This window comes from Pogona vitticeps, chromosome 4 (assembly GCF_051106095.1).
Source record: "Pogona vitticeps strain Pit_001003342236 chromosome 4, PviZW2.1, whole genome shotgun sequence".
In the NCBI taxonomy this organism is placed as follows: domain Eukaryota; kingdom Metazoa; phylum Chordata; class Lepidosauria; order Squamata; family Agamidae; genus Pogona; species Pogona vitticeps.
The window spans coordinates 7,268,584-7,758,280 of record NC_135786.1 but is presented as its reverse complement, the minus strand read 5'-3'; the positions used below and the strand labels follow the sequence as shown (position 1 = coordinate 7,758,280).

General features: G+C 44.2%; 7 protein-coding genes, 3 long non-coding RNA genes and 3 other non-coding genes across 18 annotated transcripts; 4 read left to right on the top strand and 9 right to left on the bottom strand.

Annotated features, from left to right (window-relative positions):
- Positions 1-2,853: 2,853 nt before the first annotated feature.
- On the bottom strand, positions 2,854-44,642 carry EEF1A2 (eukaryotic translation elongation factor 1 alpha 2). The gene is made up of 8 exons (XM_072996730.2): positions 44,503-44,642; positions 40,988-41,219; positions 29,304-29,483; positions 27,367-27,663; positions 13,505-13,655; positions 10,800-11,056; positions 7,896-8,130; positions 2,854-3,214 (listed from the first exon to the last, which is right to left on the bottom strand). Exons 2-8 carry the CDS (start codon positions 41,129-41,131, stop codon positions 3,087-3,089), a joined length of 1,392 nt encoding a protein of 463 aa, XP_072852831.1. The 5' UTR covers positions 41,132-41,219; positions 44,503-44,642; the 3' UTR covers positions 2,854-3,086.
- Positions 44,643-59,125: 14,483 nt separating this feature from the next.
- LOC140706478 (uncharacterized) lies at positions 59,126-72,199 on the bottom strand. The gene is made up of 3 exons (XR_012086100.2): positions 72,068-72,199; positions 64,621-64,794; positions 59,126-59,375 (listed from the first exon to the last, which is right to left on the bottom strand). It is a non-coding gene; the product is annotated as an uncharacterized LOC140706478 (long non-coding RNA).
- An 81-nt stretch (positions 72,200-72,280) lies between these two features.
- Positions 72,281-84,233, top strand: PPDPF (pancreatic progenitor cell differentiation and proliferation factor). Its single transcript, XM_020809390.3, has 5 exons — positions 72,281-72,468; positions 77,508-77,598; positions 81,017-81,094; positions 82,263-82,359; positions 83,795-84,233. Exons 2-5 carry the CDS (start codon positions 77,544-77,546, stop codon positions 83,907-83,909), a joined length of 345 nt encoding a protein of 114 aa, XP_020665049.1. The 5' UTR covers positions 72,281-72,468; positions 77,508-77,543; the 3' UTR covers positions 83,910-84,233.
- Positions 84,234-104,285: 20,052 nt separating this feature from the next.
- On the bottom strand, positions 104,286-104,401 carry LOC140707207 (U5 spliceosomal RNA). Its single transcript, XR_012087129.2, has one exon. It is a non-coding gene; the product is annotated as a U5 spliceosomal RNA (small nuclear RNA).
- A 1,086-nt stretch (positions 104,402-105,487) lies between these two features.
- PTK6 (protein tyrosine kinase 6) lies at positions 105,488-123,012 on the bottom strand. The gene is made up of 8 exons (XM_072996729.2): positions 121,099-123,012; positions 117,526-117,647; positions 115,230-115,393; positions 112,994-113,147; positions 109,916-110,077; positions 108,699-108,880; positions 107,582-107,735; positions 105,488-106,396 (listed from the first exon to the last, which is right to left on the bottom strand). The coding sequence occupies exons 1-8, from the start codon at positions 121,335-121,337 to the stop codon at positions 106,209-106,211; spliced, it is 1,365 nt and encodes a 454-aa protein (XP_072852830.2). The 5' UTR covers positions 121,338-123,012; the 3' UTR covers positions 105,488-106,208.
- A 4,630-nt stretch (positions 123,013-127,642) lies between these two features.
- On the top strand, positions 127,643-127,758 carry LOC140707209 (U5 spliceosomal RNA). Its single transcript, XR_012087131.1, has one exon. It is a non-coding gene; the product is annotated as a U5 spliceosomal RNA (small nuclear RNA).
- A 1,522-nt stretch (positions 127,759-129,280) lies between these two features.
- On the bottom strand, positions 129,281-129,396 carry LOC140707208 (U5 spliceosomal RNA). Its single transcript, XR_012087130.1, has one exon. It is a non-coding gene; the product is annotated as a U5 spliceosomal RNA (small nuclear RNA).
- A 4,126-nt stretch (positions 129,397-133,522) lies between these two features.
- Positions 133,523-166,130, bottom strand: SRMS (src-related kinase lacking C-terminal regulatory tyrosine and N-terminal myristylation sites). Its single transcript, XM_072996728.2, has 8 exons — positions 165,279-166,130; positions 154,930-155,051; positions 141,716-141,882; positions 140,599-140,740; positions 139,466-139,621; positions 135,405-135,586; positions 134,938-135,094; positions 133,523-133,940 (listed from the first exon to the last, which is right to left on the bottom strand). Exons 1-8 carry the CDS (start codon positions 165,635-165,637, stop codon positions 133,747-133,749), a joined length of 1,479 nt encoding a protein of 492 aa, XP_072852829.2. The 5' UTR covers positions 165,638-166,130; the 3' UTR covers positions 133,523-133,746.
- On the top strand, positions 135,235-142,181 carry LOC140706477 (uncharacterized). Its single transcript, XR_013544378.1, has 2 exons — positions 135,235-135,512; positions 140,066-142,181. It is a non-coding gene; the product is annotated as an uncharacterized LOC140706477 (long non-coding RNA).
- A 6,103-nt stretch (positions 166,131-172,233) lies between the features above and the next one.
- Positions 172,234-228,744, bottom strand: LOC110087847 (peroxidasin homolog). The gene is made up of 23 exons (XM_020809777.3): positions 228,339-228,744; positions 218,722-218,793; positions 212,432-212,503; positions 210,351-210,422; positions 203,657-203,728; positions 201,405-201,476; positions 199,948-200,117; positions 198,235-198,352; positions 197,701-197,870; positions 196,175-196,447; positions 194,113-194,229; positions 192,018-192,176; positions 191,323-191,435; positions 189,326-189,482; positions 187,370-187,478; positions 186,336-186,493; positions 183,671-185,174; positions 181,040-181,174; positions 179,686-179,894; positions 177,987-178,101; positions 177,511-177,604; positions 175,654-175,790; positions 172,234-174,836 (listed from the first exon to the last, which is right to left on the bottom strand). Exons 1-22 carry the CDS (start codon positions 228,518-228,520, stop codon positions 175,692-175,694), a joined length of 4,242 nt encoding a protein of 1,413 aa, XP_020665436.3. The 5' UTR covers positions 228,521-228,744; the 3' UTR covers positions 172,234-174,836; positions 175,654-175,691.
- An 8,211-nt stretch (positions 228,745-236,955) lies between these two features.
- On the bottom strand, positions 236,956-336,013 carry PCMTD2 (protein-L-isoaspartate (D-aspartate) O-methyltransferase domain containing 2). 2 transcript variants are annotated; one of them, XM_078391994.1, is made up of 7 exons: positions 335,992-336,013; positions 253,379-253,438; positions 247,781-248,118; positions 245,407-245,509; positions 243,785-243,956; positions 242,329-242,452; positions 236,956-241,870 (listed from the first exon to the last, which is right to left on the bottom strand). In XM_078391994.1, the coding sequence occupies exons 3-7, from the start codon at positions 248,085-248,087 to the stop codon at positions 241,491-241,493; spliced, it is 1,086 nt and encodes a 361-aa protein (XP_078248120.1). In that variant the 5' UTR covers positions 248,088-248,118; positions 253,379-253,438; positions 335,992-336,013; the 3' UTR covers positions 236,956-241,490. The 2 variants fall into 2 exon arrangements, with proteins under 2 accessions (XP_078248120.1, XP_020665437.1); XM_020809778.3 differs by lacking the exon at positions 335,992-336,013 and having other exon boundaries at positions 253,379-253,511.
- MYT1 (myelin transcription factor 1) lies at positions 279,011-436,107 on the bottom strand. 5 transcript variants are annotated; one of them, XM_072996723.2, is made up of 23 exons: positions 435,630-436,107; positions 383,958-384,058; positions 353,815-353,869; positions 349,111-349,141; positions 345,849-345,911; positions 339,369-339,619; positions 335,325-336,152; positions 332,860-332,994; positions 330,520-330,610; positions 329,039-329,152; positions 327,838-328,052; positions 324,636-324,841; positions 322,985-323,254; positions 320,491-320,645; positions 311,728-311,790; positions 311,473-311,541; positions 305,800-305,862; positions 301,503-301,586; positions 295,011-295,232; positions 291,558-291,649; positions 289,904-290,007; positions 286,061-286,204; positions 279,011-280,980 (listed from the first exon to the last, which is right to left on the bottom strand). In XM_072996723.2, the coding sequence occupies exons 3-23, from the start codon at positions 353,867-353,869 to the stop codon at positions 280,840-280,842; spliced, it is 3,396 nt and encodes a 1,131-aa protein (XP_072852824.2). In that variant the 5' UTR covers positions 383,958-384,058; positions 435,630-436,107; the 3' UTR covers positions 279,011-280,839. The 5 variants fall into 5 exon arrangements, with proteins under 5 accessions (XP_072852824.2, XP_072852827.2, XP_072852825.2 ...); XM_072996726.2 differs by having other exon boundaries at positions 324,636-324,760; XM_072996724.2 differs by lacking the exon at positions 435,630-436,107 and adding an exon at positions 435,193-435,539.
- Positions 436,108-437,582: 1,475 nt separating this feature from the next.
- Positions 437,583-450,070, top strand: LOC140706476 (uncharacterized). The gene is made up of 3 exons (XR_013544376.1): positions 437,583-437,666; positions 440,635-440,748; positions 449,926-450,070. It is a non-coding gene; the product is annotated as an uncharacterized LOC140706476 (long non-coding RNA).
- Positions 450,071-489,697: the final 39,627 nt, after the last annotated feature.

Below are 489,697 nucleotides of genomic sequence, written 5' to 3'. Positions count from 1 at the left end.
TCGGCACGAAAGCGTATGTTGGGCCAGAGCTAGGAAAAAATAACTTTTCTTTCTTTTCTTTTTGGACTTCCAGATTCAGGAATCTTCCCCAGCCACTTGGCTCGGGGGTTCCGAGAGCCTTTCCAGGCTGGGTCAAGTTCGGAAAGCATCTCTCTGTTGGGGAGAAGCTGTGTTGGGAATGGACAACAGCACTTGGCCCAGCGGCTACCATCAAGCCGCTGCGTTGCTCAAATTCCTCCTGCATCATACACTCTCTCTCAGATCTGAAACACCTTCTGCTTGCCACCGCATGCCCTGTTCCACCTATCCATGCTTTACCACTTAATTTTAGAACTGCAGAGTTGGAAGGGACCTTTCGGATCCTGGGGCAGGAAGAGGAAACTTGGGTAGAGCTAGACCTCAAAACTTTCCAGGTAAGGCTTTTCTCTCAGGTGAGCCACACTGAGGTGTCTCTTTATCAGGCCAAAGTCCCAGAATGGTGAAATATCGGATCGGTTGTCTATGAAACCTGAAAACCCCATCCTTAGTAGCAATAAAGAGAAATACAGTACAACTGCATTCTCCTTGCTGGATGCTAAATGTTTAGTTTCACAGGACTGTCTCATCACGATGTAAATTCAGACAGAATGTTTCTTGCCCTTTAGTAAGATAAAGGTTCCCTTGACATTTAGTCCAGTCGTGTCCGACTCTAGGGCGTGGTACTCATCCCTGTCTCCAAGCTATAGAGCCAGCGTTTGTCCGTAGACCATTTCCGTGGTCACATGGCCAGTGCGACTACACGGAACGCCGCAACCTTCCCACCAAGGTGGTCCCTATTTATCTACTTGCATTTGCATGCTTTTGAACGGCTAAGTTGGCAGGAGCTGGGACAAGCGACGGGAGCTCACTCCGTCACGTGGATTCAATCTTACGACTAGTGGTCTTCTGACCCTGCAGCACAGAGGCTTCTGCGGTTTAACCCGCAGCGCCACCCACGTCCCTATCCTTAGTGGCACTCCTACTAAAGTGCCCTTTAGTAGGAGTGACCGATCCAGCTACAACGCTGGGAGTCCCTTCATCCAGGATGTTTCTAGCTGAGAGTTTTGTGACACATTGACGGAAAGAATGCAATATAGGTGTCCCACTTAGGCCCTGGGGCAGACTTGTGCACGAGGTTGGTGGTGGTGGTGGAATCCTGCCCAGTAGGGCTGAAAACCAGAAGAAACGTGGATTGGGGAGTTTCTGTTTAGGAAAGTGTCACTCTGTTGCACCGGCTGCTTCTGCATTGCACACCACGGACATGGAATATCCACGTGGCAATACTGGTGATTCCCCCCCCCTCCGGTGACATTGGCATACCGATGATTCAATGTATCTTTGCATAGAAATAGTTTTTAAAAGTCGCTCGCCAGTAATGTCGTGGCGGTGCCTCCCCCCCGGGTGACATGCTTTTACCAACGTATCCATGTATCGGGCACAAAAAATAAAACAAAACAAATTAATACGCATACGGTAGTCATGGTGGCCACCTTCCTCGCTTCAATTCTGAAAAGCAGGCCAGGTCGTGCATACAGGCGATCCTGGTCAGGAATACAACAAAGATAGAAAACAATACAACCCTCCTGGCGAGGGAGAAATGTTCCAGTTCCATCACTGGCTGGGAAATGTCTCAAATTTGACCGTGCACTGTGTGTCCAGGGGGGGGGGAGCAAGGAACAGGGGGGATAACTAGAGAACATTTCCCTTGTGTGTGACCAGGGCCTTTTAGACAGGAAGAAGGAAACAAGAGGTTTAGTCTCATCTGATTTAGTCCTTCCTTCCAGCCCCTCAACCCAACCTCTTTTTGCTCAGACCAGCGGAAAACGTATGGTGTCAGAGCTCTTGATAAGAAAAGCAAGCTCAGGCGTGAAGACAAGGAAGGCCACCGGTAGATCTTACGTTTCACAACCGGAGATTGTTTTTCCATTTCAATGACCGATCGTTGCATTTGCCCGTTCCACAGGCAATGCTCTGACTTCTGGTCGGAGTGAGTGGTTCCATCGGGCAAAACCAAGGCTGAAAGAAGCACGCAGGTGTGTGTACTCCACCGTCTTTCCTGCACGCCCCGGCGTTCCCACTTATGGGCCGTTAACACTAGAAAGGCCAAAAGTGTACCTATTGGCGTCTGTTAAATAAATTATATGTTACAAAACTGGCATCTGGTAAATGTTGTCAGCTGGCTGGAGAGATCAGGGGTTTAGGTCTCTGGCTGTGGAGGAAGAGACTGAGAGTTCGATTCCCCCACTGGTGCCTCTTGGGAGTAGAGCCAGCCTGGGTAGCCTTGGGCCAGCTTGCACCGTCCCAGGGTTTTCTCCCCCAGAAGAAGGGAATGGGAAAGTACTTTTGAGTACTCTCTACCTGGAAAATCCTGGAAAAAGTCACCGTAAGTCAGAATTGATCTGATTAGCTCAATGGTTAAGGCATCTGGCTGCAGATTTACAAGGTTGGGAGTTCAATTCCCCACTGTGCATCCAGCAGCCCGTGTGGGCTTGGGCCAACTGCACAGTCCCAGGGCACACACACCCCACCAAGAAGAAGGGAATAGTAAACCACTGCTGAGTACTCTCTACCTTAAAAACCCTGAAAAGGGTCACTGGAAGTCTGAATTGATTTGATGGCACACAACTGTTTTTTTTTATTTTAATTAAACAGCATTTGTACTGGACAACTGGACAACCAAAATTATAAGCTCAAGGCACCTCGTGGGCAGAAGGAAACTTCTGTCCTGTTTACACCTATGACCCTTTTGTTAAAAAAAAAAAATGAGACGCTCACCCTTCTGTGTACTCCTTGTCTTAACCCGCCCCGGCATTCACACACACAACAACACCTGGATTTTTCTCTGTGGATGTTGTACCAGTTTTATTGGTAAAATTTAACACAAAGCCTCACAAACGCTGGGACATGCTTTTCCTCTTAAAGAACTTCCACTGGACCTTAATCGTGAGCATCCAGTCGTTGACATACAAACTCTTACAAGCAGATGTGCAGACGTGCGCCTCGGGGAGAAGATGGCGGCCTCCGGGTCGCAGGGACGGTTTCTGCGCGAGGCACTGGGCGCCTACGATTCATTTGCCGGCCTTCTGGGCCTTCTGGGCCGACTTGGTGACCTTGCCCGCGCCCCCACTCTTCTTCTCCACGTTCTTGATGACGCCCACGGCCACCGTCTGCCGCATGTCGCGCACGGCAAAGCGCCCTGCAACATGGCACAGGTTACAAAAAAATATGTATCAACTGGTCGGAAATGGGATGCTGGAGAAAAAGCTTTCTGCACGGCCAGAAGCAAGAATAAGAGGGATACTTGAGAACTCTGTGATCTGGGTCTCGGATTCATTTTAAGCAGAGCCAGCCTGGGTGGCCTTGGGCAAGCTGCATGATCCCAGGGCACCCCTGGAAGAAGGGAACCGTAAATGACTTCAGAGTATTCCTTACCAGGCAAACCTGAAAAGGGTTGCCATAAATCGGAATCAACTTGACAGCACATGATTATGATTATGAGATTAAATCAAGCTTGAATTAGCATTAGGAGCTAAAGGGAAGCTGCTGTACTTTGGACATAGCATGCGAAAATTAGTTTTACTGGAAATTATGAAGCAAATATTTATTTATTTTATTTATTTATTAAATTTTTACCCTGCCCCTCTAGACAGTGTCTACTTGGGGCGGCTTAGAAATAATAATAATAATATGAAATGAAAAATAAAAAAACAACTCTGGTTGTTGTAGGTTTTTTGGACTCTTTAGCCGAAATTAAAATTCTGTGTTGTGCAGTATTCTAACTCCTGTCCTCTGAAGAGGCCGGCCACAGAGACCGGCGAAACATTAGGAAGAAAAACCTTCAGAACACGGCCAAAGAGCCCAAAACACCTACAACAACCATCGGATCCTGGCCATGAAAGCCTTCAAGAACACACACACACACACACACACAACCTGTTTAAAAATTAGATGCATGGACTGACAATCTAGGAAACCATGCCCTTAAGTTTGCAAAAACGGAACAGGGCTACTAATGAGGACGTTTTCAAGAGCAGTATTTCATAGGCAGCTTTCACAGCATACAGTATAACAAAACTGGGTTTTTATACAGTATAACAAAGCAAAAAAGGCAGCGAATAAGTTAAATAAATAAATAAATAAATAAAAACCAAATAGAAGGTGCCACACTGCAGAGCCTGCAGTACCCTACCCCCCTCTAGTGGTGAAATGAGGTCTTGCAGCCCTCATGTCTTGGCACAGACTGTATGAAATGTTTGAACTAAGCGTGGCTTGCCACTTTTTCTTCTGCCCTTCTTTTGAGGCCCTTAAATAGCAACCCAATTTCTGTTTCAGTTGGGTAAGGTTTTCTCTATGTATTATGTTTAATACTAGGAAAAGTCCAGCTGCTTAACATGTAGGCGGTAGTATAAAATTATCTGGCTGTGGAGCCGGGTGTTGGCGGTTCAATTCCCCACTGTGCCTCCTGGGAGAAGAGCCAGCCTATGTGGCTTTGGGCAAGCTGCACAGTCCCAGGGCTCCCCCTAGAGGAAGGGAAGGGAAAGCCACTTCTGAGTATTCCCTGTCTATAAAAAAACCCTGAACAAGGTCACCAGAATTGACTTGCTGGTTAGTTAGTTAGGCATCCTTCAGTCTCGAAAGACTATGGTAACGTGCTCTGTATGGAGGACTTGGAACAGCGTCTAGTGTGGCTGAGAAGGCCAATTCGAGAGGGACCATCCCTTCCACACTGAAGACAAATACAATCTGTCCCCTGTCCAGCTCCCTGGTTTTGCTGGTTTCGGGACTGCCTCTTTGCCTCGGCCTGCTGGACAAGGGTCTCTTCAAATTGGGAGAGGCCGTGATGCAACGCCTGCCTCCAGGCTGAACGCTCATATGTCAGGGTTTCCCATCTGTTCGACAGCTTTCATGGCCAGGATCCGATGGTTGTTGTAGATTTTTTGGGCTGTCTGGCCATGTTCTGGAGGTTTTTCTTCCTAATGTTTCGCCAGTCTCTGTGGCCGGCATCTTCAGAGGACAGGAGTCAGTACCCTTTCTGTGTTCAGTTGTAGAATGCATCCTACACCCTACACCAGAGGCCGGCAAAATGTTAGGAAGAAAAACCTCCAGAACACGGCCAAACAGTCTGAAAAACCTACAACCACCATTATATTTACTGTTTTATTTTAGGACCAAATAGACGGGGCAACAGCAGATCAGTATTATCCTGTCTGGGTGATCACCAGATCTCTCCTATGACCTGAGTGTGGGATGAAAATTGGGTGTTCTGCATGTGTTTCCCCCACGCCATTCTACTATTACGGCCTCAGGCTGCCTGCAAAATGCAGAAGTCGAGTCAAGAGCAAATACGGGCCTCGTGCTGCCTAGGAATCGCAGCCATTTCAGGTTATAATGCAGCCCAACCCTGGAGGTAAAGACAGCAGTTCCTCAGACCAGCTGAAAGTGGCATAATATGTCACAAACCAGGTCCTAATCCAAAAGGTGGCATTTTGGTTTGGGAGGTTTTAGTTTTAGTTTAGCAGGAAGACGTCTTAGCAGGAAATTTTAGCAGGAAAGGAAGGCATTATAACCTGAAAGGGCTGCGATTCCTAGGCAGCACCAGGCCCGTATTTGCACATTTCTGCCCTGATCCAGACACTACCCCATCCCATCCTCTTTCTGTACTGGAGACAGGTGGAATAGCTATTCTGTCTGAAATGCAGACATGTAGAACAGCTACTTCAGGCATGTGACACTTCCCAGGCGCAACAAGGAACCTCTGTTATGCATGGAAAACGTACACTCGTAGTGGCCCGTGGCCCTGCGCTCTCAGCTCTACCGTTAGTCAGCAAACGTTAACTAGCTATTGAATGTGTTAAGAGAATTGTTAGCTCTCTTTTAAAGATTCCTCCAGTGGATAGCAGAACATATGCAGATGGCCACAGCCAGAGCCCAGGCCTGATGCCTTGTATGCCCGTCCAGTACCTGCTGCTAGTCCCGCATCCACCAGCCTCCCTCTCACACTTCATTGGAAGCTGCTGAGCACCCGGATCAACACAGCCCTGGTGCCACTGGGTACGTGCGGCTCACCTGTGGAAGTCAAACTGGCACCAACAAGAACTAGCATCACTGGGGAACCAAAGGGCGGCCTGATCAACGTTGGGGAGAGGCCACAACACAGCCCTTCGAAACCTACAGCCAATTGTGATGATGGCTCGACAGGCCCACCAGAGAGAACCGGCCACCAATGGAAGATGAAGCTTCTAGTCTGTTCTGATTAAGAAGGGGAACTCATCGCTACTCATGGCTTTCAGCTTTAAATGTTTTCTTTCAGTAGCGTAAGCCGCTTGGGTCCTTCTTAAGGAGAAAGGTGGGGCAAAACCATTTAAAATTAACTAAAGCTGAGAGAATAAGTTGTCAGAGGAGGAAGTTGATGGTTAGCCATGGAGACACTAAGCCTAGAGGTGTAAAAAACGTTGATTAGTTTGTCCGGGAAGGAATTGAAAAATAAAACTCAATTCAATACAATAGTACAGTGGTGCCTCGCATAACGAGTGCACAGTTTAACGACGAATCCGCATAGCGATCTATTTTTTCGATCGCTAATGTGATCGCATTGCAATGTTTTAATGGGTAAAACATCGCATTGCGATGATCAGTAAGCGTTTCGCTTACCGATCTTTGCATTGCGATGTTTTTTGAACAGCTGATCGTTGGTTCCAAATGGCCGCCGAGTGCCCAAAATGGCTACCCGCAGCGTTTTCGCGCCCTGCCCTCGCTTACCGAGGGCGCAAAAATGGCGGCGCTATGGAGGAACTTCGCTGAACTGCGAGTCTGGCCCCATAGGAACGCATTAAACGAACTTTAATGCGTTCCTATGACTTTTCCTGTTCCGTTTAGCGATGTTTCCTCATAGCGACGATTAATCCGGAACGGATTAATGTCACTATGCATGGCACCACTGTATTTTTAAAAAATCTTTGCCTTGCAAGATGGCAAAATATTTTCTGGGACCACCCACCAGAGTTCTCACGTTGGCTAAAATGGTTTTTGCCACTTTTGTGAATTGTATAAACAACCAGAATAGCGGCTGCCGGGTTGCAGTCACTCTAAAATCAGAAGCACAGACTGGTTTGTTTGTGTCTTTTTTCCCCCTCCACCAGTCCTTTAGTGCTTGCTGTGTTTATGTGTACAACAGCAAAGGACGCTAACTTTGCACAGAGACCCTCTGGGCAAATGACAGACGGCCTAAGAAGAAGGAGGAGAAAGTGCTCCCTGTCTTACTCTTGTGCTGAACGGCAAGCCCTCTTGAAGGGTTTGGAAGCCCTTGTCAACATGACTCTTTCTGAGGTTCTTCATGTCCCTACTGTAATCTCAGGTAGTAACATTCCTAGGTACAGTGGTGCCTTGCTTGATGACATTAATTCGTTCCAGCGAAATTGCTGTAGAGCTAAAACGTCGTCAAGTGAAATAAAAAAGCCCATTGAAATGCATTGAAAACCGTTCAGTGTGTTCCAATGGGCTGAATACCTGCTCATCCAGCAAAGATCCTCCATACAGCGGCCATTTTTGGGTGCCTGTCTTGTGAAAAATGCCTCCTAAAAACAGTGAGGAGCCATTTTGAGCAGCCATTTTGAAAACCCGACGATCAGCTGTTTTGATCGTCGTAATGCGAAGAATCAGTTCCCAAAGCAGGGAACTGATCGTCACAAAGCGAAAAAAACCCATTAAAACATATCGCCGTAAAGCGGATTCGTCGATATACAGGGAGATCGTTAAGCAGGGCACGACTGTATCTCTCACATATAGTTTCTGGGCATCTTACAAATTTATTTAGAAAGAGATTGTTATCTGTCCTGGTAGTGATCTGTAAAAGATATAAATAGAGAAACCATTCTCACCCAAAGGTGGGTACTGGGAGAAGCTCTCCACACACATGGGCTTGCCCGGGATCATCTCCACAATGGCAGCATCTCCAGATTTCAAAGACTTGGGGTTGTCCTCCAGCTTCTTGCCGGAGCGCCTGTCAATCTTCTCCTTCAGCTCAGCAAACTTGCACGCAATGTGGGCAGTGTGGCAGTCAATGACAGGGGAGTAGCCAGCACTGATCTGGCCAGGGTGGTTCAGGATGATCACCTACAATAAGCAAAAAAAAAAAAAAAAAAAAAAAAAAAAAAAAAAAAAAAAAAAAAAAAAAAAAGGGGGAGAGAGAAATGTAGTCAGGAATGAAGTCGGTAAAGACAACAGATATTTCAGCTCAGCTAGTAGCTCAGTGGTTTAGGTCTCTGTCCGCAGAGCCAGAGGTTGAGAGTTCTGATTCCCCCACTGTGCCTCTTGCGAGTAGAGCCAGCCTGGGTGGCCTTGGGCCAGCTGCACCATCCCAAGGTGACCTCCCCACTGCAGAAGGAGGAGATACTAAACCAGTTCAGCCTATTGACTACCTGGGAAATTCTGAAAAGAGTCACCGTAAGCCAGAACTGACTTACATGATGATGGTGGTCAACCTCTTGAGCAACACTGCCCTCTTGGAGCGAAACAACACCGCCATAAACACAAGGTTTCAGAAAAACAGAATACACTTCCAGCTTGACGAATAAACCAAAGGAGTTAGCGGGTTATCTCTGTACTTCTTTTTCTATGACACCCCTCCCAAGAAAGGGGTGTTTTTAACCGTGGCATTTTCACCCGCTCCTGGGATCGCTCTGCACATCCCACACCCTACACTTTGCACACTGGCACAACGGGGGGGGGGGGGGGAAGAATGCTGTGTTCGGCAACACACACGTAGCCTTTGACAAACCTACTGCAAGATAGCAGCCGTTTAAACCAGCGGGAGCTTGCCTGCTTGCAACCACGGTGTGGGACAGGACACCCCGCCCAAGCCAGAGAAAACGTGGGCTTGCATCAGAGTCTCACTATATTGCACAGCACCGGCAATTCTTTCCACAGCCTTTTTTGTTTTTTAAATGATTTCCCTCCCATTTACTTCCAAACAGGAAAGATTGCTAGTTTTGCACAGAGGCCATCTGAGCAAATACAATTTCTGATAAGAAAAATGACAACGGCTTCCTGTCTTGGGCTTCTGCTGGCAGCAAACAGTCTTACCAACAATGGGAGGGAAATCATCTACATTGGCCCCAGGGCTGACTTGAATGCTCTCCCTGGCGAAAGAGAGGCGAGCTCTGGACCCCAGCTTTCACCCATTCCTATCTTTCCTCCTTCCTCCGAGATCCAACATTGCACGGATGAGAGGCGAAGATCTATCTTCTGGAGCAAGAAGTAAGGGTGGGGGAGGATCCTAATTTTCTAAGGTTGGAGATCTGTTTTTGGCTTTGGGTGGTGGGGAAATCCATTCATTCCTGCCAGATTTTAAATCAGTAGGGTCCAAATAAATATCAACATTGCAGGATTTCTGAAAGGGGATTTTTATAAGTTTTTAAAAATTGAGATCTGTTAATCTTCTGAGTTTTCTTGGCAAAGATACTGGAGTGGCTTGCCAGTTCCTGCTCCAGCTCAACATCAAAAAAACTAAGATCATGGCCACTGGTCCCATCACCTCCTGGCAAACAGAAGGGGAAGACATGGAGGCAGTAACAGATTTTACTTTCTTGGGCTCCATGATCACTGCAGATGGTGACAGCAGCCACGAAATTAAAAGACACCTGCTTCTTGGGAGGAAAGCGGTGACAAACCTCAACAGCATCTTAAAAAGCAGAGACACTGCTTCGCCAACAAAGGTCCGCACAGTCAAAGCTATGGTTTTTCCTGTAGCGATGTATGGAAGTGAGAGCTGGACCATAAAGAATGCTGACCGCCGAAGAATGGATGCTTTTGAATTGTGGTGCTGGAGGAGACTCTTGAGAGTCCCCTGGACTGCAAAGAGAACACACCTCTCCATTTTGAATGAAATCAACCCTGAGTGCTCCCTGGAAGGACAGATTCTGAAGCTGAGGGTCCAATACTTTGGCCATCTCATAAGAAGAGAAGACTCCTTGGAAAAGACCCTGATGTTGGGAAAGTGTGAAGGCAAGAGGAGAAGGAGATGACCGAGGACGAGATGGCTGGACAGTGTCATCGAAGCAACCAACATGAATTTGACCCAACTCCGGGAGGCAGTGGAAGACAGGAGGGCCTGGCATGCTCTGGTCCATGGGGTCACGAAGAGTTGGACATGATTTAACAACTAAACAACAACAAATCTTCTGAGCTTCAGTAACACTTCAATTGGTGCCCTAACTGATCGGTAGGACAGAGAACACACCAGGGCACTGGTGTGTAAAGACTTCACTGTGTTCGCGTACAGAAAGCTTTTGATGTTTTAATTGGTCACTGAAGTCACACAGCTCAATCTCGTGCGTCTATTCCCTCAGACGTACGTTCTCCCAGGTTCACTGGGAAGGTTAGACGTTTGCCCAGAGAAATGTTCACGGAATTAGAGCTGTGGAGCCAGTTCATTACAACCAATTCACCCATCAGAGGTGACCACCTGAAAAATAAAGTGTAGATAAACTGACCTAACATTTCAACCTTTTATTTGGAACTGTAATTTCTTAAAGTCTTTCTTGTGAACCTCTGAAAACCTAATTCTATCTGAGGTAATTAGCAATTCCCCTATTTAAGACAGGATAGGGGATAGAGCACCAAATGTTTTCATCTGAAACAGAGTCTGGAAAAGTTCCTCCTTTTTTGAATCACAAATCCTAGCATCCCCACCCAGCATGGCCATGAGGTATGCTGGACATTGTAGTCCAAAACAAGCTACTCTTGGCCTGACCGCGCAGCTTTTCGAACCCTTTCCCCCTCACCTGAGAGGTGAACTGAGCCGCCTCCTGAGGTGGATCCGATTTGCTGTCGCCACAGACGTTGCCACGGCGGATGTCCTTCACTGAGACATTCTTGACGTTGAAGCCCACGTTGTCTCCCGGCAGGGCCTCGCTCAGGGCCTCGTGGTGCATCTCCACAGACTTCACCTCTGTGGTGATGTTCACGGGGGCGAAAGTCACCACCATGCCAGGTCTCAGGATCCCGGTCTCCACGCGACCCACTGGGACGGTCCCAATACCTGTGGGGATGGAAGGTGAGAAGGAGTGACTCAGGAGGACAGGATGACGCCAGCCGCCTTAGGGGCGCTTCTTTTTCAGCAGAAAGGCGGAGTAAAAATATTTTAAGAAAATAAATGATAAATAAATACGACAACACGAAATCCTTCAGACTCAACGAGGGAGAATTCACCTCTTTAGCACCTGAGATCAAGTTGAAATATCAGACTGCGGGATTGTCTACAAAACTGCCAACCCAAAGCCCACTCTACTGATTGTGATTATAATTGACAAGAACATAATTACTAAGACTACTGCTGCAGTACAACGGAGCAGATGCTAAAAGGGTGGCGAGGGAGTGAGACATATGCAAGGCTTTGCCATGTTCTGTACGAAGAGGGGGGGAAAACTCTTCATTGTTGCCAAAGAGACAGTCATGACCGATTGTCATGCCCTTGGCTCCACTGTCATTTTGCAATACGAAGGGCACAAGTTATTATTAACACCAAAGTAAGATCTCCATTGTAATGTGTTCGGAAGCTTTTTATTATTATTATTACGTAAAATGTATTGTGGCTACCAGCATCTTGGCGCAGTGGTTAAACTGCAATACTGCAGTCAAGGCTCTGCTCATGATTTGAGATCAAGGGCCGATTGAATCACGTAGCCAGCTCAAGGCTGGCTTGGCCTTCCAGTTGGTAAACCGAGTGCCCAGCTTGCTGAGGTGGCGGTGCAATATGTAGCCAGCATCATTAAATTGTAAACCACCCAGAAAAGGCTTTAAGCACTATGGGGTGGTATATAAGTAGCCCATCTATTATGTATTGTTTTATTATGCAGAACAGCTTTGAGAATTTTCTATGGCTAGGCACATATTTCAAACAGCTAAATAAACAGAAGGTGCTTCTAATTTCCCATTATTTGACAACATCGTTGGGTTGTGAAAATGAAGAAAGCTGGGGGTTGGGGAGAAAGATTTTGGTTTCTAGGGGTGCACGGCCAGAGCCCCCCCAGTTCAGGAACTTTTTTTAAAAAGACATCCATCAGCTAAACACACTGTAATTCTGTGTAACTTAACATAGGCTAAACACATTTCCTGGAATCGTAAGCACCTTTACCTGGAGGAAACGTATCAAAGATTGCCCGCCCTGTTCATTCAAACTGTTCTCCCACACGCACGCACACATGCAACGCTATTTTGCTTATAATGTTAGTTAATGGAGAAGTGGGTGGAGTACTCTTAGAATATGACCATAAAGACCTAGAACTGCTCATCTTCTTGGTAATTTCTTGTTATTCTTCTCTTATTAGAGGTTGACCTTCATCACGGCAACTCTGACTTCGCAAGCAGCCGCTTCTAAACAACCATGTCGTGTTGCACAAAACCCATTGTCCAGCTTCTTCACAGAATGCACTCGTCTTTCTCCTGCATTTCCTCTCCCATTCATTTTACTCTGATTTGTCTGTTTTTGTTGCAGGACTGAAACATTTTAGCTTTCTGTATTTTAAGATTTCTTTATTCTTTCACTTCAGGGCTTCTTTGTTCGTCAGCCATTTGATCCAAGAAATTCTTTGCACCTTGCAATACATGCATAATTCAGACGTTCCTCTCTTTTTTTTAGTTGCCTGTGCTAAAATCTAAGGCATGCAGCAGATGGCGAGTATGTGGCAGGCTATGTATACCATGTTTTCCATGTATAAGAAAAGTGGGGTGTATAAGACACACCCCACTTTTCTAACCCAAAATTTCTTTCATTGCAAGAAAGTGGAGGAGGAAGGCAGGAATCAAAGCACTCTGATTCCTGCTTTCCCCCTCCACTTTATTGCAAGGAAAGTGCTTTCTCTCTCCACTTTCTTTGCAAAAAGCTGTTTCCCCCTATACTTTTTGCAACAAAAGTGGAGGGGGAAAGCAGCTTTTTGCAAAGAAAGTGTAGGAGGAAAGCAGGAATCGCTTTCCCCCTCCACTTTCTTTGCAAAACGTGGAGGAGGATAGCAGGGACCAAAGGGCTTACTTCTGTGTATAAAATGACCTTCAATTTTTCCTCTAATTGTTTTTAGGGGAAAGTGTCTTTTTCTACATGGAAAAATACAGTAGATGGTCTAGATGGGGTGTATATAATCCCATTTACCCAAATCTATGTTTGTTCATTGTGTACAACGTGCTGGTTAGAATTCTACTGGTAAGGTTTCTGTAACTCACTTCAGCTAACTCCAGCTAATTCATGAGTTGCTGGAATACATTTCAGTTGTGCAAGCGGGCACGTGACCAAGCACACAAAACAGATGCAGTCTCATGAATTAGTCACAGCAAGCTAAGCAAACTGCAGTGGGATCCTGCCCACTTTCTTTGCTAAGCCCAGTAAGGAGAAATTGTGCAGGGTGTTACTGAATGAGGCTACCTAGCAAACTGGAAAACAACAGGGGCAAATGGCATCTTTCTAGCCAGACAGACCTCTCCACTTTTGGCTCACCTCCAATCTTGTAGACATCTTGAAGGGGCAGACGTAGAGGTTTATCTGTGGGGCGAGTGGGGGGCAGGATGGTATCCAGAGCTTCCAGCAGGGACACTCCGCTGGCATTCCCTTCTTTACGCTCCACTTTCCAGCCTTTGAACCAGGGCATCTGGAAAACAAAATGGCGGAAGCCTGCGTTGAGTGGAAATGCACCCCTGGGCGCCGGAGAATTCCAGCATACGCTGCAGAAAGCCAACAACTTAAAATAAGGCATCCTTATTTATTTACATGCATGTGTGCATGCGCACACGGACAGACACACACACACACACCTCAGGGTCAAATGTTATATTATTAGCAGTTTGCTCCTCTCCATGGACTTTGCCACTGCTCTTTTTAAAGATAAAAGTTTGGTTTCCCTTAGCCCTAAATCAGTTGCGCCTCCGGATTTGTCTCTTAGAAATGCTGACATTCAGGATCTGGGCAAAGCTAAGCAGGGAATGGCTGAGTTTTGCACAGGAGACACATTTCACAGCCAACAAGCACAGCTCCCACCTAATAAAAGTGCCACCCTGAAAAGCAGAACTGTAGAGAGAAAGGTATGTTGTGCAGGGAGCAAACCGGTCTAACAACAGAACAACGGGCCAGCACCAGCGACTAAGGCTAGGAATTCTTTCAAAGGTTCTTCAACTATAGTCTTAAAAAGCATAAAGACTTCTTGGAACCAGAGATATACAGGTGTTACAGCATATCTCTGCTTTCTTCCACCTATAACCTTCCTTTCTTCCTCCCATAAACTCAAGTGTTGTCCGTGTGGTTCTTCCTTCCCTTTTGATGCTCAGAAGAGTCTTGCGAGGTAGCTCAGTCTGGGAGGTGGTTAAAGGCTCACGCTCAACCGGAAAGAAACACAGCTGAGCAGGAATCAGAGACCAGGATGATCTGGGCTCCCACGGGGCTGTCCTCCACACAAGTGCTTCTGCATGCACTGTGGCTGTTACAAAGATTTCTGCAAAACTTTGGTTTTGGTGCTTTCATAGAAAAAACACTATTGTTAACATTCGAGGATCTTATTTATCTATTTATCTATTCATTCATTTATTCATTCATTCCCCCCACCTTTCTCCTTTAAAAGGATCAAAGACAGCTTACATCCTTGAAAGACTATAGGCATCCTTCAGTCTCGAAAGACTATGGTGTCGTGCTCTGTATGGAGGACTTGGAACAGCGTCTAGTGTGGCTGAAGAGGCCAACTCGAGAGTGGCAATCTCTTCCACACTGAAGACAAATCCAATCTGTTCCCTGTCCAGCTCCCTGGTTTTGCTGCTTTTCTGACTTCCTCTTTGCCTTGGCCTGCTGGACAAGGGTCTCTTCAAATTGGGAGAGGCCGTGAAGCACTGCCTGCCTCCAGGCTGAACGGTCAGATGTCAGGGTTTCCCATCTGTTGAGGTCTATTCCTAAGGCCTTCAGATCCCGCTTGCAGATATCCTTGTATCGCAGCTGAGGTCTCCCTCTGGGGCGACTTCCCTGCACTAATTCTCCGTACAGGAGATCCTTTGGAATCTGACCATCAGCCATTCTCACGATGTGCCCAAGCCAACGTAGACATTGCTGTTTCAGTAATGTATTCATGCTGAATATTCCAGCTCGTTCTAGGACTACTCTGTTTGGAACTTTGTCCTGCCAGGTGATGCAAAAAATCCGTCGTAGGCAACGCATATGGAAGGTGTTCAGCTTCCTCTCCTGCCGGGCACAAAGGGTCCAGGACTCGCTGCAGTACAGGAGTGTGCTCAGGACACAGGCTCTATAGACCTGGATCTTGGTATGTGTCATCAGCTTCTTATTGAGCCATACTCTCTTTGTGAGTCTAGAGAACATGGTAGCTGCTTTGCCAATGATGCAGCCATTGTTGCTCACTCTGCTGAAGACCTCCAACAACTCATGAATCGTTTCAGTAAGGCCTGTCAGGACTTTGGACTAACAATCAGCCTGAAGAAAACACAAGTCACGGGCCAGGGCGTGGACTCACCTCCCTCTATTACCATCTCCACACAAGAATTGGAGGTTGTTCATGATTTTGTGTACCTTCGCTCAACCATCTCTGAAAGACTATATTTAAAGCTGAAAACAATGAGTATACAACAGGGGTTCACATCATTAAAAGACAATATTTAAAGCTAAGAACACTGAGTATTAAAAGGCAGCTTACATCGCTGAAAGGCAATATTAAAGCTAAAACAATAAATATGCAAATACTAAAAAAAAGGAATAAAAGGAAAGACTTTGACGACTTTTGGAAGCAAAGATGGGGCCAGTCTGTCCTCCTGTAGGAGGGAGTCTGGGAGCAACAGCAGAACATCCCAGAAAGTTGGCTGAAAAAACCAGCCACTCACGATGTCTGAGGAAGACCAAACATGAGAGGGACTGACTCGTTTAGAGGAAGCCACAGGCTTGAGTTTGCAAGAGCTGAGCAAGGCAGTGGTGGACTTTTTAGAGACGGCTCATTCTCTGTGAGTTGGGAGGCCACTGGAAGGCACACAACAACAGCCACCTCTCCCGTTAAGGGCATCATCAGCTTCTTGAGCTGACTCTCGTGTCAGCCAGCTCATTCTTTTTCGCTGGCACCGTAGTCGAGTGTGGCCTCTGTATATGGGCAGGGGAGTAACGGAGGGAAGAAAGTAGAGGCACCACTGTGCTCAGATCAGTACTTGACCCAACAAAACCTGGAGCAAATAAAAAATAAGCAAAAAAGGCCCTCTGGAAAGAACCGAAAAGGCTTGCCAAGTTACAGCTTTGGTCTCTATGTGAACCAAGCCAGGATTTGTATCAGGGTGGGCAAAAAGCAGGCCATTTAAAAAACATTTTTTTACTCCTAAAAGTTCTCTTCTGCCCTCTTTGGGAGACCAGCGGCAGGTCTTTTTAACAAAAAAAATCTCCACTCCTTAAACATAACCCCATTTTAAAGTTAACATCAACCAATGTGTTGACCTTGACACAGACAAAAATTAAAAAATTAAATGTGCAAATTAAGTCTCTTTGGCCACACCTCCTCCCCTTTACTCCCTCCGCTTGTGAGTATAGACCTCAGACGGCTAATAAATCCAAAAAAACGATCCTTCAGCCCCACCGCAGTCACCTGCCCCAATTCACATCATGTGGGTGGTTGGAGAAATATTGGTTATCCTCAGTGACCGATCATCTGGAAAGAGCCCTTGGAATGATCTTCCTTTCAGTGCCGGTGGGCATATGCATTTCACAAACACCTATCACTTTTAGGCAGACACAGAGACGGAAAAATTATTTATTTGTGCAACGGCTCCCAGAAATCCCCAGCCAACATGGCAGGGAGCACGTCATCTGAAAAAGCAACTTTTCCCATCTATGATGTTATGCCAGTTCAACTTTCCAGTTTTTTTCCCCCCAAGAAATCCTGGCCATTTGACTTGGGTGCCGAGAGCTTCCCCTCGTTGCTCCTTCCAATCTGTCGCAAAAGAAATGGAATTCCCAAGATTTCCTAGGGATAAACACCATTTTTTTCCTGTATAATTTTCCTCCCACACAAAGTATTTTTCTTTCTTCTGACGACAGGGAAGGCATAAAGCGCAGCTGGATCGCTCACGGCACATAGGCCATGGAAGAAGATCGTGGTCATCTTCAGCATTTAAAAGGATCTGGACCCCTGTCAAAATGGGTAAAAATCTTACAGAAAGAGGCAACTGCATCTTTGCCTCTTTCTGTAAGATTTCCGAAGCCACAGCGTCCTCCGGTGGCCAACCCAAAGCCATCATAGGGTTTAGTATTACCATTACTTATGCATGAGTGCATTACGGGCAATTCCACTGGGCAAAGCGGGGGGGGGGGGGTCCTAGCCAATTCTCTAAAAAATAAATTAAAAGACCATTCCCACAACCACCAGAGAAACCTCAACAGAAACCCCTTAACAACGGCAACATTCTTCTTCAATGTTCTCCCTTCTGAAGCTTTCATGAGAGGCCAATTTTTTAAACATTTATTTCTTTATTTTAATAATAAACAACGGCACAGAGAAAAAGGGAGAAAAGAAAAGAAACTAACAACAAAAACATAAATTCGAGTTCAAATCAAAACTCATAAATACATCCCAGTGTTCGCTACCAGCCTCTGGGTTTTTTCCGCTCTTTGAGTTGGCATGCCCTGTTTCTCCCCAATATCTATCTATCTATCTATCTATCTATCTATCTATCTATCTATCTATCTATCTATCTATCTATCTATCTATCTATCTATCTATCTATCTATCTATCTATCTATCTATCTATCTATCCATCCATCCATCCATCCATCCATCCATCCATCCATCCATCCATCCATCCATCCATCTTCCTACCTACCTACCTACCTACCTACCTACCTACCTACCTACCTACCTACCTACCTACCTACCTACCTACCTACCTACCTACCTACCTACCTACCTATTCTTCTCCTGGAGTATGATCTTTACCTTTCCCAAATACATGTAATAAAAACAAACAAACCATAGATCCTTAAAATAACCGGCCCTCAATATTCCTTTTCTTACTTTCGATGCACATGTTAATTTCATCACTGATAGCCATATTCCACATTTCTTTATACCAATCCACCCTATTAAATTGGCTATTATTTTTCCAGTTCCTTTCAAATATCAATCTTGCAACTGTTACCATAATAATATTCCCTTTTCACTCATTCCAATTAGATATTTCCAAACAGATTTTAAGGAAGTTGTCACGGATTGGACACCTCTGTATATCAATACCCATAATTTCCTTTCCTCTCTTTGAACATCGTTGACCATTCCTACTGCCCACTACAGATGCAAAAAAGGTTTCCCCTTTCTTTCTTAAATCTCCAACATAAGGATGCAAGAGGCCAATTGCAATTCTGAAAATGGAAGCTTTCCATTACAGTCTATCTGTGGCAACTAGTCCCAATGGCTACATACCATACAGTCAGCATGCCTCTGTATCTGAGCTGGTGCATAACCTCCATGCCAAGGTGTTTCACTGCCCTCGTGTTTCACTGGTGGGCTCCTCGTGTTTCACCGGTGCAAACAGATGACTGGACTACATAGGCCATCAGTCTGATCTAGGAAGCCTTTTCTCACATTGATCGTAATTACTAGCCACTAACAGACCCGGACTCCTTTATGAACTCCCTCATCGCCTTTCAGTCCCCTATCTTGTGGCGGTGAGTTCCATCAACCCATTAAGTGATTTTCTGAATCCACTTCTCAGTTTCATTGGATAAACTTGAATCAACCACACCCTCCCCCCCTTTTCACCTGTCAGCCTTGCGTGGAAAGAAGGAATTTCTGTTGAGGTTTCCTTGAAGTTTTTAAAGAGACTTTTGATATTTATCCTGGCTATCTGTTTCCTGATGAACTCACCAGTCTTTTGGGGTGATGTGTAGGAAAGGTTAATGTAGACTAAGTGTTTCATATTGTGTTCTATCTTAAACACACGTATAGTAGTACCTCAGTTTGTGAAATGGATCCATTCTACGAGACGTTATGTAGTACGGAAATTTCGCAAACAGAAACGTCAATTGCGCTATGAAAGGGGCGGCTCTATAGCCACAATGCGCCCTGGGAAAATCCTTTTGTAGTGTGGGGGGCAAAAAGAAAGAAAAGAAAACAACGTAACCCGGGGCTTTATTTCTTATGGATTTTGGTTCGTAAACTGAAAAGTACGTAAACCGAGATGTTCGCAAACCGAAGTACTACTGTATATATTCAATCAGGGGGACGATTTCTATGACACGTCACATCTTCTCTCCAACCTACATTTGAATTTGTAAGCAAGTTCAAACATATTTATGAGTCATCTGGCCTTTTTCACCAGATGACTCATAAACATGTCCAACCCCCCTATAAGCTCAAACATATGTTGCAGGAAAAAACATGACATGACATAGAAATCATTGCTCTAAAGAATCATAATCATGTTTGTAACCTAATATAATGATCACGTTAACTTAGCTGAAGGGCCATTGAGCCCACACTCCTACTTCCTATCTTCCAATCTGTGGTCCAACAACTGCCACTCAAAGCTACACTGCTCCTAACACTGGAAGTTCCACTGACCCATCACATCTACACACATAGTCTAAACAAAATATTCTGTACCCATTGAGCCCAAATCAGCCATGGCACACAGTTTTCCATTCAGGGGAAAGACTGCAAAAATCTACTCAGCCCTTTCCAATGCTTTTTGAAACTGCTCTGGAGACACACACACCCCCCCAAAAAAAGGCCCTCCTTCACACCAACAAGAATCCCTGTCTCGTGCTCAATTCATGTTCTATTTTTCCTTCAGGGGGTCATGCAACATCAGCCCGCAGTGGGGGCTTTAAACAGCTGTGCAGGACAGTCAGAGGATTCAGGAATTCTAATCCCTTGACAAGAAACCATGCGCCAACTCGCTAGATTTCTAAGCAGTCACATGATCAGCTCAGAAGAGTCATCTGACTGCCTTCTGCATTAAGGAAGTCCAGAAAAAAAATTGTGGCAGTAAGAAAAGATGAAAAAAAATTGTTTCTTAAATAAGATTTCTGAACAGACAGCCATTCAAGACATAGAATGACTTTGAGGAGAAGCAGCTATGCTCTGAGAATTGTGTTTTCTTTTGCAAAAATTTTGCACTCAGATCATGTGCCATGCGTGGCAAAGGCACAACATGGCATAGGTTGTGCAAATAAAATCAGTTGGCATACATTTTCTTGTTTTGCAAAATTTATCCTGCTTCCCAACAACCCCGCTTTCTCCTCTTCACTCTTCTGTTCCTCTGGCTTCTGAGATTTTACAGCAGCATAGTCTTTGCAGACTTAAATCTGCCACTATAGCCACAAAGACTAGAAACGTGTATGTTTTAAACATAACATCCGAGATTCCCAGGTGACTGAATTTTAAATCTCAAACCACATTTTGCATTTTGTGCACACGGCTGTGGAATCACAGGAAATACACCTCGCCTGAATTATTTTGTATGAGAGAAATTCAACAAGCTATATGGCTACAGGGGAAAGGGAAAATCTCCCTTGACATGGTACAAGAAGCATGCTGAGGAACTGATTTTCAGCAGTGGAACAACCCCTAATTAAAGAAACTATTCCTAATATCTTCAGATAAATGGCCCTCGACTCCCAAAGAAATGTGCCTGCACAGCAATATAAGACATGAACCAGAAACTCGTTAAAGTCATTTTATCAATGAAGACAGCAGCTCTTTCTGCCTCAGCCCTGCCTACAATCTGTAAGGCAGATATTGTAGCCATACGATGGTTTTTTTTGCAAGTCACACCATGTAAGGATTGCCGAAAGTAATGATCCAAAGGACTGGGAAAGCCTCAAGAGCCAATTTGTGAGGAGACTCAAAGGCTGCAGGGAGCAGGAACAATCAGCAGATTTCCACTGCATTGGACTCTGACCCATATATCTGTTTTGTTTTTATATTTACATTAAAACCTTTGTCCAACGGGTACCTCCCGACAGAGAACACGCCTACCCTCCTCCCTTTTATAATCTTGTGTGCCTTGTAGCACACTGGTTCAACTGCAGTCCTGCAGTCGAGACTCTACTCAGTACCTGAATTTGAGCCTGGCAGGCTCCGGAAGCCAGCTCAGCTCAGCCTTCCATCCTTCTGAAATTGGTAAACTGAGTACCTCGCTCACTGTGGGGGGCAATGCATCGCCGGTGTAATTGCAAACTGTAAACCGCCCAGAGTGTGCTTTAAGTGCTGTAGGGCAGTATATAAGCAGCACACTTCGCTTTGCTTCGACCTGATAACAATTCTTGAGAGATAGGTGAGGCTGCAAGACAGTATTCCATCTGAGCAGGCTTCCATACATCACAATCTGAATAAACTACATGGAGGCACGTATATAGTGCCTTAGGTTTCCACTCCACTCCTCCCTCCCATGAGTGAATGAACTAACCAGGGACGGACAGCTTTCTGTTTTTGTAAGAAGTAGGGACTGTAATTAAACATCACATTGTATTTTATTTTATTTATGTGATTGTAAACCACTCAGATTAGTCCACTGTACCAATGGGGCAGTGGGTGGGTGGATGGATGGATGGATGGATGGACGGACGGACAGATAGATAGATAGATACAGTGGAGCCTCGCTTAACGAGCGCACCGTTTAGCAATGAATCCGCATAGCAATCTATTTTTTTAGATCGCTAATGCGATCACATTGCGATGTTTCGAATAGGCAAAACATTGCATTGCGATGATCGGTAAGCGTTTCGCTTACCGATCTTCGCATTGCGATGTTTTTTAAACAGCTGATTGGCGGTTCCAAAATGGCCACCGAGTGCCCAAAATGGGCGCCGCAAGTGTTTTCGCACCCTCGTTTACCAAGTGCGCGAAAATGGCGGCGCTATGGAGGAACTTCGCTGAACGGTGAGTTTGGGAGCCATAGGAACTTCGTTTAATGCATTCCTATGGCTTTTTCCGTTCTGTTTAGCGATGTTTCTGCATAGCGACGATTAATCCGTAACGGATTAACGTTGCTATGCGGGGCACCACTGTACAGTGGACCCTTGACTTACAGACGGCTTGACTTACAGACTTTTTGAGTTACAGACTTCTATGGCCGCAAAATTTAGGTTTGACTTGCAGACTGAGATTTGACTTACAGACCAGAAAAAACCCAAAATGGAACAAAAACGGCCTGTTACGGGATTAATCGGTTTTCAATGCACTGTAGGTCAATGGAGACTTGACTTACAGACTTTTTGACTTGAGAACTGCCTTCCAATACGGATTAAGTTCTCGAGTCAAGACCCCACTGTAGATAGATAGATAGAAAGAGAGAGAGAGAGAGAGAGGGAGGGAGAGGGAGAGAGAGATATGGATAGATGGATGGATGGATGGATGGATGGATGGATGGATGGGTGGGTGGGTGGGTGGGTGGATTGATGAATGGACACAGAGAGACAGACAGACAGACTGGTTGGTTGATTGATTCAAGTGTGCCCCACAAACACAAGACTATGAAACTACCTTCCAACCAGGGGATAAAACTTGACTGTGGATATCATTTTATAGGAGCATCCTTAACCTGGTTAATCTTTATCCCAGTTTGGATATACATAACATGGAGCTGTCACATCCTGGTTTGATTGCCTGCCTACACAAAGGGAGAAGCAAACAGGTTACTTCATTCACAACCTGATTTATTCAGCCAGCGTTGTAATGCCTGAATGCAGCGTCTCCCTCAAGATCGCCTTCGAGGAGCATGAAGGGGACAAAGACAGTAGCCACCCCTGCCCCGGCTGCCACTCCAGCATGCTTTCTCTGAAGCCGAAGTTTGCCAGCTACTCAAATGCACCTTCTTTCTGAGACATTACAACAGAGTAAGCGTACCAACACAAAGCTTGGCAATGTCTGAGATTTGAAAGTGACTGAAAGCAATTCTGTGGAGGCATTAAGGACAGAAGGAGATTAAAAGCGAAGCTAAAAGCTGGCCATCATCCCCTTTTTTCCAAAAAGGGAAAATGCAGATGTCAGAGGACAATCCAACAGGGATATTTTTTCCTGGCTTTTGCTCTGTATCTACTCTATTATTCATCAACAAAGGGAGCATCGCCACCTCCTTATAGGGCATTATGTTCCCAGTGCAAAACGAGCTCCACCAGGTTGCTGAGAACAGTCAAGCCGACCTTTTTGAAAACCAGCAATGATTTGGAGTCACTGCTGATTTTTTCTATGAAAAACAACACAACACAAAGCCGCTACTGCCTGGCCACCGCATCTTAAAACATTAGCCCTGCTTTGAAATTCTCAGAATTCAGGCATGTCCACAAACCACTGAGAAGCCGTCACAAGCCTTCGAGAATACATCACGAATCTCCTTTGCATTTTTGTAGATCACTGATTCCCAAGCTTGGGTCCCTGGATGTTCTTAGAATGTGACTCCCGAAAACCCTGGACAGCACGGCTAGTGGTAAAGGCTTCTGGCAGTTACAGTCCAATAAACAGAGACTCAAGCTTGGAAGCCACTGCTGTAGGGGAAAGATGGTCCCATAAATGGGTGGAGGGATTGCATGAATTATTATTTTTTTCCTACAAAAAAAGCAGATTCCCACACATATGAAAGTACAGTGGTGCCTCACATAACGATGTTAATTGGTTCCAAACAAAACATTGTTATGTGAAAACATCGTTATGTGAAGCACCATTTCCCATAGGAATGCATTGGAAACCGGTTAATCCGTTCCAATAGGAATGGATTATCCGGTTTTCTCCCTCCCCCCGTGGCTTGGATCTGACCCACGGCGGCTAACTCAGCCATGGCTTGACTCCCTAGAGTCCGGCCATGGCTGGGGTAGCCACCGTGGCTCGGATCCAAGCCGCGGGGGGAGGGTGGTGGGATTGGAATGCCTTTCAGGCATCCCGGGCTTGGATCCCACCCGCCGCCGGTTAGGGTAACCGGCGGCGGGTGGGATCCAAACCCGGGATGCCTGAAAGGCATCCCAATCCCACCACCCTCTCAGCCTGCCCCCACAGCTTGGATCCAAGCCGTGGGGGGTCGCTGGGAGCGGACACCCCCCCTCTGTCCCCGCTGCTGGTAGCCTGCCCGGGCCGCCTACCCGAGCCGTTCTCGGACTTCCAGGCGTCCGAGAACGGCTCGGGTAGGCGGCCCGGGCAGGCTTCAAGCGGCGGCTGCAGAGTGGGGGGGTGTCCGGAAGGTTTCCAGGCTTTCACCTGGAAACCTTCCGGATACCCCCCCCCCTCTGTCCCCGCTGCTGGTAGCCTGCCCGGGCCGCCTACCCGAGCCGTTCTTGGACTTCCAGGCGTCCGAGAACGGCTCGGGTAGGCGGCCCGGGCAGGCTACCAGCTGGGGCTGGCTGACGCTTCGGAGGGGCCGCGGGGAGAGGCCTCCCCGCGGCCCCTCCGAAGCGCCGGCCAGCCAGCCGGCATTCTCGGGGCGGGCGCTTTGGAGCGGCCGCGGGAGAGGTCTCCCCGCGGCCGCTTCAAAGCTCCCGCCCGGAGAATGCCTGCAGGCTGGCCGGCGCTTCGGAGTGACCGCAGGGAGACCTCTCCCACGGCTGCTCCGAAGCGCCGGCCAACCGGCCGGCATTCTCGGGGCAGGCGCTTCGGAGCGGCCGCGGGAGAGGTCTCCCCGCGGCCCCTCCGAAGCTCCCGCCCGGAGAACGCCTGCAGGCTGGCCGGCGCTTCGGAGTGACCGCAGGGAGACCTCTCCCACGGCTGCTCCGAAGCGCCGGCCAACCGGCCGGCATTCTCGGGGCAGGCGCTTCGGAGCGGCCGCGGGAGAGGTCTCCCCGCGGCCGCTTCGAAGCGCCGGCCAACCAGCCGGCATTCTCGGGGCAGGCGCTTCAGAGCGGCCGCGGGAGAGGTCTCCCCTCGGCCGCTCCGAAGCGCCGGCCAACCAGCCGGCATTCTCGGGGCAGGCGCTTCGGAGCGGCCGCGGGAGAGGTCTCCCCGCGGCCGCTTCGAAGCTCCCGCCCGGAGAATGCCTGCAGGCTGGCCGGCGCTTCGGAGCGGCCGAGGGGAGACCTCTCCCGCGGCTGCTCCGAAGCGCCGGCCAGCCGGCCGGCATTCTCGGGGCAGGCGCTTCGGAGCGGCCACGGGAGAAGTCTCCCCGCGGCCGCTCCGAAGCGCCCGCCGGGGGCCTATGGGGGAAACATCGCTATGCGAGTTTCCTCCATAGACAGCCTCGCTATACGAGGCAGTAATTTCCCCCAGAAACCCCCTCGCTATGCGAATTCATCGTTAAACGAGGCATTCGCTAAGCGAGGCACCACTGTATGGTGGATTCCATCTCCTTGACTGAGAGTGCAAATACACAGTGAGGGAATGCACATTAAATTGCCTTCGCGCACAAGGGGGGGGATTCGGTTTTCTTCTATTTAAGGCAGGGGTGTCCAACCTTTCACCTTCCCTGGGCCACATTAGAAGTTGAAAATTTGGTTTGGGCCACACATACATTTGGTTTGGGCCGCATGGGGGGGCAGTCCTAGCCATCCTCCGCAGCCCCGCTCCAAGCGCGCTTACTGGCAGCTGCGATCTCAGACAGCAGAGGCTGCCAGCTTCGACTCTGGCGGCTTTATGGGGCCGGGAGGGGGTCCACCTATTGACGGGGACGGCTCAATGCAGTCACACAGCCCCCCTGTCCCCTCCCCTCCCACTCCTTCCTTCCTTCCCTCTCTCCCCCTCTACTGTTGTGACATGCCACGGCCACATTCCGGCCGCAAGCGCCAGCAGTGTAACTTGAAACTTTGGAATTTCTTTAAAAATAAAAAATTGCACTGGGCCGCATTACGAGCTGATCTGGGCCTCATGCGGTGCTCGGGCCGCAGGCTGGACAAGCCTGATTTAAGGGGTCCCACAGACAGGGGAGTAAAAGCCTTTAACTGCAATTCTATCGAAGCACCTGTAGGTGGGGCGGATCAAAGCAATTGCCTTAAAGAATGCTTTTCCTGGTTCCATGACTCCATTTCCTCACCTTATCTTGCTGACCAGAGAACTCCTTAAACTGTAAAACAAACGAACAGACAAAGAGGCTTTGCAAAGAGAGGTGAGTGCTGGCACTGCTTGTGTGTGCATGCTCTCCTCACCCTCCTTTGTGATGCCGGAGATGAGGGGGGAAGCTGCTTTGCCAAAGCACCATTTTGTATGTCCATGCATAGGAGCTCTCAGTCAGCTTTCCTTTGTGCCTTGGTTCATATCGATCCCACACTTTGAGTTGAAGCAAAACGCTTCATCATTCTATAAAGCAAGAGGGTCTCTGATGGGGAGAAAAACTGTGGGAATTGAGGACAATTCAAACTTCCGGTTGCATCATGTGATCAATGGGGCAAAGAAAATGCAAATCAGTTCGCCCCAAATCCTAGTATTCGCTGCATTTTTTTTCCCTGTAGAGTCAGGCTCTTCCTAATTTTCTGTGCGGAGGATGTTTTTTAAAAATATATATTGACATCTTAAGCCATATGCATTGACATAAAGGTCCAACATAAGCTTATCATTGTTAAAAGGAGATAATGACCCAAATGATTTGCAAGCTCCCCGCCTCACAGGAAAATCTTTCTACAGTGACTAGCCCACAAAACTCCCAACAAAACAGCCACGGCATCTCTGTTTACTGCTCAAGACTATGGGATGCGTTCTAGAACTGATGTTCTGCTTCCAGCCTTGCTTTTCAGGCGCATCATGGGAATACAGTGGTGCCTCGCTAGAAGATGATAATCCGTTCCAAAGAAATCTCTGTTTAACGAAATCATTGTCTAGCAAAAAGCATTTCCCCATTGGAATGCACTGAAACCTGTTTAATGCGTTCCAATGGGGAAGAATCTAGCGATGATCGGCCATAGGAAAGCCGCTTTGTGAAGCAGGGACCAAACATTGTCCAGCAAAATTCCCCCACAAGAATCACTGTTTTGCAAATCGCTATAGCGCAAAAAGTTAATGTCTAACGAAAAAACTATCATGCGGGGTAACTGTCTAGCGAGGCACAACTGTACTGGAAGTTGTAAACACATCTGAAGCCACCAAGTTGGGAAAGATGGCTCCACTCCTCACCGTTTGCCGGGACCAGCGGTGATCCCCATGCAAATGGAGAATTGTCTCATCATCCCCCCCCCTCACCAAAGAAGAAACAAGAATGAATACAAATCATATCACATTTAATTCTAGGCTTCGTCCAGCCTTAAAATTAAGATCTGTTGTTGACAGTAAGCTCCCTCCAATGCCCAACTTGATTTCTCAACCTGGGAAGAGTTAACGGCCGAGAAACAGAACCGGGCTCCAAATGGACCCAAGAACTGCAAATCTCAAACAGGACACAGGAGTTATGTGTGAGCTTCAGCACTTCCCTTGCCCCGCAAACACTTACGTTGGGAGAGGGCTCCAGCATGTTGTCACCGTGCCAGCCCGAGATGGGGACAAAGGGAACCGTTGCTGGGTTGTAGCCGATCTTCTTGATGTAGGCACTAACTTCCTTGACGATCTCGTCGTAGCGCTTCTCGCTGTAAGGGGGCTCCGTCGAATCCATCTTGTTAATGCCCACTATGAGTTGCTTGACACCCAGAGTGTAGGCCAGGAGGGCATGCTCACGGGTCTGGCCATTTTTTGAGATGCCGGCTTCGAATTCACCTACTCCGGCAGCCACAATTAAGACTGCGCAATCAGCCTGTATATGTGCGGGGGGAAGGATAGAAACAAGGAGGACTTCATTAAGAAGAGATGGCACCCCCAGGGATACAAAATACAAACATCCCATTTCTAATCTTTATACGACATTCTAACCTCATATCCTGCCATGTGCTCTTTCTTGTTCTAAAAAGCCCTAAAAAAAAAACTCTGTACCAAATTATCTGGAAGACTTTCTTCATCTTCAGAGGTCCACAAGGAAATTCAGAGTGCTACGGTGGACAAAGAGTGGAACGAGGAGACCTGGGTTCAAAGCCCCACTCAACCACGGAAACCCACCAGCAGTGTTGATTGTAAACTCCCCTTTGAATATCCCACTAAAACTATCAGAGAACATCTTGTTTATAGTATCACGACTGGTTAACTACCATCTGTAGAAATGATCTTTCTCTATTTGTAGTTTTAGAAAAAAATAGCCATGTTAGTCTGTTCTGGCATACCAGACCTGATGAAGTGGACTTGTTCAGGAAAGCTCCCACTAAAATATAACAGTTCATCTTTAAGGTGACACAATGTTTTTGTCTTCTTTATTTTTCTTTTTTTTTTCTTTTTTTTTTTCTTTTTTTTTTTTGGTCTGATTTTTCCTCACTGTAAAAGTTCTATCACAGTATCTGTAATCTGGCATACCCTCCCTATTGTTACAGAGGGCAGAAAATAATCGCACAAGGTAAGTAAATAAGGCAGGCAAATGTCTTAGAACCATTATCTGTGTTTTCCTGGCGTTCTACATAGAACAAACAGGAAAACCTCTACTACATGGACATAAATTGGACATCAGGAATGACAACACGCAGAAACTTGTTTCCAATCATTTCAATCGACCCAGACATTCTTCATTGGATTTGAAAGTTGCTATTCTGGAGAAAGTATGCTGCTTGAACATTACAAAACAAGAATCCAGAGAGAAACTGCTGAGATAAAATATATCCTTATGTTTAACACTCATCTCAATGGATTAAATATTAGTCAAGGGTTCTTAAGCCACTGCTGAATGTGAAATACTACAATTAGTGCAGGGAAATCGCCCCAGAGGGAGACCACAGCTGCGATACAAGGATATCTGCAAGCGGGATCTGAAGGCCTTAGGAATAGACCTCAACAGATGGGAAACTCTGACATCTGATCGTTCAGCCTGGAGGCAGGCAGTACATCACAGCCTCTCCCAATTTGAAGAGACCCTTGTCCAGCAGGCCGAGGCAAAGAGGAAGTCACAAAGGAAGCAAAACCAGGGAGCTGGACAGGGGACAGGTTGGATTTGTCTTCAGTGTGGAAGAGATTGTAACTCTCGAATTGGCCTCCTCAGCCACACTAGACGCTGTTCCAAGTCCTCCATACAGAGCACGCTACCATAGTCTTTCGAGACTGAAGGATGCCTACTATCTCGCGTCATTTTCCCATGCTCAAGTTCTTTGCCAAAGGACAGGTTGGTAGAAATTCTTCACACCGCGACTGTCAACTTCTGAGGGAAAACAAAGTGTGCTTCCAGACTCACTAGTCCAGCACTCAGCAGGCAGAGCATCCCCGAGGTACAGGCAGCCAATGTGGAATCAAAAAGTGACCACTGCATACCTGGCCCCAAAATGCAATCTCTCCTCATGGTGGCAACCCTCCCTTTCTCACCTGAGAAGTCCCTGTGATCATGTTCTTGATGAAATCCCTGTGGCCGGGAGCATCAATGATGGTGATGTAGTACTTGGTGGTCTCGAACTTCCAGAGGGAGATGTCGATGGTGATGCCGCGCTCACGCTCAGCCTTCAGCTTGTCCAGCACCCAGGCGTACTTGAAGGAGCCTTTCCCCATCTAGAAGACAGCACAAAGGGGAAAGAGAAACCCAGCTTTATTGGGGCACATAGGCTAAGGCCTAGAACTGCTGGATAGCTCAGTGGCTTAGGCACTCAGCTGTGGTGCCAAATTCCTCACTGTGGCTCCTTGACCGGAGCTGGGCTGGATGAGGCATGGGGAGTCCTTCTAAGAGCCATTGCTCTTTCACAAACTTGACATTCTCTGCAAATCAAAGACTAGAGGACTAATAGAAGGACTGTAGTCTTCTAACCCGTCTTAGCTTTCTACATAAAGAACATCTTTTTTCCATGAGGAAGAACCTCAGCAGAAGTTCTCCCCTGTGAGTCTGAAATGATAGAATCCAGGCACAGATTTACTCTTCTCCACGGGGCTAAAGGAAACTTCACCACAACTGTGAAAGCTAGGAAGTCTGTCGTTTGAGCATTACAGCAATGTACAAGCACATACACACGGCTGTCTCAGCTGTTTTATTTAACATACTGAATTTTTAATTTGCTTCCAACTCTTGTGTCACCTTAAGAACTTGGTTAAGTGGAAACCTATAAAGCTGGAATATAAATAAAATACTTGATCTGTATATGTTGTCCAGAGAACAACAGAAAATATACACTTCCATTTTTTTATCTTAATGAAGCCAGTATACATTTTTACATACCTATTCTATAATTTTATAAGGATTCTTCAGGTGGTAAGTCACTAAGAGTGGGCAAACATCTCCAAGAGACATTTTATATGCTAATGATGATTTTCCTTACTAATGGATATATGTAATATTCTTCTATCATACTGCATGACACTTATGTCCAGAGCACTTAACCATGCTGGATTTGCAATGGATGGGTCAAGACAGGAAATTGAGAATTTTTAAAACTCTGGATTAGACCAGCCTTTCTGGATGCTTTAAGATGCAAAAGGGGAGATCCTTCAAGTACCACTCAAAAGACATGATGGAGATATTCTACATTTCCTGGTTTATTTATTTATTTTATTTATTTATTTTATTTCTATCCCGCCTATCTGGACATATTAGCCCACTCTAGGCGGCTTACAATAAAAGAAACAATATAATTTTAAAACATTGCACCTGGACTAAAATAGAAATCAAAGAAAGATATAAGAAAAGAAAAATCGTCAGGAGTTTTCTGTTGGGAAAGCCTGCCTATACATCAATGTTTTTAGTTGTTTCTTAAAAATGTCCAGCGAGGGAGCCACGCGAATCTCAGGAGGTAAGTTGTTCCAGAGACGAGGAGCCACCGCCGAGAAGGCCCGATTTCTGGTCTTCTCCTTCCGGGCCTCTCTCGGCGTTAGGCTCCTCAGCCTCACCTCCTGGCTCGCACGAGTGACACGGGTAGATCTTGGTGGGAGAAGGCGTTCCACCAAGTATCGAGGTCCTAAACCGTTTAATGGATTTTTTTAAACAAACCCAGAACTGACAGGAAAACAGGAGAAGCCTTCAAACAGAACACAAACTCCATCTTCCTGCTTCCACAAAATTCAATGAACATGAAAGGATGACTACCTGCTAAGCATGTTCAAGGGGGCAGCCATGCAAACTTGTTTCAGCAACAAGAAAAACAAGGAGTCTGAAGAAGTGGGTTGTAATTTATGAAAGCTCACCTTAACAAACATCTTAGCTTCAAAGAGGCCATAATACTGGTTGTTGTGGGTTTTTCAGGCTCCTTGGCCATGTTTTGAAGGTTGTTCTTCCTGACGTTTCGCCAGTCTCTGTGGCCGGCATTTTCAGAGGACTGGAGTCAGAACGCTGTCAGCCACAGAGACTGGCAAAACGTTAGGAAGAACAACCTTCAGAACACGGCCAAAGAGCCAGAAAAACCCACAACGACCATTAGATCCCGGCCGTGAAAGCCTTCACAAATACATTAGGCCATAATACTATTTGTCTGAGGTTTGTTGTTTCTGCCATTGCATTGTAAATGCACCCTTGAGAAGCCCAGTTGTATGTCCCACCAACTGGAGACACAAAGTGGCTTTCTCAGCAGCACCGCCACAGCTGACAAACTTCCTTCCATGGGACATTAAGCAGGCTCCAACTCTTCCGAACTGTCAACAGACAGCTCAGCAGAGCTTTCTGTTCTCTTGAGCTTTCAAGAGAAAATGGGACCACCAACTGGAAGATCTGCTTTGACTTGGATTCCTGCCTTGATTGGGGAGTTGAGCTCCATGGCCTTATGGGCCACTTCCAACTCCATGATTCTATGACAGCTAAGAGTGTACTCCTCCAGAGGGAGAATCTCCTCTCTAGGGTTTTTCCTTCCTGTCTTTCGGATAATTATTAAAAGTAGGTTTCCTTTGGATGGATGGATGGATGGATGGATGGATGGACGGACGGACAAATGAAAATTATTTTGAATGTTTTCATTTTCTTCTTGATTGTTGTGTTTTGGATGTAAACTGCCATGGAAGCCCTGACAGAAAGATCAAACAAAGGCATTGATCAAACAAAACAAATAAAAAAAACCAGTCCCTCCATCAATCTGTAAATCCTCAAAAATGAGAGGTACATTTTGGCCAATTTGTGTGTGTTTGGGGGGGGAAGTTAACTGGAGAACAGATTTGTTTGTCTGAATCCAGAAATTCCTGCGTAACAACTGTGCAGTCATCATAGCACGGCTTCTGTAACTTTGAGAGAAGTGATAATATTCTTCAGAGCTATGAGGCAAAAGGATTTTCCTTTACTTGTTTGCCATCTTCTCCAACCTCCATGAACAACCTATAACTGCTCTTTAAATGTTTTTTTAAAAACATTACACTTAGAAAAGCTCATGACTGGAATAGGGAGAGGCACCTATGCGGGGAAAGAGATTGGCAGTTAAGCAATCAGAACAACATTTTAAAAATAAATAAAACTGCCAGTTTATGTCATTGTATTACTTTTTTTTAAAAGCAAGGCTTAAATCCTAGATCAATATATTGCAAGAGAAAGTCAGCGCAGCTGCCTTGTGCATCTCTTGAGGCGGTCCGTAGGGATCACAAGATGTCTGTGAAAGGATGGTTCCCTGAATCAAGAGAATATTCTGGAACTTTGAGGGTCTGAGACCCAAGGACTTTTCCTGAAACAACAGAGCCACAAAGATAGTAACCCGATGGTGTCTTGCCGATTGATAAATAATATTCCTGCCCTTTCATACATGCAGTGAGTGTAATCTCTAAACAATTGAACTGGTTTTGCTGCTGGAGTAGACAACAAAACTACTTAACATACATCTGCTTCAATGCAACCCCCACTAAATGCCAATTCCCTGTACATTTTGGGATATTTTTCAGACTCATGGGCATTTCACAATAAAATAATTCATGCTCTCCTGTGTGCCAGCCATCTAAAATCTTCAGAAAGAAAAGTGAGCTCTTGTGGCACATATAAATTAAGCATAATTTATACATCTGTGTTATGTGCTTCCAACTTACGCCAACCCTAAGAGAGTTTCTGAGGTATATGAGATTTTCAAGGGGTAGTTTGACCACTACCATCCTGACCTCAATGGAATTTGTGTGGCTGAGCAGGGATTTCAACCCAGAATATCAAATCTGGCATTTAAACTAGAATACAGTGGTGCCCCGCATAGCGAGGTTAATCCGTTCCGGATTAACCTTCGCTATGGGAAAACATCGTAAAACGGATCCAAAAAACCCATTGGAACTCATTAAACAAAGTTTAATGCGTTCCAAATGGGCCCAAAACTCACTGTTCTCCGATGTTTTCCCTTGTTCTGGCAGCCATCTTGGCTGTACCGGCGGCCATTTTGAGCATCCCAGCGGCCATTTTGGGTGTACCAGCACCCATTTTTGTGTTCCGGCGGCCATCTTGGGTGTACCAGCGGCCTTTTTTTGTGTTCCCACGGCCATCTTGGTTGTACCGGTGGCCATTTTGAGAGTCCCAGCGGCCATCTTGGGTGTACCGGCACCCATTTTTTTGTGTTCCGGCGGCCATTTTGGAACGGCTGAACAGCTGTTCCCCCATCGTAATGCGAGCATGCCCTCGCATTAGCGATGGGGAAATCCACATTGCAATGCGGATTCATCGTTCAACGGTGCACTCGTTATACGAGGCACCACTGTATAGTATCACAATATTATTTCTGGTCTCATCTGGGGGACAGGACATAAACAGTACAAAACACATGAATGGTTCTTAAATCCCAGAAGACCTCCTGGAAAGAAATTTTCACGCTTGTGCCAAATCATTTACTAAGCTTCCATGCAGGCCTGAATTAAAACCAAGAGGAAACCAATACTGTAGCTTATGCTGGACTGAAGGCTTAATTCTGAATCTGTATCCCTAATCAAGAATATGATTTACGCTCAGGACCACACAATTTGATTTGTTCCTTGACTTCCGCAGGACGAAGGGTCAGTTTCTACCTCCCAGTCTTTTAAGTCCATAGGATTTTCCCACGCAGGAAAACATACAAATCATCATCATCATTACAGAACAGCAGAGCTGGAAGGGACCCTAAGGATCATCAAGTCCAGCCTCTCTCAAGGGGGCAAAGTGGGGAATCGAACTCCCAACTTCTGGATCCGTAGTCAGAGACCCAACCCACTGAGCCACCCAGCGATTCTATCATCTGCACTCAACCCTCTTTGCAGGAGAGCAAAAATACTGAGGGTATATTAGCAAGCAGCTCATATAGTGCTGCAATCCCATTACGCTGAGCATATGAAAATATGAAAAACCTAGCCTCTCTGGGACAAAAATGGGACGCACTGAATTCTGCTCCATCGTGTCTAGCTCCGAGACCAACTCAGCAGGTGGCTCCCGCTCTTAACCCCCTTTCAATTGGCTATATTCAATTACCCCCGAGGGAGATTACAGACCAAAAAAAAAAAAAAAGCTTGTATTTTCTAGCTTAGCACAGTAACGGCTCTGTTCCTTGGCTTGATCTGGCCGGACAGAAGGCGCATTTGGACTGTTAAAGACTACAAAGGATGTCTTTTTTTGAAAAAAGAAAGAGAGAGAGAGAGAGAGAGAGAGAGAGAGAGAGAAAGAAAATGTTTTCCAAACTGTTGCCATCTCTGTTCTCTAAGGCAAATATCCTCTGCTTCTACTGTGTGATTCTCTCGCTCTCTCTGATTCTCTCTCTTTTTAAAAACCGAGCTGAGCTGCACCTTTGTAAATCTTATTAGAGCCAGCCTCCATTTCCTACCCGTACAAGAGAGTGAAAAGAAATATCCCCTTCCACAACCTTGCATCAGAAAATGGAGTCTTGAAAGCACCATCAATCGGCTATTAATAGCAGGTTCACATCCTTCTGCATATTCTGCTGTGCCAGTTAAGGTGGCAGGAAGGCTGGCAGATTTAAAGAAACATCAGATGGTTTTCTACAAGACTATTTCTTACTGTTATCTACTGCAGACAGACTGAGAGAGAGAGAGAGAGAGGAAGACATACGGGCACATCTGATCAGCGCATGCTTGCAAAACGTGTCCACAACAGCTTTAAATACAGCTACCCTTTCCAACATCTCAGTCTTAATTTTAGATTTTGAAGTATCTCATCTTAGGATGACACAGACACATCCAAATGCATTATTTTTAAAAAGTCAGCTGCAATTCTAAATGCTGAACCGTTTTCTCATCTTTTAAATACGTCTATATGTTTCTAATTAACATATTCTAGCAATCATTGTCATGAAAACTCTTGGGCATGGGGAGGGGCTAACATCATCACAATTCAAATCTTCTTAAAATGTTTGCTTCGACAGTTTTAAAAACTTAAAACTCTTCATTTCAACCCTTAACTATTTTAATCTAAGCACTCTAAAGCCAGCCTCGTCAAATGAGGAGTCTTTAATATCTCCTCAAACCATTCTCAACTCCTTTCTCGGTGGCCCCCATATATAGAAAAAATGTTGTACATGCCTCATGTGTGAGCTCCCTATGTCTTTATTAGGTTGTTAGCTATATTTAATACACAGATCAGAACTCTAGATACATGATAAATCGATTAACTGGCTAAATATTTATGGAAGTGGTACATAAAAATGATGTCATTGAAGGAAGAAAGGGAGGACCGGTTGCTAGGGATGTAACCAAGCAAGGTAGAAGAATACAATAAAGAAGCTAGACGTGCAAAGATTGTCAGAGAATAAAAGCAAAAACAGTAATTGATTGGTACAGTAGTATAGGATATTGTCCCTGCTCTTCAAAAGGGCAAAAGGCACTTAGCAAAGCTAGTCTGTTATTTGATATTTGGAATTTTTTCAAGGCTGAGCCTCAGATCCAACCGTTCGGGGATCGAAGGAGATTTGTAATCTATACGTGGCCCACTTGGAAATTAAAACTCTGTCTTTGGAAATAATACAGCAATTGACTTTGGAAAAGGGAAGAAGAAAGTATATTCAGAATTTACTGTTTCCTTTCTCTACTCTTACATAAGAAATCAAGCTATGTGGCTGTGAATTGGAACAGACATGTTTATGGAATAGACACGATTATGAAATGGCATCTCTCTTTTCTATGATACAGGTACACAATAATTGCTCCTGGGTGCCCAATGAGCAATTAAAGCTCCAGGCTAAGAAATAGGGTTTGTTGTTACATATCACAGTGTCATGTGCCATCTTTATATGGCTCTGTATATTCTGCATTTAAAAATCAATAAAATTCTGCACTGAGAAAGGATTAGTCTTGTGGCCTATTTTAAAAAGGCAAGTGTATATCTTTGCATGCACTGACCTATTTTGCTTAATTTATTCTGCTTCTGGGAAGGAGGAAGAAACCCCACCGGGGCACCTGCCTCGGTAATCTTCCCCCACCCCCTTGAAATCTCAAAGGCATCTCAACCCACTCTCTCTCATGTGTAATTTCATGACATGTGGATCCTCTCTCGTGCTGCTCCATGTCTGTCTTAGGAATATTAAGGACTAGAAACATGGTGTTCTTAAAAGAAAAGGAAATGTGTGTTGCTGAATTCTGTCCAAAACTTACAAAGCTAGGATACAGCATGCTCATGAACTCCAAACAGAATATTTGGGTCTTGATTTGATGTAAGAGAAGACAGAAGAACATTCAGTGCAAGTGTTCCTAAGGTCATGCCTTCCAAATACACCACCCATCATCCCCACCCATCATCCCCAGAGACCATGCTTGTCTGAGTTGTCATGCAATTTGTTTGGACAGTACCACGTCAGGGAACGATGGACTGGTCCATCACTTCATCTCAGCAACATTTTCTGAAGAACATGTCACTGGGTTTCCCATGGGAAATCATCCTCTGTTTAAACCATGCCATGCAATTGCTGCGAGAGGCGGAGTGAGGTAGCACACTACGTTCTGCCATTTGATCAACCCTGAAATATTCTGGATGATGCGTAAAGCACCACATGTGTGCATGAAGCCTTAGAAAGAGCTTGCAGTTTTGACACAGAAGCAATAGGGAAGCAGGGGAATTGATGAGCAGAGAGGAAGAATAAACCTTTATACCACTAACATGCACCACTGAGTCTACTGTAAAGCAACTGGCACGTGGCCACACCATTAATCCATAGCCTGACTCCTTCCCTACCCTCTACAGAACAATGGCAAAAAAGAAGGGGTGTTACTTAACCTGTCCTGCTGGACTTAATGTATACACCACATGACTGACATCAAAGAAATTATTATACTATAGATCAACGAAGCTAAGAACACAACCCGTCAGTCAACTGCAAGATACCCACCATGGTGGACCAGGCCTTCTTGAGCAACCTGTATTTACACTGGCTTTTCAGAATCCTTCTGATGGAATTTTTAGCACCTTCACGGAACTGTTATTCCGTGGGTTCTTCAGAAAAAAAGGCCACGAAGGCTGAGCCAATTGTAAACTCAGTTAACGCAAAGTAAAGATATACCCTAAAAACGATCCAGGTTTCTACTATTGTATGTGATCCACATGGGTTACAGCCATTTCTAGATGAGGAGCCCCCTCGTGTCATACATCAGGTCCTGTCAGACATAGTAAGGAGCTAATTTACACACCCTAAACCAAAAAGGTTATGAGGCATAATACTGAAAATTCTACATTATCTTCATATAGGTGGTGCAGTCTCGGTGTACATGAAGCTCATCAACAACATGGCCCTCTTCTGCAACCCCATCCAGGTGTGTCCAGTCTGTTGCTGTCCAGATATTTCTGGGCTATGCTTTTCACCTAACCTGGCTCATACTGAGAGATCATGATACCTGAAATTTGAAACACCGGGTTGAAGCAGGCTGTGGTTTTACCTGTCATTCATCTCAGCTCTCATCTTTTTTTTTCTTGTCCATCAAACACTCAGCAAGGGGGGGAGAGAGATCTGAATGGTGAGAAACCACCCCAAATATCCTTAATAGGTGGAAAACAAATTTCAGTCATTACATATTAGGAAGGCAAAACCTTCTTTGGCTCTTGAAGGCATTCATAATGGACTTGACCGGCCCAAAGGGAAAGCCTGTAATCATCGCATTTCTACACTTTTTGTTTCTGGCCGTGGGCTTTGAGTCCAGCTGGAACGAAACAACCATCAGCCCTATAAGGTAACTGACACGAAGAGTTAAATGACGAATTGAAGTTTAGGAAAAGAGGAGTTCGTGTTCTCTGACCATCAACCGAAAACCCCAAGAAATGCAAAACACTGACTTTGGAAATCCACAAAGCGTAATCATCTCCCTGCAGGGAAACGCAGTGGACCTCAACACTGGGCCTCCAGATGTTCTTGGACTTCAACTCCCAGAAATCCTGGCCAGCAGAAGTGGTGGTGAAGGCTTCTGGGAGTTGTAGTCCAAGAACAACTGGAAGCCCAAGGTCAGGGACCACTGCCTTAGAGTATTCCTCAAGATAATTTAGGAGGAGTTACTCCAGATCCAGGACTTTGGTAGCAGACAGGTGCCAGCCTAACAAAAGCAGGTTGTTGTGTCTGATGGTGGTGTTCAACACACACATTTCAGAATTTGGGTTGCCTCTGTTGCATAGTAAGTGGAGCAAGCAGAATGCTGTGGATGGGCACTTTGTTCAGGGCCCGGGACTTGTCAACACATCTGGGTGTAGGTGAGGGGGAGGAAAAAAACAAGTCACAAGATGGGGGATACTTGGCTCAGTGATACTATGAGCAAAAAAGGATCTTGGAATTGTCGTGGATCACAAGCTCTTTCTGAGTATAAGCCAAAAGTGCTATGTGGCTGCAAAAAAGGCCAATGCTGCATCGACCTAAGTACAGTCTCCTAATCTTGTGAGGTACTAGTTCCCCTCTATTCAACAGTGGTTAGGCCTCATCTTGAGTATGGTGTCCATTTGTGGACACTGCACATTAATGAGGATGCTGACAAAGTGAAACAAGTTCAGAAGAGGGCAACAAGGCTGATCAGGGGCCTGAAAACCAAGCTGTATGAGAGAACATTGAAAGAAATGGGCATGTTTAGCTTTGAGGGGGAAACAACTGAGGAGAAATACAACAGCGCTCTTCAGATACTTGAAGGTCACACAGAGGAGGGGCAGGACCTGTTTTCAATCATCCCAGAGTAGAGATAGGGGGTATTCGTATTTGTATACGAATATCCCCACACAGGTGGCATTAATGAGGGTCCAGGCCCATGGGGCCAGACGGTGCACTCACTGATCCGCCATGGACACGGACAGCGCGATTCTACCCATGGATCCGCAGCACGGGACCCGCTCGCCACTCCTGGTGGAAGGCGGAAGGAAAAGCCTCACTGCAAGGTTGAAGAGTGGCGAGCAGATCACGCGCTGTGGACCCGTGGGTAGAATCACGCTGTCCGTGTCCGGTGAGTGGGCCGTCCGGCCCCATGGGGCTGGACCCTCGTTAACGCCACCTGCGCAGGGATACTCGTATACACGACTACTGCCATCTTTATCTCAGAGGACAGGGTCTTGAGTTACAGGAAGCCAGTTTGTGAAGGGAAAAAAAGTTTGTAACTTTTAGAGCAGTACAACGATAGAACGAATACCTTGGCAGGCGGCAAGCACTCCAAATGCTGGAGGCATTCAAGGGAGAATCGGACAGCCGTCTGTCAGAACTACTTTGATTTGGACTCCTGACTTGAGCAGGGACTCGATGGCCTTACAGGGTCCTGTCAACTTAATTTTTCTATGATTCTACAAAATGACCCCTTGCTAAACTGAGGCAAGGCAGCACCGTTTTGCCCAAGTTCACTTCCTCTAATACAGTTTTGCCTATGTGCCCAGACAGCATGCCTTGAGGTCCCCTAGAGAGCAGCTCTTTTAAGCCCCAGCCAAAGGCTTCTTCCCACTGTAGATGCCAGCAATGAAAGCTTGGAGAATCTGGAGGCCAAGCATCCCCACTGGGTACTTCCCAATCTTGGCACGCTAGGGGTTGTGATTATGTAAAATAATCAATGATTTTGATAAATTAATCAAAAGTGGTGGGTAGACAGGGGAGTATCTGGCACAGACTGCTGAATCTGACATTCCGGCCTTTTCCAGCAGATGATCAACTATGCCACTGGATGCAGAATTCAATTTCTCGAGAATTACCGCTTTCCTTTTTAAAGGGGGGGGGGGGGACTAAAAAGAAGCATTTAGTCCTTCCAGCTGCAGACATATGTTCAAAAGTGGGGGGGTGGGACACCACAGTGGCTGAGGGAGATTATCAATAATAAGGCATGGAGCTTTTTGCCCTCCATTGTCTTTCAGAATGCAAACAAGTAAATAAATATAAAATTAATTATTTTAAAAAAGAGAGATACTTTGCAAATTTGACCAACACACTCCTTTTGTTCGCATACTGTCTCTAGGCCTGACAACAATGGATATGACGATTTTCTTTAGTAGGTTAAGGTTTTATGTAACGGTACCACAGGAAAAGGAAACAAGTAGTTATAGATTTCAATTAATGAACCTTTTCAGTAGCTGAGTTGCACCGTTAAAGATCTTGGCTAATGAGGGAGGTCAGAAGACATTAAGACAAGCCAACATTTAGCTGCAGAAGAAACATGGCTTCCATTTTCTTGATGTCAGAAGCCAATGGCACAGAAATTAAACCACACTATTTGCTACGGTCACAGGAGAATCCTATTCTTACAGTCACAGAATTAGAAGAGGCCATGCAAACAAAAAGATCACAAAGCAGGAACACAGCAGTGATCTGCACCAATGTAGCACCACCTTGCCAGGTGGGGCTAAAATTTCATGAGAAAGAGAGGGAGACACCATAAGCCAGGGCCTCCCTCTTCATTGCCCCTCTCCGGCTTAGATCTATTTATAAGTCAATTGAAGTATATAAATATATTTCAGATACTGAACTGGGGAGGGGAGGGAAAGGGAGGACGAAAAAGAACAGAACAAAGAAAAACGGCAAGGAGAAACAACAAGGAAAAAAGATGCAGCAGATTCCAGACATAAAAGTTTAGAAGCGGATCAGTGCTTTAATTTTTTTTACCTTTAATTTTTGGGTGGCAGAGAATGAGAAGGGCAACACAGTACATGTGTGTGTGTGTGTGTGTGCGTGCATGCCTCTGTGTGTGTGTGTGTCTGTGAAAAGGCTTACCTCCGCAGCTTCTTTCTCAAATTTCTCAATGGTCCTTTTGTCGATGCCCCCGCATTTGTAGATGAGGTGGCCAGTGGTGGTGGATTTGCCGGAGTCCACATGCCCAATGACCACAATGTTGATATGGGTTTTCTCCTTCCCCATCGTTCCTCTTAATCTGGCTTTGTGCTTAAACAGCAGCGGCGGGCCCGGAGGCTAGCTAAGAGATGCGAGAGCAGAGCAGCAGCGGAGGCTGCAAGAGAAGGAGGAGGAGGAGGAGATCAGAGGTGTCGCCAGGAGCAACAAGAACACAACACAACCCGCCAGCTACACAACGCACAGCCTTTCCACCCTTGCGTTCCATCTCCCTCTGGCATTTATTATACTCTGGTCCCATCGCTTAAGCCGATATTTTGGCTATTTAGATCTTTCTTATGGGGAACCGGAGGTTGAATGTAGGCCAGACAGAGGGATTTTCTGTCTGCCGAGATAATTTATTTATTTTAAACCTTTCTAATGTATTTATTTTAAAACTTCACCCACAAGAGGAAAGAAAAAGAAAGGGGGGGGTTCAAGGCAGGGCACAAATGATGAACAATTTATAAATATTTATTTGCATTTATTTTCTTGCGGCTTTCACTTGACAATTAAAAGAATACCATATCAGCATTACAAGGTGTTCGAAAATTCTGGTGCCATGAGAAAAGACCCCTTCTTCTGAAGATTAAAAAGGTTCTCTTAGGGCCCGTTAGGAAATCCTGGTTCAAGCCTCGGCTGAGCCTTAAAACCCACCAGGTAACCTTTGGCAAGTCCCTCTCTCTCTCATCCTGGCCTACATCACCAAGCTGTTGTGAAGGCAGTAACAGGGAGCAGGACCGTTATGAACAGTGCCTCAAATGCATTTCAGGAAAGGCAGAAGAGAAAAATAAATGAATATAGCAGGGTTAGGCAAACCAGCCAAAAATCTAGCATTCAGGAGCCTCATTGTCTCTAGGGTCTACTCTCGTAGTAATAAACTGGGAAGCAACAGGAGAAATCTCTCCCAGTTTTAGAAAAGGGGTGGATCTCTATTTCAATTCTGTTCCTATAATCTGCATCATCATTCCCTACGGCCCACTTTACTGACACGCATGTTAGCCATCCTGCTGATTCAAGATGCCCTGTTTCCCCGAAAATAAGACCTAACCTGAAAATAAGCCCTAGTAGGATTTTTTTCAGGATGCTCGTCATAGAAGCCCTACCCTCCCAAAAAATAAGCCCTAGTTAAGTGAAACCCCGCCCTCCACCCTTGTGCAGCATCGTGCAGCAACCAGAAGAAGACGACAGGACTGTAAAATAAAACATCCCCTGAAAATAAGTCGTAATGCATTTTTGGAGCAAAAAATTAATATCATTAATATAGGTGTGTCACCACGATCTTCCAACCCGAAGAGTCGGCACATGCTTAGAACCAGCAAACCTTGTGTGAGTCATGAGGTCTCTCATCCCACCCAGCTGGTCAGTGTCCGGTTGCAGCGTGCTTTTTATTCTGTGCTGTACCCACTTCCAAAAAAAAAAATTCCAAGCATGAAATCAAGGCCATTCTATCCCCTCCTCTCTACTACATGTTTATTCCTCCTTTCGTAATAAAAGCATTGCATGCAATATTCAGATTCCCCCCCATAGGAATTTCAAAACAAGCAGCTCATCTTCGGGAAAAGACAATATGGTGTCTTCAAATGGAAAGAACCAGAAATAGCTTCCCAAACACAACGAAGCTGCTCAGCTGGAAGGCAACTATGAGTATACAGGCTAAGGGTTCAACCAGCAAGAGGAAGGAAAGAGGGAATCTGGCCTTGCATTGCTTTAGGATATAATATAGGCAGACCCAGGAATCACGGAAGTTAACCCATATAAGACATTCATATTATTAGCTTTGATATCAAAATCACACTGTCGATTTAATGCCAAATGAGTGTTTGTGTGTGTATACACACACACACACTGTATATATACTGTATATATGTGTGTGTCTCTATCTATAATGGCCATCATAAGAAAAATAAAATATTGTAACTCTACTCGTAAATATATAATTTTTCTTTTTTTTTAAATTGGAAGCTATTTTGGCAATATAAACCCTATTCCACCAACCCAAGGCAAAACCTCTCCCATCTGCTCAGGGAGTTGGGCAATACCAACCAGCAAAATTTGGAATTCAGAACCTTCCAACACCACTCATTTGAAAAAATAAGAAGGGGAAAAAATCATCAATTTGCAAAACAATACATCTTGAATGCTAAGATGCTTCCAGAAAGCTCCACACATGCAAATAAATCCCCACCTCTTTCTATGGCTCTTTCTATGACTTCACAGAGAACTAAATTCGTTATGTCATGGGGGGAGGGGAGATTATTGAGGGTTTTTTTTGGGGGGGGAGGATGCAGGGAAAATAGCTCCATCATAGTCACTAGGGCTTCTCTACCTGCCCCCCCTCCACATGTGAGAAGGGATCAATGCCAAAAGCAGCTGCCCGAGCCCTCCACCCCCCCCCCCGCCGCCCCATAGCCGGGTCCCTTGGCCAGAGGTTATTTTTAAAACCTGGATGACCCATCCTAGGTTATTTAAGATCCCTTATTAACTCGCACAAATCTCTGGGAGGTTAGAACACGCTTGACTTCTGCCAAAACGCAGCAACCAATCCAGAATAAAAGAAACCCTTTCTTTCATTTGCTTTTCTTGCAGGGTCAGCTCCCCCCATGAGAAAAATAATTTAAAAAATATATATTATATATATATAGAAATCTTATCCTCTTTGGGGGTGGGGTGGCAAAAGCCAAGGTCAAACGAAAGGCAGATTTTTTGCACTGCCTCCCCCTAAAATACGGGTCTTGGTGGAAGAACCAGCCCTAGATTATTTTGGGGGGGGGGGAATGACAGTGCAATTAAAAGCAACCCGGGCAGAGATCCCAGACAGCGTCCTGCCGCATCCATAGGTCCGATCCAGAACCCAGATACCCCGGGACGCGCCGATCGCTCTACTAACCTCGCTGTTTCCCCCCCCCCCAGACAAGACACAGCAACGCGCCTGGCTTAAGCTCCTCCGGGATCGCGCCGCACAACCCACGCGCGCTTCGCTTTCCCCCCCTCTCCTCCTCCGCAACGCCACAACCCCAATCAACCCCACCTGCGCAACTTGGGATGGGGGGAAGAACAATTCACGGGGGGGGGGACAATTCATGGGGGGGTTGGAAAGGAGGGAGGCAAGCCCGGCTTGCACATTTTTTTAAAAAAAACAGAGCCTGTAGAGAAGGAAACAAACAAACAAACGGGGGGGGGGAAGAGGCCAAGGTTTTGCAAACACCTTCTATGGGGCTTCTGTGCCTCTCCACCCTGGACCCTTTTGCAAAGAGGTCGAACCTTTCCCTTCTCCTCCACCCCCCCCCCCCGCAAAAGGAATAAGCGAGGTGCGTGCGTGCATATGGGGAGGGGGGGCAGCCCTAGCCGTCCTCCCCCTCCTGCTCCTCCGCAGCCCCGCTCGCTCCAAGCGCGCTTACCGGCAGCTGCGATCTCAGACAGCAGAGGCTGCCAGCTTCGACTCCGGCGGCTTTATGGGGCCGGGAGGGGGTCCACCTATTGACGGGGACGGCGCAATGCAGTCACGCAGGGGCCCCCCTCCCCTCCCGCTCCTTCCCTCCCTCCCTCCCTCTCTCTCTCTCTTCCCCCCCACCTCCCTCCCTCCCTCCCTCCCTTCCGAACTCCCTCCCTTTGCGCTACAGCATTGCGGTACAGAGCCGGAGAAAAGGGAAAGCGAGCGCGCGCCTGTGCGCCCGACTGGGGGGGGGGGAGAGAAGCGCGCGCTCAGGGAGCCTGGAGGGAGAGCAGAGGATGGATGATGCACGGAGGGGTGGGGTGGGGGGGGAGTGTTGGAGGAAAGAAGGGCCAGCAGGTGGGAGAAGGGATGGAGGAAGAAGGCGAGAGGAGAAATGGGGGAGGAACGTTACTTTGGAGGACTCCAGAGTCCCCAAAAGTAACGTTTCCAAGCTCTGAAGGAGAGGCATGGGCAGGAGGGGGGGTGGAGAGCAGAAACACAGCTTTGACTACCTGAAGAAACTGACTCCACGGTTATGGCATCATCATCATCATCATCATCATCATCATCATCATCATCATTATTATTATTATTATTATTATTATTATTATTATTATTATTATTATTATTATTATTATTATTGTCTCCACCTCATCATCGGCATCGTATTCTTGCTTTGCTGCAAGGCGGTTACAGAGTTAAGACTTGAGAGTGGTCAGCTGGATTTATTTTTTTATTTTATTTTATTTAATCCCAAAGCAGTTCTAGTCGCCAGCGCGCCCCACAGCAAGGTTTCCGAAGCCGAGAAGCGTAAAAACCGGGATTGGCTGGCTTTGGAGGCCGCGAGGGCAGAGATGCGCGTGGGGAGGGGGGGAGCAGCTCTTTGAAGAAGACGTAAAAAAGAGAGAAGGTTCCCCCTTCGCTCTTCCAAGCTTTTGCTTTTCATAGACATTTTGACCAAGCAGACCCACACAGACAGCTTCTGAATGTCAGACATCCTGGAGAGCGAAGTCAAGTGGGCCTTAGAAAACCTGGCTAACAACAAGGCCAGTGGAGGTGATGGCATTCCAGTTGAACTATTTAAAATCTTGAAAGATGATGCTGTTAAGGTGCTACATTCAATATGCCAGCAAGTTTGGAAAACTCAACAGTGGCCAGAGGATTGGAAAAGATCAGTCTACATCCCAATCCCAAAGAAAGGCAGTGCGAAAGAATGCTCCAACTACCGTACAATTGCACTCATTTCGCACGCTAGCAAGGTTATGCTCAAAATCCTACAAGGTAGGCTTCAGCAGTATGTGGACTGAGAACTCCCAGAAGTACAAGCTGGATTCCGAAGAGGCAGAGGAACTCGAGACCAAATTGCTAACTTGCGCTGGATTATGGAGAAAGCCAGAGAGTTCCAGAAAAATATCTACTTCTGCTTCATTGACTATGCGAAAGCCTTTGACTGTGTGGACCACAGTAAACTATGGCAAGTTCTTAAAGAAATGGGAGTGCCTGACCACTTTATCTGTCTCCTGAGAAACCTATATGTGGGACAGGAAGCAACAGTTAGAACTGGTCATGGAACAACTGAGTGGTTCAAAATTGGGAAAGGAGTACGGCAAGGCTGTATATTGTCCCCCAGCTTGTTTAACTTATATGCAGAATACATCATGCGGAAGGCTGGACTGGAAGAAACCCAAGCCGGAATTAAGATTGCCGGAAGAAATATCAACAACCTCCGATATGCAGATGATACCACTCTGATGGCAGAAAGTGAGGAGGAATTAAAGAACCTTGTAATGAGAGTGAAAGAGGAGAGTGCAAAAAACGGTTTGAAACTCAACATCAAAAAAACTAAGATCATGGCCACTGGTCCCATCACCTCCTGGGAAATAGAAGGGGAAGATATGGAGGCAGTGTCAAATTTTATCTTCCTGGGCTCCATGATCACTGCAGATGGAGACAGCAGCCCTGAAATTAAAAGGCGCCTTCTTCTTGGGAGGAAAGCGATGACAAATCTTGACAGCATCTTGAAAAGCAGAGACATCACCTTGCCAACAAAAGTCCGAATAGTCAAAGCTATGGTTTTTCCTGTCGTGATGTATGGAAGTGAGAGCTGGACCATAAAGAAAGCAGACCGCCGAAGAATTGATGCCTTTGAATTGTGGTGCTGGAGGAGACTCTTGAGAATCCCCTGGACTGCAAGGAGAACAAACCTATCAGTTCTAAAGGAAATAAACCCTGAATGCTCACTTGAAGGACAGATCCTGAAGCTGAGGCTCCAGTACTTTGGCCATCTGATGAGAAGAAAAGAGTCCTTGGAAAAAACCTTGATGTTAGGAAGGTGTGATGGCAAGAGGAGAAGGGGACGACCGAGGATGAGATGGCTGGACAGTGTCTGCGAAGCAACCAACATGAACCTGACACAACTCCGGGAGGCAGTAGAAGACAGGAGGGCCTGGCGTGCTCTGGTCCATGGGGTCACGAAGAGTCGGACACGACTAAACGACTAAACACACAACTGGTTTACTACAGATGAGACCAGCCATAGATTTCACCCCTTCACGGATCGCTGCCTTGTCGTGGCGAAGGGGCTTGAGTCATTAATAGAAGCTACGGGCTATGCCGTGCAGGGACACCCAAGATGGACAAGCCATAGTGGAGAGTTCTGACTCAACGCCTGGAGCAGGAACTGGCAAGCCACTCCAGTATCTTTGCCAAGAATACCCCATGGACAGAAACAAAAGGCTAAAAGATATGATGCAGGAAGATGAGCCCCTCAGGTCGAAAGGTATCTACTGAAAAAGAGCAGAGGACGAGTAGGAGCAGCTCCAGAGCTAATGAAATGGTTGGGCCAAAGCCTCATTGACTACGCAAAAGCCTTTGACTGTGTGGACCACAACAAACTATGGCAAGTCCTTAAAGAAATGGGAGTGCCTGACCACCTTGTCTATCTCCTGAGAAACCTATATGTGGGACAGGAAGCAACAGTTAGAAATGGATATGGAACAACTGATTGGTTCAAAATTGGGAAAGGAGTACGACAAGGCTGTATATTGTTCCCTGGCTTATTTAACTTATACGCAGAATACATCATGCGAAAGGCAGGACTGGGTGAATCCCAAACTGGAATTAAGATTGCCAGAAGAAATATCAACAACCTCCGATATGCGGATGATACCACTCTGATGGCAGAAAGTGAGGATGAATTAAAGAACCTCTTAATGAGTGTGAAAGAGGAGACCGGAAAAAATTGATCTGAAGTTCAACATCAAAAAAACTAAGATCATGGCCACTGGTCCCATCATCTCCTGGCATATAGAAGGGAAAGATTTGGAGGCAGTGACAGACTTTACTTTCTTGGGCTCTGTGATTACTGCAGATGATGACAGCAGCCACGAAATTAAAAGACGCCTGCTTCTCAGGAGGAAAGCAATGACAAACCTAGACAGCATCTTAAAAATCAGAGACATCACCTTGCCAACAAAAGTCTGAATAGTCAAAGTTATGGTTTATCCTGTAGTGACGTATGGAAGTGGGAAGTGAGAGCTGGACCATAAAGAAAGCAGACCGCCAAAGAATGCTTTTGAATTGTAGTGTTGGAAGAGAATCTTGGGAGTCCCCTCGACTGCAAAGAGAACAAACCTATCCATTCTAAAGGAAATCAACCCTGGAAGGACAGATCCTGAAGCTGAGGCTTCAATACTTTGGCCATCTCATGAGAAGAGAAGACTCCCTGGAAAAGACCCTGATGTTGGGAAAATGTGAAGGCAAGAGGAGAAGAGGACGACAGAGGACGAGATGGGTGGGCAGGGTCACCGAAGTGACCAACATGAATTTGACCGAGGACAGGAGGGACTGGCGCGCTCTGGTCCATGGGGTCACAAAGAGTCGGACACGACTTAACGTCTAAAAACATAGATTTCAAGATGCTGCCAAGCGAATCCTGAATCATGGCTGTCTTTTTAAATCGTTTTATTTATTGATTTGATTTCCATCCTATCTTTCCCCCCTGGTAGGAGTCCTGGATAGCTGGTTAAATAGTTATCGGTGGGGTAGTTATTATTTGGCTGCAGAGCCAGAAGTTGGAAGTTCGATTCCCCACGGTGCCTCCTGCAAGTAGAGCCAGCCTGTATGGCCTTGGGCAAGTTGTACAGCCCCAGGGCACCCCCAGAAGAAGGGAATGGTGAATCATTTATTTATTTTATTTCTTTAAATTAATATGAGTATGCTATACCTAGAACACCCTGAAAAAGGTCACCATAAGTCAGAATGGATTTGACAGCACTTGATTATTAGAGGTCATTTAGCTAATTAAATATTGTGTTTGTTGTTACTCTTCCTACTGTTGTTAGTAACAGCTACTCAGTTTCCCCGAAAATAAGACCTAACCTGAAAATAAGCCCTAGTAGGATTTTTCAGGATGCTTGTAATATAAGCCTTACCCCCAAAATAAGCCCCAGTTAAGTGAAACCCTGCCCTCCACCTTTGTGCAGCAACCAGAAGATGATACAACTGTATTTGAATAAATGTAGATTGTTGTACATGAAAAAAATAAAACATCCCCTGAAAATAAGCCCTAATGTGTGTTTTTTTCAGTGCAAATTTTAATATAAGACCCTGTCTTATTTTCGGGAGACACGGTATTATGTGCATGTTGGTTTCTCCAATTATCCTCATTTCTATCATCTTCCTCTCCTGTTGAAATTCAGAGTGGGGCAGAGAGCTGTCCGTTGCTTATGTAGCTCCATTAACCATTAGGTCCTCGAATTGCTATGCGGGCATCAATATGGGCTAAATTTAACAATTTTCTCATGACGCCAGCTGTTGTATATGAGAACATGATGCTGCTCCACTGACCTGGAAGTTCAAATTTATAACTTCTGGACAAATAATATTTCAACATTTCTCTACAGATTCGTTGTGATTTTGTTATACGCTAGCCATCCAAGCCTTAAAAATGGCAAACGGAAAATGGGTCATAGGGACAACCCTCCAAATGCAGTCTTCCCCAGAGGTGTTGAACTATGTTCCCCATCATCTGCAAAGCTCAAAAGACACTAACGAGTGAGGTATTAGAAAATACACAGACTTTTATCTTCTCCTGCCTTATCCCTTGCTCTGTGGTGCCCAGCATGATGAAGACCAGTATGAGGTCAAAAACTAGCTTATGTTTTGTGACATTTTTCAGTCTAATCAAGGGAACATTCACTCTTTAACTCTATACTCCAGTAGGAAATATTTCCTTTCACTTGTCCTCAATCCGCACTCCTACTTTGGCACCTTCGGGATTGGCTCAATGAAGAAACCACAGCCTTTATTTTGCAAGACCGCTGCAGGGTTTTTGACTGTAGGAGTGACTTTTATTGAAGTGACATTAATTCATAGCCACCCTCCAAAAAAAAGTGGCAGAAGTTTGACAGCACAGAACACCACCACTGAACATCTACTGCTTGATTGGGGGGGGGGTCCTCTCCCACTTGGTTAGGCTTGCAATCGGGGTCCCATTCTGCCCCCCCAGCTTTTCCTAGCCTCCCCTCCAACCCAGCTGGGACAGACCCACCAACATCATCCCCAGATACAACTGGGGACCGAATCCCTAGATCGTGGAAGGGAGGGGGCAGCCGTTACGGGAGGAGAAAGCTCACTTTTCTCCTGAGGAAGAAAAAAGACAGGAAGGGACCTTTTTTTTGACTGCACAAAAACCTGCCCCCCCAAAAAAAATAACTTATCGCCTTTAACTTTTGCTGAGAAAGCAAAGCAACTAGCGTAGTAACCTGTCAGCTTCATCACAGATATAAAAAAAACTGGTTTGTTTAAGCCTGGCCAACCCTCCCTAGAAAATATTTTGTGATCTCCTGTGGGGTTGTGACCCCCCCCCCCAGGTTAAGAACCCATGCTCTAGAATTCAGCTCCAAGACATAGCACTGTTAGGCAATGTCTGATCAGCAGCATTCCATTCTCTCTGATTTCAGTGCAAAAACCCTAGTGGGCGTGTCCTCGTGACATCATTGGGTGGCCTTCTGTGACATCACAGAGGCGAGGCAAACAAAGAACTACTGCTTAGTTCATTATGGAAATAATTGTGGAAATGGACATGAGAGGAATCTGGATGAATGGGCCTGAAATCTAGGTCAAACTAGGACGTGGGGCAATATGGCAACTCAGAGTCAGGAGAGGAGGAGGCTTATTGATGATGATGATGATGATGATGATGATGATGATGATGATGATGATGATGGGTCAGCTTATAGGAAAACGCATCTAGTTGCTGCTATTCCTTTTAGGATTCACATCCCACATGAAACACAGAAATCAGGTTTTCTCCTCCTTTAGTGCTGCTGATCCTGTGGTTTGTCTCCCTGACTAATTACCGAGAGAACCTTAACGATTCCCTGAACTGGGTTGCCATCTTACGTGGAGACCTGCCACCCCTAATTTCTGTGTGCTTATCCATTATGCTCTTTCAGAGATGACTCAAGGCTATCTTTCTTCATAAATCCTTTGTTCTTAAAAAAAAAATTGTTCCTGTTAGGACATGCTTATTTTAGTGTAGCTTCACTGGGGTTGGTTGGTTGGTTGGTTGGTTTTGACTGATTAAGTTGACGTGTTTTACTCATTTTACTACATGTACAAAACTATTTAATGTAATGAATAGTTGCCTACCAATTGTTTCAAACCAAGCAACTGTCAAAAGTATAATAATATAATGGGCTAGAAGTGTGAAACTGAATGATTACAGGTTGCCTGGGGTGAGTCAAATGAGATAGTAGCTGAAATGAAATCATTTCTTGCTCTCAGCGTCTGGAATGCTGTATTAAGTTCAGGTAGGCTGGCTCACTCCATGTTTTCCTCCTGCTGACAGGTAAATAGATTTTTATTCCACCAGTGGCCCACAGGCTGGAAACACTTAATATATATTAAGTACAGTAACTGTAGGATTGATTTAATTTCCCATGAAAGCAAGGTGATGCTCGAAGTATTGCAACAGCTTTTACTTTGTATGGAGTGAGAAATGATGTTCAAGCTGGATTCTAAAAAGGAAGAGGCACTCCAGACCATATTGCAAATATCTGCTGCCTAATGGAGAGCACCAAAGAATTTCAGAAGATCTGTCTATGCTTTATGGACTACAGCAACACTGTTGATCGTGTAGATCATGAGAAAATACAAATTGTTCTGAAAGAAGCAGGCGGGCCTCAGCACTTGTTTGTCCTGATAAGTAGCTTGTGTTGTGGATAAGAAGCTACTGTTAGGATAGAATATGGAGAGAGAGAATAGTTCCCTGCAGACAAAGGTGTATTTTATCCCCTTATCTGTTCAATCTGTACACAGAACATATAACACAGAAAGCTAGACTAGAGTCAGATGAAGTAGGAGTGAAAACTGGTAAAAGAAACAACAACAATTTAAGGTATGCAGATGACGCCATCTTACTAGCAGAAAGCAGCAATAGCATGAAACCACTTTTAGTGAAAGAAGAAAGTGTCAAAGCAGGAAAATTAAGAAGGCAAAAATCTTGACTACAGAAGAACTACATAACTTTAGCTTTGACAATGAAGAAACTGAAATAGTTGGAGATTTTATTTACCTTGGTTCAATCATCAATCCAAATGGAGACTGCAGCCAAGAAAGATTTGAGACTAGGAAGGGTAGCAAGGAAGGAATTAGAAACGATCCTCAGGTTTAAGGATGTGTCCCTGGAGACTAAAATCATCCACACACTAGTATTTCCAGTCACCATGTAGGAGTGTGAAAGCTGGATAGTTAAGAAAGGTGACAGGAAAAAAAATTGCTTGAAATAAGGTTGGTTGGAAGACAGTTTTGCGGATATACCCTGGGCTGTCAGAAAGACAAACAAGTGTTTCCAAGCCTGAACTCTCTCTGTAGGCAAAAATGATGAAGTTGAGGCTGTCCTACTTTGGGCACCTCATGAGGAGGCAGGATTCTCTGGAAAAGACCATAATGCTCGGAAAGGTGGAAGGCAGCAGGAAAAGAGGAAGGCCAAATATGAGACGGACAGACTCTCCAAAAGAATCCACAGGCTTGAGTTTACCCTGAGCAATGCTGTTGAGGACAGAAAATTTTGGAGATGGCTCATTCGGTTGCTATAATTTGGAGATGACTTGATGGCATACATAAACGAACAACAACAACAACAGGCTTTTGACAAATGATCATGTGGTGCAGATGGAAATTTAAATGAGTGGATGCAGTTCTCTCCTTCCGGATATATTTCTACTTGTGTTTTAATAGTTGTAAACCAGGATTTTGTATGTATGCACCAGGATGGGACATTTTATTTTCCCAGAATCATGGTTTGTCGTATCATCTGCACTTAACTAGATCCTATAAATAGACAGTCTATAATTTTTGCCATGTGAAATGTTGTAAACGCTGTCCATGAATCTGGCACTAAAAGATTTTGTAAGGAAAATGTTTTTACAGACAAAAAAAAAGTGGGGTTGGGGGACGGGGGTTGGGGGTTGGGATGAAACAAAAATAGTCCCAAGAAAACTTTGGCCTTTTGTCAGTACCAGTTTTCTGTCCCAGCCTTGAAAATGTATTGGGATAGAAGGGGTCCCATGTCATTTTAACACTGACCCCAACCTAATTACTAACTCTTAGCTCTCTGGATTTCCCTGAAGAGCAGAAAATAGCACAGAGCTCACTCCATACAAGTTTGTTGTTGTTGTTTTGCAGTTATACAAGGGTTAATTCTATTTAGTATTTAATGTTGTGCTGTATTTTCAGTTAATTCTTAGTTTATTTAATACGACGGTGAATGACCCTCGGTTCCCTCTTTGACAGGCGGATGTGATACAAATCCAATGAACAAATTTAATACATAAATTCATTTATCCGAGAATGTCTGTCTGTCCAGCACCCCAAGGCAGTTTTTGAACGAAGTCCTTTTTGGCTCATGAGACATCATAATGATTAAAGGGGCTGTCTATATATGGTTCCGTCAGCATGCATGAATGCACTCTTCTAATAAATACAGTTGGGGAAAACATGGGATCATATAATCCTAGAATAATGGAGTTGGAAAGGGCCTATAAAACTGTCAGATCCAACCCCCTGCTCAATGCAGGAATCCAAATCAAAGCAGATTGACAGATGGTGGACCAGTTTTCTCTTGAATGTCTCCGGCATCTGAGTCCTTACCACCTCCTGAGGTGACTGCATCCATTGTCTGCATCCATTGTCGCACTGCTCTAACAGGAAGTTTTTTTCCTGATATGCAGCCTAAATCTGGCTTCCTGTAGCTTGAGCCCATCATTAGATCCTGCACATTGGGATGATCCGGAACAGATCCTGCCCCGCCTCTGTATGACTACCTTTCAAGTATTTAAAAATTACAGCACCCCAAGGAAAAAATGATCACATCACAATCAAGATTTTAACATTTGCATCGTTGTCCAGGACAGCAGGCAAAGCTGAATCAGCTCCACCAAGTCATTCCTCTTATTTTAACAATGAAGCCCAGCCTTGATGCTGCTATAAATAGCAGAGACCATGGCTGAGATTCAGCTCAATCAGACCAGATGCATCTGGGCTAGTTCTAACCATGTGATGCCCCCTTCCTCCAAAGGATTTTAAATGGGAATCTTCACGTCCAGTGTTTCAGAACGGCTCAAGCCTTTCTAGGTCACCGCAATCTCTATCCATCAAGACCGTTGCAAATATTATTCTTTGCATATCCATCTCCTGACTTCTCCAAGCAAAAGAGAGTTCCACGGGGCAGCTGTTACAGTGGCTACTATCTGGAAGGAAAGGACACTGGAGCCATATGTCATTTTTATAAATTTTATGTTTATTTACAGAAAGCATTCGTGACACTGTGGGAGCCAGACAGATGGTCTTGTTTAAAGCATCATCAACACCTCACTAAATATGCCGTGTCCTCCTCGGACCTTCTAATCCCAAGGGTCTTTCCTCCGGTCAGGTGCAAAAATGCAGAACCTTTTTCTTTCCTTTGCTGGCCGTGCTGCAAATCTTGTCATAATAATCATCTTATAACTGCAGTGCAGGAAGGGACCCTCTAGATCATCGAGTCCAGCCCCTGTCCAGGAGGCACAAGCGGGGAATTGAACTCCCAACTTCTGGATCTGCAGCCAGAGACCCAAACCACTCAGCTCTTTTTCCAGGCTGTACCAAAGCGCATGCCAACATTCAACAATGCATGTTTCACAAACATCTCCTAGTCATCAATCCATTGAATAGGGACTGGTGCCATGTTTTAAAAGGGCTCTGAGCATGTTGACCCTCTCCCAATTTCTACCTTGGGAGATACTGACCCCTTCCAGTCTGATCCTTCAAAGGGGTTTGCTGACACCAATTGCATTCTGACACCAGAATGTGAAGCCTGCCATAAGCAAATTCTTGACTTACCTGCATTAAAAACTGTCTTGGAATCTGGTGTGATTTGAAAGGGAAAGTTTAGTCTCCTGTTTCAAATAAGCACAGCAGTGAAAAACAGGGCTGCAGCAGTAAATTTAAATACCTGCACATTGTGATAATTCCCACAACCAGCTTATTCTGTAAGGAGAATTCAAGCACTGGTACTTACCAACAATTGGTGAGTAGGTCTTTTGTAAAGCTAATGACTCTTAATGGCCCGTTCAAGGCCAAACCTCTTTCACCTAAAATACTGAGGTCCTCGGCATCATTAAACACCAAGGCAACAACAATCCCCTCTAGTTTTCCAGGGGATCCTAGAAACAGAAAAATAACCCATGGAAATGCCATTTTCACCCACCCAGTTTACATGGTCACCCCACCTTGGCTCCTAGTAGCAAGTGAGTCTCTACTGGGCTTCAGGAGGTAAAGAGGAGGTATAAGCTAAGAAGAAAGCAGAGAGTGGAATTCAGGAATATTTGGAGTGGCTGGAATTTCTACGGTCTGCTGACACCCTCAAACTGGAGTCAGGGATTTAAAAATAAACCATGATGTGAAAGTGACAGCAACGAAATCTCGAGCCAGCTGGGTGCTATATTTAATAATGTCAAATTACCTTGTTATTTCTGAAGAGCATTTTAAACAGCAGCGCATGCGCGACTCATTCAACTGGACAGGCTGTAGTTTAGAATAATGAGCGCCCCGGTGCTGACCCTGCAGAGGCTCAAGGAGAGAACCAGGCAAGAAAGCTCACCCCACCGCTAGATGACAATAATGCAGTGCAGATATTATTTTACGCAGGCCTCGTGCTCTGGAGAAGACACTCCAGCTTCGCATACAACGTCGAAACAACACAGGAAGTAGCAGTTTTGCTTGATTCGCATAGAGCATAATGCCAGGGGCTACTTCCAATGGTGGGAGAGGTCATTGCACCTCATTTATTTATTTATTTATTTATTTATTTATTTATTTATTTATTTATTTCTATCCTGCCTATCTAGTCTTGCGACCACTCTAGGCAGCTTACACACACATAAGGTAGTATCACTAGGTAGATACTGCCTGCCTTAAGCTGGGCAGTCCCCAGCCAGTAAGGTGCTACCTCCCCACGGTCTGTTAACCTCACGGGGTGCGTGGGGTTTAGGGTGAAAGCCGACAGGCAGATTGATAACCCTCTACTTGTGCAATAATCATACAAAGATATCTGCAAGCAGGATCTGAAGGCCCTTGGAATGGATCTCAACAGATGGGAAACCCTGACATCTGAGCGTTCAGCCTGGAGGCAGGCGGTGCATCACGGCTTCTCCCAATTTGAAGAGGCCCTTGTCCAGCAGGCTGAGGCAAAGAGGTAGTCCCGAAACCAGCAAAACCAGGGAGCTGGAAAGGGGACAGATTGTCTTCCATGTGGAAGGAATGGTCACTCTCGAATTGGCCTTCTCAGCCACACTAGATGCTGTTCCAAGACCTCCATACAGAGCACGTTACCATAGTCCCTCAAGACTGAAGGATGCCTACAGCTACGGCTATACACCTAATAGAGTATTATCCAGCTTCTTTTTAAAAACAGCAGCTATCATAGAAGTTTTCCATCTTGTGGCAAGAGGTATTATAAACTCACAAAGTTTAGTGATCGAGTCCTGCCAAAAGCAAAGTTCCAAAAGTAGATTTAAAAACTGGCAGTCCTACAACGTTGTTGATTCCAACTGGCAACCTGTCATTCTCTCTTTTCTCAATCCAACTGCAGTGTAGCTCCGTGACAGTCTTGCTTATGTTTTCCTTCTGACTTATCAGATGTTTACTCATCCGTGTCCAGTATTGTCGGTTCCAGCCTTCCCAAACGCGTTACTGAGTTATACCTTGATGACAACTATCATCCCCAGCCAACCCCCTGCTGTTCCTTCACCTCCTGCTAACTGGAGATGCCAAAAATTGAAAGCAAAGTCTTTTGCGTATAAATCGGCAGATGTGCCATGTTCAAAAGACGGAGGCCTGACCTCTTCATGAACAGATTGAACACAGCATAAAAATATTTATTGATTAAACTTGCATACCACCCAATTTAGTGCTAGGCAGTAAGTACTCTGGGAGGTTTACATCCAAAGTAAAAATAGTGTCCCCATCCTATTTATGCTGTCATTGACTGCTCTGTGTTGCAAATAGCTCCAGAGCAGCGTGCTTATAAGCGTATGCATGTGCTGTCAAGTCAATCCTGTATCTGGCTGCAAAGACAGAGGTTGCAAGTTTGATTCTCCACTGGGAAAAGAACCAGCCTGTGCAGCCATAGGCAGCCTGCACCGGCACCCAAACGATAGATTTGCAAATATGTATAAATATTAAAAATAAATTCTGAAAAAAGTATATGTCTAAGTACTGCGGCGGTGGCTGTTTTTATTATGTGCCTTCAAGTCAGAACCAACTTACAGTGACACTAATAGGGCTTTCAAACTAAGTGAAATATTTAAGGAGTCATTTTACCAGCCGCACCCATCTTTAGTGAGTTTCTCTTCCGAGCAGGGATTCAAACCCAAGCCTCTTTCATCTGTTGCTCTGTGCGCTACACATCATAATGGGCATCTCTATGTGCTGCGCCCAGTATAAATATTGTCTGTTCCAGGTTACACATATCTATTCAAATTACAGAAGGGCTGCCTGAAAGATGATACTGCATCTCTATTTACTGTTGCTCCAGAATGCGAGACCTGCATAGATTGGTTCCATTTACAACAAAGAAGGTTTCATCAAAACACTAGGTAGAACTTCCTAGTGGTAAAAGCAGTTTGGGAGTGGGAAAGACCAACCCGGAAGATGGCTCATTAGAGGTTTTTAAGCAGAGGGCAGGTGTTTATCTGACAGCAGTCGCTTTTTTAAAGACGGTTAAACTAGTGCCGCTTATATACTTTATCTCTTACTGCTTTCCTGCTGATTCTAAGAATGTTGCTGCTCTTGTTTTCTAAAAACCAGCCCTGTTGATCAGAATGTCTAGCCAATTTTAAACAGTTCTGTTAAGCCTCCTGTGGCGTATTAGCAAAATTCAGAATTAGACAATTAGAGACAATGGCTTTAACGAAGGACCAACAGGTTGCACAAAATGGTGGCAGAATGAGCTGTGAACATGCCATATGCCAGTGGTCCCCAACCTTGGGCCTCCAGATGTTTTTGGACTACAACTCCCAGAAGCCTTCACCACCACCTCTGCTGGCTAGGATTTCTGGGAGTTGAAGTCCAAGAACATCTGGAGGCCCAAGCTTGGGAACCACTGCCATATGCCATACCGGGTCACAAGAGCAGAATAGCATCTATCCTGTCAACAATTACTAAGGCATGAGATCCTGGGAACCATATTTCTAAAAACAGGTTTCCCATCTTTGTACTCTTCTAAGAAGACTGGCTAGGACACCTGAATATATTATTATAGGCAAACATAGCATTCCCTTATTTCTATGGGGCTCTTTTCTAAAATGAGTACAGCTAACACAATGAACTCTGCAAATACAGTGGTGCCTCACACAACGATGTTAATTGGTTCCAAAAAAATCAACGTTGTGTGAAACATCGTTCTGTGAAACACCATTTCCCATAGGAATGCATTGAAAACCGGTTAATCCGTTCCAATTGGAATGGATTGCCATCGCTGAGTGAAAATCCCCATAGGAAACATCGTTGAGTGAAACAATGTTTCCTATATTGGAATGTATTGAAGCCGACTCAATACATTTCAATGCCTTTGCGAAGTCCTTTTTCGCTCCTGTAAAAGTGTCTTACAATGTTTGGAAGCTGTTTTAAATGATTGCAATGGTTAGTCCACCTCCTGAAACCTATGCAAACTGATTTTGGTGTTGTTCTGACACTTCGTTAATTTATGATGATTTTTTGTTTTTTCCATTGGAAACCATTAGACAGACCATCCAATGGTTTCCTATGGAGAAAAAACAAAAAATCATCATAAATTAACGAAGTGTCAGAACAACACCAAAATCAGTTTGCATAGGTTTCAGGAGGTGGACTAACCATTGCAATCATTTAAAACAGCTTCCAAACATTGTAAGACACTTTTACAGGAGCGAAAAGGGAGATCATTGTGTGAAAATCCCCCATAGGAAACATCGCTGTGTGAGGCAGCAAATTTAACAGAAAAAGGCATCGTTGTGTGAATTCATCGTTGTGTGAGGCACTCATTGTGCGAGGCACCACTGTATTTTAAATTATAATAATAATAACAATCATACAAACTTAGTCTAAACTGGATGTGTCCTCCCCCTCTCCAAAACAAAGGTATGCCCAGGAGTTCCATGTTCAAACAAGGTGTCAGACCCAGAAATAAAGTTCTTAGAAAGCGCCTCAAATGTATCAGGAACCAAATCTCGAGACAGCTCTATCTTTTGAAGTCTTCCCTTTGTACAAGGATCCAAGGATCAAAGAAGGTAGTCCTGAGACATATTCTTCAAGACACTAAAATGAAATACAAGGACGGTTACAAATACAATCATTCTAAAAATCTGTTCTTCTATTGCATCTTCCGCATGTACGTACAGACATTCTGTTCCCTAAATTAAGGTGATAAGCGATTAATTAGTGTTTTTGTTCGCTTCTCTCTGTCTACAACAAACCTTTACAATCACAGTCCCTTTCTGAGGATTTCCTCACCCACCAGGATAAATCAAAGAGCCCACTGGAGTTGCTAAAAGCACACCACTTCAGGAGATTGGCTTCTTTCTCGACTCCAAATTTAAGGAGATTTAGCCTGCAATCCTGAGTACCAGCTCTCTGTACATCCAGGGTTTCCATCTATCCTGGACTCCAGTCACTCGCATCTCCAGCCAACGGGGTCATTAACCAGGTGGCCAGGAGTTGGAATAGAATTAGAAGTGTTGAGAACACTGTATTTCTGAAAACCAGAAGATTACACTATCAATCAATTCCTCTACTAAGAGTGAAATCAGTCTTAGACATGTTTATGGGTGCTTTGTGCTGTCAAGTCACAGTGATCCTATAAAGGGAAGTGAGATAATTAAGGAGTTGTTATACCAATGCCACCTTCCCCTCCATGAGTTTGCACAGCTAAGCATGGATTCAAACCCAGATCTTTTGAGTCCCGAAGATCTCACTCTATCCACTACACCCCACTGGTGGGTATCAACATCTTTACTTGAAAATATTCTGCTGGTCACTCCATGGTCCTTACTCCCTAATGAGTGAGTCGGTGCGGCTTTCTCACTTCCACTTCTCGAAAGAGTTCGTCCCCGCTGGGAACCCATAGGGCTTAATGTCTGAATAAAAATGTATCGGGTTGCACTGCCTCATTCATGCGATCAATGAATTGATTGATGTTTCCTTAATATGTTCACAGCCCCAGGGTTGGACCCACGCAACTTCATCTTGCGACTGTCACAAGCACAGGAAATGCAGCGCCCTTTCTTTAGAACCAGAAAATTAAAATTATTGCATGGGGGGGTGGATGCAAAGGAAATCAAACTCACAACAGCATTAACACACACACTCAGAGCAGTATGAAATAACAGAAAAATACAGACTACAACAAGCACAACAAAATTGTATGGCGACATCCAATTAAGCTCCAAAGCAAAAAATTGTAAATTCCTGTTGAAAGGAAGTACATATCTTTTTAAAGACCTGTTTATGAAGTTCTGCCTCAACAAGTCTTCGGAAAGAAAGGATGGATGGGTCCTGGCATACATCCGGTGGAAGGACATTTTACAGGATGGGGCTACCACTGAGAAGGCCCAGTTCCAAGTTGACAAGAAAGGAGAAGGGTGATGCCCACTGTAGGTACCACCTAATATGGCCAGGCCATGAGACATCTCACAAAAAACCTAAGGGCAAAACTATGAGAATGCTAGCCATCTGGAAGGCAAATAAAGTTAGACTCAGCTCAAGATGCAAGTTACAACAAAAACAGAACAAGAGAAGAGCTGCTGTCTGGATTCCCTCCGTGTCTGCTGGAAAATGCAAATAGCTTTTATCAGTTTTCTTGATGTTCTTGCAGAGAGTTGCTCCGGCACAACATCACCATGGTAACCCACTGCTTCCCTGAGCCACTCCACACAGACGCCTGGGGTTGTTGGCTGCAGACAGCAAAGTTCTGCCACAGCAATGCAACCCTAAGACAGAAAAATAATAATTTCACAGAGGTAGTCTTGGGTGGATGAGCAAATTCCTGGCCCCGAAAGATCGGTGAAGGGGCGTGGCAGGCATTAATCCTGAACAGACTTTGGCAGCACTAGGGAGACCATGGTCAAAATAAGGATGCACACATGGCTTGGAAGAAGCCTGAAGCGTGAGCTGAATTGGGACCCCTTTGGACCAGTCCTGGTGATTCCAGAGCCAAAACAGCCACTGTTCTGCAACCAAAACTTCAGAAATACAGGGAAAACCTGCAGCAAATACAGAAATGGGACTTTGCTCCCCAGGAGGAACTGGGCACAAGCAGACCACGACTGCAGCCAGGAGCAACTGGGAGTGGCAGTATAAATAGGAGTCACTTTTCCAAGTTGTATAAAGGGACCGTCCCGTGCAGAGTGCATTACATTAAGCTGCCCCTCATGTCTCTGGTTTGCTGGTTACCCAATTTAGTGTGGTGGATCAAGTGATGGGCTAGGACTCAGGAGATCCGAGTTTGAATCTCCCCTCGATCATGGAAACTCACTGGAAAGGGGCCACTGTCGAAACCACCCCTTAAATATCTCACTCGCCTTGAAATCCCTAGTAGGATGCTATGAGTCGGACACGACTTGATCTCTCCGGAACGTGAACATGGGTGACAAGTTCTGTTTGTTCTAGATAGTGGCACAGCTAGTGAATGAGCCAGAGGGTGATAAAGCCCCCGACACTGTCTGTGCCCTCACTGATAGTGTCACGTTCAGGAGAAGCTTTAAGATCTGCACGCAATCCGTTTGCATGCAGGACTGTAACCCCATCCTGCTCAGGTTACATTCGTCTATCCAGATCAGCAGATTCTCCCACCCACAAAAACCTCCAACTCATCTGGATAAAGCTTCGGTTTTTAATTCTCATCTATCTACCTCCAAACACCAGTTCAGGACTTCTATAGCTTCCAGAGGGCATTTCGTCCAGGGCTTGGGAAAATTATCTCTTGATAGACTACAAATTCCAGAATCCCAAGCCAGTATGGGGGAAATAAGCTGGTATTAAAAAGTCACACTGTTCCAGCTCTGTTTTTATTTGCTGTGTTGGTGACACTTCAGATCAAGTGTCTGGATTATTTTCTCACAGTGCTTCGTGCAAATTTAAAGAGGGTGGGAGGGCTCAGGGTGTGTGTTCGTGTGTGAGACCCAGGCCCATCACAGTTACTGCATGGGAAGGCAATGATGGGCAGATCCAGGAACAAACGTGGGCAACCTCGTGCAGGAAGCATTCACAGGTGCAAATAAGCAGACCCTTTTTGCCTCTGACACGGAGGCAGGAATGAGATATATGAGTAACACAGGATATCCAGGGTGGTGTAATGGACAGAGGGACAGAACAGGCCTCTGGAAACCTGGGTTTGAATCCCTGCTCCGTCAAGGAAATTCACTGAGTGTGTAGAACTGGTAAAGCCACTCTTTAAATATCTCATTTACCTTGAAAACCCTATTAGAATCTCTATAATTTGGTTTTATAGGGACATAACAACCACAACACAGAGAATTGAATTCTTATTGTACTTGTAGTAAATTGCTGAAAATGAGTTCATTAAGGTATTGCTAGTTGGCTAAACAGCTCAGTGGTTTAGGTATCTGGCAGTGGAGCCAGACGTTGGGAGTTCAATTCCCCCACTGTGCCTCCTGAGAGTAGAGCCAGCCTGTGTGGTCTTGGGGAAAACTGCACAGTCCCAAGGCACCCCCAGAAAGGAATGGTAACCCATTCTCTATCTGGGAAAGCCTAAAAAGAATTGCCATAAGTCAGACATGTCTTGATGGCACATTATTATTATTATTATTATTATTATTATTATTATTATTATTATTATTATTATTATTATTATTATTATTATTATTATTATTATTATTATTATTATTATTAATTATTAAAAACACCAGGCACAGTCAAAATTATACAAACATTGACTGGTATTATATAACAGATACAAGTTTTAACCAAAACCCTAAGTATCTGTTCAATATTGGTGCAGTATGTAGGCTATCCCTAATAATTGCCATTTTTGTAGTTCTGGCGGTGCTATTTCTGAGATTATTATTATTACTGTTGGTGTTTTTGCTAATCAATGCTTTGATTATTAATAATTTTGAGAGTCTAGTGTGGTATAATGGACAGAGCGGTGGATTAAGTCTTTGGAGATCTGGGTATAAATCCTTACTCAGCCATGGAAATTCACAATCCTGGTAGAACAATCTCTTCACTATCTGACACGCCCTGAAAAAAAACCCCAATAGAGTTGCTATGAGTCAGAATTGACTTGACAGCCCATTGCTCGCATAATCAATAATTTCATTTTTTCCCCAAAGTCATGGGTTGTTGCACCATTGCTCCACCAGAGGGGGATGTTTCCTGAAAGGAAATCGAGAAACCGCACCCAGGATGTGGCTTTTGAAGGCGAACTCGAGGTTAAACGAAGCCCTGACTTTTCACATGGTTGCCTGCCAGCACTTTTTCCTACCGACACAACCAGGCTGTCTGAACAGCTGACTCAACCTCTGCCGAGTGCATAACTCTGAAATAAGCTCCATTTCTTTCTGTGTGGCCTCAACCCCAAGGCTAGAGTGCACAGGAGAATTAGTGTTATATCCCCAGAGGGCGGAATTAAGACTTTTGGACATAAAAAGTACGTTGGAGGGAGTGGAAAGCTTCTCCCTCCATGTGTGCATTCATTCCAGGACACCGAGAGCAGACCCAAGAGGCTTTGCTGCCTGAGTTCGAAGGATGAGATGGCCACCCATTTTCCTTCCATGTCCAAAATTTGTTTGGGCTGGTAGAGAAATCTTTCAACACCTCGTTTGAATTTTATAGAGTGGTGACTCGCTTGACGAGGATAATGCATTCCAGCAAAATCACTGTAGAATGAAATCCTCATCAAGCGAAAATAAAAAAAGGCATTGAAATGCGTAGAAAACCAGTTCAATGCGTTCCAATGGGCTAAATACCTAATCGTCCAGCGAAGATTGTCCATAGGGCGGCCATTTTCTGGTGCCTGTAAAGCAAAAAATGTCTCCTAAAAACAGCGGGGAGCCATTGTGCACAGCGGGTGGCCATTTTGCAATCCGACAATCAGCTGTTTTCAGATTGTCATAATGCGAAGAATCGGTTCCCAAAGCAGGGAACCAATCGTCGTGAAGCAATTTTTGGCCAATGAAACATCATTTTACGATCGCAAAAGCGATCTCAAAAACCTCACCGGCAACTGAATTAGTCGTTTAACGAAGTAATCGTTAAGCGAGGCACCACTGTATTGCCCCATACTGCTTAGAGGAATCTCTGGGCAGTTTGCAACATAACTACCCAAGGAAGACTTGGGACCCCAGCTAGCTGGGTACTCAGTTTGGCTGACCTTCAAAGGATGGAAAGTGGCGTCAAGCTTGAGCCGAAGTTCTGAACCTGGTGGGATCGAACTCGAGTTGTGAGCAGAGGCTTTACTGCAGGACTGCACTTTAACCACTTTAGTTTTAGCTAAACCAGAGCTTGGAAAAGTGTCTTATGTGTGTTTGGTTTGGTTTCTTACCCTTCCAGAATTCCACCGCAACGGCTTCTTCTGAGAAATTCTGGAACTGTTCCTCCAGAAACAGGGAACTTTCCCGAACGGTGACTGCAAGACACATCTCTTGGTCTTTCAGGTGCCACGAGCCTTTTCTAGGAGGAATTCTGTCAGAATCGTAAAATCACGGATGGAAGATCTCTGCAAGACATGCGTACTGCATCTGTGACACACTCAGTCGTGCCCTGGGGCTGCACAATCGGCCATGCAATGCACAGCCCATAGACACTGAGTATACTAGATGTGTAGAGCTTTGTGTTTTGGGGTAACAAGTCCATTACTGAAAACCAAAAATCTGCTCATCTCTAACCAAAACCGCCTGTGTTGGAACCTTGGAGGTTCCCCTCCAAGGAACAGGATCCTATCTTTTCTCGCTTGCACTTTAAGCCTGCCTTTCCTTTTTTCAGCACCTATACAGATTTTCAGGGGCCACTTGGCCAGCATAGGCTACACTAGCATTTACAAGCACCTGGAGCTGCTTATTCTACTGACTTCCTATCACAAAGTAAGGATGATGCTGGGTGGGAACTCAAGCCCAGTCCGAGGATCCTTCTCTCCTTTTCTCAGACTAGCAATGTTTCCTTGCGGGGCTTTCCGGGAAATGCTGCATGTTTATTGTTACCTCCTCCCAGCATTTGCTGTCTCTCATTCTCTCTTGCCTGGGCTGAAACGGGTGATGCAAGATGCTGAGCCTCTTAGACCATCGCAAGATCCCAAAAGAAATGAGGCAAGGTTTTCCTTTGGAGAACACAGTGTTTACTGGAAAGCTTCTTGTGAAACAGTATTACCAGGGGTGCAGTTCTGAATTCGCTCTGGGACACTTGCATTGCTTAAAATTGAGGTTTAAGGTTTTTATCTTTCCCTTGGGTGAAACCTACCACCACCAGATCATCTGATGAGACCCATTCCTTTGTTTACCAATATCCTTCCTCCTCAGCATCCTGGAACGCCACACAGACTACAAGGACTTCAGACCAATCTCTTCCCCCCCCAAGCTACCAAGTCTCCTCCATCCGGAGAATGCTTACTTTTAACATTTTATTTATTTATTTTATTCTAGAAGGAAGTCTGGGCGGCTAACAACACTCCAAGTAATAATAAAATAAAATAACATTAATACAATGTATTTGCGAAGGCTTTCACGGCCGGGATCTAATGGTTGCTGTCCTCTGAAGATGCCGGCCACAGAGACCGGCGAAACGTCAGGAAGAACAACCTTCAGAACACGGCCAAAGAGCCCAAAAAACCCAGAACAACCACAACATTAATACAACTGAAAATAGCAAATAAACTAGGTATCGACAGGAGGGAAGGCCTGCCTAAAGAGCCAGGTCTTGAGTTGGCTCTTAAAAACACCCAGCGAGGGAGCCAGACAAATTTCTGGGGGGAGATTGTTCCAGAGGCGAGGGGCCACTGCCGAGAAGGCCTGCTTTCTTGTTCTTTCTCTCTGGGCCTCCCTCGGCGTTAGACCCCTCAACCGCCTCTCCTGGCTAGAAAGAGTGGCGTTCCGACAGATATCGAGGTCCTAAACCATTTAGGGCTTTATATGTCATCATTAACACTTTGAAATCAATGCAGAAACAAACGGGCAGCCAATGCAAGGCAGCCAGAGTAGGGGAGATATGCTGATGTTTTCTCACCCCAGTGAGAAGTCTGGCCACCGCATTCTGCGCCATTTATAGCTTCCAAATAGTCTCAAAGGTAGCCCCACATAGAGCGCATTACAGTAGTCCAATCTCAAGACAACAAGCGCATGGACCAGAGTGGTCAGGGCCCCCACATCAAGATAGGGACCCAGCTGGGCAATCTGCCAAAGATGGAAGGAGGTGGTGCGGACCACTGATGTTACCAGGGTCTCCATGGTAAGAGCCGGATCCTGGTGACCCCCCAAGCTGCAAACCTCTCTTCATAGTGAGATTCATTTCCCCAAAAGTGAGGGAGTTTCCCAAACCACCGATAGCAGGGCCATCTGCCCTCAGGACCTCCGTCTTGTCTGGGTTCAGCCACATTGTATGTTCCACACAATTTAGTGCCTCCTAAACTAGCTTAGGGCGGTTGTATGAACATGGCACCAGGGTATAAAAATCAAGCAATCGCTCCATTTTGAAGCGTTGGGAGTCTTGATGAAGAGACACAACAGCTATTTTAATGATAACCATGTGTGGGAAACAGTGTAAGCTTGGGGTTCAAGTGCTGACGAGGTGCTTTGCCTTGCCATTTTTGGGGTGGAGTGCACTTATAATATATTTATACCTTTCACATATTGGCTGAATCTAGTAGTAAGTCACAACTGAAGTATTCCCACTGGGGATCTGGTGAATCAACTCCTTGGTTAATGTTCCATTGAGTCAATGGTCCTACTCTAGTTGCAGCTGACCACTAGATTTCACCCACTCTGTCATTTGGGGCTCAGTGAACAGTTTACCACTTAACCTCAAGCCAACCTAACCTATCCGGCCATGTGCTATCCTGACCTTCTTCATCGGCCATCAGGAATTTTAAAAAGGCTCTTGGTTTTGTTTTTAAATATAGAAGGATTTGCCTTTGGAATCTCGGATCTCTACTTCTGCCCTGGGGGTCTTCCTTCCTGGCCCCCAGCACCCGACGTTTCTGATTTCAATTATTTTATCAGCGAGGCAAACAGCTCTCAGTTCCCTGAAAAATATAATCCCCCCCCCCCCGTAAGCAGCTGAACTGCCTGGTGCTCTGAGGAAGCTGAATGGCAAATGGGGCCGAGCCGTGTACTTATTTACTGAAATAATTGGGTTATTTTCCTTTCAAGTCCAGTCTGGCATAGACGATCATGATTATTGTGCCCTCTCCGGTTTCAACAGGGACCAGAGTTTATTTCTTTCACCACGTTGGCACAATCTCTCCGACAGGCCTTGCCAAGAACACGGTGTAACCGGAGAAGGTTTTTTTGTTTCCTTGGTGTTTACCAAACCGATAAGAATGCCAGCTGCAAAAGACAGGGAACTCAGAAATAAGAAGGAAAAGCTACTTTGGGTTCATGGATGAAGCATGTGGGGGCTCTGCCCTGGGTGGTGGGAATGGATCCCACCGGGTGGAGATAAAGGAGGCTGGGAGTCCGATCCTTCTCCTCGGTCTGATGATCCAAAGTCCCTTCTAGCTCTGCAGTTCTAAGATGATGATTATGTCCAGCAGATTGGTGTTTCTAATTTTGGACAACCTCCCCCCCCCCCGCCGCCAATTATTTTGAAGGATTTTTCCCTTCCTTCGAAAAGTGATTCCTCCTCCCCTTCCCCCTCAATCCCTCGGCAGTGGGAGCCTCTGGTCCATGCCCTTTTCCAAGGAAGAACAAACTGGGCAGGAGAAGGTGGCTCCCCATATCCTTTATCCCTGCCTGCACCTCTGTGGGTGTGCAGAAGACTCCCCCACCCCCACCCTGTGTTTGACGGCCTCCTCCCATGTCTCTCCTTCATCTGGATAGATCGATTGACGATAACCCTGAGGCATGCAACCTCATCTCCTTTATTCCTGCCATCGCATTCTCCTCCAGCAATTCCCCCATCAGGCAGTGGCCCATGTTCCACCACCGGCAGTGCATTCTTGCTGGCTAGCGGCCCTGGAGAGTCCCTCGCTCCCTCCTGGGATTCCCCGGGCTTGTGGAGCAGGGCTAGATGACCTGCTGGGGGCACTCAAAGTGACCCCCACACACACACACACTGGCTCATACATTTTAGCTGAGCAAATGTGCTCCAGGTCACCACCGAAATTTGAGCAACCAAGCTTAGGGCTGAATATAAAAATACATCAAATTGCAGATACACAAGTTTTCAGAGGGACTGCATTTGCTTCCAGCACAGGCTGAATCCATATTTCCTGACCTTTGTCTTGTCCGAACTACATTTCAATTTTTTTTTACTTTCATCCAGTTGTTTATTAATATCAGAGACCAGTTTAGAGCAGCTTCCTAGGTTCTGGAAATAAAGAAGAAACCAAGGATTCCCTACACACCTTTAGACTACACAAACTGCAATTCATCATTGAAAGAGCTAAAGTTACATCTGCAGGAGCTGCATCAATTGCAACAGTCAACGCCTGGTTTTAAAAGCCAGCTAAAATGCTCAGCCAGTGGAAGCTCAACAAGGATGGTGCGATCCTGACTTCTCTTGGCAATGAGTTCCTCAGTCAAGGTGATGCTACAGAGAAAGCCTGTCTCATGTATCTGCCAGCCTAGCGGGCCATACTTCCTTCAAGACTGGCGAAATATGGTGTCCAAACCACCTAAATAGCAAATAACCATTTAGCCACTGCATTTTGCATTCGCTGTATAGTGGTGCCTCACTTAACGACGATAATCCATTCCAGGAAAATCGCTGTTAAGCGAAAACATCGTAATGTGAAATTAAAAACCCCACTGAAACGCATTGAAAACTATTCAATGTGTTCCAATGGGGTAAAAACTCACCATCCAGGAAAGATCCTCCATAAGGCGGCCATTTTCGGTGCCTGTATAGCGAGGAATCCATCCCTAAGCACAGCAGGGAGCCACTTTAAGCACCTGGCGGCCATTTAGAAAACCCGACGATCAGCTGTTTTTGATCATCATAATGCGAAAATCAGTTCCCGAAGCAGGGAACCGATCATCGCTAAGCGAAATCCCCCCATTTAGACCATCTTTTGCGATCGCAAAAGATTGTCGTAAAGCGGATTCATCATAACGCGGGGCAATTGTTACGCGGGGCACGACTGTAGTTTCCAGGGATTTTTCTCCCAATGGCAGCCCCAGGTAGAGTACATTACAGTAGTCCAGAGGCTCTTAACATTTTCTTTACCATGGACCCCCTTTAAACATTTGTTGCCATGGTCCACCAAGACTTAACTCAAGATTTAAAAACCTAAAGTGCATCAAATATTTATTTAAAGGTTCTCACGAAGGGTCTTCAAATTTGGAAAGAAGGGAGAAAAAAGTTAATCTGTTGCACAAACTCCCATTATTACAATATTTTTATTGAAATGGTTCCAATAAAATATCAAACACTTCTTTGCTATCAAACCGTTATTTTCATAATCGATTTTCATGTTTGTTTGTTTTTAATGGAGGCGGAAGGTTGGGAAAGCCACGTTTTACACTAACAAGCAAGGGAAACTAAGATTTTGTTCTCAGTTGCCTTTTCTTTCATTCATTCATTCCTTCAATTTTAACTGCAAAAGACCTTTTTGCATTTCTTCCAGCCTTTATGGACCCCCCCCCAGGTCTAGAGACACACAGAGAGTGCAATCTCACCTAGAACAAATTTTAACCCCAATTCCAGGCTGCGTTCTTTCGCTGAGACCCTGGAAACCTAGATTTAAAATTCTCTCTGAATCTGAACAATTTATGGACAGTTGATCCTATAAGATTCTATGTACTAGTGGGTGTACAACTATGTACAACTAAAACCTATATATATTATGAAATGTGGGTATTTTAGTGTCCTACTGTTCTCTGTGTTTTAATCAGAACGAAGCCGCTGAAATATCTGCAATCTGAATGAAATCTCAGGAAGAAAATGAACATTCCTCTCATTGTGTAGTAACGTCTCAATATTTACAGGCAATGCCTGCATTGAAACCTATTGACTAATGGGGTTAATGATTTTTTAAAGAAACCAGCTAGGCAGCATTTCAATATCTCTGGACACACTTCTGCTCTAAATGTGGGGAACTTTCCAAAGCAGATATGTGAAACAGTATTTCTATTAGAATTTTTTTTAACGATTCTGTTGTTTTTTAGCCTGAATAGAGAGATACTACTTTCCAGTCCAATTACTGCAGGATCTCAAAATTCCCTGCGGATGGAAAGCCAAACTGGACCCACATACACACACAACACATTGGTAATGCGCTGCCACCTCCATACGGCTGAATTTCAGAGATGTCAGGCCACGTTCTAGTGGCGATTTTGTTTCCAAAGCCGCAGGCTGCTGGATCGGTGCATATCAACAATTGAGGAGCTAGCCTTTTGTAAGGGTAATGGCTCTAAACTGCCCATTCAATACTTTCCATTGCAACAGGAATACCTTGTAGCAGTATACTGTTCCTGGTAAAATCAACCTCTCTACCAGCTATGGAGAGGACTGCAGCCAAGCCTGGAGGAAACAAACAGGCTAGCCTCACAAGAGTGGTGGCAGATGACACTCAAGACAGTCCTGAGGCTGCAATCTTTGGTTCCACTACACCATGTTTGGCAAGACTTGGGGGTGGGGTGGGGCAGAACTGCAAAAAAGACGGTTTATTAGGATGCTTAAGTGCTCTGTGCTTAATTTGAACACACTTACGGAATTTTTACAGGACATACGTATGTGACCGAACTCTCAACCTTTTCATTCCCCCGTCCCCTATACACAATGAGTGGACAACAGAGGTGGCTCTCCAAATGTCTTCGGACTGCAGATCCCATCATCCTTTGCCAACTCTGCTTATGGCAAGATCAATTAAAGCTGGAGGGCCAAGAGTAAGTTGCGGACAGAGCAAGGGGGCACCTCATCCTGAAATTTTAGATGCCCTCTGATGCTGCAGACACAGACGGTCTATGTGGAGGCCCACATAGTTTTCTACTCCGGATTTACATACCAACTTAATCTCTAAAAAGAACTGTCTGATACTTCAGAAGGCTTCTATTTTTCTTTTTACTTCCTCCTTTGCTTTCAACATTCTGGTGCTCCTTTTGAGTCTCCTTGTCTCCTTGGTCGGAAGACAGACCATTTTTTCCCATTATTTTCACCTTGAATGATCACCTGGATGAATCAATGTATAATTTACATATTTTTTTCATTACATGACCAAGCTATTCTCCCTGTCTGTGTTTTATCCAGTTCAGCCACCCTTCTTCTTCCACTTTTGCACTGCTTCACTGATTATGGCCTGGATCCAAGAAATGCTTAGCATAGAATTATGGAACTGGAAGGGGAGTAAATAAGGCCCATCGAGTCCAACCCTCTGCTTGGTGCAGGAATTCAAGGCAAAGCAGATCTGACAAGAGGGTTGTCCAATTTCCTCTGGAATGCCTCCTGCCCTTGGAGGAAGCGCTCACCACCTCCCGAGGTCACTAGTCCCACTGTCATACTTCTCTTAACAGTTGTTGTTGTTGCTGTTTATTTATTTATTTGTTTATTTATTTGATTTATACCCCGCCTATCTGGACCGATGGACCACTCCTGATATTCCACTGGAATCTGGGCTTCCTGTAACTTGAACCCCATTATTAGGGTCATGCGTTCCCAGATGATGGAGGACAGATCCTGCCCCTCTTCTCTTGACCACCTTTCCAGTATTTGAACAAAGCTATCCTATCTCCCCCCCCCGCCCCCCCATTTATTTTCTCAAGGCTGAATATGTCCAGATCTTTGGACAAACATTAGCCCTCTCTAAAAACAACAATCCCCTTCGTCTTCATGATATTATTTACCTATATACTACATGCACGGTGAGTGTTCTTACCCAACGGAGTTGCATGCCCGGCCACGCCGTGCAACGCCGCCCCGGCGCGTGTGCAGGAGCGCGGCCAGCCCTCCCGAGCCGCGTGTCTCTCCCCAGATTGGCTCCGCCCCGATTCCCAGGCCGGGGGCGTGGCCGGCGCTGACGCAGCCAATCGGGCCGGGGCCGGGCGCCTATATAAGGCGGCGCGGGGACCGCCTCCGCCCTTAACATCCCTCGGCGCTTCGGTGTTGTCTCGTGGTCGTGGAGTCTGCTCCCGGTAGCTCCTTTGCAAATGGGCTCCGTAGCCTAGCGTTCACCCCCCTCCCGAGCCAGGTCACCTGTGGTCGCAAGCCGGTCGGATTCTGCTGGGCGCAGCACTAACGCGTTAAGGTAACGGGCTCTCTCTCTCTCCTTTCTCCTCGTGTCTTTTTGGATCGCTAGCTTGGGCTCCATCCTGGAGCCCTGCCCGAAAACTTCCCCGCAAGACGCTGGACGGGAACCAAACTTCTATTCGTTGTTTTTTTTCCCTGCCGATTTTTTTGGTTCTCTTATGCCTATGTAATTTGTGTACACAGTTTGCAGGGGTGGGTGGGTTTGCAGCCACCTCTGGCATATCGACGAGTCTTCAGGATCAGGCCAGGACGACCTCCCCTTAATTGTCCCTGAACGTAATTTTTTTTTCTACCGAGTCACACGTTTCCTTAAACACGGGTTCATTTTTAAACCGTCGGAGCAGATGAACTGAGTGGACCTCCGTGTGGGGTGGGGGGGTGTCACACAAGCCTGCCAGCGGTTTGCGTTTGTGGTTGAACTCTTCCAACACACACACACAAACGTATGGGTTTCTCGAGAGTCAGCCTCGTGGCGCTCACAGCGACGTAACTTTCTCTGCATGCGGGGCTTGCTTACTCCAAAGTAAGCCCCGCATGCAGAGCCTTGGAAGGGGGAGAGTCAAGGGGTGTAGAATTTGGAAGGCACGTTTGTTATGTGTCTTGTCGGTTGTGTGGCTTTGTTTGCGTCACGTTTCTCTTAAAAAAACTAAAAGTGGCAGGGTGGGTCTCAGTCGTGAAAGCAAACACGAGACTTTATGCGTTGGGCTGTGCTTTCCACTGGTGGTGGGGGACCTCTTAAGCAGATTTTTTTTAAAAAAGTACAGTTGATTTTGCTTCCCGACTATACTGATTGTTCCGCGTTTGCGAAAGAGGAAAGAGAATGTCTGAACGTTCCATCCTTTGTTGTCGAACGTTCCAACGTTCCATCATTTTATGTCGAACGTTCCATTTGGGGTCTCAAACGTTCTGTTCTGCGTCCGCCCTTCTGGTCACTCGGAAAGCATCGTCAGCCCGGTTGAATGGTTGGGAAGCATTTACTCGCTTTTTTCCCCGTAAATAAAGCGGGTGGAGGCATTGGACTTTGTTTTTGTCCCTCCCTGCCGCCTCCGGGAATCCTGCTTAATGTTTAACGCGTTGGAAGGAATGTTTTTGGTTGTTTAGTTCGTGGGCTGATAATTATGGCACCTTTCTGGGTCCTAATGGCCGAGGGCACAAAAAACCCCCAACTCCAGATAGCCGAATCCCTGATCCGATCACCGCTTGATTTTATTTTATTTTGATAAGGGCTTCTAGCATTCGCCCGCTTCCGCTCCCAAATTGCTGATCCAGCGTGCACGAAAGACACGGATCGTGTTTGTTGATTTATGCAAAGGGCTTGAGGGGGGGGGAGGAAGAGCTAGACTCCATATGTGTAGGTTGCAGGAACAGCAGCCAACCAGTTCAATCCGGTTTTTTGCTGCTTTGCTGGGCAGTTTCCAGCAAAATTATCTCCACCCCTTTAAAAAAAAAGAAGCAAAGAATGAGCAATACTATGCACAAGAACTGTGTAGGGAAGGAGACAAAAGAATTGAGGATTACCACCCCCTCTTCTGAGCTAATAGAATGTTCTTGGATAATACAGTGTTCTTTACCCTTTCCTGGAAAAACCTTTTTTTTAAAAAGAAAAAATTGCAAGTTCGTTGTCTTTTTAAAGAGTTCAGCATGTGATTCTATAATTATCTACTACTTCGAAATTAATGTTGCGCTCCTACATGTGCCCCATGCGAAAGGAAATGACTGCATGCAAGCCAGTACTGGCAATAGTATGTAGTGCATTGGGGTGGATGTGTGTGAACTGGTATAAACCAGATTTCTGGTTTCCTGTGGGAAGGCTTAACCCTTTTAGTGCCATATATATATATATTATATGATCTTTTGACATTTAAATAGCCTGTCTTGCTTCCAGATTTCATCACCAGTCGATAAGTCTTTGGAAATTTAAGTAGAGCAGCTGGATTAAAGTTGAAGGAAACTTTTAATTCTGTGGTTGGGGGGTCCTTTGAAATAAAATTTCAGATTGAGTGATTGGTTTGTTTTTTAAGACCCTGATGTTGGGAAAACGTAAAGGCAAGAGGAGAAGAGGGACGAGACGGTTGGACAGTATCATTGAAGCGACCAACATGTATTTGACCCAGCTCCGGGAGGCAGTAGAAGACAGGAGGGCCTGGCGTGCTCTGGTCCATGGGGTCACAAAGAGTCGGACACAACTAAACAACAAAAAGGACTAGATTTCAAAGTCTTGCCATATTTTAGTGTCACTAAAAAAAAAGACATTACACACATTGTCCCAAAAAGGGAGAATAGAGTTAATTCCTACATTCTTTTTAATAGTCTCTTTTATTGTAGATGGATTGTTTTAAATTTTGTTTGTAAGCCGCCCAGAGTAGATTCATTGAATCTAGATGGGCAGAGTAAAAATTGGAAAATAAAATAATTAAACAGATGTTTATAGTCATACAACCTACACACTAATCTGCCATGGAAAGTCACTGGGGTTGTGGAGCTGTTCTGAATTTATGAATCTCACAAAGTTCTTGGCTGTATGGAGCAGTTTGTTTGACTTATGGAAAACCTTAGGGAAATCTCTCTTTCTCTGATAATAATAAATTAAAACTCAGAATTCTAGTTTAGCATTCATAAGAACCTCAGCTTTGTATTCATTCCCAGAAGTAGTACTGTAATTATGTTGGTTAAAAATTAGCAAGGAAGCAAAAGCTAGATTTGAATCTTTTGTTGTTCTGATATAGCCACTGAGCTTAGAGATGATTTAGAATGATGGTTTTTCACTCTTTGGCCCCCAAATGTTTTGGGGCTTTAATTTTCAGAATGTCTGACTGTTGACCATGGTGACTAGGGTTCGCAGGAGTTGGAAATCCCTCCATGTCTGCAGTTCATATTTGAGAACCGGTGACTAAACTGTCCATTAACTACATAGGGTGTTTGTCTATGTGTTGGTACACCCACATGGCACTGGAAACATGCTTTAGTGCATTCTCAGTTCCTAAGTTTTAGAAAGTTTCCTTCATAGCATGTCATTGTAGCATACACAGTATATTTTGTGCTGTGCACATGAGTGCTTGGGTGCAGACTTGAGATGTTGAAATTGTCTATTGTGCATATGAAATTCCACTCCAGTGTCCTCAAAAGACCAGTAAAATCTGTTGAGTTAGAGCCAAGAAGGTCAGATGGGAGCCTTACTGCATTTAACCAGCTTATTATTCCTTCTCTATTTTGTGGTCATACCAGTTAGGTAGTCCTTACCTGTTAATTAAAGTCTGCTAGGAAGTGGCAGAATATATTTTGCAGAACAGGTCTGCTGACTGTGATATGTAGGCAAGCATCTGCTCAAAGCTGAGAGAAGACTGCCATCAAAATGTTGGCTTCTTATGGGGAATGGAGCCCCTCTGTTGTCTTTTGTGCTGGTTGTCTCCTTTGGCTATCTGGTGACTAGAAGGAGCAGCTAGAAGACCCAGCTTAAGAACCATCTTTAATTTATTTATTTTTCACTCTCTTCCCATCTTGTTCCATGCAGTAGCCTGGGACCTGTTGTTTAGTTGGTGCCTGCGACTTGGTCTTACATCATGCTGAACTTTGGAACAGGCAGAAGGACTTCTTTGTCTGCCCCAAGGTCTAGACTGAGTGTAAGGGGAGACTGTTGTTGTTCCTACATCCAATTTTGTCTTGAGTTGCCCAACCAAGTACAAAGAACACGACAGTGAGTATGAATCAGCGGCTGAAATCCTGTTGCTTCGTCTAGCGGTGGATTGGAATCAAATTAAATTGGCAGAATGGGTTTGATTTGAAATTGCAAGCAAAATTTTAAAAATTGGGATTTTTCATGGTTTAGATCAAAATGATATTTTAAGTTTAAGTCATGATTTAAATCTATTTTTAATTTTGAAAGCCATTGGTTTTTATCCACCCTGTGACTAGAGTAGACCCATTGAATCCTTGGGGATTTGGTGAGTCAGGTGCTCTTCAAGATGCATCTATTCAATGGGCTTACTCTAGTTGTGACTTTCTGTGCTAAGCTGCAGGACTACAGCCATAGTGATGAACCCTGCTGACTGTGTTTTCCTTCTCAGAAGTTTTGATGGCCTATTGCCTTGGGCAGTTGTCTTGTCTAGGCCTGTCCTGTGTCTGAGGAGGATCCTGAATGCAAGATAGTAGAGAGCTACACAATGATCCCATCCCAGTCTCCTCTCAGACAACAAGTATATATTCTTGTGAAATGTGTTGCAGTGATTCCTTAAGTGCAGCCATTCAAATAAATGTCACTTATTTAGCTTCTACTACACGAAGAAATGTTTCAGACAGCCTATCCCATAGACTAGATTGAGAGACAGGCACCATTTATCCAGAGGATGATGGCATAAGCATAAGCGGTTTGTGAAGCAGGGTCTAAACAACCCACTTGGTCAATGATCTCGGTTTGTAACAGTGGGCTCATAGAGTAGTCTTGTTGTTTAGTCTTGTCCGACTCTTCTTGACCCCATGGACCAGAGCACGCCAGGCCCTCCTGTCTTCCACTGCCTCCCGGAGCTGGGTCAGATACATGTTGGTCGCTTCGATGACACTGTCCAGCCATCTCGTCCTCTGTCGTCCCCTTCTCCTCTTGCCTTCACTCTTTCCCAATATCAGGGTCTTTTCCAGGGAGTCTTCTCTTATCATGAGATGGCCAAAGGATTGGAGCCTCAGCTTCAGGATCTGTCCTTCCAGTGAGCACTCAGGGTTGGCATAGAGTAGTCAGCTGTGTCACAAATACTATCATCTCTGTCTGTTCTCCATGACAGATTGACGTCAGTTAGCAATAAAGAATAATTGGGGTATGACTCCAAAAAACCTTGATCTGTGGCTGATGTAACGTAGCTCAAGGGGTACCATTTTCTTAGATCTGCAGGAGGTTCTCGCAGCGCCTGCAAATTAAATACTGTACTTTTTTCTTTCTGCTTTTGGTCTTTTGTAAAAGACATAGTATAGAAACCCTTGCTTGTTTATACTGATTTCCTTGACGGCTGCTTCCCTCCTCCTGAGAACACTGTTGATTTTGTTTCCCAGGGTTTACAACTTGCAGAAGAACGAAGATCAAGAAACATGGCAGCAATTCCGTCAAGCGGCTCCCTTGTGGCAACCCACGACTACTATAGAAGTGAGCTGGGGGGAAATGGCATTGTTGGGATGAAAGCAAGCTTGGATTCAAGTAACACCAAGGATTGGTGTTAGTAGGGCTAAGAAACACTTTAACCTGGCCACGTGGGTGCTGCTATGCAGGAATGGAAAATGTGGGCAAAAAAAAAAAAAGGGTTACGTGCCCTGGTGCTGAAGTCAAACTTTAAGGCATAATCAAAAGGGAGAAATAGGAGTGGTGGACTTTTCTTCCCAACCAGGAGAGAAGAGGAACGGCATGTCCCTTGTAAAGATGCGCCATATTTTCTAACCAAAGCAGAGAGAGCTGGGTTGGTACAGATAAATTCCTGGCTCCTTATTCAAGCAATAACCTTTGTAATCCAAGGACAATCCAAAGGGTGCAGGGATGACCAAATAAACAAGCTTTTGAGACCATTTCCTCTTGATGCAGCGAGATGTTAAAAGTAAGCATTCTTGGGATGGAGGAGATTTGGTAGCTTGGGGGAAGAGATTGGTCTGAAGTTCTTGTAGTCTGTGTGAAGAATATGGGTAAACAAAGAAACGGGTCTCATCAGAGGATCTGGTGGTGGGTTTCATCCAAGGTAGTCTGTCGTCACACTGAGGACTGAGAAGATAAAAACCTTAAACCTCCATGTTAAGCAGTGCAAGTGTCCCGCAGTGAATTCAGAACGGCATCTCTCTGAACTTGAGCAGAGAGGTTTCTTGGTGGATGGAAAACAGAGCAACTTTTCCTGTGGATTAACATCTCTCTATTTCTTGGACTATGAGAGAAGTTGGAAGCTGTTTTGGGGACTCTGATCCCAGCAGTTGAAGGACAAAACAGATACCGTGTATGAGACGCCCCCATGTATAAGACACCCCCCACTTTTCTAATCCAAAATTAAGAAATCTAAGTGGGGCTTAGCAAGTGTAGGGGGAAAGGGATGAAAGTGCTGCAGGATCGCTTTGATCCCTGCTTTCCCCTCCACTTGTTTATGTTCTTCAGCTTACGTGTATAAGACGACCCTCGATTTTTAGTCTAAAGATTTTATACAAAAGTATAGTCTTATACATGGAAAAATACGGTAAATACATGTATTCCTTCTGTATAGAAACACTGCCCTTGTTATGCAGTAAATCCTGTGGCAGGATGTGGTGTAGCCCCTAAATGGCATTTCATTTCTCCCGTTCATTGAAATATTCTTTTTTTCCCCTCCTTTCTGTGGGCATTCTGGAATGCTTTTCATAAAGGAATATGTTATAATCCGTCAGAACAGTAGACTGGGTTTCTACAGGAAAGACACAAGACTGGGATGAATTAAACTTCGCTGATTTTCACTTTTAGTTCCCGCAGTGTTCTAACACACTGGCCAGCTAATTCACCTGGTTAGGAACACAACCACTTCCTTTGTGGTTGTTTGGTGTGCACAAGACATTTGAGGGGAGAAGCAAAGGTTTCCCTAGCTTTCTCTGCAGGGTTGAAAAGATAAATCACGGGAGAAAGTTCTGTCTTGTCACGAGTTTGGAAAACTTAATTTTGCGGACTACAACTCCCAGAGTGCTCCAGCAGTATGCACTCTGGGAGTTGTAGTCCCCACTGGGTCGTGGGTGTGGTTCTGGGAATTGGAGGCTAGGCTACCAAACTTTTCTATGCTCCGATTTTTCTTCTTGAGTTCTGCAAACCCTGTATAGTCTCTTACTTAGGTCCAGACTTTCCCAGTATGTTTCTATCGCTTCCAAGAGAATATTCTTCAGATATTTGTGGGGTGAGAAGGCATGGCATAGAAACCACCACCTTAGAAGGCCACATCCAACAGTTTTGCTAAACAAACACTTTTTTGATTTGGCATCAGCCCCGTCCGTGTCTGCTTGCAGGATGTCCTTGTTCGTCTTTCTCTGGGCTCTGAGCCCTGAGCCGTTTGTCTAAAAGTAGCAGTAGTAAGGGGGGGGGGTTTCTGGGAGATGGAGTGGAGATCGATTTTCCATTCCCACTGCCCTAGTCCTGAGAATTGCCAACAAAGTTATAGAGCAGCTGTTGCTTGGTTAAACAAGCCAAAGGCTGCATCAAACTGTACAAGCGCTTGTATTTTATCAATCAGCTGGGAGTCCCTAGATGCACTAGCAGGATTCTTAACCTGGAAATGGCTGTGCCTTCCACATTGCGCATGTTCTAGGCACATCAGGTTGAATTCCCTCTTTCTCTTGCTTTATCCCAAAGAACCACGGCGTTTACTGGGATTGGCACCCCAACATAGGTTCAAAAAGCCTTATTTTTTTTGTTCTCTCCCTAAGCAAACTCCCTTAGAACAGCTGTAAGGAAAATGTCTTAAAATAGTTTGGAATCTGTTTCCCCGCTGGAATGTCTTGCTTGGTTTGGTGCTAACGGAAGACCTCTGTAATGCCCGGAGCTGCATTGCTCCTTAATTTTCAGCAGTTGAGACAAACTGAGGGTGCTGTCAAGACAGCAAGAAAGGGATGTGTCTGATTACTGAGGAAAGAGAGAAATCCTCCTTAAAACAAGCCTTCCATCTATCCGTTGGGGAATCAGTCCAGCCAGACCCCCCAGAAGTAATAGCTCTACTACTGCATCAAAAAGGTCCAACTTGGGCATAAATCAGTAGGTTGGAGCGCTACTCCCCATACATCATGTGCTTGTGGTAAAAGAGCTTGCACCAGATCCCAAATGCAGGCTATATGCCCACCCTCAAAGTCCTATTAGAGCTTCATTATGGAAAAATTCCAACTCTTCTAAATGCATAACTGAGAAATCGGTTATTGGCTGCATCCCAGCCGGACAGTTACAAATGAGGCGTGTGTAATAAAAATAAAAGCAAGGAGTTGTAGCTCCTTAAAGGTTGACTGTGTTCTTTCAGTGTGGATTTTCTTGCATGCCTTGCAGTCCACTTGAGGTGTGAACTGAGTATGTTTGCAGTGCCAGGGAAACATGGAGTCTGTAGTCTCCATGTTTCCCCTTGTTTCTGTGTGTCTTTGTATAAAACCTTGCGTATTCTCATTCTCCCAAGTAATTTCGTCCCAGTATTTGGACACAAAGTTTGGCTTACAATGAGGCTTGTACGACAAGGATGCCGAGAGGATGTCTTTGTTATAGTGACCTCTAGGTCAGATGTTCTTCTTGCTGAAATTAGGCAGGAACTCAAGGAAAACCATGCATTTTCCCTGAGAATTTTCTGATTGCTGGGCTGAAAAGATTTTCATGTTCCTGTCAAATTGTTTTGAAATTATTACATTCTTCTTAGGCACTGGGGTGTTTTGTGTGTGTGCGTGTATGTGTGTTTTGTATTTACTATTCACCCACTCTTGTTTTGTTTTCAATGAAAAGTACAGAAATTGCCCGGAAATGAATGAATTAGGCATTCCAGAGTACTGCCTGTGATCACACTTCTTTGGGTCTTGAATGGGTTTGCTGTTTTGTCTTGCAGGGCGTCTGGGTTCCACTTCCAGCAACAGCTCCTGTGGAAGTGCAGAGTACTCTGGGGAAGTTATCCCACACCATCCAGGTCAGTATTTTGGCTTCGGTTCTGAAGAGCCCCCTTTGAGGAAGCTTTTGTTAGGGAGGGTAATCAGGCTAGCTGGGGCATTTTGCAGGGTGCAGCCCCCAAACCTCTCCAAACCCTAAGACAGATTTGCTGAGAAGCAGCCCTACCATTATGTGGTTGTGTGTTCCATCAGGTGCCTTTTGGCTTACGGCAGCCCTGTGAATGAATGATGTCTGAATCATCTTCCCATTAACAGCCCTGTTTAGATCGTGTAGAGTAAAGGCCACCACTTCCTTTATTGAGTCACGGCATCTCCCATTCCAGCTTCCTCTTTCCCTACTGCTTTCAGCTTTTCCCAGCATGACTGCCTTTTTTTTCAGTGAACCTTGTTAAGGAACTGCTAGTCTCTACGAAGAACACGGCTTAACAGATAGAACCACACTTTGCAAAATGTTTTTCTTTTAGGATGGATGGATCATTGATTGCTAGGCTAACTCTAATAGCTTGGCATATTTCCTTGAGACAGGCAAGTGCACATAAGATCTTACGCACACATACAGAAGAGGGAATACTGGACCATTAGTCTTTTGTGTGGCTGCTTTTCATTCTGCTCTGTTTCTCTCGCTCCACTGTTGCCACCATGGACATTCTGGAAAATATTCCTGTACTTGAAATTTCTAGTACCTGACTAAATTGGCAAAATAAGCTGCACGTTAAAACCAGGAATACTGGTTTTTAACTTAACAGGTTTTTAAATGTTTTCAAATTTGATGTTTAACGTTAATATGTGTTCAATTGTGTGTGTTTTTAAAAAAAATATATATGTATAGTGTTTTTAAATTGGTTTATCTGTTGTAAGCTGCCTTGGGTCCCCTATGGCCGTGGTCCCCAACTTGGGCCTCCAGATGTTCTTGGACTACAACTCCCAGAAGCCTTCACCACCATTCTGCTGGCCAGGATTTCTGGGAGTTGAAGTCCAAGAACATCTGGAGGCCCAAGGTTGGGGACCACTGCCCTATGGGGGAAAAGGTGGCATATAAAGAATTTAAATAAATAAATTTGGAGCTGAAGCAAGCTGAGGCTTGTAGGTCGTACAAACCTGTCTCCCGAGATCTTTTGGTAACAACTTTTCAGATTTCTCTGGTGTAAGATATTGACAATGTCTTCGTGTGTGTGTGTGTATTTTCAGGTCTCCCCAAGTCTGATCCGGGGCATTGGTGGGCCAGCTTCTTCTTTGGAAAAGCAACCCATCCAGTAATGACAACTGTTTCGGAATCCCCAGAGAAGTACGTATTATTGGGCCGAGGCTGAAAGGAACGATCCATGTCCTTATGTGTGTGTTTTAATGGTGTTTCTGTAAAGCTGTACGTGGCCGTGTAACTGGGAAAGAAAAATGTAGAAAGCAGTTCCACCTCTGGACGTCGTTGTCCGGAAGGGTGTTGGCCTCTCATGGGCAAACTCTTGCATTGGAATTACCAACGGGAGATCTTAACTAGAGTTTGGAGAAGTTACATTAATGGGCTGCCATTCCCACATCTCCCCAAGCCGGTCCTAAAAGTCATTTTTCTGATCCCTAGTCTTGATTTCTGGAAATAAAAATGCAGTGGGTGGCTTAGGTGTGGGGTTCAAGGGTGTACCCTAAAAAGAGCTTGCCTGGGTCGACTTGTAGTTCACAAAAGCTTGCCCTGAAATAAAACTCTTTTAAGTCTTAAAAAATGCCACGATTCTTCCACTTTTGTTTTTGTTGCATGTGCTGGAAGAGACGAACATTGCTGTCTCCTTAAAAATCTCCCCCTTTGTGTATCTGTCTGGTCATTAAGAAGGGTTGTGGGGCAGGACCCACCACTGAGCACAGCACACTCCATGTAGAGGTTTCTCAGTGGTTTTACCCTGGTAGTAAAATACGCTGTGTGGGCATTCTGGGAGTTGTAGTCCAAAGCCCCCACATCTCTGCATCTGTTTAGAAACATTTGGACTACAGCTCCCAGAATCCCCACACAGCATATTTTACTACCAGGGTACAACCACAGAGAAAGCTTTACACACAGTGTGGGGATTCTGGGAAATTTAGTCCAAAGCCCCCAAGTCTCTGCATCTCTGTTTTGAAGCATTTGGACTGTTTTTTAATACAGTGGTGCCTCGCATCACAATGTTAATTCGTTCCAGCGAAATAGCTGTAGAACGAAAACGTCATGATGCGATTTTAAAAAGCCCATAGAAACACATTAAAACCAGATTAATGCGTTCCTAGGGGCTTCAAACTCACCGTCCAGTGAAGATCCTCCATAGCACGGCCATTTTTGCTGCCCATGCAGCGAGGAATCCGTGCGAAAATACAGTGGGCGGCCATTTTGTTTACCCGGTGGCCATTTTGAAACCGCCGATCAGCTGTTAAAAAATCATCGCTTTGTGATGATCGGTTCCCAAAGCAGGGAACTGATCATCGGAAAGCGAAAGTCTCCCATAGGGAACATCGTTTTGCGGTCGCAAAAAGTTCATCATGATGCGATTTTGTCGTCAAACGGAGCACCCGTTGGGCACCACTGTACTTTTAAAGTTTATTTTATGAATGCACCCCACGCTGAAGAGGCATCGGTATAGGGCCACTTGTAAATATTTTCATAAAATATTGAATGAAACTCACTGTGAACCTTATTCTTCCTGTCTAACCTTTGTGCTTTCTCTCTGCCCCCCTTCACCTTTTTTTAAAAAATCTTATAGCTCGGGCACTTTCCAGGTAGCCAACGCGGTGATCACATGTGGCCTGGCTCAGGATGTGATGAGGAAACGCCACGCCAGTGAACCCAGCAAACCCAGTGCCGGTCCCACCGCATAAGGATGCTGATGGCCGCTGGCTGGCCCTTCTGAGTTGGAACGCTAGGAGTCAGAGCCCATTTCCCACTCCCTCCCCCTTCCCCCCCCCCTCATCCCACCGTAGAGTAGTCAGGCTGCTTCGAGTACTACTTAGACCTAGGTTTTTATAAAAATAAAAACGGCAATTAAAAAAAAAAACACCACCCTTTTACACCATCCTTTTCTACTTTATTTTGGTCAATGAAACAACATCTCTTTGCCTTGATAAAGCTTATCTCTTTCTCGTTCTTTTTTTTTTGTACTCGTCTAATGGAAACTAATAAAACCTAAGCAGCCTTTTAAATGGCTTGAGTGAAGCTTGACTTTTTTTTTAGAATGGCGACAGATTATGAATGAGTTGCATGATAATGGCCCTGGCGGTTCTCAAACATCCAGGTGTTAGTACAGCTGTAACAAAAGGGTGGAGGAGGTCAGGGTGGTGTCATTGAGAAGGTCCAAAAATTAAAAACCATTCAGAAATTAATGTATTGCTAGAAGAACAAAAGGGGAGAGAGTGGAATGTATGTGTGTCTCTGCGTGGGGATTATCAGGAAACTGATTCAAGCCAGCTGCATACAGCTGTCTTCCCTGGGGTTGATCTGGGAGTGACAAAGGAGTCTGTTTTTTGTTTCCAAGCCGTCAAACTCTGCAGGATAGAGATGGTGCAGCCTCCGTTCAAACATTTGCAACCTTATGGTGTTGTTACTCCACACCTCTCTACTACCTTGTGTAGTCTGCTCATTTAAATATGTGGATTTATAGTCTATCCTACTGTGCTTGTATCATTTTCATGTCCTAATTTGCAAAGATAGTTTGCCTTGGCAAAGGGCTAGTCACAGGGCGGCTCTGGCTTTTACATCAGATCCAGCAGGGCCAGTTCTGAGACTCTGTGTTTATCCATCACCTGCTATCTGACCTGTTTTAGGTTGGGTTGGCAAGGTGCAGCTTTCCCAGGTAGTGTTAGATTGTGTGTCTCATGACCTCTAACCAATGTAGTTAATGATGAGAAAAGGAAGAGGTTTCAATCCCACAACATCATAGGAGCTGTGATTTGACCATTTTTTTTTTTTAGTGGAGGCATCAAGTACAGAACCTGAGACCTTTCTAAAAGTTAAGTTCTGTCAGTATTCTCTGGTCCCTTCCAATGAGTTTAGTATTTTCTACATTGGCTTGTGTCCTAAGAAATAGTATTTTGCAAAGTCTCCTTGAGCCAAATTCTGTTATTTGCTTATGGCGCTGTGGGCTAAACTGCAGAAGCCTGTGCTGCAGGGTCAGAAGATCCGGCAGTCGTAAGATCGAATCCACGCAACGGAATGAGCACCCGTCGCTTGTCCCAGCTCCCGCCAACCTAGCGGTTCGAAAGCATGCAAATGCGAGTAGATAAATAGGTACCACCTTGGTGGGAAGGTAAACAGTGTTCCGTGTCTAAATCACACTGGCCATGTGACCACGGAAAGATTGTCTTCGGACAAAAACGCTGGCTCTATGGCTTGAAGAGCGGGATGAGCGCCGCCCCCTAGAGTCGGACACGACTGGACAAAAAATTGTCAAGGGGAACCTTTACCTTTACCTTTTACACAGGCCAGGGTTAGGAAACCAGGGTTACAGAGCAGGCTGAAAAGAGAGAATCCAACATCCATGCAGGAAACCACTTCTATCTAGGTGTAAGATAGCTGACAGGTGTTCTAACAGTTGAAGGAGATGCAGACAGAGGAATAAGAGTTGGATCATTCATTCAGCTAGCTCAGTGGCATAATTCAGCTTGGAACTGTGCATGAAAGATACCCCGCGAGGTGCTAGTCCCCCTCTAGTCAGCACTGGTTAGACCTCATCTAGAGTACTGTGTCCAGTTCTGGACACCAGACTTTAAGAAGGATGCAGAAAAATAAATATTTGAAGGCGAACAACTAGCATGATAATCGGGGGACTAGAAAGCAAACCCTATGAGGAAAGACTTAAACATTTAGCCTTGAGAAAAGAAGACTGAGGGGGAGATAGGATAGCACTTTTCAAATATGTTTTCTCAAGGCTTTCACAGCCGGGATGGGATGCAATGCATCCAAAAGACCAGCTAATGACACCCATCAATCACAGTGACATATAATCTCTCCCCCTTTTCACAACAATATACACGACAAAAAAAACACGCTGATCACCATAATCACCCAATCTCCTGAAAAGGACAAAAAGCTGATCCCACAGCTATACTTAACTATCCCACACACTACACTAGAACACAGACAAGAGTTCTGACTCCTGTCCCTCTGAAGATGCCGGCCACAGAGACTGGTGAAACGTTAGGAAGAAAAACCATCAAAACAGCCGGAAAAACCTACAACAACCAACTTTTCAAATACTTGAAAGGTAATCATACAGAGGAGGGGCAGGATCTGTTATTAGTCATCCCAGAGTGCAGGACATGCATTAATAGGGTCAAGCTACAGGAAGACACAAGTCCAGTTGAATATTAGGAACAACTTCCCAACTGTTTTAGCACTTCAATTACCTCGGAAAGTGGTGAGCGTGCCAACACTGGAGGCATTTGAGAGAAAATTGAACGGCCCTCTGTTTGATCTGCTTTCACTTAGATTCCTGCATTGAGGAGGGGGTTGGACTCAATCGCCTTATAGGCCCCTTCCAACGCCATTATTTTATGATTCATCTAGGATAAGTTTTGCTGCTAATCTATCACGCTATCTAAAAGTGGACACTTTGATTTCCATTAAGCCAGTTTAGCAAGCTCATGTTTGAACATTCCTGTTTGGCCAGAGGACGTTTTGGGGGCAATTATATATGTATGGGATAGGAAAGTCCCAAATGTTTGCCCCTCTCGTGTCTTTTGTGGCCCAGGAACACTCAAAAGTGTCAACTTCCTTCATCTTTCACCAAGGAAATCATTGTCCATGGGGATTCATAGAGGCAATGGATTTACAGAGTCCATTGAGACCCTCTGTGCCTCACCCCAAGCCACAAACCTGTGCCATCTTTAAAATCAACCAGAAGCATTTCTACCACAAACAGAAAAATACTGCTGTGAAATCTAGTATCCATCAAAGCTCTTTTTTTTTTTTTTTTTTTGTAAAGGAGTTACGATTCAGTCACTCTTCACACTTTCAAGTTGTGCTAACTTTGGCCACCAAAGCAAACTGCGAAAGAGCAGCAACTAGGAAGAACCTGCCTCCATAAAAGTGGGGCCAGCTGAAGTTGTGCTTTTTTGCAAATCGGGGGCTGCTAAAAGTACAGCAAATTAAAGCTCTGCCGGCCTCTGGTATGTACTATGTCTTCAGCTGTTGCAGCAGGCCTCGGTTTGCATTTATATCTATGGCTCCTGCATCTTTTCTCCTGCCAGAGTTTTGAAGAGACGGGCATTGTTCAAGTGCCGTTCTGTAACTCTACCCATCAAAATGCCAGCTTGACTGCCGGCAGAGTTGCCAGCCCAACACTTAGTGCTATATGGCTCCAATGGAAACAAACCCCTCTTTGTTCTGCTATCACTTATGTGCATCTTTTTAGAACGGTTTGCGTCACTGATTCTATAGCATGCTAAGGGAGAGCAGCTTTGGCATCTCAGGTATGCCAGTTGCTGAAGGACAGACACAATAGCCAGGAAAGTGGGAATGTGAGATAGATAAGACCAGTTAGTTTCCAATAAATCTCTATATTTAAGTACTGTGGTGCCTCCGTTCCACTGAAATTGCTGTTTAGCGAAATCATTGTCTAGCGAAAAGCATTTCCCCATTGGAATACATTGAAAACTGTTTAATGTGTTCCAATGGGGAAGAATCGTCGTTGTCTAGCGAAGATTGGCCATAGGAAAACCGCTTTGCGAACTGCCGATCAGCTGTTTAAATCGCTGTCTTGCAAAGCTTAGGTCCCCATAACACCTGTTTTGCAAGCGCGGAGGAAGCTGTCAAAATCATCGTCTAGCGAAAATCGGTTTGTGAAGCAGGGACCAAACATTGTCCAGTGAAATTTCCCCATAGGAATCACTCTTTTGCGAATCGCTATAGCAATCGCAAAAAGTCAATGTCTAGTGAAAAAACTGTCATGAGGAGTAGCTGTCTAGCGAGGCACCACTGTATTTGCTTAGTAGCCAGAGACTATTAAGGAGTTATAAATTAGTGCAATCCATTGGCACCTAGTACAGACGCCAGATCGTCTAAGGAAAGAAAAATCCCCAAAGAAAACACAGTTGTCTTTACTTTTGATTTCTGCAGCTGTTTTAATGCAGGCAAAAATGGAGAAGAGACTTATCCACCCTCAATTCTGAGCCAATGGATTGTTACTGAAAAACAGAATACACTTCGATTGTGACTAATTCCAGCCTTGCTTTTCAGTATAATACCATGGTCGGAGAATCCTTCAGGTCAAGTGCAATTCCTGGAACAATTATCTGGACGGAGCTCGTTATTTTAGGATGGGTAAAATGTAATGAGTGGGTTGCACGTGCACAATCTGAGGCTCCCATTGCTTGGCATTAGATGGGTGGGATATAAATGTAATGGATAAAATAAGTGAATAAATAAATATGTGCATTCTGAAAGCAGTCCCTGACGGTCTCCCAAATTGGGGGGAAATGTCTGAAAAAGCCCTCTCTCTGCTTCTTTGGGGGTGTTGAGGGGCAGTCCTCTAAGACTCAGGAGTGGTCTTGTTGACACCTTGGCTGTGCGGAATTGACCCTCCACTCTTCTAGGCTGTATAAAGAAAATCTACATTTACAGTAGGACCCCCATATCCAGTGGAGATTGGTTCTAAGTGCCCCGTGGATACTGAAAACTGCAGATAATAGTGAATGTGATGGAAGGATAATGGAAAAGGGGAAAAAATTACATGCATTACTAGAACTGGACACTAGAGAGACCATGCTAGGTATTCTTCTCTTAACAAGTATTCATAGCAGAGTCTCTGGCTCCTCTATTGGCCAGTTCTGGTAATACATGTGAACATAGTTTTTTTCTGGATTTTTTTTCTTTTAATATTTTTAATATTTTCAGACTGTGGATAAATGAATCTGGGGATACTGACCCTGTGGATAAGGGGGCCCTCCTGTAATAAGTTAACTTTTTTTGTTCCTATGTGCCATCCAGTTGCTTCTGGCATAGGGCTGTCTTGTGTGATTCTGTGGTTTCCTTTATTGAGTCAATTCATCTCATGTTTGGAGGGAGTTCCCTCACGTAAACTTCTGCTTGTAAACTGAATCCAGATATGGATTTATATTGCATCCGTGGGAAATAAGCCCAAGTTCATGGTATAAATCTGCTGCGGTCAAAGGCCCGCCAGGAACCTTTTTTGGGGAGAAAAGCATCCAACATTTCTGGCCGGTGCAGAAATGAAACGAACGCCATTGCATGGTGCTAAAGGCGCACAATGAAGTCCTTAATCTCTAGTGTCCTTGAGGAAATCTTATCAGGGAATGTTTTCAAATAAATTAAACACATCAACAACCGTTTGTGTATTTAAAACAAGCTCTCTATTTACCAAAGGTGTCACCTAAATGGACTGTTCCCAATGCAATCATGAACTGCCTATTTTTTTTTTATGTCCCACACAACTGAAGGTTGCCTTGGCTGAACCATAATCCAGTTATAACCCTCTTTGCGCAATCTGTCCACACAAAGTTTGCTTGAAAGGGAACAGCCTCCAGGTCCCTCTCTTTGTGCCGTTTTAGACCAGGTGAGCTGCACAACTTGTACAAGGGCAGCCCAGCCCAAAATATTTGACAATAACCTTTTTTTCTTGGCATGCTCCTTTTTCTGCAGGGAGGTCCTTATTTGATCTGGAAGCGTTCCATTTCCGTGGAAGGAGTGATCCCCTACCACGTAGGGTCAGCGGCCCACAACTTCAGCAGGGTGTGCATACTTACCGCTCTCCTCAAAGTGAGAGGCAGGACATGAATCTCCCCCAGTCAATCTATGGGCTGCCAGGATTATCACCCACAGAGCCACTCCTGAACATTTTGCCATCTGAGGCAAGGAAAAAAGATAGCATTCCCTTCCCTTCTCAGGATGCGGCCAGAAGTCTCTGGCTGTTTCTCTGCTTCCCCACATTTCAGCTTGAGGGAATCCTCCAGCTTCTCCCAACCTTCCTCTTTCCTTCTGTGGAAGGCTGATTTATTTTTATTGCAGTTTTTGGTGGTGGGCAGAGTTTAATGCTATGTCGTTTTCCCACTAAAGCCGTGCTCTGTTTCTGCGGAGTCAGTTTGCTTGCTGAAAGCTTTCAAAATCAATCTCGGAATACAGTATAAAGTTTGGGGGAAGCATAGAGAAGCCGCTTCAATTTAGGAAATGGAATATTTTTTTTTGAAGGTTCATTTAAGGAATTTAATGATTTGCCATCTTTCCTGCAGAGAAGCAGTGCTCTGCCCGGTGGCTTTTTATCAAACGAGTCTGGACTCAAAATGCCAGCAACTCTGCACGCTTCCATGATGGGCAATTATGACAAACCAGGAGGAAAGTGGGAACCCCCAGCTAGAGACCACTTAATATTGCAGTCTGTCTTGCTCCCCCCATGAAAGTCAGAAGTCTGAACTGTCACACAGTTTCCGAACAGAGCTCTTTGAAAAGGTAATTAGCTATAATTGCAAACAAAACAAAACCCCACAACCCAATAATTAATTGGCAACATGGTCATAAGCCACAGTATTTTCCCCTATGCTCAGTAGTGATTGAAATACTTTTGGTTCACTTAAAAACAAACATCTGAATGGTAGCAACCCCCGTCTCACAGGCCACAGTTTCTTTCCTTCTCTCTTTCCATTGCTTCAAAAGACACAACAGACAATTGAGGGAGCAACATGCACCAGCACTTGAACCATGCAATGGTCTTCCTATGTTGTGAAGTCGCACCCCTGTAACTTATGCAAGCAAACATACGTTTACAGTCTTTTTAATCAATCATGTGCCACCATGTTGGTTCTGGCCAACGGTCGCTCTCCCAGGCTTTTCTACATATAAAGTACTCAGAGATGGTTTATGACTCCCTCCTTCTGGTGTCATGCAGTGTACACCCAGCCACACAAGGGACGTGGGACATAACGCAGGGTCCAGGTGATGTTGTCTGGCCCTTCTCCTGAGGAGCACTGAGAGGATTTGAACTCCCTGCCCTTTGGCTTCTCAACCACATGCTCCAATACGCTGAGCTAAAAGAAGCTGATGATCAAAGCCACAATCAGCTCCAGGTCTTGTTTTTGCTGACTGTATAGAGCTTCTCCATCTTTGGCTGCAGAGAATATAAGAAGTCTATATAGTACTTGTTAAATAAATCTATAGGGAAAAAGAAACAAATACAAGCTACTCTACAGCTCTGGCAAGTGGATTTTTTGAATCCTATTCATCAGTACGGGAGCATTTAGGGTAGGTGGGGCTCATCAGCCTTGGGAGGCAGCCCATCTAGGAGAAGAAAAACTCTGATTTCAAACCTCCACTGCCTTGTGGCTATATCCACTCATGGAAAAGGCTTCGGGAGTAAACCTTGAGGCAAAATCCGGAGCTGGAGTCCCAGAGACAGTTCATGTCGTTCTGTCAACTCCTGCGACATTGCTGGAACCAGTTGTATTGGCTCTTGCCTTTCCATTGGACTATTTCAGCGATGTGGAGAGAGGGGATTTGCTGGTTGGGTAACAGCCTATCCTCCATATTATTTTACCCAGGCTTCTTGCTCTGGAGAGCCATTTCGCATACAGCGTTGAAGCAAAACCAGGGAACTGGACAGAGGACAGATTGTATTTGTTTTCAAATACAAATTGGCCTTCTCAGCCACACTAGATGCTGTTCCATGTCCTCCATACAAAGCACATTACCATAGTCTCTCGAGACTGAAGGATGCCTACGCTAACAATTACTTCGGTGGAGATTAACATGTAATCAATAAATTCTGTCTATAAATCACATGCATTTAAGACATCACAGTCCATTTATTGCATGCCTTTATTAGTACTATTTCATAATCTTTGACAATAAATAAATAAATATGAAAAAATGCCATGACTAGCTCATTAGAAACAAAGTAATTTTAAAAAAACTAACTGGTAAAAAATCCTCTAAGTAATGTAATGAAAATCCAAACAACATTGAAATAATCTCAGTGAGTGCATTGCACTGTAACCAAGGAAATTAAATTGTAAGAAGGGATATGTGAGAAATAACTGTACTGGATCCTCAAGCCAATTTAAACACATGCAGCCCCGATATCCTCATTTGCTAATAAGAAAAATATCTTGAAGGAATGGGTTTGGGGCAATAGGAACTGGTTATCGCAGAGTCTGCCTGCCCATTACTTCGCTTTTTTTGGTATCTGATGTTTCTCTGTGCGGATCACCTTGGTTGTGAAGGCAACAAAAGACGCTGCCATAGCAATTGGTCTCTCGCCAGCCTGCCTGGCAGGAAAGTTGCCTGGAATGAACTTTCGACTTGGCTGAGGGACAATATGCAATTATATAAGAAGGCAGTCGCCCTTAAAATGAATATTATGACCATTTCTGCTCCAGGTTTATCACCCATGTGGCCTCATTTCACTCTTTTGGGCCATTTAACGCAGACAAAGCGCTTCTGATTGCAAACCACCCCCACCCCCTCATTGCTTCTGGTTTAACGAGTTATCTAGATTGCTTCCAGATGGGGGGTTTTGTCACTAAATCGCTTTGCCTTGTTCAATGTGTTCCTGGCGTGGGGTGGCGGAGGACAGAGAAAATACACTGTTTCCTCAATTTGTAAGGCTCCTTTTATTTTCCAGCTGTGCCTTCCATGTTTATTTCCTTTCTGACCAAAAAAATTTCATAACTTAAAAAAAAATCACTTTAGGGGTTGCAATGGAGTAATCGCACCATGCCTTTTGAGCAATGGTGCTAAGAGCAGGAGGGGAGGGTGTGATCACATGGAAAACAAAATGCAATTTTGAGTGCTTGTGCAGCAGTCCAGTGTGATCTATTTCTTGGGGATCACATGCGATCCAGGGAAATGTACTCTATCCAGCCTGATCCCAACCCCTTTTGTCCCGAAGAAGCCTTTTGAGAAATGCAGAACAAGGTAAGGAACTCTTTCATACCCGAAATGTGTTGCTGTCATCTTTAATTTTGGGGCATTGAAGAGTTCCCTCCCCTGTTTTGTGGCTGGCAAAGGATTCTTTGGGAATCAAAGGGATCCCTAGGGATCCCTGGAACCTGGGGGTAGAGGAGAATAAGAAATGTTTAATTCTACCCCCAATGGTAGAATGTTGCTCAACAGGATGCTGAATAATGTGCTGGAGTAGACTGAACATGGGTTTAGGGCCCTGGGTTCAAATCCCTGCTTAGATATGAAAACTCTCTGGGGCAAGTACGGCAGTGGTAAATCACCCTTTGAACATAACACACAGCTTGAAACCCCTGTGAAGATCATCGTAGATTGGAAATATTAGACACACAAATATGAATATCTGGTATCTTCTCCAAGCCAAAAAGGTTGAGCAAATAACTGAAAGACCTGGGCTCAAATCTCTGTTACATGTCCTCGAGTTGCCTCTGACATATGAGGACCCTCATAGGATTTTCAAAGTATGCAACAACAGTGATAAAAAGGGTTGATGGATCTTTTATTGTTGCTGTCTAGTTGCCTCCAACTTATGGTGACTCTATGAATGCAAACATTCCAAAATGTTCCGTTCTCAACAGCCCTGCTCAGCTCTCAGAAACTCACGCCTGTGGTTTCCTTTGGAAAGTCAGTCCATCTTGTATTGGGTCTTCCTCTTCTCCTGCTGCCTTCCACCTTTCCCAGCATTATTTTGTTTTCTAGACCTAGAGAATCCTGCCTTCTCGTGTTATGTGATCCAGCAAAATAATTTAGGTATCCCACATTTCCCTGCACTGTTTGATGCTTCCAAATACTACTTGGGGGGGGGGGGTTGGGATTTTTTTGTGGTCCATACAATCCCCAAATTATTTAGGAAACAAAATATTGTCTTTGGATCCGCCAAAGTGGTGGAGCAGTCCATGGTGACACAGAAGATTTTTCCCATTGCCACCAGCATCTAGTCAAAATGGCATCAGTGAGGCAAGAGTTATAGCTCGGAGTTAGAGTGTAGCTTGAAACACAAACTAATTCTTCTTGAATTCCCTCACCCACACAGCTGTTAAAGGTACTGGAGCGCCAGCTTCCATGTCATGTGGCTACCTCCAGTCTTCTGCTACTGTGATCTTAAGCTTCAGGAAGGGTTAGTCTTGATGACCTTTGTGGATCCCTTCCAACTCTACAGTTCTATTTCTCCGTGTTCTGGTTCTTCAGATGTAGAGTCATGTATAGCCCAAATAGCACCACCATACCCAAGAGGCAGAATTTGTTGGCGATGCAAATAGTGTAGAAGCACCACCCACAAACCAAAAAAAAAACTTAAAAAAAATTCCTTCCGATGAGATTCTCCCCTTCCCCCCAAGCCAAAGTGAGCTCAGTGGCCATGGAAGGCTTGGGATCCTGACGGAGAGAAAACTTAGGGTGGCATGGAAAACTACGTTGGAGCCAGAATCGCATCAGCTGGCTGGAACTCCAAACAGGAATATTTCATGCTGCAACATTTTATTGCTGGTCTCTGTTGTGATTAAAAGGGACGTGGTGGCGCCGCGGGCTAAACCGCAGAAGCCTGTGCTGCAGGGTCAGAAGACCAAGCAGTCGTAAGATCGAATCCACGCAACGGAGTGAGCGCCCGTCGCTTGTCCCAGTTCCCGCCAACCTAGTGGTTCAAAAGCGTGCAAATGTGAGTAGATTAATAGGGACCACCTCGGTGGGAAGGTAACGGCGTTCCGTGTCTAAGTCGCACTGGCCATGTGACCACGGAAGATTGTCTTCGGACAAACGCTGGGTCTATGGCTTGGAAACGGGGATGAGCGCCGCCCCCTAGAGTCGAACACGACTGGACAAAAATTGTCAAGGGGAACCTTTACCTCTGTTGTGATTATTGGAGATTAAACCAGATGTGGGTACATGAATTACAGCAACATTGACCTTGCCTTCACTGCTTGGTTCTGAGTCTTTTCCTTTCGGGTCTGTTTTCCTGGCAATTACCCCCCAGGGTATGGTGTATTAGGTCCCAGGTTTGCTGGTGGGATTGGTTTAGTTTGGCTATACGTACAAGGAGTGTCGCAGCAACAATGGCTTATAAATCCATCTTTCAGCCTCCTTTTTAGGCACTCTCAGTTGGACTAACACCTCAGTCCACATGTATATCTGTTCCCAATGACTTGTGTTCCTCTGGGACCTCAATATCCAAAGGGTATGATACTTCTCTGGGGTCATAACACCACCCCATATTTCCTCATCTTCCCACTCTCTTTCCTCTCCCCTGACATCAGGGGACAAGTCCGCAGCCTGGACAATTTTATCTGTCTTAGCTTCATCCTCTCTCTTCTTTCCCTCTGTGTCATCTAAGCTCCCTCTTATAGTCTCTATAGATCTTCCTCTTCCCTTCAGGGATCATATTTTCTCCAGGTTTTCTATCTTTCTCTGGCTTTCTCTTTGGTTCACCCCTTCTGGTATTTCTGTACGCATTATCTCCTGCACATCTCCAGGGTTTTCTTGAGATCCTGGTTCACCTGGAAAGTCATGTTCTAAATCTAGCCAAGTAATCAAACCGGCCACCAACTCCTCTCGACTCCTCTCTTACAAGTAGTCTGTTTTGCTTTTCTTCCCCAGACCACATTGTGAGTCACACAAACTTATTTACCCAGTGCTGGATCAGAGACAGTGGAAAAGGTCCCCTTTGTGTTATTCTCCTGCTACGTACCAGTCTGTTGCAATGATCCTATGACAGCTGCCTCTGCCAAGTTTGAGCACCCTCTGCTGGGATAAAGGATAATTCAACTGAAAATCTCATTTCGGAAGTTGATGAGAAAGAGTTGGGCCAGTAAGCTTACACAACCCCGAAACTTTGCAAAACAAGGTAGAAGCATGCAATTTTCCATACTGTAAATTTCAACATCACAAACAGGGTTCGTGTCTTTCTACTTCTCTGTGCGGTCAGAAGTTCTAAGAACATGTTGCTTTAACAGAGCTTGAAAAGTTAAGGTTTTTTAGAACTACAGAATTCTCTGGCCGGTACGGCCACAGTGGTAGGGAAATTATGGGAGTGATAAGTTCAGAAAGTCATTTTCCCAATGTGTGAATTTTACTTAGCTTTGATTTCTCTTGGAAGGAAGTCCTGGGAAACTTACAGAATTCAATAATGATTGAGATTATTTACAGATAATCAGCAGGTGTGAAAACAAACAGGTGCAACTCCTCCAAATGCATCAAATCTACTGCCCTGTGGAAGCTTATACAGTTCAATTAATGTCATACTGTGTTTCCCCGAAAATACGATAGGGTCTTATATTAATTTTTGCTCCAAAACACACATAAGGTTTTATTTTCAGGGGATGTTTTATTTTTTTCATGAACAACCATCTACATTGATTCAAATACAGTCATGTCATCTTCTGGTTGCTGCACAATGGTGGAGGGTGGGGCTTCACTTAACTGGGGCTTATTTTTGGGGTTGGGTTTATATTATGAGCATCCTGAAAAATCTTCCCAATGCTTGACTGAAATTTCCTTTCTTGCCATTTGAACCCATTGTTTTTGGGTTCTACCCTCTGGAACTCCCTCTTTCATGTGACCAGCCCTGGACTAATCATTAAGCAAAATAAGCACGTGCTTAGGGCATCAACAGAGTTTTTTCAGTGCTGGAATTACTGTAGACCATGGTGCGAATGATGCACCCTCCTTAACAAACCACATCCATCTACCCATCTCCCTCCCTCCCCCCTTCAAGAGCTCCAAGAAAGCCACCTCCCAGCCTAAAGTAACTGAGTAAGAATCAGTAAAAACAAAAAAGTATAAAGACTCACCTAGCAAGAAACCCCCTTCACAGATTGCTGCCTTGTCGTGGTGAAGGGGCTTGAGTAATTCAGAGAAGCTATGGGCTATGCCGTGCAGGGACACCCAAGACGGACAGGTCATAGTGGAGAGTTCTGACTCAAGGCGATCCACCTGAAGCAAGAACTGGCAAGCCACTCCAGTATCTCTCCCAAGAACAGTCCATGAACAGAAACAAAAGGCTAAAAGATATGACACTGGAAGATGAGCCCCTCAAGTCAGAACTTTTCCAAGTTCTCCTTGGAAAAGACCCTGATGTTGGGAAAGTGTGAAGGCAAGAGGAGAAGGGGATGACAGGGGACGAGATGTTTGGACAGTGTCATCTAAGCAACCAACATGAGTTTGACCAAACTCTGGGAGGCAGTGGAAGATAGGAGGGCCTGGCATGCTCTGGTCCATGGGGTCACGAAGAGTCGGACATGACTAAATGACTAAACAACAACAAAAGCAAGAAACCTCATGTTTTGAGTGAAATGATCATCATCATCACTTGGTGGCATTTTTGTTTTTATTTTTATTTCTGTATTTTGGGAGGTTGCGTACAGAGAAGGATAAAAAGAGCGGCTGGTCTTTTAGATCCATGGCGCCTGCACTATAGGTCAAAGCCAAAAAAATAACAGCCACTGTTAAAAATACCCCAAAAGGGGTTTTAGGTTCTTGTTTGAGCTTTTCAGTTTGCAGATTCTGACAAAATCTATCTACATTAATCAAAAGATGAAAGCACAAGATTTGGCTGGAAGCCGGTAATTAGATTGTACATATGTTTTTTTTATATGGTGTACAATTATTTTTGCCACATGCTATATAATTAAATTACCATATTTGCATGTATGTCATGTGCACATTATATGATTTTCTTCAAGCCATGGGAGTTATATTCGTAGGGGGCACCATCGTCTTTTCAGTGCTTAGGGCATCTAAAGGTCTTAATCCAGCTTTACACATGACAGACATGTAGACACATGGAGGCGACTCTCATGTCACCTCTGTCTTCTCCACGTTTTCTCCTTTTGCAGATTAACTCACATTTAAAGACATTAAAAACGTTATGGGAGAGGAGAAACAGCACAAGTCTAGCAAAGAGGATAGAAAGTCTGTCACATACCACAGTGGTCTAAACAACATTCACCATGTGGTTTTCTAAAAGGAGCTACAGTATTTATAACTGCAGGCTGGTTAGATTCTGGGACTTACAGCAATTTATCTAAGCTTGGCTCCCGCTGCCTTTCAGAGTTTCAGCAGAGCGTTCGAACCTTCCTTGTCTTGGATTACAACTCCCAGAATCTCCCTTCGAGCAACCAAAACACTTACTTTTGCTTTCAGAAAGTAACAAGGCTGGTGCACCCGCACAAAAACATTAGGAAGAAATCTTTGACAGTAAGAACTGCTCAACAGTGGAAAGGATTATCTCCTTTGCTGGAGGCTTTTTTTTTAAAAGCAAAGAATGCATGAATATCTCTGGTGGATGCTTCCAAAGGGGATTGGACTGGACTTGAAGACCTTGAGGTACCCCTTCCAACTGCACAGTTCTACGTTTCATGACCCCCTCGTGAAGTTATAATAATCAGGTAACCTAGTTCTGTTTTACTTACTGCAAAAATAAATAATCAGTTGCAGCTATTTGTAACTAGTTACATCTGAACTCTTAGAGCAAATCTTGGTCTGCTATTTGACATCATTGAAAGGCTGAATCTAGAGAGAGAAACCTGCTACATTCCACCAGACAGACTCCGGGTGAGCTTAGCGTGCATCATAGGGCCTTATTCACTGTCTGCTGCATTTTTCACACACACATAGCCTCATTATCCAGTGTTTGCGTAGAGGAGAGAGAAGGCACTCCAGTCTGTTAAACAGCAACCAGTTTCCACTCTCAGAGCAAACAGATTCAATGCAGATCTCTCCTATCTGTCTGAAGGAGGCTTTCTGTTTACTTTAAGGCTGAAACGGAGATCCGCCACTCTTCTAGCCATCTGTTCGGCTGGTGCTGACGTTATCACTAATCGAGTTGGCAAGAGGGACGTCGGGTTCCAGTGTGCATTGAGTGAACTTTGCTATCTGGGTGAGGGGAGGCAATCCCACTTCAACCACAGTCCAACCACGATCGCTTATTTAGGATGGTATTCCCTATATGCGAAGAAAGAACATAATTCAGTAGAAAGACATATAATTTGCACCAAGCAAAGCAAAGCAAAGTGGACTGCTTATATACCTCCCCATAGCACTAACAGCATTATCTGGGTGGTTTATAATGCAATTATGCAAACCACACATTGCCACCCCCACCCCCAGCGATCTGGGTATTCAATTTACAATGGAAGGATGGAAGGCTGAGTCATCCTCAAGCCACCTGAGTCCAGGATCAAACTCAAGTCACAGGCAGAGTCTTTATTGCAATACTGCAGTTTAACCACTGCACCAGGAAGGAACCCAGTTTTTTCATCTCCAGGTAAGGGCTTGGGAAGTGCTCCTGGGACAGCCTTCCTTGATCTGGTAACTACCAGCTCTATTAGACTACAACTCCCAGGATCCCTCAATTGAACTGGACCAACAGACTCTTTTAGTTCTTAGGTAGCTTCGTAAGGATCGTGCTAGATGCAACCAATTCATATTTTCAACCATCCTCTCAGTTTGGACAATCTTGGCTTTGCACTTCACCCCAACGTTCAGAGAGTTGCACTATCTTCCTTATCAATAATGGCTAATGTGAGTGAGCTTAAATACCCAGGCAGAATGAAAAATGAATACTCCCAAGTGACAGAAGAGAGCGCCAGTTTATTGTGAGCTCCTCTGGGCACATTTTGCTCTGGAAAAGCAGAAAAATAAACTAACCTACTTATACCCTATCCATCTTTTGGGAATTCAAGCTCACCGCTGCCATCACCACTGCTCTTCCTACCATAACTGTACAAGTTGGAGAACCTGGCTGTAGAACAAGGACTAAGATTTCACACACTGATCACCATAATCACCCATCTCCTAAAAAGGACAAAGCTGATCCAACAGCTATAAACACTCAACTCCCAAAACAAACTGCACCAGAGCACAGAGTGCTACTGCTGTCCTCTGAAGATGCCGGCCACAGAGACTGGCGAAACGTCAGGAAGAACAATCTTCAGAACACGGCCAAAGAGCGCGGAAAACCCACAATAAACATTTCACATTCTGATTATATCTCCCAGGAAATAGGCCAGCCAAAATTACCCGAAGCATGTGTGGGTGCTGGAGTTACATGGCCTGCCACCCATGTGTTCTCTTAGGCAAACTGCACATCATTCCAGAGGCCTCCAGAAGGAGGGAGTGGTAAACCACCTCTGAGTAATTTTATATCTAAGCCACCCTGAGGAAGGTGCCATAAGTCAGAAGTGACTTGACAGCACATAATTATCTGTGTGATCTCTCTTATCTGCCTCTATCAAGAACTGAGGCTGAAACCATAAACATGTTTTGTAGAACTGAAATCTGTTTGGATATAGGGTTGATTGTGGTAAAACCAGAACTGTGCTAGTTTTTGTGTTTGTTTCCTAGGCAGAGAATTTTCCCCCGGGGTCCGTAGGCGGGCCACTGCCTACAGCCTTGTGTGTTGTTGTTCTAGACACATATTGTCAAAATTATCCAGCTGTCCACGTCCCTTCAGTTTTACTTACACGTCCATTCAAAGTCAGCCCCATTAAATTCCGTACAACTTACTGCCTGGAAATTGTTTTCAGGAATGCGGTCACAATGGGATTGATATTAAGGTCCACATTCCGAAGGGTAGCCGATGTGTGTTTTGCTGCAGCTAACACCACAAATCGTCTTGAGATACTTTAAAAATTAAGCAGTGTACCGAGACATAAAGTGTTTAAGGTTAAAGTCCTCTTTGTCACATGCCTGGAATATTTCGCCTTAGAACATCATGTCTGGAAGTTACCTCCAGGCCTGAAAAATACAGAGACATTTTCTAGTCCCCTCCCTGTGGTTAATTCTGATGTTACACCTTGCAGAGTCAAGACACAGAAACGGCAAATGAAAAAAAATTTCTGGACAATAAGGCCAAGGAATTTTGGAAAATGATTCATGGAAGGATAGAGAAAATTTTAGGGGTTAAAATTGCTTTGACACCAGAAAGCTTCTTACTGAATATATTACCACCTATACTTGAAAAAAACAAGACTTACTTGACCTTACCCCTGATAACGGTAGCTAGAATTGTATCTGCCAGTAAGTGGAAGATGACAGAGATCCCGACAAAGAAGGAATTTATTGAGAAGATTTTGGAACTAGCAGAAATGGATATTTTGACAGATACATTAAATGACAGACTGGGTAATAATAAATGGGAACCTCTTTATACCTGGATGAAATCTACATCCACTTAAGTAGAATAGATTAGATCAATGCTATGTTAGAGAGTATAATATAAATGAATGGAACATATTGTAATAAATCACTCTGGTTGCAAAGGATCGAAAAGTAGAAAAAATACAATAAAAATATTTTTTAAAAAAGAAAAAAAACTCTCCCTTTGCCACCTTAGGACGGAAAAGAAAATGGCATAAAACCTGAAAAATGGCTGTCCAAAAAGCTGTAACAATTCCTTTTAAAAGCACCTTATCAAAACGATCATCAAGCCACATTGATCCTTCTTGTTATATTGTTTTTCCTGTAAGTTTGTAAAGGCATTGCATATTACTCAGAAGTAACTAGTTGCCCTCATTAAATTACCCATAGTTAATTACTTCAAAACTACTCTATGTGATTGCTGTTTTGATTAAAACCCCAGTTGTTCCGCCCATCTGAGATCATGAGGCTCATCATATGTTGCCATTGTACTCAAGGCTATGTCGGAAAAGCTAGGAGGAAAGATGTAGAATGGAGGTGACTGGTTGTCATGGAAACAAGAGAGGATGCTTGGGGGGGGGGGAGCCAGAAAGCCCAGGCAACTTTACTCAGAGGCAGATGACAGATGATTTCAGAGAAAAACTGGAACAATCTTGTCCTTAAAGAAGGGGAAATTCTGTCTGTCTCATATATTTTCCAACTGATCCAGACACTTTCCAATTGGACCACATCACTGGACTGCAAAATAAAAGCTGAATAGCGCACTGGAAGGGTTTAACTCATTTATGCCGTTAATGATCTGCTCAGCTGGCTTGTCTGTGCATCTGTCGTTCATTCCTCATATGTTGCCACAGGAATATTTGGTTAACAAGGTACGTTATCAGGGAGAAAAAGTCCAGAAATGTACAATTTTTCAGAGGGAACGAATGAGTAGAATGTGGACACCCCCCCCTGTGAATATTGTCATACTATTTCCAGAGTCAAAGGTATTTTACTTGAAATTTGGCTTTGGGAACGACGGTTACCAGAAAATGACTCTGTGGTGGTTGCATAGTGTACCCCGTGCATATTATTCACCCACAAAAATTACATTTGTTGTTAGTAAAATCAACCCCACTATTCTTCTTGATAGAAGTCCAAAAATGTCAGTTTTTTAAAGACAGAACCCAAGCCAGCTGGGCTTAAAGGCCCCCACGCTTAAAGAAATATTGTCATACTATACCGCCAAAGAAGACAGGAGGGCCTGGCATGCTCTCGTCCATGGGGTCACAAAGAGTCGGACACGACTAAACAACAACATACTGCCAAAACAGTATGCTTAACTTGAAAAAAGTTACAAGTTCTTTGCAATCACTGTGGCAAAGAAGTGAGCAAACCCCAGAGAGGGGTTGAATATCGAAATAGAGTTATGACCGCATTTGTCTGTTGATGGTTTCGGTCAGTCTGCGGTCTCCGTCATTCTCAGCTTTCCGTCTCTTGTGAACCAGCTCTGTTGTTATTCAGAATGTGGCAACTGCCTCAGACAGCTGGAAGCCAGGAGCAATGCACCAAAATACTTATTTCCAGAGACATGCTCTACCAGGCTACCTGGAAGGCTCACCTTATTGGCACCTTCTCCTCCTCCTTCCTTTCTTGTGGTGGTGCCAACAGTTGGTGCCACCCTGGGTAGGCGGCGTCTTATTCTTTACACGTGAGTAGTAACTGGCCCAAGCATTCTTCGTGCAGGTAAGCAGACCGACCAGGAGCTGGTGCATCTGGCAAGCCAGGAGCCATCTGGATGGCTGTAGCAATGACAATGAGCCAGGTAGGAGGAGGACAAGGGGGCTCATCCCTAGGAAAAATTAAGGACGCAGGAGGAGAGTTTGGCCGCCCCCTCCCTCTAATACCTACCAGCTAAGTCTTTTCTTTGAAAAACTGTCTCAAGGAGAGAGTTCCTAAGGATAACCAGAGCACTTCCCACACTCATGCCCGGGAACTGGGTAAACTCTGGGGATGGTATTGCCAGCTCAGTCCTTGTAACATGGAATAGTAATTTCAGTTTCAAGATAACGTCAATGCCATGAGGTCTATAAAGTTGTTCCAGGCAACAGATGAAACTCAGCTTTAGTCTATTATTCTGTCACCAACGTCCCTGCGCGAACTACTTGTCTGGCAGACATTTCAATGCCTTCGAATTTCAATTTTAAATGGTTTTTATTCTAATTGGGGTGTTTTTTAAACTGTTTGTACAGTGGTGCCTCGCTAGACGATGATAATCCGTTCCAATGAAATCACTGTTTAGCGAAATCATTGTCTAGTGAAAAGCATTTCCCCATTGGAATGCATTGAAACCTGTTTAATGTGTTCCAATGGGGAAGAATAGTTGTCTAGCGAAGATGGGCCATAGGAAAGCCGCTTTGCGAACCGCCGATCAGCTGTTTAAATCGCTGTCTTGCGAAGCTTAGGTCCCAAAAACATGACAGAAAAACTAGCTGGAGGAAGAGAAGTAGATAGGGTGCGACATGCAGAGAAAAAAGAGTTTGGGCAAAGAATAGGAGGAAGTGAAGTCACCTCAGGTAGAATCCTGTTCATATACAGTACAGTATATGATTGTCTAAGGGCAGTTTGTGTAAGCACGTGTCCTCTTAAGGCTCTCTTTCACACAAGTAAGCAAGTTCTGATTACAGCATCAGTTGCTCAAATAATGGGGTTGAAGGAAAGTCTCCCGGAGGAGAAAATGCTCCACAGCTTCTCATGTAGACACATAAAATGAGGAAAGGATTTGGGTCCCTGAGAACAGCAATTTATAGTCAAGGAAAAGGAGGCAAGAGGGACGGCTTGTAGACAACGGGCATTTTCAATAAAAGATAAAGCATTTAAAATACACTACAATTAAAATAGATGCTCTAAAAATTGCCATCAGAACCCAGAGTTATTATTTCAATTAAAAGCCTTTTGGAACAGGAAAGTTTTAACGTGGCTCTCTGCTGGAAGGTGGGTGGGTGAAGCTGCCAAAAAGACCATTTACTAGAGTTAATGGTTATTTTTCAATAAAAATTACACCAAGCCTTTTTCCTCTACAGCAAGGCAGTGATCCACTGAGTGATTAGGCATCACTCTTCACCGTAGGGTGAAACAACCCGAGTCAACCACATAATCTATTTTTTTGCACCACGAAATGTAGCCCCACCAACACAGGGCCTCAAAAAATTCCTTCAGAACTCTTGGACGTTCCTCTCCACGGAAATCTTTAGTAAAAGGCGAAAGATTTATGCGATCTGAAGAGAAACCAGAGTATACTTCTTCACCCTCACTTGCCAGGGTTCCAGGCTCTGCGACGGCCCATGAGGTCACGGCGACGCGCCCGACGCCTCTTGTTCCTTCCACCCCCCGGGGGCTCCAAGCTGGGCGAACCATTCCCCCCCCCGCGCTCCGCTTCCCCAAGCACGGAATTAGAACATCGCCCCCCAAGGTCTACGGAAATCCGGCGAAATCGGGCCCTCCGCCACGCGGTGCATCCTGGGCGCCGCCGAATGCAAATGAGCTCCCCGACGTCCCGCCCCTCCTCCTGCGGCTGAAGGGTTGAGAGAGCGGGCGAGAGGGCGGGGCTTTTCCCTCCCCTTCCTGCGCCCTCTCGCGGTGGCGGCCGGCATTGCAGTTGCGAACCCCGTTTTTCTCGGAAAACCCACCCACCCCCTCTCTGCCCGGCTGGGTCTCCTCGGAGTAGCCGTTTGCGGGCCGCCGCTGCTGCTACGTGGGCAGCTCGCGGGACGGCCCTCCGTCCCTGGCATTTCCCTCGCTCCTCCTCCTCCTCACCCGGCAGCAGCAAGATAGACTGCTCCGGAAGAAGGAGGCTCGCCCTGCAGAGCCCGACGCCCTGCCTGCTGACGGGGAACGGCTCTGTACCCGCCCAAGAATCCTGTGTATCGTTTCCAAGACTCACCCACCTTATCGGGCTGCGGGCTTGGTCAGCCTGGCCCGCTTTCCTCGGGAGCAATCCCCCACCCCACCCTACCAAAGCCAAAGAAAACTGGGCAGTCTGCAGGGTGCCACAAGACTCCTCGTTGCTTTGGCTGCCCCCCCCCCCCGGCCAACACCGCTCCCAAACGCCCACGGTCGCACTGGAGAGGTTGAGGGAAGGTGCATTCTGCACATGCTCAGGAACCCTGGGGCTGGGTAGCGATGCTTCGCGCGGCCCGTGACTTTAAGGCATGTCTTGGGGGGAGGCAAAACACATGCACAAACCCAGGCTGGCGGTGGAAGAGTTAAACAGGACGGGTCGTATTGCTTCTAATTGCAATTTTCCTTCCAGGTTGTGGCCCCGACACACACACACACACACACACACACACACACACACACACACACATTTAAGGCCATTGAGGAGAGGATGATGGCTCTTTCCCGCCTCGTAAAGGGTTAAATAATGCACGATTCATGTAGCATTGTAAAGTGGCACTGAGCCATTTTTAACGGTAGCAATAGTCTTCTGAAATGTAGGTGTTTGGTCGACCCTTTTTCTCTGCAGAGATACCCTTCTTCTAGGGGAAAAACATTCCCGTCCCTCAGAGATGACTCTCAGAGTTTGGGTTGAGAAATACAGGATCTGAAATTCCACCACAACACCCCCCCCCCAGTCCTGTGGGAGAATGGCTTTCCTGAAACTCTAAAAAAGGGGAAGAACGCAAACTTCAACACAAAAGCTGTAGATTTTTGCGACACTCTTAGACAGTGCAGGAAATTCAAAGTTTGTTTCCAAAAGGCGAGCTATTTTCTCTGGCTTGTTCCTTCTCGTCCTGCGATACCCACAGAAAACAATGGCCACGGATTTCTCTTTCCGTGCCCATAATGACTTGTGTAGTCAGGCAAACATCCACGGACATTTGTGAACGCCAGTTCTGTGGATGTGGCCCTGGATTCTTCTTCAGTATTGCAATACAAATCAGACATGTGACATGGATCCCTCATTTCTGCTAATGCATGCAATGCTATCGCAATAGCCTGACGGAGTCCTGGGCCTCCTGGCCCTTAAGTGTCCCAGAACGTCAAAACACTGGAGGTCTCCGTACCGCACAGAGCAAGGGTTTAAGGTAGGCAAAGTCCCTTCATTCTGGATTCTCGTAATGGGTGATGCTCTGAAGCTGCCCTCGGAGACATTTGAAGTCTGGCCTTCCGTCCGGATTCAGGTCCCAGCATTTACACATGAGACCGTAGAGAGTGGCTGGGCATTTGGGAGGGCAGAGCATCTTGAAACCCCTCTGGACTTCGTGGAAAACTTCACTGTTGGTCATACCTGCAAAAGGAGGGGAGAACGCTTTTGTTTATAACAAAAGTGGGTGCACAAAGATCGCAGCATTTAAAACCAGTCAGTTTGACCAGATGTTGGCATAGCTATCTGAACATATAAAATAAATATCTGAACATATGAAATGAATACAGTGGTGCCTTGTTGAAGTCGTCGTTAAGCGAAATCCTCATCAAGCGAAATTAAAAAGCCTATTAGAATGCATTAGAAACTGGCTAAAGCGTTCTAATAGGCAAAATACCTCATCGTAAAGCAAAGATCCTCCATAGGGCGGCCATTTTCTGGTGCCTGTCTTGCGAAAAATGCCTCCTAAAAAACAGCAGGGGGGGCATTTTGAGAGCCATTGGCCATTTTGGAAACCATCAATCAGCTGTTGAAAAAACATTGTTTAGTGAAAAACGGTTCGCGAAGCAGGGAACCGATCATCGCTAAGCAAAAAAACCCACAAAAAACACATTCAAACATCGTTTTGCAATCGCTTTTGCAATTGCAAAAACATCGTGAAGCGGATTCATGGGGTAATCGTCAAGCAGGGCATGACTGTAGTTATTTTATAAGAATTATTATTATGCCATGGATCAAGTGAGGGTCCTGTGGCTCACTTGCAGGGCCCATGTCTTGATGTAGAAGTTTCTGGGTTCAAGTCCTGACATCTCTAGGTAACGCTGAAGAATAATCCTGCCTCAGCCACTGGAGACCATACTGGTTTACATATAACAATGATATGACTTGGTTTAAGGCAGCTGTTTACGTTCCAAAGGCTTGCACAGTATAATAAGCAAAACATCCCAGTTCCAAGTAGCTAATAATCCCAACTATATAACAAAGGTTGTGGGCCAGGGCTGTCCAAAACATTTTGCAGCCTGAAAATAGTCTAAAGCTTATCCCGCTACATCTAGTTTTGAGCCACTTTACTTTCTGTTCCTGGAAACATACTACTCTGCATGTTTAATCCACCAAATCTGAAACAGGTTATGTGTCTACATCCTTTTAAATCTGAAATGCCCCTCTGGCTGATATTGGGTTGCAGCTCCGTCCCATTTCCCAAAGCCAGCATCATCAGTGGTCTGAGCGGTGATGGAAACACCAGTTTGACGCCACTTGGAAAATCACACTTTGCCCCTCTTCGGTCTGAAACCCCAACCACACTGTTTGCTCCCAGAGACTGAGTACCTGGATATGGGTTCTGGCCAAGGGTCACGATTTCATAGAGGAGAATTCCAAAAGACCAAACGTCAGACTTGACTGAATAACGGCCATGGGAAAGAGCCTCGGGTGCAGTCCATTTGTAGGGAATGCTACTGGAGTAAGACAGATAAACGTCATCCTGCCAAAACAGAAGTATTGCCTGTTAGGTAAAGTTTCCCCTTGACATTTAGTCCAGTCCTGCTTGACTCTAGGGCACGGCGCTCATCCCCGTTTCCAAGCCGTAGAGTCAGCGTTTGTCCGTAGACAGTTTCTGTGGTCACGTGGCCAGCACAACTAGACACAGAATGCCATGACCTTCCCATTGAGGTGGTACCTATTTATCTACTTGTATTTACATGCTTTCAAATGGCTAGGTTGGCAGGAGCTGGGACAAGCAACGGGAGCTCCCTCTGTCACGTGGATTTGATCTGACGACTGCAGGTCTTCTGACCTTGCAGCACAGAGGCTTCGGCGGTTTAACCCGCAGCGCCACCACGTCCCTATTGCTTGTTAGCTGTGTAATAAATCCTTGTGGACCATCTGCAGTACTATTTACCCGCTCAGAATTTCCATTATGATCTATAATGCAATTATTTATTTTATTTATATGCAGCTTCCCCCCACCTTCCTCAAGATGGTTAACAAAAAATTTAAACGGTCTAAGCCACAAATAAATTGCCTTTGAAGACCTCCAATTAAAAACAACAACACACCCCCTCAAATGTTACAAATTTTGGACAACATCCTTCGTATCTCTTCCTTTCTCTATGGCAAGCAAACGAAGAATATGTTAGAAAAACTATCTTTAAAATGCAAAGCAAGATCTTCAAAACACATGAACCAATGCACTATTTATCCTTAGAGTGAACCATAGACATCAGCATCTCTAGACGTCAAATTATGCATTACCTTTGTGCAGAATTCCTTTTAGTGTGCAGAACCCAACTTTTAATTAATCTGCCTGGCTAAAATTGGGATGACTGCTGATGTCTGACATACACCCGGAAACTTGTGCAATATTTTGGGCTACCTCTGCCAACTTCCACACTCTTCCCCCATTTCAAGGCCGGCTGCCCTTTGTTGCAGGCAGGTGTGAACATACCTTGACAAGCCTGGCCATTCCAAAGTCTCCAACCTTGCAGAAGTTGTTGTCTCCCACGAGGATGTTCCTGGCAGCCAGATCCCGATGGATGAAATTTTGCGACTCTAGGTAGCACATCCCGTCTGCCACTTGGGAGGCCATGTCTATCATCTCTGTCATCTGGAGATGTTCTCCTTTGGGTCCTGAAATGAAGTACGGTGCAACGCTATGTCTACTGCTGGACCAACTGAGTGGCTTAGGCACGTGGCTTTGGAGCCAAAAGTTGGGAGTTCGATTCCCCCACTGTGCCTCCTTCTCAAGAGGCTAGGCTCAGTGCTTCCTGCCAGCTATACAGTTCTAAGATTATTAAGAACATTCTTCTGTCGCCCCCAGTCTTTACTAAAAGTCACTCCCTTTCATTGTGACAAATGCAAGAACTGTTGACTCTATGCATAGACCTGAACCTATATATAGAACATCAGATTGGCCTTACATAGCGTAGGATCTATTTGCACAGACTTTCATTCTAGGGAGTCTACATACAAACTAATAGATTGACTCTACAGAAGCCTATAGACTCTAAAAATCAATTCTACATATAGACTGTACGTTCATCAGAGACTACATACGCTAAAGTTTCTGGTCAAAGGTGCAAAGATCTGTGTTTTTGGACTACAACTCCCAGATTTTCCCAGGCATCATAGCTCCAGGCTGTGGTTATGTAGACCAGATTCTACATGTAGACCAACACAGCCATATTGGCTAGGAGATTCCGGGGCTAGCAATACAAGAAATAACTAACTTTTCCAAACTCAGATTGGGGCCCAGATTGCCTGTGATTGCCCTCTATTTTAAGAGATGAGCCATAAATTCAAAAGTGCTAGCTGAAGAGGAGCTTGAAACCAGCATGCAGGTTGCAGTTATTTCCATCTAAGAAAGTAACCTGGCTTCTACACCATCATCTGTGTGTGAATCTGGGACATTAATAACAGCATATAAATTTGGAACTACCAACAAGAACTCTGTGCACAGCCTTGAAAAAGATGATTTATCATCAAGTTTGGTTTTTTGTTTTGTATTCTTAATGGATGATTAAAAGGATCGCCTGCTCCTGCATTTGTAATGTTCCCAACTATGATACAGACACATACAAGATCATGCACACAGTCACACTGAAGAACGCCGACAACTTGGAGAGCCTCATCAATGAATAAAACCAACCAGCAAAAAGGTCCCACCTCGGAGAACTTCAAGGAGGCTCCCTTTGCTCATAAACTCTGTGACGATGTAAACGGGATCCTCAAGGGAGGAGATGGCATAGAGGGACAGGATGTGCTTGTGTCTCAGCTTCTTCATAGCTTCGATTTCGTTTCTGAACGTGTCCTGGTGCGTCACGTCAACTATGGGACGGGGTGAGAAAAAGACACCATGTAGGAAGGCAAACCATGTTGGGTTTACCCAGCATTTTGGGTAAAAGGACAGATCTTAATGACAGAAAAACTAGCTGGAGAAAGAGAAGTAGGTAGGGCGCTACATGTAGAGAAAAAAGAGTTTGGGCGAAGAATAGGAGGAAGTGAAGTCACTTCAGGTAGAATCCTGTTAATATACAGTACAGTGGTGCCTCACAAGATGAATGCCTCACGGGACGAAAACCCCGCAAGACAAATGGTTTTTGCGATCGCTATGGTGCCTCGCAAGATGGCTTCTTCTATGGCTGTGCTTCGCAAGATGATTTTTTCCCCAAGACCGATGCCTTGCAAGATGAAAAAATTGCATTCGTCTTGCAAGGTTCCCATAGGAATGCATTGCAATGCATTCCTATGGGAAACTGCTTTTCGCAAGACGATTTTTTCACAAGACAGCGCTACTCGCAGAACGAATTACATTCGTCTTGCGAGGCACCACTGTATATGATTGCATAAGGGCAGTTTGTGTAAGCGCGTGTACTCTTAAGGCTCTCTTTTGCATGAGTAAGCAAGTTCTGATTACAGCATCAGTTGCTCAAATGATTGTGTTGAAGGAAAGCCTGCCAGAGGAGAAAATGCTCCACAGCTTCTCATATAGGCACATAAAATGAAGAAAGAATTTGGGTCCCTGAGAACAGCAATTTATAGTCAAGGAAAAGGCAGAACACACGAGGCTGAAACACAGATGCCCTGGCTGGGCCCAAATCTCTGTCTCTCACTCTAGTCTCTCTCCCCCCCCACAAAGGCATATCGTCCCAAAACTGGGGTAGGGAACATCTGGTAACTCTCTACTTCCAATGTTCTTGTGTGACCCCCTAGCCTTGAGAAAAGAAGACTGAGGGGAGATAAAAGATCATCATAAAGAGGAAGGGCAGGATCCATTCTCAATCATCCCCAGAGGGGAGAACATGTAATAATGGGCTCAAGTTACAGAAGGCCAGATTTTGGCTGACTATCAGGAAAAACTTCCTAAATGTTAGAGCAGTATGACAACGGAACCAACTATCTTGGGAGGTGGTGAGCGCTCCGCCACGGGAGGCATTAAAGAGAAAGTTAAACAGTCATCTGTCAGATCTGCTTTGATTTGGATCCTATTCTATGATTATAAGTCTAGAAAAGAGTAACAAATCAAGCAACACATATACTCAATAGGGCATGGGTACCGATGGCCAGAATCCTTTTATTTGTATAGGATGGCAGAAGTCAAATAATAAAAATCTCAACAGCAAATTGCTGCTAGATCTGCTGTGGATGCCTGTTGCTTACCAGTCGTACGTCTTGGCACATGAACAGAACTATCAGCTCCTTAACTAACTACTGTTGACGGTGGAGACGTATACTGTAACATCTGGTTTATGATAATTGGTGTGTTTTAAGTCATAAGCTTTTGGCTGTTGTTTGGCTTTCTGGTTTCAGATTTGCTCACCTTTCCGGTGAGTAGTGTGTGTGTGTGTGTGTGTGTGTGTGTGTGTGTGTGTGTGTGTGTGTGTGTGTGTGTGTAAGAGTTATAGTGTGCCAAGACGTTCACTAGGCCAGCTGAAGCAATGGCTATACTTGGCCCTCACACCCTGTTTCTGAGGTGTGGCTCATGGGCTTTGACTGGAATTTCCAGTTCCCTCTTCAAGGGAAGAAAGGAGGGTGAGAAACTGAAGCAAGACGGCTGTCATATATGCTGGCTGACTTCCATGCCCTTGAAATCAGGAGCAGCAAACAGGCTAGCAGGCGATGTAAGGCACTTGCCAGGAACCAAGAAATATCACTCTGATTGCTGAGTCACTAGAAACGTGCAAACCCACACTTTGATGAGTCACATTTCTAATGAAGTTACAGAAGGGAGAATCTGGGGAAGAATTTATCCCCTGGGACTCGCCCACTCTCAGAGTTTGCTTGCTATGTCTTGTCTCCTCCAGGTATTAGTTAAATAAGAACATCAGAGGAGCCCTGCTGGATTAGGCCAAGGGCCCCTCTAGTCCAGCTTCCTGTATCTCACTAGTGGCCCCTCCAGATGCCTCTGGGAGCACACGAGACCACGAGAGACCTGTCTCCTGATTCCCCCTCCCCTGCATTTGGCATTTTGAAGTTATCTTCTTTTTAAGCCTGGAGATTATACATCCCCGTCAAGGCTGTTCCCCTGCTACGGACATTTCCTCCAGGAATCTGTCCCATTTCCCTTTTCAAGGCCTCTAGATGCCAGATGCTGTCACCGCATCCTGTGGCAAGGAGTTCCACAGACTAACAACCAAATATGGATGGTTGTCTCTGAAGCTTTCTTGTTTATATTGCAGCTGCGGAGAGGAAAAGGAGAAGAAGCACAAAAGAGGAAGGAGGGAGTAGAGAGAGGTTGCAGATGCCCGGAACCCATGATATTTTAAGCAGGAAGGTGTTAGCAACCTGAATCACCTTGAATTTGGGGCTTTCATGGCAGTTGAGAAAAATAAGCTTCCCTTGGCAATCGTTAAGAGAAGGCCCCCAGTTCAAGGTCTTACACCTGCCGTGCAAGTATATTTTTAGAAAGATCAGGAAGCAGGTGATGCAAACAGCCACTGCACCTGAGCCTGCTGATGGTCAGTGCAGGAAATATTGCCTAGATCAGGGTGGGCCAAAGGTTCCCTTCCAGATGCTTCCAGGTGCATATCTGAGCATCCCTCACTATTGCTTTTGCTTGGATAGGAGTGATGGAAGTTACACTCCACCAACCTCTGGAGGGCCACACTTTACCCAGTCCTGAGATGGACAAATTAGCCTGACTTGTGGGATTTTGGCCACCGCGCTTTGAGCATGACAGTCTTAAAAAAAAGGAACGTTTCCAAATTTTGGAAGAGCGTTTCTAATGCCAAGCAAAACTCTCACCTCTAGTGAGCACTTTGATTGCAACTCTGACTTTGCGTTTCCAAGACCCCTCGTAGACGTCGCCAAAGTATCCAGAACCCAGCTTCCTCATCAGGATAAACTCTTCCTTCGGTCTCTCCCAGTTATCCCAGTGAGGCATCGGCTTTGGCTCTTGCTGGAGTCAACAAGAAATGGCAGGAGTTTCACACATTATATAGGTAGAGAGTATCAAATCCCCAGGACGAGACATGGGCACGAACCGCCAGTTCCCACCGGTTCGTTTCTCGGCCAAACAGGGTGCCCAATCAGAGGCAGCGGCCTGGCTTCCCAGTCCTGCCTCCTCCGAATGCTGCCTCTGATTGGCCGAGAAATGAACCAACCCAAGGTGATGAACGTCTGGTCTGTCCCTTGTTATACCCAGGATTATCAATGTGTTTACTGTTGTTCTCCCTCCCTCCCTTCTCACCGAATTACAGCGACTGTTCCACTTGGAGTTTAGAAACATTCCTTTAAAAAAAATCACAATATTTGAGAGCTATAAACCTAAAAATATTTCTAAGCTTTGGTTTCACTATCTGTAAGGGGTAAAGGTTTGCTTAATTGCTCAGCAGTGAAACCACACAGTAGTTAGGACCTATTTATACAAATGTATACTTCCCACATCTCTTGGTTTTAGATCAGTTTAAGAAATATACAATGATCTCAGAGAATAATCCAAACTCTGCCAGCTCAGATCAACCAGCAAAGAGGGGTGAGGGAAGGGGGTAGAATAGAGGAGAAACTAGACATCAGTTTTAGACCGGAAACACCTGCCCCCCATGCGAAAAAGAAGTCAGGCCAGGTGAAGGCAGTCCTAAATCATTTCCAACATTTCCAAAGATGATAGGGGTACAGATTCTGTAAAGGCCCAGCTGGCCGAAGGCTGGCTATCACCGGTCCGTAGCCACGCTGACCACTTAAGATGCTTTTATTCAATATAGCACAGCTACATTTACAACCCTCGTTTTCAGAATTTCTCAGCTCCCAAGCTAGAAGGTGCTTTTGAAAACACATGCAAAGCACGCTCTTGGAAAGGTACAAAAAATATTGTAATACTAAATGCTGGAAAAGCGAGAAGACACAGACTAGCTAGCTAGTTATTTTCTTAGCAGCTGGAAATTCTGGTTAGGCTGGTCAGATTCTAGCTGACGGAGGGTCAAACTGTCCTTCCTTTCCACTTTCCCAAGTATTCCTCTTTCCAGTCTCAAAGGGCAAGTAAAGTACTTCTGGTTGATAACTGAGCACCAGAAAAGCTTACTCACCAAGATACTTACACAGCCCTGAATTAAGAAGCCCCTTTTGCTTTGACTTTACTAAGTGGTTCAGTTCCAGTGTCTCTTTCGTTGTCAGGAATAAAAATATTGACTTAACCTACAAGGTTATTTTAAGGATCCCATCTAGAGAATGTGTATGACTTATCTGGACAAGCATAACACAGAATGTTATTGCTGAATTATCATAATTAGCAGTTGGAGCTGGTGCAGAAGTAGAGAACTGAGTTAAAAGTGGCCTATAAAGCCATCGACTCCAACCCCCCCTGCTCTGTGCAGGAATCCAAATTAAAGCAGTTGATGTGACAGAGGGTTGTTCAATTTTCTCTTGAATGCCTCCAGCATTGGAGCACGCACCACCTCCTGAGGTAGTTGGTTCTATCATTGTACTGCTCCAACATTTAGGGTATTTTTCCTGATATTCGGGATAAATCTGGTTTCCTGTAGCTTGAGCCCTTTATTACATGTCCTGCACTCTGAGATGATCAAGAACAGATCCTGCCCCTCCTCTGGATGACTAGCTTTCAAGTATTTGAAAAATGTTATCCTATCTCCCCTCAGTCTTCTTTTCTCAAGGGTAAACATGCCCAGTTCTTTCAGACTTTCCCCCTAGGGCTTGGTTTCCAGCCCCCTAATCATCCCTGTTGCCCTCCTCTAAACTTGTTCCAATTTGTCAGCATCCTTCTTAAAGTGTAGTGTCCAGAACTGGACGCTATACTCAAGATGAGGCCTAACCAGTGTGAAATCAAGGGAAACTATTACTTCATACGATCTGTAAACTATATGTATGTCAATCTACAACAATTCCAAGATGATTCGTAGTATAACTGAGTCAAGTATCCCCCATCTTGATTCCCCCCGCCCCCGGGTGTAGAACTTTGCCCTTATAATCCTGTTGACTTTCATTTATTTTGCAAGGAGGAGGTGGTTCCCAGCTCGGCACTTACCTTATAGCAAGGGGTCAAAGGTTTCAGCCCATGTGTGAGACCTTTGTCTCTGTAATGCTCAAGGAGGGAGGGTATGTCGGGAAAGGACCGAGAAGGGTTCATGTAGAAATTGCCCTGGGCATTGCGCCAGATCATATAGTGCCTCACCAGTGAGTCATCTCGGACTGTGAAATCACGGAAAAAGAAAGTTGAAAAAATGAGATGGGGAGAGCATCCAAGTCATTACAGGTGCCGAGATCTTCCTGTTCCCGTAAGAGTATGCACTTAAGTAATTTAAACAACATCATATAAACTTAATCAACAACAACAAAATTTGCCATGTCATCTGCAGTGTTGGTACTTGGAAAAGCTTCTACCTGAGTGACTGCCTGGCCCTGGATGAACTTGCCCAGATTTTTGTGACGGGTTCCCTAGGATTTGTTGTCTCCCCTTTTACAGGGATGGCGAAACCACTTTGGGTTTTAGTCCAAACTTTAAAGGAACTATCCAAGGTCAAATTTGTGGACGACACAAAATTGGGTGGAATAGCTAACACCCTGGAGAACAGAAACAAAATTCAAAATGATCTGGATAGACTGGAGCATTGGGCTGAAAACAACGAAATTTAACAGGGAAAAGTGCAAAGTCCTGCACCTAGGAAAAAGAAGCCAAATACAAGGTTATAAGATGGGGGATACCTGGCTCATCAAAACTATGAGCAAGAAAGATCTTGGGATTGTTGTAAATCACAAGCTAAACATGAGCAAAAAGGGTTATGAGGCTACAAAAAAGGCAAATGCTAGTTTAGGCTGCATTAACAGAAGTATAGTTATCAAAATCCTGCAGGGTGCTAATTCCCTTCTATTCAACATTGGTTAGGCCTCACCTTGAGTCTTGTGTCCAGTTCTGGACACATTTCAAGAAGGCTGCTGACAAATTGGAACAAGTTCAGAGGAGGGCGACAGGGATGATCAGGGGGCTGGAAACCAAGCCCTTTGAGGAAAGACTGAAAGAACTGGGCCTGTTTAGCCTTGAGAAAAGAAGACTGGGGGAGATAGGATAGCATTTTTCAAATCCTTGAAAAATAGTCATCCAGAGGATGGGCAGGATCTCTTCTCAACCATTCCCAGAGTGCAGGACACGCAACAATGGGCTCAGGAAGCCACATTTTGATTGAATGTCAGGAAAAACATTCTAACCGTTAGAGCAGTACAACAATGGAACCCATGACCTCGAGAGGTGGTGAGTGCTCCAGCACTGGAGGCATTCAAGAGAAACTTAGACAACCACCTGGCTGATTTCCTTTGATTTGTATGCCTGCATCGAGCAGGAGGTTGGAGTTGATAGCCTTATAGGCTCCTTCCAGCTTCACTCTTCTTTGATTCTATTATATAATTCTAAGGCGCTGAAGCTATTTTTGGAATGTTTGGACTAAAATGCAGAGTGGGTCTGCTGTCCCTGGAAAACCAGTCAAAATTGGACCAGAGTCACAATTGGATGGGGCCTCAGAGGGCCCTGATAGGCGGTCTCTACATTTCTGAAGAAAAGGGAGTGGTAACCACCTTTTCTGTTGTGGCAACTGGTCTTTGCAACTCCTTTCTGAGGAAGGTTTATCCAGCACCATCGCTCTCTCATTTATTTTGTCCAAACCTTTCGAGATTTTCACCTGCTCAAGCTTTTAGTTCTGTCCTTATTTCATGCTGGATTTTCAATGTGGATTTTATCCTGGACCTGTGTTTCAGCATGTTTTATTCCATGTTTATTCCAAAAGATCTCCTGTATGGAGAATTAGTGCAGGAAAATCGCCCCAGAGGGAGACCACAACTGTGATACAAGGAGATCTGCAAGCGGGATCTGAAGGCCTTAGGAATGGACCTCAACGGATGGGAAACTTTGACATCTGAGCGTTCAGCATGGAGGCAGGCGGTGCATCGTGGCCTCTCCCAATTTGAAGAGACTCTTGTCCAGCAGGCTGAGGCAAAGGGGCAGTCCCGAAACCAGCAAAATCAGGAAGCTGGACAGGGGACAGATTGTATTTGTCTTCAGTGTGGAAGGGATGGTCACTCTCAAATTGGCCTTCTCAGCCACACGAGATGCTGTTCCAAGTCCTCTATTCAGAGCATGTTACCATAGATTCTCGAGACTGAAGGATGCTTAAATTCCATGTTTGTGTTCTCGTTTGTCAGCTTCCCCAAGAATCCAAAGTGACCAAGAAGTAGTAGCAATAAATTTAGTGTAAACATGAAAACCAACAGTGTTTTCTTTTTATCTGCATCTGTTAATCTAAACCCAACGGAAAAGGGAAGAACAGCCTTACCTGACAACACGTACTGAGCACCCTTTTTCTCGCTGACACGAATCAGGAAGGCCCCAGTTTTATTTTCTTCTGACATCAAGCGGTGTACTGTTTCAGAACGGGACAGCTGCCCAAAAAACCACCTATGGAAGAAGGAGGAGGAGGAGAACATAATGAATGGAGTGGCTGATCTGTTCAACCCAGCATTTCCCTGCCCTTAACGGCCATGGATGCCCAAGCGAGACCCACAAGCAGACACCTACGGCTGTTTGGTTTGCTAGCAAGTGAATATGGAAGTCCTAATCAATAGCATGACTCCTCAACATATTGATTAAGAATGAACTGGTAGCCCGTTCTTCATGTATCCAAGATGACCATGCCTAAGATGAAGATACCAGCAAGCTTTGGAAAATCCCACTACTTGCATGAATGAAGGGAAGAATAAGAAGTCGTAGAGTGGTAGAACAGCTAGGGAGCACTGAGGATGCTCGGCGACTATAGATCTATTGCAGTGAGGGGTCGAAAAAATCCAGGGGATTTAGGACAGAGCATCTTGGAAGAAGCTGTAGCTTACCTGGCTGGCTAGCAACACCCCTTGAACAAGTTACTAATCATGGTGGATGGGAGTCAGTAGTTCCCAATGTTTTTTCAAGTTGCAATACTCTTCTATAATAGCCAAGTAGCCTTTGATGCCCTCACCATATTTGCATAAATAGGCTTTATTTAAAGAGGTAAAGTCATCCGTTCTCAGAAAGCAGAGGTTTATTTCCTGCTTCCCATAATATGCATACACACTAACTTTAATATCCAGTCCCGAAAGCCAAGGAAGACATTATTTAACAAGAGCTACAGCACCTGGGAGGCAGTGGAAGACAGGAGGGCCTGGTGTGCTCTGGTCCATGGGGTCACAAAGAGTTGGACACGACTTAACGACGAAACAACAACAACAACAACAACAACAGCAACACCTGTAAGGTGACTCGCAACCCTCTAGGAAACACTTTGTGACCCTCTTGGGGGTGTGTGTCACGGCCCCCAGATTGGAAAATACTCTTCTAGGAACTGCAGTCTAAAAACTAAGTTTGCTACTTTTTTCCTTGGGATTCTTCCTGTTCAGTGTCTCTCTGCACTGCAATGTTCAGTTGCAGACATGCCCCAGGGAGCCACAATTAATAACCATTGACAGTTGGACACTCCTATAATATGACTTTATAGGAAAATGGAACGTGTGGTGCTCCTTCCCTCTCTAAATGGACCCTAAACCTCTCCTTATATTTTCAAAGAGTGCATGTGGTCAAACGCCTGCTTGTTGGAGTTAAAATCTTTTCAAATTTTCATTCAAACTCCCAGGGCAACTTACAAGAAAACTGGAAAAACGAGAAATGGCAGTCTAAATCCAGTTGGTACTCAGCAGGGCTAATGAACAAATGGAACTTGCTTTCCAGAGCATCACTTAAAAAACAACTGCTGTTCAAGACAGCGGAACAGATGCAAGAAAAAGAAGTAAACCTAAAGGGACCTGTGATGACAGGACTGGAACTCCCATCATCCAGGCTGCCTGGGACTGATGGGGTATAGAGTCCAACAACAGCTGGAGGCTTTAAGTAGACAATCCTGTTGATTAAAAGTCTTGGGTAAGTCAAAATGGTTCTACGTGGCAGCAAAATGGTATCAGAGGCAGCATCAAGGAAGCCTTACAGAGAAAGGTGTTTGACAGATATGGTATCTGACTGGCAAGGTGGTAGGAGGTGAAGGGGAAGGCCTCCAAAGGTGGTTCACCAGATTCCCAAGAATCTAGTTTCTAAGCAGTCTAGGAATGTATGGAATCAACTTGAGGGGCCACAACAGCAACAGTAGCATTTTGATAAATACTTCCAAGGTGCAATATCAAAACCGGACACTAGGGGAGGCCAGATATTTTTTCTAGCAATATATCAGCTAACGTAATGAATTACTTGTGGAATCAGAGCAATGCCAGTAGTAGCTGCAAACTAGTGACAGGGGAGAAATGAGTAATACAACGGGCCTTTGTGTTATGACGTCATAAGGGACCTCTTCTACAGGTGGAACTTGGAAAAATGCCTCCTCGGATTATCTTTACGCAATTCTCCAACAGCGTCCGCTTCGCAGAGAAGGTTCGGATTATTCTCCTACGCATACAGTGTAAATTCTTGCATATGGGAGTAGACTGGAAAATGCTTTGTTGCTAGCATTCAAGAATTTTTAGAAACCCTTTTGGCTTGTAGAAATTAAATCTCTGAATGGGGAAGGATCCGCTTCTTCTCAAGAGGGTGGACGGGTGGGAAGAGAGCAAGACGCCATGAAGTGGACGGCATCTGTTTAAGCAGGCATTGCTTTTCTCAGTCTTGGGTGACCGCTTGCCCCAGCTGAAATTCCTTCCTCAACCCAAAAGCTAAATCAAATTTCTGTCTCCCTGTGCCTGCCTTTTGGATGATGGGTCATGCAGGATGAACGGAAGCAATGGGCACTGTAGTCTAGCTAGCCGAAGGCTGAACTCAGTGAACAGAACCAACACATTTATTTGGCACCTAGTCAGCAACAGCATAGGAACAGCACGCCACCGCTTAAATGAATAAAAATTGTGAATAGCATTTCATCTTTTAACAGAGATGGGCATCATGAGAGTGCTAATCCCCCTACCAGTTCTGGCCTGGGGTGCTCTTGTGCCTCTGAACAACAACTTAACCTGCAGAAATCAGCAGATGGAATGTTTTCACAGTTTGGAGAGGAACTCAGTTGTGGTTACTTTTCTGCACCGGCGTTCAAGGCATAGTTACAAGCTAAAAAAAGTTGAGAGGAGGGCTTGAGCCTGCAAGCTTAGTGGTGTGCAACCCATAATACTCCTCTCTCTGTTTGTGTGGATGCCGTAAACAGTTCTCCTTCCCAAGTTACAATGCTCAAAAGCCCTGTTTATCTAGTTGAGAAACAATTGGCTCTCCAACGTTCAAATTTGGTGGTGCAGGAATGGAAACCAATCACATTCATTTTAAAGCAGAGCATGTTTTGCTTTTGGTGAGGGGGGGAAAGCTGTACACCTTGTTTCTGCCTTATACACCTTGTTTCTAAGGTGGCCAGTGATTTGGAGTGGTAGTGATGACCCCAAGTGGGTTCAGGGCACATGCCAGGGTTCCCCTCCAACCCCAGGAAGTTGCCCACTCCTGGTCTAGGGGCATCAACCCATATTATCATTTAGAGCATCACTCTTTATCCTTTTACCCTGTGCAGACACTTTGGTTCCCGTGCCTGAAATCCCAGGAATTCCGCTTCCTAAATCCATAAGCTTTCTAAAACTGCTTTCAAATCAAGTTTCTAGTCCCTTTGGTCAGGAAAACAAGCACAGGGTACAGTAATCTCTCAGAAGTGCAAGGCAAAAGGATGAAGTTTTCTCTCGTGAAAATACAATCTGCTCGTAAGCTTTGCTGCCCTTCCAAAGACCAGCCGAAATGTGTCTGGACTTAACCCGCACATGAAATTCAATGAAATTTTATTCTCAAAGAATTCAGCAAGCTGAGGATTAAGTACACAGAAGTTCTCTATTATTAATATTTTACCCACCTAGTAAACAGTACTTACGGTTCTGTCTCCATAGACTCTTTTTTGGCTAAGTAGTTGAAGGGGACGTAGCCTTCCGCGACACACCTGCCAGAGGGATCCAGCTTCCTAGCCCAATACCATTCTTCGTTCTTCTCAACCACCTGGAAAAGGTCTCCTGCTTGGAAACTTAATTCGTTCTCCGTCATACCTTTAAAATCCCACATACTGATGTAAACCCCGTTTTTGAGTCTTGGAGGTGGTTTCGGTTTGGAATTCATGATGTCAAGTCAAAAGAAGTCAAGTCCAAACAATGGGCTAGGTGGAAAAATATTTTCTCTTTCTGAATTAATTTTTTTAAAAAAAAATCACCACCACCACTTCCCAGGCAGAAAACCGGTCAGGGTTCGCCTCCGTTGCAGCCTCTCCTGACGCAAATCCCGGAAAGTCTTTGTAATAACTCAGCCGAGGTGTCTTATCACCGGTGCCAGATCAGAAAGAGGCTGCCAGGAGGAGACTTTGCGAGAAAAGGCTTCTCTACTTCCTTTTTATGAGATTGCAATCATAATATATCCCAGCCCCACCCTGGGGTTGCTCCTTAAACAGACAGTGGGAGGGGGGAAAAAGGGAAGGAGGTGGTGGCAGCCGAAATGATGTGAAATCTCCACGACAACTTTGGAGGTCTGGCTGATGGGATCCCTGACTACTCGTCATGCCGGGTATATGTTCCTCTAACACGGGAGACAACATGCCTCTTGTAGATCTCTCACTGGTAGAGCGCAGGGAAGTGAGAGGTGCTATCTGTCGTACCTGTGCACCTATCAGTGTGGTGATGTGAAACAGATAACAGGGCTCCTGGGCCTTTAATACTTGTAAGGAAAAAAGATTTTCAGCAGGTATTATGGCTTGCATGACCAACTTCACCTGGTGGGGGGAACTCTCTTCTTCCTCTTTTGGACTACAGTTCCCAAAAATCCCGCATCCCACAAGAAATATTTTCCAGTTCTGGATTAAAGGTGCATGATCCCAGTTCTGTTTTCCATTTTCCCCACTCTACCTGTATGGGCTGTTGGTAAGTCTTTGAGTCTGAGAAATCCCCGAGTCGACTTAAGTCCAACTTAAGCACACAGGTTCTCACTGTAAACAAAACTTCAGCCTTGGGCGACCAGGTGGCAAACAGAGGAGGGTTCCTGCACCTCTCATAATTTCTGCTCCTCCCATAAAACTAAAATTTTTCAGATACTGACAAGAGAGCATCTCAGTAGATGTACATACTGAAATGTCCACGTCTATATACCTATTAAAGGTTCAGTTCCTCTGTCCTCTTTTTAACCCAATCCATGGCTTTAGATGGGGTGTGCGGTAAATTATGACCGAGGGGTCGGTCCTTCCCAATACATATTCACTTGGTTTCTTCTGGTTCTAAGTGAGTTTTAAAGATTTTAAAACTAAGATTTCTCAGAAACGCTTTAAAGACTCATTTTATCTTTTAATGAAAAGGTGTTCTTGAACTGTACTTACACAGCGTTGCCTTTTTACATGATGGCGAAAATCCTCTTGCATATCTATGGAAATTGTGTAACTTTGGGAAGAAAATTGCCCCCAGCTAGGACATCGCTGTAGACATTATCAGTTGCACACGGAATCCCACAGCTCGGTATACAACATATAAGGTCTACGGTGATTTCTTAAGTTATGGCAATTCATCTCCCAAAGTTATGCCATGTGTTTTACCCCAGTAAAACTAGGAAAGTGGATTTGGGCCTATGCATTTTCAAATGGTTCTCCTCTCAGGCAATTGTATTATTTCTTGATGCTGAATTTTCTAAGTAAATCCCAGTGGGAAGACTACATTCCACACAGTTTGCTTAAGAAACATATTATGATGGATATATTAATCATGATTTCTCTGGGTGTTTTTCAGTATGCAGGGGTTCTGACTCCTGAATTTAAAAAAAAAAACCTGCCAGAATACAGTTGTGCCTCGCTAGACAATGATAATCCATTCCACTGAAATAGCGGTTTAGCGAAATCATTGTCTAGCGAAAAACATTTCCCTATTGGAATGCATTGAAACCTGTTTAATGCATTCCAGTGGGGAAGAATCGTCATTGTCTAGCAAAGATCGGCCATAGGAAAGTCGCTTTGTGAACCGCCAATCAGTTGTTTAAATAGCTGTCTTGCGAAGTTTAGGTCCCTAAAACACCCGTTTTGCGAGCGCAGAGGGAGCTGTCAAAATCGTTGTCTAGCGAAAATTGGTTTGCGAAGCAGGGACCAAACATTGTCCAGCAAAATTCCCCCACAGGAATCACTGTTTTGAGAATCGCTATAGCGATTGCAAAAAAATCAATGTCTAGCGAAAAAACTGTCATGCGGGGTAACCGTCTAGCGAGGCACCACTGTAATTACAAGAAGGAAGAGAAAACAGTTTGAGGAGAAAAAACAGGATTGGCTTTGCATGTGACAGGACTGGAATGTGCAAAACCAGTTCTACTGCCAAAACCATTCTCCTCAGCTGAGTAATCACTCTCAGAGCTACAATATTCTTGTGTTATTTACGCAGCTTTAGTCATCCCGCATCTAGGTAATTCCTTTGGTCTATTTATTTATATCTTATAATGCAAATATATGTTTTGTTCTTTCAGCCAAACTACAGAGAGCTGATAGAGAAGATTCTTTCACGGCTAAAAACTTTTTGCTTTGTTTCTAAATCTGTGTGCATACCTTTTTACCTGTGGTTGATAATGTTACGACTGTGACGAAGCAACAATAACAGAGAAAAGAGAGATGGAAATCTAGAGCAGTGGTTCTCAGACTGGAGTAACCCAGATGTTTTTGGACTGCAATTCCTAGAAGCCTTCACCACTAGCTCTGTTGGCCAGGATTTCTGGGACCTGCAGTCCAAGAAGCAGTTGGGGACCCCAGTTTGAGAACCACTGCTCTAGAGAACCCGAAATCTGTCCATCCATGGTTCAGCGTTAAACATTTCTTGCAAGTTCCTGATGAGGATTCATGATGACTTCTCTCCGCATATACCCTTCCTGCAATCTTATTCATTGGTTTGCGAGTATTTTCCAGAGAAGTAGCCTTATTCGTCTGTCTCAACATGTTGGCAAAGTTAAAGGGGACAAGGGCAAAAACAGAGAGAGACAGAGGAAGGCAAAATATCGTGGCATTTAGTTTCAGTGTGAGTTTTTGGGATTTCATGTCCACAGACTGAAAATACGAGGTCCTCTGTATTTACACATATCTCCATGATTAAGTGAGAAGGATATGGATAATTGCAGAGGGGCAATGGCTCATTAACACAGGAATCAAACTTTTTAATTAGTTGAATTAGCAGGTCCTGGGCAAGCTGATAAACTGCATGCGAGTTAGACTTGGTAGTCACGAAGTTGCTAAGAATCTTCTGGGTCAGAAGTCAGATTACGTTAAGGGAGACCACTATTTTACAGCCATAAGGGAGTGCAGAAATGTGACTTACTAAGAGGTGTAGCGTGCTAAAAACCCTTGGTCCCTATCTAGGCCCTCTGAGATACACTGGAACTTTTTTATGAAGCCAGCTCATCTCAGAGTGCATTTGCACAGTTAAAACTAGTGTGCCCGTTGAACCTGTTCCTGGAGCCGTCTGATCTGGCCAAGTGACGATGCCTTAATTGCATCCAGGCTGGATTACTGTAACACCCTCTACGCTGGGCTGCCTTTGGAAAGTGTTTAGAAACTCCGGTGTGTCCAAAACACAACAGCCAGGTTGCTCACTGGGGCTGATCACAGGGATCACAAAACCGCCCTGTTACAGCAGCTCTACTAGCTGCCAATCCATTTCCAGACAGAATTCAAAATGCGGATTTTAACCCATAGAGCCCTAAGCATCTCAAGGACCACATCTCCCTTTATAAGCCTGCCTGGGAGTTTAAGGACATCGGGGGAGGCCTTTCTCTTGGTCCCACCACCCTCCCAAGTGCATTTGGTGGGGACACGGCAAAGGGCGCTCTCTGTGGCTGCTCCTGGACTGTGGAACTCCCTCCCACTGGAGGCCTGCCTGGCCCCATCTTGGCTGTCCTTCCCCAAGCAGGCAAAGACTTTTCTTTTCAGGCAAGCCTTCCCTGAGTGATAGATTATCTGGTTGTATTGAGTACAGAATGGAGTGTTGTGCCTTCTTGCTTTGAATGTTTCTGGTGTTGATTCTGTTCACCATTTTAGTGGTGGTATTTGTTTGATTCTTTTAGTATTTAATATTTGCACACTTACTGTTTTGAGCTTTTAAACACCGCCTTTTAATGATGCGAGCTGGGTCCTTTTTAGGAGAATGGGGTTTGTTTAAAAACATTTTAAATCAATCGATCAACAGATGTCTTCTGTCTTCCTCTCCAGCTTCCCTTTGTAATAAGCCCCCACCCACCCTAACTTGTTAGTGTCTTACTTTTATATCCAGCCCTTCCTTTAAGAACACTCAAGAAAGTGTTGGGGGCTCTCCCCAAATTAATACCCCCCCCAGGTCACTCACACTTCCAAGGGGATTTGAATCTGCCTCTTCCCATCTGTATGTCAACATCCTAACCCACTCGGGAAACCTCCCACCCACGATTCCTCCACAGCTGTTCTCAATATCTGCCTCTGCTTGCTCTTTTCTTCCCTCCCCCTCCTCACTTTAAGAATGAATGAATGAAAACCTTTGCCAATCGAATCCCCCCGCCCCCCAACTTTCCCTTGATTGGCATAGCTGGAAACCAATGGAAAAACCAAGCGTGCTCAACCCACTTCTTTGGCAGAGTTTCTTTATTTCTTTTTTTGGGGGGGGGGGGGAGGATTATTATTTTTTAATATATATTTTTATTTTCCTTGTAGAGTAAGGTGAGGGGCAGCTGGGATAGGGATACCCAGGGAAGGTGTGGATTTGGATGCATTACAAATCAGTATTTTTCATGGTCATTCTATACATTCTCTTCTAGTAACAGTTGCAAAGTTTCTTGTCCGTCTGCACCAGCAGGAAAAGTCACTCAAGGCTTAGGAAAATGTAGACGGTGCCTCCCCCCACCCCCGCAGTGATGGAGTCAACTGGTAACTCTGATTTAACCCTTTGCGAGGCGCGAAAGAGCCATCATCCTCTCCTCAATAGCCTTCAATGACCCCTACCCACTCCACTCAGCGTAGTCCTCCCCCCCCCCCCCGCTGCTTTTCCCTGCTGCACGGGGAAAAACCTGGCGCGGAGCTCCGGAGCGGTTCTCGGGGGACGGAAGGATTCCGCTCCGGTGAGGTGCCGATCCGGGGAGGTGGACACAGCTGCCCCCCCCAAAAAAGCAGGGTGACTCGAGAGGGAAATACCCCCCCCCCCCGGCGCCGGCCGGCCGGCCTGCGGATGGGAAATACACGGCGGGGAAGCTCCTCCCCGCTTTCTCGCAACGCCGCCAGGAGTTCCGTTTCTTGCAACCCGCCGTGATGAAAGGGGATTTCGGCTTTCACAAGTCTCCTCGGCTGCCGGGAAAGGAGAGGGGTTACCGATCGCAGCGTGACCTACGGAAGGATGGGAGTGGTAGTCCAGGGCCGAAGAGCCACAGGGCCCCGATCCCCCTCAAAATCGGGGCCACAACCTGGAAGGAAAATTGCAATTAGAAGCAATACAACCCGTCCTGTTTAACTCTTCCACCGCCAGCCTGGGTTTGTGTATGTGTTTTGCCTCCCCCCAAGACATGCCTTAAAGTCACGGGCCGCGCGAAGCATCGCTGCCCAGCCCCAGGGTTCCTGACCATGTGCAGAATGCACCTTCCTTCAACCTCTCCAGTGCGACCGTGGGCGTTTGGGAGCGGTGCTGGCCGGGGAGGCAGCCAAAGCAACGAGGAGTCTTGTGGCACCCTGCAGACTGCCCAGTTTTCTTTGGCTTTGGTAGGGTGGGGTGGGGGATTGCTCCCGAGGAAAGCGGGCCAGGCTGACCAAGCCCGCAGCCCGATAAGGTGGGTGAGTCTTGGAAACGATACACAGGATTCTTGGGCGGGTACAGAGCCGTTTCCCGTCAGCAGGCAGGGCGTCGGGCTCTGCAGGGCGAGCCTCCTTCTTCCGGAGCAGTCTATCTTGCTGCTGCCGGGTGAGGAGAAGGAGGAGCGGGGGAAATGTCAGGGACGGAGGGCCGTCCCGCGAGCTGCCCACGAAGCAGCAGCGGCGGCCCGCAAACGGCTACTCCGAGGAGACCCAGCCGGGCAGAGAGGGGGTGGGTGGGTTTTCCGAGGAAAATGGGGTTCGCGCCTGCAATGCCGGCCGCCACCGCGAGAGGGCGCAGGAAGGGGGAGAGAAAAGCCCCGCCCTCTCGCCCGCTCTCTCAACCCTTCAGCCGCAGGAGGAGGGGCGGGACGTCGGGGAGCTCATTTGCATTCGGCAGCGCCCAGGATGCACCGCGTGGCGGAGGGCACGGGGGTGGGGGGTAGGCGACGTCCTAATTCCGTGCTTGGGGAGGCAGAGTGCGGGGGGGGGAGAATATGGGTCGCCCAGCTCGGAGCCTCCGGGTGGGGGGGAGGACAAGCGTCGGGCGCGTCGCCGTGACCTCATGGGCCGTCGCGGAGCTTGGACCCCCGGCGGGAAGCAGAACAAAGGTATACTCTGGTTTCTCTTCAGATCGTATAAATCTTTCGCCTTTTACTAAAGATTTCCGTGGAGAGGAACGTCCAGGAGTTCGGAGAGAATTTTTTGAGGCCCTGCTTTGGTGGGGCTATATTTCTTGGTGAAAAAAAAAATAGATGATTGTATTTGTTAAGGTTTCTTCGCAGCGATCCAATTAGAGCACGATGGAGACTGGAAGGTGCCTAATCAATTTTCGCGGACGGATCTGCCTTATTGTATAGAGAAAAGGCTCGGGGTACAGTAATTCAAGGAAGCGAACTTTCCCTTTCCTTCTTGAGCTGGGGGTACCCAAGAGGCAACGCAAAACCAAAATTATTTATTTCCAAGTGCCAACACAGCAATTAGATCTGAAGAGTGAGGTTCCAGCTTAGAAAGAATAACTTGTACAGTTGTTTCAACTAACTGTCATGGTTCGCCTTCAAAGAAAAAAACATAGTAACAGAACTTTCAATGACACCAAGGCTGTTTTATTAAAAAATAACCCTTGTTTTGACGAATAAACCCCTGGCTTGGGTCCTGGATACTTGAAGGACCCCCTCCTTCCATATGAGCCTACCCTGCAGTTAAGATCTAGCCAGGGGGCCCTTTTGAAAGAGCCATCCCTCCAGTAGGTAAGAGGGATGGCTTGTAGAGAAAGGGCCTTTTCAATAAACGATAAAACAATTAAAACAATCTAAAAATTTCCATCAGGACCCACAGCTGATATTATTTCAATTAAAAACCTTCTGGAACAGGAAGAGAAGACGACTCCCTGGAAAAGACCCTGATATTGGGAAAGTGTGAAGGCGAGAGGAGAAGGGGACGACAGAGGACGAGATGGGTGGACAGTGTCATCGAAGTGACCGATATGAATTTGACCCAACTCCGGGAGGCAGTGGAAGACAGGAGGGCCTGGTGTGCTCTGGTTCATGGGGTCACGAAGAGTCAGACACGACTTAGCAATGAATGGCTATTTTTCCATAAAAATTGCTCCAAGCGTCTTCTCTACAGCAAGGTAGTGATCCATCCCAGAAAGACGGGTTAGGCCTCCTCCAGTCTCTATCGTATACTCTGGCTTCTCTCCATCAATGACAAACCTAGACAGCATCTTAAAGAGCAGAGACATCACCTTGCCAACAAAAGTCCGCATAGTCAAAGCTATGGTTTATCCTGTCGTGATGTATGGAAGTGAGAGCTGGACTTTAAAGAAGGCTGACCGCCGAAGAATGGATGCCTTTGAATTGTGGTGCTGGAGGAGACTCTTGAGAGTCCCCTGGACTTGAAAGAGAACAAACCTATCCATTCTGAAGGAAATCAACCCTGAGTGCTCACTGGAAGGACAGATCCTGAAGCTGAGGCTCCAGTACTTTGGCCATGTCATGAGAAGAAAAGAGTCCTTGGAAAAAAGTTAGGAAGGTGTGATGGCAAGAGAAGGGGAGGACCGAGGATGAGATGGCTGGACAGTGTCATCAAAGCGACCAACATGAACTTGACCCAACTCCAGGAGGCAGTGGAAGACAGGAGGGCCTGGCGTGCTCTGGTTCACTGTTTTAGTAAGAGCCAGAAATCGCGGAAAAGGATTGGGAAAAAGCCTTAATAAATGCCATCATCTATTTTTTGTACCAAAAAATGTAGCCCCACCAAAGCAGGGCCTCAAAAAATTCATTCAGAATTCCTGGACGTTCCTCTCCACGGAAATCTTTAGTAAAAGGCGAAAGATTTATGCGGTCTGAAGAGAAACCAGAATATACCCTCTTGCTGTTTCCCGCCGGGGGGCCCAAGCTCCGCGACGGCCCATGAGGTCACGGCGACGCCCTCACCGAGGCTCCAAGCTGGGAGACTCATCATTCCCCCCCCCCGTGCTTCGCCTCCCCAAGCACGGAATTAGGACATCGTTCCCCCTCCCCCCAAGGGCTGCGGAAAGTCCGGCGAAATCGGGCCCTCCGTCGCGCGGAGCATCCTGGTCGCCGCCGAATGCAAATGAGCTCCCCGACGTCCCGTCCCCCCGTCCTGCGGCTGAAGCATTGGGAGAGGGCGGAGCTTTTCCCTCCCCTTCCTGCGCCCTCTCGCGGTGGCGGCCGGCATTGGAGGTGCGAACTCCGTTTTCCTAGGAAAACCCAGCCCTCCCCCTCTGCCCGGCTCGGTCTCCTCGGAGTAGCCGTTTGCGGGCCGCCGCTGCTACGTGGGCAGCTCCCGGGACGGACGGCCGTCCCTGGCATTTCCCCCGCTCCTCCTCCTCCTCACCCGGCAGCAGCAAGATAGACTGCTCCGGAAGAAGGAGGCTCGCAAAGCAGGGCGAACCCCGTTTTCCTTGAAAATAAAATGTGTCTGGCCGCTCAAGGCCGCCCTTCCCCCCCGCCTTCCTGCGCCCCGGCGCTCCTCCGACTCCACGGATCGCCCCACCTCTCCGGACCTCTTGTCGGCTTCCTCTTCTATTGCTCTTTGCACCTTTGCTGCGCTGACGCAGCCGCGGCAGGTCCGGGGACGCCCTCTGCACACGCTCAGGAGCACCTGGGCTCTTAGCTCTCTTTTCCGAAAGAGGACCGTCCGGGGCAAGAAGCGGGGGCGAAAGCGAGGCAACTGCCCCGGGGCTGCAGACGGGGGAGGCGATCGTCCCTTGGTGGCAGGGCTCCGGGGTTGGCCTGGTGGGTCGGAGGGAGGTCAGGGGTCCAGAGCCCCTAAGAACCAGACCTTGCCTTTATTACTTGGGTCAATTTTGAGTTGTTGGGCCCCATGCAACACACGTGTGCGGTCCTAAACCATTTTGGGGTGGGGCTTGGCCCTCTCCTCCCTGATAGCTCTGGAGCAACTCTCTGGGAGAAGGTCAGCGGCTCCCCTCCTTTCCCCGATGACTTCCGAGGTTGGCCGTTCGAATCCGTGCAGTGGGGCAAACTCCCGTGGCTTGTCCCAGCTCCTGCCAACCTAGCAGTTTGAAAGCATGTAAAATGCGAGTAGTTAAAGAGGGACCACCTTGGTAGGAAGGTAAACGGCGTTCCGTGTCTAGTCATGCCAGCCACAGAAAGTGTCTACGGACAAAGCCGTGTCTTCGCCTTAAAAACAGCGTGTCAGACAATTAAGAGTCGGACATGACTGGACTTAATAGTCAAGGGGAACCTTCACCTTTACACCTTTATCTTGTTTTCCAGGGGTCAGGAAGCAAAATGAAGCGAAGTGAGCTCTCTTGTCTTGCATGCACACCCTTGAAGAAAATTGCCTTTGTGTGGTCATCTCTCTTTTTAATGGGAAGACACAACCCCTTGTTTCCAAAGAAAAGCCGGATTCCAATTGTAAGCAGGAAAGAGGAACCTGCTGGGATTTGCCTCCGATAAGGAATGGGGATCAAAAAGGGCTGTCGTCCTTTCAAGACGAACAGTGCTCGAAAGCATCTCTCTCCTGTTCAGTTCTGCTGTTACCGAACGGGCTGTTGAAGGAGAGCAATTGTAAAACATTTTAATAGTTTTGTGGAGTCAAAAGGCTGAGAACTGAGTTCCTTGAAACTCTGCTTCTGTGTGTCGTAGAACAGCAAACCCTGGGTGGATTTGATATCACCTGTAGAGTGAATCAACAGTGCAAGCCCATTTCCCTAAATCGCAGTTGTGGGTCACTGGTGTGCTGTTGGTTCTACGATCCCTGCTATTAAGTTTGCTCAAGTGGTGGCTGAGGTGCCCACTTGCAAAGGATGGGGGGCGGGGAGGCAGAGGACAGGGTGACCAGAGAGACAGAGGGTGGGTGGGTGAGCTACTGTGGCCTTCCCGTCATTTCTGAACCAGAATTCTGGGGACCTCTCCCCATTCGATCTTCTGGCAAGAGCATCAGGATGGCGTGACATTGAATCAAGCGGTTGAGATCCAGAGGGAAAAAGCAGATAGGGAAATATACACCCATGCACGCCCTATAATATCCACATATTCACAGAACAGCCTTCATATATAGCTGCCCATTCTCATTCCTTCATGCACACACATACACCTAAGCTCTCTCTCTTTTTTTAAATATACACTCAACCATCAATGCATCCTCTCTCTCTCTCTCTCTCTCTCTCACACACACACACACACAAACACACACACACACACGAGAGAGAGAGAGAGAGAGAGAGGGAGGGGGGAAAGAGAATCCTTATTCCCAGTCTTATTCCCAATCATCACTTGTCTCTGTCGTATATACAAAGAAACACCCTTACCCATCTACCTATCTATCTGTTTTAGCCATAGATGACACATTTGTTGTTGTTTAGTCGTTTAGTCATGTCCGACCCTTCGTGACCCCACGGACCAGAGCACGCCAGACCCTCCTGTCTTCCACTGCTTCCCAGAGTTGGGTCAAATTCACGTTGGTCGCTTCGATGACCCTGTCCAACCATCTCATCCTCTGTCTTCCTCTTCTCCTCTTGCCCTCACACTTTCCCAACATTAAGGCCTTTTCCAGGGAGTCCTCTCTTCTCATGAGGTGGCCAAAGTATTGGACCCTCAGTTTCAGGATCTGTCCTTACAGTGAACACTCAAGGTTCATTTCCTTCAGAATGGATCGGTTTGTTCTCGTTACAGTCCAGGGGACTCTCAAGAGTCTCCTCCAGCACCACAATTCAAAGGCATCAATTCTTTGGCGGTCTGCTTTCTTTATGTCTCAGCTCTCACTTCCATACATCGCTACTGGAAAAACCATAGCTTTGACTATTCGGACTTTTGTTGGCAAGGTGATGTCTCTGCTTTTTAAGATGCTGTCAAGGTTTGTCATCACTTTCCTCCCAAGAAGCAGGCGTCTTTTAATTTTGGGGCTTCTGTCACCATCTGCAGTGATCATGGAGCCCAAGAAAGCGAAATCCGTCACTGCCTCCGTATCTTCCGCTTCTATTTGCCAGGAGGTGATGGGACCAGCGGCCATGATCTTAGTATTTTTGATGTTGAGCTTCAGACCGTTTTTTGCACTCTCCTCTTTCAGCCTTATTAAGAGGTTCTTTAATTCTTCCTCACTTTCTGCCATCAGAGTGGTATCATCTGCATATCGGAGGTTGTTGATATTTCTTCTGGCAACCTTAATTCCGGCTTGGGATTCCTCCAGTCCGGCCTTTCACATGATGTATTCTCCATATAAGTTAAATAAGCAGGGGGACAATATACAGGGGGGCATCCATTTTCTCTCTCTCTTTTACAAACACAACCACACCCTCTATTTCTCCTTCTCCTCCTTCTCCTCCTCCTCTCTCTCTCTCTCTCTCTCTCTCTCGTTCTCTTTCTCACTCACCTGTGGCGATTGGGGACCTCCCTGCCTGAGGGAGACCGGGTTATCCTGCTCACTATTGTCATTTAGACACAATAGTCAAGTGTTCATTTTTTTCACGGTGCCTTATTGCTCTTTATCTCTCTGTATTCTTTATTGAGCATCTATCTCTTGATAACATTTATACACTGGCATGTGTCGGTTGCTCCGAGTTCTTTCTGAAGTAGAAAGAGCCGACAGCCATTGGCAGCCAGAGAAGAAGCCGGGAGTGGCACCCTCTTCTATTCAAGAACATGGTGCTCAAAACCATTTCAGTTCTGTTGGCACCCGAGGCAGAAAAGTCCATAAGAACCGCTCTCCACCACAGAGAAGAACAACGCGGCCATCAACAATGGTGTGGCTGACCATTTTTCGGAAGCCAAAACCTGCTCCTTTGCTCTGCCCAACTCTGAAAAGAATCACTGATCCCTCAGGACTGCTAACGAAGCAAAAGACAATTAATGGTGCATTGCTGCAAATGACCGATCACCTCCCCTTCAGACTATATATGTGCACTTTTGTTGAATAATTAAAGTCTACTGGCGTACATGTCAAATTAGCCCCCACTGCCGTTCACATCTTGGCTGTACTGTATCTATAGTGAATTATCTTCCGGTCAACACAGCCAGGAAAGCCAAGGGGGCCTTAGCTAGACCCGAATCGGAGCATTTTGCAACATATCTGGAGATGGCGGCCTTCCTATATCCCCATTTCAAATGCACGAGTGTCCTTTGAGCCCAAAGCTGGCTGGAGCGAGCCATTTCTAACCGTTCTGCTAATCCCATGGTGGCCGCAAGATGTCAAAGTCTTGTTTTAAATATGGCGGATGGGGTTTCCCCTTCAAGAAAAGGGGTGGTGGGTCCATTTGTAAATAGAGAAAAGCATGTCCCTCAAGTTAAGGAAAGACGGCCGGTCTTCAGGGTGGCCCTTCCAGCATTCAAGCATGAGACTGTAAATTTCGGGAGAGCAGCTGTTCGGACGAGGGAGGCGGTAGCCTCGAGAAATCTGCTGGATAGTTTCTTGGTTGGTCATCCCTGGAAGAAGATATATGTATTAATAAACAACCAAGTTAACTGGAAAGTCACATTTCAATGGGAATTTGCGTTATTTTCTGATCCAGATGGCATAAAAGAGCACCGAGTGGAAAAAAATATGAACGCAACAATGCAGCAGTTCTTAGCTGTGTTTTTAGGCAGGGTTGTTCCAAGACAGCTTACTGTGTGAGGTGATTCAACAAATACTCATATGCCGCCACACCCCCACAAGCATTTTGGGTGGACAAGTTCTGTATATGACATAATTTTTTTAAAAAAAATCCTAAAGTAACACATGAATGTAACTAGAAGGTGTTAATGATGGCACCAATAAAGTAACTTGATTCCTACTCTTTATGTTACTTTTTGAACCTAACTTTACGACACCCGCATCGCTCCCCAAAGCAACTATTTACAGTTGTTGGTTTTTTTTACCTCCAATGATCGTCTGCCTTCATACAGACATTGTCCATTGGTAAAAACGCAAGTAAACAACATACAGTAGGTCAAAAATCTCACCGAAGGCCCCCTACAAAGTTCCCAAGGCTGGAAGAGCACATGTTGAGGAATTTACATTGTGCCGTAAAACATAAGAAACAGTGCCCACGCCCAAAGAACTGCATGTTAGGAGATGGAAGAAGAAAGTTTGGAAAATTATTTTAAAGAGGTAATGTATCCCCTTGACTTGTTGCAGTGTTAAAGTAAACCACTGCCATTATAAGTTGCAGTGGTGAAATAGTACCTTGCTTATGTTACCTGTTCCACTGATGGTTATTTGTTATTAGCTTCCATAACTTTTTGTTTTTTAAACACAGTGTTTTTGGTGGACAGGCGTATCCCATAAAAATTTAAAAATTCTAAAGTAACGCTTGACGGTAACTAGATGGTAACTACACCGATAACTTCATTCCTGCTCTTTATGTTGTTTCTGCAATATAACTTTATTTCAGCTTTTTTGCAGATAAGGGTGTTGTCGCTGCTTCCGATGATCGCCTACCTTCGTACGGACATTGTCCGTAGCTGAAAACCTCATAGAGGAGAATCCCATAGGACCACACATCTGATTTCAGCGAGTAAGTCTGGTAGATGGCTGCTTCGGGAGCTGTCCATTTCACAGGGATCATGACGTTGCTCGTGGTGGAGTAAATGTCATCCTGGAAGGAAGGGAGAAACAAGCCCTTAACAGAAGGCATCTTGGGAGAGAAACCTCTTGGACCACAACTCCCAGAATGCCCCAGCCAACAGAGCCATTGTCCCTGCTGTTTGGGGGATTCTGGGAGTTGCAGTCAAAACATATATATTTTTTTTGCCAAGGGTTGCAAAATTCATAGACAGTTTGGGAGGAATGAAAAACAGCCAGGAGGCTGTTTCGTATTCACACACGCAGAATGGTTTCAGTTCTAGGCTTCAAGGAAAGAAACAGAGCCACTGGAGAGATGAACAGGTGGGTGTCCGTGAACCAACCTTGAGGAGCCTCGCGAGGCCGAAGTCTGCTATTTTGCAAGCCAGGTCATCTCCCACCAAGATGTTTCTGGCTGCCAAGTCTCTGTGCACGACGTGTTGCTCTTCCAGGTAAGTCATCCCATCAGCCACTTGGCAAGAAATGCTGAGCAGGTGATGAGTGGTCAGTTCCTGGCCTGCAGCACCTGGGGGGGGGGAGAAACAGAAGAGGTTTGAGAGAATCCTTCTTAATACCCAAATATTTTCAAGTCCCTCTTGCTGTTGGGCATTTCTAATCTTAATACAGAGAGTGCAAAACAGGATGTTTGTAGATGAAGCCTCTGTTCTCATACCTGGCTCTGCGCTCGATCATTTTTTTTTCACCATCCACATGACAGAAGGCTTATCCCATCACATTCCCTGCTTTTTTCATGTCTTTCCTTGACTTTTTGTCTCATCCTTCCATGTGACTTATTTTATTCTCACTTTAGTGCTGTGGGGTTTCCCACGGAAGTTCATGTCTGCAGTCAAAGCTTCCTACTCGGAAGCTCTCTGTTAGGGTTTCAGTTAACACACAAACACACATGCAAACAAATGTAGCGCAAGAAGAGAATGTCTGTCTGTCTGTCTGTCTGTCTGTCTGTCTGTCTGTCTGTCTGTCTGTCTGTCTGTCTATATTAAAGGATATCTAAGATTTCTTAAAGTAGTTTACAGAAAAGTGGGTTTTAAAGGGAAGCCCCCAATATCTATAAAGCCTGCAGTGTTTTGTGACCAGCTGAGAGAAAGCATGGGAGAAAGTTTTGCTCTCTCCGGAACAGCCCATAGTTCCAGGTGATGGGCAGAAATGGGTAAGTGTCAGTTTACTATCCTCAAAACCTTGCAGAGTCCTGCTAGCTTTCCAGAGCAGCTCTTGTGCCAGTAATTTGCACCAAACCCAAGATACTTTCTAGATAAAACAGAGCCGCATTTTCTTACAAAATATTCCTGGAGTTCAATAGTGCAGAACTGAAATTTAAAACAAAACAAAACAAAACAAAACATGGGCTGCTCACTTAATCCCAGTGCTACACCAGGTCTCTGTTAAGATTTTGCCAAGTGTTGCTTGTCCATTTGAACGTTCATCTTTGCTGCAAAGAGGGTTAGAGTGACTTTGTTTTTCCGTTAGAGAAAGAAGCAGATGTTCTTGTAGTGTGGCATTTTCCCCTACACTTTCAGAACTGTTTGGGATTCCCACTTCCACTTGCATGGATTCAACCCCACTTCTATTCTGTGTCTATTTCCATATCGTGTTACTCGTGAAGTTACTAGGAACCTGTGGATATGTCGGCACAGACAAGCCTGAGCACACATCGTAAAAAGAAGGAAGCAAGTGATGCCGAGTGAAGAAAAGACACAATAAACAAACCTGGTCTCGTTTTTTAAACCTGCTTTGTTATAAATGGCATCATGTAATCAGGAAGCTCATTGTCATGCACGGTTAATGTTTAGCAACCATTCACTCAGCTGCTTCCTCGTCAGTGTGGCTCCAAACTGGTTCTCCTTAGGAGTCGCCCCTCCTGAGGTCACAAACTAGATTTCAAAAGCAGGTCAAGTTCTCCACCACGGGGCATCTCTCACGAAAGAACGCCCTGATGGGAAGCCGACGGATGCCTTTCTGGGTCAGATATTTCTCAGCTGAGAGTAAAAGCCAGGAGGAATTTATAGACTGAAAATGCTGGGCCAGTTTGGCCTTGAGAACAGAAGGCTGAGGCGAGATCAGATAGCAGTTTTCAAATACTTGAAAGGTGGTCATCCAGTGGAGGGGCAGGATCTGTTCTCGATCATCCCAGAATGCAGGACATGCAACAATGGGCTCAAGTTACAGGAAGCCAGATTTTGGCTGAATACCAGGAAAAACTTTCCAACTGTTAGAGCAGTACGACAATGGAACCAATTACTTTGGGAGGTGATGAGTGCTCCAACACTGGAAGCATTCAAGAGAAAATTGGACAACCATCTGCTTTGACTTGGATTCCTGCACTGAGCAGAGGGTTGGACATGATGGCCTTATAGGTCTCTTCCAACTCAATTATTCTATACAGTGGTGCCTCACATAGTGATCGCTCCGTTTAGCGATGAAAACGCTCTGCGATGCATTTTTTGCAATCGCAAAAGCGATCACTTTGCGATGTTCCCTATGGGGGAATTTCGCTTTGCAATGATCGGTTCCCTGCTTCGGGAACAGAGCATCGCAAAGCGACGATTCAAAAACAGCTGATCGGCGGTTTCAAAATGGCCGCTGGGTAAACAAAATGGCCGTCTGCTGTTTTCTGGGACAGATTCCTCGCTTAAGAGGCACCGAAAATGGCTGCGGTATGGAAGATCTTCACTGAACTGTGAGTTTTAAGCCCATAGGAATGCATTAATCGCGTTTTAGTGCGTTTCTATGGGCTTTTTTATTTCACATTGCGACGTTTTCATTCTGCAGTGATTTTTGCGGAATGAATTAACGCCGCAATGCGAGGCACCACTATTGACTTTCTTAACTAATTTGTGATACAATGATGTATGTGTTTTAAGGTGTTACCTCACCTTAGAAACAAAGGTGTTCCCATACACATACACAAACAGACACAGATCCACAGTCCAGAAAGTAAGGCAATCAACCAGACTTCTTGACTGGTGGAATATTATATGGCAAATGAAATCAGAAACTCCTCCCACACAGATTTAGGTAACAGCTATGATCAAGTCGCAGGATCTGTTTGCAATACACCCATTGATTGCTTTGGGATGTGTCATGCATTATCTGCAGCAGAATAACTTGCATAGGAGTACACATTGCTTCTGCCCTTTCACTGTTTTCCTTTTAAAATCCTTCATTAAACACAAGGCGTGACATCCAAAATGATTTGTCAGTGGATGCATGGGTAGATGGAACTCGATTTTACTCTAAATCGCCTACTGCCACACCATCCGATTGGTGGAATGATTGTGTTAATCCATACAGAAAATAAGTGGAGCCACCCAAAATATTTTGCTGCCTGAGGCCGAGCAACAGATGGTCATTTGATGACCAAGTGAAGGTGGTTCTCTATGCAAGTACAGCACATTGTGCCTCTCCCTTCACGAGAACAAAAATACAGTAATAGCAAAGTAAGTAATTTACCACCAGCTGCTCTATGAAATCTGCTTCACTCTGCCTAACAGTCGGGTTCACTTATCTACGGTCTGAAAATATTAAACATATTAAAAGAAGAATTGTAGAAATATATATCTAAAGGTGAAGTTACCAAAACAGGACATCAGAGGGAGCAAGAAGACCATGCTATGTATAGTGTTCACTCAAGAAATACAGTCAACCCTTGACTTACGAACGTCCCTACATATGAATATATTGATTTACGAACAGCTCCGTCGGCAAAAATTGGCATCAACTTGCGAACAGAGCCTTGACCTACGAACGAGGTCGAGGTTCCGTTTGGAAATCAATGCCATTTTTTGCGAATGGAGCGATCGGCCCCTTCGGAGGTCTCAAAGGGCTTCCCCCCCGACATCGGAGGCCAAAAGGCATGGAGTTAGGGCTGGACATTCGAATTTCCAGGCCTTTCCCCCTGCCTTTTTGCCTTTCGAAATGCTGGAACGGATTAATTCCGTTCCCATGCATTTCAATAGGAAATGATACTTTGACGTACAAACTTTTCGATGTACGAACGTCGTTCCAAAACGGATTAAGTTCGTAAATCAAGGTACCATTGTACTGTAATGTAAAAGTCCACAATGTCATTACAGGAATCGGTCACTAGAGGGAGCAAGAGATCATGCTATGAGTAGTGTTTACTATAATCCACATTTTTCAGGAAAAACGATTCCCAGTGGATATGGGGGTATGTCTCTCTGTGTGTCTGTGTGTGTCTGTGTATTTTTTCTGCACACATAAATGTGTGTGTGTGTGTGTGTGTGTGTGTGTGTGTGTGTCAAAAATAATCTCAAAATAATCCCAAGGAGGCATGGGCTGTTTTGTTTTTTTGCCGGCGGAGGGAGAGGCTAGTGGTATAAGGATGATGTCAATAATGCCAGAAACACAAGAGGGGAGCAATGCTCACTGTTGAGGTAGCTGTGCAGGTTGCCCTTCCTCATCAGCTCGGTGACGATGTAGACGGGTTCGCCCACGGAGCAGATGGCCAGGAGTTTGATGAGCCTCGTGTGCTTCAGGCTTTTCAAGTTCTGGATCTCTTTCACAAAGTCGTCTCTCATGTCCGCTGTTGAAAGAAAAGGCCAGCGGTGCAAGGGTTAAAGAGCTTGAAGAAAGACAGGCCTGCTCCCTGATAGCTTGGGTCCCTTGCCTCCCTCTTTTTATTCATTTTTTTAAAAAAAATATTTCCTCTAGAGGGCGCAAGTGGACGTTTCTGCCTTGTTAAACAAATAGACGGGGGTCTATAAGGCCATCAAGTCCCCTGCTCAGTGGAGGAATTAGAAAGGATAAAAAAGATACAGAAGTACCCCCTTGCCTGCAGGATCAGTATCCGCTGATTCATTTATCCACAGCCTGAAAACATTAAACAGATTGAAAGAAAAATCCTAGGAATATACAGGTATATTTCTAAAGGTGAACTTACCAGAACTGGGCATAGAAGGATCTAGAGACCATGGTATTTATAGTGTCTGCTATTTAAATGGTGTTCACTCTAATTTGTGTTTTTCAGCATCCATGGGAGAGGAACTTGGAACTCATCCCCTCCAGATATGGTGGTCCTACTGTGATTCAAAGAAAATTGCATTGCCCCTCAAGCCTGCTTGTGGCTTGCTGAGATTTCTGGCTGGGTGCTGCTAATGGTTGGGGAATAACAAGGCGCCCGGTCTCCTCCCGGGTGGTTTCTTTTTTTAATTTTTAAACTAGACTTGATCTAATTTGATCTCATTGGGCTGGACTGCCTTTCGGAAGGAGGAGACCATCCAGAGGAAGAACAGTGCTTCTGATGGAGAACTCTCCTGCTTAAATGGAACAACGTGGTTGAACTTCTGCTTTAACTTTATCTGATTGTTAAGGTCCTGTTTATATTGTCAGGATCAAACGAGGATGATACGATCGCCTCGTTCCTCTACGAAACTGATCCGGAAGACGTCTTACATCATAGTTGACATCATAGTCAAATGCGAAGGGCCATCCATTGGGAAACAGGAAAGTGAGAAGATGAGAGGAGGAGAATTTCACCATGCGCTCTTTCCACCTACGTACCTTGCTTCATGATTTTGATGGCCACTGGCACCGTGTTCTTCCACATTCCTTCCCACACTTCCCCAAAGCATCCTTCCCCCAACTTCCTCCAGAGCTGGAACTCGGAACGGGGACGTTCCCACTGGTCTGTCTCGGGGGCCCTCTGCAAAAATACAAGTCCCAAAATGTACATATATGTTAAATTATTATTCAGTTTGTTACTCAGTTGGTATCACCTGCCAGGACAAAATTCCAAATAGAGTAGTCCTACCATGTTTCCCCGAAAAATAATTTTACATTAATTTTTGCTCCAAAGAATGCAGTAGGGCTTATTTTCAGGGGATGTTTCATTTTTGTCATGTACAGCAATCTACATTGATTCAAATACAGTCATGTCATCTCCTGGTTGCTGCACAATGGAGGAGGGTGGGGGTTTCACTTAACTGGGGTAGGACATATTAATCACACTGTCCGGGGTAGGACATATTAATTATTAATATTAATATTATATTATTTCCCCCAAAATATGACCTAACCTGAAAAATCATACTAGGGCTTATTTTCAGGTTAGGTCTTATTTTTGGGGAAATAGGGTAGAACGAGCTGGAATTTTTAGTATGTATACATTAGTGAAACAGTGACATCTACGTTGGCTTGGGCATGTCGTGAGAATGGGTGATTCCAAAAGATCTCCTGTATGGAGAATTAGTGCAGGGAAATTGCCCTGGAGGGAGACCACAGCTGCGATACAAGGATATCTGCAAGCGGGATCTGAAGGACCTTAAGAATAGACCTCAACAGATGGGAAACCCTGACATCTGAGCGTTTGGCCTGGAGGCAGACAGTGCATCACGGCCTCTCCCAATTTGAAGAGACCCTTGTCCAGCAAGCCAAGGCAAAGAGACAGTCCTGACACCAGCAAAACCAGGGAGCTGGACAGGGGACAGATTGTATTTTTATCTGCAGTGGGGAAGGGATGGTCACTCTTGAATTGGCCTTATCAGCCACACTAGATGCTGTTCTAAGACCTCTATTCAGAGCACGTTACCATCGTTTTTCGAGACTGAAGGATGCCCCAAAAATTAAGTCTCCCTCTACTTCGCCTCCATTCAAAGTCCCTCCTGCTTTAAACACTAACCTTCTGGATGCAAGGCTGCAGTAAAGGGCTCTGTATGACCTTCCAGTTGATGGTGTAGTAAGCCAAGAGTTGCTCCAGACTGGGAAAGGTGTGTCCTTTTTCTAAGTAAAAACTTCCTGCAGGATGCTTGTAGATCCGGAAGTGCCGTACTTTGGCGTGATTCCGAACTAACAACAGAAAGAGAGGAGAGAGAATGAGACAGATGGAAGCGGCTTCGATCCTGCCTGATTTATTCCTTAGTTTGAGCCACACTGGGGAAGCCGCCAGGGTACCCTTCACACTACTGACATATTTTCCTGTATTGGAGAAATGGAAATCCATACATCACGGCATGTTCATCCTCTCAATATGATTAACACCGCATGTGTCAACAGCCACCATGCGTTCTTTTTATGGAGAAAGGCAGGACAAAATATTTTAAATAAATAAATAAAACAGTAGTTTTTGAGGCAAATATGGCAAAAGATATGTGTGATGGGGATTCTTCTGGAGGTATCTCAGGAATTCTTAAGTTCACGCCAAAGAAGACTATTTCTGTTGGCACCTCGAGGTTCCCTGGGGCTCAAACTCCTTAGATAAAGGAACCATGACTCACTGTTCTGGTGTTATGACCGAGCCCTTTCAAGCCGTTTTGCTCCTTGTGGGAAACAACCGGGCAGTGGCCCTCATCCCAATCCCATAAGCAAAAGTGAACTGGATTCGGCAACACGGAGCATCGCTCGTGCCACCTCAGGTGAACTGAGGTCAAAAAGAGGAGACTGAGATCACCTGCAGGGTTTCCTTCAAAGGTGCTTCTCGCCAGTAGGTGCTCCCTGAAGAGCAGGGATGCTGGCAAGTCTTGGAGTCCAAGTCTGACCGCCCAAGCCTTAGTCTTTGGTACCAAGCCCCAAATCCGAGCCTGAATCTTTGGTATCAAGCCCCAAACTCTAAGTCAGAGTCTCTATTCAAAACAAGCTTTTTTCCCTGCAGAAAAGAGGGAGGGAGTGGGTGGGTTCCACGTCATGATTCGAGTCATTGGAAAAAAAAACTTGAGTCAAGTTTGAGTCAAATCACAGGTGCGACTTGCGTCTGACTTGACAGCAAGTCCCAGGACTTGAGTCCCCAGCCATGCTGAGGACTTTTAAGTCTCAGGGCCTGAGGGCCTCCTGTGGACGACGCCAGTGTCACCTGAGGATGCTGGCATAGCAGAACCTTGCCCCTTTAAGTTTTTCTCAATGGACAAGGAAGGGGTGGAGTTTAGGCAGCTCTCAGGGACTCTTTGGTGTTTAGATGCTCTCTTTGTTGCTTCCAAGACTTTGGCCAGAAAACAGCATTCACTTCTGCTTCCTCTTACACAGCTTTGCCTACCCTTATTATATCACACTTGGAAATGCAAAGGGCTCAGGCATCCCAAATCCTCATTATGACCAACTGTGCCTGTAGGCAGCCCCTCTCCCGTCCACTAAAGGTCAAGTTTCCCCTTGACATTTTTAGTCCAGTTGTGTCCAAATCTAGGGGGAGGTGCTCATCCCGTTTTCAAGCTGTAGAGCCAGTGCTTGTCCAAAGACAGTTTCCACTGCCATGTGGCCAGCGTGACTAGGGAACGCTGTTTTACCTTCCCACCGAGGTGGTACCTATTTATCTACTCGCATTTGCATGCTTTCAAACTGCTAGGTTGGCGAGGAGCTGGGAGAAAGAGACAGGCGCTCACTCCATCACGTGCATTCAATCTTACGACTGCTGGTCTTCTGACCCTGCAGCACATGCTTCTGTGGTTTAGCCCGCAGCGCCACCACGTCCCACCCTGTCCACTAGGAAAGTCTAAAAATGCACGCAGCTGGACCAATTCATCTCAACAAATCATTTTTTTTTGTTTTGACCAGGAGCGTCTCTTTTGTAAAGCTAACGTCACTCCTGTGCAATTAAAAACCCAAATACCCTCACATGCTTTGCATTACCATAGCAACGGCATGCAACCATCAACTCCATGTCTCTCGTAAATTCTCTGATGGCTGTAGCTAAGATGGGAGGTTGGGCTGAAATAGGTGGCAGTGGCATATGACATCATAGCCCTTGCTAATCTGTCCTGAGTGCTCACTGGAAGGACAGGTCCTGAAACTGAGGCTCCAGTACTTTGGCCATCTAATGAGAAGAAAAGACTCCCTGGAAAAGACCCTGATGTTGGGAAAGTGTGAAGGAAGAAAGAGAAGGGGCTGACAGAGGATGAGATGGTTGGACAGGGTCATCGAAGCGACCAAGATGAATTTGACCCAACTCCGGGAGGCAGTGGAAGACAGGAAGGCCTGGCGTGCTCTGGTCCATGGGGTCACGAAGAGTCGGACATGACTAAATGACTAAACAACAACAAATCACAAAACCACAGGGCCTGGACGCTGTGAGCCCTGGTTCCACTCAACCACTTCCCCAGGGAGTGGGGATATTTCAGCCGAGATGGCCTAAGATATGTTGTTACCTGGGTCAGAAAAATTATAGTGTTCCCTCCCCCCCACACCCAGTAATGGTGGTAAAAACAGAATAGCAAAATATATACAGTAGTTTAAAAGTTTGGAAACTGGCAGCGCCTCAAGGAGGCCTCAAGAATTGGCTAGCCTGTGATTTACTGTATTTATTTTATTTATTTGTTTTATTTATTGGCCCACCTTTCTCCTGATAAGGGGACCCGAGGCAGCTCACGGTGTTAAAATGAATAGCATTTAAAACACAAGGTAAGTGTTTTTTTTTAAAAAGCTATTAAACTGTATGCTAATTGAAAGACAATTGAATAATTGCACCTGTGATTTGACTCAAACTTTGATCTCCAAAGCCTGTCATTGACACAACAGGCAAATTACTCCAGATTATCTATCTATCTATCTATCTATCTATCTATCTATCTATCTATCTATCTATCTATCTATCTATCTATCTATCTATCTATCTATCTATCTATCTATCTATCTATCTATCTATCTATCTATCTATCTGTCTGTCTGTCTGTCTGTCTGTCTGTCTGTCTGTCTATTTACTTACTTACTTACTTACTTACTTACTTACTTACTTACTTACTTACTTACTTACTTACTTACTTCCCACCTATCTAGTCGAACGACCACTCTAGGCGGCTTCCAACACATAAAACAACAATCTAAGAAAATTACAATATAACAAAAATTTTAAACATCAGTATAAACGAATTATCCAAGGCTGCAGAGGGAAAAAAAATTCCAGTATTAGTCTGGAAGGACTGATGGTTAACTCCGCGTTGCTTATGGCATCTAATTACTGCATAGCCTGGGGTGGTTCACATATTTTGCACCATATGATTGTGTGGGCAGAATACCATTGTTTATTGCACCATTGACTGTATATAATTAAATGTGTGTGTGAGAAAATGAATGTGTAGCATAGTAATTAGCATTTACATCATACAAGTCACTCCTTTTTACTAAAACTTCTCTGGAGTGAGCCGATCATGCTGTTGGAAGATTCTCACCTGGTCTATAGTTTCAAAATGAGTTGTTTTCATAGTGACTCTGAGCTGGTTGTATAGCAAAACAATGTGCCAGTCCATTTCATGTTGTTGAATGATATTGGTAGAAATTACTGTCTTTCTGAAACAGTCACATCTACAATGTCAGAGTAAGACTTGGCAACTTCTAGCAGTCTGGGGCCCAAATATGCTCCTCTCTGAGGTCCATTCCCATTTTTTTCTTACAAAAATGGTTGCCTGGATTTTTTTTTTTGAAAAACTGAGAAAAGTCCTTTGTACCGTTTTGTGGCTGAATTAGAAAGAATATTTTTGACGGCGTGGGGGCCACAGATGGTGGGTGGGTCCTCAAAATGTGGCAATGTTCACTCTGTGCTTCCTATGCTGCGCAAGGACACTTTTTGAGTGACAATATTTTTGTTTTTTTTTTAAAAATAGCAAATTAAAATAAAATAAATCTATTTTCAGTTGGGCTGGCTTCCTGGAAACCTGGGGGGTCTTAGATCTGGGCCTCTGGGTAGGAGTCCACTTAACGGCTTACAGGTCACCCATTGCCCAGCCCATCCAGACTTTAACCCACGGGCTAGAAACATGTGGCTCTCCAGATGTTGTGGGATTGTGATTCCCATCATGCCCTCACGGTTGGCTATGGTGACTGCTGGGTATTATAGCTCAGCAACCTCTGGAAACCATCTGTGCCCCACTTAGCCCCAGATCCTGCCTCCCTCTTTTTTCCAACATGCTCATTCACATCATGAATATTTATTTGCAGATGAGGTGGGAAGAGGTTCCACCGCTCATCCGGCAGAGCCGCTCCTTGACATGCAGAAGGTCCAGGTTTCAGGCCCTGGACGTTCCAGTTACAAGGGTCAGAGATGAAAGGAAAGGACACTGCCAGGCTTTAGGGGTGCGGTTTTTGGATTCTTTGGACTACACATCCCATAACTCCCCATTCTGGGAGTTCCTCCTGACTTCCTTTGTTTACTGATCAGGTAATCAGGGGATGGAGAAAACCCACTTGCCAAATTTGTTGATGCCAAATTCTTGCTATGCAGATGTAGCTGACTAGTCTGGAAACCGTCTCTGAAATGATGGATGAGAAGCATTCAGGGAATTCATCCAGAGTTGACCGATTGGGCTCTTGGCAGCAGAATTTCCTACCATCTCCTCCTTTTCAATTCCCCCAGTGTCCTGAACATGTACCCAGAAGGCTACGGGAGTCCTGTTGAATAGGGTAGGAATGTGTGACCTTTCTCCTTCATGGATTGCTGCCTTGTCGTGGCGAAGGGGCTTGAGCAACTCAGAGAAACTATGGGCTATGCCGTGCAGGGACACCCAAGACGGACAGGACATAGTGGAGAGTTCCGACTAAACGCAATCCACCTGGAGTAGGAAATGGCAAGCCACTCCAGTATCTTTGCCAAGAACGCCCCATGATCAGAAACAAAAGGCTAAAAGATATGACGCTGGAAGATGGGCCCCTCAGGTCGGAAGGCGTCCAACATGCTACTGAGGAAGAGCGGAGGACAAGTACAAGTAGCTCCAGAGCTAATGAAGTGGTTGGGCCAAAGCCGAAAGGACGCTCAGCTGTGGACGTGCCTGGAAGTGAAAGGAAAATCCAATGCTGCAAAGAAAAATACTGCATAGGAACCTGGAATGTAAGATCTATGAACCTTGGGAAGCTGGAGGTGGTCAAACAGGAGATGGCAAGAATAAACATCGACATCCTGGGCATCAGTGAACTAAAATGGACAGGAATGGGCGAATTCAGCTCAGATGATTATCATATCTACTATTGTGGGCAAGAATCCCGTAGAAGGAATGGAGTAGCCCTCATAGTCAACAAAAGAGTGGGAAAAGCTGTAATGGGATACAATCTCAAAAATGATAGAATGATGTCAATACGAATCCAAGGCAGACCATTCAACATCACAATAATCCAAGTTTATGCACCAACCAGCATTGCTGAGGAGACTGAAATTGAACAATTCTATGAAGATTTACAACACCTTCTAGAACTGACACCAAAGAAAGATGTTCTTCTCATTCTAGGGGACTGGAATGCTAAAGTAGGGAGCCAAGAGATAAAAGGAACAACAGGGAAGTTTGGCCTTGGAGTTCAGAACGAAGCAGGACAAAGGCTAATAGACTTTTGTCAAGAGAATAAGCTGGTCATCACAAACACTCTTTTCCAACAACACAAGAGGCGACTCTATACATGGAAATCACCAGATGGGCAATATCGAAATCAGATTGATTATATTCTCTGCAGCCAAAGATGGAGAAGCTCTATACAGTCAGCAAAAACAAGACCTGGAGCTGACTGCGGTTCTGATCATCAGCTTCTCATAGCAAAATTCAAGCTTAGACTGAAGAGATTAGGAAAAATCACTGGGCCACTCAGGTATAATCTAAACCAAATCCCTTATGAATACACAGTGGAAGTAAAGAACAGATTTAAGGAACTAGATTTGGTGGACAGAGTGCCTGAAGAACTTTGGATAGAGGCTCGTAACATTGTCCAGGAGGCAGCAACGAAAACCATCCCAAAGAAAAGGAAATGCAAGAAAGCAAAGTGGCTGTCCAACGAGGCCTTAGAAATAGCAGAGAGGAGAAGGGAAGCAAAATGCAAGGGAGATAGGGAAAGTTACAGAAACTTGAATTCAGACTTCCAAAGAATAGCAAGGAGAGACAAGAGGGCCTTCTTAAATGAACAATGCAAAGAAATAGAGGAAGATAACAGAAAAGGAAAGACCAGAGATCTGTTCAGGAAAATTGGACATATTAGAGGAACATTTTGCGCAAAGACGAACATGATAAAAGACAAAAATGGGAGGGACCTAACAGAAGCAGAAGACGTCAAGAAGAGGTGGCAAGAATACACAGAGGAATTATATCAGAAAGATTTGGATATCCTGGACAACCCAGACAATGTAGTTGCTGACCTTGAGCCAGACATCCTGGAGAGCGAAGTCAAGTGGGCCTTAGAAAGCCTGGCTAACAACAAGGCCAGTGGAGGTGATGGCATTCCAGTTGAACTATTTAAAATCTTGAAAGATGATGCTGTTAAGGTGCTGCATTCAATATGCCAGCAAGTTTGGAAAACTCAACAGTGGCCAGAGGATTGGAAAAGATCAGTCTACATCCCAATCCCAAAGAAAGGCAGTGCCAAAGAATGCTCCAACTACCGTACAATTGCACTCATTTCGCACGCTAGCAAGGTTATGCTCAAAATCCTGCAAGGTAGGCTTCAGCAGTATGTGGACCGAGAACTCCCAGAAGTACAAGCTGGATTCCGAAGAGGCAGAGGAACTAGAGACCAAATTGCTAACTTGCGCTGGATTATGGAGAAAGCCAGAGAGTTCCAGAAAAATATCTACTTCTGCTTCATTGACTATGCGAAAGCCTTTGACTGTGTGGACCACAGCAAACTATGGCAAGTTCTTAAAGAAATGGGAGTGCCTGACCACTTTATCTGTCTCCTGAGAAACCTATATGTGGGACAGGAAGCAACAGTTAGAACTGGTCATGGAACAACTGAGTGGTTCAAAATTGGGAAAGGAGTACGGCAAGGCTGTATATTGTCCCCCAGCTTATTTAACTTATATGCAGAATACATCATGCGGAAGGCTGGACTGGAAGAAACCCAAACCGGAATTAAGATTGCCGGAAGAAATATCAACAACCTCCGATATGCAGATGATACCACTCTGATGGCAGAAAGTGAGGAGGAATTAAAGAACCTTGTAATGAGAGTGAAAGAGGAGAGTGCAAAAAACGGTCTGAAACTCAACATCAAAAAAACTAAGATCATGGCCACTGGTCCCATCACCTCCTGGGAAATAGAAGGGGAAGATATGGAGGCAGTGTCAAATTTTATCTTCCTGGGCTCCATGATTACTTCAGATGGAGACAGCAGCCCTGAAATTAAAAGGCGCCTTCTTCTTGGGAGGAAAGCGATGACAAATCTTGACAGCATCTTGAAAAGCAGAGACATCACCTTGCCAACAAAAGTCCGAATAGTCAAAGCTATGGTTTTTCCTGTCGTGATGTATGGAAGTGAGAACTGGACCATAAAGAAAGCAGACTGCCGAAGAATTGATGCCTTTGAATTGTGGTGCTGGAGGAGGCTCTTGAGAATCCCCTGGACTGCAAGGAGAACAAACCTATCAGTTCTAAAGGAAATCAACCCTGAATGCTCACTTGAAGGACAGATCCTGAAGCTGAGGCTCCAGTACTTTGGCCATCTCATGAGAAGAAAAGAGTCCTTGGAAAAAACCTTGATGTTAGGAAGGTGTGATGGCAAGAGGAGAAGGGGACGACCAAGGATGAGATGGCTGGACAGTGTCTGCGAAGCAACCAACATGAACCTGACACAACTCCGGGAGGCAGTAGAAGACAGGAGGGCCTGGCGTGCTCTGGTCCATGGGGTCACGAAGAGTCGGACACGACTAAATGACTAAACACACACACGTGTGACCTTTAGGTAGATCAAGCCTTTGGCTGCAGTATGTAGAGTGACATGTACCCAGCCCATTTTTTTTAGCCTCCAGGAAGATTAACTCTCCCTCCCTCCCTCCCTCCCTCCCTCCCTCTCTCTCACACACATACTTGCAGAAAACCCTATTCTTCTTAGGAACTGACCTATAATGAACCTAACAGGGCTTTTAAGGTAAGTGATATTATAACAACAGCAACAATAACAACCACCTTTGAACTGCAGAGTTGGAAGAGACCTTATGGATAACTGAGTCCCACTCTTGTGAAGGAGGCGGCGGGGGGGGGGGGATTGAACACCCAACCTCAGGCTCTGTAGCCCAGTGCCTAAATCACCGAGCTATCTAGCAGTTTTAAGGAGTAATTTTACCAGTTCCATCCACTCAGTGAGTTTCCTTGGCTGATCAGGGATTCGAACCCAGGCCTCCTGAGTCCTAGTCCATCACTGTATCAGCTACTGGGTGTCTTCTGTTTAATTTAGGAAACTGGAGATTCCAGCCATTTGGCTTGGTTTTTGGGAAATGGTGAAGTTTGAGCCAGGAGAGGTGGGATTGGCTGCCTAAACTTACCCACCCCTGCACTAGTGCCAAGCAGATCATGGACCGATCAAGAATCTGGACTCTCCTTTAAAATGCATTTGGATCTGGACTCAGCAGCTTTTTGAATTCTTGACAGTCCTTGTGTCTACTTTTAGAGAAGAAAAATCTTGTGCTTCTCCAGATTAAATTCCTTACTTTAAGAGGGAACACTGAAAGTCCTCCTGCACCCACCCTCTTTCCTCCCAACATTAAAACAATTATTTCACCGACCTTCCCTGCTATAGATTTGCTAGTTGCTTGCAAAACTCAGCTATACCCATGAAGGGACACCTTGATGGCCTCTGAGCCAGTGAGAGAACCCATTATTTTGGCAGTACCTGGCAGAACGAACACCTCTGTTTTCTTCCTTCTGGCCTTTTGGGTTGATGTTAAGAGGGCGTTTACTTAACACTCTCTGCAATAAATGAATACACAACTCATAATGGAAGGAGGAACTCTCAGAGAGCGCTGGAGCATTCACGGTGTGATTAGAAGGGTGTTACGAGTTCTAGGTGCTGTTTTTGCAGCTGGAATGTGGAAAGGTGTGGTCTGTGATTTAACTCTTGAACCAAAATAAAGTCAGGAGGATCTGTGGTTCCCTTGTCTATTACCTCTTCCAAACTCTCCTCCCCTACTGAACACAGTGGATGGGAAAGCAATGAAATATAAATTCGATCCCCCCCCTGCTTTTTTTTCCAAGAGCAGGCATGATGACACAGTCACTTGCATTGCAAAGTTATTCACCTCCCTCCTTCAAGGCCAAAAGCTTGCATTTCAGCCTATTGGCTGGCTGCAGGTGTTTTGTTAAACTTGCTCCTCTGTTATCCAAACTAGGATCATTCAGACTTAGGTGGTGGAGATTACTTGGAAAAATGCCGCTTTCTTTGCTGATTTTAGCTGGATAGCTCCATGGTTTAGGTCTCTGGCTGGGGAGCCAGAAGGTGGGAGTTCAATTCCCCATCTGTGCCTCCTAGGGAAAGAACCAGTCTAGGTGGCCTTGGGCAAGCTGCGTAGTCCCAGGGCACCCTCAGCAGAAGGGACTGGTAAATTACTTCTGAGTATTCTCTCCCTGGGAAACCCCGAACAGGGTTGCCATAGGCACATGGTGATGATTCTTGCTGTTTTCCATGTTTTGCCATGCCTAGACTCTTTGCTCAGAGATCTCTCTGCCTGTGAGATTTCCTGGCTTCATATAGAATCACAGAATCATAGCATTGGAAGGGACCACTGAGGCCATCCAGTCCAACCCTCCACCATGCAGGAACTCCATCAAATTATTCTGACAGATGGCCGCCCAGCCTCTGCTTAAAAACCTCCAAAGAAGGAGACCCCACCACCCTCCGAGGCAGCCTCTTCCACAGCCGAACAGCTCTGACCATCAGGAAGTTCTTCCTAATGTTCAGATGGAATCTCTTTTCCTGTAGTTCGAAACCATTGCTCCGTGTTCTAGTCTCTGGAGCCCTGGAAAACAAACTTGTCCCTTCCTTAACATGACATCCTTTCAAATATTTAAAAATGGCTATCATGTCCCCTCTCAACCTTCTTTTTGTGAGGCTAAACATTCCCAACTCCCTAAGCCTGTCCTTGTAGGACATTGCTTCCAGACCTTTAACCATTTTAGTCGCCCTGCTCTGGACACGCTCCAGGTTGTCAACATCCTTTTTGAATTGAGGTGCCCAGAACTGGACACAATACATGTGAGGTCTGACCAAAGCAGAATAGAGTGGAACTATCACTTCCCTTGATCTAGACACTCCTATTGATGCAACCAAGAATTGCATTGGCTTTCTTGGCAGCCGCATCACACTGCTGGCTCATGTTCACCTTGTGGTCTACCAAGACTCCTGGATCCCTTCCACAGGTACTGTTGTCTAGCCAGGTATCTTCCATCCTATATCTGTGCAGTTCATTTTTTATGCCCAGGTGTAGGACCTTGCATTTCTCCCTGTTGTAATTCATTTTGTTAGTTTTGGCCCAGGACTCTAATCTGTCAAGGTCATTTTGAATTTTAATCCTGTCCTCTGGGGAATTAGCAACCCCTCCCAATTTGGTATCATCTGTGAATTTAATCAGCATACTCTCTATTCCTTCATCCGTGTCATTGATAAAGAGGTTGAACAGCACAGGGTCCAGAACAGGACCCTGGGACACCCCACTAGTCACCTCTTTCCAGGATGAAGAGAAGCCATTGGTGATCACCCTTTGGGTTCGGTCAGTGAGCCAATTACAAATCCACCGAACAGTAGCACTGTCTAGCCCACATTTTACTAGCTTCCTTGCAAGAATATCATGTCAAAGGCCTTACTGAAATCAAGATATGCTACACCCACAGTGTTCCCTTCATCTGTCATGCCTGCAACTCTATAAAAAAAAGAGATCAGATTAGTCTGGCATGACTTGTTTTTGAGAAACCCGTGTTGACTTTTAGTGATGACCGCCTTGCTTTCTAAGTAATAACAAACTGCCTGTTTAATGATCTGCTCTAGAATTTTTCCAGGAAAAAATAGATCTCCAATTTGACCTTTCCTGTTTATTTTTGTTCTATATTTCACTTGTTGCTTTGCATAGGAAAACTCCAACATCTGAACTGCTCTATTTCCTTTCCAACAGCAAGGCAGGTTTTTATTTTGTGCAGAAATTGCAATAATTTTGGAGTTTCGTTTTTCTTCTTGGAGAAAGAAAATGAACACGAAACACTCAAGACAAATATTGTTGTGTGCCAATATTTCATTTCTGATTTGTTTAATTGTTTTGGATGCGTTTTATGAAAGAGTTTGACCAGAGTGTTCGTTCCACTGAGTATGAAAAAACAGAAAAGCAGTTTCTTACCCTTGACCATCCCTTCCTTTTTGGGTATGTGACTACGGCGTTCTCTTGGTCTGTTTCCGTGCGACTCTCATGTTGAACACATGTGCTTTAAAATTTACTACTACACCAGTAATATCCAGTGTGAGGTAGTGAATAGAGTGTTCAGGGCTCAAATCCTCACCTGGCCATGAAAACTCACTGGGAGTGTGGGACTGGTGAAACCACTCCTTAAATATCTCACACCTTGAATGCCTTATTAGGGTCATTATAAGCAGCACACTTTTTCTGGTTTGATGGCACATAACAACAATGTTAATTACACTACTCCTGTTAGCTTGGGCACAATTTCCGCAAGATACAGTGACTACCATTTACCTATATACAGTTTCATGTTGCTTTTTTATACCTTGCCAGAGGGGTGCTGAATCTACTAGATCTCTCCTCTGAGCATATAGTGTACCGGAAATGTGCAGCCCACATGCAGAGGGATGTTCCAAAAATCAAACCTAAGGATTAACCCATGTCAGAACCCTGTGAACCAAAACTTTTGCCCTTTGCCTTTCATATAAATTAGTTCGGAGCTGCCGTTTGGAACGGAGGCAATTCCCTTTCAGAGGGATATAGAAAGAACCTCCCTGGAGAGCGGGAAAGGACTGTGTCCTTGAGTGTCCCCCGCGCGCAATCGTATGCAGCCGGCAAATGCTTCGCTCCCAGAAGCATTGCACTGAAAGAGCAACAAACCCAACCCATTTCATGGGCACCCAACCCCCTGGACCAGTGATCCCCAACCTTGGGCCTCCAGATGTTCTTGGACCTCAACTCCCAGAAATCCTGGCCAGCAGAGGTGGTGGTGAAGAATTCTGGGAGTTGTAGTTCAAGAACACCTGGAGGCCCAAGGTTGGAGACCACTGCCCTGGACAACGGCTGAAGGTGCAGAAAAATTGCTGCATGTATTTTAAGCTCTAAATGTCTTGACATTTTAATTGGTTTTCAAAATTGTGCCTACATTTCATGTGCGTCCCTGATTTTGGATTGTGCAACACTCTGATACGAATACAGGAAGACCGTAGTTCCTAATGGATAACTATATGTGTTAGAATTTAACAAATGTATGAAATAGCCAATGTCTCTCTGTTGTCATATAGCTAATGTATTATGAGTAACAGCCATTCTCTGCCAAGGGCAAAGACAGGTAGTCACACCTGCATCTACTGGATTGTTAACAAGGCATCATAAAACAATACTTTCCTTTGATGAAATAGGCCAAGGACACCTTTGCCCAAGAGATAACCAGATAAACTCTGTCTGTCATGCTGAGCAGATGCCATAGGAATGCTTCAGCTTGAGTCTATTCTACAACAAGGGTTCCCAACGTTGGGTACTAAAATTCCCAGGAGCCTTCACCACTAGCTGGTTTGGACAGGATTTCTGGGAGCTGTAGTCCAAGAACATCTGGAGACCCAAGGTTGGGAACCGCAGTCCTATAAGAAATGACTACTTAAAAGAAAACTAGCCTATTTTACATGTTTATGATGCTTTGTATTGCTTTCCATAAAAGACACCCTATGCATTTTGGAATTTGGATGACTCTAGGGTATATGGGTATTGATTTTCTTGCCAGCATGAATACATGGTACCTCCCATCTTAATATGCTTCCTAAGCAAGTTTCTAAGAGAAGAGTCTCAACAGAACAAATTTCGGTAAACATTTTACATTAGAAACATAGACAGTTCTCCTTTTAAAAGATTCTGTCCACCAAGACGAACTTCCCTTCTCCAGGAAACCCTGTGTAAGGCAGTTTGCTAAAGGTGTCAAGATATGTCCCATGGAACAGAATGTTTTTTTTTTTAAAGGTGGCCATTACCTGACAGGGAATATTCTCCCTTATTACTCTCGCTGTCCCGGATGAGGAAAGAGCCGTGGCGATTCGGTGGAGAAAGGAGGAGCAGGGTCGCCTTGTTTCTGCCAATGCCACTTATATACCATCTGGAAAGGAAAGTTGCAAATTATGTGAAATGGTTAAGGGGATTCCTCATTATGACGGGGCAAACTTTTGGACAAGCAAAAGGCAAGAAAGACATATTCCAATTGTCTGGATTGCACCCGAGTACATTTTGCACCATACGTCAGTCTTGGAGGTGGCGGCACCACTAGTCCAGGGTCACATGCCTTCCCCAAAATCTTGACAGACCATACTCTCTAGGGGCCCGTTCCCCCTCAATCGTTTCCCAGGATCTGAACACCAAAGGTCACTCCTAAAAGCCTCTAGAGGTAGCGTTTTCTATTCAAAAGAGCCTCGTGGTACAGTGGCTAAACTGCAGTCCTGCAACCAGGACTCTGCTCACACAACCTGAGTTTGATCCCAGCAAACTCAGGGAGCCAGCTCAAAACTGACTCAGCCTCCTATTCTTCTGAGGTTGGTAAACTGGTTACCCAGCTTGGTGGGAGTTGGGGGCCATGTGTAGCCTGCATCATTAAAAAAAATGTTTTAATCGCTATGGGGAAGTATATAAGCAGCACACTTTCTGGCCTAAAAAAAGCTGAGGGGGAAATTATATTGAAGCAGAATTCCCCTCCCACCTGTTCTAGGCCAGAAAATATTCTTTTTGGAAACAGGACAAGACTGGTTAGATGTTGTCCAGTCCTGAATTAGCAGTGGAACTAGGTGGACACCTGAGGCTGTGAAAAAGCAGCAAAGAGGTACAGTAGTTACTTATTTTGTTATTTTTGCCAGGGAAAGGGAAAGGTAGGTGTGAGACTGCCTTTCCTGTGTGTTTAATAACTTATCTTTGGTATATTTTGATTTATATCCATATGGTAGATCAATGGTCCTTAACTTTGGGTTACTCAGGTGTTTTTGAACTACAACTCCCAGAAACCCCAGCCAGCACAGCTGGTGGTGAAAACACCTGAGTAACCCAAGGTTAAGAACCACTGCGGTAGATCATGGGCTGGAACGGAACCGAAATGGAATGATCCTTTTGTTGTTGTTTAGTCATTAAGTCGTGTCCGACTCTTCGTGACCCCATGGACCAGAGCATAGAAGGCCCTCCTGTCTTCCACTGCCTCCCGGAGTTGGGTCAAAGTCATGTTGGTTGCTTTGGTGACACTGTCCAACCATCTCGTCTTCTGTTGTCCCCTTCTCCTCTTGCCTTCACACTTACAAGGTTCTTTAATTCCTCCTCATTTTCTGCCATCAGAGTGGTATCATCTACATATTGGCGGTTATTGATATTTCTTCCAGCCATCTTGATTATGGCCTGGGATTCCTCCAGTCCGGCCTTCCGCATGATGTATTCTGCATATAAGTTAAATAAGCAGGGGGACAATATACAGCCTTGTTGTACTCCTTTCCCAATTTTGAACCAATCAGTTGTTCCATATTCAGTTCTAACTGTTGCTTCCTCGCCCATATATAGATTTCTCAGGAGATGGATAAGGTGGTCAGGCACTCCCATTTCTTTAAGGACTTGTCATAGTTTGTTGTGGTCCACACAGTCAAAGGCTTTCGCATAGTCAATGAAGCAGAAGTAGATGTTTTTCTGGAACTCTCTGGCTTTCTCCATAATCCAGCGCATGTTAGCAATTTGGTTTCTAGTTCCTCTGCCCCTTCGGAATCCAGCTTGTCCTTCTGGGAGTTCTTGGTCCACATACTGCTGAAGCCTACCTTGGAGGATTTTGAGCATAACCTTGCTAGAGTGTGAAATGAGTGCAATTGTACAGTAGTTGGAGCATTCTTTGGCACTGCCCTTCTTTGGGATTGGGATGTAGACTGATCTTTTCCAATCCTCTGGCCACTGCTGAGTTTTCCAAACTTGCTGGCATATTGAGTGCACCACATTAACAGCATCATCTTTTAAGATTTAATTAGGTCATGTGGAATGCCATCACCTCCACTGGCCTTGTTAGCTATGCTTTCTAAGGCCCACTTGACTTCACTCTCCAGGATGTCTGGCTCAAGGTCAGCAACCACACTATCTAGGTTGTCTGGGACATAAAGATCTTTCTGGTATAATTCCTCTGTGTATTCTTGCCACCTCTTCTTGATGTCTTCTGCTTCTGTGAGGTCTCTCCCATTTTTGTCCTTTATCATGTTCATCTTTGCACAAAATGCTCCTCTAATATCTCCAATTTTCCTGAACAGATCTCTGGTTTTTCCTTTTCTATTATTTTCCTCTACTTCTTTACATTGTTCATTTAAGAAGGCCCTCTTGTCTCTCCTTGCTATTTTTTGGAAGTCTGCATTCAATTTTCTGTAACTTTCCCTATCTCCCTTGCATTTTGTTTCCCTTCTCCTCTCTGCTATTTGTAAAGCCTCGCTGGACAGCCACTTTGCTTTCTTGCATTTCCTTTTCTTTGGGATGGTTTTTGTTGCTGCCTCCTGTACAATGTTACAGGCCTCCATCCATAGTTCTTCCAGCACTCTGTCCACTAAATCTGTTCTTCACTTCCACTGTGTATTCATAAGGGATTTGGTTTAGATTATACCTGACAAGCCCAGTGGTTTTTCCTACTTTCTTGAGTTTACAGTAAGCTTGGGTTTTGCTATAAGAAGCTGATGATCAGAGCCACAATCAGCTCCAGATCTTGTTTTTGCTGACTGTATAGAGATTCTCCATCTTTGGCTGCACAGAAGATAATCAATCTGATTTCGGTGATGTCCATGTGTAGAGCTGACTCCTGTGTTGTTGGAAAAGAGTGATTACCAGCTTTTTCTCTTGACAAAACTCTATTAGCCTTTGCCCTGCTTCGTTCTGAACTCCAAGGCCAAATTTCCCTGTTGTTCCTTTTATCTCTTGGCTCTCTACTTTGGCATTCCAGTCCCCTAGAATGAGAAGAACATCTCTCTTTGGTGTCAGTTCTAGAAGGTGTTGTAAGTCTTAATTGTCAATTCAAAATCAAGCCATACAACAATATGAATCCTACTTCCTATTTATGCATGTGTAGGTCTTCGTAGCAAATTGTCACTCATTATTCAAGTTGCTGGTTGTGTTGCTATTGCCTCCAAGTGACCAGGTGCACACCCAGAAATGCAGCCAGCACTTCATTGAAAAGCAACAATTTGCTGCCAAAATTTACACAATTTCCCTTATACAAGTGTGAATCGGCAATAGGATTCTGGCATTGCTGTTCAGGAAATCTTGGACTGGAGTTAAGATGGTACTGGGAAGCTTCCTAGAAATGGAAACTCGGGCTGTTCTGATAACCTATGATGGCTGTTGCTAGGCAACATCAAGTCTCTGAGGCTTTCTGTTGTGTTATAGACCACCAAGTCCGTGATCCTCACACCTCCCATCCTTGATGCTAATCCATAGAAAGATGAAGATCTCACACATCCTGTTGTTGTTACTCATGTCCTCCATCCTACAATCCCTTTCACCCTTCACACATAAAAGCTTTGAGAAAGCTCATAACACTTTTACACCAGGGATGTAGGCCAGCCCAAGGCGTTGGACAGCCTTGAATGGTGTCACCACTCACTCACTAATGAAGTGACTCATCTTGTTAGTCAAAGTTCATCCTACAGCCCTGGTTCTCATATTATTTTTACCTCTACTGTGCCTTGTATAACAAGCTTTTAAAAATAAATAAATAATAATGCCAGGGGATGCCAGAGTTGAAAATAAAGAATTGGAAAAACCAACAAAATGCAGAGATCTGGCCATCAAAACATCTCGTTTGTGGATAAAACACATTTTAGTGGTCCCCTTAGTCATTGGGGCTTTGGGAACAATATCAAGACATTTCACACAGTACTATAAGCAGTTGCAGAGCTCAGAAATCACACCATCAGAGCTACAAAAAATGGCAATATTAGGAAGAGCATACATACTTCGTAGATATTTTAACAGATACTTAGGTTTTTGGTTGAAACTTGTATCTGTTATATAATACCAGTCCATGTTTTTATAGTTTTGATTGACTGTGTCTGGTATTTTTTGAATATAATAACAATGTGCTATCAAGTCATTTCTGACTTATGGTGGCCCTTTTCAGGGGTTTCCAGTAGAGCATTTTGAGAAGTAGTTCCCCATCCCCTTTTTTGGGGGGGATGTCCTGGGACTGTGCAGCTCGCCCAAGGCTACCCAGGCTGATTCTACTTGCAGTGGGAAATCAAAGTCCCAACCAGATACCTAAACCACTGAGCTATCCAGCCAGCTTAATCCTTGTGTGCCATCAAGGCAATTCTGACTTATGATAACCCTTTCCAAGGTTTTCCAGGTAGAGAGTATTCAGAAATGTTTTCCCCTTCCCTTCTTCTGGGGACGCCCGGGGATTGTGCAGCTTGCCCAAGGCCACCCAGGCTGGCTCTTCTCCCTGGAAGCCCAGTGAGTGTAGCCCACCAAAGTCCAGGGATCTGTGGTTCTTGGATCCCTAGAGATTGACTTCCACTGACTAGAACTGCTAGTCTTTGATGTGGTGAGAATCATTTTCTATGGAAGACCATTCTGTCTATTGAACCTCCTCCAGCCACCAGCACATCGGCTGCCTGATCAAAGTCTCAGATTTAGTCTGCAGCTTCTCCACTTAAAAAGAATTTAGCTTGGAAAGTTGCAGGATTGGTTATGACTTGTGTTCATGATCTTGAAAAACCATTGTCAGTAAGAATATACCTATATTACTGGGATAGGTGCAGAAACGTATGGACTGATTCAGATCATAGCAGGTTTGTAAGATCACATAAATGCTACGACCCAGAAGTAGGTTCATTGTTTCAGTGAGAGCTCAGCCTGTGGCTATGTTCACATGTCACTTCCAGCCAAAAACGATGGCTTAGTGAACCATGAATGAGGTATGCACTGCTTCACAGGAATTGTTCACTCCATGACTTCTCATGAACAAATGAACAAACCAGGAAGTGGCAGCTTCGCAGGACATCCAAACTGGGATTATGGGTAGGTCCATGCAGCCAAACAAGCCAGGATCACAAGCCAAGTTTAAACCAGTGATTGATGTTGACTAACAAATCCTGACTTGTTTGTGTATGTGTATACACACAATCTCGGGTTTGGACATGATGTGAAGTTATTTCTTCCTGGTTTGTTTACCTCCTTCGACGAAGGGAGGAGTGAATGAGATGCATGCACCACTGCTCTACCACGCTGTTCAATTACACCACGCAGTTCATTTATCAAGCCACAGTGTATGTCTTGAAGCCGTCTGCAAACACGTTGTGGATCCCACAACGAAAAGACAGAATCAGTTTCTCATCTAGCAAGTTTGGGAAGCCATATGATGACCAGGTATGGACACAGTCATGTAACACCCATGCATATTATTAGCCACTGGAACTGGTATGTGTCAACCACATCACTCAGAGAGCCTTGTGGCTCCGGCTGGGTTCTGATTTAATATGGAAATGTGGCTGTTTAACATATGGATTTTGTTTGCAGTAGGTAAAGTACATTTCCTTCCTCCTTCCTTGCTATTATGCCTTCTAATTAATTAGCAAGAGGAAAGGAATTTACTTTGTGAATCTGAAGGGAAGTTATTACAGTACACCCGAAATCTGTATATTATTCGATCTGAAGTTTAAGTTTGTGAGAACAATTCTCATTCATAAATGATCAAGAGCATTTATGGAACATGATTACCTAGATTCTCATGTTTTGTATTGATACCTGAATTTCTGTATCATCATGGAGAAGTTCTGAATGTTTAAAATCTAAAAGCACAAGATTTCAGTTTGCATTGCGGTTCATTTCTGTTTTGAAAACGCTGACCACAACGTTCAAGTTTTTGGATGCTGTTTTCTGGTACACACATTCATTTGGATATCATTTGGCACTAAGATACAAGATTTCAGTCCAAACTCAAATGTTGCATTTCTTAATTTCGTTTAAAAATATATGCTACTCCCGAAATTTGTAGAGTTGAAGGGAAATGAGGGATAAAATAGAGAGTTTATGATGGACTTTTCACGTGGAAACACTCCTTTCAGATTCTCAATTTGAAAGCATAAAAAACAATGAGATTTAGGGTTCAGAGCAAAGGAAGTTGAATATAAGTAAATTGACTGGAATCCTGGAGTTAACAGGTATATTTTGAATATGTTGCCATTGTGATAAAAGGTTAATGCACATGTGCATGTACTTTATTCAGTTTATTTTGCTTGGCATTCAGAACTGCTGCTATTCTCCTGGTCTCTGCCCCTCCTGCCACCAGATTACTGTCTTTTCTAAATTTTTATTGAATTTTACAATCCTCCATGAGGATTTCCCCCCTCCATGATGCTCCTGTTGTGGAATATCATATTTCCATTTTTCCTCCCACCATCCCTGCTGGCTTTTAGGTGTGAAAGAAAACAGTTCCCTCTGGGCACATTTAAATACATTTTTTATCACCTTAGGTTGCAGTCCTAAAGCTGGCTACATGAGGTCAGCTGAGGGACCATTAAGAGGCAACCCAGCTAATTCTAAAGTCCTTTGGGGATCTGTTTAGTACAACAGTGCCCTGGCTTGGTAAACCAAATATGAAGGGGCTTCACTTCTTAAATGCCCTACCTTGTGTGGCCAAAGATGAGGGATTCTGGATAATTCCTCTTGGGTACCACTGATCCAGTACATCAGGAGAAAGACCTGCTGTTGTAAATGTATGGGACTGCACTTAAGCTGTTTTAGAACTGTTTATACATCAACTTCTTTCCATCCCTTAGATGTCTGACTTAGCAAGGGGTGAAAAGGAGACTGGCCACTGGGCTCACACTATGGCTTCCGTTTTTATTAATTTAATTTAATTTATGTCTTAATTTGCAATTTGCAGCGAATTGTTTGTTCTGGTGACAGCTCATTGGATCTTCTAGAGATTATCCTGGTGATTTCTCAGCCACAACAGAAGGTCTAAACCCAAAGGATCTGTAGGAACAACTGTTGCGCAGTAAGTCAATATTTATAGAAATCCCACTGATTCAACGGGATTACTCTGGTTTGGTATCCTTAGTTGGATTTGGGCCTCGGATGCCTGAAGGTTTTCAGCTGCCAAGTGTAAAGAAGATGTAAAGTAAAGGTTCCCCTTGACAATTTTTTTGTCCAGTCGTGTCCGACTCTAGGGGGCGGCGCTCATCCCGCTCTTCAAGCCATAGAGCCAGCGTTTGTCCGAAGACAATCTTTCCGTGGTCACATGGCCAGTGTGATTTAGACACGGAACACTGTTTACCTTCCCACCGAGGTGGTCCCTATTTATCTACTCGCATTTGCATGCTTTCGAACCACTAGGTTGGCGGGAGCTGGGACAGAGCGACGGGTGCTCATTCCGTTGCGTGGATTCGATCTTACGACTGCCGGATCTTCTGACCCTGCAGCACAGGCTTCTGCGGTTTAGCCCACAGTGCCACCACGTCACCATAAGTCAGAAGATGTAGTGAAAGGGAATGTAATATGGTGAATAAAATGATCCTTTGGTGAATAGGTTGCTAAATGTAATAAAGAAAAGATTGTAACTGCTGACTGTTCATGTCTCTCTCATTTTCAGTTTGAAGGAGGGGTTGGATAATATTTCTAGTGGAGAAGGCCTTCCATCTTTTTTTTACCTTCTCCTCCATTCTTACTGGACGATATATTAGTATGAAAGTAATTAACTGTAATGTAATTATCAAAGCTATGGTTTTTCCTGTTGTGATGTATGGAAGTGAGAGCTGGACCATAAAGAAAGCAGACTGCTGAAGAATTGATGCCTTTGAATTGTGGTGCTGGAGGAGACTCTTGAGAATCCCCTGGACTGCAAGGAGAACAAACCTATCAGTTCTAAAGGAAATCAACCCTGAGTGCTCACTGGAAGGACAGATCCTGGAGCTGAGGCTCCAGTACTTTGGCCATCTCATGAGAAGACTCCTTCGAAAAGACCTTGATGTTAGGAAAGTGTGACGGCAAGAGGAGAAGGGGACGACAGAGGATGAGATGGCTGGACAGTGTCTGCGAAGCAACCAACATGAATTTGACACAACTCCGGGAGGCAGTGGAAGATAGGAGGGCCTGGCATGCTCTGGTCCATGGGGTCACGAAGAGTCGGACACGACTAAACGACTAAACACACACACAATTACTTACAGCATCAATGTAACCAGTTGCAGTTACTTTAGATGTTTAGCTGTTACAAGTAACTTGTAGTTAATTTCAAACATTCCTTTTCTCAGGGCATTTAAAGTCATTTTTTGGAGGTAGTTTGAGAGGAACTCTTTTATCAGTTCAAGTGGCAAAAGGAAATACTCTTTGATTTTATCTTTTGTATTTTTATATTTCTAAGGTGTAATATGAGAACTTGTGAAAACAAGAGGAGAAGGGGACGACAGAGGACGAGATGGTTGGACAGTGTCACCAAAGCGACCAACATGAATCTGACCCAACTCCGGGAGGCAGTGGAAGATAGGAGGGCCTGGCGTGCTCTGGTCCATGGGGTCACGAAGAGTCGGACACGACTTAACGACTAAACAACAACAAATATGAGAACTGAGATAACCAGTGAGGTGTAATGAATAGAGTGATGGACTAGGACCTGGAACGCCTGGGTTCAGATTCCTGCTCAGCCATGGAAACTCATTGGAGGCGTGGAACTGGTAAAACCACTTCTTAAATATATTACTTAGCTAGAAAATGTATTCCTACATATTTTCTGCCTGTTGCAATGCAACCTTTTTATTAACCTGTGACATTTCCCTAGGCATGAGTCGGTTTGTCCTTCTGTTCCAATATGAATATTGGCTGAAATGGATGGACCAAACCTTCAGGATAGCTTAGGCCCATTTTACATGGGGAACACCCCCTTCCCACTAGAGTGACACCCTTTGATCTAGCACTCTAAGGCTAGATGTGGAAAAAAAAGCTGTGTGTGTGTTAACTCAGACATCAGGGAGACACACACCGTACATGTTCAGTGACACTTCCTGTTTGCCAGGGATCCGTCCTAATGCCATCTAGTGTTCCCATGATGAGCCTGAGCTGCGGGCTCAGGTAGTGTCATGTATGAGCACTCGCCGTATTGTGTTGGGTCCCTTCTGCAGATTCACAAAGACGCACACCCAGGCCACCCCGAAATGCATCATTTTCATCAGCCAGACTTTGGAAAAGTAGACTGGAAGCAGGTCTGACAAAACCTGATGTCATCACTTAGCTTTGGTCTGTCTATCATAATTGGCACTGCTCTCTCTAAAGTTGTCTCTCTCTGTATGTGTGAAAGTGTCTGCCATTGCTATTTCTTCGTTATGACAAGTGAAAGAAAAAGAAGGCACATCCTTTTTACTTGGGCCAACCGAGGCATAGCAAGCTATTTTTGGTCCCCAGGCTCTCGGCCTTGGAAAAGTTACAAATGTCCTACATGTGGGTCTACATGTACAAAGCCCGAGAGGAAGAAGGAGGAGGTAAAAAGGACCTGTTGGGTAGCTCCATGGTTTAGGTCTTTAGAAGATGGGAGTTCGATTCCTCACTTGACAGGGACTGGACAAAACAATAACACAGGAAGCATTATTGAGAAACAGCGATGTGTGTAACAGATCTGACAGAGATGATCCATGGGGTCCCCTCCTTCAGTTCTAAGATGATGGTGGTGGTGATGATGATGATTGTGTCTGCAGAATCTTCACCTGGATAAGTTCCCTAGCAATTCTAACAGAAAAATAGGACTGACCCAACTTGTTTTATGGGGGCCTCATGGCCACAGTGGGACCTCATACTGTACCTACCTTCCCCTCAGACATATTTACAGGAGTAGCCACCCAAAAGATATCACACCAAGGGAAGTGGCAAGCCTTTCTGGGAAAGCAGTCCAGACTGAATGTCAGTGGCCAATATTTAGTCACCACAGCGTCCCCTCACAGATTCCCTCCATCTGGCGTTTATTCGGCTAGATGTATTCATTATTTTAAATCTGTTCCATCAAAATCCACTCACGCGCAGGCTAATAGGTGACTGGCAGTGACAATCAGCCCAGGAACAATAAAGAAAAATGGTTCTCCCTCCCCCTCTTACAACGAACTGTTTAATAAGCCCATGAGAGCAGTTTAATGACCACCCTACATCTCTGTCAGGTCTGTTACACACATTGCTGTTTCTCAATAATGATTCCTGAGTTATTGTTTTCCCTGAACTCTTGGTAGAGATTATGAAAGTGGCTTTCCTGTTCTACAACTGTCCCCTTCTTCTCCCTCCATGCCCTTCCTCACAGCCTTGGCTGGAAGTCCTTAAAGATACCACGTTGCAGCCCAGAGCTTCAGGTACTTACGGCTGCTGCGTGAGTGCTTCGTCCTGACTGATCTTGCTGAGATAGTTAGCTGGAACGTAGCCCACGAGCGCTTCTCCAGACAGCCTCCGAGCTAAGACGTACCCTCCTTCTTCTCGGAGGACACAGATTTTGTCTCCTCTGTTGACGCTCAGTTCATCTGCACTTCTGGCCGTGAAGTCATACAGCACCCCGAAAAGGGAGACCATGGGCTCAACGGGGTCAGGATCCAGCGTGGGATGTAAAGATCCTTGGGCTGGGTCCCATAAGTCCAGTGAGTGGTTACTTGGGACCCCGTTGGGCAAACATTTGCCCCAGAAAGTATTGAGGAAAGTCAAGTGTTTCCTGATGAATTGGTCCATTCTCTCTCGGGGTGTATCTTTCTCAAATAGGACTCAGCTGTATTCCAACAAGCTCGCAGACAAGGAAGAAGAACATTGTGGATGAAATCTCCATGGTTCTCCTCTTCAATGGCTGTTCCAACATCCACGGCGGCTGGTCGTCGCTTGCCTTCTCCCCAAACAGCCAAGTGAAATGAGGTGCTGTTGTGAGGCCTCGGATGCCTGAACGCGCTCGCTCGTTTGTCATGGGGAGCTCCTAGATTCCAAAAGTGAGACCTGATGATCAGGCAGAACTTGTTCGCTGCTGCCTAAACTCACAAGTCGAGGCGTGCCAACACTTCCGTCTGGCCAGCCGCCGCTGGAGTTTGCTTCATTACCAGGTTAGCTCCCTGCTCCGAGCTGCGCCCCAAATTAGCACTCATTTCCACACGGTTGCTTACAACAATGTGTGTCGTTTCACCAGCCTTTGGTGTGGTGCCAGTTCAGGCAACTGCAATAAAGCTGAAACACACACGTGAAGCAGGGTTTGGGAGCAGGGTATAGAATTCTGCTTAAATTTAGCCCTCTAAAAGCTCTCTTATGCCGAGGGGGCAAAAGTGATGGAGGTATGGCATTTCCTCTTCTTCCCCCCGCCCCACTTAAAAAACAAATTCTATCTCTTGTGATGGATTGTAAACCATCCAGAATGGATTTTTCCAGATGGGAGGCATAAAAGTCAAATAAATAAATAGGCAAGTGGGCTGCTCATAGACATCCCTCCCCGTGGCCCTGATTTCTAAAGTCCATGGGTGGCTGCAATGCCAGAGCATCCAGGTTCCATAATTTCGGACACATTTCTGCTCTCCTGTGGTTGCCCTAGGGTTCAATACCGTGTAAGAAAAGAACTCCACTTGTACCGATTCTTTTCATACCTTGGTTGTATTGATACATTTTTCCCCCAATCGTCACGTGGCATATTTATTTATTTATTTATTTATTTATTTATTTATTTATTTATTTATTTATTTATTTATTTATTTGTTTGTTTATTTGTTTGTTTATTTGTTTATTTATTTGTTTATTTATACCCCGCCTATCTGGTCATTACGACCACTCTAACGGTGTATCAGCGGGAGCATCACATTGTTTTTAACTGCATCAATTCATTCCTTTCAATTTGAACCATTAGAGCAGGTTCCACTGTTCTTTAATTTTGTATTGAGTCATTTTCTCTGCTGTTTCTTGGAGCAATCAGGCCTTTCCTTTGTCGTTTTTAAAAAAATAATAATAATAACAGAAGAGATATATTGGTAGAGCAATAGAGAGTATATGAAGAGTAGGGTTTTGAAAAAAGAGAGAGACAATAGATGTTAAGGCCACACTCCTTTCTTTACAATTCCAAGCAGGAAATGTCTTTTTTTTCTAGCCCTCTTCCAGCTTCAAAGGGAGAGGGGAAGGCTGTCTCGTTCTGAGCAATGTATTCATGTGGTTTTTGTTTGTAGCAGCCGCTACTAGTGGAAACAAGCCACTTACTGATATCTTTTTTTTAAAAAAAAGGTACAAGCACAACGGCCATGAAGTGGCCACAGCACTCAGAAACCCCAACCCCTTTACAAATAAATTGCTGCCCATTTATTTACAAAGGAAATAAATGGACAGCAATGCTGTCACACACTGAAATGATAAGGAATGGAGCAATTCACCATCTGCACAATTTAAAAACCATCCTCCCAGGGCAGGGGAAATAAACTGCTTACCAGGGCAAAGGAATCAGTGTTGGCTGTTTGTCATGTGAATAGAAAATTATGAAACTATCTGAAAAGCAGCAAAATCAGTACAGCTGGGGTTTATTTGGCAGGTGTGATTGAGCCCTTAGTGTGCCAGACCTCTGGTTAAGTGTTGTTTCCATAATCATGAATGAGAATGTGGACAAAACAAGAATGGATTCGGATAAGGGAGGAGCCCACTGCAGCTGTGCCTCAAGTTGCTTGTCTATTGGGCCACGTGGCATCTTAGCTTAGAATATTTACTGGCTGTCTGCTTAGTGCCCAGTCTTGCCGATTCCCACTCATCCACCCCAGCTCCAGGCCTGGCATAGATTACTAGCTAATTTCAGGGCACCTTGAAGTGACCTTTGGGTAGAGTGGGCGGCATATAAATTAAATAAATAAATAAATAAATAAGTGCTGTGGACCTCCTGAATTCATACCCTCTCCCTTCTAGGCCACCCCTACCCCACCCACATCTCCCTTCCCTGCTCTCTATGTCTCAATGTCTCAAAAGCAAAGTCTCAATGTCAAAAAGCAGAGCCATCTCCCAAGTCACAGGTGGGCACCCCTTAAGAAAAAGGAGAACGGGGTGTCCCTCCCCGAAAGAAGACATTTGCTTTCCGAAAAAAGGCAAGTGAACTGGACTGGAAAGTGTTGCCATTAATTTTTCTTATGTAGGAATAGGTTAACTTCCAAATGTTGGTCCCCTCTAAATATAGGTGTGTCGTTGAGAGAAGTCCCATCCTAGTTATAATCCTGCAAAGAGGTGAGAGCTGCACAGTTTCTGTGGAGCCAATTTAAGACTGGGCCTTCTCCGAGGGCATGTTTATTTCTACCCAGGGATGGGAGGCAGCTCCGGTCACTGTTGTGGCCCCACAACTGGTTTGAACTGCTGGATAGGTCAGTGGCTTAGGCCTCTGGCTGTGGAGCCGGAGGTTGGGAGTTCAATTCCCCACTGTGCCTCCTTGACAGGGGCCAGACTTGATGATCCATAGGGTCCCTTCCAGCTCTGTGGTTCTACAGTAACTTGCCTCAGATCCATGTCTCTTTCCATCCAGAGACACCGGGTACTATGCCAATAGAAAGGTACCAAAGCAGAGGAAATATATATATGGAGATTCTCCGTCCTCCAAGTGAGGTTATCAGGAAGCTGAATGATGGCCACCGGACTTCTTTCTTGTTAGGCTGAAACGTTTCGCTCCTCATCCAAGTCTCTCCTCCAGTCCGAACAGGCGACTTTGATGAGGAGCAAAACGTTTCAACCAAATAAGAAAGAAGCCCAGTGGCCATCACTCAGCTTCCAGAAAAAGCAGAAGGAACTGGTACATCCACTGGAGGTAAAAGTAGAAATGGGAGACTGAGTCAGTTTCTAAATTAATATATATTTATTTTAGGCTTAGCTCCTGAAGAAGGCTACCGCTAGAATGTGTCAGGCCAGAGCATTTTAAGTAAGAATAAAATCTGCATTGCCAACATTTTTATACATCTTGTTTCCCAGTAGAAAGATAGGTCAGGGCGAGGGTTGTGCAGAGGAGTTGCCAACACCCTGGGGCTGGGAGAGATTTGGGTTCACTACAGCTTAGCTAAGCCTGTAAGAGTATGTATGTATGTATGTATGTATGTATGTATGTATGGATGGATGGATGGATGGATGGATGGATGGATGGATGGATGGATGGATGGATGGATGGATACTTTTTATTTATTTTAATAAACTCTATGCTACTTCAACAGTTACTGTAGCTTAAGAAGGAAACATAGCGGAGAAATTTGCCAGTGGAAGACATATGACACAAACAGAAGTTTTACTTTTTAAGAAGAGCTCTCAAGCTTTTCTCATTCCTTCCCCATTACCCCACAGTACATCACCGGTATTTCTGCATGTTCTTCGCATGTGAGTCAAGCGTGTTATGCCTTCTGGTTTTTCAGCTGGAATGGCTGGCACAAGTAAACCCCTAATCCCTTTTTCCTCACAGGAAGTTCTTGGAGTTTTTACAACCTCGCATGCTGCCTGCGGTTTGTTTGACTGGGAGGGTTTTTTTTCTGGGGTGGTGAGATCTATCTAGCACTGACCAATCGTTCCTTCCACCCTCTGAATTCAAAGAGAGCCCCGCCTCTCTGCTCTGTATCCTTTCCCTCTGTTGGAAGTTTGTTGTTCATCTGTTTGCTACTGTAAGTAATTTTTCTAAAAAACTTTTTTTTCTACTACAAATCTCCCGTAGTAAGCTATTGAGACTCTAAATGCCAGTTAATGAGAAAGGGATGGACTATCTGGGGAATTTGTAGCTATTATCCTCTGTGAGTCTGTGTACTTCTACTGCAATTTTAGTAGAAATTCAAAACTCTGTAACGGAAGGTTCCGGGGAATATGTGGAACAGCAGTGGTAGAACAGGATGTAGGTCATGGGTTTGCAAGCCAAGCTCTCAGATCACTATTCCTCTTTGCCATCCATCTGCAGTAGGTTACCAGTTGTGGCAGGCATCCACGTCCATGAAAGAAGCCTTAGAGCCTTACTTTTTTCAGCCACAGCTCCCAGACTCCCTCAGCTGGTTGCAGTCCAAAAAAGGACAAGGTTTCTCAGCTTTGAGAATGCTGGTAGATGAGCAAGAGTCATTGACTATGATTCTTGTATGAAGCCTTTTGCACTCTTGGTACGGATAGCAGGAAAGGAGTTCCTGACATGCTCAGCCAAAAAGCCTGAGTTTACTAGAGGATGTGACCAGCCTTTTGCAAGAGAACACAAAGAGATTCTTTCCCGTTCTGGTCACTAATCTACTGCTACTGTTGTTTCACCCAGGAGTAAAGGAGAACCCTTAACTTATACCCTCACCCCTTCAGTAGCAGCGTGGGATGAGGAAGCTTTATTTCCCTTTTGCTTCCTTGTTAGATAATTGATTTACCAACACAGATTGTGGGGAGGGCTACTATGGGGGAAAGCAAGTCCTTTCCTCGGGGATCTTCTGCAAATTGATTTAAGAAGCTTTCTTCCTTCAGCTTCTGTCTCTGCTATTCCTTCCTGTTCGCCATGCAACGGCATTATGTTGAGGCTACATTAGTAACAGAGTGTGACCTAGTCTGTATCGCTTTGGAATGGCGAGGCTCGATTAGATTGATCCGTCTGTTCCCATGGAAGTTATTACTGAAGCCTTTGTAGGTGAGATCTAGTTAACCACATATTGGTCGCTTCATTTTGATCCATTTGGTCACCTTGTTCCCCTCCCCTTCTTGCCTCCCCACCTCTTGCTTTCTCTTTTGCAATGGTGCTCAGCTTGTTAAGAGACACCCTGCTTCCCTGTGCTTGCAGGTGGACATTAGTGCTGGGTTTTTATGGACACAAAGAGGAGAGTACAGAGTGCCATGTTTCAACCCCACATTTCTCCTATTTTTTTAAAAATAATTTTTCTGAAGTGCATAGCGCTGCATTGTTTCATTGCTGAAGAACTCCAAGTGATCCTTTGTCTCTCTTCCTTTCTGAAATGCATTTCCATTTTTTTAAAAAAATAAGCATTAGTGCCTTCTGTACTCTTGTGTTATGCAGTCTTCATTGAGAGGTGTCAAGCAACATCGACTTTGCCCAACCGGCAGGCAATCGATGTGTGTAAAGGCGAAGCTGCACAACAAGGCTATCCTCTTCGGACCCTGTACTTTATAGCCCTTAAGTGATGTGGTCCAATAGTGAAAAGTACATTTTAAAAGAAACAAATTAAATGAAAATTCACTTCCAAAGAGGATGGAGTGTGCCATCTGCAATCATGGCCAGACCCCACCCATCTCTACACATCTTCGCTGACATGTAGAAAGAACCCCCACCCACCCCCACCCCAAAACCCCACACCGGAGCTATCTAGGTGATCACATTGCAAGAAAACCATATTTATTTGGACTGACCCTAATCATTCCAAATATACAGTAGGGTCCACCTCTAGACAATCTGGGATGGGTGTTAAGGAATGTTCTAACAAGAATGCTGTGGACTTGCTATTTTTTTAAGAGTAATCCCAACCATTCCAGCAGGGGAGCTACAGAGTGGGATACATTCTTGTATAGCCGGCCTCTCAGTTACCTTTTAATCAATCAGGTGCTCCATCCTGAGAAAGGGGAAATTTAACTGCTGCCTTCCTCTTCTTTATTGCAAAATGGTATTATAGTGTTACCTGTAGAGCAGGAAGCAATGGCATGGGTAGAAAATGCAGAGAAGGCTACTGATTAATACTCCAATGGATCTGAGCCTCTTTCTAGCCCACAGTAGATTGAGCGGCACAGATTTTGCCTTTTCTGCCCTGTCCCCACCCATGTATCACCATCAATCAAGTCTGTATAAAACCAGGAAGATCACAAAGAAATAATGGGGAACTGTGGTCCAGTATTGCCTCAGTTCTTCATAAAAGCAGTTGAATAAAGGGTGGAAATGCAATGACTCAAAAATCATTAGTTTGGAAGCCAGTAATGATGCCACCTTGATCATCTGAGAACACTGCTTATTGTTAAGGGAATGTCCGTCTTGCCTAACAGGAGAGGTAAGCCCAATTATTGGAGGAATTGCTAGCTCCCACTTAGCTCGGGTCTCTTGATTCTAGCGGACAGAGCCCCATCCGTGCGGGGGTTTCTGGCGATGCAGCTTCTCACTCACCACTCCATGTGGGAGGCAAAAGACAATGAAAAGCCTTTCATTCTGCAGAAGGGGTTTGGCTCTCAAATGACAGCAAAGGGGCATGGCAGGAGAACAGAAGCCACCCATGAATGGACAAAGAGAAGGTCAACAGACCTAAGGGTATTATTAGCACTGGCTCTTGGGTCCTCTTCTTTCAAAGACAATTCGGTGCCCAGGAAGAATGACATGAGCCATCGCCAGAAACGAGCATGAGACATTGTGTAGCACCATAGTTTTATTTTTGCTTTTTAAAAAAGCACCTCAAAATAGAGCACCATAAATCAAACCCTGGGCATGGATTTCCAGTTGAACCTGCAGAGTGGAACTGGCATGGGCCATAAATCCCAATGGTATGTTGCCGTGGCTGTGGGTGACCAATGCAGGCTCATAGAGTCAGCTCCAGACCCACTGGGATAATGCATGCTGTGGCTTTGAATGCCTATTAATACTACAAACATTAACCTGTGTCATGCTGATGGCTCTCCCCCAGCTGGCATGGAAGCCTGTATTGAAACAGTACTTTGGAAAACCTCCTGCAGAAGCCTTGCAGAACTACAGTTCCCAGCCTTCTTTGCAGCAAATCACAGCGGCTTTACCCATTTCATTCTGGTATTAACTGTGGCTGCAGGATGTGTTACCGAGGCATTTCCCAGGCTGTCATGCTGGCTGAAGTAGGGATGGTGTAGCAAGAAGAAGAGAGCTCTTTGCTGCTGGAGCCCATCCCTGTGGACCTCCTGATTACCCCCCTTCTGCTGTAGATCAAGCTGGCCCGAGACTGGTAGAGCCACAGCGTAGGCTTCAAGGAGTTTGGACTCAGACATGCGGTGCTTCCAAGATCAGCCTACGGAGGTGCTTCCTTATTGCCCAATGGTTTGCTGCAATGTATGTCACCGTTCCTAAGTCATTCTGCACAATATTTGGAAATGCCTGTTGTGGAAAGCACAGAAGCAAACGGAAGAATGCAGCCTGAAGTAGCAGGGCAAGGCCATTCCCAGCGGAAGATAGCAGCCAGGGAGGGCTCCACCCAGCCAGGTGTTTATCTCATACTTTTCCCATCACTTCAGAATGATGACTGATGAAGCACAGCACCTGGAGGGGAAGTCCGGTCCAGCTCCGTTTCCAGCAGTGTGTTTGAACATGGGGGAACTGAGCACCTGGCACGGCAGGAGCTGGCTGCTTGAGACGCGTCCTTTCTTGTTGCATGCCAAAGCCATAAACCTGTTGCCTGCTGACTTTTACAGGCCCGTCGATGTTTCTCTTGACTTGTTGTTGTTGTTTAGTTGTTAAGTCACCTCTGACTCTTCGTGACCCATGGAGCAGAGCACGCCATGCCCTCCTGTCTTCCACTGCCTCCTGGAGTTGGGTCAAATTCATGTTGGTCACTTCCATGACACTGTCCATCCTCTCTCATCCTCTGTCATCCCCTTCTCCTCTTGCCTTCACTCTTTCCCAGCATCTGGGTCTTTTCCAGGGAGTCTTCTTTGCTCATGAGATGGCCAAAGTGCTGGAGCCTCAGCTTCAGGATCTGCCCTTCCAGTGAGCACTCAGGGTTGATTTCCTTCAAAGTGGATATCTTGACTTGACAGCCCAGCAATTTGGACAGATTATTAGCGGCAGCAAACGTTGGCCTCGCTCGATCCTCAGATCGGTCTTTGACGTCCTGCGATGGAAGGATTCAACAGTATCCATCTGCCAAAGGCAGGATCTTTTGGGGAAGGGGGAAGCTGATGGAGGAGAAGAAAGATCTCCCCGGGGTGGGAGCTTCTTCTGGAACAATGGCCACCCTTCTTAGCTGAGGATATGAAGCACCCTCCTTGGAGCTTATGAAAATCCACCGCTTAGGCTATGAAAACAGGACAGCGTAGGGTTGCAGGATTAGCTCTTCCTTCATTGAGGCCAGAGGAAGTCCAGGATGTTGAGAAATGTATGTTGTGGGAAGCAGATCGTTCTGGAAGCACAGTGGCCTGTCCAGGATTCAACTGCACCTGGGTGGTGCACCTGACAGAAATGGGCTTCCTTGAAGTAAAACTGGCTTTTCTTGGGGGGGGGGGCAGAGCGGGAAAGCGGAAATGCAACCTGTCGACAATTGCTTGAAATAGCCTGAAGAGGAGGAAGCGGGGAATTTACAGACTGAAGGGCGAGTGTTTCCAATCAGAACAGTTTGCCCAAAAGAAATGGAAATAAAAACTGGCCACATTCTAGGCTTGCCAACTTCTCTCACCAAAAATGTCATGGTGGGAAAGCCAGAGTCCTCACAGGAACCCTAAATAAAAGTATATGTGTTTCCAAGATGCCAGTTAAATTGGAAAAACTCCAATGGAACCAAGATGCTTTCCTTTACTCAGTGGCAGAGGAATACAGTTTTAAGGAGGAGATCTGAGTGGAAAACCCATGTGCGCAACTACATGGAGCGTTTGCTTGCTTTTCCTTGCACCCGTGATGACACGGGCACCACATCCCAGTGTCTACACAAAGCAAAGTGAAACTGTGACTCCACAGAGTCAAAGTAGGACAACACCCGCTTGCTTTCCACCTTTGGGGGGGGGGGTTCTAGTATTTTTGCTCTGCCTTGCTCCAGTTTGCCCCAGGACGCATTATGCTCTTGTAAGACACTAATAACTGTGCTGCACTGATGCATGTCCATATGTACATTTTGTCGGCTGAATGTCATGTGATGGCGATGTCTCCTGATGAGGGTTTTTTTGGATGGGTCCTTCTCCACTCTACTGCCACTCTTCTTTGGTTTTCTTTGGGGTATCGGCTATTCCTGCACTCCGCATTTTCACTTTTTAAACATGCAATCACTTTTGCGCCATAGTGCTAAAGCAAATAAAAAAAGAAAAAAAGAAAAAAAGAAAAAAAGAAAAAAGAAAAGAAAAAAAAGTTATCATTAGAGATGGGCACGAACTGTGGCAGTTCTGTGGTTTGAGTCAGTTCGTTTACTGGCCAAACAGAAGACTTTTAAATGCTTGTTTATGATTGTCTGATTTCATACTGGTTTTAACCCTTTACTGGGAAAAGTCAGCTATGATAAACCTCGGAAATCTTTGCCAGCTATAAACGTATAGGTGCCTGTGATTTGCCCTGTGTAGGTCTGCTTTTAAATTGCCACGTAAGGGAGGTCATGCAGAGCGCCCTCAATGAGAGTCTAAACAAGATGTCTGGCGGATCCAGAGTTGGGAGTTTGATTCCCCCCCCTGCACCTCCTGTGATCAGAGCCAGCCCGGGTGGCCTTGGGCCAGCTGCACAGTCCCAGGGTGCCCCCTAGAGGAAAGGAATGGTAAACCATTTCTTAAAGACTCTACCTGGAAAACCTTGGAAATGGTCACCGGAAGTCAGAATTGACTTGATGGCACATAATTATTAAAACAAGGAGGGGAGGGAAGAGATAGTGAAGGAGCCAGGGAGAGAGAGAGAGAGCATAGAAAACTGACGAAAGGAGAGGGCCATTTGTGTGAGATGGTAGGGAGCAAATCCAGAGGTGCGCAGATAGAAATATTGGGATAATTCAGTGCATCGTAACAGATCTAGCAAGGATGACCCTTCTCTACTTTCCAGGGTGAAGCTATGAAAAGGTTCACTGCTGGAAAGCAGCTGCTTTTAAGTCTCCACCCTGAGTCAAAGGCTCTCCGATTACCTCCCTCCTGTGCTTTGAGCGCAGACGGCGAAAGGGGGTCATCTTTTGTTCCATGTGACTCCGGCTTTCTGCGGCTGACCATTTCTGGCAGGGGTCCTTCTTTGCTGCTTTCTCAGCTCGCCTTCCAAGCGGCTCACCTGACAGCCAAGGAAACAAGAAGGGTGTTCAGGGATAACAGGAATAACAGCAGTAAGAGCTGATCTAGGAATAGAGGCCTTCAGCTGCGATGCAGACCAAACCTAAACCTTCCCAGGGTGACATGGAGACAACGATGGATGTCCGGTGGCCGTGGAATGTAATGCGTACGGAGATGAGGGATTGATGACGCTTTCCGAGTAAAAGGAGCATGCTGAAGAGAGGAATTCAGTCTGCCCCATGTCTGTCATACATCCTTTGCCCTTTGTCCAAAAAACTGAGAGGTAAAAGTAAAGGTTCCCCTTGACATTTAGTCCAGTCATGTCCAACTCTAGGAGGAGGTGCTCATCCCCATTTCCAAGCCATAGAGCCAGTGTTTTGTCCAAAGACAGTTTCTGTTGTCACGTGGCCAGCGCGACTTAGGCACAGAACGCTGTTACCTTCTCACCGTGGTGGTACCTATTTATCTACTCACATTTTTACATGCTTTTGAACGGCTAGGTTGGCAGGAGCTGGGACAAGCGACGGGAGGTCCCTCCGTCACATGGATTTGATCTTATGACTGCTGGTCTTCTGACCTTGCAGCACTGAGGCTTCTGTGGTTTAACCCGCAGCGCCACCACATCCCATAAAACTGAGAACTGTGGTCTAAAAGAGCCATCCAAATGACCCTGGCACGTTTGAGGGGGCCCCCCACAGATTCTCCTGTTCATGTTTCATCCTGGTTTGCACACGGCCAAAAGCTTTCCTTTTTTCTTTTTCTTTTTTCTTTTTTGGACAGGGGGCCGTAGAACCTTAGAAGAGGTCCCAAAACAGCCATGGCCAAAAAGAAGGTTGAGAAAAAGTAACTGGCCTAAAAAGTAACTTCTCTAAGCTTGGCTGAAAAAAAAAGAAAAGCCGTTCCATGTGGGGTGACAGACGGGATCTCCCCTTTAGTCCTAAAAAAAGAGAAAAGACAAAGAAAAGAAAGCTATGAAAAGCAGACACTGGGCCTGGTGCTTTTGTTTCATCTGTGGTTGATGTAGCTCCAAATTTTCTTTTCTTTTCTTTCCTTTTTTTGCAAACAAAAACAGCCAAGAAATGTGTTCCTCCAGACCAAGCGCTGATGTGATGGTCAGCAAACAACTCTGTGGGACAACTGCAATTAAAGAAAACGAATCCCATGGCAAGCAGGCAGAGGAGGACCTACCCAATATTCTCCCATTTGCAGGAGAATGACCGAAGAGGACCAGCATGGCTGTCTGGAGAGTCAGGGTGGGGTAGAATGCTGGGACAGATCCAGGGAAGTCCAAGTTTGGATTTCCATAGAGCATCCAATGGATTGATGGTTGTTGTGGGTTTTTCGGGCTTCTTCGCCGTGTTCTGAAAGTGGTTCTTCCTAACGTTTCGCCAGTCTCTGTGGCTGGCATCTTCAGCACACAATACACACATACGTACTATTTACATCCTTAGTCTCACCTGTTCCACAGGGTTCTTGTGAGGATAAAATGTGCAGGGGGGAAATCATGGAAGAAATACTGCCCTCACTTCCTTAGAGCGAGGGTGGGATAAAAATGAAATAAACAATAAAATGGGGGGTTGGGAGGCTTTCTAGAAGGTCCCAGATTCAATCTATGGCACCTTCAATTAAAGGATTTGGGTAGCGGGACTCTGCTTCAGACTGTGGACAACCATTGTCTGGAGATGGAGCTCAGCCCTCTTCATCCCATACATGAAGTCTACCTGTTTCTGAAGAGAGGAGATCATTTTTTCAAGTCCTTTCACCACAGCTGCAAGATCCTCTTCTGAAGAGTAGTGCTGAGGTGGCTCTTCCATGCTGCAATAATAATATATATATATTTTTAAAAAGAATATTTTTTTAAAGAGGAGAGAAGCAGGGGTTGATTTGTGAAAGTCCTTCCAGCTGAGTGGTCTGCCTTGCTTGGAAGGAGCGCAGAAATGCACAGGTGACGTTCTAATTTCAGACACCCGCCACAGGAGGATCTGGACATTTTCTCCCCCCAGGGAACTTAAGGATGTACAATTTGTACAGCTGGATGGTCTCAAATGCAAGACGAAAAGAGCAAAAATAGAAGGCAAACATCTGCCTCCACAGCAAATGCTTTGCAGGCAGTTTTGCTGACGGAGAATTACTGGAGGAAGGTGTGGCCACTTTTTTTATTTGAAAACAAGAGGAAGAGCATGACTGGGCAAGGCACCTTGGCACTCTAGGCTTGGCATCTGAGGGCTTCTCCTCAGGGTAGCTGAAGCCAGAAGATCTTTTCCTCCGGAATTGTTGCGAGAGAGCCCTGAACTGCCCTCTTGTCCTGCAGTCTGGAAAAAAGAGAGAAAAGAGGTCATTTGAGGACAGAAATGCACACCCCAATGTTGATCATCTCAGCATCCCATGTTCTGTCTTTCCCAAATGTTTGGGAGATGTACAGGAAACATAGGACTTTCTAAACTAGCAATAATGATAATTAAGCTGGCTGGATAGCTCAGCGGTTTACGGAGAAAAGCTTTGCAGAGCCAGAGTTCAATTTCCCCCACTGTGCCTCCTGGGAGAAGAGCCAGCCTGGGTGGCCTTGGGCCAGCTGCACAGTCCCAAGATACCCCAGAAGAAGGGAATGGTGAACCATTTCTCTGCCTAGAAAACCCTGGAAAGGGTCACCATAAGTCAGAATTGACTTCACGGCACACACTCAATAACAATAATTATGTGCCATTGATTCCGATGCTCTGGGACTGTGCAGCTTGCCCAAGGCTCCCCAGGCTAGCTGTCCCCCCAGAAGACACAGATGGGAATTGAACCTCTAATCAGAGTTCCAACCCACTGAGCTATACAGATACCTTTCTTACTAGCTTCTGCTGAAAAATCCATGATTCCATGCTGTATCCTCAGACTGAGCACCCAACAGCATGCATTTACCAAACCACATTTAACTTGTTTTGTAGCAAATTATGTTCAATAGCTTAAGGCCGCTCTCATCTATATGCTGACTTTTATTGTGTCTCTCCTGTAGGACTGTTCATCCACCCAGCTTTTATTACACACATACCAAAAAACAAAACAAAACAAAACAAAAACAAAAACAACCACTCAAGGTGGGTCTTGATTTTTTGGGGTCTTGGGTTGAGTCAGGTGAGTTCCATCTTGAAGCAGCTGAAATCTGACCAAGAACGAGAGGATCCTGCCATATGGCTTGAAGGAGCACAAGGTTTTGATGGCAACATGAACCTTTAAAAAATCATAGTTACTAGCGAGAGGGTAGAAAACGCAGTTTGTTTGGCTTTTATTTTTCATTTGCCATTGGGAGTTTTAAAAAAAGAATCATTTTACTGAAAACTGTCTAAGACAATACCCAATTTGAAGCCATACCCTCTGGCTCCAGCAGAGGGAGGGTGAGTGATGGTCCAGCTCTCACTGCTGTTTCTGCTGCAACGGAGGGTGTGGATCAGACAGCAGAAAAGGCACGTGTCCGATCACACCAGAAAGGGAGAAATCTCTCTTAAAACAACCTGTCTGTATGGGAACTGCTCCAGCCTGACCCCCCCAAATGTAGTAGCCCTGCCGTTAGACCAAAAAAGGTCCAGCTTGGGAACAGACTGGGGTAAGGATGGAGTGCAATTCGCCCGTCATGGGACTGCTGTGAAAGAGAGCGCGTAGAACCACTCCACAAACGGTCCCAAGTGTGTCGGTTTTCCTGTGTGTTCACACCTAGAGTGCCATCCCGTCTCTATCTGATCAGTTCAGTTCACACTGGCCGGCAGCAGCTATCCAGGGTTTAAGGTATGGTTTTTTCCCCCAATCCTACTTGCAGAGGACAAGAAATGACTTGGGGACCTTCTACCTGGAAACCAGATGCCCAACACCAAGCTACAGCTCCTCCTCAGTGACACCTTCATCATTCTGAGTACCTTCGCAGCAGTCCTGCCACATGCGTAGATCCACTTGTGGGATTTCGTCACAGCTCACCATGCCCTGCGGGTACGGTGCCACCCGAAACACATCCTTCTGGAGTTGCTGGATGTGGTCGCTGTTGTCGCAGATAATACGGGCAAGCGATGCCTGCTTTATCTGGGTAAGCTGGGCTGGGGTGAACATTCCTGGATTCTCATACCAAAACCTGATGAGTCACAGCAAACAACAACATCAACAACCAGCCTAGTAGCAACAGACAAAGCATGCAGGACAGGTGCAATGTTTTGTATTGCCTCTGTTCATTATCTAGAAGCATTTCTTAGTTGCATTTCTCCCCAGCAGGGCTTCAAAAGCGAGGCACAATAGAGTACAGCAGAACCCCCCATCCGTGGGATCAATATCCGCTGATTCACTTATCTGCTGCCTGAAAATATTACTGTATTTGCCGGCATATAAGATGACTGGGCGTATAAGACGACCCCTCAACATTTCCACTCAAAATATAGAGTTTGTTATATACTCGCCGTATAAGACTACCTCCTCTTCCACACACCTTCCACACACCAAATAAAAGGTGCTATTCATTGTCACCATTGTATGGCCACAGCGTGACTGCAGCGCCTCCGGCCTGCCCCTGTATCTCCCTGTGACCGGCACTAGTGCGCAAGTGCGCATGTGTGAGCTCTGCGTAGACAAGGGGCGGGGCAGAGCGCCACTGCTTCCCGCCAAGCAGAACGGGCCAGTCATGTCAAAAAGGCTGGCACCCCTATCTGATGTTCGCTGTGGCCGCATTGGATACCGTGCGATACTGAATGGTATGTAGAATGAGGTGGGCAGGCATCGGGAGGCTACTATGGGCACCGGGCGAGGATCGGAAGGCCACTATGGGAAGCTATTTCTATCCCAACTGCAGTGCACCAGGCATATAAGACACCCCCCTCACCTGGAGGCATGTTTTTAGGGCAAAAAAGTAGTCTTATACGCCAGCAAATACAGTAAATAGAAACCCAGAGTGTATTTACCAGAGATAACCACTAGAGGGAGGAAGAGACCATGTTATGTACAGCATTTGCTATTTCCACGATTTTCTGCATCCGCGGGGGGTGGGTGGGCATGGAACCAATCCCCCGCGGAGACTGTGATCCCACGGTAGATTAATTTTTTTCTTTACAGCTGATTACAAACAATTTAAAAATGCAGCACTGAGCATGGTTTGCGCCTGTCTGTGAGCTGCCAAAAGATGAGCCCAGAAGCCCCAGAAGGAAGGGTGGCCCCCTGATAGTGTCCCCCCTAATTGAAGGAAAAGCTTTTTGGGATGGAACCTGGCCTCGGGTTGCAATTCTGGGTTACCTGTCTCCATCCCGGAGCCTTCTGAACTGGGTCACCAAGAGGCAGAGGAGAGTCGGCCCCACTCGGGTTCCGGGGATGAGGTCTTCCACCATCAGGGCTGGAAACAGGTCGATATTTTTTGTAATTCCATACAAACTGCGCGAGAGGGTAAAAACAGGTCAACCGGGTGGGGTGGAATCAGCCAAGGTTAGTCTCCGGGGGAGTATGTCAGTGGGACGGTTTTGAACTGTCCTATAGAGATGGGCACAAACCTCAGTTTGGAAGTTTGGGCTGGTTCGTACGCATGGCACTACAGGTGCCATGTGTTCCCTTCCCCCGCCTCCCCAGCCAAGCATGTTCCTCTCCTCCTCCTCCTCTTCAGTAGTTTGGCCAGTCCCTGGAAGAAGCACTGGTTCGCTTGTCTTGCCTCCTCATCTGAATGGGCGATCAGCCAAGGAGGTGGGGCACAAACTATTTGTACCCATCTCTCCACCACAGAAGACACTAGTTCTGTGGTGGGTGCAAGGCAACCGAAACATAAAATCCAGACATTCAAATTCCCAGGATTCTTTGGGGAGGCGTCTTCTTAAAAAATACAGTTGCTCCCTGTAATTCATTGGGTTTTTTTGTATATAATACTGTATTTGCTGGTGTATAAGATGACTGGGTGTATAAGACGACCCCCCAACATTTCCACTCAAAATATAGAGTTTGTTATATACTCGCTGTATAAGACTACTTCCTCTTCCGCAGACCTTCCACACACCAAATAAATGGTGCTATTCATTGTCACCATTGTACAGCTGCAGCATGACCGCAGCGCCTCCGGCCCACCCCTGCATCTCCCTGTGACCGGCACTAATGTGCAAGTGCGCATGTGTGAGCTCTGTGTAGACAAGGGGCGGGCCAGAGTGCCACTACTTCCCACCGAGCGGAACGGGCCGGTCACGTTGAAAAGGCTGCCACCCCTGTCTCGCTGCTGATGCTCACTGCGGCCGCGCTGGATACCGCGCAATACTGGACGGCATGTAGAATGAGGTGGGCAGGCATCGGGGGGCTACTATGGGCACCGGGTGAGCATTGGAAGGCCACTGTGGGCAGCTATGTCTATCCCAACCGAAGTGCACCCGGCGTATAAGACGACCCCCCCACTTGGAGGCATGTTTCTCAGGGCAAAAAAGTAGTCTTATACGCCAGCAAATACAGTAGTTCTAAAAGCCATTGTTACACAGTCTGAATGATGATGACATTTAGCCTTAGTTTAGTTTACTAACTTTTTTTCAGGGGTTCTTTTCCTTTTGACCAACTGAGGGCCATTTACAAACAATTAATACAACACATTCTTTTCCCGGTCTTCACTAAAAAAAATGCTTAGCAATAGCAAATTTAATATTTCCAAGTTCCTGGCAAAACTTACATGGTACTTCTATTCCAACACCACTCATAGCATAGTAGTGGGCAGTTTTGAATTCTCCACCAAACTAGCTGTGCTGGAATAGATGGGTCTACCTCAGTGTAAATCTCCCCAGCCACTAAATTTACTCTAAGTGGCAGGAAAAAAATCAAGTGTGATCCAGGTATCTGCCCTTTAGCTTCCTCCAATAAAGAGCTAAGGGAAATTTACAATCAGAAAAACTGTGTGAAATGAAACTTTGGAGATATTTGACAGTACAAATCCCACGTTCCCTGTACCATTGACTGGCTGGGACTTCTGGGAAATGAAGTCCAACATTTCTTGAGGGTCAAAGGTTTCCTACTCCTGGTGTTTGTGTATACATGGGGAAAGGCTGGTAAAAACAGCAACACTGTTCAGTACTAGAATTTGCCGGAAACACCCAGATAGTGCTAACGTTGGAAATGCAGGAGTTCACAACGAGAGTCCTCATGCACAGCGTCATAGGACAGTCTGAAAATTCAGGAAGCCAGAACGGTCTTCTGCAAAATTAACGGCTCTTAATTGCTCACTCTGAATCAAAGCTCTTTTAAATGCTTTGCATTACAAGAGAATGTGCAACGATACACTATTCCTTAGAAAATTCATTTCTCTCCCGGCTACTGGGAGGACCGCAGCTAAATTCAGAGGAAAATATGAAGGGGATGGTCATGAAGTCATAGTCCCGGTGAATAAGAAAGTCTTGGAATTTTGATCCTGTGAGCCCTGGTTCCACTACACCACTACCTATGATGGTCTAAAATGTAATATCTTCTAATTAGGGTTTTCAGATCTCAAGCTTTGGTCCTGAGACTGACATGTTGGGGTCCATTCCTTGAGTGTCAACTTTTCAACCTAGAATCCCATAGAATGGGATAACCTTAAAATTTTGTGGTCATCCCCATAGGTTTAAGGCATGGCATTTAGAAGCACCCGTGCCTTTTCATTGTCTCTCATTACCTTGCATGCTTTAGAGCTGCTAAAGAGGCTATTGTTAACCACTGGAACTCATACGTGGGTCCTCAGTGGTTGGTAAAAACCACAGATTTTCAGCATTGCTTCTCTGTCTGTTGTAGACATAGTGCATACATGCATGCATGCATGCATGCATACGCACATGCGCACACACACACACACACACACACACACACACACACACACACACACACGCACCACGTGTGGGGGAACCTGAAGTTTGCAAACCTCTGTTGCCATCGTACCTCCTGAGTTTTTCCCGGATTTCCAGATTTTTAATTTCATTCTTGAGGTCTTCGAACTCCTGGGCAGACGTGAGGTTGCAGAAGACCCGGAAATCATTATATGGGGGGATGCCATGATCGCGCCCCCTCTGGATGTTGATGGCTGCCAGGTCCAGGGAGACGGAGTGCGCCATCGAGAACAGCTTCTCCGTGAGCTCCATGTTCAAGAGTTCGGACGGGACCCGCATTTTCCCGGGGACCCCGAAGAGTCCACGGAGAAGAGGGTCGATGCCTCCCTCCTGGAGGATCCGGAAGGGCGAGAAGAAGGCCTTGTGAAGAGGGACGTGGCCCTGCGGGATGGGCTGAAAGGTTTCGTTGAGCCGGTAGAGGAGGGGGTTGATCAAGGTGTGCCCAAAGCGGAACGCGGCCGTGGCAAAAGCATTCAGGATTCCAGGATGAGTGTCGGGATCATAGCCGTTGTACTCCCCTAAGAGTTTCATTCCCGCATCCCCGAGGATCTTGGGCAGCCAGTGGGAGTAGGTGATGTGCTGCATTTGGGCTCCGACGATCTTGCGAGCCTCGTGGTAGACGGTGTCCCCGTCCCAGTCCGGATTCAGGGCCAGGAGCTTGGCAGCCACGCGGTTGTGTTCACGGAACCACACGGTGTGCATGGCGGTCAGGCCCAGCTGTTCGTTGGCGCGGTGGTCGCCGGCCAAGAAGCACGGCACTGGGCTCTCGCTCTCGTCCCTCATGCATTCCGTGGGAGGCCCCACGGCGAAGGGAAGGAGGGGCTTCCCAGAGCTCACCACCACCTCACCTCGCTTGAGAAGCCCTCTCTGGTCGCTTAGGTCCCTCAGTTCCAGGGATTCATGTTCGGCGCTGCCATAGACGTTGGAAGCATCGATGAAAGAGGTGAGGTGGTTGATTTGCTCCCGGGCATAGACAGAGTTCATCAACAGGGAGGTCATGCCGCTGCCACAGACGGGGCTGGACCGGACAAAGAACATACAACGCCCATTCTTGACCCGGGGGTCGTTTTCCGGGATCATGACGGAGAAACAAGGAGGGTCATTGGTACACACCTGGCTGCAAGAGGCCCCATCTGAGAAACGCGCCATGCTGATGGCGGCCACCGTCTGGTCGAGGTCGTGGTCCAAAAACTGACCCCATTGCATCAGCATGTGCGTGAACCGGTCGTCGGGGGTCACCGTCTCGGTGCCAATCATGGCCGTCGAGACCAACCGTGGCAGTGGAAGCGGGAGCTCCCTGGAGTCTTCCACCAGCGAGAAGCCCCTTGGAAGGTTGAAGCCATTCTGGTAGGCCGGCTTGAGCAGGCGTTGAAACGCCGTGAGGGATGCCCCCCACATTGGGTGCTGGAGGTTGTTGCAGGAGCCGTCGTGGGTTCGGTACTTCTGGTGGAAGCAAATATTGGAGCAGTTGGGCGCACGGCGATGGGTGGAACAGCCAGAGAGGTTGGCAATCATGTTCAAGTAATGAGGGGAGACTAGGTCATTGTAGCGGTAACCTGCGAGACAACTCCCAAAGTATTAGCCACTGGATTAGAGCAGAGAATAAGCATTTGGAACAAAATAAATTGCATAAATTGGATCAGGGCATTGATAGTTAGGAGGTCCATGACCTTTTAAATTCTCTTTAGTTCCTAGATCTTCTTCCCTCTGTTAGCCCACCATGTTTTATGGGGCTCATAACTTTCCCATTACGAATTTCCATTTCTTAGGAGGTCCAATTCTAGGAGAAAATACAGTGGTGCCTCACATAGCGATCACTCTGTTTAGCAATGAAAAATCGCTTTGCGCCGTATTTTTTGCTATCGCAAAAGTGATCGCTTTGCGATGTTCCCTATGGGGGAATTTCGCTTTGCGATGATTGGTTCCCTGCTTTGGGCACAGATCATTGCAAAGTGATGATTTTTTAACAGCTGATCGGCGGCTTCAAAATGGCCGCTGGGTAAACAAAATGGCCACCCGCTGTTTTCTGGGACGGATTCCTCGCTGCACGGGCAGCGAAAATGGCTGCACTATGGAGGATCTTCGCTGAACGGTGAGTTTTAAGCCCATAGGAATGCATTAATCAGGTTTTAATGCGTTTCTATGGGCTTTTTTTATTTCGCATTGCGACGTTTTTGTTCTGCAGTGATTTTTGTGGAACGAATTAACGTCGCAATGCGAGGCACCACTGTATATGAATTTTTGCAAACAAGCCCACAAACCGGATAATAAATGCTGCTATGATTAGTTTGCTCATTTAATTGAGTTAAAATTTCAGACATAATTAATCATAGAGGCAACCAGGGGGCAAACCCACAGAGACATACTGTAGTTCTGCCGCTTGACAGCACAGTTTCTATCAAACGGTCTCTGCTTACCCGAGGCCTCCAGCAGAAGGAATCAATTATTGATAACTTATAGATGTCATCAGTTACAATTACATCCTGCTTTTTCATCTCAAGGCCCTTCATGTGGCTTCTTTCTGCCCACTTTTGGAATTCACAACCGCTCTTTGAGGTAAGTAGGCTGCGAGTGTCTGACGGACTCTAGCTGATCCACTGACTCTCATGGTTCAATAGAGACCAGAAACTGGAACTCCCTGGTCCCAGGTCAAGACTCTTACCACTATACCACACTACCCCTCTGCCTGCCAGCGACTCACGGCTGCTACTTTATACCTGTCCCATTCATGTCCACCACCAGCCCCTGCTGCACGTGTTCCTGAATGAGCTGTAAGGTCCTTTCAAAGATCTCTCCAGCGCGGGCCGTCTCGATTGTATACGGGTCTCGGGGGTAACGGAAAAGGGCCAGCAATTCATTCGGAGTTTTCGGCCGCCTGTTTGGGGAAGACAGAACAGTGAGGTGGTCAGTGGCGTGAAAGTTTTCCCAACAGCGAATTTTCTGCAACATTTCTAACAACATTGAGCTCCTGAGTGGCTGGGGATGGGATTGAATGGAGCCACATCATGGCCTCCCTCCTAGGTGGTGGGATTCAGCTGACCTTGGAAGGGCGAAGAGAAGCCGTTTGCACCAAGGGGAGCATTTTCACCAGTGGAAGCTGATTCGTTAAGGTAAATTAGGTCATCGCCCCCTGGCCATGTGGAAAAGAAGGGATGATAGATACCAGGGTTGTGCAATTCAGGTTTTTTTATTTAGAATTCTGGGAGTCTGAACTCACAAATGCACCTGGCAACACCTTCATTTCACTCACCTGGAGAAAGGCTGGAAATCTCTTTCTAGGCCTTAGTATTTCTTGCTGCAATGCTTCCTGGGAATGGTAGTTTGTTGCCTTCTACGCTCTCTAGGGGGGCTGCTCTGGAAGAACCGCCATCCCGGGAATCATTGCAGCAGCAGGAGGCACTGGGGCAGAAAATAAGGCCTAGAAGAGGCCTCAGTCTTTCTCTGGGTGAGTGAAATGAAGGTGTCTGCAGGTGTGGGTTGGAACTCTCAGAGTTCTGATTGGGGAATTATGGGATTTGGAATCTAAAAAAGGGAAGGGAAGGAAAACAATTGCACATCCCTATTATCCTTCCTCTCCAGTAGCACATAAGAGAGAAAGCAGAACCGTCTCCGCTGGAATTAATTAAATCCCACCTGCTATGGATTTTGGCTCCATTTATTGACAACCCTGCCTTGCCAGCCTGCTGCGCATCAGTAGCTGGCAGCTTCTCCACTTGATGCCAGTATGAATCCATGTCCCTCCCAGTCTTACTTGCTAAACAATGTGGTGCGTGTCGAATTGATGGCCTGGTCAACACTGCTGATGGCTTCCCGGAGCGAGGTGGCTACAAAGGTGTCGCCACTTCTGCCGACATGGGTCGCTTTGTGGCATTCATGAGAAAACAGCACGAAGAAACAAACAAACAAACAAACAAATCCAGTTATTAAAGGAATTTAGCTGCAGTCCACCTTGGAACACAACCTATTTTATCCTCTAAAAAAAAAACCCAAAAACATTATGAATGAGTTCTGAGCACATAAGTTTTCCGGCATCCTCTAAGAGAAAAAGAGTGGAACTCAGTAAGAGTGACACAGGCCGCGCTTTTTCCCCACAGGTTTGTGATCTGGTTGATGATGGCTGATGATTTTGTTGCTCAGACTGGGCCACATACTTTTAATGCCATTTTGAAAAATGTGTTTTATTATTTTCTGCTTTACAGAGAAGTCTCAAGGGGTGCATTCAGGTACCGGATCGGGCTGAAGATTTAGAACTAGGCATTCTTCAGTCTCCAGAGACTATGGTCGCGTGCTCTCTATGGAGGTCTTGGAACAGCATCTAGTGTGGCTGAGAAGGCCTATGCGAGAGTGACCATCCCTTCCACACTGAAGACAAATACAATCTGTCCCCTGTCCAGCTCCCTGATTTTGCTGCTTTCGGGACTGCCTCTTTGCCTCGGCCTGCTGGACAAGAGGCCCTTCAAATTGGGAGAGGCTGTGATGCACCGCCTGCCTCCAGGCTGAACACTCAGAGGTCAAGGTTTCCCATCTGTTGAGATCCATTCCTAAGGCCTTCAGATCCCACTTACAGATCTCCTTGTATCGTAGCTGTGGTCTCCCTGTGGGGTGATTTCCCTGCACTCATTCTCCATACAGGAGATCTTTTGGAATCCGACCATCAGCCATTCTCATGACATGCCCAAGCCAATGTAGACGGCGCTGTTTCAGTAATGTATACATGCTAAAAATTCCAGCTCGATCTAGGACTACTCTATTTGGAACTTTGTCCTGCCCGGTGGTGCCAAAAGTGCGTCGGAGGCTGGGCTGAAGACACAGCGTATGAAAAAAATAAATAAAGAGAGCTAGGCCAGATGTACAGTAGGACCAATGTATCCACAGGATCAGTACCTAGTACACTTCTGGTTATCCACTGCCTGAACTGTTTTTTTAAAATTACACATTTCCAAGTTGTATTACCAGACCTGGCCAATAGAGGGAACCAATGACTATACTATATATATAGGGTTTGCGTATCTGCCCTTTTTGGCATCTGCAATGCGGGGGCTTGAAACCAATCCCCCATTGATACTATGGTCCTACTGTATTTCTTGCCAGCTTCCCACACCAAATATATGACACGTAGCTGAGGTCCATTCAGTCTGTTCAGAAGTAAGCGGTTCCATAGAAAAGACAGACTCCCGTTGCTTCCATATGCCACCATAAGTGCAGTGGTGCAAATCTCCGTGGCTAATGGCCACTAGTTAACAAGCTTTGCTTGTATTCATCACATGACCCGTGTCAGTGAGGAACAGAAGGGGCAGCTGTTGAACAAAGTGGCCATTCACCACTGAAATGTATGCCTTTGTTCTTATGGCTATAAATGATAGGATTTTGGCCAGAACATTTCATGTTTAATTGTCTTTCGGTAACCTCTTATTTTCAATCATGGACTGGAGATTAGAAGAAGCTTGGGGGACAGATAGGGAACCCCTTGCGGGCTGTATCCAGTTTAATGCCTAGACGTTTTTAGAATACAGAATGAATCTTCTCTTATAATTTTTTTTTCCTCAAGTGCAAAACTAAACTCTTACGAACTGTGTTAAAGATCTAGAAAACATAAATGGTAGAACTGGGCAACAGGGCTGTTGAAAGTCCTTGACCTCTGGCAAATCTGTTGCCACGGCGGGAAAAAGACCAATTAGATATGAAATCACACCGAGGTTTATCTTACCAAGGACGGTTAGCTGCATAGTGCTAGAAGTGAATCCGAAGGTATTCCTGGCTACACATTCATACTTCCCTTGATCCGCCATTCCCAGATCTCGGACAGAGAGGGTCCCTTCTGGGCTAATATGGAACTTCCCGCTCTCTGTGATCTGAATTCCTTCCTGCGAAATGAAGACAGAATTTAGTATCTTGTGCAGAAGTCTCTTTTTGTTTGGATATGTAATGGTAGAATGAACCATGCCCTCTTCCGTATATATTTAAGTATTTATTTAAAGAATTTTCCCTGCCTTTCTCCTTAAAAGGGCTCAAGGTATGGTGTTGCAGTTTGGAAAAGCTACTTTTTAAGACGGCCTCTTAAAAAGGCCTGCTGCAGCATCCTCACTGGTTTTTCTACTCTTGTTTCCATTGAATTTCTAAATCCTAGAAAGAGCAACACTGTACAAAGACCCAACCCTTACATACCAGGGACAGGCAATTGTGAACAAGATCTGAGGACCATTGCAGTTCATCGGTGTGTCCATCAGATGGCAGTAAAGGCACTGTAAAATTCCTAAATTTGTAAGGGAAAAATCACCACTAGCGAAACACTAAACATCAGTGGTTCTCAGCCTTAGGTCCCCAGCTGTTCTTGGACTACAAATCCCAAAATTCCTGGCCAGCACAGTTTAGTGGTCAAGGCTTTTGGGAGTTACAGTCCAAGAACCTCTGGGGACCCAAGGTTGGGAACCACAGCTATATCTCATTGGATGCTTGCTTTTTTATTTTATGTTTTCTTGCAGGTTTTCTTTGAATCTTGGGACAGAGGGCTGGATCTGGATCAAGGAGGCCAGCCCAACCTGGAATCTCTGGGTGGACCTCCTGGAGACAGATTATAGCAGTTTGTTCACCTGTCCTTCATCTTGGAGGTGGCGTGGTTAAGGCACTGCTGTCTGTAGATCACAATCCCTCTACCCTTACTAGTGCTTGAGAAATGTGCAAGATCCAGGATGAAAGTGCAGATCAAGATGAGTATGTTTGTGTGTGTGCCAAGGATTACGATGCTTCTCCGAAACAAATCCCAGCTGGCTTCCTAGGTGTTGCTGTCCCCGTGGCCAGCTTTGAGGTCTGCTGTTTGGAGGCGCTCTTGAAAAAAGCTTCTGAAAGGACCTCTCTATGAACGGACTGGCTGGAGTGGGGAGAGGGGATCCTTTGGACACCTCGTTCCCCGAGCCACAAAAGGCCAAAAGGTCAATAGCAGCTTTGCTCTGCAACAAAGCACGCTCCTGCTTCGTGTCAGGTGTGGAAAAGGTTTTCAGGGCTTCTAGAAAGTTTGGGCACATCAAAAGAAGGCCAGATTTTCTGGAAAAGACAATAATGCTCAGAAAGGTGGAAAGCAGCAGGAGAAGAGGAAGGTCCGGTAGGAGATTGGCTCACTCCCTAAAGGAAGCCACAAGCGTGAGTCTGCAAGAGCTGAGCAGGGAGGCTGAAGATAGGGACAGTTTGGAGATCGATCATTCGTAGGGTGGCCATACATCGGCGGCAACTTGAGGGCACACAACAACAACAACAGAAAGTGTTTGCATTCTGAGTTAGGTGGGGAAAATTCTATAGTGGAGGATCAACAATTAAAAGTATTGCAGCAGGTGTCCTTCCTTGTTCTCATCCATCCATTCACCAGTCCGCCCACCCCCATTTATACCTGACCTGTCCTTCACAGTAAACATCATAGGTAACTTCCCCTCGGTTTTATTCTCCTGCAACAGACCCATGAGAGAGGTCTGTCTGAAAGGGACAGAGGAAGGCCGGCTGGATCCAGGTCCCCCAGCAAACTTCATTGGGGATTTGAAACCCTGTCCCGGGCCAATGCTCCAACTGCTGCCCTAGGACAGTGCCGATACAGAAAGCAGCCCGTGCCATCACAAAGGTGGAGTCCGAGGGAAAAGGCAGCCTCCGTCCATCAGGCGTAGAGGCCCACACCCCTGGGTGTGAAGCATGCATCGGGTCGGCGAGAAAGACTCAGACCTTGGACCACGTGATGGTAGGCGGTGGATCTCCTTGGGCAGCACAGGGCATCTCAATGTCTTGTCCGGTCTTTGCAACCGTATCTTGGGGAGAGCGAAGGAACACGGGTATCACTGTTTGGAGTCAAGCAAAAGAGAAAAGGAGAAGCATCAGAGCCTTAGGACATAGGAAGCAGCCCTTAGGCTGGGCAAAAATTAACCCTGGGCTGCGAATTCCGGCTGGATCTCCGGGTTTACAAGCAGGATTTGTTCCTGCCCTCGAATGGAGATTGCTGGTAATCCCTGGTGTTCTCCCGTTCAGGAACAAAGTAGGCCTGGCTCAGTTTTGCTTGCTGAATCAGACAAGACTCAGTGGATTCAAGATGGTAGGACAGTATTTTCTTTGCAAGTGTGAACTGGGAGGTAGGGGAGATTGCAAAGGCTCTTGTCATGAACGTGAGCCATTGCAGGAAAGCCCGGATTCACATGAAAAGGAACATTTGTGCTGTTCCCCCCATCCCAGAAAGTGAACAGAATTGGAAGATATTGCTGGTTATTCTTCCTTCTGTAGGTTTTGGTGCCTTCTAACTTCTGGCATCCCGGGTTACAGCCTTGGTTCCTCCAGTCCAAGTTAGGAACCCTTTTTTTAAGGGCCTGGATGTAGGAAAGGGTTAATCACGGCAATTTGACAGTCGGGACTCCGGTGTGTGAACCTACCTCGTGGAGTCACCCAGAACTGCACCGGGAAGCTCCGGACGCCGAGAGCGCTAATGGCGTGGCACTCGTACTGGCCTTGATCGTGAAGAGTGACCTGGACCACCCTCAGGGTCCCCGTGGAGAGGACGCTGTGTCGCTGATCGCTGGGCAACGGCCCACCTAAGAGCAACAGCACAACAAGAGCAAAACGTGGGGGGGGGGCAGTGGCATAGCAGAGATGTTTGGGGACCATACGGTTTGCTCTGAGACCCGACAGAGATTCTGGGGTGGGCGTGCAAATGTCAAAGAAGCTGCTTTAATGAGAAGGCCTGCCCAGGACCGCCTGTTTCCCCCCCCCCCCCCCGCAACAGCTACTGCAAATGAACATTGTGCTTGTGTCGAATGTGTAGCTGTGGTTCCTAAGGACACTTTGGAAATCTGAGCTTGGGAATATGATCTTTGCTATTTTTACTACAACTCCCAGAATCCCTCAGCCAGCCAGACTGGGCCTCTTAGAACTTTCTGTTGGAGGGTTTTTCTTTTCTTTTTTGCAACCTCGCATCCTGCCTTTAGTAAGTTTGGCTGGGAAGGACCAATATGTGCTGGGTTGACTATTGAACTATCCAGCCATGACCCACTATTCCTTCCCTGCCTCTGAATTCAAAGAGAACCCTGCCTTTCTGCTCTAGTTTTCTTTCCTTCTCCTTATTCAGTGGGAAGCGGTGAGTCCACTGAGGCCTGCGGATGAAAGTCAATCAGCCATGTCTGTCTGTTTGCTGTTAGTGGCTCCCTGTAAGTGAATGAAACACTTTTATTCTTTCTTACTGTCTGAGTGAGTTATTGAGACTGTAAGTGCCAAAGGATGAGAAAAAAAAGTTAAGTTAAGGCATCCTTCAGTCTCGAAAGACTATGGTAACATGCTCTGTATGGAGGACTTGGAACAGCGTCTAGTGTGGCTGAGGAGGCCAATTCGAGAGTGACAATCTCTTCCACACTGAAGACAAATCCATTTGGCCCCCTGTCCAGCTCCCTGGTTTTGCTGCTTTTGTGACTTCCTCTTTGCCTCAGCCTGCTGGACAAGGGTCTCTTCAAATTGGGAGAGGCCGTGATGCACCACCTGCCTTCAGGTTGAATGCTCAGAGGTCAAGGTTTCCCATCTGTTGAGGTCTATTCCTAAGGCCTTCAGATCCCGCTTGCAGATATCCTTGTATCGAAGCTGTGGTCTCCCTCTGGGGCGATTTCCCTGCACTAATTCCCCATACAGGAGATCCTTTGGAATCCGACCATCAGTATTTCTCATGACAGGACTAATTCAGGGAACTTGAAGCTATTTTGCCCTGTACTTCTGCTGCACACCTAGAGAAATTTAACAAAAAATTCAACGGTCTGCAACCCATTCCACCTCCTTGGTTTTTCAACAATGCACAAGGCTTGAATGTTTCATAGTTCACACCAGAGCTTGCAAAAGTTGATGATTGCGTAGTTGATTCATTAGATTTCAGATTATACATTCTCCTTGTTGGCTGGTGGATTTGGGAATCAAAAGCCAATAACTAACTTTTGCAAGTTCTGATACCATAATTTTTCCAGTTCCACCTCAAACCCTTTCACCAAGAGAAAGCACATGGATTTCAAAGACAGGAAAAGTCCGACAGGAACATTGCTCTGGAAGGCAGGCAGTCCAAGGGCGAAGCAGGGCGAGAGACCAAATCAAGACCAAAACAAGACCTCACGAAACCCTGCGAGAGGTCGCCTGTACATGTGCCATGCAGAGTTGCTTAACACTTAATCCCCAGCCATTCAAGCATGAACGAGGGAGATTTCTCCATGATGCATCAAAGCCAAGAAGCTAACCCCGGCAGAGCAGAAGGCCATAACTGGCTCTGAGCTTTACCTTACAAGTCTCTGTATCCCTTCTGCGTTCGTTGCAGCTCACCTGTTTGGCAGGCTTGAGGCTAAACACTAACCTTTCCAAAGCAGAAGAAGGAAAATCAGTGAAGCTCTAATAACCAGCTTGGTATTTGCCTTTCCAGGAGCTAGGGTGGCCCCTGTGAACTTTTCTAAGCTTTGAGCATGTGACATGCTTACAGACAACAGCAAAGCACATGGAAAATACCTGCTCTTGTCCAGGCGATAACGGGGGTAGGATGGCCCTCTGCAGAGCACGGGAAATCAACACTTTGACCCTCAGTCACGGTCTGATCACTCGGGGTGACCAAAAACCTAGGCGTATCTGAGGAAGAAAAGAACCAGGGCAGAGGAGAATAGCATGTGAGTCAATACCGCTGAAGATGGTAACACTCTTTTCCTTGTCCCCCCTTCAAATGAGCAGGAGTGGGCAAAATGTAGAGCAGCTGCTGTTGTTGTTGAGCTACAACCTCGAGTAGTCCTAGTCAGTGCTGAAAGACTTTGAGAGATGGCCTTCCGACCATCTCTGGAGGACTGAACTTTACCTGTCCCACTGCTTATGGGGTGTCCACACCTATGCTCTCAAACAGCAGTGCTTCTTTCTTCTATGGTACAGTATATTGACCAGAGTGGTCATATTAACCAGATAGGCGGGATATACAGTAAATAGAATAAATAAATAAATCCTTTTAAAAAAAGGATCTTGGCAAAATTAGAGGAGAAAAAGAAATGAGGTGAGATAGGGCAAAATATTGTGGCACTTGAACATATTTTTTCCAAGTCAAGTGTTTGTGAATCAAAATTCACTTTTTCTGAGTGAAGTGTTTATGCAATCAGTTAACTAGACAAATAATGAAGTTCAGTAGTTAAGATCTCATAATATGTAACAAGTAAATATGCTTGTTTGTTATTCTGATATGTATGAAGATTTGTGAGTAAAATAGAAACTTTTAAAATTCTTTTTCAACACCAGTCTCTGATTGAATCTCAGCGAGGGGTGAAGGCTTTTAGTCCAAGAACATCTGGGGACCCGAGGTTGGGGACCACTTCTTTAGATGTATGGGGAACAACTGGAGGAGGGAAGAGGCTCTCCAATAATCATAATGAGCTGTACAAGAGATCACCCTGGCTACTGTGCAACAACTTATACCAGGAACAAGTTCATTCCTTTCTAATGAGGGTTGCACTTTCATTCCTCATTCTGGGACTTGGATCTGCCCCAGAATGAAGGATATTCCCTGACCTTCTCAACTACAGGGAAAAGCTTATGGACCTACATAGATGCTTGTACATTTTATGCCCTCAACAAAAATACTGCAGCAAATAAAAAGTTTTATGGGCAAAAGTTTTAAAATATATATTGATTCTTCCCCCTTTTCTTCCTGTCTTTTCGCTACGACTGAATACAGTCAATCACACCTATCATTTTTATAGCATGTTTGGAGATACTGGGATATTTCACATACATTTTCTCCTTTCGGGAGCCCTGTAACGTAGGTTGGCATTATTACACCACAAAAATAAGGGTTGATGGGCTGAGTCTAAGAAAGGCTAAGAATAGGACAGCTCACATAAAACCACCAAGTGAGTTCGTGGCAAAGGCAGATGTTTAATGAACAGCTTCTCAGTCTGCAACTCAGCCTTTCCCTGACTGAGATGTTCTCCCTGTCTCAGAATATAACTTCCTGGTTATTATTGGTGCATGATAGTACAGAAATACTTATTGTGAAATATAGCCAATCCTCATTCAATAAGGAAACTCAAAAAAATGGGGTCACCTCAAACAAAAAATTGTGACTTTGAAACTGGTACAAGAGGGGATCCTGTAGACCATCTTGACTGCTCACATGGATATCATCAACATTCAAGCAGCCCTTGGCTACATAAAACTCGGCATCTTTTTTCCTGCTGGCAATGCGGGGCTGATATTGTGCAGCAACATCAGGGCATTTCCTGGCTTTTTGAATAATGCATACAGAAGCACAATATCAGATTTGTTTGTTCGGGTTTTTTTTTTGGAAGAATTCTCTTTTTCTTTTTTGGTTTATTTTTTATTTTCTCCATCTTGAAGAACTGGCTATTTGATGTAATAATTTCTTTTTTATGTTTATTTGTTGTCCCATGTGTTTGTAAGCTGCCTAGAGTGGTTGCAAGACCAGATAGGCACAATATAAATAGAATAAATAAATAAATAACTAAAATGTTGATCTTTCTGACTTATCCTAATTTTGTATTAACCGGTGTATAGTTGTCAATGTATTGGAAGTCACCTTGTACAATCACATTTGCTGTTGCCTGGATAGAGCCTTCGCTGTTACTGGCATTGCAGCTGTATTGTCCCTGGTCTGTGAAGGTAACGTTTTGGATGTAGAGGCCCCCAGAGCTGGTGATGGTGAAGCGAGAGTCTCGTGGCAAAGGAGATCCTGAGCTCAACATCCAGGCAACACGAGGGGGAGGGTGCCCGGACACCCCACATTCCAATGTTACACTCTCCCCCACCAGCACTTCGGTGTTCTGTGGTGGGATCACAAAACTGGGCTTGGCTGAAAGAAAGAGGGAGACCATTTAGTTAATAACACTTAGCCTTTATGTTGCTTTTAGAAATGTTCACTCAAGATAGTTCAGAATCAGCAGCTAGCAGTTTTCTTCCCATGTGAATATTGGTAATCCCAGGTAGAGGGAGGGATTCTACGACATGTCATATTTTTTTCTGCAGTCTGTGTTTGAACCTATAAGTAGGTTTGGACATGTCGTTTTGTGAGAAAGACCAGATTACTCATAAACATGTTTTAACTTGCTTGTGGGTTGAAGTACAGGTTGCAGAGAAAGTGTGACATGTCATAGAAATCCTTTTTTTCAGTGTTGGGTTCAATGTCAGTGGGCTATGATAAGCACGTTGAGAAGACTGTACAAAAGGGTTAAAAACAGGGATTGGGACTAGAGTCACAGGACCCGCTGCCAAGTTGGACTTAAGTCACACCAGTGACTTAACTCGGACTTGACTCATGTTTTTTTCTCTCTTTTTTTGCATTATTTCTTTCTTTTTTTTTTTTGTAAAAACAAACACAAAACACATAATTGGGGAGAATATTTTCCATATATCCATCTAACATATAATAGTGGCTGCATAAACCACATTGCCCTACTTAACATCTTTAGGCCATATCCATTTCATATATAATTCTGACTACATAAACCCCAAGAATTAACATACATAAATTGTCAATATATAAACGTAAACCTGTATTGATCTTATATTCAAGCCACTCTTAATTGCATAAACCAACTATAGTTTATGAGACTTGACTCATGTTTCTTTATTCAATGACTCGGACTCAACTCATGATTGGAACATACCCAAACCACCCACCCCTCCCTTTTTTAATGGGGAAAAGACCTTATTTTTAATAGGGACTCAAGACTCAGTACCAAAGACTCAGACTCAGACTTGAGGCTTGGTACCAAAGATTTGAACTTGGACGTGGACCTCAACGACCTGCTAACATTCCTGGTTATAATGAATGGATGGATGGATGGATGGATGGATGGATGGATGGATGGATGGATGGATGGATGGATGGATGGATGGATGGATGGATGGATGGATGGATGGATGGATGGATGGATGGATGGATGGATGGATTTGTCCGGGATCCCCAGCATTCACATGCAAGTTTCGAGACAGACGTCAGTTCACACATTCGTTCTAACAGGAACTTAAAGAGAGATGCCGTCTAGTCAAATAGACCTGCTAGGAACAGAATCTTAACTTTCCAAGGATACATAATGCCATTACATGGGTTGCCAAAGTAGCGCAGGACAACTTCTTGAGCCTTGGCTTCCCCAGCAACATTCTTGGCCATACACTGATAGGTGCCTTTGTCCGATTCCCGGGTGTCTTGGATCATTAAGGTTCCATCCTGCAGCAGGTTGAGCCGCCCGTCGTCCTTCATGTTGATTTCATTGCTGAGAAACAGAAGATGGAAGCAGTCTGAGCCACACCAATACTGAGATTGGTCTCCTCTGGTGTCTGTTCAACTTGGGCTAAGGCTGACATCATGAACTCTAGCCCTGAGGTTCAGTGGTCAGGTCCAGTTGACAAGATAATTTTGCCAACCACCCTATTGTGGGTTGAGCTGAAATTGGTGTTAAATGAAATCTCGGCACTTCCAGATTTGTTCTGAGTAGACTTTTGGGTGGGGGCTTAGATGCTAAAAATTGACAATCCAAGAGGGACCCCCAAAGGAATGGGAAGATAAGTTGTTTTATTTGTCTGTTTTTTTTTTAATGGGATTCATGTTGCCCACCCCTGCCATAATGGGAGACTTACTTGTTATGGAGCCAGATGATCTTGGGTTTGGGATTGCCTTCTGCCCTGCAGATGAAATAAACGGTGTTGCCCAGGGTGGCGTCTGCATCTCGTGGCTCGGTAGTGATGCGGGGCCTCTCTGGAACAGAACATGAATGATGTCTGCTTAAGAGCAGAAGGAGGTCCAAGGTGGAGGTGTGGCTTTGCACATTTGGATGAGACTTTGCAAATTTGCATAGTTGGACTAGACTTTGCAAATTTGCGCATTTGGACCAGATCCCTGCTCTGTTCTGCTCTCTCCCAGTTTGGTAGGCTGTTCAATGATGTTTATGAGGATGAGCCATCAAGTCATTTCCAACTGAGGGCAACTTTCCCTTTCATCATCCTACATTGTCCCTTCTGCCTGGAGGCATTTTGAGGAATAGAAATACCCACCCCTGGCTGTAGAGCCAAGTGCTCCAGCCCACTAAGCTATATCAGCCTGCAGGCTCCTTGGTTAGTTGGTTATGTGCCATTCAGTCATACCCAATTTCTATAGTGTAATGAGATTGAAGGAGAGTGGAACTTGTAGTCAGAGATTAAAAGAAAGTGGGATTTGTAGTCAATGAGAAATAAAGCAAATGGAGTCTGTTAGGCTTTAAAAATGAAAGGAAGACATGGGAATGTAGAGAAAGGCAGAGCGGTTGTTTTTCTTAATTTATAGCCAGCCTGGTACAGCGTGAAACCTGATAAGGATGCAAGGACAAAGAGGCCCAGAGCGAGGAGACCCAACAAATTCTTTTCTAACTGGAATGGAGATAAACCATCTGCATCTCCATGAGAACTGTGGGCAGAATGGACAGTTACACCTCTTTGAGTTGATTGGTTTAAGGTCATGAAGAAGGAGGTCCGAGAAATGTAGAGAATGGACGATGGGTTATGTGAAAGAGAGTTCGTGATGAGGGAGTAATTCCAAGATATAAGAGAGGTTTTTCATCACCATTATCATGGCTTAGAAGAGAACTCGATGGTCTGTGTATGCAGCTTGAAGGAAAGAGAATGTAGGTAAGAGAAAGAAGGTGGGGTTAGCCCACTTGAGCCCAGTTTTAGTGTTATTTTTAATGGGAATCAGTTGTTGCATTTAACTATGGTAATCTTTTGAACATGTTCTTTATGCAATGCTTGAGCAAAAACAAACGGTTTCTAGGAAACTATATTTTCTTAATAAAAATTCATTATAAAAATTTTCACTAAGGATTGTCTCTTGGATCAGCAGGGTTTGGCTAAATCCAGAGGAGTGGTAACAGCCATTGACTAGATGTCAGGGAAGTCCTAATGAAATGAGCTGTTGTGAGTTCTTAGAAATCACACAGCCCATGTTGCTGTACTTACAAAGCACTGGGTAAAAGTAAAGTGTTCTTTTTGAGGTCAGGCTTATTCTAGGCTCAAAGGATACGCGCTGCTGGAGGTTAAGGACTTGCTCCAGTGAAAAAGGTGGTAGATTTGTGGCTGAGGAGCACCCTGACCTCCCTAAGGAGCACGAAGGACCCGTGCTCCTTAGGGAGATTCGGTCCTGACATATAGCAACCCTACTAGGACTTTCACGGTAAGTGAGATATTTAAGGAGTGGTTTTACCAATTCGAAACCCCAATGAGAGTTTCCATGGCCAGGTGGAGATTCGAACCCTGGTCTCCACCATCCTATTCCATCATTCTGTCCATGTCACCTCTCCGGCTACCCGGCAGACAACTTACCACAGTTAAATTCTTGAATGTTCAAGGTGACAATGGACCGACCTTGCAGCTCCCTTGGACTCTCACAGGTGGCAGCTGTTTGGGCGTTCCCTTGGATGGCATATTTCTTGAGGAGTTCTGACAGCCACATCAGGTCACAATCACACACCAGGGCATTGGAGTCCAGCCGGCTGGGAAAGGGAAGTGAGTAAAAAAAAAAAAAAAAAAAAAAAAGAGAGAGAGAGAGTACCTTGTGTTAGCCCAGCTCCGTTGGTTGGTAGCCATGTAGGATTGGGCTGTCTTCGTCTTTTGCCTTATAGTGAGAGAAATCACTGTTTTATATGGCCCACTATTGTCTACACCAGCCTCTGGCAACTCGACACCTTCCAGGTAGGTTGAATGACAACTGCCTTCACTCCTAGCTTTGTTGTTGTTTAGTCGTTTAGTCGTGTCCAACTCTTCGTGACCCCATGGACCGGAGCACGCCAGGCCCTCTTGTCTTCCGCTGCCTCCCAGAGTTGGGTCAAAGTCATGTTGGTTGCTTCGCAGACACTGTCCAACCATGTCATCCTCTGTCGTCCCCTTCTCCTCCTGCCCTCACTCTTTCCCAACATCAGCATCTTTTCCAGGGAGTCTTCTCTTCTCATGAGGTGGCCAAAGTATTGGAGCCTCAGCTTCAGGATCTGTCCTTCCAGTGAACTCTTAGCTATGGGTTTGTAAAAGCCAGTCAACCCTCTTGGTGATTCCCTCAACATATCAGAATGAGATTCTTCACAGACTTCCCATGGCGGGTCTTTGTTATGGAAGACGTTGGGTCATCTTTGTGCAAAACCCATCAGGCTGGGGTCTGCTTTGTTGCCTGGATCAGACACTGCATGGGAATTCCTTGAGTCCACAGAGGGGAAACGAGCGATCAATGAATGTGCCAACAAATAATGTGTTCTGTCATGGAGGGATCAAGGACCATTTAGATGGTGAGTTATCAAACAGACCCCAGATTTCTCATTGCTGCTAAAAGAATCCGTGCAGATAAAATTTTGCAAATGACAGGTTCCCATATAATTCTTCTGAGCCATATCCACAGAATCCCATTCAGAACTGAGGGAGGGGGCAATTTCCATATATCTGGGGGTTGCACATGCCTACCGTGGACCTTGGAGGGCTACACAATACTCTACACTCCCAACCCCCAATTTGTTTTTGTTTTTTTAAAGAAAGCTTTTCTTAACTGCAGACAAAAAATGCATCATTTAACTCCCAACCTATGGCTTCACAGCCAGATGCTTAAGCCACCGAGCTATCCAACAGTTCATAGCACTAGGAGTTGTCGCCATGTATCAACACTCACTGGTAAAACCGACCAGAATCTACATTTGTGATTAGATTCCCCTCTAGATTTCAGAACCTTCTAAATTTTGGTGCTTTGAAACAAACCCCAGTTGTCCTGCCCTTTCCATGCCTGGCTGTTATCCACTTACAGCCGTTTAAGGGATTCCAGTCGAGCGATGGCTCCAGGTTGGATTCTGGAAATCCGGTTGTTATGCAGGAAGCTGCAATGAAGATAAGGAGGAGGGCCACAATGTTACTTAGCACACATTGTGATAATCTGCCCTGCATGACCCAGAGAGAGAGAGACACAGAGCTACAGCCATCCCAGTGATTGGGTATGGGTTTAAAAAGCATACACTCCCTCCAAGCAATCTTTCCATAGGGCTAAACTGCATTTGATGAGAGACAGAAAACATTGATCACTGGTCAAACATTGATCACTGGTCCCAACAAGGACCAGTGATCACTACACACAAAAGACCAGCTAACGACACCCATCAATCACAGTGACAGATAATCTTTCCTCCTTCTCACAACAATACACTCATAACAAAAACACACTGATCACCCTAATCACCCATCTCCTGAAAAGGACAAAAGCTGATCCAACAGCTATAAATACTCAACTCCCAAACAAACTGCACCAGAGCACAGAGTGCTGTCCTCTCAAGATGCCGGCCATAGAGACTGGTGAAACGTTAGGAAGAACAACCTTCAGAATACGGCCAAAGAGCCCGAAAAACTCACAACAACCATAGAAAATATTGCTTTTTTTTTGTCTGTCAGAGAAGATCAAGAAGGATACACTTGACCAATGGTCTGGATCATCCACCATGAGACCTAACATTGTTCCTTAATGGCAGTCATTAAACAACAACCACAATCTTAGAACTGCAGAGCTGGAAGGGAGGCTCTGGATCATCCAGCCCAGCCCCTGACAAGGAGGCTGAGTGGGGGAATCGAACTCCCAACCTCTGGCTTCATACAGAGCTATCCAGCAGTTCCAATGAACTGCTACTGGCTTAGGTCTTCTAGGGAGAGGCGCATCTGGGCATTTTCCTCTTATATGCTAAAAGAACATTGCCAACTTTAGGTACATAAATGTGCGCCTTGACTTCAGTGAGTAGAGACCATTTGCTATAAAACCTCAGGTGGCAACATGCCTTATGCCATCTCTGTAGCTCCCTCCTGCCCAGGGTTCGTGGTTTGGTTTGAGACCCGGTTCACGGATCCGTTTTGCCAAAGTGAAATGAAGTGCCCATCTTTGTTTTCCTCCTTGGCGCTTCGCTGTGCTTGGTCAAAAACGGATGCTTTCCCACCTGCTTCCCACCGCCCACATCACCTTTCATCACTGCTGCCACCCTCAGAGGCAGCAGGCCTGGCTTCCCTTCCTGGAACGGGGCCTGATGCCTCCGCGCATGTGTCTGCCTCTCACCTGGGCAGCAGGCGCATGCACAGAGGCAGCAAGCCCCACTACGGGAAGCGACTGCCTCTGAGGATGGTGATGGTGGCAGGACCAGATGAAGAGGTGATGGAGGCAACAGGAAGCGGGCAGGCGGGTGGCAGAAGAGAAGGAGAGAGGAGGCTCCCCCCCCACCACCATGAACTGGGAAAATGAAACTGGTATTTTTTACAGGGTTTTGTGGTGGTTCGCAGCTAACCACGAACCATCACGAACCACTGGGTTTCCAGTTTGTGACCATCTCTATTCTTGATTCAAGAATTGGGCCAGGGAGCTTTTTCACTGTTTGTGAAGATCTCTGCCACGGGGAAAGAATCACGCTCAACTTTGACACTTCCGGTGACCCATACGCTGGTCCAGTTCTCCTGGAGTTGCTGTTTACATTCTAAGACACACATAGGCTACTTGCATGGATATTATTTGCATTAAAAAACCGCCATGTATGTTATTTGCCTGCATGCCATTTCCCTTCAAATGAACGTTATGTGTTATATGCAGGCACACAGTTAATGGGTTTCATGCACATCAGGTTGGGCCACTGAGGTGATGGATGCAAATCTCTAGTGAAATATTATGGCGGTGAGTTCCAGGGCAATTTTAGGGGTTAGGTTCAAATGATATCTGAAGACCCACCTCTTGGAATGGAGGTTGCAATATTATAAGTGTCATGTATTATGTGGCTGATTTCAAGCAGGGGTTGGGGAAAAACAGATGTTTGGGGGAAAGCGGTATGCAGAGGAAGTCTTCACTATCTCCTCCCCCAATCTTTTGGAGTTAGCATCCTTTGGATTGCTCATAACGCAAAGGCCTCCCACTTCCGATCCTTGTTTTCTGCACACAGAGGGAACCGCTTCAAAGCCTAGCGTCTTGGGCCTTTGCACCCGATACGCATGTCAAAGGTACCACCAACCCCCAGACCATCATCATTTCATGACTTACAGTCTTTCCAGTTTGGGCAGGTCACTAAAAGTTTCAGGCTCCAAGGTTTCAAGGTTGTTAAAATGCAGGTAACTGGTAGGAAGAGAGGAAATAAACATGCATACCATTAATCACTAGTTCATAAGCTGGGGTACCATCGGATGCTTTAAGCCATACATCAAAGGTTTCCGTGAGTCCAAAGATCTAATCCTGGAGGTGGCTGCTGATTGGGTTTCTGTGTTATACGTTGTCCTTTTTCTTGTATATCTGCACTGTCCAGTTATAGCAATGTAAGAACACTTGAATTGCCATGGCTCCACCCTATAAAAATCCTACAACTTGTTGTTTGGTGAAAACAACAAGTTTTCACCAAAGGATACTGAGAATTCTCTGCCGTAGTTCTGGGAAGTGCACTAGACTTTTCTAGCATAGACGTCTGAGTTCTTTGCCAAACTATACATGCCAAGATTCTGTGAGATAAGACACTGCCATTAAAGTAGTATCCAACTGCCCTAAGCTATGTAGTGTAGATACACTTAGTAATGTAGGTCTGAATCATTCAGTCATACGTGGTGCAGAGAGACACGGCAGAATGATCTGATCTTTGAGGACTGTGCCTGTTGTAGTTCTGGATGAACCCCTTCTTGGAATCAGGCCAGAAGGTACAGCTACATTTTTGACTTGTGCCAGGTTGAAACCAGGTAGTTGGCTCATTTGAGTGAAACTAAGGGTGCAATAGCTGGCATTTTGAATCACTGGTGGCCTGGTCTGGTGCAAGCTATTTCATGATGATCACACAACATGTGGGGGATCGTGAACCCGTCTGACTCTGATCCATGCCCAAAGTGGACCATTTTGGTCTTGAAGGAGGTCTACTCTTTTCTTGTGGCCAGGCTGGAGTGATTTGCACACAGCCGGGCGTGTCGCTTTAAAGGAGACCCCTCCCAGCAAAGGAACCCTTTCCGGTGCCATCGGACACAAACGTTTCTTGCCACCTGATTGCTTTCTTCCCTTGCAAACTCCTAAAGCAAATCTCATGTTACTGTGAATTGAAAGGCAGTGTGTCTCAGTTATCAGAAATGATCAGAATCTGGCAAATTTGGCAGTAAAGGATGCTAAAAAAATTAAATAAATCATTTGTTTAAAAAGCGAAACATGGCTCAATTGTTTCCAGCAAAGCAGCCAGAAATTCAACAGGAAAGGCTTTCCTTACCAGTGCATCTTCATGCTGGGAATTTCTCCCTGCCATTCATTACATTCCACACACAAAGGGAGGGCTGCAGTCTGATCTACAAGTAGCTATCAAAGCCAGTATGCCGACTGGAGCCCAAAATAAAGGGAATTCTTTGCTATTTTTATAGACTGCATTTTTCCGTGTATAAGACACCCTCATGTATAAGACGCCCCCCACTTTTCTAACCCAAAATTAAGAAATCTAAGTGGGGCTTAGCAAATGTAGGGTAAAAAGGATCAAAGTGCTGCAGGATGGCTTTGATCCCTGCTTTCTCCCTTTGTGCTAAGCGCTGTGTGCTTAGCAAAAGGAGGGAGAAAGGGATCAAAGCAATTCCATGAATGCACAGTCATTTTGATTCCTTTCCCCCTTATTCAGCTATGGGATTGCTTTGATCCTTCTCCCCTCCTTTTGCTAAGCCCCATGGGACTTAGCAAGCAGAGGGGAAAGCAGGGATCAAAGCCATCCTGCAGCACTTTGATCCCTGCTTTGCCCTCCACTTGTTTTTGTTCTCTCCTCAGCTTACTTCCGTGTATAAGATGACCCTCAATTTTTTGTCTAAAGATTTTAGACAAAAGTATAGTCTTATACACGGAAAAATGCGGTATATACACTCTGGCTAGAGGAGACCAGAACAGAAAAGCAGCACAATGGATCTTCAATGCTGTAGTGCTTCTCAACAAACCTGATGCAGTGCGACTGTACCTATGTGTCGACACAGCCTTAGGACTTCAATGCTCATGATGCCGTGCAAGTATGAAGGAGGAACCTATTCATGACAACATATGGAGCCTTTCATTCAAATGAGCAACTGTAAATATATAAATATATATAAAGCCTGGGACAGCAGATGGATTCTGCACAGAACTCCATAGCTCTGGCCCGAGAAACAATGGGTTTCAAAGGGGGTAAAAATCCTCCAGTGGGCAGCACATGTTTCACAGAAACAGCATTTCGTTATCGGGATATATACGATAAGGCGTTTCAAATCCAATGTGACTAAAGGCAGTGAAAATGCAGTAGATGTTGCCCTGACAGCATACAAAGAAATCTGTATAAAACGGAGCTGTGGGAAAATGAGGCAGGGCAGGGCACTCCGTAGCCAGCGGCAGGTTGAAAGAAAGCCTACACAGTCCACACAAGTTTTATCTGATCCCCTCCTGCTGAAGGATAGAACCCAAACACATCTGATGCCATCCATCTCACAGTTTTTATGGGATGGATCAGTTTGAGGAATGCCAAACGGACAAAAAAGCAAACTCCTGCTTTAAAGATTGGAAACAGATGGGCATTTCATTCCCATGGAGGCTGGTAACCGTGAAGGCCACTGCTGTGACGGAGACACCGCCAGGAAGACAACGCTTCGGAAATCCTGCACTGAGTGAGGGGAGCGAGCCGTAGAAGTCACACCATGTGTAGCTTGATTCTTGGGTGATTGAGTTCATTCTCATGAAGATTGGAGGCCGTATGTGCCCCTAGGAAAAGGAAATGGCAGAGCACTTCTGAGTATTCTCTGCCTGAAAAGCCCTGAAAAAAGGGTCACCATAAGTCAGGAGTGACTTGATGGCACATCATGACTACTCTAGAAAGACAGGCATTGTTTGGACGTTCCTTCCTAGTAAATCTGCAGCAAAGCCACGGATAGCAGGCTAGCCGGACAGAAGATCTTGATTGCAATCTTATTTTGGGATCATCTATGGAGCTGTGCATAGGGACATGGTGGCGCTGCAGGTTAAACTGTGGAAGCCTCTGAGCTGCAAGATCAGAAGACCTGGAGTCGTAAGATCGAATCCACGCGATGGAGGGAGCTCCTGTCACTTGTCCCAGCTCCTGCCAAACTAGCAGTTCAAAAGCATGCAAATGTGAGTAGATAAATAGGTACCACCTCAATAGGAAGGTCATGGCATTCTGTGTCTAATCGTGCTGGCCACATGACCACGGAAACAGTCTTCAGACAAATGCTGGCTCTACGGCTTGGAAACGGGGATGAGCACCATGCCCTAGAGTCAGACACAACTGGACTAAATGTCAAGGGGAACCTTTACCTTTACTATGGAGCTGTGCATATGTTCTCCTGATGAGAAAGGACCTTTATTTTGTCTGTCTCTTCTAGCTGGGAATTATGTCACCTCTATAGACCTTCCTTGCAAAAAGAACTTGAGTTTACAGTATTATTTCAGGGCTTTTACTGCAGAGTAGAAGATGGAAACTTACTTTAAATGTGACAACTTACAATTATATTCCCAAGATTCAACAGCTACTGTAGTTGCAATCATAGTTATAGCTTTCTAAAAGTAACACTTACCAAAATAAGTAAGCAATTGCTTGTATCTACTTTTATTTTGTTTTGTTTTTAAATCTGAATTTTTCTTTTCTTTTCATTTTTTAGCAACTTGGGACACAACACAAACCAGCACTTGAACCGTGTGAGATTTCTACTTTGGACTTCCGCTAGTTAGAGCCTCACTAGACATGCTGGATCCTGTAATTAGAAGTAGTGCTCCTTCAAGTGGTAAAATAGGTATAAGTAACTGAAAAAAAAATGCATTAACCAATGAAGCCTGACTGCCTTCACCAGGTACACTGGGGTCTCGACTTACGAACGGCTCAACATACGAACGTTTCGACTTACGAACCGCTCTCATAGGAATATATGGACTCGACTTACGAACTTAGATTTGAGTTACGAACTCTTTTTTTCCTTTTTAAAAGCTAAGTCATCTTAGGTTAAAAGGAAAAAAAGAAAAAATATCCTCGTCTAGTGGCAGAAGGCGGAATAGCAGCTTCCCATTAGTTTCTATGGACGAAAAGAGCAGATACGAATTAAATGGTTTTCAATGCATTCCTATGGGAAATGCAGATTCGACTTAAGAACTTTTCAACCTGAGAACTGCCTTCCAATACGGATTAAGTTCGTAAGTCGAGACCCCACTGTATTATTACTGAAATGTAAACTTTGGCTTCTCTTGCAGGTACAAGTGTGATAGATCAGTGGTTTGCCGGGCAGAAGAAACTGTTAGTGACGCCACGCTCCCATAAATATAAAGGAAACTAAAAATTCAGTTATACCATAAAAGGTGTAAAGGTAGGCCTCATCATGTTGCAGCCATGATTTTTTAAGTGAAAACAAAATAAACATTAAAAAGTAAACAAACACAAAATTGTGGTGGCAGTTTAAAGAGTAACTTTTCTATTTTTTTAATGTGAGCTTTCCTGGATAAATCCACTTCATCAGACATAAGAGAAGGAGATCTCTCTCTCTAATATATCTTACTGATTGGAAGAGAGAATTAATGGTGAGAATCCAATCAAATTATGACAGTGTAAGTCCACTGATGTAAATTGTAGTGGTTGATTTCCTATTAATGAGGAAGTCAACATTTATATTTTTGTTGTATGCCAATGTACACAGTGGGTGTAAGTTAACAGGATTCCAGCTTATGCCACTAGTTACTTCCTAGATCTGTTCCAGGGCTTATTCCCAGCCCTGTCTACCTGTTGCCCTCTATATGTCCAGTGGTGCCTCGCTTAGCGAGCGCACCGTATAACGACGAATCTGTATAGCGATCCCCTTTTTCGGGATCGCACCTCGCATTGCGACGATTGGGGAGTCCGGCCGCCATTTTGGAGCCGCGTTTGGCGGCTCCAAAATGGGCGCCGGATGACCCGAAATGGCCCCGCGCGGCGTTTTCGCGCCCTCCCCTCGCTTGCCAAGGACGCGAAAACGCGGCGCGGGGCCATTTCGGGTCCGTTTTGAAGCCGCAAAACAGCTGTTTTACAGCTTCAAAACGGTCGCGGACGACCCGAAATGGCCCCGCGCGGCGTTTTCGCGCCCTCGGCAAGCGAGGGGAGGGCGCGAAAATGGCTGCCCGGGGCCAGGAAACTTCTCTAAGTGGGAAGTTTAGGGCCGATTTGGAACGCATTAAATGAAGTTTAATGCGTTCCAATGGCTTTTTACTTCCCGCTTAGCGAAGATTTCACATAGCGAAGGTTAATCCGGAACAGATTAACCTCGCTATACGGGGCACCACTGTACTGTAGTTGGAGTTGCAGTTAGAACCACCACCACCACCAGCAGCAGCAGCAGCAACAGCAGCAGCAGCAGCAGCAACAACGACAACAATAACGACAACGACAACAACGACAACAACAACAACAATAGAACTGCAGAGCTGGATGGGACCCCATGGATAATTGAGTTCAGCCCTTGTCAAGGAGATAGAGTGGGGAATTGAACTCCCAACCTCTGGCTAGACTGCTGGAACTCTAGGATCCCTCACTTTTAGTTATGCCGACCAAGGCGGAAGGGAATTGGAGTCCAACCGTTGTATCTGCACATTGCCACTCATGTTGGTGTCAGGTCTCCAGGCGCTAGACATTATGTTACTAAAAATGGCCCCATGTTCACACAAGAGGGGGAGATCTGGGGGAAAGCCATAGGCAGGGCTGCAACAAGGGCAGGGTGACAGGGGCTGTGCCCCAGGATGCCCAAATTTAAACAGTGCCAAAGTCTAGAGGTGAATCTACTGCTCCCACATTCTCCTTTTTCTTGGGGGCATTTGCACCCGTGTCTCACAGAGGTGGGAGGTGATACTTCTGGTCCCAGGGGCCAAAATGGCTAGTTCCAGCTCTGCTAAGATGACAGAAATCCAACCCCAAACCTTTTCGACTTCCCTCTGAGCCTGCTTAGCAGATACGGAAGGTTTAACTCAGTAGTTCTTAACCTTTTTGAAAGCAACGCCCTCTTGAGCCATTGAGGAAGTTATCATCGCCCCCCTCCCCGCGGTAATATCTTATTTATTTATTTATTTATTTATTTATTTATTTATTTATTTATTTATTTATTTATTTATTTATTTAAAGACACTTAAATCCAATGACCCCTGAAAACAAAATTGAATTCCAAGAAAATGAAATGCTCCCATAAAGTAACATTTAATGATTTAGTTGTAAGCGAATTTTAAGACGCAAAAAGAAATATAAAAAGGGCATAAAAACAAACCGCAATGCAGGAACTAAAAATTTCAAGACGAAAACTCTGAAACTAAATTAAGATTGGAGGAAAATATATATTCATGCACATTGTAAGCCATCTTCACAGTTTTGGCTTGCTCCAGCGCCCCCCTACCGCCCCCCTTCTGCTCCAGCGCCCCCACACCGCCCCTTTTCGTTGTACCGCCCCCCTGAAAAATGAAATCGCCCCCTGGGGGGCATTATCGCCCACGTTAAGAACCACTGGTTTAACTGATGGGGCTGGGGATGGAACATGAATCAGGCCCCAGAAGAGAGCATCTGGAATGCTCAGGAGGGAGCGTGCCTCCCTGCAAACGCCATTGCAGGCCCAGCTGGTATCTCCCCATCTCTCTAAGGAACTAAAGAAAAGGCTTGCAGTTGGTGCGTCTCAGGAGACTGGCTGCCCTCCAGAGGCTCACATTCCAGCCGGTCTCCCCCTGCAGTTTCCAACACACGGCTCGGCCAACTTACAGCTGTTCCAAAGAATTCATCCCCTTGAATGCGTGTTGCTGGATGCTTTGGATTTCATTCTTGTAAAGATAGCTTTTGCAAAGAGAGAGAGAGAGAGAGAAAAAAGAGCAGAATTATATACAGATGGCTGGGGAGTAACAGGGTCATTACATTACAGGTGAGCTTTTTTCTAAAAGGGAGGTGAGGCTCACTATAAATCCACATGGCACTGTCGTGTTGTCCATTTTCTCATGGGGAAGGGGGACTGGTTTGTTCAGCTAGCACGAGAATGTGCATGACCAAGGAATCCTACTTACAGCACAGTGGGTAGGAATGTGCCATTAGGATTTTTTGGACTACGAACCCCAGAATTCTTCATTCTGGGAGTTCCCTCTGACAGACTCACCCTTAAGTTTCGCTCACCTGGAGACAGGCCCAGCTTGAAGGCTGGCTACCTGGTCTAGCACAGGCCTAGCTCCACTAGCTTCCTGTTCAGAAAGGAACTGCCCGGATGCTAGCAAGGTGGAACTAGGCCACAAAGCCTTCAAACTTGGCCATTCCAGAGAGACAGCATACGAATAAAGTGATCAGTTGGTACCAAATGTGTATCAAAACCTGCTCCTGACTGGAGGCTCTTGGATAACAGCCCAAATCCTGTTCGTCACAGCTGTGGCTGTAATGCCTTTGGCATGACTTTTATTGACAAATTGCCATGGATTAAGAAACTGTAGGCACCTCCTATGGCACACCACCCATCGTTTGACCGTAGGAAATGCTTACGTCAACTGGTTAAAATGTGGGAGTTTACCCCTGAACTTTACGCTGATGGTGTTATGCCAGTAGGTCTCGCAAATAGGCCTTGTTACTCAGAAGTAGCCTTTGGCTGGAAACAGATGTGTGTGACTAAACTGGGCAGCCAGATCTTTCAGATCTTGGGAATTAGCTGATGGATTATGGGAATCGTAGTCCAGCACATTTGCAGAGCATCATTTTAGATTAGGCATCTTTCAGTCTTGAGAGACTATGGTAATGTGCTCTGTATGGAGGTCTTGGAACAGCGTCTAGTGTGGCTGAGAAGGCCAATTCGAGAGTGACCATCCCTTCCATACTGAAGACAAATACAGTCTGTCTCCTGTCCGGCTCCCTGATTTTGCTGCTTTCGGGACGGCCTCTTTGCCTCGGCCTGCTGGACAAGGGTCTCTTCAAATTGGGAGAGGCCATGATGCACCGCCTGCCTCCAGGCTGAATGCTCAGAGGTCAAGGTTTCCCATCTGTTGAGATCCATTCCTAAGGCCTTCAAATCCTGCTTGCAGATCTTGTATCGCAGCTGTGGTCTCCCTCTGGGGCGATTTCCCTGCACTAATTCTCCATACAAGAGATCTTTTGGAATCTGACCATCAGCCATTCTCATGACATGCCCAAGTCAGTGTAGACATCGCTGTTTCAGTAATGTATACATGCTAAAAATGCTCAGGAATGCCCTGGATGAGGACACGCCATGCAACTATGGCAGAAGCTGTCTGATGCTGTTTAAAGCAGCACCAGAGAAGGAGCTCCGGGTAATGCTTGCAAGGCTACGAGGTCTCCACTGGCCCAGGGCGCCTAAAACACTAGTCTAGTTACTCCCATGCAGTTATATCCATAGTTAACCTTTTCCTAGTAAGCTTTTTCAATTTTTTTAAAAAAATAAACACAGAGACAAAGCAAGAAGAAAGCACAGGAAAACACTGACAGCCAAACGGTACTTTATACAAGTGGGAGATTATTTGAAGAAGGGATTCTTTAAGTGTTGAGACAATTTGATTGTCGCAGCAAGGACTTTTCAAGGCTGCAAGCTAGCTTGTTTTCCTCATCCGGAGGTAAGCACTAACCACTCAGTTGTCGGAAAGCAATATAAAATGTCAGTCTTAATTCTGATTATTCACACACACACACACACACAATTTTTTTTGGCTTTCACTTAAACATCCATTCTTTTCTTTCAGGGTTGTTTTTATTACACTCCTACACCTGCTGGAAAAATATTTGCATGCAATTTGACACATTCCAGCAATGTTTTAATTCTCTGGCTTATATATTGAAGGAACAGAAAAACTACTCACAGGTATTTTAAGTTTTCGAGCTCTTCAAAGGATCCTTGTGCAATGTGCTTTATTTGATTGTTGTTCAAAAGCCTGCAGGAAAAAAAGGGAAAAGCAAGCAAGCTGCATGATCTTGGAAACTTGTTTCCAAAAATGTAACTTTTCTCATGTCTGATCATAGGATTTCTGGCTCAAATCCTGTTGGTGTTCGTGTAAGTTTTACATGAGTTGACTGCCTTTAATCACATGCGTGGCTCTTGATTGCACAATTGGCCACAACACCAAGTAGTACCTGGCACCCTGATACCTCATCCTTTAACTGCAATTCAGCACAGCAAGTTAGGCAAATCTTATGTGGGCTGAAATTTTATTTGCAACTTTGCATGCTGTCTGTAGTTTGTGTGTGTGGGACTTCTCTGGGCAGGGAAGATTGTCTGTAGCATTAACCAATTGTTCCTTCCAGACTTTGATTCCAAAGAGAGTCTTGCCTCCCTGCTGAGCATTGCTTTCTCTCTCTTTAGTTGGTTGGTCAGTCCAGCTGGTTGCTAAGTACTGTATGTGTGGAGTAAAGAAAGCAGAACGCACCAGTCTGTACTTTCAGGTATCTGTAAGTAAAGAAATTTTTTTTTCATTGTTTCTCCTACAAATGTCTCAAGAGTGCATTATTGCAACTCTGGATCCAGGTTCCAGTTAATAAGAAAGAGGTGGACTCTGGAGAACTTGTAGCGATTCTTCTCTGTGAGTTTCTGTGTTTCTACGGTGTAGCAAAAAGGCATTTTGCCAGAAATTCAAAACTCTGCAACACTGTGGACCGCAGTAGATTCTAGCCAATATTAAAGAACAATATTATTGTTAATTAAAACTCAAGAAGAGGAAGAATGATGAATGGCCAAGGGGAGACTTACGGTGACCCTCCCAGGGTGTTCTAGGTACGAAGTATCCACCTATTCCTAACCAGGCCCTCTTTCCAATGGCACAGTGTGACCACGCACAGGTTGGTCAAGGGCACATAGCCCCAACAGCCGCACACCCTCCGGGCAATCTTGGCTGGTCCCTCTCTTAGGAATCAGTGATGATGGAAGCTCTCATCTCTGAAGGTCCAGACAGGCACTAAAAACTCAGGCATTCTGAACAATAACACGACTTAACAGTCAAAAACCACCCACCCCATTTGACAGCAGCAGCAACCCCCGCTCCGTCCCTAAATGAAGTAGCTGAAAAGAAAACAGCAACACCACCCCATGCCCAAACCTTGAACTTATGTATGGCACAATCCGGAATTTTTGCCTGGGGGAAAAATGAAGTCCTCCTGGAGTGTCACTCCAAGATTCCCCACCTTTTAGGAGCTGTATGCCCTTCCCCTTACTTTTTCCAAGCTCTGCATGACAGAGACAAAGGAATTCAGACTGGCAACAAGGGGTGGTTTTTGGAGAGCTGAACTCCACTCACCCCCCAGCGCTCTAGCGTGTCTCCCCCTCAAGACCCTTATTGTTGCGTTTCCCCTTGAAAACAACAGAAACAAGATGGAACAGATGAGAGAGATCTAATGCTCTCCCTGACCCCTTCATTCAGGCGGGGGGTTAGACCAAAAAGGCACGCCGAGCTTGTGGCTGAAAGCAAGCCATCTGCACCTGCAAAGGACACGCACGACATCCCCTCTTTTCAAGCGAGGGCGGTGTCCGAGTTCGACCATCTGCCGGCCTGCTCGGGGTGGTCCAGCTCTAGGTACCTTCAGGACAAATCAGGACAGAGACGATGGGATTCCGTCCACAGCTTTGTTTACCTCCCCGCTCTGTTTCCCCCATGTGTTGTCATGGCATCCCTTTGCAGTCCCACAGCTCATGAGAAAAGGCTCCGGGTCGTGGATTACAGGCTAATCTTTTTTGGCATCGCTTTCCTGCCTTTGGCAACTAAAAATCCTAGCAGACTTGGAACCGGGCAGAGTCGGATTGGACCATCGCCGAGGACACCTCTGTGGAGGCCCACCTAAAGCTCCCCCCATCCCCGCAAAATGTTGACATAGGCTTCGGTTGTGCCTGTTTAGTAGGTGCTGCATGGATCTTATCTCCAGCACAGGGGGGGGGGGGGAATAATCCAAGGTATGGCTTAAAAACAAATTATACTAATATTTATTCTACCTCTTTTCCAGAGACTTCCCATCCTCAGGGCGGCATGCATGTTTTGAAGTTGTATGTTCCACTCTTAGACTTATTTTGAACCAAAAAAAAGAAAAAAAGGCTGTCGTACAGAGGAGGGGCAGAAATCTGCCTCCGTACTTTATGATTGTATGAGAGCTTGAGTTCCTAAATCAGGGGTAGGGGAAACGACAGCCCTCAGATGCTGTTGGATTGCAGGTCCCATCAACTCTAGCCTGTATAGGCAACGGTCAGAAATGATGGGAGTTGCTGTCCCGCAAATTCTGAAGGGGGACACACGTTTCCTTCTTTGGCTGTGCTAGATCCACACTGACGTCTTGAGCTCATTGGCAAGTAAATGAAGGCTGTGGCACCACAGCAGCGTGTGTGGGTTCTACAAACAGATACACCGGCCAAGAATCTATGTCTGGTTTAACTCAAGTGACATAACTTTTAGTAGAAAATCACTGTCTTTATGAAGCCAGCATAAGCATTTTTTGTTGTTGTTGTTACAAAACAAAGGTGTGCTGCTTATATACCACCCCATAGTGCATAAAGCTCTCTTTGGGCAGTTTACAGCATAATTATACAAGGAACACTTTGCCCCCCACCCGCAGTGAACTAGGCACTCAATTTACTGACTTGAGTCAACCTGAGTTCTGAGTCTTTACTGCAGTACAGTATTCTACACAAGACTCTTGAACTCAGCATGCAACAGGAATTGCCTACTCTGTCTTGTAAAAAGAGAAAGGTAAGGGTTCCCCTTGACAATTTGACCAGTTGTGTTCAACTCTAGAGGGCGGTGCACATCTCCATTTCCAACCCACAGAGCTAGCGTTTTTGTCCGAAGGCAATCTTCCGTGACCACGTGACCAGCACAACTTAGATACGGGACGCCGTTAACTTCCCACCGTGGTGGTACCTATTTATCTACTCACATTTTTGCATTTTGCATGCTTTCGAACTGCTAGGTTGGCGGGAGCCGGGACAAGCGATGGGGGCTCACTCCGTTGTGTGGATTCGATCTTATGACTGCTGGTCTCCTGACTTTGCAGCACAGAGGCTTCTGCGGCCAACAGTTATGCTGTTTGAGTGGTGCTGGCAATAGGACTTTGGCGAATGCCTTGGCAGTGCACAACAATTTAGTATCTGGTGGTGCAACTTAAGGACATTTATTGGATGCACATTTCAACAGCACTTGCTCCCTACCCTACTGAGTCAGGGAGGAAACTAGCTTTGGTAGAGCACAGTGCAAAGCAGCTCAAGGTTAAGTCTGTGGCATTTCTGTGTAAGGGGAAGGAACGATTTATTTCTGAAAATTCGGGGGTGGGGGTGGGGAGGAGCTTTTACCAGGCAGAGGGGAAGGACTGAGCTTCTTATATTCCTCAGTGGATAGAAGATGGTTGATATCACCGTGACTCACCAATGAGAAGAAATATGATCGGCTACCGTGACAACCATAAACAAAGCAGACCAGCTCAGTGAAAGGGGACCAGCTGGTAGTTTAGATGGCCTGGAGTTAAACCATGACAAGAAACAGTTCTCTCTGTCTGCCTCTACATAGAGGGGTTAAAATCCAGTGAAAACTGCTATCCCTCGTTGTCAACAACATTTACATTGCGGCACGATGCAAACATAGACAACAACAGCATTCTTGGCTTAGCCATGTAAACCTCCTTGGCTGAACTCTTTTTAACAAAAAAACTGGTCTGATAGTTTGAATCTCCGTTGCGATTTCTTCCGTTCTAATTGCTCCACCGTTTTAAGCCTGTTCTAAACCAGCTTGTCATGCAACTCCTTGAAACATACACGGGCTACTATTTTGCATTGTGATGTACGTAGGGTTGCCAGATACATGGGTACTAAAAGGAGGACATAGAAAGACAAAAAGGAGGACAAAGGAGGACCTATTGAATGTTTCATTTGAATCATTCCAGATTAAACCCACAATCAATACAATTTTATTACAATAGTTGCCAATAAATGTTTCTTAGTGAACCGACCAAGAAACAGTCATGTTAAAAATTAAAAATAAATTCAATAGAGGCTTTTATATTTCAAAATACTGGGGGTGGGCAGGCAGGTGGGGGCGGGGAAAGCTAGGGGGAAAGGGGTCCCTCCACTTCTCCGCCTCCCATCCAAAATTATAACATAAAATATACAAAAGCCTGACATTTTAAAGGTTTTTATCTTTGCCTGCCTCACGGAGGACATTAGGCTAAAAAGGAGGACATGTCCTCCTTTTGCCTGACATCTGGCAACCCTAGATGTACAGGGTAATGACTCACCTGTGGAAACTCAACCACTCCATGTGCTTCTCACGTACTTGAAACACCTTATGGGGGAGCCACCATATATCGGAAGCAACTGGGCAATAGCGAATAATAACAGTTGCTTTTGCAGTCCACCCTGGGAAGCTTGCGAAAACATTCTGAAGAGCTGTTCTCTCCTGTGTGCCAGGATAGACAATCCACTGCTCATGCAGCAGAACAGCTTTTTAGCAACACAATGTATTACATGTCAGTTAGACACTCCCTGGTCTGAGAAGACAAGTATGGAAGGGCATGAAGTACATAATCATCATATGCCCTCAAGTCAATTCTGACTTAGGGTAACCCTTTCCAGGGTTTTCCAGGTAAAGAATACTCGAATGTAGTTTCTATTCCCTTCTTCTTGGGACGGTGCAGCTTGCCCAAGGTCACACAGGTTGGCTCTTAGCACAGGAGTCACAGCAGGGGAATCAAACGCTCAACGTCTGGCTCAGCAGCCAGCTTCCTAAACCACTGAGCTGCCCAGCCAGCTGAAGTACATAAAGAAATCCCTAAATGAAGTAACCGCTGCTTCCTACTTTTCTTCTTCTGAAGAGGTTACTTACACCCTTCCAGTGGCGTAGTAATGTTGTGAATTTTAGGTTTGAGTTGCTGTAGGATTTAAACCAGATAGGACTTCTTGATTACCAAAGATGATGACATCTGAGTTTGCTGAGTTTCACTGTAGTCCTACTCTCTGTGTGTGTGTGTGTGTGTGTGTGTGTGCGTGTGTGTGTGCGTGTGTGTGTGTGTGCGTGTGCGCGCGCATGCGTGCGTGTGTGCACACGTGCACACTGTGCCATTTGTGAAGCAGAGTGCAGACTAGTTAGGATATGACACAGGGAGGAGGGGCAGGAATATAAAATATATTTAATATAGTTTAAGGTTAAGGTTCCCCTTGACAATTTTTGTCCAGTCGTGTTCAACTCTAGGGGGCGGTGCTCATCCCCGTTTCCAAGCCATAGAGCCAGCGTTTGTCCAAAGACAATCTTCCGTGGTCACATGGCCAGTGCGACTTAGATATGGAACGCTGTTACCTTCCTACCGAGGTGGTCCCTATTTATCTACTTGCATTTGCATGCTTTTGAACCGCTAGGTTGGCGGGAGCTGGGACAAGCGATGGGCGCTCACTCCGTCGCGTGGATTCGATCTTACGACTGCTGGTCTTCTGACCCTGCAGCACAGGCTTCTGCGGTTTAGCCCGCAGCGCCACCACGTCCCATCCATATTTAATATAGGGGATATAAAAAAGATATTGGCAGAGAAGGAGAGGTAGGCAGGGACTTAGGGAAAGAGAAAGAAGTGTCCCATACTCGTTTAGGTTCTGGATCCATCGTGACCAGTTCTCCGTCCGCTGACCTCTAGCCTGCACCCTCTTCCAAATTAACCCTGAGGGAGTGCAATCCTTGACAGAAGATAAGATTTATCACTCCAGCCTATAGCAATTAACTTCCTTCCCCCAACTGGATGAGGGGAGGACATTCCTGAAAGGAGGTTTGGTGATGAGATACCCAACCGGCCTGTTGCTGTATCCCGAAAAGACCTCGAAATGGAGAGTGTTAATAGGATCCAGATAATCTGGAAGCCAAGCCCATGAGCTATTAAAATGGTGCGATCCAAAACAAATTCAGATCTGTCCAAACGCACTGGAGCAGGTGATCCTGCTTACATGAGCCGAGCCAAAAATAAAGCTGGCCTGGAGACCCTCCTGCATACTGTTTATCCACCTACACTCTGAGCACGAGCCGAGGCTATGAAATCATTTTCAACAGAATTATTCCTGTCAGACTGAGATCACGTCGCTTGCGGTCCCTTTCGGCAATTCCTCTTTGGAGGCATAAAACATGAAGAGTCCGGGAACACTTACAGTGTGTTGAGGTTCTTCAGATTCCTGAAGGCACCAGGGTGGATGTCTCTGATCCGGTTGAAGCGCAGATCCCTGAAAGAGAGAGATTAGGAACACAGGAGGCTGTATGATAGGGAATCAAATCACTGGTTCATCAAGTCTAACGTTATCAAATCTGACCCGCTGCAATGGCTCTTGAGAATGAGGCTGATCTCTCAACTCTGCCATGAGGTTCCTGGTACCCCCCACTCACCCCGTGTGTTTCCCACACATGTATCGACCACCCCTGACCCTGCTTAGTTTATGAAATCAGACACAATCAGTGTGTCTAAGGCATGTCACTTCTTCAGCTCATTCATTCTGCCATTTACAGTTGGCTTTGGTGATTTTGCTGGTCGTCAGCCAAATCCACCATAGACACCAAGGCTCAAGATTATAGTGGGGTGAAATTTACTTGATTTTAAGATGGAGTGTTGGACTTCCCCCCCCCAAGTGATTCCTTGCTGTGAGTCCAGATGATAAAGATATCATCCATGTTTACCACACAGACAAGAGACTGTGGGGTGCAGTATCTAAGAAAACAATGTCCTTGATCCGCCAAAAATCTATTTGCATACTGTGGATTCCTATGTGCCCTGCAGTCATGCCATTGACCCGGCCACACCAGGCAGAGATTCACCTCAATCTTCTCCCTTTCTCAGCCTTCTCTTTTGCCGTCTGTCAGGACAGCCTGTTGATTTATCTGAGAAAGAAACAACCCGCTTATTTCCATTGAGAAAGACACGTGGAAACAAAACATAAAGCTTCCAGTGCCCTCTTGGCATGGTTCACACTGGCTGAAGGATGCTATAAGACACTTTGAAAGAAAAATGGTTTTTCATGCTTTGCTTTCACTCATAGGGGACTTGTGAACCACCGTTCAGACATTTCGCTTACAGCCTTCTTTTCTGCCTATGTTCCTTTCCATTTACTGTATTTTTCTGTGTATAAGATGCCCCCATGTATAAGACGCCCCCACTTTTCTAATCCAAAATTAAGAAATCTAAGTGGGGCTTAGCAAGTGTACGGGGAAAGGGATAAAAGCACTGCAGAATTGCTTTTATCCCTGCTTTCCCCTCCACTTGTTTTTGCTCTCTCCTCTGCTTACTTCCTGTATAAGACGACCCTCAATTTTTAGTCTAAAGATTTTAGACAAAAGTATAGTCTTATACACTGAAAAATATGGTAATCGAACAACTGAATTCAAAACCAAAACTCATCCTACGGAACAAAGCCCAAAGACCTACTTGGTTCACAGCTTGCTAAACAGACCACAGCTGTTGCAGTCTGCAAGCCATTGCCTGTGTCCACATCTGGGCTGCTGTGCTCTAGAAGAGCAGGCTGCGGCCAAGAGGCAACGGCTGTCATATCTACTGCATATTTTCAGAGCGGACGTATCTGTCTCTTTGCCCTCCCTGCTTTCTGTGTTTCAGAGGTTAAATGAGTCACTAGTTCGCTCAGTCAGATACAAAGCCAAGACTTCAGCCGTTTCCAGCTGTGAAGAGCAGGAACATGGCGGTTAAATGTGCCGGTCCAAAAACAACCACTGTAAGGGTTGCTCTTATGACTCTCCTTTTTTGTACCAAACTGGAACAGAGTTCTTTAAGTGACACAGTGCCCAGAATGTAATTGGTTATTTACTCCAGTGTAAATGCAATGGTTAAAAACTGCAGTGGCAAATTGGTGCTAGCTACAGTAACTGGATTGCTCAGTACTTTAGGTTTCTGGCTGTGGAGCCAGAGATTGGGAGTTCAAATTCCCTGCTGTGCCTCCTGGAAGAAGAGCCAGCCTGGGTGGCCTTGGGCAAGCTGGACAGTCCCAGAACTCCCCCTAGAGGAAGGGAAGGGTAAACCACTTCTGAGCGTTCTCTACCTGGAAAACCCTGGAAAGGTTCGCTATAAGTCAGAATTGATTGATTGATTATATTTTTTTATCTGTCTTTCTCCCAAGGTGGCTTACTTCATTAAAAGACATTATTTTCTGTTTCCCTGAGAATAAGCCCTAACCTGAAAATAAGCCCTAGCATGATTTTTCAGGATGCTTGTCATATAAGCCCTACCCCCAAAATAAGCCCTAGTGAAGTGAAACCCCACCCTCCACCCTTGTACAGCAACCAGAATAAGATGGCGTGACTATATTTTAATACTTGTAGGCATACATGGGGGGGGGGAAATAAACATCCCCTGAAAATAAGGTATAATGGTTTTTTTGGAGCAAAAATTAATATAAGACCCCCTCTTATTTTCGAGGAAACACGGTAGAAAGGGACAAATACCACACTACAACACAAGCTTGCTCTTCTACATGGTAAAGGTAAAGGTAAGGCTTCCCCTTGAAATTTAGTCCAGTCGTGTCTGACTCTAGGGCGCGGTGCTCATCCCCATTTCCAAGCTGTAGAGACAGTGTTTGTCCATAGACAGTTTCCATGGTCACGTGGCCAGTGCGACTAGACATGGAATGCCGTTATTACCTTCCCACCGAGGTGGTACCTATTTATCAACTCGCATTTACATGCTTTCAAATTACTATATTGGCAGGAGCTGGAACAAGTGACAGGAGCTCCCTCTGTTGTGTGGATTCGATCTTATGACGGTTGGTCTTCTGACCTTGCAGCACAGAGGCTTATGCTGTTTAACCCGCAGCACTACCATGTCCCATTCTACATGACACCCCTGCAAATTATCAGCAAATGGCAGTTATATCACTTTGTGGGGATCCTGTTTTCTGGCCAGGCACCCTCAATTCCTTGATTCCTTCCTTGTTGGGCTTGGTTTCGCAACACCTTTCTAGCGTGTTGATGGAGGAACAGAGGTTTGGTCTATCTTCCCATTCTCCTTTTGTTGGGGGAAAGAAGAAACATTCATCCTTTCAGATCCTGTTGGAACATAGCACCTCTGACCCCATAGTGTTGGCTATCTGGTCAGCGCGTGATGGGAATTGTAGCCAACAGAATCTGGGTAGCTGCGTATTCCCTGATCCTTCTCATTTCAAGCGATGCTTGGGGTTCAAACTGGGACTTTATGAAAGCACTGAGCTATAATCCTTCCCTTTAAAAAACCATTATAGCAGGGGGACAACCCGATAATGTCCACCTTTACCTACCTAACAGGCACCATACCTCTACATGGTTTCCATTACACCTCTAATTGTTGTTGGGCTTTTAATGCTTCATACCTCCTCTTGGATTGCTGCCTTGTCATGGCAAAGGGGCTTGAGCAACTCAGAGAAGCTATGGGCTATGCCGTGTAGGGCCACCCAAGACGGACAGGTCATAGTGGAGAGTTCTGAATCAACATGATCTGCCTGGAGCAGGCATTGGTAAGCCACTCCAGTATCTGTGCCAAAGAAAACCCCATGAACAGAAACAAAAGGCTAAAAGATATGACGCTGGAAGATGGGACCCTCAGGTCGGAAGGCGTCCAACATGCTACTGAGGAAGAGCGGAGGACAAGTACAAGTAGCTCCAGAGCTAATGAAGTGGTTGGGCCAAAGCGGAAAGGACGCTCAGCTGCGGACATGCCTGGAAGTGAAAGGAAAGTCTGATGTTGGAAAGAAAAATATTGCATAGGAACCTGGAATGTAAGATCTATGAACCTTGGGAAGCTGGAGGTGGTCAAACAGGAGATGGCAAGAATAAACATGTCACTGGAAGACATGAAGGTTCTGGACCAGGCAACTTTGATAGTGTGCACATTGGATTTTGTTATCATCAAACCACATATTTGAATGGTTGGAAAGGACTCAAAGGTTCACAGGGTCCAACTCTTTAGTGAAACAAGAAATCTGCAGTTTTAGCATCCGACAGATTGCCTTCCAACCTCTGTGGCTGTTATGTGCCATCAAATTGCTTCCAACTCATGGCAAACCTATGAACAAACTGTCCTGCCCTCAACAGCCCTGCTCACCTCCTGCAGACCCAAGCCTGTGGCTTCCTTTAAGGAGTCACTCCATCTTGTATTGGGTCTTCCTCTTTTCCTGCTGCCTTCCACCTTTCCCCACATTATTATCCTTTCCAGATAATCCTGCCTTCTCATGATGTGCCCAAAGCAGCACCTCCTGAGAAGTTTTGTCATTTTTGTCTTGATAGAGAGAGTTCAGGCTTGATTTGATCCAGGACCTACTGGTTTGTCTTTCTGGCAGTCCAGGATATCTGTAAAGTTCTCCTCCAGCATCCTATTTCACCTTCCAATGAGGAAAATTCTACCATGTTCCAGTCTCAAACAAGAACTTACTAGAACATTAAATGCTGCAGGACACGTACAGGAAAGATTGGACAAGTTATTGTTGCTGCTGCTAACATACTGTAACTCTCAGAATTAGAGAACAAAATTCTAGGGGACCTCAGCAAGGTTAGCTCGCAAGACAACCTTTCTAAGCTCTGATTTGCACACTGCAGCAACATTTACGCCGTGTGCCTGTGGAGGAATGTTTGGTAGGTTGAAACGTGCATTTGACAGCTGCTGCAGAAATTGTTTGGCAAGACCTCCTGCCAGACGCCATGGAAGACGCTCGGCCATTTGGACTGCGTGCCGCTATACTATGGAGCTTTTGTTCATTGAACTGAAAACAAGCGTACCTATTTTTTCTTCTGTCGGATGTGGGTCTCTGCTAGAAATGTGCTTTTCTCCTCCCACTGCTTTTCTCCTCTCCTTTTAATGATTCTCGGACACAGCCCCAGCTTGCTGCAGTGACTTCTTTCCTCTCTCTGTTTTGTCAGTTTCTCCATTGAAAACAGATGCAAAACATTTCCCCCTTATTCTGGCTGTACTCCCGTTGGCTTCTTGACAGGCTGAAATCACAGCCAAGCTGGTGGATGATTGGGCATTCACAGAAATCATAGAATCATGGAGTAGGAAGGGGCCTATAAGGCCATAGAGCCCAACCCCCTTGCTCAGTGCAGGAATCCAAATCAAAGGATATTTGCCAGATGGCTGTCCAATTTTCTCTTGAATGCTTCCAGTGTTGGAGTGCTCACCAGCTGCAGAGGTGACTGGTTCCATGGTCATGCTGTTCTAATAGTTAAGAGGTTTCCCCTGATATTCAACCAAGATCTGTTTTCCCGTAAAGTGAGCCCAATATTATGTTTCCTGAACTGTGGGATGATCAATCCTGCTCCTCCTCTATACAACAGTCTTTCAAGTATTTGAAAAGTGCTATCCTATCTCCTCTCAAGTCTTCTTTTCTCAAGGCTAAACATGCCTTGAGTCTTTCCTCCTAGGGCTTGATTTCCAGTCCCCTTGTTGCCCTCCTCTGAACATGTTGCAGTTTTCTGGCATCTTTGTTAAGGTGCTCAAGATGAGACCTAACCAGTACTGAATAAAGGAAGACTACTCTGTTTCCCTGAAAATAAGACCTTACCTGAAAATAAGCCCTAGTATGATTTTTCAGGATGCTCGTAATATAAGCCCTACCCTAAAAATAAGCCGCAGTTGAGTGAAGCCCACCCTCCACCATTGTGCAGCAACCAGAAGAAGAAGATGTGACTGTATTTGAATGAACGTAGATTATACATGAAAAAAAATAAGCATCCCCTGAAAATAATCCCTAATGTGCTTTTTGGAGCAAAAATTAATATAAGACCCTGTCTTATTTTCAGGGAAACAGGATAATACTTCATGGGATTTGGAGACTAGATTCGTGTTAACACAGCCTAAAATTGGATTTGCCTTTTTTGCAGCCACATTGCACTGTTGGCTCATACTCAGCTTGTGATTTACAACAATTCCAAGATCCTTCTTGCTCATAGTATCATAGTATCCTTCAGCTTGTAACTGTGTATTTTTTTTCTTCTAGGTGCAGAACTTTCCACTTATCCCTGATAATTTTCATTCTGTTATTTTCAGCTCAGCGCTTGCATCCATCAAGATCTTCTTGAATTTTTATTTATTTATTTATTTATTTATTTATTTATTTATTTATTTATTTATTTATTTATTTATTTATTTATACCCCGCCTATCTAGTCAATTGTGACCACTCTAGGCGGCTTACAACATAAACTTAAAAAATAAACATTTTTGTTATTGTCTTCCATCATATTAGCTATTCTGCCCAACTTTGTGTCATCCGCAGATACTACAATCACTACACTTCCTCATCCAAGTCATTGATAGAGATAGGCACTGCCGGTTCCATGGTTTGTGCTGGTTCGACCTTTGGATGAACAGGTGTGTGGTGTTCCCAGCCCTGCCTCCTCTGGCAGACCCTCATTCAAAGGCAGTGCCCTCGCTTCCCTGCCCTGCCTCCTCTGAGCACCACCTCTGAGCGGGCTGTCACCAAAGAAGGTAGGGCTGAGAAATGCTGAACACTTGTTCATCCAAAAGATTAACCTGCAGTTGATGCCCATCTCTAGTCATTAAGAAAAATATTGACGAGCACCAGGCCCCAGACTGAGACTTGCGGTAATCCACTTATTACCTCCTCCCAGTTTGAGAAGCCATTGATCAGCACTCTGAGTACACCAAGTGTGTGTCCCCCTGTTTGATCCAGCCCACTTTGTCAAAAGCCGTATTGAAGACAAGATATATTATGTCTACAGCATTCCCACCATCTACCAGGGAGGTTACCTGATAAAAAACTGAGATAAGATTAGTTTGGCAGGATTTGTCTTATTACTGCAGCATTTTCAAGGTGCTTGCAAAGTGACGACTTTATAATCAGCTCGAGAATTTTCGCTGGGATTGATATCAGAGTAGTTTTCAGAAGACAGATGACTCCTCCAGTCATCTGGCACTTCACCCATTCTCCATGATTTCAAGAAAACAACAGGCAATGGTTCTGAGTTTTCTTCAGCCAGTTCCTTCAATACCCTTGGATACAGTTCATTGGCCCCTAGAGATCTGAACTTGTTCAAAGTACTTGACAATTTGTCTATCAATCTTAAACAGCAATCCTGTCCCCTCCATTTGTACTTCACATTTGCCAAGAGGATCATAGATTGTCTTTTGGGAAAGACCTTTCTTTCTGTTATTATTTTGCCATCCCTGCTGAGTAACTGAGCCAATATTTCTTTTCTCTGTCTTCTGCTATTCTTGTACCTGTAGATTTTTTTTGTTGCTTTTAGTGCCTCTTGCTAACCTCAGCTCATTCTCAGCTTTTGCCTTTCTAACGCTTTCCCTGCAATTCTTTGCTATATGTCTGTACTCTTCCTTTGTGGCCTGGCCTTCTTTCCACTTCCTATGTGTGTCCTTTTAAAAAATTATTAGGTCCTCCCTGAGATTTTTGTGATGCCACAGTAGTTCCCCCTCTCCCCCTATCTTCCACCTTTTTTTTTCCTTGTTGGAATTATTTATAGTTGTGTCTTTAGAATTTCCTTTTTAAGAAACTCACACTCATCTTGGGCTTCTTTCCCTGCTAGTCTCTCCTGCTATGGGACCTTACGTATCATTGCTCTGAGTTTATTAAAACTGGCTAATTGTTCAGAGTTTATTAAAATTGTTCAAAAAAGAAAGAGAATAGAAAGAGAAGGGGAGTCACACTGTATGTCAAAAGTACATATTCTTGCATAGAATTACAGGAGGATGAGCTTGGTTGGTCCATTGAGAGGATTTGAATTAATCTAATAGGGGTGAAAAACAAAAGGAATGTGGTTGTTGGAGTTTACTACCGAGCACCCAATCAAGAGAAGATGCAGATTAAACCCTTGAAAAAAATTTTTTGCAAGGATTTCAGACACATGATGTAGAAGTAATGGGAAATTTCAATTGTCCCGATATCTGTTGGGAGGCAAATACTGCCAAATATAGGCCTTTCCGATAATTTCTTGGCTGGAATTGCTGATAATTTTCTCCTGCAAAAAGTAGAGGAAGAAACCTCTATAGGAGTAGCTATTCTTGACTTGATTCTAACCAATCAAGATGACTTGGAAAAAGTGACAGCAAGAGGACCTGGGGGTGGGGGGGAAGTGACTGTGTTCTTCTCTCCTCATCTCCTGGTCTCAGCTCGCAATTAAAAAGATTAAAGAGAAGATAGGATGAAGTGTAAAACGATGTTAGAAAACACACATGTATTTGCTTTTGGAGTTAAAGAACTTGTATATACAGTGGGTCTTGACTTGAGAACTTAATCCGTATTGGAAGGCAGTTCTCAAGTCAAAAAGTCTGTAAGTCAAGTCTCCATTGACCTACAGTGCATTGAAAACCGATTAATCCCGTAACAGGCCGTTTTTGTTCCATTTTGGTTTTTTTCTGGTCTGTAAGTCAAATCTCAGTCTGCAAGTCAAACCTAAATTTTGCGGCCAGAGAAGTCTGTAACTCAAAAAGTCTGTAAGTCAAGCCGTCTGTAAGTCAAGGGTCCACTGTATGGCAAATGTGTGAACACCAAAGGCTCCCTTTAGTTGTTAGACTCAGCTAGAACAGACCATTGAATGAATGGGAGGGTGTTGAGTCAACACCTCTACAACCCCTGTTGATATACTCAGCTCCAAGAAAAGCAAAGGGAGACAGGAAAGCCTCTAATTGACATCTCTGGTCTAGTTGTCTTGATGAGGTTTAATTCCTACCCACCAAGCAGGTGAGTGAATTTAAGTAGCACATCTGATATCCTAATGACTTAGTAAGAAACGAATTCCCTGAAGAAATAAATCACATTTCCCCTTCCCGGTTGCATAAAGATCTGTCCCAGACATCTACTGATATTTAACAGTTTATCCTCCAACACTACCCTTTCTCACAGAGCTTTCGTTTCATGCCCTGCATCTTCATGTCCTATCTTCAATAAAATCTCAGTGTAGATAAAACTACATGTGCAAATAATTCTTCCCTCATTATGGGGGAGTCCTTTCCCCATGTCAAATGATTCTTTCCAAGCCTTCTGGTGCCAAGGGCCTCTGTTTCTCTATTCCCCTTAATCGTTTGAAAATTCTTCTAGGGTTCTGTGCCCCTGAGTGGTTCTATATCAACAATATTCCTTTCTTGAGAACTGCCTTCCAATACGGATTAAGTTCTCAAGTCAAGACCCACTGTATATACAAGTTCTTTAACTCCAAAAGCAAATACATGTGTGTTTTCTAACATCGTTTTACACTTCTAGGGTTCTGTGCCCCTGAGTGGTTCTATATCAACAATATTCCTTTCTTGGTCACCAGGGCGTACAAACTATTTTTTCTTTGGGGATTGAAAATTGTATGCCCTGCATCATAGTATAGATTTCCTTTCTAGAGAGCACGGCTAAACACTTCCAATTTGCAAAATGCCTCTGAATGTTGAATGGTTTTTATTTTGCTACCACAATAAATCTGCAAGGCATCACCAGTCACAGAGCATGGTCAGAGTTCCTGCTCCTGTCCTCTGAAGATGCCGGCCACAGAGACTGGTGAAACATCAGGAAGAACAACCTTCATAACATGGCCAAAGAGCCAGAAAAACCCACAACAACTATCACCAATCCTTCAGCACCCAAAAGACAAAGTTAAGAGAAAGCATTCTGCACAAGCTCATGCGGTGAGTTGGTGGCAGACGGCGGACTTGACCCCAGGCTTGACAGATCCAAAGTCTAGCTTTCCGTGCACTTCACCAGACCAGTTCTTTAACCATCCTACACATGCAGTGTGATCAGGTAACCGAGGACAACAAGGGGGTCCCAAAGAAAACGGATACTTACAGGACATTTGTCTGAGGTGGGACTTCTGGAACAGCTTCGAGGACCAAATGCATACATCGAACGGTGGTCCTAAAACACAGGCAACGGCTGGGACAGGAACTGGTTGAGACAGGTAAGAAGAGCAGAAGGCAGAAGATGCTCGGGAGGCTTGTGAGTTCGCCCAGCATGGTGTTTGCTGGCATGCAAAGGTTCTTTTTAAGATTCCGAGCTGCAAAGAAGGAAAAGGGAACTTTTTTTCCCCAAGCCTGAAGGGCCAGGGAGGAGGAGGAGGAGGTGGTGGTGGAGGAGGAGGGGAATGCACAGACATGTGTTTCCAATTACGTCAAGGCAGTTTGACAGGCCCGCTCCCACCCTCTCAGCTCATGATGCACATACAACATCCCAGGCGGAGACCGACGACCCTGGTCGGGCTCCGTTTAGCTGCAGCCGATTTTTAAAGCAGATTCGGCGGCTGCTCTTGGCTCCCTGCCTGGTGGGAAAGATTTCGGCCTTGGTGGCAAGAGGGGTTTGGAAACTCCAAAGGGTGGTGCAATCTTACTTTGCAAGGAAACATGGGAGACCCGACAGCTTTTTGGAAGACAGTGCACGGTGGGATGACAAAACCCTCAGGGCCTGGGAGATCTGCAGACATCTTCCCTGTCTCCTCTAGCCAAAGGGATCGGGGGAAGGTATCCCACAAGAGCAAGGCAGGGCCCATCTTTGTATAGGTAAAGATGTGCCAATGGAACCAGTTTCCATTCTTCTTCTGAAGAAAAAAAAAGCTATCTTTGTTCTCTGCCCAAAAGATGCTCTTTCGATCAGAGTCTTTGTGTTACAGGTGCGTGAAGGTGACAGTGGTTCCAGATTTGAAGTACACAGTCAGGAATGTAAAGGCCCATTTGGGCTTGCTCCAACATGGTTCACTGCTTGACATGCAACACTAAACATGCTCCTCCTCCTTAAGGTACATGGTATTCCTGGCTGAGAGGAGGGTAAAGCTGCATTTTCTTTTCCTCATAACAATTCCCAGGTGCTCATCTCCATTTCCAACCCATAGAGCTAGCATTTGTCCACAGACAATCCTCCATGGTTACGTGGCCAGCGTGACTAGACACGGAACGCTGTTACCTTCCCACCATGGTGGTACCTGTTTATCTACTTGCATTTTGCATTTTGCATGCTTTCAAACCGCTGTGTTGGCGGGAGCTGGGACAAGCGACGAGCTCACTCCGTCGCGTGGATTCAATCTTATGACTGCAGGTCTTCTGACATTGCAGCACAGAGGCTTCTGCAGTTTAACCCACAGCGCCACCACGTCCCTCTGCATGAACAAGACCCTAGGCTTAATTTCTGGTGTCTTCAGTCAGAAGGATCAGGTAGCAGGGAGTTTGAAAGAGTTTGGGCAAAGAGGTTGATCTGGTGTAAGGAAACACTCCTTAGAAAAGCAAAGCAAAAGATATACCACCCCATGGTGCTCAAAGCTCCCTCTGGGTGATTTAATATCTAACTATGCAGCTTACATATAAATTTACCACCATCAGAAGGATGGAAGGCTTGAGCCAGTTATGTGAGCCTACTGGGATCAAACTCAGTTCAGTTCAAGAGCAGAGCCTTGAGTGCAGTAATGCAGTTTAACCACTGCACCATGAGGCACAGAAGAAGGTAGTTGAATGGTTGTTGTAGGTTTTTTGGGCTGTTTGGCCGTGTTCTGAAGGTTGTTCTTCCTAACGTTTCACCAGTCTCTGTGGCCGGCATCTTCAGAGGACAGGAGTCAGAACTCTGTCTGTGCTCTGGTGCAGTTCGTGGGGTAGTTGAATATCTAGGACAGCTATGGAAATAGTGCTACTCCCAGAAAGGCTACAGGTGAGTCTTGTGAGATGAACTGATCCACCCTAATGTTCTTGTTTAGTGCTTTTGGCCTGGATTGTTTCACTGCCTGAGATGGAGCAGCATATTGTGCTCCCCCCCCAACCATTTTCACAGTAACCACCCCATGTACAGAACTGGCTTTAGTGTGGAGGTGCAGAAACCTTAGCTTTCCAGAGATTTAGGGCTTCAGTTTCCCTAATCCCTTACTGTTGGTCCTGCTAGCTGGGGCTTGGGAGGAGTTGCAATCCAAGCCATCTAGAGGGCTACAGGGTCTCCACCTCTGCTGTAAGCGGGCATTTTATTTCAGACAAATAGTAGACAGATCAAGCATAAATTCATAATATCCTATCAACGGCTGGGTAGCTCAATAGTTTAGGTCTCTGGCTACGGAGCAAAAGGTTGGGGGTTCAATTCCCCTTTGTAGCTCTTTGACTAGGCCTGGAGTCAATGATTTATACCGTCTCTTCCACCTCTGCAGTTCTAAAACGATGATGATAATGATCCACTCTCTTCTAAGTCTCCTTCTCTCTCTTCTTGTAGGGTGAAGACCAGAACTAAAAGAATGAACCCAAGGCCAGAAAGAAAACGTTGTCGTATCTTCTGGGTTCCTGCATGTCTCATTCTCATACCATTGAGTCCAAGCCCCTGCACAAGCCAGGAATCCAAATTGAAGCAGATTTGCCATGTGGTTGCCCAATATTCTCTTGAATGCCTCCAGTGTTGGAGTGCTCGCTGCCTCCTATTATCATGGGTTCCATCTTCATACCACTCTAACACTTTGAATGTTTTTCCTGATTGTTGTTTAGTCGTTAAGTCGTGTCCGACTCTTTGTGACCCCAATGGACCAGAGCATGACAGGGCCTCCTGTCTTCCACGGCCTCCCGGAGTTGGGTCAAATTCATGTTGGTTGCTTCGATGACAATGTCCAACCATCTCATCCTCTGTTGTCCCTTTCTCCTCCTGCCCTCACACTTTCCCAAACATCAGGATTTTCCCTGATATCCTGCCTAAATCTGGCGTCCTGTAGCTTGATCCCACTGTTACATGTCTTGCACTCTGGGATGATCGAGAACAGATCCTGCCCCTCCTCTGTAGGACTACCTTTCAAGTCTCTGAAATGTGCTCTCCTATCTCCACCCAGTCTTCATTTCTCAAGGCTAAAAAGGCCCAGTTCTTGCAGTCTTTCCTCACAGGGCTTGGTTTTCAGTCTCCTGATCATCCTTGTTGCCCTCCTTTGAATTCGCTCCAGTTTCTTTCCATTTGGGACTGATTTTAAAAAAAAAGCTGGGTTAGGGGGACTGCAGTCACCCCTCAGCTTCTACTGCCCGAGGCACCAGCCTTTCCCTACTTCATAGTTGTTTTGGCTGTGTTTCACAGAATATTGGAACTCTTTTCCTGCATTCCTTACTCGGAAATTTTGGGAGTGTGAAATGACCACTTCTTTTTGTCGTTTCCTTAAACTTTCAAAGCCTTCAGTTGTCTTTGCTTGCTCTCTCCACCACCACCCTGCCCCGCTGTTCTCTCCTTAGAACTCGGTGACCCAAACCAGACAAATTGCTCCAGTTAAGACCCTGCTAGTGCCAAGAAGACCAGCCGTCATGAGTTTTGGGGGGATTATTCACACTTGGCTGGCCTCTGGGCATTAACAAACCTTAATTCACTTTAATTGTTGGAGCAGAGAACCTCATGATAAGCATTGGATACATTCATGAAAAGCATCTTGCATTTTGTTATTGGAGTAGAATGTTATTTATGTAGTGCCTTGGTTGCACATTTTATGGATGAAACATTCAAAAGAGGGGGTGAGGGGAGGTGGAAGATGCCAGCAGAACTGTGCCCCATGGAGCTTACAGACAGGTGAACGGCTCGTAACTAGGGGGCAAGTGGGCAGTAGACGGGGTGGAGGTGGTAGCTTCCCCTTTCCTTAGGCATGTACTGGAAAAATGAACCATAAACTAGTTTGCTATTCTGGGGAATTTGTATGTAGCCATGAATCATCATGAACTGCGATTTATTTTTTTGTTTGTCTCTTCGTTCGTTTAGTCGTTTAGTCGTGTCCGACTCTTCGTGACCCCATGGACCAGAGCACGCCAGGCCCTCCTATCTTCTACTGCCTCCCGGAGTTGTGTCAAATTCATGTTGGTCTCTATTCGTAACTTTTTGGTCTGGGTTGGTTCAATGGTAATGTTACTTTGTAGACAAATTATAAAACACTGTTATTAATACTAGACCTCCAATGTTTTAATTGTTATGAATTATTTTTGTGGTTGGACATAATGAAGTTTTTCTGTGACATTTCTTCTGATTCGTATGTATTGTTCTGCAGGGGTCTCAAACTCAATTTCCCTGGGGGCCGCTGGAGGCAGAGTCTGGGTGAGGCTGGGCCGCATCAGATTTTCCGCCAAGCAGAGGAGGGAGCGCCAGCGACTGCCTAGCTGGGGGGGGGGGAGGAGGGCACAACATAAATTTTTTTAAAGGAGGTGGAGCTCCCCACAGGTGCGTGTGCCCACGCACACAAACACATACACACGGAGGTCTGGCAACCTTCCTCTGAGGAAGGTGCATTCAGCAGCAGCAGCTACCACCACCACGACAGAGGAGCAAACTGCGAGGTGAGCCCAGGCAACCTCCAGAGCTGAGGCGGCTGAAGCAGGATGAAGAGGAAGAGGAGGAAGCACTGCTGGGCGCTGAGGCGGCCACTGGCCAGGCTGGTACTGGGGGTGCCGAGAGAGAAAGAGCCAGAAAGCTGCTTTCCTGGAAGAGGCGGCGGCAGCAGCTGCTATTGGCGGCTTGGAGACGCTCTTCGAGGATGGGCCAGGAGTGAGCTCCCCTCTTAGGCATCGCTCGGCAGCAGCTCAGGTGCTCAGGGAAAAGGTCTGGCAGTGCGTCTCGCTCGCCGGTTCTCCCCCAAGACAGCGCCTCTTGCACCCTCCATCTAGAACTGCAGCCTGCCAGCTGGCACAGGTGGGCTGGCTGGCAGGCTGAAGTTCCGGGTGGAGGGTGCAAAAGGTGCTGTCTTGGGAAAGAGCCGGCCAGCGAGGTGAGACCTTTTTTGACTCTTGACAGCAGAGGACCCGTGGGCGATTCGGGGGGGGGAGCAGGCAAGGTGGGGGCCACAAACTATCATCCGGTGGGCCGCAAAAGGCCCCTGGGCCGCATGTTTGAGACCCCTGGTTCTCGGTCAGTACTGTGTTGATTGATTAAGAAATCCTGATTTACGGCTGAAGGGAAGCATCAGTGGGGATGCAAACAGGGAAGTTAACACATACAGAAGGTTCTGATGACTGTAATTGCCAGGCTTGGCCTCAGAGCCTCGGCAATTTTTCCATACCCATTTCGTAGTGCAGGTGAAACTTTGATTTTTCCCAGTCGCATTATACAAAGCAGACCTACGACTGTGTGTACTTTGTGAATAAATGAACGTAAAAGAGCTTGGGTACCGTTCAAGCTGAGGACTACTTGGTTAAAGTCAGTCTTCAGAGATCCATTGGGATCTGCCAAGGAGGCCCTCCTTCTTTGTCAGGCCAAGAGCACATGGGACTCCCGCAGCTAGAGACAAAACGCTAAGTGGGGTTCAACTTTTCCGCTAGAGATGACTCAGCGGACGAGTTTGCTTAAGCTCAGAAATTGACTCATGACTCGGTTGGGGATTAAGGAAGGAAGCAAAGCTTTCTCCAGGCTGGTTTCAGGGAAATCAAAACACTAGGGCTGTTGGGTTTCCTTTGTAGTATATGTCTTGGTTCACTTGCATGAATGATAGGGAGCGACCCCTCTGGGATGTTTTCTCAAGCAGCGCTTGTTGTTTGCATTGCGGGAGGACATCGTGACTTGTGCATCAACTGAACTATAGGTTGGACATGTTGCTTTTCGAGGGTGACTCCTTCCAAATCCCAAGCTAGCTTGATCTATATTGGCGCTGGCTGGGATATTCTGGGAGCGCCAGTCCCCTCTCCCCGAATAACAACCCCAAGCTCTGTGCTCATGCGCTAGCTGGTGGTTGTGTTAGGCTTTGTGATACACCTCCTCTGGTAAACTATAGTCTGCCCCGGCTCGGCCAGTGGACAGCTATACTTATATATAAATAAGGAGTTACTCTGCAGATCTTACCAATTCATCATGTCACTTATATTTCTCCTGATGCCAAGACTGAAGAGTTTAAGTTTGCAATGCTCTCCCTTTTTAAAAGTAGACTCCAGGTGCAAATATAAAATTAAAAAAAACACACCTCTGGACTTAAAATGGACTTCTGAGCCCCATAATAGAAATGTTTAGTCCTTCTGCACAAAATCTGCTCAAAGCTGGCTCCCAAGTTGGTGGCAGGGGTGGACAGATTTAATCACATCTCCCCAGTCTGGCTCGCCTGCAGTAGCTCCTGATTGACCCAGATTAGGTTCAAGGTTTTGTTAACTTATAAAGCCGTTTACAGTTTGGGACCACATTACCTGTTGGGAGTGTCTTCCCCCCAAGGTCTTCTTCCCGTGTAACGAGATCCTCTCAGGCCGCGCTCCTCCAGGTGGCCACACAGAAGGAGGCCAAAATATCTTCCACAAGACATAAGGCCTTTTGGGAGGTGGCATCATTGTTGTGGAACCAACAACAATGGTCCCCTACTTCTCTAGTTTTATGAGGATGCTGAAAACGCTTCTCTTCTAGGAGGCTTTTGAAAGCAGCCTCTTTTGAATTCCCCGGGCCCTGCTCCATCATCTGCACTCATGCTGGTTTTCTCGTGTCATTTTATGTTACGATCGATGTTTTAAACATTGTATCTTGCTATCTTAACTATTTACAGAATGTTTAGCTGTACAGGGAAGTTCATGTGTTTTTTATGTAAACACCAAGAATAGTGCTGTGCACTCACACGGTGGTATAAAAGCACCAAAATGAATGAATGAATGAATCTTTCTCTACGTCAGAGATACAAAATGGAGAAGAATGGGATGGAGGCAAGAAGCAACTTTTTCTTGCTGCTAGTCCTAAACAACTCACCCCTGAAGATCTGCCGTGTTTTTCTGTGTATAAGACTATACTTTTGTCTAAAATCTTTAGACTAAAAATTGAGGGTCATCTTATACACGGAAGTAAGCTGAGGAGAGAACAAAAACAAGTGGAGGGGAAAGCAGGGATTAAAGTGATTCTGCAGCGCTTTGATCCCTTTCCCCCTACACTTGCTAAGCCCCACTTATTTTTCTTAATTTTGGGGGCATCTTATACATGGGGGCATCTTATACACAGAAAAATACTGTACTTCATAACTCATATATCTTCCACCCATCCCTGACTTACACCACCATCACTCATATGTGAAGTAGGAAAAATGGAGATTGGGAAAAAGAGAATCAACAAATGCAGCTTTTTAGATGACAAAACAAGAGATGAAGGGGCTACATCTCTGTGGAAGACAGAATACTTCCCCTGGTTCCCTGGCACTGCATGGAAGGACAACCATACAAATAATAAACACATGTTTGCCTTGTAGCCTGACACTGGAGCCTTTCTAGCTTACACTTCCATGTTCTGAGTCTCAAACAAGCTGCTGTTTATTTTCCTTGGCCCTTCTACAAAAATCAAGGACAAAGTTCTCTGGAAATAATCCCCAGTTTTAGGATTCCTGCAATGACTGGGAAAGAGCAACCTCAAGCATCAAGAATGGGCCTAACTTCTTTTTGGAAAGGCTGAAACCCCCTACCACCAAAGCAGGAGATATGTGCCATGTTTAGCTTTGCTCTCTCACTACCAGTATCAAAATAACTACTGTATAGGCATTCAAGCTGCTATAAAACCATTTCAAAAAGGCATTCTCCAAATTCAGGACAAGCATAGCAGCTTCTTCTTTGGTGGTATCATTTTGCAACAGGGGTGGGAGAATGCCTAGTTGATTGCCCGCCCCCACATCAAACACTCATTACTTGTGGAAGGCTTCTGCAAAAATAGGTCTTGTTTTGAGACACACACACGAGAAAAGTCCTATGGATCAGGGCATAGGACAATGGCCTCGTTTCCCAGAATTTCTCCCATCCTGTTGCTTTGCAGGAACTGGCATCCAGAGATAGTCCTGGAGGCAATACACAGCCATCAGAAGTACCACCCTTTTATAGGATCATATTCCACAGATTTGTCTAATCTCCTTTTAGAGCAACTTGGGTCAAATACTGGATGCTCTGACTTCCAAGAAGCTTATGACTAGAAAAAAAAATATGTATCTGGAATTAAACATCAACTGTGCCCTGTGACACAGAAAAATATTCTTGTGCCAACCCATAAAAACATTCATTTCTTCCTACCCTGGAATTCACACCCAGAGAGATGGAGCAAGTGCCTGTCATGAACCCCCCCCTCACCATTCAACACCCCAATCTCCTTTTCTCACTTTCAGGACCTCACCCTCCAGCTTTGCACACTGCTAATGTGGCACTGAAGACCTGCTACCCTCACAGAGGCAGGTGGTTTAAGAATGTTGGCCACCATATGCTTGGCAAGACAGAGCAGGGTGAAGGAAAAAGTTAACGCCATTTCTACCTGGAAGTGATAATGAAGGGGACACTTGTTCACGACACCTAGCTTCATGTCCTTGTCTAGAAGAATGGCAGTGCCAGTTCTGGACCACAGCAGGGGCGTCCGCCCTAACTGCACACTTTTTTGGAGGCTTCCCAACCTGAAACAGGCCGGCCATCATCATCACCATATATGGATTACAGAGTCTAAAAACTGCTGCGGATAAATATTTGCTGCAAAGGAGGCTCAACATTAAACCACAAGTACTGAGGCAGACTTAGAACGTGACCATGTTTATTGAAATGGACATTTATTTTGACAAAACTTGCATTTTGAAATAAAATTTCAATTCTGAACCACTTCTCTATGCGTCAGAAAGTCACTTTCCCCCAATCTTTGTTTCTACAGCTATTTACATCTGTAGCAATCACAGGAAAGCAAAATCTTGGTAGGAAAACATCTTCTGCATGTGAACAACTTGTTAATTCTATCAAAAGCTACAAAATAACAACATGAGGCTTAAATGCAGATATGTGGAATTGCTAACAGCAGACAATTCATGGGCGCTTTTTAAAAAACAACAACGTATTTTACAAAATATAACGCCAGCAGCTAGAAGTTAGATGTACTAAGAATATCCACTGATTGGATTAATGTGTAAATGCTGGTGTAATAAGAATACCACACTGACAATTCTTCTCCTGTATACAATGCTACAGCCTATGTTATTTCATAGCAATATGCTGTGTGTACACACACATTTGCCTATTTGCTACCTTTGCATTTGGGTAATATGACAACTGGACAGATCACAACTGCTCAGAAATGTACCTTTCAACTGAAACAAAACCCCTATATGATGGTATAGCATATTCTATGCATTAACTAAGAAAACGATAGGGTGATGAAGGACGTCCCCTGACACAGTGCCTTTCGCAAAGTTGTGGGGGGAAGAGAAGTCCAAAACGCTATTAAGGAAGACGCCTCTCCCTTTTAGGGCAGATTTTTGCCAATACTTCAAAAAGTCTTGCTTACCAGCTTATTTGGAGACTACATGAAAGTTAAGGAGAACTAGTTTCTCCAACCAATTGTCCTTTTGAGGAAAAAGACTTGCCAATGAAAAGACACGTAACCACAGAAGGCTTTGAAGAGTTGTTTCCAGTCACAGGAGAGACAATACTAGACCACATGGATCAATCATCTGACATGCTATAAGGCAGCATCACATGGATTTAGAATATTTCACTGTTGAAAGTATCATTTATAGAATTCAAGGTAAGTTAAGGATTCTGACAGTTCTCTCTCTCTCTCTCTCTCTGTGTATGAGAGGGAGAGAGAACGAGGTATTACACTTTCAGCTGTTACTTCACAAAGAAGATGCCTTTTGAATGCACAAGGTACAAAAATGGCGATTTGTGTTCCACCAACAATTGGGACGAGGAGGGTTGCCTTTAAATTCTCAGACAGGACAAGATGAAGTGGGCAGACACACAACACCCGGCGGCTATCCGTGGCTTCAGATGGACTGTAAAAATGCATCTGCTAACCTTCTGGGAGACCACAGTACAGTACAATGTGGGGAATACCTTTTGTGCACCACAGGCCTGGACTTTGAAGTATTTTGAGAAATCATTGACTCCTATGTAAGACAGTCCTTCCTTTCTCTGTAACTTACGGAGACACTAGCAATGGGACAAAGGTTTCAATGTTGAATCAAAACACCAACCTCAAAGGCAATGAAAACTAATTATTAAAACTCATTCGGCAATATTTAGTATTTCTTGCCAGTGCTGGAAGGAAACGTCCAGAGTTTCAACGGGGCCCAGTTTTATTTCTCTATGCTCCAAATTCTTAGGCTAAACAACGGTCATAACAGTGGGTTCATCTGCAGCAACGAAATTCTATTGTTTATGTTAGAGGCTTACAACATGCATACCTGGAGTTAACCTCTAGAGAAAGGTAGTTTGTGATGCCAGTGGTGATGCTACGTTGACTAACACGTATTTGTCAATCACACTGGCTGAATATAAATTCTCATCCAGAATTCCTTTTGGCCATTCCTCTCTCCAGCTGGCAATAAGGGAGAGCTGAAGCCAGAGTAATGGGAGGTGAAAAACAACTAGATGCTGGGAGTAGAATCAGGTTCCTAATTGAGCACGTGCTTCAGGAATTATGATTCTGTTTGATTGTGCTGATTATACAGAAATGTCTACATGTGTCCTTGGGTTTTGTTTTTGATTTCTGTATCTTTTAAGTCTGTGCCTAGAGATCTGTCTCTGTGATTTTTCTACCTTGCAGAACCTTTTATTTGAATGTGTTACATTAGGGAAAAAAAACATTTCTTCGTAGAAATAATCTAGCCTATCCATAACCATTCTGCTGGTTTCATGCACCAGGGAGTTCCCCAGTTAAGGAAGCATGCCACTTGGCTTTGAATTTCTTTGGGGGTTTTAATTTTGTTCATCCTACTTTCCAGACCCGGGAAAGGGGATAAATCTTCCCAAATGTTGATAAGCAGGGGATCTGTTTCGGATGGATGAGGGAGAAGAACTGGTGGCAGCAACTAATTTCAGGTGAGATACCAGTAAGCTTGCCCGATCATGGAATAAGCTTTACATGGCAAGATAGTCCTGAACCAAACAGGCTTGTAATAAAAGAAGAAAGTCATTGTTGAAAACTGACCAATCTCTGTTGATTTTTCTTTTTCTTTTGGTTTTGGTTTCAAACATAGAATTATACTGAAAACCTTTCTGCTTTCTTGGTGGATCATAGAAAAAGCTGACCAACCCCAGTCAAATGGCCTGAATTGGCTAAAAAAATAATAATTCACAATTAAGCAATTAGTACACCTGGAATGTTCTGTGATGTACTGAATGTATATCATCATATGCAATGTAGTTAATATGCTGTTTGTAATCCTGAAGATGACAGGATGTGTTTTCCTGTCGAAAGCTTGACCTTTTGTTGTTTTATTAAAGTTTTTTTTTATTGGAAGCTAAACCTGTTAAGTTTATTGAGACAATTCAGCCTGTTTGACTGAAAAGTTCTTTGGAAGTTCTTTCTCAGCTCACTGTTACAGAACCAAAGGAATTTGGAAGCTAAAATCCTTTTGGGATGTTAACATTTCCTTAGGGAGCAGAGGCCACCAGGAATTTTATTCTCTTCTCTCTCCCTCCCCAACCCCCTTTCCACATTCTCACCTGGCTTTTTGAAATGTAAGGGCTAGGAGCCATTGGAGCTGACAAGTAGAACAGCTCTTGTGGGCAAAGCTTCACAGCTGTTTTTTTTTTCTTTTCATTTTTTTCCTAGCCTATCCTGATCACAGGATGAGAAAGAGAAGTTCAGGACTCTGTGGACCTGAGATAAAGCCCAAATTCCTGAACCACAAAAGAAATACATAAAAGAAAAGGCTGCTGATTCAGCCACACACACGCAAACTCAGATCAACTGGATGGTGAAGAGAGAGGGGGGCTGTGGAAGAGGTAACTGTTATTTATCACCCTACCCCTCCATTAAGTCTATCCCAAACACCTGAGCTGGCAGAAATGATAAAAGTGTGAGATGTCAGAAGCCAAAAACTACAAGAAGATAGCAAAAATCCTACCAGCATTAAAGAAAAAATCAACTACTGTCTGTTAAGCATATGTTTCTACACTATCAAATAATAAATTTATGTAACTGGTTAAAGGGGGGGGGGAAATCAGACCAGGATACCTATATAGAGTAGCTTCTTGCTCTTTTAGTACATGACGGGCACATCCATCTTTTTACAACACACCCATCTTTTAAGCAACATGTTCATCTTTTTACATTTTTATTTAACTGGCTCTAGTTTCTGGCCACTCTGAGAAAACTGAACCAACTTAAAAGAAAACCAGGTATTGCTTCAAATTAGAAAAATGCCCAGCATTACATACCTAGTTTGGCAGTCATGCAACAGACCCTCAGAAAGATCTTATGACTTTTAAAGAATTGACACTTCCTTCTCTGATACTTTTTTTTCTAACCACTTCATACTCTTTCAAATGTAACCACAAATTGGATGACCCTAAGAATTTTTCAAGTTACCAGTCCTGCAGTACAAAGCTCTGCATTTTGTTTGTTTCAGTTTGAACCCTGTGCGACCTCTTTTCCTTTCCTTCTACTGTAACAAGAAGAATTCTCATAAGTATTTTTTTTTTGGAGATCACACTGATTCACCGGGAATATTACTCTTCCTTGTAAAGAAATGGTTTGCCTCAACTACCTCCTTGCAGATAAAAAAATGAACTTTAACAGGACACCCAACGTTTGTCCCAAAATCTGAGTCTATCTTTTTGTTGTTGTTGCAGCAAATATTCTGCTTTTTGTGTGTGGGGTATTTGAAAAACCAGGCCCCACTGAGCCAGATTCCATCACTATGCTCAAGATAATTTCTGAAAATGCCACTTGGGAAAAAACCAAACAAAAAACCCCCCCTATAGCTGAGAAATCCACAGATGTTTCAGCAAAGTTGTGCTTTTCTTTCCCCTTTGGTTTTCCTCTGAACAAAAATCTTCATTTCAGTAAGCAACCAAAGGTTCTGCTGCCAGCCTGCCCCCAACCCCTTCTCCAGCAAAGAAGTTCTGCTGCAGGACAAGACTGGAGCATACAAACCAAGGGAAGGAATCTGGAAAACACTATCACATTATAAGTACACGGCAGCCATGTTCCCCAGCCAGCTTACCACCACATGTGGCCACATCAACAGGCAAGCAAGTGGCATACATCTGTCAAGCCCTACTGAGTGTTTTATTGTCCTGCCTACCTCTGGATTTTATTTTGACAAGGACTTTACTTCTCTCTGTAATAAAGCAAGTAATATTTCAGAGGGTCAGGCAGAGGGAGGCTCAAGACCTTCTCTCTCAGGATGTTCACAGGCGGTTCAGGTTTCAGTTCAGGGACGGCTTTTTCCGGCTCTTCCCTGCTCTCCTCCTCCAACTCCTCACAGTTATTATCATCCGATGGGTTGGAGATCCGACTGGCAAAGACCTCTTTGTCCAAAAAGACGATGGTTTCCATCCTTCGGCGCCGGACACGCCTCCGCTTAAACCTCGGTGGGTTTCTAAGACCATTTATGTTTCTGCCTGCCATTTCCTGGTGTATCAGCTTTTTAATGGTGCTGCGGATGGCGATGCGTGCAAGGTCTTGAAGACTGCGGACTGTCACTGGGGCTGAAAATGAAAACAGAGAAACTGGAGCAAGTGTAGAATCTTTGGGGACATAGACACAGGCTATAGTTTTTCGGATCAGAAGAAAAAAAAAATAAAAGAGACAGCTAATCTAAGAGAGCACAGCAGATTGACAGAGAATTTGTCAGACCCATACTATATCATTCTCAATCAAGGTAGGTCATAGCAATGTCCAGTGTACAAGCAGGGCTTCCACACAAGCTGTGTGGTGGTGGTGGTGATATTAACATGACCACTGAGACACACCATTGATGAAACTTTCCATGGCAGTCAAGTGACAGTGTCTAGGGTAGAGTGGGCTGACTGGAGATAATCACAACATGTGATAGACTATGGGGAAACATGTGCTAGGTTGTGGAGAATGACCCGTTCATGGCTCGTCCCAAAGATTATGGTAATGAATAACACAGAAGAGGTATCCATAGAAAAGGGAGACTTACGCAAGTGAACAAGTTTTGACTTCCCCGAATCTGTATGATTGGGTTGGATCAGAGGAGCAAAGGAAACAGCTAAGATTTTTTTCGTCTCCCAGGCAGAAGGACCAGTTCGAGTTATCTTTGTCAGCTGTGTTTATGAACAAAACCACAATATAAAGCAATGTACATTAGAATGGGCAGCAAAACTAAAACGATTCCTTATCAGCCTTTTAAAAAGCCTTTTCTATCATACAACTTTAGAAACATACAACTTTGAAATTCATCATTACTCTAAATGAAGCTGGAAGCCAAGACACATTGGGTAATAGGGATCATTCCTGTTCTACACTGGAATTGTGATAAAGCAGTGGGAAAGGTGGAGGAGGTAGCTGCAGTCGAAACTGACAGATCTAAAGTAAGCAAGCAATGCAGATAATATTTGAAAACAAAACAATTAACCAAGGACCATCTGGTGTAGAAATAAACTGAATTTGAAATGAGCCTGACCTTCTTGAGATACCATTTCCAGTGTAACAACATAGAGTGTACAGTGCATATTACATGAAAAACCTGGCCTAGTGAGGTGCAAGATTTCAGGTGCATAGAATTGAAGCCCTGACTAACATCATGCTTCAAAGAAATGAAACAGTAGATTATCAGTGAACACTCACTTAAATAAGCTTATTTCAATTTCCTTGATCCAGATCCAGTCTTTAAATAATGGTAACCTAAGACTAACATGGCTGCCCTGCTTGGTTCTGTGCACCTGTATCAGTGCTTAGGTATTGTTCTAGTGAAAACTTCCCTGAAATTTCACAGGCAAGTTTAGAAATAAAAAGAGAGCTCCATGCTGAACTAAGGTAAGGATCATAGGTTAGCACTGATGTATTACAATCAATTAGCAATTAAGCTGGACATTTTTATATGTAATTGACAATTTAATTAGTGTTTCATGTAACAGTATTTTTGCATCTATATTTCTCCACTCCAGTGATAAGTTAATCAGGTATGGGACAGAACTTGGAAAGAAAGCTGTTCCTGGCTGACAGGGTCACCACGGAACTAAATAATAAAAAATGGGTTTATTTTCCCACACCAGAATCTCCAGGCTGTTTAAAAGTAAGCTAAAAAAAAGGACAAGGGCAAGAAGATGAGATTTGTAAGGGAAGGAGAAAGGAAAAGCAAGAGAATGTTCTTGGTTGCGTGAGTAAGAAATTGAATTTTCAAACATTCTTGCAAAGGTCCAAGGAGACAAACAGAGTAAAACTGTGGATGTAATTTTCTAATCTTTATTCCATTCTAACTGTTAGTGTAGTAAAATAATGTAAATCTGAACTCCAATTGAAACACCTTCTTTTGGATGTAAACACAATTTAATTAGGTTTTTTGGCTTGTGAACAATTAATGTGGTCATTCTTTCACTAACTTTGCACTCTCTGGTCAAATCACAGGCAAAAGGATCCTTATTCCCCAAGCAAACCTTTTCCTCCAGGGGCATCACAAGAATGCCACCAACTTTCAGCAAGTTCTTCATGTAATCCTCATGCTCCTTCTGGACGCCAGCACCACAGTAGACACGGTCATACTGGCAGCAGTCTGGAGAGATCTCTAAGCAATTGCCAGTGACGAAGGAAGGCTCGCAGAATTCAAACCTCAGAAAAGAAAGGCTGTTTGTGAGTGAAGCTTCTACATGGCACAAGTATTGAATAAACTGAGCCTTCCTCAACACATATAATCTGAACAAAGCACACAAACCAGAAGGGTACAACTTTCAGGGGTTCAAGGGCTGGAAAAGCCCACCCCTGGATCTTGAGAATTTGCACCCATTTTCACATCTCACCCATCCATAAAATACCTCTTTCAAAAAAGGTTTTCCTAACACTGAAAAACACTACGTGTCCTCTAGTGGGCAGCTTCTTTTTTTAAAAATGTACAATTTTTATGGTGTGTGTGTGGGAAGGCCCATGGATGCTGTCCAAACTGGCAAAAGTGTGTCTTATATGCCCTAGAAGGAACAGATTAGCTTTTTTTACACAAAAAATTGTACATTGGGGCAAGTGAAGAGTCTGAGGGTGCATGCAGGCTGACTGGCTGTACTTTACCAGCTCCTGCTTCTCACTGAGGCAAAAACACAAAGCAAAAACAAAACAAAACCCAAAAACAAAACAAACCCAAACAAACAAACAAAAAACACAAAACTGGGTGTATTAATTTCATATACATCTCTCTTTACTATTCTAGCATCTCTCAGGGAAGCTTGGCAAGGTGAGCTTTAGAAGACAGCTGGAGGAAAATGGCTGAAATCTTATGAAGTTTTGTGCAAGGCTAACTGACAAGGTGAAGGATCTTGGTTGTGTACCTGGTCACAGGCACATCTATGCAGCTGCGATGTGCCCTAGTACTTCATGAGTCAGCTGCAAATAGCCATGGCAAGTTCGGCAAATTTTGCAGGAAGACCAGTAGGATTCTGACCTATGAATCAGAGATTTCCCTTATGTACCTGTTGCGTTCTTATCCACTGGTCTGTCAAATCTAGGATGAAATTTGGACTTCTTGCATATAAAGCAAATGGTCTGCTACAGTGCCATGGCTCTTTCACCTCACAGAAACATATTTCACTTGTTTTCTTGAAGGGATGGCTGTTAGTAAACCATGTTTTGATCTGCACTCTGGATATTTCTTTCTTCCTCCTCAAATCAGTAAAACTGCAATGTCTATTCCTTGAGAGACACGCAAGTTCTAGATATATATAACATCTTACCCATACTATTGTTTATAATTTCAGATGCATTTTTGGGAATGTGTTGACTTCTCATATCCTGTAAAAATTTCTCATCATGTAAAACTTCTGGATTTAAAGAAATGATCTATTTTTGCTTCTTAGCATATCAGGTCCATTAATTTTGCAACCTAGCCCACTATGTAAGCATAATACAAAAATCATAATTTGTCTCTGTTTTACAGTATCTGACATTACAAATGTAAAATGTCCACCTTGCATTCACCATATGCTACAAAATAAAAAGTTATTATTTAGATTTCCAGATCTTTCCTGGAAATCCATTTTAATGCAAGCTACGTTAAGCATGCCCCTGATCTTACTTGTCAAAGCTGTCACTTGTTCTGATGAAGAAGTCCAATTTCTGTTTTGCATATTCTATAACATCAGAGTGAAGCTCTACACCATGATTAACGCCAAAAGGGCCTGCATATTTAAGGAATGCAAAGAAAAACATTGGAAAAGAAACAGGATGAAGATTAAGCATTTTTTCAATCCCTCCCCTCCAATTTTACAGAGAAGCTGAGAATAGTCACTGCAGATTGCAGTTTTTACTTGTAGACCTCCATTAAATTGACACTATAAGATGAATCTCTTAGCTAGCATAACCACAGGAACAGGAACAAGGTGAGATACATTGGATTCTTCTGTATCCTCCTTTGAGTGTATCTCATGAGAAGTAACAGATTGGCAGAAAGAAATGGGAAAAGATACCACACAGAGAGAAAAATGGGAAGGAAATGCATGTTCGAGTTTGTGCTTGTTTGACCTAGTTTAGCATGTGGCTCACATAGCTTCTTGGAAGGTTAATCTTATTCTTAGGTTCCTAGCAAAACACCAGTAAAACCCCTGAACATGTATTTAGATAAATATCCCTCTTTTTCTATACAGATACTTTGGAAATCAGTTTTTCTGCCAGGAATGGTAGGAGCTCAGTGGTGGTCCTGTGAAGTTTTACTTTTCTGGATCTCTGGTTTATTTGATTTTCTTTTCTGCAGAGGAAGCAATCCTCTCCCATGTCAAAAGACCTACACACAATGAATAGGACTTGCTAGTCCTTTACACCAACAGTTGGAAATATTTTAGAGACTACCATGTCATTCAGTAATGGAACATGTGGTCCTCTTTCCCCTGACACACTTGAAAAACTAAAAAGAACAGATGCAGTGCCGTGGCTGCAGAGGATTTTAGACTTGGAAATCTTGGACTCAAATTCCTGCTAAGTCAAAAAATGTACTAGGAAACATTTTGCCAGGCTCTCTCTCATATTCAATCTATAACCTGCCTCTCAAGACTGTTGTAAGGAAGAGGGAGAAGCACCATGTATTATTTATTGACTGGTGGACTAAATATGAAGGCCAGTATCCTACTGAAATTACAAAACATGCAAGGGAAATCATGGAAGCAGCTGCAGGGATACAGGATAGTCCAGTCATGTATCTGGTCATGCAAATAGACATTAGCACACAGCGACAGCTGCTTCCATGATTTACTCTGTATGCACAGCAATCTGAATAGGACATTAGTCTGAATATTTAAATAACACTTTTTAATTAAATGATGGACTTTTATTTAATTTTGTCTTCAGTTATTTTGAACCCATTTAGAAAGGTCTGTTGAATACTACCGGATAGCTCAGTGGTTTAAGTATCTGGCTGTGGAGCCAGAAGTTGGGAATTCAACTCACTGGACCTCCTGGGAGAAGAGCCAGCCTGGGTGGCCTTGGGCAAGCTGCACAGTTCCAGGGTGGTCCCCAGAAGAAGGGAATGGCAAGCCACTTCTGAGTATTTTCTACCTGGAAATCCCTGAAAAAGGGTCGCCATGAATCAAAATTGACTTGATGGCACAGGATTATTAATATTATTATTGAATACAGGTAACTCATTGGGAAGGGGAAAAGGGTGAAAAAATGACATCTCAAGCACTTATTCTTTCACTTTTATTTTGTTTAAGCATTCATGGTTCTAAAACGTGTTATGAGCTATCTTAGATTTTTAAATGTTGTAAAGTAGGATAAAAACACTTTAAGCAATATTAACAAGTGATTTTCTTCATAAGTGAAAGGACAGCCAGAGAATGGTGTCCATGCTGGAGTGCATTCTGTTTACATTCAGAAGTGGGACTCAGGGAAAGATGTAGAATTAGAATAAATACAAAGACAAAAAATAGGTAAGTATCCAAGGCTGAGCAAGAATTCGGAGTGCTACTCTTTCACTCAATTCAGGTTGCCCGAGTCCTACTCTGGCCCCATTGTGCATTTGCTCTTTTTTCCTGAAGGAGGATGTGGGAATTTGTTAGGCAAACCCCGCTGTATTATGAAATGTATTATCTATTTTGTGCTTATTATGAACTTTTAGTTATGTTGTGTTGCGTTATGATTATTATTGTTATTTTCATATTGTGAACCACTCAGAGTGGCCTTTGGCCAGATTAGGGGGGGGGCATATAAATCAAATAAATACATACATGCTTACATACATACACAATGAGAATCAGAAGAAATAGAGAAATATTAACTGGCTCCCTCTAGTACCCAATTCTGGTACTGCACTTTGGAAATATTTTACAAAAGTACTGTACTTAAAAGCAAAGCCAAATAATACTTCCTTTTCTACTGAAGCCTGATTTTAAAAAAAGCACTCTGTTCTCTGCAGGAGAAGAAGAGGGACAGTTTAGCTGGTGAAAAGGCTTTCTTACCCAAGATGAGTCCAACCATGGAACTAAGATAGCCAGTGCCACTTCCCAAATTCAAGAAGGAAAGCCCAGGTTGTAGATCCAGGGCTTCCATGACCTCGGAGTAAATGCAGGGAGCAGAGAGGTGAATGTTCCCATGTTTCCATGCCAAGTCTTTGTATGCATTATCCTTAAACTCTTCAAGGTAATAGTCTGCTCTGTCAACAGCCCTGAAGGCCTGCTCCACCAGCTCTGTCCGGATGTACTGAGCCTCTTTCAGGTTATCAATTAACTCATCGTTGTCCTCTCCTGCACTCACAGCACCTCCCATTGCTCACACTGGTTCAGAAAACAATTGTCAACTGAATGTGGGAGAAAAAAAGAAAAAGAAAATAGTCACTATACTAATTGGAAGAAATTGCTCAGCATGAGAGTCCAGAAGGCAGAACGTTCTGTATACGAGATCATAATGGAGCTAATATACACAAACAATATACAATATCCATATATACAAATAGTTACAGGTCTCTTTTCTCAACTGGACATCTCCCCTTCAATGAGGCATGTAATTCACTACTGCAATGACACAACCCTAAGATATCAGACAGCAGTGATTTTCTTGATGAACCAATTTTATTGTATCAGGAAAAACAAAAGAAAAAGTATATAAAGAAGAAAAAATGTTGTGACACCTTAAAGATTAACAGCTATATTTTAAGTGGAGGAAGCCCACTTCCTCAGACATATGACATTAAAATACAGCAGTTAGTCTTTAAGGTGTTACAATGTTTTTATCTTCTTCATTTTTTTTGTTTTTGTTTGATATGCTAGCACAGACCAAAATGGCTAACTCTTCTAAAACTACAATTTTATTGCACTATCAACTATTGTCTTTAACTGCTTCTGGATACTGGGCATGACTTGTAACTCACAGTGATAAATTGATTTTTTTTTTTTTTTTACATCCAGAGAAGCATGCTTTGTTTCTGCCAACAGGGTGAACAAAAGAACACCATTAATGCTGCATGAGGACACTCTGAAAACAAGAAATGACAGGCCTATAACCATCAGATCAGGCCATTATTTCTTGAGGTTTCTGACATGGTTACTAACAACTTGCTCTCTTAACAAATAAGATGGGCTCTGGAACAGACCCCTCCTCAAACTCCTATTCCAGCTCCCCACCAGGCCTCCCCCTAGAATTTAAAGAGATACAGTATTACTAGAGATAATCAGGATGCCAGCTAACCAGACATGCAAACAGGAATATACATGTAAGTCAGGCAGTGGTAAAGAAAAATCAAAGTATTTTGTCAAGACTCTGTGCAGGGGAAAATGTCAAGAACCCAGAGTGCCTTTAAAGTAGTTGCTTGGATCCCAGCCTTAAAATCAAATGAAATTTGGAGTTTGTGTTATATAAAGGAACAAGTCTTAGGAGTTGACAACCAGACTTCAACCATGACTCTGCCATGAGGTCTAATATACAATTATCACAAAAAAGTAAAAAGGATCAGATCTATACAATTACTGCTCCACAAATGTAATATGGAACACTTTTCAACATAAAAAGTTCAGTTTGCAATGCTAAAACTGTCCACCTCTTTCTTACAGACTGTTAACATTTCATATAGGAAGAACACAATGTGAATTTTTATTAACAGTGCTTTGCTGTTTTGACAGGAACTGCAAAAGCAGCAGATTCTGTTTGTTCTTGGTTTACAACATTCCCTTGTCTTCACTGTTGCATTTATTCAGCAGAAAGGTGATCTTTCCACGTCCATCAAAAACCTATGCACAAATCCAGAACATACTGCAAAATCCAAACAAGATACAGTACAAGAGATTAACACTGCACAGATCTTATGGGTATGTTGCAACAAAGTGCCCATTGCTTAAACGCAGTTAGTGAGCTTGTGATACTTAGTACCACAAAATCAAACTTTGAATACAGCACTGTTTTGAATGTTACTCAGCTTTTAGTTTATGCAGAATTACTGAGCTTGTATATTTTTGCATAATTTGGGCTTCTTCCTCAGAACTGAAAATGTATGAATTTGAAACTAGCTAATAGGTAGACGTGCCCTGCCAGCAGAGGGCTTTATGGTGGTGGCAGAATTGAGGCATCAAAGAAACCATATGGCCTCAAGGGGATAACTGCCACATTGTTCTCCTTTTGGTTGTTTTATTTCCCCGTGTTTTACTGTGTTTTATTATGATGGCCTATGGCTATAAATACAATTAGTATTTAGATATGTAATATGAACTCCAGGAAAACTCTTCAAAGTTGTCTTCAGGCTCTATGCACATGGGGGGGGGAGTGCCAGAAAGCCACAGTTTGCTATCTCCTACTTAATTTTCAGGGAAGATCATGAGCTGTGGTGTGTTTTCCACTTCAACCAACTATGCGTGTGCTGACAGAGAGAGAAAGAAAGAAAGACAAGGGGATAACTTGGCCTATTGCCTCTATGTTCTGTTCCTGATTGTTTTCTGATCAATCCATGCATTGATTAACTGCTCCGTCAAAAGATTCCTGCAGAGAATAGATGGCAAACATGTTCAAGCAGCTCCAAAGTCCATCTAGTCCAGACTCCTGTCCCACTTAATGAGCAACTGGATGCATCACTGAGAAAATCACAGGGAGATTTTGCACACCTACTAATAGTAAACACTACAGCTGGAATCCTCTCTTTGCATAAAGCAAAGTTATACAACACAGTGATATACTGCCCTTATGTTATTAAGAACACCTTTCCATCTGTTAGAACAAGGAGGATGCTTTTAAGAAAAAGAGAATAGGAAATATCGAACATGAACAAAATATTCTAAGCACTATGTCATGGAAACTATGAACAAACTAAAACACAGAGTTCCCAATGTAATTTAGTGTGAATGCCTTTCCCCATCTTCTTTTCTGGATTCTTAATTTGATGTAAAGTTTACTTTAAGCAAAATGCACATAGCTTCGACCACTACATTTTGCATCTGATTTCCATTAGTAACAAAAGGACTTGAGGACAAAATCAAAGAGTTCCCAATTCAAGACTGCTGCTCTCTGACCTGGCTGCAGTCCAGTTACAGGGTTATTAGCATGCCTTTGTGCACTCTGTTGTGCCACTACAAGAGATAATTGGTTTGCAGCCAATTCAGGGCACACTTGCTGAAAGCAGAGTCTCCTGTCTATATTGCCCTCACACAGAAGAGATGTGTAGCACAAGTGAGGGGGGGAGCAGTGGTAATGAACAGTCTTCCCACAGCCTAGAGCAGTAGTTGTTTTACAGCCAAGACTTGCTGCAGACATCCTAGTTTCAAAATATATTACAGCTAAATACTAAAATATGTCTGCATTTATTTTCATTCTCTGGCCATACATTTACTGTCTCAGGCACCTTTCCCATGCCTCATACATACTTGCAGTTAGCCAAAACATTGCTGTGTGGATTGTAGGCCCAGATAATCAATATTAACAAAATGAAGCAGAGTTACAGAACTTTGCTTATATCCTGAAAGGATTCCTATCCTTGAAAGATACCAGATGGAATACTGGATAGAGGATTTGATAATACACAAATAGGTACAGCTGAAAAAGATTTCTTTTTTGAACTGAAACTCTTGTTCAGATGGATTAAGACTGGGATATTCACTGGGTGCCACTTGAAAAAACAAAACAAAACACCCTTTTCTTGTCTGGAAACTTTGTGCTCTAAGTGAGATAAATGTTCAGATCTGAAAGCAAAGAGAAACACATCAAGGAAACTAGGTTTTTTTTCCTGCACAATGTATATATTGTCACCCTACTTCATTCTCAGAATTTTAGGAGTCTAGACATCAGCACCATCCATTTGTAACTTTCCTGTGCTTTCCCACCACATTCCCCTTACAACAGTAGCAGAGAATCTGAGGCTTAAAAGGTATATAGAACTAGTATGATAAATGGGTTTGTGCATGTAGGCAGACACTAGAACCTCATTGGAAAAGCAGAAAGGGATCCTTACACTTTTGTTAGTGCAACAAGACCTCATTGTCACAAGGCAGGAAGGTGACATGACAAAGAGAGTGACTTTGTGCCCACTGCTTTTAAGACAAGGAATAGCAGCAGGAAGAGCATGAATCAAGTGATCCCATGATCACCATAGAAGGCTTACTAAGGGGGATGGATTGAGTGATGTTGGTGGTGCTCATTGGAAAAGAGGAAGAAAAAGAGGGAAAGATTATGCTAAGAGAATATGGGCAAGAGGCAAAACTTTACACCTGCCAACCTTTTTTTTTTTTGGAGGGGAGTGGTACAGCATGGCAAAATTAGAAGAGAGAGACATGACAATGCTGGGAAAATGAAGATGACAAGGATCAGAGGTCTTGTACCCATTATCTTGAGGACTGAGCTTCAGGCTGAGGACAAATTCTGGGGTCTTAGAAAAGGAATGGAAAGAACTCATTGCTCCCATGGTCAAGCGGAGTAAGATGGGGTAGATTCAGACGACTGGGACATATCAGGAAAAGAAGTCACAGTATTTTTATCAACAGGTGGAATGAAGGAAAGGTTCGCCAAGGCCTCTATATTTGTTTGGGCTAGGAAAAGAGTGGGTGGAAAGAGTGGGGAACTTATCCTCATTATTCTGAATCCAAGAGGGAGTCGCGTGCGGAGAAATTTTAAAGTCCTGGCATTTGTGGGGAGAGGACCGACTGGCCTCATTCATATTGGAAGAAGTCAATAGGGAGAGAGGAAGAGGAGAAGCTTTGTGCAGGATCCATTATTTTGAAGCAGCAGTGAGAAGAGAAACAAACCACACAGAGAGGGACATTTATTCATCTCGCACACGTCCCCGTGCTCACAAAGCAACACACGACAAGCACAAAAACACCAGACAGAACGGGGGGGGGGGAATACGGGGAAAGAAGGTGGAAGCGTCCTCTACGACCTGCCTCTTTACCTGTGCAGGTGCAACCACAGATGCTATTTAAAGACCCCAAGGGGTGGGGGGTTGGTGGGGGATGATGGCTACCCATTCGCATTCCAATGGGCTGGGGGAGGTGAAGGAGGAGTGAAATGGGGAAAGTTTGCAAGGCTTGGGGGGGGGGAAGGAGGAGGAGGAGGAGAGTATGGGAGTGCAGGCCTTTAACCCCAAATACAGGTTTATTATTATTGGGTGTTGTTATTTTTGGGAGGGGAGGGGGTAAGAATCGATCTCCAAACCGTGCTGGGAATCTTTGTAAGAAGGTTTAGGCCTTCTTTTAGGTGGGGAGGGGTAGTTTCACTCCAGCAGGGAGGTGTTGGTGGTGGGGGAGGGGTCCTTTACCTCCAAGGGGGGGGGAAGCAGGTGATACCCCAGATTGGAGCCTGAGTGTGTGTGTGTGGGGGTGAGTGCTTCTCCTTTGGGGCTCGGAGGGGGGCGAGAGGAAGAGAAGCCTTCGTTAAAGGCGATGAGCGGGGGGGGGGGGAGAGAAGGCGGCGCAAGCCCTCGAGGGGGAGGCGCCCCCCCGTCAGAAAAGAGAGGGGGCCCGACCTGGAGCGAGGGGGGGGTTCTCCCTTCTCCTTCTCTTCCCCCCCTCCCCCCGTCTTTGGCTCACAATTAGAGGAGGGGGGGAGGAGAAGCCCTGAGGGAAGAACAGCCGGCGAAGCTCTACCTGCCCCTCCGCCTCCGCCGGCCCGTCTGTCTGTCTGTCTGTCCGCCCGTCCTCCTCCTCCTCCTCCTCTTCCTCCCCTCACGGCTGTCAACAGTCCCTCAGCTGGAGGAAACACCTCCCTCGGGGAAACGCCACTGCGCAGGCGCGGCGCACGGCCGACGGACGGACTCTGCGCGCGACGAACGAGCGGGCGGGCGGGAGGGAGGCGAGCGGGAGCGGGTCAGGTGGGGAACGTACCATTCTGGCCGAAACGGAAGGGGTGGTGGAGGGGGGTGGCTGGGGAGCAAGACGGAGGGTTGTACCATCCGGGAGGAGGGGTGGGAAGTACCAGGGGGAATGAAGTTCGGAGGGAAAGGGGGGAATGGTCTCCCCATTCAGAAAAGTTCTTTTTCGTCTCCTCCTCCTCCTGGCCTCCCTTCCCACAATCTCTGTAGCTCCCAGAGCCCTCCCCCCACCCACGCGAGCCTACTAGCCATAGTCCAGACTGCAGTAGCCACTTTTCCCTGTTGAGGACCATGGAAGGGGGGGGAGGGGTGTTATCAGTTTTGTTGCTACTTAGCAGTTGCATTTTTATGCTACAGCTCCACTGGATTTTAGATAAACGACATCATCGTCATCATCATCATCACCATCATCATCACCACCACCACCATCATCATCACAACAATAACAATAACAATAACAATAATAACATTACTGTAATAACAATACTGTAATAACAATAACAACAACAACAAACAAATTACATGCAGACATTCGTTTCGTTCATTTAGTCGTTTAGCCGTGTCCGACTCTTCGTGACCCCATGGACCAGAGCACGCCAGGCCCTCCTGTCTTCCACTGCCTCCCGGAGTTGGGTCAAATTCATGTTGGTCACTTCGATGACCCTGTCCAGCCATCTCGTCCTCGGTCGTCCCCTTCTCCTCTTGCCCTCACACTTTCCCAACATCAGGGTCTTTTCCAGGGAGTCTTCTCTCCTCATGAGATGGCCAAAATATTGGAGTCTCAGCTTCAGGATCTGTCCTTCCAGTGATCACTCAGGGTTGATTTCCTTCAGAATGGATAGGTTTGTTCTCTTTGCAGTCCAGGGGACTCTCAAGAGCCTCCTCCAGCACCACAATTCAAAAGCATCCATTCTTCAGCGGTCAGCCTTCCTTATGGTCCAGCTCTCACTTCCATACATCACTACAGGAAAAACCATAGCTTTGACTATTCGGACTTTTGTTGGCAAGGTGAAATCTCTGCTTTTTAAGATGCTGTCAAGGTTTGTCATCGCTTTCCTCCCAAGAAGCAGGGGTCTTTTAATTTCGTGGCTGCTGTCTCCATCTGCAGTGATCATGGAGCCCAAGAAAGTAAAATCTGTCACTGCCTCCATATCTTCCCCTTCTATTTGCCAGGATGAGATGGGACCAGTGGCCATGATCTTAGTTTTTTTGATGTTGAGTTTCAGACCGTTTTTTGCACTCTCCTCTTTCACCCTCATTACAAGGTTCTTTAGTTCCTCCTCGCTTTCTGCCATCAGAGTGGTATCATCTGCATATTGGAGGTTGTTGATATTTCTTCCGGCAATCTTAATTCCAGTTTGGGATTCCTCCAGTCCAGCCTTCCACATGATGTACTCTGCATATAAGTTAAATAAGCAGGGAGACAATATACAGCCTTGTCGTACTCCTTTCCCAATTTTGACCCAATCAGTTGTTCCATATCCAGTTCTAACTGTTGCTTCCTGTCCCACATATAGGTTTCTCAGGAGATGGATAAGGTGGTCAGGCACGCCCATTTCTTTAAGGACTTGCCATAGTTTGCTGTGGTCCACACAGTCAAAGGCTTTTGCATAATCAATAAAGCAGAAGTAGATGTTTTTCTGGAACTCTCTGGCTTTCTCCATAATCCAGCGCATGTTAGCAATTTGGTCTCGAGGTCCTCTGCCCCTTTGGAATCCTGCTTGTACATCTGGGAGTTCTCGGTCCACATATTGCTGAAGCCTACCTTGTAGGATTTTGAGCATAACCTTGCTAGCGTGTGAAATGAGTGCAATTGTGCGGTAGTTGGAGCATTCTTTGGCACTGCCTTTCTTTGGTATTGGGATGTAGACTGATCTTTTCCAGTCCTCTGGCCACTGTTGAGTTTTCCAAACTTGCTGGCATATTGAATGTAGCACCTTAACAGCATCATCTTTTAAGATCTTAAATAGTTCAACTGGAATGCCATCACCTCCACTGGCCTTGTTGTTAGCCAGGCTTTCTAAGGCCCACTTGACTTCGCTCTCCAGGATGTCTGGCTCAAGGTCAGCAACTACATTGTCTGGGTTGTCCGGGATATCCAAATCTTTCTGATATAATTCCTCTGTGTATTCTTGCCACCTCTTCTTGATGTTTTCTGCTTCTGTAAGGTCCCTTCCATTTTTGTCTTTTATCATGTTCATCTTTGCGCAAAATGTTCCTCTAATATCTCCAATTTTCCTGAACAGATCTCTGGTCTTTCCTTTTCTGTTATCTTCCTCTATTTCTTTGCATTGTTCATTTAAGAAGGCCCTCTTGACTCTCCTTGCTATTCTTTGGAAGTCTGCATTCAGTTTTCTGTAACTTTCCCTATCTCCCTTGCATTTTGTTTCCCTTCTCCTCTCTGCTATTTCTAAGGCCTCGTTGGACAGCCACTTTGCTTTCTTGCATTTCCTTTTCTTTGGGATGGTTTTCGTTGCTGCCTCCTGTATAATGTTACGAGCCTCTATCCAAAGTTCTTCAGGCACTCTGTCCACCAAATCGAGTTCCTTAAATCTGTTCTTCACTTCCTCTGTGTATTCATGAGGGATTTGGTTTAGATTATATCTGAGTAGCCCAGTGGTTTTTCCTACTCTCTTCAGTTTAAGCTTGAATTTTGCTATGAGAAGCTGATGATCAGAGCCACAATCAGCTCCAGGTCTTGTTTTTGCTGACTGTATAGAGCTTCTCCCTTTGCCCTTCTCCCTTTGCCCAATACGAATCCAAGGCAGACCTTTCAACATGACAATAATCCAAGTTTATGCACCAACCTCCATTGCTGAGGAGACTGAAATTGACCAATTTTTTGAAGATTTACAACACCTTCTAGAACTGACACCAAAGAAAGATGTTCTTCTCATTCCAGGGGACTGGAATGCCAAAGTAGGGAGTCAAGAGATAAAAGGAACAACAGGGAAGTTTGGCCTTGGAATTCAAAATAAAGCAGGGCAAAGGCTAATAAAGTTATGAAATTGATACAGTCTTGATTCAGCCTATATTTCTTTCACATTGTGTTGATGGCCGTGGCCAAAGAATGGTTGAGAATGGCTGCTTTAGAGTGCATTCAGTGTTAGATACAATGAGGAAAAGGACGAAAAGAGGGAGGGGGAGGAAGAAGAGAAAATTAGCCTAAACAGCCTTCCATGGAACTCCATGGTAAGCCCCTTTTCCCAGGCAACACACTAATGCAAACAGTGTTCTTTTCACCTCATTGGGTAGAATGGCATAACCAGAAATGACCTGAAGTTGTTTAGAGGTGTTTATGAATGCATAGCAGAGTTATTGAAGTTTGGCATAAGGAACTGGAGAGAAATCACGAGTTCCTTTTGAATTATACAGGAAGAGACATTGTCAAGTTGAAGTCCGTGCAGCAACATTACAGGAGGAAAATTGTAGCATTCACTGAAACCAAAGCAATTGTATAGGAAAGTTTGCCATGCAACGCAGACTATGATGCTGTTCTTAGTAGAGCTGTTTGAACAGATACGGTCCTGAACAAACTACTGTATATTAACTCTTCAAATGGAATCTCTGTGGCATGCAAAAATCAAGATGAGCAGTGGTCGCTAGATATCCTTGGACTACAACTCCCAGAAGTCCTGGCCAGCACAGCTAGTGGTGAAGGCTTCTGGGAGATTCAGCCCAAGAATGCCTGTTTCCCCTCCAATGCCATGGGTCTCCTCTGTGATGCTCAACAGAGGGAATACAATAATAGGTACTTTCTTCCTCTTGGAGATGGCGGCTTTCTTCCTAGAAGTGCAGAGCTGGAAGGGACACAGTGGGGGAATCGAACTCCCAACCTCTGGCTCTGCAGCCAGAGACCCAAACCACGGATCTAGCATAAATGGAAAGATTGCCCTACGATGGATCAGGAAGACTCTGGTTCAAATGTTGCTTTAGCCGCAAATTTGCTCTGTGGCTTTAAGTAACCTTCCACCTCTCAACCCAACTCCAGACTCTTGCAATTGGTCTCTTTCTCAAAGGATTTTTTGGAAAACAGATAATTTCACCAAAGACTTTTTGCACACCTGAAAAGTATTATGGGAACTATGACAGAAGTTAAGATAAATAATAGTTTTCACAAAGGTATCTGTCTGGGGTAGCCAAAATAACAGGGACTCTTGTGGCACTTTGGACCCTAGTTATTTGTCATGAACTTTCACAAACTCTAGCCAACGTCTTCAGGTGCTTTAGATGCTTCTAAGGAAAAGAGCTGCGATCCATAAAAAAAATCTTGTTAGGTTTTAAGGGGCTGCGAGATGTTGTCGAAATGAAATGGTTCCTGTGCAAAAAATTCTCTGTTTTGGATGGTTTTGGCCACAAGGGGTCACCCTTGCTCAGATTTTGCAGAACTATAGCCGGTTAATAGTAGAAGCCTGCCTGTATGACTATGCAGAGTTGATAGAAGTAAAGGCTTGTGGTCCCCAGCCAAATTAAAAAGTAGTTGACTCTTGAGTTGTTCGCAGGTCTTCTTAAGCACTAGAAAGCCTAAGGATGTTCACACTACACTTCTCCCTTCAGCAATCCCGGGATTCAGGGTGCTTGGCTTCCTGTGTAGTTCAAAATCCATATATAACTCTTGTGGTTCCAGAAACATAATCTAGCAACCTGTATCAGCTTCCAAGCATGCCCAGCACCCTATTGCCATGTGGAACCACCATTGTGTGTGTGTGTGTGTGTGTGTGTGTGTGTGTGTGTGTGTGTGTGTGTGTGTGTGTGTGTGTGTGTGTGTGTTGTGTGTGTGTGTGTGTATGTGTGTGTGTGTGTGTGTGTGTGTGTGTGAGAGAGAGAGAGAGAGAGAGAGAGAGAGAGAGCCAAGCTGCTGCTATCAGACCGGACATGGGAAGTGGCGGCTACAATATGGATAACAACAGGGCCCTAGATAAACTCAAGACTCAGCTTTCTCAGGCCACTTAACAGCACAGTATTTATTGAATACTGATTTATTTGTAAACAACACGGGAAGTAGCAGTTACCAGTTATAAGTCTTTGCTCGACTGGCATAGAGCATGATGCCAGGGGCTACTTCTGATGGTGGGAGAGTTCATTGCTCCTCACTAGGTAGATACAGCCCGCCTTAAGCTGGGCAGCCCCCAGCCAGTAAGGTGCTACCTCGGCACGGTCTGTTAACCTCAACAGATGGGAAACCCTGACATCTGAGCGTTCAGCCTGGAGGCAGGCAGTGCATCACGGCCTCTCCCAATTTGAAGAGACCCTTGTCCAGCAGGCCGAGGCAAAGAGGCCATCCCCAAAGCAGCAAAATCAGGGAGCTGGACAGGGGACAGATTGGATTTGTCTTCAGTGTGGAAGGGATTGTCACTCTCGAATTGGCCTTCTCAGCCACACTAGACACTGTTCCAAGTCCTCCATACATAGCACGTTACCATCATCTCTCAAGACTGAAGGATGCCCCCCAAAATTCAGTCTCCCTCTACTTCACCTCCATTCAAAGTCCCTCCTGCTTTAAACACTAACCTTCTGGATGCAAGGCTGCAGTAAAGGGCTCTGTATGACCTTCCAGTTGATGGTGTAGTAAGCCAAGAGCACGTTGCCATAGTCTTTCGAGACTGAAGGATGCCTATGATGATGATTATGATGATGATGATTTATTTATTTATTTATTTATTGCAGAGGAAAGTGCAAAAAAGGAAATCATGCTGTTCAAATCTATGCAGCGTAGAACTAATCTTCTGAGAAGCTGGCTCGTGCAGAGAACCGCCCCGTCCTCCTGATTTCTTTCTTCCACTACCATTTGGTATTTTTAATTTAAAATATTTGGGTTTGGGGGGTGGGTTAGGCAGTTCGCAGTCTCATTTCCCTGTCTATTCCAACTGTACAGGAAAGAACAAGATGCATGTCACTCTGAAGAAGTAGAAATGATATTTCTAAACTACAAAAGACATCAAAACACTATCCTCAAAGATCCACCATGTTTTAATTGACAACTTGTACAGCCTCAGTGTTGGCCTTACACAGAACACACCTGTGGACAGCAGAACACGGAACTATGTAGAAAGACAAACAGGTGGGTCCTAGATCAATTCAAGCCTGAACTATCCCTGGAGGTAAAAATGATGAAACTAAGACTGTCTTACTTTGGGTACCTCTTGAGAAGGAAGGATTCTCCGGACAAGGCAACAATGGTGGGCAAGGAGGAAGGCAGCAGGAGAAGAGGAAGGCCCAATAGGAGATGGATTGATTTCCTAAAGGAAGCCACAAGCGTGAGTCTGCAAGAGCTGAGCAGGGAGGCTGAAGATAGGGACAGTCTGGAGATCGCTCATTCATAGGGTGGCCATACGTCGGTGGCAACTTGAGGGCACACAACAACAACAACAGAAAGTGTTTGCCCTCTGAGTTAGGTGGGGAAAATTCTATAGTGGAGGATCAACAATTAAAAGTATTGCAGCAGGTGTCCTTCCTTGTTCTCATCCATCCATTCACCAGTCCGCCCACCCCCATTTATATCTGTCCTGTCCTTCACAGTAAACATCATAGGTAACTTCCTCTCGGTTTTATTCTCCTGCAACAGACCCATGAGAGAGGTCTGTCTGAAAGGGACAGAGGCCACCTGGCTGGATCCAGGTCCCCCAGCAAACCTCATTGCCTTAGGCTGGTGCTGATACAGAAAGCAGCCCATGCCAACACAAAGGTGACCTTAGACCCTGTGGTGGAGTCCGAGGGAAAAGGCAGCCTCCATTGACAAGGTGTAGAGGCCCAAGCTCCTGGGTTTGAAGCATGCATTGGATGGGCGAGAAACAGTTCGGCAAACAACCAAACAGATATTCCATGGTTTGGCATCCCACCCCCTCCAGTGGGCATCCCCTCAGAGGCAGCACCCAGAGGAGGTAGGGCAGCATAGCTCAGTGGGTGCCTGCTGGAGGGGGCAGGTGCCAAACCACAGGGCACCTGTTCAGCCATCCGCCAGACCAGCACGAAGCACCGAACCGATGTTTCGTGCCCATTGCTACTGGTAATTCCCTGGTGTTTTCCCGTTCAAGTATGAAGTAGCCCTGACTCAGCTTTGCTTCCAAAATGAGACAGGATTCAGTGCATTCAAGACGGTTGGACAGTATCTTCTTTACAAGAGTGAATTGGGTTGGAAGATATTGGTGCTTATTTCCTCTTCTGTAGGTTTTGGTGCCTTCTAGGGTTGCTGTGAGTTGACCGAAGTAGGTGACCGAAGTAAAGTCAAGATCCTGAATGCAGCTTTTCAATGATTGTCAAGTAGAGACAAAGAGAACTATGATAATGTCCAGTGAAAAGAAATAGAGGATAACAACAAAAGAGGAAAAACAAGATATATCTTCCAGAAGATCCAAGAAATCAAAGGGAAAGTTAAGTCTATACTAGGAATGTTGAACTGCCAACAGGGAAGCACACTATCTGACCAGGAGAAAATAAAGAGAAGGCAGAAAGCAATATAGTGAAGATCTATACAGCAGGGATAAAACTACAGAGTCTTGGTATTTGATGGAGCCCAGGGAGCACCGAGCATGCAAAATCGGGCTTTCTTAGCATCGTTCTCAAATTTAGCAATTTCTGTTGATGCCATTAGATGGCGAACTGTGAACTGAGAGTTTAACAGTCTGTGATGCATCTGCTTTAGTTGGGTTCTCCCCTGGGCAAATTTTGTTAAGTAACTCAGTTGCTCTGACCTACAGATCAGAAGAGCCCCTGGCAACTTTCACCACTTTTAGTCTGATACTCGCTGGACTTATGCTTGTAGTTGTCAATGAATTCCAAAGAGAGATGGGCCCGAACGATTGGATCGGCAGTCCATTCTGGATTGATGGCCCACCAACCTCTGGTGAACGAACACTCGGAGGTAGCATCCTGGCTTCCAGCATCCTAGCATCCTGGCTTTCTGAGTGGGCTCCTGCAGGAGAAAGCGAGGCTTGGAAATGCCAAAACCTCTTCAGCCAGTAAATGAACTGGACTTGAACCACCAAACTGGTATTTTGTGCTTGTATCTAATTCCAAATGAAGCTGCAGATCTCCTAATATGGCGGGCAAGAATGTGTTTCAGCTGTACACCATGCAGCCCCAGTTCTAAAGCTATTTTATTGACTCCATTAAGAGCCTCTCATTGCCCGAGGATGGTCCTTTAGCTAGGAACGCGACCCATAAAGGTCTTGTGATTGGGTTCTTTACTCTCTTGGGGCGACTCCTCACTTTCAGCAGGAAATAAGGAGGGAGAAGTCTTGACAACTTTCAAACTGTCCTTTTTATTCTCGTTTATCTCCTCCAGCACATTACTTATAGGATCGAAGAGTTTTAACTCGAAGAGTTTTAACTTGGGCAACAAGCCACAACGAACAGAACCAAAACTTTTCCCATAGTCTCACGGACTCAGCAGTGAATTCTCCCATGCCATTCCCTGTAATCTGGCCTTTGGGGAGGAGTACTTCTCAGGGCACAGATCGTCCCACAGCATGCGTGGCGAATCCAACCTCTTTTGTCCGGTTGATCGTAAAAGTGCTTATAAACTATCTCGGCTTCCCTCTGCAGTTCAAGTTCACGTGGTGCCACGATCATAGTCCATTCTTTAGTCATGAACTGGGTTGGCTTAGTTTCTCCTGATTTGGGTTCAGGCCACAGTCCTCCCACCTTTAAGTTCGGGAAGTCCCTCAAAAGTCCTTGGGTTCTTATGTTCTCAGTTTATCTCCTCCGCGTTTCTATCCTCTTTCTTTCATAATCAGCTACAACTGAACTGAACCAACGCACACCCTCTTCATTTATATCCTCTTTCCACATTGTCAGCTCTTGCTCCGCCCCATATCCCTTATTACCCTCTTCCCCTAAGCAAATCTCTACCTTTCCCGCCTTTCCCTTGGAGTCAACTTCTCCTGCCTCTTTCACAACTGTCAAGTCTTCAGCCTCTTGTTTTCCCTCACTTTTCTCACCCTCTCCTTCTTCTTCTATGGACTGAATCACTATGGACAGCTTACTTATACGCACTCCTCCTTCACAGGTTTGTAGAACCAATCTCCTTGTTGACTGATTGGTTCCCCCCCCCAAAAAAGCTACAACTGATGGTATTAAAAGCCACCAAGATGCTACATTTAGAAAACAGCTTTGAGTACAGTTGCTCTCTCTTTTTAATTACTGTGGGCTGGAGGTTGCAATGCAAATTGCAACAGCCCTTGGTTTTCCCCTGCCTGTGTCAGACGCATGAAGGCTGCCAGTGTTGAGGCGAAGGGTCACCGAAGGCTGGAGGCATCCATGTTGTGGAGGCAATAAATCTACTTTGAATTTCGCTCCAAACATTACGGGAGTCATCCAAGCTGTTGAATGCAATGCCCCAAAGGCTTCCAGCACCATGGATAGCTCCTGAAAGACAGGAAAACCTCAAAGGTGGATTCACCACTGTTATGAGATTGGATCCACTAAATTCCACAGAGAAGGATACGGTCCGCTCTGTATCAGGTAAATCCACAGCATCTCTTACCTGCATCTAATATGCAAAACATATTATTCTGCTTCTAGAAAAGTAAAAGCCGTTCTCTAATGAGCCACAGTACGATAACTGCTGCTAACACAGTGAATCCTTGAAAAATATAACGAGGCTGCACACTCATTCCTCATTAGACAATTAGGGCATGAAAGCAAACCATCTTTGCTATGTCTGTTCCCAAGCACTGTATATGTATATAGCTATTCATTTAAAACAACGGCAGCACACGGACTACCTCCCTAATTGGGTCCTCAAGCTTTAATCACTAGATTAATAAATCAGTATTTACCTCATTAATCAGTGTGCACGTATTCAAATCAGTGGAGATGATAGCTAAAAGCAGAGCTTAGAATAGTTATATTTGGCTATGATGAAAATTCTAGGAGTTGCAGTTTGAGACAGTATTTTTCCCCTGAGCTCTGTTTAAAAATACATCTCTATTTCTGAGATCATTTTATTCTGAAGTGTACAAGGAGTGCTTTTTGTCTGATTCTGAGTGATCTCTGGCTTTTTTCAGCATCCCCCCCCCCAAAAGTTTTGCTAATGGGAACAAGATACAAATGGATGTAAATGGATGTGATTAATTGGCACAAGGCAGCTGTAAGAAGTTGCTAGCCCTCTTTACAGGCCCAGCTTTTGTCAAATGGGGGGTATGGCAGGGTGTGACAAGGAAAGACAACAGAAATGAAGGTGAGCTGTAGCTTCCACAAGGACCTGTTGCAGCACTTTGGTGTTTAGATCAGATCACTACTGCATCAGAGACTGCAATTGTGCTCCTATGTGTCACTCAGGTCTGCATAGAGAGTGCAACTCCCTTCGTGTTGGTGGGCTTCCAAAGGCTTCTGCTTGGCCAATGCAAGGGTGGACTAGACAGGTCTTTAGTTTGATCCAGGAGGACTCTTCCGAAACACTTCTGCCTTCCCTGGAAGAAATCGTTTATAAGAATGGGATAATATCCATCTGTCTTTCCATTGGTTTGCTAATCTAGTGCAATTTAATCTAATCTAATTAAAGATGGGCATGAACTCCCAGTTGGGCAGGCCACCCCCTGGTCCATTTATCACTGTAACAGGTGTTTGGGGGTTCAGTGCCCCACTCCTTTTGGTGGGTGCCCACTCATAAGCAGCCCCTGGAGGAGGTGGGGCAGGGAAGCTGAGACATTACCACCAAGTGGGTGCCAGCCAAAGTGTCTGGGGCACCAAGCCACCTGTTGAGGTGGCAAACCAGTAAGGATTGACTGCTGAACTGGCTGTTCATGCCCATTTCTAAATCTAATACAATCTAAGGTTGTTGTTGTTGTTGTTGTTGTTGTTGTTGTTGTTGTTGTTGTTGTTGTTATGTGCTGTAAGTCACCTCTGATGCATGGTGATGCTATGAATGAGCCATCTCCAAAATGCCCTGTCCTCAACAGCCCTGCTCAGCTCTTGCAAACCCAAGTCTGTGACTTCCTTTAAGGTGTCAGTCCATCTCATATTTTGTCTTCCTCCCTTCCTGCTGCCTTGAATATTCCCTAGCCACACTTTCTTACTCTTTCCCAGCAAATCTTGCTTTAAGCATCATGGGGCAGTACATAAGCAGCACACTTTCCTTTTTTTTGCTTTGCCTTGTTATGACGCACCCCAAATATGACAAGTGTTGTCATTTTTCCTTCTACCTATGATGAACTGCAGAGGTGGCTCTGCAGCCAGAGATGGAGAAGCTCTATACAGTCAGGAAAAAACAAGACCTGGAGCGGATAGTGGCTCTGATCATCAGCTTCTTACAGCAAAATTCAAGCTTAAACTGAAGAGAGTAGGAAAAACCACTGGGCTAGTCAGGTATAATCTAAACCAATCCCTTATGAATACACACTGGAAATGAAGAAGAGATTTAAGGAACTAGATTTGGTGGACAGAGTGCCTGAAGAACTATGGATGGAGGCCCGTAACATTGTACAGGAGGCAGCAACAAAAAGCATCCCAAAGAAAAGGGAATGAAAGAAAGCAAAGTGGCTTTCTTTCCAAGAGGTTGGACAGTGTCATCGAAGAGACCGACATGAATTTGACCCAACTCCGGGAGTGCTCTGGTCCATGGGGTCACGAAGAGTTGGACATGACTTAATGACTAAACAACAACAACATAGTGAACTAATTGAAAATGAAACCATTTATATCTAGTTTAATGTAATCAATCATATTTATATTCCTTGCTAAAAAGAATACTCAGGGCCAACTTTGGAGGATTTCCCTGCTGATATTCGAAAGAGGTTCAGGCCACCCCCTGGGCCCGGGAAAACTCCAATTCCCAGGAATGTTTCTCTCAAAACCTTTCTCTTTTTCCACTTCGCTGGCATGAGAAGGTCTCAGCCCCCACGCCACCACAAGAATCTGGCTGGGCTCAGATCTGGACCTTGAAAAATTAAAGGGATGAGGTCTGGTTGACTGGCAACCATTATACTAGCTGTACACCAAATGCCCATCTGGAAATCTCAGGCCAAATCCTGCCCTCTTATCCCGGATTCAAAACTTGGTACATGTAAAGAAAGCCCTTTGATCAAGCTTTCAGATGGGGGGGAGTTTTTGTGTTTGTATCAAACCTGTGGAATTTGGCCATTTTTAGTTATATTTCTGAGGGGGTGCACAAGGAAAACAACAAAGTTTCCTTGTGCATGGGGATTTTGAAATGGTTTGCATGTTTTCAAACATCTCCCTCCTTATGCATTCTGTTATGGCAGAGTCCCCAGAGGACTGTACCACATGCTCTTTCCATAACGTTGGAGCTTAGTGAAAAAATTTGCTGAACGAGCCTGCCGTTCTGTTGGCAGCTGTTTTCGGGAGCCACTATTGGTTTTAAAATCCCAGTCGTTGATGTTTGTCTTGACAATAACAGGTTAATGATGATTGGGAGTATCTGGCAGAATAGTTATGATACGATTCATCATTTTGTATCTCTGAATCACGTCTTTGAGGATGTTTTCCCTGAAAGGATATTGGAAGGGCCCAAGAGCTCTCTAAAGCATACACAATGCCTTCTTAAACCGATTCAATTCCCTTCCATGTGATAAAGAATGCCAGTTCCAAGTAGAGAGCATTGTGTGATAATAGCTCCCACAGCAGCTGTTGGAAACACAACATAAGTGTTCAATTATTCAGCGGGTGCTGCCAATTTGTTAAGAAAGGACAAGTTGTATTGATCACCTCCAGCCCCATACTGCAAAGCATAACAAAGCAATAACCTCGTTGGTGATGCAAAAGCAACTACAGAAAACCCATCACGCAAATAAACAAAGAGAAAGGGTTGCAAATGTGAACACAATTATAGATTTGCGTAAAACTTTTGTTTGACAAGCTTGATACCTTAGATTAGATTAGGCATCCTTCAGTCTCGAGAGACTATGGTAACGTGCTCTGGATGGAGGTCTTGGAACAGCGTCTAGTGTGACTGAGAAGGCCAATTTGAGAGGGATCATCCCTTCCACACTGAAGACAAATACAATCTGATCCCTGTCCAGCTCCCTGGTTTTGCTGCTTTCGGGACTGCCTCTTTGCCTCAGCCTGCTGGACAAGTGCCTCTACAAATTGGGAGAGGCTGTGATGCAATGCCTGCCTCCAGGCTGAACTCTCAGAAGTCAGGGTTTCCCATCTGTTGAGTTCCATTCCTGAGGTCTTCAGATCCTGCTTGCAGATATCCTTGTATTGCAGCTGGGGTCTCCCTCTGTGGTGATTTCCCTGCACTAATTCTCCACCAGGATGACAGGTTTCTGTCAGGTGGCCAGAATCCTGTTGGTGGCTTGTGCATGCATAAGGGAAATCACGCGAGTCTTGGCGGTGTATGTCCATTCATTAACAAGGTGCTGCTTGTATTCCTGATCATGTGTCTGATTAGAAGGATGGCCAGGAATTCAACTCTTTAATGCTGCCAGACACAGCTTTCCTTGTGTGAGTGTTATGTGTGGTGAAGTCACAACCGACTTACTGTAAACCTAATAGGGCTTTCAAGATAAGTGATATGAGTAAGAAGTGTTTTTACCTGGTCCACACCCATTGCCCCCATAAATTTTCATGATCGAGTGAGGATTTGAACCAAGGTCTCCTAAATACTGGTTGATCACTCTACCCACTAAATAGCACTGGATAACCATCCTTATACAGGTACAAATCACCAATAGGATTCTGGCCAAATGCATATTCAAGCTGTAGAATTAACTGCCACAGGATGTGCTGATGGCTGCCAAGGTGGACAATTTTGAAGGCAGATAAACTCCTTGAACTTTGCATCATCCATGGCTAGTGATCAGCATGGGTATATTTCACCTCTGGTCACTGAAGATGATTTATAGTCTGGTATTCCTGATTACAATGGATGGATGAGAAAGGTGAAAAATAAAGAAAACTGGCAGAAAAAAAATTAAAGATTTATTTGAAATATGGTGTTGCATGAAAGCTTTATAGAGACCCTGGACCATCAGAAAGACGAAGAAATGATCACATTAAGCCTGGACTTTCCCAAGAAGCAAAAGTGAGTAACACAGGCTCTCATACTTTGGGCATATCAAGAGAAGGCAAGACTTACCAGGAAGTTTATTAATGCTGGGGGAAAGTGGAAAGCAGCAGGAAGAGAATCTATTGACTTGACTTGACTTGTGTGCAGTTTCATGAGTGAACACACAGTACTGTGGAGAGTTTACAGAATGAAACATGAAACCCGGTCTAACTCCACCCTCAAAAGAAGACTGAACAAGAGATGGACTGACTCTGCAAAAGAAGCCTTGAGTCTCCAAGAGTTGAGCAATGATAAGACCTTTTGGAGGTGACTGAGTAACGGAGTTGCCCAAACTTAGTAGTGAATTGAAGGTCCATTAAAATGGCAGTGCCTTTGCAGATCGGTTGCTGAGGAGCATGTGATAGAAGGTGAAACTAGAACCATGCCTCTGTGTGTGTGTGTGTGTGTGTGTGTGTGTGTGTGTATGTGTGTGTTTTGTCCAAAAAAACGCTGACTGACCACTGTGCTAACAGAAGGCTGGTGTAGCTAGTCTATCACATCTCTTCTCATGCTTGGGCAGTGCAATGTTTTCTTTAAAACCTCTTACATTTAGCATGGCATGCAGTCACGGCTTCCTGTCTTGGTGGCTGCTCTGGGGCTACTTGATTGCTGCTTGTCCTGCCCAGAATGATCCTAGCCAATCACGGATCACATAGTAGGGGTGATGTTGGTGTGACACGAAGGCAGCCAGCCACTCAAGATTTGGCAATGTGACGATGTCATCCCAGCATGACAATGACATCGGTGGCCCCTAGTCTGAAATTCCTACCTCTGCATTTAACGTGTTGCAAGAGATGGATAAAATGGATAGAGGGAAACTCTTTCTCATCTCACGCAATACTAGAACCAGGGGACATCCACTCCAATGAAGTGTTGGGAGAGTGAGAAGAGACAAAAGGAAATCTTTCTTGTGTGTTGTTAGTCTGTGGAACTCCTTGCCACAGGATGCGGTGATGGCATCTGGACTAGATGCCTTTAAAACAGGATGGGACAGATTCCTGGAAGAAAAGTCCATCGCAGGTGACAATCCATGATGGGGATGTACAATCACAAGGCTTAAAAGGCCAGATGCAGGGAAAGGGGATCAGGAGACAGGTCTCTTGTGGTCTCGTGGGCTCCCAGAGGCATCTGGTGGGGCCACAGTGAGATACAGGGAGCTGGACTAGAAGGGCCCTTGGCTTCATCCAGCAGGGCTGTTCTTATGTTCTTATGTTTCTATGTTGCCAGGATAAGTGCAGAACCTCTTGCCTGCTGGACCGGCTCCATCTCCCGTTCTTGAGGCAACTTTTAGCCCCCTGTGGAAATCCAAGCCTTGAAAACTTTCTGCAAGTATTAGCAAAACATGCCCTCTTCTTTCAGCTAAGCCTCAAATGAGATATCTTATTTTAAAAAACCAGCAACATCGAAGAGTGGGAGAAAACAAAAGAAATAATAATAAAAGACACACACTCATAAATGTGTGTACAGCTTTTTATCATTGCCAGTAAAAAGCAACCAGCAAACCCCCTACAACCTTATTTCCATCGAAATCTTGCACTGAAGTGCACTAAAGAGAGTTTCTCCCTGGAATCGCCATTATTCCATGAATTGCTCCGTACAGATACGAGGTGGGGTTCATTGAAGGGATAAGGACATTTAAAAATCCTAATGAGCAAACTGTGTAGCCGCTTCTGGGAACAAAAGGGCCTGTTGTTTTATATTTATGCTGCGTTTTCAATGGAGAGGGATGTTTCTTAAAAAAACAACAACCCATGCTTTTGTCCTTGTCTATATTTTGATTTTCAGAACCAGATACATATATTCGAAAGCACTCCAGTGCCTAAGAGGCTGGGCTCCCCCACAAAGCTGTTTAGTACAGAGGGCAGTTGAGATGGAAGAAGGGGAATCTGTTGTTGTGAAGAGTAGGGACCTGCTTGTGTGCGGTGAAGTTCATTTTAGGAGCAAACATAACCCATTTACTTTTGAATGGCGTGTTTTGCTTGGGGGCAAATTGAACAAGATGTATCGGAGAGTCATGGTTAATTAACCATCCCCATTTCTTTACATTGCTTCTTTTAAAAAACACACACACACACATAATAGCTACTCCCCCACTCCTCCCCTATGAAATGTTTTAGAACTACGAGCTACACACACTAAATCATTTTCCGGTTGTCTTTCTTGCTTCCTGCTGTCAAGTTACCCCTGATTTGTGGTGACCTTATGAATGAGTGACCTCCGAAAGGCCCTGTCCTCAACAACTCTGCTCAACTCTTGTAATCTCAAAGCAGTGGTTCCTTTTAGGGAGTCAATCTGTCTCATATTTCATTTTCCTCCTTTCCTCCTGCCTTTGACTCTTCCTGGTGTTATTGCCTTTTCCAGGATGCCTTGTCTTCTCATGATGAGCCCAATGTACGACAGCCTCAGTTTCAGCATTTTTGCTTCCAGAAAAAAAAAATTCAGGCTTGATTTGATTGAGGACCCACTTCTTTCGGGGTATTCAGACTCCACAAAGCTCTCCTCCAGCACCACATTTCAAACAAATGCATTTTTTCCCTGTCTGCTTTCTTCACTGGCCAGCTTTCACACTTGTACGTAGTAAACAGGAACGTAATAGTGTAGTCCATTTTGGTCTCGGTCTCCAGTCGCTTCACTTTTCTCATTCCTTTTCTACTCTAATAAGGAAGCATGGAAAGATGGTGTGGTGTCCACCCAGGTCATGAATATTAATGTAATATCTGCATTGACCAATGGGAGTGCTGGAGAGGCGGAGTCACAAGATATAAGAGGAGGGGGAGGAGAGAGTTAGATGGGGTTTTTGGAGATTAGAGTTTGAGTTTGGGAGTTTGGAATTGACAGAGAGTTTGGGAAAGCGAAAGAGAATAGAAAGATATGTTGTTTTAGTTGAGGTTTAACAACACTGACTGAACTTTTATTTCCTGTAACAATGACTAACTTCTATTTGGTTCTATTTAAAATGACATACCACCTGGACCTCTATTATTAATCATACATAATGTTGATGTAATCAACTGGTGGCAGCGACACAACATGTAGCTTGTGCCCTGTGTTTGGTGAAGCAATCAAGGGACAGGCGGGAATGTGATAAATTGATGGCACAGCGCTGGGATACGAAACAATCCAGTGAAAAACTGAATGGACTTGAGTTGGAAGGTATTCCAAGCTAGGAGGGGTTAGGATCTGTGGCAAGAAGTGGTCACCCGTTAGAGTCTTGTGGAAGACTTAGTTTGGGGGCTTCTGAACCCAGATCTGGAGAATCCTAAGATAGGGAAAATAACTACTAAAGAGAAACCATTTATTTTTATTTAATTTATTATTCGATTTCTACCCCACTCCTCTAGACAGAGTCTACTTGGGGTGGCTTACAAGCAGTTATAAAACATCATAAAAATAGTCATAAAACAATCACATAATTGAATCAACAGATTTAGAAGTTCAACATGGGGAAAAAGGAAAACTAAAGAGAGAGAAAAAATCAAGTGTTGGCTGGCGGGAAGGCCTGCCTAAAGAGCCAAGTCTTTAAGTGACTCTTAAATTTACCTCAGGATTTACAAGACCAAGTGGCTAGCTCAAAATCCGAGCAATAGAGGGTGGGGTAGAAGCCTAAGTCAGAATAGATCTGAGGTGATAATAAAAGCTAAAAGTAAAGAAAAGCTAAGCAGAAAGTTGTTCTTGTGTCTGGAGACAAGAATCACCCAGACAGGGAAATATTGTGGTAAGAGTTGTGAGCTTGGGAGTAGCCGAGGCAAGCTGCTGGGAAAAGCGCAACCTAGTTATAAGGAAAGCCACTGAAAGAAAGGTCCCTTTGGCTCTGGTGAGGGCAAAGAACCAGTCTAATAATAAGAAATTGTATTATTTATGCCCCCTCAAATGAAGTAAAAAGTTGGTTATGGAGGCACAGGGTGAGCTCTGAGGTGCTGAGGGAAATGGGACCGAGCTAGGTCTTAAGATTGCTCTTGAAAACACCCAGTGAGGGAACCAGGCAAATTTCTGAAGGTAGACTGTTCCAGAGGTGAGGGGCCACTGCCGAGAAGGCAGTGTTCTTTCTCTCCAGGCCCCCCTTGGCGTTAGGCCCCTCATCTGCCCTTCTTGGCTAGAATGAGTGATTCGGGTAGATCTAGGTGAGAGGAGGTATTCTGCTAGATATCGAAGTCCTAAACCGTTGAGGCTTTATATGTCATCATTAACACTTTGAAATCAATGGGGAAATGAATGGGCAGCCAATGCAAGGCAGCCAGAGTAGGGGAGATACACTGATGTTTTCTCACCCCAGTGAGAAGTCTGGCCGCCGCGTTCTGCACCATTTAAAGCTTCTGTATCAATCTCAATGGTAGCCCCACGTAGAGCGCATTACAGTAGTCTAATCTCGAGACTACACGCGCATGGACCAGAATGGTGAGAGCCCTGATATCAAGATAGGGATGCAGCTGGGCAATCCGCCAGAGATGGAAATAGGCAGAGTGGACCACTGATGCTACCTGGGTTTCCATGGTGAGTGCAAGATCCAGATGGACCCCCAAGCTATGAACCTTACTCTTTGCGGTGAGAGTCACTCCCCCAAAAGAGAAGGAGTTTCCCAAACCACCCACCCTCAGGACCTCCATCCTATCCTGATTCAGCCTCAGTCCATTCTTCTGCATCCATTGCAGTACAGCCTCCAGGCAGCGCTGAAGGGATGGAACAGCATCCATTGTTGTTGGAAAAAAGATGTAGAGATGGGTGTCACCAGCGTACTGATGACATGAAGCCCCACATCCCCTGATGACTCCATCCAGAGGCCTCATATAGATATTAAACAGTTGAGACTCCATGGGCCAAAACACACTCCCCAAGCTGGACTCTCTGGTGAGGGTCTTCCAAGAAGGATCGGAGCCACGCAAGTGCCAGACCACCGATTCCCAACTCAGAGAACCTCCCCAGTAGGATACCGTGGTTGATGGTATCAAAGACGGCTGAGATATCAAGAAGGACCAACAGAGACATTTTGCCCATCAGCCTCCCTCAACAGGTCATCCAGCAGGGCAACCAATGCCGTTTCAATGCCATGGTGAAGCCCGACTGGAATGGATCCAGGGCATTGGTTCCATCCAAAAGGACCTGGAGCTGGTCAGACACCACTCTCTCTATTATTAGAGAGGTGCCTTTAACATCTCTCTCTATAATAATGCATCTGTTTAACGGGTCTAACAATTGTTGTATTTATTCTACCTTAAGGACATTGATCGTACTGGAAATCTGCTTGACATTTTACAACATTCTTTCAATCTCACTTTGTACCTTTTTTCAGCTTTTTGTCCCTCCCAAAATCTATGGTTTATTATTAGCTTTGTACTGGGGAGTCAAGCTTAGCTCTGTGTCACTTCCTGGATGCGCTACTGTCCTTGGAATACCCCAATCTGAAGCTTTTGTCAGATTAGCGCTATACTGTCAACTCAGTACAGAAAAAAAAAGAAGTTTGAGCATTTTTGGGAAGAAATGGGAACTGATGATTGGAAACACTCCCAAAGGGGTGGGGTGGGGTTAAGTGCCAGCAGAAGAAGAGGACAGTATGAGGGAAATTGGGGGAGTTGAAAGGTGGAGGATTAAGGAGAAAAAACCAAACCCTACAAATGACTTTTCTAGGCAGTTCCTTAATCTTACTAAGAATCTTTGCATTTAGCCTTCTCTTACACAATACCTTTGGTTTGTCCTCCTTTTCATCTTCCGGTATAGTTTCTCCAGCTGTTAGAACATCTGTATGCATCCCTACAGGATGTATGACATGCGCCTGATGACTTGTACTTGCCTGCAAAAACTCATACCCATCATAAACCTTATCATTGTACTTCAGCTGCAGCAGAATCCTTTACTGCTTTTGCTGCAAGCCATTGATGTAAATATTCTTCCAGAGGAAGGATTCTAAAAATCTCTCGTTCAGTCTGACCAGGACAAGGAGATGGCTTTGCTATGTTTCTTGACTGTAACTGATGAGCAAATGTTCTGGGTTTGACAAGCTAGCAAAGAACAGGGTCATCCACTACAAGGTATTTGTTATCTTAAGGACTGAATACCGAAGAGAGACATTTCTTTCCCTTGCATTCAAGAGATAGGATAGGTTTGTGGGCCCTGATTTGCACTGGCTCTGTCAGCAAATGCTATAATACTTACTGTAGCAGGTCCCAGTAACAGCTCTTCCAGATGGCGTACTTGTATTGCTTTCATTTGACGTTGGAGGAGCAGAACTCCAGTCCAAACTATTATCTATCATATAAAATGCCCATACAGTGTCTATTTCATATAAAAAGGGAACAAATGTGTCTTTAACACCTGCAGAACAAGGCAGAAATGTAAAGGCTTTATCCTCTCCAATACCCCAGAAGAAAGCTTTATTTGTTAACCTTTTGGCACTTTTCTGAAAAGTTTTCTGTGCCTTTATCTGCTGCAAGGATATGCAGTGGCAATCCCTTTGGTTCTGGAAGGTGTGATGATGGGGGGGGGAACGGGGATGTATGGGGTGTGGGTGTTTTCATGTGCTTCGTTGGTTGCTTGCCTTAGTGTTAAATGCTTTCAGTTGTCATAGTGCTAAACCCCCCTGCTTGGTATAAAAGCAGTATTAGGAAAATAAACCTTAGGTTTGGAGAGAATCACAAAGGTGTGGAAACCATGGGGAAAAGTGGTACATAGTAACAGAATGTCATCTGGATGCTGGAACATTTTTGTTGAAATCCGTGCAAAACCTGGTACTCAAAAATGAACAGATGTTCTGTATGCATGCTTCTGGCTTTCTGGCTTTCCAGTTTTCCCCCAGTTTCTACCTGCTCATGGCTTTTGGACATGCTGAAGATTCTAAACTGACTTCAAGGGCAGCCCTACCTGGAGAGCATTACAGTAGTCTATTTTAGAGATTAGCAATGCATGAACCACTGTCATTAGGCATTTCTTCTCCAGGGAGGGACATGTCTGAAGTTCATAAAAGGCACTCTTGCCCCCAGCAGATATACATGCTTTCATAGAGAGAGAGATGGGCCCAAGAGTACAGCCAAGCTCTGAACACAATCCTTCAGGGAGATCAAGTAAATTTTAAAAGCCAACTAAAAACATGGTTATACATCCAGGCCTTCCCTCCTGTCAACACCTGACTCCTTCTTTGTTATTTATTATTTACTATATTCTACACTGTATCTGTTATTGTTTGTATTGTAATGCTTTTGTGTTATTTTAATTTATTTATGTTGTGTTGTAAGCTGCCCAGAGTGGTAGAATATACCAGATGGGCGGGATATAAATCGAATAAATAAATAAATAAAAATAAATAAATATTTCTCTAACTGGTCTGATGATCCTCCCAACAGTAGGATCTGTCTTATCTAGCTTCAGTTTCATTTTACTGGCCTTCATTCAGTTTGTTATTGACACTAAGCAGGGCTCAAGGAACTGTACAGCATCACCTGCAGATGAGGAAAAGGAGAGATGCAGTTGTGTGTCATCCTTGTATTGATGCCAGTGAACTCCAGATATCCCTATGACTTATCCCAACGGCTTCATATAGATGTTGAAATGCACTGGGGACAGGGCAAATCCCTGAGGGACCCGTAATAGTGGACCCAAGAGGTGGCCATCGCCTCCCCAAGTGGTAGTGGCTGAGATCGGCCATCAAGAAAGGAGTGGAAGTACTGAAGAACAGCACCCTAAAACCCCAGCCTCGATAGCCCTTTGAGAAGGATACGGTGGTTGACAACATCAAAGTCTGCAGAAAGATCCAGGAAGACCAACAAGGTTACATTAACCTTGTCTGCCTCCTTCGGGAGATCATCTTCCAAGATGACCAAGTGCCATTTCAGTGGCATGGTATGCCCTGAACCCTGATTAAAATGGGTCTAGGTCAGTGTTCCCCAACCTTGGGCCTCCAGATGTTCTTGGACTACAACTCCCAGAAGCCTTCACCACCACCTCTGATGGCCAGGATTTCTGGGAATTGAAGTCCAAGAACATCTGGAAGCCCAAGGTTGGGGAACACTGGTCTAGGCTATCTGTTTCCTCCAGTAACACCTGCTAAAAGGAGGCTGAGTCATAAAATCCTAGAATCATGGAGCTGGAAGGGGCCTCTAAGGCCATCGAGTCCGACCCCCTGTTCAAGGCAGGAATTCAAATCAAAGCAGATCTGACAGATAGTTGTCCAATTGTCTCTTGAATGCCTCCAGTGTTGTAGTGCTCGCTACCTCCCAAAACAATTGGTTCCATTGTTGTACTGCACTAACAATTAAGAAGTTTTCCCTGATATTCAGCCTGAATCTGGCTTTTTTTAAGATAAGAAGAGCCTTGCTGGATCAGGACAAGGGCCCCTCTAGCCCAGCTCCCTGTATCTCACAGCCACCCCAGAGGCCTCTGGGGGCTTACGAGACCACAAGAAACCTGTCTCCTGATCCCCCTCCCCTGCACCTGGCCTTTGGATGTCCCTTCCTTTGAGACCTGGAGATTATAGATCCACATCATAGGTTGTCACCTGCAATGGACTTTTCCTCCAGGAATCTGTCCAATCTCCTTTTAAAGGCATCTAGGCCAGACGCCATCACCACATCCTGTGGCAAGGAGTTCCACAGTTCCAACTTGAGCCTGTTCTAATGTGTCCTGCATGCTGGGATGAGGGAGAGCAGATCCTGCCCTTCCTCTGGAGGACTGCCTTTCAAGCATTTGAAAGTGTTATCCTGTCTCCCATCCGTCTTCTTTTCTCAAGGCTAAACAGGCCCAGTTCAAGTGATGCATGAAAAGAATGCCAGGGGAGTCACAATGAAAATCTCCTGGTGTAAATTTCAAAATGTTATTTTTATTTTTTATTTTTTTGAAAAATAGATGCCTTCCTCCTGTTTGATGCCGAAGTAACACTTTTAGTGTTAACACAGTAAACACCTTTTTTTCTCAAGCTCTGGTGGAGGAGGAAGACTGCCTGACTCTTGCTGTTGGTCATAAAGTATAGAATTAGATGAATCGATGATGGTGCTCCTTGTTAGGCAGCCTATTAGGTGCTGCATCCTATTTAATTTGTTTCTCAAGGATAGACGTTCATAGGATTAATTTGATTTTCCTTTTTCACAGAAGAACATGTAGCCCGTAGTATTTTTTTTCCAATGTGATTCTTTATTATTTGAATATGAACAGTATTCCTTCACATAAACAGTTACTCAGCCATCACATAACTGACACACAAACATGACAAAATAAATATACAACAAGAGCACAGATCAATTTTTTAATGTTTAATTTAAATATTAAATAAATAATAAATTACAGGTTTAAAACTTTTTTTTAACCATTATCAGTGCCTGAAACAATAAAAAATGCCAAGAAGACAAAAGAAATAAAGGAAAGAAATCAGTCTCTCTCTCTCTCTCTCTCTCTCTTTCTGCATTTTCCCCACCCAAAAGAAAGCAAACAAAAAACGTTTCTTAAAAAAAGCACTTCAGTTATAAAATATCTTTTAAAAAATTCCCATCGGTAAAAGAATAAATAACAAAAATATATAAAAAATAACTTGGTTGCATCAAAATTACACGCAAAAGTTAGATTTTTTCTTTTTCTTTCTTTCTTAGAGGGAATATTATTGTTTTATTGATCAAAAACATATTACTTTCAGGGAATTTTTATTTTGCCTCCTTTCCTTTCTCATGATGTGATGTCCAGCTTCAACAGAAGTATAAATTCAATAAATAAAATGCATTTAATAAATAGCCAAAAACAATTAAAATAAACATAAGGTGTTGCAAATATAAATTACGTACATTTTCATCAAATTAGGACACATATAGAAAGAATGCTCACTGTGTTTTCCCCCCCTCCAGTGGTGTGAACCACCTTCCCAATACTTCTGACATACCTATTTGTCCGTAAATAAAATTGGCTGTCTTCTACTCTCCTGGTTACGCTCCTTGCAACTTTACCCAACAATATTTGATCAGTGTTTCAATAGAAAAAACACAATTGTTTAGAAGCTGAGCAACAGGTCTGGATAACTGAATTAAGGATGGCACGGGTACTAGCCAATCAGTGCTATGAATACCTTGCCTCTCGCCGCAGCTACAATAAGCAGCTTTTCCCCATGACTAGGGCCTGGATGTGTGAACAAAACACAGTGAGTGAACTTCTATAGCGGTTCCACCACTCATAGTCTGTGCATTTGGATGCACCCTCAATTAATTTACAGGATCATTCAGCTAACTACTCCCCCCCACCCTTCTTTTTTCTTTTAAGGAAGTGCAATTTCTCTACTTTTAAATACTAAATGAGCTGCAATTACCACCAAATTGGACTCTATTTACATATTGAAAGCATCATATGTGTTTAATACTTCCTATCAATTATTTTTGCTTCCTTTTTTTCCCTTTTTGCACTTTCCACCATTCACATAAATAAGCCAAGCCAAAGAGCCCAATGTTAGAATCATCTTCCAACATAAGTCGATTTACTCAAATGAATAACACTTGGGTTCTACCAGAATGCTATACATTTGAGTAAAGTCACCCACGTTTTTCCCCCTCCTCTTCTTCCTGCTCTAGTGGTTGTTGCATTTTGGACCTTCCCAGTGCCAATGATTTTAGTTTATAGCCTAAGTATACAGTATATAAGATCAGGCTTTTAAGGCATTTTCACACAGAGGCTTAGAGCGGTTCTTGTTTCAATCCATGACATAATGCCAACATGCAATCTATATTATAAACACCTCTTTTCTGCTTTTCCTCATACTGTAGAAATGATTGGTCACTCACATGCTGAAGTTTAAAGAGATGCACTAGTTTATGGCTAGGGATCAGCAAAGCCTCACATATGAAAATGCTCCCGAGTAACCCCATGTGTCGATTTCAGGTAGAATCTTTTTTAGGTTCCAAAAAGTAGGCCTTAATTTATTCGCAGAGAGAAGTTCATCAGCTCCCCTTTCTCATTGTGTTAGCCTTTCAACTCCTCAAAAAAGCCTCCCCATTTTTCAAAAGCAGTGAACCTTCTGAAGCAGCATTTGATATGGTGTTAAGCAGTGGTCCCCAACCTTGGGCCTCCAGATGTTCTTGGACTTCAACTCCCAGAAATCCTGGCCAGCAGAAGTGGTGGTGAAGACTTCTGGGAGTTGTAGTCAAAGAACATCTGGAGGCCCAAGGTTGGGGACCACTGGTGTAAAGGACCAAATCCAGAAGGGAAAAGTTGGCACACACATGTGTATGAAGAAATGTTTTAGAAATGTTGCTTTAGAAGCTCTTGTACTCACCATAATCAACATGTTTTTCCCATTCATTTCAATGAAGCCAGGATTTCACTTAGTATATTTGGGAAGGGGAAAAAAATCCCACAACTACCCTAGCTAGCTGAAAAACACATGTACAGCACAATCCTATGCACAATTTTTGTTTAAAATAAACAAGTCTCATTGAGTTCCATGGGTCATATTCCCAGGTAAGCAGGTATAGAATTGCAGCCTCAGAAGTTAGCAGGAAGTGGGGTTTAGCTGTGAAAATCAAATTATTGCCAATAGAAGCAGGATTTAAGCACCCTAAACATCTTAATATTTTATCTTGTTGAATTCATCTAACCAATCTACTGGCTTTTGGATGGATCGGGGCCACCCTTCATAGTTTGAGATGAAGATCTGTGTAAGGAGACATAAGTGTGTGCTAGGGGAGAACAGAGGGGTTGTCTTTCAACTGCATTTTCATGCTTTTGGGACTGGTGTGGGAGGCAGACATTTGCTTGACCTTTTGGCAGTTGATACAGTGCGAGGGCAGTTTTCCAGAATTTATAATCTGTTCCCACCCAGTTTATGGCCCAGCGTGTTGCCAGTGGCTGCATATCCCCCAGGTACTAATCAAGCATTTTAAAGAGAAGTTAATAATCTACCTGCTGAACCAATATCTATGTTTTTCCCCAACACTCTTAGTTCCTGTTACAGATCTGGCAATACATATCCGAGTGGTGCCGATAAGCAACATTTGTTTTGCTAAGAGACATTCACTTTACAGTAGCTCTTTAAGTGCACAGCAGGCTATATATAACTGGAGGGGTACCTAAAAAAACACACACTCAGCACAAAATCAGGTGGTTCTTTGGAAGATCTAAAGCCAATTGTTCCTTTTGTAGAATGACAATCACTCTGTTTTTGCAAAACGTACCCCCCCCCCAAAAAAATGTAGGGGGAAAAAAGCGTAGAACGATGACGAGAACAACAAAAATTACCATGTACGTTGTAGCCAAAGTCCACATTAAAAAGAGCAAAATAACTCTTCACAGACTCCCTTTTGTACCTTAAAATATGTCTCTGGCATGGATGCCTGCGGTACTTCTGCAGTTACTCAACGATGACGGCAACGACGAACAGAACCAGAACAGTCAGCAAAAAGGACTTTCCAAAACTCATGTACACTGGACTATGACACATTTAGAGTTCTTCCATACAAAATGTTCCCATGTTGGTCTGTTTATTAATAGCTATCATCATCATCATCATCATCTTTTTTTTTAACAGACGGACAAAGGAATACTGTAGTTGCAAAGTCCGAAAAAGCTTCCCTGAGAACCTTTTGTAAATTTTTTTTTCCATTGCGCTTCCCACTGGAGATCCACAGCTGCTCTTTTGGAAATTAAAAAATAATGCTATTCTATAATACTTGTCAAGAGTTCTTGTGTCCAGCAGGCTTTGGAATCTCTGGTGGAATTAAGAATCCCAGCCCAGATTTCTGTGTAGCTCCAGCTTAATTCATCAGGTATGTACGGTCTGGGGACACAACTGCAGGCAACACGGAGGTTGTGGAACCGGTTGTGTAAGCTACAGACAAAAGCCTTGCCCGTTTAAATACTCTCTAGATCTTGGACTAACTCTACTATGAAGCCTCCTCTTTTGGTGGAAGTGCCCCCGTATCTTGAGAAGATCTAGGATCTCCATCTGCATCCAAGACTGTCTTTGAATCCCCATCCATATAGAATGGGGTAAAAAAAAAAAACCAACCAAAAGAAAGCTCCCACTATTTTGCCAAAGGGACGCTGTCGAGTAAACGAAAACATCTGAATTCAGTTCGGCTTCTTGTGAATGGCCTCTTGGTTCAGTTTTGGTCCTTTTATTCATTCATTCAACGAGTTTCTTAACTTTTAAACCTGAATATGCAAACTGAAGGTCCCCTTCCAGTTCCTTTCAACTTCCATTTCTTCTTCTTTTTCTTCTCCTTTTCTTTCTTTTCTTTCTTTTCCCCTTTTTCTTTTTTGTCAAGCTGTACTTAGACCTTAATCCCTTTAATGGCCTGCTTGATGCTTTCCAGGAGGTCTTTGTTCTCTGGATTCTGATAACACTCCTGGTTTGTATACATATCAGTAAGGGTGTTGACATATGCATCAAAGTTCTGCTCGCTGATTGGCTCCTAGGTCCAACAAAACAACAACAACAACACAGAAGACAAATTAACACTCGCAACAATTATGGCTCCTTGAAGAGCCCAGAAAAGAAAACGCTGTACACTTGGGCTCAAATTACATCCACATTGCTGGCAGGCATGTCATCTCTCCTCCTTCTTTTGAGAAAAGCATACAGTGGTGCCTCGCTAGACGATGATAATCCGTTCCATTGAAATCGCTGTTTAGCGAAATTAGTGTCTAGCGAAAAGCATTTCCCCATTGGAATACATTGAAACCTGTTTAATTCGTTCCAATGGGGAAGAATCGTCGTTGCCTAGCGAAGATCGGCCATAGGAAAGCCGCTTTGCGAACTGCCGATCAGCTGTTTAAATCACTGTCTTGTGAAGCTTAGGTCCCGAAAAAAATCTGTTTTGCGAGTGCGGAGGGAGCTGTCAAAATCATTGTCTAGCAAAAATCAGTTTGCGAAGCAGGGACCAAACATTGTCCAGCGAAATTCCCCCATAGGAATCACTGTTTTGCGAATCGCTATAGCGATCGCAAAAAGTCAATGTCTAGTGAAAAAACTGTCATGCGGGGTAACTGTCTAGCGAGGCACCACTGTATAGATAATCCTTCAAAGTTTCAGTTCTCAAGATTCCAACCAGTGTTGTGTGCATTTTTACAAGAGGACTCCTTCTGAAAATCCCCACCCCACATCCCACCTGTCCCAAATCATCACTGGTCAGCACAAGGTTTTGGGTCATCAGTGTACCATTCCCTGAAATGTCAGGACCATCACCTGAAATGTGTGCTGGAAGGGCCTTTAATGATGTCATAGACACAGGGATGGGACAGGTGAGTTTAGGAGTAGGAGAGGCTTTTACGGTCTCTGCGCCATTGGTAGCAGGGTGGTATGCAACAAGAAGACTGCAAAGTCTCAGTTCTGGTCCTCCATTCACTGCTTGGCTCTGAATGGCTCAATGAGCCCAATATTGGTGCACCCAAAAGTTACAAACCAGCAGAAGAGACTTAGGGGAGAGATCCAGTGGCTTCCCATATTTGGGTTCATTGGTTGGGAGAGATTGAAGACTGTGAATGACAGACATTTATGGAATAGGCAGAAGCATGGGAAATAATAATAATAATAATAATTTTCTCAGGCACAGTTGCACACCCAGTATTCAGAAAATTAGATATTGCTGCAAAGATATTGCAGTGGGAAGACATCCACATTTTCCAAATGGCTAGGTGACAACAGTGAACTCATTGCAATAAAACAGTTTCTTTTTAATATACTAGTTACCCGCTTACACACAGGGCCAGTATCCACTGATTCACTAATCCACGGTCTGGAAATATTAAAAATATATTTTTATAATTCCCCGGAATAAAGTGGGCCCTCAACTTACGAACTTAATCTGTCCTGGAAGTCCGTTCGTAACCCAAAAGTTTGTAACTCGAATCAGCATTTCGCATAGGAATGCATATAAAACCATTTAATCCGTTCTGGCTGTTTTTGGTTCTTAAATCGAGGGGCGGTTCGCAAGTCAATTCATTAGTTCCCATAGGAACTAATGCAAAGCTGCTTAATCCGTTCCTACCACTAGGGACAGAATTTTTTCTTTTTTTCCCTTTCCCCCCCTTTTTCCCTTTTTTTGCTTCATAACTCGATTCCGCGTTCGCAAGAAGGGTCCATAGTTTCCTATGAGACCGGGTTCGTAACCCGAAATGTTTGCAACTAGGACCATTCGTAAGTCGAGGGCCCACTGTATATATTTTTAATGATGAAGTTACCGGAAGCGGCCAGGAGAGGGAGACAGAAGCCATGTTAGTTAGCATTTGCTGTCATAATAGCGTTTGCTATAAGCCATGTTTTTCAGCACCCATGGGGGCGAGTGATTGGAACTGATTTGCTATGAATACTCTACTGGGGTCTTACTGTATTTTTACCTTATGGTTTGGAATACAAGGGGTGAAAAATCTGTTGGCCAAAGCACAAGGTCAATTTTGCCAGCTTATGGTGGTGAGAGAGACCTTTGCCTGTTCTTAAGCCATTACAGCTGGCACATCTTGGAAACAGGATTGCACTGTAAATCCCATTTAATTCAATGGGCTTTATTCCCATTCCAAATGAATATAGCACTGACAACTAGGCATCCCTTGGTTTCATGCAAACCACATATTCTGTGTACTGAGTGACTTAAAAGAGATTAGCCGTGCCTTAATTTTTAAGAAATTTGGAGTGTTTACTTTCCCTGGAAAACTGGGGGAAGGAATGCCAGGAAAGATTGAAGCCAGCTGAAATATATACAATGGTGGCTCGCTTAACGATTGCCTCGTTTAACGAGGAAATCGCTGTACAATTAGCAATTGCAAAACAATGGTTTAAATGGGGGTTTTCCACTTTGCGATGATCGCTTCCCTACTTCAGGAATCGATTTTCACGTTACGACGATTTGTCGGGTTTCAAAATGGCCACTGGCTGAAGAAAATGGCCCCCCACTGTTTTTAGGAAGGCTTTTTTGCTTAACAGGCACCAGAAAATGGCGCCGTATGGAGGATCTTCACTGGACAAGCAGGTATTCAGCCCATTAGAACACATTGAACGGTTTTCAATGAGTTTCAATGTGTTTTTTTTTAATTTTGTTTGCCAACATTTTCGCTCTACAGGGATTTTGCTGGAACGAATTAACGTTGTCAAGCGAGGCACCGCTGTATATATTTACAATATAGACACAGGATGGCTAACCTTATAGCTGAGGGTTGGAGAAGATGATTCATTGCAGCCTTTCCAAGTATACTGTGATTATTACAGGCAAGTCAACTCCCTTTCACTGCAACCTCGGATGTGAACAAAAAACTTGTGTTACTTGGAATGCCTCTTTGATTTTTCTTTCAGGGTTCTCCTGATTTAGTACCATTCATAAATGGCACAACTAGCTGGGTGACTCAGTGGGTTGGAGCACCGGGAGCCAGGACAAGGAGTTTGATTCCCGATGTGACTTCCGGGAGAGGGCCCAGCCAATATCATCTGTACAGTGGCTGGTCTTAAGTACCCTGCCAACTCTGTGGCCTTGCAGAAAAGATGCATAATCCTGGAGCGCCACCAGAAGGAGCGGCTGGGAAGCCATTTCTAAGCACTTTATCCCTAGCAAATCTTGAAAGTGTTGTAGTAACTTGGAATTGACTTAATAGCACATAATTGTTAATAATGATTATAAATGACATAAAAAACCCACACTTGCATCATTAATAGAAGTGTTTTCAGGTTGTAGCCCTAAGCGTGCTTACTAAGAAGAAAGCCCTACTCAATTCATCAGGGCCTGTTTATGTGTAAACATAATTTAGATTAAGCTACACCACTACATGCTGGTTACTTGTCTGACTCCAGTGTCAAACAACACAATTAACATTCTGGAAACAGAGAAAGTAATTAATATCTCCTTTCAGATGCTCTGTTTGAGTGTTTTCATTGTCACATTTCTCTCTGTCTTCTAAACACTATGGCAACATGCTGGTTACTGTAAGCCCTGTTATGTTAACTATAATATATCCCCTTTATGGTTGTGATTGTTCTCGTGACAGGTAGTCAGAAGACAGCAGAAACTTCTTATTTTAAAATGGGACATGTAAGATCTTTTTCTGATATTAAGTTCTGCCCTGTCTCCGCTCACGTTGTTTTAGACTCAAGAGGCTTTTTTTGTTTTGCTTCATAAAATTCCTTCTATTATTTTCTTGCTTGCTTGGACTATGAGTTGTAGAGAAGACAACAGATAGCACAAAAAGAGAGACCAGTGGGAGGGAGTGATAACATGGTTGCTTATCATAAAAAAGGCAGAGATATCTGGGCTAAAAGGTGAAGTTTCTAGATCATAAGTGGACAACGTCAGAAGATGTATGGCAAGTTTGTGTCTCCCCAGCAATCCTCCAGGTTCCCAGAGACTGTTAAAACCAACCCAAAGTGAAACAAAGACAGAAATAACTGGAAAACCACATCTGTTTTTGCTTTTACGTGGTACTCTCCCTTTTGTGGAGGGTGTTTGACGGGGCTTGGCTTGGAAATCTGCATGTGGTTTTAGGGCTGCAGTTTTAACCACCTGTTATGGATCAACCTGGATAGGTCGGTGGTTTAGGTAACCACTAAACTACCCAGCCAGCGATCACACCTCTATGAATCCTTAAGTGACCTTTCTCAGTTCAAGCCAGCTTGTTTCAGTTTATGTGTCTAGTCACATCTTCGGATGAAAACAGGAGGAAGCCCTTCGCTGTGCTGGGTCCTTCTAATTAGAGCCAAGCAGTAACTAGTGATAAGTAACAGATACAAGCCAATCTCTTAGCTCAGGACCCACTTTGCTCCTCAGAATTGGTAACAGAGCAGAATATATCTGGCCTGAAATGTCTGCTCATTTCTGAGACGTGTCGTGCATTTTGTGATGGAGAAATGTGCACCAAACCATGCATATTCTGTAGACGTGTATGCCACCAAATATGTGAACATTTGAAAAATGTCCACAAACATTTGTCGAAGTGCATGCAAAAAGACACGTTAGAAAAATGTATTGTTGGATACGTACATTTGGGGAGGGGGAGTCAAAATATGCATAAGAAATAATAACAAGAACATGGGACTGGGGAACAATGAGGAGGGTAGTAGGATTCTGAGATATTCAGTGAAGACCTCACACTTTTCCACACCCCTAAATTAAAAAAAGGTGCTTTCTTCCTGCCCCCATTGCATTTTATGAAAGACACATGGATTGTTCAGTAGTTTAGGTATCTGGCTGCTGAACCAGTGATTGGGAATTTGATTCCCCACTGTGCCTTCTGAGAGAAGAGCCATCCTGGGTGGCCTTGGGCAAGCTGCACTGTCCCAGGGCACCCCCAGAAGAAGGGAACGGTAAACCACTTATGAGGATTCTCTACTTGGGAAGAGATGCCACAAGTCAGAATTGACTTGAAAGCACACAATTATTATTATTTGAAAGATGGATGGCTTGAAGGCTTTTTCTCTTCTTTGCTCTTATAAAGCACCGTGGATGAGAATACTTTCAGAAAAGGGTGCTTTATAGAGGAAACGGAGGCGGATTTTATAAGAGAGCTTCTCACCATGTGTGGAAGGCGGATAGTGGCAAGACTTTGGATAAGAGTCTGGCTCAGCCCTGAGAGCTCGAGGAAGAGGGCTTCATTCTGCTCCTCTATAATCTTGTTCTCCTCCTCAATGTTCTTGAGATTTTTCTCCATGCTTGAAATCTGCAGGGTGGAAAGGATTCCAATTAGAGAGCAAATGATCAGAGTATCTGAAAGTCCCATAGGCTTAACAAGGCTTTTTTTAAATGTCCATGTATTTATGTTTTCTTCCTTCCTCCAAAGAACATGAGTGGTGGTACTTGGCTGCTGGCAAAAACAGCATTACCTGCATCTCTGCCCTGCCTCCCCCAGGCGGTGCCCACTCAGGGGCAGGCATCTGGGGGAGGCAGGGGAGGGAAGTTGGGTGCTGCCTTTGTCTGGGCACTACCTGGAGGAGGTGGGGCTGGAAAGAGTCAAACACCCGTTCTGCTGAAAAAAAAAACAAACCATCACAAACTGCCAAACAGGCATTTCATGCCTATCTCTAAAACTAATGCAGATTTATACAGCCATGGTGTTGTGAATTTCGTTGTATGATATACTGTGTATATACTTACAATGACAATAAATTATATTATTATTATAGAATGAAAGACAATACCTCATTTTCTAGAAGGATTATAATAAATAATTGACTCATGAGACTCTCAAAGGGGAGAAAGAGGGAGGGACAACACCTGTTTCATATCAGCTGACTTTTGTTCACAACAATCTTGTCAGGTAGCTTAAGCTAAAAGACAGTAACTGGCTCAAGATCACTGAGTGAGTGCTTTGGCCATGGAGGGATTTGAACTCAAGTCTTCCCACCCCATGTGTAGAGGAGGAAAGTCCTAAGAGTACACATGGCTGTTCTTTATTGACCATGCAATATGCGTATTTCCCATTTAGCCCCAGGAACTTTTCTGACATTGATTGATTGATTGATTGATTCTTCTTATATACTGCCTCATTAGTGCACAGCACTAAAATATCTAAAACATCAACACATTGACAACAGAAGCAGAAAAACCAGTACGAGCCTAATGGTGCTAGGAATTAGGGCAGTAGAACAGGGGTGGAAAACTCAAAGGAGGCTGTCTTGGAAGACCTCTTGAAAGAGAAGAGTCTTCACCAGCCTCTTAAAACCAGGGAGGGAGGGGGGCAGGTGTAGCTCCACCAGGAGACAACTCCAAAGAAATTGTGCCACCACTGAAAAGGTACAACATCTTGAAGATTTTATGCCTTCCTTTGGTGTAGCCACCCAGAGGAGCACAGCATGAGAGGATCTGGTGGTGTGGGAAGAGGACCTTGGAGAGAGATGCTTCAACAGGTTGTTGTTGTTTAGTCATTAAGTCGTGTCCGACTCTTCATGACCCCATGGACCAGAGCATGCCAGGCCCTCCTGTCTTCCACTGCCTCCCAGAGTTGGGTCAAATTCATGTTGATTGCTTCAACGACACTGTCCAACCATCTCGTCCTCTGTCATCCCCTTCTTCTCTTGCCTTCACACTTTCCCAACATCAGGGTGTTTTCCAGGGAGTCTTCTCTTCTCATGAGATGGCCAAAGGATTGGAGCCTCATCTTCAGGATCTGTCCTTCCAGTGAGCACTCAGGGTTGATTTCCTACAGAATGGATAGGTTTGTTCTCCTTGCAGTCCAGGGGACTCTCAAGAGTCTCCTCCAGCACCACAATTCAAAAGCATCAAGTCTTTAGCAGTCAGCCTTCTTTATGGTCCAGCTCTCACTTCCATACAACACTGCTAGAAAAACCTTAGCTTTGACTATGTTGATCTTTGTCAGCAAGGTGATGTCTCTGCTTTTGAAGATGCTGTCTAGGTTTGTCATCGCTTTCCTCCCAAGAAGCAGGCGCCTTTTAATTCTGTGGCTGCTGTCACCATCTGCAGTGATCATGGAGCCCAAGAAAGTAAAATCTGACACTGCCTACATATCTTCCCCTTCTATTTGCAAGGAGGTGATGGGACCGGTGGCCATGATCTTAGTTTTTCTTTTCTTTTTCTCTTTTTTTGATGTTGAGCCTCAGACCATGTTTTACACTCTTCTCTTTCACTCTCATTAAGAGATTCTTTAATTCCTCCTCAGTTTCTGCAATCAGAGTGGTATCATCTGCATATCGGAGGTTGTTGATATTTTTTCTGGCAATCTTAATTCCGGTTTGGGATTCCTCCAGTCCAGCCTTTCGCATGATGTATTCTGCATATGTTAAATAAGCTGGGGGACAGACAATATACAGCCTTGTCGTACTCCTTTCCCTATTTTGAACCAATCAATGTTTCCATATCCAGTTCTAACTGTTGCTTCCTGTCCCACATATAGGTTTCTCAGGAGATAGACAAGGTGGTCAGGCACTCCCATTTCTTTAAGGACTTGCCATAGTTTGCTGTGGTCCACACAGTGAAAGGCTTTTGCCTAGTCAATGAAGTAGAAGTAGATGTTTTTCTGGAACTCTGGTTTTCTCTATAATCCAGCACATGTAAGCAATTTGGTCTCTAGTTCCTCTGGCTACTCCATTTCTTCTATGGGATTCTTGCCCGCAATAGTAGATATGATAATTGTCTGAACTGAATTTGCCCATTCCCGTCCATTTTAGTTCACTGACGCCCAGGATGTCAATGTTTATTCTTGCCATCTCCTGTTTGACCACTTCCAGTTTACCAAGGTTCATAGATCTTACATTCCAGGTCCCTATGCATTGAACAGGTCATGTGGTCCAACCTTGACCCAGGATGCAACCGGAAGCCAGTGTAAGCGAGCCATGACTGGGTAGATGTGACTGAATCTGCTCCATCGGTCTTCAGCCTGGTTGCCACATTCTGGACCCACAGCAGTCTCTGGGTAAACCTCAAGGGAAGCTTGAGATGTTGCATGTAGAGAGTGTTGCAGTCATTTTGAAAGGAGTGTCCATCTTGGCTTTTACATCTCTTTTGTTTGCTTTCTACCAGCACATTCTATGATCAGACCCCCAAATCTAGAATGATACGCCTTGTTCTGGTATGTTTCTGTGCTTGATGATGTCATAGTGATAACACATGGGAACGATGCAGGGTCCTTCAGGTTAGACTGCCCAATCTTTGGATACTTGCCATGGTTCTGATGTCCCTTCAAAAGGGACAGAACAAGACTTAAATTCTCACGCAAAGCATTTATATATAACGTAACCTCAGCCTTGGCATAAGGAAGTGAGGAGAAAGAAGGAGCGTTGGAATCCTACCAGCTTCTCGCTATGGAAGCCTTGTTAAAGCAGAAATATGCAAAGACGCAGCGAGGAAATTATCAAAGGAATGGAAGGGGTGACTTTGTATTTTGAAAGTTTGGAGGCAGACCCGAAAAGAAATGGATGTGGTGAAGACAAAGAGCTTTAAGCCGGTGGCCACCACTGAACATGGAATCAGGATGCGTATGCTTGCTTTGCTCAGCGTCGGTCACACACTCACTCTGTGGGAAAAGAATTAGCTTAGGTTTTTTGACCAGACAAAAGAGTCTGCCCTGCTCTGGGTTTGATGTTATACATAATCAAAATGGTTATAAAGACAGCCATTTCTTTTGAGTAAAGCAGCAGGGCTGAGGGCATCTCAAGAGGTTCAGATTCCTATTTTGTATGCTAAGGAGCATACCCATTTCAAGCTCCTGAAAGATACGCGAGGGGACCTTGTTTGCCCATATTTTGAGGACAAAAGGAACTCGTTTGGTTCAGAGTGTAGGAGATTGAAAAACAATGTCCAGCCCATAGAGGAATTTGAAGTACTTTATCCATGAGATCCTTCTTGTTACCTCACGTGCCCTATTTAGCACATGGCTGTGGGATCGCGTCAGGGGAAGACATACCTGGGATTGCAGCTTCACCATGGCTGCTTCCATCTCACTGTTGGATTCGTTCAGCTCGCTGATCTCTTTGTTTAACTGTTTAATTTCTTCATCGTTCTCTAGCACTGTAAGAGGGAAGAGGAGATATAAAACAGCAACCCAACACATTCCTTTCCGATACATGCAGATCAATTCAGAACATGATGCAGTTTTGCTGAGGCTTAACAGGTTATTGTTTGGACACAGTCAGAGTTTGACAGCAAGACTTACTGGAAATTATCATATCTGCCCCTTTGTTTTCAGGCTTCAGAGAAAGATGGGATATTATTATTATTATTATTATTATTATTATTATTATTATTATTATTATTATTATTATTATTATTATTATTATTATTATTATTATTATTATTATTATTAGACTTATATACCACCCATCTAGAACATGTCTATTCTGGGTGGCTTATACAAAAAACCAAAAATAATATATTTTGATGGTAGTTTATACAAAAAACAGAAATAATATAATAAATGTTCAATTTTGTGGGAGGTCTTCCATGTGTGCTGCTTTTATACCGCCCTATTGTGCTTAAGGCAGTCTCTTGGAGGTTTATAATTTAATTATGCAGGCTACACATTGCCAACCCCCCCATCCCAATGAGCTGGATACTCAGTTTAATGACCTCGGAAGGACAGAAGGCTGAGTGAACCTTGAGCTGGCTTCCTGAGCATGTTGGGATCAAGCTCAGGTTGTGAGCAAAGTTTTGAATGCAGTACTGCAGTTTAACCATTGCTTCACAGGGCTCTTGATGTCTGTTGAATATTCAAACTTTTCAAAATGAATAGGTTAGGTGCTAATTCAATTTTTTTGTAAAACATCTTGGCCCACTTGATAATATTTACGGTGTGGCAATACACAGTCAATTTTGGTTGAGGTGTATGTACAGTGGTGCCTCGCAAGATGATGTTAATTCGTTCCGTGAAAATCGCTGTTAAGCGAAAACATCGTCTGGCAAAACACGTTTTCCCATTGAAATGCATTGAAAACCTGATAATCCATTCCAATGGGAACGGATTGTCATCGTAAAGCGAAAATTGCCATAGGAAACATCGTTAAGCAAAATGTGGTTCCCAAGCAAAGACAACCGTCTAACGAAACAGAGACCATTAAAAGATTCATATAGCGAAGCAAGACCAAGCTGTCAAAAACATTGTAAAGTGAAAAACAGAGACCTAAAATTTAACTGTCTTGCGAGGCAAGGTCCCTAACATCGTAAAGCGAAAATTGCCCATAGGAAACATCGTTAAACGAAGCGCAAGATCGCTCCGAAAACCTCATTGTAAAGCGAATTCATCATCATGCGAAGCAATAGTCTTGCGAGGCACCACTGTATGTTGAGCTGGGATCAGTGGATGAAGACTTCCTCGCCAGAGTACTTCCTTCAGTCCCACAAATCCTGCCCCCACCCAGTTCAGGGCAGCCCGAGGAATGGGGAAAGCTCCATGCGGCTGTGGGAAGGGAGGGTGCAACAAAATCTGGTGGAGAGGGTTTTTGCAAATGGACCTCTTCTCTTAATGGAACATTATTCCTGGATCCAAGTCAGGATGTTTACACTCTTACCTTTTTACACCAAGATTGCAAAATCTAGGCAAGTGAAAAACCTGATTTTCTTACCATCACTGGTCTTGAATTTAGTGTTGAGAATTTCATCCCCTGAGATTTTCCCCTTTTTGCCAGCAAACGTTGCTCTGGGACACCCTGACAAGCTAAATGACAAATAGAAGGGCATTCTATTAGAACTTCCAGAATTCATCCAACCACCCTTGAAACAGAACAGAAATAGCATACCCAATTTTTAGCAACAACAACAAAAAACACCCCACCCTCCTTTGAATAATTGCATTCAACAATCTTTGGAGAAATGTCAACATATACATGAGTATGGACCTGACTTGCCCCACTTCCTCCTTGTCCTCATTTGCCATCAGTGAACAGATCCCATATATTGTGTTGGCCCAGCAGAGTCTTGATTGGTTGTTATGGGTTTTTCGGGCTCTTTGGCCGTGTTCTGAAGGTTGTTCTTCCTAACGTTTCGCCAGTCTCTGTGGCCGGCATCTTCAGAGGACAGCACTCTGTGCTTTGGTGTAGTTGGCTTGAGATAGGCTTTTGTCTTTTTCTGTAGATGGGTGATTAGTGTGTCTTGTGGGTGTATTGTTGTGCTAAGAAGAAGAGATTACTATGGTTGATGGGTGTCATTAGCTGGTCTTTTGTGTGTAGTGATCCCCTGTCCTTGTGGCTGGGTAGAGTTCATTGACCTTTTGCACGCTGTATTTTTGAGAGCTGGGAGCCAAGTTTTGTTGAGCTTCACACTTTGTACTCCAGTCCCAAGCCAACTACACCAGAGCACAGAGTGCTGTCCTCTGAAGATGCCAGCCACAGAGACTGGCAAAACGTTAGGAAGAACAACCTTCAGAACGTGGCCAAGGAGCCTGAAAAACCCACAACAATCATTAGATCCTGGCCATGAAAGCCTTTGTGAATACACAGAGTCTTGACTTCTGGCAATGCTTAATCAGATGCAGCTCTGTGATATAAATTACATGATTCCAGACTGGGCAGGATGGCCTATGTGAATAATTCAGGGTATGATAGAGGACTGGAAAAGACTGTCCGGGGCCCTAGAGAGATGCTGACAGTCACTGCAGACAACCTGAGCTAGAGGGACAAATGTTCTGACTTTTGAATGAAGAAGCTTTCTATGTTCCTAAGAAGTCACAGCAGTGAGACAAAAGCAAGAGAGAATTATGTGTTTGTTCTGTGCTGTCAAAGTCAGAACTGACTTCCGGGGACCCTAATAGGACTTTCAAGGTAAGTGAGATATTTAAAGAAGTGTTTTTACCCGTTCTACACCCCCAGTGAGTTTCCGTGGCTGAGCAGAGATTTGAACCCAGGCCTCCCAAGTCCTAGTCTGTCACTTTGTCCACTAATTAGCAGACACTGCGGGTTAAACTGCAAAGCCTCTGGGCTGCAAGAGCAAAAGATCAGCAGTTCAAATCCACGTGATGGAGGGAGCTCCCGTTGCTTGTCCCAACTCCTGCCAACCTAGCCGTTCGAAAGCATGTAAAAATAAAAGTAGATAAATGGGTACCACCTCAGTGGGAAGGTCATGGCATTCCATGTCTAGTCGCGCTGGCCACGTAACCATGGAAACTGTCTATGGACAAAACACTGGCTCTACAGCTTGGAAATGGGGATGAGCACCGTGCCCTAGAGTCGGACACGACTGGACTAAATGTCAAGGGGAACTTTTACCTTTACCTAAACAATGGTGCCAGATACAAACTACTGTATTCAGGCTTTTCTAGAAAAAGCTCTGCCCTGCTGAAACCTCTGAGTCAAAACCAGAAACAAGTTTGGAAAATAGAGAGTTTAAGGTAAACAATGCTTGGGTTAAAGATTCCCCATGTTTTGCAATTTATGCTTTCAATAAGTTTCCAAAAGTTGAAAAATGTGTTTTCTTCACTAGGTGAAGAAATAACTGTTTATCCAATTTCTGTTGATTGGTGTTGTTGTTGTTATTGTTATTATTTCTTCCTTCATGTTCATGGGAAAGCAAATTATGAAAAAAAAAAGACATCTATTTTATGTTCCTTGTAAATCCATTTCCCAGGGGCAGTGTTTTTGGCTGGCTCTGTAAGCAGTATTGTTTTTATCCATCCGCCGGGAATTCATTGTCGTTTGGACAAGCTTGTTGTCGAAATAGTTCAAAAAACCAGAAATGACAGGTATATATGAAAGGCCTTCCCTTGCAGCTTGCCCCATAAAAGATTCAGGTATAAAATGAAGATTTTAATCAAAGTGCATATTTTATGCCTCATCGACCTGAAGCGATTCTAATGCTGAAATCTGCTGTACCAGCAAGTAACATATTATTATTATTATTCAGCTACATCCTTCCCCAATCAATTTAAAGAGAGAAACATAGGTAGAAACCGTAAATACAGGCACTGCCGTGTTACGTTATCCAGGTTTAGAACTTGGAAAAATTGCCCTTTCTGGACTGCAGCTCACAGAATTTTTAAGCTAGCATGGTCAAAATAGTAAATTTTCCAAGGTTTGTCCAGGTTTGAGATCAGCAAATGAACCTAAGGCTTTGCCTGTGACAGGAGGAGCTTGGACAAGCAGGGGCAGTGAGTATTTAAGGAGTGTAAGTAATCTGTAGCTCAGTGGGTTGGGGCACTTAGCCATTGGGGCACTTGGCCATGGCGTCAGGAACAGGAAGTTGAAATCCTCTCTGTGCCTCCCAGAGAGGGGACAGCTGGGGTCACCCGGAGCGTATGTAGCTGATGAAGTTAAGTTCCCTGCTGTCTCTGTGGCCCTGAGCAAGCTGCACAGCCCAAAATCATCACCAGAAGGAGGGACTGATAAACTACAGTACTTCCAAAAACTTAATAGCTAGAATATTCTGGGAAGGGTTGCCATAAACTGAAATAATGAAACAGGACATAATAACCATGATGATGAAGAATTAGTGTGTAAAGGGTAATAATTATGTGCCGTCAAGTCAATTTCGAGATATGGAGACACTTTTCAGGTTTTTCCAGGTAGACAATACTCAGAAGTGGTTTACTGTTCTCTTCTTCTGGAAGACCCTTGGAGGGGAGAACTTTGGAAATCTCTCATCCTCCTGTGCAAGAATGTAATAAGCAAAGATTACATCAAAAGGGTAGACAGAGTTCGTTGACTGCAAAAGGTCAAGGAACTCTACCCAGCCACAAGGACCGGTGATCACACAAAAGACCAGCTAACGACACCCATCTCTCACAGTGACAGATAATCTCTCCTCCTTATCACAACAATACACCCATAACAAAAACACACTGATCACCATAATCACCCATCTCCTGACCAGGACAAAAGCTGATCCCACAGCTATAAATAACTCCCAAATAAACTGCACCAGAGCACAGAGTGCTACTCCTGTCCTCTGAAGCTGCTGGCCACAGAGACTGGCGAAATGTTAGGAAGAACCACCTCCAGAACATGGCCAAAGAGCCCGAAAAACCCACAACAACCATTAGACCCCCGCCATGAAGGCCTTCGCAAATACAAAGATACCATCCTTACCTTCGATGAGTGAGGAAGCTTCCATTTGCATGACCTGAGCCGTCACAACCTGGCGTTGGACAGGTAGGGCCTTCATTCTTGAGCGACTTCCATGAAAAGGACGAGCCGTTAAGGGACCCTTCTTTCTGCCTCCGGGCAGCGAGGGGGCACCCCGAGGCACTACGATGGGAGGCGTATTTGCCACTGATGTGTCCAAGCCCAACACAACCTGGAACTGGGCACCTAGAGAAAGGTAGGGAGACACGAGTGTGGGAACTGGGAATCAAAACTCACAGGTGATTTGCACAAACATGGTCAGATCAGAGGCTACAGATGGATGGGAAACAGACTTGTGACCATTCTGGAATGTGGTCTTGTCTTCCTCTTTTGCTCCAATTTCATGACCTCCTTGGTGACCTGTTTCCTCTACCTTTCTGCTAATCTTTCAGAAAAAGAATTATTTTTTTGCATTAGCTTTCAAGTTCACTAAAAAAAAGGAAGCTGCCTTTCTTTGCTTTTTATTGTAATATAAATAAGCACACAAGAGTGAAATCAAATAGCGCCAGATAATGCCAGCTCTGGAAATGGCCCTGACAGGTCCCAAAATGAAACCCACTACCCTGATCTAATGAGAAGGTTCTCAAATGTGTTTCTTAATGACGAACAGAGCAGATCCAAGCGTTCAGAACTGAGGCGACGGAACAAGCATGTGTTTAATTGTGTAACTCTGAATGTGCAGAGCGTATACGTAAGGCTGCAGACCCTGTCTTTCCCTGACTTCTATCCAACGACATGCATAAAAGTTCTTCCAGGAAACCCTATAAAAACAAAGTCCCATCCCACACGTGGACAGTCTCTGTGCACATGGCTCTTGTGTGTGCTGGAATCTCTTCCGATCTTACACTGAGTGCAGAAATTGCTGCTCAGCTTATCAATTCCCATCATTGCCTGATTTCAGTGGTTCCTTGGTTGGCCAGACATTCTTGGACTGCAATTCCCAGAAGCCTTCACCACTAGCTGTGCTGACAAGGGCTTTTGGGAGTTGCAGTCCAAGAATGCCCTATATCTAGGTCTTTAGATGTTTCTCTGGGCCCTCTCTTGGGCCCTGCAGATTCTCCTTGACTTTCACCCTGGCCTACCAACACTCCATAATGCACTGACCCACCCAGATTGCCCCACACTCTTTTTGTCTGGAGCAATTCTCAAATTCTCTCTCCATGGCCCAAACATGTCCTAGATTTGGCCCTATATATTTCACCCCATTTCTTCTAAAATCAGGAATTGGTAACCATGCTCTTGTGGTGCCCTTTGCGATGAATGTTTCTGCAGTCATTTGCATTTGTTTAGATACACATGTCAGTTCTAAACACGTATATTGGTTTGTTACCGCTCAGAGCTTTAAAGAAAAGGAGCCGCCCCTTTATGTAATGCAGCAATTAGGCACATCAAAGACAACTGTCAAAATAAATGCCTGGCTGTGCTCGAAATTCACATTCTGCGTTTCATTGTCATCATCATCATTTTTATTTTATTCCATTACACAACAACGCCAATAACAACAGAGGGGTTGACAGTCAAGGGCTGCACCGCTGTTATTTCATTCCCCCCTCTGAGATAATTTGAAAAATGCTGATCCTGTTTTTAATCGCCTGCAAATGTGGCACAATTCACTTATTATATCGCTGCCAGCAGGATGCTCACTAAATTCATAATGGCGTCACTGTTTATATGATCGCAAGCAAATTATGGAAACCTCAGGAGGAAAAGGAGAGAGAGAGGCTGGGGAGAAGGGGAAAGGGGGGGGGAAGGTGAAGATTAGTATGCGCCGTTTATGGCCTGGCCGTTACATATTTTACACTGTTAATTTAACTTTCATTACACTTTTATTGTAAAAAATAAACCAGAGCCTTATTGTGGCAAACAGCTGGCTTGGGATGTGGGGTGTATGTGTGTGTGTCTTTAAAATTTATTACCACTGTTTAATTGAAGTGGTGGCAATGGCTGGTCAATTGAGGAGTTGCCCTCCTGCATTGCCCTCCCGATTTTTTTTTTTGAAAGAAGGAAGGCAGAAGGTTGAAAGGGTGTGTAGAAGAGAGTTGCAATTTATTTCCTGAGCGATCCTGCACGGTGAGGGGAGAAAGCATGCCCTTTCCATGTAAAGGCGCAGGGTAAATGGTGTGAGGAAAAAAGCAACAATACCCCAGGGACCATATTAGTTTCTTTCCGCTGGCGGAATGCAAATCTCGGACTGCGGCCAAGCTGCTTTTCGCCACACAGATGGAGCAGCAGAATTACTGTGGAGCTTCTTTAGCGCAAACCTGCCGGGACCTTCACGAGAGGGTACCTTGTTAGAGAAGACAAAATGCTAGTTTCCCAAGGACTCCACAAGTTCGACAAGGGAGGGCAAAGCTTGTCTGTCGATTCTACTGCGCCACTTATTCCTTCCAGGCGTACTGCCTGCGTGAGGAGCAGGTTTGGAGGACGAGAAGCATGCTTTCTACTAGAAGAGAGGACAAACTGTGGTGGTTCGTGCAGGCCCGTTGAGTGGATGAACAAGCATTTGATGCTTCGAAGCTTCACCTCCTCGGGTGGGCAGAGGCACTTGGAGGTGGCACCCGCAGGAGGCAGGGCAGGGAAATTGGGACATTGTTTCCAAGTGGGTGCCCCCCAGAGAAGGTGGGACTGGGAAGCACTGAAACCTATTTGGCCATTGAAAGAACTGGCACAAACTCCCAAATGGGCAGTTTGTGCCCATCTTGACTTTCTATTCTATTTGTGCATTATCCTATCCTTTAAAAAAAAACTATTTTCTGAACAATTTAAGAAGACGAAAACAGTCCTGAATTCAACTGACGGCTCCCACTAGAGCAGACCCACATCCACGAACACACACATTTGAAAGAAGGGCTCTGAAGAACTGCTAGTCTTTTTCTGCTGGAATTCTGCTCTCTCTAGCATTTTCATTTTGCTTCTTTTACAGAGATTTCCCTCTTTCCCATCAGTCTTCTATAATGGCAGCTTCCCTTTGAATTACTGTATATAGTTTTGGGCCAGATCCTTCCGTATTGTTCAGTAAATGTCCCGGTGAGAAGCAGGTGATGTGTACGTAGTCTCGCACAGTAACGTTAAGCTTGCTAGCCAACTAAAATGTTAGCTGTACAACGTAAGTAAAAAAATGTGGCTTGTCCGGTGACAGGTTTGAGAGACCAAAAAGCCGGTAAATTCCATATTCCAGTAGGATCCATTCATGAAGCACCAGATCCTACCAAATTCTGTTACGTTCTACCTGTTGCCCACAATGTTCAACTCTAGTTCCTCCCCAGCAGCAGTGAAAGAAAATGTATACTAGAGGTGGGCATGAACCAAACTACAAATTGGAAAAAAAATGGAGCAAACTAGTTCATGGTTCGGTTTGTGCAACTTCTTTTGCTGGAACAAAATGAAGCACCAAACGTTTTTCTGCTTGGTGCATCATGTTGCTTTGGCAAAGCGGATGCCTGGCTGCCCCCTTCCCGCTGTCCTCATTGCCTCTCTACCTGGTGCTGCCTCCTCTTCCTCCTTGTCCTCCACCACCACCATTTCTAGAGAGAGCAGCCCTGCTTCCTTTCCAGCTGACAGGCAAGCACATGCGTAGAGACAGTGGGCTCGGCTCCTGGAAGAGAAGCCGATTTGCCACCTCAAAAGAGGGTGGTGGCAGCTATAGACGAGGAGGAGGAGGTGGTTGTAGGGCCAGGTAGGGAAGCAGTGGGGCCAGTGGAGATGGGGTGGGTGAGCTTCAGAGGGGGCAGAGGAGGTAGGTTTATCTCCCCAAGGCACAAACTGGAAAAACAAACTGTGAACCAGTTCGTTTTTCTGGGGGTTTGGGGTGGTTTGTGTTTCCTGGGTAGCCATGAACCACAGTCACAAATCATCGATTTTCCAGTTGGTGCCCATCTCTAGATTATGTCATAATGAATGAGTACCACAAAGAGTTCTTCCAGAGTCTTATGGGATGGGGGTTTTCCGCAACCCACAAGATCCTCTCCTGGATCCATCGTGGATCCAGGCACCCCGTGGCCTTACTTTGGCCATCCTTGGCCCACCGGATTCTGTTTAAGCCCACCTGAGGGGCAGTCATTTTCTTTAAATCGCATCCTGCTGAGCCTAAATAGCATGTAGACACATTTACAGGCAGCATTGATTCTACCGTAACTCTTCTGAAACCAAACACAGAGTCATTGCACTGGGAGGAGATAACACAACGTTGCCGGTTGCACTAATGGGCTATAAACTGCAGAACACAGCACTTCTCCTTGGCAGTGCGATCCGTTTCCATTGTTATTTCTCTCACAGGGCCCCCAGACACAGTAAAATGACTTTACGGATCAGGCACGCTTCCACCACCCTGAGCAATTGAAGTCCAAAGTGAAGTTTCCTCCTTGGCTCCCCCATGTCTTCCCGTAGTTTTTAAAAAGCGGGGTTGCTGAATTCCTCTTCTTCTTCTCTTTTTAATAAACTTTGCTTACTCCTGCTAATTGTGACATGGCTCATTTAGTGCAAATGATCTCCTTTTCTGGGGATGGGAGGCAGAACAGATGGCTCCGAAACATCATCTGGTTCTCACAAAGACCTCTGGATCCCTCACAGCATTCACTATTCCAGCAGAAACTGAAGTGTATAGAATTTCGGGACTCTCGTCATGCTGTTTTCTCTGCTCCTAATGCAACACAGGAAGGTGGTGGAGCAGTGCAGAAAACAAGGTGCAGCAAGCATCGGAGCATGAAGAACTTGTATGAAAAGGAGAGCTAATCAATCCAATATTGTCAGATCTCACGGGGTTTATTCTCCTCTAGTAGTTCTAAACGCCACCCACTCCTTAAGCTTAGGGCATGAAAGGTCAACTTGATGCAATATTCTGCATAAATGGAGAAAGGCATGGTTATGATGTGAAAAGTGAAGACCTAATTTTTCAACTGCCTCGCCACTAATGCACTGATACACCCTTGTGTTTCATAAAGGAGAGGCTAAAGCAGTGGTTCCCAATGAACCACGAATCACTTCGGTCCCCAGGCATTCTTAGATCCATACTCCCAGAGGCCTTCACCACTAGCTGTGCATACCAGGATTTCTGGGAGTTGTAGTCCAAGAACATCTGGGGGCCCAAGGTTGGGAGCCACTGGGCTAAACCACAGCTAGACATGGGAGTGACCTTAGTCATAGTGCAGGTTTTAGACCTGGGAAGTTGATATGGATGGATTGATTATATTTGTTCATTACTGTTTCGCTCATGGGGTGACATAAATGAAACAAAACAATTTGGAAGTCAGTTTAAAATGAGCAAAGGCCATTCAGAATGGTAAACCTTTTAGCTGACTGTCCGAAGTTCAACAAAGATAGAGTCAGTCTAAGTTCACTTGGAAGGGAGTTCTACAGCAGAGTCGCTGCTGCTGAGAAAAGCTCCTTCTAATGAGCCCAACAAGCTAGCTTATGAGGTGGTGGGGGCATGTAGTGGTTCGTGTTTCATGCCCATCTCTACTTGGAACCTGATTTGTGGCAGCCTTGCAAAAACAGTTGACTATAGTATCCGAGAGCTCAATGCTACAGACAGGCTTCATTAAAACAGGGAATCCCTCAATTGCTTAAAACTTTAGACTGTAACAGAAGATGCAGAAGATCCCTCTCTTGCTTGTACATTTGCTTTCTTGCTTCATGGTTGGGGATCAGGAACTAAGCATGTGCTCAATTTGCAAGTATGATTGCAAAGCCATGAAGGTTTGCCTGAATTACATCTCTAGTACAGAATTTTTACAAGGAGATCTCCATACTAGTCTGTTGCAGACCAGATGAGAGAGAGGACAAGGTTCCTGGACCTTTAAGAGTTGTGCAGAGGAGGAAATGTCAACAGCTGCAGGTTTTAATACAAGCTGCATCTGCTGAAATTTCTTCCTCCATACAATTATTAGAGGTCCAGGATCCCTGTCCTGTTTTCCATCTGGTCACCCTAATGACAGCAAACACACCTTTAAGGTCAACAGGTTTTAGCTTCTTATGGCAGGTTATCTATCCTGTATAGTTTGGGGTCCAAAGGCCAGCATTTCCACTCCAGGGCCTCCATGGAAAAATAAAAGCAGACTTCTAGACCTGTTGCTGCTAATCATAACATATCCATGGTAAAAGGATCCATGAATGCTGTCCAGTCAATCAAGGTCAATCAGATCACTGGCTGGCTTTTAATCAAAGAATTACTGATTAAGTGAGAAAAACGTGGATCCCTCTTCTTGATTAATCAAATTCACTTCTCTTGCTGTGTGAAATTGTCTGCTTTTGATAGGGAGTTCATGTAATAAATATCTGGTCTTAGCAGGGCTTTTCCCTGAACATGTACATAGTCCAGTCTGTGTATGTTAAAAGAGAATGATGTATGTATATGAAATGGATTGAGCTGTTTCTTTCTGCCTACTTATTGTGTGGCAAAAAGAAATGGATATATCACATTGGTTAGAAGGCCCACTCAGAAATTTTTCATTCACTTACTTCATCAGTTCTGGGTCCTCTTTGTCATCCTTTGTGGGGGTGATCTTGATCCCACTTTTCTTGGCACGAGGACAGCCTGATAGACTATATTTAAAAGAAGAAGATGAAGAAGAAGAAATATCATACTTAGCAGCCTGACAGCACGCATCTTTCTACTAAACGTCAAGGCCAAAGCAGACTAAACCAAATGGGCACTTTCACAGTTGGAGGTTATAACACTTTCATCCCTTCCGAGGTGCATCTTCCAAGCTATGTGTGCAAAATCAGCATGCAAATGGAGCTGCTTATTTCCCACCAATGACTAATTACCAAGCAAAAGCAACTGAATTGTAGCCTCACAAGCTGTGAAAGCCGCTAGAGGATAATCACACATGATCTCCTGCTGAAACCAGCTCTGCTTCTAATTGCAAACCTGTTGATCTGATTTGGCCCCCAGTTGCCTTCCCTTCCCCCTTTTGATTTTCATTGACAGCTTGCCTTGTCTTAAGGACACAGGGTAAGAGAAGACATCAGCGTTAATATCTGAAATGCATACAGTCCGAATTAGATAAAACACGTAAGACAAGAGAAAAGTTGTGGAATGGAAGGGAGCAGCAAAAGAAGGGAAAATACTTGTGAACGAGCTCATTTATTCACTTATTTCCTCTCTTTTCAGGCCTGTAACAACAGAGCCGAGTGTGAGTCTAAACAACCAGTGTAGATAGGCTGTCGCAGAATGCACCAAAGTCTTGTGCTGTTCATATTAAAGAAAAGGCACATAATCTTTCCATCTAAGCCGTCCTCTTTCCTGCTTATCTCTATTGTGTCTCTGAGACAAGAATCAAACTTCCCTTATTGAATCCTTCCACTTTCTTCCACCGTCCAGTATTTTTGATCTGCTGACCTCTATCGGCATGAAATCTTACACTTTCCCTTTATCCCAGGTGTTGGAAATGCAAAGCTCATGCCTTACACCTCCCTGGAATGACCTGCCTGTGTTGGAGTTGTATGTGAAGCCAACTGGAAGGCCATGGAAAAACCATGATGGTCAAGAAGTTTGTGTTATGCTTTTTTGTGTTGCCTTCTGCCCACCTGCACAGCTTTCTTCAGACTGTCTTCAGTATAAGAACAATAAGCTCATTTACTGGGCACAGAATGGTAAACACCGATGTGGTTTTTGCCATTTGCTAGGGTCTATGTTGTGTGTCTGGAGACTGCACAATCAGGCATATGAGGGATGTGTCAAGAATCTCAAAACCTGTCACCTGTATGATAGACATTCTGCTCAAGGTAAATCCAGCAAGATAACTGATGTTTGCCAGTAAGTTACGTGCTGTCAGGTAGTAATCAGCCTCTAATGACCCTAATAGGGCTTTCAAAATATGAGAGATATTAAAGGAGTGGTTTTACTAGCACCACTGTCCTAGTGATTCTGCATGACCAGATGCGGATTTGAACCCTAGTCTTCTGAGTCCTAGTCTATCACTGTCTTTACACTACCACTTGGTACCCCACAAATATGTGTTATGAAGTCACTTCTGACTTATGGTAACCTTTTCCATGGTTTTCCAGGCAGAGAGTACTCAGAAGTGGTTTACCACCCCCATCTTCTGGGGGTACCCTGGAATTGTACAGCTTGCCCAAGGCCCCACAAGCTGGCTCTTCTTGGATGCACAGGGTGGAATCGAACTCACAACCTCTGCCTCAGCCAGGAAAAAAAATCAATGAGCTATCCAATCAGCTCATAAATCCTGAAGGATAACTGGTGTTTTTACCTGGGCTTTTTTTTTGAGGTTTCAGAGTGCTTCATGCCTGGTTATCTCAGTAGCAGCTGTAACTGTCTGAGTTAGACTGGTATTATTACTCCAGAGGTGTAGATGGAAGGACTGAGGTTGGAAAGCTGAGTCCATTACAGTTGTGGTTGGTGACTCTGGCTTTGGACTGTGGTGGTGGGCAGACTTGAATCCGCTTTAGATAGAAGTTTGTACTTTACAAGAGGTTTCCAGGATGCTAGATCTATTGGGAACCAGGGTTCAGGACCATGGACAGCTCTCACAAAGTACTATGGACCAAACCCTGGAGAGGATTGGTAGCTCTCAAAACTAGAGTCACATGGGGAAAACATTGTGAATGAGCCAACTGCTGCATATGAAGGCAATCAGACAAAATAGATGAATTCTTAGAGGTGTACATTTTTGCATTTTGGTACCACTATGCTGCCTGGGGAATTCTGGGCATTGTAGTTCCAAAAGGCAAGTCTGCAGACGTATAAGGACGACACTCCTATAAAGCCCAGGTAGCTTTGGGATTTTTCTTATCTTCATGCACAGACTGGACAGCGCTCTGTTGATGGCTGCCTAGGGAGCCTATGGCTGAACTAATGATCGAACCTTAACACGTTTCATCAGCACGCATCACCATCTGTTTGTAAAATCCCTGCCTCCAACTGAACATCCGTTCAATGGCAGATTCCAGCAAAAAGGAACAAATTTCCCCCTTTGATTTCTTCTGCCTGTGCTTTGATCTGGATTATTCAGTTTCCACACCTTGTAAGGGGAAAAAGTGGTGGTGAAAATTAAGAAGAATAAGAAAAAAGCTGTTCACTTTGAAGGAGAGATACTTTGCAGTTAATAGTGTCGAGATAAGAACATTTTTTGCCAGCCGACAGCAGATGTTAATGGAACTGTTCAAACGGGAGACGGTGAGGTTCCCATTAATGTTTTTTAAAAAAAAGATAATAGAAGTCATAAATAGGCAGTGCTATTAACAAGAATTTCATGTCAGCTAAAATCTGACCCTTTTGTCTTTTGTTCTGCTGAAGAAAGAACTTCTAATCAGATTCTGGGAAATGTTTTTGGAAAATCAGATTAAAGAGATGAAAGGGAGGCTTATTTGTTGCTAACTTCCACGGACAGATTACAGTTTGTCCGTTTGGACCACGAGCAAACAGAAAGGTCTGTGGAATTGGAATGAAATGATTTTTCACAGAAATGTACAGCTCTGCTTGTGTGTATCCATTTTAGAACATAGCCTATCCTACGCCAAGGGTGTGAGGCAGGTAAGTGTGGATATGTGCAAATATAATATTGTACTGCACTGTCTTATACTAGCCAGACAGGCCTTTTCACTTGAGTCAAACACAGAGCCTGGCAAATTCCTCCCACTGCCTCAGCCAGGAACACCATTTCATGTATAAGGAAGATGATCTACACATGTGACTTCATACCTACAAGCTTTAGGGAAATTTCTTCTTTGGGATGACCCATGTTCTCTGTTATTGGGAACAACCCATTGACCAATATTTGAAAGGCCCACAACATGAGCATCCTGTGGTTCTTACTTGTCCACTAACTACTTATGCACCTTCTTCCACCATCTACACATCAGCGCAGACATATCGATAGAAATAGCATGTCATCAGAAAATGAGGACAACTTAGCAGGATATGAGCATTCCAGAAACATTTCTTGCAAGGTCCTGGCCAAACTCCTGTTGCTCATCATAGAGTAAGCCTTATATCTTGAGGCCCTTTGTTCTTATGCGTAATCAATGATTCTTCCTTCTTGGTATTATAAACATATTTGCCTCAAAGCATTTGAAAAGTTTCCACCTTATACCAACGATCTGGACATTTTTGGGGTACACATTGGTAGAGACAGCTCTTCTCCTCAGTGATCATCTACCTCTTACTTCACTTCTGCTTTCAAAATGCCCCAGCAGTATCAGTTCTTCTCATTCTCCTTTCCTCTCCCACTCCTCACTGCCCCCTTCAAAGCCCTTGCAGACATTTGCCACCCAATTTTGGCTTCTCCAAGAACACTCCCAGCTATCTAAGGATGTGATCTGATGGCAACATAGCTTGTGGTTTGGACCACTTATGGTATGGCCCAGTTCGAGTTATCTTCCGGTGACTGCACAACTTACATGATATCCAGAGTGGTGTAGTGGATAGGGTGATGGAGTAGAACCTTAAAATATAGCACTTCCTTTGAACGCCCTGTTAGGGTCACTATAAATAGGTTCTGATATGAAGGCACATAACAACAACAAATACAATGTACAGGAAATCATAAACCAGCATGGTCCTGTTCTGTGCCCAATCTGGACCAGCAAAAGGACTACTGTTTTTTTTTGGGGGGGGGGCTTGGCTGGAGCAATCAGACCACATGTGTAGGCAAAGACCACTTTATAAAAAAGATCACACGCAGTGAAGTGACCTTTCAAGTTTGATCTAGTGTGATTCTATATCACCATTTGATCGAACCCTTAATCCCTGGCTTCCTCTTGTATTTCTTCTCCCAGTACATCTCCAACATACCTCCTATGTGATGCATAATTTCCTGTTATGTGACCGGAGCCATCACAGCCGGGAGTTGGGCACCTGAGTAACAACAAGAGACAGAAGAGTAGTAACGATCAAAGCTGGAAATTGATTTTACCATTTGAGTCATCCACTTCTAGGCAGAAACAAATTTAACCAGCAGAGCTACATCTTTGAATTCTGCAACCAATGTGGGGCCAAAGCACCTACGATTTCACAGTCAATGGTTCTGCCATTGTTTATTTCAGAGAACGGTCTTTCCTCCTTGGAATCATGTTACCGTAATTTGTCGTTTGAAAATGTTCAAGACGTGATACGGCTACAGTAAATGAATGAACGAACAAGCAAGCGAACCACAGAAACAGAAGTGGATGCACATTTCTATTCACTTCATGAGGGTTGAGCTACAGGATGGAGATGGGGATGATGGTGACAATGAGGACTGAACATCGTGCTGGGATGAAACCTCGAACGATTTCGCCACCACCAACTTCAGTGAATTCTCATAAGAATGTAACTAAAAGTAGCCTACACTCAGTTCTGCAAAATATGGGCTTCTATAACAAGACTATCTTCAAAAAACTCCCAATGGTACTTGACATTTGGAGGGCCTCCCTCTTCCTCTCTCATCTTTAGGGATGCTGAACTGCAAGGGACAGAACCTCAGTGATGTTCTGTCCAAAAGTTGTTTTGAGGAACCAAAATTCGCAATCAATGGTATTTCCAAATCTCTTTTGTTAACAATAACATAATTAAGTCCATCTGTTTCCCCATGCTTCTCCAGTGCAGCTCATATAAAAATGCAAATATTGCTGACACATAGTACTCTAATACTTAGGACATGGAGTCACCTTTGAACGTCACAGATGTCCATAATGTTTCTCATGAGAGACACATTGTATATGAGTATCTGTTTGTAAACCTGTGCTGTCTTTCTTCATTTCATACTGTCTTCAAGGATGCAGATGGTGGCAACTGCCTGCTCAGTAGCTGCATCGATACAAATCTTGATATAGAATAACTAGTGCACTGTCGCTTATGATTTGTGGCTGGATAGGAAAGATCAAGTCACTATGAATGCAGGAGTTCGGTTTCACATGATCAACTATGTCTGGACGTGCTATCCTATCAAATCAGTTCAGTATGAAAACATCAAAGCTTCCAAACTTCCACCACTCGGGCTGATTATGAACCCTTCTGTTGCCTGTCTCCTTATCAGAGGTAGAGGATCAGGGCCTGTCTTTCTCCTCCCCTTCTGCTGTATGTATGCGTGAGGACTTTCCTGCATTCCTATACCTGCCTCCATCTGTCTTTCAATGTATGAATGTTCACTTTAATCACTGGCTCTGTCTGTCATTGCCTGTAGTTTTCTCTACCTGTGCCGTGTCTTCTGCCTCACCAACCACATCTGGCATCTGCCTCCGTGCCTGCGGGCTACACGTGGCCACATAGCAAACTACCCTAACCCTAGACCAAACTGATGGTTCCTTTGGACCAGTATTGTCCATGAAAGGCAGCAATTCTCCAGCATCTCGGACAAGAGAGATGTTTTCCTTATCATTGACTACCTATCCTTTTTCAAAACTGGAGATATAGTATTTGGGAACAAATCTCTGCTCTTTTACACAATAAGCACGTCCTCTGCCAGTAAAGCTGTGGCTGCTCCCCAACTAATTTGAATAAGAGGAAGGTGTGGGTGAGATGTTCACTCTTCCATAGAAACAAAGAGATCTTGAGCTAAAACAGTGGAGATGCAGAAGATGTTTGATCAGGGTTGCTGAAGTCTTCGGGGCCCCCAAATTTGACTGGGGCGGTAGAGCTGAAAAAGGTGAGGTTAACCTTCTTCCCAATGGCATTCCTCTGAGTTCTCTGCCCAACATCCTCAACCTCTGTGGGAAATGTATATACATACCTTCCCCAGCAGGGCAAGTAGTAAGTTCGGAAGGGATTACCAGATCAAAAGAACAAACACCATAAGGTGAGCAGCCCGAAGCTACTTTCCCAGTTTAGTCTGGAGTAGTGTACAGCTAGTGCTAACTAAAAATAAACTTGGAGAGAGCTAATTGTGGATCAGCCATATTTCCTTTGGTGTGATAACTTGTCTTGGGTTTTCAATTCTAGAGTTGTGATAGATATTATGTGTTGAGTGTTCTGTTTTTGGGTGTCGAGAAAATAAGTCAACAGACTATGGGTGTGCCAAAACGTAGCTAAGGAAGTAGTGCTATTATTTTCACCAGTGATTCAATAAGCAAGTGTGGTCTAAGTATAGTCTATATATTCTATGTATTGATGAAATCCAAGATTTTGCAGTTCTAATTTTTTTTCCTTTATTTCCCCCCTACTGAATAATTCCACTGCCTCTGTGGGTAAATGCAACTGCATAGCAACATCCTCACTATCAACTAATTCCAGGTAGGATGACATATCTAGATAGAAGAAACCAACTCAGCGTGACCAAAAGACAAAATGCTAAATGTTTCCCATTTTGCAAGAGGAGGTAGGAAATTGAATTTAGTTCAGTTAAGTTTCAAATCTGCTCTTATTTTATCCAAACGCTTTCCTCTATTTCAGCTTTGCAATGAGAAACAATTAAGTAAGGAGGCTGGTTTCACTTTCCTGGTTCTAAAAATACATTGGCAGTGGCGGGGGGGAATCCTACATAGGTTTTATTAATTTATTTTCAAGGTCGAATAGCTTGCAAAATATTAAAATGGAATAAATGCAGCCCAAATGTTAGTTATTTGGAGCATGTTCTTTGTAAATAAAATGTTTACAGCTTCACGGCTTATTGCAAAAATCTTATGCAAAAACTTAAAGATGGGACACAGCTTAGACTAAAAAGAGACTAGAGATTAATAATAATTAGCACACACAGACTGGGCACATTCCATTTACAGGAAGCATGGCAATAGAAACGGATGCCTATGGTCCTAGTTTTAGCATGAACTTTACAAGATGTCTCCAAGGTGCTGAACCTATTTTGGAGCTGGGGTTTAGCACCATGTATAGCTCCTATAAATTTCGGACTAAAAGCTTGTGTGGATTTCCCACCTTCTGACTTCCATTGCACCTCAGTGCTTGAAGAATGGTCACTGAATCTCCTCAAACAAAACTATTCACAGCTCCCTTAGAGAAATATATACCTCCTCAAGATATTTGTCAGTTCCTGGGACCTTAATTTAGTTGGCACCTGTTTACTCTCCATCCGTGTGTGAAGAGAACAATGCTCATAACTCTCCTCGATGTCTCACAACTTGAGTAGTGAGTGAACCTTTGATGACTCCTAACTGGATGAGGGAACTGACACCACTGTGAGGGGATGAGAGTTGATATGAAGGTTCTATCCATGTTATGTGATCGGATGGCACATTCACACATGTAAGTCACCACTTAATGCTGCAATGGAGAGCATCAGGGCATGTCACAATCATCATCTTTATGAAGGAAATCTAATGTGCATGTGATCCACTTTCCTTTGCCCTCTGTTTAATACCCCATTAGACATTGTTGAGGGCAAAAGGGTCTAGCAGGCTCAAAAGAACTTACCTTTCTAGGGCAGTGAGAGGTATGCAATGTGTGAAATTCTGCTGTTGCAAAATGAAAAACAACAACACCGGAATGTTCCAAAATTGTCAGCTATTGGGAATAACATAGCGCCATTAAGGCATATTGAATTTTTGGCACATTCTTGATGACAGCAAGTTTTGCCTTAACATGGCCTTTGAATAAGACAATGTGTCTGTGTGCACAGAAGGGACTGGGCGTTATGTACATTTTTGTGATTATTCGGGATCAGGGCCCTCATCTCTGTAATACCTGAACGTGACTGAGGGGCAAATTAGAATGATCCACAGTTCTTTTTCCTACAAAGAGAAGTACATCTGGAAGGCTTTATTCCCAAATATAATTACTTGAAACTAAGGTCCACTGAGTGGCACTTACATTCAAGTAAAAAAGGCCAGTGATAAGATAGTACAGTCCTCTTTTTTTTTTTTTTTTGGAGGAAGAATCCTGTAGAGACAATTCTTTTATCAACCTCGGGTCTCCAGACATTCTTGGACCAACTTCCAGAAATCTTGGCCAACCCAGCTAGTGGTGAAGGCTTCTGGGAGTTTTATAATACAGGAACATCTGGAGACCCATTGCTCCGGTAGATTGAGCACAGCTTGCTCACATACTTCCTTGTACTTTTAATAACTCTGCCCCTTAACTTTTATCTCTGAGATGATTCACATGAGCAGTTTTTAGATCCATTCTCCACTCATGCCAACTATTTACAGCCTTATTTACCAAGGTGTTGTAACCCCTTCAACCTCTCCAGGTCTAAATTCAGTACACTGTGGCAAACATTTTATATAGCTCATTTATGGCAAAGGAGTAGATTGTGAGGTGGACTTCTACCAGAATGTTTGTACAGCTGATTTACCCTAGTGCATATTATGAAGGCTGATCAAAACTGCCCCAGCCAATCCAAGGTCATAATAGAGGGAAAATAAGTCTCAAAAATAGCCATGTCCGTTGACATCCTTGGAAAACAAGCGTTTGAGCCAGCCATTCATATGAATGGGAAAATTAGAATGACAGTACAGGTAGTCCAAAATAAAGATGGGGGTATTTGTATACAAATATCCCCCCACAGGTGCAGATAACAAGGGCCCAACCCCCTGGGGCCAGATTTGTATATACTCGTATACAAATACCTCCATCTCTAGTCCACTGCTCTAGTAGTGGACTTTTGATGCTATGCTGGAGCCAGTTAGATCCGTGATTGAAAATGAAAGAGTTACCTCTCTCTCTCTCTCTTTCTCAAATAACCATAATCATTGTTCTGCAAACACCTAAAAGTGAGCATGCAATTAATGAGTAATGAAACTGATTCACCAGGACAGCAACTTCGTATAATATGGGTGGAAAAGTCCAGCAGTTATTAATGTATTGTTCAAAGGATGAGAAAACAATGCCAGAGTGGGACATATATTATCAACTAAATTAAAAAAAATGGTGCTATTTTGTGATCCAGGGAAACTACTGGCAATGTTGCAATTTCTAGAGGACCATCAAGACAGAAGTGAGAGGAAGAAACGGGATAGCGTAACTTCACAAAGGCCAAGAGAAACCTGCCTGGAATTCAGAAGAATGCAGGATTGGTTCTCGATCATCACAGAGTGAAGGGCACGTAATCATGGGTTCAAGTTACAGGAAGCCAGATTTACACTGAATATCATGAAAAAAAACTTCTCAACTGTTAGAGCAATGGAACCAATTACTTGAGGAGGTGGTGAGCGCTCCATTGCTGGAGGCCTCGAAGGGAAAAATTGGACAACCCTCTGTCAGATCTGCTTTGATTTAGATTCCTACATTGAGGAGAGGGTTGGATTCGATGGCCGTACAGGCCCATTGCAACTCAATTATTCTACGATTCTACGGTTTTGTTCCAAGCCAATTTTTTTTTAAAAGCAGCCACAAAATATTTTGCAACATATGATGCTCCCTCCCCTTCTAATATTTGTCGATGGCCGCTTGGCCTTCGTTACACGTAACTCACAGGCAGGTTTCTGATCGGCAGTTTCTAAAGGGGAAAAAAAATGCAAGGAAAAGAAGCGAAAGCCAAAAGAAGTGCGAGCCAAAAAGGAGAGGTGCCAGGGAGATTCCAGTGTAGCGCAAACGTACTTGAGGTCAGCAGAATGGGCAGCCATGAGGTTTCTGAGACTCTTGTCAGCAAGAGGGCAACCAGAAAGGCTGAAAGAGAAGAGAGTGGAATATTTGGGTAAGCTAAAAAAAAAAAAAAAAGTAGGGAAGATCAAAGAAAGGGGGAAGAGGGAATAGAACCAAAGTAGCCAAACTTTTTTTTTTAAAAAAAGGGAGATTTTTTAAGAGACTGTCAGAGCAGAACCTGAAAGAATAGGGTAGGTAAGGTCGACTAACCTGCGATGAGAAGCATAATTCCCCGTGATGTGTCCGCTGCCATCACAGCCTGGGGTAGGGCAACTGAACAAAAATAATTATGGGGAAAAAAAACGTGAGTGGCAAAAAAAAACCTCAAAGAAACCAGTAAGATTCATGCATATGTTAAAAAAAATTTAAAAATATAAAAAGGGAGAAGAAAATCGTATTCTCGAAGGCTTTCACGGCCGGGATCTGATGGTTGTTGTGGGTTTTTCGGGCTCTTTGGCCGTGTTCTGAAGGTGGTTCTTCCTGATGTTTCACCAGTCTCTGTGGCCGGCATCTTCAGAGGAACAGGAGTTGGAATGCTGTCAGCCACAGAGACTGGCGAAGATGCCGGCCACAGAGACTGGCAAAATATCAGGAAGAACAACCTTCAGAACATGGCCAAAGAGCCTGAAAAACCCACAACAACCATCAGGAGAGGAAAATCCTTCTTCCGTAGACATTGAGGGAGGAGAAATTCCTGAAGGATTTGCAGAGAACTTCAGAAGCTCAGTCCTAATTCTTTAATTCTTTGTCATGATGGCCGTGTTGTTGAGACTGGTCAATTCAGCATCTGGTTGGCAATATTATATGTTTTGATGCTTTTATCTCTCTTTCTTTTGGCCTCATATGTAACATGATTGGGAAGCCATAGTCCAGCTTTGAGGAGAGGCGCTCTACTGCTGGATAGGTCGGTGGCTTAGGTATCTGGCTGCGGAGCCAGAGGTTGGCAGTTCGATTCCCCACTGGGCCTCCTTGAGAGGGGCAGGACTCGATTATCCATTGGGTGCCTTCCATTCCTGCAGTTCTAAGATTATTACAGTGGTGCCTCGCTTAACGAGCGCCCCGTATAGCGATGAATTCGCATAGCGATCCCTTTTCCGGGATCGCTAATGCGAAGGCATTGCGTCGGCCCCAATGGGCGAAATTCGCATAGCGAAGATCAGTAAGGGTTTTGCTTACCGACCTTAGCTTTGCGACCCGCGGATCAGCTGTTCAGCGGGTCCAAAATGGCCGCCGGAACAGCCGAAAGGGCCGGACGCAGCGTTTTCGTGCCCTTGGTAAGCAAGGGGAGGACGCAAAAACGCTGCCGGAACAGCCGAAATGGCTGTGCGTAGCGTTTTCGCGCCCTCCCCTCACTTACCAAGGGCGCGAAAATGCTGTGCCCGGCCCTTTCAGCTGTTCCGGTGGCCATTTTGAAGCCGCTGAACAGCTGATCCACGGTCTCGCTGCGGCCAAAATGGCCCCGCGCAGCGTTTTTGCACCCTCCCCTCGCTTACTGAGGGCGCGAAAATGGCTGCCGGACCCGGAAAACATCGCTGTACGGTGAGTTTTCTGCCAATTTGGAACGTATTAAACGATGTTTAATGCATTCCAATGGCTTTTTTTTGATCCGTACAGCGATGTTTTCGCATAGCGAAGGTTAATCGGAATGGATTAACCTCGCTATGTGAGGCACCACTGTATATCCTTCTCTCCCCACTGAACCACCATCTTAAAAAGGAAAAATAATACTTGCTCTCAATCTTAAAGGCACACCTCCAACCTCTCCAGGATATACAAAGGCAGTTTGCAATGATTTAAATGGCTTTCTTGAAGGAATGCCTGTCTCCATATGTTATCTTCCCATACAGTCTTATCTTCAGTAATCTAGCAGTAGACTATTATCTTTGGTAAGTGGACTTCCGAGTGTAAGCAGGTGGTTGCCAAGAAGAGGCTTTCTCAGTGGTGGCGCCCAAATTCTGAAATGCTCATTTCAGAAAGGTTTCCTTGTCATAGCCAGAAGGGACGGCTGAGGGGGCCTGACGCCGAGGGAGGCCCGGAAGGAAAAAACAAGGAACCGGGCCTTCTCGGTGGTGGCCCCTCGGCTGAGGAACACTCTTCCAACCGAAATTCGGCTGGCACCCTCGCTGGGTGTGTTCAAAAGCCATCTAAAAACTTGGCTATTTAAACAGGTCTTCCCTCCAGTCAATTAAGTGATTTCTATCCCTAGCTTTTTCTTTTTCTCTCTTCTTATGGTATGCGATCTTGCAATGTCTTGGTTCGTAATCAATCACTCAAATTGTAATTATAATTGTAAATAACTGTAAATTTTTATGATTTTATATATGTATATATTGCTATGTTTTATTTGTAAGCCACCCTGAGTAGACATTGTCTAGAGGGGCGAGGGTAAAAATCCAATAAATAAATAAAATAAATAAATACCACACTGTTCGTCTTTTTTCCTTGTTTGATTGTTATGTACATTTGAGCAGTTTGGCTAAGATTCCTCCCCCATTCCCTAGGAAACTTACACGAAGCATCCTGGAAATCTCACCTCATCCCACCAAAACATTGTGTGTGTATGTATGTGCGTGCGTGCGTGCGTGCGTGTGTGTGTATTTAACAAATCTGTAAGATGATGAGAAGATCTTAAGTGTAGGCAACAGCATGCCACTCAGTGTAAGAGTGCCACAAACTGCCTGTTCCTGTCAATGCAGATGAGGTCTTATGCCAGTGCTTGCCTTGTTCTGTGACAACAGATCATAGTGGTGGCGTTAGGGTGGTCATAGGTGGCAGGCTCATTCTAGAGCTTGGAAAAGTTCATTTTTGGACTCTTAACTTCCAGAAAAGTAACTTTTCAAAAACTTTGCCCAGTTCGGAGCACTGTTTAGCTACTGATTGGATAGCAGTTATAAATATTTTCTGCCATTCCTCTCTTTGACCCAGATGTCACCAATAAGATGTGTTTGCTTTTCTCCTTCCAGGTTGGAGGTTCTAAATAGAGATGGGAAAAATGACAAATCAGGGTGGTTTGTGGTTGGTGGCTACCTCCAAATCATGAACCTACCCTGAACCCCACCCCCCAAAATGAACTGGTTTGTGGTTCATTTTTCCCCCAGTTCATGCATGGGGGAGGGGAACCTGATGCCTCCACGAAACATTGGGAAGAAAAAAGTTTGGGGCTTAGTTTCATTTCAGCAAAACGGGATCCTTGAACCAAACCCAAATCGAATAATGAACCAGCCCTGTTTGTGTGTGTGTGTGTTTGTGTGTCTCTCTGTGTGTGTTCGGTTTGCAGTTCAGTTCCTGCCCATCTCTAGTTCTAAACATTGTTTGGCCATGGACCCCCACGGAGAATCTAGTGAAAGCTGTGCACTCCTTCCCAAAAAATGAGTGCATAAACACATACCATGCAAAATTTTGCTTGCAGTTTTCAAAGTAACAGGTGAGAAACAGAAGAAAAATAATATATTTTTTTTGCATCCAGCTCATGGTACTGTCTTGAGCCCCTTAGGAGATCCAAAGGACCCTGGTTTTAGAACTTGTGATTTAGGCTATTATTTTATTTGCAGCAGTGGCTAGCCAGATGTTAATGGGAAGCCTACAAGCAGGATATTAGAATCATAGAACTGTAGAGTTGGAGGACATCTCAAGAGTACTTTTCTAAACTCCAGCTATTGCAATAAATAGTACAGTTAATTTAGAGGAATAGCACTCCCTTATGTTTTCTCTGGTGCCTTTAGATATGAAGCTTCTTTTCATTTTCATGGCTGACCAGAGAGTCTTGCATGGGCAAATTTAGGATGGGAACAGCTTGAGTTGAATGTACTTTGCTGAGAACAGTTATAAGGTGAGTAGTTTAAAAGGTCTGGTGAGACCTGAGCAAATCTAGTCTGGTTGTAAGAAGGGCAAGTAAACTTTTTACAGCCCACCATCTTCCAGGTATTTGAGGATGGTGGCTCCCATATATACACATCCCCTTGCCTGTCTTACATGGGACGTGGTGGCGCTGCAGGTTAAACCGCAGAAGCCTCTGTGCTGCAGGGTCAGAAGACCAGCAGTCGTAACATCGAATCCACGCAACGGATTGAGCTCCCGTCACTTGTCCCAGCTCCTGCCAACCTAGCAGTTCAAAAGCATGTAAAATGTGAGTAGATAAGTAGGTACCACCTTGGTGGGAAGGTCACAGCGTTCCGTGTCTAGTCGCGTTGGCCACGTGACCACAGAAACTGTCTTTGGACAAAACACTGGCTCTGTGGCTTGGAAATGGGGATGAGCACTGTGCCCTAGAGTCGGACACAACTGGACTAAATGTCAAGGGGGACCTTTACCTGCCTGTCTTGGTGCTGTCTGGTGGTAACAGCTGTGGGCATCGCACTGTGGATCACTGTGACAGCTACTGCTGCAGGTCATTGTAGCCATAAGGGCTAGAAGCTTGCTTGTTTTTAAAATACTAACCCTAACCTTGCACAATATTGGCATGAAACAGTAAGACTCTATTAGCTCTAGATAATACCAGCTTCTTGTTGCAGTTAAAGTTAATCTATTTGATTGGGCTGAGTTACGTTTCAGATATTCATCTGTCTGTCTATTTTTGCTCTTCTTGAGCACTTATTTTTCTTTCTTTGCTGTCTCCAAATGCCATGAAATATGGAATTTCATATTTTCTAACAAACGCCAAAGTTAGTAAGCTTCTGTCACCCCCAAAGTTACTAAGAAAAGAAACCAACGACCTTTAACACGGCTAATGTGAAAATCTGAATTGAGCAGGGGGATCCTTCTTTGTGCCTGAGTTTAATGTATGTATGAACTTGTTTGTATTCCATTTGTAGCCACCAGAAGGACCGTTTTACGTGCTCGGAACATCAAAAGAAAAGAATATAAACAGAAAACAACAACAGAGGACCTTAATACTATATCATAATAAAGAGTTTGCTACTTCTATTAGTTCCAATACATGAGACCTTTATGTTGCTTGCAATTCATAAGATTTTCATTTCTTTTATTACATGTATGTTGGGAAGGCGCAGTGTAAGTACTGAGTGAATCAACCAGTACCTCTTTAAAAGCAGAAATATCTGTATATTAGCTTATTTTGCTTGATTTCACTCTGGTTTCAACATGGTGGTGGTGGTTTAGAAACAAATGAATGTGTGTCCTTGGAGTACCATTTAACTGTTGACAGCAGAAAACCACACATTCTGGACAGATCCAACTCAATGGTTTCTCCCATTTTCCTATCTAAAAGACCTCGCTTTATGAACATTAAGATCATCAGGGGAGGCCTTTCTCTCAGTCCCACAACCCTCACATGTGCACTTGGTGGGGACATAGGAGAGGGCCTTCTCGGTTGCTGCTCCCAGACTTTGGAACTCCCTCCCACTGGAGGCCTGACTGATTCCATCTCTGCTGTCTTTCTGCAACCTGTCTCTTCAGGCAGACTTTTCTTTAAACGGCTGGTTGACGAAGGGAGATTTTTTAAAAAGAGCCTTATATCCTGTATTTTTACTTGTCTTTTTGATATTGTTCCTACTATGAGTTTTAATGTGATATTTGTTTAATGCTTTTTGAAATATTGTAATAGTTTATTATTTGGCTTTTAATTTGGTTTCTTTTAAATACCGTAAGCCACTTTGGATCTTTTAGAGTATAGCATCTAGGGTATGATTGTCAAGTGACTTTCTGGTTTCAGCTGCCATTACTAGGTAAACATTTTGGAACAAACATATTTTGGAGAACATACACAGACTGGAGGGGATGCCTTGACAGTCCACATCTCAAACCTAGAACTATCAATAACAGTTGACGGAGCTCATTGCTAGCCATTCCTGTTGAAACACGAGAAAGGGGGCTGGCTTGAGTTGGACAGATCACGTGTCATCAGTCCTAGGACTGGAATAGCTATGAAGTCATGATCATCAGCATCAAAGGATCAGCAGGAAGAGAGAGATGGGTCAAGGTGAGGAGGCCTAAGAAGGGGCAGGGACCAGTGGCAACTTCTCTCTTCTCTCTGTTTAATCACTCAGGATTTCTGAAGAATCCACACAGGGATGGGCATCTTTATTCATCCGATTCTGTGGCATTCAAGAAGGACCAGCATGCCATAGGGGAGGCCAAGAAACCCCCTTAAGAAAAAGCAAAGTGTGCTGCTTATATAGCACTTAAAGCACTCTCTGGGCAGTTTACCCTTTAATTATGAAAGCTACACATTGCTCCTTCCTGAGCAAGTTGGGTACTCATTTTACTGACCTTGGAAGGCTGGAAGGCTGAGTGAACCTTGAGCTGGCTACTTGGGATTGAACCTAGACCGTGAGTAGAGTTTTAGCTGCAGTACTGCAGTTGAACCGGTGCGCCACAAGGCTCACATTAAGAAGCCAGCCAGGCGGGGGGGAGGATCTCTTTAAAATCATGGTGGGTTTCACAGTGGAAATAAGGGGTACCATATTTTTCCATGTATAAGACTATACTTTTGTCTAAACTAAATATTGAGGGTCGTCTTATACACGGAAGTAAGCTGAGGAGAGAAGAAAAACAAGTGGAGGGGAAAGCAGGGATCAAAGTGATCCTGCAGCGCTTTGATCCCTTTCCCCCTACACTTGCTAAGCCCCATTTAGATTTCTTAATTTTGGATTACAAAAGTGGGGGCATCTTTTACATGGTGGCATCTTATACATGGAAAAATACGGTATTTTGCTTTCCCTCATTATGTTGCTTTGCATTAAAAAGACCCTGAGCTGACTTAACAAAGCCATCCTCTTCAAAGTTTACACATGAGCAAAATGGTGTCTGGAGGATGATGTCTCTGGGTTTCCTTTCAGCCTCAGAGTCTCTAGTGTCAGCACAAGACGAGGACCTCCAGCGTGAAGAGTACGGAAGGGTGGCCAACACGTGCCCTGTGGGCCATGGACACCATTAATGTCACATGATGGCCCCCAAAGAGACCACAGTCTCCCCATATGAATTGTTCTTGGCCGGGACCCCCTTTTTGCTCCTGGAGACCTTGGCATCTGAGGCCATGAAGCAATCCCTTGAGCACCCCCCCAAAGAAATAGGATGTGCTCCCCTCTGCACACTTCTTGTTTCTTAAAAAAAAACACCCAACAACACACAAAGTGGCCTAAAATGGCCATTTCCAGGTCCAAGGTATCCCGCCTGATGTAGAGGAAGGATTCCCAACATCCCCCTTAAGAGTAATAAAACTCCAAATTAATCCCAATCTGCTCCCACAGTCTGTAAAACATGATTGGAAGAAAAACTATGCCACACGTCAGGACCTGCTTATATATTCATGAATAGGAAAGCATGATTCTGGTTGTGTTCATGATTTTTTTTAAAATGTCTCTGTTTTTATTTGTCACCTTCCTTAAGTATTTTCAAAAGGATGGCCTCCTTGCAATTTATGGTAAAAGAAAAATCCCAATCGTTTTAGGAGGAAAGATTTATATCTGGTTGCAATTATCGGTGCCTTCTTCCCCTAGACTGGGCATATCACTTGGCATTTTTTTAATCATTATACTATGCATATAGAGATTTCGGGAAGTTTTCTCGTTAAAGAGTTTCCAGGCATGATAATGCTCTTACACAATAAATAAATGACTAATTGGCTCTGGAAACAGACACAAGTGGGCTTGGCGTAACTGTGTCTAGAATCCAGGCAAAAGATGGATAACTACCCTGTTTCCCCGAAAATGAGACCTAGCCTGAAAATAAGCCCTAGTATGATTTTTCAGGATGCTTGTAATATAAGCCCGACCCCAAAAATAAGCCCCAGTTAAGTGAAACCCTGCCCTCCACCATGGTGCATCAACCAGAAGAAGATAGCATAACAGTATTTGAATAAATGTAGATTGTTGTAAATGAAAAAAATAAAACATCCCCTGAAAATAAGCTCTACTGCGTTTTTTGGAGCAAAAATTGATATAAGACCCTGTCTTATTTTCCGGGAAACACAGTAGTTAATTTAGCAGAGCCAGTGCGGGGGGGGGGGGACTTATTTTGGAGTTCTAGAGTCCCACTACTAGCATGGCTGCTGACTCAAAATTGTAACTTATCTAAGCTCTGAGAAAGGCTTAATAGGAGGCTTTAGATTTTGGAAGATCAAGTCTAAGAGTTTACATATTTGGTACTGCCTGGAGATTATGGCCACTGAATATATCTCTAAATGATGAGATATGGGATTTTCATTCTGTATCTGACATGCAGCGAGATTGAATGTAGAGGAACCCAAATTCTTAAAATTCAGACATATCTATATTTTTCTTATATTCTCAGGTAGAACACCCCAGTTTGGAAATACGTTAACCCTTTCCCTCTGCAGTTTTCTCGATGTTTGGATTTCAAGTTTCGGACTACTTTGTCAGTCACAGAATATTGAAAGCACACAAAACTCTCTTCTATTTCCTATTTATCAACCCTACCCCTCTGCCCCGTAGCATTAGAGGGAACAGCAATGCTGCTCAGCATGGAAGACTAGTTCAATCAATGTGGAATATTTCAGAAACTCCACTCTTGAGATAATACCACGTTTTGTAAACAAGGCATCAAAGCAGTATGCTTGATAAAAAGTATTCCCGACCAGCACTGTGTTAAGAGGGTAAGTGGAGCATGAAAAGAAATACATAAGAGAAAATTATGCTTTTATAGTCACTTCAGTGAATTCTAAGATTCTGGTGCTTTCATGGACTGTCCCCTTGCCCTACATTTCACCATGACATAGTTTCAAGAGACAATGCATGTTTCAAGAGTGAAAGCTTCATCGTAAGAATCAGGAATACTCAAACCGTGAGGTTTCTCCTTCAAGCTTTGGTTTTTGAAGTGTTTGGATTAAATAAGACCCTTGCAGTATGAAACATAAATAAACTTGGTTTAAAAAAAAAAAACCACAACACATTGCCACCCATCCCTTCTGCCCATAGGGCAAAATTCTTCCTTCCCCTTTGTCTCATTCTAGATACGTTATTGCGTGGCTTCCATAGCCCGAGTAGCAAAACTCACGTGAGTAGCTCTTTCTTGATCTCCTTGGAAAGGAATTTAAGCTTAAAGTTGGTTAAAGTAATTTCCCCGGGATACTTCCTTTCTTCAAAGTTCTCTTCCGGTACTTCCTGATCATCTGCTTCGGAGGAGGCGAAAGAACGGATCACGGGCTCCGACTGCGAAAAACCAGCAAAGGGTATGTGTCAGAAGATGCTCGAAATGACAGAGCTACACAGAAGAAGTAGACATGGTCTAGAGGGGTGGGGTAAAAATCAAATAAATAAATAAATAAATAAATAAATAAATAAATAAATAAATAAATAAATAAATAAATAAATAAAGAACTATTTTGGTGGGAGAATTTTCTGTTCTAACATGTGTCCACCCACATGTGGCCAGGTGGTCTACTGAGATATGGGTTTTAATCTGGAAGACCTGCAAAATAAGTCTTTGATCAGTGTTGTACACCTCATGAGGTGTGGGTGAAGGACTACCAAAGGAGTTCTAGTGAGGAGACGCACATAAGCACCCGGTCTGTGACATCTGGTGCTACCCGAAGGTCAATCTAGAGTCATTGGTGACTCAATATGGAAAACATGATGCATGAGGAAGCCATGTGGTTCTCTCTTTGTGCACCACACAGCCTTCATCCAAGAAGTCAACCTCCAGTCTGCTTCAAGAAATATACCTGGAGTGAATGCCTGATAACCAAAACTAAAATAATCAAGCGATCTTTTGAAAAGCCGATGACGATGACAACAGTGATTGCGTTCTCGAAGGCTTTCACAGGGGGGATCCAACAAACAGCAACTAGACTATCCAACAAACAGCAACAGAGCATGGACAGAGTTCCGACTCCAGTCCTCTGAAGATGCCAGCCACAGAGACTGGCGAAACGTCATGAAGAACAACCTTCAGAACATGGCCAAAGAGCCTGAAAAACCCACAACAGCCATCCGTGATTACTATTATTTGCTCAGCATGCTGAAGAGGCAGGCCATTTCTCAGATAAGCTACTTGCCTCTTCAGTTGTACAAAGGAATATCCTGGAAGGATAAGAAAAAAGGTGTCTTCCAGCATGACCGTGCAAGCATTCTGCTCCTTTGAATTACAGCTACAGGACACATGGAACATCTGAGTTTTAATTTAAATTTTGAAGCCTTTGGCTCTTCCTCCTATATCATTGGCCATGAGATGTGGAGGACTCTAAAGGAGAAGGACACTAGAAATGTTGGTTCTGAGACAACTGAATGTATGGAATATTCTGCACTAATGGAACCTCTTGTCTAAACTAAACCTTCTGGGTCAAACCCATCTCTGACATATGTCTTCTGAAACTCCTGCTGAAAACCTCCAGGAAAGAAAAATCTGTACTGCTTGTTGACCTGTTGTTAGCATTTAATACATACCTTGAATCATACTCTCTGAAATAAAAAAAAACCCATCGTGTTAAATGAAGTTGAATAGTAACTGTTTCATGAATACTTGTTACCCAATTAATTTGTAAAACTCAGAACTGAGGATCAAAGTTTGAAAGTAACTAGTTACAAACAAAATAGTTAACAAAGTAGCTTGTAACAAGCTACTTAATTTGGGTAAAAAGTAATTTAGTTGGATCTAACAAGTAACCCCTAAACTATGCCAAATTACTTTCAAAGGCTACTTTTAAAGGGCACTTTAAGGCATTGTTAGAGGCACTGGCTGGAATCCTCTTGGTTATTAATGCTTGGTTAAGTCCAGCTGCAAAAATTGCAATGGTGACTGCTGCTAGTCATGAAGTTGGATTCCTTGTCAATTGCCAGCTGCATGATTTGGCACAAGACATAGAATAGAAGCAGCAACTCTTCAGCTAGTGGCAATTCACTACTATAGTTCATGACATTGAACTTATGCTAGTGTAAATGTTCAGTAGAATTCTGGCCATGCCTGGCCCAGTTCTACCAAAAGACTGGGTTTCCTGCCCTCCTGTTGCAAAGGAGGATTCCCTGAAACCAGCGAGTGTCCTCACCCTGCAACTATGGCTTTTCCATTTCACTGGAAGCTGCTTCCCTTGGAGACATCAGGCCACAAATGTGTTTCCATTATCTGGTTCCATTTTGTGGACAGTTCTGGGAATGCACCTTGGGAATGTGTATTTCTGGGACTGATTGATTAATTGATTGGTTGGTTTGTTTGTTTGTTGGTTGATTGATTTTCAGCCAGTGTATAAGTGAAACCACAGGTACCGATCCTGCAGATATGGCATTTCTATTGTATTGTATTAAGCTACACTTGCTCCCATGATTGCCACCTATTTTTTCTTACAAAAATGGTTCATGTTACTGGAAAAAGCTCCCTTAGGCCCTCTGGTGGCAAAAAATAGTTTTATAAAAATAAATAAAATGGGGGGATATACAATGGTTTGAGGTGTGTTGGAATCCTCTCAAAACTTGGCCACATTGCTCCCCAATTTATAGGCATGACAGTAAATCAATCTCTCTCTCTCTCTCTCTCTTTCTCAACCATCCTCATTTACCTCTTCTGGATCTTCTTCCCGCTGACGATTGGGTTTGGTGTAGTCGATGGGCCCATCCCAATCATCCTGGCGGGATGTGTGGCTGGACTGGGGCGAGGTCATGGTGCTGCTCGTGGCACTGGTGCTGTTTTGGCGCTGGGAGACATCCGGGGATTTGATGCTGGGGCTGCTGCTGCAGCTGCTACTGCTGGGAAAGGCGCTCTCCCGTTTGCGGTGCTTGTTCATGCTCAAGTCTAGGGTCCCGTTTTCATCCACCTCAATGTCCATGGGCTGAAACGTTCAATAAAGAACAGCCTTGACTACGTATCTGCAATCGTGTTTGACTCTCTTGTCAGCATTTACCTGCTCCCTTTGAACCACATGGCCAAACACCCACTCTTTCTACTTGTTGAACATCAGGGTTTTTTGGGGGGTGGCTCACCTGGGAGCTATCATGCTTTGCTTTGTGACTGGAGATGGCTTGAGATGCAATTTTAGTTGGTTCTGATGCCAGTTCAGACAGTCAGTGAATGCCGTGCAATTATTGAAGGTGTTTTTGTGACCGGCAGCATGCTGACACTTTGGTGAGCATGGAGAGAAAGCATCCATTCCATGCACCAGCACTTCCCTCTGGGGCTGGTAGATGAGATGACTCTCATTTACACCACTGAAACAGTTCTTATAGAAACTCCAAACCATAGTAGATGAATACATGAACCGACATCAACAGAAATATCCCCAGGTTTTGATGAGATTCAGATTAGATTACTGCAATGCATTAAAGAGCTGCCTGGACAGCTCAGTGAGTTAGGTATCTGGCTGCAGAACCAGAGGTTGGGAGTTCAGTTCCCCACTCTGCCTCCCAGAAGATCCAGCCTGAGTGGCCTTGGGCAAGCTTCACAGTTCTAGGATGCCTCCAGAAGAAGGGAATGGAGAACTACTTCTGAGTACCCTCTCCCCAGAAAATCCCGAAAAGGGTTACTATGTGCTGGAATTGACTCTAAAGCACACAATTATTATCAATACATTAAATTTGCATCTCCCTATGAAAATACTGTATACAGAGACCACTAGTGGTTTATACTACAGTGATCAAGACATTATTTGGGACTCAACTGCTTACCAGTTTCCCTTCTAGCTGCATGTCTCCACCTTGGCTGTGATTTCTAAAACTCTAAATGGCCCAGGATCAGGGTTATTGCAAGGACAGCTTTCTCCTGGATAAATTTCACAGTTATTATGACCACTGGTGATATCCAGTGTGGTCTAGTGCAGTGGTCTGCAACCTTTTTGGGACCGTGGACTAGTTGGGGGTGTGTGGGCTCTGTGCGAGCATGGCACACCCCTCCACAAGCATGACACGCCCACCCATGAGCGTGACACCCCCCCTCCACAAGTGCGACACGCCCAACCTATTAAGGTTGCTCTAATTTGGTTCTGACTTGACAGCATCTAACAAGAATAACTACTAGCTAAGGTCAAGTTGCAAAATCATAACAATAACCTTTGGCAGTTAATTGATCACCTGGCAAAATGACACGGGTCCACTTGAGCGCCAGTGATGAAAAAGCCTCACTGAACCCTTTCTCTAAGCATGTTGTGCTTTAAAAAAAAAAAGCCCACTTCCTTCAAACGTAGTAACCCCTGGGATGTGAGCCACCTCGTGTTTCACCTTGCTGGAGAGATCTTGTTGCTTGGTGCTGAGGTTCTCGGGCATTTCCCAACAGCGAGTGGAAAGGTTCAAAATGGCGGTGGCGGCCATATGCGCGGCTTCGGCATCATGGGAGTAGTCGAAGCCTGTGGACGAAGACGAAGTGCTCTTCACGTAACTGCTGGAGGGACTGTGGCGAGGGGAAGAGGCCTTTGGAAAAGGTTTGGCTGTAAAAAGGGAGTAACACAGGGGGAGTGATGTATGATGGCTGCCAAAGGATCATTCACGAGTACATCAATCCAGTCTAGGTGGCTTCAGTGTCGAGAAGCCTGATCACTGGCTTAGGGTGTTCAAAAGGACTGGGCCCCCAACTAGCCCAGAGGCACCGTATAGCCCATGGGCTGCCTAATAGCTATCCATCCAGTTTCACAGCACCTGAGGGGTCTTCTTCTGCCTCTCCGTTTTGCCACTAAAATCCTGCAGTGCAGCTGGGAAAGAAGTATTTTGGCATTGCTTTTTTATTTAATTCATTCTATGCAAGGCTTATGTATAAACTGGCTGGATAGCTCAGTGGCTTAAGGATCTGGCTGTGGAGCCAGACCTTGGGAGTTCAATTCCTCACGGTGCCTCCTGCGAGGAGAGCCAGCCTGTGTGGTCTTGAGCAAATTGGTCAGTCCCAGGATACCCTCAGAAGGTATGATAAACCACTTCTGAGTTTTCCCTACCTGGAAAAACCTGAAAGGGGTCGCTGTAAGTCAGAATGGACTTGAGAGCACACGTTGATGTTGCTCTCCATGGTTTAGAAGCAGAGTGGTGCTTCTAGATTTATTGGTAAACAAAGTGTGAGGGGATGCTCACCCATTTGAATGGGGAAAAAAATGAAGACTTTAAAGGTAACAGCAAACCTTGCTTTTTCATCCCCATGATACGGCAACAAGAAAACCAGCATCAATGCCATCTGGGGACTTCTGCCTGAAAATTCTGGGGCAGAAGGGGGGGGAATGGCTGCCCCAGTGATGAGCATTGCTCACTCCTGGCTTAAAAGAAGACTAGATAAATTCATAGAGGAAAGTTCCTAGAGGATAGTTCCGAAATGACAGCCTTGAGAGCTGTCTGCAACTCCATGTCACTGCAACATTCTCTGTGTGGGGGAGACAGCTGGGAAGGATGGCTACACCTTCATGCCTTGCTTATGGGTTTCCTTAGGGGCAACTGGTTGTTTAATGTGAAGGAAAGGATGCTGGACTAAATCAGCTTGGTGGTCTAACCCAGAAGAGATCTTGTGCTCCTCAGCAGTGGAATGGCCCTGCAAACCTATGGGCGATGCAGCCGGATGGCTGAAGAGAGTGAGATTTATGGGCAGGTCTACTGAGGCGAAAGGTTTACCCACTAACCAAGAGCGCTGCCACATTCCCAGAATACTATAAGGGTTTCCATTAAAACTGCATTGTGGTGTGCCTCTCAGGAATTCAAATACGTGTAGGGAGATGGACCTCTTTGCTCTTTTTCCTTTCTGTGTTTATTGAAGTCTGTTGAGCAACGCATATTTCTGGGAACAAAACGCACCCCACCCTCTCAAAAAGCAGAGGGCTTGTTTTTCAACAGTGATATGCATTGTCTGGGCATACAGATTGTTGCCGGCCCAGTCTTGCGCTATTTTGGAAAACCCCCAACTAGAATCTTGTACAAATCTGGATCAGTATTTGTGCCTTTTCAGTTCTCTGGGAAAGCCCCTTTTCTGCCCATAGGTAAAGATAAAGATTCCCCTTGACGTTTAGTCCAGTTGTGTTCGACTCTAGGGTGCAGAGCTCATCCCCATTTTCAAGCCATAGGGCCAGCGTTTGTCTGAAGACAGTTTCCGTGGTCACGTGGCCAGCATGACTAGACACAGAATGCTGTGACCTTCCCACTGTGGTGGTACCTGTTTATCTACTTGCATTTACATGCTTTCAAACTGCTAGGTTGGCAGGAGCAGGGACGAGCAATGGATGGATTTGATCTTACGATGGCCGGTTTTCTGACCTTGCAGCACAGAGGCTTCTGCGGTTTAACCCGCAGTGCCACCATGTCCCCTTTCTGCCCATAGATAAGGGGAAATGCAAAGGCCAGGCCATAGACTGAGTGGTACCAAGTGAGGCAGGAGGGCTTCCAGCCTTATTTTTGCCTTTGGTCTATGACATCACTTAGCCATTTCTATTTCTCCATTGAGAAAAACATGCTTTTCCCAGAGGATTGTAAATGCAGAAATCCTGCATGGAATGTTGTGGTCCACAACAATGGTTGTGGAATATAACCAGAAAGTTGTGGTTGGAGTGTCTCCAGAAGTAAACATGGCAGGCTGGACACCAACCCATGTGTCCGGATGTGGGCACAGAGCAGATGCCCGGGGGTGGGGTGGGGCACATCAAAGCCATTCATAGGGTGAGCCCTACTTACCATCACTTGCTTGTATACGTTGTACACAAATTATCTCCATACTCATCACTCCCCTCCCAATTCCAATACCAAAAAATTGGGCTCAGGATGAATCCATGCAGACAATAACATGCTTGATTCCCAAAAATAAGGGCCCGAGCGGGGAGAAAGTTGTCCTGAATAACACTGGTTTGCAATCCTTTGTTGGTAGGACATTTAGTTTGGGGGCTTTTTGTATAACGAAACCGCACAGGACAAGCATTGAATCTTTTTCCACCTCTCATCTCTGCACACCGCTTATAATTCCCTAAATGGCTCCTTCCAACTTTGTTAAAACATGATTGCCTGTGTAAATTCTACATATCCCCAGGTAACACATCATGCACTCCTCACAATAACAGAATTTAGGATAATCTAATAACATGTATTAATAGGAGGCTCAAGATGAATAACCTGTAATTAGGTTATCGGATTTGCTGCCACAACGTAGACAAAGACGGATGGCTTGTACAGGTATGTGTGTTTTTTTGAAAAGGATTAAAGAAATTCATGAGCAATGGGACTTTTCCATCAGTGGCTGGTAACCAGGAGAGCGAAGGAAGAGCATGAGGTCCAGAGGCTGCAGGCCATTTGTGGGGAATAAGCACTCAATAAGTGCGGTTGCATTGCTTGGGCATATCCCAGAACCATCCGGTGGCCGACGGGCTTTTGGTCTGATTCCACAGGGCAATAGGTGTGTTATGACAAGAAACAACAGTGTACCCTTCTGGGTATTCCATAGTGCTATCCCTATCCAGCCCCAACTTACATTTAAAGGCTTTAGGTGAGGTTTCGCTAGTCTGAATCTTTGGGGCAAGCATGCGTTTGCCAAAAACCTGAGCATCAAAACTTGCATAATCGAAGGTGACCTTGGAGTACTTTTCCAGTTCCTTGGCCAAGTTGGCTCTTGGCGTGGTGGGAACCATATTGGGCCTGTAGCTCCCATACTGAGGCACCTCCAGTTGCTTCACAAAGCACATAGGCCTGAGGAGAAGGGAAAGACAACATCATTTTTACACAACCATTTGTACTGTGAGTTACATTTCTGTGGGGAGATGCATCATTTGCTTCCTTTTGAAAGACCAAAATAAGTCACCAGTTTTTTTAATGGGCATCCACGAGAGGTGGCGGAGCGTGGCTGCTCCTCCGCCTCCGTGTATAAGACGACCCTCAATTTTTCCTCTAATGATTTTAGGAAAAAGTGTTGTTTTATACACAGAAAACTATGGTATTCCTTATCAACGAATCTACATGGAAGAGATTCAATCTCATGCATGCATACATTCTCTTATATTGCAGTAGTCTAGCACACTGGTTCTTAACCTTGGGTTACTCAGGAGTTTTGGACTGCAACTCCCAGAAGCCTTCACCAACAGCTGTCCTGACTGGGGTTTCTGGGAGTTGCAGTTCAAAAGCATCCGAGTAACAAAGGTTAAGAACCACTGGTCTAGCAGATGCAATGTACAGTATAGTCACATGATAACTGGAGTGGGAAAGAGTCTACATGTTGTATTTATTAATCTGGGCCATATTCTGCTCCTGGAAGTCTAGGAAACAGAAGGGCAAGCGGATGTGTTATAACAGAAAAATTGCAGGGGTTTTCTGTCTCCTTGCTTCTAATATCTGTATAAAATCTTTAACATTCTAGCAGTTTGCATTGCAGCATAATCTGTATGGATGCTGCTCAGTGCACTGTTAAATCCCTTCAACCTGTTATCCCAACATTTATTGTTTCACTGGAAGCGGTTCAGTGTTCTGCATGCCCTCAGTAGGAGCATCAGTCAGATGTGTACTCTCCATTTTCTTTCATTTGACGGTAAGAAAAAATATCAGCAAGCACATGATATACCAGTGGTGACTTAATGTTCACAGACCTGTCATAGAGTTGTGAGAGTGCGTGTTGAAGGGGGGAAGACAGGAAAACAGGAGAAATCCTGTGGTTTGGAATCGATTTGTTATGTCTCAATTACCTGAGTATCCGGTCAGAATTTGAGTTACTCTTTGAAGGGTCACCGGTCGGAGGCTGCTGCTTCTCATGAGATTTGGCTAGTTTTTCTGCAGCTGCAATGGGGCACCCAGATAAGCTTATGGAAGGAAGGAAGGAAGCAAGGAAGCAAGGAAGGAAATTAATACAATAGCAATATGCACAGTGTTCAAAGTAATTCAAATGCATTCACTTGCTGTGCTTCTTAAAAGCAACCTCATTTTGCTGTCATATTGCAGCTGAACTAGAACTATGGACCCCAGGTTGGGAACCATTGCTGTAGAGGCATACTTAGCATTAGCCTGGGGAAGGCAGAGGATTTGGAAATACAGTAATGGTTTGGAGTTCAAGCACAAAGCTGTGTGATCCACATGTGAGACTTCCCAAAGCTTGCCTGCTGCCGGAAGGTGTAGTAGAAGAATTTATTCCATTGTTGTTGTTGTTGTTTAGTCATGTCCAACTCTTCATGACCCCATGGACCAGAGCAAGCCAGATCCTCCTGTCTCCTGGAGTTGGATCAAATTCATGTTGGCCGCTTCGGTGACACTGTCCAACCATCTCTGTCCTCCCCTTCTCTTCTTGCCTTCACACTTTCCCAACATCAGGGTCTTTTCCAGGAAGTCTTCTCTTCTCATGAGATGGCGAGATGGCCAAAGTATTGGAGCCTCAGCTTCAGGATCTGTCCTTCCAGTGAGCAGTCAGGGTTGATTTCCTTCAAAATGGCTAGGTTTGTTCTCTTTGCAGTCCAGGGGACTCTCAAGAGTCTCCTCCAGCACCACAATTCAAAAGCATCCATTCTTTGGTGGTGATCCTTCTTTATGGTCCAGCTCTCACTTCCATTCATTGCTACTGGAAAAACCATAGCTTTGACTATGCGGACCTTTGTTGGCAAGGTGATGTCTCTGCTTTTTAAGATGCTGTCTAGGTTTGTCATCAATTTCCTCCCAAGAAGCAGGCATCTTTTAATTTCGTGGCCAAAGGAAGAATTTTTTTTCAGCCAAACCAGATAACAGATACATGGAACAGAGGGGAGGAGAATATTTTGTCTCATTCACCTTAGACCGCAAAACATGCCTCAGGTTTTAAGAGATATCTTGTGAGTTCATAGCAGATTCAAACCTGAGTCTTCTTGATTAGCGGCTTAGGCTCTTAGTCACTACACTAGATCACCTTTCCTTGGATAATGTTAAATAACAACTGGAGCTTAATAAGTCCCATAGCCCAATGGTGAATTTGAGATGGTAAAAAACCCCCAAATATTTGTTTGACTAAACCTATTTTCCATCCAGTGTCTATGTAGTTGTTCTTTTTTTAACTGTGCAATTTATTTGTACACTAAATGGAAATTTGACATTAAGGAACCCAACATCCTTATGTGGTGCCCATTTCCGGTTGAAATCTTTTCATTTAGTTTTAGCAAAACTTGAAGTTTTACTAGGTATGAATAATTGAGAAAGTAGCACCTACCTTCGGTGAGTATTGCGGTTGCTGTTCACATGACCCTGTCCAGTACATCCAGGCGTTGGACATTTTAATACATTCTCGTGCATGGCCAGTACTTTAGAAGGAAGATGGGAAAGAGAAAAAGGGTGTAAAAGCAGCATCATAGTCATGGAAAGAAGGGAAGGGGATGTAGTTTATACACTGTCAGAGGAAAGGGCTTCCTGATAATTCCAGAAAGTTTTTTTTAGGATCTTCCAGCCTCAACCTATCATAGAACATGGTAGAATCCAGAATTTGGGTTTGTTCTGCTTATGTTTTGGGTGATAACTCTTAGAATCTCCTAGCCAGCAAGATCACTGCTCTTCCTATTTTCTGGAAGTGGTTGTACAAAATGGAACATTTTCAGCCCATGGGGAGAAAGCTGCAAACTTTCCAAGTTTCACTTGGCCCTGGATAAGCGAATGAACCGAGGATCTGATACAAGCATCCCCACGTGTTGTAGCATAGTGGTCAAATGTTAGCATAGTCATCAAATCCTTTGCTTTAAATTTCAACTTAGCCCTCTAAGGCCAATTCAGCAGTCTTAAAACAACAACAACAACAACAACAACAACGGATTGTTACTGAAGTTCAGCAAACCCTGCATAGGCTGAGATCTTTCTACCTCTCAGAGTGTCTCTCCTTAAGATAACCTGCCTGGGTCACCCAGTCTATCCAAGCTTTGTGGCTGCAAGTGGTCAACCCTAAAGAAGCCCAGAAATCTACTACCGGCAAATGGCCCATCTTGCCGGCGGCTGCAACACTATGGAATGCATTGCCTGCTGAGGTCTGCCAGGCTTCCTCCCTCCTGACCTTCAGAAAATGGGTCAAAACTGAGCTTTCTAAAGTTGCCTTTGGTAACATCTTCCTCCTTTGATAGACCTACATGTTTTAATTTTGAGTTTGTTTACCCATCACCTTGGGTGTTCTTTTGCAGGTTTTTATTATCTGTGGGTTTATGTTGTGGGTAGGTTATTATTTTTATTCTCCTTATTGTCGTTAGCTGTCCAGAATGGTACTCTGTTACCAGATGGGTGGGATAAAAATGTAAGTAATAATTTTGCAAATAAATAATCTAACAAATAAATAATAATGTTACTAGATGGGCAGGATAAAATGTAATTAATTAAATGCTTTCTTTCCCAGTTACTTACAATTAAATGTAATTAATTAATTAATTAATTAATCTGCAATCATCATTTGGATGGGTGACTGTTTAGCAGCCACATGAATTTGTTCTTATCTCTTATTATACACTTCGGAAAATGATTTTCTCTCCTTCTTCATTACAATTCTACTGTCTGTCTCTTTCAGGTACTTTTGAGTGATTGGAATTGTATTTGCTTTTATCTGTATTCTTTGATTTTTTTTTTTTTAAAAAGGATTCCAATCTTATTGCCTCCCGCAGTGATGACCTTAAAAGCAAAGAAATTAATTTGTCTTACACTTCCTTCAAATGTAATAGCTTGCATTCGTGTTTAATTTTTTTAAAAAACCAAACAGAAAATAATGGATGTCTTCTTGTTTTATCCCTCCCCACCTCCTCCAATCTCCAGTCTTTGAAATGAACAAATAAAACAATTATTTCACTTTATGGTCATAAACAAACACAATGATTCTTGTGATGCTGTTGTAAAATACACAATTGTACACCTCCAGGTACTGAATGTTTGTCCTTTGGTGCTGGACGTGAGGGGATGGAGATGAGTATATCTTTTAACATATTTTTATGCTAATTTATGAAGGATTTAACATTTCTTTAAAGTTAACTGTTCAATTCTTGCTCCCGGACTGTGGAACTCCCTGCCACAGGAGGCCAGGTTGGCCCCATCTTGGCTGTCCTTCCACAAGCAGAAGAATTTTCTCTTCAGGCAAGGGACTGATTGTTTGAGTGGGGTTTTAAAATGGATTGTTGTACCTTACTGCATTGAATGTGATTTGGTGTTGCTTATGTTTCTTGGTATTGTATTCATCGATGGATGAATCTTTCAATAAGCTAATAACAGGGAATATTCTATACTCCCTGTTATTAGCTTAAATACTGCCTGTTAACTTTTGTATGCGGTTTTAGGTCCCTTTAAAGGAGAAAGGCAGGATAAAAAATAGTTTAAAATATATAAATAAATTCCTGAGATCTTCCCAATACAAAGTTATGGACTTCTTTAGTTTGCTCACCCGCCACCTTTCTGTTATATTCTTCACTCTCCAACATGATACCCAGAATATCCCATTATTTTGAGTACTAATATACCATCATTTCATAGAAGCAGTAGCAGCAGCAATAAGACCACATCTGTTGTGTGACTAGCACTAACATGTACTTACTTTCAGGAGGGATCCTGTCTTTGTGTGGGCAGCCAGACAAACTCCGATGGTGAGGATACAACCCTGTGACATGTCCTGTGCCATCACAGCCGGGAGTGGGGCATTTGATCTCACGCTTCTCGGGTCTTGAAGGATCTAAGAAGCGAACAGAGAAGAGGGTACAGGCAGAAATGGATGAGAAAGTAAAGATTCAAAATTCCTAGCTAGAATGTTATATGCTAAAAATTGGAAAAGATCAACGGTACCGAAACAAGAAGATCTTATTGAAAAGATACGGGAAATAGCCGAAATGGACATTTTATCAGAAGTCATGAAGGACTATCCCTTGCAAAAGGCAACAGAAAGATGGGATCTATTTAACAAGTGGACAGAATCAACAGGCAGCTTGTGAACAGTACATATTGAAAGGAGAACTGAATCTAGAAGGCAGAAAAGAGTAAACAGAATAATTTAAAATCTTGATATGGCAATAGGTACAGAATGGATGAAAGTATGTTATTGTCTCCCCTCTTCCTCATCAATCCCAATTCCCTTATCCTTTTTGTTATCCCTTATAAAAAATAAAAAATACAAAAAAAAAAGATTCAAAATTCCTCTGATAAATAAAACCACTCAAATCAAAATTCTCTTGGTTTCCCCTGATGCTCTTCACATGAGAAAGAATCATGTAGTTTGCATTTTGCTCTAGGCGATATTTCATTGACGAGTCTAATAACAGCTATGGAGATTTGTGCAGGATTAGGAAATATACACTGAAACCTAAAGAATCTGGGAAAACAAATGGAGAGTATAAAAAAGGCTCTGGGAATGATACTCCTATAGACATAGTTGTCATCTGCTCCTAAAACACTGGGCAGGCAGAAACTCTTACATTGTTTTCTGCCACCTAATTCTTCAGTTCACCTGCATTTGCTCACATAGCAACATGCATTATTGGTGCACAAAAGTACAGTAATGATCTTGTGCTGGCAGGGCACAAGATCATCTTGCAGAACATCTCTTTCCGACTAGATCTGCCTGCCCTGTAAGGTCTTCCCAGTCTGGGAGGTGAGAGTTCTGACCCCGAGAGAGGCTTGGAAAACAATGACAAGAAACTGGGCCTTCTCGGTGATCACCCCGTGACTGTGGAATGGCCTCCCTCCCAAGATTCACTTGGCCCCTTCATTCAGAACTTTCAAACAATAATTAAAAACATAGTTATTTAGACAGGCCTTCCTGGACTTTATAATATCCTGACACAGTAGTGTTTTAACAGCTAGATATTCAACCCTCCTCCATGCTTATACTATTTTATTTGTAATGTTCTTATTGGCATTATTGTTACTTTATTTATGTTGTATTGATTATTTATGTCTTATTGTTCTGTTTTATTGCATTGCATTGTATTGCATTGTATTATCATAACGTGTAAACCTCCCAGAGTGGCCTGGGTTGCCAGATGGGCAGTATAGAAATCAAATAAATAATAATAATAACAAAGAGCAAGTCAACATTCTACAAGTCAATTCTAAAAATGGGGGCAACCCAAACAAAAACGTATCACTTTCAAAATGAGCTTTTAGAGCGGCACCAAATGTGGCATAGTTTTAGCAGACAGTCTGTGCTTGTTTTGTGCCAAATATGGGCAAGTTCGGGCAAAGAGAATTTGAGATACGATTTTTAAAAGTAAAACTGCTTTACCCCTCTTTTCAGAAATAGGTGACCCTAAATGTCCCCAGTCTTAGTCTCTCTTCTGGTGTAAGGATTCTGCCCACAATTGGTAACAGAGCAGGGGAAAGGTTCAATAACAAGAAGAAGGTTATGCTTCTCCGTTGTAGATTTATCTTCTGAGGTCACTGCAAACCAAGAGATGCAAACAGTGGAGCAGAAACAACCACTGATATAAGCTAGTGCTGCAAGGATTAGCCCAGCAGGCTCAATGGTTCTAGAAGAGAATACCAGCATCTTCCCTTTATGGTCAAGGAGGATGTGGGATAGAGAAAGAGTCCGTTGGGTTCCATTAGGGGAAGCTGATCTATTAGCACAAATGTGGTGCTGCCCCAGCATGGCTTCAGAAGATGCTCAGACATCCCACTCTTGTCTCTTTGCAAGGAGCGGAAGGACAAGACCTCATATGTCTTTCCCTCCTCACCAACCTTCAGCTAAACTATGAGTACGTGAAAAAGAAGGGAAGGCAGCCTAGGGCACCAGCAACAGGTAGGAGCTGGTTGTTATCCATGACTCCGTCACCATGGTCTGCTTGGCCTTCTGCTCCATCAGCCCTTATAGATGTGAGCTGCCACTGTGTTCCAGTGTCCTGTGACTCCTTCATCTTTTCTTGATCTACGCTGGGAACAATGACCTGACCACTGGAAGATGTGTGCTGGAGGTGAAGGGAAACCTAGTAGAGGTCAACAAGGGTGAGGCTCCCACACGGCCCTGCCCAAACTGGATGTACTATGCCACCAGCACGGCAAAGACCTCACCTTTGCCGTAGTAGCTCTTTCTGATGGAATCCAAGGCTTTATTCTGCTTCTCCTCCACCTGGAAATGTTTTGCATGTTCCCCTGTCAGCGGCTGGCCAGGCTCCCTCACCACCTTGACTTGCTCAGCTTTCAGTGCAATGGCCTGCTCCAGAAGCCCCAAGTTCCCTCGGGTCATCATGTCGTACATCTCCGATTCATCCGTCACAGTGGATTTCTGGGAGTGAGAGTCATCGTCCTTGTCGTCATCCGATCTCACCTCCACAATAACAGAGTACTCAGGCTTGGGGCTTGTTGTCAGTCCTTCACAGTGGGTTTTGGGGGAATCCTGAGATGTATGAGGAGCTTCTTCACAGATTACTTGGCTTGCTGGTTCTTCGTCTTCCTCCTCCTCCTCTTCCTCCTCTTCTTCCTCTTCTTCCTCTTCTTCCTCTTCATACTCCTCCTCCTCCTCTTCTTCTTCTTCCTCCTCCTCTTCCTCCTCCTCCTCCTCCTCTTCATTGTCTTCCTCCTCCTCTTTTCTCAGTTTGCATGATTCATTATAGCTCACCTCCTCATCCCGATGATGATCCAGGCACAAATCGCTGCTGCGCTCGCTGGTGACCTCGATGACTTCTTCCGCATCTTCCGTCTGAATGATGATCTCCTTCTCACATTCCTCCTGGATTGCCTCCTCCTCCTCCTCTTCCTCCTCCTCCTCTTCCTCCTCCTCTTCCTCCTCTGCCACTCCTTCCTGCAGCAAATGTGTGACGTCTTCCCCAGCATTAGAGACTTGTCCGTCACTTTCACCTCTCTGTTCCTTGGCTTCCGGAGTCTCTTCCACTGTTTGACCTAGATTTAAAAAGAGAGTTGGCCATTACATTGCTGTTATACTTCAGACAGAGTCATAGTATTACTCAGCAATGACAAGTAAACAGGAGCTTTCCTTCCTAAAATTGCTCCGATGAATATCAGCAAAGCAAAAAGCAAAGTATGCTGCTTATATACCACTGTGCTTAAAGAACTCTCTAGGCGGTTTGCAATTTAATTATGCAGGCTACACAATGCACCCTGCGCCCAGCAGTCTGGGAACTCAATTTACCAACCTCAAAAGGATGAAATGCTAAGTCAACCTAGAGTGAGTTACCTGAGTCTGTTGGGGTCAAACTCGGGTTGTGAACAGAGCTTTGACTGCAGTACTGCAGTTTAACCACAGCGTCATGTGGTTCAGCGTCATGACATCCTTTTTCTCCAGGATGTTGCCAGCTAAAATCCTTTGTATTTTCCCTGGCCCTTTTCTCGATGAATATTTTTTTTCTGCCAATGAAATGGCAGAAGGTTGATGCCTATGGAAGAGCACAGTATAGCATACATTTAGGAAGCTTGGACCCCCAAGCCAACCAACCTTCTTTTGGTTATTATTTGTAATTCCCTATATTTGGTCCCAACAAGTCTTTTGGTGGATCGGTGTCCATTGTGGCTTAAAAAAAAAAGGACTTCCATTGACAAAACTAATGGACGGATTCTAACTAGGGTGTCCTTTTGATTTGGCCAAACACTGAACTGAACTGGACCAGTTCCAATGAAGCAAATGTGCTCAGGTCCCCGCTTTTCCAGAAGACAGTTCAATAGGATGGGAAAAATCCAACTGGTGCTTGAGAAAAATGCCTGTAACTTGCCATGGCTAATTGCAACTAAATAATGGCATGCCAGGGTGCCTCTGAGTCACATGGTTGATACATACAAAGAGAATATGACCAGTGTGCATGTGAAAGATGGCACTCAAAACTTTACTACATGTTTTGTTAGGTCACCGGGTTGATACCAAGTTGTTCCAGGAACTGGATGTGACCAGATGCGAGGTGTCTGTTGCACACTTCATCTCAAAGCCTTGTGGGGAAGGCTTTCAATATTGAAGCCACCTGGCTGTTGCATCAGAAGCCATCATTGCTTAAGAACACAGTTCAACAAGCTTGTCGTATCAGTTGGGTTTGTTCTAGGGATGGGCATGAACTGCAAATTCGGTGAACAGCCAAGCAGCTGTTCCGTGGTTCGGTGCTTTGCAGGAGTCCACTCAGAAGCAGTCCTCCAGCTTCCCTGCCCCCACCTCCTCTGGGTGCTGCCTCTGAGTGGGTTCCCACTGGAGGGGGTGGGGGTGCTAACCATGGAACACCTTTTGAGCCCATCCACTGGACCAGCACGAATCGTTGAGCTGGTAGTCCGTGCCCATCTCTGTAAGATGGCTTTGGAAACAGATAGCTGCGGTTCCATGTGAGAAATATTTCCAGATAAGACAACTGCCCTGCCTCAGTCAGTTTTTAGAGAGGCCCAGATGCCACATCCCGCTCTCAACCTTCCTATGTCCCTCCTTCACCTGTTCCATTTTGTTTTCCATTTGTTACCAATCTTTGGATGAAGAGAATCGGAAAGCCCTCCTTTGACCGACAGCAGTGATAACCCTCTATTTTGAATCAACCCACACAATTTTAGAAGAATATACAGTTAACTAGCTGTTCTGGAGAATCCTGGAGGGATTTTATTCTAGTTTATGTGAAATCATATAAGTTCGTAGTCATGTGACTGGCATAGGAATGGCCAAGCAATCAGCACCTTGTTGACTAGAGGAAACTGGCCGCCACGATGTACATGATTTCACTTCTTCTATTTATTTTATTTATTTATATTATTTATTTATTTGAGTTGTATCCCACCCATCTGGTCTATACGACCACTCTAGGCGGCTGGAGTACAATCAGATGTCTGAAAAGGAGAACCTCCTATATATGAGGACCTACCCATGCAACCTAGAATACCACAAAATCATTGTTTTGGATCAAATAGAAAGGTTCCACTCACAAATGAGGTTTTCCTCTTAAGAATGTTGCTTCTCACACAAGGGGAATGACGGGAATATAAACAAGGCTAACAAAACCACCCGTCCTCACATGTTAAAGCCCTTCTCCAGACAATGTAAATGTACCAGTAACTGGTATGACTGGTCAGATACTGTAAAAAGGTAAAGGTAAAGGTTCCCTTTGACAATTTGTCCAGTCGTGTCCGACTCTAGGAGGTGGTGCTCATCTTCGTTTCCAACCCATAGGGCCAGCGTTTGTCCGCAGACAATCCTCCATGGTCACGCGGCCAGCGTGACTATACACGGAACACCGTTTACCTTCCCACTGAGGTGGTATCTATTTATCTACTCGCATTTTTGCATTTTGCATGCTTTCGAACTGCTAGGTCGGAGCTGAGACAAAGCGACGGGAGCTCACTCTGTCGCGTGGATTTGATCTTACGACTGCAGGTCTTCTGACCTTGCAGCACAGAGGCGTCAGCGGTTTAACCCGCAGCGTATAACCCTGTAAATAGGACAGTCTGGGTCAAAACATTTAATACATTCAGTGAAAAATCTAGCAAGCTGAGAATGAGATCAAGAGAGAGTGGGAAGGGGGAGAGTAATAATATTTGTTCATTTCAAACCAAATTTTGCAGGAGGAAGAAAAAGGATTAGTTATGATGTGTATACAGCTGGCCGGATAGCTCAGTGGAACGAGAGGTTGAGTGTTTGATTCCCCCACTGTGCCTCCTGTGAGTAGAGCCAACCTCTATGGCCTTGGGCAAGCTGCACAGTCCCAGGGCACCTCCAGAAGAAGGCAATGGGAAACCACTTCCAAGTACGCTCTACTTGGAAAACCCTATAAAGGGTTGACATGCATCAGAATTGATTTGACAGCACACCGTGATGAGGACGAGGATGTGTTTATCATTAAACTGTATTTTTTTTCTCCTACGTAGATTTAAAAAACCCCAACAGAAACAAATCTTCAAAACCGAAATACAAAGTTTTTCCAGCAAGATACGAAGTTACCCCTTCTAGACTAAAGAAAAACATTGGAACCTCTTGTTCCTTCCATTAAATACGGAATGTTCTCATTCTTGGCATGAATATAACTGGAGGACACTCACCCTACATTATTTAGAGGTGCTATAGCACTAGGCTGTTAACACGCTTGGCACAGTTCCTGTCAATAAAATAAACCTTTGCAGTCAAATAGTGATATAAAACACCTTCTTCCGGTGGAGGGTTACTGCAGGTTTCTTCTTGGTCTATCGTCTCCGCTTCTTCTTCCTCCACCGTGCCCTCGGAGTCGCCCGTCACTGACTCCTCTTTCAGCTCTGCCTCTTCGCTGCCATCGCTGTCCACGTTGTAGCCTTCATCGAGGGCTAGCTTGAGGGGGTGGGACTTCCTCTTGGATGCCAGATGTTCTGCCTCTGCATGTTGAAGCTTCCTCTTCTTTGCTAATGGGCAACTTTGCAAACTGGGAAGGAAGAAAAGGGGGAGAGAGACTGAGTCACAGTGCTCAGGTGTCAAAGGAGCCATAGACGAGAGTGCATCGTTGATTCTTCTTATTTCAAATTCTTTAGCCCCTTGCTTGACAGCATTTTGCCAGATATTATAATTTTGACTTAAGAGTTCCCCAGGCATTGTCAATATTAAATTATTTCATTGTTATCTCAGTGTGTCCGTGAATTGTTTCTGTTATCACTGTGACTGGCCCCCTACTCGGGATTGTCACTTTTTAAAATAACTTTTAAAATGTATCATATCTTTCTTAGTTTTAAACACCTGACTCTTTAGTCCAACCAGTCAGTAAATAATCCGGACCACAACCTAGCTGAGTACAAGTGTCATCATGTTTCCTCCTTAAATTTCTCAGTTCCCTTCTATGATGTTCAGCAGTTCTCAAACCTCTGTTTTTACCCTGTTCTTATATAATTCATAATCCCGGGTCGCCTCCAATCTCATTTCTCCATAAATTTCTGCTAATCCCCCACAAATCTGAGATCTAAAATAACCCATTCTTGCCTTAGGCTTAACTAGTAGTTCAATACAGATTCATTCAAAAGTTGTGAGAAAGAGTCTACATTATTTCTTCTTTGTATGTAGAGCTGTCTGTCTTTCTGTCTGTACAGATCCTTAAGTACCTTAAGGAGCCAATTAAAAAGAGAGAGATTGAGAGAAAGAATTTCCTCAGAAAGCCCCCATCTGTCTTCTAAATGACTGAGGGGGGAGAAACTGACCTTATTTTGAAGGACACCCAGCATTTCTGCCCTTCCAAATATTTATTTTTCTATAATATGGGGTGTGTGTGTGTCCATCTAAAGAGCACAAGGAAGATTTCTCGGTTAAAAACCTACCCATTTTTGTGAGGGTATTTTTTTGGTAAGGGGTAGGGTTCATGAGGAGACCTCTTCAACCACACTAGACGCTGTTCCAAGTCCTCTATTCAGAGCACGTTACCATAGTCTCTCAAGACTGAAGGATGCCTAATCTAAAGGGTTCATGAGAGAAGGTGCAATTCTCTGAGGTTCAAGGATGTGGTGTCTGGTCCCTAGAAGTCAGGAGATTGCCCTGCCCTCTAGATCAGTGGTTCCCAACCTTGGGTCTCCAGATGTTCTTGGACTGCAACTCCCAGAAATCCTGGCCAGCTCAGCGAGTGGTGAGGGCTTCTGGGAGTTTTACCCCAAGAACACCTGGGGACCTAAGGATGGGAAACACTGATTTAGATCCATCAGTCTATCATCTATACCTCTTTACCTGTCTATATAAAATTCACTTTGTTCCCAATTCTGGGATTAAAAATGGAATTTAGCAATCATGAAGCATGGGATTCATGCTTCAGGAATACCAAGTTACATGTGTGCTTATGAAGAAGCCCAGGAGAACAGTGCAAAGCACGGCTTCATCTTTCATCCCCAAAACTACCTTGTGAAGCAGGTCACTTAATGAAGGCCAGAACTCACTGAACCAAGACTGAGTCATAGGGCCTAATTAGGTGTCATGTTAAATGCATCTTTGTGTTTTTGTGTAAAAGCAGTCAATGGAACCTTTGCCAATCTGGATTTCAACCACAGCTCAACACTGTATTTGGACAAATCCTGAACTACTAGCTGAATTGAGCTGATTTGGAATGATTTATGTGAGGTTCAGTACAATGTGGTTATATTTACTTGTGGTGCAAAGTGATTTGAATTTACAAATCAATGTGGAGTACAGACTGAACCATATGAGGCATAAATCACTTCAGTCTTTTTAAAAAAACAGCAAAGTTTAAAGATACCTACTATGCAAATTCAAGACACAATCTGCTTCAAATTTAGCACATTCACTTGCCTCTGTATGATCTCTCATGTTGCCAAATTTCATTAACATCCATGCAAAAATAAATGAGTCACAAATGATTTTGGTATTCTACTGCAGGTCAATGCGAGGCTTAAAAGACTGATTCCGGTCTGGGACCCAAATTGATCTGAATGAAATCAGTGCGTTTCTGGGAGTAAAGGGTTAACCCTTTCCCCAGATGAACCTTGCTGCTGATCACATCACCCCCACATGTCCAGAGATAAAATAAAACTCTTAACTATCTCATACACAGAGACAGATAGGTAGATATAAATAACTATGTACTGCTTTCAATGGTACCTAAGGATTTTTTAAAGGTTCCCCTTGACATTTAGTCCAGTTGTGTCTGACTCTAGGGCACGGTGCTCATCTCTGTTTCCAAGCCATAGAGTGAGCATTTTGTCTGAAGACAATTTTCCGTGGTCATGTGGCCAGCGCGACTAGACACGGAACGCCGTTACCTTCCCACCGAGGTGGTACCTATTTATCTACTCGCATTTCTACATGCTTTAGAACTGCTTGGTTGGCAAGGAGCTGGGACAAGTGACGGGGGTTCACTCCGTCGTGTGGATTCGATCTTATGACTGCTTGTCTTCTGAACCTGCAGCAGAGAGGCTTCTGCGTTTTAACCTGCAGTGCCACCATGTCCCATGGTACCTAGGGATATGTTCTGCCAAATGACCAGAAAAATAATTAAAATCTGGCTTGGCTAGTTAATCAAATGTTACAGACAAGCGCATCCAACACTGATTGCTAGGATGCTTTTGATCTGAAGTCCACAGGACCAGTGAAATATTCTTTCCTAGAATCTTGTCGTCAAGACATGGCTGTGCTGGCCATGATATCCTTGGACTTCCCGTCTCTCTTGTTTTGATACCAAGAACAAAACCAAACCAAGGCAACCTTCCCAACCTTTCTCTCTAAGTAGGATGAAGGAACCTGGGGCTTTGTTTATAGGGAGATACCCAGGGACGTGGTGGCACTGTGCTGCAGGGTCAGAAAACCAAGCAGTCGTAAGATCGAATCCACGCGACGGAGTGAGCGCCCGTCGCTTGTCCCAGGTCCCGCCAACCTACCGGTTCGAAAGCATGCAAATACAAGTAGATAAATAGGGACCACCTCGGTGGGAAGGTAACAGCATTCCGTGTCTAAGTCGCACTGGCCATGTGACCACGGAAGATTGTCTTCGGACAAACGCTGGCTCTATGGCTTGGAAACGGGGATGAGCACCGCCCCCTAGAGTCGAACACGACTGGACAAAAATTGTCAAGGGGAACCTTTACCTTTACCTTACCCATCCACAGCCACTTTCACCTAAAGTTCCTGTAACTTCTTCCTCATGGACTTGTTCTTCCCTATTGGCAAGGATCAGATCCGGAACAGCTGGTTCTTTCACATTCTGGGAAATGAAAGTGTCAGCTAGGCAGATGAGGACTTTATTGGATCTTACATTTTTGCCAAGTTGAAGCCTGCTATTGTTCGAATCTTTGAATGTTTAGTAATCGGATCGAGGAGGGCATCCACAAGGAGTGCCTGGATCTTTGCCCTTGTTCTGGTGGTCTGAATTACTCTCCATGATGAGGGACTGATAACAGTCAGTTCTATAGCTCCAAGGAAACAGCATTTTTAAAAACTGGATAAATTCTCTTACACACACTTTAGTCTAATTAAACATTTTTGGAGGGTATGTGTGGAGCCTTGAGGTGTTGGGAACCCCTGAACACATGGGCTATATGTTGCCTAGAAATAATAATCATTTCAAGTCAATACAGACTTATGGCAAAGCTTTTCAGGGTTTTCTAGGTAATACTAATGAATACTCAGAAGCGGTTTACTGTTCCCTTCTTCTGGGGGGGGGGTGCCCTGTGCAGCTTGCCCGAGGCTACCCAGGCTGGCTCCATTCATAAGAGGTCCAGTGGGGAATTCTGGCTCTGCAACCAGATGGCAAAACCACTGAGCTATCCAGCCACCCTACCCCTGCCATAATGGATGCATCTGTGATTCCAGTGCCCTGTTGTAGAACTTCAAAAAGTTCCCTTTTTTGCATTGCAAAATTACTTTTTTGAACTATCACTCCCAGCAAACATGGGCACTTCCCTACTAGTTGAAGGGCCCTGCAGCTAATAAAAAAAGAAAGAAAAATGGACATAAATGTATTTGCAAATGTACATATTCATCCCAGGTTCCTTTTTTTCTCTCTCTCTTTTTTCACTGCTTACAGTCTTGGATGGAGTAGAATCAACACTTCTGCCCTGTTGTGTGGCTTGAAGTTCACTTAAGGATTTCCCTAGTCTCTCTGTTCACCTCTTCCAACTGAGCTAAGTAGCCTGCTCATCATGTGTCAGGGGGTTTGCTGGTTTCATGTGATCTTTCTTAATTTCACAGCTTCACTGCAGCTGTAGCTTGTTCTTGATATCTTGGTTTAAAGAGGTTTCCTTTTTAAGAGAAAGGGCAGGAGCTGTTCAGCTGACCTGGGAAAAAGCTGTCTTGCAGATGCAGGAAGCTTCCACAGATTACAGCTGTGCAGTGCTTTTGCTGCTTCCTCGAATCATAAAGTTGGAAGGAGCCTATAAAGTCCAAACCCCTGCTCAATGCAGAAATACAAATCAAAGGATATCTGCAAGGTGGTTGTCTATGTTCCTCTTGAAGGCCTCCAGTCTTGGAGTGCTCACCACCTCCGGAGGTCATGGATTCCATTGTCATGCTGCTCTAACAGTTAAGATGTTTTTCCTGATATTCAGCCAAAATCTAGTTTCCTGTAATCTGAGCCCATTGTCGCATATCCTGGACTCTAGGATGAGGGGAAACAGACTCTGACCCCTCCTCTGAATGACAGCCTTTCAAGTATTTCAAAAGTACTATCATATCACCCCTCAGTCTTCTTTTCTCAAAGCTAAACATGCCTGATTCTTTCAGCCTTTCCTCCTAAAGCTTGGTTTCCAGTCCCCTGATCCTCCTTTTTCACCCCTCTGTGAACTTGTTGCAGTTTGTTGGCATCCTTCTTCAAGCACACTGTCCAGAACTGTCCTGATTCAAAGAGATATTCCACCTTTCATAAGTTTGGAGATGTTACTTATTTAGTCTGTAATTCCCAGAATCCCCCAGTAGTTAAAGAAAAAAAAGACTTATCTTTTCCAAGCTGTGTCATAATCTGTTAGGGATGGATTTCAACCAGTGTTTCTTTCACTGTTGTTCATAGTAAGTAGAAGAAGGAAGCACTTAATCATTTCATGGAAACCACTCACTTTGCTATCCAGACCTATTAAAGATTTCAGCTGTGACTACTGGGAAATAAGGCGAATATAAAAAGATCTGTGCTAGATTGAGACCAGACTTTTCTTTTTGCTCCGTGTCCTCTCTTGGACAACTTAAGTATCCCACAAACATGTGGTTTGAAGAATAATAGCTTTTAACGGTCCTCAATAAGTTCCATTGGTTGACTTCAAATTCTGATTTTATGAGGGGAAGTGCTTCTCCTTAGTCACTTCTACAAATAAATAGTTTTTAAAAACTGGTGATAGATAGATCTCACACACACACACACACACACACACACACACACACACACACACACACACACACACACACACACACACACACACACACACACACACGTCTCTCATCTATCTATCATCACTTTTTTAAAACTATTTATTTGTAGAAGTATATATCTATATCTATCTATCTATCTATCTATCTATCTATCTATCTATCTATCTATCTATCTATCTATCTATCTATCTATCTATCTTAAAAGTATTTTGACACACCTTGCATCCTGAACTATAAGCGGAGTATACTAGAGGCGCTCCCTATATATCTCACAATGCAGCACAATAAAACTATACAACATTGCTGTCAAAACAAAACAGGTGCCTCAAAAAACACAGAGCAAATGAATCACATTTCTTTGCAACACTTTAGAATGTCCAGGCAAAGAAGCTAAGGTTTAACCTGGTGCCCAAATGACATCAGCATCAGTTGGGCTTCAGTGGGAAGTTCCAGAGATGTGGCATCAACAAGGGAAAGACCTTTTGCCTAGGACTGGTCCTACATAACCCTGACGAAGGCGCCTCCCACTAATTATCTTCAGATAAAGGTCAGATGTTTTTGAAACTTCCTCAAAGAGCTTTCACTGCTTGACCGTTTTAGCTGCCCCCTCCTTTTTTTGTGGTGAAGCTTCTTCCAGCTCTACGATAGAAGGAACAGTGTCCAGACCTATACAGCAGTGCCCAGATAGACTTACATAGATAAATCTAGACATATTGTCCTAAGTTTGCTTCCATGCACCAGTCTCCTTAACAAGAAAAACACAGTTGCACGTGACGATACCAGTGGCATTGCCAACGGTCATAGAAACTCACCTCCTATGTCTTGCGTATTTCCCCCGGATGTGTCCCGATCCATTACATCCTGGAGTAGGGCAGCTACATGGGATGGGCGGGTGACCGTGGCCGTGAGACAGAAAAGAGACGTGACTTCAAAGAGAGGAACATGATTTTAAAGATCAAAGTACATTGACTAAGGAGAGCTTTTTAAACCAGCCCAGCAAACCCCATGTGCGCGTGGAGCTGAAGGAGTCACCTGAACGCACCATGAAGGGGGGGGGGGGAAGACCGTTTCCTTTAAACAGTTCATCTCTGCTCTTTGAATTCCAACCGAGAAAGGTTATACAGCGGCTCTGCAGTTTGCTAAAAATTAATGAAATGACTCACCCCATTTAATTAAATGAACAGTTCATTATAGTTTTATGAGTATGTTTAATTAAAGATTTGCATGTGTTAGAGCACGCCTTTTAAAACCAGACATCTCCTGCATTCACCTCCTACTGACGGTGCTTTTATTTATTTATTTTATTACTAACATATGCATGTACACATAGACACATACGCAATTGAACGCAGGCTTTTGGTGCAATTCTATGACTTTGTCTGTCCAGCTATTGTCGATTTCTGTCCTATGTCTTTGCTACTTTGTATCTTCCTCAGTGGTCTAATCATCTGGCTGATGCAAGCACAGGTCGTCTCCTGGATTGACTACTGTATTGCTCTCTACATGGGGCCTCCCTTGAGGCTGACATGGAGACTTCAGTGGGTCCAGAATGCTGTAGTCAGACTGGCTGGTGTGAGCAAATTTGACCACATCACACCAGTTTGGGCTCACCGTCACCGGTTTGGGCTCACCTTCACTGCTTACCCGTTGTGTCCCAGATCAAGTTCAAGGTTTTGATGCTCACATATAAAAGCCTTCATGGTTTGGGACCATATTATTTGTCAGAGCATCTTTCCCCAGTGTCATCTGCCAGGTCCACCAGATCCTCCCACTCTATGCTCCTCTTTGCTGCCACTCTGAGGAGCTCCCTGTAAGTCCTCTACGAATAGCTGGGCCTCCTTTGTGGTGGCACCAACTCTATGGAAGCAGCTGCTGGAAGAGCTACATCTGGGACCCTCCCTGCTCACATTGAGAGGACAGCTTAAAACATTCCTCTTCAGGCAGGCCTGCTGTAATGACTCTGCCCGATGCTTCATGTGTTTTCCTCTTTCCAGAGAAACGTGTGCTTACATTATGTTTCTTTTGATGGTCTTATTTCTATAGGTTCTTTATGTTTTTCATATTTATATCCTATTCTGCTTGTTGTGAACCACCCAGAATGGTGGGGTGGTATAAAAAGGGAATGAATGAATGAATGAATGAATGAATGAATGAATGAATGAATGAATGAATGAATGAATGAATGAATGAATGAATGAATAAATAAGATGGAAGAAAGGGAGAACACAATATCTGTTTCTCTTCTTCTTTTCTTTGTGGTTTATCTTTCATTTTTCCTCCCCATCATTGACTATTTAATGTAATAACTCTTTTTAATTATTATTTTATTATAGTATTATGACTCTGTAAGCTGCCTAGAGTGGTCATAATGACCAGATAGGCGGGATATAAATAGAATAAATAAATAAATAAATGAATGAATGAATGAATGAATGAATAAATGAATAAATGAATAAATGAATGAATGAATGAATGAATGAATAAATAAATAAATAAATAAATAAATAAATAAATAAATAAATAAATAAATAAATAAATAAATAAATAAATAAATAAATAAATAAATAAACAGGAAAACCGCAAATCCAGGGAAATGGCATACGTGTTCCTGTGGATGGGTCAAAGGCGCTATCTAGAAGCCCCTCTACTCTTTGCAAAAATGGCATCTTCACAGCTCAAATGGTTTCAGGAGTTGTGCTCATTATGCTTTTGAATTTTCTGTCTTGTGAGTTGCCTAGGGCAAGGGCTGGGGAGAAGGAGCTTGACCACGGGAAACCATAGGAAAACATTTTAATTAGATAACAAACAACCCATGCCCTATCAACATGCTGTGTGTGTAGCTTGCTCGGTGTCTTAAGTCTCTGGCTGTGGAGCCAGAGGTTGTCTGGCGGCATCTCCCCGGACTCAATGATCTAGAGGGTCCCTTTTAGCTCTGCAGTTCAAAGGTTATTGTTATCATTCTAACCCTGTTTCCTCTTTGCCCTGGCAACATTCCCACCTCTGTCTTTGAGCGGCTCCCCTACTCTTTGCAGAACTGCTAATTCCTTTCACGGCATCCTTTCTTTCTTTCTTTTTGTCACACAGACCCAGCCTGGGCGTCAATTAGTCGATTAATCGTCCAGTTAATCAGGCAATTAGAGGACAGCTGCGGCAATGGCTCTGTGCAGCCCTCCGAGCTGCCCCTTAAATATGTCACCGGCTTCAATTACCACCTCCACTCATGTGTTCAGCAATAAAACCTAGACAAGCGGTGTGCCTGCTGCTCTCTTAAACCTGTATCTCCAGAGAAACAGCAGGTTCTTGCAGCACAAACACCCTAGAAAGCTGTGTCAGGTTAAGGTCCAATTACATTTGATGCAGGAGATTTTCTAATCAAAAGGGAGAGGAAAGGCAGCCCCTATCATTTGCTCCATGCAATGGAGTACATCTCTCTCAAACAGGTGTGTTTCTAATCGCACTCACTGGCTTTTTTTTTGGGGGGGGGACTGTAATTTGTCAGCTCTTCAGTTTGAAGCCATGTGAAGTTCTTCAAGACTTCCTTCAATCCCTCTCACAGCCTTCCCGCTGGGAAGCTGTGTTAAAAAAGCACCGAATACCCCATCAACAATTCAGTTTTCATAGATTCTGAAAGGCTGAGCGGGGAGGATGAAAAGATGACCGGGTGGTGGAATTGATGGCTTTCACTTGGGGATTGTCAGAGCTTGGTGGCCTTGAACTTCCATGACTCTCTTGCCTCCCATGGGAAACCCTGCCAGCACGAGTCGCTCTGTATTCATTGGTAGGGGTTAAACCATCTCTATGGCTCCTTTGATATCAAGTTTAGTGCACTGCCCGTTTTTAAAAATGCGGGCAAATGGAAGCCAGTTATTTCCCGAGATCCAATCAAGGGTGATTTTTTTCCCCAATGCACACTAAGGTGGCATCAAACGGGGATCAAAGGATGAGTGAAAGGTTTTCATCTGACAGCAGAGTTTCCGTAAGAGCTCGCCACATCTCTGACACAATATTTCCTACGCTTTGTTGAAAGCTTGCGTACAAAGTGAAAGGTGAATGGAGGATTTTCTTTTTTCTTACCTCACCTCCTGGCCGATGAGTTCTGCAGGTACTGTGGTAAGACACAGAAAAGCAGAAGGAAGGTGGTGGGTGGGAGGGTGGGAAGGAGAATAGAAACCAAACAACAGAAAACAAGAAAAGTCAGTGAGTAAAACAAGACGTCTCCCCTTTCTAAATTACCATATTTTTCCATGCATAAGGCACCCCCATGTATAAGATGCCCCCCCACTTTTCTAATCCAAAATTAAGAAATCTAAGTGGGGCTTAGCAAGTGTAGGAGGAAAGGGATCAAAGCGCTGCAGGATCGCTTTGATTCCTGCTTTCCCCTCCACTTGTTTTTGTTCTCTCCTCAACTTACTTCCGTGTATAAGATGACCCTCAATTTTTAGTCTAAAGATTTTAGACAAAAGTATAGTCTTATACACAGAAAAATATGGTACTTGCCAAAGAATAGCATCTATATGGATAAAGCATCCCAGTTATGCTGTATGAAGCTACCTTATATTATGTTAGAATGCTGGACCATCTAACCCGGCTACTGTCCATCGCAGGTGCATTCTTTCTAACATCTAGGAGAAGCTCATATGATCAAATTTGCACTGCTCCTCCTGCACTACAGCGCTTGTTAGTCCAAACTAGAGTAGACCTAATAAATCGGGGATTTGCACATCTATGAACCTACCAAGTCCCCATTCACATTCAATGGCTGAAATCGTGTTGCTCATTATAATAATGTGAATATATTGCAACTAGAGCAGACCCACTGAATCAGTGGGGATTTAATGAGTCAACTCCTTCATATGTGCAACTGATTTCAAATGGGTCCACTTTAGATGAAACCTACTATAGTAGGCAACAGGATTTCAGCCAATGAGTGTATTCTAGCTATTAGATTTATACCTGTGACTGCACAAAGTGTAGACCTGGATGCAACCATCTCTTGCTTCCTTTAATGTCCAATCTCTCCACCATGTTTTATTTAACTTCCATCTAGAAGAACAATTCTGGAGACCTTGGAAGTGTGCTTATTGTTTCTGTGACTTTTCAGTTGGTGTAACCAATGATGGCTTTTCCCCCCCTAATGGACAACAGAGGTAGGATCAACTTCTGCAGCTATAGCTTTAGGGGAGCTCACCAATTATCTCTGGCAGGAAAATAAACATGATGGTTCATGAGCAGAGCTCAGAATTTTTCCCCCCTAGAGTCTACAACTCTTAACATCCCTCAACTAGCATGGCTACAGGGTTATTCCAGGAGCGGTTGGAAGAAGTAGCTCTAGACTCTTCATGACACAGGACCAGTGGTGTCATGTATTTCATTTTCTATTGGGAAAGTGTGGTCTAGGATATTGACTTTGGTTGCAGCATTGTGTTACCCATGATTCAGTTACACACACCAGAACCACTAGACTCACCCACCAGGAGAACGGCTGGCATGAACTCCTTTGCAATTACAGCGATTACTTCTAGCAGAGAGTTTCAACATCAAAGGAGAAGTCACAGACAAGAAAACGTTGACTGCGTATGACAAGCGAATGCGTGACTTGTCGTGGAATTTCAAAAGGGGTTGCAAAGCTTGACTTTTCTAGGCATTCAGACCCAAACGAGGGATCTTTCACAGGATCTGGGTTTCATCCCATTCCGAACACCAAGCTGATCAACGTGGGAGCCTGGAGGACTCCCTCAAAAGATGGCAAAAGTGCTTCCGCACTCCCCAGTGCAGAATGGCTCAAAAGAGACCATTTGAGCCATTTTAAACAAAACTTTCCCGGTGTGTAGGGACACTAGAGGGCCAGGGTGCTGGAGAGTCATGCTGCTCACCTCTACCTTAGGGCTCCATAGGCAGGCTATTTGAGTAATCTGTGTGCCACAGAGCTTCCCAACGCACAGTCCTCTTTTTGTAACTCATGGTTGAGGGCATCATGGAACACTAGAAATGCATCTAGCTTAAGTGCAAGAGTGGGAGAAGGCGCTAAATGGTTCCAGTGAGGCCAGTGGTGACTATGCCCCCATAAACATGGCCGCCTGATCCATTTCTCGGCATAGCTTGAAGTGCTGGTGGTAACCTATAAAGCCCTAAATGGCTTGGGCCCAAGGACCTCACCTCCCTTCTTGAGCCTCCCCTTGGTGTTAAGGTCATCAGGCCTTTCTCTCGGTTCCACCACCCTCACAGCTGCGCTTGGTGGGGACGCAGGAGAGGGCCTCCTCTGTGGCTGCTCCCAAACTCCCTCAGGAGGCCAGGCGGGCCCCATCTTTACTGTCGTTCTGAAAGCAGGCAAAGACCTTTATCCTCAGGCAAGCTTTCCTTGAGTAAACGGCTGTCTGAGTGGGCTTAAAAAAAAAAAAGATTGTTGTACCTTACTGCATTAAATGTGTTTTGATGCCGCTTGATTTCTGAGTATCGTATTCATATTGATCCATTTAGTATTGTACACTCACCCTTATTAGCTTAAATGCTGTCTTTTAATTGTTGTAAGCCATCTTGGGGATTTCTTTAAGTAGAAAGGTGGGTTAAAAATAGTTTAAATAACTAAATTTAAATAAATAATTAAAAAAGACACAATTCGATGTCCACTTGGAATATGCAGGATGGAGCAGAGAGATATTGCTGATAATTTGCCCATATCTTTACTACAGTGGTGCCTCGACTTATGACCGTCCCAACATACGACCGTTTTGAGTTGCGACCAGCTCTGGCCTCAACATTTTGCTTTGACTTGCGGCCAGAGCTTCAAGTTGCGATCAAAAGAGGCAGGGAAAAAGGCGGGGAATTCAAATTAGAGGGTTAACTGTTGGTCGGCGAAGAACTTCTTTGTAACTCTTTTGCCCCAACGGTTAGAGAGTGGGTGTCGGAGAAGGCTTCAGACTGCCTTGTGCTGCTTTCTGCTCATGAGTAAGTACATTTACTTTGTTTTGCAGTGTGGGTTTGGGTTTGGGGGAGTTATGTTTCTGTGCTGTGTGTGTGTTTTTCTGATTTTTTTTTCCAGCCCCATTGCATTCCGATGGGGCTGACTGTGGAATGTGTGTGTGCTTTTTTGGCTGAGGTTTCTGTGTGTGTGTGTGTGTGTGTGTGTGTGTGTGTGTGTGTGTGTGTGTGTGTGTGTGTGTGTGATTTTTTCCCCCTGCTGGAACGGATTAATCCCATTCCAATGCATTCCTATGGGAAATAGTGCTTCAACTTACGACCATTTCGAGTTACATCCATTTTCTGGAACGGATTATGGTTGTAAATCGAGGAACCACTGTATTTCCCAAATTTTATCTAAAATACCATTGTAAATACCTAAAAGTCATCCAAGCAACAGAACAGCATCCAAAGATCTTTTTTTGTGGAAGCGGCCAACTTGGCAATCATCACATTGATGGCTTTCTGATCAAAGTAGTTATGGAGAACATCTGGCTATCCACAGGCTTCGTGCAACTATAGTCCTAGGTCATTGGCCATTCTGGCTGTGCTATCTGGAAGCTGAAGTCCAGAATTATCTGGATGGCCAACATTCCCAAAATCTGCTGTAAAATGCAAATGAACCTGTAGGGGAATCTGAACTCTTTTTTTTTTAAATGAAAAACTAGTGATGATCTTATCCTGAAACATGGATATCTATATCTGGATGCCTCAAAAGAGAGTTTAAACAAAACTACTGGGAGACAAATCACTTAAGCAATAATTAACAACATGAATATAAACAGATTTACACAGCCCCTTCCAGATATGTCCTGAACGATTCATTCAAAATGGCGCAACCAAATTTAAATGTCATCATTTGGTTTTCAGTTGCTGAGAGCCCAATTGTGTTTTAAAGGGTTCATGGCGATGATCTGGTCGTCTGTGTCAGACTTCTTTCCTTCTGCTAGGTGAAAAGCATGCATGCATTTCCTTTTCAAAGTGAGAAAATAAATAGCAATCAGGCTTTGAATTAACAAGTCATTTGTCTTCAAACCCCCGTCACGAGACAGCCGAGTTTGCTTTGGCAACGGCGCATCCTCTGCGGCCTTTCTCAGATGTGTGACTTCAAAGTGTCGGGCCGAGCACAAACGATAAAAGTGATCTGAAGCTATCAAGATTTCTATGAAGCAAAGAATACGAGGCTGCGTTTTAAAGACAGAGAAGCAGCAGAGGGAAGAATCAGGCTGGGGCTTGGAAAGGCTTCCTCCGAATGTCCTTAGTCCTACTCGTTCATTCAGTTATCCAAGAGGGACAGGCGTCTACGGAAGGGGAGTAAGTGAACCCCAGCACTGCCATGGTTGATTTGGTGAGATGAATGAACAAATCTGAAGATGGGAAATATGCTGATTCACAAAGGCTTTCCACGCAAGCCGGAGCTTTGATTTCACTGTATTCCAGCGTGGGCAGAAAATAGTAGCAGGTCAATGATGACCTCTTCTTTAGATTTGTGGCTCCACATGAATAAAGTAACAATAGGGTAGATCATGGGAAGGCTAGCTTGTTCTCCTTCCTATGCCTGTTTAGCCCATTGGACCATTGCTCATGTAAGTCACGAAATGAACAGACCATTTAGTCAAACGGAAACAAACCAACAAAAAAAGTTGGGGAGAGGGTGTCTATGTCTTTAAAATCACATGCGTGCAGGAACACATGCCCACACAAGATTAGGATCACGGGCTTCAGAGAGAAGTACCTTCAGAGGAACCACACAAAGGCATACTCACAGATTGAACCACCTGCTCACATAATTCTACACGGGAGAAATAACCAAGTGCTCACCTCTGATTGCCTTTGATCGCGTACGTGCTCGCTTATCATCGTTCTCTAAACTCATCTGGAATCAAACAACAACAGAATTAACATTTTTGTTTAATGAAAACCATTTGCAATCAAAGCTAATGTGCCCCTGGAAACCGGGAGCTGGATTGCACAAAGGAGGTGGGAAAGATCTAAGCCATGAGCCATCTGAGAAATTAGCTCAAATGCATAGCTAATAATAAACAAGAAGCCCAGCGCTTTGGCACCGTTTCATAGGAAGAAGCAGGGGGGCTCAGAGGACCAGGTGACACACTGCTGCCTAGAGACAACTGTCAAGGCCAGCCATGGATGTGAACAACACAGAGGTCTCAAGCATGATATTAACAACATGAAACAAAGATGCTTGCATTCTTTAAGCTGGTGGTTTCTACACTTTCTCCATTTGGGATCACTTTTTACATCAACTGGTCTGCTGAGGAATCCCTGAGTATCTGTGGACCTTCCACAAGGTTCCTGATTATGTTCTAGGCTGGGCATGGGTGGACTTAAGTTATCTATGTCCAACTTTGCTTTTCCATAGAACCTTGAGACCCACCAAGTTGTTACAAAGAGTTATGGACTCTGAATTAAAACATTATTTGCCTGAGAATTTGGAGAGGGTGCTACTACTGATCGCAGCTCACTATGTATCCACATGCATAGTTATTTCTGGTTTCTCCCAAGACCTTTTTTTAATGTCACTATTTACATGGAACTTAAGGATCTTTTTTTTTTTTTTTAAATGTGAATGTTAAATGATTGGGAGTTAGAAATCCTTGCTGCAAAAGAATTTTGCAAAATCTGGCACAAAATCTGTAGCAAATAACCCAACTAGTACAATGGTTCCCAGATGTTCTTCACCTATAACTCAGATGTTCTTGAACTATAACTCCCCAAAATCTTGGCCAGCACAGCTAGTGCTGAAGGCTTCTGGGAGTTTTAGTCCTAGAACACCTGGGGACCCAAGGCTTGGAACCTCTGTGCTAACAGATCTTGATGAACCTTCTGCCTTTCTCTTAGGATGTTCATGCAGAGCTCATAAGTCAGTTTACGTAATAGGGGCATTGATAGCAAGGAGCCATCTGATTGTGTGTGTCTGTTTTGCATGATCTTCTTCTTGAGAAACTCCTCACAGAAGCACAGGAAGTTACTGTGTTTTAGGTCAGACCATGGGTCCATTTGTTTCTGTTAGAGTAGTAACAGAGTAGACAATGGAACCAGTAACCTTGGCAGGCAGTGAGTGTTCCAATGCTAGAAATATTCAAGAGAACATTGGGCAATCATCTGTCAGATCTGCTTTGATTTGTCTTCCTGCCTTGAGAAGGCTCGATGGTCTTACGGGTCCCTTCCAACTCAATTATTCTATGATTCTACTCTGACTGAGGCAGCTTTTTAAGGTCTTGGACAAAGAATATTTCCCAACACCTGACACTAGATCAGGGTGGAGTTTCTTGGAGTGTCCGACAATAATTCTCCACTGGGAGGATAACGTTTAGGTCAACTTCAGAGTCTGTTTTAGCTCCTCAGAGGCAGAGGTGGAATTCAATCTGCTCCTTCCTCCCTTCGAACAAATTCTCTTAACGTCTGGCATTTTTTTCACTTATAGATGTCTAGAAATGGCAATGAAATCCCCTCGTGTGATACTTATTTTGCATCATTCCTTAAAATACATCTTACTATATACATCTGAATCCATAGCTTTTCTCCTGATCCTAAAATCTTATTTGCTGTCCTAGTTAAGTCAATGTAGTCAATATTTGCTAATTTACTTTTGCATAACAAAAGTAAATGTATATGATGTATACAATCACATGAAATAGTTGATGTATGATTTTTTAAAAATTATTTAATTTCTTTCCCTCAAATATCCTGACATCTCATTTCCAAGGCTTGAGGGGGTGAATCATCTTGAAAATTTACATCTTTATACACTGCAGTTTCATTGGCTTCCTAGTTGTTCAAGGAACAACAGATGGCAGTATTTCTGAAGAGCTTTCGTGGGCATAAATTATTGAAGTTTAACTTTCCAATGTTCAGTGACCATATAACTCATTATCAGTCCTCATCACCATCCACCAGCAGTGAAGGAGACTTTTGCAAGAATAGACTTTTTATCCTCTAAAGGCAGCTCAGATTATAGCATGATAGGATTTCACTAAGTGAAATTACAGCTGCCATTCACCTCAGCTGAGGATCCAGAACATACCAAGAAAAGAGGTTGATTTCTCGATCTTGACACATCGAGAAATCGTGTTGGAAAAAAGTCCAGCTGTTCCAAGCCTTTTGCCTCCTTCACAAGAGCAGAAAATCCCCAATATTTTTATTTCGTATTTGGTCATTACCAGCACTGTGTTTAGTATTGAGGGCTTTTTTCTGCATTAAAAAACTTGCATTTTGTATCAAAACCTTTATGTTGTGCAAAACACAAGCTTTCTGTATAAAATATAAAGTCTTTTTTTAAAAAAAAACCTCAGAAAATGTTTTAGGCAAGAGAACACTTCTGTCATTTTTTTTATTTTGCAGAAAAAAGTGCCAAAATGTGAGAAGTCTCACATTTCTCATGCATACCTGTGAAAGTGGAATAAGCATGGATTGAAGTATTGATATGCAATTGGTGGAAAAGTCCTCAATTAGACTTAAAATCCAGGTGTCATGACACATCGGTTTTGGGAGAATTTGGGTGTGTATGAGCTGCTGGATAGCTCAGTGGGTTGGGCGTGTGAAGCCCGAGGTTAGGAATTCAATTCCCTACTTGTGCCCCCTGAACGTGGGCTGAGCTTGATTGGCTCCCTTCCTGCTCTGCAACGCTAAGATGATTGCTAAGTTGGTGTGTATGCCTGTGCGTGGGCAGAAGGTGAGAGATGGTCCCACTGTTCAGATATTCTACAGACCTTTAGCAAACAGATGTGAAACCTCTGGCTTACTGGCCTATAAATACCTTCTGACGTTATCTCCAATACACGATAGTAGTCAAATACATTTCACCTTCATCTGTAAATACTCTGCACAGATCTGAGAATATGCTTTTCAAATGGAAGGGAACTTGGCTGTGCTTTGCCTTCCTGAAAGCTGTTGCATTAAGGCTCACCCCGGAGATGATATAAATAGAAAACGAGATACCCTTTGCATACTGCCTCTGGAAGGTGTTCAGAATGTTCAAAGGATCCAAAACATGACTGCAGGATTGTTACCTGGGGCTGGCCACGGGGATCACATAACCCTCCTGTTACAGCAGTTCCGCTGGCTGACGATCCATTTCCAGACAGAATTCAAAGTGCTGTCCCCAACCTTTAAAGCCTTAAATCAGTGGTCCCCAAACCTTGGGCCTCCAGATGTTCTTGGACTTCAACTCCCAGAAATCCTGGCCAGAAGAGGTGGTGGTGAAGGCTTCCGGGAGTTGTAGTCTAAGAACATCTGGAGGCCCAAGGTTGGGGACCACTGCCTTAAATGGCTTGGGTCCAATCTATCCGAAAGACTGCATCTCCCTTTATGAGCCTACCCAAGTATAAAGATTATCAAGGGAGGCCTGTCTCTCAGTCCCACCACCCTCACAGGTGTATTTGGTGGGGACACAGGAGAGGACCTTCTCTGTTGCTGGACTTTGGTACTCCCTCCCACTGGAGGCCATCCCTGCTGTCCTTCCACAAGCAGGCAAAGACCTTTCTCTTCAGGCAAGATTTCCCTCAGTTGACTGGCTGCCTCAGTGGAGTTTGTCAATGGATGGTTGTTGTGCCTTATTGCTTGGGATGTGTTTTTATATTGGTTTTTGTTTACTGTCTTTTATTGTGGTGCTTGTTTGATTTTTTTCCGTATTTGTGCACAGTTTTTGTGTTTGTGTGTTGTTGTCTTGCTTTAAATATTGCTTTTTAATAATGTAAGCTGCCTCGGTTCCTTCTTAAGAAGAAAGGCGGGGTAAAACTATTTTAAATCTTCTTGATGTGGGGACGCTCACCATTTTGGTCCATGCGCTCGTAGTCTCAAGATTAGACTACTGTAATGCACTCTATGTGGGGCTGCCTTTGAGATTGACGCAGAAACTTCAGATGGTACAAAATGCTGCGGCCAGACTTCTACCTGCGGTGAAGAGGCGGCAACATATTTCCCCCGCGCTGGCTGCCTTGCCTTGGTTGCCCATTCATTTCCACATTGATTTCCAAGTTCTTACGATGACATATAAAGCCCTTAAACGATTTAGGACCTCGATATCTGGCAGAGCGCCTTCTCCCACCCAGTTCTGCCAGAGACACTCGTTCTAGTGACTGAGGGGCCTAACGCCGAGGGAGGCCCGGAAAGAAAGACCAAGGAACAGGGCCTTCTCAGCAGTGGCTCCTCGCCTCTGGAACAGCTTGCCCATAGAAATCTACCTGGCTCCCTCTCTGGGTGTCTTTAGAAGACATGGCTATTTAGGCAGGCTTTCCCTCCTGCTGTATCTTAATATTTACATTTTCACATCTTGGATTTTTACATGTTTATTGGTTCTATTGTTTTTAAATTTTGTAGTGCTGCCCAGAGTAGACCATTATTTATTTTATTTTAAAAATAAAATAAATAAATAAATATTTTTAAAACATTTGTGATAAGATGTGCAAGCTAAGTTGCATCTGATCCAGTTTGCTTTCTTTTAGCCTTCCTTAATCTGTCCTTTGTCTAGTTGTGCCTCTCTGTCTACACCTCTGTGTCCCAAATTGGAAAGCTGACACTCTAGCCACCTAGAGTCATCGTAATTGACCAGACAGGCAGTGTAACATGGCTGAGCCACTCTGACCTCTCAGAATGCCCACCATACCACTAAACACTCTTGCTGCCACCAACCTTTCCTTTAAAACAAAAGGACAAGGGTTTCTTCAAACAAAATAAAGTATTTATTGATTTGTTCAAAATAAAAGGAGTAAATCACTGGTATAGAATCAAATTGTCAATCACGGTTGCTAAAACACTAACTCACACAGACTTTCCCTCACTGACACTCAGGCACGCAGGCCTCTTTCTCTCACACACTAGATCTCTCCAGATCTCACTCTCTCACTCTATCAATCTCCCCCCCACACACACCTTCACCCCCCCTTTTTATACCAGCTCCTCCCCTTCAGTTCCCCCTCTGTCACACCATTGGCTGATGACGGACAGGTGAGGTCATGGCTACCCGTTACAGGCGGGATATAAATGGAATAAATAAATAAATAAAACGGTCTTTGTTGGCAAGCTGACAATGGAGGTCTCCCAAAGAGAAATATTACTTAGGCAGATACCTCCAGCCAAAACATCCTCTGAATTTGGACCTCAAACCTAAAGCGCAGTAAGAAACAGCATCATGAATAAATAATATCTGTGACTGCCAAGTGTTGCCAGTGTATTTATTAATTAAGCATAATCACACTGCCCTGTGAAGTACGGAAAGGGTCAGGAAGAAACCTGGGCTGGGGCAGAACACTGTTGAAATTTTATGCAGAACTTAAAAGTTTAGTCAGAAAGGAAGCCCTCCCTTTTTTAAGAAAAATAAAGTGACACAGATTTCCTGGCTACCGATCATGGAACTAAAAGAAATCACTGACTTCCCCCTTCAAGGACATCTTCTACTAAAGGAAACCTGAGCAGATAGAGCCAAAATGAAACTACTCTTTAAATATAGAGATATTTTCAGCATATTCATTAAATATTTGATATATGTCCTCGACACCCAAGATTTAATTTCAACATTGAATGTTTGACTTCCATGTTTGATGACAATATTTGATATCAGATAATGGCTGAAAGCCAGAACTTGTGCTGTGTAAGGCTGATAATGTAATCACTCATGATGTGGTTTTTTTTTATTTTTTTTATTTTTTGGAAATTAAAAGGTCCCAAATCCCCACCCACCCCACCCATGAAGGGCCTAAGGCTCTCTGTTATGGCGAAGCTGCTAGAGACCACATGATAAGTAGGGGAAGTTTTTATTTTCTGAAAATAACCCATGGTAGTTAAAAAAAATACCCTACAAAACCCTCATCTCATGGGCCTCAACATCTTTTCCATGACAAAAAAGGATACCAAGGGAGACTCTGGAGCGGTGTCAGAAAAAATTAATTGCAGAAAAACAGTCATGGCTGATCATGTTATGAGTCTTACACATTATACGTTAGGCTAGATTTCAACTGCTACCCTGTTGCCCTGAAAATAAGACATAACCTGAAAATAAGCCCTAGTATGATTTTTCATGGTTGGACAGTGTACCAACATGACTTTGACCCAACTCTGGGAGGCAGTGGAAGACAGGAGGGCCTGGCGTGCTCTGGTCTGTGGGGTCAGGAAGAGTCGGACACGACTGAACGACTAAACAACAATGATTTTTCAAGAGGCTCGTCATATAAGTCCTACTCCAAAAATAAGCCCCAATTAAGTGAAAACCCGCCCTCCGCCATTGTGCAGCAACCAGAAGAAGATGACATGACTGTATTTAAATAAATGTAGATTGTTGTACATGACAAAAAAAATTAAAACACTCCCAGAAAATAAGCCCTAATGTGTTTTTTGGAGTAAAAATTAATATAAGACCCTGTCTTATTTTCGGGGAAACACGGTATTTGATAGCAGACACATGATGCCATCTTGGTTTTGATCAGTGACACATTATAAGACTTCAGAGCTCATGTCTTTAAAAAGAGAAATAATCAAGAAATGGCAGGCTGTTTTTTTTTTTAAGCAGCACCAAAATGTTCAATTTTGGAATACAGTTCTACTGTCGGAAAGAAAATCTGACTTTCAGATTTAAAGCTAAAATCCAAAACACTGGGAGTATTTGTGAATATTCACCCCAGCTCCTATATTTATGTTCTGAGAAATTTAGAAACACCGCCTAAATGTCTTGGATAGTTTTGAATGCAAGATTCTGCTCGTCATGTCTGTGAAAAATTGTTACCTGTTACAAAGCCACACACGGCGGGGTCTGCTCAGTGCTTGCACCCTTCCTGAAAGATACCTAGCATTTCTTTTTCCTGGTGGTGCTTAGGTGATCATTGAAACACGTTTATTCTTCAAGCTTTTGGAAGACAGGCTACAACTGTGTAGTTGCTGCTCCTATAGTTTATTATAGATCTGTGTTAAAATCATGTTTGTGCATTGAATTGTACTTTATACAAATTGCTATATATGGGAATAGAACAATCATTTGTATCAAAAAAGATGGCTTATTCTATTGAGCCTGGCTTTGCGGAAGAATTATTTAAGGCCCTTCCAAATAGAGCATTTTTCCTCCTTAAACCCCTGAGTTCTGCAATGATTTCATGAGAATTTTCTTGCACAATTTTTTTTTCACTCCTTCTGAAAGCATGTCTTATTTTTAGTACAGTGGTGCCTCGCTAGAAAGTTACCCTGCATTACAGTTTTTTCGCTAGACATTGACGTTTTGCAATCGCTATTGCGATTCGCTAAACAGTGATTCCTATGGGGGAATTTCGCTAGACAATGTTTGGTCCCTGCTTTGCAAACCGATTTTCGCTAGACAACGATTTTGACAGATCCCTCCGTGCTCACACAACGGGTGTTTTCGGGACCTAAGCTTCGCATGACAGCTATTTAAACAGCTGATTGGCGGTTTGCAAAGGGGCTTTCCTATGGCCGATCTTCGCTAGACAATGACAATTCTTCCCCATTGGAATGCATTAAACAGGTTTCAATAGGGAAATGCTTTTTGCTAGACAATGATTTCGCTAAACAGCGATTTCAGTGGAACGGATTATCATCGTCTAGCGAGGCACAACTGTAGTTCTTTGTACCATGGATGGGGCTTGGGCAAAAGAACTTCCCTGGTTAGAAGGTTTCAATTAGTGTTGTACCATCATTTGGGAACAAAAGAAACAAAATCCATCAGAGGAGCTCACTTGTTAAAGCTTTACGCAAGAATTTATTCAAGAGTTTGGAAAGAGATGTTGATTTCTCAAGAAGACAAGTTGATTTTTTAAAGAGAAGTTGGGATAAAAATCCTGATTAAACCAAGTGACAGAAAAGGAGAATAGAAATAATGCACAGTGTGAAACAGCCTGTGGGTACATCAAAAAAAGTCATAGGTTTTGTGTGGCAGGTCAGAAAGAGATGGTTTGCAGCCAATGGCTCAGCTAACCCTGCCATAAAACATTTTATCACTATAGCTAGGGCGAATGATTTGTAATACAGGCTTTTAGGGGGAGGGAGATACAACATTGGAAATAAAGGCTTAAAATGGATTGGCTATATCATTTATATATTTTAAAAAAGACTGATTCTCTTCCACATGTTAGTGCCTTGCCCAGCCTTGCATGCAAAGCACGGAGTAGGAGCTTCGGTCTGTTGACAGAATCTCCCCATGCGATGGGATGATGCACAAAATGATGTTGTAGAAGCCAATGAAGAAGCAGGAGAGGAAGGTGTAGGGAGCCCAGAAATGCCCTGAAATGGGAGCACGAAGGAACACGCGCCGCATGGAATGACACGCACCACTTCCCCTCTCTGTTACTCTGCTGGAAGAATGTCTCACCAAAACAAAACTTGCTGCCACCCCATTGGCACAGAACTCATGGCTGCGTGCCAGCTGCCAAACACATGATGAGTTCTTCATCAATGAAGGGACGAGCAAGCGAGCGAAGGAGGCTGTTCTTAAATGTGGGATCCTTAGCCTACTAGCCGTACTTGAGTTAAACTGGTTTAAAGCCCTCCCCCCAGAGATCTATGGGAACTTTTGGTCTCCAAGCCTCACAAAGCTGCAGTTGTCTGTATTCTTTGGAGGTGGGGAGCATGTGCATAGAACTGACATCCATTTGTAGCACAACGTGGCCTCCAGAATTTACGAAAGACCTCCCTCAGGGGCTGTGCTCCTCTTTTTATTTGTTCCAGGTTAGTACGCTTCCCCGCTCAACGGCACAAAAAGAAGGGCAGGAGTTGTTGTGAAAGCTGTTTTGTTTCCAGCGCTGAAGGATGACAAAGTGCCCCGAAGTGCCGTTGACGAACCAATGTCTTGGATGAAATTTCCATGCATATTATTCTCACTTGCAGTAATGTTGCCCTAACACACAATGATTTATACTGTGTGATTTCCTGGTGGGGGCTGTTGGGAGGGGAGGGGAAGGGAATAAAAAAAAAACAGGAGTAATTTATGCATCCTGTCAACTAACGGTCTTGCCGCGCGACCGCCTTACCAGGCCGGCGTTTATTACAACCTTCCCAATAACCCGAGAAGACAATTACTATAATTTCTATTTTTAAAGCCTCGATTCCCTCCGGACCGACGGCTCACATTTAAAGTGTGGAGAGGAGCAGGTGTCAAAAGGACTTCATTACATTTATGAGCCTTTCAAGCAGGCTGCTCCCGGTGTTCGCCAGAGTTAATGCCTTCCGATACATGCCTCACAATAGAATTAATATTTTCGAAGGCTGGATGGGCCGTGTGTGTGTGTGTGTGTGTGTGTGTGTGTGTGTGTGTGTGTGTGTGTGTGTGTGTGTGTGTGTGTGTGTGTGTGTGTGTGTGTGTGTGTGTGTGTGTGTGTGTGTGTGTGTGTGTGTGTGTGTGTGTGTGTGTGTGTGTGTGTTTCGCTGAAATGAAATCTAGTGTGCCTTTCTTTCTCTCCCACCCACCCCCACCCCCATCTTATTATTTTGTCAGTTTTCCCCGGGAAATGGGCAAACATTTCCCTGTTTTTTTCAAGCACGCCTGGACAATTTGGATTTCATGCAGACAAACATTTTTTTTTTAAAAAAAAAGAACGAAAGAAAAAGGAAAGGAAAGGAAAGCTGGTGAACAGAAGAGGTTGCGGAAAACATAATGGTACTGCATGCGGGCTGCTCACACCTCCTGATGGATGTGAACAGCTGTCGCTTTTTCTTTTTTCCCCACATCATCTTTCTGCATTTGCTATTTAGAAATGGCACAAAAAGAATGGCTAGTGTGGAAACACTTCTCCTATGCAAAGAAATCTCTCTCTCTCTCTCTCTCTCTCTGTGTGATTCTGTGTCTGTGTGTGCGTGTGTATGTGTGTGTGTTTGTGTGATGTGGCTGCAACTCTGGATTTACAGGGGCAGCCAGACTTATATGTCCCAAGTGCACTGACCTGGCTTTCCCCCTGGCCGCCCACCTGAAGCCTGCTTCTGGGAAGTCTTTGATTTTTAAAGGAAACATCTTTTTTTACTTCTAAAAAGACCTTTCTCCTTCTCTCTGTGTTTCTTCCTCTTCAGCTTACAGCAGCTGTTGTCCTTCAGCCTAGCCAGAAATATTTCACCCATGGCTGATAGAAGCGCGTAATTGCCATTTTTTATTAACATGGCACATACACAGATACAGAAAGAGAGCGCGCGTGAGCGAGTGCGATTGTGCCTCTTATGCTCTCCTCCTAGTAACCCCCTGGACCAGAATGGGCCAAATCTGGTCTGCAGGCCATATTTGCCACCTCCACCTCCCCCCCCCAGGTGCCCCAAAGCACTCACCAGGACACTTGGAGTCCTGCATCCCCAATGCCATCAATTTTTTATTTTATTTTTTCCCCCTTGCTCAAAATGTCCCCAGGGATGAGAGGCAATGTGGCGTGTCTTGCCTGCCTAACACCCACCTACAGTTTCGTAATTAAAAAGAACCGGCCACTAAAAATCTATGAGAGGTCTTTTTTCGGTGTTTTTTTTTTAAAGCCTTTAAAAAAAGTTTTCTTGTGGGAAAAAATGGTCTAGGGTTGGAGTGTGTGCACATTGGGCATCTGGAAGCTGCTCACTCCCTGCACTGCTGAGGACCAGTGTGTCCTTCTAGCTATTGCTAGCCCACAAGTGCATTGCGTATAAAAGCAAGAATTTGCCTTGAGGAAGAATGTTTTGTAGAGAGGTCTCCGGATTAAGAGTGTGATCAGATGGCTGTAAAGGCACACATCGGATTGCATGGGAAAGGGCTGTTTTAACAAGAGTGATCTCTCTTAAGCTGGTTGGAGAGCTCAGTGGTTTAGTTCACCTGGCTGTGGAGCCATAGGTTGGGAGTTCGATTCCCCACCAGGCCTCCTGTGATTAGAGCCAGCCTGGGTGGCCTTGGGCAAGCTGCACGGTCCCACAGCGCCCCCAGTGGAAGAGAATGGCAATGCACTTCTGAGTACTCTCTACCCAGAAAACCCTGAAAAAGATCACCATAAGTCGGAATTGATTTGACAGCACACAATGATGAGGATGTGCTTTATCATTAAACTGCATTCCCCCCCTTGTTTAGTCATTTAGTCGTGTCCGACTCTTCGTGACCCCTTAAATCCCCCTTAGGTAGATTTAAAACAAAGGAATTTTCAAAACCAAAATACAAAGTTTTTTTTCCAGCAAGATAATGAAGTCAGCACATCCAGAGGAAAGAAGAATATTACTCCCTACATAGAATACCCAAAAAAAAGGGTAGCAAGAACTCAGAATTGATTTGACTGCACATAGTTATTATTTATCTCCCGTTCTGTCTGCCAGGGAATCATAGTGACCCAACCCCCAAAAGCAGGAACCCTGCACTTGGACCAAAAATGTCCATCCTGGGCTTGGATCAAAGTTGGGTCGTGCCAGAGCACACTTCCCCATGTGTTGTGTGCGTGCTGGGGAATAGGCCACACCGGACCACTCCACAAACGGTCCGAATTGCAATCAAGTTCTTTGTGTGGTCACACCCTCCATCTCACTCTTTCATTCCAATGATTTTAAAGTCTTCTCTTGGCTCCCACTTTCTCCTAGCTGGAGGTGGGCACAAGGTTCCCCTTGACAATTTGTCCAGTTGTGTCCAACTCTAGGGCATGGTGCCCATCCCTGTTTCAGAGCCATAGAGCCAGCATTTGTCCGTAGACCGTTTCTGTGGTCACGTGGCCAGCACGACTAGACACGGAACGCGTTACCTTCCCACCGAGGTGGTACCTATTTATTGACTCGCATTTTTACATGCTTTCTAAAGGCTAGTTTGGCAGGCTCTTGGCTCCCACCTTCTCCTAGCTAGAGATGGGCACAAAGCTAAGCACAAACCAGGAAGTTTGTCGAAAATCACTAATTTATTGATTCAGATTGGTTTGGGTTTGTCCAAATGGGAGACCCCAAACTTTCCTGAACCAACGAATTTTTGGTTGATGCGATGAACTTCCTAGTTCAATACCCCCACAGCCCGATCCCCATTCCCTTCCCACTGCTCCAGTTGCCTTGCTACCTTTTCCTGCCACTTCCTCCCCCTCCTCTGCCACCATCATGAGAGGCAGCCAACTCCTGTAGGCTGGTGGCCTTTGTGGGTGTGAGTGGGAGGGACATACAGAGAGGCTGCCAGACTGCAGGAGCAGGCTGCCTATCTATCTATCTACCTATCTATCTACCTATCTATCTACCTATCTACCTATCTATCTATCTATCTATCTATCTATCTATCTATCTATCTATCTATCTATCTATCTATCTATCTATCTATCTATCTATCTATCTATCTATCTATCTATCTATCTATCTATCTATCTATCCATCCATCCATCCATCCATCCATCCATCCATCCATCCATCCATCCATCCATCCATCCATCCATCCATCCAGCTGGTGGAAACAGCTGGTATCCTAGAGATGCTTAGGTGGAGTAAGTTCAATCCAATCCGTCAATGGATTTAAGAACTGATTAAATGCATAGGTATGAGGGCTCCACAAGAGAGGTTGATGTTTGAAATAGGATTTCAGGAGAGAGGGAGAAAGATTGAGATAGCCCCCCCACAGAGAGAGGAGGAGGAGGAGGAGGAGGAGGAGGAGAGAGAAATGGCACAATTAAGTTTTTCTTGGAAAGAGTTCAAGGTATAAAAAGCAGCGAAGAAACAATAGTTCTCTAAGGATTCCAAAAGAAACAACAACAACAACAACAACAAAGAATTTGGCTCAATCTTAGGAGGAAGTTGCTCAGGGGAAAAAAGCTGTCTGCTAATGAACCAGATTGCCTCTCCTTTGCTGGAGGTATTCAAGATGAACCCTGAAGGTCATCTCTTAGAGATTCTGCCACTGGTGGTTGGTGCCCACTGTGGCTGGTGGGCAAAAAGCAAAGCAGTCCATGGTGACAACAGTTAGGCATGACCGGTGGCATCAAGGGCAGACGTCGGTGTGACTATGCACACAAGCACGGGGTCAATTCACATGTATAGAGACTCTCATCTCCCTTCATTGTTACTTCTGCGGATGACACAACTCCCAGAATCCCCCAGCCAATGGACAGCAGAAACAGAGGGTCATGGGAAGTACCTTTCTATACAGAAGTGAACAAAGAGGAAAAAGGATGGAGGTACCCCCCCACAGTTACCCCACTTGTAACTCCCACATGCACCCCACACAACTGCACCAGAGTGTCCATCACAATAAGGGAGGGAGACACAGCAGTTGCAACTCCATTAAGCCAGTGGGGACACAGGAGAGAGCCTTCTCTGTTGCTGCTCCCAGACTTTGGAACTCCCTCCCACTGGAGGCCAGGCTGCCCCATCATTTACTGTTCTTCCACAAGCAGGTGAAGATCTTTCTTTTCAGGCAAGCTTTTCTTTAGGAACTAGCTGCCTGCATAGAATTTTTCAAATGGATTGTTGTGCCTTCCTGCATTAAATGTATTTTGGTGTTGCTTATGTTTTTTTAAGTATGGTATTCAATTTGATACTTTTAAGCATTTGTATACTCACTGTTGTTAGCTTCAAATGCTTTCTTTTCATGATGTAAGCCACCTTGTGTCCTTTTTGGAAGAAGAATGTTTTGGAAGAGGCAGCTGTGTTAGTCTGTGCAAACATATCAGGCGAAATCCAAAGAAACCAAACCAAAATAAATAAACAAATTGGCACCTTAAAGACTGACTATTATATTTGGATGTGAGCTTTGGATGTGTTCAAGAAAGCCCACATTAAAATCTAATAGTTAGTCTTTAAAATGCCACATTTTTTTTTGTCTTTTTTAGGTTTCTCTTTATTTTGTTTCTTTGGATTTTGCCTGATACATTTAAGAAGAAAGGTGGGGTAAAAATATTTTGGATAAATAATAAATAAATAAGCACCAGACGCTGCTCAAATGCTGTGGAAAGCAGCTTTTCATAGCAACAGGACTTGTTGTTTACTCCTTTTGTCGTGTCCGACTCTTGGTGATCCCATGGACCAGAGCAGGCCAGGCCCTCCTGTCTTCCACTGCCTCCCAGAGTTGGGTCAAATTCAGGTTGGTAGCTTTGGTGACATTGTCCAACCATCTCATCCTCAGTCGTCCCCTTCTCCTCTTGCCCTCACACTTTCCCAACAGCAGGGTCTTTTCCAGGGAGTTTTCTCTTCTCATGAGATGGCCAAAGTATCGGAGTCTCAGCTTCAGGATCTGTCCTTCCAGTGAGCACTCAGGGAGATAGCAACAGGATACTACAGAAAATTTACTACTCGTTGCGACCTGCTGGCTGAGGGGGCCGCCTCACTCCATCTAACGGTAAGGCCAGCTCTGATTCCAAATGTTGGAAGAGCTTCCAAGCCCGAGATTGCATCCTTCGAGAGCAAGCTGGGTAGGTGGGCCGGTGGGTTAGTGTCTGGCTGGCTAAGACTATTTATTTGACAAGTCAGAACAAGAACAGAAAAAGAGCTATTACAGCAACCCAGCCGCATCCTACCGAAGTGTTCCAGGAGATGACATCTGAATATATATCCTTTAAAATAGCTCTGCTTTTCAGCGTGGCTACTTGAAGACAGGCAGGGAAAATAATGCGAAGAAAGTATTTAAATCGTTCTGTTGTCCTTCCCACCCCCTGCATGACCCAATTTTGCTCAGAGGCAGCAAACAAGTGAAGAGGAGAAGGGGAAAAAAGCACAATACAAAAAGAGAAGAAACCGTGCTCACATGTTACCAGTTGAAGAGATTCAATTTAACACCTCTTCCTGCATTTGCTATTTATTAAGGTGTCCAACCCCCCCACGAAAAGGCCCAGGTTTACTGTTGTTTCTTCGGAAGCCATTATTGGCTACCAAGCTGGGAGAAAGATTGTTTGTTTGACTTGGTTCTTGCTTGTTCTCCCCACGTCTGGAGACAGCATGGGGCACAATTTCAAATAATTACACAGAGGCCCAATTGCAAAAGCTTTCATGCCCAAACGAATAAAGCAGAGGCTACAAAAGCCGGGGGGGGGGGGGAGAGAAACAAGAGCTGACGGCGGTATCATGAGAAGCTCTCGGGATGAGATCCACTTGCTAAGTAGCTCCAGATACTTTTGGTGGCCATACCGACGGAGGGATTCTGGGAGATGTAGTAGGGGGGGGAAAGGATTTTTCAAGCTCTATGCAACGGGTTTCATAAACAGATGCAAGATAAGCAGCATCTTAAAGTCTGGAGGAAAGTTAGACTCCTTTGGGCAAGTCAATGGTAGCTACCTGCTTAGCAAAAGCCATTGGCCTGACCCCAATTAAGTGAGATTTGATAAGTCGCAATGGGTGATGGGAGCTATCCCTGGGACTTGAACACTGATCAAGTTTATTTATTTGTTTACTTATTTATTATAGCTAAGTAGTTTAGGCATCTGGCTGTGGAGCCAGACGTTGGGAGTTCAATTCCCCACTTGGGCCTCCTTGGCAGGGGCTGGACTGGATGACCCACAGGGTCCCTTCCAGCTCTGCAGTTCTAAGACAATGATGAAGAGTTATAAATAAATTTATTTCATTTCTATGCCGCCTTTCTCCCCATAAGGGACCCAAGGCAGCTCACACCAGGTAAAATGAGAAATAAGAAATTTAAAAATACTATATACATTTTAAAAAAAAACAATTAAACATACATCAGGATTAAAACAGTCAACTATAAAAACACCTGAAAAACATTTAAAACCTGTAAGTTAAAAACCAACGCTCCTGAGATAACTTACTGATTAAAGGTCCGCCGGAAGGTCTTTGCTTGAGGGCAGAAGGGCGAGAGGGAAGGGCGTTCCAAAGCCTTTGGACAACCCACCGAGAAGGCCCTCTCTCATTTCCTCAGCAAGCAAGCTTTGGAAGGTGGAGAAACCAAGAAAAAGGCCTCCCTAGAAAATCTCGGAAGGCAAGAAGGCTCATATGGGATGACACAACCCTTCAAATAGCATGGGCCCAAGTCTTATAGGGTTTTATAGGTAGTAACTAGAGATGCGGATATTTGTAAACTAATGCTTAGATCCTCATCCCAGATGCAACTAATGTGGGTCTGGCCCTCAAAACTGGCCAATCAACTCATGTGTTACTGAAGCGCCAATTTGTCCCGGTCTTCCTGACAAGTGCGGAAGTAATGGTGCTATCTCCCTGCTTGGCTGGCCACTCAGCAGCTATGCGGGGAGGCTCGTCCTCCCACCCACTGCCTGGAGCGGCCAGCCAAGAGGGGAGATGGAGGAACTACTTCCGTAATTGCCCGGAAGACTAGGACAATTGGCACTACAGTGACATGTGAGTGGATGGGCTGGTTCTGATGGCCGGACCCGCATATGTTGCAGCTGGGGCGTGGATATTCGCATTCGTTTACAAGTACGAATGTCCCTATCTCTAGTAACAACCAATACTTTGAATTCACACAAGTTCACAGAACCATATCCCTTGAGATGGACATAAGAAACAAAACAAAACATATTCAAAGTGGTAAGGTAACAATTCATTTTAAAAAACTCTCTCAGACAGCTAATCATTAAGGGAAAGCTTGCCTGAAGAGAAAGGTGTCCACCTGTATTGTGGAATGATAGTAGAGATGGGGCCTGGCTGGCCTCCTGCAGGAGGGAGTTCCAGAGTCTGGGAGCAACCACAGAGAAGTCCATATCTCAAGTTCCCATGAAATCCACCTGTAAAGGTGGCAGGACTGAGAGAAAGGCCTCTTCTCATGATCTTAACACTGGAGCAGGTTCATAAAAGGAGATGTGATCCTAGACATAGCTTTAGGGCTTTATAGGGTGGAAGCAACACCTTGAATTCAGCTCAGAAACAAATCAGCAGCCAGTGAGGACTAAATTTAAAAAAAACACCCTAAATTGTGGGGCGGTCTGAGGAATCTGCCGCCTTCCAAGATCCTTGGGTTATATGATGCTGGCATTTCCTAGTTGTTGTCTATGTGGAGATACCACTTAGTGCTGTACTAATGCTGAAGGACTATTTGGTTCAACCCAGGGGGGTAGAGAAAACTAAGGAAAGGACCGTGATTCAAAATTCCACTTTGGAAGAAGAGAGGGAGAGATGATGAGGGCAGAAGATGCTGTTCCCCTGAAGAAATGCAACAGGCCGTTCTCATCTGGGTTTAGCAAACAGAATTTCAGTGTGTTTGTGCAGGATGAGCACTGGAAATCCATGTGGTGATAATTATGTACCTGTATTTTAACCTCTGTTTTATTTTAGGGCCTTAAAGAGTGTGCATCTGAAGCTGCTTTCATTGTGTTGTGGATCTCCTGCCTTGGGTGATAAAAGATACCTGGGACTATTTTGCTTCTAAGAGACTTTTGCACGACTCTGTTTCTCCCTACAAGCCCTTTTTGTTTCTTATTCAGAGTTATTTTCCCCTTCCTGTGTGGGGATTCTGTTTTTTTAAAAAAAACTGAATCAACCCGAACAGTGTCTTCCCTGTGTGATTCTTTGTTTTGTGGGGTGGGGGTTATGGTGACATATGAAGCTGGGGTGTTATGTTTGGGGGTGGTGTTTATCCAGTCACTCCAAAGTATTTTAAAATTCTTTTTAAAAAAATGCTACAGAGTTTAAGCGCTACATCACCTTACTACTGAACTGATATATGAGTTTAGAGCCAGATTACCTCTATACACATGCACACACACAAGCAAGATAAGAAAGGAAGAGAAAGGAGAGCTGGAGATCATCAGGTGGATGGTATCAAAGGAAAAAGGGCCATGGGTTGTGGGTGCTTTATCACACTGCATGAGCTTGAGGGCTTAGTCTGGACACTGGCGCTGAAACAATCCAGGGTCTGCATGTCCTCACCTAAACCAAAATACTGTGGTGCCTCGCTAGACAATGATAATCTGTTCCACTAAAATAGCGGTTTAGCGAAATCATCGTCTAGCGAAAAGCATTTCCCCATTGGAATACATTGAAACCTATTTAATGCGTTCCAATGGGGAAGAATAGTCGTTGTCTAGTGAAGATGGGCCATAGGAAAGCCACTTTGTGAACCACCGATCAGCTGTTTAAATCGCTGTCTTGCAAAGCTTAGGTCCCGAAAACACCTGTTTGTGAGCGTGGAGGGAGCTGTCAAAATCATCTAGCGAAAATCAGTTTGCGAAGCAGGGACCAAACATTGTCCAGCGAAATTCCCCCACAGGAATCACTGTTTTGCAAATCGCTATAGCGATTGCAAAAAGCCAATGTCTAGCGAAAAAACTGTCATGTGGGGTAAATGTCTAGCGAGGCACCACTGTACAACTGTAAAAGAGACTGTGAATCAGACTGCTAGTGTAGTTGCACCCTTAGGTAAGAAGTGTTGTTGCCTCCTGACATTTAGTTCAGACCAGAGATGGGGATGAAATGCCAGTTCGTTGGGGTTCGTTAAGGTTGATGACCCACAACCCACAAATTTTCCCAGAAATTTCTGATGAACCCTGAATTGGTTCCTTGGTTCATCTTTTTTTTTTAAAAAAAAAACTATGGCTGTATAAAAAAGAGGCCGTCTGCCCCCCCCAGCCCCTTTCCACTGCCTGCTTTTGCCTCCTGACCTTGGTCTGTTGGCAGCGGTTGGCGGCGCTGGAACTGAGGTCGTGGTGCCGGCAGGAAAGCCAGGAAGGGAGGCCAGGCTAGCCTGCATACATAATTCTAGCTGGCTAGCTTAGCAGAGAGAGCAGGCTAGCTGGGTACAACTCTGCTGGCAGGCTGGATCTGCTTCCGTGGGTGCCAATCAGTGGAGGCAGAGAGGCCAGGCTAGCCCACCAGAATGGCAGTTTCCTTTGCACCAGTGGTGGGGGCATCGCCATCAGCGACAAGACAAGGTAAGGGGCGACGGGGGGGGCAGTGGGAAGAGGGCAGGAGGTGAGCTGTGGGGGCAGAAAGTGGGGGCCACAGAACAGCTGTTCAATGGGGCCATAAGGACAGTGAGCAAACTAGGCTGCCGGAACAGTCATTCTGGCAGCCTAGCTTGCTGTTTCGGCCCAACAACGGGACAAATGAAAAAGGTAAATATTTGTCAGTTCGTATTCATCGGGGCCTCTGGAACTGAGGAATACAAAGTGATGAATATTACATGAATCAGTTGGTTTCTGACGAATATCATAATTCATTTTTAAAATTCATCCCCATGTCCAGTTCAGACCAATGGATGGGAAAATCTTAGGAAAAGGCTCTGCTTTGAAAGTTCGGTTTGAAGTTTAGAGAATGATATAAGCCCTTATCATCCCCAATTCAGGAAATAGGAATTCAATATTTTTGCACAGGAGGGGGGCAAAGAAAAAGTGAATTCATGTGTTGATGTTATGTAGTTGTGTCTGATCTCTATTTTATTTTATGGTGTTAAAGATTGTGCACCAAGAGATATTTTCATTGTGCTGTGGACCACCTGCCTTGGGTGACTTTGTCCCTGACCCATTTGCTTGAAAAAGACTTTTGCACTACTTCATTTCTCCCTAAAAGCAATTAATGCTCTGGTCCAGTGTCAGCAAAAAAAAACTTTAAGGAGATATATATATGAAATTAATGTTATATGCGTAATATATATCACCTTAAGGTTTTTTTGCTGACACTGGACCAGAGCATTAATTACGTACTGTATATATATTTAGCATTCAGTTTGGGCTGTGTTTCTATTACGGTTGCTATTGTTTTGTTAGCTGATAAAGAAACAACTATATATTCGCGAAGGCTTTCACTGTCGGGATCTAATGGTTGTTGTGGGCTTTTCGGGCTCTCTGTCCATGTTCTGAAGGTTGTTCTTCCTAATGTTTTGCCAGTCTCTGTGGCTGGCATCTTCAGAGGACAGCACCCTGTGCTCTGGTGCAGTTGGCTTGGGAGTGCCGGCCACAGAGACTGGCGAAACGTTAGGAAGAACAACCTTCAGAACACGGCCAAAGAGCCTGAAAAACCCAGAACAACCAAACGACCATATATTTGTAAGTTCATTGTGTTTGCAATACTCATGTAGAGAAATAAGTCTCACAGAATCCAGAGAGCACAACATTGTAATTTGCTGAGGTTTTGGGAAAGGAGCACGACAAGGCTGTATATTGTCCCCCGGCTTATTTAATTTATATGCAGAATATATCATGCGGAAGGCTGGACTGGAGGAATCCCAAGCCGGAATTAAGATTGCAGGAAGAAATATCAACAACCTCTGATATGCAGATGATACCACTCTGATGGCAGAAAGTGAGGAGGAATTAAAGAACCTTGTAATGAGGGTGAAAGAGGAGAGTGCAAAAAACGGTCTTAAACTCAACAACAAAAAATAAGATCATGGCCACTAGCCCCATCATGTCCTGGCAAATAGAAGGGGAAGATATGGAGGCAGTGACAGATTTTACCTTCTTGGGCTCCATAATCACTGCAGATGGAGACAGCAGCCACGAAATTAAAAGATGCCTGCTTCTTGGGAGGAAAGCGATGACAAACCTTGACAGCATCTTAAAAAACAGAGATATCACCTTGCCAACAAAAGTCCGAATAGTCAAAGCTATGGTTTTTCCTGTTGTGATGTATGGAAGTGAGAGTTGGACCATAAAGAAAGCTGACTGCCGAAGAATTGATGCCTTTGAATTGTGGTGCTGGAGGAGGCTCTTGAGAGTCCCCTGAACTGCAAGGAGAACAAACCTATGCATTTTGCAGGAAATCAAACCTGAGTGCTCACTGGAAGGACAGATCCTGAAGCTGAGGCTCCAATACTTTGGCCATCTCATGAGAAGAGAGGACTCCCTGGAAAAGACCTTAATGTTGGGAAAGTGTGAAGGCAAGAGGAGAAGGGGACGACAGAGGATGAGATGGTTGGACAGTGTCACTGAAGCAACCAACATGAATCTGACCCAATTCCGGGAGGCAGTGGAAGATAGGAGGGCCTGGCGTGCTCTGGTCCATGGGGTCACGAAGAGTCGGACACGACTAAACGACTAAACGAACAAACAATTGTAAATGAAGATCCCTTAGAAGTGTGACAGAACCCAGAAATCTAAATTTTCTTGTGAAAAACGAAAGCTCAGAGGAAGCCAAGGCGGTTGAGAAATAATAAAGTGGATTTCTCAGAAACCTAGCTGTAAAGCGTACAAGTTTCTTGAAATAAGCGGGTTGTGTTTAATCAACTTGCTCACTTATGAATCACACTGTAGTTGATACATCCGTTCTGTAGCTCCCAGCTGTAGTTTCCTACTTATCTTCTAAATTCCTTCTTCCGTACTTTTCCTTTAGGGCCCTCCCAGCTTGATTTAAGTTTTCTTGACAATTCCTTTCCTTGTGACCCCCATTTACAGCTGAATTAACTTGCAGTTGGCGGTTTCAATCCCACCCTTCGCCCCTCACGGTTCTGTAGAAAAGGCACCACGCGTGTAGCCTACGTATGGTGTTCGCCAGCTTTGCATCCGGGGAGCCTTTCTCCTGAGATGTTTTGTGTATCAGAGGTTGCTGTTCACTACCTCCAAAGGCCTCACATTAGAAAATTACTGCTGTGTAATCAACAGCTTAACAAAGCTGGCTTGTCAGTTTTCATTTGCAGAAATGAGGAGTGCAAGTGAAACATTTCACTGTGCAGGAGGATCGGTTAAACCTGCTAGATGGCATTGTGATGAACATTAGAAGGGTTTCATCACCTTGTCTGGCATTTAAACACAAGGCCAGTGAGATGCAATGATGCATCTTCTTCTGGACTACACTAAGCTAAGAGTGTGCCATTCAGTTGTTGTTCCCAGCATTACATCTCTACAGTCTAGAATTGAGAGCCTGTTGCTCAAAATGCCGGATGAGAGACAATACCAGTTTGTTGAGTCTCGGTGAAAGAAGGAAATATTCTGGAATTTTGGAAAGGATCAGGCAGTGTGTAAAGAGAAGAGGAAGGAACGTCTATTAGGGACATGTACAGTAAGACCTACTTTGTGAGAGACACTGTAGCGTAGACGTTACAGTGTTGGACTCGGACTGAAGAGACCTGGATTCAAATCCATTCTCAGTCATGGGAACTCACTTAGCATGTGGCACTGGCAAAACCACTCCTTAAATATCTCACATACCGCAGAAACCTTACTAGGTTCAACATACAGTGGTGCCTCGCTTGACAACGTTAATCTGTTCCAGCGAAATCGCTGTAGAGTGAAATCGTCATCAAGCGAAAGTACAAAGCCCATTGGAATGCATTGGAATGCATTGGAATGCGTTCTAATGGGTGAAATACCTCATCGTAAAGCGAAGATCCTCCATAGGGTGGCCATTTTCTGCTCCCTGTAGAGTGAAGAATCCGTCCCTAACACAGCGGGGAGCCATTTTGCACAGCAGGCGGACATTTTGGAAACCCGACAATCAGCTGTTTTGATCGTCATTAAGTGAAAAATTGGTTCCCGAAGCAGGGAACCGATCATCGTCACGCGTTTTTTCCAATGTAAACATCATTTTGCGATCGCAATAGCAATCGCAAAAAAACTCATTGTACAGCGGATTCGTCATACAATGAGGTAATCGTCAAGCGGGGCACCACAATAATTCAGAAGTGCGTTGATAGCACACTGCATACAGAGTGCTTGTTTTATGAGGAAAGCCTAGAACATTAATAATATTTCAGTTAAGAAGGAGAAAAGTGTCAGTGGGACTTCTTTCAGGTCTATAAAATAATGCCCAGCACCCAGAGCCTCGTGGCACAGTGGTTCAACTGCTGTCCTACAGCCAAAACTGTGCTCACAATCTGGGGTTCAAACCCAGGTTGACTCAACCTTCTATCCTTCCAAGGTGGCCAAAATGAATACGTAGCTTGCTGCAGGGAGGGGGCAAGGGGCAATGTGTGGCCTGCATAACTAACTTGTAAACCACCCAGAGAGTGCTTGAAGTGCTATGGGGCAGTATATAAGCAGCACGCTTTGCTCTTTGCTTTGCAGAGAAGGTAGGGCAGGGAAGCCAGGGCACTGCCTCTGAGTAGGTGCCCACCAAGGGGATGGGGCACTGAGCCGTGGGTCAGCTGTGCAGCCATCAGCTAAACAGGCACGAACCAGTGGCTCGTTCCCATCTCTAGTTACTGTATTTTTCCATGTATAAAATCTTTAGATTAAAAATTGAGGGCTGTCTTATACACGGAAGTAAGCTGAGGAGAGAACAAAAACAAGTGGAGGGGAAAGCAGGGATCAAAGCGATCCTGCAGCACTTTGATCCCTTTCCCCCTACACTTGCTAAGCCCCACTTTTTTTCTTAATTTTGGATTAGAAAAGTGGGGGGCATCTTATACATGGAGGCATCTTATACGCTTGCATTTTACCTCTCCACATTCTTAAAATGTATGCACTTCTTCAGCTGCATTCTTATTTCTCAGAAAGGCACAGTGAACCTCAAAAGCATGCACGTTTCTGAGGCGAAGGCACATTTTCTTTCTCAATTCATTACTGGGAGGCGTGATCCAGATAGTTTCTTTAAGAATCTTAACCTTAACAAAGGCTGAGATGGGAAATATTTGTGGATAATAAGCCTAGCACCGGTCTTGCAACTTGTAGAGTGGTGCGAAAGGGAAAATTCCATCGGATGCAGCTTCTTCTATCCATGCAGCAACTGGGGGTGACCAAAAAAAGCCGCAACTCGCAAAACGGTCTCTTCTCTTAAAGAGAGAAGCAGCATTTCAGGTTTGGGTCCAGCAAACTGAACAGCAGTTCAGTTTGGCCGCCCCTGCGTCGCTGGCAGCAGGCTGGCTTCACTTCAATACAGGCCAGTTCAGCTGCCATAAAAGAAGTCTGTTTCTGCTGTCACCAAAGGGACACAGGCCACCGTGTTTTTAATGGGACCAAGATAAGGCCGGAAGTATGCCTTCATAAAAGCTTCCCTGATCTCCTGGCAAAAGAATTTGGCTTGAACTCTTGACAGTTCCGTCTCTCCCTCCAACCCCCCACTTTTCTCCTTTTCAAAAAGTTGCAGCTGGATCTCTTTCCTTAAATACCCTCCTGTCTCGAAACAACAACACTCACTTTCTTTTGCAAACTTAGCTACCCTCTCACTAAGACTTCTAATGAGGGCTATTTCATTTACGAATGAAGGCGTTCATTCTGCTCTCCAAAACACCCCTGCGTTTCACCTGGCCTGTCAGGAGCTTCTTCCGAGAACCCTGTGTCTCCGAGCGAGAGGGGGAACTTTTTCTGTTAGATAGATCCTCCATTCAGAGCTTGTCTTCTTGATATTTATTGTGCCTCTTTTTACTGGGAAAGAAATATACCTTGGGGGCAGAAGACGGCGGGTTATGGGCTTCGGGAGTTTCCAAGCAGTATCTCGTGAGACAGGGAGCCAAGGCTTAACCGAAAAACGGGGGCCCTTTATGGTATAAGAAGATGTTTTGTGAGAAAACAATGATTCAGCCTCTCAACTTTTTTTTAAAGTCGCTTTGGAGAGGTCCTGAAATTACTCCTTCTTTGGTGTTTTCCTTACTAGTTACCACTTGGGAACGCTTTGATGCACGCCATCAATGTGATCAATTGTTCTCTTTCCAACTGTTTTAAAAAAGTGTCAGGTATTCATTAAAACCATGGCATGAAAAGGGTCAGATTAAGACAGTGGACAAATGAGTGAAAACAGACCAAAACAGGGGCCTTTTATGTGATTTGGATGCGGCCAAGGGGTAGACCCTGGAGAGTCCCCTGGACTGCAAGGAGATCAAACCTATCCATTTTGAAGGAAATCGACCCTGTGTGCTCACTGGAAGGACAGATCCTGAAGCTGAGGCTCCAATACTTTGGCCATCTCATGAGAATAGAAGACTCCCTGGAAAAGACCCTGATGTTGGGAAAGTGTGAAGGCAAGAGGAGAAGGGGACGACGGAGGACGAGATGGTTGGACAGGGTCATCGAGGCAACCAACATGAATTTGACACAACTACGGGAGGCAGTGGAAGATAGGAGGGCCTGTCGTGCTCTGGTCCATGGGGTCACGAAGAGTCGGACATGACTGAACGACTAAACAACAACAAAGGGGTGGAACGAGTAGCTGCTAGTCACCCATGTGGTGGAACACCCTCCTACCTATACTTTGTGCTCAATCTGGCAGTAGTGAGATAAAGTTTTAATATTTACTCTGAGATCAAAAGACATAGGTAGGATACCAAGGAAAACCAAAAGCAATCAAGGAAAACTGGCCCACCATCATAGAGGAAATCAAGAGCTGAACACCCATCAAAAATCCAGTAATTCTTCTGGACACTCCAACTAGTGGGGTGACATGCAGGCTCAAAATGAAATCTTTGCCTGAAATTATATTGCTTAGAATAGAAACCACAATATTGTATTAGGCCCATTGAATCAATGGAAGTTCCAGAGAAGCTGACTCATGAGATCACCAATGATTCAATGGGTTTACTCTATGTTAAGCAGCAGGATTTCAGCCACTGTGTGCTATTAATTCCCTTGCAGCTATTCCACCAGCCACTTTGCATAGCTGCAGGGCAAAGTGAAGTTTTGTGCTATTGTTGCAACCTAAGATCCATGTTTTAGAACATTCTTTTCTTTCTTTCTTTCTTACCCAATTTAGTTGATTGAATTCTACAGTACTAGGGCTGAGTGTATGTTGGCAGCTGCGGATGAATGCCTTCATTCTTCTCAAATGGGCTTTGAGTGGCTAGGTCGGAATTACTGTAGTGTGAATTAGTGTGCTTGGGTATCTCTCTCTCCCTCTCCCCCTTTCATTTTTTTCTTCTTCACTAGTGCGATGATAGAAATATCACTGCATGCTGATCTCTCTGCCATTGCAAGAACAGTGCCCATGAACAGAAATAAAACACTCCTGTGTGTCTTCCTTTGAGTAGTTAAGATCAACCGTATCTCCAAAACTGGTGAAGCCCTGCCTGGCCCCACCCCATGTCAAGTCAGTTGTTATGTGTTCTCGAGAACACAGACAGAATTCTAGCTCTTGTCCTCTGAAGATGCTGGCCACATTGACTGGTGAAACATTAGGAAGGAAAACCTCCAGAATACAAAACAAACAAACAAATAAAAATAAAACCCACAACAACCATCAGTTGTTATGTGTTTCCCCATTTATGGGAACTGGGTTTTTCCCAAGAGATCTGGATATGAACTGGGTTGGGAGGGTCGTGCGCATCCCCAAGTGGAATGGAAACTACTAGGACAGGTTTTCCAAGGATTTGAGTTTCATCTCTTAAATCAATGGGAGTATGTCTGAGCCATTTCTGATACAGTGCAGGTTGCATTGCAAATTTGCAAAACAAGCTAGCCAGAGTATTTCCTGTGCCCTCTGCAACAATTTAACAAGGGAGCTGTTCATGGCAAAGTGGTAAGTACAGTGGGGTCTCTACTTAAGAACGTCTCTACTTAAGAACAATCCAACTTAAGAACAGCTCCATTTGCTAAATTTTTCTTCTACTTGAGAACAGAAATCCAAGATAAGAACAGGAAAAAAAAACTTTCCTGCTCTTTTTTTAACCTTAGGTCATCTTAGGTTAAAAAAAAAAATTCTCCCCCTAGTGGTAGAGTACATATTAACCAGCTTTGCATTAGTTCCTATGGGAACTAATGCTTCAATGTACGAACGCACCTCTACATAACAAAAAAACAGCCAGAACGGATTAATTGGTTTTCAGTCCACTCCTATGGGAAATTTTGCTTCAACTTAAGAACGTTTCAACTTAAGAACACCATTCCAAAATGGATTAAGTTCTTAAGTAGAGGTTCCACTGTAGTTTCTATGGACAGAAAAGAGCAGATATGGATTAAATGGTTTTCTATGGACAGAAAAGAGCAGATACGGATTAAATGGTTTTCAATGCATTCCTATGGGAAATGCAGATTCAACATAAGAACTTTTCAACTTGAGAACCACCTTCCAATATGGATTAAGTTCTTAAGTAGAGACCCCACTGTATTACTACTGGCTAATATCTGCTCATCAGCCTTCTGTTGAAAGCAGAGGACAGAAGCTTTTTTTTTTTATTTAAAGGAAATAGTAAAACAATAAGAGCTCTCAGGCTAGGCTAGGCTGACCATTTTCAAGTAGTGTTTCTGAATGGAAAAGGAATGCGTTGAATTTGAATTTCCATATCTATTCCCCCCCCCCCCCCGAGACAGCTAATGGAATGCAGTGCTTTCAGGTTTGGAAATCTGTATGTTCACAAGAATACTGAGGCATGTCTGAAGGGACAATGCACAAACCACGAGCATACTGTATTTCAAAAACATGCACACTTAAAAATCCATACAGTTGAAAATGATCACAAGCATGCTTTAGTAAATACAAAAATGCGTAAAGATGTGCACACCTTAGAAGAATGTGTACATCAATGCATACCAGATAAAGCCATGGAAAAAACAAACTCACATTTTTTATATGCTAGGGAAAAATACAGTATGAAAACAGGGAAGAACAAAGTGAGGAAGAAAGTGAGAATTTTAAAGAAGACTGGAAAAAAATCCTTTTGGACATTTGGCTGATGGCCAAGTTTTTCATGGATGATGGAATGTATAGTACAGTACAAGATATTTGGAGGTCACTAAATTAGGAAAGTCTGGATTAGCCACCAAGAAACAGATATGGCAATTCTACCTTTGCATACCATATTTCTACTCTATTTTCCCCATCTCTTTTGAATCTTCTCTGCTCCATTTCTGTTTGCTGCTAGTTAGACCTCTCCAAGGTCCTGATGCTGTTTTGTGGATAAGCTTTAGCACCATTTTCAGATCCTGAAAGTGCAAACTAAATCCTGAAGTGGATTCACAGTACCCCTGAAACTGGAGTTACCAGCAGCTGTCACTGAAAGAGAGAATCTATTTTGTTGAGGACCATAGCATCTTGTTGAGGGCCACATGCCAGGAGTGGGAGGGGCTGAAATTAGAAGTAGGTAGGGCAGAAACTAAAGTTGTTTGAGGGTCACTTTCTTGTCTTTCTGCTACCCCTCCATTATCTCTCTTCATTTCTCTTCCTTTTTGTCACTCCTTTTCTCTTCCTCTTCTTTTGCTGCCAAGGTAAGGAGATAAACCTCTACCCAGAAATATGAAAGGATTTCTTGCTGTGGGTTTTCAAAATTAGGCCACATTAAACCAGGCTGATGACTACATTTGGCCCATATAGGGGAAGAATGGACATCAATACCAAAACATGCAGTTTTAATAGAGAGGAGATTCCAGTGTAATCAAGTGCCAGTCCTATTCAGTTAATCTGGGCATGATTTTACAATGAGAAAGGTTGTGTCTGATCACACCAGAAAGGGTCGCTTGGAAAGCTATGGCTGTTATGTTGTGTGATCACTGGGAAATAGCTCACAAAAGTGAGATTTCTCTGTTGGATCACATCCTCAGCATGAATGGGACCACAGCTTTAGTCTGCTTCTTTGAAGTTTTGAGACCCTTAGGTCAGAATGACCACAAGAGGAGAAAGGAATGGATGGGTTGTACGCAGAGCCTGGGAGCGTTATTTCATTTTCACAGTACAACTCTCATAATCGTCTAGTCAGAATAGTGGTTATGCTAACTGGGGAGGTTTAAGAGTCATATTCTTAGAAAGTTAAATATTTTCTAAGCTGTAGTTTTGTATGCAGTGTGAACATTGTAATTACCTGTGCCATCAGAGTGAGGTCAATTTGTGCTGGTATTGTGTTTCAAAAGCTTCCAGGGAAATGTCTCTGGGCACTGAAAAATTAAATAATCTCTGAAATTGTTGTTAGTTGCTAGCACCAGGTATTTACAGATACACTGCCTGTGAAAATGGAGACATCCAGTGTAATCAGCTGTCAGGCTGATTCTGACAAGTTAGCTACCATTCCTAGAAGTAAAGATGGGCACTAACCGAATGATGAACCAGAAGAACTGATGAATTGGGCTGGTTCAGTTTCACCTGGCAGGACAAAGTCCCAAATAGAGTAGTCCTAGAACAAGCTAGATTTTTAAGCATGTATACATTACTGAAACAGCAACGTCTACATTGGCTTGGGCATGTCGTGAGAGTGGCTGATGGTCGGATTCCAAAAGATCTCCTGTACGGAGAGTTAGTGCAGCGAAATTGCCCCAGAGGGAGACTACAGCTGTGATACAAGGAGATCTGCAAGCGTGATCTGAAGGCCTTAGGAATGGACCTCAACAGATGGGAAACCCTGACCTCTGTGGGTTCAGCCTGGAGGCAAGCGTTGCATCATAGCCTCTCCCAATTTGAAGAGACCCTTGTCCAGCAGGCCAAGGCAAAGAGGCAGTCCCGAAACCAACAAACTCAGGGAGCTGGATAGAGGAAAGTTTGTATTTGTCTTCGGTGTGGAAGGAATTGTCATACTCGAATTGGCCTTCTCAGCCACACTAGACGCTGTTCCAAGACCTCTATTCAGAGCACGTTACCATAGTCTCTTGAGATTGAAGGATGCCTACACATGATTTGGTTTGCAACCCAGTTCGGGGATTCTGTTTTGCTGATGCAAATCGAAGCACCAAACTTTTTCCCCCTTGACACTTCATTTTGCTCACACATCCTTCCCTCTGTCCCAACGCCCCCTGACCTGGACCTCCTGCCACCTCTGCTGTCTCCATTGGTGCCACCATCATCAGATGCACGGGCCAGCTTCCCTTCCAGGAGCAGGGCGATCAGCTGGGAGGTCGGGTGCATGCCCAGAGGCAGCGCCCAGGCTCCTTGCAGGAAAGCTGGTCACTGTCTCCTGTAGATGTGCCCGCCTCTCAGGGCATTCAGTTGGGGCTTGGCCGCAGGTGCAGAAGGCAGCACCTGGGCTCCTGGAAGGGAAGCAGTGCCACCACGGCTGCCACCACTGCAGCATGGCATGGCGGCGGCAACATGGCAGGAGCAGGTGGGGCACCCTGCACTGAGCAAAAATAGGACACTGAACAGTGGTTTTCCAGTTGGCTCGTGGTGGATCACGACTAATCATTTTTCAGCTCCATGCTCACCTCTATTTAGATAGAACCTACTTTCTTCCACAGAGTTCACCATCCAAAGCCCCCTCGTGACCCTCATCCCAGCATCAGGTAACAGCGTGGCATGCATGGTGATATTTTGCATGCCTCGTGCGTGCCCTACGCTTGCATTTTTCCCCGAGGAAGAAGGCCTTGTGTGCTCACCTTGAGGTGCCTGCTGTGGAGGCTTTTTGCTGTCTCGCAACTGCTGATCTTTTCTCCACGGGTCCACCTCTGACTCAGCAATTTGCCTCGGAACTCATTTTCTAAGGAGGGAAGAGAAACAGACAGCGTCAGCGATAGAGGCAGCTTGTGAAAGCTGCTGACAGCACCTTAGCACGCCCGGGCGCAACCTCCCTACGAGGTCCACCTGTCGCTGTTTCATCCTTTTAAGCCCCATTTTCTCATCAGGCTTTGCACAGGTGAACTGAGAAAGAAGGGCTTGGAAGCCATAGGGCCGAATCAGTCATTATCCACAGCCTGTAATTGGACCTGAACACAGATTAGTGTTGGAGAGCTGTGACTCAGGCAGTCTTTCTGGGTTTGTGAAAAGGAGGTGAGACCAAAATCCTGTTGTGACACTCTCACACCATGAGCCTTAAAGGATTTTTGTTTTCTAATGAGGGCTACTTATAATGTCTGTTTTAGTCTTGTGTAAAGAGAGAATGAGAGCATTGGGACATGTAAAGGCTAAGGAGTGAGGAGATTAAAACAGAGCAACTCTATTTACTGTGCCTCAATTTCTTTTTTTTTTTTAATGAGGTCACTTTCCTACTCAATCTACATGTAAGATGAGAGCACTGAAGAGTTACATTTTTGGGCTCCTACCCCCCCTGGCTGTTATGGCTACTGGCCATCTGGCAGCAACCGGATTCTGGAAACTGTAGTCCACACAGCAGTTTTCAGAGGAGTGATCCTGTTAAACTAGTTCATTAAAAAAGCCCAAAGAGAAAACGAAAAGAAAAATAATAAAAAATAATTATTCTGTATTATAAAAAGAATATATCTGTATTATTTAAAAGTATCAAAAAGTGGCTTGAATCCTATCGCGTACACTGGCACAACAACTTGTGTATAAAATTCAGAAGTGTTCAGCCTCTATGGGGGTAGGATATAAGCAGCACACTTTGCTTTGCTTTTGTATTCACATCCCTTTCCTCCTCTCCAGCAAAACTCAAGGTAGTGTATGTTGCACACCCCCAGTGTCCCCGGTATGTTTTCCCACTCACCCCGGTTCACCTTCGGACACGACCTGTTCTTTTTACCCTTTTTCGCTGCCACCAGAGGATATTACCCTCACTGTACCAATTATGAATCTCAGACTATTGCTGACAAATATAACAAGGTTTATTTATGGTTTGTTAGGTAAATCACAGCAGTAAAATCATTGATGTTCTTTTATTATTCATTCAATAAATGTGGGTTTGGCTACGTGTAAGCTCGCTGGTATTCATCCACTTTACTCAGGGTCTCAACATATTCTGGCTATCTATGTATTTATTACTTTTAACTCTTTTATATTCTCTAATACAAGAACTTTCCAATCTCTTGTCTAAACACTTCACAATCTTATGGACCACTTCCATGGGGTTTGAAGTGATGCTACCACCACTCCTCCCGTATCCCAAGAGTACATGTGGAAGTGAAATTTTATACAGTTAAAGATTATAGGAAACTTGTTTTCCAAAAGCAGGCAATATAGGGAGTGGGGAGGCTTATATAGAGTGATGGGCTGCCTTGCTCTGAATAGTGAATGGAAATTTCCAAGCACATTATCACTGCCTGCCTATAACCAGCTTTAAACACACCTTAAGTATACTTGGCAAATTTTGCTGTGAGTTTTTGGGACATTCATTTATCACTTTTTCTGGCCTGCTCACAAACTGCAGGTTTGTGTCTGAAGAAGTGGGTTTTAATTAAAATGTTAGATCGTTTTTCTAAGAAAAAGGCACGTCTTCCAAAGCAAGACACATTTGGAAACCATCGTATTGCAAAAAGGGTGTAGTAGATGCTTTGACAGAGGTCGGTATATTCGTGCAAGACTTCACAATCTCATTTTGATGTACAATCCTTTGCATCCATTCCAGCTCACGGTCAATGGCATGCATAAGAAAACAATGCAACTGAAAGGCTGGTTCAACTCAAGTTGACCTCAAGATGTGGTGAATTTGCCTGTTCCATAGGCAAAAAAGTGCCCTGAACATTGAACAAATGTACTATACTTCATTTACTTCCTCATGTAAGGTATAAGGTAAAGGTTCTCCTTGACATTTTGTCCAGTCATGTCGGACTCTAGGGCGCGGTGCTCATCCCTGTCTCCAAGCCGTAGAGCCAGCATTTGTCCGTAGACCGTTTCCGTGGTCATTTGGCCAGCGCGACTAGACACGGAACACTGTGACCTTCCCACTGAGGTGGTACCTATTTATCTACTCGCATTTACATGCTTTGGAACGGCTAGGCTGACAGGAGCTGGGACAAGTGACAGGAGCTCACTCCGTCACGTGGATTTGATCTTATGACTGCTGGGCTTCTGACCTTGCAGCACAGAGGCTTCTGCGGTTTAACCGGCAGCGCCACCACGTCCCTCCATGTAAGATATTACTGCATATAAAATTCACCCCATACCTCAGAATGCTTACCCTGGACTGTCAGATAGCCATGAAGTGTTCCATAGCAGATGGTTGGGTCTTCCCCGCCTCCCCTGTGGCAGCCGTTAATTTAATACTTCTTGCTGTAAAGAGCTGTGAAGTGTCATATAAATGCACGCACCGCTTTACTAGATGCATCATTACTCAGGTGGTGTCCGTGTGCTTGGCTTTGCCCTCACAGGGGCAAGCTTCAGAAAAACACCCTCAAGGTATTCATTTGTCTTTCGGAGCTGTGCATTTACAGCAAGGTGCATTAAATGTTAGCAAAGCGGGCAGAAGGCAAGGAAAGAGAATTCTGCTAACTGCCCTTCATAGCCAAGCAGTGGGTTTGCACTCAGCAGGTTTAGCTGTTGCTCTCTAGGGAATATAGATCAGGAAAACATGATGTCCTTGTTTACTCAAACCTGGAAAAAAAGGGTGGGAGATGTTTTGACAGAATGTGTATCTTGGTACAAGACTTCATAATCACATTTTTATGTGCATTCATTCAGGCTCACAGGGAGGGTAAATACTAGGGGGTTGGCCTATTAAGAGTGAAGGTGCACATATACGTCTATGCATCACTTGACCATTCTCTTGCACCATGGACTTGTTCATAGATGCATGGCTGCTGCTTGAGTTCTCTCCGTTTGCCTGAATGCCAAAAACTTTCATTAAAAAAAAAAAAATCTTGTCTGTTTGGGATGTATGACCGTTGTTCTATTCCTGATGTCATGTATCGGTCACGATTGCAAACATACACCATTATCTGATGTTTCAGTCATCGGGTGGTCTGTCACACGAGCTGTTGACTTAGAGTAGAGGTTCCCAACCTTGGATCCCCAGATGTTCTTAGGCTAAAACTCCCAGAGACCTTCAGCACTAGCTGTGCTGACCAGGATTTCCGGGAGTTGCAGTCCAAGAACATCTGGAGACCCAAGGTTGGGAGTCACTGAACACTTAAACTGCAGTATTACAGCCAAAACTCTTCTCACAGTCCAGTTTTAATCCCAGGTAGCCCATTCAAGGTTCACTCAACCTTCCATCCTCCCCAGGTCAGTAAACTGAGTACCCAACTTTCTTGTGGTGGTGGGGAGAATAGGTAGCTTGCATAATTAAATTGCATAGCTTGCATAATTAAATTGTAAACTGCCCAGAGAGTGTTCTAAGTGCTATGGAGCTTTCTATAAGCAGCAAACTTTTTCATGTTATTGGTCTTCTTCCTTGTTCTCTTAAATCCTTCTGTCACACTATTTAAATGCTTAAATACTTATTTAAAATGTTTCACTTATCACTCAGATCTCCTGTCATTCCGTGGTGCTTTTTTTTTCTGGCTTCCTTTTTCAACACATCTTTAATTTAGGGTTTTTTTCCCCCTCTTTCTTCCAAATCTTATTTCTCTACACTGACGTTCACATGCGTTGCTTAACATGTGCTCACAATGCATCGCTCAAAGAATCTAGATCAGTGGTTCCCAACTTTGGGTCCCCAGACAAGAACTCCCAGAAATCATGGCCAGCACAGCAAGTGAAGACTTCTGGGAGTTTTAGTCCGAGAACCACGTGGTTGAGAACCACGGATCTAGATTAACAGTCTGTGTACAGAGATTATACATAGGAAACACAATGCATTTCAGACTCTTAATTCCACAGCTACCAGTCTTCCAGTTTAATATTTCAGCTGCATTTGTCACTTCCGTCACTTGCTTATATGATCTTATATGACTCACTTCTGTTTTTACATTTAAACGCTTTTGTAAGGGGAAAAAAACTTCTATAAGAAGGAGGGCCTTCTTCGTAGTGGCCCCATAATTGTAGAATAAGCCTGGAGACACTTAAGAGGCCTTTGAAGACACAGCTCTTCAGGGACGCTTTCAACTCCAATCCCAGTTGAGTTGAGGTCACCTTACATCTCCACCCAACCATTTCTTAGATGTATTTTTATTCTTATTTTCAGTTCTATGGGGATGTGGCGGCACTGTGGGTTAAACTGCAGAAGCTTCTGTGCTGCAAGGTCAGAAGACCAAGTAGTCGTAAGATTGAATCCACACGAGGGAGTGAGCACCCGTCACTTGTCCCTGCTCCCGCCAACCTAGCGGTTTGAAAGCATGCAAATGCGAGTAGATAAATAGGAGCCACCTCGGTGGGAAGGTAACAGCGTTCCGTGTCTAAGTCGCACTGGCCACGTGACCACGGAAGATTGTCTTCGGACAAAACGCTAGCTCTATGGCTTGGAAACGGGGATGAGCACCGCTCCCTAGAGTCGAACACGACTGAACAAAAATTGTCAAGGGGAACTTTTACCTTTACTACATCTCCACTCAACCATTTGTTATATGTATTTTTATTCTTATTTTCAGTTCTATGTAACTTTATTAAGCTCTGATGCCCTTTGTTTTTATGTGGTTAGATTGCATTAATAAACATTAATTATTTTTACATATATTTTATTGTGAACTGCCCAGAGTCGTACTGTGGCACTAATGGGAGTAACGTATTAAATTGAAATAATAAATACATAATAACAGTTTTTTAGTGGGGAAAAAACACCCTCATCCACACCAGCTTTTCCCAAGCCACCGGCCTCTCTACCCCCATATATCTTGCTCTTATTACCACTAAGCCTGTAAGCCTGTAGACAGGACCTGGTTTATTTAACATTTTTGGACAGCGTCTCCCTGCTTTTAGGCACTGTGTATATCAGAATAAGTAGTAACAAGATGTCAGAGGCAATTCCTGACTGCTACTGGAGTCCCATTAACTCTGCTAAATCAGGGAATGCAAAATGCATGATTATAAAGCATCGTCTGTTGAAGTGGATTATGTTGTCATTTCCATAACAGCTTTTGTCTTAATCTTCAGAAAGGGCCATGATCAGTTTGGGGACCAGCCTGGTCACATTAATACCCATTGATGTCTTAAGCAATGTTGGAACTCTAGAGTGGCATTATTAAGTTTGGACAGATACCTGTAACGCTCTGTTCCCTTTCCCACTTTCAGCTGGAGTGGAAGGTCTTACATGAAGCCTGTGGGCCATCCATCTGGGTAGAATAGCGAAGACATAATGCCCATAACAAGAAGAAGAAGAAGAAGAAGAAGAAGAAGAAGAAGAAGAAGAAGAAGAAGAAGAAGAAGAAGAAGAAGAAGAAGAAGAAGAAGAAGACGCTGTCAAGTTGATTCTGATTTACAGAGACCCTTTTCAGAGTTTTCCAGGTAGAGAATACTCAGAAGTGGCTTCCCATTCCCATCTTCTGCGGGTGCCCTGGGACTGTGCAGCTTGCCCAAGGCCACCCAGGCTGGCTTTTTCTTAATCTTCAGAAGGGGCCATGATCAGTTTGGGGACCAGGTCTGAGGAGGTGGACTTGTCCATGAAAGCTTACATTAAAATATAGCAGTTAGTCTTGAAGGTAAAGGTAAAGGTTCCCCTTGACATTTAGCCCAGTCAGGTCCAACTTTAGGGCACAGTGCTCATCCCCATCTCCAAGCTACAGACCCAGCGTTTTTGTCCATAGACAGTTTCTGTGATCACGTGGCCAGTGCGACTAGACACTGAACGGCGCTACATTCCCACCGAGGTGGTACCTATTTATCTACTTGCATTTACATGCTTTCAAACTGCTACGTTGGCAGGAGCTGGGACAAGCAACAGGAGCTCACTCTGTCACCTGGATTCGATCTTACGACGGCTGGTCTTCTGACCTCGCAGCACAGAGGCATCTGCAGTTTAACCCGCAGCGCCACCACGTCCCTTAGTCTTTAAGGTACCACCCAGCTAAAGTAAAACTAGACAGTCCTTCACATTTGACATATATTAGGGCCCTCAGAATGGCTTAATCTGGACCCGACTGCTCCTCTCCAGGACTTTCAACTTTCTGAAGAAGGACAAATCACCAAAATCTGAAGTACCATTCCAGCAACTCTTCCAATGTCCACACCTCCAGAAAAAGGGCAGAAAGGCAGAAGTAAACATGGGAAAAAATTTCTGGGGTATGGGGCATGCTGGTTGGGTTATTCAGATTGACTCCATGTGGCAGCAAGCTTGAGATCGTCCGGACTGATCACCACTTCTTTCCTTCTTCATGATCTTTTCCAAAGAGGATGGGCAATCTATGGCTTAGTTTCAAATGGAGAGTTTAAAAGGAACACCACCACTGTGAGAACAGCAGGAAAGGGTGAGAAGATTCAGCTGGTACAGGATTCAAGCAAGAAGCCAAGGTGGTGGTGATGAGTTCATCCAATGGAGATAAAGGTGCGTGCACATTTTAGAATATATGTTTTTAAAAGAGAGGAGAAGGGGAGGATGTCAAGAAAGGGCAGGTGGGAGAGACAATAAAAAAGTGTTGCTGCCGATATTTCGGAATGAATCTTGGGTTTGCTTTGTTCTCAGCTTCTTCTCCAGAAACTGTCTGTTTTTGCTTATTTAGAGGCACTAGCTGGCATCCTCCTTTTTCTACCAGCCAGATATTACATCATATTTAGAGATGGAGTGAGCATCATGTATCTCTATTACACAGCTGTTAAACCTCAATTAATAGGTTTTAATGATTAGCCATTAGTGGCGCAATATACAGTTTAACATTCTGTATTAGGGTTTAAATTAAATGCACGCTTCAAGAGCTAAATTTTCCAGACATCATTCAGTGTGTCGCTTAAGTAAATAATATTCACATGGGACTGGAACTATAGAGGCAGTGCCTCTTTCTGAAGGACTAGGGGAAAAAACGGATTAAACAAACAAAGGGCAATTAAGCGTTGCAGCTTTTCACTACAGAAAACACACAGAAAATATTATTTCTCTCTCCCCCCCCCCCCGGCAACATCACCACATTAGGAACAAACAGACACAAAAACACACATACTGTAGGTGTCCATACTGAGTGGCATCTGGGTTGGCCAGTCTATGGATGGAAGGACTTATGTGGAGATAAATCACTGACACCCAAAGCAGGCACACAGCTAAAGGGAGGTGGGGGTGGTGATGGAGTGACCTTCACCCATTACTATCTTCATGCATTAGAACAGAAGAAGCTGTCTTCTAAGTCTGGCCCTTGTTGGTTTAGACGAGTGACGGTGAACTTTTTTGAGCCCGAGTGTCAAAACTGGGAGGAAAACACAAACCAGCAGGCTGTGGTGGAATGGAGAATCCCTGACATGGAGGTGCCACCAGACCCCACTCCAGATCCCCCTCCTTCTATTATCACAATGTGAGGAGCAACATATATGTAGAAAAAAGGGTTTTTTTGCTTGTAGACTGGCTGGATAGCTCAGTACCTGGCTGTGGAGCCAGAGGTTGGGAGTTTGATTCCCCACTGGTCCTTCAAGGAGAAGAGCCAGCCTGTGTGACCTTGGGCCAGCTGGACAGTCCCAGGATGCCCCTCAGAAGAAGGGAATGGCAAACCACCTTTGAGTATTCTCTACCTATGAAATCCTGAAAAGGGCTTCCATAAGACTCCATGACACAGGGTCATTATTAAAAGTTGGCTGGATATGAATATGCTTGTGCTATCTAGCTCAGTGATTTAGGTATTTGGCTATGGAGTCTGAGTTTGGGAGTTCCATTCCCCATTGTGCCCCCTACAGGTAGAGCCAGCCTGGGTGGCCTTGGGCAAGCTGCACAGTCCAAGTGACAGCCCTCATTAGAAAGAAAGGTTGTGAAGGTGTTTTTTTTTCCATAAGTCTGAATTGAATTGATGATATATGATTATTATTAAAATCTGGCTGGATAGCTCAGGAGCTTAGGTACCTGACTGTGGAGCCAGAGGTTGGGAGTTCGATTCCACCCTGTGCCCCCTGTGAGTACAACCAGTTTGTACAGTCCCAGAGCACCCCCCAGAAGAAGGGACTGGTAAAACACCTCTGAGTGCTCTCTACTTGGAAAACTAGGGTCCCTGCTCATACAGAGAACCAGCAAGCAGGTAGGGACCTCTTCTCTGCAGATCTGTCCCTCTTTGTATGAAAAAAGTGAGGACTGAGAGAGTGGAGTCTAGTCCCTCCTTTTGAAGTACGTTGGAGAGAACCAGGAGGACAGTGGAGTTCTGTTTAGAGTGCTAAGTGTTCAGAAGGAACCTGTGACATTCTGAAGTAATTTATTAGGAAATGCAGAGATTGAAAAATCTGTCTTTCTGCCAGAAGTTGGCAATTCCTACTGTTATTGTTATTTTGGGCTGGCACAGCCAGCATCCCTCAGCCCTGCTAGTACGAAGATTCTGGCAGTTGTGGTCCAACAAGGTTATATTCCCAAGCTCTCTTCTTGACCTTCATCCCATGCAACCCTGCTAAGTTCAGCTCTGGAATCTACCCAATTTGTATGCCAAAGGGAACCCATGTTCTGTTTCCTGCTGCTCCTTGGGTTATAACTTGTAATACTAAAGATACAGGTCTAAAATGGCCCCCCTGCCCCCCAAGATAATCCATAAGAGACTGTTAAATAAAAATAACAACATCCTGTGTATTCCTGTTCAGAAGTAAGTTTCCCAACACTCCCAGAAGGGCAGTTGTCTTCATTTTTCAGCACCTGTAGAGCCATAAACAATAAGACATTTCTTATAACTTAAGTAACCTAAGGATGCAGTCCTATGTGAATGAGATCCCTTGGCAGTAAGATCCCAGTACACATCTGGAGATGGAAATCTGGCGTGGGACTTATTGTTCAGTAAACACACAAAAGGTTGTACTGTACTGTAGAACTGCAGTGCTGTGCACATTACTGGGGCGTAAGTACCTGGACACATGAATTACACCTGAGTAAACATGCACAAAATCCTACAAGGTAGGCTTCAGCAGTGTATGGACCAAGAACTCCCAGAAGTACAAGCTGGATTTCGAAGGGGCAGAGGAACTAGAGACCAAATTGCTAACCTGCGCTGGATTATGGAGGGTGGGTTATGTGATCCCTGTAACCAGCCCCAGTCAGCAGTCTGGCTGCTATGTTCTGGACCTGATGAAGTTTCCTGACACTTTCCATAGGCAGCCCCACATAGAGTGTCCTACAGTAATCCAGCTGGGAGCTCATGAAGGCATGGGTCACCGTAGCCAGATCAGACCCCTCAAGAAAGGGGTGCAGCTAGTGCACTAGTTTTATTTGTTCAAATGCACTCTTGGCCACTGTCAAAACCTGGGCATCCAGGCTGAGAAATGGTCTGTTTGCAGCTACTTAAGGCTGATGTACTATATATTAAGGACTAGATTAATGAGGTGTGTCCCCCCCTACACACTTAGAAGTTACATTGATAGCATTTTTTTAAAGTAAATATTGGGTGTCCATTTTCCAGTCTAGATTGGCATCCATCTGACAAGAACAAGGAACGCTTAATCCTTTCTCTGCTGCTCTAGCCTGATCTTGCAATAAATCTTTCATGGGCATAAACATATTTTGGTTCCCTATCTCATATATGGAAATATGGGAAAGTGTGAAGGCAAGAGGAGAAGGGGATGGCAGAGGACGAGATGGCTGGATAGTGTCATCGAAGCGACCAACATGAATTTGGCCAAACTCTGGGAGGCAGTGGAAGACAGGAGGGCCTGGCGTGCTCTGGTCCATGGGGTCACGAAATGCTGGACACGACCTAACAACTAAACAACAACAACAATCTCATATGTTTCCGGGCTGCCATTTTAAGCGCTATTGGTGGTGACGTAGAGATTTTAGTGGGAGAGAATCACAACTAGATTGCAGGCGATGAGGGGACCTTGGGCTTTAATATATTTAAAATAAATTTCAAAAGCTTTTTATTTTTAAAATTATTAATGGATGGTCACTTTTTATAACTTCAGTAGCTTGAGACATAGGCATTGGGCTGTGCCTGTGGGAATTCTACAGGAATGGAAAAAACAAAACAAACCTATGGAACATGCAACTGGTCATAGAATATTCACAATATCAGCTTTAATGCTTGTGTGAGCTTTTTAAAAATTTTTAATGAGCTTCCAGTACCCATAGGCCTTTGAAGTTATACTTAATGTATGTGGGCAGAGGAGAAGTGCTGAGTGATGTGTTATTTCCAGTGGCTTCAGGTGAGCTTCACTGCCCTAGCAGAGACAGATCAAACTATGTATGTTATACAAAGTGAAGAATAAAATGGAGAAAATAGGAGATACAAACCACTTTTCTCCAATATATATAATTCACATAAGATCCTTTAATCTCTGTCCAATATGTACAGCCACTGGCTGAATAGCTTAGTGGTTTACGTATCTGAATGTGGAACCAGAGGTCAGGAGTTTAAATTCCCCGCTGTGCCTCTTGGGAGAAGAGCCAGCCTGGGTAGCCTTGGGCAGACTGCACAGTCCCAGGGCTCCCCCAAGAGGAAGGGAAGGGTTAACCACTTCTGAGTACTCTCTACCTAGAAAACCCTGAAAGGCATCACCATAAGTCAGCATAGACTTGAGAGCACATTATTAAAACCTGGTTGAATAGCTCAGGGGTTTAGGTAACTAGCTGCAGAGTCAAAGGTTGGGAATTCAATTCCCCCCCCCACAGTGCTGTCTGCAAGTGGAGCAAGATTGTCAGATTGTGTGTCCTTGGGCAAGCTGCACAGTCCCAGAAGAAGGGAAGGGTAAAATACTTCTGAGAATTGTCTCCCTGGAAAACCCGAAAAGGGTTGCCACAAGTCAGAATTACTGTATTTTTCCATGTATAAGACTATAAAAATCTTTAGACTAAACATTGAGGGTTGTCTTATACATGGAAGTAAGCTGAGGAAAGAACAAAAATAAGTGGAGGGGGAAGCAGGGATCAAAGTGATCTTGCCGGGCTCTGATCCCTCTCCCCCTACACTTGCTAAGCCCCACTTAGATTTCTTAATTTTGGGTTAGAAAAGTGGGGGGTGTCTTATACATGGGAGCGTCTTATACACAGAAAAATACGGTAACTTGATGGCATAGGATAATAATTATTAATATTCACAACACTTGATATACATACACAATGTAGGAAGGGTGCTTGTGCTATTCTTCCTACTTCTGTCATCTCTCTCTCTCTCTCTCTCTCTCTCTCTCTCTCTCTCCATCAGGGGCTGTATTTTCTGAAATTTCCTTCTCATTCCCGATCAAAAGGAGACTGAGATGGGGAGGGTGGGGGAAGCTGCTGATTCAGGCAGGTCAGATCTTGTGCAGCTTCACTGTAGAAAGGATGTTCCCAGCTCAGCAGAAACAGGCCTCCGAGGTGTTTTCCGCTGACAGCTGAGCATAATCTAGTTCAAAATCTGCTGGCACCAGGGTGAAGGAGAGGGAGGGAGGGTAGGAAGACAAGCACAAGGTCTTCTAGCAGGGCATATCAAGGAGAGAGAGAGAGAGAGAGAGAGAGAGAGAGAGAGAGAGAGAGAGAGAGAAGCCCATTCGGTGGCTCTCAGCTGCTCTTCTAGCATCACCAGTGACTTCCCACTGATTCATGCAAGCCTACAGGCTCCCCAATGACAAAATGATACTGAGAATGTGTTTATTCAGATATTTTTCTAGGAGGCAGCAAGCTTATTACAGTTAATTCCCTCTCCTTTTTTAAAAAAAAATCACTAGAATGGTAGGGGATTTGCTTGTTCTGAATTCTGATACAAACTGCCTTGATTCGCACCTTCTAAGTGAAGGGAAAAGCTGGAACTTTCTGCCTGTTTTCTCATTTCCCAGTCATTCTTTGAAAATCACACCTCTATATCCAAAAATGTCCCTCAGTTGTTTTGGCAGCCATTGCATTTACTCAGGAATGAGAGATTGGCTTGACCAACTAAGGACTTCTAGCCTTCGAAAGAGGGGAGTAGACGATGTAGTCAATTAGTAGTCAATTATTTCTTTTTGGGGTTGGGGCAAATCAAAGAGGCAGACTCTGATGTCATGGGGCAGAGAATCTGTTCTGGGTTTTAGTATGGATTTTACAGAAAAGATCTAATCGTTGCAGAAGTTTGTCTCCATGTCAGTTTCAGGACCATGGATAGCTACTTTACATTTCCAGAGGAGGCCTGCAGTCCATTTACTAGCCTGTGACAACAGAGGCAATAATAACAGTAATAATAGTAATACAACAACCGCAACCACCACTACTTTTTAATTGCAGAGCTGGAAGGGATGCCGTGGGTCATCAAGCCAGCCCCTCTCAAGGAGGCACAGTGGGGAATTGAACACCTAACCTCTGGCTTTGCAGCCAGAGACCTAAACCACTGAGCTATTCAGCGGTTCATCTTCAAAGCTCGTCCTGCATGCATCGAAAGTCCCCAAAATGTGTGGATGGGAACTTCCTATCTCAGAATTCCCCTCAGTTTGAAGACAGCTGCTTTGAATTCACGCCTTCGTAAGGCGGTAGGAACGGTGCCAAAAAAATTGTTTCCATCAGCAGCATTTCAATCACCCAGCCGTGTTTTGCAGAGCAGCGCGTACCGCTAGACACCTAGGGCTGCTGGAGCAATTACCTTGATAAATAATAAAAACAGAGGACGGGAAATCTGAAAAATCATCCCGTACTCCGTGTGCCAATGTACCTCGTGCTATTTCTGGGCTGAGCGGGGCAGCTACCTGAGGCTGCCCCATTCCCGAAGTCAAGCGCCCTGCATCACCACCACAGCTCCTTTGTACTTAATTTTGGATTGGGATGCAAAAGTAAATGACTTGCAGGGTGCAGTTTAGCGGCTGTTTTTCCAGCGCCGGCAAGGTTAAAAGACATAATAACAGTAATAACGCCGCAAGAAAGCCTGAGCCGGAACAACTGCCTGAAACATGCCATTTGCATTTTTAAGGAAATACTTCGTGGAGACAGCCTGGGTGAAAGGTCGGCATTTGCATATAAATGGAAAAGAAAGTGCATGATGCTGGAAGTTACATCTATATCATTTTCTCAGCGGTGAGCTGCTGTTTTGGAGATTAAGGGACGCCTTTTGCATCTTGCTGTTTATTGAAGACGGAAGATTGCAGGAGAGTCAAATTGGGATGAAATCGCAAGAATATCGAAGTAACGGGCCTGGCATTATTTCCCTCTCCTCCCATGTATGTAAATGTGTCCGAGGGCCAATGCATACTTGACATTTCAAAAACTTGGCTATGAAAGGTACCCCAGTGGAAGTGGCACACGGCAGGGAGGGTTTGCCTTCAACAGCAAACAGGGCTTCGGTGTTCAGACGGGCAGCTTTCCAGCTTCCCTTGCACTGGGTTTCAAAATAATTATTGAGAAACGGCCCCTAGCTTCATGGTGTTTTCCAGGAAAACCATTGCCATTTTGAAGATGGCTCACCACAGGATGTACAATTTCAAACCTGGTTCTTTGCATGGTGCCTTTAAGCCTATGCGCCATATTTAGCTCAATGTGGGCTTTCAAGGTGGACCATGAAGTGGGGCAATTGAGACATGGACACTCATCGGGTGCAGCGGGACTTCTCTGCAGACCCTTTCTCTCAAACTCAGCATGCATGGGGTTGAAAATAAGAAAGCCGCAATATGATTAAAAGTGAGGAAAGGGGAATCAAAACCAACAAGACTTTGTACGATGGACTCTGGTCTGGCACCAGAGGAGGAGGAGGTTGAGAGCTTCACTTCTTAAAAAGCCAAGATTCGTCCTGTACACTCTAATCATCAAGATGCTGGGAAGACCTTTGAGTGAGGTCAGTAACCTGTAGAAGACACTTTCTACAATGTTTTTTGTGCTCCATTGTGAAGAACTCAGAAGGTGGTACTGGGGGGACTCCTGTTTGACACCCTAGCTTCTGGCTTGCGAGCTTTTGTCTCTGATTTTATTTATCTACATGAAAACACTGGGAGAGATTGTTCAGAGTTTGGGGGTTGCCTTTGCCAGCATACAGATCACACCCAATGCTGGAGGTGTGCAGGTATCAGACACCCTTCGGTTTATATTCCTGCATTGAGCAGTGGGTTGGACTCAATGGCCTTTTAAGCCCCTCCAACTTCATGATTCTATGATTCTATCTCTACTTGCCATGCAAGTCTGAAATAAGAGTGGTGGCACTCTGTACTGCCTCCTCCAAATCACAGCTAAACATTTCCCTATTCACAGGAAATGGGTTTTCACAGAGGTATGGAAATGCACAAATATCAGTACAGACACCAATAAGGATCAGACTAGAGTGTCGCCAATGGGCACAATGTGGTTCTAGCAACAATCTTGTGTGTCCTTATTGAACTACAGACTGAATTGGGGGAGCCCGTTCACATCCCTAGGCCGGCGCCTTATTGCTAGTCCCAATTAGAGTAGACCTGTTGATGTAATGGGCTTTACATAAATGCTGAGTTATCAGCATTGTTTGACTTCATGGCCGAAAACCTGTTGTGCAGTTATGCAAAAGGTATACATTTTAGCAGCAAAACGCTTTAAGCTAAGCAGTCTCTGTAGAAACCATCTGTTGTACAATGAGTCACATGACTTGGCCTGCAGAAGTTTCTTAACTTGTAGCAATTCATTGCAAAAGCTGCACCATTTGCATAAATGTACAACAGGACAGCATCTTAAAAAGCAGAGACATTGCCTTGCTGACAAAGGTCCGCATAATCAAAGCAATGGTTTTTCCAGTAGTGTTGTATGGAAGTGAGAGCTGGGCCATAAAGAAGGCTGACCGCCGAAGAATTGATGCCTTTGAATTGTGGTGCTGGAGGAGACTCTTGAGAGTCCCATGGACTGCAAGGAGGACAAACCTATCCATTCTGAGGGAAATCAACCCTGAGTGCTCACTGGAAGGACAGATCCTGAAGCTGAGGCTCCAATCCTTTGGCCACCTCATGAAAAGAGAAGACTCCCTGGAAAAGACCCTGATGTTGGGAATGTGTGAAGGCAAGAGGAGAAGGGGACGACAGAGGACGATATGGCGGGACAGTGTCATCGAAATGACCAACATGAATCTGACCCAACTCTGGGAGGCAGTGGAAGACAGGAGGGCCTGGCATGTTCTGGTCCACGGGGTCACAAAGAGTCAGACATGACTTAATGACTAAACAACAACAGGATTTCAGCTGACGTGTTTACTCATAGCTGGGCCTGGGCCTAGTTATTAGGCAGCTAAGCTGTCTACCACAAATGACCCCATTTTCCTGTTTCCATGTATAAAGGTGAAGGTAAAGGTTCCCCTTGACAATTTTTGTCTAGTCGTGTTCAACTCTAGGGGGCGGCGCTCATCTCAGTTTCCAAGCCATAGAGCCAGCGTTTGTCCAAAGACAATCTTTCCGTGGTCACATGGCCAGTGTGATTTAGACACGGAACGCTGTTTACCTTCCCACCAAGATGGTACCTATTTATCTACTAGCATTTGCGTGCTTTTGAACCACTAGGTTGGCGGGAGCTGGGACAGGCGACGGGAGCTCATTCCGTCACGCGGATTCGATCTTACGACTGCTTGGTCTTCTGACCCTGCAGCACAGGCTTCTGCGGTTTAGCCCACAGCGCCACCATGTATAGAAGATCCTTAATATTGTATATAAGCAAAAATCCACACGGAACTGTTGGAAAATGCATTCTCCGGGAGAGCGGGAGGCTCGTCCAGGTCCGAGAAGGGACAGGAAATGCTCTCAAGGAAAATACAGATACCTGCAGCCCAATCCTGGAGAATTTTCTGCACGGACCTTTCTGTTTTCTTGCTACCACTGTCATTAAAAGTTAAAACGTTAAGTGTGGGCCAGCAGCGAAAGCAGGAACTAGCTAATGGGCTTGCCAACATGGGATCTGATGACTAAGTACGGTCCTTTGCTGCTGCCAGCTCGTCAGCCCAATATTAAGTCCCCTCTTCCTCCTGTCATATGAGAAGTGAAAACTTGACACAAAATGTGTGTCACACTGAGTCAAAGAGACAGAAGCAATAAGGCGTAATGAGGAAGCAGAATCGCTCTGCCCCTTGGGCTGGCTCAACACTTCCTACCGCCCTCTGACAACCCTCGATAGCAGAAGCCAAAATAAACACAGGAAAACCTGCAGCGTCTGTACATATAGTCCTTTGCTCCCCGTAACAATTCAGCTCTTCAAACTCTTTAGGGCAGCTGGCACACACTTCTGCTGGACCCATGATGCCATTAAGCTCAATTAAAGTATATTTCCTAAATTGAAGTGTGCTCCCTAATTACAGAAAAACAAACTCGGGTTTTCTACTGCAAGATCATAAGAATTACCGCACTGTCAAAGGCACATTGAGGCAGTTTTTTTTTTTAAAAAAAATGTTTCTAGTCCTCATTGATGATGCAAAAATCAGCATATGCGGAAGCATGCAGATAGAGTTGAATGAAATCTTTGAAACTTGAGTGGGATGAAGCCAGGTGTTATTTGCTGAAGGAATATCTCATCATCTTACCTCATCACCTCATATATAAATCTAAAAATGAAGCTAAAACAGATGGCCAGCTTGTTTATTTGCAAAACACAAAAGTCCATTAGAGTAGGCAGGATTTCATTTAAAATCATTTTTAAATCATTTAATTTTAAAAATTTCCACATTTGATTATATTTAGAATGAAGAGTATTTGAGAAGTAAAAATAATAATAACCCTGAAATGTGGGAGAAATTGAAATAGACCCATCCAGCCACAGAACTTTGAGTTTGTAAATCATAAGATGCATGAACCCCAATTCAGTAGAAAATTTAATCTCTTTTATATTTCCATGTTTTATACTTTTAATTGTATTTTAAATCATACATTATTTAATTTATGTTTTAATATTTAATTTATTGTGCTTTTAAATTGTGTGAATTTTAACTGCTTTGGGTCCCTTGTTGGGAGAAATGCGGTATATAAATAAAACTAATAAATACATAAAAATAAGATTTAATCCCTGTGTATTCAACCATATCGGTGTTGAACTTGAATTGCTACCTCTTTTTCCTTAGTTGACGCTCAAGTTTAAAATGTATACTCGCATAGCAAGCTCTTCTCCCTACCCTCATGGGGCCATCTTCCAAGCCTCAGAAAATGAACTGTTCATGGGGGGTGGGGGAAGCCATTGGTCATGCTGGCAAGATGAGCGTTGTAGTCCAGGTCGAGAGGCGACTCTACACAACAAGAGGTGACTCTACACATGGACATCACCAGATAGCCAATACCAAAATCAGATTGATTGTGTTCTCTACAGCCAAAGATGGAGAAGCTCTATACAGTCAGCAAAAACAAGACCTGGAGCTGACTGTGGCTCTGATCATCAGCTTCTTATGGCAAAACTCAAGCTTAAACTGAAGAAAGTAGGAAAAACCACTGGGCTAGTCAGATATAATCTATACCAAATCCTTTATGAATACATAGTGGAAGTGAAGAACAGATTTAAGGAACTAGATTTGGTGGACAGAGTGCCTGAAGAACTTTGGATAGAGGCTCGTAACATTGTCCAGGAGGCAGCAACAAAAACCATCCCAAAGAAAAGGAAAAGCAAGAAAGCAAAGTGGCTGTCCAACGAGGCCTTAGAAATAGCAGAGAGGAGAAGGGAAACAAAATGCAAGGGAGATAGGGAAAGTTACAGAAACTTGAATGCAGACTTCCAAAGAACAGCAAGGAGAGACAAAAGGGTCTTCTTAAATGAACGATGCAAAGAAATAGAGGAAAATACTGTAATAGAAAAGGAAAAACCAAGATCTGTTCAAGAAAACTGGAGATATTAAAGGAACATTTTCTGCAAAGATGGACATGATAAAGGACAAATATGTTAGGGACCTAACAGAAGCAGAAGACATCAAGAAGAGGTGGCAAGAATACACAGAGGAATTATACCAGAAAGATTTGGATGTCCCGGACAACCCAGACAATGTAGTTGCTGACCTTGAGCCAGACATCCTGGAGAGTGAAGTCAAGTGGGCCTTAGAAAGCTTGTCTAACAACAAGGCCAGTGGAGGTGATGGCATTCCAGTGGAACTATTTAAAATCTTCAAAGATGACGCTGTTAAGGTGCTACACTCAATATGCTAGCAAGTTTGGAAAACTCAGCAGTGGCCAGAGGATTAGAAAACATCAGTCTACATCCCAATCCCAAAGAAGGGCAGTGCCAAAGAATGCTCCAACTACCGCACAATTGCACTCATTTCACACACTAGCAAGGTTATGCTCAAAATCCTCCAACGTAGGCTTCAGCAGTATGTGGACCGAGAACTCCCAGAAGTACAAACTGGATTTCGAAGGAGCAGAATAACTAGAGACCAAATTGCTAACATGTGCTGGATTATGGAGAGAGACAGAGAGTCCCCCCCCCAAAAAAAAAATTATACTTCTGCTTCAATGACTAAGCAAAAGCCTTTGATTGTGTGGACTACAACAAACTATGGCAAGTCCTTAAAGAAATGGGAGTGCCTGGCCACCTTATCTATCTCCTGAGAAATCTATATGTGGGACAGGAACAACTTAATGACTAAACAACAACAACAAAATCAAGGTCATTAGAAAGGCTGTCCAAGAGAAACCCACTGGGTTCATCCTCTCCATCTTTCAGAAAGTTATAAGGATTACTTGTTTGAGGAGGTTTCTTGAGTCAATTGCAAATGTAATATTTATGCTGTTATCTACTGTTATTTTCCATCATAGCTACCAGACTCATCTTTCTGTACAAGGCTCAAAGGTAAAAAAAAAAAAAACTGTTAATAATGGTTCCTCTGCTATCTTCTTTTACTTTTAATGTTATCTTTTCTCCCCTCCCCGTTCCCCCCTTGGTTTTTTGACGGATACCCCGTTTCCCTGAAAATAAGACCTCACCTGAAAATAAGCCCCAATATAATTTTTCAGGATGCTCATTATATAAGCCCTACCCCGAAAATAAGCCCCAGTTAAGTTGAACCCCACTCTCCACCCTTGTGCAGCAACCAAAAGAAGATGACACGACTGTAAAATAAAACATCCCCTGAAAATAAGCCCTACTGCATTTTTGGAGCAAAAAATAATATAAGACCCTGTCTTATTTTGGGGGAAACATGGTACCACCAACCCCCTTCTCCCCTGGTTTGCTCTTACCTGGTTATCTGCTTTCTGTCTCCTGTGGGAATGTTTATAATAGAACTTAGCACCAAACGTAGGCCATAAATTACTTCATGTGAGATCTAACCACACACACTGGATTCTTAAAGCCAATGAATGTGTTGAATGTTTTACTAGTGATTTTTTTTATTTCATTATGCGTATCCTTCCCCCACCCCCATATGTCTGAAGAAGTGGACATGATCCACGAAAGCTCAAATGAAACTATATTAGTCTTTAAATACATTTTACATGGTTCAGTAACTTTTACATGGCTTTTATCTTTGTTTAGTTTTGTTGTGTTCCTTTGGATTTTGTCTGATATGCTTGCACAGACTAACATGGTTACCTCTTCTACAACTTGTTCCAGGAGGTGAGGAAGGCAGAGATTTAAGCTGGGTGATTTTATAATTTTTGTGCTCCTCTCTTAATTTTTTTAAATCTAAAACAATTTTTCTTCTCTCCAAAAGATCTATATTATCGTTTAGGCACAAAAAGAAAGGATATGATTAATTTAAAAATATGTACCTACGCAAAGAGAAAGATTAGATACAAAATAATTGTTGCATAGGAGGAACAAAATCTTCTTGCATTCAAATATTATCTATTCAATGAACTTCTTAAGTCATTGGTTTTAAGGATTTTTTCCCTTTCTTTTCAAAGAAATGTAATTGGGAGCTGCTTTGATAATATAGAAAGGCAATAAACACACAGAAACTTGTCTTTTGTTTTCCTCCATACAACATCATGCAACAGGATGATGCTGTTCATCATCTGTTCATCATCTGTCTTTTTTTTTCCCAGTCTGTGCTTTTTATCTTCTTAAAGCTACCAGGCTGATCACATGAACACTTTGAAGAGTAAATCTGAAAGTTTCCTGAAGTCAGAATGGAAGAGATGCCACAAAACCCCTATAGATATTAAAACACCAAAATATTTAAAAAATATTTTGATTTTCACCCCTATGTATTAATGTTGTTATTTTGTTACTCTGTTGTTTTTTGTTATTTGTTGTAAGCTGCCCAGAGTGGCCTTGGCTGCCACGAGAAGAGAAGATTCCCTGGAAAAGACCCTGATGTTGGGAAAGTGTGAAGGAAAGAGGAGAAGGGGACGACAGAGGATGAGATGGTTGGACAGAGTCATCAAAGCTACCAGCATGAATTTGACCAAACTTTGGGAGGCAGTGGAAAACAGGGGGGCCTGTCGCACTCTGGTCCATGGGTTCACGAAGAGTCGGACACGAATTAACGACTAAACAACAACATAACTTTTGATGGGCATGCAGGGTGGACATGGTAGGAAGGCATGTGGTGTGGTTAAACACATCTGAATCACACCAGATGATAGAAAGCTGACTTAGATTCTGTGATCATATGATGGTGATGGTCAATGTGCAGAAATGTGAAGACAAAGGTGCTCTGCTCTAACAGCCAATAGCCCATAGCCTCCTACAGGCAAAATCAGAGACATTCAGGATGCTGTGAGCTAGCTGTGGGGAATGTCTCAGAAGTGATAAAGGGGCTTCCATTTGGTCCTGAAGCAGAAGAGTTCAGAAGACAAAATTGCTTTATATTTGAGAAGAAACAAGCTAACCAGCAAAAACTTGCTTCTAAATAGATTCCTTGGAAAGACTGTCTTTGCTTGTCGTGAAATATTTTTTTTGAAGATGTGGCAACAAGAGTATTGCACTGCCATTTCCTTCCCACTTTCTAGTGTCATTACAGGTGGGATCCCAACCAATCAGGGAGCCCGTAGCAAGTATGGAAAAGATAAGAGCCATGTTGGATTCTAGAAACGTTCTATTTGAATACTAGATTGGACTTTCCTATATTCCAATATGACTCCAAATAGGACTTTGCTAGAATCCAGTATGGTTTTTTTCTTCTTCTTATGTACATTTAAAAAATAGCAGAACAACTGGGAATAGTCGTGGCATTTTGTGTGTGTAATGAGTAACAATTCCTAGGTAAAGATAAAGGTTCCCCTTGATCTTGAGTCCAGTCGTGTCTGACTCTAGGGCGCGGTACTCATCCGTTTCCAAGCCGTAGAGCCAGCGTTTTGTCCGAAGACAGTTTCCGTGGTCACATGGCCAGCGCGACTAGACACAGAACGCCGTGACCTTCCCACCGAGGTGGTCCCTATTTATCGACTCACATTTTTGCATGCTTTCGAACGGCTAGGTTGGCAGGAGCTGGGACAAGCGATGGGAGCTCACTCCATCACGTGGATTCGATCTTATGGCTGCTGGTCTTCTGACCTTGCAGCACAGAGGCTTCTGCAGTTTAGCCCACAGCGCCACCATGTCCCTAACGATTCCTAATTACTGTTAAACAATATTTTAAAGCATAATAAGAGACGGATGCACATCTGGTCCAGATATACTACCTTCCTTTTATATCTCCTATGGGATGCCACTGTAGTCACTACTTGCTCCCTGATTGGTTGGGACCCCTCTAGTAATGGCATCAGGAAGTGGAAGGGAAATAACTATTAAATGCGAAGTAATGTGAAAAGTTACTTTTTGTACTGCAACTCCCAGAATCCTTCAGCTGCTGTGATGACGGTAAATACTGGAAGTTCTAGTCCAAAATGTAACTGCTCTGTGAATAAGAGAAAACTAGAGAAACAAACTCTAGAAGGATGCAAAAAGCTTGGGAAAGCCAGGGCTTTTCAGGAGTACCATTGTCTCCCCAGAAAATACGACCTTCAGCCTGAAAATATACATGTGAACATTCAGCATTCTTTGACAGTCCAGTGTTCTTTCTGCAACTGGGTTAGCAGAGGTGCACACAACGTTCTGAACATGCATACAGCTTATATTTATATTGTGACAGCATAAAACTAGATATTCTGTATTCATCCCCTTTCTAGATACTTACTGTTTTTGAATTAGCTTGAAAGCAGGATGTTGGTGTTGTTCAAGAGAAGGAAGGAAAAAAAACTATGCCAACATCACTACAATATTTTGACAAGAAAATCTAGCACACCACATGTGGGAGAATCAGGAAGAATAGCAAACGGAGTGCAACTATACAATATCAAAAAATCTTGCTTCTGGGGAATTTCTTTGCCTCTTTCCCTATTCTCTCCTTCAAATCAAAAAGACCCTCCTGAGTCACCGGCAGATTAAGCCAATGTTACTTTAGGATTTAAGTGCCATACATATGCAGCCACCTCCAGAGATATCTCATGTACCTTGCAATAATATTCACAGCAGAAGCACCGTGCAATCGCTTTGGAAATCTGCGCGCTCAAAATACCTGACTTTCTTCCTAAGCCATTGGAAAGCACTTCAGTAAACAAGGATCCAGGCTGCAGTAGAAGGAGGTGGTTCCTCCTCATCGCATCTTGCCATTGGGCTGAAATTCGAGATAGTACCTTCACTGAAGTCTTACGGACCATGTTCCACTCAATTCTTGGAACTTAAGAGTACTGATTAGGGAAAGAGGCAGAACTCAACACATGATCATTCTGATATAGTAGAACAGGGACACTCAAACTGATGGGCAACCTCAGGGTCTATGATTTCCTTGTTTCTGATAAGTTATCTAGAAACTGGTTGGGGACTGGGTAGCCTTTCCAGCAGGGGATGCCTTCTTACAGAAGACTATCTCCTTACAGCCCTGAAAACAGAGAATTGCCCTGTGTAAGTCTCCTCCCAACTGGAACAAATGCATTGAATCAACTGCTGAATTGTAAGCCAATCCTTTTGGAAACCTCATTGATTCAATGGGTCTACTCAAACTGGATTTAGCAATTCGATCAAGACCTTGGCTATCCTACTCTGAATATTTTCCCTTGCCGTCTATACCTCAGAGCTCTGCTTTCAGTGCTGTTTAACTCACCCATGTGATCAGATCTAGCCTTCATCTGCCAGTTTGCTAGCCGTTGAGTCTTGGCCATCTAGCCATTTCACCTGGGGAAGGAAACCACATATCTCTAGGGCAAATATGGCCCACAGACGACCCTCAAACCTAGCCTGCAAAGCTGCTGGGTAAGTCTCCCATATCCCCAAGGCTAGTGGGTAGTGGGGTCTCTAACCACCAAACAGAAATTGTACTCATTTCTTTCCAGTGCAGGTCGTTATTTGAAGTGGCTCAAGGAGTCTTGTCTGTATTTTCCATCTAACTTATTTAAAGTCTTTGAGGGAAGATGGCAGCCAACTAACATCACCAAAGACAGGACTTGGCATAAGATACACCTTCCGTAACACCTTCTACTGTCTTGGCTTTTCTGTCCCAGTGGACACATTTGAACAACAAGAACATCACAAGGTTCTTCCATGGTGTCTCAAGTTTATTAAATGTATTTAAATTTGGACCTCAATTTGTTGATGGTTCCTTACCTAAGTTGTAGTCTACAAAACAGATGGAGCCACACTGTCTCGTGGCTTCAAGCCATTACCAGATAATTTTTCTAGCTAGAGTTGCCAGAACATCAATAAAACTGAGCTGGGGCATATAGCCCATTGTTTTAGTGGTTAGGTCATTGTGAAGCATACCCAAGTACCCACTTGGAAAGAGTGACAATGAGGCTTAAAAAGCACCTGTAACTTACAGAGTTACTTACTCTGAGGTTTGCTTTCCCACCTGGAATGTTTTTGCCTTCTTCTCTTTCTACATAACTACCTGTTGATTGCAATTCTTAGGCTTACTTACTTCATGCTTCTTTTTGGAAAGATACTTGCTGTCCTTCTTCTGGTCAGAGGTGGCCATGTGTCTTCCTAAGGGTTGTGAACCTACTTATGAAATTGAGCATCAGAGGCTTTTGTTGATAAGCATTTAAATCCAATTGCTAATTCCCAACCAGAGTAGAATTATTTAATCATGGTAGCTCAACACCGATGGAAATGCCTTTCATTCAATGGATTTACTCTGATTGGGACTAGCAATTGGATTTATAACAACCTCATGATCTCCTCCCTCCCACTTCTGATATCGCTCAGAATAGATTTTTGGAAACAATGAAAGGTTATTTTTTAAAAAATTATCAGTTCTCTGTCTATTTACTACTTTCAGCAGACACAAGCTCAGCACAACATTGTTGTACTCTTCTATTGTAAAACAGCAAAATGATCCAATAATGCTTCCTATAGAATAGGTTCTTGTACCAAATATAGATGCAGGGTGCTCAGCAAATACCAAAAGCTGACTTGCATTTTTATCTGGTCTTGAAAAGAACAGAAAGAGGGAACAGGTTGACTCTAGAAATTTGAGATGCTAGAGGCAGAGTCTTCCAGTTTATTTACAAAATAGGGTATTATTTTATTTACGAAACACAGTATATGAATTGCTTCAAACTAACCATCTTTATTATCTGTTTTATTTCGTAAGTTCTTGGAAGGTGGAGACCTATCTTTGTTTTTGAAGCTCGGTAATGCAGCATGTAATATTAAGCGTATTAAATAAAGAATAGATCATGCAATAGTAATACTTTTTAAGTGATATTCAATTTTTGGGGAAAAAAATTAAAAAGGTGTAAAGATGCCAAATCACTGTCCTTGTGGGAACACTGCCCAATTACCACCCCATCTGATAAATATACTAGAATAAAAATTAATGTAAAGACTAGGGATTTTTTTTTTAAAAAAATGGTTTTTAATCTTGCAGCAAAACCTATAAGTGCATCTCTCATTTAATCCCCTTTGCTCCTTGACCCTGGGGAAATTCCATCCGTAACATCAAGTACGAGACCAACGGATGGCAGAAATATTTTGAATTTTTATTCTTCTGAATAGTGTGTGGGGGGGGTGGGAGACACACACACACCCCTCCCTCTGTTTGGGATTCTGCCAATGTGCTGGCACCATCTGCCTTTTTCCCGCTGATCTCCTTTCACACCACAACTTTGCCTCCACAAGCTTCCGTTAATATTTTTAGCCAGCATGCCTAAACAAGACGCAAAGAATGTGCTCCACTGCAACCTTTCTCTCTCTCAAAAAAAGATATAGCCCTGTTAATAATGAAAGCTGCCGCTTCCAGGAAAGAATTTATGGACCACGTGGCTCTTTCTGGAGGGGAGAAGTCTAAGCCATGCTGGTGGTTTCCTCTGTGTTATTATCCCCACACAATATACATACAAATCAAGGTCATTTTGCAGTTTTTGCTGTCCCCTGCCCCCAGCCCTACTCCTGAATGGCGACGGTACAGCTTTACAATTACATGCTGAGGCTGACTCACATCAATTACTTTGGCCAATGAGGGACTTGTATGTGTGTGTGTGTATGCGCGTGCACACACGCACGTGTGTGCATGCTCTCTCTCTCTCTCTCTCTCTCTCTCTCTCTCTCTCTCTCTCTCTCTCTCACACACACACACACACACACACACACACACAGAGAGTTGTCTGGCAAGCACTCAAGTCCAGCATCAAAGGCTGAGCTTGGCCTCAGAAAACCAGGCGAAGGCAAAATGTGCTTTTAAAAGATCCTGAGTTCACGTAAGGTGTAACGGTGAACTTTTTCATAGATGGGAGAACCAAGAGAAGATGTAGCAGTGGGGACAGGCTATGGAGGGAGGCTAGCTACCTTGATTCTGTGGAATAATGAGAGCTCTCCAGGGTGCTGAATGAATGAACGATCTTCAAAAGGTCTTGTCCTCAACAGCCCTGCTCAGCTCTTGCAAACTCAAGCCTGTGGCTTCCTTTAGGGAATCAGTCCGTCTTGTATTTGGTCTTTCTCCTTTCCTGTTGCCTTCCCTTTCCCTTTACCTGTTCTCACATGTTGTTCTGCTCTGTGAAAAGACTGACAGGGGCAGATCCACTGCCCTCAGTCAAGAAGCAAAATGGACAAACCCCATGCCCAGTTTCCCTCATTCCTCCCCCCCTAAGATGCATCTATGAAAAGTACAGAAGAAAATGTCATCATTTCATGCATTTTTCTGTCTTTCCTGAAGCCACTCCACCTCACCATATGCAATTTTGAGGACCTGCATGACTTTGTGATGTTAACATTGCATGCTTCCAAATTATGCATCGTGGCAGGGATGGGCAGGATTGTTGCCCTTGATAGCAATTCCTATCAGCCCGCCCAAGAATGGTTGGGTTGATGGGGACACCAGTCCAACAATGTCTGAAGCTCTCCATGCTGCATTGTGCAGTCCAACTATCACTGAAGGAACCTAACCTTCAGGCTGTGGTTCCAGCAGCAGCCATCATCTCCTCATCATCATAGAGCTGCAGACCTGGAAGGGGCCCTATGGATCTTTGAGTGATGCATCATCACATGCAGCCACTGTCAAGAGGTACAGTGGGGAGTTAAACTCCCAATCTTTGGCTCCACAGCCAGATACCATGCTTATAACCATGTCTTGTAGCAGACTAACTCATGAATTTGGATACAACAGCTGCAGGATGGACATATGATGCTGCCTTCAACAATCTTGGGTATATATTTCATGGAGCCTGATGCTGTGGTAGCTTAGTGATAGAGTACATGTTCTGGATGCAGATGTTCCAAATCTAGTCTCTGGTATTTTCAGAAAGAGTTTGGAAATATCTCTTCCTGAAACTCTGGAAAGACACTGCCACTAGTCAGAGTAGAGCAATACTGGACTAGAGATACAACAAATGGATGATTCAATATTAGGCAAACTCTTATGATCCCAAGTTGTCTTGGTTGACCAGGTGACTGTAGCACTGCTCCAAGGTCCACCACCTGGTCAACCTGAGATCCTTTTCCTGGAGATGCTAGGATCGACAGGTGTGCAAATTTATGCTTTTGGACTACAACTGGCAGAACATTCCAGGTAGCAGAGCCTTGCTTTTCTGGAGACTAAAGCAAAGGTAGAGGGACTGTTTGGCATGGCATGAAGTGCATGCTTTGGTCTGCACTTGGACAAGTTACTTTTTTGGACACTGGAGGGAAAAGGAGGAAGTGCAGATTTTATGCACACATCCTTCCAGGAAAGGCTGGAAATGTTGCTCTTCCAAGTTCAGTGTCTCCATCATTTCCTTAATCAAACCATCATTAGGGTACCTAGCAGGCTTAACATGGGCTCTGGACTGGACTGATGGAAAGTCAGGGCATAAATTATGTTGCCGTGTTTGAACTGGTGTGAAAGTGGTGGTGGTAAAGATATATCTCCAAATGGGAGACAAGACTTGGGGACAAGGGTTAGAACAGTGGTTCCCAACCTTGAGTCTCCAGATGTTCTAGGAATAAAACTCCCAGAAGCCTTCACCACTAACTCTGCTGGCCAATATATTTTTATTCCACCTTCCTCCTAAAAAAGGACCCAAGGCAGATTACATCATTAAAATTGTATTAAAAACTTACAACAGCGGATTATTCATTTTTTTTAAAAAAAAATTCACAATATACTTAAAATGTCAGGTAAAAGCATGGTTAAAACAGATTTAGAAGCAACAAAATACAAACTATCCCATTTCGAAACCTCTCCAAGCCAGTCAGTCACTCAAGGAAAGCCTGCCTGAAGAGAAAGGTCTTCGCCTGCTTGCGGAAGGATAGCAAAGATGGGGCCCTGTGGGAGGGAGTTCCAGAGTCTGGGAGCAGCCACAGAGAAGGCCCTCTCTTGTGTCCCCACAAGATACAAGCCTGCCCACCACAAACACAGGAAGCACAAAACAGGTTGGCACCATACAGAGCCCTCCTGTGCCCCCACCAAATGCACCTGGGAGGTCTCTTCTGATGATCTAAACATATGGGGAGATATGGTTTTTGAGATAGCTTTGAGTCTAGGTATGAATAATTAAACATTATTAAATATATGTGGTGGCAACCTATCTCTGAAGAAGACAGATAGCCTGGCAGGATTGGAGGAACAGATATCAGCCAGCTGGCACCTTCTCACAAGAAGCCACAACACGAAGATTGTGGCTGTTCTCTTTCATTCAGCCTCTGGCCTTTGTTAATCAGGTACATTTAAGACAAATAAGGAGGTTCCATGTTCTGCTACAAGCTCTAGTGCATTCTCCATAAACCCCAAGCTTTCTATGCTAGTTCAGTAGCCTTTCCTAAACCATGCAGTATTGGGTTCTGTAGATCTACTCTCTTGCACACAGAATACTTTTTTTTTTTGCCATAGCCAGCTTATACTATTATGGCCTGAACTTCTAGTATTTTTCTCTCTCTGCAATTCCTGTCCTCTCTGTCTCTTGCCCCTCCATATGATTCATAATTTTACAAATCCCCTTCGCCTCCCCCTCACTCTAGTTGTCTTTCCTCCCACTAAAAATTTCTCAACCTTCTTAGCGTTTCCTCAAAGGGAAAGTGGTTCGGGCCTTTGATCATTTGAGTTTCTTTCTCTGCTTCTCTGAGCCTTCTTATATCTGCCTTTGAACTGTAGTAACTGCAAAGGTACAAAGTATTCTAAACAGAATTATATAATGACACAGCACTGATATTTGATTTTCACTCCCCTTCTTACAAAGGAGGGGGCGATGAGATGGAGAGAAACAGGACCACCCAAACCACAAGCCGAGTGGTGGTAAATCGACAGGAGTTAAAGGAATCCTGCACAAGCAGGATCATCATCACCATCATCTTAGAACTGAAGAGCTGTAAGGGACCCTCTGGGTTATCATCCTCAGCCCCTCTCAAGGGGACCCAGTGGGGATTCAAACCCCCAACCTCTGGTTCTACAGCCAGAGAACTAAATCACTGAGCTATCCACCAGTTCTTAGTCCAAAACACAGCTGAAGATTAAGAAGGCAAAAGTAATGACTACAGAATAGTTACTGAACTCTAATTCTGCCAATGAAGAAATCAAAATATATGCAGATTTTCTTTACCTCAGCTGAGTTATCAGTCCAAATGGAGAATGAAGCCAAGAAATTGGAAGAATATTGAGACTCAGAATGGCAGCTATGAAGGAACTAGAAATAACCCCTTGTGTAAAGCTGGGTCCCCAGAGACCAAGGCTGAAAACTTCCATAGTATGGTATTCCTTTGCACACTTGTGAAGACTGGGCAGTGGGAAAAATGAGCCAATTTATTAGATAGGTGGTGCAAGAGAAGAGTTGAAAGGATGCCATGGACCACCAGGAAGACAAATAAATGGGTCCAAGAGCAAATCAAGCCTGAACACTGCTTAGAAGCAAAGAGATAACTGAACAGAGACTCTCATACTTTGGGGAGACCATGAGAAAAGAAGACTCACTGGAAAAGAGAATATGAAAACTGCTTGGTTGTTATTGGTGGGGACACAGGAGAGGGCCTTATCAGCGGCTGCTCCCAGACTGTGGAACTCCCTCCCACTGGAGGCCAGCCTGGCCCCGTCTTTGCTGTCCTTCCGCAAGCAGGTAAAGACCTTTCTCTTCAGGCAAGCCTTCCCTGAGTGACTGGCTGCCTGAGTTGGGTTTATATATGGATGGTCATGCCTTACTACTTTGAATGTGTTTTTGGTGTTGCCTTTGTTTGCCATCTTTTAGTATGTTATTTGTTTCATGCTTTTTAGTATTTGTATACTCACTAATGTTTAGCTTTTATATTGTCTTTATGATGCAAGCCATTTTGAGTCCTTCTTAAGGAGAAAGATGGGGTAAAAACCAACCAACCAATCAACCAACCAACCAACCAACCAACCAACCAACCAACCAACCAACCAACCAACCAACCAACCAACCAACCAACCAACAAATAAATAAACAAACAAACAAACAAACAAACAAACAAACAAGTGGAAGGCAGCAGAAGAAGATAAATTATAAGGTTGATTGACTTGGATAAGGAAATCATGGCTGTTAGTTTTTTAAAAAGAGGCTATTCTTGATAGGACTTTTCGGAGGTTATGAATTCATAGGGTTGCAATTAGAGATGGGTGCAATATGAACCACAAAGCAGAAAAACCCATGAATCAGGGACTTTCATGGTTTGTTTCAAGGCACTTCAAGGAAGCACGCCTACCCAGAACAAAACAAAACACTGAACTATTATTGGTGATTCATACATGGGCTATAACTTGGAAGTCCTAAATCCAATCTTCACCAAACCCGGATGGTGTCAGGGAGGAGAGTCAGTTGAAGACTTGTATCAAGTTTACCATTTCTGATTCATGCAGGGGATGTTCTAACACTTCCTATGAATCCAAATCTCATGAACCATGAAACAGCTTTGTCAGGAAGTTTGTGAAATCTCATGGGTCATAGTTCGTGAATAGCGACGAACCACGAACCATTATAAACCACTGTTTTCCCAGTTTGTGTCCATCTCTAGTTGGAATATAAGTTAGAAGTAACTTGACATCTTATTATTTTGAAGCTGCATGACTCCGGCTGGAAATGCAGACAGATAGCAAAAAGTTCAGAAAGTCAAAAACTCATTGTCCTTGGTTTCAGAGTAGAAATATAGTTGATCCTATTTATTTTAAAAACAACCCCCCTTTTTTTCTTCCAAGATGGCATGGCTATCACAGGTGTCCAGGGCAAACAGCACCCACTAGCTGGCTTTTTGTTTCTTCCTTGTTTAAGGGTTAAACTAGCCTGTCCGAACACCCTGATGGTTTAGACTAGTGAATACACAAGACGTAGCTTTTTCTATAGTACCACCGCAAATATGGAACTCTTTCCCAAGAGATGTTAGACTAGCTCCATTTGTTTCCAGCAAACAGGGCAGAAAAAAGTGTTACTTCTGCAGTGCCTTTGCCTTGTAAAACTATTTTCACAATTTAGTCTCTTTTAAAACAAGGATTAATTTCTGTTACATTTTTATGTTGTGACTTTATTCTGCGTTGCTTTCAAGGCCCTGGTGAGCCAACAGTGACTTTCCAATACTATATACAAACAAACAAACCAGCAATGACAGGAAAAAGAAGTTTTTACACCATAGAGTGGTTTGCAAACAGTGTTACGGTAATGAATATTCATTAAATATAGTGTTATGTTCAGGGTTCTGAACTCTGCGCCATCATGCGCGTGATAGCTACATCTTTCTGTGTGCATTTCAAGTTCTGCCCAAATAGAGGTGGATTTTGAAGCCAATGAATGAGAACAAAAGTGCATCTTCTACTGAGGATTTGACACATCAATTACCCTCTGGTCCTCTGTCTCATAGTTTGCTGTGGAGGGAGGATGAAGCTTTTATCCTGACGATGTGAGGGAGGGCCAAATGCGCACCACTCCTAGAACACCCAGAATCCCCTACCCTTCAGGACCAGGATGGACGACATGCAATCCGTGAGCCCTGTGTGGCCTCCCAGCAGAGATACCTCATAGACCCCTCCCATTTTTTTTCAAAATACTGTATGGGCATAGGATGGAAATGGAGACTCATGGCATTTTTTGAGGGACTCTAGCACTCTGGAGTCATTCCTCCTCCTCCTCCTCATTATTATTGTTATTGTTGTTGTTGTTCTTGTAATAATAATAATAATAATAATAATAATAATAATAATAATAATAATAATAATAATAATAATAGTAGTAGTAGTAGTAGTTGTTGTTGTTATTGTTATTATTGTTGTTATTGTTATTGTTATTGTTATTGTTGTTGTTGTTGTTGTTGTTGTTATTATTATTATTATTATTATTATTATTATTATTATTATTATTATTATTATCATTATTATTATTATTATTTCTGGCCACTAGAGGGCACAATGATTTTTTGTAAGTAAACTGGAGATGCCACTGGGGTTCTCTGGTGAGGATACAGCCCTTAAAAATCTTTAAAGGGTGGATGGGTTCTGAGTTAGAGTTGTGTCTGAGTCATTGAAAAAAAAAACCCACCCCGAATTGAGTCCAAGTTGAGTCACCATCTTGACAGTGAGTCCTGCAACTTGAGTCCCCATTCCTAAAAAAAACCTTGACAAGGGTCACCATAAGTCAGAATTGACTGGACAGCATGATATTTTTTTAAAAGAAATTGTGTTTTCTCCTGCAAGGTGGGAGATAACAGTGGAGAGAGAGAAAGAAAGGGGTCCATTCCCCCATGTTGGTACCTATTAGAAGGGAGCATCTGTCATCTCTCACACAACAGAAGAGGCAGGTGGGGGAAAAAAAAGAAAAGCAAACAAGCTGGACGACAATTCGTATTAAAACATTCTGCAGATGTCATATCACTTGAGCAGGGCGGAGGATTCCTGCCTAAGTGGCAGAAGAATAAGCCGGCCCCTGGGTAGACACCCCTGTATCTACACCCTGTCAATGGCTCCATTTAGAAGATTTGCTTGTTGTTTTTGTTGTTGATAAGGATTGTGTAATATTCTTTAAAATGCAACCAACAGATGTCTCGGGCCCTTCCACTCTTATTAATGAGAATATTGTAAGGATGGAAATGAGGTCATCCATGTTCAATACTTGGTTTCAAAAGTCTCCAGTTCCTTAAAAGAGTTCCACTAATCCCAAACATGACAGATGTATGAGACAGTTTTTGCTGGGGGGGGGGGAAGAGATGAAAATCCCTTCGTTCTGATTTGCGCTCTCATTCGGCCTGATTAAAATAACAGCACAAAAACAAAAACAGTGTTGTTGTTTTTTAACAAAAATATTTTTTTAAAAAAAAAATCATCTGCTTACTTCAAAATTAACAAAGCCAAGGAGGAACTTTTACAAAATGGCCGGGAAAGGCGAGGGTGATCACACATTATAAAAGGGAGGGGGGAGAGCGAGACAATGAGAAACCTCTAATTTCCAGGAACATTTTTTATTAAAAAAGCCAAGACAAAAGGGAAAAGCGGGTAGACCAGCACAAACAGGTTAGCAACAAAGCTGGCTGCTTAAAAAGATAAAACACGGGCCCTTTTCCCCAACAATATTTTTTTCCATTTGAAAGTGTTTATTAATCTATTCTCTGTGAAGAAAGAGGAAAAAGTTCAATGAACTACAAAGATCAAAGATACTTTAATTCAGGTGGAAATGATTATTTTTCCACCCTCTGGGTTTGATTTTTTCCCCCTTTTTTCTTTTCTTTCCTTAAAAAAAAAAAAGTAGAACTGCTGTTTGATTAGTCTCTTTAAAAAGGAATCCTGTCAGCTGCCACAGTCGACAGCCTGGGCTGATTCCCCCACCCCACCCCACGTACCATTTATAAAGCCCCACAAGAGCAGCCTGACTTGATAGAGCAAAGCTTGTGGGGCTGAGTTTGCAACAATTCCTGTGGGGGGGTTGCATGGAAGATTTCTCAAGAAGCCAGGCTGCCCAGGTTGTACGTATGCCATGACCTGAACTGACATGTGTCAGAAGAATGGCGATTCATTTTGATTCATGCTTTGTTAAGGCTGACAAAAATCACGAATTAACAAAAATTTACAAATGTTTTTACGAACTCACGAATCGATTTGTCAATTCATTTTTTTACTTCAAAACACTACAAAATGGCTCCCCAAGGATTATTTGTAGGTGTATAACTTGGACATATGAATCCCAATCTTCACCAGACTTGGGGGGGGGGGGTTGTAGCGAAGTATCAGAGGAAGCTTCGCCTCGTGGCGCAGTGGTTAAAACGCTGTACTGCAGCTAAAACTGTGCTCACGACCTGGGGTTCAAATCCCAGGCTCAAGGTTGACTCAGCCTTCCATCCTTCCGAGGTCGGTAAAATGAGTACCCAGCTTGCTGGGGGGGCAATGTGTAGCCTGTATAATTAAAATTGTAAACCGCCCGGAGAGTGCTTGTAGCGCTATGGGGCAGTATATAAGTCCAATAAATAAATAAATAAATAAATAAATTTTGGTGTCTCTATTTATTTATTTATTTATTTATTTATTTATTTATTTATTTATTTATTTATTTATTTATTTATTTATTGGACTTATATACCGCCCCATAGCGCTACAAGCACTCTCCGGGCGGTTTACAATTTAATTATACAGGCTACACATTGCCCCCCCAGCAAGCTGGGTACTCATTTTACCGACCTCGGAAGGATGGAAGGCTGAGTCAACCTTGAGCCGGCTACCTGGGATTTGAACCCCAGGTCGTGAGCACAGTTTTAGCTGCAGTACAGCGTTTTAACCACTGCGCCACGAGGCTCATATCTCTAGGGGCCTCTAGGTGATTTGCATTGATTTGTACAAATACGAAGGGATGAATCAGCAATTTGTGAAGGCTTTGGTGATTCGTTTTTTAATTCGTGCCCTTCTCTAGTCTAAACCAGGTAGCTGTTCAATTCTTAGCTTTAAATATTGCCCTTTAATTATGTGACCTACCTTGGATCCTTCTGAAGGAGAAAGGCAGAGTAAAAATGTTTTAAAGAAAGAAAGAAAGAAAGAAAGAAAGAAAGAAAGAAAGAAAGAAAGAAAGAAAGAAAGAAAGAAAGAAAGAAAGAAAGAAAGAAAGAAAGAAAGAAAGAAAGAAAGAAAGAAAGAAAGAAAGAAAGAAAGAAACATTCACAAGAATTCACAGAGCATGGACAGAGTTCCGACTCCAGTCCTCTGAAGCTGCCGGCCACAGAGACTGGCAAAACGTCAGGAGGAACAACCTTCAGAACACGGCCAAAGAGCCTGAAAAACCCACAACATCACAAGAATCTTCTTTTGAAAACATGTTTTTCCAAAACTCTCGAACTTTTTTTCTTTAAATGAATTTTTTTTTAATGGTAAAACACATGTTTGTGAGGACACACCTTGTTTTAAAGGAGAATCACACTGTGCCTATAGCTGAAATACTTCTTTACGACACATGCCGCCGCCCACCCCCCAATACCCCTGCTGGCCGCTCTTCTCTCTCAGCTTTACATCTCTTGAGTAATATGGACTAATTTCTCCTCTGGTGGTTTCACAGTTTCTGGGAAGTTGAGGCCTTTCTCAGGATGAGTTCATTGCTTTCCCACATTTATAAAGCTGCAGAAAGTTTGCTTTCTGTAATTCATCCGAGCCAGGCAGTGAACGCTGTTCCTGGAATATTATTATGAACCACTGACAGCCAAGAGATTGCCCTTGTGGCCAGAGCAGGGGAAATATGTTCTGACTGAAAGGCCCTGAAATACAGTCAATGTTTTCCTCTTTTTTTCCTGCAAATCCCAAGCTACTTCAGCGGAACTGTTTCTGCAGAACAGTTCTTTGTTATTCACTAGCTGCACATTATAAATAATATACAGAATGTTGCAGAGACGCTGGCAAGTCTTCAGTCCCAAGTTGGTGGGTGGGAAAGATTTGATATTACCCCACAAAGAGATAACTACTCTACAACTACAGTGGTACCTCGCAAGACGAATACCCCTCAAAACGACGAATCCACATGACGACGTTTTGCGACCGCCATCTTGCTTCGCAAAATAGTGGTTCCTATGGGGAATTTCGCTGGACGACGATTTGGTCCGTGCTTCGCAGACCTTTTTTTTCAATACGACGATTTAAAACAGCTGGTCGGCGGTTCACAAAGCGGCTTTCCTATGGACAATCTTCGCAAAACGATGATGATTTTCCCCATTGGAACAAATTAAATGGGTTTCAGTGCATTTCAATGGGGAAACGGTTTCGCTAAACAGTGATTTTCACGGAACGGATTATCATCGTCATGCGGGGCACCACTGTATAGCACAGTTAGAATGTACTTTACCTGCCATGGCTCCATCTCATGGAGTTCTGGGGTTTGAGATTTACTGAGGTACCTGGAATTGTGTGCTACAGTGTTGTAGTGCACTGCATTGAACTATGACTCTCTAACAGAGAATCCTAAGCACTTCATCAAACTACAACTCCCAGGATTCCATAGGATGGAACCACCATAGCTAAAAGAATTTTGCATGGTTAAAACTGGGCAATGTAGACAAGTGTAGATATTTGCCGGTGGGCCTAAAACACCGGTGAGTCAGAACTTGGAAAAGTTACTTCTTTTAAGCACAACTGAGAGTCCTCCAGTCAGTGCTGTTACTGTCTGTCTGGCTCCCATGTCAGTGGGCCAGCAGTCCCACTCCGGGTTTTGGTCCAAACTTTACAGGAGCCATCCAAAGCGCTGGACCATACTCTCCTGCCTGGAGAGCAATTTCCCAGTTCTGAATGAATCCCAGGCACATTTTGTAACGAATCCATTACAGCCCTTGTACTTCTTTTAAGAAGAAATGTAATTTCATCCACCTCCCATCTTTAATCATAATTGTGTGGAGAGGGTGTGAAAATCCTGGAACCGTTAAAAGAGGATCCTGAAGGTGAGGTGCACAGTTTTTAAAATGCTCTTTAAATTGACAGATGCTCCTAAACGGTTTACACAGAAGTAAATCCCACTGAATTCAATGGGGTTTCTTTCCCGGCAGGGCGTTATAGATCTGAATTCTTAAAATATCTGAACAGTGAGATCCTTATGGGATTCTTTGATAGGATCTGAAGGTTATTTTCCGCGTTGAACCAGCCAAAAAGGAAGCCAAACTACACACAGCCTAAGCGAGAGGGTGACCCATACAAACAGGAGCTCCCACTCCAACCTCCGCCTTCAGAGACATTTTAATTAACGAGAAAGGGAAAAGCTGATTAAAGCTTCGCACGCGCTGGGTTTAGGCTCGCGGTCGCTGTTATTGACGGTGCTAAATGGCCGCTCGGGCCTTTTAACCCCTTCCTGGCGCTGCGGGGGAAGCACGCGTGTCAACGCTTGTCGTCAGAATGGGACACCGGCCGAGGAGTTAACTCGGGCAATGGACAAAAAAAGGGGGCTTGCAAAATGTCGGAGCTAAAATGGCAGCGACGATGACGCCGAGCGACGTCGTTGGCTCGGCCGGAGCCAATGCGAACCAAGCAGCCCAACCCCTCCCTGTTGCACGTGTGAAGGCGTGACGCTCCGCCTTCTTTCCGTGTCGGCGGATCCGGAGCGTTCCGGCCGCCAAATTCCAAAGTTCTCTCTTTAAAAAAAAAAATCTCGTTTTGCAGTTCTTGGAGATGCGAGGGGTGGGGAGAAATCATGGAGCCCCTGCGCAATGGCTCAGCTCGCATTGAATTAAAAAAAATTAATTGCCTTAAAAATGATTCAAAAAATGAGATCTGGAGAAAATACTCCCCCCCCCTTTCTCCATTACCGGCAGCTCAAAGCACCGCAGGCGACTGGCAAAAGGGAGAAACTTTTGCAAAGGGAAAAACAGCCGCTGGCTGCTCCGGCCCTGATCCACCGGGATGCGCGCCGTCCAGCGTGCGGACGGGCGCGCCCATTGAGTGCAACGGAACCGAACCGAACGGCTTTCTCGAAACTCGAAGCAGTTTCGGGTTTTGCATGGGGCGGTGGTGGCTTTTACTCCGGAGTTCCGAGTTTAGGAAAAAAAAATCCTTTGTTTGTTTGTTTTCCTACTTACTTACTTAGCAGTACAACTTTCAGAATCGCCAAAGGGAGACTGTATTCCAAGAAATTGACTTTCCCAAGCTGGAGGGAGGGGGAGAAATGGCTTCCTCGTGCCTCCATGGACAGTGGCAGTATACCTCTGAATACCAGGGCTGATCAGTTCCCTCGTTTTCCTGGTTTGTTTCTTTTGATCTGGAGAGAACTCTCTTGGGAGCATGAAACTGGGCAGCAGGGTGGGTTTGGAGGAGTGATCCTGCAATATTGTTCTTCATATTGTCCATGCACCAGAAAGGAGATGGAGGGGGTTGTTTTGATCCGAGAACCCACCCAGTAATGTGAATTCCAAAGTATCCACGGTTAAATCACCTATGGATGGGGTGACTGTCACCAGCCCTACTCAGCTCTTGTAAAAACAAGGCTGTGGCTTCCTTTAAGGAAGTCAATCCTTCCCACATTCAGTCTTCCTCTCTCTCTTTTTTTGCTGCTTTCAACTTTTCCTAGCGTTATTGTCTTTTCCCAGTGAGTCTTGGCTTTTCTGGTGTATCCAAAATTACGACTATGAAAATGCCAGGAAAAGACATTTGATGGTGGGGAAACGGAAGAGATGCAAGTACATTGAAAAAAAAAAGCAGAAAGCATTATTCCCTTGTCTTAGATTTCTGGAAGTGAAATCTGTAATGGAACAGTAGGCTGAATTCAACAGGCCTTATTTCTGAGTATTTTATTTTATTTTATTTTATTTATTTATTTATTTATTTGGTTTGTATCCCGCCCATCTGGTCTGGTCGACCACATGTTCTTAGATTTGGCTCCCTTCAATGCCAAGTAAATGAATTTCCTCTGAAGTTATAGCCAGAGCTTGGAAGTTACTTTTTTTTAAATAATAATATAATTTATTGTCATTGTAAGTATATACACAGTATATCATACAACGAAATTTTAGCCTGTAACTCCTAGGATCCCTCAGCTAGGAAGGTGTAAAGAGTTCTGTACATAATTTATATGTTAATAATGCCTTGAATGCCTCCAGTGTTGAAGTGCTCACTACCTCCAAAGATATTTGGTTCTATTGTTGTACTGCTCTAACAGTTAGGAAGTTTTTCCTGATATTCAACCGAAATCTGGATTCCTGTAACTCGGGCCCATTGTTGCGTGCCCTGCACTCTGGAAGGCTCAAGAACAGATCCTGCCCCTCCTCTTTATGATTATTTTTTCATGCATTTAAAAAAAATCCTAGCATATCTCCCGTCATTCTTCTTTCTCATGACTAAACATGCCCAGTTCTTTCTGTCTTTCCTCACCAATTCCTGCCGCTGCCGAAGAGGCACAATGGAGAATCGAACTCCCAGCTTCTGGCTCCAACAATAAGAGGGTAAATGTGCATCGCTTTTGAGTAGATACTGTTTATTCGACTCTGCTTGGAAAGAGGGTGGGGGACCCAGCAAAATGAAGGCATATTCTGTCAATCCCCCCCCCCCCAAGACGCTTCGCCTTCTTCAGCTAATTTCCAAAGAAGCGGTCCTGTTAGTTTGTCTCGGCACGTTGGCAAAAATTAAAGGGGGTGGTGGAGAAAAGAGGGCGACTGGCAAAACATTGTTCTATTTTAATAGATCTACTGTATTTCAGTGTCAGCTTTCATGGATCAAAACCCGATCCTTGTGTTTGAAGACGCTCCTTTTGATCCTCAAAAGCTCACACCGAAATACATGTGAAAGAGCCACAATCTTTTGACTCCCTGTTTTGCCCCTCCTGCCCCCCTGTAATTTTGCAAATTACATCAGCCAAGGGTTCCTGGTAGATGTATGGAGATTTGTGCTCTTTTTTTGGACTACAGCAACTGAATCCCCCAGGCCCTCGGGGGGGGGGGGGAGATTCTGGAAGTTGTAGTCCTGAAAAACCCACAAGCCTACACATTTGTAGTTTTCAGCGTTTAGCTTTTGCCTCCGGTGACCCTTGTTTTTGACCGGGGCAACGAAGTGATGGCTGCTGGCAAGCGAAAAGACACACTTGTCCGTCTGGCCGTCCACCCAGCCCAGATAATACATAGTTTATTATTCTCGGATGACTTTTTATTGAGCCTCATCTAGAGAAAACCGCTCGCCCCAGCTGGTTTATTCTTCATGATCATCATGTTCTGTAATTTCGTGATGGGAAGTCACCTGGTCCTCCTGCTTTCGCTCATCTTCGTATGATTACGAGCTATCTTAATAAGCAAGGTGCAGTATTAAATCGATTCGCTTAGTCCCTGCCCCCCCCATACCCAGAATTAATAGAAGTATATATGGGCAGAAAAGCAGAATTGAGACAAAAGTAGGCAAAATCTCTCAATCTCCATGCCACATTTATTTGGGCCACAAAGGACTACCATTTCCATATGCCTCATGCCCATTACTGGAGCAGATACAATTAAAAAAATAATAACAACAAAACAAATGAGTTGCATTCATCCTACGACTAAACTGTCTTCTAAAAGAGAAAAGGTTTTGCCACACCATAAAGGTTAACAATTCCTGACTGCTGCAAACTTTCACAAACTATTTTTGGGGGCTGTGTCTTAAGTCATGTGCTGCAGTCCAAAAAAACCTTATTCTGAGGTTAACCTGAGAGTTCTTGATAAGACAGTGTGTTCATTCTGGGTCTGCAGTGGGCAGTCAGTGAGCATCTTATGAGCAATTGGCTTCTAAGTGCTTGATGGCTTGAAGCTGGAGAGGTGGCTTTGTTGCTACCATGTTCTCTTGGCCAAACCTGAGCTTATCTGATTTTGGAAGCTAAGCAGGGTTAAGCTTGATTCATTCTTGGATGGGAGGCCAAGAGTACAGTATAGTACCAGGAATCTCCAGGTAAGGCTTTAACAATGCATTCCAAAGGGACAGTGCTGGGCAGGATGGACCCACTGGCTTGAGAGCTTCTTAAGTTTTTACATTCTATTGGACAGTATGCTGTTGGAGGTCTTGTGACACGAGAATACAGTTGATAATATGGCGGGGCTCCCATGCCCAAAGACGGAATGTGGACTTCAGCATTGCTGGAAAGGCAATGAAAAATGATTACTGTATGGGCAAGCACTTAGTGGCCAGGGATAAATAAGACTTTATGGTAGTAGTATGTTTTTCAAATGCATGCTCGTATATTTTAAGTGTATTGTTTCATGCTTCCTATTTTTATGTTGCAATCTTGGCTTTTTATAAGCTGGTTGCTATCCACCGTGGTCCGGGTGGGTAAAATGAGTTATTGGCATAATGAATACAGATAAATTCTGGACTTTTACAGTGGATCGTATTTCTGCAGACCTTTGCAGGGTAAGACCTTTTTGCCTATGGCACAAAGGCAAACAGACAACTCTTAGGAATGGGGGAAAATTGGACATTCAAGCTGCACAGCTCTTTGATAGCAATATGATATTCAGTGACATTTTCTGAAGAGTTTTGCTTTTTTGCTTTTGGCAGATCAGTTAGAATCACAAGAGCAGAGCCAGCCAGTTTTCCCCAGTCAACTTGGAAGCTTTACTTTAAAAACCCTGATTTGCAAAAAAACAAAAACAACAAAACAACAAAAAACACTGTTCCTCCAGGCCATTTCCTTCAGCCTGAAGGAGAAAAGTTTCCTGCTTTTTTAGCTGTTTTCCCCATATCACTTGAGCCCAGGGGTGGGCAAAAGGTCCTAGCCTAGATGCTGTTGGACTACAACTCCCACCAGCCCCAGATGGTGGTGAAAAATGCTGGGAGTTGCAGTTCAGTCATATTTGCATGGGGGGGAGGGGAGAGAGACATTTTCTTCCCTCCTGATCCAGTCCTAGCCTTGGGATGTATGGTTGCGTTCCATACCGAGTTTGTGTTCGTTTTGCAAGTTTTCCATCTTAGTCCATTCTGTCACCTTTCATTCTGTGAATTTTTTTTTTAAAAACATCGGGGTAGAATTCCTTCCTACAAATGGCCCTGTATGCAACCTTCCTTAATGCATTCTCAATTTTTGAGCTGAGAGCTGCATCAAAAATGTACAGAAATACTGATCTCTACAGTTGGCTGAATAACTCAGTGGTTTAGGGATCTGGCTGTGGAGTCAAAAGCTAGGAGTTCAAATTCCCCTCCATCCCTTCTATCAGAGCCAGCCTGGGCAGCCTTGGGCAAGCTGCACAGTCCCAGGGCGCCCCTAGAGGAAGAGAATAATAATGCACTTCTGAATATTCTCTACCTGGAAAACCCTGGAAAGGGTCACCATAAGTCTGAATTTACTTGACATGATGATGATTGATATTGATGATGATGATGATGATGATGAAAGGTTCATTGTGTTCCTCTCCTCACATGTATTCTCATATTTATCCAGGAACTGTAAATTAGTATATTTTCCTTTTTTTAAAAATCCAAACCCAATTTGTCCACTAGTTTCCCCCCCCCCACCAAAGTCTCCATGTGTATTCCCATGGAAAATTGAAATTCTCCCTCCATCTTTCCTAGATCCAATGACTTGATTTTCCACCAAATTATACACTTTCCAGTATTCACTGCTTACAAGCACCTGTCTTGCAACCATAAGTATAGTCTGCGTATCAGATCAGAAAGGCAGATCAGGGAACCGAGATGCAGTCTGTGCTGGACGGGGTGACACTCCCCATGAAAACTCAGGTGCACAGCCTGGGGGCACTCATGGATTTATCTCTTGAGTCTGGATGCCCAGGTTCAGCGGTGCCAGGAGTACGTTTGCAAAATTAGAACTAGTGCATCAGCTGCGCCTGTTCCTGGCAAGATCTGATCTGGCCAGGGTGACAACATGCCCTAGTTACATCCCGGCTGGATTACTGTAATGTACTCTATATAGGGCTGCCTATAGAAGGTGTCAGGAAACTTCAGTGGATCTAAAACACAGCTGCCAGATTGCTAACTGAGGAGTGCAGGAATCACACAAGTCTGTGTCCCTATGCTACTCCATAGCAGAATATGCTAGTGCCATATGGTATTATTCAGCACATGCCAAACAAGTGGAGGTAACTCTTAATGAATCATTCAGGATTATTACTGGCTGCCTGAAATCTATCCCTGTTGAAAATATTAAACCTGAAGGGGCTAGGCTGAACCTATAGAAAACAAAACAACCCACCTTGCCAACTGGATAAATGCCGAAGAGTGTCTCCCACCAGTTCAAGACTCCAGCTGGAGAATCTGGAAGTCACTTAATGGACTTCAAAGCGAAGTAGGAAGATAAAAGAATAATCAAGTAAAATGGGTCTGCTTGGATACAGGACAAATTTTCTGTGACTGTGGAAAAATTCAGTCAACGCAGCACTTACGTGCATGCCGTTTATACCCCAGCAGACGTACAAAAGAAGATCTAGCCATTGGCTGAGATGACACTATTGACGTAGCCTGCTTGTGGTCAAAAATAGACTTATTATCTCAGCATTTTGATTCCCTTTTAATTTTATCCCTATTTGATATACGTCCATAATTCTAAATTGTACAAGGCTCGGATACAAATAAAGAAGGCAAGAAAGTCACAACGTCACTCACCCAACTGTAAGATCTAGAAGATGTGTGTGTGTGTGTGTGTGTGTGTGTGTGTGTGTGTGTGTGTGTGTGTGAGAGAGAGAGAGAGAGAGAGAGAGAGAGAGAGAGAGAGAGAGAGAACATTTAAGAGATTTAAAGAAATTCAACAACCATCCACAAGTGGATATAACTCAAATCTCTTCCTTTAGTGGAAGAACCCTATCCAACAAGGTCTGCTTTCTATGCAGAAGGGTCCATATTATGCACCAGGTATATGCCCTTAGGGGGTTTGGATACCAAGGGACTCAAAAGAACTTTCTTTGCCTGAGATCACACTTGGAGGAACATACCCCTAGAACAGATAGAAAGATAATCCACATTGGAACAAAGGAGCTGGCTATGAAATTTAATACAAAATTATGGTACCTTATCATTCCTTTTATGTATAGTATTTCCCCTCTTTTGCCTGGGTGTTTTAAAATAGTGCTTTACATTTTTTTGCATGTTTTCCTTTTTCATTTTCCATATTTTTGCTACTTGAACGGCACACCACTTTGAGTCCCATCTATGGATTAAAGGTGGGATTGAAATAAAAGGTATATAAATACCTATGTATTTAAATGTATAAATAAAATCTGGAAGACCTCTGGTTTCTTGCATCGATACACCTTTAATGCTACCCTTGAATGCATTAGCATTAAAGGGTATCACCAGTCAGCTATTATTGTTATTAAGAGCAGAGGGTTGGACTCGATGGCTTTATAAGTCCCTTCTAACTCAGTTATTCTATGATTCTATGTTGCTCGCTGGAAGGACAGATCCTGAAGCTGAGGCTCTAATACTTTTGCCATCTCATGAGAAGAGAAGACTCCCTGGAAAAGACGCTGATGTTAGGAAAGTGTGAAGGCAAGAGGAGAAGGGGATGACAGAGGACGAGGTGGTTGGACAGGGTCATCAAAGCGACCAACATGAATTTGACCCAACTCCGGGAGGCGGTGGAAGACAGGAGGGCCTGGCGTGCTCTGGTCCATGGGGTCACGAAGAGTTGGACACGACTTAATGACTAAACAACAACATGTTGCTACCAGTTGTAACAGGAGTTGGAAGTTAGCTGCTGGCTTGTTTCTAATGCATTCTCTGCCTGCAATTGGTCATCCTAGAGTCCAGAGTTAACCCCAGACTATGCAAGGATCATTGGGAAAGGCCTCATTCTGAGGCTGTCTCTTGGTGCATCTGACCGTGACTGGAAGAAGCTCTCCGTGTCTAGTCCTAGCTGGAGGTTTTGGTGGGGGTTTGAACCTGAGACGTCATGGATCTGGCAAAGGAACTCTGACAGTGAACGCCTTCTTAGAGTTTGTCTATGTAGAATACAGGTGAGACTTTTTACAGGTGCAGCACATGAGTACCATACCCATCGTGTCTTGAGGTCACTTCCATACAGTGTTCTTGGCAAAGTTATTTGGGTTGCCTCAATAAGGAGATTAGTCAGGATTTCTGGAGAGATACTTTGCCCATCATCCCCTTGGATGATGGAGCTTACCAGCACAGACCAGCTGGATACAGAGCATGCACCATTGATTGCTATCCAGAACGTTCTTCTGCTGACTGATATTTCAGAGTATGTGAAGATGAGCTAATCAGAAAAGCTGTTAATATGAGGATGATTCCTTCAGTGCACATGACAGCAGTGACCTCATCTTTCCCCCTCATTCCCTTGAAATGTGTCTTATCTGGTAGACATGAGTCATCTCAGATTGTAACTTGGAGGGAGAGCATATGCTTTGCATGAGAAGTTTGGGCTCATTCCTTGGTCTCTCCTTGTAAAGAGACCAGGTAGCAGATAATGGGAAAGTACTCTTTCTCTCTCTCTCTCTCTCTCTGGAGAACTGCTGCCAAGTGGAAAGAAAAATTACGGGGCAGGTGTGTCTACTTGGAAACTTCTGGTGTTTCTACCTCAAGCTGTTTCTTTTCTGTAAGCTTCTCCCCGCCCTGCACAACAAATGTTGTGAAGCTGTGCGGTACAAACATTCCCAGCTCAGAACTTATGTCAGCGATGAGCTCCCAAAATCCAACAAAACATGGAGTAGCCACTGGAAAGGGCGGCCATATCTTTAATACTCTTTCTGTGCCCAGAAGGAGTGTTAAAGATACTTCCTCCAGATCCTGGCATCATGATATATCTACATTTCTCTGATTTCACCTCACTCCACAGTGCTGGTTGGACAAAGTTAATGATAATTATCTTGGAACTGCAAGGCTGGAAGGGCTTCTATGGATCATCCAGTCCAGCCCCTGTCACAGAGGCACCGTGAGGGATTGAACTCCCAATCTTTGACTCCACAGCCCGAGTCCTAAACCAATGAGCTATCTAGCTGTTCTTTTGGTGTGGACAATAGCACCTTTGGGGAGGGTTTCTCAGGTTATGACTTTTGGTGGAGGTTGAGAAACGAAGAAACAGAGGTTGATCTTTGACCATAAGATTTATCTTCCTAGCTAGGGACCCAGAGAAGCAATTCCTGGAGATTTCAGCTGACATGTCTAGTAAGTGGTGGGGCAGGATGGAGTGCTGTGATACACTGATATCAATAAAACTCTGGGGGACATTATGGCAGAGGAACATGTGGCTGCTACTTTTGTACTAGCATTATAGAATCACAGAATAATGGAGTTGGAAGAGGCCTATAAGGCCATCAGGTCTAACCCCCTGTTCAGTGCAGGAATCCAAACCAAAACAGATCAATGTTCTCTTGAATGCCTCCAGTATTGGAAGTTCACCATCTCCTGAGGTTATTGGTTCCATTGTTGTACTGCTTTAACAGTTAGGAAGTCTTTTCTGATATTCTGGATAAATCTGGCTTCCTGTAGCATCTTGAGCCCACTTTTGTATGTCCTGATCACTCTGGGATCATTGCCTCTCCTTTCTATGGCTACTTCTCAAGTATTTGAAGAGTGCTATCATATCTCTCTTTCTCCCCCCCCCTCATTTCTCAAGGCTAATCATGCCCAGTTTTTTCAGTCTTTCCTCCTATGTTAAGCCAAGTCAACCCCACCCCTCGGTTCAAGCCACCATGTACTCAACTTCAGTCATTAGGAGAACAATCATAATGGCCTACCTTACAGAATTGCTGCAGGGGCTGCTGAGCTAATGTACACAGAGCACTTTGAAAACTTGAAATGGGACATAAAAATGCCAGGCATTGTTACCACCGCTCTAAGTACAGTGAAAAGCCAGCCATTCGTGGAAAAGGGAGAGTTGGGTTTAAATTTAAAAGGGTTTAGAGAATCCTGTTAAAAGGAATCCCACTGGAAGTTTAGAAGGGGAGAGAATCCATTTCTGGATTTTCTTTAGCCATTAAGAGAAGGAGGATTCTCTCCCCCCCTTAAAACACTACTTTTGAGTGTGATAAAAGACATTTCAGACTCAAATATGAGAATGCTGTATTGATGTGGATGCATTTCTGATTATAATGCTTTGGTCCAGTTTCACCGGTATATTTCCTGCCCGGTTACTAAAGAATCTGCATAGGAGAGTAGAAGATGCTGAAACAACAATAGAAATTAGGAATGGATTCAGTTTCACAACTTGCTTGCAGACACAGATTATTGTTTTATGGAAGAGAGAGAACATGCATCAAAACAGGCTTGGAAGCTACTCTTGTCAAGAAATAAGCAGTGCATGCCATTCAGCTTGATCCATAGCCTGATGAAGCTAAAGCACTTGTGTATAAGCTGATCTCATCCCTCTTTTATCACGTCTCACAACATTATTCATAAATTATAATGTCAAGGAGTGGATCATAGATCCATGTTTGTTGCCCAATTTCTCTGCCCTTCATTAGAGTTGGATTTGGGGGGGGGGGGACAAGTTTACCCAAGCACGGCCATTCTCTTGATTAGTGCTGACTCAATGACCCTTTCCATGTCCCTTCATGGAAAGGACACGGCACACAGAACAGCAGGATTTGGGCAGTCAATTCGCCAACTGATTCTGCCCAAAGCCTGAGATGTAAGGATAAGAGCACATTCTCACCACTAAACTTACAAATGCAATCCATTTGCATGCTATGTGTGTGTGTTTGTTTGTGTTGTAACAAAGACAACATTACATTCATTACACCAGCTAAAAGAAATTCTATCATATCTTCATTGTTTCTCCCATTCCAATGGCCCTTCCTTCCTTCCTTCCTTCCTTCCTTCCTTCCTTCCTTCCTTCCTTCCTTCCTTCCTTCCTTCCTTCCTTCCTTCCTTCCTTCCTTCCTTCCTTCCTTCCTTCCATCCATCCATCCATCCATCCATCCATCCATCCATCCATCCATCCATCCATCCATCCATCCATCCATCCATCCATCCATCTCTCCCTCTTAAAAAAGTCCATAGCATTGTGTTCTAGGAGATCTGAAGAACTATTATATTCCCATTTTTTGTTGTTCATGTCAAAGGCATTCCCCACTGAGAATGAAATCAGCTTTGAGCTGTGGACTCTTGTTGCAAGTGAGCTGTACGTCTAGCTCTTTTAATGCTCATCCATACTTATTTCTATACACAGCAACTTGTTCATGGGACTAAAGGCTCATCAGATTGTACATATAGGCAAGGAAGGGGGTATGCTAGAGTTTTCCAGTTCTTTCCTCAACTCCTTTGCCATATCTACCGATGAGGCTATGGGTTCAAGCAGAACAAGAGGTGAAACTAAGCCTGCTTTCCCAACCTGTTTTATTTCACAGAATTTTTGAAAATGATTTGTTACACATACTGTACAGCTTGTCTTTCTTGCAGAGAACTCAACAGGGTGTATGCAGCCCTCTTTTAACACAATGTCTCTGAGAAAGAGTAACTGGCCTTAGGTATGAAGTTAGTATGTCCAAATGGGGGATTTGAATTCAACTCTTCTTTGTTCTAGTTGAAATATTCTAACCACGTTACCACCCTGGTTTACGGTCCTGAAATAAACCTAGATGGCTACTCACAGTGGAAGTGGAGAAGGGGGTGCTTGTCCATATTTATTCCTTTCTTTCTTTCTTTGTGTGTGTGTGTGTGTGTGTGTGTGTTGGAAAAACAGTGGCCAGACTTCTCTTAGTGTGCCCATGAAGTTCGTGTAGCTTGCTGCAGCTAATTGCAGTAACTGATAAGGTGTCAGGTGCACCTCATTCCACAGCTGGGTGCATGACCCAGCACGTGAGATACCCTGGCACATCATCAGTTAGCTGCAATTAGCCACAGAAAGTAATTATTATTATTATTTTATTATTATTTATTTAATTTATATCCCGCCTATCTAGTCATGGTGGACTACAAACTTCATGTGAGTATCCACAGAGTTCTGGCCACTGCTGCACACAAATGTGCATCCACATATGCACATGGAATCATAGAATCATAGAAAAATGAAGTTGGAAGGGGCCTACAAGGCCATCAAGGCCAACCCCCTGCTCAAAGCAGGAATGCCATCAAAGCATACACACATACAGAAACGGGGGGTGCTGGTCTCAGGAGGTGGGAGAATCATTGCTCTCCTTCCCCCTCCTTATGCTGTCCCTGGGAAGCTTTGGGTCTCACTGCAATGCTGTCCTCAATCATAGCACTTACTTTCCCCCTTAGATGCAAATAGAGGCCATGTGTATCTAGGGCAGAAAGAACAGCCATGTCAACAAGAATGCCACAAAGGGTCGATGGTCTCTGTGCCTCATCCCAGTGTCCAGACTGAAAAGCAGAATTTGCTTTCTCCTAGCTGTATACTCAGTGGGAGTCTTCAAGAACCGTGCCAGTCCCTGTCTGCCTATCCCCAACCCATTCCGTTTCTTGGTCACACTCCAGGGCGATAGGATGTTGGGGAAATGGGGTGGAATGGAATGCGAGGAGCCTAAGTAGATGTCTGTGGACAAAATGGATCAGCTGCTGTACACCACAAGGATCCATCCAAAGATGACTAGACAAGGTAATATTTGAATCTCTTGAATCCCTAAGCAAAGAATTCTATCTGCGATTTTACTGTCGGTCCCTGCTGGAGAAAATTGTATTTCGATCCACAGGGAGGTGAAAACACTCCACTTCTCACTCTGCTTCCAGCTTCACTTCTGAAAGTTGATAGGTGTCTAAGAAAAGAAGAAAAGGGTAGGAGGGGATCCTTCTAGTTTCCTTCTAACATGATGCGTCCTGGCTCCTTCAGTGGGACACTATTTATACTGTTCTAAATATAGATCTAGTGTTGATTAGCAAACCTTCTGATTTTTTTCCCAGAACTTCCCAGGGTTCTCCTGGGGTGAACAAGCTGGCCTGCTTTCAGAACTTTGACATTTTTTTTCTTTCCTTCTCTGACCGGTATCTGTTTGTCTTCTGCACACACACATTAAACATACACACAGCTAGGAAGTGACCAGCCGCTGAGCGAAGCTTGTGGAAAGAAAAAGAAGAAGGGATTTTCAGCAAAAGGCCAAAGATGGATCAACCTAGTTTGCCAACTCCACGTGGAACATTGGTCTAACCTGCCACCCCCCCCCTTCTTGTTGAGTTGGGTCCAAAGTAAAGCAATGTTGCTTTCTCTGCCAAGCCTCATGCGAGCCCCACTGTTCTCAAATTAGCAATCTGTTTTCAGAGCAAGATGTACAACGTCGGAGAAGATGAAAAGAGTGCCACACAAGCTCGGACCCCTACAATTTTTGTTCCCCATTTCAGCTCCTCTCCCACCGTAGCCAAAGCAACACTCAAACTTTAATTCCAACAGCCACCCTTTCCCTCTTAATTCATTTTTATTCTCCTTTTGTCTGTCAGTAATTAAAGTGGACATATGGAAGAAGCCGATAATAAGAACAGATGAGCCAACACGAGAGAGGGTGGATGTAATTACTGGAGAGGAGAAGAACTTCACCCAAAGTGGATCTCCAGGAAACCACAAGCAAATGGGAGCCAGCCAGCCGGTCAGCCAGCAAACAATAATATGAAACCAGGATAGTCATGTTTACAATGGGGTGAGTCATAATGATGCCCTTTCCCTTTTCCCTTTCACATGTAGGAAATGGCTGCTCTGAAAAGGAATAACAACAACAACAACAACTCTAAGTTAGGCCTCAGCTGGTTCAGCTTCAAGAGCAAAAATCAGGACTGGGATAAATAGAAAAACCAGAAGCAAATGCAGCAGTTCCTATCAGCCATTGGGGTTCCCAAGGCATACGAACGGATGGCTCAGCAACCAGTCTGAAGCATCCTTTGCTCCTTTTTAGTACAATAATTTATTTTCCGATTCATTTTGCACTTTGCACTTTCATTTCAAACACCACCAACCAACATGGAGAGTCTGAGACCAACTTGTGTTTCAAAAAAACTCAACCTACCAGGAAAGCCAGTCTTCTAGACTCTTATTTCTCATTCTAGGTTATTACAGGAAGAAAGGAAGTTGGTTGTAATGAAACAAACCATCTAAGTGATCAAAACAATACACCTTAAAGGATATATATATATATATATATATGTATTTTTAGAGCTAGAACACCCCTCTCCCTTTTGTTTCTGGTGATTATATATGGTGGGGATCTGAAAGTAAGATCCATACCTTGGTTAATTCAGCAAGCAAATGCCTCGTTTTTGTACAATTTCAAAAAAAAATTCTTTCGAAAATAGACAGCACTTTCCCAGCACTTTTACTTTCGTCTACTTTAACAACAACAAGAAGAACAACACTTAAAACTTCAGGGGTCCAATGAATAGCAAGGATATTTTACCCACGAAAAGAGAAGCAAAGAGAGAGAAAGGGGAGGGAGGGAAGAGACAGGAAAGTAGGGGGGGAAAAACAAGGTGAGAAAAGGAAGGTGTCGAGTGGTACCTTTTTGAAACCAGTTTCCTGCGTGTTACTTGTTTCTGCTTCTCCGGATTCTCACTAGAGGCTAGAAAAAGCCGCGAGCGCCCGGGGGGGGGGGGACTTTTTAACTCTCTCCGCGGCAACGGGGAAATTTCAGGACCTTGGACGGCACCAAGTTCTCGAGCGAAGCGCAATCGGCACAACGCGGCGAAGGGGGCGAGCGCTCCGCGCTACCCACCCTCCGTTGGTTTGCGTTTAGGGGGCCGCTCCAGGTGAGCGAGCATCCTACAGCAAGCCAACTCCGTCGGCTTAATCTTACAAAGGATCTCTCTCTCTCTTTCTCTCTCTCTCCTGGGAAAGTTTCCCCGTTGAAGGGAAAAAAAGAGAGAGAAAAGAGATCCGAGTAAACCGTGTTCTCTCCCATCCTCTCTCTTCAGCCCCTACCTCTTCCTCTCTCTTCCTGTCATCTTTTTTTTTTCGACTGCCAGGAGCTTCCCAGGGCGCCCGCCGGAGAAACTCAGCCGACCAGCTCCAGAAATGGAAAACAATCATCAATAAAGCCGCCCCGATCTCTCATCAAAGACCGCCGGGGCTCCGGATCAACCCAAGCTCTTCCGGACAGGCAACATCCTCTCTCTCTCTCTCTTTCTCTCTCTCCCCACCCCCCCAATTGGAGGCAGACCATTTTCTGTTCCCTGCCCTCTCTGGACCCATTTCCTATCCCAGCCTTCTGGATCCATCCCAATAAGATGGTTTCTGTCTTCCTTGCCTCCTCCTCATCGGTAAATATCACCCGGCCTCAACCTCTCTGCCTTTTGTCCGCGGAAACAAACAAACAACAACAACAACAACAACAAGAAGCCAACATAACATGGACTTACCTTTGCCCGCAGCCTATTGTCTGTCCCTTTTCAAAATGACATCACGGAAAGCAATCATGAAATTTACATTGGGGGGGCGGCGGAGAGGCGACGTCAGTTCGAGAGAGTTGGAAGGTGGAGAGGTCGGAAACCGGGTTGCTTGCAAAGGGGGGGGGAGAGTGATGATCAGGAGAGAGGGAGGGAAGAAGCACTCGCTAAATCAGCCCCCACCCCCGTCTCTTTACACCGGGAACATGCGTGGAAGGAGGAGGTCTGTGGCTTTCAATTAAATCGCGGATAAGTCTTTAGTGTGCGAACTCTGGAAGGCGGCTAAAGGCAGCGTCTCACTTAATGATCGCTCTCATTAATGGGAATGGCGTTGGTGGGGGGGGGAGGAGAGAGGAGGAGGCGGTTGTATGTGCGTGTGTATGAGGGGGAGTGCTCTTTCCTCCTTCCCTTTGTAAATACACTACCCATCAGCCCTTTGGGCTTGCAATATATCTGTTTACTCTCCGAGGTGAAATAAATCTACAGTCCGGGTGGAAGGGGGGGGGATCTGAAGCCTGGAGGTGCTGACTTTTGGGGGGAGCGGGTGGAAATGGGAGGGATCCCCGGAATAGGTTTCCTTTCCTTTCCTGACTCAATAGAAGGGGGTACATTTTCTCCCCCCTCTCCGTTCCAATCTGAGCCATAATTAATATGCAACGTGGGCTGAGAGTCCGGGTCTCCCCCCCCCCTCCCCGTTTCCAAATGCAAAGGAAAGACAAAAGGGATTTGGAAAGGTTATAACTGTCAACTTAATCTCCCCCTCCGCATTTCCTGCCGATGGTACAGTCCTCATAATTTCTAATAGCAACAAGCAGGGAATGACAGATGCCTTGGCTGGGGCGCGCTGCAGCGAAAGTACTTTGCAATGTTTATGGATGGTTAGAAAAGGTGACCCGTCGCCATAAAGATGACTCTTCCGGTACAGATAGAGTGTGTGGGGGGGTGTTTGTGTGTGAGAGACGATTAATGGCCAGTTTGCAAACTGGGAAGGTGGGAAGCAAACACTCTTTCTAACTACTGAAAAATCAGGCGGTAGTCTGTCTATTCCGTTCAGAGTTTTTTGAAAAAGTTAGTTCTTGGACTACAGCTCCCAGAATCCACCAGTTCTGGGAATTTAACCTTTGTATCTCCCCAAAAAGTAACTTTTCCCAACTCTGCATCCCGCACGTACGATTTTTAACAAAGATTGCCGACATTCTGGAATGGCCACGTCAGTCTGAAACATATTATGCAAACTTTGTCCAAGCGAAAGTAAAAACTTTCACTTTTTTTCTTGTATTCTACTAGCAGCAGGCAAATCTTAACTTTCTTCACACAGACACAGACACAGACACAGACACAGACACACACACACACACACACACAGAGAGAGACTCTCTTCTTTCCAGCCACTAAATAAGGAGATACTGTAGCTCTGTAACTTTCAACTGATTGCTTGAAGAATTCCATTGTGCTTTAAAATCCGGGAGGGGGGGAGGGAGGGAGGGAGAAGTAGATCTGTTCCACAGGGCCCAATCCACTAGGATGCTCCCCCTTACCCAAAAAATTCCCACTGACATAATCAAGAGTTGTAGAACAGTATGGGTCATTTCAATGTGTTTCATACAAGTAGGGGAATTTCCTTGTGTATTGAGCCTTTAACGTTTTGATTTCCTATCTCAAGGACCCCAAAAGTTTCATGAAGGCATAAGGAACTGGTTTTCTCCTATATGGTTCCCTTTAGGTGTATTGGATTACAACACCCAACCCTGGGAGTCGGCCTCCTTGACTTGGAAGGATGGAAATTATAATCAGTACCACAGGAGGGAACTCGTTTGGGGAAGGGAACACAGTTTTCATTTCCAAGAAACACAACACAGATTTGTGTGTGTGTGTGTAAATTAAATATGAATTTGATGTAATCCTTTCAGATCCAGTTGAAGCACCAACTAGCCTTGATCTTAGCATTGTGTGGAAGAAGAGCCAATTATCATCTTTTCATCAGAAGGGTGCCTTGGAGTAAACGTCCTGGTGAGACTCATTGAAAATCAACCATTGTATGGATGTTGTTGTGAGCTTATTGTGGCTGGTTTCTAAACAATTTCAGAATGTCTTTGTTTAGCAATTTATACAGTGCACAGTCTGGAGGAAGGATGTGTTCTTGGACTTAGACTTTTGGAGAACTGGGCTTTAAGTCCCTTTTCTGCCATAGTTTGGCCTTTGGCTGGCCATTGATTAACTATCCAGTCTCTAGATACAGATTAATAATGATGGTGAACTAGCACAGAGCGTTGTTGTAATGAAAAAGCAAAGTTAAGACCAGAGGACTGCTTTCAAAAAAATGGTCGCAATACAGTTTTACAGCAGTGAATCAGAGTTTGGGCTTTTCAATCACCAGTTCAGAGACAACTTGATGAAGGCCTTATTTTCACCATGCAGGCTGGTGACTCTAGAGTTAGATGGACAGTGATTCCATGCCAGGTCTTAACATGGGAATGGACTACGGGTTTGTATGCCATGGGGGCATAGATGGCTCACCAATGCTGTTTTGTTTCTCCCACCATGCCCAGTTCCCTCTTTTCCCTATATATTTTCTTTAATCATAACCTTCTCCACAAAACATCCACAGTAAGTAAGGGTGTGTGCACAGTTCCATTTGCTATGGAAATAGATTTCTAGCCATCTACTATGCTATAAAAACAAATTTTGGGGTGGTGGTGGTTGTAACCCCCAAAAAAGTCATAGTCAATGGGCCTCCAGGTCTGCCAAAATGACCCATTCCTGGATGCAGTGCAGTGATTCAGATGGAAATGCAATCCCGAAGGAAATAAAGCAGCTCATGTACAGCACAACTACCATAATAACCATGGAACTTGGTTACAAGATGCAAAAAAACCCACAAACAAGCAAACAAACAAACAAATAAAAAAAACCAGAAAACCACTGGGCAAATTTCCATTTGTATATATCAAATGGAAAATTCAGCAGGACAATGAATGAATGAATGAATGAATGAATGAATGAATGAATGAATGAATGAATGAATGAATGAATGAATGAAGTGCAAACATTAGCAACTTAAAATACAAGAAAGATTCAAAACTTTAAAAGTACAGTATAAAGTTAATGCCAGACTATGCAAAATATATGACCTAGAATGGAAAACAATTGTTGAAACTATGGAAAAAATTAAAGCAATGGTTAACAGCTACAACAAAGAAAACTGAAAAATAGGATGGATGCTTGCAGCAATATAGACAAAACATGCAATTTCAAAATAACCAACGGTTATTCTATAAACCACTAGGAGAAAATGCAGAGCAGAAGAAATTAGGCTCATGTAAAGGTGATGCTCTAAACATTTGGAAATAAATTTGAGAAAGCCCAAAGAGGATATAACAAAAAAGCCTCGCGGGTTATAGACATTTGTAAAGAAACTAAAGGAAAACATATGGGTGGTCTTGTAATAATAACTGAAATTATTAGGAGGCAAGTAAAGGCTGTGAAAAACTAGAGTGCACCTGGTCCAAATGAGCTGCACAGATTTTGGCTAAAGCCTTTAACAAGTCCCCATCAACGTATAGCAGTACAATTTAATCACTTGCTTCAAAATTCTGCAACTGAAGATTGTATGACAACAGGCCACACATTTCTGATAATAAAAGATTAAAAGGGCAATGAACCCAGTAATTATATCGACCAATTATATGCCTTCCAACAATGTATAAGCTCCTCATAGGAGTACTTTCAAAATCAATATATTATTATTTGATTGAAAACTCTCTATAGTCAACTGAGCAGAAAGGGAATTTTAAAAAGTCAAAAGGCACAAAAATTGAAATCTTCCTTCTTGTGATTTGGGCCCATTAATTTGTACTCTTCCTGTTGGAGTGACAGAAAACAAGAATGGTTCATCATCTATGTGACAGTCCTTCCCGTATTTAATGATGGTGATGATGATGATGATGATAAAGAAACTAAAGGCTTGATTTCTGCTGCACAAGAACAAGCACTCCAAACCAACGTGAGGAAAGCAAAGAGCCAAGAAAAAGATAAAACTTGCTTACAGCAAATGTCAACTCTGCCAAGAAAAAGATAAAACTATGTTACACTTCATCTGCAAATGTTCAAAGATTGCACAAACATTACAAAATTACACATGATAGGGGGGGCAAAATTAGTGCTCTGGTCATTATGCAAAAAATATAACTTGCCAACCTCCAAAAACCCATGGGAACCTCAGGTAGAGAAGGTGTCAGAAAATGACAAAGTCAAGATCTTGTGGGATTTCCAGATCCAAACAGACAGACACCTTGAACATAACACCCCAGACACAGTAGTAATAGAACAAAGAAATGTTTGGATCATTGACCTTGCAATTCCAAGCGATGCCTGAGTCGAAAATAAAGAATTGGAAAAACAAAATACAGAGATCTGGCAATCAAAACATCTCACTTGTCCATGAAACACACTTCAGTGGTCCTCGTAGTCATTGGGGCTTTGGGAACTATATCAAGAAACTTCACACAGTATTATAAGCAGTTGCCGATCTCAGAAATAACACCACCAGAGCTACAAAAAACCCGTAGTATTAGGAACAGCATACATACTGCGCTGATATTTAACAGATATTTAGGATTTTTGGTTAAAATTTGTTCCTGCTATATAATCCCACTCAATGTTTTTATAATTTTGATTGACTGTGCCTAGTATTTTTGAATCATCATCATCATCATCATCATCATCAACATAGAACTGCAGAACTGGAAGGATCATCAAATCCAGCCCCTGTCAAGAAGCCACACTTGGGAATCAAACTCCCAACTTCTGCAGCCAGATGCCTAAACCACCGAGCTGTCCGAGGACCATCCTTCCTTCCTCTCCCTAGAGAATGTGATCAGTGTGGTAGAATCATCTGGAGCACCTGAGCACACATATGGACCTCACTTACGTTGGAGTGAGACTCTCCACCTATCTAACCCACAATTCTCATTTCCAGCGACCTCAGTTGCTTTTAAGTGAAGATGCAGAGAACTCGCATCTCCATGCAAAGGATGTTCTCTCTTGCAGACCTGCAGTCTCTGCTGAAAAGAAAAGGCACCCTATAACCCAGGTAGGACTTATCAGGCGTGTAGTGTTTCTGTGCTTCCTGCATGCAGACTCCAAACACCCCCTAATTTCCCTTTTATTTCCCATGAACTTTTACATCTATGATTGGATGGCTGTAATTATAATTTTTGGGTGCAGAAGTTCAATCCACTGTTCTCCACTCACCTATTTAACTGAGGCTAGTAGGAGAATCACCTTCCACTAATTAGAAAAGGGCTGTTAAGCAAATTGCCACTTTCTCCCGTTACCCTCAGGACTTTTTTTTGCAGGCTGTTGATGTACCACAAATGACTGCTAGAGGTGTGCAGGCATGGGTGGTATGAAAACAGGTAGATGTTTTGATGTGTGGCTTGCAAGGTTTCATTGCTGGGTTCGTTCCCCTTGATGCTGATGAAGAGAAGCAACAGCTTTTGATGCTGTCTAAATTGATCCATCCGCTGCATTGTTTTGAGTTCTTTTTTCCGGCTCTGCTCTGAATGCAGATATTCAGATTTTCTGGAAAACCCAGCAAAGGCCCATTTCAATTGTTGCACCCGCTCTCTTCCCCCGTCCCCTTCTTGCCAGCTCAGCCATTAACATAAAAGGATGTGTTCAGCTGAGAGTGCTCCTAGAAAAAAAAAATTCTATCTTCTTTGACCATGCTGTGAAGACAGGGATATTTTACATCCTAAACCTCTGGCATTCAGAAATTCTATTAAAGCCTTATCGTCAGGCACCAGGCTTGCTGCTTTAACTGCATTTCATTGTTCTGCATTCAAGATAGAATCAAAGGGAGGGAAAAGACAGGATCAACTTTATCCCATGAACAAAGCCGGATAGTCCCCTTGACTGCTATTTAATTCAGATCCGTAATGCGCCAACTTACAAAACAAAAGCAAAGTGTTGGGGAAAATAAGAGGAGCAAAAGTGTGTGCGTGTGGGTGCGCATACATGTGAGTAACAGACACACACTTGTGATTGTTTTAATAGATTTAACTACACAAACACACATAATTGTTGGACACACACATCAGCAACCCTTCTTTTAAGAAAGACTGTGAGGTGTACTGTATGTCTATTATTGTATTATTATTTTTCTTAGCTGAGCCGCAATCACCCAAGAATTACATAGAGTGGAGCAATAGTTGATTGAACCATACATGTTCAATTAAGCTGCTTGGGACTGTCTTGATGACACAATTAATTTCAAGTTTCAGTGCTTTTAGGAGCTAAGCTGCAAAAATACTTGGCTTTGCCACTGTTATTCCAAAATTTCCTGATATCAAATACATGTTGGGATGTGGCTGTCTAGAGAATCTTAACGCCCAACTGGCACAAAAATTCAGATTTATTTTTTTAGTTTCTATTTTGTGGTGTTGTCTGTATCTAGTCAAAATGACGCACGGGCTCAACTGTGCAATTCTCTACACAAGTACTGTACTGAGAACTAACTGTATTCACGTGTACTGAGTTTGACGGAGCTTACGGACAGATAAATGAATATAGGATAGCAGCCTTCATCTCTTCCTTGACTAAAATACACAGGTCATAGCCTGTAGACCTTGTGTCTAAATGGGTGGGATAGAAATCAGACAGACAGACAGACAGACAGACAGACAGACAGACAGACAGACAGACAGACAGACAGACAGACAGACAGACAGACAGACAGACAGACAGACAGACAGATAGATAGATAGATAGATAGATAGATAGATAGATAGATAGATAGATAGATAGATAGATAGATAGATAGATAGATAGATATGCTGTAATCAAAACACAGATGTAACATTTAACATTTCTGCTAGTCCATGCCTATTTATAATATCTGTCTTGGACAATAAATCTAATGGCCGGCAAGTCCTTCTTTCCAGCAGCACTGATAGAAAAGTTCTACAGAACTTCTGGGTATAATCATCATTATCATCATAATTACAGCTCTGCAATGCTGGAAGGGACCCCATGGATCATTGGGTTCAGCTTCTATCAAGGAGACGCGGTGGGAATTCAAACTCCTGACCCCTGGCTCCCCAGCAAGATACCTAAACCACTGAGCTATCCAGCAGTTCAACATGAACATGGTGGTTTTAAGCACAGAGAGCTGTCCTTATGTTTCTGTGTTCTTTTAGATAAAGAGCTCTCTCCTTTTTTGGTTATCTTCTGTGCCATCAAGCTAGAACTGACTTATAATGACCCTTCTAGGGCTTTCAGGGTAAGTGGGGGTTTTAAGGGTTGATTCCATGAGCTTGATGCCCCAAATGAGTTTTCAGAGCTGAGCAGGTATTCAACCCAGATGCCACTACATTACACTGTGTATCCCATATAAAGAGCTGCAGAAAGAAAATTTACCTACTTTCCCCCCCATCATGATCCTAAATATACAAAGTCAGAGAGCACCTCCAGCTGATACATTTTACTTTTTGAATGTCCTTTCTTGGTCCCAGACATTTAAGTTGCCCCTCTCTCCCTTGAGTTAGCGATGTGATCACCTATCCAGATAGAGTTGCCATGTGGTTCTCTGAGATCATCCACTCATTATGTGATATTTTTTTTAATTGCCTGGGATTGGCCATGTGGCGAATCTAGCTGAGTGAGCACAGATGGGGAGTTGTTGTTGTTGTTGTTTAGTCGTTAAGTCATGTCCGACTCTTCATGACCCCATGGACCAGAGCACGCCAGGCCCTCCTGTCTTCCACTGCCTCCCGGAGTTGGGTCAAAGTCATATTGGCCGCTTCAATGACCCTGTCCATCCATCTCGTCCTCTGTCGTCCCCTTCTCCTCTTGCCTTCACACTTTCCCAACATCGGGGTCTTTTCCAGGGAGTCTTCTTTTCTCATGAGATGGCCAAAGTATTGGAGCCTCAGCTTCAGGACTTGTCCTTCCAGTTAGCACTCAGGGTTGATTTCCTTCAGAATGCATAGGTTCCTTGCAGCCCAGAGGACTCTCAAGAGTCTCCTCCAGCTCCACAATTCAAAAGCATCAATTCTTTGGTGGTCAGCCTTCTTTATGGTCCATCTCTCACTTCCATACATCACTACTGGAAAAAAACTATAGCTTTGACTATGCGGACCTTTGTTGGCAAGGTGATGTATCTGCTATTTAAGATGCTGTCTAGGTTTGTCATCACTTTCCTCCCAAGAAGCAGGTGTCTTTTAATTTCGTAGCTGCTGTCACCATTTTCAGTGATCATGGAGCCCAAGAAAGTAAAATCTGTCACTGCCTCCATATCTTCCCCTTCTATTTGCCAGGAGGTGATGGGACCAGTGGCCATGATCTTAGTTTTTTTGATGTTGAGCTTCAGACCATTTTTGTACTCTCCTCTTTCACCCTCATTACAAGGTTCCTTAATTCCTTCCTGCCATCAGAGTGGTATCATCTACATATCTGAGGTTGTTGATATTTCTTCCGGCAATCTTAATTCCGTTTTGGGATTCATCCAGTCCAGCCTTTTGCATGATGTATTCTGCATATAAGTTAAATAAGCCAGGGGACAATATACAGCCTTGTCATACTCCTTTCCCACTTTTGAACAAGTGTTTCCATATCCAGTTCTAACTGTTGCTTCCTGTCCCACATATAGATTTCTCAGGAGGTAAATAAGGTGGTCGGGCACTCCCATTTCTTTAAGAACTTGCCATAGTTTGTTGTGGTCCACACAGTCAAAGGCTTTTGCATAGTCAATGAAGCAGAAGTAGAAGTTTTTCTGGAACTCTCTGGCTCTCTCCATAATCCAGCGCAAGTTAGCAATTTGGTCTCTAGTTCCTCTGCCCCTTCAAAATCCAGCTTGTACTTCAGGGAGTTCTCGGTCCACATACTGCTGAAGCCTACCTTGGAGGATTTTGAGCATAAAACCTTGCTAGCATGTGAAATTAGTGCAATTGTATGGTAGTTGGAGCATTCTTTGGCACTGCCCCTCTTTGGGATTGGGATGTAGACTGATCTTTTCCAATCCTCTGGCCACTGCTTACATATTGAGTGTAGCACCTTAGCACCATCATCTTTTAAGATTTTAAATAGTTCCACTGGAATGCCATCACCTCCACTGGTCTTGTTGTTAGCCATGCTTTCTAAGGCCCACTTTGCTCTCCAGGATGTCTGGCTCATGATCAGCAACCACACTATCTGGGTTGTCCGGGACTTCCAGATCTTTCTGGTATAATTTCTCTGTGTATTCTTGTCACCTCTTCTTGATGTCTTCTGCTTCTGTTAGGTCCCTACTATTTTTGTCCTTTATCATGTCTATCTTTGCACAAAATGTTCCTTTAATAGCTCCAATTTTCTTGAAATGATCTCTGTTTTTTCCCTTTCTAATATTTTCCTCTATTTCTTTGCACTGTTTATTTAAGAAGGTCATCTTGTCTCTCCTTGTTATTCTTTGGAAGTCAGCATTCAGTTTTCTGTAACTTTCCCTCTCTCCCTTGCATTTTGTTTCCCTTCTCCCCTCTGCTATTTGTAAGGCCTTGTTGGACAGCCACTTTGCTTTCTTGCATTTCCTTTTCTTTGGGCTGGTTTTTGTTGCTGCCTCCTGTACAATGTTACGAGCCTCCATCCATAGTTCTTCTATAGATGGATAGTAAGTGTTACTATACAGCAGCTTCTAAGGGTCACAATGATGGCGAACATAAACATGATCTAATTAAATTCACCAAAATGGTACAAAACTATTCAATAAATGGTATTCCTTCCAACAACAATATTGGCCAAGATGCAGACTCCAAAACTTTACATATTATTCAACAAAGCACTAGGATTAGTCATTGCTTGTATAATGTGTTTGTGATAAGGCTGTATATTGATCTAGGTATAACACACTATTTATATGTTAGTAGTGCATGAAATTATTTTTGAAAGCTTAACAAAATTTAACTTAACCTAAAATAGTCAACTTTCCCACCATCAAAAAGTCCATTAAAAATGCAACTTTTTAAAATAACAGCACATATTATTTATTGCAAGAGAAAATATGATGTGTGAACATGAAGATGTGGAGGAAATGATGTCACTCCCTCTTCTAACTGCCCCCCCAAAAACCCTACACACATTGGCTAGTATCTTGTTACTAAGTAATCACAGCTGGATTACTTCTGCCTATAGTTCCTCCTTCCCTCCTGCTAATACAAGGAGAATCCGTGTGCAACCCTTATATGAGTGGCCATCTCTTAGTCTCCAATGGAGCAGTCTGCAGCTTGTGTCTTAGCAAGCCAGAGACCTCTGGGCCAGAGTGCTCTTCCCACTGAATCCCTGTGCTCCACATCTACTAAAAGTATTCTACCCATTGCAACTAACATCATCACTAATATGCTACTGGATATCTCAATGGTTTAGTAGAGAGTGGGAGTTTGATTCCCCATTGGGCCTCCTTGCCAGGGTCTGGATTCAAAGATCCATAGGGACCCTTCCAGCTCTGCAGTGCTAAGATGATGATGATGATGATGATGATGATGATGATGATGATGATGTAAATGTTACATCTGATGATGAACTTGTTTTTCGTAATGGGCAAACTGATACCCCTGGCAAGAGCCCTGGACTGCTGTTGCTCCCCAGCAATTGGTACCGGGAAGCACAATAATTTCTGAACATACATGCTCCATTTAGCCCTTTTGGATCTTTTCTGTCTGGTGCATTTTTGACAATACCGAAATAACAAATGTTACTTCAGTATTGTCAAAAATGTTTGGGGGAAAATCATTTAGTTTCAGCTCACCTAACCAATTCATAGAAGACCAAGATTGTCGACACTACTGTATTTCCAATCACCATGCATGGCTGTGAAAGCTGGACAGTCAAGAGAGCTGACAAGGAAAAATAATAATAATTTGTTTGAAATTTCTTGCTGGAGAAGAACTTTGCGGATCCCCTGAACTGCCAGAAAGACAAACAAGGGGGTCCTGGATCAAATCAAGCCTGAACCAACTCCAGAGGCAAAAATGATGAAGCTGAGGCTGTCCTACTTTGGGCAGGATTCCCTGGATAAGACAATAATGCTGGGAAAGGTGGAAGGCAGCAGGAAAAGAGGAAGACCAAATATGAGATGGAGTGACTCCCTAAGGAAGCCTTAGGCTTGAGTTTGCCTGAGCAGTGCTGTTGAGGACATAAGTAGAGGGTGACTTGATGGCGCAAAACAATAACAACAAACCAATACATTGTTTGATTTTTCATTTGATACCACTCTTTTTAGCCTCTGTTGTCCTTCTTGTTGCTATTGTTGCTTTTACAGGCACTCAGCTTGGCCTTCCAGTGAACATAGGGCTGAGCAATGATTTGAGACAATTATAGAGTACCTTCGCTGTAGATTCAGCTACCTTGTTTGCGGAACATTCTTTTAGGAGAGAAAAGATAAGAAAGCAGGGATGTGATCAAGGTTTATTTAAAAAGACAGCTATGCATGGTGTAGAACAGGAATGGGGATGTTCTGGTCTTCTAGATGTTGTAACTAACTCCTGTAATGACACACAGTTGGGCCTACTGGTTAGAGCTGATGAGAACTGAAGTCCAGCAATGCTTGGAGGACTACATGTTCCCTTCACGTAATGGAGAAAAACCCTAATTCTTCTCCTCACAAAGTACTAGGATACAAATGAAAATGATTGGCAGTAGACCATAGAGAAATATTGGGAAAGCTGCTGCTGCTGCTCAGATGGATCTTTGAAGAGGATAAGCCAACATTATAGAAACATAGAATCATCGTAGGGTTGAAAAGGACCTTGAAGGTCTTCTAGTCCAACCCCCTGCCCAAGGCAGGAGACCTCATACCATCATGAAGGAGAAGACAATGTATCCAGAAACCAAATACTACAAGGATTGGTTCAGAGAGTTATGTTTAGTTAACTGGAGAAGATTGAAGCAGTAGGGACCCTAAGGATCATTGTTGAACCTTCTGGTGTATAAGAAATCCACAGCAAAAACACTCTGACAGGCAGCTGTCTAACCTCTGCCAAAAAGCTACATGAAGGGGAGGTTCACCCCTTCTGAGATATTACAGCTGATTGTCAAATAGCTTTTACTTCCTCTCTTTGTTTGGGCGATCCTTTTGTTTTTTTGCCCCAATTAGATTGATCATAACCATCTGTTGAGGATGCTATATCAGTAGAATTTCTGCATTGGTAGGAGGTTGGACTAGAGGAATCTTAGATCCCTTCCAGCTCTACCGTTCTATGAATCCATGATTTTGAGAGGTCTACCAATGTGTTCAGAAACAATTATGCTTCTCAATGCCAGTTGCTGGGGACCAACAGCAGTCAAGAGCTCCTGCCAGGGGCATTTGTTTGCCCTCTACAAAAAAGGAGATAGACATGATGGCTCTTTGGTCCTTTAAACCCAGAGAGCTATTCTTAAGTTGCTGTTTTCTTTTATATCAAGAACTAGAGAAGGAAAATTCAATATATTATCTGCTTTTTTCCTTCATGACTAACCTGAAGACATAAAATCACCTACAGTTGATCCTTTTTAAAAAACTGAAAAGCATTTTAAAAAAACAGAACAGTGAATATATAAAGCGGCCAGTATCCTATTGTTATTTATATAAGCATTATATAACTTGCCAAAGCTAACTGATGAGGTTCTGGGATATGTCACATGTACAATATCTAGTACATACAATATGTTGATCACACTCATGGCATAATGAGTTTTCATGCCATCTTATCTTTGGCCAATTATGTCATGCGCAGAGCAACCATTTTTTAGAGATAGGTTCAAATTGCATCAGCATGTCTCAAAAAATGAGATGTTCTTTGACACCAAGTCTCATTTACAATGAGGTCCACAGGGATTGGCCCAATCTATACAATGAACCATTGCAAAGGAAATGCTCACTGTTGCTCAAATGCACACCACTGAAAATTAAAGTGTAGTACAGCCATAAAAGCCTAAAAGAATTTACATTTAAGATCTAAAAGGGAATTGGTCAGTTCAGCACTGAGAAAGGGACAGCTCCTTGCTGAATTTTACATCTCTCTGGAACTGAAAAACTAGACACTGATTTTTGCAAACTGGTTATCAAAAGAATCAAGCAAAACATCTGATGCCATCCAGATTTCTTTTACAGCATTGCTAATCCAAGAATTTCAGAAAGTTTATCAACCATTTCATTAAAAAATATGGTGGAAAAAAAGTTAACTCCCTTCTGCCAGTTCTTGTGAAGTTAATTATATTTAAATTTTAGCTATAAAAATATCCTATGTTCGGAATTTGCCATATAATAGTTCTTAGTAAAGTTGGTAGAAAATACATTTGGGTCATGTGTTTCCCTATTTGCATGCAGTAAATGCAAAAGTGTCTACATTTAACACTACCAATTCTAAGGCAAGTGCTTTCTTTATAAATGAATATTTTAAAATTAGAGCAGTTTATACTCACATCTATATCTGAAACTAGAATCCCAGGCTAGAAGAATCATTTGAAAAACTGAAATAAATGTTTTGGGCTTTGTGCAGATCACTGTAATTAAAAGAACAATGACTTTCTCCAAAGCCAGACGTACAACTGTGAAGCTGTTTTGATGCCTCTCAGAAACTCCTTTGTCATTTAGGACTCAAACTTAATGCATTTGAAATTGGGTACCAACTTCTCTGCTTGCCAGCTGGAAGAATGGAGGAGGGAGGTGGAGAGGGGAGAAGGAGGGGGGTCAAAAAGGAGAAAGGCTGGAGAGAGGAAATATTTTTCCCCCCTTATTTCTTTGTGGAAAACCTCCCAGCGCAGATGGGGAGACTTGCTGTAATACCTCCGATGACAATTAAGAATACTATGCCAAGAGGAAATAGCCCTGCATTAATATTGTATATGGAACAGCTGAAGGGCTAGAGTACATTCTGCCTAATGCAGGCCCCTAGCAGATGGAACAACAAGAGAGAAGCCGGGGGGGGGGAGGGAAGTTGGGGGGGTAAAACCCATTTAATAACCCCCTTCTCTCTGAAATTTATACAATCACCTCAGGAGCAAAAGAAAGTTCTTTGTCTATAAGAAATTTACAGTTGGAAGTGGTTCTTCTTAATCGGATGATGGGTCCTGCTTCCCAAAGCTGACAACTTCTCTGTCCTTTTCAATTGCTTTTCCTTGTAGCCTCAAAGCCTCCGTAGTGTCTCATTCACGCAAATACCTGCACACATTCAATATTTCTCCTTTTCCACTCTCTCTCTCTTTTTTTTTTTAAAAAAAAGAGAACTAACCGCATTTATTTCTGTTAAATTTTCATCAGCTTTCTATTTGATAATTTCATACGCCAGTATCACAAGAAATAAAATGGAAGGAAGGAAGGAAGGAAGGAAGGAAGGAAGGAAGGAAGGAAGGAAGGAAGGAAGGAAGGAAGGAAGGAAGCTGGAAATCATATTATTTGTCTCCTATGATTTAGAAAAATAAAAATTGCAAGCAACATCACTAGAAATAAATGTACAGTACTATGTTATCCCTAGAAATGAAAATTACATTAACTCTCCTAGTTACCTCTCTGTGTTCTACATCTTTACAATTTAAGGTTCTGTATTCTACATGCCACAAATTTTTAACAAAGAACTCTCTCTCCATCATGGCAAAACTGATGGGCACTTTTTTTAAAAAAATGCAGATCACCTTTTACCTTCTAGATTGCATTTAAGAACATCACATGCTGTGGAGGGAGGGGATATCCCCACTGTCTTCTCCCAAACAAATCAAACATAGGATCTGGCTCTTGAAATTTTGTTTTGATCTCCTTGGCTAATTGACCTCTTGTTGATCCATATGCACAGACAGATTTAAAAAAAAAAAACCATGCACCACTCAAGGACACAAAGCCAACAACTCCCTGTTGTTGTGGGCGATCTTTTCCTGACATGCAACAGATCTGCCCCTTAAAAGGCACCCAACTTTCCAAGCATAAAACAACTAAGCAACAGAGAAGCCAAGAAAAGGGAGAGAGATTTGGGGGGGGGGGGGTTCGTTTCAAACACGCACCTAGGAATGCTCCACACAGCTTCATCCTTGCTTTCTGTTTTGATTTGGTTTGTTTTTTTTTCCCCTGAGCGCTTAGCTCTCTTGGCACAAGAAGCTCAGAAATCAGACAGGAGCGCTCAATTCAGGACACTTTTCATTGTGTGAAAAAAGTTATCGTCCAGGGCAAAAAAACTTATGCAAGCAAGAGGGCCTCTGAAGAAGGCCGTCTGGCCAATGGGAGCTTCTCAAGCTGTTAATTGCAAATCAAGGCAGCCAGCGGAGCAGCCAATCAAGCCCCCCGGCAGTTCCTGGGTTCACAATAACCCAATTGCCATTGAGACAGGAGACAATAGAAGGGAGGTGAATGAGTCTGAATGGGGAAAATATGTAACTGCTGCTCTCAACAGGACTGTGGTTTTTTTTTTTTACAATACACTTCTAAAATCACTTGGGCTGGTATATTATTTACGTAGCGCATCTGCTTGATGCCGGCGTTCGGCCCTGCGCACAACCGGATATACTATTGATATTGGAAAAACAACCTAAGCAAACAGCGTGGCTGGTTTTCACGTAAGGTGAAATTCAGAAGAATCGTGGGGCCTTTTCATTTTCGGATGAAAAAAAAAATTGTATGACTTCTGAGCAACGGTAAAGATGATGGAACCAACGTCGTTCCCAACCTGCCTGGAAGAAAATTGGAATGGCCTGGTGTAGAGACACATTTTCTAGGAGGAGAGATAAATCAGAATCCTTTTGGGAAAGAATAGGGCATGCACCAATAGTTTTCCCGGGAGCTTCTTTCCCTTGCCGAGATATCTATTGCATGAGCCATTTCGTAAACAGCATATGACAGCCCATACAATAGACATCCAGGGAAAAAGGAGAGACTATTTGCAGAAGTATTAGTGCATGCACCTTTAAAAAAAACAACACGATTCTGATGAGTGATACTGGAGGTTTTTTTTCCCTGCCATAACCTTTGTTTTTGGCATTAGACAAAGGCTTCTTCTTTTTGACGCGGGTCTTTTAGATGCTTTTAAACATGTCTTTTAATTTTACTGGCACTGGTTTGATCTAGTATTCCACATTCAGCAATGTTGACAAGTGTCTTGCTGTTGTAATATTATGATTCATTGTTTTTATTTGACTGTTTTCCTTTCTGGCTGCTCTGGGAACCTTTTGGGGTTGATCTGTGGGATGCAAGCAAGCTGGCAGGCAAGCAGGCCCGCGAGCGAACACAACAACCGGGACACCGTTCATTCAATATACTGTGACAATTTGCTGATTGCTGTTAGGCTTAGCAAAATACGAGAGGGAAAAAACAATCCCCCTTGCCGATGATTCTTGGTTAGAATGAAATGGTTTTATCATAGTGATTAACAGACTGACACAAACAAGGAGAAGAGGATTGAAATCTTTTAGGTTGGCCCTGCAAACCCAATTAGGTAGCTCAAAAGGATGGAACAGGCAGTCCTAACTTTGCTCTTCCTGAGTCCCCATCTGTCAGTTTGGATGCTTTCCTCAAAAGGAAAACAAAACTCTTGATGGGGCATAAGAAGGATGCCAGCAAACTGGAACTAGTTCAGAGGAGGGCCACGTGGTTGATCGGAGGACTGGAAACCAAGCCCTATGAGAAAAGCTTGGAAGAACTGGGCATTTTTAGCCTTGAGAAAAGAAGACCGAGGGCAGATATGATACTTGAAAGATTGCCATTCAGAGGAGGGGCAGGATTTATTCTCAATCCTCCCGAAGTGCAGGACATGTAATAATGTGCTCACTACCTTGGTACTGTACATGCGCTCGTAATCTCAAGATTAGACCACTGCAATGCGCTCTACGTGGGGCTACCTTTGAGGCTGCTGCGGAAACTACAGGTGGTGCAGAATGCAGCGGCCAGATTACTCAGTGGAGTGAAAAAATTCCAACATATTTCGCCCACTCTGGCCGCACTGCATTGGCTGCCCATCCGATTCCGCATTGACTTCAAAGTGTTGATGCTCACGTACAAAGCCCTAAACGGTTTAGGGCCGCGATATTTGGCGGAACGCCTTCTCCCGCCAAGATCTACCCGTGTCACTCGTGCGAGTCAGGAGGTGAGGCTGAGGAGCCTAACGCCGAAGGAGGCCCGGAAGGAAAAGACAAGAAATCGGGCCTTCTCGGCGGTGGCTCCTCGCCTCTGGAACAACCTACCTCCTGAGATTCACAGGGCTCCCTTGCTGGGTATCTTTAAGAATCAATTAAAGATATGGATGTTTCGGCAGGCCTTCCCATCAGATAATTCGTGACACCTTTTCTTTCCTCTTTTGTTTCTCTCACCCTGTGTATCGCTTTTACTACTTAAATTGTTTATATATTTTATTGTATTTTTTTAAATGATTGTTAGCCGCCTAGAGTGGTCCTGACCCAGCCAGATAGGCGGGATATAAATAAATAAATAAATAAATAAATAAATAAATAAATAAATAAATAAATAAATAAATAAATAAATAAATAAATAAATAAATAAATAAATAAATAAATAAATAAATAAATAAATAAAAGTCATGTTTTGGTTGAATATCCAGAAAAACCTCCCAACGGTTAGAGTAGTACAACAATGGAACCACTGATATCAGGAGATGAGTGCTCCACCGCTGGAGGCATTCAAGAGAAAATTGGACAACCATTTGTCAGATACACTTTGATTTGGATTCCTGCATTGAGCAGAGGGTTGGACTTGATGGCTTTATAAGCCCCTTCCAACTCCATTATTCTATGGTCCTATATAATGATACATACTGGAAGTCAGGACCACTCTTCCCTGATGTGCTAGACTGCAACCAGGTTGCAAAAGGCTAGTCTAGGAAGTCTAGGAAGATGCTGGTATTCCCCCCCCCCCCCGTGTGTACTTGTCCTCCAGGAATTCCAAGAGTTGACAGTGATCTAGTGCTTACACATAGGTCTGCACAGCCAATTTAGCTCCACTCTTAGGGATTGTCCACTGTGAAACACAAGCCTCGGTGGTTGAAATTCAGCTGCTCCCAATGTTCCATTGATTCAAATGGGTTTACTCTAGTTGTAACTGACTTTAACATAGTAAAGCAAAAGCATGCTGCTTATATATCACCTCATAGTGCTCTGGGCAGTTTAACATTGATTTATGGAGGCTATACATTGCTCCCCTCCCCAACAGAGAGCTGGGTACTCAGTTTACTGAACTCGGGAGGATGGAAGGATGAGTGAACCTCAAACTGGGATTGAACAGATTTTTGGCTGCAGTACTGAAGTTTAACCACTGTGCCATAAAGCACAGCTTTGGATCTACTAATGACAGTAAGTGTGATGGAACTTCTGGAGGCATTAACTCGCCACATCTCTACTGATTCCATGGGTCTACTTTACTGGAGGTTACTATCCTAAGTAGCAGGATTTCAGCTATTGATCATTCTGAAGGTCTTGAAATGGGACACCAAACAGTAAAAATATGGGGAATGAGATTTGCATCAAAGAAGAGGATGAAAACAAAACAGACCAAATCAGAAGTGAATGGAGGACTCACTGCTCCCAGGATCCTGGATTTAAGGAACAAAAGATTTAACCAACCACGATGTTGAAACATTAATCCATGCTTACAGAATACACACTTCATGTACTGGGACATTTATAAATAGACATCTGGAATAAAAAAAATCACCATGATACCTCCACCACTGCTGCCACTAGTGGATGTGGAGAGTATTTGTTGTTGTTTAGTCGTTAAGTCATGTCCGGCTCTTCATGACCCCATGGACCAGAGCACGCCAGGCCCTCCTATCTTCCACTGCCTCCCGGAGTTGGGTCAAATTCACGTTGGTCGCTTCGATGACCCTGTCCAACCATCTCATCCTCTGTCGTCCCCTTCTCCTTCTGCCTTCACACTTTCCTACTAATACATTACTAAGTGACTTGTTGTAAGAGTTGTGCTGTAAGTGACCCACCGCAATCAATGCTTGAGAATAATAGCACCGCACTTTTAGCACACAAATCTGTATCACTGTACTCTGCTTTGTGCTGAGGTGATGAAGCTTTAGTGGAGCAGGTGCAATGGCTCAGAATGTTATCTTCTCAGAAAACAACACGGCCCAGTTCCTGTAAGAGTACAGGACATTGTCAGTGTTGCTGATCTCAAGAACTACACGCTGACCTTGAAAGAGAGGAAATAAAGGGACACAGAGCCCCAGATCAAAAAGACTGAAGTAGTAGAGAGGCAGTGTCCATAGACTGAGAAAGAAAATTGAAGGAAGCAGGTGAAGAAGGAAGCTTCAGAAACCAGTAGACCAGGGGTCTCAAACCTAATTTACCTGGGGGGCTGCTGGGGGCAGAGTCCGGGTGAGGCTGGGCCATATCAGGTTTTTCACATTGAGTTCCTTTTCTTTTATCCTGCCATGTACACATCACTTCGATGTATTTTGTCAGAGAGAGAGAGAGAGCTCATATTAATTAAGTGCCATTGACATGTGTGTATAAATATATATATTGGTAGGTTCGTTCAGCTCTGCATACAACACTGTAAAGTGCCATACATCTCAAACTGACGGGCTGCACTAACATTAAACTTTCATATTAAGGCAGGGGCCACAAACTATCATCCCGCTGGCCACGAGTTTGAGACCCCTGCAGTAGACGAACAGGGAGAAGGAAACAAGAAGAACAGAAAACCTGCCTGAACCCCTCATGTCTCATCAGAGGGACTGTCCCAGTAATAACTCTTGAGAAGGCATTATTGGCCACGGTGCTCCATACCCAGAATTATTATTTTATACCTCCTTTGCAGGAAAACAATAATGTTCAAATCAATGTAGAGAATAATCATGAAACAAAACAAAGGTCTCACACACACACAAGAGACCAGCATTGAAATACAGTTCCAATACAGATTGAGAACAAAAAGACCAGCCATCGTTAAAACCAGAAAATGCAAAATATCAAAACAGACTGAAAACAAACAAATAAAAACAAACGAGGCACACCTCCCACAGAAGTGGATTCCTCAAGAATGGGCCTAGCGCAGGAAAGGCCCTGCTTCTTTTGCCTTGCAATCAGAGACCGGAGGTGCATAAGTTCTTCTGCTTCTCATCTTAGGGCCTGGGCAAATTTATCTCAACATATATATCTGACCCCATATGTAAAGGCCCCAGGTAAAAGTCTCATCAATCACTGAGGTTTATGTTCCCCTGATCCTTGTGATTACAGCAGCCCTGGTTCTGTAATTCTCTGCTTTCGAGCAGCCATTCTGAAAGCATAATGCCCATGGTTCCATTTCAACTATCTCCAGTTGTTTGTGTGTTATTTTTAAAAGGATCTCAGCTAAGGAAGAAGGCCCTGCTTTCCAGGAGAACTGTTGCCACGCTGAGTAATGAGTACCCCAGGGACTAATGGCCCGATCAGAGCTTAGAAAACTTTCTTTTCTTGGACTGCAACTTCCCAAATCCTTCAGGTTGCACGGCCAACTGCTGTAGTCCAAAAACACCACCGTTCTAAGCCTATGCCTAACTTGGAATAAGAAAAAAAAAAGCATGCACGTCTCTTGATCTATTTACTTTGCAAACTTCTGAACAGAGTATTTCATTGTCAGGCTTTGTTCACTGTGGAGAGCCTCTCTTTGTGGCTATGACGTCCTCCACGAAGCCAAGGGCAACTCCCTACCCCGAAAGACAGATGGCAACACTCAACACTTCAGCTGAAGGGGGGGGGGCTGGCTGTCCGCCATCAAAGGGGAAGGCTTCTGCAAGGACGGTGGCCCCAAGTCTAAGAAATACATTTCTTTAGAAAATGTTTGGCTTATTTGCGTGGGTTGCTGACTGCAGTGCCATCTAGGGTGAGGACCTTGGCTTGCACCCGTGCCCCAGAGGAGCTTGGAACGGCAAAGGAGAGAGAGGGAGTTTTTGACAGTCATTTGACTCAAGTTGGCCAGCTTGCCTTCAGAGCGCAGGGGATCTTGTCACACAAAGCCGGAGTGTAAGCGCTTGGAGGCTGCGGAGCGCTAACCCGTGTGTGTAAATAAGTGAATTGCTCTTAGGTACCTTCTGTGCGAAAAGGGTGGAGGCCCACCCACACCCCCTGAAGTAATTTGAGTGGGTGGGTGGGGAAAGCAGGCAGACCAAAAAAATAAATTGTACCATTTGAGGGACAGGTGGCGAGTGTAATAAGAGGCAGACACAAAGCTGATATTAACTAAAGGGGAGTTTAAAGCAATTTATCCCAGCGGGGCCTGACACTCTGGCTCATTTTCTTTGGTTCAGGGTTTGGAAGAAGGGTCAGACCAAAAAGTGAGAGAAGCAGGGGGGGTGGGGGGCTGAAAGCTAATTTGCTCTGTCTGCGCTGATCTTCTGTGGAGCCTTTTGTTGTACTTAATCCAGATATCTCGGGGGGGGGGGGAGCAGAGTAAGTTAAGATGAAAACAGCTCAGTAGATATTGTTTAAAACCTTCAGGGCCCTGTTCCCCTCTCCACATATATTTTTATAACTTTACATTGCCAGAGAAATAAAGAAAGTGAAAGGTACAGAGAGAAAATGTCTTGAATGTCCCAGGGACAGCTACGTTGAGTATCGGTGTTGCCAGGAGTATTTAGAGGGCTGTCTATGAGCAGCAGGAAAATGCTAGGGTACTTTTCAGAGTGCCCGTGAGTCCTTCAAGCTCATGTGTAACTGGGCAATGGACCAAAGAGCACATCTGGATTGCTGAGCATGAGGTTACCCTGATGACACTAATAGAGAGAGTTGTTGTTTAGTTGTTTAGTCATGTCCAACTCTTCATGACCCCATGGACCAGGGCACGCCAGGCCCTCCCGTCTTCGACTGTCTCCCGGAGTTGTGTCAAATTCATGTTGGTCGCTTCGATGACACTGTCCATCCGTCTCATCCTCTGTCGTCCCCTTCTCCTCTTGCCCTCACACTTTCCCAACATCAGGGGCTTTTCCAGGGAGTCTTCTCTTCTCATGAGATGGCCAAAGGATCGGAGCCTCAGCTTCAGGATCTGTCCTTCCAGGGAGCACTCAGAGTTGATTTCCTTCAAAATGGATAGGTTTGTTCTCCTTGCAGTCCAGGGGACTCTCAAGAGCAGTGGTGTCCAACCTTGGCCCTCCAGATGTTCTTAGACTACAGCTCCCAGAAGCCTTCACCACCACCTTTGCTGGCCAGGATTTCTGGGAGTTGAAGTCGAAGAACCTCTGGAGGGCCAAGGTTTGGGGACCACTGCTCAAGAGCCTCCTGCAGCACCACAATTCAAAAGCATCAACAGAGAGAGAGCTGCTATCAATGAATGCTTGGAAGTTATGAGCTACAAGCATATACGTTACCATATAGCTAGTTGCGTTTCAGGGGCAAAAAGGATGTAGTGAAGTCACACTTCATGTTCAATGCATCTCCTATGGCTCTTCTATTATTGGTTAGTGCTGAACAAATAGATGATCACCCCAGCCCAGAAATGTCCCTCCCAGTCACACAAGCCACAGACTGCATGCGAGGTTGCAGGTAAAATTCCAGCAGTTCTAATGATGCTTGCTCCTCAACTTCAGGGCATGTGGTCAGCTCCCAACTGAAATTGCAGAAGATGAGAGTAGCTTTGTGAAACCAAAGAGCAAGACTCTTCTCACACAGGGTCTCTAGAAATTCACAAGGAAAGGGCAGTAGAGAGGCAGCCGTCTCTTGCTATTAAGCATACAACCTCTAATCATCTGGGGGTATAGAGTGATGAAACATGAAAGCTCAGGGTCTTTGTCTATTTCATTTTAAAACACAAGATATCTATAGTATTATTAACCATTTTACATTTTTAAAACGGTTAATAACACTTTAAATCATCTTCTAAAAGAGAGTGAGATAAAAGGAAATAGGGAGGGGGAGAGAAAGAGAAGAAAGAGAGGGGGAGGGAGACAATGCCAAGAACTCTGAAAAAGAATATATATATATTTTAAAAAACCCAAATGGGCAAATCAAATATTCTGCCCGTGCAACTCTGCTCAAATAGAAGTTTATTTTCCCTTCTGCCATCTCCCACCCCTTCCTTCCTTCTCCCCAGAAATCTGTTCTAGATCCATGCTGGGGACTTCCTTTGAGAAGGGAGAAGTGACTAGGACTCAGCAGAACAGGGTTTGAATCTGCGCTCAGCCGTGGAAGCTCCCTGGCGGTGTGGAGCTGGTGAAAACACTCCTTAAAATATCTCACTTACCTTAAAAACCCTGTTAGGGTCACTGTAAGTCAGGGGACAACAGAGGACGAGATGGTTGGACAGTGTCACCAAAGTGACCAACATGAGTTTGACCCAACTCTGGGAGGCAGTGGAAGACAGGAGGGCCTGGCGTGCTCTGGTCCATGGGGTCACGAAGAGTTGGACACGACTTAACGACTAAACAACAAGAAGTCAGTTTTGACTCAACAGGACAACAATGCAGCACAACAACAACAACAACAACAACAACAACAACAACAACAACAACAACAACAGTGTGCTCCTTTCCACTGGTGAAAGACATCATGGCAGTCAATGGCACCCTGTAATGGAAGCCTCGCACTACCAGCATTTCAACAATGGCTTTGCTGGTGTTTCAAAAAGCACCCCGTATTTTAACTTCAAAGGTAGAAAAACACTGCCTTTCAGAGGCACAGGTCATTCCACATCAAGGTTGAAGGAAGTACGGAGAGTCAGATTGACCTAACACAAATACCTAAAGATGTTGGAAGAGGGGGGAGAAAATTCTAGTCTCCTTTTTTTTTAAAAAAATGAAAGCCCACATTAAAGCAATTATAAATCCCCATCTTTAACACTAGTGGAACCTCCTTTGCAAAATGGCCATTGTTCCAAGCTTCTATTCTGAAGACGAGAGGTGACATTGTTAAGGGCGCCATGCTTGGAAAATGGCTATAACAATTATATTGCTGGCAATTGGAAACTTTTCCTCTTCTCCCATCTTCAACCTCCTGGGGCTTTAATGGAAGGCAGCTAAGTAGCGCTCCTCTCTTCCCTGTTCCTGCATCCCCAGTGGTGGTCTGACATTCGGCAAGGTCACTTAACAGCCTCCCCATTTTGCACATGTTTTTCCGTGCATGGGGGGAGTTTTGAAATTGATGTGCATCAGCAGAAACACATAGGAACAGAGCTTTCTTTTCATGGTGCAGAGAGGTTTTTCTGGAGATTTAGGCTTTAGGGAAGTCATCGGAAACAAAAATCAACAACAACCAGAATAGAAAAGTTGTCAGTCAAGGCAGAGAGCAGAGGAAGACATGACGGTCAAACTCTTGGGTGAAAAGTGAGCCCATGTAGAGAGAAACTTCAGTTTTCTCATCCCATGAAGTCGATTGAAATTCCTTGTAGATCTTTTCATCATCATGTTTTTGGATCTGAAGTTCTTGCATCTGACTTCCAAGCTGACGGGCACAGCCCTGCTGGCTTGCTTTGCCGTTCAGCAAGCAGAAAGACCATATAGAAGGGAAAATCTGATCATAATAGAGGGAAAGGACATGCCTGCCCCTATGCTGATTGGCCAGAATAAAAAGCTGTCATACTATATTTTATGATTGATATGTTAATACTGCAAGAGAAGGTAGCAAAAACCTTTTGTCCATGAAATCTCACATTAAAAGACTATAAAAGTTAGCCTTTTTCCACTCTTTTTTATTTTGTTTTCACCTATGATGCTTGCACAGACTAACATGGCTACCCCTTATACAACAAACATTATATTGAAAATGTTCAGTAAAAGCTTTGCTAAAACAGGTTGGGAAGCAATGAAATACTGTACAAACCGTCTTGTTTTAAATCCTCTCTGACACGGCCGGTTACTAAGGAAAAGCTTGCTGGATGAGAAAGGTCTCTGTTTGCTTGCGAAAGCACAGCAAAGGTAGAGCCATTCTGGCCTCCAGTGGGAGGGAGTTCCAGAGTCTGGGAGCAGTGACAGAGAAGATCCTCTCCCGTCTCCCCACCAATTGCACCAGTGAGGGTGGTGGGACTCAGAGAAAGTTCTCCCCTGATGATATCACATTGAAAGCACTTGAAACACAATTTAAAATTTGAAGAATAGTAAGAGGAAGAAACACACCTGATACCATGAAACAGCCATGTTGGTTCAGGATAATGGGAGTTGTAGATGGGGGAAGGTTTCAATAAAAAATTTGCCAGGGAATCATTCCAACCTGCTCCCCCCCCTCCCCGGAAGGCAGTAACTCAGCAGCTGGACCAAAAAGGTCTAACTCGGGCATAGATCGGAGACAAGCTAGAGCACAATTTCTTGTCCATTGTGTCATTGCTGGTAAAGAGATGGCACAGGACTGCTCTGCAGGCAGTCTAAAATGTGATCTGTTTCCTCGTGTGGTCACACCCTTGCTGTGTTGCAGCGGCACTGTTTCAATTCCGGTGAAGTTTGAAAACAGACCCCTAATACGGAAAAACGTCACAGACTGATTCATTGTAAATGTGGATATATTGTCTGCAATTCAGAAGAGGTACTGTTTACCACTCAGCTTTTTATTCTATGAAAAATTAATTGACAATGAATTGAGCTGGGGTCAATTTATCACGGCAAAAGCTCGGGCACTCCCCCACCCCCCGGAGAGGAGAACTAAAATGAAATCCCAGAGAGCAACTGAGGGGTAGGCCACCCTTGGTACCTGGCCTGGCAGGGGCAAGATGCCACTCACTGGAGTCCATCCTGCACAGTGTAGCATCCTTCCTATTTGTTAGTGGCCAAAATCCTGTTGCTTGGTGTAGGAAAACACAGTAGAATAGGCTCACTGAGTAAATGGGGATTTGGCGAGTCAGCTCCTCCACACCTTCCACTGATTCGAAGGGGCACACTCTAACTATGACTTACTTTTACAACTTTGGTTCAAAGTTGATTCACTAAGTTGAACAACTGGATTTTGACCACCACCACCATCATCGTCATCATCATAACAACAACAATAACAACAACAATAATAATTTATATTGCACTCTATACCAGAGCACATTCCAATAATCAAAAACAGTTAAAATACACCCGTAACATAATTACAATGATAAAAACATACAATAAACAATCATCATTCCATAAAACAATAACAACAATCAAATTAACTAGAATAACAATATAATAATTGAAGTACAGTAATTCTATCCCAAGAATTGCCTATTTCTATGGTCAACCCCTATGGTTCGAGGTTAAACAAATAGGTTTTTTAGGTCTCATTTGAATTCTTCCAACTCTAGTTCCACACGAAAGTATTGCGGAAGAGAATTCCATAATTTGGTGGCCAGATGAGAAAATGCTCTAAGTCTGGAATTAGCCATCTTGGCCCAAGGGACTAGTAAAAGAACAGAATCCACAGATTGAGTTTCCCTATGAGAAATATGCCACCCCACAAGTTCCGCTAAATATGTTTTGTGATTGGCGGCAGGCATCCAGAAACGTACATAGTTATTGGGCTGTATTAATTTTGCAGATGTAAATTCTGACCATGTTTATCCTGAAACTCAGGACAACTCCATTTCCCACTCTTTATAATACAATGGTGAGCTGAGAGGTTTTCAATTTTTGAGAATGGTGCCTTTCTATAAAGTCAACGCAAACGTGTATTACCTGTTACTTCGCTGCATGGACTGGTAAGAGTAGTAGCACTCAATGGGTTGTTTGTGTCTTTCTGAGCAATCACTCTGTCTTTTTGGGATTGCTATGTTCATGGGCTTAGTTTCACGAGAGGAAAGTGCACTCATTTTGTGCAGAGATGTTTTGAGCAAAACGAGTGTTCCAGGGATTATGAACGAACCTCTTGGAATAAAAAAAAAACACAGAAAACTCACCCCAGCCCCCACCCCGAATCAGCGCCAAAGGTCACCGAGACCCAGCTTTCCATTTCGAAGAGCTTTCCATGAGAAGCCTCTGGAAACGTAAAACTGCCATTCAGTTATCAGAGCACTTATAACAGCTGATGGACAGTCCCATGACCAATCCATTACAATTATGTGATCGAGTAGCAGCCGCCGTACTTGAACACGGTGTTCAGGACTGAAAATACACCACTCTGGAGGAAGATTTGGTACAACGTACACAGCCATCAATTCCCATTTCTCAAAGCAATTTCTATTGTTTCTGCCAAGGAAAAAAAAGTAGAAGTAGGATTGGCCAGTGCTCTCAGTTGGAGCATGAAAAAAGGATGAGGTGGATAATTAAGTACCTGCCTGGGATGAGAAATGGGATCCCAGCTTAGGCAGAAGTGATGTTTATAGGTGGGACCAGGGATGTTGGCAAGTCTTTGGCACCAAGTGCCAAGTCTCAAGTCCAAGTCCCTATTAAAAACAAGCTCTCACCCCCCCCTCTGGAAAAAAAAAAGGGAGGAGTGGGTGGGTTTTGAGTCATGGGTTGAGTGAAAAAGGCAAAAAAAGTGGTCCAGGTCCGATCCTCAGCATCCATACGGCAATCTGAGAAAGGCTTGTGTCTGAAGCACCAGAAGGCTGCTGTCGTTCATATTGACTGAGATGGCCCAAAGGTCTTCCAAAGGAGATGGCAGCCTCCAGCCTCCTGATGTGGTCTGCATGACCCTAACTTAGCAACTGGAAAGCCTGGAATCTCGAGGGCATAAGAGGCTTGTGACTGATCCAGGAACTGCCCCCAGAAGGGTTGGAAAGAGGGGCTCCCTCTGTGGTGGGCCACCAGCCACACTTGCTCCTAAGAAGCAGCTCGGAAGACCCAGTTTACACCTTAGCAGAAGGGCATCTACTGGACCGGTAAGATCATTGCGCCCAGGATTCAAAATTAACTGGCTGCATCACTAAATTTAGAAGGATCGGAGCCTTCAGGCATCCTTAGGAGTCTTGATGGCTTGGTTAACAAGAGCAACAATATTTTCTGTACTTTGATATTGTCTGGAATTTGAAGCCTAGAGCTTTTGAGTGTCAAGTCTGAGCTGTCTCACTGTCCCATAGGAAAAGAAGGTGAGTAATACTTGAGCCAGAATTTGGGAGAGGGAATTTTTGGGCAACATGTCCAGAATCTTTCAGTATCCTATGGGAATCTGAGAACTGGATTCTAGGCTTCAATCAACTACAGCAGTGGTCCCCAAACTTGGGCCTCCAGATGTTCTTGGACTTCAACTCCCAGAAATCCTGGCCAGCAGAAGTGGTGGTGAAGGCTTCTGGGAGATGTAGTCCAAGAATATCTGTAGGCCCAAGGTTAGGGACCACTGAACTACAGCATCAAGGCACCACCTCATTCTTTTCCCTTTAAGTTCCGCAGAGCATTGGGGAGATGGGAAATCCTTTGTCTGGAATGGACACCCTTGGAAATTCTTCAAAAGTGGCCCAGTGGGGGTCTGTCAGTGTGGGTGAAGCTAGGGAGATACATCTTTGAGCATTTCTTACTCACAGGTGATAGGTTTGTGAAAAGGGCAAGGAAATGTTTTTTGGTTCATTTACGTCCAAAAACACCTACTTTTCAGCAGGAAAAGTTGTATTTTCAGTTAAACTCCATATATTTAAATACAAATTATAATATTTGTTTGCACTGAAAAGACTTTGGTTTTGTTTTAACCTCTTGCTAGTGCTGCTGCTGACAAGAAAGAAAGAAAGAAAGAAAGAAAGAAAGAAAGAAAGAAAGAAAGAAAGAAAGAAAGAAAGAAAGAAAGAAAGAAAGATTGTTTCCCCACTGTGCATCTGAGCAGAGCCAGCCTGGGTGGCCTTGGGCTAGCTGCACAGTCCCAGGGCACCCCTAGAGGAAGAGAATGGTAATGCACTTCTGAGTATTCCCTATCTGGAAAACCCTGAAAAGGGGTTGCCATGAGACAGAATTGACTTAATGGCTCATGATTCAGGAGTGAAATTGTAACGTGTGTGCATGTTTGGCCTGGAACCAGTTGTACTGGCTCTTGCCTTTCCATTGGACTATTTCAGTGACATGGAGAGGGGGGATTTGCTGCTTGGGTAACAGCCTATCCTCCATATTATTCTACCCAGGCTTCGTGCTCTGGAGAGGACACTCCAGCTTCGCATATAGCATCGAAGTCCTCCATACAGAGCACACTACCATAGTCTCTTGAGACTGAAGGATGCCTATGTGTACTTCACAATAAGTGACAAGGACTATATATCTAGGGGGAATCAAAGAAACATCTAATGGACATGCCCAGCTAGCAACCTTCCTAAAAAGTATATAAAAAGAGGGGTCTGGGTAACCATAATTGGTCTGCTGAGACCAAAAGGCTTTTGGAACTAACTACCTTCTTTGGAACTTGGACAATGCAAATAAAGAATTCTTCTCTCTTGGGTGAGTATCTATGTGAATGTGCTGAATGCATGAAACCTCTTTGTTTAGAATTGTAATCAATAGGTAATAAAGCATATTCATTTTGCATTTATTGATGTGCTTTGTGAGGTCCTTTGCTGTTTAATATTATTCTTCTTGGGATACAAAAGAACCAGTAGTCACCCTTTTGTGACAAAATAATAATCTTGAAGTGGTTAACCATTCTTTTTAAAGGCAGGTTGAGATGTGTCCAGATACTCTCTTTCAAGAGACAGACAAGTTTCCAAGTTTTTTTTTTAATGGCTAAAGACCCTTCCATAGCTCTTACCGGGTACATATTTTACTCTTTATAAAGCACTGGCCCTTTCATTAATAAGATTGAGGCCTTTATCCCAGGGAGGAACTTTTGGTTTTCCACGAAAGGGTAGCAAATAAAACATTTGTTTGATTGTTTGTTTGTTATTTTTGTACTGGTACTGCTACTGAAGAGTACCCACTGTGGTGCCATGAGAAGATTGCCAAACTCGAACTCAGGAGGTCTGGGTTTGAATCCCTGATCAGTCAAAAAACTTCACTGGGGATATGGAACTGGTAAAACCACTCTTTCAATATCTCACTTATCTTGAAAGTCCTATTAGACCAATTGCAATGGCCAGGACCCTATTGGTGTAAAGTTTGCATCTCTTGCCATGGCTAATTGAGAATTGGTCACACACCCAAATAGGGAACTGTGGTTGTTCTTTAGTCATTAAGTCGTGTCCGACTCTTCATGACCCCATGGACCAGAGCACCTCAGGCCCTCCTGTCTTCCACGGCCTCCCGGAGTTGGGTCAAAGTCATGTCGGTCACTTCGATGACCCTGTCCAGCCATCTCGTCCTCTGTCATCCCCTTCTCCTCTTGCCTTCACACTTTCCCAACATCAGGGCCTTTTCCAGGGAGTCTTCTCTTCTCATGAGATGGCCAATAATAGGGAACTAGAGCCTCATAAATTAACTGCAGTTAGCCACAGAAAGGTGCACAAATCTTACAAACACCAATACAATTTTGGTTAATAAATCAGAATATTAAAACAAGATCCAACCCTTTTAAATTACCATGTTGAAACAAATACATTAGTTACCCTTTGTTATTTTGCCTCAGGCAGCCGAATGTCTTTGGTTGCCCCTGGCTTTATAACAGTGGCAGACAGAACGTAGAACTGGATCTAACAGTATGTCTCAGGGTGGTTGCCAGTAGATTGTAAATGACTTCTGACTCTCGGAACAGAAATTGGTGATACAGTTCACATCAGAAGCTCTTTTAAAAGTGAAAAGATGCCTATCAGTTTTAGCATGAATGTGCTTCACTCTGCATATTGCGTTTCCTTTCTGATTGGTCATGGGAAAGTAAGCACAGATTTCATTGGGAAGTCTAATAGCGTAGTCATGGAGCTCTGCAGGAACACCATGCCGGGATGGAAAACATGGTAATGGCTGGAAATACTGTTACAGCCTAGAGAATAGCTTTCTCCCCCTGGACCAGATTTTACTACAGTACTGAGATAAAGGATATAGCACATTGGAATGGACTTCTGCACAGAAAGACTATGAGCAATGTTCAGTTCTAGAACTCAAAACAAGCCCCTTCTTATATCTTTAATTCTAAATCCATGTCTTTTGAAAGCTGGAACAGAAGTAAATCTGAGGACAGCAAAGGTGTGATCCTGCCTTTGTTTTTGGTCCTTGTTGTTGAAGAAACAAAATAACATAACCAATGCTCTGGGGAAAAAAAGCAACTCTTTTCAGTCTCACTCCTGGCTCATAGCATTTCGAAGTTCTGAATTTTTTAATTATTTTTGGTTAAGCAGTAGAGGTACAGAGACTCACAGAAGCGAATCGCTTCTGGTTCCCCAGAAGTCCACCTCTTTCTCATTAACTGGCACTTAAAATCTCAGCGGCTCCCTCTGAGACATTCGTAGGAGAAAGAATAAAAATGTTTCCATTACTTACAGTTATGAACAGATCAACAGCAAACAACAAAACTGACATCGACAGACTGAAGACAGGGAAATACAAAACACTCCGAAGAGGGGCAGGGCTCTCTTTGAATTCGGAAGCAAGACGGGATGTTTGGTTACTGCTGAACAGATTGACAGTCCCTCCAGAAAAGCCCCTCCCAATCATGGAAACCTCAGGCGGCATGCGAGGTTGCAATAAAACTCCGACACATAGAGCACATGTTGGCACTACTGGGTTCTTTCATCGCCATAGTGGCTGTTTTATTTTCACCTTCTCTTTCCCCTCTTGCTCTAGCTCGCAGCTGAATGGCAGCCAAATTGCCCATTAGTGGCCACTGTCCCTTATCAGCTTCCAGGAGACGCCAAGATGGGGAGGGAGAGAGCATTGCATTCCCTTTTCTCCAGGACAACAGGAGCATGATTCACATCAGTGTTCCAAACTGTTTCAAAGTGACACATGACTTTCGCTTCCTGCCAAGAACATCGAGCAAATCGAGTGCCAGAAGGAATGCTAAATGACAAAGACAGTGTGGTGGAGTGAACCGAGTGTCAGAGGATGGGGAGAGCAGTGGAGTCTCCTTGGGGTCCCCAATGCAGCCTTCAGCCCCCCCCAAACCCAGCCCCCCCATGTCCCCACACACCTTTGGGATTTTGGGGCTCAGAAGGTTCCCTTGTGCTGTTCATCAGGCGAACAGGGCACTTTGATTCTATTTCGACATGATTCTTTCCCCTCCGTTTTTCAGCTTCACGACAAACCTGTGGTGTAGGCCGGCTGAAAGACACCCTGGCTGACCAGACGGTCTCAATTTAGAAAGGGGGGCACTAGAAGATGCACAAAGGGATTTTCCCCCTGTTAATGACCCTATTTTTGTAAGAAATATTTTTTAGTGGGAGAGTTGCAAGGGTAGGTGGGGCCTTTTAAGATCTAGGTTGGTCTGGGGAGTGCCCAACCCTGGGCAAGAGAGACCCAGGTTCTAATCCCCACACTTCTTGAGTGATTATCTGTCCAGCTTACACCGCAGGATTGTTGTGTAGCCGAAAACCAGAGGGGACACACAACCCTGTTCATTGTTGTGTCTCCTGGAAGAAAGCTAGCGTATGTGATCAATTAAGCAGCCCACGCTAGTTAATATGATTCACAGACAGCATTGCAGAGATGAGAAGTACATCACAAGATTAGAAATCTTCTCACTATATCATACGCAGCAGAATATTTAATCTTTCCAGATCTATTTGCAAAGCGAAGCAATATAAACAACACTGCAGAGTCAGAGAGGCAGTTTTTTCACGAGCCAGGTAATGCCTTCTGCTTTTCCCTCTAGGTTGGCTGTTAATGCCATCTTTTAATCATCTCCCCTTTCCCCCTTTTAAAAATTACTTTTGACTGAAAATACTGAGCCATAACAAGCCCAGGCTGCTCAGATCCATCTGATAGGTGCTGTCAAACCTGTCAGAAGGTGGCGACAATAAACATTTCAGCTGCCTATCAATTTTGTTGCTGTAAAAAAGTTCCTGACCCTGGAAAAATCAGGTTCTGCCATAATGAATGCTTTGTCTCCAAATATTTGCATTTTAGCTGACAAGGTTTCCTCTCTGTTGTGTGTGTTGGGTTTTTTTTTTTTGGGGGGGGAGGGTTTGGTAAAATATACAGTCATAAACAATCTGCCTTAGAAACTAGCCTGCTAGGAATCAGATTTTTCCACCCACCCACATCCCAGCAATTTTTCACCTGTCTCTCTTAAAGATGTTTTGCACAGTATTTATTATTCCAAGACACATGGAGTGATGGGCCACTTCCCTGCATTCATGGTGGAGAACTTCTGCCAGCCCAAGGACTGGATTCAATTTTAGAAAGCTTCTCAGGGACCTCTTTCCCCGGGTGGGTGGAGCCAACGTGACAACAGTCAGACCATTTTATTTTATTTTATTAATGTATATACCACCCCATTAGTGCAGTGCACTATTCTGGGTGAAATAAAATATAACCCTGCAGTGACAAAGCCTTGAAGCAAAATAAAAGATAACCTTGCAACAACAGAATCATAGACCCATAGAATCATGGCGTTGGAAGGGGCCTCTAAGGCTATCATGTCCAACCCCCTGCTCAAGGCAGGAACCCAAATCAAAGCAGATCTGACAGATGGCAGTCCAATTTCTCTCAAATGCCCCAGTGTTGGAGTGCTCACCTCCTCTTAAAGTAATCAGTTCCATTGTCGTACTGCTCTAACAGTTAGAAAGTTTTCCTGATATTCAACCAAAATCTGACTTCCTTTAACTTGAGCCCATTGTTGTGTGTCCTGCACCCTGGAATGATTGAGAACGGATCCTGCCCCTCCTCTGGATGACAGCCTTTCACGAATTGGAAAAGTGCTGTCCTATTTCCCCTCAGTCATCTTTTCCCTAGGTGTAACATCCCCAGTTGTTTCAGTTTTATCTCCAAGGGCTTGGTTTCCAATCCCCTGATCATCTTTGTTGTCCTCCACTTAACTTGTTCCAGTTTATTGTCATCATTCTAAATAAAACCCAACCACTGTCAAATATTTGTGTTAACGCAGAACTATAAGCAAAAGTAGACAAAGCTAGACTCAAACGGATAAGCCGCCAGAGCCAGCAGCTTAGAAAATTAACTTTTGCAGTCTTCCCAAAATCACACTCTGGGTTACAAATAAAACCACGACACTATAAAATATAGGATCAGAAGCATAATATCAGTTTTAGCATCAAGGTTTTACCGCCAATAATTAAGCTTTGGGACAAGCCTTCCAAGTTTTCTGAATGAGGAGAAGAATATGACAGCCGAGGAGCCACAAATGAGGTTGTTATGGAAAAAAAACATTGTTGCTTGGGGAACCTCAATGAGCTAAACTGGGTCTCCAGGAGGGCCAGATTTGGCTTCAGAGTCTATGGTTCCCCAGCCTTGCCACAGGAAGTATTGTTGTTTAGTCATTAAGTCGTGTCCGACTCTTTGTGACCCCAATGGACCAGAGCACGCCAAGCCCTCCTGTCTTCCACGGCCTCCCAGAGTTGGGTCAGATTCATGTTGGTCACTTTGATGACCCTGTCCAGCCATCTCGTCCTCTGTCGTCCCCTTCTCTTGCCTTCACACTTTCCCAACATCAGGGTCTTTTCCAGGGAGTTCTTCTCTTCTCATGAGATGGCCAAAGGATTGGAGCCTCAGCTTCAGTATCTGTCCTTCCAGTGAGCACTCACGGTTGATTTCCTTCAGAATGGACAACAGGAAGTATACAAAGCCCTTATCAACCAGAGAGGAGCCAAAAGTTGTGAGGTGCTTGGAAGTCACACCATCTGATCTTAATCAGCGCACATTCTACCTCTTGAGATTTCACCAGTTGTTCCACACACTTAGGCTAACTAGTTATGCACAAAAGGGGGGGAATTTGTGGGAAAGCATGACACGCACATACACAAAAGATATGTTTAATTAGAACCAATTGCTATCCTGTAAACCGAAACACCACATACCTCACAATTGAGGGGAGGAGTTATGAGCATGTGAACTGAATGCCTTCCACTTGATGAAAAGCATTCATTCAATTATTCAAAATTCTTCATCCACTTCTAAAAGTGGATGAAGAATTTTGAGACCCACCTCTCTCTTCTTGGCTCTTTATTCTACTAGAACTGTCTCAAAATGGCAGAGGTGCCTCAGTTTGGTGTCTGGCTGTGAAGCCAGAGGTTGAGAGTTCAAATCTGCACTATGCCTTCAAGGAGAAGAGCCATCCTGTGTGGCCTTGGGCCATCTGGACAGTCCCAGAGTACTCAAAGAAGACGGGAAAGATAAACCATTTCTGTGTACTCTCTGCCTGAAAAGCTTTGGAAAGGGTTGCCACATGTTGGAATCGACTTGATGGCATGCTATTATTATGGTTCAAAAAGAAGTCACCCCTCTATAAAGTAAAGCTTCTGATCACAGCAAGCACCGTGTCTAGGTATGATAAACAATAAAATCGGGTTACATAAAAAATATAAAATTGGGGTCCTACTGAGTAATCCGGATTTCTAAATGAATCTTGTGTCTGCTCAATGATTCTGACATTTGCACCCACAAATAAACACTAAAAGCACTAAATGCACAATTTTATGAATGTTGTGGTTTTCATCTGGTCTCCTTTTCTGGCAACCAATTTCCTCCTTTTTTCCCCTATGTTTTATTTATTTATTTATTTATTTATTTATTTATTTATTTATTTATTTATTTATTTATTTATTTATTTATTTATTTATTTATTTATTTATTTATTTATTTATTTATTTTATTTTATTTTATTTTATTTTATTTTATTTTATTTTATTTTATTTTATTTTTTTAATATCCCACCTATCTAGCCACTTAAGGCCACTCTAGGCGGCTTAAATAGCCAATATTTTATCACCTCAAGGTTAGTTTTCAAGAAGGGAATTTGTTATTCATCACAACTTCTCTCATTGCTGTTATACGCCATCAAGTCACTTCCAATTTATAGCAATGCTATCCTCTGATTAACAGCTCTGTTTGCGACTTGCAAACCCAAGGCTGTGGTTTCTTTTACTGTGTCAGTCCATCTCATGTTAGGCCTCCCTCTTTTACTCCTGCCGTCCACTTTCCCCACGATTGTCACCTTCTCTACAGACTGTTGTCTTCTCATGTGCCCAAAATATTATAGCTTTAATTTAATTTTTTCTTTTTCTTTTTCTTTAGTTTATTTATTTATTTGATTTATATCCCACCCATCTAGATTTTTTGTTGTTTAGTCATTTAGTTGTGTCCAGCTCTTCGAGACCCCATGGACCAGAGCACGCCAGGCCCTCCTGTCTTCTACTGCCTCCCGGAGTTGGATCAAATTCATGTTGGTCACTTCCGTGACACTGTCCATCCACCTCGTCCTCTGTCATCCCCTTCTCCTCTTGCCCTCACACTTTCCCAACATCAGGGTCTTTTCCAGGGAGTCTTCTCTTCTCATGAGATGGCCAAAAGACTGGAGCCTCAACTCCAGGATCTGTCTTTCCAGTGAGTAGTCAGGGTTGATTTCCTTCAGAATGGATAGGTTTCTTCTCCTTGCAGTCCAGGGGACTCTCAAGAGTCTCCTCCAGCACCACAATTCAAATCTAGACCATGTCTATTCTTTTCTTGCTTCTGGAGAGAACTCAGGTCTGTTCTGACCTAGGACCCACTTAGTTGTCCTTCTTGTGGTCCATGGTGTCTGCAAATTTAAGATAATACATTCAATGAAACCCAAGTACAGATGAGGGTGTTGTGGCCATGCAAAATGTTTAAAGTCACCATGAGAGGAAAAGAACATCTGTGTTTCCTGGTGTTACCATCTTTTCTTTCCCTAGGAGATCTTAACTGTCAGCTTTTAAATGTCCTACTTCTCACACTTACCACATGAGATAAGATAATTGTGTTGGTCTCGTAGGGTGGGGTGACTCAGGGCTACGAAAACAGCATGGGGTGGGGGAGCCATACGCCATCTGTGGGTTGCGTAATTCCCACTTCTGGCATAAGCAATCTAGGCGTTTATGTCCTTGTAGCTGCTGGATTGCCCCCCCCCCCAAAAATGCTTGTGGCCCACAAGGAGCAGGGCTGCCAGGAAGAGATTACGCTTTCTCAGGATCAGGCCAGCGGGCGGGAGTCCATGCAGCTGAAGGAGGGACCGTTGCCTCATGGGAAACATCTTTTAAGTTGAAAGGGGCCTACAAGGCCATCAAGTCCAACCCCCTGATCAAGGCAGGGATACAGTCAAAGCATATTTGCCAGGTGGTTGGTTGCCTAGGCCAGTGTTCCCCAACCTTGGGCCTCCAGATGTTCTTGGACTACATCTCCCAGAAGCCTTCGCCACCACCTCTGCTGGCCAGGATTTCTGGGAGTTGAAGTCCACGAACACCTGGAGGCCCAAGGTTGGGGACCACTGCTCTACACTTTGCAACATGCCCTATAGAACAGTGGTCCCCAACCTTGGGCCTCCAGATGTTCTTGGACTACATCTCCCAGAAGCCTTCGCCACCACCTCTGCTGGCCAGGATTTCTGGGAGTTGAAGTCCACGAACACCTGGAGGCCCAAGGTTGGGGACCACTGCTCTACACTTTGCAACATGCCCTATAGAACAGTGGTCCCCAACCTTGGGCCTCCAGATGTTCTTGGACTACATCTCCCAGAAGCCTTCGCCACCACCTCTGCTGGCCAGGATTTCTGGGAGTTGAAGTCCAAGAACATCTGGAGGCTCAAGGTTGGGGACCACTGGCCTAGGTTCCTCTTGAATGCCTCCAATGTTGGAGCGCTCACCACTTCTCAAAGTCATGGGTTCCATTGACATGGCACTCTAACAGTTAGGAAGGGTTTTTTTTCCTGATATTCAACCAAAATCTGGCTTCCTTTGAGCCCATGGTGGCGTTTCCTGCACTCTGGGATGATCAAGGACAGATCTTGCCCCTCCTCTGTACAACAGCCTTTCAAATATTGGGAAAGTGGTATCCTGTCACCCTTCAATCTTGGGCACTGCTACAGCCCTGGAGAGGTGAAAGAGGCAGGGAATGAGTAGAGCCGAGCTTCAGAGCCATAAATACAGTGGTGCCTCGCATTACGAGCGCACCATATAATGATGAATCCGCATAGCGATCCCTTTTCCGGGATCGCTAATGCGGAGGCATAGCGTCGGCTCCAATGGGCAAAACTCGCTTACCGATCTTCCATGTGGGGGGCCCATCGGAAGGAGCCACCGCCGCCGCCGAGAGAGTGCGGGGCCGTGCTGGCCGGGGAGAAAAGCAGGCGGCGAGACAGGCAGGTGGAGGGAGGGAAGTGGCGCGCGCTCGTGCGTCCGCCCCCCCTTTCCCTCTTCATCCTCCTCCCCCCACACCTTCCCTCTTCCTCCTCCTCCTCTTGCCCTCGGGCGATCAGCTGTTGCCGGACGCCCGAAATGGCCACATGCAGCGTTTTCGCGCCCTCCCCTCGCTTACCGAGGGCGCGAAAATGGCTGCCGGACCCCGGAAGCATCGCTGAACGGTGGGTTTGGGGCCGATTTGGAACGCATTAAACGATGTTTAATGCGTTCCAATGGCTTTTTTTGTCCCGTTCAGCAATGTTTTGCTATAGCGAAGGTTAATCCGTTCCGGATTAACCTCGCTATGCGAGGCACCACTGTACTGCACTCCCAAGCCAACTACACCAGAGCACAGAGTGCTGTCCTCTAAAGATGCCCATGGCCACAGAGACTGGTGAAATGTTAGGAAGAACAACCTTCAGAACACGGCCAAAGAGCCCGAAAAACCCACAGCAACCATTCAGAGCCTGACTTTTTTTTTGCTCTTCTATACAAGACTTTCCTCAAAGGGGGTGTTTCCTGGGCCTAAACTCTCCTCTCCTTCATGCTTGCCAGAACCTGGACTCTGGGAAACTCCAGAGAAATTAATGGGGTCGCCAAGCTTCCGGGTGGTGCCCAAAGGTTCAGGGATTATACTTCAGCCCTATGAGACTGTAGGGAGAAAGGAAGGAGGAAGTGATGCTAATAATAAAAGTTGCTCTGGTCCAAAAAGCTGAGTTGGAGCCCAAGGAGATATTGGTGGGGGACCCTGGCCCGGCTGGTGCCTTGTGGGTGGGGGGCAGGAGATCTGTCAGGGCATGCAAACCATTTTCGTTTGGGCTAGAATGAGTGGGAACTAATGTTAAAATTCATGCCGTTCTTCCATGCCATCAAGACGCTTGCAAATGATGTAAACCTGACAAAAGTTTGCATCATATGTAAGATGCCCTTCATGGAGAGTTCTGACTAAACGTGATACACCTGAAGCAGGAACTGGCAAGCCACTCCAGTATCTTTGCCAAGAAAACTCCATGGACAGAAACAAAGGGCTAAAAGATATGACACTGGAAGATGAGCCCCTCAGGTCGGGAGGCATCCAACATGCTACTGAGGAAGAACGGAGGACAAAGACAAATAGCTCCAGAGCTAATGAGGTAGTTGTGCCAAAGCCGAAAGGACGCTCAGCTGTGGACGTGCCTGGAAGTGAAAGGAAAGTCCAATGCTGCAAAGAAAAATACTGCATAGGAACCTGGAATGTAAGATCTAAGAACCTTGGTAAGCTGGATGTGGTCAAACAGGAGATGGCAAGAATAAACATTGACATCCTGGGCGTCAGTGAACTAAAATGGATGGGAATGGGCGAATTCAATTCAGACAATTATCATAAGAAATGATGCTTTTGAATTGTGGTGCTGGAGGAGACTCTTGAGAGTCCCCTGGACTGCAAAGAGAACAAACCTATCCATTCTGAAGGAAATCAACCCTGAGTGCTCACTGGAAGGGCAGATCCTGGATCTGAGGCTCCAATACTTTGGTCATCTCATGAGAAGAGAAGACTCCTTGGAAAAGACCTTGATGTTGGGAAAGTGTGAAGGCAAGAGGAGAAGGGGGACGACAGAGGACGAGATGGTTGGACAGGGTCATTGAAGCGACCAACATGAATTTGACCCAACTCAGGGAGGCAGTGGAAGACAGGAATTCCTGGAGTGCTCTGGTCCATGGGGTCATGAAGAGTCAGACACAACATAATGACTAAACAACCAGAAGATGCTGAAGGTCCGGTTTCTGTGGCCAAGCAGGAATTTGAATCCAGCTCTCTGAATTTGAGTCTCAGCCTGACACTCTGCCTGCGACACTCTGCTGGCTCTCAAGCGCCTGAAATTCATTCCAAATCTGTATTCTAATCACTGAAGAGCTGTGAGGAGGGGGCCAGAGGGAGAGATGCCTCCCTTTTCACAGTTTCTGTTCCCTTCCCCTCACAAGGGGCAGTTAAAATGGCAGAAAATTGTCACTTGGCCTCTACAAAACTCACAGTGTTGGCCGGTGGGTGGATTTCACAGTTTTCATCTCTGAAAGCTGTGCTTGCTGGCAGTCCCATGGGCATAAATATCTCCCCCCCCCTTTCCCCACAACCCTTTGGCACGTATCCACAAACGCTTAGGAAAATATCACGCTCTGTTCCTGTGCCAAAAAGAGGATGTTGTTATCAGAGTCACAGAAAGATCTGCTTGCTCACCCCTGTTTGAATTAGGATTAAAAGATATAAGAAGTAGCAGGGGAAAGGAGAGAGAAAAGCCTAGCATCATCATCAGAAAAGAGGCATAAATAAGAACTGTTGCTTTGGAAGAACAGGGAGGAAAACCTGCAGCTTAGATTTTTTTCCCTCTGTCCTCCTTTCTCTTTTTTAAGTCAATGTCAGAATGGTGTATCCTTAAGCAAGGCCTTAGCTGGCCAAGGAGAGTTCAGAAAGAATGGAAGAAGTCACTGAGATCAGGATGAGACACCGAGATCAGGATGAGTCAGGACCAAGATGTAAGCCTTGTTTGCCAGAAAGCTAAGAGTCTTTGTGTCATGTGAGTTTGCCCTCATCATCCACTGGGACCTCTTGATGACTCAGTCACTTTTCCTTGTGTTACGTTGGTGAGCTAGGATGCTCTAAAGGGCAACATCTTCCTGTGCTGGTTGGGTAGTGGACCCCGGTGGTTGTGTGAGATTCCAGATCTGGAAAGAGTCTTTTTTTTCCCTTCCCAAAATAACTAGTTATCACTATAGTTAAAATTCAGATAGAAGAAAAAAAAATCCTCTGCTGCCCCATTTCTCAAAACTAGGTTTAATGGTGAAGGTAAAGGTTCCCCTTGACAATTTGTCCAGTCATGTCTGACTCTACGGGGCGGTGCTCATCCCCGTTTCCAACCCATAGAGCCAACGTTTGTCCGAAGACAATCTTCCATGGTCACGTGGCCAGCGCGACTAGACACGGAACGCTGTGACCTTCCCACCGAGGTGGTCCCTATTTATCTATTCACATTTTGCATTTTGCAAGCTTTCGAACCACTAGGTTGGTGGGAGCTGGGACAAGCGATGGGCGCTCCCTCCGTCGTGTGGATTCGATCTTATGACGGCAAGTCTTCTGACCTTGCAGCACAGAGGCTTCTGTGGATTAACCCACAGCAGCACCACGTCCCTTAACTAGGTTTAGTTCTCTTTAATTTCTTTTGTAATAATATGGACTCTACCATTCCCCACCTGTTGTACATGGCTGGCTGTTCTCTTGTGAAACTAAGGTCCTTTTTAAAAAAAACCCAGCAGGTAGAAGAGCAGAACCAGAAATGACATTAGGCCACTCGCAGATACAATGACTGTGAAGATTGTTTTAAGGGACTAGTCCCACCGGCAGAATAAACGGGCAGAGGAATCGCGGGCTTTTGGGAATTGGCCTAAAGTCATGAGGGCTTTGGTCTGAATCCAAAATGTGGATGGCGGTGTGTGCATCCTCACTGGCTCCCTCCTCCTCGGGCTCCCTCTTGCTGCAGAAGGCGCCTTCCTTCCAGTGCTACCATCTCCATCTCCGATCAGGTGCCTCCCCTTGGCTGGGGTGGTGGAGAGAAATACAGAAAGAGAGGGAGAGGCAGATGAGAGAGAGAAAGGGGCAAGGGGTGAGGGTGGGAGGGCATGGGGAGAAGTGCCTGAGGGTATAAGCAGGGGAGCAGGTGGGTGCTGGCTTTTTCACCCAGCTCGGAGCTTCTATTTTTTTTTTTAATCCTACTATCTGCTAGGAGGAATTTTCAAAAAAGCAGATGAGGCACTCACATATGTGGAATGGATTCCAATGAATTGGTTCCATGTCTGCTGGTTCCACTGACACAGTACTCCACTCGTATGCTAAAATTTAAATCATAGGGTTTTGTTTTTGTTTCGTTTTGTTTAGGAGAACCTAGGGCAACAGTGGATTTTAATGTCAGTAGATTTTAATGTCAGTAGAACTGAGCCCTTAGCTTAACTCAGAGAACAGAGGGAAAACATGGACGTCTTTTGTTAATTCAGAATGAAAAAAAAATTCAAGTAGAAATCAGAACGGCCACATTCCATGCAGGGAATGATAAAATTCTCAAAAATCAAACATATCGTTGCACACGTCCCCATGGAAAGGAGATGATGATTCCCTTTTTTCACTAAAAGCCGTTTGAATAAATATAATCCTGAACAAACTAATTCAACTCTTTAAATGTTCTCTGTGGCATACGAAATCAAGGCCTGTGAAATGAGCAGCGGCTTGAAGTATGATCTGGCACCACCTAAACTCCCCCCAGCCTTGACTTTTAGAAACAGGCCCGAAAGTTCCCAACGATAGGGCAGCAAAGCCGGCCAATGAAAAGATGGTTAAAAGAGAAACTAAAATATTATATCCACCAAGTCCTAAAGTAGAGGTGTGAAAAGTCTCCTGCTAGATCCCAGACGGGGGACTCTGGAGGGGCTCAGTAGGAAGGTTAGTTGGGAGAAGGATGGGTTACGGAGACGGAAAGTCCTCCTCTCGTGTAAAGGGCAAGAGATCAGGAACCAAGATTTTAGGGAAAAGATCAAGGAGGAAAAAGCCTCTTCTCCCAGGGCGCAATGGACCTGTCCTACACTTCTCAACCACCGCATAGATCCCTCAGAATCCCAATAGACCATAATGCAGCAGCAAAAGCCAGCACTGGAGCCGTGTGATATTCCTCCTCCACCACATAGTGATGCCGGAGCCCTTTAACCAGAAAGGTGACAAATGAGGTTATAGTTACCTTCAAAAACTAGTGGCTTGATGCCTCCTTAGTTACAGTAGTAATATGGTATAGTAACATGAACTCCCACGGGTGAAACGAAATTGTGGAATGGATCTTTATTCACCCTGATTCAGTTGTAGTCCAAATCTAACTTGATTTGCAAACCTCCCATCGGCTTGTATTGGAAACCCAAAATGTCTCTATGGTTGTTGTGGGTTTTTGGGGCTCTTTGGCCGTGTTCTGAGGTTGTTCTTCCTAATGTTTCGCCAGTCTCTGTGGCCGGCATCTTCAGAGGACAGCACTGGCGAAACGTTAGGAAGAACAACCTTCAGAACACGGCCAAAGAGCCCGAAAAACCCACAACAACCGTTAGATCCCGGCTGTGAAAGCCTTCGCAAATACATAAAGATGTCTCTATCTTTGTTACTTTTGCACTAATGCACATGAAATTTGAAGACATCATAGATTACAAAGAAGATTGTTTGTTTGATTGATTGTCACTATTTTTAACCCTCTATTTTTCTCTATAAACAGGACCCAAGGCAGCTTGCAACAATTAAAAGACAGTATTTAAGCTAATGACGAGTATACGATACTAAAAGAATCAATGAATACAATACCAAAAAACATGTGACAAAAAAACACCCCACATTCAGTGCAGTAAAACACAACAATCCCCCTTTTTTTAAAGAAAGCCCACTTGGCAGCCAAGGAAAGATTGCCTGAAGAGAAAGGTCATGGCCTGCCTGTAGAAGGACAGCAAAGACGGGGCCTGCCTGGCCTCCTGTGGGAGGGAGTTCCACAGTCTGAGAGCACTGACAAAGAAGGGCCTCTGCCCACCAAGTGCACTTGTGAAGGTGGCGGGATGGAGAGGAAGGCCTGTCCCAATGATCTTAACACTCAAGCAGGATCATAAAGAGAGAGAGAGAGAGAGAGATGTGGTCCTTGAGCCAGTTTGGGGCTAAGCTCTTTAGGGCTTTATAGAGTTAGAACCATCACTTTGAATTAACCTCCTGAATTTAAGTCACCAAACTCCAGAGCTTTGTGTGCTCAGCTTCTTTAAATTTTGCTCTCTCTTTTTTAAAAGGAAAAGCTGAAGTTCTGATGTCTCATCTAATGCAACTTGTGCCCTAAACATAAAGTGATTTGTAAATTCACATCTCTTTGTGCTGGAACCGAATCTAGCTCCATGTTGTTTTGATCTGGAACTCCGACGAATTAGTCTGAATCAAGCCAGATTCGTTCAGAAATTGAGATTGGTCCAAATTGAGTGCCCAAGCCCCTGCTGGTTTTTAACTAGTTAATTATCTGGGGATACATGTTGCTGTTCCTCCACATAGCATAATTCTCTCATTTTCTGGGAGAGATGACATTGCCTCCGGAAACAGCCCATTTCAATCCTACGATGGTTCCACTGCTCTTGATACCCCACAGTCCAGATCTGGATATGGTGCCACAAACCTAATGGGAGTCAGAAATATATGCAGAATCAATAACTCAAGTGTGCCATCTCACCCACGGGCTGCACATCATCACAAATTGTAATAGGCTTATCAGTAGCATATTATCAAGGAATTAAGCTTTCGGTTGCTGTGGGTTTTTTGGGCTCTTTGGCCGTGTTCTGAAGGTTGTTCTTCCTAACGTTTCGCCAGTCTCTGTGGCCGGCATCTTCAGAGGACAGCACTCTGTGCTCTGGTGTAGTTGGCTTGGGAGTGCACCATTTATGGCTGTGAGATAGGCTTTTGTCTTTTTCTGTAGATGGGTGATTAGTGAAAACCATGACAGGGAGCAAATATGTTGAGCTGATGTCTTTCCAAAGTTGCTTATATACCACCCCATAGTGCTTAAACACTCCGGGTGGTTTGCATTTAAATTATACAGGCTACACATTACCCACCACCACAATGAGATGGGTTCTCAATTCACTGGCCTTAGAAGGGTGGAAGGTTGAGTAAATCTTGACCCAGCTACATGAGTCCGGGATCAAACTCAGGTTATGAGCAGAACCTTCACTGCAGTACTGCAGTTTAAACACTGTGCCACGAAGCTCCTACAAACTCAAGAAGATTGTAGAATAAAGATGGGCATGAACCGTAGTTTGGTGGTTTGGCAGTTCAGCCGTGCAGCTGTTCTGCGGGCACCCTGGCTTTCCTTGCCCCACCACCGCCAGCAGGCATTAATTCAAGGCCGCCAACTAGACACACTGAGCAAGGAACATCTTAGGTTCTTGAGATCCTTCCAGGTTTTCCAATGAGTGCTGCTTTTGTACAGGAACAAGGAGGTCCCTAGCAGATATGTTTGTGACTCATCTGGAGCTAGTTTGGGAGCTTATAGCCAGTACTCCTTGGGTTTTGTAATTCTTTAGGGTTTTTTTCTCCTACAATGCAGCCCTTCTGGAATTTTTTGATTTAGGCATCCTTCAGTCTCAAGAGACGATGGTAATGTGTACTGTATGGAAGACTTGGAACAGCGTCTAGTGTGGCTGAGAAGGCCAATTCGAGAGTGACCATCCCTTCCACACTGAAGACAAAAACAATATGTCCCTTGTCCAGCTCCCTGATTTGGCTGCTTTTGGGATGGCCTCTTTGCCTCGGCCTGCTGGACAAGGGTCTCTTCAAATTGGGAGAGGCCGTGATACCGCCTGCCTCCAGGCTGAATGCTCAGATGTCAGGGTTTCCCATCTGTTGAGGTCCATTCCTAAAGCCTTCAGATCCCACTTGCAGATCTCCTTGTATCACAGCTGTGGCCTCCCTCTGGGGCGATTTCCCTGCACTCATTCTCCATACAGGAGATCTTTTGGAATCCAACCATCAGCCATTCTCATGACATGCCCAAGCCAACATAGATGTCGCTGTTTCAGTAATGTATACATGCTAAAAATTCTAGCTCGTTCTAGGACTACTCTATTTGGAACTTTGTCCTGCCAGGTGATCCCAAAAATGCGTCGGAGACAACACATATGGAACGTGTTCAGCTTCCTCTCCTGCCGTGCACAGAGGGTCCAGGACTCACTGCAGGACAGGAGTGTGCTCAGGACAAAGGTTCTATAGACCTGGATCTTCATCTATGCTGTCAGCTTCTTGTTAAGCCATACTCTCTTTGTGAGTCTAGAGAACATGGTAGCTGCTTTGCCCATGCATTTATCCAGCTCAACAACAGTATTAGTTCTCCCACAGGAGAGACACAACTTACATTGGCTTAAACTGCCATCTATACCACACAGTTTGTACTTGTGGAGAAGCCTGCGGGGAAACCCGAAGAGTACGAGGAGGGAGCGATAATTACTAGTCTCAGGGGTGAGTGGATAATTAATGCTCTCTCGAAAAGCACTTGTGGTGGATGTCAAGGAAGGCCATGCCAGCCAGGGAAGGGATGAGAAACCCCCTCAAATCATACATTTGTTCTTTAACCTGTGGATGGGAAAGCAGAAATTGGATGAGAGACGATAGGGGTGTTTTGGGGAAAGACATTTCCATACCATTGAGGCAGAATACGACAGCTCTGTCACATTCACCTGCTTTAAAATATTTCTAGATCCAAATTTCTTATTAGTCACTCTGTGTTGTTGTTTCTTAATCACACAATGTCACTGACATATCTGGTGTTTCCCTCAGAGTCCTGTAAGCACCCCTGCCTGCCCCCCAAAAGCTCTCTGCCTTGATGAGCTTACATTTCCTGCAAAGGAGTCAAAACGAGATGACGCGACAGTTTAGAAGGTACACTTGCCCAATTAGGGAGAGAAAGGGATTTATTCTCTTTAGGCAGGAAAGGAAGAGCTGTCCTAAAGTGCCCAAGTCAGACCTTGGACTTTTCCCAAGGTCAGTTTTATTATGCCAACTGAGAGTAACCAAGGAGGCTATGAGAAATGGAAGGGGAGTGGGCTACTGGAGCAGGAGAAGATGTGTAGCCATTCTGGAGTCTTCAGCCCAAAATCTCATGAGAATGTTGTTGTTCAGTGAGTTGAAAGCTAAGGAATCTTTTTCCACCTTTCCTGTCAGGGCCCAGGGCCAGTGAGAAAAGCTGTCAGTGTTATCCGTTGGCTTCCTCCCCAACTTTAGCCCTTCCCTTGAAATGAGGGTCATCAGTGGACACCGCTAGGCCAAAATCAACCCATCTGTCTGTCTGCCCGCCTACCTACCTATCTGGAAAGGCTGACATCTGCCGAACTGGCAGGTTTGCATGGACATCTCGGGTGCTGCCCATCCCAAGGAGGTCTTGCACATGCCATCTACACTGCATTTAGAAAGGCAGGTCCTTGAAAAATCATTTCTCTCTGTCTTTCAGGAAAGAAATCCTTATAAATTCGTCCTGTGCTGCAGCTTTGCCTCTGGAGTACCACTCACCCGCTTACCCACAATTTATAACCAGTTAAAGGGTTGAGGAAGAGTTCCAAACTGGGACCTTTTCACAGGAAAGGAACTCTGCATAAGAGCTGTACCTGCCTGCACTCTGCAAGAAAACCAGATTCTCAGTAATGCAATTCTTCAAGGGAGATAGAAGAAGGAAAGGATAGGAGAGGGCAATAGACCTCAGGAAATTCAGCTTCTCATGGTCCAGTTGATAGGAAAAATAACTGAAAGGAAGAGCAGTGAACTGGGTCTCTTTTTCAGACAAAACACCAGTCTGTGTAGAACTGCTAGAATCACGGTGCACAAGGGCCTCTGTGTGGACAGACATTTATTTATTTGTTATTTCCACTTCTATACTGCCCCTTTGGTGTTATCACTGCCTGGGTGGTTTACAACCTACCATTAGTCATACCATAAAAGCACAATGTAATAAATACAATAAAAATACAAAAAGTGCAATAAATCCTGTCACCAGCTAAAAAACAGTGAAGCAACCTTTAAAGAGAACTACTGTACACACCTTAAAACTTATTTAAGCATCTCAGGTCAATACTCACTAGTAGAAGGCAGCCTGATATAATTCTGTCTTAATTAGCTTCCTGAAAACCAAGAGGACGGCACCTTACAAACCTTTGAAGGAAGCTCATTCCAGAGAGAAGGGCGCATGACTGTGAATGCTCTGTTCCTACCGTTGGCTTTTTCGGTCTCCTTAGGTGTCACAAACATAAATGTATTTGTTTAATTTATCCCACCTTTCTCCTTAAAAAAAATCAAGAACTATGAAGAATGCATGGACAAGGTTGGAGAGAGATACCACCAAATATCGTGGTCCTAAATCATACCAGTGTTGGGAGGATTGTTGGAGTGATTAGAGATACCACCAAATATTAGAGATACCACCAAAATTAAAGATACCACCAAATATCACGGTCCTAAATCATAACGGTGTTCCATGTCTAGTCGCGCTGGCCACGTGACCACAGAAACTGTCTTCAGACAAACACTGGCTCTATGGCTTGGAGACGGGGATGAGCACCGTGCCCTAGAGTCAGACAAGACTGGACTAAATGTCAAGGGGGAAACCTTTGCCTTTACTAAATCGTTAAGGACTTTATAGGTTATTATGACCAGCACCTTGAATTGAATGTGAAAACTAACAGGAAGTATGCAAAGACTGAGGATATGTGTTCATACCTGCTGGTACCTGCAATCAGTCTGGCCACTGCATTTTAGACCTGCTAAAATTTCTATACTGACTTCAAGGGCAGCCCTACGTAGAGACTGTTACAGTAGTCTATTTTAGAGATTGCCAACACAAGAACCACTGTTGTTAGGCATTTCTTTTCCAAGCAGGGGCACAGCTGGGAAATCTGTCAGCTTCTTGCTGTTTAATGTGCAGAGTTCTTTGATTGAAGGGAAAAAAACACACACACGCTCTTCTACGAAAAGACACATGTATTAACAAAAATATATGCAAATATACAAAGTAGCAGACCTTCGGCGTGGCAGCAAAAAATAGAGGCAAAGTACATAGAGGATAGTAGCATAGAGGAAAGAAGGAGAAGATACATTCATATTTACAATGTTCCCTTATATACAGTTGAACTGATGCTTCTGTCCAATCACTTCATGTGTTGCATCATCTTCCTTTACATGGGTGTTGCATCATCCACAGATGTTGCATCTTCTTCTTCTTAGTCACTGTGACTCAGCACTTACACAGGTGATCATCATGGCAGTTCATTAATATTACAGTCTGGACCTGTTCAGGCCTATAAAATTCTCAATACTTTGACAAAATCAACCAAAGTTAATTAAAAGCACTCTTGGCCACAACAGATATTTGTATCTCCATAGAGAGAGCAGAATCCAAGATTCCCTGCAGGCTGTGAACGGGATACTTCAGGGGGAATGTAATCCCAACAAGGCCAGCTAAATATCTCTCTAATCACTCCAAGGATCCTCCCAACGCTAGGATTTTCATCTGATCTGGATTCAATGGCCCTTCTCTAGGCCATTACTGACACCAGGGAAGCACTCGCGATCTAGGCAGCCCATTCTATGATCATTTCCTTCTCTGATTTTAAGAGCCATGATGGGCAAGGATCTAGCCATGATGTGCCACAGCCTCGTCCACATCCTCTGACCACATTTGCTGACGTTTTGTTCCTTATAGTTTTAGTTTTATTTCACTCTTGGAATCTTGCCGAGGAATGGCACTAAATCGACTACAAGAAAGACACTGTGGGCTTTTGTTCTTCATATATGGAATATGTTACCACCTTAAGTCAGAACTTCTGACATTTCTGTTTAGGCCTTCATGTGCCCCAAGCCCAAGGAAGAAGACAAAGGGCACAGAATTGTTAATGAAATAAATTTCACCAAATCAGTTTAACTAGATTTTTTAAAGTACTCCTGTCCACGTACATTTTGTAACAGTATCCTGTCTGGTGTAGTGGACAGAGCGATGGACTAGATATCAGGAACTAAAATTTACTGCTCCTCTTTTTTCCTTTTCTCCCCCTATTCTGTACGTTCAATAAAAAAATCAGTAAACAAGTTGAACAAAGTGACCAAGTAACATACAGTAATGCAAATTAAAATGGGCTTAATGTCCTCTCCTTTTGTCCATCTCCATCCTTTGAAATCCTTTCTTTGGGGACTGAAAATGGAAAAAAAGAGAATAATTGACAAAGCTCTACTTTTTTCCCCCTCAAAGCTTACCTTATCCCTGTTACCAAAGCTCAAAGGAATGAATCCTTCTCTGGAGAGGCTTAAGAGTGGTTTGTCTTTAAACCCATATAATGCAAACCTGCCCAGGTAAGAAGGTGGCTTTTGTTTTTCTTCTGTACTTTATCCTACTTTAACATCAGCCACATATGGTATCAGGAGCTTCTTAATATCCTGTGCAAACAGGAAAGCTTTTAACATTTGAAATAAGACTTTTCTGGCTCCTCCCAAATAATCTGCTTTTTGGACCATGTCACCCTGATGCCACCTGAGTCGTGGCTTGGAGAACTGAACCAGTGGACTCCTCCTCACAGCGGTGGTAGAACAAGCAAGGGATGGGACTCACCACAGATGGGCCAGGCAGAACAGCAATTGGTCTTGGTTGTACACACACAGGACCGTTGGCCTTCCAGACTTCATAAAAGCAACCAAGGGGGAGTTGGTGGAAGAGACAAAGGAAGTTGTGAATGCCTCCTAGTATCAAGGCAAGGTTCCACCATGCCTAATGGAGGAAGAAGGACGCCTAATGCTGAAAAGGCTCTTCTTCAATTCTACTATACTGGATAACTATTATCCGATGAACAGCTGGATAGCCCAGTGGTTTAGGCCTCTGGCTGACGAGCCAGGGGCCAGGATTTCAATTCCCCCACTGTGCTTCCTTGACAGGAGCTGGACTTGATGATCCATAGGGTCCCTTCCAGCTCCATAGTTCTAAGATCGTGTTGATGAATTTCCCATATTTCCTTCTTGAGGTATGGGTGTTTGTGGTGGCTTTTCACCTATAAAAATTCCTGGATGAGATGTAATATCTAGGCCCATCAATGGATTGTCTAGGTCCATGGAGATAGTTTTGGTCACTGTGGATGGTCAATGCCAGATGCTAAATGGCGAATGTGTTGGTTTGGCAGCTTTTGGCACCACCTTTGGCATGTTGAGGCCCTCAGTGTTCAGTTCTGCTCCTATACTATTTAATGAATGCCTTAAATTTTTGTGGGGGTGAGGGACAAATTGCCTGAAGCTTGGGGGGTTAGGTGCTGGCACTATGATGTCCCACACTGGACCAGTGTGTGATAGCAATCATAGGCTGGATGTATGAGAACAAACTGAAACTCAATCTAGACAAGACAAGGGATGTTCCTGATACTGTAAGTCAAAAGTGGATCAAAGAATAGGGATTCCAACTTCTGCTGGATGGAGGTTATGCTCATCTTGAAAAACGAGATACGCACCTTGAGTGTACTCCTGGGTTCCTCCTTGAGTGTGGATGCCCATTTTTGGGTGGGGGGGGGAGGACTGCCACAGGTATCTTTGCATAGTTACACCTAAGGTACCAGTTGTGGTTGTTTCCTGAGAATTGCTATGAACTAATATCTATGATCTTTTTCCAGGTATTGTAAGACTCCAGAATGATTGGTGAGCATCACGATCTTCTGACATTTCAAGAGTTTCTCAAAAAAATCAATGCGTAAAGACATGCCTGTTAATGTTGCTGTATGGATGGACACTTTTAAAAGGAACAACCGCAGTAGAGGAGAAAAAGCAGGAGAAAAAAAAAAATCCAAAGTGATCAGTGGTAGATTTTTGCATGCTCTGCTGATAATAGAAACACACCACTTACCTTTCAAGGTATTCTGTGGATGAACACAATGGCACGGAGGCTGACACCCAAACCATAGCAACACAGATAAGAGCAGGAAAACAACAGCTGTTAGAGAAATGAAACACAGTAGGGAGGGGGGAACACCGTTCTTTTTAAAGAATGGCCTAACAGACATGCTTTTCAGTATCCCGTACCAACATAATGTTTTACAAAGAATAGGATGTCGGAAAATAATGCCAAAAAAAAAAAAAAAAGGCGAGGCGTTCATTAAATGTTGTGAATTGGGGTAAACAGGAGGAAATGAATTGCACGGTTGTTCTCAAATAAAAAAGGCTTCTCGACGAAAACTAGAAAACAGATGTCCAAATCTGTTAGCTTCACTCAGAGTGTGTCAATGTTAATTTTGGGACTCCAGCGCCCAGAATCCCTAGGCAGCATAGGCCATGCTCTCTGGGGATTCTGGGAGTTGTGATCGAAAAAGAATAGGGTGAAACCTGAAGACTTATTACCAAAAACGCTGTAGAAATGAACTGAAATGCCCTTTAAAATTAACTTTTGAAAGTAAGTCAAAAATGTTACCTGCTCTCCTACCACCCTACAAAATAGCTCTATTTCATCTTGTTTTATTACTTCTGAAATCTAACTCTGTCATACTCAGTTGCCTCAGAGTGTCTAAGTTACTTGCAACTTATTACTTCCAAGTTGTGGGACATAACACCAATAGAAACAGGAGCCCATGTCTCCTTTCCTTCTCCTAATCATACTGAAAATCTATTATATATGATGTGAAGTCTTGCACGGTTTGCTTACTTTTTACTTTGCTTTTATTTTTGCATTTCCGATGGGTCCTGCACAGTTTGTTTATTTCTGCTTTGCTTTTTTTTGCATTTCCGATGGGACTTGCACAGTTTGCTTGCTTTCTGCTTTGCTTTTTTTGCATTTCCGATGGGACTTGCATGGTTTGCTTGCTTTCTGCTTTGCTTTTTTTGCATTTCCAAAGGGTCTTGCACGGTTTGCTTGCTTTCTGCTTTTTCTTTTTTCTTTTTGCATTTCTGAAGGGACTTGCATGGTTTGTTTGCTTTTTGCTTTGCTTTTTTGCATTTCTGAAGGGTCTTGCATGGTTTTTTGCTTTTTTCCCCCCTTCCCCCCTTTGGCTGGAACGTGTTTCCGATGGGCCTTGCAGTTTTGTTTTGTTTTTGTGTGATTTTTTCTTCTTCGGCTGGATCAGATTAATTGCATTTCAATGCATTGCTATGGAAAATGGTGCTTCAACCTACTACCATTTCAAATTATGACCATCTTGCAGAATGGATTAAGTTCGTAAATTGAGGCACCATTGTATTTAATTACTCGGGTTGGTAGCTGACGTGTATGGATGTGATACGGTGGTGCTCACTACATGTAATAATTCTTTTTAATATTTATTTGTTGTCTTATGTGTTTGTAAGCCGCCTAGAGTGGTCACAAGACCAGATAGGCGGGATATAAATAAATAAATAAATAAATAAATAAATAAATAAATAAATAAATAAATAAATAAATAAATAAATAAATAAATAAAACAGGGAAGTATCCTGTTCAAATTCCGGAGTGTAAGGGCAACCATGAAAGCAGTTGCTCTAATGCAGTGGTCCAGTTGTGGCATGCGAGGGAGCACATGAACAAGTGTGCAACTGAGTGCATGCCCAGACCTCTCCACATCATTCAGAGATGCTTGCTTATTGCCATTATGTGTGCAATACACTAGAACCCTCTTATTCATGGGATCGGTATCCACTGATTCACTTATCCACAGTTTGAAATAATTAACTGAGCCTCGTGGCGCAGTGGTTAAACCGTTGTACTGCAGCCAAAACTGTGCTCACGACTTGGAGTTCAATCCCAGGTAGCCGGCTCAAGGTTGACTCAGCCTTCTATTCTTCCGAGGTCGGTAAAATGAGTACCCAGCTCACGGGGGGGGGGGCAATGTGTAGCCTGCATAATTGACTTGTAAACTGCCCAGAGAGTGCTTGATGCACTATGGGGCAGTATGTAAGAAGCACGCTTTGCTTTTTTGTTTTTTAAAAATATTAAAAGAATAGTCCTAATATATATATATTTCTAACCATGAAGTTACCAGAGCTGGCCAATAGAAGGAGCCTGGGACCATGCTATGTGTAGCATTTGCTATGATAATAGTGTTTGCTATAATCCACGATTTTCAGCATCTGCAGAGGGGTTTGGAACTGATCATCAGAGGATATGGGGAATCCTACTGTAATGTAATACATTAATTGTATTGTATAACAATCCAATTAATGCATTGCTCATTACATTTTGTTCTCCCTTTGCTGCAGAGCTGTCTGGTGATACATGTGAGTCTGGGAGAAGTGATTTGTGTATGATCTCCCGTAGTACCAGATGCTACCCTTTCCCTATATAAGTACAGTGGTGCCTCGCATAACGTTTTTAATTGGTTCCAAAAAAAAAAACATGCGAAAAAAACTTTATGCGAAACACCATTTCCCATAGGAATGCATTGGAAACCGGTTAATCCGTTCCAATAGGCACGGATTGCCGTCCTTAAGTGAAAAAACCCATAGGAAACATCGTTA

Excerpts from the sequence above, each read along its gene's own strand:
- EEF1A2 (XM_072996730.2), bottom strand. The coding sequence starts at position 41,131 with ATGGGGAAGGAGAAAACCCATATCAACATTGTGGTCATTGGGCATGTG. Across the intron at positions 29,484-40,987 it reads TTGAGAAAGAAGCTGCGGAG|ATGGGGAAAGGCTCCTTCAA; the intron begins GTAAGCCTTTTC and ends GCTGTCTTCTAG. Across the intron at positions 8,131-10,799 it reads CGGCTCAGTTCACCTCTCAG|GTGATCATCCTGAACCACCC; the intron begins GTGAGGGGGAAA and ends TGCTTATTGTAG.
- PPDPF (XM_020809390.3), top strand. The coding sequence starts at position 77,544 with ATGGCAGCAATTCCGTCAAGCGGCTCCCTTGTGGCAACCCACGACTAC. Across the intron at positions 77,599-81,016 it reads AACCCACGACTACTATAGAA|GGCGTCTGGGTTCCACTTCC; the intron begins GTGAGCTGGGGG and ends TTTGTCTTGCAG. Across the intron at positions 82,360-83,794 it reads GTTTCGGAATCCCCAGAGAA|CTCGGGCACTTTCCAGGTAG; the intron begins GTACGTATTATT and ends AAAATCTTATAG.
- PTK6 (XM_072996729.2), bottom strand. The coding sequence starts at position 121,337 with ATGAATTCCAAACCGAAACCACCTCCAAGACTCAAAAACGGGGTTTAC. Across the intron at positions 113,148-115,229 it reads CTTTGACCCCTTGCTATAAG|CAAGAGCCAAAGCCGATGCC; the intron begins GTAAGTGCCGAG and ends TGTTGACTCCAG. Across the intron at positions 106,397-107,581 it reads TGGCCAGAACCCATATCCAG|GTATGACCAACAGTGAAGTT; the intron begins GTACTCAGTCTC and ends CTCCTTTTGCAG.
- SRMS (XM_072996728.2), bottom strand. The coding sequence starts at position 165,637 with ATGGACCAATTCATCAGGAAACACTTGACTTTCCTCAATACTTTCTGG. Across the intron at positions 140,741-141,715 it reads TGCAGCCTTGCATCCAGAAG|AGGGCCCCCGAGACAGACCA; the intron begins GTTAGTGTTTAA and ends GTATTTTTGCAG. Across the intron at positions 139,622-140,598 it reads CATCAAAATCATGAAGCAAG|CGGACATGAGAGACGACTTT; the intron begins GTACGTAGGTGG and ends TTCTTTCAACAG.
- LOC110087847 (XM_020809777.3), bottom strand. The coding sequence starts at position 228,520 with ATGCCAGCAAACACCATGCTGGGCGAACTCACAAGCCTCCCGAGCATC. Across the intron at positions 198,353-199,947 it reads CATTCAAGAATTTAACTGTG|AGAGGCCCCGCATCACTACC; the intron begins GTAAGTTGTCTG and ends GTTCTGTTCCAG. Across the intron at positions 178,102-179,685 it reads GTGGCAGGACTGCTGCGAAG|ACTGCAGGACAAGAGGGCAG; the intron begins GTACTCAGAATG and ends TCTTTTTTCCAG.
- PCMTD2 (XM_078391994.1), bottom strand. The coding sequence starts at position 248,087 with ATGGGAGGTGCTGTGAGTGCAGGAGAGGACAACGATGAGTTAATTGAT. Across the intron at positions 243,957-245,406 it reads ACAAGTGACAGCTTTGACAA|GTTTGAATTCTGCGAGCCTT; the intron begins GTAAGATCAGGG and ends TTCTTTTCTGAG. Across the intron at positions 241,871-242,328 it reads GTCAAAACTTGTTCACTTGC|CCCCAGTGACAGTCCGCAGT; the intron begins GTAAGTCTCCCT and ends TTTCATTTTCAG.
- MYT1 (XM_072996723.2), bottom strand. The coding sequence starts at position 353,869 with ATGAGTTTAGAGAACGATGATAAGCGAGCACGTACGCGATCAAAGGCA. Across the intron at positions 332,995-335,324 it reads AAAGAGCTACTACGGCAAAG|ATCCTTCAAGACCCGAGAAG; the intron begins GTGAGGTCTTTG and ends TTCGCTTCTTAG. Across the intron at positions 301,587-305,799 it reads AATTATGCATCACATAGGAG|TCTATCAGGCTGTCCTCGTG; the intron begins GTATGTTGGAGA and ends TTTTAAATATAG.